General features: G+C 38.3%; 29 protein-coding genes, 4 long non-coding RNA genes and 3 pseudogenes across 48 annotated transcripts in view; 12 read left to right on the forward strand and 24 right to left on the reverse strand.

The window, feature by feature from the left end:
* Positions 1–6,374, reverse strand: part of LOC113684249 (general transcription and DNA repair factor IIH helicase/translocase subunit XPB) — a 167,137-nt gene extending 160,763 nt beyond the window's left edge. Inside the window, exons 1-2 of the mRNA XM_089183525.1 lie at positions 6,345–6,374; positions 5,494–5,574 (exon numbers count right to left, since the gene is read on the reverse strand). Of these exons, the coding sequence (XP_089039651.1) occupies positions 5,494–5,574; positions 6,345–6,359 (96 nt within the window). The 5' untranslated portion in view covers positions 6,360–6,374. The remainder of the gene's footprint in view (positions 1–5,493; positions 5,575–6,344) is intronic.
* Positions 1,753–4,345, forward strand: LOC149039645 (uncharacterized). The gene has a single exon (XM_089183063.1). It carries the CDS (start codon positions 1,841–1,843, stop codon positions 4,343–4,345), a length of 2,505 nt encoding a protein of 834 aa, XP_089039189.1. The 5' UTR covers positions 1,753–1,840.
* Positions 6,375–15,883: 9,509 nt separating the features above from the next.
* On the reverse strand, positions 15,884–23,459 carry LOC149039646 (uncharacterized). The gene is made up of 4 exons (XM_089183538.1): positions 23,369–23,459; positions 18,907–22,825; positions 17,673–18,717; positions 15,884–16,948 (listed from the first exon to the last, which is right to left on the reverse strand). The coding sequence occupies exons 2-4, from the start codon at positions 22,775–22,777 to the stop codon at positions 16,930–16,932; spliced, it is 4,935 nt and encodes a 1,644-aa protein (XP_089039664.1). The 5' UTR covers positions 22,778–22,825; positions 23,369–23,459; the 3' UTR covers positions 15,884–16,929.
* Positions 23,460–30,013: 6,554 nt separating this feature from the next.
* LOC113684230 (uncharacterized) lies at positions 30,014–32,057 on the reverse strand. 2 transcript variants are annotated; one of them, XR_003447455.2, is made up of 3 exons: positions 31,876–32,057; positions 31,061–31,212; positions 30,014–30,838 (listed from the first exon to the last, which is right to left on the reverse strand). It is a non-coding gene; the product is annotated as an uncharacterized LOC113684230 (long non-coding RNA). The 2 variants fall into 2 exon arrangements; XR_016180044.1 differs by lacking the exon at positions 31,876–32,057 and adding an exon at positions 31,302–31,844.
* A 3,071-nt stretch (positions 32,058–35,128) lies between these two features.
* Positions 35,129–37,660, reverse strand: LOC149039647 (uncharacterized). Its single transcript, XM_089183539.1, has 5 exons — positions 37,358–37,660; positions 36,984–37,026; positions 36,838–36,881; positions 36,189–36,255; positions 35,129–35,491 (listed from the first exon to the last, which is right to left on the reverse strand). Exons 3-5 carry the CDS (start codon positions 36,855–36,857, stop codon positions 35,291–35,293), a joined length of 288 nt encoding a protein of 95 aa, XP_089039665.1. The 5' UTR covers positions 36,858–36,881; positions 36,984–37,026; positions 37,358–37,660; the 3' UTR covers positions 35,129–35,290.
* A 2,972-nt stretch (positions 37,661–40,632) lies between these two features.
* Positions 40,633–159,471, reverse strand: LOC149039648 (uncharacterized). 2 transcript variants are annotated; one of them, XM_089183542.1, is made up of 4 exons: positions 159,333–159,471; positions 43,567–47,488; positions 42,455–43,406; positions 40,633–41,728 (listed from the first exon to the last, which is right to left on the reverse strand). In XM_089183542.1, exons 2-4 carry the CDS (start codon positions 47,438–47,440, stop codon positions 41,710–41,712), a joined length of 4,845 nt encoding a protein of 1,614 aa, XP_089039668.1. In that variant the 5' UTR covers positions 47,441–47,488; positions 159,333–159,471; the 3' UTR covers positions 40,633–41,709. The 2 variants fall into 2 exon arrangements, with proteins under 2 accessions (XP_089039668.1, XP_089039667.1); XM_089183541.1 differs by lacking the exon at positions 159,333–159,471 and adding an exon at positions 48,032–48,172.
* On the reverse strand, positions 60,483–66,619 carry LOC149039649 (uncharacterized). The gene is made up of 3 exons (XM_089183554.1): positions 66,509–66,619; positions 61,464–65,953; positions 60,483–60,727 (listed from the first exon to the last, which is right to left on the reverse strand). The coding sequence occupies exons 2-3, from the start codon at positions 65,903–65,905 to the stop codon at positions 60,709–60,711; spliced, it is 4,461 nt and encodes a 1,486-aa protein (XP_089039680.1). The 5' UTR covers positions 65,906–65,953; positions 66,509–66,619; the 3' UTR covers positions 60,483–60,708.
* On the reverse strand, positions 73,918–76,412 carry LOC149039650 (uncharacterized). The gene is made up of 3 exons (XM_089183161.1): positions 76,399–76,412; positions 75,605–75,671; positions 73,918–74,908 (listed from the first exon to the last, which is right to left on the reverse strand). Exons 1-3 carry the CDS (start codon positions 76,410–76,412, stop codon positions 74,708–74,710), a joined length of 282 nt encoding a protein of 93 aa, XP_089039287.1. The 3' UTR covers positions 73,918–74,707.
* Positions 79,920–91,975, reverse strand: LOC149039651 (uncharacterized). 3 transcript variants are annotated; one of them, XM_089183551.1, is made up of 6 exons: positions 91,836–91,975; positions 91,556–91,628; positions 83,621–87,422; positions 82,688–83,030; positions 82,064–82,210; positions 79,920–81,006 (listed from the first exon to the last, which is right to left on the reverse strand). In XM_089183551.1, exons 3-6 carry the CDS (start codon positions 87,372–87,374, stop codon positions 80,988–80,990), a joined length of 4,263 nt encoding a protein of 1,420 aa, XP_089039677.1. In that variant the 5' UTR covers positions 87,375–87,422; positions 91,556–91,628; positions 91,836–91,975; the 3' UTR covers positions 79,920–80,987. The 3 variants fall into 3 exon arrangements, with proteins under 3 accessions (XP_089039677.1, XP_089039675.1, XP_089039676.1); XM_089183549.1 differs by having other exon boundaries at positions 79,923–81,006; positions 82,064–83,030; positions 91,836–91,974; XM_089183550.1 differs by having other exon boundaries at positions 79,926–81,006; positions 82,064–83,030; positions 83,681–87,422; positions 91,836–91,974.
* Positions 91,980–96,973, forward strand: LOC149039652 (uncharacterized). The gene is made up of 2 exons (XR_016180046.1): positions 91,980–92,847; positions 93,754–96,973. It is a non-coding gene; the product is annotated as an uncharacterized LOC149039652 (long non-coding RNA).
* Positions 99,732–116,379, reverse strand: LOC149039653 (uncharacterized). 2 transcript variants are annotated; one of them, XM_089183552.1, is made up of 7 exons: positions 116,232–116,343; positions 115,817–115,894; positions 113,313–113,360; positions 107,029–107,139; positions 102,668–106,454; positions 101,527–102,478; positions 99,732–100,792 (listed from the first exon to the last, which is right to left on the reverse strand). In XM_089183552.1, the coding sequence occupies exons 5-7, from the start codon at positions 106,404–106,406 to the stop codon at positions 100,774–100,776; spliced, it is 4,710 nt and encodes a 1,569-aa protein (XP_089039678.1). In that variant the 5' UTR covers positions 106,407–106,454; positions 107,029–107,139; positions 113,313–113,360; positions 115,817–115,894; positions 116,232–116,343; the 3' UTR covers positions 99,732–100,773. The 2 variants fall into 2 exon arrangements, with proteins under 2 accessions (XP_089039678.1, XP_089039679.1); XM_089183553.1 differs by lacking the exon at positions 113,313–113,360 and having other exon boundaries at positions 116,232–116,379.
* Positions 117,594–129,679, reverse strand: LOC149039654 (uncharacterized). Of its 2 annotated transcripts, none has more exons than XM_089183548.1 (5): positions 129,313–129,679; positions 125,659–125,769; positions 121,235–125,084; positions 120,091–121,045; positions 117,594–118,673 (listed from the first exon to the last, which is right to left on the reverse strand). In XM_089183548.1, exons 3-5 carry the CDS (start codon positions 125,034–125,036, stop codon positions 118,655–118,657), a joined length of 4,776 nt encoding a protein of 1,591 aa, XP_089039674.1. In that variant the 5' UTR covers positions 125,037–125,084; positions 125,659–125,769; positions 129,313–129,679; the 3' UTR covers positions 117,594–118,654. The 2 variants fall into 2 exon arrangements, with proteins under 2 accessions (XP_089039674.1, XP_089039673.1); XM_089183547.1 differs by lacking the exon at positions 129,313–129,679 and adding an exon at positions 128,642–128,714.
* LOC149039655 (uncharacterized) lies at positions 130,955–165,553 on the reverse strand. Of its 3 annotated transcripts, XM_089183544.1 has the most exons (7): positions 146,377–146,446; positions 146,092–146,169; positions 144,233–144,309; positions 138,337–138,447; positions 133,902–137,763; positions 132,761–133,712; positions 130,955–132,031 (listed from the first exon to the last, which is right to left on the reverse strand). In XM_089183544.1, exons 5-7 carry the CDS (start codon positions 137,713–137,715, stop codon positions 132,013–132,015), a joined length of 4,785 nt encoding a protein of 1,594 aa, XP_089039670.1. In that variant the 5' UTR covers positions 137,716–137,763; positions 138,337–138,447; positions 144,233–144,309; positions 146,092–146,169; positions 146,377–146,446; the 3' UTR covers positions 130,955–132,012. The 3 variants fall into 3 exon arrangements, with proteins under 3 accessions (XP_089039670.1, XP_089039671.1, XP_089039672.1); XM_089183545.1 differs by lacking the exons at positions 144,233–144,309; positions 146,092–146,169; positions 146,377–146,446 and adding exons at positions 164,829–164,876; positions 165,480–165,553; XM_089183546.1 differs by lacking the exons at positions 138,337–138,447; positions 144,233–144,309; positions 146,092–146,169; positions 146,377–146,446 and adding an exon at positions 159,333–159,467.
* On the forward strand, positions 147,650–149,771 carry LOC149039656 (uncharacterized). Its single transcript, XR_016180045.1, has 3 exons — positions 147,650–147,713; positions 149,267–149,359; positions 149,463–149,771. It is a non-coding gene; the product is annotated as an uncharacterized LOC149039656 (long non-coding RNA).
* LOC149039657 (uncharacterized) lies at positions 151,797–159,467 on the reverse strand. Its single transcript, XM_089183540.1, has 4 exons — positions 159,333–159,467; positions 154,865–158,813; positions 153,636–154,596; positions 151,797–152,719 (listed from the first exon to the last, which is right to left on the reverse strand). The coding sequence occupies exons 2-4, from the start codon at positions 158,763–158,765 to the stop codon at positions 152,701–152,703; spliced, it is 4,881 nt and encodes a 1,626-aa protein (XP_089039666.1). The 5' UTR covers positions 158,766–158,813; positions 159,333–159,467; the 3' UTR covers positions 151,797–152,700.
* A 1,535-nt stretch (positions 165,554–167,088) lies between the features above and the next one.
* On the reverse strand, positions 167,089–183,985 carry LOC149039658 (uncharacterized; annotated as a pseudogene). The gene is made up of 4 exons (XR_016180047.1): positions 183,922–183,985; positions 173,970–174,080; positions 168,900–173,402; positions 167,089–168,172 (listed from the first exon to the last, which is right to left on the reverse strand). The product of XR_016180047.1 is annotated as an uncharacterized LOC149039658 (transcript).
* Positions 183,986–184,572: 587 nt separating this feature from the next.
* On the reverse strand, positions 184,573–197,565 carry LOC149039659 (protein adenylyltransferase SelO, mitochondrial-like). Of its 2 annotated transcripts, XM_089183558.1 has the most exons (18): positions 197,108–197,565; positions 196,369–196,507; positions 195,883–195,916; positions 195,283–195,394; positions 194,108–194,231; positions 193,347–193,462; positions 192,988–193,091; positions 192,231–192,354; positions 191,783–191,831; positions 191,645–191,679; positions 190,911–191,021; positions 189,806–189,892; positions 188,975–189,101; positions 187,834–187,901; positions 187,459–187,501; positions 187,317–187,360; positions 186,628–186,694; positions 184,573–185,886 (listed from the first exon to the last, which is right to left on the reverse strand). In XM_089183558.1, the coding sequence occupies exons 1-18, from the start codon at positions 197,512–197,514 to the stop codon at positions 185,686–185,688; spliced, it is 1,992 nt and encodes a 663-aa protein (XP_089039684.1). In that variant the 5' UTR covers positions 197,515–197,565; the 3' UTR covers positions 184,573–185,685. The 2 variants fall into 2 exon arrangements, with proteins under 2 accessions (XP_089039684.1, XP_089039683.1); XM_089183557.1 differs by lacking the exons at positions 184,573–185,886; positions 186,628–186,694; positions 187,317–187,360; positions 187,459–187,501; positions 187,834–187,901 and adding an exon at positions 188,187–188,376 and having other exon boundaries at positions 197,108–197,564.
* A 669-nt stretch (positions 197,566–198,234) lies between these two features.
* Positions 198,235–199,436, reverse strand: LOC113684229 (large ribosomal subunit protein uL2m). The gene is made up of 2 exons (XM_027201567.2): positions 199,352–199,436; positions 198,235–199,217 (listed from the first exon to the last, which is right to left on the reverse strand). The coding sequence occupies exon 2, from the start codon at positions 199,168–199,170 to the stop codon at positions 198,301–198,303; it is 870 nt and encodes a 289-aa protein (XP_027057368.2). The 5' UTR covers positions 199,171–199,217; positions 199,352–199,436; the 3' UTR covers positions 198,235–198,300.
* Positions 199,437–199,461: 25 nt separating this feature from the next.
* Positions 199,462–210,802, forward strand: LOC113684225 (NADH-ubiquinone oxidoreductase 75 kDa subunit, mitochondrial). Its single transcript, XM_089183556.1, has 22 exons — positions 199,462–199,581; positions 199,767–199,852; positions 200,574–200,668; positions 201,251–201,358; positions 201,708–201,784; positions 202,314–202,460; positions 202,968–203,045; positions 203,181–203,299; positions 203,878–203,944; positions 204,190–204,289; positions 204,630–204,664; positions 205,394–205,654; positions 205,853–205,904; positions 206,291–206,367; positions 206,610–206,676; positions 207,324–207,386; positions 207,556–207,717; positions 208,148–208,240; positions 208,972–209,029; positions 209,207–209,382; positions 209,474–209,608; positions 210,187–210,802. Exons 2-22 carry the CDS (start codon positions 199,777–199,779, stop codon positions 210,322–210,324), a joined length of 2,184 nt encoding a protein of 727 aa, XP_089039682.1. The 5' UTR covers positions 199,462–199,581; positions 199,767–199,776; the 3' UTR covers positions 210,325–210,802.
* A 458-nt stretch (positions 210,803–211,260) lies between these two features.
* Positions 211,261–219,295, forward strand: LOC113684226 (potassium/sodium hyperpolarization-activated cyclic nucleotide-gated channel 2). The gene is made up of 8 exons (XM_027201564.2): positions 211,261–211,628; positions 212,003–212,712; positions 214,048–214,197; positions 214,754–214,972; positions 215,477–215,623; positions 216,871–217,114; positions 217,872–218,091; positions 218,695–219,295. The coding sequence occupies exons 1-8, from the start codon at positions 211,448–211,450 to the stop codon at positions 219,152–219,154; spliced, it is 2,331 nt and encodes a 776-aa protein (XP_027057365.2). The 5' UTR covers positions 211,261–211,447; the 3' UTR covers positions 219,155–219,295.
* Positions 219,281–235,010, reverse strand: LOC113684245 (methylmalonyl-CoA mutase, mitochondrial). The gene is made up of 21 exons (XM_027201585.2): positions 234,876–235,010; positions 233,707–233,823; positions 233,182–233,313; positions 231,529–231,635; positions 230,453–230,531; positions 229,996–230,100; positions 229,130–229,264; positions 228,767–228,884; positions 228,276–228,487; positions 227,493–227,669; positions 227,281–227,364; positions 226,084–226,189; positions 225,223–225,314; positions 224,512–224,556; positions 223,802–223,876; positions 222,831–222,881; positions 222,443–222,544; positions 221,872–222,012; positions 221,570–221,697; positions 220,886–220,974; positions 219,281–220,395 (listed from the first exon to the last, which is right to left on the reverse strand). The coding sequence occupies exons 1-21, from the start codon at positions 235,005–235,007 to the stop codon at positions 220,316–220,318; spliced, it is 2,307 nt and encodes a 768-aa protein (XP_027057386.2). The 5' UTR covers positions 235,008–235,010; the 3' UTR covers positions 219,281–220,315.
* Positions 235,011–249,787: 14,777 nt separating this feature from the next.
* Positions 249,788–258,891, forward strand: LOC149039660 (uncharacterized). The gene is made up of 6 exons (XM_089183560.1): positions 249,788–250,118; positions 254,895–255,007; positions 255,430–255,837; positions 256,667–256,886; positions 257,385–257,677; positions 257,883–258,891. The coding sequence occupies exons 2-6, from the start codon at positions 254,947–254,949 to the stop codon at positions 258,071–258,073; spliced, it is 1,173 nt and encodes a 390-aa protein (XP_089039686.1). The 5' UTR covers positions 249,788–250,118; positions 254,895–254,946; the 3' UTR covers positions 258,074–258,891.
* A 15,264-nt stretch (positions 258,892–274,155) lies between these two features.
* LOC149039661 (uncharacterized) lies at positions 274,156–275,162 on the forward strand (annotated as a pseudogene).
* A 7,408-nt stretch (positions 275,163–282,570) lies between these two features.
* Positions 282,571–313,797, forward strand: LOC113684228 (uncharacterized). Of its 2 annotated transcripts, XM_089183562.1 has the most exons (7): positions 282,571–282,640; positions 283,168–283,250; positions 309,561–309,674; positions 310,095–310,496; positions 311,264–311,480; positions 312,065–312,357; positions 312,585–313,797. In XM_089183562.1, exons 3-7 carry the CDS (start codon positions 309,614–309,616, stop codon positions 312,773–312,775), a joined length of 1,164 nt encoding a protein of 387 aa, XP_089039688.1. In that variant the 5' UTR covers positions 282,571–282,640; positions 283,168–283,250; positions 309,561–309,613; the 3' UTR covers positions 312,776–313,797. The 2 variants fall into 2 exon arrangements, with proteins under 2 accessions (XP_089039688.1, XP_089039687.1); XM_089183561.1 differs by lacking the exons at positions 282,571–282,640; positions 283,168–283,250 and adding an exon at positions 307,710–307,866.
* LOC149039662 (uncharacterized) lies at positions 289,619–292,311 on the forward strand. Its single transcript, XM_089183059.1, has 5 exons — positions 289,619–289,679; positions 290,148–290,540; positions 290,881–291,103; positions 291,675–291,961; positions 292,121–292,311. The coding sequence occupies exons 1-5, from the start codon at positions 289,619–289,621 to the stop codon at positions 292,309–292,311; spliced, it is 1,155 nt and encodes a 384-aa protein (XP_089039185.1).
* Positions 295,778–297,627, reverse strand: LOC149039663 (uncharacterized). Of its 2 annotated transcripts, none has more exons than XM_089181892.1 (2): positions 297,489–297,627; positions 295,778–296,836 (listed from the first exon to the last, which is right to left on the reverse strand). In XM_089181892.1, exon 2 carries the CDS (start codon positions 296,778–296,780, stop codon positions 295,983–295,985), a length of 798 nt encoding a protein of 265 aa, XP_089038018.1. In that variant the 5' UTR covers positions 296,781–296,836; positions 297,489–297,627; the 3' UTR covers positions 295,778–295,982. The 2 variants fall into 2 exon arrangements, with proteins under 2 accessions (XP_089038018.1, XP_089038017.1); XM_089181891.1 differs by having other exon boundaries at positions 295,874–297,049; positions 297,489–297,624.
* A 17,234-nt stretch (positions 313,798–331,031) lies between the features above and the next one.
* Positions 331,032–365,880, forward strand: LOC113684217 (unconventional myosin-X). The gene is made up of 59 exons (XM_089183363.1): positions 331,032–331,193; positions 331,324–331,422; positions 333,413–333,571; positions 334,123–334,310; positions 334,799–334,924; positions 335,791–335,915; positions 336,582–336,595; positions 336,851–336,935; positions 337,517–337,620; positions 338,052–338,181; positions 338,668–338,786; positions 339,205–339,351; positions 339,511–339,611; positions 340,066–340,132; positions 340,568–340,660; positions 340,855–340,923; positions 341,037–341,074; positions 341,531–341,575; positions 342,085–342,190; positions 342,591–342,671; positions 342,858–342,982; positions 343,187–343,298; positions 344,032–344,193; positions 344,791–344,850; positions 344,969–345,081; positions 345,285–345,345; positions 346,048–346,209; positions 346,876–346,916; positions 347,716–347,803; positions 348,272–348,383; positions 348,622–348,698; positions 349,520–349,578; positions 349,932–350,042; positions 350,637–350,732; positions 351,177–351,270; positions 352,246–352,301; positions 352,742–352,827; positions 353,442–353,547; positions 354,015–354,139; positions 354,611–354,708; positions 355,721–355,780; positions 356,243–356,363; positions 356,851–356,954; positions 357,349–357,393; positions 357,492–357,566; positions 358,133–358,206; positions 358,629–358,709; positions 358,879–358,918; positions 359,185–359,271; positions 359,694–359,830; positions 360,363–360,486; positions 360,677–360,789; positions 361,193–361,289; positions 361,714–361,750; positions 361,933–362,033; positions 362,135–362,221; positions 362,593–362,702; positions 363,445–363,529; positions 364,297–365,880. The coding sequence occupies exons 1-59, from the start codon at positions 331,173–331,175 to the stop codon at positions 364,396–364,398; spliced, it is 5,541 nt and encodes a 1,846-aa protein (XP_089039489.1). The 5' UTR covers positions 331,032–331,172; the 3' UTR covers positions 364,399–365,880.
* A 1,514-nt stretch (positions 365,881–367,394) lies between these two features.
* On the reverse strand, positions 367,395–369,617 carry LOC149039664 (cystatin-1-like). The gene has a single exon (XM_089183366.1). The coding sequence runs from the start codon at positions 369,552–369,554 to the stop codon at positions 369,069–369,071; it is 486 nt and encodes a 161-aa protein (XP_089039492.1). The 5' UTR covers positions 369,555–369,617; the 3' UTR covers positions 367,395–369,068.
* Positions 369,618–370,501: 884 nt separating this feature from the next.
* Positions 370,502–377,226, reverse strand: LOC113684266 (vesicle-trafficking protein SEC22a). 2 transcript variants are annotated; one of them, XM_089183365.1, is made up of 7 exons: positions 377,104–377,202; positions 376,871–377,012; positions 375,992–376,155; positions 374,801–374,971; positions 373,613–373,740; positions 372,111–372,173; positions 370,502–371,097 (listed from the first exon to the last, which is right to left on the reverse strand). In XM_089183365.1, exons 2-7 carry the CDS (start codon positions 377,005–377,007, stop codon positions 370,897–370,899), a joined length of 864 nt encoding a protein of 287 aa, XP_089039491.1. In that variant the 5' UTR covers positions 377,008–377,012; positions 377,104–377,202; the 3' UTR covers positions 370,502–370,896. The 2 variants fall into 2 exon arrangements, with proteins under 2 accessions (XP_089039491.1, XP_027057409.2); XM_027201608.2 differs by having other exon boundaries at positions 376,871–377,226.
* Positions 377,227–378,607: 1,381 nt separating this feature from the next.
* Positions 378,608–381,789, forward strand: LOC149039665 (spondin-1-like). Its single transcript, XM_089183367.1, has 2 exons — positions 378,608–379,171; positions 381,614–381,789. Exons 1-2 carry the CDS (start codon positions 378,689–378,691, stop codon positions 381,677–381,679), a joined length of 549 nt encoding a protein of 182 aa, XP_089039493.1. The 5' UTR covers positions 378,608–378,688; the 3' UTR covers positions 381,680–381,789.
* An 806-nt stretch (positions 381,790–382,595) lies between these two features.
* On the reverse strand, positions 382,596–385,510 carry LOC149039666 (uncharacterized). Its single transcript, XR_016180008.1, has 3 exons — positions 385,104–385,510; positions 384,483–384,592; positions 382,596–382,950 (listed from the first exon to the last, which is right to left on the reverse strand). It is a non-coding gene; the product is annotated as an uncharacterized LOC149039666 (long non-coding RNA).
* LOC149039667 (spondin-1-like) lies at positions 385,412–391,528 on the forward strand. Its single transcript, XM_089183392.1, has 3 exons — positions 385,412–386,071; positions 389,623–389,895; positions 390,370–391,528. Exons 1-3 carry the CDS (start codon positions 385,588–385,590, stop codon positions 390,501–390,503), a joined length of 891 nt encoding a protein of 296 aa, XP_089039518.1. The 5' UTR covers positions 385,412–385,587; the 3' UTR covers positions 390,504–391,528.
* Positions 391,529–391,665: 137 nt separating this feature from the next.
* On the reverse strand, positions 391,666–394,959 carry LOC149039668 (spondin-1-like; annotated as a pseudogene). Its single transcript, XR_016179968.1, has 2 exons — positions 394,278–394,959; positions 391,666–392,303 (listed from the first exon to the last, which is right to left on the reverse strand). The product of XR_016179968.1 is annotated as a spondin-1-like (transcript).
* Positions 394,960–399,180: 4,221 nt separating this feature from the next.
* LOC149039669 (uncharacterized) lies at positions 399,181–399,693 on the reverse strand. The gene has a single exon (XM_089183163.1). It carries the CDS (start codon positions 399,691–399,693, stop codon positions 399,181–399,183), a length of 513 nt encoding a protein of 170 aa, XP_089039289.1.
* A 161-nt stretch (positions 399,694–399,854) lies between these two features.
* LOC149039670 (uncharacterized) lies at positions 399,855–400,517 on the reverse strand. The gene has a single exon (XM_089183164.1). It carries the CDS (start codon positions 400,515–400,517, stop codon positions 399,855–399,857), a length of 663 nt encoding a protein of 220 aa, XP_089039290.1.
* Positions 400,518–404,945: 4,428 nt separating this feature from the next.
* LOC149039671 (uncharacterized) overlaps positions 404,946–410,000 on the reverse strand; it is an 11,494-nt gene continuing 6,439 nt past the window's right edge. For both annotated transcript variants that reach the window (XM_089183369.1, XM_089183368.1), the window contains 5 exons: positions 408,617–410,000; positions 408,436–408,502; positions 407,943–408,197; positions 407,604–407,681; positions 404,946–407,202 (listed from right to left, as the gene is read on the reverse strand). The exon at positions 408,617–410,000 is cut by the window's right edge and continues 835 nt beyond it. In XM_089183369.1, coding sequence (XP_089039495.1) covers positions 407,009–407,202; positions 407,604–407,681; positions 407,943–408,197; positions 408,436–408,502; positions 408,617–410,000 — 1,978 coding nt within the window. In that variant the 3' untranslated portion in view covers positions 404,946–407,008. The remainder of the gene's footprint in view (positions 407,203–407,603; positions 407,682–407,942; positions 408,198–408,435; positions 408,503–408,616) is intronic.

A 410,000-nucleotide genomic window follows, 5' to 3' on the forward strand; every position in this document is an offset into this window, starting at 1 on the left:
TACAGGGATTGTTTAGCCTTTTGTAGCTTCAACTTCTGATCAACCTCCTCTGGTAGCTTCGGCTTGAGCAATTGGTTTGAGGTTGGGAGTGGAGTCTTTGTTCTTCTACCGAATAATCGCTGAACAGGTGACGAGTTGAGTGTTTCTGTGGGAGTATTTCTCCAGTCCAGCAGGGCAAGATATGGGTCTTGTTCGGACTTGACGGCTTTCTCTAGCAGATGTTTTGCTGTCTTCACCGTGTTCTCGACTTTGCCGTTGGACTGAGGATATGTTGGAGAGCTTGTTATATGTTCAAAACCATAAGTGTCTGCGAACTGTTGGAACTTTGCGGAAGAAAAGGGCTGTCCATTATCCGATACAAGCTGGTCGGGAATTCCATGGCGGGCAAGATGGGCTTTCAACTTCTTCACAACTTCGTCTGCTGTCTTGCTTGTCATTCTGTCGACTTCAAAGAAGCTTGAATAGTAGTCAACGGTCACCATGAAATCTACACCGTTCAGATCAAAAAGATCAACTGCGATTTTCTCCCAGGGTCTACTAGGCAGTTCGTGACAAATCATTGGCTCTTTTCCTTGCTCGACAGGCTGGCTGTTGCAGACGGCACACTTTGCTACATAATCTTCGACATCTTTGTTCATCCCAGGCCAAAAAACTACTTCTCTTGCTCTTCTGAGACAGCCTTGGATGCCGATGTGGCTCCGGTGGATCTTAGCCAACATGTCAGCTTTCACGCTCATAGGGATAACTAGTCTTTCACCTTTGAACACCAGTCCATTCTGTAAAGACAGTTCGTCCCGAAATGTAAAGTAACCACTGATGTTTGCTGATACCCCAGCTTTGGTAGCTGGCCAACCTTGCCTGATTGTTCTCTTCAGCTCTCTCAGGGTAGGATCGGATTCTGTTGCTTGCTGAATGGCAATCAGCGTTGGTTCCGATACTGGCAAGTATTGTATCATATTGATGTGCTCTAGCTCTCTTTCAGTGTCTCCTCTCATGTCCTCTATGTACATAACATCTTCTGCTACATCTTCTTTTGTGCTCTTGCGCACTCTGTATGCTCTGCTCAGTGTATCTGCCAGATACATTTCAGTCCCTTTTTTGTAAGACACTTGAAGGTCAAACTTCTGCAATCTTAGCAACATTCGCTGGAGACGTTTAGGCGCACTGAGTAGACTTTTACGGAAGATGCTCTCCAAGGGTTTGTGGTCAGTTTGGATCTTGACAGGTCGACCATATACAAACTGCTCAAAACGTTCTACTCCGAAAAGTATTGCAAGCATCTCTTTCTCTATCTGGGCATAGTTCACTTCTGTTTCTGTCATGGAACGAGATACATAAGCCACGGGCTGGCCTCCTTGCATTAGACATGCACCAAGTCCTCGGTCTGATGCATCACACTGCAATTCCACGTCGTCTTTGGGGTTAAAATACTTGAGGACAGGGGCAGCTGAGAGTATCTCCTTAACTCGCTTGAAACTACAACCTTGTACTTGCTCATCCCAACGGAACTGGTTCCCTTCTTTCAAAAGGTCTCTCATTGGGGATGTAACTTCTGACAGGTTAGGAGCAAACTTCTGGAGGTAATTTACCATGCCGAGAAGTCTCTTGAGATCTTGTTTGCTTGTCGGGGTTGGCATCTCTTTGATACCTTGTACCTTGTCTGGGTCTGGCTTAAGACCATCTTGACATATAACATGTCCCATAAACTTCACTTCTTTGCGACGTGAGATGCTTGCAATACTTTTGCACATGGTGTCAGTGATTTGGGATTCTTCCTACAGAATCGTCGCTGAAATACTTGAGTGCATTTTCAAGCCAAACTCAGTGAATCTAGCTCCAGATGACCGAATCAGGCTCGTCGAGCGTAGCTTCAACAAGCACGCAGCCAGCAACTCCTCAATTTATCCAGTCCTCTATTCCTTTACCGTCGAAACTAGACTTCAAGGGGAACTTAGCTGTGAATTGGAAGAAATTTAAGCGGCTTTGGACAAACTACGAGATCGCCTCACGGCTCAGTACGCAAAGCAGTAATCTTCGAACAGCCACATTGTTGACATGTATTGGCCCAGATATCCTGGAGATTTACGATGGTTTGCCCTTCGGAAATGAAGAGGAGAAAACCGACATCGACAAAGTGATAGAGCTTCTAGACGCCTTTTTCATCGGTGAGACGAATGAAATATACGAAGCCTATCTGTTCAATCAGAGAGTACAGGAGGTCGGTGAGTCATTTGATGTTTTCCTTACAGCTTTACGTTCGTTAGCTAAAACGTGCAATTTTGGCATCATGCAAGAGCGAATGATTAGAGACAGAGTTGTGGTAGGAATTAGAGATAACGCCACCCGAAAAAAGCTGCTAGCTGAGAACAAACTAACTCTTAACAAGTGTATTGATATTTGCCGTGCGAGTGAAACCACATCCAAACAACTTAAGGAGATGTCCCATGCGGAGGAGGTTAGCGCCGTTGCCACAGGCCACCCAAAATCGAAGATAGGTTTTCGCCATAATAAAGTACGAAATCTCAGTAAAGTCCAACGCCCCGTCCCCAACAAAGTAACAGAACCAGTTAGATGTAAGTTCTGCCACAGAACCCATCCTTTAAAAAAGGAACTCTGTCCAGCATGGCAGCACAAGTGTGATAACTGTGGTCGAATGAACCACTTCTCAGTGGCTTGCAGAAGTCAGAAAGCTAACAAAAAGCAAACTAAGAAGTCAGTTCACAATGTAGAACAAGAAGTTCAGGAGTTTAATGACGAAGATTCTGATGATTACTTATTCAGTGTAGAATCTGTGAGCGTCCTTTATGCAAAAAACAGTCCTAAGAAGATTTATGCTAACATGCGCTTGAGGGATGAAACAGTGAAATTCCAGTTAGACTGTGGAGCAACAGTCAATATCCTCCCAGCAGATATTTATCAGCAGGTATTTAACGATCCGCGAATGGAACGCCTTCAGCCTACTCAAACTACCCTTGTCATGTTCAACAAATCAGAGCTGAAACCTCTAGGATGTACTAAGGTCGAGACCTTCAACCCCAAGAATGGACAGTGTTTCCTCACGGAATACACCGTCGTTCCAACAGGTCACACAGCACTCCTTGGTGCTGAATCGGTGCAGCAGTTTGGCCTCATAGTGATTAACACCGATAACATCATGTCTCTCTCGAATGAGATTCCCACACAGCCGGATCTCGTGAGCAAATTCGGAGATGTCTTCTCAGGAGAAGGAAAGCTCAAAGGAAAGCTTCACCTCGAGATTGATAAGTCTGTAACCCCTGTGGCACTGCCAGTGAGGAAAGTCCCCTTTGCAGTAAAAGAGCCTTTAAAACAGGAACTAGAACGCTTAGTTAAGATAGGCATCTTGCAACCAGTAGATGTTCCAACAGATTGGATTTCCTCAATGGTGGTCATTAAGAAGAGCAATGGAAAGATAAGGTTATGTATTGACCCAAAACCTCTGAATAAAGCACTCAGGAGAAATCATTTTCCCCTTCCAGTGATCGACGATCTACTACCACTCCTTACAAATGCTAAAGTCTTCAGTGTCGTCGACGCAAAGAACGGGTTTTGGCATGTGCAGCTAGACGATGAAAGCAGTCTTCTGACCACATTTGGTACCCCCTGGGGAAGGTTCCGCTGGACGCGGATGCCCTTCGGCATATCACCCGCTCCGGAAGAGTTTCAGAGGAGATTGGAATACGCCCTGGAAGGTCTTGATGGAATTAAGCCAATATTTGATGATATCCTTGTTTTTGGTGTCGGAGAAACAGAAGCTGAAGCACTTTCTGACCATGATGCAAAGCTGACAGCATTGTTAGAACACTGCCGCGCTACTGGCATTAAGTTAAACAAAGAGAAGCTTAAGCTCCGTCGCAAAGAAGTGAAGTTTATGGGACATGTTATATGTCAAGATGGTCTTAAGCCTGACCCAGACAAGGTACAAGGTATCAAAGAGATGCCAACCCCGACAAGCAAACAAGATCTCAAGAGACTTCTCAGCATGGTAAATTACCTCCAGAAGTTTGCTCCTAACCTGTCAGAAGTTACATCCCCAATGAGAGACCTTTTGAAAGAAGGGAACCAGTTCCGTTGGGATGAGCAAGTACAAGGTTGTAGTTTCAAGCGAGTTAAGGAGATACTCTCAGCTGCCCCTGTCCTCAAGTATTTTAACCCCAAAGACGACGTGGAATTGCAGTGTGATGCATCAGACCGAGGACTTGGTGCATGTCTAATGCAAGGAGGCCAGCCCGTGGCTTATGTATCTCGTTCCATGACAGAAACAAGTGAACTATGCCCAGATAGAGAAAGAGATGCTTGCAATACTTTTCGGAGTAGAACGTTTTGAGCAGTTTGTATATGGTCGACCTGTCAAGATCCCACTCCTGACACCATGTGGCGTTGTTTATAGGAAGAACAAGACACACACAGGTGAAGTAACACAAGTCTATTTAATCGATGTCCGACGACTCTACAAAACCGGAAAGCATGGTCTCTAAAGTTTTGTTGCCATGGTAGTTATGACGTAAATGCGGACCGGAAGTAAATAGAACGATAAACATCGATATCGTTACAACATGGAAGAATATAGGTCAGGTCATTTCTAAATTAAGGTTTGCCTGTTTTATTTCTGTCAACAACAAATGAACAGACAACAATAGATGGGGCATTTCTGCTTTAAGAGCAGTAATGTTTCATCCTAAATTGGATGCTATCTGTACTAAATTATTCTTCTTCGAGGTTGTATTATTTTTATTAGCGCTAGACGCGTAGAAGCTTTTTGTAAAGTTTTGTCACTGTTGTAATTTTGCGGTTAAAAAAATCAGTTACATTTAGTGTATTTCACCTTAGAAATATATCGAATAGTCTGTGGTTAACACAGCAATGGAAACGCAACCGATTGCTTACAGTTCCACAGAAATCGTTGACAGAAATCGTTGACAGAAATCGTTGACAGAAATTGCCACCACGGTTTTGCCGCGCTCTTTATCAGCGCCCGAATACTAAGATAGCGATCAAATGACCATTATCCTTTGTAAAGACTGTGAATTCATTTCCGGTGAACGTGCAAATAATCGTGTCCGCGTGATAAAAAAGAAAAAAATATCGCAACCTTTTTATGCTCGTAAACGTTCTTAAAAGCAAGAAGATTTGACAAGCTTTCCTGTCAAGAATGTGATAAAGACATTACAGTAATCGTGACACCGTAACACTTATTAGAAGGCAAGCAAGGACTTGACCTGTAGACGCACGAGAAACTTATCATCTTACTTTTCCGCCCTATTTTGCTACAGGCAACGATTGCGTTACAATTTTGGATTTTTGCACTGAATGTATGCTAAGTTGAAGCAAATCATGCTACTGAATTTAACCCAACTAATTACTACTGTATTTACGAGGAGAATTAATCAAATCTGTTTAACAAATTCCACATACAAATGCTATCATAATAAAAATTATCTTATGTGTTATAACAATCCAATGAAAGTAACTTACCGGACTTGAACGTCTTTTAAATCGCGAAATTTGCCTTTCTCCATTCAGTTTCCATGCTGAGAAATTCAACTTTTCCAAATTCTAAGAAGAAATTACATTGTTACGAATATAGTTTTTGCTTCCATCTCGCATACGATGTCTCAACTCGGAATTTACTCATTTCGCGCCATAATGTAATTTTGGCGGGGAATAGACAAATAAATGCTGTTTGTCTCTGTGTTGTGTAAAAGTTCATTCCCAACAGATCAAGCCTTGGTTTGAAATACTTAGAACGCATTCAACGAAATTGATTTGACAGAAGAGAACATGGCTCGTTAGCCAACGCACTAGAGTACGATCTTGGAGGAGTTATCGATCGAACGCGATTTATTTCACGGGAATTCCTATTGTGACCACAGCTGTATTGTTTTCCTAAACCGCTAGCTGATTGGCCAAACCAGTAGCTAATTTCGTGGCTACGCGAGCCACAAACTACCACGAAGAATATTGATCAGCCAAACACCATGAAGTTTATTTCAACATAGTATTACACGAGCCTAGTACAGCACCTTTTGTCATGCAACAGGATATCCGTAGTTAATCGAGCCCACCGTGCCTTCTTGAGTTTTTAATTTTAGATTAGTGCAAATGAAAGCGTATTCCTTTCTTGAGTAGTAAGCTTTTTAAAAACTTCTAGGAAAATGAGACCTATTAAATCGAGAACTCGATGTAGTATAATTCAAGTTGTTGCTAATGTTTAGCTGGCAACTTTCTGTTGATTCGCATTTCGTTCATCCTTGAAAATGTCATCTACTTCTTAGCGCCTAAATAATACAACACTCAGCTGTCCTCTTTCGCAATGCTTTTCATACCTTTCGTGTCTGCATGTAGTCGCTGATACAATGCGTACTAGGCTCAGCGAAATGTCAACATTTTCAAGATATCTTAACAACCGTCTAAAGAATCCTTGTTACTGTTTATGTTATCAGTATGAAACTTTGCTTCCGAGTCGCTGATCGTCTTCGAACAGCTTGAAGCTTACAGCGTTTGAGTCGGTGACTCGTTATATTATAACTTATGTCACATTATACTCGATCGTCCTCTTTCGAATATGTGGTCGATAAAATAGGTTGCATTAAGTTGACTGAAAAGCCATCTTCTTCAACACGTCTGAACAAACTTCAAAGGACTCAGTTTAATTCTTTGTTTTATCAGTACAAGATGTTGCCTTTTGGGTTGATGACCGTCTTCAAACAGCTCGAAGCGTGCCGAGTTTGAGTTAGTTAAAAATTATACATCGATAATATCATGTTGTTCTCAATTGCCCTCGAAGTTTACTCAGGCGGAGTTAGTGAAGCGTGACCATGACAGTCATATAACAGTTAGTTGTCCACTTTCGCAACGCATTTTCTGTGGTCACGAAAAAAATCTGCTCAGCGAAATTTCAACATTTTCAAGATATCTTTACAACTGTCTAAAGAATCCTTTTTAATCTTCATTTTGATAGTGTGCCTCTTTGCTTCTGAGTAGAGGATTGCCTTCAAACAGCTCAAAGCTTACAGTGTTTGAGTTAGTGAATCATTACATCATTAGTAATGTCACATTACAATCCGGTTGTCGTCTTTCGGGTCTGTGGTCAATAAAATGGTTTGCATTTAGCTGATCGAAATGATTCAGTCTATTTCTATATTTCACAAGTCGGCAATGTTGCCTCCAGGTTAATAATCGTCTTCAAACAGCTCGAAGCGTACAGGGTTTGAGTCAGATGATAATTATACATCGATAATGTCATGCTGTTCTCATTTGTCCTCTTTTTTGCAATGCTTTGCGAATCTGTGGTCGATACAACAATTTCCATTAAGGTTATCGAAACGCAACATACTTTAAGATCTCTTAACAAACGTCGAATGATTCAGTTTGATTCTTCATTTCAACAATGGGCAATGTTGCCTCTTATTGCCGGTCCTCTCAAGGAGCTCGAAGCCGTTACATGGCTTGAGTTAATAAATCGCAACATCCTCGCTAATTTCACATTACACTCAGTTGTCCTCTTTCTCAACGCTTTACGAAGCTTTGTCGATTAAATAATTGGCATTTAGTTCATCAAAATATAACGCACGTCACAAACGTCTTAAGTATCATCTAACTCTTCCGTTGGTATACACTTTTCCAACTGAGTTACGGGTCGCTCTTTAGGAGTTCGAACCATCTTCCTTCATTTTACTGGATTTTTGTTGTCAGAAAGAGACTTTGGACCGAGCTTGCCTACCCCATTTTTACGGTCCGAAGGGTTTTTGTCTAGTTTTGTGTTCATTTGTTTTGTGTGTGTGTGTGTGTGTGTGTGGGGATGTATTTGATTGTTTGCTTTTTCAAATAAAACGAGCAAGTTCTTTAAGAAACTGTGGTGCTGGGGTGGGGTGGGGGGGGGGGGGGAGGGGTTTAATAAGAAAGTTTGATTTTATCAACTGAGTTGATAATGTAACTACTTGGTTACCGTTTCTAAGACTATTTTCTAAAGCTGACGTCTCGAGGTGAAGCCGTTCGTCAGTCTTCATGGTCGTCCAAGGATTTTTTTCCACCCCAGTTATGTCCGAAAAAAAATATTTTGACGGGGTATTTAAGCAAAATGGGTAAAAGTTTCCCATGCGAGCGAATCACCATTTCGCCAAAGTGTATCTTTAGTGTGAGGTACTTAACCAGGGTAATTCATTTTGCTGTCGTTCGTTTCGAATGCGTAAGCCGCACAACAAGGAGTCATTTTTGGAGATATGGAAATTTCCCCATACGGATGGGTTGTTTCTCTTTTAAGTTTGCGAAACAACTCTTTCTTTAGTTCGTTGCCGTTTTTGGCAAAAGACAGATACCAGTTGTTTGAGGGAGATTACGCCGTTCCTCATGATTTATGCGCATCTTTATGGTCGATGGCGTGTATTCTCATTATTAAAGTACTGAAGCCTCCCACTGACGCTTATGGTACAGGCTGTAAAGTCAGTTAATTCACTACCAGGTGATCATTCGAGTTTTTCGAAGGTGCGTAAGCCTATTTGAATATTCATTTAGTTGTACCGATTTACCTTTCTGTAAGATCATGTCTAATTAAGAAATTTTACGTTCCATTTTTGGCATCTACGGGTACTGCAACACCATCTGAAAATATGCCACACCATCAAGTCCCACAGTTCTGGCCTTTGGTAGATGTTGTCGGGGTGTAATGTACATTCGGCCCTAACATCTTCAATTGCAACTTCTGCAATAAGGGTCTAAAAGTGAAGAGTCCGTGAGGCCTACGCGATATCATCAAAATTATTATATAGCAGACAGTAAAGAGGATTTAACTGATGAGACCACAGGAGTGAAAGGGTTAAGATTTTCTAAGTTTGGCATTACTATTAAGAAATTCAGTTGAACCTACAATTTTTGAGGGAGTTTTGGATCACCAAGTTGTGAATATTTTTTATAGCATATGAAGTGAAGTTTTTTAGTTTCCTTTCTAATACTATAGGTTCTCTGTGGAACCTGTCTTATAAGAGGTTGACCAAAATTAAGCAGTCATAGCAGTCATACCCAAAAATGGTCGGAAATGACACTCTTGGAGGTGAATGGTACTTGCTATTCACTTCTTAAATAGCCGATCAGTGAATGTGAAAAGCACTCTTCACTTGTGTGGTATATACTCAACTCTAATATTGCTCTTTGTAGCCTCTCCACTCTAGCCAAAAGTAATTGTTTTATTCAACATTATCAATAGAAAACTGAAAAATCAGTCTGAGAAATTGAGCTGCCACGAATGAGAGAGGACGAAAAAGCTGGCAGGTGTATGTAGCTGGAAATAATATTCAAGAACATCTGTCTCATGTTGTTATTGCTTGAATATATTTACTAGTAGGGATTCGCTTGGGAGTAAATGTTGTTGCGTTTGGAAAACAAAAATTGTGCGCAACTTGAATTTAAAAAAATTACTGATCCTGCTTCAATCGAGCAATTCTTGTCTCCAGTGTGGTTTTGCAAGTCACTTCAAAGAAACTATGACAGATGCTAGTTCTTCTGCTTTTTCCTACTTTAACTAAATGAACCACCCCGTACAGAGGACGCACATAAACACACGACTGCAGCGAGTTCAGATAATCCTTTTAAGACTTTTTTTTCAGATAAATACGAAGAATTCTCGTGGTCTCCTGACGCAATCTCTCTATCAAACAAAAACACTTTCGCGGAAAAAGAGAACTGAACAGATGTACCAGTGCATGACCCAAGCTTAACTACGCTACCGGAGTCATCAACGCCGAAAGCGGTTTATACGGTATGTGCAAATAAACAGTTGAAAATACGGTTACATTCATACAACTGAACAGAGCACACGTAATTCTTCGTACACTAACCTCACTGACGAAAACGGATCCTTCGCTCTTCCGCCGAAAACAACGCTAAACCACAGGAACTTAAAAAGATAAGCGAATCTTGCAGATGGGTAGTATCAGAAACCCGTGGGAGTCTGGAACGGATTTGTTTGGTATCGTCACGAAACGTTGCGTGACGAGACCAAAGGAGACAAGGGAAATATAGAACAACTATCAATTTAAGCAACTTTCCACACTTAAGGGATTGTTGAATGACAAGGAGATTACTTGAGCTGGGCTAGCTGAAAAGTGATATAAACAACAATCTACCAGCCTTGGGCTCAGCGAGATTCCGGTATTGCAACGTTGAGATCTCAGTGAACAAGCAATTAATCTTTTAATCTCAAGTCTCGGTCAGTCCAGCTACTAGTACGTATATGTAGTCACTTTCCTGCAAAAATTTTACTTTCATTTCACATAAAGTAGCAACAGCCCAGCCTTAAAAAAATGTAGCTATGGTGAATCTGGCAACACCTAAAAAGCAGCTTTAAACTATAAGGTTAAATATCTTTAACCCCGAAGACCGTTGGCATCTAATTTCTCCTCAACCCTTTACACCCCAGCATCAGGATGCATTTTGTCCATATTGTTCTCTATACATTTCCTGAAGCACTGACAAGGAGAATTTGTTAAAAAAAAAAATCAAAAGCATCATAAGTTCGTGATTATTTCCTTGATTCTCGTAACCTTTATGTTTGATTCAGCAGAGATATTGTGAGGAGAAATTAGAAACTGGTCATCCTTAGGGTCTGTAGGGTTAAAAAAATCACCCCCGGAATCAAGAATAAAGGAAATGATCACTAACTAGAGATGCTCTTGATTGTTAGACATATTCTGCGTGTCAGTACCTCCGGAAATAAATAGTGAACATTATGGAGAATATAGATTCTGATGTTAGGGTGTCCTCCTGTCAGTTCCCCAAGTTAAAGACTGTGTGGTGACGCCCTTAACTTTCAAGCTGTTACTTGATGTAAAAGATACTGATGACGTAGAACAGCGGAGAACAAACAAACAAACAAAGTAACCAAAAGAACGTTAACATGGAGACCAGTGTAAGCAAAAGGTTAATAATACGATGTTCTATTGTGTGTCGTGTGTGTCTTCTATACCATGAAGGAGCAAAATTTCACGAGAAGATTCAAATAAGAACGGGTGAGGTTTTTTCTACTCTTAATTTATGAGACAAAAGGTTTGACTAGTTTATTTGCGAATTTTTGTTCAATTTAACTTCCTTTTTCCGCATTTTCCGTCCCTCAATTTTTCCTCTCGTTTACAATTGTAGAAAAGGGTCAGCACGTTTCAGCCTCTCACAACCTTGGTGCAGCTGACTTGGCAACGATGCCCTGACTCACTCGGCCACCTTACCAAATGACTACTAACAGCCACCTACTGGAGGTTAGGACTATTCCCATAGAATTTCACATCAACTGGACATTGAATCCTTCTCAGTTTTAATTTTATTGTAAAACTACTTCACTTTGAGTGACTACAGGCCCACCTTCCCGATAGAAGAAGTATTTTCAAAAATAAAGTAATGTCTCCAAATTTCAAAAACATACGGAAACTAATTTGTATGCAAAAATCAGCACACTGAATATCTTTTTTTCCGGAAAATAATGTTGGAGAAACGATTGCTTCGCAGTCATTCTGGTTCCATCTTCAACCAAGGCGGTATAAGCTATGTAAACATAAAATGGACATAAATTTAGCTTTCATTGGAAAAAAACGAGAGAATTACAGGTGATACCAGAAGCTATTTCTCTCTTCGTCTCTAACAGTCTTCAACTATACAAGTAATTTGGCAGAAAATAATGTTAAGCCCTTTCTGAGCCTCAACGAAGAATTCGTTAATACCTTTTTCATTTTTATCGAGAAATCAATCTCACGTGTTAAACAAGTCGCAAATCGTCTCTAAATGAAACGCTTACCACACTCCGCTTCCCATAAAACAATTTGTTAGCTTGTAGCAGGGTGATTAAACACCAGAAGAGCAATAAAATAGAACGTTAAATGTTCGTCTTAAGTTTACACTAGGAATAATAAACAATGCTTATGAAGTCTCTGAAAAAATATTTTGGCAACTTGAACAGTAACAAACTTATCTATAGCCCTTTTAAGAAAAGTATAATTTAAATCCTTAAACGACGTTGTCACTAAAATCACTTGTACTCGCTCCAACCTCGATCAGCACTCTCTCCTGTTCAGAGGTCGTAACCACACGAAGGCAAAAGAATCAGCGGAATACAGCCTTTTTGACAACGTCTTTCCCATTCAGCGACAAAACTGTAAATCTCTGTAGAAGTCTTATTTTGGTAGATTCAACCTGAGCTAAAAAATTAAACAACAGAAGTCAAGTCAAAGGCAACATCTTATATTAAGTAATAGAGAATTTGAAAAAAATTGGCCTTTTTTTTAGATTGGATTATGACCAAGACGAGTTAAATCATGGATCTAATGATGGTCATTTCACATTTGTGGAACAGGCGTTTCTAGAGGAATTTATTTTGTCATCATCATTATTATTTTGACTATTATCGCTATTGTTATAAGTATCATCCCAATAATTATTTGTCACTATTACTATCATAATCATAATCGTTACAATGTCCTCAAATGTGATTGGTGCATAAGCAGCTTTATTTTTCACTAATCATTTTGTACAATTGGAACCAGACGGTGTAATCGGACAGTTGGCTGTAGTCGGACACCTGTAATCGGATAGTTGAAACGGCCAATCTACTTATTCCTTTCCGCCAAATCCACCAATCACACAATTGATCACAACAATAACTACAACAACCACTTCTACCAAAAAAAATTATGGAATTCCCGAACTTGACGAATTTTTTACTTTAGAAAATGTCTCTACCGGAGATATTTGTCCTCGATGTGTTTGTTGTTCTTGGAAATTTTAACAGCCATGATTAATTGATAACAGGACTTCGTGTCGTCCACTGAAGCCTGTAATCACACTCGTGATTGACAAATCGGACTCCTGCTTCGCGGTCGTCGGATTTTGTTAATCTCTCGTATGAGTACAAACCGAATTGGACTCCACTCCACTCTGTCCTATTACCATTATTTATCATTGGAATCGTCATATTTATAATTATCATCATAACTGTCCGTATAACTACTGTTATCATTATTATTAAATGTCCATCAACATTATTGTTATTATTATTATCGCATCATTATTAACATTATCTCTATCATTACTATTATTAATACTATTAACACTATATTATTATCCACATTATTCTTCTTCTGTCTTCAAATAAACTTGTTTCAACTGACCTTTTGATGTTCGTCTTTCTTTATCGCCTGGCAGCTTCACTTGAATGATTTCAAACTGGTCCTCGGAGTTTTCAGGGACAATTGCGACCAAGCGCTTACAAGGACAAACTGCAAAACTTAGAACTTCTCTTTCCTCTACAATTTCATTACGGAGATCACCAGATATAACGTTGTGTAATCGAAGAAAAAAGCCTTTTGAATCATCCAAGCCTACAATGTAGTCCTCGTTACTGATAAACTCAATATTATGTACATCCATGCTCTCCGATTGAAAAATCACTTTTCCCGAAACTGCGTCGAGGACGCAAGAGCCAAATCCATCGGAAATGACGAAGTATTCTTCAGTAGGAGAAAAAAAAACAGTTACGTCAATTCTAGGTGGATGTAACTGAAACGTAATTTCCTATAGCACTCTCTACACTAAAAATTGTCCGCTATTTGAATTTAAAAACGTTTCTGATCCCGCTTCAATTGAGCATTTCTTGGTCTCCAGTGTGGTTTTGCAATTCAATTCAAAGAACTATGGCAGATGCTCGTTCTTCTGCTTTTTCCCATTTTAATAAAAAATGGAGGAAGTAAAATTAAGGCCATGAACCACCCTGAACAATGGACGCTCTTTAACACACGACTGCAGCGAGTTCAACCATTCCTTTTTTCAGACTTTTTTTTCAGTGAACTACCAGAAATTTCATGTTCTCCAAATGCAATATCTTTATCAAACAAAAACATTGTCGCGGAAAAGTGGTACTGACCAGATGTACCCGTGCATGACCCAAGCTTAGCTAGGCTACCGGAGATCAACGCCGAAAGCGGTTTATACGGTATGCGGAACTAGACGGTTCCGGTGAAAATGATCACCAACTGATGAAAATGACGGTGAAAATACGGTCAACTTGACATAGTGCATGCAATTCTTCGTAAACTGACCTCATTGACGAGAACGGATCTTTCGCTCTTCAGCCAAAAACAACGGTAAACCACAGGAACTTATCAAGATAAGCTCATCTTGCAGATGAGCAATATCAGAAATATTATTGTGGGAGTCTGGAACGGGCTTGCTTGGTATCGTCACGAAACGTTGCGTGACGAGACCAAAGTACACAAGGAAAATATAGAACACCTATTAATTTAAGCAAATTTCCACACTTAAGGGATAGTGGAATGACAAGGTGATTACTTGAGCTGGTCTAGCCGAAAAGTGAAATAAGCAACACTTTACCAGCCTTGGGCTCAGCATGATATCGATATTGCAACCTTGAGATCTCGAGTGAACAATCACTTTTGCATATATTTTTTTCTCGCGGCCATTCCAGCTTGCTGGTACGTATATGTAGTCACTTTGCTGCAAACATTTAACCTCGTTTCACATGATGTAGCAACAGCACAGCCTTAAAAATTTTAGCTCAAGTAAAAATTGGCAACACTGAAAGAGCCGCGCCCTGCTTTTTACGTATCTGTTAATATTCCTCCCCAGTGTTGGAGATGGAAATGATGGAGGGAAAACACTTCCGACTTTGTGGAACATATTTCTGGAATAAAGAGGCTCCCATGTAACTTTAAATTAGATTGTTTGGATCACTAAATATGTTGGTCCATGACAGGGGATATGCGAACCTATGTAATGCATTTTATAAACATTGAAAACCAAATTGTTATGTTTTGGGCAGGCAGCTTCAACTACAAGATTAAATATCTTTAACCCCGAAGACCGATTGGCATCTAATTTCTCCTTAACCCTTTACCCCCTAACATCAGTATGCATATTCTCCATACTGTTCTCTATACATTTCCTGAAGCGCTGTCAAGGAGTATTTGTTAAAAAACCAACAGCTTCATCAGTTGGTGATCATTTCCTTGATTCTCGTAACCTTAATGTTTGATTCAAGGGTGATATTGTAAGGAGAAATTAGAAGCTGGTCACTCTAGAGCGTAAAAAGGTTAAAAGAATCGCCCCTTATCCAAGAGTAAAGGAGATGATCACCAACTAAACAAGCTTTTGATTGTAAAACAAATTCTCCTTGTCAGCACCTTAGGGAATGAATGGTGAACGTTATGGAGAATATAGATCAGGCTCTTACTTGGTGTAGAAGACACTGATGACGTAGAAAAGTAGAGAAAAACAAGAAAAAAAACCTAAAAGAACAAGGAGACAAGTAAAAGCAATAGGTTGATAATGCCATGTTCTACTGTGACGTATCCTGTTTCTTCTATACCATGAAGGAGCAGAATTTCACGAGGTGATTCAAATTAGGAATAGGTGAGGATTTTTCCACTCTTAATTTATAAGGTTTCCTGAGATAAAAGCGGTTGGATTAGTGTATTTCCCTAAATATGCTTTGCATATGTTCGTTTCCTTTTTAATTTTTTTCCTCATCTATAGGAAATTAGAGAGGGAGATGTCCTGATCCAGAAGGTGTCTAAGGGAGTTCCCCTTTTGGTTAAAACTCAAAAATAGAGCAGCCTAGTAAACAGTTTTTCTGAGGTCTTACCCCTACCCCCCCCCCCCCCCCCAGTCAGGCTGTTTGGGCCCAGCGTACCCGTTTGGGTGGAGTAGAAAACGGTCAGCGCGTTTCAGCCTCTCATCACTCTGGTGTGGTTGACTATGTAACAATGCTCTGACTCACACGGGCACCTTGCCAAATGACTACTAACAGCCACCTACTGGAGGTTAGGGCTATGCCCACAGAATTGCACATCAACTGGACATTGATCACGAATCCTTCTCAGCTTTAATTTTATTTTAAAACTAGTTCACTTTGTGTGACTACAGCCCCCTTCCCGATAAAAGAAAGTATTGTCAAAAATTTCAAAAACATACGAAAACTAATTTGTATGCAAAAATCAGCGTATTGAATATCCTTCTTTTTTCTAGAAAATACTGTAAGAGAAACGATTTCTGCACGGTTATTCTGGTTCCATCTTCAACCAGGCCGGTACAGGCTATGTACACATAAAATGGATATAAATTAAGCTGGTTTCTTATTTACACACAGGTGAAAGTGCCTCTTTCACAAGAAAAATACGAGAGAATCACCAGTGGTACCACAAGCTATTTCTCTCTTCTTCTCTAACAGTCTAAAGCTGTACAAGTAATTTTGCAGAAAATGAAGTTCACGCCTTTCTGAGAACTGTACAATTTGTCAATACCTTTTTCGTTTTCCTCGAGAAATTAATCTCACGATTTAAACGAGTTTCAAATCAACTCTAAATGAAATACTTATAATACTCCGCATCCATAAACCAAATTGTTAGCTTGTAGCTGGGTGATGAAACACCACAGGAGTAATAAGATAGATCGTTAACCCTTTAACTCCCAGATCAAATTTGTAATTCTCCTTACAGTCAAACATAAAATTTTTAAAAAGTTAGTTCAGGGAATTTGGATCAACAAATTATCCCTAAATTGAGATTTTTCTTTATTCTCATAACTTATCTGGTTGATATTCTATTGATTTTGTAAGGAGAAATTCTGTCTTGGTCAATCATGGGAGTTACAGGGTTAAATGTTTGTCTTAAGTTTACGCTGGGAACAGTTAAAAATGTTTATGAAGTCTCTACAAGAAAAATATAATTTAAAACCTTGAACAGCTTTGTCACTGAAATCATTCTTGTACTCGCTCCAATCTCGATCAGCGTTCTCTCCTGTTCAGATGTCGGGACTAGAAGATCGTAACCACTTGAATGCAAAGGAATCAGCGGAATACAGCCTTTCTGACAATGTCTTTCCCATTCAGCAACGAAACTGTAAATCTCTGTAGATGTCTTACTTTGGGAGGTTCAACCTAAGGTAAAAATTCAATAATAGAAGTTAAGTCAAAGGCAACATCTCAAGTAATAGAGTATTTATTAGTAAATTAACCTGTTATCAGTAGTTATTTTTCATAAATCATTCTGTACAGCTGTAACCGGACAGTTGTCTGTAATCGGACACCTGAGATCGGATAGTTGAAGCGTCCAATCATACTGAGTCTTTTCCGCCAAATCCACCAATCACAGAATTGATCACAACAACCATAGCAACAACCACTAACACTAAAAAAAACTGTGGAATTTTCAAAATTAAGAAATTTTTCCCTTTAGAAATTGTGTCTACCGGAGTTATTTATCCTCAATGTGTTTTTTGTCCTCGGAAATTGTAACGGTTATGATAAATTGATATAGGACTTTGTGACGTCCAATTGTGTCTATAATCACACTCGTGATTGACAAATCGGACTTTGCGGTCGTCCGATTTTGCTAATCTCTCGTATGATTACAGACCGAAGTGGAATCCACTCTGTTCTATTACCATTATTTATCATTAGTATCATCATAGTTATAATTATCATGATAACTTTTCTTACTACTACTGTTATCGTTATTACTACATGTACAATCATCATTGTTATCATTATCACATTATTATTAAGTATCATTGTTATTCTTACTACTATTAATACTATTAACATTATATTATTATCCACATTATTCTTTTTCTGTCTTCAAATAAACTTTGTTTAAACTGACCTTTCGATGTTTGTCTTTTCTTTGTCGCCTGGCAGCTTCGCTTGAATGATTTCAAAATGGTCCTTGGAGTGTCTAAAGCCGATTGCGACCAAGCGCTTACGAGGACAAACTGCAAGACTTCGAAATTGTCGTTGATCTACAATTTCACTGAGGAGATCACCAGATTTAACGTTGTATAATCGAAGACACAAACCTCTTTGATCATTCAAGCCTACAACGCAGTCCTCGTTACTGATAAACTTAACATCATTTACATTCATGTTCTCCAATTGAAGAATCACTTTTCCCGAAACTGCGTCGAGGACGTAAGAGTCAGCTCTACCATAAATGACGACGTTTTCTTCAGTAGGAGAAAAAATAGCACTTAAAAGGCCAAATACATTGAACTTAGTAAAAGTTTCCCATAGCACTCGGTTTTCACGCCACAGCTGCAGTGACTCTTCACTAGGAGAAAAAATAGCACTTGGAAGGCCAAATAGATTGAACTTAGTTTCCCATAGCACTCGGTTTTCACGCCACAGCTGCAGTGACGTTCCAGTGGTGGTTAGCACTTCCCATTTATTATTACATGCCAAAAAAATACCATCAAAATTTGCAATCTTTGACACAATTTGTTCACTCGTTGTATCTAGAATGGTGACTTCCCAACTGTCATCAAAGTTACAATTCGTTTTCAAGGTGACTCGTTCCTCTGATAAGGGTACAACATCACCGTAAGGAAACTCAGTCCACCTTTTCATGCAAACAGACAAATCAGAGTTCCACAACTCAAGCGAGCCACTAACTGTTCGAAATAGGACACCTCTTTTGACGGGCACAACACTTAAAGACTGTTCAAAACTCATATAATCCTCTTCTCTGATCCTTTTACTTAAAACATCGCCAGCCACAAGATTTATTCGCTGGATCCTTGTACAGTCCACGGTATAAAGAGAATCACCATCAACAGAGAAATGAATGTCAAAACGTGTTTCAAAGCGATCATATCCAACAAAACCGTTTTCCTCCATGTCCTCAAGTAGAGGTTCCTTTTGTTCCTGATCATCTAGGAAAGAGAGAACAGAATAAAGATCTAGGCAATTAAGTATTATCAACTGCGTTGAAAACGTAAATTGGCCACCATAAAGAGTTTAATAGCGATGGCCAGTTTACGCTATCAACTCAATTGGTAATACTAAATTACCCTGTTATACTCTCCCTCCGACACAGCACCACAGTTTCTTTGGAAACTTACCCCCTTTAGAATAAGGATCAGCTCCATTCCCTAATAAGCTGCATGGATCAGTTTCCAATCGTTCTGACAGTTCATCGAGTTTCAGCCTCTTTTCTGGTGCGTCATTAAATTCCGTTCGTTCTCCCACAAAGTCATCAAGTTCATCTCTCTTTTCCGTAGAGTTGTTACGTTCCATTGTCTGTTCAACTAGGCCACCGAGTTCAGCTCTCTGTTCTGATGGATCAGCAACTTCAGCTCTCTGTCCTGACAGAACATCGATTTCCAGTTCCGGCATATGGTTGATTTCTGGTAGGTTATGTTCCGTTAGATCGTTATTTTCGGTTCTCTCTGTCGTAATGTCACCGGATTCTATGCTTAGTCCCGCTTCATCGCTACTCTCAACTCTCCCCTCCATTACGTCATTAAGGCGACACATTTCAATCACTTCACTGTGAGGGGAAACTCTTAGTAACATCTGCTTTTCTAGTACAAGTGCAAAATCCACAGATGGGAATATTCTTCTAGATGGATACCAAAAGGGATCTCCTGATAGGAAACCACTCTTATTGCAAGTTTCAAATTCCGAGGCGTACTGGTAAGAACTCGTCCCAAAAATGCAATCCAAACTATACATTGACTTAGTGTTCCTGTCAATATCTAAACAAAAAAGCTTGGGCTTCGGATACCGATGACGTTCATCCCCAAGTAAACAGAAAAAAAACCGGCAGTCAGTAGTTAACTTAACATATCGTGACGAGACTGAAGGACATATTAGAGTCTCAACTCCATCATTCATGTCAATGAGGTATGCGTACTTTTCAGAATCGACGATCACCATCCGTCTTCCACTAGCAGACCAAGCAAAAGATAAAATTTCGCATTTGTGTGTAAAACGACTAATTTCGCTTCCATCTTTTAGACTCCACTGGATGACGCAATTACACTGGTCCGGAGAGTCAGTCAGCATCGTGGTTTTGTCACCAGATATTGAACAAACTAGGAACTGGCACTTGCTCGAACGGAAAAGAGGTTTCACGTCTCCAACCAAGGTATAACCCTGAGACAGAGTCCCTTGTAGGATTAGGTCTAACTTTGGATGGAAAACTACTGACCGGAAAAATGGGGTAGGGAGATCCCATCCTTCCCCTAGGTGCCTCCGAGAAATAATGTTTAATACCGGTGCAGAGCGTGTCCATATTAGCTGGGCAGTACGGAGCGACCACAGATGAATTCTGCTATTTATACACTCGCATACCAGGTAGTCCTGATTTGGTGAGACATCAAAGCAGATCACCTCATCTGAAGCAAAAAATCGCAGTAGAACATCTGTTCTTTCCTCCTTCTTTCGCAAATATTCCATGTATGGTAAGTCCGCATACTTGGTGTTTAGCAAGCTTAATGCCTCCGCAGACAGTTCACGTCCTCCTTCATTCAACAAGATTTGAAAGATGGCATGAGGAAGTTTTGAAAGAGTACTTAAATGCTTCCGCAACAGCAACAATAACGTCTCCAGGGCTTCTCTGCAATTCTTTGACAAACCATTTGTATTTTCCTTCTCTTGTACGCAAAGAGCATCTTCAGTGGCTGCTGTACTCTTCACAGTTAGCTTTGCATAGACCAATTCTAGGTCCAAAACATAATTCTTTACAGTGTCGTCCAGGCTACATGGACGAGCATTCTCTTCTACCTCTAGTATATGCTGAACACCATGCTGCAAGGCATACCTCGACGTCTGTTTCAGTGTTGAACTCTGGATCCCTTTATGCTTCAATTCATCTAGTTCATCTCTGCAAAGCTTTGCAATGACGCGATGACATTCTTTTCCGCTAACAATAAACTTCTTTTGCCTCGAAGTAGACTCCTCCACCAACCAGTCTTTGACTGACTTGTGAAAGAAGTCAATGCACTCGCCCTCAATGGGTAGAAGAGCCGAGATACAATCAACTGCGTCTCGTACTTTTTGCTCATCAGCCGATGACCATTCTTTTGAAAGGAACAACTTGTAGACAAACTCGACAGGTAATGGTTCTCTTGCTGCCACCATGGCATTTAAAAAATCAAAGAATTGCTCTTCGGTGATACCTAGTTCTTTCTGCATTTCATTTTTCAGGCGTTTGAAGTAGTCTTGATAAACGGACGAAATACCTGATGGCAAGTCGCTGTTGATCACTTCAGCAGCATTCATATGCACAGCATTCTTCTTAATGAACTCTGTCAGGTAATAGGTATATAACATGACTCCTTCTGACTTTTCAACAAGCTTCTCTAAGATGGTATCTTGGCAATCAGATTGCAGAACATGTTCCAGTTGCTCTTGAAAGCAAAGCCTAACGTCCATCAAGTTTTTTTGATCGTTTGAGTTCAGCTTTATGGGATTTAAGTCTTGAATCTTCTCTGAGATGTTCATTTCAGGTCGCGTTGTTACCACAAATCGTATCCAACACGGAAGCGTCTTGAAGTAATCCGCAATCACATTTAAAAGCTCATTACGCCCCTGGTATTCACTTTCGTCTAAGCCATCTATAACCATGAGATGGATAGAGCCTGGGTCTTTCAAAACCGAAAGAGGTTCGTTAAACAAGAATTCAAACAGTTCTTCCACTTCCATGTCTCCAATTTCAACGCCCACATTTCTCGACAACTTCTTCACGAGAGCCTTCCTGTACTCTGGCAGCGATTCGGAGAGCTGACAGGCCAACGACTGCAGCATCACTTTGGGATTCCTTCGGCGTACCATGTTATGCCGACAGAAGTGGCTCCCTGACAATCGTCCAGCCTCTAACATCTTTTGGCACAAGACAGCTGAGATTACAGACTTTCCCATTCCAGCATTCCCGCTAATAACAATCACTGTATTTGTAGAACTTTTGTCAGCTAACCAGCTCTCGACTTCTTTAAGAATCGATAAACGAGTTCCCTCAACATATCTGCTTGCATGGCGTCTTATTTCAGCTAAATTGTCCACGTTTGCTAGTTTCGCAAGGACTTTGTCATCCCTGATGCTCTCATTCTCGTCATTCAAATTTTGAATGGTGTGCTGGGATGCCTCCTCCAAAGTTTGAAGCTTCTCGCAGACTTTTTCAACTGTTAACTTGGTATCTTGAATGGCTTTACTGTCTTGAAGTCGATTCTGATGCACAATACTGACAGATTCTTGCAAGTTCTTCTGCAACTGATGAACTTCTACCAGCTTTGCTTTATTTTCACGAATAGTTTCGTGATCAAAGGACTGAATCTGCCGTACTTCATCAACAGTTTGCAGCACTTTGGTCTCAATATCCCGTATGTCCTTCAGCTGTGATTTTATATCTTCCTCAGAATCAGCCCACTCAAGCAACGCATCTAAGAACTCTTGCTCTCCACAATGCTCAGCCTTCAATCTATCAATTTCCGTCCGCCGCAAGCCAAGAGCAACAAGAACAGCACTTATCTCCTGCCACAGAGTTGAGAAAGTTGGACCAGCAATACCAGTTGTGGTAACATGGCCATACAATTCATTGCGGTAAAACTTTATGCGAGCAAGATTTGCTTCAAGGGAGTTGTCACTTGGAAGTGGTTTGGTGTGCCACCCTGAGTGGGGTGGGAAGAGACCACAAATGTTGGTTAAGAGAAGGAATAAAAGAGTGATATCAAATGTCTGGGAGTCTGGAGGAGCACCGCTTGGAGGAAACAATAGATCCCATTGTGATCTGTGTAAAATTCGTTTCTTTAAGAGAGCATTCAGAGTTGAATAGTTTGCATTCAACGCGGCTGAAAGACTTGCTGGGGGATGATATCCATTGAAAACGTTCCTGAAAACTGTTGTTCCACCATCGATGAGAAGTCGGCTGAGCTTGGCTCCATTTGTCTTCTCTACAGAACTGGCAAGAGGTGAAGGAGTAGCTGATGCCATATGATCCAAAATACAAAGATGGAGTCATCAAGTGCACCTACGCGTTTTCTGAAAGAAACATTACAATTGGGTAATTGCTTCTCTTAGACATGTACTGGAAAGAGGAGCAAGACCTCTCCACTTTACTAATCAGTTTGACTCCTTCAACACTATTTAATCCTTTACACCCAAGTGTCATAATGCATATTCTCCATACTTTCTTCACACGTTTCCTAAGGTGCTGACAAGGAGATTTTGTTTACTGATCAAAAGGTTCTCTTTAATTAATAATCACTTCCTTCATTCTCATGACCCTAACACGTGACTCAGGGTTGATATTGTAGGGAGAAGTTAGATGCTAGTCACTCTTTGGGTTCAAAGGGTTAAAGAAACCTGTCATCTTTAGAGTATCAGGGATTGTTTTTGCGCTCTGAAGGAATAATATACCTATATAATCGTGTCTCTATAGAAGTTTGTTGACTAAAATATTATAAACTTATCATCAAATCTGTGCTGTATATATAATGATAATTACAAATTACAATACTCCAGGTATCTTCAGTTCATACTCAAAGGATAATAATAATTATTATTTGACAGCCTTATGGTTACCTGAGCTCCCCCACACACCATTTGCAATCCTCACAGTGGTATTCCAAAAGCCAGCTGATTGGTCAGACAAGGAGCCAGCTGAAGGAATAAAAAATCAAATCACATAATATATAAGAAAGTTATTCATAGCATTTCACCACTGAACCACTCAAAATGTTAACTGAAGGCTTTGTAATGACACCAGATTCACTGCTCAATAGAACACAGGAATGAAAATGAAATAAAAATTAATTTAAAATTTAATGCAGTTAAATACTGACAACAATTTTTAAATTTTGCTTGTCAGAGTTTTCTCTTTAGGGAAATAATTTAACATATATGACTAATATATGGATCATAATTTGCCACAAGATTTTTATTCAAGACCTAAACAACATTGTGTTTAATTGTAATATATAATAAATTCATATCATTTTTAGTTCATACTGAGTTCCCTCGGCATTGGTTTACATCAGCAATAGAAGCATTACAAGCCAATTCTAGAGCAGGGTCTTAAGTTAAAAGAAGAAAGAAGTTTTTAGAAAGTATGTCATAATACCCCATAAAATTACTGCCGCTAGAAGGGCATGGAAGCCTAAATCTCTCTTGTTATCTACCAACAGGAAACTCCAAAGAGCTAATGTTGGGTCAGAAGAGGCACCCAACTACTTTTGACTGCTCATAAGTCACAATGACATTTTCGTTATAAAATAACCACATTACATGTAACAGGATCACACACAAAGAGAGTGAACATTTTCTTACTGTTGGTTATGTATACATTCTTTATTGTGACCCTGACAGCATAACCCAAGCAAGAGCAACAAATCTTATGAAATGAAACCCATGAAAATTTCTTATGCAATACTTTCAAAGAAAAAATTACTATTTTTTACCTTTTTCTGGCATATTTAATAAGCAAACATTGCATTGCAATGTATTGTGCTCATCACAATTAATTCAGACCTGGCCAATTTTTTATTTTCAGAACTTTTAACCCTTTACACCCTAACATCAGTATGTATATTCTCCTTACAGTTATCTAAATATTTCCTAAGGGGCTGACAAGGAGAATTTGCTTAACAATCAAGAGCTTCTACAGTTGGTGATTACCTCTTTTATCCTTATAACCTTAATGTTTGATTCACAGGTGATATTGTGGGGGGGAAATTTGATGCTGATCACAACTGGGAGTTAAAATGTATTCCACTTTTTCTTAATTTTTTACTTTCATAGTTCTGTGACACTTTTTTGAGGTTGTGGAACACTTGTAACATGAGCCTCTCTGCAATAATAAGTTGGTTAGTTAAAGCCCTCTCAGGTGGGCATTATTGCAGTTATTCAGCTGTAAGAAGTTTCCAGTTATATTAAGAACCCTTGTAACTTGAAGAATTGACAATGTCTACAAGTCAGTTAAAAGACCCATAAATAGTCTTGGTGATTCACACATGCACAGTAAGATGGAAAATTCTATCAACAGACTTAGAGTAAAGCAAAAAATCAATTCAAATCATAAACAAACACTGCGAAGAGGCTGCACCAAAATACTTTGCTATAAGATGCACTCCGAGTTTAGCATCTATTTTCCATGGGAGAGGAAAAACAGTGCACCTAAAAACCAAAGAACTATCATATGAGATGTTAAATTGTAGATGGGAATTTTGAAGTGAACATGAAGATGAAAGGTTTTTTAAACACTCCAAGTATAAACCCATTCCCAAAGCAGAATAATGAACAATCTTCATTCTACTACAAAATCAAAATTTACCATCTTTCTCATTCTCATATGATGCTTTCCAAATTGTTGATCCTGGCAAAATGCAGTAATTGGCATGTCACATATGAACTTAACTTTGGCCTGGCTTGTTTTACTGCCAGAAGGAAATGCCAAATTTTTAAAAATGAGAATAATGAACCTTCAGACCACATATAATAAATCATTGAAAAGGTATTTTTGGCTTATGCTATAAATAACACCAACAGGTGTGGAGGTAGTAACTGAAAAGACAGAGAAGTGTCAAAAGTGAAAGAAAATTTAGTTTTTGCTTTCCTAGTACATATAGGGTATACCAATAAACTGTAACTTAAATTGCAGCTCTCAGAGCATTGATTGCTGTAAGATATCACCTCTACCAAAACAGTACAAAGATAAAAAGTTCCAGAAGTTGCAGGAGTGGTAAATCAAGTCTGATATTGGAGGGGGCCATGATTTTATGCCTTCAGTGTGCAGATCTTTCAATGACCTTTGAGTTGTGAAAATTTCAGAAACTATGATTATATAGTGAGCATGAAATAGCATCTTGTGCCCACTCTCAGGCAACAAAGGGTTTAAATATTTTCTCAAGCCAGAAGGTGGACCATTGAAGCATAAAATGCAAAGGCCTGGGGTCTAATTCAAAGCATTTGGACACTGGCTTTAATAAAATGCAGGGCATGACATACATGTGCATCTAGTTACACTAGCAGGGTAAATGTATGAAACCCAAGATGAAACACTACAGTTCACAAACCTAACCCTGGTTTAAGATTTACTTGGGTCACATTTTAGCCCATGGTTTTGAAGCTACAGCACCGCTCATGTATATGTTGACCAAAAAATGTAAATTAAACGCAACAAAAATAACATGCAATTGCGAATAAAAAAAATCAGGTGTGTCAAAAAATTGCACATACATGCACAACTTTGAGACATCAGCCTTATAAGTATGTATGAGGTAGTCCTTTTGTTTTTCTATTGTTGGCAGTTTATTGTTTTAAAGAATAGGCTTCCAATGACAAGCAAACTTGTTCGTTGCAATTGCCGTTCGAACCAACTTTCCCAAAATGCTACTACCAATGTGACTTCATAATCGGTATATTTTCTACTGGAATTCATTCATCAAAATAGCTATTTCTTACCTCATATATAGAAACATCAGTCACAATGGCTTGGGAATTTGTTCAAAATAAATTTATCCTCAGTGTATTGTAATTCAGTAGAATCAGCTAAGGCACCCATTTGTAACCAGTTGTTGTGTTCTGAATGCAAACCCATGTATGAATGTTTATTTCATAGCTTTTGCCATCAGTGAACATGCTGTTCTGGCTCATTCATCTCGCCATTTATACAAAAGCTAATGAGTGCTACTTGCTTATTTTAATGATGTTGTGTTACAGTATGATTACCTGTCACAATCACATCTTGCTCTGACTTGTGTGCAGAATTTTTTATGAGAAACCGGATTCACTTTTTGTTTCGATATTTGTCGAATCATTGATCAATGTTCACCAAATTGCTTGAAAAAATGGATTGGAAAAATTAACTGCTGGATACATGTAGTTCAAGTTTGTTTAAAACTCGCTGACATGTGCAATGAAACTGTTTACATTCCAATGCGTAAACACTGAAGCGGGCGCTGATTGTAATGAATAAAGCAGAACACATTATTCACTTTATTAAAAACTATATTTTCCTTCTGATCTTAACTGAAGATGATTGAGGTAGGTTTGAAGTTTCAAACACCAAATTGTTTACATTCTGTGACATAAACATCTTAGGGAGCGCTGATTGCAGTGAATAAATTGAGAAGCATATAAGTATTTGTTTCGTTACTCGCTCAATGAAAGTCGTGTTTCGATGCCTTGTGTAACTGACATTTTCCTTCCCAGTTGATTCATCAACAACACAAATCAAGCAAATCTACTACTACTGCTTGTTATCCAAAAAATTTGTGAAGCGATGCAACATGTGTGTGTAATGCTTTTTCATTATGAGAATTTTCTGTTGTCTACTCGTTGCTTTTTCAAACCTAGAAGTCCTTTGTTTCATACAACAATGAAATACAAAGGAAACTGATAGCACTGAATAACAAAGGCACATGAATAGCGCCTTTTTTTCAACCGTGTGCGCAAAAAAATCATATATATGCGTCTGACTACCCTGCATTGGAGTGTATGAAATTCGTCTGCGCAGTTAATGTCTACGCAAGTGGTACTGTAAACTGCCTTTGAACCTGATATCTGTGGCATGAAAATGCTTCCAGGATTCAACTTTTAAATGACTGTCGATATCATAGAATTGAAAGTGTTTTGCCTCACCACCAAACTAACATCCTAAATATCATCTTAAAATAGAAATCATTTTTGGAATCACGTGATGTAAACTACTGGAAATATACAAATGCATGTGTATTTATGTTTAAGTTGCAGCAGCCTATCCTACACATAAGTAGACAAGGAACTTGAACAAACCAATCTTCAAAAGGTTAAATGCCAGGGGTATTGCCTGGGAGGGGAATGTTGAAGCTCTGAATTGATTACTGCATAAGGGAAACCTAAACTAAATACCTTACTGCTCAGAGAAATCTGTCCAATTCACTATATTCACTACTGAAATCATAAAAATTTTCAAGATCTACCAAACCCTCAACTAAGGACAGGGATATTTAACTAATTTATTCCTTGTAACAGAAGAAATCAATCAAAACTCACAGAAAGTTCAGTCTGTCTAATTCACTGTTCCCTTTTACTAAAAGTAAGTCTGTGAAATATTCACTACTGAAATCATAAAAATTTTCAAGATCTACAAAACCCTCAACTAAGGACAGGGATATTTAATTAATTTATTCCTTGTAACAGAAGAAATCAATCAAAACTCACAGAAATTTAAGTGCAAAAAAAAAAAAAAAAAAAAAAAACTACAGTAAACTTCTAATTTTGTATTTAAAAATTTCCCAGAGAAAGTTATGAGGTTTGCATTTTTTCTAGTCATATTCCTCTATTAGGGAAAATGGCCATTTCATCTGAAAATCTAAAGCTGAGAATGTTTCATGAAATAACAAAACATGATACAATTTCCATAAAACATGATCACATGAATATAAACCAAATCACTTGGCTGATATCAATGGGAAAGCCTGGCTGGGGAAAAAACATTTTCTTATAGTTGGTTCTGTACACATTCAGTATTGTGATCTTGACAGCATAACCCAAGTAAGAGCAACATATTGTCAGCATTAAATAACACCCATGAAAATTTCCTTAGCAATACTTACAAAGTAAAAATTTTATAAAATCTTTTTTAGCATATTTCATGAGTAAACATTATATTGCAATGTATTGTGCTCATCACAATTACTTTAGACCAGGCTAATTGATTATAGCAAAAATATATTTTTCGTTTCAGAACTTTTAACCCTTTACACCCGAACATCAGTATGTATATTCTCCTTACAGTTATCAAAACATTTCCTAAGGTGCTGATGAGGAGAATTTGCTTAACAATCAAGAACTTCTACAGTTGGTGATTTATCTCTTTTATCCTCATAACCCTAATATTTGATTCACAGGTAATATTCTAGTGAGAAATTTGATGCTGGTCACAATTGGGGATTAAAAAGTTAAATGTGTACCACTTGTTCTTAGTTTTTTACCTGCGTTAAGTTCTGTGACACTTTTTTTGGGCAGTAATAAGTTGGTTAATCAAAGCCCTTTCATGTAGGCATTATTGTAGTTATTCAGCAGTAAGAAGTTTCCAGTTGTAAGAATAACCCAAAACTTGAGAAATTGACAATGTCAACACATCAGTTAAAAGACCCATCACAAGCCTTACTGATTCACACATGCACAGCAAGGAAGAAAATTCTGTCAATTGACTTAAAATAAAGCCAAATATCAGTTTAAATGATAAACGCACATTGTGACAAGGATGCACTACAAAACTTTGATATAAGATGCACTCTAAGTTTTGGATCTATTTTCCATGGGAAAGGAAATTTTTTTTCATAAAAAAAGTGCACTACATAATCAAATAAACATCATACAATTATCTGTATAATTGATCTCCACAAATGAGTAACAATTTAGAGGGTTATTTTGAAGTTAACATTAAGTATTTTTAAAACACTCAGAGTATAAAACACATCCCAGAGCAGAACAATGAACAATATTCATTCCACCACAAAATCAAAATTTATCACCTTTCTTTAATTCTCCCATGATGCTTTCCAAATTGCTGACCTTTGCAGTATGCAGTAATTGCATGTCACATATGAACTTAATTTTAGCCTGGCTTGTTTTACTTCCACGAGGGAATGGCAAATTTATTAAAATGAGAATAATGAAGTCAACCTAATTAGACCATGTGTAATGAATCAATTAAAAGGCATGTTAAATTGCAGCTCTCAGAGCATTGGTTGTTATAAGATTATCACCTCAACCAAAACAGTACAAAGACAAAAAGTTCCAAAAGTTGCAAGGGTGGTAAATCAAGTCTCATGTTGAAGATCGAGGGCCAAAATTTAATGCTTTGAATGTGCAGATCTTTCAATGACCTTTTGGTTGTGAAAATTTCAGAAAATATGATTCAATATTAGGCATGTGATGGCATCTTGTGCCATATGGCACTCAGTAGCATAAAAGGATTAAAATGTTTCCTCAAGCCAGAAGGTGGAGCATTGAAGCATAAAATGCAAAGACCTGGGGTCTAATTCAAAGTATTTGGACACTGGCTTCAATAAAATGCAGGGCATGACATAAATGGGCAACTAGTTACACCTTAGGTATTTTGGGTCAAATTTTAGCACACAGTTGTGAAGCTAAACTCTTATTGAACCAGATATCTGTGGCATGAAAATGCTTCCAGGATTTAAGTTTTTAATGACTGTCTACATCATAGAATCATATGTTGCTGCCAGTCATACACATAAGTAGACACTGAACTTGAACAAACCAATTTTAAAAAGTTTAAATGCCAGGGGTATTTGCCTGGGAGGGGAATGTTGAAGCTCTGAATTGATTACTGCATTAAAGAAAGCTAAACTTAATACATTACTCTCCAGAGAAATCTGTCCAATTCACTGTTCCCTGATACTTATTAAGTAATTAGTCTGTGAAATATTCACTACTGAAATTATCAAACTTTTCAAGATCTACCAAACCCTAACCTAATGATAGGGATATTGAGTTTTATGCACTTGGCCGTTTCGCAGTTCTTCTTTGATTAATTAATTCCTTGCAACAAAGTAAATCGATCATAACTCGTGGAAAGTTTAGAGCAAAAAAAACTATACTTCTAATTTTTTATTTAAGAATGTCCAATTGAAATTGGTTTGCATGTTATCGACTCATTATCCTCTATAAGGGAAAACGGCCATTTCATCTGGAAATCTAAAGCAGGTGATATGTAATGAAAGATCAAAACATGATGAAATCTATTTAAAACACGATAACAGGAGTGTAAACCAAATCACTTAGCTGCATGATATCAATTGGAAAGCATGCCAGCGGAAAATTACTTCTGTAGGTGCTATAAAAGATTTGGATAGCTCACATCCACATTCTAAACGACACGATACCAATTAATTTGGTGTATTATTTACAATCGTACTCATTTGTATCATCAAAAACGATGCTTACTTTCAGTTGATGATTTAAAATGGAAGTAGGTGATTCAAAATGTTGTGTAGCCAAACTATGATCCTGATTTCTCTGATATTATCCTCAGTGCAAAGCCTATAAGCCATAATAACAAAACACTTATTTTTTTCACAATTAATCACTAAAACTTTACCGAAAAATTGACTGTAATTCCATGATTCGAACCACGAACCACGTGTATGGAAATCGAACGTGAAAACGTGCCTGATTCAGGTAAAAACCAGCCAAACTAATAAACATCTGGTTTTTTGTATTTCTGAAAATAGAGAGATCAGTCATAATTATATCCTTACTAACCTTGCTGGTGAGAAAAGGTCCAGTATTACCAAGAGAAACTATGGCAAACCTAGAACACGCCTCGTTGTAGGAAATGTGCTTAGGGAGACAAAATGCAACTTCACTCGAGTCGACGAGTGGGGAAGACCAGAAGACTAGAAGTAGCGCGGGATCTGAAAAGCGAATATGGAGATATTGACTCTTGGAATTACAAAATAATATGCTGTCATGACAACATTTATTATTGGTCTTAATAACTCACTGATTTCATAACAGATTCCTTTCATGAGTCATGCGATTCCTTCCGAGATGCATTTTCCATACGACGCAAAAATACTTCGCTGAAAGCCCCTTTCTTTTACTTTCCTTTCTTAAGCCGGTGAAGGTCGAAATAAAACGACAATAAGTTGGTTCCATCAAGAAATCCTCCTAATCATAAACATTTTCTCAAAATTTTTGTTATTAAATAGATCAATTTAACTCTGGTAAAAATTTGACACAACTTTGCGACGCGATGATCGATAACTTAGAAATGATGTCCTCAAGTCGAGCCAGTCGCTTTCCTTTCCTCTCTGCACCTACCACAGATGACATCAAACGGCTCTATATACCGAATGATCTGCACAGTTGGTTAATGGTTAAGTCAAAACGAAATTTCCTTTCATGAATTTTGACTTAGCGACGAAGGAAATCGTAAGCGGAAGTGATTACAGATGTATTGCTTTCACGCCTAAAGCGCTTATATAACAGGCTATTGAAGAGGGAAAAAATGAATGATAACGAGCTTATATTCCCACAAATGATAATATAAGCGAAAAAAGTATTTCCAATCTAACCTTTTGGGAAAACAGATCGACAGCCTTCCAGCGATGCAGCCAGATATCGAGGAAACCAGCGCCCCAAAATCTAATCTGCTTCTCTTATCTCTCAATGAACTCTGGGATTTTGGGACTGACTATTATTGTCGGTAAATAAACAAGGAATGAAGTCCACCTGCAATCTTCACGCTGTTAAACGTGTTACGGCGTACAAGTAACGGTAATCGATTGGTGTGTTTAGCTGAGAGCATGTAAACACGGCTGTGACGTCAGGCTTTCTGAACTAACCGAGACATATTTGAAGAAAGCAATTAAGTGCTTACAGGAACATAATGGCTCCTTGTACTAACTTATAATTATCTGCGTTTACATAGGCTTTTCTATGCACTCGAACGATCGGGAGAATTCCTAAAAGTTTAGCAAGCTCTTGACTGTGTCTCAGGTTTGCATGAGTTGCTTGAATTCTTCTTAATCCTCTATGTAAACAACTGGAAAGTCCTTTATCGATCAATTATCGGTATCAGATAAGCCAAATTTAATAGCGTACTAATTGGATTTTTAACGATCTTTCGGTTTAGAGAAAAGAATACTTGACTTCATTCTAACCTAGTCTGTGACCTATTATGAAACAGATGCACAGCAAAATGAAATTGCAGCGTACACAACAAAATTCTCTGACACTCGACTTTCACGCAACCAATTTCCGGGACGGTTGAACGTCATAAAATTGAAAGTAAACCCTGTCTCGTCGTTTATCTATCTAGAATCAAAGTGAACAGAAAAACATTGTGGGGGGGGGGGGGGGGGAGGGGGAGCGAAAGCAAGGGTTGGAGGGGTAAAATTGGTAACCAGTCAACAGTTTTGTCGTCGATTGTGGCTGTATCGTTTTTTTCAGATTTATCCTGCATTACGGATAAAATTGTTGATGCGCCACATTTAGAACTGTATCTTAAAAGTACATCTGGACGAAGGGACGGTTTTGGGTTTAATCTTCTTTTTCGCCTCGAGATGAACATATCATGTAGAGAATGCGGGCAAGACAACATATTGAAATTGAGTTCACGCTATATCACTTCATGATCAAGTCCTCGATGAAATATTGCTGTGGGTGTGTAACACCTTAACTCGTGCAAAACTCAGGCATGGAACGATTAGTCAAACCAACTTATCCTTAACACTTTGTTTAATTGAGCTATAGAAAGTTTGGCCAAACCACGCGAATTGTCATATAAGACGATTTTAAAAGGCCATTTCGCTATAGTAATAAAATTAAACACTGTCCTCATTTTTAAGAGAAATTTAGAAAAAAAAAAGTGTGTTCCCAGTCTTTTAAGACTTTGCATATTTAAAAATATACAATCTGCAGAGTGAAGTCTGTATTTCGTTCTTAGCCTGCATTTTGTGCTGACGGCTTCATAAAATTCCTTTGACAAACTGAAAGTGGTTTCAATATTACAAAATTAATATCTCGCTTACGTAACGGAGCGTTGGGGAAAAAACTGACTAAGAGACACAAACTACAAAGCTATAAAAATATATTTTATTCTGTTGTCCGATTCCAGATCTAATTCACATCGGGTAAAAACTGCCAATTATTGGTTTTTGTTAGTACCGTCAACAACTGGAAGAGGCACATCCATCGAGATAAACCATCCTAGTCTGTTTACAGATGATCACAGATCTGATCATCGTCCAGGGCTCGAGGGATAAAAGCGAACACGATCAGGGGATAAAACGAAAACAGTCGCGCGGGGGGGGGGGGGGGTGGGTGCAATTGAAGATTTGTGTACAAATTGTAACACAATGCTTGAGGTGGTTGTCCTCAAGTAGTCACTCAAACAGCTGCGGACAGACTAAAAACAGTCTGGTAAACCGGCTCCCACGTCGCTTCTGTCGAGCTAAGCTGAGAACTTCTCTATTCTCCAACCGCTTCCATATCAAACTCTTTCCCCAGTGCGATGAACATTTGTTTTCCTCGGTTCCAGGTGTACGCAACCACTAACCTCACGTAATGCGCATGCTCTCCGTTACGAATTTTCAAAATGGCGGACAGGTCAAAGAGGAAAATGTAAAAAAAAAAGCGATTTTGCAATGAATTCTCAACATACACCCTCGTTAGAAAGGCGAATCCACGGAAGAAAGATACAAAACTGTATGATATTGAGATCGATATGATATTAAATCGATACCGAGGGCCCGTTTAATTTCCTTCCGCCACGATTATTAGCTTTCTTGACAGCTTTCTGAAGACAGAATACTTTCTTTCTGAAGACTTCTGATATGCGGCTATTGATTATTACACCTCGTATACCTGATTGCTCAAACACTTTGTTTACGATTGTTGAAAGGACCGACTCATGGTTCTCCGTCTTCGTCTTGACATTGCTTTGAAATAGTATAGACTAGTAAGCTGAAACGAAAAATTAATCAGGGAAGTTTACGAAAAATCCAGCAAACAAGCTTTAAGAAGGCATTTATTTAGACTTCATACTTCAACGAACTTCACAAATCTTACTTGTTTATCTTGTAAGTAAACGATGGCAGATTAATTCCCGAAGCGCTTTCTGAGTTTCCCGATCCCTCTCCTACTGCTTTCACGCTTACAAAACAGGAAAAATCAAAAGGAGGAAGATACAGCTGTTTTGAAACGCCATTTGACGAAGGTAAATCTGCTTTTTGTTCGCCACTTTACATATCAAAACAAAGGAAATTTGTTCCTCTTTTTGATTCTGGCGGTACATTTTTAATTTGCACCTGCGTAAAAGAGATATCACCCGAGACCCTTCGCTCGGTCGTGTTTTGATCAAAAACGCCTTGTTAATTTCACGCAACCGCTCGGAGAAAAGGTAAAAATGACGAGGGAAAAACTTTACCTTCAAGTTAGAAAATTAGCGGAATAGAAAGCCACAATATTATAGTTTAATATTTCAGAGGTACATTGAGTGATTTTTCCGTAGAGAATCCGCACGATGGTAAAACATTCGAAAATTACACTCGATTTGAGTGGGGTGTTGAAGTGGGCGTGGTCACTACATTCATGTTAAGACTATTTGTACCCCATGAGTTTGATATGATTGGCGGAGAGCATTCTGGCAGCCATATTTGTTGATCAAAAAGAAAGATTGTTGGAATTGTTTTGATTAAGCAATATAGTCCTGCAAGAAGTCTTTGTGAAAGCCTGGTTACTAGTTGAGAGCTGCGTGTGGTGACGTCAATTTTGATTCGCTGTTTAAACGAACGATTGGCAAAGGTAGAGCCTGAAAACAAGCTACACTATCGTTTCACTGTTTTACTTTTTTGCTAACTGCATTCGGTGAAAATCCCTTTCAATCCGGCATGTCGTTAACCCTACTTCTTCGCTTTGAGCGAGGAGGGACGATAGACTCACTCCGCCAGGAGGACCCACGAGGATTACGCGGTAGATTTACGAAGATCACGATAGCCGCATATTAAACGCATCATCAGGCAATATATCAAGGTTAGTTTTCCTTGTATCCTGAGCGTTGAACAGCCTCGTTTTCTCATGATTACAAGACAAGGTGGAATTAGTACTCGCTGCTACGTAGAACGTAGCTTCGTCAAATTCCACATCGTCTCTGTAAGGTGTTTTCAAGCGTTTGAGAATAGTTTGAACCTGCAAAAGAACAGGAGAGGGAAATGTAAAATGTTATCAGTGCATCTTAAACCACATACAAGTCAGTGCTTGCAAGTATTCCCTTCGCAAGCTTTCCTTTGCATCGTAGATGGAAAAATAGTCCTAAAAGAATCCCTTTCCAAAAGATGACAAACGAGTCGAAATTTTTGTCAGTGTATATGACCCATTAGCTTTGACAAAGTGCTAACGCTCGAAACGTCGTCTTTGGAAACTCTTTGCGGTGGCCAATTTACGTCATCAACTCAGTGAATAATACCAAATTATCCAACAAGGACACTTCTCAAATAATTTTGCACAGAATCTCGGGAAAATTTTGCGCCGACGAGTTTCTTCTAACAAGCGTCTTTGACTCGCGTATATTTTCTTTGCCCGCCAAAGTAAAGAAGGGAATAAAACCAAATGACTTCCTATTTCCCTATTGGTCATAATCTCTTTCGATCGTGCTGGGTGAAAATAAAGATAAAATTTTTGCACAGCCCTACACTATTGTAAAACAAATCTGTTTTTCCAATAGCAATGTATTGTTTGTGTCATTGTTTTCTCTATCGAAGAACTGAATACATAATGTAGCATGGGGCTGTGGGGAAATTTTACCGAAATAAACCTGCAAATAAGTATGCAACGGTTTTCAAGATTAAAAATGTTTGACGGGTTCTAATGGTTTCACTGCTCTTACCAAAGAAAAGTCTCCATTTTCTGCGGCCTCTATAGCTCTTTGGGCGATGTAATTTCTAAGAACAAACCTACGAAGAAATATTTGCACAACGATATATAAAAAAAAAACTTGGAGATATGAACAGAAATAAAACTCGTCAATGTCAGAATTCGTTTTGCTTTAGCGAATAAATTCCAAACGATGTAAAGAATCGGTAGCTTTATGCTCAGGGCGATGAAATTCAGTGAGTCAGGGCCCAAGTGCTGGCCGTGTTAATGTGTTTTGGTCATAAGCTGGACATATAGTTCTCGTGGTAACTATCTCTGGAAGGTAAGTTACCCGGGAAACGTAACGGAAAGTAGAGGAGGGGGGGGGGGTGTGTGGGGAGGGAGAGTAACCCTGATTGGCAATACTCCCGAGGGGATTTCTCGCCAAAGAAACAGGAATGAGCTCCGACGGCAGTGCGAGATAATCTCACAAGTACACTTCACTTTATGCCTCGATAATTCCAAAAAAACAAGGTGTTGGTTACAGTGAAGTCATTTTCGCCGGTGTATTTGTCAATTTTGATCTCTAGTCGCGTATTGATTCTCATTGGAGAGAGTCGGTAATGGTGGATACGGGGCTTGAGGCCAACATTTCATTCTTCAAAAAGAACACAGACAAGTACCTTGGGTTGCTGGATTTCATTATCCTGACTCGTTCTTTGTTTACCTGTGTGCAAGAGAAAAAAAGTCAGTAAATCAGTAAAAAATTAAAAGGAAAGATGAGTTCTTCAAAGAGTTATTTTCAAATGAATGGAAGTGTCGTGTTTACCTCTTGAACATCATGATGGTCGCATTCCTGATCAAGACGATCTCTTGGTAAATGAAAGAAAATAAAAACAAAAGGAAGAAGGAAAAATAAATGAAGACAAGAATTCACTTATCAACTCCAATGTAATAGCATACCAATTATACACCAAATACAAATTAACCCCTTCTCCCCCTGTACAATATGGAAGTTTGTTGTCTGTGATTATACAATATTCAATAGGGAGGAAGGTATTACAGCGAACTTCGGTACATTTCAACTTCATTTGTTATTACTTCCTTAAGAGCAGCTACGTGGATGTCATGTTCCATTAATTTTGTTCTTCATTTAAGATTACCCTTGTGGTTTCTTACACGCGATCAATGATTCCCACTCACTTGTAAGCTGTGATCCACTGCGTCCATAAAACACGGTCGTTATTCCCTTTTCCGTTTTGCGTTGACACCTGAGTTGACGGTCGGTCGATCAACCAATTAATTAATCAAACCATTAATAAATCAATTAAGTTTTATCAACCAAGTCGATGATTTAAATCGGTCACTATAAATAGTTTCTATGCTGATGTTCGGAGCGTTAGCTCTCCGTGGATCGTTCTGACGAAGGACTGGCGCTCGTAAAGTCAGCTTTTAGAAACTCTGCGGTGGTCAGTTTACATCATCAACTCAGTCGATAAAACCAGATTATCTTGCTATACCCCGGCCTGTCCCCCCCCCCCCCACCCCCAGCGCAGCACCACAGTTTCCTTAGTAACTTACCCCTTTATTCAGCAATAAATCAATAAACTGCACAAGTAATCATTTATATTATCATATGACCCGTGCGGCCCCGCTCGCGCAATCCCACAGAAAACCAGGATGAGAGCTGACTTGTGTAGGGCCGGACGGGTTGACGTGAGCCGGTCCGGAAAAAGCCGTCCAGCTCTGCATTCACACGGCTCTGTTTCAAAAAACTTAAAGGGATAAAAGAAAAGAGTTAAAAAAGTCGCGTTTTCCGATGAATAGTAGTTTCAATTAGCGTAAATTACCGCTACGCGAGCTCATTTGAAAGGCGTGGGAACAAGTGGGAGATGCGCAGTGAATTATGGGACGGATGCTCACATTTCATTTGTTGAGGTGAAATGGCTAAGGTTCCTGGCATATTTTTCTCTCTGTTTATAGTGGTAAACCACCATCTATGAAGCCAAAAGAGAATCAGGCCAATTCTCTTGACGAAATAAAATGGCGTCGCGATTACTTCGCTGGGCTCTGGATAAAGAAGCTCAGTTCAAGGCCATGCAGGGTCATTGTGTTGTGTTTTCAGGGAAGAAACTTTACTCTCTCAGTGGCCCTCCCCTAAAAGGATAAACTATCATGGAATTCTACGAAATGCTGAAAGTTATGTCCAATGGACTGGCATTCATCCAGGATGCCCGTATTCTCGTTCTAAAGAATTTGAGGTAAGCTCCACTTGTAATGAACTGCTAAGCCCAGAAGAGTTTACCGACAACCTCCCGCAGATAAATGCCAGAAACCCGGTGCTACAACACTTTTCGACCTAAGAAAAGAAGGTCTAATCCCTGGCTATTTTCGAACTAACCTCCATTCAAGAATCGTCGAATACGCTTTGATTAATCCTTGCAGAGGAACACATTGAGACCCAAGGTATGCAACGATGTCTTCATCGCTAAGAACAGAAAACATACGAGGTGATTACTCAGCTACAGTGCACAAAGTCAGCTTTGAACGATAGAAAACCCTAGTATGATCCAAAACTGAATTAGCTTTAAATTAGTACCAACAATCACGTGAATATAAAACCAATTTTTTAAGGAACCCGTCACTTGATTTAAATTGAAGCTGTGATCTGTTATCAAAGTCTATGTCACTTTTCCGAGTCTTTTCGAACGGTCACATGATCTATACTTTTACATCAGTTAAGGACGCTAGCGTAGTGCTCTGCAGCAATGGCCGAATGCACTTCGAACTTGCTTTCAGTTTACCTCTGTAAAGTCTGCGATTTGATAGATATAACTCAACCCTTTGGCTCCCAAGAGTGACCAGCATCTAATTTCTCCTGACAATATCACCCCTAAATCAAATATTATGGTCACAGGAATAACGGAAATGATCACCAACTAAAGAAGCTCTTGATTGTTAAACCAATTCTCCTTGTCAGCACCACAGGAAATGTATAAATAACAGTATGGAGAATATGCATACTGATAGTAGCATGTAAAGGGTTAAGTCACCTTCACCAATCAAGAGGAAAATCAAGATCCATCGCGCCTTGTTCATCCGCGCTCTCCTCAACGACTTCTATGATGCGAGTGAGAACGAATCTGCCACCGCCATCGAGTGTTAATCGGTACTTACTCACGAAACTGCGAAGCATATACCAGGACGAGCGAAGCTACTATGCAGCTTTGAACCAGGTTGTTTGGTTCTCCAAATTTGTTGGTGCTTGATAGGGGATATGCGAACCTGTATAGTGCATTTATAAACGTTCAAAACCAAAGTGACATGTTTTGGGCGAGCAGCGTTAACTATAGGTTTAATTATCTTTAAACCCTGGGATCGATTGGCATCTAATTTCTCCTTAAAATATCGCCCCTGAATCAAGAAATGAAAGAAAGGAAATGATCACTCACTAAAGAAGCTCTCGATTGTTAAACAACTTCTCCGTGGCACCTTAGGGAATGATTCGTGAACTTCATGGAGAATACAGATTCTGATGTTAGGGTGTCCTCCTGTCAGCGCCCCAAGTTATGAACTGTGTGGTGACGCCCTTAAATTTCAGGCTCCTACTCGGTGTAGAAGACACTGATGACGTAGAAAAATATAGGAAAAAAAAAGAAGAACATGGAAACTAGTATAAGCAGTAGGTTGATAATGCGATGTTCTATTGTGTCCTGTGTCTTCTTTTCCATGAAGGAGCAGAATTTCGCGGGGTGATTCAAATTAGGAATGGGTGAGGTATTTTCTACTCTTAATTTATGGGCTGAGATAAAAGTGGTTTGACTAGTTTATTTCACTAAATATGCTTTGCATACGTTCGTTTGCTTTTCAAATTTTTATCTCCGTTATAACTTTATGGAAATTAGAGGGAGATTTCCTGATTCGAAAGGTGTGTAATAAACTCCCCTTCTGGTTAAAACTCATCAACAGAACATCCTAGTAGAAAATTTTTCTGAAGCCTTCCTCCTTCTCACCCGACCCTTCAGAAGGTCAGGCTGTTACCCGTTTGGGGGGAGTAGATAAGGGTCAGCACGTTTCAGCCTCTCACCACCCTTGTGCGGTTGACTATGCAACGATGCCCTAACTCACTCGGCCATCTTACCAAATGACTACTAACAGCCACCTACTGGAGGTTAGGGCTATGCCCTTAGATAAGAGTTCCCCTTTTGGTTAAAACTCATAAATAGTGCGGCCTGGTAGTAAATTTTTCTGAAGCCTTACCCCTCCCCCCCAACCCACCAGAAGGTCAGGCTGTCAGGGCTTAGCGTACCCGTTTGGGTAGAGTAGAAAAGGGTCAGCACGTTTCAGCCTCTCACCACCTTGGTGAGGTTAACTATGCAACGATACCCTGACTCACACGGGCACCTTACCAAATGACTACTAACAGCCACCTACTGGAGGTTAGGGCCATGCCCACAGAATTTCACATTAATTGGACATTGAATCTCTTCTTAGTGTTAATTTTATTGTAAAACTGCTTCACTTTGAGTGACTACAGCCCACCTTCCCGACAAAGAAAGAAAGTATTTTCGAAAATTAAGTAATGTCTTCAAATTTCAAAAACATATGTAACCTTATTTGTATGCAAAAATCAGCGTATTGAATATCCTTCTTTTTTCTAGAAAATAATGTGAGAAACGATTTCTGCGCGGTTTTTTCTGGTTCCATCTTCAACCAGGCCGGTATAAGCTATGTATACATAAAATATATATAAATTCAGCTGGTTTCTTATTTACACACAGTTGAAAGTATCTCTTTCACACGAAAAATACGAGAGAATCACGGGTGGTACCACAAGCTATTTCTCTCTTCTTCTCTAACAGTCTAAAGCTGTACAAGTAATTTTGCAGAAAATGAAGTTCACGCCTTTCTGAGAACTGTACAATTTGTCAATACCTTTTTCGTTTTCCTCGAGAAATTAATCTCACGAGTTAAACGAGTTGCAAATCAACACTAAATGAAACGCTTACTACACTTCGCTTCCATAGAACAATTGTAGCTTGTAGCTGGGTGATGAAACACCAGAAGAGCAATAAAATACATCTTTAACCCTTTAACTCCCAAATTAAATTTGTAATTCTCCTTACCGTCAACGATACAATTCTTATAAAGTTAGTTCAGAGAATTGAGTATTGGATCAACAAATTATCACCAAATTGAGATTTTTCTTTATTCTCATAACTTATCTGGTTGATATTCTATTGATTTTGTAAGGAGAAATTCTGTCTTGGTCACTCATGGGAGTTACAGGGTTAAATGTTTGTCTTAAGTTTACGCTAGGAACAGTTAAAAATGTTTATGAAGTCTCTACAAGAAAAATATAATTTAACACCTTGAACAGCTTTGTCATTAAAATCATTCTTGTACTCGCTCCAATCTCGATCAGCGGTCTCTCCTGTTCAGATGTCAGGACTAGAAGATCGTAACCACTCGAATGCAAAGAAATCAGCGGAATACAGCCTTTCTGACAATGTCTTTCCCATTTAGCAATGAAACTGTAAATCTCTGTAGATGTCCTACTCTGGGAGGTTCAACCTAAGGTAAAAATTCAATAATAGAAGTTAAGTCAAAGGCAACATATCAAGTAATAGAGTATTTTTTAGTAAATTAACCTGTGATCAGTAATTATGTTTCACAAATCATTCTGTACAGTTGTAACCGGACAGTTGTCTGTAATCGGACACCTGAGATCGGATAGTTGAAGCGTCCAATTATACAGAGTCCTTTCCGCCAAATCCACCAATCACAGAATTGATCACAACAACCATAGCAACAACTACTGACACTAAAAAAACTGTGGAATTTCCAAAATTGAGAAAGTTTTCACTTTAGAAATTGTCTCTACCGGACATATCTGTCCTCAATGTGTTTGTTGTCTTTGGAAATTGTAACGGTTATGATAAATTGATATAGGACTTCGTGTCGTCCAATTGTGTCTATAATCACACTCGTGATTAACAAATCGGACTTTGCGGTCGTCCGATTTTACTAATCTCTCGTATGATTACAGACCGAAGCGGACTCCACTCTGTTCTATTATCATTATTTATCATTAATATCATCATAGTTATAATAATCATCATAACTTTTCTTACTACCACTGTTATCGTTATTATTACATGTACAATCATCATTGTAATTATTATCACGTTATTATTAAGTATCATTATTGTTATTCTTACTACTATTAATACTATTAACATTATATTATTATCCACATTATTCTTTTTCTGTCTTCAAATAAACTTTGTTTCAACTGACCTTTCGATGTTTCTCTTTTCTTTTTCGCCGGGCAGCTTCGCTTGAATGATTTCAAAATGGTCCTTGGAGTGTGTAAAGCCGATTGCGACCAAGCGCTTACGAGGACAAACTGCAAGACTTTGAAGTTGTCGTTGCTCTACAACTTCACTGAGAAGATCACCAGATTTAACGTTGTATAATCGAAGACCCAAATCTCTTAGATTATTAAAGCCCACAATGCAGTCCTCGCTACTGATAAACTTAATATCATTTACAACCATGTACTCCAATTGACGAATCACTTTTCCCGAAACTGCGTCGAGGAAGTAAGGGCCAGCAAAACCATAAATGACGATGTTTTCTTCAGTAGGAGAAAAAATAACCGTTCGAAGCCCGAATGCATTGAAAATAGAAGTTTCCCATAGCACTCGGTTTTCACGCCACAGCTTCAGTGACTCTCTATCAGTGGTGGTTAGCACTTCCCATTTATTATTACATGCCAAAAATTCCCCTTTAAAATTTGCAATCTTTGACACAATTTGTTCACTCGTTGTATCTAGAATGGTGACTTCCCATCTGTAATCAAAGTTATTCCTCGTTTTCAAGGCGACTCGTTCCTCTGATAAGGGTACAACATCATCGACAGGAAACTCAGTCCACCTTTTCATGCAAACAGACAAATCAGAGTTCCACAACTCAAGCGAGCCACTAACTGTTCGAAATAGGACACCTCTTTTGACGGGCACAACACTTAAAGACTGAAAAAAAGACATACATTCCTTTTTTCTGATCCTTTTACTTAAAACATCGCCAGCCACAAGATTTATTCGCTGGATCCTTGTACCGTCCACGGTATAAAGAGAGTCACCATCAACAGAGAAATGAACGTCAACACTTGTTTGAAAGCGATCATATCCAACAAAACCGTTTTCCTCCACGTCCTCAAGTAGAGGTTCCTGTTGTTCCTGATCATCTAGGAAAGAGAGAACAGAATAAAGATCTAGGCAATTAAGTATTATCAACTGCGTTGATAACGTAATTCGGCCACCATAAAGAGTTTAATAGCGATGGCCAGTTTACGCCATGTTATACTCTCCCTCCGACACAGCACCACAGTTTCTTTGGAAACTTACCCCCTTTAGAATAAGGATCAGCTCCATTTCCTAATAAGCTGCATGGATCAGTTTTCAATAGTTCTAACAGTTCATCGAGTTTGAGCCTCTTTTCTGGTGCGTCATTAAATTCCGTTCGTTCTCCCGCAAAGTCATCAAGTTCATCTCTCTTTTCCGTAGAGTTGTTACGTTCCATTGTCTGTTCAACTAGGCCACCGAGTTCAGCTCTCTGTTCTGATGGATCAACAACTTCAGCTCTCTGTCCTGACAGAACATCGATTTCAGCTTTCTGTTCCAGCATATGGTTGATTTCTGGTAGGTTATGTTCCGTTAGATCGTTATTTTCGGTTCTCTCTGTCGTAATGTCACCGGGTTCTATGCTTAGTCCCGCTTCATCGCTACTCTCACCTCTCCACTCCCTTACGTCATTAAGGCGACACATTTTAATCACTTTACTGTCAGGGGAAACTCTTAGTAACATCTGCTTTTCTAGTACAAGTGCAAAATCCACAGGTAAGAATATGTCTTCAGATAAATACCAAAAGGGATCTCCTGATAAGAAAACACTCTCATTGCAAGTTTCAAATTCCGAGGCGTACTGGTAGGAACTCGTCCCAAAAATGCAATCCAAACTATATGTTGACTTAGTGTTCCTGTCAATATCTAAACAAAAAAGCTTGGGATCCCAATCCAAATCATGTTCATCCTCATCCGAAAATAAACAGAAAAAAAACCGGCAGTCAGGAGTCAACTTAACATATCGTGACCAGACTGAAGGACATATTAGAGTCCCAACTCCATCATTCATGTCAATGAGGTATGCGCACTTATCAGAATCGACGATCACCATCCGTCTTCCACTAGCAGACCAAGCAAAAGATAAAATTTCGCATTTGTGTGTAAAACGACTAATTTCACTTCCATCTTTTAGACTCCACTGGATGACGCAATTCCTCCCGTCCAGACAGTCAGTCAGCATCGTGCTTTTGTCACCAGATATTGAACAAACTTTGAACCGGCACTCGCTCGAACGGAAAAGAGGTTTCACGTCTCCGACCAAGGTATAACCCTGACACAGAGTCCCTTGTAAGATCAGGTCTAAGGTTGGATGGAAAACTACTGACCGGAAAAATGGGAAAAGGTAATCCCATGTGTTCCCTAGGTCCTGAAAATCAATGTTTGATACCAGCGCAGAGCGTGTCCACATTAGCTGGGCAGTACGGAGCGACCACAGATGAATTGTGTCATTCGAACACTCGCATACCAGGTAGTCCTGATTTGGTGAGACATCAAAGCAGATCACCTGATCTGAAGCAAAAAACCGCAGTAGAACATCTGTTCTTTCCTCCTTCTTTCGCAAATATTCCATATATGGTAAGTCCTTATACTTGGTGTTTAGCAAGCTTAATGCCTTCGCAGACAGTTCAGGTCCTCCTTCATTCAACAAGACTTGAAAGATGGCATAAGGAAGTTTTGAAAGAGTACTTAAATGCTTCCGCAATAGCAACAATAACGTCTCAAGGACTTCCCTGCAATCCTTTGACAAACCATTTGTATTTTCCTTTTCTTGTACGCAAAGAACATCTTCAGTGGCTGCTGTACTCTTCACAGTTAGCTTTGCATAGACCAATTCTAGGTCCAAAACATAATTCTTTACAATGTCGTCCAGGCTACATGGACGAGCATTCTCTTCTACCTCAAGTACATGCTGAACACCATGCTGCAAGGCATACCTCGACGTCTGTTTCAGCGTTGAACTCTGGATCCCTTTAAGTTTCAATTCATCTAGTTCATCTCTGCAAAGCTTTGCAATGACGCGATGACATTCTTTTCCGCTAACAATAAACTTCTTTTGCCTCGAAGTAGACTCCTCAACCAACCAGTCCTTGACTGACTTGTGAAAGAAGTTAATGCACTCGCCCTCAATGGGTAGAAGAGCCGAGATACAATCAACTGCGTCTCGTACTTTTTGCTCATCAGCCGATGACCATTCTTTTGAAAGGAACAACTTGTAGACAAACTCGACAGGTAATGGTTCTCTTGCTGCCACCATGGCACTTAAAAAATCGAAAAATTGCTCTTCGGTGATACCTAGTTCTTTCTGCATTTCATTTTTCAGGCGTTTGAAGTATTCTTGATAAACGGACGAAATACCTAATGGCAAGTCGCTGTTGATCACTTCAGCAGCACTCATACGCACAGCATTCTTCTTAATGAACTCTGTCAGGTAATAGGTATATAACATGACTCCTTCTGACTTTTCAACAAGCTTCTCTAAGATGGTATCTTGGCAATCAGATTGCAGAACATGTTCCAGTTGCTCTTGAAAGCAAAGCCTAACGTCCATCAAGTTTTCTTGATCGTTGGGGTTCAGCTGTATGGGATTTAGGTCTTGAATCTTCTCTAAGATGTTCATTTCAGGTCGCGTTGTTACCACAAATCGTATCCAACACGGAAGCGTCTTGAAGTAATCCGCAGTCACATTTAAAAGCTCATTACGCCCCTGGTATTCACTTTCGTCTAAGCCATCTATAACCATGAGATGGATAGAGTCTGGATCTTTCAAATCTGAAAGAGGTTCTTTAAACAAGAATTCAAACAGTTCTTCCACTTCCATGTCTCCAATTTCAACGCCCACATTTCTCGACAACTTCTTCACGAGAGCCTTCCTGTACTCTGGCAGCGATTCGGAAAGCTGACAGGCTAACGACTGCAGCATCACTTTGGGATTCCTTCGCCGTGCCATGTTATGCCGGCAGAAGTGGCTCCCTGACAATCGTCCAGCCTCTAACATCTTTTGGCACAAGACAGCTGAGATTACAGACTTTCCCATTCCAGCATTCCCGCTTATAACAATCACTCTATTTAGAGAACTTTTGTCGGCTAACCAGCTTTCGACTTCTTTAAGAATCGATAAACGAGTTCCCTCAACATATCTGCTTGCATGGCGTCTTATTTCAGTTAAATTGTCCACGTTTGCTAGTTTCGCAAGGACTTTGTCTTCCCTGATGCTCTCATTCTCGTCATTCGTCATGGTGTGCTGGGATGCCTCCTCCAAAGTTTGAAGCTTCTCGCAGACTTTTTCAACTGTTAACTTGGTATCTTGAATGGTTTTACTGTCTTGAAGTTGATTCTGATGAACAACACTGACAGATTCTTGCAAATTCTTCTGCAACTGATGAACTTCTACCAGCTTTGCTTTACTTTCACGAATGGTTTCGTGATCAAAGGACTGAATCTGCCGTACTTCATCAACAGTTTGCATCACTTTGGTCTCAATATCCCGTATGTCCTTCAGCTGTGATTTTATATCTTCCTCAGAATCAGCCCACTCAAGCAACGCATCTAAGAACTCTTGCTCTCCACAATGCTCAGCCTTCAATCTATCAATTTCCGCCTGTCGCAAGCCAAGAGCAACAAGAACAGCACTTATCTCCTGCCACAGAGTTGAGAAAGTTGGATCAGCAATACCAGTTGTGGTAACATGGCCATACAATTCATTGCGGTAAAACTTTATGCGAGCAAGATTTGCTTCAAGGGAGTTGTCACTTGGAGGTGGCTTTTTGTGCCACTTAGAGCGGGGTGGGGAGAGACCACAAATGTTGGTTAAGAGAAGGAATAAAAGAGTGATATCAAATGTTTGGGAGTCTGGAGGAGCACCGCTTGGAGGGAACAATAGATCCCATTGAGGTTTGTGTAGAATCTTTCTTTTCAACAGATTTTTAAGAGTCAAATAGTTTGCATTCAACGCGGCTGCAAGACTTGCTGGGGGATGATATCCATTGAAAACGTTCCTGAGAACTGTTGTTCCACCATCGATGAGAAGTCGGCTGAGCTTGGCTCCATTTGTCTTCTCTACAGAACTGGCAAGAGGTGAAGGAGTAGCTGATGCCATATGATCCAAAATACAAAGATGGAGTCATCAGGTGTACCTGCGCGTTTTCTGAAAGAAACATTACAATTGGGTAATTGCTTCTCTTAGACATGTACTGGAAAGAGGAGCAAAACCTCTCCACTCTACTAATCAGTTTGACTCCTTCAACACTATTTAATCCTTTACACCCTAGCATCATGATGCATATTCTCCATACTTTCTTTACACATTTCCTAAGGTGCTGACAAGGAGATTTTGTTTAATAATCAAAATCTTTTCTTTAATTAATAATCACTTCCTTCATTCTCATGACCCTAATGCATGATTCAGGGGTGATATTGTAGGGAGAAATTAGATGCTAGTCACTCTTTGGGTTCAAAGGGTTAAAGAAACCTGTCATCTTTAGAGTATCAGGAATTGTTCTTGCACTCTGAAGGAATAATATACCTATATAATTGTGTCTCTATAGAAGTTTATTGACTAAAATATCATAAACTTGTCATCAAATCTGCACTGTATACATAATGATAATTACAAATTACAATACTCCAGGTATCTTCAGTTCACACTCATAGGATAATAATAATTATTATTTGACAGCCTTATGGTTACCTGAGCTCCCCCACACACCATTTGCAATCCTCACAGTGGTATTCCAAAAGCCAGCTGATTGGTCAGACAAGGAGCCAGCTGAAGGAATAAAGTCTTTGGGATCAGAGATTCCTGAAAAAAATCAAATCACATAACAATTTATTCATAGCATTTCACCACCGAACCACTCAAAATGTTAACTGAAGGCTTTGTAATGACAACAGATTCACTGCTCAATAGAACACAGGAATGAAAATGATACAAAATTTAATTCAAAATTTAATGCAGTTAAATACTGACAACAATTTTTAAATTTTGCTTGTCAGAGTTTTCACTTTAGGGAAATAATTTAACATATATGACAAATATATGGATCATAATTTGCCACAAGATTTTTATCCAAGACCTAAACAACATTGTGTTTAATTGTAATATATAATAAATTCATATCATTTTAATACTGAGTTCCCTTAGCATTGGTTTACACCAGCAATAGAAGCATTACAAGCCAATTCTAGAGCAGGGTCTTAAGTTAAAAGAAGAAAGAAGTTTTTAGAAAGAATGTCATAATACCCATCAAAATTACTGCCGCTAGAAGGGCATGGAAGCCAAAATCTCTCTTGTTATCTACCAACAGGAAACTCCAAAGAGCTAATGTTGGGTCAGAATAGGCACCCCACTACTTTTGACTGCTCATAAGCCACAATGACATTTTCCTTATAAAATAACCACATTACATGTAACAGGATCACACACAAAGAGAGCGAACATTTTCTTACTGTTGGTTATGTATACATTCTGTATTGTGACCCTGACAGCATAACCCAAGCAAGAGCAACATATCTTACAAAATGAAACCCATGAAAATTTCTTATGCAATACTTTCAAAGAAAGAATTACTATTTTTTATCTTTTTCTGGCATATTTAATAAGCAAACATTGCATTGCAATGTATTGCGCTCATCACAATTAATTCAGACCTGGCCAATTTTTTATTTTCAGAACTTTTAACCCTTTACACCCTAACATCAGTATGTATATTCTCCTTACAGTTATCTAAATATTTCCTAAGGTGCTGACAAGGAGAATTTGTTTAACAATCAAGAGCTTCTACAGTTGGTGATTATCTCTTTTATCCTCATAACCTTAATGTTTTATTCACAGGTGATATTGTGGGGGGAAATTTGATGCTGATCACAATTGGAGGTTAATGTGCTAAATGTGTACCACTTGTTCTTAGTTTTTTACTTTCATAGTTCTGTGACACTTTTCTGAGGTTGTGGAACACTTGTAACATGAGCCTCTGGGCAATGATAAGTTGGTTAATTAAAGCCCTCTCAGGTGGGCATTACTATTAGATATTCAGCTGTAAGAAGTTTCCAGTTATATTAAGAACCCACAACTTGAAAAATTGACAATGTCTACAAGTCAGTTTAAAGATCAATAAATAGTCTTGGTGATTCACACATGCACAGTAAGACGGAAAATTCTGTCAACAGACTAAGAGTAAAGCAAAAAATCAATTTAAATCATAAACAAACACTGTGACAAAGCTGCACCAAAATACTTTGCTACAAGATGCACTCTGAGTTTAGCATGTATTTTCTGTGGGAAAGGAAAAACAGTGCACCTTAAAACCAAAGAACTCTCGCATGAGTTAAACTGTAGATGGGAATTTTGAAGTGAACATCATGTTCAGAACATGAAAGTTTGTTTAAACACTCCAAGTATAAACCTTTTCCCAAAGCAGAATAATGAACAATCTTCATTCTGCTACAAAATCAAAATTTATCATCTTTCTCATTCTCATATGATGCTTTCCAAATTGTTGATTGCAGAATGCAGTATGGCATGTCACATATGAACTCAATTTTGGTCTGGCTTGTTTTACTGCCAGAAGGAAATGCCAAATTTTTAAAAATGAGAATAATGAACCTCTAGACCACATAGCAGTTCTACCTTAGTTAATTAATTCTTTGTAACAGAAGAAATCAATTAAAACTCACAGTAAGTTAAGTGCAAAAAAAAAAGAAATCACTACTGTAAACTTCTAATTTTGTATTTAAAAATTTCCAATTGAAAGTTATGAGGTTTGCATTTTTTCTGGTCATGTTCCTCTATTTGGGGAAATGGCCATTTCATCTGAAAATCTAAAGCTAAGGATGTTTCATGAAATAACAAAACATGATAAAATCTACATAAAACATGATCACAGGAATATGAACCAAATAATTTGGCTGATATCAATAGATGTGCCTGGGGAAAACCCTTTTCTTACAGTTGGTTCTGCACACATTCAGTATTGTGATCTTGACAACATAACCCAAGCAAGAGCAACATATTGTACTAAATGAAACCAATCAAAATTTCTCATGTGATACTGACTTTTACAGAAAAAAATTTTTTTTTCATCTTTCCTGGCATATTTAATTAGCAAAACATTATATCGCAAATTCTATTGTGCTCATCAAAATTACCTTAGACAAGGCTAATTGATTATGGTAAAAAATATCTTTTTTCTTCTCAGAACTTTTAACCCTTTACACCCTAACATCAGTATGTACATTCTCCTTACAATTATCTAAACATTTCCTATGATGCTGAAAGGGGAATTTGCTTAACAATCAAGAGCTTCTACAGTTGGTGATTATCTCTTTTATCCTCATAACCTTAATGTTTAATTCACAGGTGATATTGTGGGGGGAAATTTGATGCTGATCACTATTGGAGGTTAAAAAGTTAAATGTGTACCACTTGTTCTTAGTTTTTTTTACCTGCATAGTTCTGTGACACTTTTTTTGGGCAGTAATACATTCATTAATTAAAGCCCTTTCAGGTGGGCAATATTGTATTTATTCAGCTGTAATAAGTTTCCAGTTGCAACAATAACCCGAAACTTGAGAAATTGACAATTTCAACATGTCAGTTAAAAGACCCATCATCAGTCTTAGTGGTTCACACATGCACAGTGAGAGATAAAATTCTGTCAAGCTAAAAATCAATTTAAATGATGAACAAACACTGTGAAAAGGATGCACCAAAACACTTTGACATAAGATGCACTCCCAGTTTTAGATCTTTTTTTCATGGGAAAGGAAAATTTTCAGCGCACCTAACAAACAAATAACCATCATACAATAATCTGTATATTGATCCTTACAAATGAGCAGCACTTTAGATTATCATTTTGAAGTGTACATTAAATTCTTTTTAAAAACACTTTAAGTATAAAACAAATCCCACAGCAAAGCAATGAATAATCTTCATTCCACGACAAAATCAAAATTTGTCATCTTTCTTATTCTCTCATGATGCTTTGCAAATAGCTGATCCTTGCAGAATACAGTGTGCATGTCACATATGAACTTAATTCTGGCCTACTTTGTTTTACTGCCAAAAAGAAATGCCAAATTTTTTAAAATGAGAATAATGAACCCGTTAGACCAAGTGTAATAAATCATTTAAAAGGTATTTTTGGGTTATGCTATAAATGAAACCAACAGTTGTGGAGGTGGTAACTGAAAAGACAGAGAAGTGTCAAGACTGAAAAATGGATAACAAAACTTTTCTTTTTCCAGGTACATATAGGGTATACCACTAAACTACAGCTTACATTGCAGCTCTCAGAGCATCCATTATTATAAGATATCAACTCAACCAAAACAGTACAGAGAAAAAAGTTCTAAAAGTTGCAGGAGTGGTATATCTTTAATGTGCAGATCTTTCTAAGACCTTTTAGTTGTGAAAATTTCAGAAAAAATGATGAAATATTGAGCATGTAATGGTATCTTTTGCTATATGGCACTCTCAAGCATTTGAGGCTTAAAATGTTCTCTCAAGCCAGAAGGTAGGGCATTGAACCATGAAATGCAAAGACCTAAGGTCTAACTCAAACTATTTGGACACTAGCTTCAATAAAATGCAGGGCATGACATACATTTGCATCTAGTTACACCAGGGGGGGGGGGGGGGGGTTTAGGAGACAAGATGAAACACTACAGTTCCTAAACCTAACCCTTGGTTAAGATTAACTTGGGTCAAATTTTGGCACACAGTTGTGAAGCTAAAATGCTATTGAACCAGATATCTGTGGCATGAAAATGCTTCAAGGATTCAAGTTTTTCATGACTGTCTATATCATAGAATCAAAAGTCTTTTGCCTCATCGCCAAACTACTATCCTCTTATTATCTTAAAATGGAAATTATTTTTGGAATCACGCCAATGTAAATCATTGGAAATAGAGATGCATGTGTATTTATGTTTAAGTTGCTGTTTGTCCTACACATAAGTAGACATGGAACTTGAACAAACCAATCTTCAAAAGTTTAAATGCCAGGGGTATTGCCTGGGAGGGGAATGTTGAAGCTCTGAATCTAATTTTGTATTTAAGAATTTCCAATTGAAAATTGTGAGGTTTGCATTTTTGCTAGTCATGTTCCTCCTTTAGGGAAAATGGCCATTTGATCTGGAAATCCAAAGCTGGGGATATGCTATGAAATGTCAAAACATTATGAAATCTACATAAGGTCACAAGTGTAAACCAAATCACTTGGCTAATATCAATAGCAAAGCGTGCCTGTTGAAAATTACTTTTGGAAGCGATATAAAAGATTTGGATAGCTCACATCCACATTTAAACCGACACAGTACCTATTAATTAAGAGTATTATTTTCAATCGTACTCATTTGTATCATCAAATTTAACGATGCTTACCTTTAGTAGATGATTTAAAATGGTAGTAGATGATTTATAATGCTGTGTAGCCAAATTATGATCCTGATTTCTCTGATATTTCAGTCAAAGCAAAGCCTATAAGACATAATTACAAAACACTTTTGTTTTTCACTATTGAGTACAAAAACGTCACCGAAAAACTGACTGCATTTCTATGATTCGAATCACAAACCACGTGCGTAGAAATCAAACGCGGAAATGAGCCTAATTCAAATAAAAAAGCCAGCCAAACTAACAAACATCAGGTTTTTTATATTTCTGAAAATAGAGAGATCAGTCATAATAATATCCTCGCCAACCTCGCTGGTGAGAAAAAGGTTCAGTTTTACTGAGGGAAACAATGGCAAACCAAGAGCACGCCTCGTTGCAGAAAATGTGCTTAACGAAGCAAAATGCAACATCACTAGAGTCGAGTGCGGAGGACCAGAAGACTTGAATTGGCGCGGGATCTGAAGAGCACATATAGAGATATTGACACTTGGAATCACAAAATGACATGCTGTCATGACAAAATTCATTCTTGGTCATAATCACTCACTGATGACATTACAGATTCCTTTTTTGAGTCATGCGATTCCTTTCAAGATGTATTTTTCATACTACGCAAAGTACTTCACTCAAAATCCCTTTCTTTTCTCTTCCCTTTCTTAAGCCGGTGAAGGTCGAAATGTAATGATATTATGTTAGTTTCATCAAGAAGTCCTCCAAATCATAAACATTTTCTCAATATGATTGAGTAAGTCTGAATAACTCTGGTAAAAATTGAAAACTTTTAATTCAATTCAACTTCGCGATGCGATGATCGATATCTTTCCAATGATGTCCTAAAGTTGAGCCAGTCGCTTTTCTTGAGAATCACCTTCCCACTCGCAAGTACAGATCTCCGCACCTATCTCACAGATGATATCAAACTGCTTCATATGCCGAATGATCTGCACAAAATAGTCATGTCAAAACGAAATTTCCTTGACGCAGCGGAAGTGATTACACTGAGATGTTTTGCTTTAATGCTTAAAGCGTTTCTCTTCATAACAAGCTAACGAAGAAGAAAAAAATGAATGATAACGAGCTAATATTCCCACAAATTATGAAATAAGCGAAAAAGAGTATTTTCAATCAAACCTTTTGGGAAAATAGATCAACAGCCTTCCGGTTATGCCGCCAGATATCGAGGAAACCAGCGTCCCGAAATCTTATCTTATCTCAGATTGAACTCTGGGACTCTACAATTAACCATCGCTCTTTTAAATAAACAATAGGTAAAGTCCACCTCCATCTTCACGCAATTAAAACGCGTTGCGGCAAGTACCGGTAATCGATAGGTCCGTTTAGCCGAGAGCATGCAAACAGGGCTGTGACGTCAGGCTTTCTGAGCTTCTAGAAAGCAATTAAGTACTTACAGTAGCATAATGGCTCCTGATACTTATCTGTGTTTACAGAGCCTTTTCTAAGCACTCGATGGATTGGGAAAATTCTCAAAAGTTTTGCAAGCTTCCGACTGGGTCTCAAGTTTGCAAGACTTATCTGAATTCTTCTAAATCCGCTGTGTAAACACGGGAAAAGTCCTCTGTCGATTAATAACCGGTATCAGATAAGCCAAATTTAATACGCATTTTGATTAAACTCTTTATGATCTTTCGGTGGAAAGACAAATGGTTGACCTCATTTTGACGTAATCTGTGACTTATTACCAAACAGATGCACGGCAACAGGAAATCGCATCATACACGAAAAAATTCGTTGGCACTCGACTTACACCCAGCCTGTGTTCTCAGTCCCAAATGTACAATCTGCAGTGTTAGGTTTGCATTTCGTTCTTAGCCTTCATTATTGCTGATAGCTTCAAAAAATTATTTGGACAAACTGAAAGTGGTTTCAGTATTACACATCCAATATCTTGCTCACGCAACGGAACGTTGGTGAACAAACTGACTGAGACACAAACCACAACGCTTTAAAAATATATGTTATTCTGTTCTTCCATTCCAGATCTAATTCACATCGGGTAAAAACTGCCAATTACTGGTTTTTGTTAGTACCTTCAACAACTGGAAGAGGTACATCCATCGAGATAAACCATCCTAATCTGTTCACAGATGATCACAGATCTGATCATCGTCCAGGGCTCGAGGGATAAAAGCGAATACGATCAGAGGATAAAACGAAAACAGTCGCAAGGGGAAGGGGAAGGTGAAATTGAAGATTTGTGTACAAATCGTAACATAATGCTTGGGGTGGTTGTCCTCAAGTAGTCACTCGTACAGCTGCGGACAGACTAAAAACAGTCTGGCAAACCGGCTCCCACGTCGCTTCTGTCGTGCTAAGCTGAGAAATTCTCCATTCTCCAACCGCTTCCGTGGCGTAGAGCATTTTGGCGGCCATATTTGTTGATCCAAACGAAAGATTGTTGGAATTGATTTGATTAATTAAGCAATATAGTCCTGCAGGAAGTCTTTGTGAAAGCCTGGTCACTAGTTGAGAGCTGCGTATTGCCTCGTTTTCTCATGATTACAAGACAAGGTGGAATTAGTACTCGCTGCTACGTAGAGCGTAGCTTCGTCAAATTCCACGTCGTCTCTGTAAGGTCTTTTCAAGCGTTTCAGAAAAGTTTGAACCTGCAACAGGAGAAGGAAATGTAAAATGTTATCAGTGCATCTTAAACCACATACAAGTCAGTGCTTGCAAGTATTCCCTTCGCAAGCTTTCCTTTGTATCGTAGATGGAAAAATAGTCCTAAAAGAATCCCTTTCCAAAAGATGATAAACGAGTCTCCGTGTTGGAATACGACAAAGGAAAATGTCAGGAAAAAATTTTTGTCAGTGTATATGACCCATTAGCTTTGACGAAGTGCTAACGCTCGAAACGCCGTCTTTGGAAACTCTTTGCGGTGGCCAATTTACGTCATCAACTCAGTAAATAATACCAAGTTATCCAACAAGGACACTTCTCAAATAATTTTGCACAGAATCTCGGGAAAATTTTGCGCCGACGAGTTTCTTCTAACAAGCGTCTTTGACTCGCGTATATTTTCTTTGCCCGCCAAAGTAAAGAAGGGAATAAAACCAAATGACTTCCTATTTCCCTATTGGTCATAATCTCTTTCGATCGTGCTGGGTGAAAATAAAGGTACAATTTTTGCACAGCCCTACACTATTGTAAAACAAATCTGTTTTTCCAATAGCAATGTATTGTTTCATCATTGTTTTCTCTATCCAAGAACTGAATACATAATGTAGCATGGGGCTGTGGAGAAATTTTACCGAAATAAACCTGCAAATAAGTATGCAACGGTTTTCAAGATTAAAAATGTTTGACGGGTTCTACTGGTTTCACTGCTCTTACCAAAGAAAAGTCTCCATTTTCTGCGGCCTCTACAGCTCTTTGGGCGATGTAATTTCTAAGAACAAACCTGCGAAGAAAATATTTGCACAATGATATATAAAAAAAAAACTTGGAGATATGAACAGAAATAAAACTCGTCAATGTCAGAATTCTTTTTGCTTCAGCGAATAAATTCCAAACGATGTAAAGAACCGGTAGCTTTATGCTCAGGGCGATGAAATTCAGTGAGTCAGGGCTCGAGTGCTGGCCGTGCCAATGTGTTTTGGTCATAAGCTGGACATATAGTTCTCGTGGTAACTATCTCTGGAAGGTAAGTTACCCGGGAAACGTAACGGAAAGTAGAGGAGGGGAGGGGGGGGGGTGCGTGGGGAGGGAGAGTAACCCTGATTGGCAATACTCCCGAGGGGATTTCTCGCCAAAGAAACAGGAATAAGCTCCGACGGCAGTGCGAGACAATCTCACAAGCACACTTCACTTTATGCCTCGATAATTCCAAAAAAAACAAGGTGTTGGTTACAGTGAAGTCATTTTCGTCAGTGTATTTGTCAATTTTGATCTCTAGTCGCCTATTGATTCTCATTGGAGAGAGTCGGTAATGGTGGATACGGGGCTTGAGGCCAACATTTCATTCTTCAAGAAGAACACAAACAAGTACCTTGGGTTGCTGGATTTTATTATCCTGACTCGTTCTTTGTTTACCTGTGTGCGAGAGAAAAAAGTCAGTAAATCAGTAAAAAATTAAAAGGAAAGATGAGGCCTTCAAAGAGTTATTTTCAAATGAATGGAAATGTCGTGTTTACCTCTTGAACATCATGAAGGTCGCATTCCTGATCAAGACGATCTCTTGGTAAATGAAAGAAAATAAAAACAAAAGGAAGAAGGAAAAATAAATGAAGACAATAATTCACTTGTCAACTCTAATGTAATAGCATACCAATTATACACGAAATACAAATTAACCCCTTCTCCCTCTGAACGATGTTGAAGTTTGTCGGTTGTCTGTGATTATACAATATTCAATAGGGAGGAAGGTATTACAGCGAACTTCGTTACATTTAAACCTCATTTCTTATTACTTCCTTAAGAGCAGCTACGTGAATGTCATGTGTCCATTAATTTTGTGCTTCATTTCCGATCACCCTTGTGGTTTCTTACACGCAATCCATGATTCCCACTCACTGGTAAGCTGTGATCCACTGCGTCCATAAAACACGGTCGTTATTCCCTTTTCCGTTTTGCGTTGACACCTGAGTTGACGGTCGGTCGATCAACCAATTAATTAATCAAACCATTAATAAATCAATTAAGTTTTATCAACCAAGTCGATAATTTAAATCGGTCGCGTTTTCCGATGAATAGTAGTTTCAATTAACGTAAATTACCGCTACGCGAGTTCATTTGAAAGGCGTGGGAACAAGTGGGAGACGCTCAGTGAATTATGGGACGGATGCTCACATTTCATTTGTTGAGGTGAAATGGCTAAGGTTCCTGGCATATTTTTCTCTCTGTTTATAATGGTAAACCACTATCTATGAGGCCAAAAGAGAATCAGGTCCAATTCTCTTGACAAAATAAAATGGCGTCGCGATTACCTCGCTGGGCTCTGGATAAAGAAGCTCAGGTTCAAGGCCATGCAGGGTCATTGTGTTGTGTTTTCAGGGAAGAAACTTTACTCTCTCAGTGGCCCTCCTCTCAAAGGATGAACTATCATGGAATTCTCACGAAATGCTGAAAGTTATGTCCAATGGACTGGCATTCATCCAGGATGCCCGTATTCTCACTCTAAAGAATTTGAGGTAAGCTCCACTTGTAATGAACTGCTAAGCCCAGAAGAGTTTACCGACAACCTCCCGCAGATAAATGCCAGAAACTCGGTGCTACAACACTTTTCGACCTAAGAAAAGAAGGTCTAATCCCTGGCTATTTTCGAACTAACCTCCATTCAAGAATCGTCGAATACGCTTTGATTAATCCTTGCAGAGGAACACATCGAGACACAAGGTATTCAATGATGTCTTCATCGCTAAGAGCTAGTATGATCCAAAACTGAATTAGCTTTGAATTAGTACCAACAATCACGTGAATATAAATCCAATTTTTCAAGGAACCCGTCACTTGATTTTAATTGAAGCTGTGATCTGTTATCAGAGTCTATGCCACTTTTCCGAGCCTTTTCGAACGGTCACATGATCTATACTTTTACATCAGTTAAGGACGCTAGCGTAGTGCTCTGCAGCAATGGCCGAATGCACTTCGAACTTGCTTTCAGTTTACCTCTGTAAAGTCTGCAATTTGATAGATATAACTCAACCCTTTGGTTCCCAAGAGTGACCAGCATCTAATTTCTCCTTACAATATCACCCCTGAATCAAATATTATGGTCACGGGAATAACGGAAATGATCACCAACTAAAGAAGCTCTTGATTGTTAAACCAATTCTCCTTGTCAGCACCACAGGAAATGTATAAATAACAGTATGGAGAATATGCATACTGATAGTAGCATGTAAAGGGTTAAGTCACCTTCACCAATCAAAAGGAAAATCAAGATCCATCGCGCCTTGTTCATCCGCGCTCTCCTCAACGACTTCTTTGATGCGACTGAGAACGAATCTGTCACCGCCATCGAGTGTTAATCGGTACTTACTCACGAAACCGTGGAACATATCCCAGGACGAGCGAAGCTACTATGCAGCTTTGAACTAGGTTGTTTGGATCTCCAAATATGTTGGTGCTTGACAGGGGATATGCGAACCTGTATAGTGCATTTATAAACGTTCAAAACCAAAGTGACATGTTTTGGGCAAGCAGCTTTAACTATAGGTTTAATTTTCTTTAACCCCTAAGACCGACTGGCATCTAATTTCTCCTTAAAATATCGCCCCTGAATCAAGAAATGAAAGAAAGGAAATGATCACAAACTAAATAAGCTCTCGATTGTTAAACAACTACCCCGTGGCACCTTAGGAGATGATTCGTGAACTTCATGGAGAATATAGATTCTGATGTTAGGGTGTCCTCCTGTCAGCGCCCCAAGTTATGAACTGTGTGGTGACGTCCTTAAATTTCAGGCTCCTACTCGGTGTAGAAGACACTGATGACGTAGAAAAATATGGGGAAAAAAAAAAGAACAAGGAAACTAGTATAAGCAGTAGGTTGATAATGCGATGTTCTATTGTGTCCTGTGTCTTCTCTTCCATGAAGGAGCAGAATTTCTCGAGGTAATTCAAATTAGGAATGGGTGAGGCATTTTCTACTCTTAATTTATGGGGTTTCCTGAGATAAAAGTGGTTTGACTAGTTTATTTCACTAAATATGCTTTGCATATGTTCGTTTGCTTTTCAAATTTTTATTTCCGTTATAACTTTATGGAAATTAGAGAGGGAGATTTCCTGATTCGCAAGGTGTGTAAAAAATTTTCCTTCTGGTTAACACTAATCAACAGAGCAGCCCAATACAAACTTTTTCTGAAGCCTTCCTCCTTCTCATCCGACCCTTCAGAAGGTCAGGCTGTTAGGGCCCAGCGTACCCGTTTGGGAGAAGTAGATAAGGGTCAGTACGTTTCAGCCTCTCACCACCCTTGTGCGGTTGACTATGTAACGATGCCCTGACTCACTCGGCCACCTTACCAAATGACTACTAACAGCCACCTACTGGAGGTTACGGCTATGCCCTTAGATAAGAGTTCCCCTTTTGGTTAAAACTCATAAATAGTGCGGCCTGGTAGTAAATTTTTCTGAAGCCTTACCCCTCCCCCCCAACCCACCAGAAGGTCAGGCTCAGTCAGGGCTTAGCGTACCCGTTTGGGAGGAGTAGAAAAGGGTCAGCACGTTTCAGCCTCTCACCACCTTGGTGAGGTTAACTATGCAACGATACCCTGACTCACACGGGCACCTTACCAAATGACTACTAACAGCCACCTACTGGAGGTTAGGGCTATGCCCACAGAATTTCACATCAACTGAGCATTGAATCTCTTCTCAGTTTTAATTTTATTGTAATACTGCTTCACTTTGAGTAAGAAATTAATCTCACGAGTTAAACGAGTTGCAAATCAACACTAAATGAAATGCTTACTACACTTCGCTTCCATAAACAATTGTAGCTTGTAGCTGGGTGGTTAAACACCAGAAGAGCAATAAAATACATCTTCAAACCTTTAACTCCCAAATCAAATTTGTAATTCTCCTTACCGTCAACGATACAATTCTTATAAAGTTAGTTCAGGGAATTTAGTGTTGGATCAACTCATCCCCAAATTGAGATTTTTCTTTATTCTCATCACTTATCTGGTTGATATTCTATTGATTTTGTAAGGAGAAATTCTATCTTAGTCAATCATGGGAGTTACAGGGTTAAACGTTTGTCTTAAGTTTACGCTAGGAACAGTTAAAAATGTTTATGAAGTCTCTACAAGAAAAATATAATTTAACACCTTGAACAGCTTTGTCACTAAAATCATTCTTGTACTCGCTCCAATCTCGATCAGCGGTCTCTCCTGTTCACATGTCGGGACTAGAAGATCGTAACCACTCGAATGCAAAGGAATCAGCGGAATACAGCCTTTCTGACAATGTCTTTCCCATTCAGCAACGAAACTGTAAATCTCTGTAGAAGTCCTACTCTGGGAGGTTCAACCTAGGGTAAAAATTCAATAATAGAAGTCAAGTCATATTAGGCAACATCTCAAATAATAGAGTATTTTTTAGTAAATTAACCTGTGATCAGTAGTTATTTTTCACAAATCATTCTGTACAGTTGAAACCGGACAGTTGTCTGTAATCAGACACCTGAGATCGGATAGTTGAAGCGTCCAATTATACGGAGTCCTTTCCGCCAAATCCACCAATCACAGAATTGATCACAACAACCATAGCAACAACCACTAACACTAAAAAAAACTGTGGAATTTTAAAAATTGAGAAATTTTTCACTTTAGAAATTGTGTCTACCGGAGATATTTGTCCTCAATGTGTTTTTTGTCCTCGGAAATTGTAACGGTTATGATAAATTGATATAGGACTTTGTGTTGTCCAATTGTGTCTGTAATCACACTCGTGATTGACAAATCGGACTCCTGCTTTGCGGTCGTCCGATTTTGCTGATCTCTCGTATGATTACAGACCGAAGTGGACTCCACTCTGTTCTATTACCATTATTTATCATTAGTATCATCATAGTTATAATTATCATCATAACTTTTCTTACTAGCACTGTTATCGTTATTATTACATGTACAATCATCATTATTGTTATCATTATCACATTATTATTAAGTATCATTGTTATTCTTACTACTATTAATACTATTAACATTATATTATTATCCACATTATTCTTTTTCTGTCTTCAAATAAACTTTGTTTCAACTGACCTTTCGATGTTTGTCTTTTCTTTGTCGCCTGGCAGCTTCGCTTGAATGATTTCAAAATGGTCCTTGGAGTCTCTAAAGCCTAATGCGACCAAGCGCTTACGAGGACAAACTGCAAGACTTTGAAATGGTCGTTCTTCTACAATTTCACTGAGGAGATCACCAGATTTAACGTTGTATAATCGAAGACACCAACCTCTTGGATCATCCAAGCCTACAACGCAGTCCTCGTTACTGATAAACTTAATATCATTTACAGCCATGTTCTCTAATTGACGAATCACTTTTCCCGAAACTGCGTCGAGGACGTAAGAGCCAGGTTTACCATAAATGACGACGTTTTCTTCAGTAGGAGAAAATAAAACCCTTTTGTGACAGCTGGGTAGATTCTCCTGAACAGAAGTTTCCCATAGCACTCGGTTTTCACGCCACAGCTGCAGTGACTTTCCATCCGTGGTGGTTAGCACTTCCCATTTATTATTACATGCCAAAAATTCACCTTCAAAATTTGCAATCGTTGACACAATTTTTTCACTCTTTGTATCTAGAATGATGACTTCCCATCTGCAAACAAAGAAATTCTCCGCTACCAAGGCGACTCGTTCCTCTGATAAGGGTACAACATAATCGACAGGAAACTCAGTCCACCTTTTCATGCAAACAGACAAGTCAGAGTTCCACAACTCAAGCAAGCCACCATTTGTTTGGAAAAGGAGACCTCTTTTGACGGGCACAACACTTAAAGACTGTGCAAGAATTGTATATTTCTTTTTTCTAATCCTTTCACTTAAAACATCGCCAGCCACAATATTTATTATCTGGATCCCTCTACCTGTCACATGATAAAGAGAGTCACCATCAACAGAGAAATAAGAATTCCTTACTAAATCAAAGTAGTAATATTTATCAACACCGTTTTCCGGCATATTGTTAGTTTCTGGTAGGTTATGTTCCGTTAGATCGTTATTTTCGGCTCTCTCCGTCGTACTGTCACCGGGTTCTATGCTTTGTCCCGCTTCATCGCCACTCTCACATCTCCACTCCCTTACGTCGTTAAGGCGACACATTTCAATCACTTTACTGTGAGGGGAAACTCTTAGTAACATCTGCTTTTCTAGTACAAGTGCAAACTCCACAAGTAAGGATCCTTCTATATCTGAAAACCAAAAGGGATCTCCAAGTAAGAAACCACTCTCATTGCAAGTTTCAAATTCCGAGGCGTACTGGTAGGAACTCGTCCCAAAAATGCAATCCAAACCATATGTTGACTTAGTGTTCCTGTCAATATCTAAACAAAAAAGCTTGGGATTACAAGACCAAACATTTTCATCCTTACCCGAATGGGAACAGAAAAAAAACCGGCAGTCAGGAGTTAACTTAACACATCGTGACCAGACTGAAGAACATATTAGAGTCTCAACTCCATCATTCATGTCAATGAGGTATGCGCACATGTCAGAATCGACGATCACCATCCGTCTTCCACTAGCAGACCAAGCAAAAGATAAAATTTCGTATTTGTGTGTAAAACGACTAATTTCACTTCCATCTTTTAGACTCCACTGGATGACGCAATTCCGCTTGTACAGACAGTCAGTCAGCATCGTGGTTTTGTCACCAGATATTGAACAAATTAGGAACCGGCACTCGCTCGAGCGGAAAAGAGGTTTCACGTCTCCGACCAAGGTATAACCCTGACACAGGGTCCCTTGTAAGATCAGGTCTAAGGTTGGATGGAAAACTACTGACCGGTAAAATGGGAAAAGGAAATCCCATCCGAATCTCAAATCATTCTTTGATACCAACGAAGGGCGTTTCCACATTGGCTGGGCAGTACGGAGCGACCACAGATGAATTGTGGCATTCCAACACTCGCATACCAGGTAGTCCTGATTTGGTGAGACATCAAAGCAGTTCACCCAATCTGAGGCAAAAAACCGCAGAACATCATCTGTTCTTTCCTCCTTCTTTCGCAAATATTCCATATATGGTAAGTCCGTATACTTGGTGTTTAGCAAGCTTAATGCCTCCGCAGACAGTTCAGGTCCTCCTTCATTCAACAAGATTTGAAAGATGGCATAAGGAAGTTTTGAAAGAGTACTTAAATGCTTCCGCAACAGCAGCAATAACGTCTCAAGGGCTTCTCTGCAATTCTTTGACAAACCATTTGTATTTTCCTTCTCTTGTACGCAAAGAACATCTTCAGTGGCTGCTGTACTCTTCACAGTTAGCTTTGCATAGACCAATTCTAGGTCCAAAACATAATTCTTTACAATGTCGTCCAGGCTACACGGACGAGCATTCTCTTCTACCTCGAGTATATGCTGAACACCATGCTGCAAGGCATACCTCGACGTCTGTTTCAGTGATGAACTCTGGATCCCTTTAAGTTTCAATTCATCTAGTTCATCTTTGCAAAGCTTTGAAATGACGCGATGACATTTTTTTCCGCTAACAATAAACTTCTTTTGCCTCGAAGTAGACTCCTCAACCAACCAGTCCTTGACTGACTTGTGAAAGAAGTTAATGCACTCGCCCTCAATGGGTAGAAGAGCCGAGATACAATCAACTGCGTCTCGTACTTTTTGCTCATCAGCCGATGACCATTCTTTCGAAAGGAACAACTTGTAGACAAACTCGACAGGTAATGGTTCTCTTGCTGCCACGATGGCACTTAAAAAATCGAAGAATTGCTCTTCGGTGATACCTAGTTCTTTCTGCATTTCATTTTTCAGGCGTTTGAAGTAGTCTTGATAAATGGACGAAATACCTGATGGCAAGTCGCTGTTGATCACTTCAGCAGCACTCATACGCACAGCATTCTTCTTAATGAACTCTGCCAGGTAATAGGTATATAACATGACTCCTTCTGACTTTTCAACAAGCTTCTCTAAGATGGTATCTTGGCAATCAGATTGCAGAACATGTTCCAGTTGCTCTTGAAAGCAAAGCCTAACGTCCATCAAGTTTTCTTGATCGTTTGGGTTCAGCTGTATGGGATTTAAGTCTTGAATCTTCTCTAAGATATTCATTTCAGGTCGCGTTGTTACCACAAATCGTATCCAACACGGAAGCGTCTTGAAGTAATCCACAATCACATTTAAAAGCTCATTACGCCCCTGGTATTCACTTTCGTCTAAGCCATCTATAACCATGAGATGGATAGAGTCTGGATCTTTCAAATCTGAAAGAGGTTCTTTAAACAAGAATTCAAACAGTTCTTCCACTTCCATGTCTCCAATTTCAACGCCCACATTTCTCGACAACTTCTTCACGATAGCCTTCCTGTAATCTGGAAGCGAGTCTGAAAGCTGACAGGCTAAGGACTGCAACATCACTTTGGGATTCCTTCGGCGTGCCTGGTTATGCCGACAGAAGTGGCTCCCCGACAATCTTCCAGCCTCTAACATCTTTCGGCACAAGACAGCTGAGATTACAGACTTTCCCATACCCGCATTTCCACTAATAACAACCACTCTATTTGGAGAACTTTTGTCGTCTAACCATCTCTCAACTGCTGCAATGATCGATAACCGAGTTCCCTCAACATATCTGCTTGCATGGCTTCTAATTTCACTTAAATTATCCACGTTTGCTAGTTTCGCAAGGACTTCGTCATCTCTGATGCTCTCCTTCTCGTTATTCAAAATTTGAATGGTGTGCTGGAATACCTCCTCCAAAGTTTGAAGCTTCTCACAGACTTTTCCAAAGTTATCTTGAATGGCTCTAGTGTCTTGCTGTTGGCTCTGATGCACAATACTGACAGATTCTTGCAAGTTCTTCTGCAACTGATGAACTTCTACCAGCTTTGCTTTACTTTCATCAATAGTTTGCAACACTTTGGTCTGCTGCGATTTTATATCTTTCTCAGAATCAGCCCACTCAAGCAACGCATCTAAGAACTCTTGCTCTCCACAATGCTCAGCCTTCAATCTATCAATTTCTGCCTGCTGCAAGCCAAGAGCAACAAGGACAGCACTGATCTCCTGCCACAGAGTTGAGAAAGTTGGATCAGCAATACCAGTTGTGGTAACATGGCCATACAATTCATTGCGGTAAAACTTTATGCGAGCAAGATTTGCTTTAAGGGTGTTGTCACTTGGAGGTGGTTTAGTGTGCCACCCAGAGCGGGGTGGGGAGAGACCACAAATATTGGTTAAGAGAAGGAATAAAAGAGTGATATCAAATGTTTGGGTATCTGGAGGAGCACCGCTTGGAGGAAACAATAGATCCCATTGAGGTTTGTGTAGAATCTTTCTTTTCAACAGATTTTTTAGTGTCAAATAGTTTGCATTCAACGCGGCTGAAAGACTTGCTGGGGGATGATATCCATTGAAAATGCTCCTGAGAACTGTTGTTCCACCATCGATGAGAAGTCGGCTGAGCTTGGCTCCATTTGTCTTCTCTACAGAACTGGCAAGAGGTGAAGGAGTAGCTGATGCCATATGATCCAAAATACAAAGATGGAGTCATCAGGTGTACCTGCACGCTTTCTGAAAGAAACATTACAATTGGGTAATTGCTTCTCTTAGACATGTACTGGAAAGAGGAGTAAGAACCTTTGATGGACATCTCCACTCTACTAATCAGTCTGACTCCTTCAACACTATTTAATCCTTTACACCCAAGTGTCATAACGCATATTCTCCATACTTTCTTTACACATTTCCTAAGGTGCTGACAAGGAGATTTTGTTTACTGATCAAAAGCTTTTCTTTAATTAATAATCACTACCTTCATTCTCATGACCCTAACACGTGACTCAGGGGTGATATTGTAGGGAGAAATTAGATGCTGGTCACTCTTAGGGTTCAAAGGGTTAAAGAAACCTGTCATCTTTAGAGTATCAGGGATTGTTTTTGTGCTCTGAAGGAATAATATTCCTATATAATTGTGTCTCTATAGAAGTTTATTGACTAAAATATTATAAACTTATCAAATCTGCGCTGTATATATAATGATAATTACAAATTACAATACTCCAGGTATCTTCAGTTCATACTCATAGGATAATAATAATTATTATTGTTTGACAGCCTTATGGTTACCTGAGCTCCCCCACACACCATTTGCAATCCTCACAGTGGTATTCCAAAAGCCAGCTGATTGGTCAGACAAGGAGCCAGCTGAAGGAATAAAGTCTTTGGGATCAGAGGTTCCTGAAAAAAATCAAATCACATAACAATTTATAAGAAAGTTATTAATAGCATTTCACCACTGAACCACTAAAAATGTTAACTGAAGGCTTTGTAATGACACCAGATTCACTGCTCAATAGAACACAGGAATAAAAATGATACAAAATTTAATTCAAAATTTAATGCAGTTAAATACTGACAACAATTTTCAAAATTTTGCTTGTCAGAGTTTTCACTTTAGGGAAATAATTTAACATATATGACTGAGTTCCCTTAGCATTGGTTTACACAGCAATAGAAGCATTACAAGCCAATTCTAGAGCGGGGTCTTAAGTTAAAAGAGGAAGGAAGTTATTAGAGAGTATGTCATAATACCCCATCAAAACTACTGCCACTAGAAGGGCATGGAAGCCTAAATCTCTCTTGTTATCTAGCAACAGGAAACTCCAAAGAGCTAATGTTGGGTCAGAAGAGGTACCCCACTACTTTTGACTGCTCATAAGACACAATGCCGGACATTTTCCTTACAAAATAACCACATTACATGTAACAGGATAACACTCAGAGAGAGTGAACATTTTCTTACTGTTGGTTATGTATACATTCTGTATTGTGAGCTTGAAAGCATAACCCAAGAAAGAGCAACATATCTTATGAAATGAAACCCATGAAAATTTCTTATGCAATACTTTCAAAGAAAAAATTACTATTTTTTACCTTTTTCTGGCATATTTAACAAGCAAACATTGCATTGCAATGTATTGTGCTCATCACAATTAATTCAGACCTGGCCAATTTTTTTATTTTCAGAACTTTTAACCCTTTACACCCTAACATCAGTATGTATATTCTCCTTACAGTTATCTAAATATTTCCTAAGAGGCTGACAAGGAGAATTTGCTTAACAATCAAGAGCTTCTACAGTCAGTGATTACCTCTTTTATCCTTATAACCTTAATGTTTGATTCACAGGTGATATTGTGGGAGGAAATTTGATGCTGGTCACAACTGGGAGTTAAAAAGTTAAATGTATTCCACTTGTTCCTAGTTTTTTACTTTCATAGTTCTGTGACACTTTTTTTGAGGTTGTGGAACACTTGCAACATGAGCCTCTGGGCAATGATAAGTTGGTTAATTAAAGCCCTCTCAGGTGGGCATTACTATAGATATTCAGCTGTAAGAAGTTTCCAGTTCTATTAAGAACCCACAACTTGAAAAATTGACAAATTGTCTACAAGTCAGCTAAAAGATCCATAAATAGTCTTAGTGATTCACACATGCACAGTAAGATGGAAAATTCTGTCCATGGACTTAGAGTAAAGAAAAAAATCAATTTAAATGATAACCAAACACTGTGACAAGGCTGCACCAAAATACTTCACTATAAAATACACTCCGAGTTTAGCATCTATTTTTCATGGGAAAGGAAAAACAGTGCACCTTAAAACCAATTAACTCTTGTATGAGACGTTAAACTGTAGATGGGAATTTTGAAGTGAACATGAACATGAAAGGTTTTTTAAACACTCCAAGTATAAACCTATTCCCAGAGCAGAATAATGAACAATCTTCATTTTGCTACAAAATCAAAATTTATTATCTTTCTCATTCTCATATGATGCTTTCCAAATTGTTGATCCTGGCAGAATGCCGTATGGCATGTCACATATGAACTTAACTTTAGCTTGGCTTGTTTTACTGCCAGAAGGAAATGCCAAATTTTTAAAATGAGAATAATGAACCTTTAGACTACATATAATAAATCATTGGAAAGGTATTTTGGGGTTATGCTATAAATGACACCAACAGGTGTGGAGGTGGTAACTGAAAAGACAGATAAGTGTCAAAAGTGAAAGAAAATTTAGTTTTTGCTTTCCTGGTACATATAGGGTATACCAATAAACTGTAGCATAAATTGCAGCTCTCAGAGCATTGATAGTTGTAAGGCATCACCTCTACCAAAACAGTACAAAGACAACAAGTTCCAGAAGTTGCAGGAGTGGTAAATCAAGTCTGATATTGGAGGGGGCTATGATTTTATGCCTTCAGTGTGCAGATCTTTCAATGACCCTTTGGTTGTGAAAATTTCAGAAACTATGATGATATACTGAGCATGTAATAGCATCTTTTGCCCACTCTCAGGCAATAAAGGGTTTAAATATTTTCTCAAGCCAGAAGGTGGAGCATTGGAGTATAAAATGCAAAGACCTAAGGTCTAATTCAAACTATTTGGACACTGGCTTTAATATAATGCAGGGCATGACATACATGGGCAACTAGTTACACTAACAGGGTGAATGTATGAAACACAAGATGAAACAGTACAGTTCACAAACCTAACCCTGGGTTAAGATTTACTTGGGTCACATTTTAGCACATGGTTTTGAAGCTAAACTACCATTGAACCAAACTGATATCTGTGGCATGAAAATGCTTCCAGGATTCAACTTTTAATGACTGTCCATATCATAAAATCAAAATTGTTTTGCCTTACCACCAAACCAATATCCTAAATATTATCTTAAAATAGAAATCATTTTTCAGGAATCACCTGATGTAAATTACTGCATGGAAATATACAAATGCACGTGTATTTATGTTTAAGTTGCAGCAGCAGAAAGCTAAACTTAATACATTACTGCTCAGAGAAATCTGTCTAATTCGCTGTTCCCCTTTACTAAAAGTAAGTCTGAAGAATATTCCCTATCGAAATCATAAAAATTTTCAAGATCTACAAAACCCTTACCTAAGGACAGGGATATTGAGTCTATGCTCTATGCTCTTTAGCAGTTCTACTTTAATTAATCAGTTCCTTGTAACAGAAGAAATCAATCAAAACTCACAGAAAGTTAAGTGCAAAAGAAAAAAAAAAGACCACTGTAAACTTCTAATTTTGTATTGAAAAATTTCCCATTGAAAGTTATGAGGTTTGCATTTTTTCAAGTCATATTCCTCTATTAGGGAAAATGGCCATTTCATCTGAAAATCTAAAGCTGAGAATGTTTCATGAAATAACAAAACAGGATACAATTTCCATAAAACATGATCACAGGAATATAAACCAAATCACTTGGCTGATATCAATAGGAAAGCCTGCCTGGGGAAAAACATTTTCATACAGTTGCATGGTTCTGTACACTTTCAGTACTGTGATCTTGACAACATAATCCAAGCAAGAGCAACATATCATATTAAATGAAACCCATGAAAATTTCTTACGCAACACTTTTAAAAAGAAAAAAACAATTTTATCTTTTTTTGGCATATTTAATTAGCAAACAGTATGTCGCAAATTTTATTGTGCTCATCACAATTACTTTAGACAAGGCTAATTGATTATGGTAAAAATATCTTTTTTGTTCTCAGAACTTTTAACCCTTTACACCCTAACATCAGTATGCATATTCTCCTCACAGTTATCTAAACATTTCCTTAGATGCTGACAAGGTCATTCTCCTGGTCACAGTTTTAAATTTAGGGAAATAATTTAACATGACTGATGTATGGATCATAATTAGTCACAAGATCTCGATCTTAGACCTAAACAACATTGTATTTAATTGTAATATATAACAAATTAATATCATTTTAATACTGAGTTCCCTTAGCATTACAAGCCAATTCTAGAGCAGGGTCTTAAGTTAAAAGAGGAAGGAAGTTTTCAGAAAGTGTTTCATAATGCCCCCATCAAAACTACTGGCAATTGGAAGCCTAAATCTTACTTGTAATCAAGCAACAACAGAACAACAGAATTTATACTGGGCCAGAAGAGGTTACCCAACTGCTTTTGATTGCTCATAAGCAACAGTGACATTTTCCTGACCAAATAACCACATTACATGTACCAGTAACAGAATCACACACAGTAAACATTTTGTTACAGTTGGTTCTGTACATATTCAGTATTGGGATCTTCACAGCATAATCAAAGCAAGAGCAACATATTGTATAAAATGAAACCCATTAAAATTTCTTATGCAATACTTTCAAAGGAAAATAATTTTTTAAATCTTTTTTTAGCATATTTAGTACACAAACATTATATTGCAATGTATTGAGCTCATCACAATTACCTCTGACCACACTAATTGATTATTCATAGAAAAAAATATTTTGTTTGTTTCCAGAACTTTTAATTCTTTACACCTTAACATCATGAGCCTTTGGGCAGTATTAAGTTGGTTAATTAAAGCCCTCTCAGGTGGGTTATATTGTAGTTATTCAGCTGTAAGAAGTTTTGAGTTGTAAGAATTAAGAACCCAAAACTTGAGAAATTGACAATGTCGAAGTGACAGTTAAAAGACCCATCATCAGTCTTAGTGATTAACACACGCACAGTAAGAGTGAAAATTCTGTCAACTGACTTACAGTAGAGTAAAGCAATCAATTTAAATGATATACACACACTGTTAAAGGCTGCACCAAAATACCTTCAGTTGCTATAAGTTGCACTCTGAGTTTAGAATCTATTTTTCAGGGAAAGGAAAATTTTCTCATTAAAACAGTGCACCTCATAACCAAATAACCATCATACAATAATCTGTTTATTGATCCTCACACGTGAGTTACGTTGTCTGGATGGTCATTTTGAAGTGAACATTAAATTTTTAGTTATATGTTACTGCTTGGAGAATTCTGTCCAATTCGCTGTTCCATTATACTTAAGAAGGTCTGTGAAAGATTTACCACTGAAATTACAAAAATTTTTCAAGATCTACAAAACCCTCACCTAAGGTCAGGGATATTGAGTCTTATGCAGTAAGCTCTTTTGCAGTTCTACTTTAATTAATTAATTCCTTGTAAAAGAATAAATCAATCAAAACTCACGGAAAGTTTAGTGCAAAAAAAGAACACTACTGTTAAATTTCTAGTTTTGTATATAAGAATTTCCAATTGAAAGTTAAGAGGTTTGCATTTTTTCGAGTCAATTGTTCCTCTATTTGGGAAAAATAGCAGAAAATACAGCAATCAGTCATAATTATATTCTCACTAACCTCTCTGGTGTGAAAAAGTTTCAGTTTCGCCAGGAGAAACAATGGCAAACTAGGAACACGTCTCGTTGTAGAAAATATGCTTAATACCGAAAGAAAATGCAACTATACTCGAGTCGAGTACGAAGGACCAGGAGACTCGAATTGGCGGGGATCTAAAGGATTACAAAATAACATGCCGTCATGACATAAGTCATTCATGGTCCTAGTCACTGCATTACAGATTCCTTTTATGAGTCATGCGATTCCTTCCGCCGGAGATGTATTTTCCATGCTACGCAAAATACTTCGCTCAAAAACCCTTTCTTTTCTCTTTCCTTTCTTAGGTCGGTGAAGGTCGAAATGAAATGACATTATGTCAGTTCCTTCAAGAAATCCTCCAAATCATAAACATTTTATCAAACGTTTTATGATTGAATCTGTTAGTATTACAAAAATTTAAAAATTTACATTTAATTCAACTTTGCAATGCGATGATCTTTGAATTGATTTCCTGAAGTCGAGCCGGTCACTTTTCTTGAGAGGTAAATTAGTGTTGACAAATGAGTTGAAAACGTAAATAAGCCACCGTAAAGGGTAAATAAGCCACCGTAAAGGGTAAATAAGCTGACGTTTCGATCTTTAGCCCTTCAGAGCGAAGAATTAGGTTCCCACTCGCAAGTACAGATCTATGCACCTATCACAGATGACATCAAACTGCTTCATATACCGAATGATCGGCACAAAATGGTCATATCGTAAAAAAAATTTACTTAAAAATGAATTTTTACGTGGCGACGAATGAAATCAAAAGCGGAAGTGATTATAGATGTGTTGGTTTGATGCCTAATGCATTTCTCTACACAACAGGCTACTGAAGAAGAAAAAAGTGAATGATAACGAGCTTATATTCCCATAAATGATAAAATAAGCGAAAAAAATATTTTCAATCTAACCTTTTGGGAAAACAGGTCAACAGCCTTCCAACGATGAAGCCAGATACCGAGGAATCCAGCGCCTCGAAATTTCATATTCTTTTCTTATCCCTCATTGAACTCTGGGACTGATTATTATCTCAGCAAATAATCCACTTCTAATCGTCACGCTATACAAACGTTTTAGGGAAAGTAATAGTTATCGTTAGGTGTGTTTAGCAGAGAGCCCCTGAACACGGTTGTAACGTCAGACTTTTCGAACTTACTGAGAATTATTTCAAGAAAGCAATTAAGTAATTTTTTTGTGTTTACATAGCCTTTTCTAAGCACTCGGACGATTGGGAGAATTCTGAAAAGTTTTGCAAGCCCCGACTGCGCCTCAGGTTTGCATGACTTGAATTCTTCTAAATCCGCTGTGTGAACACGGGAAAAGTCCTCTATCGATTAACTACAGGTATCAGATAAGCAAAATTAACATGCACTTTGACCGGATTTTTCGTGATCTTTCGGCGGAGAAGGACGAAAAGTTGACCTCATTTTTACGTTATCTGTGACTTACTACGGAACAGATGTCACGCAGTCACTTTTCGGGAAGTTTTAAGCATTAAAATTGAAAATGAACCCATCTGTCTAAAATCAAAAGAAACAGAGAAACACTGTGGGCGGGGGGAAGAGGGGGGAGACGGGGGAGAGGGGGAGGGAGGGGGAGCAGAAGCAAGGGTGTAAGGGATAAAAATGGTTTGCCAACGCAGAGTTTTGCATTTTCAGCAGTAACGAGTCAACAATTTTGTCGTCGATTGTGGCTGTACCTTTTACTCAGATTTATCCTGCATTATAGATAAAACTGTTAATGCGTAACATTTACAACGGTATCGTGAAAGTACATCCGGACGAAGGGACAGTTTTCGTGTCAATCTGCTTTTTCGCTTCGAAAAGAACATATGGAAAGAATGCGATCAAGACAACATTTTGAACTTGAGGTCATGCTTTATCACCTTAGTTCCTTGGTGAAATACTGCTATGAGTATTTGACGTCTAAACTCGTGCAAAACTCAGGCTTGGAATGATAATTCAAACACACTTATCCTTGACACTTACAACTGGCCTATTAAAGTTTTGATGAAACCACGCAAATTGTCCTGTAAGACGATTTTAAAAGGGCGATTTCGCCTTATTCGTACGAGCGGTCGTAAAAATTCCCATACAAACTCTTATAATTCCGCCATGTCTCTTATTTCACAAGATGATCATCTCACAGCTGGAGCTTGGGCAACCTGTGTTTAACCTGCATTTTGTGCTGACAGCTTCATAAAATTCCTTTGACAAACTGAAAGTGGTTTCAATATTACAAAATTAATATCTCGCTTACGTAACGGAACGTTGGGGAAAAACCTGACTAAGAGACACAAACTACAAAGCTATAAAAAAAATATTTTATTCTGTTGTTCCATTCCAGATCTAATTCACATCGGGTAAAAACTGCCAATTATTGGTTTTTGTTAATACCTTCAACAACTGGAAGAGGTACATCCATCGAGATAAACCATCCTAGTCTGTTTACAGATGATCACAGATCTGATCATCGTCCAGGGCTCGAGGGATAAAAGCGAACACGATCAGGGGATAAAACGAAAACAGTCGCGGGGGGGGGGGGGGGGTTGCAATTGAAGATTTGTGTACAAATCGTAACATAATGCTTGAGGTGGTTGTCCTCAAGTAGTCACTATAACAGCTGTGGACAGACTAAAAACAGTCTGGTAAACCGGCTCCCGCGTCGCTTCTGTCGAGCTAAGCTGAGAACTTCTCCATCTCCAACCGCTTCATTGGCGTAGAGCATTCTGGCGGCCATATTTGTTGATCCAAACGAAAGATTGTTGGAATTGTTTTGATTAAGCAATATAGTCCTACGAGAAGTCTTTGTGAAAGCCTGGTTACTGGTTGAGAGCCGCGTGTGGTGACGTCAATTTTGATTCGCTATTTGAAGGAGTGGCAAAGAGGTAGAGCCTGGGTACAAGGCTAACCGAGAGCCTGAAAACAAGCTACACTATCGTTTCACTGTTTTACTTTTTTGCCAACTGCAATCGATGAAAATCCCTTTCAATCCTGCATGTCGTTAACCCTACTTCTTGGCTTTGAGCGAGGAGGGACGATAGACTCACTCCGCCACGAGGACCCTCGAGGATTACGCGGTAGATTTACGAAGATCACGAAAGCCGCATATTAAACGCATCATCAGGCAATTTATCAAGGTTAGTTTTCCTTGTATCCAGAGCGTTGTACAGCCTCGTTTTCTCATGATTACAAGACAAGGTGGAATTAGTACTCGCTGCTACGTAGAGCGTAGCTTCGTCAAATTCCACATCGTCTTTGTAAGGTGTTTTCAAGCGTTTGAGAATAGTTTGAACCTGCAAAAGAACAGGAGAGGGAAATGTAAAATGTTATCAGTGCATCTTAAACCACATACAAGTCAGTGCTTGCAAGTATTCCCTTCGCAAGCTTTCCTTTGCATCGTAGATGGAAAAATAGTCCTAAAAGAATCCCTTTCCAAAAGATGACAAACGAGTCGAAATTTTTGTCAGTGTATATGACCAATTAGCTTTGACAAAGTGCTAACGCTCGAAACGTCGTCTTTGGAAACTCTTTGCGGTGGCCAATTTACGTCATCAACTCAGTGAATAATACCAAATTATCCAACAAGGACACTTCTCAAATAATTTTGCACAGAATCTCGGGAAAATTTTGCGCCGACGAGTTTCTTCTAACAAGCGTCTTTGACTCGCGTATATTTTCTTTGCCCGCCAAAGTAAAGAAGGGAATAAAACCAAATGACTTCCTATTTCCCTATTGGTCATAATCTCTTTCGATCGTGCTGGGTGAAAATAAAGATAAATTTTTGCACAGCCCTACACTATTGTAAAACAAATCTGTTTTTCCAATAGCAATGTATTGTTTGTGTCATTGTTTTCTCTATCGAAGAACTGAATACATAATGTAGCATGGGGCTGTGGGGAAATTTTACCGAAATAAACCTGCAAATAAGTATGCAACGGTTTTCAAGATTAAAAATGTTTGACGGGTTCTAATGGTTTCACTGCTCTTACCAAAGAAAAGTCTCCATTTTCTGCGGCCTCTATAGCTCTTTGGGCGATGTAATTTCTAAGAACAAACCTACGAAGAAATGTTTGCACAACGATATATAAAAAAAAAACTTGGAGATATGAACAGAAATAAAACTCGTCAATGTAAGAATTCGTTTTGCTTTAGCCAATAAATTCCAAACGATGTAAAGAACCGGTAGCTTTATGCTCAGGGCGATGAAATTCAGTGAGTCAGGGCTCGAGTGCTGGCCGTGTCAATGTGTTTTGGTCATATGCTGGACATATAGTTCTCGTGGTAACTATCTCTGGAAGATAAGTTACCCGGGAAACGTAACGGAAAGTAGAGAAGAGGGGGGGGGTGTGTGGGGAGGGAGAGTAACCCTGATTGGCAATACTCCCGAGGGGATTTCTCGCCAAAGAAACAGGAATGAGCTCCGACGGCAGTGCGAGACAATCTCACAAGCACACTTCACTTTATGCCTCGATAATTCCAAATAAACAAGGTGTTGGTTACAGTGAAGTCATTTTCGCCCGTGTATTTGTCAATTTTGATCTTTAGTCGCGTATTGATTCTCATTGAAGAGAGTCGGTAATGATGGATACGGGGCTTGAGGCCAACATTTCATTCTTCAAGAAGAACACAAACAAGTACCTTGGGTTGCTGGATTTCATTACCTTGACTCGTTCTTTGTTTAACTGTGTGCGAGAGAAAAAAAGTCAGTAAATCAGTAAAAAATTAAAAGGAAAGATGAGTTCTTCAAGAGTTATTTTCAAATGAATGGAAGTGTCGTGTTTACCTCTTGGACATCATGATGGTCGCATTCCTGATCAAGACGATCTCTTGGTAAATGAAAGAAAATAAAAACAAAAGGAAGAAGGAAAAATAAATGGAGACAAGAATTCACTTGTCAACTCTAATGTAATAGCATACCAATTATACACAAAATACAAATTAACCCCTTCTCCCCCTGTACAATATGGAAGTTTGTTGTCTGTGATTACACAATATTCAATAGGGAGGAAGGTATTACAGCGAACTTCGGTACATTTAAACTTCATTTGTTATTACTTCCTTAAGAGCAGCTACGTGAATGTCATGTGTCCATTAATTTTGTCCTTCATTTACGATCACTCTTGTGGTTTCTTACACCCAATCCATGATTCCCACTCACTGGTAAGCTGTGATCCACTGCGTCCATAAAACACGGTCGTTATTCCCTTTTCAGTTTTGCGTTGACACCTGAGTTGACGGTCGGTCGATCAAGCAATTAGTTAATCAAACCATTAATAAATCAATTAAGTTTTATCAACCAAGTCGATAATTTAAATCGGTCACTAGAAATAATTTCTATGCTGATGTTCAGAGCGTTAGCCCTCCGTTGATCGTTCTGACGAAGGACTAGCGCTCGTAAAGTCAGCTTTTAGAAACTCTGCGGTGGTCAGTTTACATCATCAACTCAGTCGATAAAACCAGATTATCTTGCTACACCCCGGCCCGTCCCCCCCCCCCCCCCGCACCCCCCAGCGCAGCACCACAGTTTCCTTAGTAACTTACCTCTTTATTCAGCAATAAATCAATAAATCGCACAAGTAATCATTTATATTATCATATGACCCGTGCGGCCCCGCTCGCGCAATCCCACAGAAAACCACGATGAGAGCTGACGTGTGTAGGGCCGGACGGGTTGACGTGAGCCGGTCCGGAAAAAGCCGTCCAGCTCTGCATTCACACGGCTCTGTTTCAAAAACTTAGAGGGATAAAAGAAAAGAGTTAAAAACGTCGCGTTTTCCGATGAATAGTAGTTTCAATTAGCGTAAATTACCGCTACTACGCGAGCTCACTTGAAAGGTGTGGGAACAAGTGGGAGACGCGCAGTGAATTATGGGACAGATGCTCACATTTCATTTGTTGAGGTGAAATGGGTAAGGTTCCTGGCATATTTTTCTCTCTGTTTATAATGGTAAACCACCATCTATGAAGCCAAAAGAGAATCAGGTCCAATTCTCTTGACAAAATAAAATGGCGTCGCGATTACTACGCTGGGCTCTGGATTTAGAAGCCCAGGTTCAAGGCCAGGCAGGGTCGTTGTGTTGTGTTTTCAGGGAAGAAACTTTATTCTCTCAGTGGCCCTCCTCTCAAAGGATGAACCATCATGGAATTCTCACGAAATGCTGAAAGTTATGTCCGATGGACTGGCATTCATCCAGGATGCCCGTATTCTCACTCTAAAGAATTTGAGGTAAGCTCCACCTGTAATGAACTGCTAAGCCCAGAAGAGTTTACCGACAACCTCCCGCAGATAAATGCCAGAAACCCGGTGCTACAACACTTTTCGACCTAAGAAAAGAAGGTCTAATCCCTGGCTATTTTCGAACTAACCTCCATTCAAGAATCGTCGAATACGGTTTGATTAATCCTTGCAGAGGAACACATTGAGACACAAGGTATTCAACGATGTCTTCATCGCTAAGAGCAGAAAACATACGAGGTGATTACTCAGCTACAGTGCACAAAGTCAGCTTTGAACGATAGAAAACCCTAATATGATCCAAAACTGAATTAGCTTTAAATTAGTACCAACAATCACGTGAATATAAATCCAAATTTTTAAGGAACCCGTCACTTGATTTGAATTGAAGCTGTGATCTGTTATCAAAGTCTATGCCACTTTTCCGAGTCTTTTCGAACGGTCACATGATCTATACTTTTACATCAGTTAAGGACGCTAGCGTAGTGCTCTGCAGCAATGGCCGAATGCACTTCGAACTTGCTTTCAGTTTACCTCTGTAAAGTCTGCAATTTGATAGATATAACTCAACCCTTTGGTTCCCAAGAGTGACCAGCATCTAATTTCTCCTTACAATATCACCTCTGAATCAAATATTATGGTCACTGGAATAACGGAAATGATCACCAACTAAAGAAGCTCTTGATTGTTAAACAAATTCTCCTTATCAGCACCACAGGAAATGTATAAATAACAGTATGGAGAATATGCATACTGATAGTAGCATGTAAAGGGTTAAGTCACCTTCACCAATCAAAAGGAAAATCAAGATCCATCGCGCCTTGTTCATCCGCGCTCTCCTCAACGACTTCTTTGATGCGACTGAGAACGAATCTGTCACCGCCATCGAGTGTTAATCGGTACTTACTCACGAAACCGTGGAACAAATACCAGGACGAGCGAAGCTACTATGCAGCTTTGAACTAGGTCGTTTGGATCTCCAAATATGTTGGTGCTTGACAGGGGATATGCGAACCTGTATAGTGCATTTATAAACGTTCAAAACCAAAGTGACATGTTTTGGGCAAGCAGTTTTAATTATAGGTTTAATTATCTTTAAACCCTAGGACCGATTTGCATCTAATTGCTCCTTAAAATATCGCCCCTGAATCAAGAAATGAAAGAAAGGAAATGATCACTTGCTAAAGAAGCTCTCGATTGTTAAACAACTTCTCCGTGTCAGCACCTTAGGAAATGATTCGTGAACTTCATGGAGAATATAGATTCTGATGTTAGGGTGTTCTCCTGTAAGCGCCCCAAGTTATGAACTGTGTGGTGATGCCCTTAAATTTCAGGCTCCTACTTGGTGTAGAAGACACTGATGACATAGAAAAATATAGGAAAAAAAAAAAGAACATGGAAACTAATATAAGCAGTAGGTTGATAATGCGATGTTCTATTGTGTCCTGCGTCTTCTCTTCCATGAAGGAGCAGAATTTCTCGAGGTGATTCAAATTAGGAATGGGTGAGGTATTTTCTACTCTTAATTTATGGGGTTTCCTGAGATAAAAGTGGTTTGACTAGTTTATTTCACTAAATATGCTTTGCACATGTTCGTTTGCTTTTGAAATTTTTATCTCCGTCATAACTTTATGGAAATTAGAGAGGAAGATTTCCTGATTCGAAAGGTGTGTAAAAAATTCCTTTTCTGGTTAAAACTCATCAACAGAGCAGCCCAGTAGAAACTTTTTCTGAAGCCTTACCCCTCCCCTCCGACCCTTCAGAAGGTCAGGCTGTTAGGGCCCAGCGTACCCGTTTGGGAGGAGTAGATAAGGGTCAGCACGTTTTAGCCTCTCACCACCCTGGTTCGGTTGACTATGCAACGATGCCCTGACTAACACGGGCACCTTACCAAATGACCACTAACAGCCACCTACTGGAGCTTAGGGCTATGCCCTTAGATAAGAGTTCCCCTTTTGGTTAAAACTCATAAATAGTGCGGCCTGGTAGTAAATTTTTCTGAAGCCTTACCTCTCCCCCCCCCCCCAACCCTCCAGAAGGTCAGGCTGTCAGGGCTCAGCGTACCCGTTTAGGAGAAGTAGATAAGGGTCAGTACGTTTCAGCCTCTCATCACCCTGGTGAGGTTGACTATGCAACGATGCTCTGACTCACACGGGCACCTTACCAAGTTAGTTAACTACTAACAGCCACCTACTGGAGGTTAGGGCTATGCCCACAGAATTTCACATCAACTGGACATTGAATCCTTCTTGGTTTTAATTTCATTGTAAAACTACTTCACTTTGAGTGACTACAGCCCCACTTTCCCGCTAGAAGAAAGTATTTTCAAAAATTAAGTAACGTCTCCAAATTTCAAAACCATGCGCAAACTAATTTGTATGCAAAAATCAGCACATCGAATATCCTTTTTTTCCAGAAAATAATGTAGGAAAAACGATTGCTTTGCGGTCATTCTGGTTCGATCTTCAACCTGGCCGGTATAAGCTATGTACACATAAAATGGATATAAATTTAGCTTTCATTAGAAAAAAAAGAGAGAATCACAGGTGGTACCAGAAGCTATTTCTCTCTTCTTCTCTAACAGTCTTCAACTGCACAAGTAGTTTGGCAGAAAATAAAGTTAAGGCCTTTCTGAGCCTCAACCAAGAACTGTATAATTCGTCAATATCTTTTTCGTTTTCATCGAGAAATCATTCTCACGAGTTAAACGAGTCGCAAGTCATCTCTAAATGAAATGCTTACCACACTCCACTTCCATGAAACAATTTGTTAGCTTGTAGCTGGGTGATTAAACACAAGAGCAATAAAATAGAACGTTTAATATTCGTCTAAGTTTACTCTACAGTAACAATAAAAAATGTTCACGAAGTCTCTACAAAAATCTTTTGGAGACGTGAACAGAACAGTTTTCCAACTTATCTTTAGCCCTTTTAAGAAAAATATAATTTAAATCCTTGAACAGCTTTGTCACTAAAATCATTCTTGTACTCGCTCCAATCTCGATCATCGGTCTCTCCTGTTCAGATGTCGGGACTAGAAGATCGTAACCACTCGAATGCAAAGGAATCAGCGGAATACAGTCTCTCTGACAATGCCTTTCCCATTCAGCGACAAAACTGTAAATCTCTGTAGATGTCTTATTTTGGAAGGTTCAACCTGAGGTAAAAAATTAAACAACAGGAGTCAAGTCAAAGGCAACATCCTATATTAAGTAATAGGGAATTTAAAAAAATTTGCCTTTTTTTGGATTGGATTATGACCAAGACGAGTTAAATCATGAATCTAATGATGGTCATTTCAGATTTGTGGAACTGGCGTTTCTAGAGGAATTTATTTTGTCATCATCATTATCATTTTGACCATTATCACTACTGTTATAAGTATTATCCAAATAATTATTTGTTACTCTTATTATCATAACCATAACCGTTACAATTTCCTCAAATGTGATTGGTGCATAAGCTACTTTATTTTTCACAAATCATTCTGTACAATTGTAACCAGACGGTGTAAACGGACAGTTGGCTGTAATCGGACACCTGTAATCGGATAGTTGAAACGGCCAATCTACTTATTCCTTTCCGCCAAATCCACCAATCATGATTTGATAACAACAACCACAGCAACAACCACTTCTACCAAAAAAAATTATGGAATTTCCAAACTTGAGGAATTTTTTTACTATAGAAATTGTCTCTACCGGAGATATTTGTCCTTTATGTGTTTGTTGTTTTTTGGAAATTTTAACACCTATGATTAATTGGTGACAGGACTTCGTGTCGTCCAATTAAGTATGTAATCATACTAGTGATTGTCAAATCGGGCTCCTGCTTCGCGATCGTCGGATTTTGCTTATCTCTCGTATGAGTACAGACCGAATTGGACTCTACTCTGTCCTATTACCATTATTTATCATTGGAATCATTATACTTATAATTATCATCATAACTGTCCGTATTACTATTGTTATCATTATTATTAAATGTCCATCATCAGTATTGTTATTATCATCACATTATTATTAAGTATCATTGTTATTCTTACTACTATTAATACTTTTTGTAAAATTTAAAAAACGATCGTTTTTTAAATTTTACAAGATGTTTTATCCTGGCTGCGGCCCCTCTATCTTTTCACTATTAATACTATTAACATTATATTATTATCCACGTTATTCTTCTTCTGTCTTCAAATAAACTTTGTTTCAACTGACCTTTTGATGTTTGCCTTTTCTTTATCGCCTGGCAGCTTCACTTGAATGATTTCAAAATGGTCCTCGGAGTTTTCATGGACAATTGCGACCAAGCGTTTACAAGGACAAACTGCAAAACTTAGAACTTCTCTTCCCTCTACAATTTCACTAAGGAGATCACCAGATATAACGTTGTATAATCGAAGACAAAAACCTCTTAAATTATTCAAGCCTACAATGTAGTCCTTGTTACTGATAAACTTAATATCACGTACATCCATGTTCTTCGATTGAAAAATCACTTTTCCCGCAACTGCGTCGAGGACGTAAGAGCCAAATTCATCGGAAATGATGACGTATTCTTCAGTAGGAGAAAAACTAACAGTTACGTTAATGTTAGATGGTTGTAACTGAAAAGCAATTTTCCATAGCACTCTATTTTCACGCCACAGCTGCAGTGAATTCCCATTAGTAGTGGCTAGTACTTCACATTTACTGTTACATGCCAAAAATTCACCATCAAAATTTATGCTCCTTAACACAATTTTTTCACTCGTTGTATCAAGAATGGTCACTTCCCGTCTGCGATCATCGCCATACACCGTTTTCAAGGCGACTCGTTCCTCTGATAAGGGTACAACATACCTGAAGAATTGGCCAGTCCACTTTTGGATGCAAACAGACAACTCAGAGTTCCACAACTCAAGCAAGCTACTACCTATTACAAATAGGACACCTCTTTTGACAGGCACAAGACGAAGACGCTCTCTGAAAATCTCCGATTCCTCGCTCCTAAACCTTTCACTTAAAATACCGCCAGTCACAAGATTCATCCGCTGGATCTTTGTATCCTTCACAGCATAAAGAAAATCGCCATTAACAGAGAAATAAACCTCATGAACGGTATCTTGTTGTCTCAAGATACAATTTAAAACGAAACCGTTTTCCTCTGTGTCCTCAAGTAGAGGTTCCTGTTTTTCCTGATCATCTAGGATAGAGAGAACAGAATAAGGATCAGTATAATAAACTGAGTTGACCAATTGGGAAATAGGAAGTGATTTGTGTTTATTCCCCTCTTCACTTTGGCGGGCAAAGAAAACATACATGAGTCATGGACGTTTGTCAGAGGAAACTCGTCGGCGCAAAGTTCTCCCGAGACTCCGTGCAAAATTATTTGAGAAGTGTCCTTTTAGATAATTTAGTATTATCAACTGAGTTGACTATTGGAAATTGATCTATGCAGCTTATCAGAGAATGGAGCTGATCCTCATTCTAAAGGGGGTAAGTTTCTAAAGAAACTGTGGTGCTGCGTCGGTGGGAGAGTATAACAGGTAATTTATTCTTATCAAACGAGTTGATAACGTAAATTGGCCACCGCAAAGAGTTTAAAAGCTGAAGTTTCGAGCGTAAGCCCTTAGTCAGTCTTCCACCAACTCAACACCACAGTTTCTTTAGAAATTTACCCCCATTACAATAAGGGTCAGCTCCATTTTCTAATAAGCTGCATAGATCAATTTCCAATCGTTCTGATAGCTCATCGAGTTTAATATCCACCTCCAATGAGAAAAAAAAAATCACCATTCTTTTCTGGTAGGTCATTAAATTCCGTTGGTTCTCCCACAAGGTCATCAAGTTCACCTTTCTTTTCCGTAGAGTTGTTAAGTTCCATTGTCCGTTCCTCTAGGGCACCGAATTCAGCCATCTGTTCGGGTGAGTCCTTAAGTTCAGCTCTCTGTTCTGATGGATCAACAACTTCAGCTCTATATCCTGAAAGAACATCGATCTCAGCGTTCTGTTCCAGCATATCGTTGATTTCTGGTAGGTTATGTTCCGCTAGATCGTTATTTTCGGTTCTCTTTGTCGTAATGTAACCGAGTTCTGTGCTTTGTCCGGCTTCATCGCTACTTTCACCTCTCCACTCCCTTACGTCGTTAAGGCGACACATCTTGATCACTTTACTGCGAGGGGAAACTCTTAATAACATATCCTCCTTTAGTACAAGTGCAAAATCCATAAATGATGGGTTTCTAATATTTCTTCCAAATGAACACCAAAAGGGATCTCCTGATAGGAAGCCCCTCTCATTGCAAGTTTCAAATTGCGAGGCGTACTGGTAGGAACGCGTCCTAAAAATGGGATCCAAACTATACTTTAACTTAGTGTTCCCGTCAATATCTAAACAAAAAAGCGTGAAGTCATCCCTATCCAAAAACAAACCGAATAAAAACCGGCAGTCAGGAGTTAACTTAACACATTGTGACGGGGCAGAAGCCCGTATCAGAGTCTCAAATCCATCATTCATGTCAATCAGGTATACGCAGTAGTCAGAATCGGCGATCGCCATCCATGTTCCATTACCAGACCACGCAAAAGATAAAATGTAGCATTTGTGTGTAAAACGACTTATTTCGCTTCCATCTTTTAGACTCCACTGGATGACGCAATTCCCCTGGTTCAGACAGTCAGTAAGCATCGTGGTTTGGTCACCAGATATTGAACAAGCTTTGAACCGGCACTTACTCGAATGAAAAAGAGGTTCCAGGCCTCCGGCCAAGGTATAACCCTGACACAGGGTCCCTTGTAGGATCAAGTCTAAGGCTGGATGGAAAACTACTGACCGGGAAAATAAGAAAAGGAGAGACTCGCTGCACTCACAGTTCCTCCAAACATCAATGATTGGTACCAGCGCAGAGCGTGTCCACATTAGCTGGGCAGTACGGAGTGACCACAGATGAGTTGTGCCATCCAAACACTCGCAGACCAGGTAGTCTTGATTTGGTGAGACATCAAAGCAGACCACGTAATCTGAAGCCAAAAACCGCATTAGAACATCTGGTCTTTCCTCCTTCTTTCGCAAGTATTCCATGTATGGTAAGTCCGCATACTTGGTGTTCAGCAGGCTTAATGCCCCCGCAGACAGTTCTGGTCCTCCTTCGTTCAACAAGATTTGAAAGATGGCATGAGGAAGTTTTGATAGAGTACTTAAATGCTTCCGCAACAGCAACAATAACGTCTCAACGGCTTTTCTGTAATACTTTGACGAAGCATTTGCACTTTCCTTCTCTTGTACGCAAAGAACATCTTCAGTGGCTGCTGTACTATTCACACATAGCTTTGCGTAGACCAATTCTAGGTCCAAAACATAATCCTTTACAATGTCGTCGAAGCTACATGAACGAGCATTCTCTTGTACCTCAAGTATATGCTGAACTCCATACTGCAAGGCATACCTTGACGTCTGAGTCAGTGTTGAACTCTGGATCCCTTTGTGTTTCAAATCATCTAGTTCATCTTTGCAAAGCTTTGCAATGACACGATGACATTCTTTTCCGCTAACAGTAAACTTCTTTTGCCTGGAAGTACTCTCCTCAACCAACCAGTCCTTGACTGACTTATGAAAGAAGTTAATGCACTCGCCCTCAATGGGTAGAAGAGCCGAGATACAATCAACTGCGTCTCGTACTTTTTGCTCATCAGCCGATGACCATTCTTTTGAAAGGAACAACTTGTACACAAACTCGACTGGTAATGGTTCTCTTGCTGCCACGATGGCATTTAAAAAATCAAAGAATTGCTCTTCGGTGATACCTAGTTCTTTCTGCATTTCATTTTTCAGGCGTTTGAAAAAGTCTTGATAAACGGAAGAAATACCTGATGGCAAGCCGCTGTTGATCACTTCAGCAGCACTTATATGCGCAGAATTCTTCTCAATGAACTCTGTCAGGTAATAGGTATACAACATGACTCCTTCTGACTTTTCAACAAGCTTCTCCATGAGGGTATCTTGCCAATCAGATTGCAGGACATATTTCAGTTGCTTTTGAAAGCAAAGCCTAATGTCCATCAAGTTTTCTTGATCGTTTGGGTTCAGCTGTATGGGATTTAAGTCTTGAATCTTCTCTGAGATGTTCATTTCAGGTCGCGTTGTTACCACAAATCGTATCCAATACGGAAGCGTCTTGAAGTAATCGGCAATCACATTTAAAAGCTCATTACGCCCCTGGTATTCACTTTCGTCTAAGCCATCTAAAACCATGAGATGGATAGAGTCTAGGTCTTCCAAATCTGAAAGAGGTTCTTCAAACAAAAATTCAAACAGTTCTTCCACTTCCATGTCTCCAATATCAACGCCCAGATTTCTCGAGAACTTCTTCACGAGAGCCCTCCTGTACTCTGGCAGCGATTCGGAAAGCTGACAGGCTAACGACTGAAGCATCACTTTGGGATTCCTTCGGCGTGCCTTGTTATGCCGACAGAAGTGGCTCCCTGACAATCGTCCAGCCTCTAACATCTTTTGGCACAAGACAGCTGAGATTACAGACTTTCCCATTCCAGCATTCCCGCTAATAACAATCACTCTATTTGGAGAACTTTTGTCGTCTAACCACCTCTCAACTTCTTCAAGAATCCATAAACGAGTTCCCTCAACATATCTGCTTGCATGGTGTCTTATTTCACCTAAATTGTCCACGTTTGCTAGTTTCGCAAGGACTTCGTCATCCCTGATGCTCTCCTCTTTATTCAAATTTTGAATGGTGAGCTGAGATACCTCCTCCAAGTTTTGAAGCTTATCACAGACTTTTCCAAAGTTATCTTGAATGGCTCTAGTGTCTTGCTGTTGGCTCTGCACAGATTCTTGCAAGTTCTTCTGTAACTGATGAACTTCTTCCAGCTTTGCTTTATTTTCATCAACAGTTTGCAGCACTTTGGTGTCAATATCCCGTATGTCCTTCAGCTGTGATTTTATATCTACATCAGAATCAGCCCAGTTCCGCAACGCATCAAGGCACTCTTGCTCTCCACAACACTCAGCCTTCAATCTATCAATTTCTGCCTGCTGCAAGCCAAGAGCAACGAGAACAATACTGATTTCCTGCCACAGAGTTGAGAACGTTGGATCAGCAATACCAGTTGTGGTAACATGGCCATACAATTCATTGCGGTAAAACTTTATGCGAGTAAGATTTGCTTCACGGGAGTTGTCACTTGGAGGTGGTTTAGTGTGCCACCCAGAGCGGGGTGGGGAGAGACCACAAATGTTGGTTAAGAGAAGGAATAAAAGAGTGATATCAAATGTTTGGGAGTCTGGAGGAGCACCGCTTGGAGGGAACAGTAGATTCCATTGAGGTTTGTGTAGAATCCTTCTTCTCAACAGATTTTGAAGAGTCAAATAGTTTGCATTCAACGCAGCTGAAAGACTTGCTGGGGTATGATATCCATTGAAAATGCTCTTGAGAACTGTTGTTCCGCCATCGATGAGAAGTCGGCTGAGCTTGGCTCCGTTTGTCTTCTCTACAGAACTGGCAAGAGGTGAAGGAATGGCTGATGCCATATGATCCAAAATACAAAGATGGAGTCTTCAGGTGTACCTGCACCTTTTCTGAAAGAAAAATTACAATAATTGCGTAATTGCTTCTCTGAGACATGTACTGGAAAGAGGATCCAAAACCTTTGATGGAAATCTCCAACCTACGAATCAGCTTGAATCCTTCAACACCATTTAACCATTTACACCCTACAGTCATTATGCATAATCTCCATACTGATCTTTATACATTTCCCAAGGTGCTGACAAGGAGAATTTGTTTACCGATCAAGAGCTTCTTTAGTTGGTGATCATTTCCTTTATTCTCATGACCTTAATGTGTGATTCAGGAGTGATGTTGTGAGGAGAAATTAGATGCTAGTCACTCTTAGGGTTTAAAAGGTTGAAGAAACCTATCTGTTTAGTTGTGAAGGAATCGTTTTTAATATCTGCCATCAAGTGTTACATGAACAGCCTCGTTATTACAAACGTCCGTCCTTTTAGTGTCAACACTAAAACGAGGCTACTACTAAACAATGCCTATTGTTACACTATCATCTTTAGAGTATCACGGATTGTTTTTGTCCTCTGAAGTAATAAAATACCTGTATATGTATAGTTTATGGAATAAAACATCATGAACTTAACCCAAATCTGCACTGAATTAAGACAAGGGACACATTTTATGATAACTACAAACTACATAAAAAAGATTATCTTAGTATTTCCTGTGTCAATTCCTCCAGGTATCCTCAGTTCATACATGTAAGATACTATTAATTGACAGCCCATCAAATGAAACCCATGAAAATTTTTTACACAATACTTTTAAAGAAAAAAAATTCTTTTGAATCTTTTTTCAGCCATATTTAATTAGTAAACATTATATTGCAACGTATCACACTCATCACAATTACTTTAGACAAAGCTAATTGATTATAGTAAAAATATCATTTTTGTTCTCAGAACTTTTAACCCTTTACACCTTAACATCAGTATGTATATTCTCCTTACAGTTCTCTAAATATTTCCTAAGGTGCTGACAAGGAGAATTTGCTTAACAATCAAGAGCTTCTACAGTTGGTGATTACCTCTTTTATCCTCATAACCTTAATGTTTTATTCACAGGTGATATTGTGGGGGGAAATTTGATGTTGATCACAATAAGCCATTTTAAAGTTATGTACTTAGTTTCCAAGCCTTTGATTTAGAGTGAGGCTGAAGATGACCTTGTTATGATAGAGACCAGTATCTAGTTAGCATAATAACATAGCAATTTACATTTAAAAAGCAGCAAGGTTTGTATCATAACATAGTCACCCTTAGCCTCACTCCTGTTCAAAGGCTTTGCGACCAAGCACATAATTATAAAATGGACTATTAGGGATCAAAAAGTTAAATGCATACCACTTGTTCATAGCTTTTACCTGTATAATTCTGTGACACTTTTTTGAGGTTGTGGAACACTTTTAACACGAGCCTTTGGAAAGTAATAATTTGGTTAACTAAAGCCCTCTTAGGTGGGCATTACTGAAGATATTCAGCTGCAAGAAGTTTCCAGTTATAGGAACCCACAACTTGAGAAATTGATAATGTCAATATGTCACTTAAAAGACTCATCATTAGTCTTTAAGTTAGTGATTCACACATTCACAGTAAGAGAGAAAATTCTGTCAACAGACTATGAGAAGAATCAATTTAATTGATAAACACACACTGTGACAAGGCTGCCCCAAAATACTTTCCAAAAGATGCACTCTGAGTTTAGCATCTACTTTTCATGGGAAAGGAAAATGTTCTCATAAAAACAGTGCACCTTATAACCAAATAACCATCATACGATAATCTGTATATTAATCCTCACAAATGAGTTACACAGTAGAAGGTTATTTTGAATGAACATTAATTTTTTTTAAATACTCTAAAGTATAAAACAAACCCCAGAGCAGAATGATGAATAGTCTTCATTCCACAACAAAATCAAAATTTATAATCTTTCTCATTCTCACATGATGCTTTCAAAATTGCTGATCCTTGCAGGATACAGTAATAATAATAATAATAATGTAATAATGTTTATATCTTATATTGCGCAGTCTAACATGCGATAATATGATCGAGTGCGCATTACAACACTAAAATCCACCCAACCCAACCCAGGGGAGGACATCCATCACACAGTAATCTCGTGCGTGGGAAATTAACGTCTCCTACCCCAAACCCTGCAGGAGACGGGACCTCCGGCTTAACGTCTTATCCGAGAAGACGAAGCAAGGTGAGTGAAGGGACTTGCTTAAGGCCACAACGTAGTGCCCCATCCAGGACTCGAACCCGGGCCGTCCGACCCAGAGTCCAGCACTCTGACCACTGGGCCACTCACGCCTCACAATACAGTATGCATGTCACATAATTATGAACTTAATTTTGGCCTAGCTTGTTTTACTGCCAGAAAGAAATGCCATTTTTTTTGAAAATGAGAATAATGAACCATTAAACGATGAATAATAAATCATTTAAAAGGTATTTTTGGGTTATGCTATAAATGACACCAAAGGTGTGGAGGAGGTAACTGAAAAGACAGAAAAGTGTCAAAAGTGAAAATTAAAAGACAAATTTTTTAGTTTTTCTGGTAGATATAGGGTTATACCACTAAACTGTAGCTTTGATTGCAACTCTCAAGAGCATCAATTGTTGCAAGATATAACCTGAACCAAAACAGTACAAAGACAAAAAGTTCCAAAAGTTGCAGGGGCAGTAAATCAAGTTTGATATTGGAGGGGGTCATGATTTTTTTGCCCTCAATGTGCAGATCTTTCAATGACCTTTTAGTTGTGAAAGTTTCAGAAAAAATGATTGAATATTAAGCATGTGATGGCATCTTGTACCATACGGCACTCTCAAGCATTAAAAGGTTAAGCCTCAACACCAGTATTCATATTTTCTTTACTGTCCTGTAGATATTTCCTAATGATCTGAAAAGGAGAATTTGTTTAACAACTAAGAGCTTCTCTTGTTGGTGATCATTTTCTATATTCTTGTGACCTTAACATGTGATTTGGGGAGATATTGTGAGGAGAAATTAGATACTTAACACTCTTAGGGGCTAAAGGGTTAAAATGTCTTCTCAAGCCAGAAGGTGGAGCATTGAAGCATGAAGTACAAAGGCCTGGGGTCTAATTCAAATTATTTGGACACTGGATTCAATAAAATGCATGGCATGACATAAATGTACATCTAGTTGGGGTGAATGCAGGAGACACAAGAAACATTACAGTTCAAAAACACAGTTGTGAAGCTAAACTGCTATTGAACCAGACATCTGTGGCATGAAAATGCTTCCAAGATTCAAGTTTTTCATGACTGTCCATACTATAGCATCAAAAACACCAATACCAACACCAAACCAATATCCTCTTATTATCCTAAAAATAGACTCATTTTCTGAATAATGCAATGTAAATTATTAAAAATATAGATGCATGTGTATTTATGTTTAAGTTGCTGCTTGTCCTACACATAAGTAGACACGGAACTTGAACAAACCAATCTTCAAAAATTTCAATGCCAGGGGTATTGCCTGGGAGGGGAATGTTGAAGCTCTGAATTGATTACTGCATAATGGAAAACTAAAATTAATTATACAATAATGCACTGAGAAATCTGTCCAATTTGCTGTTCCATTTTACTTACTTGGTAAGTCATAATTACATAACAGCTGTGTTTTTCACAATTACGCACAAAAACTTCACCAGAAACTGACTGCATTTCTATGATTCGAACCATGAACTACGTGCATAGAAATCAAATGCGAAAACGAGCCTGATTCAGGTAAAAACCCGCCAAACTAACAAACATCAGGTTTACATATTCTGAAAAAGAGAGATCACTCATAATTATATGCTTACTAACCTCACTGGTGAGAAAAAGGTTCAGTTTTATCAAGAGAAACGATGGCAAACCGGGAACACACCTCATTGTATGAAATGTGCTTACCAAAGCAAAATGCAACTACACTCGAGTTGGCACGGGATTTATCATCTAAAAATTTATCATCTTTCTTATTTTCATATAATGCTTTTCAAATTGCTGATCCTTGCAAATGCAGTATGTATGTCACATATGAACTTCATTTTGGCCTGGCTTGTTTTACTGTCAGAAGGAAATGCTAATTTTTTTTACTCATTTGTATCATCAAAAACGATGCTAACCTTTCGTAGATGATTTGAAATGGTTTTGTAGCCAACCTGGTGATCCTGATTTCTCTGATCTTACCCTCAGCGCCTATAAGACATCATTACAAACCACATATGTTTTTCACTCTTAAGCACAAAAACTTCACCGAAAAACTGATTCGAACCACAAACCACAAGCGTAGAAATCGAACGCAGAAAGGAGCCTAATTCAAGTAAAAACCAGCCAAAACAACAAACATCAGGTATAAATATTTCTGAAAATAGATAGACCACCCGTAATTATAAGCTTACTAACCCCGCTGGTGAGAAAAAAAGTTCAGTTCTACCAAGAGTAACAATAGCAAACCAAGAATACGCCTACTTGTTGGAAATATGCTCACCGAAGCAAAACGTAATTACACTTGAGTCGAGTGCAGAGAACCAAGAGACTGGAACCAGCGCGGGATATGACGAGGTAATGTGGAGAGTACTGACACAAATATTATGTCGTCATGGCTAAAGTCAATACCGATTCTGTTTATGTAGATTATGTAGACTAAATTTGATAGGCGAAAAAATGATCCAAGGACTGTCTATCGTTACGACAAAGCTGATTTTAATTCTAACGGTCTCAACGGCTGATGATATTGACTCGAGACTCGATTACAACTAATTTTCAAGATCTTGTACCTGCTGCAGGTGACATCCGTGCATATTCCTAAGATAAAGCTTAGATATAAATCAAGACCATGCACCTTGGATAGACGAGGTTTTGAAGTTAGCAAGGAAAAAGAAAGCTTTTTGTTTAACGAGTTTTTCAGCACTGTTTTTTCCTACTAAAACCTCTGACTTAGTGGGACTGCATCGTGACATTGTTAATTCTGACCAACTGATGGAAATTTCAACATCTCACGATAAAGTTAAGGATATTCTCAGTAAACTTGATGTCAACATAGTTACTAGAGTGGTTGGTATACCTGAAAGAATTGTAAAGTAGTGCGCAGTGGAGTTATCATATCCATTGACTTTATTATTTAACCTTTTTTTTTCAGAACTAGCAGAGTCCCTTCTTTGTGGAAAAAGGCCAACATCACTTCAGTGTTTAAATCAGATCAAAAGGATGTGGTTGAGAATTGTTGATCTATCTCTCTCTCTGTTATCCATCCCAAGTAAATGTTAAGAGGATTGTACATGGTACCATATATTCTCGTGTAACTCCCTATCTTTCAGACTGGCAGCATGAATTTTTGACCTGGGGCTGCTCATGTGTGACTCAGCTGGTTTTATCACATCATCACTGGATCAAGGCCTTAGATGATGGATCACAGGTAGATGTTGTGTTTTTAGATTTCGCAAAGGCTTACGATAGAGTATCACATGACAGAATTTTGCAGAAATTGTGTAATTTTGGCATTTCTGAAACACTGTTGAATTGGTCTAAGTTTTACTTGACTAACAGAGAGCAGAGGGTGGTCATAGATGGAAAAAGTTCAACCTGGTCTGTCATCCCTTAGGGTTCATTGCTGGGGCCACTCTTTATTGTGATATTCATTAGTGATTTACTGGAGGTAGTTATGCCAGTGGAAACCAAATTGCATTGTATGGAGATGACTACAAAACATCTAGAGTGATAAGTGGTTCATCCTGGAATTACTCCTTGTTTCAATCAGATTTGAATAACTTGTATTTATGAAGCCAACAAAATCTGATGGACTTCAATGTAAAAAAATATAAGCTTATGCATATCACCAAGATGAAATGATCTCTTCATTCTAACTTATGAATAGACAATCACATCCTGGAGGAAACTTTTAAATTTTCTGACCTTAGCCTATTTACCAGTTGCAAGTTGTCCTGGAATGCCCATGTTGACAAAATAACTAGCAAAGCAAACAAGTTTCTTGGTCTTGTTAAAAGGACATGCAAGGGTATGAAGGATATCACTGCCTTGAGAACATTGTTTTGTGCTCTGGTAAGATCCCAGTTGGAGCACTGTACTGTTGTGTGGTCACCTCAAACAGCTAGGAACATCAACAAGTTAGATAAAATTCAGAAGAGAGCTACCAAGTTTATTCTGAAGTCAGATGATGACTACAATATGCACAGAAAAACTAAATTTGTTGTCTTTGGAAGACATGCTTTTTGTTAGATGTTTTATTTTTGTCTAAAGTTCTTAACAGGTATATAGGTATAGACATATCTACGTATACTCAATTTTATACTGATTCTGATAGGTACCACTTCAGGAGAAGGGATGAACTTACACTCAAGAGGACCTTTGTTAGAACTACTACTTTTAAAAGCAGTTTTTTCAAATAGGATTGTGGATATGTGGAATAAATTACCATTATCAGTACATCAGGCATCTAACATTTCCAGTTTTAAGAAGAGTGCAAGGGACTTCTTGCTATCAAGATATGACTGAATTTTTAATTCTTTATTTATACACTATCTCATGCAGTTTTGATGATTGTTATTTATTTCTTAAATGTTTCTTTCTTCTAGGTCACTGCCTTTGTATGGGGTCTATGACTCTTGAAGACTATCTTAATGATGATGTTGTCTCATTGTCATTGAATTGTAATAAATAAATACCTGGTAAATTTAAAAATACAGATCTCTGCACCTAACACAGATGACATCAAACTGCTTCATAAACCAAATGATCTGCACAAAGTGGTCAAGTCAAAATGAAATTTCCTTTTATGAATTTTGAATCGGTGACAAAGGGAATCATGAGCAGAAGTGATTATAGGGCATTTAAGCATTACATCTGTATACAGATGTAATGCTTTAAGGCCTAAAGCATTTCTCTATACACAACAGGCTATTGAAAAAGAAAAAATGAATGCTCTAGTTTCATATGTTGAATATGTATTCTTATTTTCCCAAATTAACTGATAAAACCAAGGCTAAAAATTCACAGAATCTGCAGCATTTAGTCAGTCACATCCCAGTGATGGACCATGGTGGCACAGCTGTCACAGCCAGTTGGTTCAGCCATGAACACTAAAGGAACAGAGAATATGACAAAGGTTACACAGAAGATTATTAAAATTACATTTATAGTACAATACATGATGAATATTTATCATTAGGATTATACAATTAAGCTTTTTGTTGGACACCACCCAAAATGAGGTTCTGTTGTGTGCAATGCAATAGTGAGGTGTATGACATGAGAAGTAATGCTGTCATGCTTTTCAGTCTTGTATTCTTGTAACATGTGTGTTGTATGGAATGTTTGGCCACACAGCCAAGTTTATACATATTGTCCGTAATTAAATCTCTGCTTAGTTTTCTTCATGCCTCACCCATATTTTGGACACAGAACAATATCATACACTACAAATAGTGTAATGGCTCAAACAAGTTCATGGCTAATTTACAGTCACCACCCAAAATTGTTATTCTTCGTATTCTCAAAACTGCATCCAAGCACAAGCCTATTTATATTCTACTGCCTGCTTATTCTGTGCTCCAGTAACAATGAATGAAACAATTATAACACTTTTCCTGCTAAAATTGAAACAAAGAGACTGAATATATTGAAACAAATTTTTAGTGATAAAAATTTATCATAAATCCTGCAGTGAAAACATGCATCATTAAGCTATTATTAAGGGTGGCTATAAATTTAAGCTGTGAAAACATACAAGAAATGAATAACACTAACAGGGTTTAGTTAATAGAAGAGGATTCAAAACTTCAAAGTTACTCATTTTCACCAAGGAACAGAATATTACAGATTTCTTATGATACACTTTGAGGTTTATTGTTTATGCTTTTTATGCTTGGTTCTGGTTAAATTTCTGGCCCTAAAACCTCAGTTAACCTTTTAACACCTAAAAGTGATCAAGACAGAAGTTCTCCTTATAATATCAATACAATATCAATCAAGCAAATGATGAGAGTAAAGAAAAATTATATCAATTAAACAGCATTGAATTAACAGTCACCCTGTATTGAGAGATCAGTTGTCAAAGTTGAGCAATGTTTTCCCCTTAATCCTTTAACTCCCGGAAGTGACCAAGAAATAATTTCTCCTTACTATATCAACACAATATCAAGCAAACAAGTGATGAGAATAGAAACAAATCTTAACTAGGGATTATTAGTTGATCCAATACCAAATTATCCAAACTAACATCACAAGAACTACAGCAGACAGTTTGGAGAATTTCTATTGAGATCTTGAGAGTTAAAGAGTTAATCACTGTAATTTTCACCTGTATTAAGCAGTCACCTTTATCAGGTGGTCATAGTCACCCTTTGCTGAGTCCCAGTGGCCTGTCTGTAATTGCCTTACACCTGTAATAGATGGTCACTTAAAGTACCACCACTCAAATAAAACTAAGAATAATCTTTAACCTTCAAATTCCCAGATCAAATTTGTAATTCTCCTTACTGTCAACCATACAATTCTTATAATGTTAGTTCAGAGAGTTGAGAATTTGATCAACTAATTATCCCCAAATTGATATTTTTCTTTACTCTCATCCCTTGTCTGCTTGATATTGTATCGATATTGTAAGGAGAAATTCTGTCTTGGTCACTCATGGGAGTCAAAGGGTTAAAGTGATTGTAATTCATGTATCTCTCTTGAAATCAAAGTGGTATTTTTGAGTGAGTGAAAAAGTGATAAAGTGAGGTTTTATTATCATTTTATATATTAAACCTACTCTGTGGAAACTGTTTTAAGTGGTCAACCTGAAATTAAGCAGTCATCTTTATGGGCGACTGCTAAATACAGGGTCAACTATATAACTTTCAGGCTTGAGTACTTTTTACCTATGGCATATCAAAACCTGAGTTTGCTTTTTTTTTGCTCTGAGACTCGCAATCCACATGTTCATTTCTGTTGGTGATGATTGAACACTCTAGAGAGCAAAGCAGCTATATTTTTGTGGCCACAGTTCTGTAACTAACAGGACTAACCCAGCTATCTTATATTTCTGAGGAAATCATTTCAATTTTATAATCTATTATCACGATACTCTTAAAATTTTACATAATTTATGTAGACATCAAGGTTCTTAGACTGCTTCCCTTAACTTCACGTCATAATTTAAGGGTACTGCTACAAATTCATTCAACCTCAAATTTCTGAAAAAAAAAACTCCTTTTAATTCTCATGATCTGATCATCAATTCTCCCCTCTTGCTACTACACATTACCTTGCCAATTAGTTATGAGAATTTGTTGTTTGATCAAGATAACATCTGCCTGATTTGTTAGTGTATTCCTATTAACTGTAGATTGGGATAATGTAGGGTACCCTTGGGAGAAGTTAAATGATAATCACTTCTGAGAGTTAAAAGGTTAAATGATAATAGTCCCTTGCACCTTCAATTCTCTATGAAGGGATTTATGGTGAAATTTTGTATTTTTTGCATTTTTTGGCATTGGATATGTTTTGCAGAAAGAAAGAATAAAAATTTTGAGTTGACACTCTCTGGTTTTGACTACAGTTTTGTCTATCCTTCCCATCCAGCTGCTTCATAGTATGTTATGAAACCTTGATGAAAAGTTGGTAAAATTTTTTAAAAACAAGCTGTATGTAAGGCTTAGCTTGTAGTCAATGGAACACACTATAATAAAACTAAGTGCAATTTTGAAATGCCATGCAATGCCACAAAATATTGGTGGCTCAGTTTGGGAGAAAATAATAATCAACAATTATTCACAAAAATGGAGGGAATTACTTGTTTTAGTACATACCCCACAGAAGACAAAATATTAGTATATTTCTTTCAATTTACTCCAAAATGGTTGGAAGTTAAACTCTTAATGTATAATTTTGTCTCATCAGTTGCTGGAGGTGAATGGTACTTACTATTCACTTCTAAACTAAAGCCAATCAGCATGTGCGAGAAGCACTTTTCACTTGTGTGGTATAAACTTAACTCTAATATTGCTCTTTGTAGCCCTACGACTCCAGCCAATAACAGAATACATTTTCTCCCAACCAGCAATTTGTTGATACAAAGGACTGTGGCAACTGTTTTATATTCAACATTAACAAAAAGTGAAAAGTGAAATACCAGTTTAAGAAATCGAGCTGCCACGAATGAGAGAAGACGTAAAAGCTGACAGGTGTTTGTAGCTGGAAATAACATTCAGGCACATCCGCCTCATGTTGTTATTGCATGATAATTTACAAAATAGTAAGGATTCGCTATAGGGTAACACTTTTAATGTTGTTGCATTTGGAAAACAAGAATTGTACGCGATTTGAATTTAAAAGAAGTTTCTGACCCTGCTTCAATTGAGCATTTCTTGGTCTCCAGTGTGGTTTTGCAATTCGATTCAAAGAAACTATGGCAGATGCTCTGCTTTTTCCTATTTTAATTAAAAATGGGGAATAGTACACGCAATTCTTCGTAAACTAACCTCATTGACGAGAACGTATCTTTCGCTCTTCAGCCGAAAACAACGGTAAACCACAGGAACTTATAAAGATAAACTCATCTTGCAGATAAGCAATATGAGAAACTTTACTAAACCCCATGGCGTGCACCCGTGGGAGTCTGGGACGGACTTGCTTGGTATCGTCACGAAACGTTGCGTGACGAGACCAAAGGAGAAAGGGAAAATATAGCACATCTATTAATTTGAGCGACTTTCCACATTTAAGGGATTGTGGAATGATAAGGTCATTAGTTGAGCTGGTCTAGCCGGAAAGTGAAATAAGCAACAATTTACCAGCCTTGGGCTCAGCGTGATATCGATATTGCAACCTTGAGATCTCGAGTGGATAATCACTTTTGCATACATTTTCTTCTCGCGGCCATTCCAGCTTGCTGGTACGTATATGAAGTCACTTTGCTGCAAACATTTAACCTCGTTTCACATGATGTAGCAACAGCACAGCCTTAAAAATTTTAGCTTAAGTAAAAATTGGCAACACTGAAAGAGCCGCGCCCTCCTTTTTACGTATTTGTTAATATTCCTCTTCAGTGTTGGAGATGGGAATGATGGAGGGAAAATACTTCCGACTTTGTGGAACATATTCCTGGGATAAAGAGGCTTCCATGTAGCTTTAAATTAGATTGTTTGGATCACTAAATATGTTGGTCCATGACAGGGGATATGCGAACCTATGTAATGCATTTTATAAACGTTGAAAACCAAATTGTTATGTGTTGAGCAGGCAGCTTCAACTACAAGATTAAATATCTTTAACCCCGAAGACCGATTGGCATCTAATTTCTCCTTAACCCTTTACCCCCTAACATCAGTCTGCATATTCTTCATACTGTTCTCAAAACATTTCCTGAAGCGCTGTCAAGGAGTATTTGTTAAAAAGTCAACAGCTTCATCAGTTGGTGATCATTTCCTGGATTCTCGTAACCTTAATGTTTGATTCAAGGGTGATATTGTAAGGAGAAATTAGAAGCTGGTCACTCTTTGGGGGTAAAAAGGTTAAAAGAATCACCTCTTATCCAAGAGAAAAGGAGATGATCATTAACTAAAGAAGCTCTTGATTGTTAAACAAATTCTCCTTGTCAGCACCTTAGGTAATGAGTGGTGAACATTATGGAGAATACAGATCAGGATCTTACTTGGTGTAGAATACACTGATGACGTAGAACAGTAGAGAAAAATAAGGAAAAAAAAATTCTAAAACAACGAGGAGACAAGTAAAAGCAATAGGTTGATAATGCCATGTTCTACTGTGACGTATCCTGTTTCTTCTATACCATGAAGGAGCAGAATTTCACGAGGTGACTCAAATTAGGAACAGGTGAGGATTTTTCCACTCTTAATTTATAAGGTTTCCTCAGATAAAAGCGGTTTGACTAGTTTATTTCACTAAATATGCTTTGCATATGTTCGTTTGCTTTTCAATTTTTTTCCTCATCTCTAATTGTAAGGAAATTAGAAAGGGAGAATTCATGATCCAGACGGTGTCTAAAAGAGTTCCTCTTTTGGTTAAAACTCAAAAATAGAGCAGCCTTGTAAACAATTTTTCTGAAGTCTCACCCCTCCCCTCCCCCTCCCCCCCCCCCAAGTCAGGCTGTTTGGGCCCAGCGTACCCGTTTGGGTGGAGTAGAAAACGGCCAGCACGTTTCAGCCTCTCATCACCCTGGTGTGGTTGACTATGCAACAATGCTCTGACTCACACGGGCACCTTGCCAAATGACTACTAACAGCCACCTACTGGAGGTTAGGGCTATGCCCACAGAATTTCACATCAACTGGACATTGATCATGAATCCTTCTCAGCTTTAATTTTATTTTAAAACTACTTCACTTTGTGTGACTACAGCCCCCCTTCCCGATCAAAAATTTCAAAAACATACGTAAACTAATTTGTATGCAAAAATCAGCGTATTGAATATCCTTTTTTCTAGAAAATAATGTAAGAGAAACGATTTCTGCACGGTTATTCTGGTTCCATCTTCAACCAGGCCGCTACAGGCTATTTACACATAAAATGGATATAAATTTACCTGGTTTCTTATTTACACACAGGTGAAAGTGCCTCTTTCACAAGAAAAATACTAGAGAATCACCAGTGGTACCACAAGCTCTTTCTCTCTTCTTCTCTAACAGTCTAAAGCTGTACAAGTAATTTTGCAGAAAATGAAGTTCACGCCTTTCTGAGAACTGTACAATCTGTCAATACCTTTTCCGTTTTCCTCGAGAAATTAATCTCACGATTTAAACGAGTTTCAAATCAACTCTAAATGAAATGCTTATAATACTCCGCATCCATAAACCAAATTGTTAACTTGTAGCTGGGTGATGAAACACCACAGGAGCAATAAGATAGATCGTTAACCCTTTAACTCCCAGATCAAATTTGTAATTCTCCTTACAGCCAAACATAAAATTTTTAAAAAGTTAGTTAAGGGAATTTAGTATTGGATCAACAAATTATCCCCAAATTGAGATTTTTCGTTATTCTCATAACTTATCTGGTTGATATTATATTGATTTTGTAAGGAGAAATTCTATCTTAGTCACTCATGGGAGTTACAGGGTTAAATGTTTGTCTTAAGTTTACGCTGGGAACAGTTAAAAATGTTTATGAAGTCTCTACAAGAAAAATATAATTTAAAACCTTGAACAGCTTTGTCACTGAAATCATTCTTGTACTCGCTCCCATCTCGATCAGCGATCTCTCCTGTTCAGATGTCGGGACTAGATGATCGTAATCACTCGAATGCAAAGACGTCAGCGGAATACAGCCTTTCTGACAATGTCTTTCCCATTCAGCAGCGAAACTGTAAATCTCTGTAGATGTCTTACTTTGGGAGGTTCAACCTAAGGTAAAAATTCAATAATAGAAGTTAAGTCAAAGGCAACATCTCAAGTAATAGAGTATTTTTTAGTAAATTAACTAGTGATCAGTAGTTATTTTTCACAAATCATTCTGTACAGTTGTAACCGGACAGTTGTCTGTAATCGGACACCTGAGATCGGATAGTTGAAGCGTCCAATTATACAGAGTCCTTTCCGCCAAATCCACCAATCACAGAATTGATCACAACAACCATAGCAACAACCACTAACACTAAAAAAAAACTGTGGAATTTCCAAAATTGAGAAAATTTTCACTTTAGAAATTGTCTCTACCGGAGATATTTGTCCTCAATGTGTTTGTTGTCTTCGGAAATTGTAACGGTTATGATAAATTGATATAGGACTTTGTGTCGTCCAATTGTGTCTATAATCACACTCGTGATTGACAAATCGGACTCCTGCTTTGCGGTCGTCCGATTTTGCTGATCTCTCGTATGATTACAGACCGAAGTGGACTCCACTCTGTTCTATTACCATTATTTATCATTAGTATCATCATAGTTATAATTATCATCATAACTTTTCTTACTACCACTGTTATCGTTATTATTACATGTACAATCATCATTATTGTTATCATTATCACATTATTATTAAGTATCATTATTATTCTTACTACTATTAATACTATTAACATTATATTATTATCCACATTATTCTTTTTCTGTCTTCAAATAAACTTTGTTTCAACTGACCTTTCGATGTTTGTCTTTTCTTTGTCGCCTGGCAGCTTCGCTTGAATGATTTCAAAAGGGTCCTTGGAGTCTCTAAAGCTAATTGCGACCAAGCGCTTACGAGGACAAACTGCAAGACTTCGAAATTTTCGTTGCTCTATAATTTCACTGAGGAGATCACCAGATTTAACGTTGTATAATCGAAGAATCAAAGCGCTTCGATAACTCAAGCCCACAATGCAGTCCTCGTTACTGATAAACTTAATATTATTTACAGCCATGTTCTCCAACTGACGAATCACTTTTCCCGAAACTGCGTCGAGGACGAAACAGCCAAATACACCAGACGTGACGACGTTTTCTTCAGTAGGAGAAAAAATAGCACTTGGAAGTGCTACATTGAACATAATAGAAGTTTTCCATAGCACTCGGTTTTCACGCCACAGCTGCAGTGACTGTAAATCAGTGGTGGTTAGCACTTCCTTTTTATTATTACATGCCACAAAAGAACCATCAAAATTTGCAATCTTTAACACAATTTGTTCACTCGTTGTATCTAGAATGGTGACTTCCCATCTGTAATCAAAGTTATTCCTCGTTTTCAAGACGACTCGTTCCTCTGATAAGGGTACAACATCATCGACAGGAAACTCAGTCCACCTTTTCATGCAAACAGATAACTCAGGGTTCCACAACTCAAGCGAGCCACTAACTGTTCGAAATAGGACACCTCTTTTGACGGGCACAACACTTAAAGACTGTTCAAAACTCATATATTCCTCTTTTCTGATCATTTTACTTAAAACATCGCCAGCCACAAGATTTATTCGCTGGATCCTTGTACAGTCCACGGTATAAAGAGAATCACCATCAACAGAGAAATGAACGTCAAAACTTGTTTGAAAGCGATCATATCCAACAAAACCGTTTTCCTCCATGTCCTCAAGTAGAGGTTCCTGTTGTTCCTGATCATCTAGGAAGGAGAGAACAGAATAAAGATCTAGGCAATTAAGTATTATCAACTGCCTTGATAACGTAAATTGGCCACCATAAAGAGTTTAATAGCGATGGCCAGTTTACGTTATCAACTCAATTGGTAATACTAAATTACCCTGTTATACTCTCCCTCCGACACAGCACCACAGTTTCTTTGGAAACTTACCCCCTTTAGAATAAGGATCAGCTCCATTCCCTAATAAGCTGCATAGATCAGTTTCCAATCGTTCTGACAGTTCATCAAGTTTGAGCCTGTTTTCTGGTGGGTCATTAAATTCCGTTCGTTCACCCACAAAGTCATCAAGTTCATCTCTCTTTTCCGTAGAGTTGTTACGTTCCATTGTCTGTTCAACTACGCCACCGAGTTCAGTTCTCTGTTCTGATGGATCAGCAACTTCAGCTCTCTGTCCTGACAGAACATCGATTTCAGCTTTCTGTTCCAGCATATGGTTGATTTCTGGCAGGTTATGTTCCGTTAGATCGTTATTTTCGGTTCTCTCTGTCGTAATGTCACCGGGTTCTATGCTTAGTCCCGCTTCATCGCTACTCTCACCTCTCCACTCCCTTACGTCATTAAGGCGACACATTTCAATCAGCTTACTGTCAGGGGAAACTCTTAGTAACATCTGCTTTTCTAGTACAAGTGCAAAATCCACAGGTGAGAATATTTCTCCAGATGGATACCAAAAGGGATCTCCTGATAAGAAACCACTCCCATTGCAAGTTTCAAATTCCGAGGCGTACTGGTAGGAACTCGTCCCAAGAGTGCAATCCCAACTATATATTGACTTAGTGTTCCTGTCAATATCTAAACAAAAAAGCTTGGGCTTCGAAAACAAAACATCTTCATCCTTATCCAAAAGTAAACAGAAAACAAACCGGCAGTCAGGAGTTAACTTAACATATCGTGACGACACTGAAGGACATATTAGAGTCTCAACTCCATCATTCATGTCAATGAGGTATGCGCACTTGTCAGAATCGACGATCACCATCCGTCTTCCACTAGCAGACCAAGCAAAAGATAAAATTTTGCATTTGTGTGTAAAACGACTAATTTCACTTCCATCTTTTAGACTCCACTGGATGACGCAATTCTTCCCGTCCAGACAGTCAGTCAGCATCGTGCTTTTGTCACCAGATATTGAACAAACTTTGAACCAGCACTCGCTCGAACGGAAAAGAGGTTTCACGTCTCCGACCAAGGTATAACCCTGACACAGAGTCCCTGGTAAGATCAGGTCTAAGGTTGGATGGAAAACTACTGACCGGGAAAATTGTAAAGAAAGTGTCGTTGGGCACCACTCAAAATGAGTGTCTGATACCAGCGCAGAGCGTGTCCACCTTAGCTGGCCAGTACGGAGCGACCACAGACGAATTGTGCCATTCCGACACTCGCATACCAGGTAGTCCTGATTTGGTGAGACATCCAAGCAGATCACCGCATGTGAGGCAAAAAACCGCAGTAGAACATCTGTTCTTTCCTCATTCTTTCGCAAATATTCCATATATGGTAAGTCCGCATACTTGGTGTTTAGCAATCTTAATGCCTCCGCAGACAGTTCACGTCCTCCTTCATTCAACAAGATTTGAAAGATGGCATGAGGAAGTTTTGAAAGAGTACTTAAATGCTTCCGCAACAGCAACAATAACGTCTCCAGGGCTTCTCTGCAATTCTTTGACAAACCATTTGTATTTTCTTTCTCTTGTACGCAAAGAACATCTTCAGTGGCTGCTGTACTCTTCACAGTTAGCTTTGCATAGACCAATTCTAGGTCCAAAACATAATTCTTTACAATGTCGTCCAGGCTACATGGACGAGCATTCTCTTCTACCTCAAGTATATGCTGAACACCATGCTGCAAGGCATACCTCGACGTCTGTTTCAGTGTTGAACTCTGGATCCCTTTAAGTTTCAATTCATCTAGTTCATCTCTGCAAAGCTTTGCAATGACGCGATGACATTCTTTTCCGCTAACAATAAACTTCTTTTGCCTCGAAGTAGACTCCTCAACCAACCAGTCCTTGACTGACTTGTGAAAGAAGTTAATGCACTCGCCCTCAATGGGTAGAAGAGCCGAGATACAATCAACTGCGTCTCGTACTTTTTGCTCATCAGCCGATGACCATTCTTTTGAAAGGAACAACTTGTAGACAAACTCGACAGGTAATGGTTCTCTTGCTGCCACGATGGCACTTAAAAAATCGAAGAATTGCTCTTCGGTGATACCTAGTTCTTTCTGCATTTCATTTTTCAGGCGTTTGAAGTAGTCTTGATAAACGGACGAAATACCTGATGGCAAGTCGCTGTTGATCACTTCAGCAGCACTCATACGCACACCATTCTTCTTAATGAACTCTGTCAGGTAATAGGTATATAACATGACTCCTTCTGACTTTTCAACAAGCTTCTCTAAGATGGTATCTTGGCAATCAGATTGCAGAACATGTTCCAGTTGCTCTTGAAAGCAAAGCCTAACGTCCATCAAGTTTTCTTGATCGTTTGGGTTTAGCTGTATGGGATTTAAGTCCTGAATCTTCTCTAAGATGTTCATTTCAGGTCGCGTTGTTACCACAAATCGTATCCAACACGGAAGCGTCTTGAAGTAATCGGCGATCACATTCAAAAGCTCATTACGCCCATGGTATTCACTTTCGTCTAAGCCATCTATTACCATGAGATGGATAGAGCCTTGGTCTTCCAAATCGGAGAGAGGTTCTTCAAACAAAAATTCAAACAGCTCTTCCACTTCCATGTCTCCAATTTTAACGCCCAGGTTTCTCGACAACTTCTTCACTAAAGCTTTCCTGTACTCTAGCAGCGATTCTGAAAGCTGACAGGCTAACGACTGCAGCATCACTTTGGGATTTCTTCGGCGTGCCTTGTTATGCCGACAGAAGTGGCTCCCTGACAATCTTCCAGCCTCTAACATCTTTTGGCATAAGACAGCTGAGATTACAGACTTTCCCATCCCCGCATTCCCACTAATAACAATCACTCTATTTGGAGAACTTTTATCGTCTAACCACCTCTCAACTGCTGCAAAGACCGATAAACGAGTTCTTTCAACATATCTGCTTGCATGGCGTCTAATTTCACCTAAATTGTCAACGTTTGCTAGTTTCGCAAGGACTTCGTCATCCCTGATGCTCTCCTTCTCTTTATTCAAATTTTGAATGGTGTCTTGCTGTTGGCTCTGCACAGATTCTTGCAACTTCTTCTGTAACTGATGAACTTCCTCCAGCTTTGCTTTATTTTCTTCAACAGTTTGCAACACTTTGGTGTCAATATCCCGTATGTCCTTCAGCTGTGATTTTATATCTGCATCAGAATCAGCCCACATGCGCAACGCATCAAGGTACTCCTGCTCTCCACAATGCTCAACCTTCAATCTGTCAATTTCTGCCTGCTGCAAGCCAAGAGCAACAAGAACAACGCTGATTTCCTGCCACAGAATTGAGAAAGTTGGATCAGCAATACCAGTTGTGGTAACATGCCCATACAATTCATTGCGGTAAAACTTTATGCGAGCAATATTTGCTTCAAGGGAGTTGTCACTTGGAGGTGGTTTGTTGTGCCACCCAGAGTGGGGTGGGTAGAGACCACAAATGTTGGTTAAGAGGAGGAATAAAAGAGTGATATCGAATGTTTGGGAGTCTGGAGGAGCACCGCTTGGAGGAAACAATAGATCCCATTCAGGTTTGTGTAGGATCCTTCTTCTAAACAGATTTTGGAGAGTTAAATAGTTTGTATTCAGCACGGCTGAAAGACTTGCTGGGGGATGATATCCATTGAAAATGCTCCTGAGAACTGTTGTTCCACCATCGATGAGAAGTCGGCTGAGCTTGGCTCCGTTTGTCTTCTCTACAGAACTGGCAAGAGGTGAAGGAGTAGCTGATGCCATATGATCCAAAATACAAAGATGGAGTCATCAAGTGTACCTGCACGTTTTCTGAAAGAAACATTACAATTGGGTAATTGCTTCTCTTAGACATGTACTGGAAAGAGGAGTAAGAACCTTTGATGGACACCTCCACTCTACTAAATCAGTTTGACTCCTTCAACACTATTTAATCCTTTACACCCAAGTGTCATAACGCATATTCTCCATACTTTCTCTACACATTTCCTAAGGTGCTGACGAGGAGATTTTGTTTAATGATCAAAAGCTTTTCTTTAATTAATAATCACTACCTTCATTCTCATGACCCTAACACGTGATTCAGGGTTGATATTGTAGGGAGAAATTAGATGCTGGTCACTCTTAGGGTTCAAAGGGTTAAAGAAACCTGTCATCTTTAGAGTATCAGGGATTGTTTTTGTGCTCTGAAGGAATAATATACCTATATAATCGTGTCTCTATAGAAGTTTGTTGACTAAAATATTATAAACTTATCATCAAATCTGCACTGTATTAAGACAAGGGAGACATTTTATTATGATAATTACAAATTAAAATATTCCAGGTATCTTCAGTTCATACTCATAGGATAATAATAATTATTATTTGACAGCCTTATGGTTACCTGAGCTCCCCCACACACCATTTGCAATCCTCACAGTGGTATTCCAAAAGCCAGCTGATTGGTCAGACAAGGAGCCAGCTGAAGGAATAAAGTCTTTGGGATCAGAGATTCCTGAAAAAAATCAAATCACATAACAATTTATAAGAAAGTTATTAATAGCATTTCACAGCTGAACCACTCAAAATGTTAACTGAAGGCTTTGTAATGACACCAGATTCACTGCTCAATAGAACACAGGAATGAAAATGATACAAAATTTAATTCAAAATTTAATGCAGTTAAATACTGACAACAATTTTTAAATTTTGCTTGTCAGAGTTTTCACTTTAGGGAAATAATTTAACATATATGACAAATATATGGATCATAATTTGCCACAAGATTTTTATCCAAGACCTAAACAACATTGTGTTTAATTGTAATATACAATAAATTCATATCATTTTAATACTGAGTTCCCTTAGCATTAGTTTACACCAGCAATAGAAGCATTACAAGCCAATTCTAGAGCAGGGTCTTAAGTTAAAAGAAGAAAGAAGTTTTTAGAAAGTATGTCATAATACCCCATCAAAACTACTGCCGCTAGAAGGGCATGGAAGCCTAAATCTCTCTTGTTATCTACTAACAGGAAACTCCAAAGAGCTAATGTTGGGTCAGAAGAGGTACCCCACTACTTTTGACTGCTCATAAGCCACAATGACATTTTCCTTATAAAATAACCACATTACATGTAACAGGATCACACACAAAGAGAGTGAACATTTTCTTACTGTTGGTTATGTATACATTCTGTATTGTGACCCTGACAGCATAACCCAAGCAAGAGCAACATATCTTATGAAATGAAACCCATGAAAATTTCTTATGCAATACTTTCAAAGAAAAAATTACTATTTTTTACTTTTTTCTGGCATATTTAATATGCAAACATTGCATTGCAATGTATTGCGCTCATCACAATTAATTCAGACCTGGCCAATTTCTTATTTTCAGAAGTTTTAACCCTTTACACCCTAACATCAGTATGTAGATTCTCCTTACAGTTATCTAAATATTTCCTAAGGGGCTGACAAGAAGAATTTGCTTAACAATCAAGAGCTTCTACAGTTGGTGGTTACCTCTTTTATCCTCATAACCTTAATTTTTAATTCACAGGTGATATTGTGGAGGGAAATTTGATGCTGATCACAACTGGGAGTTAAAAAGTTAAATGTATACCGCTTGTTCTTAGTTTTTTACTTTCATAGTTCTGTGACACTTTTTTGAGGTTGTGGAATGCTTGTAACATGAGCCTCTTGGCAATGATAAGTTGGTTAATTAAAGCCCTCTCAGGTTGGCATTACTATAGATATTCAGCTGTAAGAAGTTTCCAGTTATATTAAGAACCCATAACTTGAAAAATTGACAGTGTCTACAAGTTGGTTAAAAGACCCATAAATAGTCTTAGTGATTCACATATGCACAGTAACATGGAAAATTCTGTCAACAGACTTAGAGTAAAGCAAAAAATCAATTTAAATCATAAACAAACACTGTGACAAAGCTGCACCAAAATACTTTACTACAAGATGCACCTGGGGTCTAATTCAAACTATTTGGACACTGGCTTAAATAAAATAAAGGGCATGACATACATGACTGTACATGGGCAACTAGTTACACCAACAGGGTGAATGTATGAAACACAGGATGAAACACTACAGTTCACAAACCTAACCCTGGGTTAAGATTTACTTGAGTCACATTTTAGCACATGGTTTTGAAGCTAAACTGCCATTGAAATAAAACTGATATCTGTGGCATGAAAATGCTTCCAGGATTCAATTTTTAAATGATTGTCCATATCATAAAATTAAAAGTGTTTTGCCTTACCACCAAACCAATATCCTAAATATTATCTTAAAATAGAAATCATTTTTGGAATGACATGATGTAAATTACTGGAAATATACAAATGCACAAGGTGTATTTATGTTTAAGTTGCTGCAGCTTATCTTGCACATAAGTATAGACATGGAATTTGAACAAACCAATCTTCAAAAGTTTAAATGCCAAGGGTATTGCCTGGGAGGGGAATGTTGAAGCTCTGAATTGATTACTGCATAAGGGAAAACTAAACTTAATACATTACTGCTCAGAGAAATCTATCTACTTCCCATCGCTTATTCCTTACTAAGAGTAAGTCTGTGAAATCTTCCCCACTGAAATCATAAAAATTTTCAAGATCTACCAAACCCTTACCTAAGTACAGGGAGATTGAGTCTTATGCTCTATGCTCTTTAGCAGTTCTACTTTTAATTAATTCCTTGTAACAGAAGAAATCAATTAAAACTCACAGAAAGTTAAGTGCAAAAAAAAAACACTACTGTAAACTTCTAATTTTGTATTTAAAATTTTCTAATTGAAAGTTATGAGCTGGTTTGCGTTTTTTCTAGTCATATTCTTCTTCTAGGGAAAATGGCCATTTCATCTGAAAATCTAAAGCTAAGGATGAAATGAAATAACAAAACATAAAACATGATCACAGGAATATAAACCAAATCATTTGGCTGATATCAATAGATGTGCCTGGGGAAAAACCTTTTCTTACAGTTGGTTCTGTACACATTCAGCATTGTGATCTTGACAGCATAACCAGAGCAAGAGCAACATATCATATTAAATGAAACCCATGAAAATTTCTTACATAATACTTTTAAAGAAAAAGATTTTTTTAAATCTTTTTTTTGGCATATTTAATTAGCAAACAGTATATTGCAAATCGTATTGTGCTCATCACAATTGCTTTACGCAAGGCTAATTGATTATGGTAAAAATATTTTTTTTGTCCTCAGAACTTAAAACCCTTTACACCCTAACATCAGTATGTATATTCTCCTTACAGTTATCTAAACATTTCCTAAGATGCTGAAAAGGAGATTTTGCTTAACAATCAAGAGCTTCTACAGTTGGTGATTACCTCATTTATCCTCATAACCTTAATTTTTGATTCACAGGTGATATTGTGGGGGGAAATTTGATGCTGATCACAAATGAGGGTTAAAAAGTTAAATGTGTACCACCTGTTCTTAATTTTTTACCTGCATAGTTCTGTGACTCTTTTTTTGAGGTTGTGGAACACTTGAAACATGAGCCTTTGGGTAGTAATAAGTTGGTTAATTAAAGCCCTCTCAGGTGGGCATTATTGTAGTCATTCAGCTGTTAGAAGTTTCCAGTTATAAGAACCCACAACTTGAGAAATTGACTGTGTCAACGTTTCAGTTAAAAGACTCATCATAAGTCTTGGTGATTAAGAGAGAAAATTCTCTTAACTGACTTAGAGTAAAGCAAAAAATCAATTTATATGATGAATAAACACTGTGACAAGGCTGCACCAAAATACCTTGCTATAAGATGCACTCCGAGTTTTGCACCTATTTTTCAGAGAAAGGAAAATTTTCTCATAGAAACAGTGCACCTCATAACCAAATAACCATTGTGTGATAATCTGTATATTGATCCTTACAAATGAGTTACACTGTGGATGGCCATTTTGGCAGTAATAAAGTTGTTAATAAAAGCCCTCTCAGGTGGGCATTATTGTAGTTATTCAGCTGTAAGAAGTTTCCAGTTGTAAGAAAAACCCAAACTGCTTGAGAAATTGACAATGTCAACATAACATTTAAAAGACCCATGATCCATCAGTCTTAGTGATTCACATATGCACAATAAGACAGAAAATTCTGTCAACTTACATAGAGTAAAGCCAAAAATCAATTTAAATGATAAACAAACACTGTGACAAGGCTGCCTCAAAATACTTTTCTATAAGATGCACTCTGAGTTTAGCATCTATTTTCCACGGGAAAGGAAAATTCTCTCCCAAAAACAGTGCACCTTATAACCAAATAATTAACTGATGTATGATAATTTGTAAATTGATCCTCACCGATGAGTTACACTGTAGATGGTTAATTTGAAGTGAACACTTAAGTTTTTTACACTCTTAGTATAAACCAATTCCCAGAGCAGAATAATGAACAATCCTCATTCCATTAAAAAATTGAAATTTATCATCTTTCTTATTCACACATGATGCTTTCCAAATTGCTGATCCTTGCAGAATGCAAGAGCAACATATTGTACTAAATGAAACCCATGAAAATTTCTCATGCGATACTGACTTTTATGGAAAAAAAATTTTTTTTTTCATCTTTCTTGGCATATTTAATTAGCAAACATTTATATTGCAAATTCTATTGTGCTCATCACAATTACCTTAAACAAGGCTAATTGATTATGGTAAAAATATCTTTTTTCTTCTCAGAACTTTTAACCCTTAACACCCTAACATCAGTATGTATGTTCTCCTTACAATTATCTGAACATTTCCTATGATGCTGAAAGGAGAATTTGCTTAACAATCAAGAGCTTCTACAGTTGGTGATTATCTCTTTTATCCTCATAACCTTAATGTTTAATTCACAATTGGAGGTTAAAAAGTTAAATGTGTACCACTTGTTCTTATTTTTTTTTACCTGCATAGTTCTGTGACACTTTTTTGGGCAGTAATACATTGGTTAATTGAAGCCCTCTCAGGTGGGCAATATTGTATTTATCCAGCTGTAATAAGTTTCCAGTTGCAACAATAACCCGAAACTTGAGAAATTGACAATGTCAAAATGTCAGTTAAAAGACCCATCATCAGTCTTAGTGGTTCACACATGCACAGTGAGAGAGAAAATTCTGTCAACGGACTTAGAGTAAAGCTAAAAATCAATTTAAATGATGAACAAACACTGTGAAAAGGATGCACCAAAACACTTTGACATAAGATGCACTTCCAGTTTTAGATCTTTTTTCCATGGGAAAGGAAAATTTTCAGTGCACCTAACAAACAAATAACCATCATAAAATAATCTGTATATTGATCCTTACAAATGAGTAGCACTTTAGATTGTCATTTTGAAGTGTACATTAAATTCTTTTTTAAAAACACTTTAAGTATAAAACAAATCCCACAGCAAAGCAATGAATAATCTTCATTCCACGACAAAATCAAAATTTATCATCTTTTTTACTCTCCCATGATGCTTTGCAAATAGCTGATCCTTACAGAATACAGTGGGCATGTCACATATGAACTTAATTCTGGCCTACTTTGATTTACTGCCAGAAAGAAATGCCAATTTTTTTAAAATGAGAATAATGAACCTTTAGATCAAGTGTAATAAATCATTTAAAAGGTATTTTTGGATTATGCTATAAATGACACCAACAGGTGTGGAGGTGGTAACTGAAAAGACAGAGAAGTGTCGAGACTGAAAAATGGAAAACAAAATTTTTCTTTTTCCAGGTACATATAAGGTATACCACTAAACTACAGCTTACATTGCAGCTCTCAGAGCATCCATTGTTATAAGATATCAACTCAACCAAAACAGTACAGAGAAAAAAGTTCTAAAAGTTGCAGGAGTGGTATATCAAGTATTGGAGGGGGCCTTGATTTTATATCTTTAATGTACAGATCCTTCTAGGACCTTTTAGTTGTGAAAATTTCAGAAAAATTATGAAATATTGAGCATGTAATGGTATCTTTTGCCATATGGCACTCTCAAGCATGTAAGAGTTAAAATGTTCTCTCAAGCCAGAAGGTAAGGCATTGAACCATGAAATGCCAAGACCTAGGGTCTAACTCAAACTATTTGGACACTGGCTTCAATAAAATGCAGGGTATGACATATATTTGCATCTAGTTACACCAGTGGGGTGAATGTAGGAGACAAGATGAAACACTACAGTTCTCAAACCTAACCCTGGGTTAAGATTAACTTGGGTCAAATTTTGGCACACAGTTGTGAAGCTAAAATGCTATTGAACCAGATATCTGTGGCATGAAAATGCTTCAAGGATTCAAGTTTTTCATGACTGTCCATATCATAGAATCAAAACTGTTTTGCCTCACCACCAAACTAATCATAGAAATTATTTTTGGAATCACGCAATGTAAATTATTGGAAATATAGATGCATGTGTATTTATGTTTAAGTTGCTGTTTGTCCTACACATAAGTAGACAAGGAACTTGAACAAACCAATCTTAAAAAGTTTAAATGCCAGGGGTATTGCCTGGGAGAGGAATGTTGAAACTCTGAATTGATTATGCTGCATAAGAGAAAACTAAACCTAATACATTACTGCTCAGAGAAATCTGTCCAATTTGCTAACTTCCATTATACTAAGGTATGTCTGTGAAATATTCACCACTGAAATTATAAATATTTTCAAGATCTACCAAACCCTCACCTGAGGACAGGATTATTGAGTCCTATGCACTAAGCAATGATTTGTCACCTGAATTAAAATCAATTATGTCATCATTAATATTTGTGACCTCTCACGCGAAAACGTTCCTTACGGTTTGCCGTTTTGAAACGGTAGCCGTTCGTAAGCCGTTCATCAGCCGTTCGAACGGGATGGGATGCCGTTCGAACGGCTTGAGCCATCCGTTCAAAAACAATTAGGAGCCGTTCGAACGGCTGGAGCTGTCCGTTCAAAAAAAATTGGGAGCCGTTCGAACGGCTGGAGCTATCCGTTCAAAAAAAATTGGGAGCCGTTCGAACGGCTGGAGCTATCCGTTCCAAAAAAATTGGGAGCCGTTCGAACGGCTTGAGCTATCCGTTCAAAAAAAATTGGGAGCCGTTCGAACGGCTGGAGCTATACGTTTCAAAAAAGTTGTGAGCCGTTCGAACTGGATGTTCGTGGCGAACGGCTGGCGATATGTTTTGATATGTTTTGTTTGCGTCAAACGGCAGAGAGTTTCGAATCGAGCGAACTTTTTCACACTGTAATTGAGCCGTCATAAGCAGCGCATTGATTCTTATAATTTCACTTACCGGTAACTTCAAATGCGATATAATTATTATAGTCCAAGACTATGTTTTGTTCATGCCTCGCACGTCTGCCTCGCATGCCTCGCTGATTCGCTTTTATTGTACACACTCACATCAACGCAGCGGACAAAAATAATGGCACCCGCTTCTTTGTTAACTTAAAAGAATTGCTTGCACTCAAGGTAGCGAAAATTACTCGGCACATCGTAAAAATTGTCACCATAAATTGTGCCTGTTAGTTCCGAAGATACATGGTGGGTAAAGCGTCGCCTGTGTTCGGAAACGAGATGTTTACAAAGTCAATTAATGGCGTTACATTACGAATTCTGGAAATGGTTGCATGACAATTATTTTAAAAGAGAACGCAGACTATTACCGGCTTTTGTTTCTCCCCCACGAAAACGAATTTGCTTTACTCTCAAAAGACTTATTATTTTCAAAACAGGATTAGATTTATTCTAAGTTTTCTATCAGTTTTCAGATCTAAGCGGCGCGTGTCGCGTTTATCTTAATTACTGTCATTTCGTTCGAATGTTTTTGATCGGCCGTTCAACCGTTTACTTTGACCTTATCCGTTGAAAACTTCAGCCGTTCAGCCGGTCGAAATTTTCCTTCAGCCGTTCAGCCGTTCGACTTCAACCGTTCGAAATTTTCCTTTAGCCGTTCAGCCGTTCGACTTCAACCGTTCGAAATTTTCCTTTAGCCGTTCAGCCGTTCGACTTCAACCGTTCGAAATTTTCCTTTAGCCGTTCAGCCGTTCGACTTCAACCGTTCGAAATTTTTCTGAAGCCGTTCAGCCGTTCACGGCATCCGTTTTAAACGGTTTCTCTATCCGTTTGTCATCCGTTCACATACCGTGCGTTCGACCGTTCGAACGGATACCGTAAGGAACGTTTTCGCGTGAGAGGTCACATTTAAATCAAAAATAGGAGAATTTTTTAAATGATTTTTCATCATCACGCATACATATTTAGTTTCTTTAATAATTATCTTCAATTATGATTGAGATTTTAGTTTTACTTAAGTTTTATTCACTTCAGTATTGTTTTGTATAATTTACTAGGACACTCATTGATATCAGCAATTGCTGATGGGTTTACCCTGGCTAAAGATGTAATTATCATTATATCAGCGGTGTTACACATCTTAATGCTATGAATCCTAATGGCACAGTAGGGTGCTAAGCGTAGCCTAGAGGCCATGTCATAAATTAACCTAATTTCCTAGTCAATATCTATCCACATATATACTTATATAATTATATATTATTATTATTATTTTTATCATCATTATTATTATTACTTAAAACACGAAGGAATGTAACCCAAATCACACACACTATACTTTATTTCATGCAAATCATTTTGCCATCTCCACCCGCAAATAGCAAAAGCTAGACGAGGCAGGGGGAGAGGAAAGGTTACAGCAGTCATAACAGATAATATAATAATTGTAAAGTAACTAAATAAACTATCTGGATAAATAAGAACTACTGAAAAAAAAAAAAGCTTAAGTTACAAAATATATAGTCTTACAGAATGATATTACAATCAAATTTACTACTAACAGAACTATCAATTATATACATTGCGTCGAGGATGCAGAATTTGCCATTTTTTGTAGGAGAATGGGCACTTCAACATAATCGTCCTCTGCTTCCATTATCGAGAGCAAAAAGTCATGAAAATTTTTCTTAAAAGCTCCTTTGGAGAGTTGACGAAATTCGTTAGGAATCAATCAATCAATCACCAATCACTTGGTTGATATCAATAGGAAAGCTTCCTAGGGAAAATTACTTTTGGAAGCGGCATGAAAGACTGAGGTAGCTTTCATCCACATTTCAACCGACACGGTAACAGTCAATTGGGTGTATTATTTACAATCGTACTCACTTGAATCATCAAAAACGATGCTTACCTTTAGTAGATGATTTAAAATGGTTGTGTAGCCAAACTGATGATCCTGATTTCTCTGATATTACCCTCTGCGCAAAGCCTAGAAGAAATCATTACGAAACACTTATGTTTTTGACTCTTAAGCACAAAAACGTCACCGAAAAACTGGGGCTGTCCTGGTGTACCGGTACACGGGGGAATTCCTATTGTTTTCATATCCATACATGGAGTTGTGACGCAGTTCGTTAATGTTTCGTTCTTTTGTGTAGCAGTACACGAGGACACAACCGAAAAACTGATGTAAATCACGAACCACGAGCGTAGAAATCGAACGCGGAAACGAGCCTGATTCAAGTAAAAACCAGCCAAAATAACTTACATAAGGCTTATATATTTCTGAAAATAGATAGACCAACCATAATTATATGCTGACTAACCTCGCTGGTAACAAAAAAAGTTCAGTTTTACCAAGAGAAACAATAGCAAACCAAGAGAACGCCTCGTTGTAGGAAATATGCCTACCGAAGCAATCTGCTACTACACTCGTGTCGAGTACGGAGAATCAAGAGACTGGAACTAGCGCGGGATCTGACGGGCGAATACGGAGAGAATTAACACAAAACAACATGTCGTCATGACAAAAGTACACTAGCGACTAAATACAGAAATGGCTCCGATCTGTGATTGGATGATAAAAATATTAAAAGTTAATAAGTTATACCTTAACTCCTTGCTCGTGAGTATTGAGCAATTGGTATATAATTTTTCCTTAATCCTTTACCCCCTAATATCAGTCTGCATATTCTTCATACTGTTCTCTATACATTTCCTGAAGCGCTGACGAGGAGAATTTGTTTAAAAATCACGAGCTTTATAAGTTGGTGATCATTTCCTTGATTCTCGTAACCTTAATGTTTGATTCAGTGGTGATATTGTAAGGAGAAATTAGAAGCTGGTCACTCGTAGGGTTAAAGGGTTAAAGATCACCCCTGAATCAAGAATAGACGAAATGATTGTTTAACAAATTCTCCGTGTCCGTACCTAAGAAAATTAATAGTGAACATTATGGAGAATATACATTCTGATGTAAGGGTGTCCTCCTGTCGGTGCCCCGAGTCATGGACTGTGTAGTGACGCCCTTAAATTTCAGGCTCTAACTTTATGTAGACGGACACTGATGACGTAGCACAATAAAAAACAAACAAAAAAAAAACCAAAGAACAAGGAAACCAGTATGTGCAATAGGTTGATGATATGAGGTTCTATTATTGTTTCCTGTGTCTTCTATACCATGAAGGAGCACATCTTCACGAAGATTCAAATTAGGAACGGGTGAGGTTTTTTTTCTACTGTTAACTTGTGGGGTTTCCTGAGATAACTGGTTTGACTATTTTATTTCACAAAATATGTTTTGTGTATGTTCGTTTGCTTTTTAACTTTTTCTCTCATTTATAATTGTAAGGAAATTAGAGAGGGAGACTTCCTGATTCAAAAGGTGTCTAAAAGAGTTCCCCTTTTTGGTTGAAACTTATAAATAGAGCAGCCCAGAACAAAATTTTTCTGAAGCTTCACCCCTCCCCCCCCTCCGCCCAACCCTTCACAAAGTCAGGCGGTTAGGGCCCAGTGGGGGGGAAGTAGAAAAGGGTCAACACGTTTCAACCCCTCACCAGCCTGGTGCGTTTGACTATGCAACGATACCCTGACTCACACGGGCACCTTACCAAATGACTAGTAACAGCCACCTACTGGAGGTTAGGGCTATGCCCACAGAATTTCACATCAACTGGACATTGAATCTCTTCTCCGTTTTGATTTTATTGTAAAACTACTTCACTTTGAGTGACTACAGGCCCCATTCCCGATAGAAGAAAGTATTTTCAAAAACTAAGTAATGTCTTCAAATTTCAAAAACAACGCAAACTAATTTGTATCCAGAATCACCGCATTGAATATCCTTTTATTTTCCTGGAAATAATGTTGAAAAATGATTGCCTCGCGGTCATTCTGGTTCCATCTTCAACTAGACCGGTATAAGTTATGTACACATAAAAATTGATTTAAATTTAGCTGGTTTCTTATTCACACACAGTTGAAAGTGCCTCTTTCACACGAAAAATACGAGAGAATCACCAGTGGTACCACAAGCTATTTCTCTCTTCTTCTCTAACAATCTAAAGCTGTACAAGTACTTTTGCAGAAAATGAAGTTAAGGCCTTTCTGAGAACTGTACATTTTGTCAATACCTTTTTCATTTTCCTCGAGGAATTAATCTCACGAGTTAAACGAGTTGCAAATCAACACTAAACGAGATGCTTACTACACTCCGCTTCCATAAAACAATTTCTCAGCTTGTAGCTGGGTGATTAAACACCACAGGAGAAATAAAATATATCGTTAACCCTTTAACTCCTAGATCCAATTTATAATTCTCCTTACAGTCTACCATACAATTCTTATAAAGTTATACAGAGAATTTAGTGTTGAATCAACTCATCCCCAAATTGAGATTTTTCTTTATTCTCATCACTTATCTGGTTGATATTCTATTGATTTTGTAAGGAGAAATTCTGTCTTGGTCAATCATGGGAGTTACAGCGTTAAATGTTTGTCTTAAGTTTACGCTAGGAACAGTTAAAAATGTTTATGAAGTCTCTACAAGAAAAATATAATTTAAAACCTTGAACAGCTTTGTCACTAAAATCATTCTTGTACTCGCTCCAATCTTGATCAGCGGTCTCTCCTGTTCAGATGTTGGGACTAGAAGATCGTAACCACTCGAATGCAAAGAAATAGCGGAATACAGCCTTTCTGACAATGTCTTTCTCATTCAGCAACGAAACTGTAAATCTCTGTAGATGTCTTACTCTGGGAGGTTCAACCTAAGGTAAAAATTCAACAATAGAAGTTAAGTCAAAGGCAACATCTCAAGTAAGAGAGTATTTTTAGCAAATTAACTCGTGATCAGTAGTTACTTTTCACAAATCATTCTGTACAGTTGTAACCAGACAGTTGTCTGTAATCGGACACCTGAGATCGGATAGTTGTAGCGTCCAATTATACTGAGTCCTTTCCGCCAAATCCACCAATCACATAATTGATCACAACAACCATAGCAACATGAAAGTGAAATGTGATCATCGCAGTAAATTTTCCAATTTAAGCAATTGGAAAGAAGAAGCCTGAAAAAAATCAGGGCTTCAACGGGATTCGAACCCGTGACCTCCGCGATACCGGTGCGATGCTCTACCAACTGAGCTATGAAGCCACACATTGGGAGCGAGGTCAATTTATTGAGTTCATATCTTCCCGTGCAGTGAAATGATGTGAAGTTTATATGAAATAATTCATATTTGTACTGCGGTTGTAGATGAAAGTGAAATGTGATCATCGCAGTAAATTTTCCAATTTAAGCAATTGGAAAGAAGAAGCCTGAAAAAAATCAGGGCTTCAACGGGATTCGAACCCGTGACCTCCGCGATACCGGTGCGGTATCATCTACAACCGCAGTACAAATATGAATTATTTCATATAAACTTCACATCATTTCACTGCACGGGAAGATATGAACTCAATAAATTGACCTCGCTCCCAATGTGTGGCTTCATAGCTCAGTTGGTAGAGCATCGCACCGGTATCGCGGAGGTCACGGGTTCGAATCCCGTTGAAGCCCTGATTTTTTTTTTTTTTTTTCAGGCTTCTTCTTTCCAATTGCTTAAATTGGAAAATTTACTGCGATGATCACATTTCACTTTCATCTACAACCGCAGTACAAATATGAATTATTTCATATAAACTTCAAACCATAGCAACAACCACTAACACTAAAAAAAAACTGTGGAATTTCCAAAATTGAAAAAATTTTATCTTTAGAAATTGTCTCTACCGGAGAAATTTGTCCTCAATGCGTTTGTTGTCTTCGGAAATTGTAACGGTTATGATAAATTGATATAGGACTTTGTGTCCTCCAATTGTGTCTATAATCACACTCGTGATTGACAAATCGGACTCCTGCTTTGCGGTCGTCCGATTTTGCTAATCTCTCGTATGATTACAGACCGAAGCGGACTCCACTCTGTTCTATTACCATTATTTATCGGTAGTATCATTATAGTTATAATTATCATCATAACTTTTCTTACTACCACTGTTATCGTTATTATTACATGTACAATCATTATTATTGTTATCATTATCACATTATTATTAAGTATCATTGTTATTCTTACTAATATTAACATTATATTATTATCCACATTAGTATTTTTCTGTCTTCAAATAAACTTTGTTTCAACTGACCTTTCGATGTTTGTCTTTTCTTTGTCGCCTGGCAGCTTCGCTTGAATGATTTCAAAATGGTCCTCGTAGTGTTCAAAGGCAATTGCGACCAAGCGCTTACGAGGACAAACTGCAAGACTTCGAAATCGTCGTCCCTCTACAATTTCACTGAGGAGATCACCAGATTTAACGTTGTATAACTGAAGACATAAACCTCTTAGATCATTCATGACTACAATGCAGTCCTCGTTACTGATAAACTTAATATCATCTACATACGGGTTCTCCAATTGACGAATCACTTTTCCCGAAACTGCGTCGAGGACGTAAGAGCCAGGTATACCATAAGTGACAACGTTTTCTTCAGAAGGAGAAAAAATAGCCCTTGGAAGGCCAAATGGATTGAACTCAATAGAATGTTCCCATAGCACCCGGTTTTCACGCCACAGCTGCAGTGACTCTCTATCAGTGGTGGTTAGCACTTCCCATTTATTATTACATGCCAAAAAAATACCATCAAAATTTGCAATCTTTAACACAATTTGTTCACTCGTTGTATCTAGAATGGTGACTTCCCATCTGTCATCAAAGTTATTCCTCGTTTTCAAGGCGACTCGTTCCTCTGATAAGGGTACAACATCATCGACAGGAAACTCAGTCCACCTTTTCATGCAAACAGACAAATCAGAGTTCCACAACTCAAGCGAGCCACTAACTGTTCGAAATAGGACACCTCTTTTGACGGGCACAACACTTAAAGACTGTGCAAAAGTCATATATTCCTTTTTTCTGATCCTTTTACTTAAAACATCGCCAGCCACAAGATTTATTCGCTGGATCCTTGTACCTTCCACGATATAAAGAGAGTCACCATCAACAGAGAAATGAACGTCAAAACTTGTTGGAAAGAGATCATCTCCAACAAAACCGTTTTCCTCCATGTCCTCAAGTAGAGGTTCCTGTTGTTCCTGATCAGCTAGGAAAGAGAGAACAGAATAAAGATCTGGGCAATTAAGTATTATCAACTGCGTTGATAACGTAAATTGGCCACCATAAAGAGTTTAATAGCGATGGCCAGTTTACGTTATCAACTCAATTGGTAATACTAAATTACCCTGTTATACTCTCCCTCCGACACAGCACCACAGTTTCTTTGGAAACTTACCCCCTTTAGAATAAGGATCAGCTCCATTCCCTAATAAGCTGCATGGATCAGTTTCCGATCGTTCTGACAGTTCATCGAGTTCGAGCCTCTTTTCTGGTGGGTCATTAAATTCCGTTCGTTCACCCACAAAGTCATCAAGTTCATCTCTCTTTTCCGTAGAGTTGTTACGTTCCATTGTCTGTTCAACTAGGTCACCGAGTTCAGCTCTCTGTTCTGATGGATCAGCAACTTCAGCTCTCTGTCCTGACAGAACATCGATTTCAGCTTTCTGTTCCAGCATATGGTTGGTTTCTGGTAGGTTATGTTCCGTTAGATCGTTATTTTCGGTTCTCTCTGTCGTAATGTCACCGGGTTCTATGCTTTGTCCCACTTCATCGCCACTCTCACACCTCCACTCCCTTACGTCGTTAAGGCTACACATTTCAATCACTTTACTGTGAGGGGAAACTCTTAGTAACATCTGCTTTTCTAGTACAAGTGCAAAATCCACAAGTGAGGATATTTCTCCAGATGGACACCAAAAGGGATCTCCTGATAAGAAACCACTCCCATTGCAAGTTTCAAATTCCGCGGCGTACTGGCAGGAACTCGTCCCAAAAATGCAATCCAAACTATATGTGTTCCTGTCAATATCTAAACAAAAAAGCTTGGGCTCCGAATCCCAATCATGTTCATCCTCATCCGAAAGTAAACAGAAAAAAAACCGGCAGTCAGGAGTTAATTTAACACATCGTGTCCAGACCGAAGGACATATTAGAGTCTCAAATCCATCATTCATGTCAATGAGGTATGCGCACTTGTCAGAATCGACGATCACCATCCGTCTTCCACTAGCAGACCAAGCAAAAGATAAAATTTCGCATTTGTGTGTAAAACGACTAATTTCACTTCCATCTTTAAGACTCCACTGGATGACGCAATTCCTCCCGTCCAGACAGTCAGTCAGCATCGTGCTTTTGTCACCAGATATTGAACAAACTAAGAACCGGCACTCGCTCGAACGGAAAAGAGATTTCACGTCTCCGACCAAGGTATAACCTTGACACAGAGTCCCTTGTAAGATCAGGTCTAAGGTTGGATGGAAAACTACTGACCGGAAAAATGGGAAAATGCAATCCCATGCATTCCCTAGGTGATCCTGAAAATCAATGTTTGATACCAGCGCAGAACGTATCCACATTGGCTGTCCAGTACGGAGCGACCACAGATGAATTGTGTCATTCGAACACTCGCATACCAGGTAGTCCAGATTTGGTGAGACATCAAAGCAGATCACTATACCAGAAGCAAAAAACCGCAGTAGAACACATGTTCTTTCCTCCTTCTTTCGCAAATATTCCATATATGGTAAGTCCGTATACTTGGTGTTTAGCAAGCTTAATGCCTCTGCAGACAGTTCAGGTCCTCCTTCATTCAACAAGATTTGAAAGATGGCATAAGGAAGTTTTGAAAGAGTACTTAAATGCTTCCGCAACAGCAACAATAACTTCTCAAGGGCTTCTCTGCAATTCTTTGACAAACCATTTGTATTTTCCTTCTCTCGTAGGCAAAGAACATCTTCAGTGGCTGCTGTACTCTTCACAGTTAGCTTTGCATAGACCAATTCTAGGTCCAAAACATAATTCTTTCCAATGTCGTCGAGGCTACATGGACGAGCATTCTCTTCTACCTCAAGCATATGCTGAACACCATGCTGCAAGGCATACCTCGACGTCTGTTTCAGTGTTGAACTCTGGATCCCTTTAAGTTTCAAATCATCTAGTTCATCTCTGCAAAGCTTTGCAATGACGCGATGACATTCTTTTCCGCTAACAATAAACTTCTTTTGCCTCGAAGTAGACTCCTCAACCAGCCAGTCCTTGACTGACTTGTGAAAGAAGTTAATGCGCTCGCCCTCAATAGGTAGAAGAGCCGAGATACAATCAACTGCGTCTCGTACTTTTTGCTCATCAGCCGATGACCATTCTTTTGAAAGGAACAACTTGTAGACAAACTCGACAGGTAATGGTTCTCTTGCTGCCACCATGGCACTTAAAAAATCGAAGAATTGCTCTTCGGTGATACCTAGTTCTTTCTGCATTTCATTTTTCAGGCGTTTGAAGTAGTCTTGATAAACGGACGAAATACCTGATGGCAAGTCGCTGTTCATCACTTCAGCAGCACTCATATGCACAGCATTCTTCTTAATGAACTCTGTCAGGTAATAGGTATATAACATGACTCCTTCTGACTTTTCAACAAGCTTCTCTAAGATGGTATCTTGGCAATTAGATTGCAGAACATGTTCCAGTTGCTCTTGAAAGCAAAGCCTAACGTCCATCAAGTTTTCTGGATCGTTTGGGTTCAGCTGTATGGGATTTAAGTCTTGAATCTTCTCTAAGATGTTCATTTCAGGTCGCGTTGTTACCACAAATCGTATCCAACACGGAAGCGTCTTAAAGTAATCCGCAATCACATTTAAAAGCTCATTACGTCCCTGGTATTCACTTTCGTCTAAGCCATCTATAACCATGAGATGGATAGAGTCTGGATCTTTCAAATCTGAAAGAGGTTCTTTAAACAAGAATTCAAACAGTTCTTCCACTTCCATGTCTCCAATTTCAACGCCCACATTTCTCGACAACTTCTTCACGATAGCCTTCCTGTACTCTGGAAGCGAGTCTGAAAGCTGACAGGCTAAGGACTGCAACATCACTTTGGGATTCCTTCGGCGTGCCTTGTTATGCCGACAGAAGTGGCTCCCTGACAATCTTCCAGCCTCTAACATCCTTCGGCACAAGACAGCTGAGATTACAGACTTTCCCATCCCCGCATTTCCACTAATAACAATCACTCTATTTGGAGAACTTTTGTTGTCTAACCATCTCTCAACTGTTGCAATGATCGATAACCGAGTTCCCTCAACATATCTGCTTGCATGGCCTGTAATTTCACTTAAATTATCCACGTTTGCTAGTTTCGCAAGGACTTCGTCATCTCTGATGCTCTCCTTCTCGTTATTCAAAATTTGAATGGTGTGCTGGGATACCTCCTTCAAAGTTTGAAGCTTCTCACAGACTTTTCCAAAGTTATCTTGAATGGCTCTAGTGTCTTGCTGTTGGCTCTGATGCACAATACTGACAGATTCTTGCAAGTTCTTCTGCAACCGATGAACTTCTACCAGCTTTGCTTTACTTTCATCAATAGTTTGCAGCACTTTGGTCTGCTGTGATTTTATATCTTTCTCAGAATCAGCCCACTCAAGCAACGCATCTAAGAACTCTTGCTCTCCACAATGCTCAGCCTTCAATCTGTCAATTTCTGCCTGCTGCAAGCCAAGAGCAACAAGGACAGCACTGATCTCCTGCCACAGAGTTGAGAAAGTTGGATCAGCAATACCAGTTGTGGTAACATGGCCATACAATTCATTGCGGTAAAACTTTATGCGAGCAAGATTTGCTTTAAGGGTGTTGTCACTTAGAGGTGGTTTAGTGTGCCACCCAGAGCGGGGTGGGGAGAGACCACAAATATTGGTTAAGAGAAGGAATAAAAGAGTGATATCAAATGTTTGGGTATCTTGAGGAGCACCGCTTGGAGGAAACAATAGATCCCATTGAGGTTTGTGTAGAATCTTTCTTTTCAACAGATTTTTTAGTGTCAAATAGTTTGCATTCAATGCGGCTGAAAGACTTGCTGGGGGATGATATCCATTGAAAATGCTCCTGAGAACTGTTGTTCCACCATCGATGAGAAGTCGGCTGAGCTTGGCTCCATTTGTCTTCTCTACAGAACTGGCAAGAGGTGAAGGAGTAGCTGATGCCATATGATCCAAAATACAAAGATGGAGTCATCAGGTGTACCTGCACGCTTTCTGAAAGAAACATTACAATTGGGTAATTGCTTCTCTTAGACATGTATTGGAAAGAGGAGTAAGAACCTTTGATGAACATCTCCACTCTACTAAATCAGTTTGACTCCTTCAACACTATTTAATCCTTTACACCCAAGTGTCATAATGCATATTCTCCATACTTTCTTTACACATTTCCTAAGGTGCTGACAAGGAGATTTTGTTTACTGATCAAAAACTTTTCTTTAATTAATAATCACTTCCTTCATTCTCATGACCCTAACACGTGACTAAGGGGTGATATTGTAGGGAGAAGTTAGATGCTAGTCACTCTTTGGGTTCAAAGGGTTAAAGAAACCTGTCATCTTTAGAGTATCAGGGATTGTTTTTGTGCTCTGAAGGAATAATGTACTTATATAATCGTGTCTCTATAGAAGTTTATTGACTAAAATATTATAAACTTATCATCAAATCTGCGCTGTATTAAGACAAGGGAGACATTTTATTATGATAATTACAAATTAAAATACTCCAGGTATCTTCAGTTCATACTCATAGGATAATAATGATTATTATTTGACAGCCTTATGGTTACCTGAGCTCCCCCACACACCATTTGCAATCCTCGCAGTGGTATTCCAAAAGCCAGCTGATTGGTCAGACAAGGAGCCAGCTGAAGGAATGAAGTCTTTGGGATCAGAGATTCCTGAAAAAAATCACATCACATAACAATTTATAAGAAAGTTATTAATAGTATTTCACTGCTGAACTACTCAAAATGTTAACTGAAGGCTTTGTAATGACACCAGATTCACTGCTCAATACAACACAGGAATGAAAATGATACAAAAATTTAATTCAAAATTTAATGCAGTTAAATACTGACACCAATTTTTAAATTTTGCTTGTTAGAATTTTCTCTTTAGGGAAATAATTTAACATATATGACTAATATATGGATCATAATTTGCCACAAGATTTTTATCCAAAACCTAAACAACATTGTGTTTAATTGTAATATATAATAAATTCATATAATTTTAATACTGAGTTCCCTCAGCATTGGTTTACATCAGCAATAGAAGCATTACAAGCCAATTCTAGAGCAGGGTCTTAAGTTAAAAGAAGAAAGAAGTTTTTAGAAAGTATGTCATTACCCCATCAAAATTACTGCCGCTAGAAGGGCATGGAAGCCTAAATCTCTCTTGTTATCTACCAACAGGAAACTCCAAAGAGCTAATGTTTGGTCAGAAGAGGCACCCCACTACTTTTGACTGCTCATAAGTCACAATGACATTTTCCTTATAAAATAACCACATTACATGTAACAGGATCACACACAAAGAGAGTGAACATTTTCTTACTGTTGGTTATGTATACATTCTTTATTGTGACCCTGACAGCATAACCCAAGCAAGAGCAACATATCTTACGAAATGAAACCCATGAAAATTTCTTATGCAATACTTTCAAAGAAAAAATTACTATTTTTTACCTTTTTCTGGCATATTTAATAAGCAAACATTGCATTGCAATGTATTGTGCTCATCACAATTAATTCAGACCTGGCCAATTTTTTATTTTCAGAACTTTTAACCCTTTACACCCTAACATCAGTATGAATATTCTCCTTACAATTATCTAAACATTTCCTATGATGCTGAAAGGAGAATTTGCTTAACAATCAAGAGCTTCTACAGTTGGTGATTATCTCTTTTATCCTCATAACCTTAATGTTTAATTCACAGGTGATATTGTAGAGGGAAATTTGATGCTGATCACAATTGGAGGTTAAAAAGTTAAATGTGTACCACTTGTTCTTAGTTTTTTTTACCTGCATAGTTCTGTGACACTTTTTTGAGCAGTAATACATTTGTTAATTAAAGCCCTCTCAGGTGGGCAATATTGCATTTATTCAGTTGTAATAAGTTTCCAGTTGCAACAATAACCCGAAATTTGAGAAACTCACAATGTCAACATGTCAGTTAAAAGACCCATCATCAGTCTTAGTGGTTCACACATGCACAGTGAGAGAGAAAATTCTGTCAACCAACTTAGAGTAAAGCTAAAAATCAATTTAAATGATGAACAAACACTGTGAAAAGGATGCACCAAAACACTTTGACATAAGATGTACTCCCAGTTTTAGATCTTTTTTCCATGGGAAAGGAAAATTTTCAGTGCACCTAACAAACAAATAACCATCATACAATAATCTGTATATTGATCCTTACAAATGAGTAGCAATTTAGATTGACATTTTGAAGTGTACATTAAATTATTTTTTAAAAACACTTTAAGTATAAAACAAATCCCACAGCAAAGCAATGAATAATCTTCATTCCACGACAAAATCAAAATTTATCATCTTTCTTATTCTCTCATGACGCTTTGCAAATAGCTGATCCTTGCAGAATACAGTGTGCATGTCACATATGAACTTAATTCTGGCCTACTTTGTTTTACTGCCAAAAAGAAATGCCAAATTTTTTAAAATGAGAATAATGAACCTTTAGACCAAGTGTAATAAATCATTTAAAAGGTATTTTTGGGTTATGCTATAAATGACACCAACAGGTGTGGAGGTGGTAACTGAAAAGACAGAGAAGTGTCAAGACTGAAAAATGGAAAACAAAACTTTTCTTTTTCCAGGTACATATAGGGTATACCACTAAACTACAGCTTAAATTGCAGTTCTCAGAGCATCCATTGTTATAAGATATCAACTTGACCAAAACAGTACAGAGAAAAAAGTTCTAAAAGTTGCAGGAGTGGTATATCAAGTATTGGAGGGGGCCTTGATTTTATATCTTTAATGTGCAGATCTTTCTAGGACCTTTTAGTTGTGAAAATTTCAGAAAAATGATGAAATATTGAGCATGTAATGGTATCTTTTGCCATATGGCACTCTCAAGCATTTAAGAGTTAAAATGTTCTCTCAAGCCAGAAGGTAAGGCATTGAACCATGAAATGCAAAGACCTAGGGTCTAACTCAAACTATTTGGACACTGGCTTTAATAAAATGCAAGGTATGAAATACATTTGCATCTAGTTACACCAGTGGGGTGAATGTAGGAGACAAGATGAAACACTACAGTTCCCAAACCTAACCCTGGCTTAAGATTAACTTGGGTCAAATTTTGGCACACAGTTGTGAAGCTAAAATGCTATTGAACCAGATATCTGTGGCATGAAAATGCTTCAAGGATTCAAGTTTTTCAAAAGTGTTTTGCCTTACCACCAAACTAATCATAGAAATTATTTTTGGAATCACGCAATGTAAATTATTGGAAATATAGATGCATGTGTCTTTATGTTTAAGTTGCTGTTTGTCCTACACATAAGTAGACATGGAACTTGAACAAACCAATCTTCAAAAGTTTAAATGCCAGGGGTATTGCCTGGGAGGGGAATGTTGAAGCTCTGAATTGATTATGCTGCATAAGAGAAAACTAAACCTAAAACATTACTGCTCAGAGAAATCTGTCCAATTTGCTAACTTCCATTATACTAAGGTATGTCTGTGAAATATTAACCACTGAAATTATAAATATTTTAAAGATCTACCAAACCCTCACCTGAGGACAGGAATATTGAGTCCTATGCACTAAGGAATGATTTGTCACCTGAATTAAAATCAATTAAGTCATCATTAATATTTAAATCAAAAATAGGATCATTTTTTTAATGATTTTTCATCATCACATTTACATATTTAGTTTCTTTAATAATTATCTTCAATTATGATTTATATTTTAGTTTTACCTAAGTTTTATTCACTTCAGTATTGTTTTGTATAATTTACTAGGACACTCATTGATATCAGCAATTGTTGACGGGTTTACCCTAGCTAAAGATGTAATTATCATTATATCAGCAGTGTTACACATCTTAATTCCTTAAAACCTAATGGCACAGTAGGGCGCTAAGCATAGCCTTGAGGCCATGTCATAACTAAACCTAATATCCTAGTCAATATCTATCCATATATATACTTATATATTTATATATTATTATTATTATTATTTTTATCATCATCATTATTATTATTATTACATAAAACACGAAGGAATGTAAACCAAATCACTTGGTTGATATCAATAGGAAAGCGTTCCTAGGGAAAGTTACTATTGGAAGCAGCATGAAAGATTGGGATAGCTCACATCCACATTTCAACGGACACGGTAGCAGTCAATTGGGTGTATTATTTTCAATCGTACTCACTTGTATCATCAAAAACGATGCCTACCTTTAGTAGATGATTTAAAATGGTTGTGTAGCTAACCTGATGATCCTGATTTCTCTGATATTACCCTCAGCACAAAGCCTAGAAGACATTATTACGAAACACTTATGTTTTTTACCCTTAAGCACAAAAACTTCACCGAAAAACTGATGTAAATCACGAACCACGAGCGTAGAAATCGAACGCGGAAACGAGCCTGACTCAAGTAAAAACCAGCCAAACTAACATACATCAGGCTTACATATTTCTGAAAATAGATAGACCACTCATAATTATATGCTGACTAACCTCGCTGGTAACAAAAAAGTTCAGTTTTACCAAGAGAAACAATAGCAAACCAAGAGCACGCCTCGTTGTGGGAAATATGCCTACCGAAGCAATCTGCTACTACACTTGGGTCGAGTGCGGAGAACCAAGAGACTGGAACTAGCGCGGGATCTGACGGGCGAATACGGAGAGTATTGACACAAAATAACATGTCGTCATGACAAAAGGACACAAGCGACTAAATACAGGAATGGCTCCGATCTGTGATTGGATGATAAAAATAGTAAAAGTTAATAAGTTATATCTTAACTCCTTGCTCGTGAGTATTGAGCAATCGGTATATAATTTTTCCTCAATCCTTTACCCCCTAATATCAGTCTGCATATTCTCCATACTGTTCTATATACATTTCCTGAAGCGCTGACGAGGAGAATTTGTATAAAAATCAAGAGCTTTATAAGTTGGGGATCATTTCCTTGATTCTCGTAACCTTAATGTTTGATTCAGGGGTGATATTGTAAGGAGAAATTAGAAGCTGGTCACTCGTAAGGTTAAAGGGTTAAAGATCACCCCTGAATCAAGAATAGACGAAATGATTGTTTAACAAATTCTCCGTGTCCGTACCTAAGAAAGTAAATAGTGAACATTACGGAGAATATACATTCTGGTGTAAGGGTGTCCTCCTGTCAGTGCCCCGAGTCATGGACTGTGTGGTGACGCCCTTAAATTTCAGGCTCTAACTTGATGTAGACGGACACTGATGACGTAGCACAATAAAAAAACAAACAAAAAAAAAACCCAAAGAACAAGGAAACCAATATGTGCAATAGGTTGATGATGTGATGTTCTATTATTGTTTCCTGTGTCTTCTATACCATGAAGGAGCACATCTTCACGAAGATTTAAATTAGGAACGAGTGAGGTTTTTTTTCTACTCTTAACTTGTGGGGTTTCCTGAGATAAGTGGTTTGACTATTTTATTTCACAAAATATGTTTTGTGTATGTTCGTTTGCTTTTTAATTTTTTCTCTCATTCATAATTGTAAGGAAATTAGAGAGGGAGACTTCCTGATTCAAAAGATGTCTAAAAGAGTTCCCCCTTTTTGGTTGAAACTTATAAATAGAGCAGCCCAGAAGAAAATTTTTCTGAAGCTTCACCCCTCCCCCCAACCCTTCACAAAGTCAGGCGGTTAGGGCCCAGTGGGGGGGAGTAGAAAAGGGTCAACACGCTTCAACCCCTCACCAGCCTGGTGCGTTTGACTATGCAACGATACCCTGACTCACACGGGCACCTTACCAAATGACTAGTAACAGCCACCTACTGGAGGTTAGGGCTATGCCCACAGAATTTCACATCAACTGGACATTGAATCTCTTCTCCGTTTTGATTTTATTGTAAAACTACTTCACTTTGAGTGACTACAGCCCCCATTCCCGATAAAAGAAAGTATTTTCAAAAACTAAGTAATGTCTTCAAATTTCAAAAACAACGCAAACTAATTTGTATCCAGAATCACCGCATTGAATATCCTTCTTTTTTCCTGGAAATAATGTTGAAAAATGATTGCCTCGCGGTCATTCTGGTTCCATCTTAAACAAGACCGGTATAAGCTATGTACACATAAAATGGCTATAAATTTAGTCGGCTTCTTATTTACACACAGTTGAAAGTACCTCTTTCACACGAAAAATACGAGAGAATCACCAGTGATACCACAAGCTCTTTCTCTCTTCTTCTCTAACAATCTAAAGCTGTACAAGTACTTTTGCAGAAAATGAAGTTAAGGCCTTTCTGAGAACTTTACATTTTGTCAATACCTTTTTCGTTTTCCTCGAGGAATTAATCTCACGAGTTAAACGAGTTGCAAATCAACACTAAACGAGATGCTTACTACACTCCGCTTCCATAAAACAATTTCTCAGCTTGTAGCTGGGTGATTAAACACCAGAGGAGAAATAAAATATATCGTTAACCCTTTAACTCCTAGATCCAATTTACAATTCTCCTTACAGTCTACCATACAATTCTTATAAAGTTATTCAGAGATTTTAGTGTTGAATCAACTCATCCCCAAATTGAGATTTTTCTTTATTCTCATCACTTATCTGGTTGATATTCTATTGATTTTGGAAGGAGAAATTCTGTCTTGGTCACTCATGGGAGTTACAGGGTAAAATATTTGTCTTAAGTTTACGCTAGGAACAGTTAAAAATGTTTATGAAGTCTCTACAAGAAAAATATAATTTAAAACCTTGAACAGCTTTGTCACTAAAATCATTCTTGTACTCGCTCCAATCTCAATCAGCGGTCTCTCCTGTTCAGATGTCGGGACTAGAAGATCGTAACCACTCGAATGCAAAGAAATCAGCGGAATAAAGCCTTTCTGACAATGTCTTTCCCATTCAGCAACGAAACTGTAAATCTCTGTAGATGTCTTACTCTGGGAGGTTCAACCTAAGGTAAAAATTCAATAATAGAAGTTAAGTCAAAGGCAACATCTCAAGTAAGAGAGAATTTTTAAGTAAATTAACTAGTGATCAGTAGTTATTTTTCACAAATCATTCTGTACAGCTGTAACCGGACAGTTGTCTGTAATCGGACACCTGAGATCGGATAGTTGAAGCGTCCAATTATACTGAGTCCTTTCCGCCAAATCCACCAATCACAGAATTGATCACAACAACCATAGCAACAACCACTATCACTAAAAAAAACTGTGGAATTTCCAAAATTGAGAAATTTTTCACTTTAGAAATTGTGTCTACCGGAGATTTTATCCTCAATGTGTTTTTTGTCCTCGGAAATTGTAACGGTTATGATAAATTGATATAGGACTTTGTGTTGTCCAATTGTGTCTGTAATCACACTCGTGATTGACAAATCGGACTCCTGCTTTGCGGTCGTCCGATTTTGCATATCTCTCATATGATTACAGACCGAAGTGGACTCCACTCTGTTCTATTACCATTATTTATCATTAGTATCGTCATAGTTATAATTATCATCTTAACTTTTCTTACTACCACTGTTATCGTTATTATTACATGTACAATCATTATTGTTATCATTATCACATTATTATTAAGTATCATTGTTATTCTTACTACTATTAATACTATTAACATTATATTATTATCCACATTATTCTTTTTCTGTCTTCAAATAAACTTTGTTTCAACTGACCTTTCGATGTTTGTCTTTTCTTTGTCGCCTGGCAGCTTCGCTTGAATGATTTCAAAATGGTCCTTGGAGCGTCTAAAGCCGATTGCGACCAAGCGCTTACGAGGACAAACTGCAAGACTTCGAAATTGTCGTTGATCTACAATTTCACTGAGGAGATCACCAGATTTAACGTTGTATAATCGAAGACACAAACCTCTTTGATCATTCAAGCTTACAATGCAGTCCTCGTTACTGATAAACTTAATATCATCTACATACGGGTTCTCCAATCGACGAATCACTTTTCCCGAAACTGCTTCGAGGACGCAAGAGCCAACTCTACCATAAGTGACGACGTTTTCTTCAGTAGGAGAAAAAATAGCTCTTGCAAGGTTAAATGGATCGAACTTAATAGAAATTTCCCATAGCACTCGGTTTTCACGCCACAGCTGCAGTGACTTTCCAGTGGTGGTTAGCACTTCCCATTTATTATTACATGCCAAAAAAATACCATCAAAATTTGCAGTCTTTGACACAATTTGTTCACTCGTTGTATCTACAATGGTGACTTCCCATCTGTAATCAAAGTTATTTCTCGTTTTCAAGGCGACTCGTTCCTCTGATAAGGGTACAACATCATCGACAGGAAACTCAGTCCACCTTTTCATGCAAACAGACAACTCAGGGTTCCACAACTCAAGCGAGTCACTAACTGTTCGAAATAGGACACCTCTTTTGACGGGCACAACATTTAAACACTCTGCAAAAATCATACATTCCTCTTTTCTGATCCTTTTACTTAAAACATCGCCAGCCACAAGATTTATTCGCTGGATCCTTGTACCTTCCACGGTATAAAGAGAGTCACCATCAACAGAGAAATGAACGACAAAACTTGTTTGAAAGCGATCATATCCAACAAAACCGTTTTCCTCCATGTCCTCAAGTAGAGGTTCCTGTTGTTCCTGATCATCTAGGAAAGAGAGAACAGAATAAAGATCTAGGCAATTAAGTATTATCAACTGCGTTGATAACGTAAATTGGCCATCATAAAGAGTTTAATAGCGATGGCCAGTTTACGTTATCAACTCAATTGGTAATACTAAATTACCCTGTTATACTCTCCCTCCGACACAGCACCACAGTTTCTTTGGAAACTTACCCCCTTTAGAATAAGGATCAGCTCCATTCCCTAATAAGCTGCATGGATCAGTTTCCAATCGTTCTGAGGTTTCATCGAGTTTGAACCTCTTTTCTGGTGGGTCATTAAATTCCGTTCGTTCTCCCACAAAGTCATCAAGTTCATCTCTCTTTTCCGTAGAGTTGTTACGTTCCATTGTCTGTTCAACTAGGCCACCGAGTTCAGCTCTCTGTTCTGATGGATCAGCAACTTCAGCTCTCTGTCCTGACAGAACATCGATTTCAGCTTTCTGTTCCAGCATATGGTTGATTTCTGGTAGGTTATGTTCCGTTAGATCGTTATTTTCGGTTCTCTCTGTCGTAATGTCACCGGGTTCTATGCTTAGTCCCGCTTCATCGCTACTCTCACCTCTCCACTCCCTTACGTCATTAAGGCGACACATTTCAATCACTTCACTGTGATGGGAAACTCTTAGTAACATCTGCTTTTCTAGTACAAGTGCAAAATCCACAGATAATAATATTCCTCCAGATGGATACCAAAAGGGATCTCCTGATAGGAAACCACTCTCATTGCAAGTTTCAAATTCCGAGGCGTACTGGTAAGAACTCGTCCCAAAAATGCAATCCAAACTATACATTGACTTAGTGTTCCTGTCAATATCTAAACAAAAAAGCTTGGGCTTCGGATACCGATGAAGTTCATCCCAAAGTAAACAGAAAAAAAACCGGCAGTCAGGAGTTAACTTAACATATAGTGACGAGACTGAAGCACATATTAGAGTCTCAACTCCATCATTCATGTCAATGAGGTATGCGCACTTGTCAGAATCCAGGATCACCATCCGTCTTCCACTGGCAGACCAAGCAAAAGATACAATTTCGCATTTGTGTTTAAAACGACTACTTTCACTTCCATCTTTTAGACTCCACTGGATAACGCAATTCCACTGGTCCAGACAGTCAGTCAGCATCGTGCTTTTGTCACCAGATATTGAACAAACTTTGAACCGGCACTCGCTCGAACGGAAAAGAGGTTTCACGTCTCCGACCAAGGTATAACCCCAACACAGAGTCCCTTGTAAGATCAGGTCTAAGGTTGGATGGAAAACTACTGACCGGAAAAATTTTATAAAAAAGCCTGTCATTGTGTACCGCCCAAAACGAGTGTTTCTACCAGAAAACAGCACAGAGCGTGTCCACATTAGCTGGCCAGTACGGAGCGACCACAGATGAATTGTCTCATTCCCACACTCGCATACCAGGTAGTCCTGATTTGGTGAGACATCAAAGGAGATCACCTCATCTGAAGCAACAAACTGCAGTAGAACATCTGTTCTTTCCTCCTTCTTTCGCAAATATTCCATATATGGTAAGTCCGCATACTTGGTGTTTAGCAAGCTTAATGCCTCCGCAGACAGTTCAGGTCCTCCTTCATTCAATAAAATTTGAAAGATGGCATAAGGAAGTTTTGAAAGAGTACTTAAATGCTTCCGCGACAGCAACAATAACGTCTTAAGGGCTTCTCTGCAATTCTTTGACAGACCATTTGTATTTTCCTTCTCTTGTACGCAAAGAACATCTTCAATGGCTACTGTACTCTTCACAATTAGCTTTGCATAGACCAATTCTAGGTCCAAGATATAATTCTTTACAATGTCGTCCAGGCTACATGGACGAGCATTCTCTTCTACTTCAAGTATATGCTGAACACCATGCTGCAAGGCATACCTCGACGTCTGTTTCAGTGTTGAACTCTGGATCCCTTTAAGTTTCAATTCATCTAGTTCATCTCTGCAAAGCTTTGAAATGATGCGATGACATTTTTTTCCGCTAACAATAAACTTCTTTTGCCTCGAAGCAGACTCCTCAACCAACCAGTCCTTGACTGACTTGTGAAAGAAGTTAATGCACTCGCCCTCAATGGGTAGAAGAGCCGAGATACAATTAACTGCGTCTCGTACTTTTTGCTCATCAGCCGATGACCATTCTTTTGAAAGGAACAACTTGTACACAAACTCGACATGTAATGGTTCTCTTGCTGCCACGATGGCACTTAAAAAATCGAAGAATTGCTCTTCGGTGATACCTAGTTCTTTCTGCATTTCATTTTTCAGGCGTTTGAAGTAGTCTTGATAAACGGACGAAATACCTGATGGCAAGTCGCTGTTCATCACTTCAGCAGCACTCATACGCACAGCATTCTTCTTAATGAACTCTGCCAGGTAATAGGTATATAACATGACTCCTTCTGACTTTTCAACAAGCTTCTCTAAGATGGTATCTTGGCAATCAGATTGCAGAACATGTTCCAGTTGCTCTTGAAAGCAAAGCCTAACGTCCATCAAGTTTTCTTGATCGTTTGGGTTCAGCTGCATGGGATTTAAGTCTTGAATCTTTTCTGAGATGTTCATTTCAGGTCGCGTTGTTACCACAAATCGTATCCAACACGGAAGCGTCTTGAAGTAATCCGCAATCACATTTAAAAGCTCATTACGCCCCTGGTATTCACTTTCGTCTAAGCCATCTATAACCATGAGATGGATAGAGTCTGGATCTTTCAAATCTGAAAGGGGTTCTTTAAACAAGAATTCAAACAGTTCTTCCACTTCCATGTCTCCAATTTCAACGCCCACATTTCTCGACAACTTCTTCACGAGAGCCTTCCTGTACTCTGGCAGCGATTCGGAGAGCTGACAGGCCAACGACTGCAGCATCACTTTGGGATTCCTTCGGCGTGCCATGTTATGCCGACAGAAGTGGCTCCCTGACAATCGTCCAGCCTCTAACATCTTTTGGCACAAGACAGCTGAGATTACAGACTTTCCCATTCCAGCATTCCCGCTAATAACAATCACTCTATTTGGAGAACTTTTGTCAGCTAACCAGCTCTCGACTTCTTTAAGAATCGATAAACGAGTTCCCTCAACATATCTGCTTGCATGGCGTCTTATTTCAGTTAAATTGTCCACGTTTGCTAGTTTCGCAAGGACTTTGTCATCCCTGATGCTCTCATTCTCGTCATTCAAATTTTGAATGGTGTGCTGGGATGCCTCCTCCAAAGTTTGAAGCTTCTCACAGACTTTTTCAACTGTTATCTTGGTATCCTGAATAGCTCTACTGTCTTGAAGTTGGCTCTGATGCACAATACTGACAGATTCTTGCAAGTTCTTCTGCAACTGATGAACTTCTACCAGCTTTGCTTTACTTTCATCAATAGTTTGCAGCACTTTGGTCTGCTGTGATTTTATATCTTTCTCAGAATCAGCCCACTCAAGCAACGCATCTAAGAACTCTTGCTCTCCACAATGCTCAGCCTTCAATCTATCAATTTCTGCCTGCCGCAAGCCAAGAGCAACAAGGACGACACTGATCTCATGCCACAGAGTTAATAAAGTTGGATCCGCAATACCTGTTGTGGTAACATAGCCATACAATTCATTGCGGTAAAACTTTATGCGAGCAAGATTTGCTTCAAGGGAGTTGTCACTTGGAAGTGGTTTGGTGTGCCACCCAGAGCGAGGTGGGGAGAGACCACAAATGTTGGTTAAGAGTTGGAATAACAGAGTGATATCAAATGTTTGGGAGTCTGGAGGAGCACCGCTTGGAGGAAACAATAGATCCCATTGAGGTTTGTGTAGAATCCTTCTTCTCAACAGATTTTGAAGAGTTAAATAATTTGCTTTCAACGCGGCTGAAAGACTTGCTGGGGAATGATATCCATTGAAAATGCTCCTGAGAACTGTTGTTCCACCATCGATAAGAAGTCGGCTGAGCTTGGCTCCATTTGTCTTCTCTACAGAACTGGCAAGAGGTGAAGGAGTAGCTGATGCCATATGATCCAAAATACAAAGATGGAGTCATCAAGTGTACCTGCGCGTTCTCTGAAAGAAACATTACAATTGGGTAATTGCTTCTCTTGAACATGTACTGGAAAGAGGAGTAAGACCCTTTGATGAACATCTCCACTCTACTAATCAGTTTGACTCCTTCAACACTATTTAATCCTTTACACCCAAGTGTCATAATGCATATTCTCCATACTTTCTTTACACATTTCCTAAGGTGCTGACAAGGAGATTTTGTTTAATGATCAAAAGCTTGTCTTTAATTAATAATCATTTCCTTCATTCTCATGACCCCAACACGTGACTCAGGGTTGATATTGTAGGGAGAAGTTAGATGCTAGTCACTCTTTGGGTTCAAAGGGTTAAAGAAACCTGTCATCTTTAGAGTATCAGGGATTGTTTTTGTGCTCTGAAGGAATAATATACCTATATAATCATGTCTCTATAGAAGTTTGTTGACTAAAATATTATAAACTTATTATCAAATCTGCGCTGTATTAAGACAAGGGAGACATTTTATTATGATAATTACAAATTAAAATACTCCAGGTATCTTCAGTTCATACTCATAGGATAATAATAATTACTATTTGACAGCCTTATGGTTACCTGAGCTCCCCCACACACCATTTGCAATCCTCACAGTGGTATTCCAAAAGCCAGCTGATTGGTCAGACAAGGAGCCAGCTGAAGGAATAAAGTCTTTGGGATCAGAGATTCCTGAAAAAAATCAAATCACATAACAATTTATAAGAAAGTTATTAATAGCATTTCACCACTGAACCACTCAAAATGTTAACTGAAGGCTTTGTAATGACACCAGATTCACTGCTCAATAGAACACAGGAATGAAAATGATACAAAATTTAATTCAAAATTTAATGCAGTTAAATACTGACAACAATTTTGAAATTTTGCTTGTCAGAGTTTTCTCTTTAGGGAAATAATTTAACATATATGACTAATATATGGATCATAATTTGCCACAAGATTTTTATCCAAGACCTAAACAACATTGTGTTTAATAGTAATATATAATAAATTCATATCATTTTAATACTGAGTTCCCTCAGCATTGGTTTACATCAGCAATAGAAGCATTACAAGCCAATTCTAGAGCAGGGTCTTAAGTTAAAAGAAGAAAGAAGTTTTTAGAAAGTATGTCATAATACCCCATCAAAATTACTGCCGCTAGAAGGGCATGGAAGCCTAAATCTCTCTTGTTATCTAGCAACAGGAAACTCCAAAGAGCTAATGTTGGGTCAGAAGAGGTACCCCACTACTTTTGACTGCTCATAAGTCACAATGACATTTTCCTTATAAAATAACCACATTACATGTAACAGGATCACACACAAAGAGAGTGAACATTTTCTTACTGTTGGTTATGTATACATTCTGTATTGTGACCCTGACAGCATAACCCAAGCAAGAACAACATATCATGCGAAATGAAACCCATGAAAATTTCTTATGCAATACTTTCAAAGAAAAAATTACTATTTTTTACCTTTTTCTAGCATATTTAATAAGCAAACATTGCATTGCAATGTATTGTGCTTATCACAATTAATTCAGACCTGGCCAATTTTTTCCTTCTCAGAACTTTTAACCCTTTACACCCTAACATCAGTATGTATATTCTCCTTACAGTTATCTAAAGATTTCCCAAGGGGCTGACAAGGAGAATTTGCTTAACAATCGAGAGCTTCTACAGTTGGTGATTACCTCTTTTATCCTTATAACCTTAATGTTTGATTCACAGGTGATATTGTTGGGGGAAATTTGATGCTGGTCACAACTGGGAGTGAAAAAGGTAAATGTATACCACTTGTTCTTAGTTTTTTACTTTCATAGTTCTGTGACACTTTTTTGAGGTTGTGGAACACTTGTAACATGAGCCTCTGGGCAATGATAAGTTGGTTAAAAAAGCGCTCTCAGGTGGGCATTACTATAGTTATTCAGCTGTAAGAAGTTTCCAGTTATATGAAGAACGCACAACTTGAAAAATTGACAATGTCTACAAGTCAGTTACATGTAAAAGATCAATAAATAGTCTTGGTGATTCACATATGCACAGTAAGACGGAAAATTCTGTCAACAGACTTCGAGTAAAGCAAAAAATCAATTTAAATCATAAACAAACACTGTGACAAAGCTGCACCAAAATACTTTACTACGAGATGCACTCCGAGTTTAGCATCTATTTTCCGTGGGAAAGGAAAAACAGTGCACCTTAAAACCAAATAACTCTCGTATGAGTTAAACTGTAGATGGGAATTTTGAAGTGAACATGAACATGAAAGCTTTTTTAAACACTCCAAGTATAAACCTATTCCCAAAGCAGAATAATGAACAATCTTCATTCTGCTACAAAATCAAAATTTATCATCTTTCTCATTCTCATATGATGCTTTCCAAATTGTTGATCCTCGCAGAATGCAGTATGGCATGTCACATATGAACTTAACTTTGGCTTGGCTTGTTTTACTGCCAGAAGGAAATGCCAATTTTTTAAAATGAGAACATTGAACCTTTAGACCACATATAATAAATCATTGGAAAGGTAATTTTGGGTTATGCTTTAAATGACTCCAACAGGTGTGGAGGTGGTAACTGAAAAGACAGAGAAGTGTCAAAAGTGAAAAAAAAAATGTTGTTTTTGCTTTCCTGGTACATAAAGGGTATACCAATAAACTGTAGCATAAATTGCAGGTCTCAGAACATTGATTGTTGTAAGGCATCACCTCTACCAAAACAGTACAAAAACAACAAGTTCCAAAAGTTGCAGGAGTGGCAAATCAAGTCTGATATTGGAGGGGGCTATGATTTTATGCCTTCAGTGTGCAGATCTTTCAATGACCCTTTGGTTGTGAACATTTCAGAAACTATGATTATATACTGAGCATGTAATAGCATCTTGTGCCCACTCTCAGGCAATAAAGGGTTTAAATATTTTCTCAAGCCAGAAGGTGGAGCATTGGAGTGTAAAATGTAAAGATTTGGGCTCTAATTCAAACTATTTGGACACTGGCTTCAATAAAATGCAGGGCATGACATACATGGGCAACTAGTTACACCAGCAGGGTGAATGTATGAAACACAAGATGAAACACTACAGTTCACAAACCTAACCCTGGGTTAAGATTTACTTGAGTCACATTTTAGCACATGGTTTTGAAGCTTAACTACCATTGAACCAAGCTGATATCTGTGGCATGAAAATGCTTCCAGGATTCAACTTTTACATGACTGTCCATATCATAAAATCAAAATTGTTTTGCCTTACTACCAAACCAATATCCTAAATATTATCTTAAAATAGAAATCATTTTTGGAATCACCTGATGTAAATTACTGCATGGAAATACACAAATGCACGTCTATTTATGTTTAAGTTGCTGCAGCTTATCCTTCACATAAGTAGACATGGAACTTGAACAAACCAATCGTTAAAAGTTTAAATGCCAGGGGTATTGCCTGAGAGGGGGGAATGGTTAAGCTCTGAATTGACTACTGCATAAGGGAAAACTAAACTTAATACTTTACTGCTCAGAGAAATCTGTCTAATTTGCTGTTCCTCTTTACTTAAAGTAAGTCTGCGAAATATTCAATATCGAAATCATAAAAATTTTCAAGATCTACCAAACCCTCAACTAAGTACAGGGGTATTGAGTCTTATGCTCTATGCTCTTTAGCAGTTCTACTTTAATTAATTAATTCCTTGTAACAGAAGAAATCAATCAAAACTCACAGAAAAAAAAAAAAAAAGACCACTGTAAACTTCTAATTTTGTATTGAAAAATTTCCTATTGAAAGTTATGAGGTTTGCATTTTTTCAAGTCATGTTCCTCTATTAGGGAAAATGGCCATTTCATCTGAAAATCTAAAGCTGAGAATGTTTCATGAAATAACAAAACAGGATACAATTTCCATAAAACATGATCACAGGAATATAAACCAAATCACTTGGCTGATATCAATAGAAAAGCCTGCCTGGGGAAAAACATTTTCATACAGTTGGTTCCATACACATTCAGTACCGTGATCTTAACATCATAACCCAAGCAAGAGCAACATATCATATTAAATGAAATCCATGAAAGTCTCTTATGCCATACTTTTAAAGAAAAAAAATTTATCTTTTTTAGGCATATTTAATTAGCAAACAGTATGTTGCAAATTGTATTGTGCACATCACAATTACTTTAGACAATGCTAATTGGTTATGGTAAAAATATCTTTTTTGTTTTCAGAAATTTTAACCCTTTACACCCTAACATCAGTATGTATATTCTCCTCACAGTTATCTAAATATTTCCTATGATGCTGACAAGGAGAATTTGCTTAACAATCAAGAGCTTCTACAGTTGGTGATTATCTCTCTTATCCTCATAACCTTTATCTTTTGTTCACAAGTGATATCACAGGGGAAAATCTGATGCTGGTCACAATTGGGGGTCAAATAGTTAAATGTGTACCACTTGTTCTTAGTTTTTTACCTGCATAGTTCTATGACACTTTTTTAGGCAGTAAGAAGTTGGTTGATTAAAGCCCTCTCAGGTGGGCAATATTGTATTTATTCAGCTGATATTGTATTTATTCAGCTGTAATAAGTTTCCAGTTGCAAGAATAACCCAAAACTTGAGAAATTGACAATGTCAACATGTCAGTTAAAAGACCCATCATCAGTCTTAGTGATTCACACATGCACAGTAACAGAGAAAATTCAGTCAGCCAACTTAGAGTAAAGCCAAAAATCAATTTAAATGATGAACAAACATTGTGAAAAGGCTGCACCAAAAAACTTTGACATAAGGTGCACTCCCAGTTTTGGATCTATTTTCCATGGGAAAGGAAAATTTCAGTGCATCTTAACACTACAACCAAATAACCATTATACAGTAATCTGTGTATTGATCCTTACAAATGGGTTGCACTGTAGATTGCCATTTTGAAGTGTACATTAAATTTTTTTTTTAAAACAAATCCCACAGCAAAGCAATGAATAATCTACATTCCATGACAAAATCAAAATTTATAATCTTTCTAATTCTCTCATGATGCTTTGCAAATAGCTGATTCTTACAGAATGCAGTATGTATGTGACATATGAACTTAATTTTGGCCTACTTTGTTTTACTGCCAGAAAGAAATGCCAAATTTTTTAAAATGAGAATAATGAACCTTTAGATCAAGTGTAATAAATCATTTAAAAGGTATTTTTGGGTTATGCTATAAATGACACCAACAGGTGTGGAGGTGGTAACTGAAAAGAAAGAGATGTGTCAAAACTGAAAAATGGAAAACAAAACTTTTCTTTTTCCAGGTACATATAAGGTATACCACTAAACTATAGCTTAAATTGCAGCTCTCAGAGCATCCATTGTTACAAGATATCAACTCAACCAAAACAGTACAGAGAAAAAAGTTCTAAAAGTTACAAGAGTGGTAAATCAAGTCTTAAATGTGCAGATCTTTCTATGACCTTTTAATTGTAAAAATTTCAGAAAAAATTATAAAATATTGAGCATGTAATGGCATCTTGTGCCACATGGCACTCTCAAGCATTAAAGGGTTAAAATGTTTTCTCAAGCCAGAAGGTGAAGAATTGAAGCATAAAATTCAAGTCCTGGGCTCTAATTCAAACTATTTGGACACTGGCTTCTATAAAATGCAGGGCATGACATACATGTGCATCTAGTTACACCAGTGGGGTGAATGTAGGAGACAAGATGAAACACTATGGTTTACAAACCTAACCCTGGGTTAAGATTAACTTGGGTCAAATTTTGGCACACAGTTGTGAAGCTAAAATGCTATTGAACCAGATATCTGTGGTATGAAAATGCTTCAAGGATTCAAGTTTTTCATGACTGTCCATATCATAGAATCAAAAGTCTTTTGCCTCATCGCCAAACTAATATCCTCTTATTATCATAAAATAGAAATTATTTTTGGAATCACGCCATGTAAATCAATCATGTAAATCATTGGAAATATGTATATATAAACCCTCACCTGAGGACACAGATATTGAGTCTCATTCACTAAGCTGTTTTGCAGTTCTACTTTAATTAACTAATTCCTTGTAACAGAGGAAATCAATCAAAACTCATGGAAAGTTTAGTGCAAAAAAAAAGCTACTGTAAACTTCTAATTTTCTATTTAAAAATATCCAATTGAAAGTTATAAGGTTTGCATTTTTTCTAGTCACTTTCCTCTATTTGGAAAAATGACCATTTCATCTGGAAATCTAAAGCTGGGGATATGTTATGAAATATCAAAACATGATGAAATCTACTGTACATGACACAATCACAAGAATGTAAACCAATTTACTTAGCTGATATGAATAGGAAAGCATGCCTTGTGAAAAGTATTTTCTGAAATGCTATAAAAGATTTGGATAGCTCACATCCACATTTTAACTGACATGATACTGATTAACTAGGTGCATTATTTTCAATCGTGCTCACTTGTATCATAAAAAAACAATGCTTACCTTTAGTAGATGAATTTAAATGGTTGTGTAGCAAAACTTTGGTCCTGATTTCTGTGATATTACCCGCAGCACAAAGCCTATAAGACATAATCACATAACACTTATGTTATTCACTATTACACACAAAAACTTCACCAAAAAGCTGACTGCATTTCTATGATTCGAACCATAAACTGTGCATAGAAATCAAATGCGGAAATGAGCCTGATTCAAGTAAAAACCCACCAAACTAACAAACATCAGGTTTACATATTCTGAAAAAGAGAGATCCCTCATAATTATATGCTTAGTAACCTCACTGGTGAGAGAAAGGTTCAGTTTCATCAAGAGAAACAATGGCAAACCGGGAAAACACCTCATTGAATGAAATGTGCTTACCAAAGTAAAATGCGACTTAGCACTCAAGTTACTACAGAACTTATCATCTTAAAATTTATCATCTTTCTTATTCTCATATAATGCTTTCCAAATTGCTGATCCTTGCAGAATGAGAATAATGAACCTTTAGACCATGTATAATAAATCATTTAATCTTGGTATTTTTGGGTTATGCTATAAATGACACCAACAGGGTGGAGGGGGTAACTGAAAAGACAGAGAAATGTCAAAAGTGAAAATTAAAAGACAAAACTTTTAGTTTTCCTGTTACATATAGGGTAAACCAATAAACTGTAGCTTAAATTGCAGCTCTCAGAGCATTGATTGTTGTGAGATATCACCTGAACCAAAACAGTAATGAGACAAAAAGTCCCAAAAGTTGCAGGAGTGGTAAATCAAGTCTGATATTAGAGGGGACCATGATTTTAAAACTTCATTGTACAGATATTTCAATGACCTTTAAGTTATGAAAATTTCAGAAAAATTGATTAAATATTGAGCATGTAATGGCACCTTCTGCCATATTGCACTCTCATGCATAAAAGGGTTAAGATGTCCTCTCAAGCCAGAAGGTGGAGCATTGAAGTATAAAATGCAAAGACCTGGGCTCTAATTCAAACTATTTGGACACTGGCTTCAATTGAATACAGTGCATGACATACATGTGCATCTAGCTATACCAGTGGGGTGAATGTATGAGACACCAGATGAAACACTACAGTTCACAAACCTAACCAAGGGTTAAGATTATCTTAGGTTAAATTTTAGCAGACAGTTGCGACACTAAACTGCTATTGAACCTGATATCTGTGGCATGAAAACGCTTCCAGGATTCAAATTTTTAATGACAGTCCATATCATAGAATCAAAAGTGCTTCGCCTTACCACCAAACTAATGCCCTCCTATTATCTTAAAATAGAAATAATTTTTGGAATCACGCAATACAAATCATTGGAAATATAGATGCATGTGTATTTATATTTAAGTTGCTGTTTGTCCTACACATAAGTAGACATGGAACTTGAACAAACCGATCTTTAAAGGTATTGCCTGAGAGGGGAATGTTGAAGCTCTGAATTGACTACTGCATTAGGGAAAACTAAACTTAATTATACATTACTGCTCTGAGAAATCTGTCCAAGTTGCTGTTCTATTATACTAAAGTATGTCTGTGAAATATTCACCTTGGAAATTACAAACATTTTCAAGATCTACCAAACCCTCACCTGAGGACAGGAATATTGAGTACTAGACACTAAGCTCTTTAGAAGGTCTACTTTAAATCATTAATTCCTTGTAACAGTGGAAATTAATCAAAACTCGTGGAATCAATGGAAAAGCTTTCCTAAGAAAAATTACCACTGGAAGCGGCATAAAAGACTTGGATAGCTCACATCCACATTTCAACGGACACGGTACCTATCAATTAACTATATTATTTTCAACCGTACTCACTTATATCATCAAAAACGATGCTTACCTTTCGTAGATGATTTGAAATGGTTGTGTAGCCAACCTGATGACCCTGATTTGACTGATATTACCGTCAGCGCAAAGCCTATAAGACATCATTACAAAACACGTATGTTTATCACTTTTAAGCACAAAAACTTCACCGAAAAACTTATTCGAACCACAAACCACGAGAGTAGAAATCGAACGCAGAAACGAGCCTGATTCAAGTAAAAACCAGCCAAACTAACAAACATCAGGTATAAATATTTCTGAAAATGAATAGACAACTCATAATTGTAAGCTTACTAACCCCGCTGGTGAGAAAAAAGTCCAGTTTTACAGAGAGGAACAGTGGCAAACACGCCTCGTGGTAGAAAATGTGCTTACCGAAGCAAAGTGCAACTGCACTTGAGTTGAGTGCGGAGACTGGAACTAGCGCGGGATCTGACGGGCGAATACGAAGACAATTATCACAAAATAACATGCCTTCCTGACAGAAGTATGGTGGCCTACAGAGGACATGCTATCCACTTTTTAATTCAGTTTATTGCACGATGAATGATAAATTATCGCGGAATGAATGGGAAACTTGTTAGGTCCCATGTGATCGGGTGTCACGCCCGTTGTTTCTGTGGACGAAACGACAATAGTTGCAACAGTTGGAAAGTTCTTTCTTGGTCTGGAAATTTACAAACCTGCAATGTAATTAGAAAGATTAGATAATCCACACTTGTTCTCAGACACTGACAGCCATCTCTGAAAGTGTCTCTAAAGATTTCGTAAAATCAAGGGTTACTGTACAGATTCGCAGAGCTGTGTGTTGTAGAAATATTGCAAAAACGAACTATTGACCTGACAACATACCTCCTCAACACAAGCGACTAAATACAGGAATGGCTCCGACCTGTGATTGGATAATAAAAATAGTAAAAGTTAATAAGTTATAGCTTAACTCCTTGCTCGTGAGTATTGTTAACCGTGTGTCTCGAAGCGGAACAATGAAATATCAATGCGAGTGAAAACACCGATGTATCAAACAAGAAATGGTTACTTACGTAGCGAAGGGAAGGAAGCCTTTCTTGCTCAGCGAGGTCGTACAGCGATATTCCGGCGATGAAAAAGTCATGTGCTGACTAAACTCATTTATAATAAAGTTCAGATATAACGCGCGCTGTCATTGGTTGAAAGAGCGTGCTCTATGAGAGTATAGAGCATAGAGCTGAGCTAAAGCTGTCACGCCATCTGCCAATTGTACCATGTTCGACCTTTTCCGGGACTTCTTTTTAGCTCTTTTTCGATGATTGAAAGTGAAATTTCGGAACAAGCGAGCCGGCAAGTAGTAACAGAAGAACCAAATAAAGGTTTGTAAACATACCAGGCGCCGCTATTTACGTTATTAAAACGTGGGCAGATACGAAAATCCTCAGAGGAAAAACAAAATAGACATTCCGAGTTTTAAAGATTTTCACGCTCAGTTAGATTGCAAGCTTACGTACGGTAATGAAAATCAAACACAGCCAACACTCGTGTAGCGGCACCCGTGTTCCGCCCTTTTTTACGTCATGTATGCGTCGCGGATTTCTGCTCATGCGCGCTAGTTTTGTTATGTTATAGACCACGCGGACCGATGCTAGAGCCCGGAAAGGCGTAAGTTTTTACCTTTCTGCTTGCCGTTTTCCAGTTTTTCTGTATACCAACTGTACATCTGTATATCTAGTTTGACAGATTCACTTCTTTAGCGATTTGGAGATGTATTACGCGTGTGGATTTGTGATTAAAGCTATGATAATCTGTTCAAGTCAAATGTGTGTTTTGGATTTCGGACCCGCGCTGGCATAACTCGTATAGTCTATAGAGTTCAGAGTTCAAAAACAAAACAGAACAAAACAGAAATGATGAAAAATATAACCAAACTGGCATAATTGTTAAAATTCATACTAATCATGACGGTGTCTGAGCAAATATGATCATGCTGAAGTCCATCGCGGCTTACTTATCATGGCGATCTCCGGTCATCACAGTATAAGCAAGCCTCAGAAACTACATCGGCCGCCCTTCGAGTGAAAAAATAAGAGCTCGCTCTGATATCCTTTCCAATGTGTTGAGTGGAAAGTCACTTCAGTCACTGCAGCCGAGTTTTGCGGCGCTGTCATCCCGAGCGATCTTCATGTTCCGGTGAATTCGGCTGTCGTTCATTTAAAAAACACTCGCCTTGAACAGTTTGTTTTCTACCTTGTCATGTGAAAAAACCCGCGTGTTTTTATGAACCATAATTCGGCTGAAGTTCACTGAACATTTCACTTCAAATTCTGATTCAAAAACTTCAGGCAAAAGCGTTAAATTCGACCTGCCGAAGAACTGGGAAGAAACACTCGACTACGTCTCGTGTTTCTCCCTACACTTCTTTCGTGCTCTAGCCGCTTCCTGCGTGCTTTATAACAGAACAGAGCACAGTCAAGGCTTCTCTATTTGTTAATTAGTCAGTTCAGGCGGACGATCAGAGACTGGAGCCATTCCTGTATTTCACCGCTGACAGGAATAGCTCCGACTCAAACGTTTATTAATTTTTTTTTCAATAATTTTTTAATAATTTTTAAACAATTTTTTTAAAAAAAATTTTTAAAAATTTAAAACTAAACTAGTGAGCAGCGCTGTGCGAACAGTAGTTGTAAAACTTCTTTATTATCTGACGCGTTTCGTCTAACTGTCGTAAACTTCCTCAGGGAGTTTTACAAGTCAATACCAAACGCCTGTATTTATAAGCCATTGTTAGCGGCCAATGTGGGGGCTAATGACCATAAGGGCTTGGCTGGACCTACGAGCAGGAATAGGCAAAGCTGTGAACAATTTGAAAATTTCTTCTGAAAATTTTTAAGGCAAGGTGAGAAATATTTTTTTGAGCCACGGTTTGAGCTAAAAATTTTCAAATTTGAAAAATTGAAGCGTTTTTTTTACAGACGATGCCAGAAAGTAGTTGGCAAATTAGGTTAGGATGGCTCGTGTACTTTACAGAAAATGTGGTTTATGTTCTACTCATTCTTTCTTAAATTTAAGTGGTATAAATTCCTTGTCTAAAACAGTAGTGTGATACAATAGCAAACGAGATTTACTCGTTCCAATACAGCGTCATGTGATGAACAGCCTTCATTAATTTTAGAACAAGTTTTATAAAATCATTTTACTCTTTCTTGTTATGGCAGAAAACTGTTCGAAGATTGGTTGTACCATCACTGCAAACAGTCAAGGTTCTTCGACATGATTCAGTGCGAGAGCTACTGCAACTGGCTTGACTGGTAAGACGTTTTTTTGGTTTGGTTTGTTTTTTTTCCTTTTTTAGGTCTAGTGGAGTTGTTAGAAATTACCAAGCAAAATCAATCCGCGACTTTCTCCCTTTAGGTGTTGTGCAAAAAAAGATAAAGAGCCCGATGAATGGATTTGTCCATGTGAACAACAACCTAGAAAATCAGTTTTCCACGAAAAAAAACTTCCTCGATTGCGGCCAAGCCTTATTTCTCCAGCAGAGCACGCTGTAAATTAAAAACATTGGTCGCAGCGTCACGCAACATTGCGTGATTTTCCAAACGTGTCATGCAGTTGCTGCATTATTTTAAAACTTAGAAACTACATGGCCCTGTAGTAATAAAAGAGGGCTTCATTTGCAAGCACTGTAGACTACAACCTAATAAATCGCTCTTTCAGTTTTTATCTCAGTGTTTAAATTATTTAGCCAGAACGAAAAAAAAAATTAATATATGCATGAGTTGGAGCCATTCCTGTCTGCGGTGAAATACACGAATGGCTCCAGTCTCTGGTCGTCCGCCTAAAATGACTAAATGAGTTTTGTCAGCGGAGCTTGTCAGCGGATGACTTTTTCATCGCCGGAATATCACTGAACGACCTCGCTGAACAAGATAGACTCTGCCTTCTCTTCGTTATGTAAGTAGCCATTTCTTGTTTGACTCATCGGTGTTTTTACATTGGTATTTCATTGTTCCGCTTCGAGACACGCGGTGAACAATACTCACGAGCAACGAGTTAAGATATAACTTATTAACTTTTACTATTTTTATCATCCAATCACAGGTCGGAGCCATTCCTGCATTTAGTCGTTAGTCTCCTCAACTGTGACGCCCATTGTCATGCACGGAAACAACGTGCGTGACAGCAGATTACGTGAGACCTAACAAGTTTCCCATTTATCACGCGATAATTTCCATTTATCGTGCGATATTTTGATTTTATCGCGCGATAAAAGAACATGTGGCATGTCCTGTATGGGTCACCGTACAAAAGTCATTCTTGATCTTAATCACTCACTAATGTTATTACAGATTCCGTTCATGTAGATTATGTAGACAAAATCTGACAAGCCAAAATTTTTTTTTAAAAGCTGTCTATCGTTACGGCAAAGCTGATTTTCCATCATATCATGCGATAATATCGACTCGAGTACAACTAATTACATGCTGCAGTTGACATGCATATTCCTAAGATGAAGCTTAGCAGATATAAATCAGGACCACCTTGGATAGACAACGAATTTTTAAAGTTAGTAAGGAAAAAGAAAGCCCTATGGAAGTGACTAAAGGTGAATGGATCTGTTGAAACGACCTCTAAATTCAAGTTTTTGAGACAAGAGATTAAGATTCTAATCTCCTTCAAGTATAGTCCGTATTTGAAGTCCCTTTAAATGAGGTCGTTTGGATCGCTGACAGGGGATATGCGAACCTATGTAATGCATATTATAGATGTTGAGAACCAAACTGACATGTTTTGAGCAAGCAGCTTTTAACTATAGGGTTAAATACCTTTAACCCGTAAGAGCGATTGGCATCTAATTTCTCCTTAACCATTTACAACCTAAGATCAGTATGCATATTCTCCATACTGTTCTCTATACATTTCCTGAAGCGCTGTCAATGAGTATTTGTTAAAAAACCAAGAGCTTCATTAGTTGGTGATCATTTCACTGATTCTCGTAACCTTAATGTTTGATTCAGGGGTGATATTGTAAGGAGAAATTGAAAGCTGCTCACTTTTAGGGTTAAAGGGTTAAAAAATCACACCTGAATCATGAATAGAGAAAAGGATCACTAACTAAAGAGGCTCTCGATTGTTAAACAAATTCTTTGTTTAAGTACCTTGGGAAATAAATAATAAACATTAAGGAGAATATAGATTCTGATGTTAGGGTGTCCTCCTGTCAGTTCCCCAAGTTATAGACTGTGTGGTGACACCCTTAAATTTCAAGCTCTTACTTGGTGTAAAAGACACTGATGACGTTGAAAAATAGAGAACAAATAACTACAAAAAACCAAAAGAACGTTAACAAGGAAACCAGTATAAGCAATAGATTGATAATGCGATGTTCTGTTATGTGTCCTGTGTCTTTTATACCACGAAAGAGCAAAATTTTAGGAGGTGATTCAAATTAGGAATGGGTGAGGTATTTTCTACTCTTAATTTATAGGGTTTCCTGAGGTAAAAGTGTTTTGACTAGTTTATTTCATTAAGTATGCTTTGCATATGTTCGTTTGCATTTTAAATTTTTTTCTCATTTATAACTGCAAGGATATTAGAGAGGAAAATTTCCTGGTATTGCACCCTGGTGCGATTGACCATGCAACGATGCCCTGACACACGGACACCTTACCAACTGACTACTAACAGCCACCTACTGGAGGTTAGGGCTATGCCCACAGAATTTCACATCAACTGGACATTGAATCCTTCTCGGTTTTAATTTTATTGTAAAACTACTTCACTTTGAGTGACTACAGGCCCACCTTCCCGACAAAAGAAAGTATTTTAAAAAACAAAGTACCGATAATGTCTTCAAATTTCAAAAACATACACAAACTAATTTATATCCGAAAATCAGCGCATTGAATATCCTTTTTTTTTCTAAAAAATAATGTTGAAGAAACGATTCCTTTGCGGTCATTCTGGTTCCATCTTCAACCAGGCCGGTATAAGCTATGTACACATCCAATGGATATAAAGTTAGCTGGTTACCCACATTTGAAACTACCTCTTTCATTGGAAAAACACGAGAGAATCACAGGTGGTACCACAAGATATTTCTCTCTTTTTCTCCAACAGTCTTACGCTGTAAAAGTAATTTTGCAGAAAATGACTTTAGAACCTTTCTGAGCCTCAACGAAGAACTGTACAATTTGTCAATACCTTTTTCGTTTTCATAGAGGAATTGATCTCACGAGTTAAACGAGTCGCAAATCAACACTGAATGAAACGCTTGCTGCACTCCGCTTCCATAAAACAATTTTCTTAGCTTGTAGCTGGCTGATTAAACACCAAAAGAGCAATAAAATAGAGCGTTAAATGTTCGTCTTAAGTTTATACTAGGAACACTTCAAAATGTTTATAAGTCTCAAAAAAAATCTTTTGGCAGCGTGAACAGCTCTCCAACTTATCTATAGCCCTTTAAAGAAAAGTATAATTAAATCCTTAAAAAGCTTTGTCACTAAAATCATTCTTGTACTCGCTCCAACCTCGATCAGCGGTCTCTTCTGTTCAGAGGTCAGATCGTAACCACTCGAAAGCAAAGGAATCAGCGGAATACAGGTTTTCTGATCGACAATGTCTTTCCCAACTGTAAATCTATGTAGATGTCTTATTTTGGTAGGTTCAACCTAAGGTAAAAAATTCATCAATAGAAGTTAAGTCAAAGGCAACATCTTATAATAAGTAATAGAGTATTTTCAGTTGTATATTGTAGGTAAATTAACACCAAAACTGCATTTTTCAAGGGCATCTCTTTATTGGGTATTTTCATATGGCATCAGTCTCACTATTCGTCGATCAAAAAATCCTTCGCGTTGGTAAAAGCAAAAATCTTGCAAAGAAAGATAAAATATCGACGTGGTATCACCAAGTGTAACAGTAAAACACAGAAACGGGTTATTGAGAAAAGTTTGAAAAACAAAAAGTGTAAGAAAACGAGTAAACATATATGTAAACAAAAAAATTCAAGTTGACAATAGTTAATAATTATTCACCGTAGTGGAGGTTAGTGATGGTAGACATTAATCGAGGTTCAGATTTTAAAATCATTTTCACTCATAAAAAATTGTTGAATTTCCAAAATCGAGGAATTTTTTACTTTAGAAATCGTCTCTACCAGATATATTTGTCCTTAATATGTTTGTTGTTTTCGGAAATTGCAACAGTTATGATGAATTGGTAACAGGACTCTGTGTCGTCCAATTGTGTCTGTAACCATACTCGTGATTAGCAAATCAGACTCCCGCGGCTTTGCTGTCGTCCGATTTTGTTTATCACTCGTATGATTACAGAACGAATTGGACTCCATTCTGTCCTATTACCATTATTTATCATTAGTATCATCATAGTTATAATTATCATCATGACTGTTCTTACTACTACTGTTATCATTATTACTACATGTATCATCATTATTATTGTTATCATTATCACATTATTATTAGTAATATCATTATTGTTATAACTACTATTAATACTATTAACATTATATTATTATCCACATTATTCTTTTTCTGTCTTCAAATAAACTTTGTTTCAACTGACCTTTTCATGTTCGTCTTTTCTTTGTCGCCTGGCAGCTTCACTTGAATGATTTCAAAATGGTTCTCGGAGTTTTGAAGGCCGATTGCGACCAAGCGCTTACAAGGACAAACTGCAAAATTTCGACCTGCTCCTTCCTCTACAATTTCACTAAGGAGATCACCAGATATAACGTTGTATAATCGAAGACAAAAACCTGTTGAATCATTCAAGTCTACGATGCAGTCCTCGTTACTGATGAACTTAATATTATATCCATCCTTGTACTTCAATCGACAAATCACTTTTCCCGAAACTGCGTCGAGGACGTAAGAGCCAGTTTTACCAACACTGACGATGTATTCTTCAGCGGGAGAAAAAGTAACAGCTTGGCGAAGCCAGAGTCTATCAAACTGAAAAGGAATTTCCCATAGCACTCGGTTTTTATGCCACAGCTGCAGTAACTTTCCATCAGTGGTGGTTAGCACTTCACACTTGTTATTACATGCCAAAAATTCACCTTCAAAATTTGCAATGGTTGACACAATTTTTTCACTCGTTGTATCTAAAATGATCACTTCCCGTCTGCGATCATCGTCATTTGCCGTTTCCAAGGCGACTCGTTCCTCTGATAAGGGTACAACAACCCGGACAAAAAAGCCAGTCCACCTTTGCATACAAACAGACAACTCAGGGTTCCACAACTCAAGCGAGTAACTATTTGTTCGGAATAGGACACCTCTTTTGACGGGCACAAGACGAAAATGTAATCTCAAACATACCTTGCGACTAACAATTTTATTTAAAATATCGCCAGTCACAAGATTTATTCGCTGGATCCTTGTACCCATCATAGTATAGAGAAAGTCACCATTAACAGAGAAAGAAACCTGAGATACGGTATATGGTGGTTTAAAGTAATCATTTTTAACAAAACCGTTTTCCTCTATATCCTCAAGTAAAGGTCCCTGTTGTTCCTGATAATCTAGGATAGAGAGAACAGAATAAGGATTAAGGTAATTTATTGTTATCAACTGAGTTGATAACGTAAATTGGCCACCGTAAAGAGTTTAAAAGTTGACGTTTCAGCGTTAGCCCTTTGTCAATCGCTCTGACGAAGGGTTAACGCTCAGAACGTCAGCTTTTAAACTTTTTAAGGTGGCCAATTTACGTTATCAACTCAGTTGATAATACTAATTTACCCTGTTATACTCTCCCACTGACGCAGCATCACAGTTTGTTTAGAAACTTACCCCTTTTAGAGCAAGGATCAGCTCCACTCTCTGATAAGCTGCATAGATCAATTTCCAATAGTTTTGATGGTTCATCGAGTTTAACATCCGCCTCTAACGGGAAAAAAAGTTCCACATTCTTTTGTGGTGGGTCATTAAAATCCCTTCGTTCTCTCACAAGATCATCAAGTCCATCTCTCTTTTCCATAGAGTTGTTAAGTTCCATCGTCTGTTCCACTAAGCCACCGGGTTCAGATATCTGTTCGGGTGGGTCGTCAAGTTCAGCTCTCTGTTCCGATGGATGAACAACTTCAGCTCTCTCTCCTGACAGAACATCGATTTCAGCTTTCTGTTCCAGCATATCGTTGATTTCTGGTAGGTTATGTTCCGTTAGATCGTTATTTTTGGCTCTCTTTGTCGTATTGTCACCGAGTTCTGTGCTTCGTTCAATTAATTCGCTACTTCCACCTCTCCCCTCCCTTACGTCGTTAAGGCTCCACATTTCGATCACTTTACTGGGAGAGGAAACTCTTAATAACATCTGCTTATTCAGTACTAGTGCAAAATCCATAAATGGTGAGTATACACTATTTCTTCCAAATGGATACCAAAAAGGATCTCCTGATAAGAAGCCAATCTCATTGCAACTTTCAAATTCCGAGACGTATTGGAAGTTAATCGTCCTAGGAAAGCAGTTCCAATTATACTTTGACTCAGTGTTCTTGTCAATATCTAAACAAAAAAGCTTGGGCTTCGAAAACAAACCAACCTCATCCCCAGCCAAAACCAAACCGAATAAAAACCGGCAGTCAGGAGTTAACTTAACACACTGTGACAGAATAAAAGCCCGTATCAGAGTCTCAGATCCATCGTTCATGTCAATGAGGTATACGCAGTGGTCAGAATCAGCGATCGCCATCCGTCTTCCATCAGCAGACCAAGCAAAAGATACAATATCGCATTCGTGTGCAAAACAACGAATTTCGCTTCCATCTTTTAGACTCCATTGGACGACGCAATTCCCCCGGTTCAGACAGTCCGTCAGCATCGTGGTTTTGTTATGAGATATTGAACAAACTTTAAACCGGCACTTGCTCGCAGGGAAAAGAGGTTTCACGTCTCCGGCCAAGGTATAACCCTGACACAGAGTCCCTGATAGGATCAGGTTTAAGGTTGGATGGAAAACTACTGACCGGGAAAATCGGAAAAGGGAAGGCCGTCTGACATTTAGGTACCACCGAAAATTAATATTTGATACCAGCGCAGAACGTGTCCACATTAGCTGGGCAGTACAGAGCGACCACAGATGAGTTGTGCCATCGAAACACTCGCAAACCAGGTAGTCTAGATTTGGTGAGACATCAAAGCAGACCACGTAGTCTGAAGCAAAAAACCGCATTAGAGCATCTGGTCTTTTTTCATTCTTTCGCATGTATTCCATATATGGTAAGTCCACATATTTAGTGTTCAGCAGGCTTAATGCCTCCGCAGACAGTTCAGGTCCTCCTTTATTCAACAAGATTTGAAAGATGGCGTGAGGAATTTTTGATAGAGAACTTAAATGCTTCCGCAACAGCAACAATAACGTCTCAAGGGCTTCTCTGTAATTCTCTGACAAAGCATTTGTATTTTCCTTTTCTTGTACGCAAAGAACATCTTCAGTGGCTGCTATACTCTTCACAGTTAGCTTTGCATAGACCAATTCTAGGTCCAAAACATAATTCTTAACAATGTTGTCGAAGCTACATAGCCGAGCATTCTCTTCTACCTCAAGTATATGCTGAACACCATGCTGCAAGGCATACCTTGACGTCTGTTTCAGTGTTGAACTCTGGATCCCTTTAAGTTTCAAATCATCTAGTTCATCTCTGCAAAGCTTTGCAATGACGCGATGACATTCTTTTCCGCTAACAGTAAACTTCTTTTGCCTCGAAGTAGTCTCCTCAACCAGCCAGTCCTTGACTGACTTGTGAAACAAGTCAATGCACTCGCCCTCAATGGGTAGAAGAGCCGAGATACAATCAACTGCGTCTCGTACCTTTTGCTCATCAGCCGATGACCATTCTTTTGAAAGGAACAACTTATAAACAAACTCAACTGGTAATGGTTCTCTTGCTGCCACGATGGTATTTAAAAAATCAAAGAATTGCTCTTCGGTGATTCCCAGTTCTTTGTGCATTTCACTTTTCAGGCGTTTGAAATAGTCTTGATAAACGGAAGAAATACCTGATGGCAAGCCGCTGTTTATCACTTCAGCAGCACTCCCACGCGCAGCATTCTTCTTAATGAACTCTGTCAGGTAATAGGTATACAACATGACTCCTTCCGACTTTTCAACAAGCTTCTCTAAGATAGCATCTTGGCAATCGCATTGTAGAACATGTCCCAGTTGCTTTTGAAAGCAAAGCCTAACGTCCATCAAGTTTCCTTGATCGTTTGGGTTCAGCTGTATGGGATTTAAGTCTTGAATCTTCTCTGAGATGTTTATTTCAGGTCGCGTTGTTACCACAAATCGAATCCAATACGGAAGTGTCTTGAAGTAATCAGCAATCACATTTAAAAGCTCATTACGCCCCTGGTATTCACTTTCGTCTAAACCATCTATAACCATGAGATGGATAGAGCCTGGGTCTTTCAAATCTGAAAGAGGTTCTTTAAACAAGAATTCACACAGTTCTTCCACTTCCATGTCTCCAATTTCAACGCCCAGATTTCTCGACAACTGCTTCACGATAGACTTCTTGTACTCTGGCAGCGATTCGGAAAGCTGACAGGCTAACGACTGCAGCATCACTTTGGGATTCCTTCGGCGTGCCTTGTTATGCCGACAGAAGTGGCTCCCTGACAATCTTCCAACCTTTAACATCTTTTGGCACAAGACAGCTGAGATTACAGACTTTCCCATCCCCGCATTCCCACTAATAACAATCACTCTATTTGGAGAACTTTTGTCGGCTAACCAGCTCTCAACTACTTCAAGGATCGATAAACGAGTTCCCTCAACATATCTGCTTGCATAGTCATCTATATCACCTGAACTGTCAACCTTTGCCAGTTTCGTAAGGACTTCGTCACCTCTGATGCTCTCCTTCTCGTCATTCAAATTTTGAATGGTGTGCTGGGATGCCTCCTCCAAAGTTTGAAGCTTCTCACAGACTTTTTCAACTGTTAACTTGGTATCTTGAATGGCTTTACTGTCTTGAAGTTGGCTCTGGTGCACAATACTGACAGATTCTTGCAAGTTCTTCTGCAACTGATGAACTTCTACCAGCTTTACTTTACTTTCACCAACAGTTTGCAACACTTTGGTCTCCATATCCTTCAGCTGTGATTTTGTTTCTTTCTCAGAATCAGCCCACTCAAGCAACGCATCTAAGAACTCTTGCTCTCCACAATATTCAGCCTTCAATCTATCAATTTCTGCCTGCTGCAAGCCAAGAGCAACAAGAACAACGCTGATCTCCTGCCATAGAGTTGAGAAAGTTGGATCAGCAATACCAGTTGTGGTAACATGGCCATACAATTCATTGCGGTAAAACTTTATGCGAGCAAGATTTGCTTCAAGGGAGTTGTCACTTGGAGGTGGTTTGTTGTGCCACCCAGAGCGGGGTGGGTAGAGACCACAAATGTTGGTTAAGAGAAGGAATAAAAGAGTGATATCAAATGTTTGGGAGTCTGGAGGAGCACCGCTTAGAGGAAACAATAGATCCCATTGAGGTTTGTGTAGAATCCTTCTTCTCAACAGATTTTGAAGAGTCGAATAGTTTGCATTTAACGCGGTTGAAAGACTTGCTGGGGGATGATATCCATTGAAAATGCTCCTGAGAACTGTTGTTCCACCATCGATGAGAAGTCGGCTGAGCTTGGCTCCGTTTGTCTTCTCTACAGAACTGGCAAGAGGTGAAGGAGTGGCTAATGCCATATGATCCAAAATACAAAGATGGAGTCATCAGGTGTACCCGCGCGTTTTCTGAAAGAAACATTACAATTGGGTAATTGTTTCTCTTAGACATGTACTGGAAAGAGGAGCAAGACCTCTCTACTCTACTTATCAGTTTGACTCCTTTAACACTATTCTCATATTCTCCATACTTTCTTTACACATTTCCTAAGGTGCTGACAAGGAGATTTTGTTTACTGATCAAAAGGTTCTCTTTAATTAATAATCATTTCCTTCATTCTCATGACCTTGATGTGTGATCCAGGGATGATATTGTAGGGAGAAGTTAGATGCTGGTCACTCTTAGGGTTCAAAGGGTTAAAGAAACCTGTCATCTTTAGAGTATCAGGGATTGTTTTTGTGCTCTGAAGGAATAAAATACCTATATAATCGTGTCTCTATAGAAGTTTATTGACTAAAATATTATAAACTTATCATCAAATCTGCGCTGTATATATAATGATAATTACAAATTACAATACTCCAGGTATCTTCAGTTCATACTCATATGATAATAATAATTATTATTTGACAGCCTAATATGGTTACCTGAGCTCCCCCACACACCATTTGCAATCCTTTGTTGATCACATTTTGGTAATGTCACAATGGTATTCCAAAAGCCAGCTGATTGGTCAGACAAGGAGCCAGCTGAAGGAATAAAGTATTTGGGATCAGAGATTCCTGAAAAAAATCAAATCACATAACAAAAGTTATTAATAGTATTTCACCACTGAACCACTCAAAATGTTAACCGAAGGCTTTTGTAATGACAACAAATTCACTGCTCAATAGAACACAGGAATGAAAATGATCAAAAATTTAATTCAAAATTTAATGCAGTTAAATACTGACAACAATTTTTAAAATTTTGCTTGTCAGTGTTTTCACTTTAGGGAAATAATTTAACATATATGACTGAGTTCCCTTAGCATTGGTTTACACCAGCAACAGAAGCATTACAAGCCAAGTCTAGAGCGGGGTCTTAAGTTAAAAGAGGAAGGAAGTTTTTAGAGAGTATGTCATAATACCCCATCAAAACTACTGCCACTAGAAGGGCATGGAAGCCTAAATCTCTCTTGTTATCGACCAACAGGAAACTCCAAAGAGCTAATGTTGGGTCAGAAGAGGTACCCCACTACTTTTGACTGTTCATAAGCCACAATGACATTTTCCTTATAAAATAACCACATTACATGTAACAGGATCACACACAAAGAGAGTGAACATTTTCTTACTGTTGGTTATGTACACATTCTGTATTGTGACCTTGACAGCATAACCCAAGCAAGAGCAACATATCTTATGAAATGAAACCCATGAAAATTTCTTATGCAATACTTTCAAAGAAAAAATTACTATTTTTTTACCTTTTCTAGCATATTTAACAAGCAAACATTGCATTGCAATGTATTGTGCTCATCACAATTAATTCAGACCTGGCCAATTTTTTATTTTCAGAACTTTTAACCCTTTACACCCTAACATCAGTATGTATATTCTCCTTACAGTTATCTAAACATTTCCTATGATGCTGAAAGGAGAATTTGCTTAACAATCAAGAGCTTCTACAGTTGGTGATTACCTCTTTTATCCTTATAACCTTAATGTTTGATTCACAGGTGATATTGTGGGAGGAAATTTGATGCTGATCACAACTGGGAGTTAAAAAGTTAAATGTATAATTTCCACTTGTTCTTAGTTTTTTACTTTCATAGTTCTGTGACACTTTTTTGAGGTTGTGGAACACTTGTAACATGAGCCTCTGGGCAATGATAAGTTGGTTAATTAAAGCCCTCTCAGGTGGGCATTACTATAGATATTCAGCTGTAAGAAGTTTCCAGTTATATTAAGAACCCATAACTTGAAAAATTGACAATGTCTACAAGTCGGTTAAAAGACCCATAAATAGTCTTGGTGATTCACATATGCACAGTAAGATGGAAAATTCTGTCAACAGACTTAAAGTAAAGCAAAAAATCAATTTAAATCATAAACAAACACTGTGACAAAGCTGCACCAAAATACTTTGCTACAAGATGCACTCTGAGTTTAGCATGTATTTTCTGTGGGAAAGGAAAAACAGTGCACCTTAAAACCAAATACCTCTCGCATGAGTTAAACTGTAGATGGGAATTTTGAAGTGAACATGAACATGAAAGTTTTTTTAAACACTCCAGGTATAAACCTTTTCCCAAAGCAGAATAATGAACAATCTTCATTCTGCTACAAAATCAAAATTTATCATCTTTCTCATTCTCATATGATGCTTTCCAAATTGTTGATCCTGGCAGAATGCAGTATGGCATGTCACATATGAACTAAACTTTGGCTTGGCTTGTTTTACTGCCAGAAGGAAATGCCAAATTTTTAAAATTAGAATAATGAACCTTTAGACCACATATAATAAATCATTGGAAAGGTATTTTTGGGTTATGCTATAAATGACACCAACAGGTGTGGAGGTGGTAACTGAAAAGACAGAGAAGTGTCAAAAGTGAAAAAAAAAATGTTGTTTTTGCTTTCCTGGTACATATAGGGTATACCAGTAACCGGAACTTAAATTGCAGCTCTCATAGCATTGATTGTTGTAAGATATCACCTCTACCAAAACAGCACAAAGACAACAATGACCTTTAGATTGGGAAAATTTCAGGAACTAAGATTATATACTGAGCATGTAATAACATCTTGTGCCCACTCTCAGGCAATAAAGGGTTTAAATATTTTCTCAAGCCAGAAGGTGGAGCATTGAGGCATAAAATGCAAAGACCTGGGGTCTAATTCAAACTATTTGGACACTGGCTTTAATAAAATGTAAGGCATGACATACATGACTGTACACGGGCAACTAGTTACACCAGCAGGGTGAATGTATGAAACACAGGATGAAACAGTACAGTTCAAAAACCTAACCCTCGCTTAAGATTAACTTGGGTCACATTTTAGCACATGGTTTTGAAGCTAAACTGCCATTGAACCAAACTGATATCTGTGACATGAAAATGCTTCCAGGATTCAACTTTTAAATGATTGTCCATATCATAAAATCAAAAGTGCTTTGCCTTACCACCAAACCAATATCCTAAATATTATCTTAAAATAGAAATCATTTTTGGAATGACATGATGTAAATTACTGGAAACATACAAATGCACAAGGTGTATTTATGTTTAAGTTGCTGCAGCTTATCCTACATATAGGCAGACATGGAACTTGAACAAACCAATCTTCAAAAGTTTAAATGCCAGGGGTATTGCCTGGGAGGGGAATGTTGAAGCTCTGAACTGAATTCTGCATCAGGGAAAGCTAAACTTAATACATTACTGCTTAGAGAAATCTATCTACTTTGCTGTTCCCTTTTACTAAAAGTAAGTCTATGAAATATTCCCTACTGAAATCATAAAAATTTTCAAGATCTACCAAACCCTCACCTAAGTACAGGGGTATTGAGTCTTATGCTCTATGCTCTTTAGCAGTTCTACTTTAATTAATTAATTCCTTGTAACAGAAGAAATCAATCAAAACTCATGGAAAGTAAAGTCCAAAAAATAAAACATCACTTTAAGCAACTAATTCTGTATTTAAAAATTTCCAATTGAAAGTTATGACGTTTGCATTTTTTCTGGTCATGTTCCTCTATTTGGGAAAATGGCCATTTCATCTGAAAATCTAAAGCTAAGGATGTTTCATGAAATAACAAAACATGATAAAATCTACATAAAACATGATCACAGGAATATAAACCAAATCATTTGGCTGATATCAATAGATGTGCCTGGGGAAAAACCTTTTCTTACAGTTGGTTTTGCACACATTCAATATTGTGATCTTGACAACATAACCCAAGCAAGAGCAACATATTGTACTAAATGAAACCCATGAAAATTTCTCATGCGATACTGACTTTTACGGAAAAAACAAATTTTTTCATCTTTCTTGGCATATTTAATTAGCAAATATTATATTGCAAATTCTATTGTGCTCATCAAAATTACCTTAGATAAGGCTAATTGATTATGGTAAAAATATCCTTTTTCTTCTCAGAACTTTTAACCCTTTACACCCTAACATCAGTATGTACATTCTCCTTACAATTATCTAAACATTTCCTATGATGCTAAAAGGAGAATTTGCTTAACAATCAAGAGCTTCTACAGTTGGTGATTATCTCTTTTATCCTCATAACCTTTATGTTTAATTCACAGGTGATATTCTAGGGGGAAATTTGATGCTGATCACAATTGGAGGTTAAAAAGTTAAATGTGTACCACTTGTTCTTAGTTTTTTTTACCTGCATAGTTCTGTGACACTTTTTTGGGCAGTAATACATTGGTTAATTAAAGCCCTCTCAGGTGGGCAATATTGTATTTATTCAGCTGTAATAAGTTTCCAGTTGCGACAATAACCCGAAACTTGAGAAATTGACAATGTCAACATGTCAGTTAAAAGACCCATCATCAGTCTTAGTGGTTCACACATGCACAGTGAGAGAGAAAATTCTGTCAACCAACTTAGAGTAAAGCTAAAAATCAATTTAAATGATGAACAAACACTGTGAAAAGGATGCACCAAAACACTTTGACATAAGATGCACTCCCAGTTTTAGATCTTTTTTCCATGGGAAAGGAAAATTTTCAGTGCACCTAACAAACAAATAACCATCATACAATAATCTGTATATTGATCCTTGCAAATGAGTAGCACTTTAGATTGTCATTTTGAAGTGTACATTAAATTCTTTTTTAAAACAAATCCCACAGCAAAGCAATGAATAATCTTCATTCCACGACAAAATCAAAATTTATCATCTTTCTTATTCTCACATGATGCTTTGCAAATAGCTGATCCTTGCAGAATACAGTAGGCATGTCACATATGAACTTAATTCTGGCCTACTTTGTTTTACTGCCAGAAAGAAATGCCAAATTTTTTTAAAATGAGAATAATGAACCTTTAGATCAAGTGTAATAAATCATATAAAAGGTATTTTTGGGTTATGTTATAAATGACACCAACAGGTGTGGAGGTGGTAACTGAAAAGATAGAGAAGTGTCAAGACTGAAAAATGGAAAACAAAACTTTTCTTTTTCCAGGTACATATAGGGTATACCACTAAACTACAGCTTAAATTGCAGTTCTCAGAGCATCCATTGTTATAAGATATCAACTCAACCAAAACAGTACAGAGAAAAAAGTTCTAAAAGTTGCAGGAGTGGTATATCAAGTATTGGAGGGGGCCTTGATTTTATATCTTTAATGTGCAGATCTTTCTAGGACCTTTTAGTTGTGAAAATTTCAGAAAAATGATGAAATATTGAGCATGTAATGGTATCTTTTGCCATATGGCACTCTCAAGCATTTAAGAGTTAAAATGTTCTCTCAAGCCAGAGGGTAAGGCATTGAACCATGAAATGCCAAGACCTAGGGTCTAACTCAAACTATTTGGACACTGGCTTCAATAAAATGCATGGTATGACATATATTTGCATCTAGTTACACCAGTGGGGTGAATGTAGGAGACAAGATGAAACACTACAGTTCTCAAACCTAACCCTGGGTTAAGATTAACTTGGGTCAAATTTTGGCACACAGTTGTGAAGCTAAAATGCTATTGAACCAGATGTCTGTGGCATGAAAATGCTTCAAGGATTCAAGTTTTTCATGACTGTCCATATCATAGAATCAAAACTGTTTTGCCTCACCACCAAACTAATCATAGAAATTATTTTTGGAATCACGCAATGTAAATTATTGGAAATATAGATGCATGTGTATTTATGTTTAAGTTGCTGTTTGTCCTACACATAAGTAGACAAGGAACTTGAACAAACCAATCTTCAAAAGTTTAAATGCCAGGGGTATTGCCTGGGAGGGGAATGTTGAAGCTCTGAATTGATTATGCTGCATAAGAGAAAACTAAACCTAATACATTACTGCTCAGAGAAATCTGTCCAATTTGCTAACTTCCATTATACTAAGGTATGTCTGTGAAATATTCACCACTGAAATTATAAATATTTTCAAGATCTACCAAACCCTCACCTGAGGACAGGATTATTGAGTCCTATGCACTAAGCAATGATTTGTCACCTGAATTAAAATCAATTATGTCATCATTAATATTTAAATCAAAAATAGGAGAATTTTTTAAATGATTTTTCATCATCACACATACATATTTAGTTTCTTTAATAATTATCTTCAATTATGATTGAGATTTTAGTTTTACTTAAGTTTTATTCACTTCAGTATTGTTTTGTATAATTTACTAGGATCAGCAATTGCTGATGGGTTTACCCTGGCTAAAGATGTAATTATCATTATATCAGCAGTGTTACACATCTTAATGCTATGAATCCTAATGGCACAGTAGGGTGCTAAGCATAGCCTAGAGGCCATGTCATAAATTAACCTAATTTCCTAGTCAATATCTATCCATATAAATACTTATATAATTATATATTATTATTATTATTTTTATCATCATTATTATTATTACATAAAACACGAAGGAATGTAAACCAAATCACTTGGTTGATATCAATAGGAAAGCGTTCCTAGGGAAAATTACTTTTGGAAGCGGCATGAAAGACTGAGATTGGCTCACATCCACATTTCAACCGACACGGTAGCAGTCAATTGGGTGTATTATTTTCAATCGTACTCACTTGTATCATCAAAAACGATGCTTACCTTTAGTAGATGATTTAAAATGGTTGTGTAGCCAACCTGATGATCCTGATTTCTCTGATATTACCTTCAGCGCAAAGCCTAGAAGAAATCATTACGAAACACTTATGTCACCGAAAAACTGATGTAAATCACGAACCACGAGCGTAGAAATCGAACGCGGAAACGAGCCTGATTCAAGTAAAAACCAGCCAAAATAACTTACATAAGGCTTATATATTTCTGAAAATAGATAGACCAACCATAATTATATGCTGACTAACCTCGCTGGTAACAAAAAAGTTCAGTTTTACCAAGAGAAACAATAGCAAACCAAGAGCACGCCTCGTTGTAGGAAATATGCCTACTACACTCGTGTCGAGTACGGAGAATCAAGAGACTGGAACTAGCGCGGGATCTAACGGGCGAATACGGAGAGAATTAATACAAAACAACATGTCGTCATGGCAAAAGTACACTAGAGACTAAATACAGGAATGGCTCCGATCTGTGATTGGATGATAAAAATAGTAAAGGTTAATAAGTCATATCTTAACTCCTTGCTCGTGAGTATTGAGCAATCGGTATATAATTTTTCCTCAATCCTTTACCCTCTAATATCAGTATGCATATTCTCCATACTGTTCTCTATACATTTCCTGAAGCGCTGACGAGGAGAATTTGTATAAAAATCAAGAGCTTTATAAGTTGGGGATCATTTCCTTGATTCTCGTAACCTTAATGTTTGATTCAGGGGTGATATTGTAAGGAGAAATTAGAAGCTGGTCACTCGTAGGGTTAAAGGGTTAAAGATCATCCCTGAATCAAGAATAGACGAAATGATTGTTTAACAAATTCTCCGTGTCCGTACCTAAGAAAATAAACAGTGAACATTATGGAGAATATACATTCTGATGTAAGGGTGTCCTCCTGTCGGTGCCCCGAGTCATGGACTGTGTAGTGACGCCCTTAAATTTCAGGCTCTAACTTGATGTAGACGGACACTGATGACGTAGCACAATAAAAACAAACAAAAAAAAAAACCCAAAGAACTAGGAAACCAGTATGTGCAATAGGTTGATGATGTGATGTTCTATTATTGTTTCCTGTGTCTTCTATACCATGAAGGAGCACATCTTCACGAAGATTCAAATTAGGAACGGGTGAGGTTTTTTTTCTACTCTTAACTTGTGGGGTTTCCTGAGATAACTGGTTTGACTATTTTACTTCACAAAATATGTTTTGTGTATGTTCGTTTGCTTTTTAATTTTTTCTCTCATTTATAATTGTAAGGAAATTAGAGAGGGAGACTACCTGATTCAAAAGGTGTCTAAAAGAGTTCCCCTTTTTGGTTGAAACTTATAAATAGAGCAGCCCAAAAGAAAATTTTTCTGAAGCTTCACCCCTCCCCTCCCCCCCCCCCTCCGCCCAACCCCTCACAAAGTCAGGCGGTTAGGGCCCAGTGGGGGGGAGTAGAAAAGGGTCAACACGTTTCAACCCCTCACCAGCCTGGTGCGTTTGACTATGCAACGATGCCCTGACTCACACGGGCACCTTACCAAATGACTAGTAACACCCACCTACTGGAGGTTAGGGCTATGCCCACAGAATTTCACATCAACTGGACATTGAATCTCTTCTCCGTTTTGATTTTATTGTAAAACTACTTCACTTTGAGTGACTACAGCCCCCATTCCCGATAAAAGAAAGTATTTTCAAAAACTAAGTAATGTCTTCAAATTTCAAAAACAACGCAAACTAATTTGTATCCAGAATCACCGCATTGAATATACTTCTTTTTTCCTGGAAATAATGTTGAAAAATGATTGCCTCGCGGTCATTCTGGTTCCATCTTCAACTAGACCGGTATAAGCTATGTACACATAAAATTGATTTAAATTTAGCTGGTTTCTTATTTACACACAGTTGAAAGTACCTCTTTCACACGAAAAATACGAGAGAATCACCAGTGGTACCACTAGCTCTTTCTCTCTTCTTCTCTAACAATCTAAAGCTGTACAAGTACTTTTGCAGAAAATGAAGTTAAGGCCTTTCTGAGAACTTTACATTTTGTCAATACCTTTTTCGTTTTCCTCGAGGAATTAATCTCACGTGTTAAACGAGTTGCAAATCAACATTAAACGAGATGCTTACTACACTCCGCTTCCATAAAACAATTTCTCAGCTTGTAGCTGGGTGATTAAACACCAGAGGAGAAATAAAATATATCGTTAACCCTTTAACTCCTAGATCCAATTTACAATTCTCCTTACAGTCTACCATACAATTCTTATAAAGTTATTCAGAGAATTTAGTGTTGAATCAACTCATCCCCAAATTGAGATTTTTCTTTATTCTCGTCACTTATCTGGTTGATATTCTATTGATTTCGTAAGAAGAAATTCTCTCTTGGTCACTCATGGGAGTTACAGCGTAAAATATTTGTTTTAAGTTTACGCTAGGAACAGTTAAAAATGTTTATGAAGTCTCTACAAGAAAAATATAACTTAAAACCTTGAACAGCTTTGTCACTAAAATCATTCTTGTACTCGCTCCAATCTCGATCAGCGGTCTCTCCTGTTCAGATGTCGGGACTAGAAGATCGTAACCACTCGAATGCAAAGAAATCAGCGGAATACAGCCTTTCTGACAATGTCTTTCCCATTCAGCAACGAAACTGTAAATCTCTGTAGATGTCCTACTCTGGGAGGTTCAACCTAAGGTAAAAATTCAATAATAGAAGTTAAGTCAAAGGCAACATCTCAAGTAATAGAGTATTTTTTAGTAAATTAACTAGTGATCAGTAGTTATTTTTCACAAATCATTCTGTACAGTTGTAACCGGACAGTTGTCTGTAATCGGACACCTGAGATCGGATAGTTGAAGCGTCCAATTATACTGAGTCCTTTCCGCCAAATCCACCAATCACAGAATTGATCACAACAACCATAGCAACAACCACTAACACTAAAAAAAACTGTGGAATTTCCAAAATTGAGATATTTTTCACTTTAGAAATTGTGTCTACCGGAGATATTTGTCCTCAATGTGTTTTTTGTCCTCGGAAATTGTAACGGTTATGATAAATTGATACAGGACTTTGTGTTGTCCAATTGTGTCTGTAATCACACTCGTGATTAACAAATCGGACTCCTGCTTTGCGGTCGTCCGATTTTGCTTATCTCTCGTATGATTACAGACCGAAGTGGACTCCACTCTGTTCTATTACCTTTATTTATCATTGGTATCGTCATAGTTATAATTATCATCATAACGTTTCTTACTACCACTGTTATCGTTATTATTACATGTACAATCATTGTTATCATTATCACATTATTATTAAGTATCATTGTTATTCTTACTACTATTAATACTATAAACATTATATTATTAACCACATTATTCTTTTTCTGTCTTCAAATAAACTTTGTTTCAACTGACCTTTCGATGTTTGTCTTTTCTCTTTCGCCGGGCAGCTTCGCTTGAATGATTTCAAAATGGTCCTCGGAGTCTTTAAAGCCAATTGCGACCAAGCGCTTACGCGGACAAACTGCAAAACTTTGAAATAGTCGTAGCTCTACAATTTCACTTAGGAGATCACCAGATTTAACGTTGTATAATCGAAGACAAGAACCTCTTGGATCATTCAAGTCTACAATGCAGTCCTCGTTACTGATAAACTTAATATCATCTACATCCATATTCTCCAATTGACGAATCACTTTTCCCGAAACTGCGTCGAGGACGTAAGAGCCAGCTCTACCATAAGTGACGACGTTTTCTTCAGTAGGAGAAAAAATAGCCCTTGGAAGGCCAGCTGGATTGACCTTAACAGAAGTTTTCCATAGCACTCGGTTTTTACGCCACAGCTGCAGTGACTTTCCATCAGTGGTGGTTAGCACTTCCCATTTATTATTACATGCCACAGAAAAACCATCAAAATTTCCAATCTTTGACACAACTTTTCCACTCGTTGTATCTAGAATGATGACTTCCTGTCTGTGATCATTCACCGTTTTCAAGGCGACTCGTTCCTCTGATAAGGGTACAACACCACAGCCGAGAAACTCAGTCCACCTTTGCATGCAAACAGACAACTCAGAGTTCCACAACTCAAGCGAGTAACTATCTGTTTGAAATAGGACACCTCTTTTGACGGGCACAACATTATAAAACCCTGGAATCATACATTCCTTTTTTCTAATCCTTTTACTTAAAACATCGCCAGTCACAAGATTTATTATCTGGATCCCTCCAACTGTCACAGTATAAAGAGAGTCACCATCAACAGAGAAATAAACATAACCTGCAAGGTAATTAATTTCAACAAAACCGTCTTCCGGCATATTGTTGATTTCTGGTAGGTTATGTTCCGTTAGATCGTTATTTTCGGCTCTCTCTGTCGTAATGTCACCGGGTTCTATGCTTTGTCCCGCTTCATCGCCACTCTCACATCTCCACGCCCTTACGTCATTAAGGCGACACATTTCAATCACTCTACTGTGAGGGGAAACTATTAGTAACATCTGCTTTTCTAGTACAAGTGCAAAATCCACAGGTGGGAATCCTTTTGTATCTGAAAACCAAAAGGGATCTCCTAATAAGAAACCACTCTCATTGCAAGTTTCAAATTCCGAGGCGTACTGATAGGAACTCGTCCCAAAAATGCAATCCAAACTATACATTGACTTAGTGTTCCTGTCAATATCTAAACAAAAAAGCTTGGGCTCCATATCCCAATTATGTTGAGCCTCATCCGGAAGTAAACAGAAAAAAAACCGGCAGTCAGGAGTTAACTTAACATATCGTGACCAGACTGAAGGACATATTAGAGTCTCAACTCCATCATTCATGTCAATGAGGTATGCGCACTTGTCAGAATCGACGATCACCATCCGTCTTCCACTAGCAGACCAAGCAAAAGAGAAAATTTCGCATTTGTGTGTAAAACGACTAATTTCGCTTCCATCTTTTAGACTCCACTGGATGACGCAATTCCTCCCGTCCAGACAGTCAGTCAGTATCGTGGTTTTGTCACCAGATATTGAACAAACTTGGAACCGGCACTTGCTCGAACGGAAAAGAGGTTTTACGTCTCCGACCAAGGTATAACCCTGACACAGTCCCTTGTAGGATCAGCTCTAAGGTTGGATGGAAAACTACTGACCGGAAAAATGGGGTAGAAGATCTATATCCTCTCTCTAGGTGCCCCTGAAAATTAAAGTTTAACACCAGCGTAAAGTGTGTCCACATTAGCTGGCCAGTACGGAGCGACCACAGATGAATTTTGTCATTCAAACACTCGCATACCAGGTAGTCCTGATTTGGTGAGACATCAAAGCAGATCACCTCATCTGAAGCAAAAAATCGCAGTAGAACATCTGTTCTTTCCTCCTTCTTTCGCAAATATTCCATATATGGTAAGTCCGCATACTTGGTGTTTAGCAAGCTTAATGCCTTCGCTGACAGTTCACGTCCTCCTTCATTCAACAAGATTTGAAAGATGGCATGAGGAAGTTTTGAAAGAGTACTTAAATGCTTCCGCAACAGCAACAATAACGTATCAAGGGCTTCTCTGCAATTCTTTGACAAACCATTTGTATTTTCCTTCTCTTGTACGCAAAGAACATCTTCAATGGCTGCTGTACTCTTCACAGTTAGCTTTGCATACACCAATTCTAGGTCCAAAACAAAATTCTTTACAATGTCGTCGAGGCTACACGGACGAGCATTCTCTTCTACCTCTAGTATATGATGAACACCATGCTGCAAGGCATACATCGACTTCTGTTTCAGTGTTGAACTCTGGATCCCTTTAAGTTTCAATTCATCTAGTTCATCTCTGCAAAGCTTTGAAATGACGCGATGACATTTTTTTCCGCTAACAATAAACTTCTTTTGCCTCGAGGCAGACTCCTCAACCAACCAGTCCTTGACTGACTTGTGAAAGAAGTTAATGCACTCGCCCTCAATGGGTAGAAGAGCCGAGATACAATCAACTGCGTCTCGTACTTTTTGCTCATCAGCCGATGACCATTCTTTTGAAAGGAATAACTTGTAGACAAACTCGACAGGTAATGGTTCTCTTACTGCCACCATGGCACTTAAAAAATCGAAGAATTGCTCTTCGGTGATACCTAGTTCTTTCTGCATTTCATTTTTCAGGCGTTTGAAGTAGTCTTGATAAACGGACGAAATACCTGATGGCAAGTCGCTGTTCATCACTTCAGCAGCACTCATATGCACAGCATTCTTCTTAATGAACTCTGTCAGGTAATAGGTATATAACATGACTCCTTCTGACTTTTCAACAAGCTTCTCTAAGATGGTATCTTGGCAATTAGATTGCAGAACATGTTCCAGTTGCTCTTGAAAGCAAAGCCTAACGTCCATCAAGTTTTCTTGATCGTTTGGGTTCAGCTGTATTGGATTTAAGTCTTGAATCTTCTCTAAGATGTTCATTTCAGGTCGCGTTGTTACCACAAATCGTATCCAACACGGAAGCGTCTTAAAGTAATCCGCAATCACATTTAAAAGCTCATTACGTCCCTGGTATTCACTTTCGTCTAAGCCATCTATAACCATGAGATGGATAGAGTCTGGATCTTTCAAATCTGAAAGAGGTTCTTTAAACAAGAATTCAAACAGTTCTTCCACTTCCATGTCTCCAATTTCAACGCCCACATTTCTCGACAACTTCTTCACGATAGCCTTCCTGTACTCTGGAAGCGAGTCTGAAAGCTGACAGGCTAAGGACTGCAACATCACTTTGGGATTCCTTCGGCGTGCCTTGTTATGCCGACAGAAGTGGCTCCCTGACAATCTTCCAGCCTCTAACATCCTTCGGCACAAGACAGCTGAGATTACAGACTTTCCCATCCCCGCATTTCCACTAATAACAATCACTCTATTTGGAGAACTTTTGTTGTCTAACCATCTCTCAACTGCTGCAATGATCGATAACCGAGTTCCCTCAACATATCTGGTTGCATGGCCTGTAATTTCACTTAAATTATCCACCTTTGCTAGTTTCGCAAGGACTTCGTCATCTCTGATGCGCTCCTTCTCGTTATTCAAAATTTGAATGGTGTGCTGGGATACCTCCTCCAAAGTTTGAAGCTTCTCACAGACTTTTCCAAAGTTATCTTGAATGGCTCTAGTGTCTTGCTGTTGGTTCTGATGCACAATACTAACAGATTCTTGCAAGTTCTTCTGCAACTGATGAACTTCTACAAGCTTTGCTTTATTTTCATCAATAGTTTGCAGCACTTTGGTCTCTGTATCCCGTATGTCCTTCAGCTGTGATTTTATATCTTTCTCAGAATCAGCCCACTCAAGCAACGCATCTAAGAACTCTTGCTCTCCACAATGCTCAGCCTTCAATCTATCAATTTCTGCCTGCTGCAAGCCAAGAGCAACAAGAACAGCACTGATCTCCTGCCACAGAGTTGAGAAAGTTGGATCAGCAATACCAGTTGTGGTAACATGGCCATACAATTCATTGCGGTAAAACTTTATGCGAGCAAGATTTGCTTCAAGGGAGTTGTCACTTGGAAGTGGTTTGGCGTGCCACCCTGAGTGGGGTGGGGAGAGACCACAAATATTGGTTAAGAGAAGGAATAAAAGAGTGATATCAAATGTTTGGGTATCTGGAGGAGCACCGCTTGGAGGGAACAATAGATCCCATTGAGGTTTGTGTAGAATCTTTCTTTTCAACAGATTTTTAAGAGTTGAATAGTTTGCATTCAACGCAGCTGAAATACTTGCTAGGGGATGATATCCATTGAAAACGTTCCTGAGAATTGTTGTTCCACCATCGATGAGAAGTCGGCTGAGCTTGGCTCCATTTGTCTTCTCTACACAACTGGCAAGAGGTGAAGGAGTAGCTGATGCCATATGATCCAAAATACAAAGATGGAGTCATCAAGTGTACCCGCGCGTTTTCTGAAAGAAACATTACAATTGGGTAATTGCTTCTCTTAGACATGTACTGGAAAGAGGAGCAAGACCCTTTGATGGACATCTCCACTATACTAATCAGTCTGACTCCTTCAACACTATTTAATCCTTTACACCCAAGTGTCATGATGCATATTCTCCATACTTTCTTTACACATTTCCTAAGGTGCTGACATTTTGTTTAATGATCAAAAGCTTTTCTTTAATTAATAATCACTACCTTCATTCTCATGACCCTAACGCGTGATTCAGGGTTGATATTGTAGGGAGAAATTAGATGCTGGTCACTCTTTGGGTTCAAAGGGTTAAAGAAACCTGTCATCTTTAGAGTATCAGGGATTGTTTTTGTGCTCTGAAGGAATAATATACCTATATAATTGTGTCTCTATAGAAGTTTATTGACTAAAATATTATAAACTTATCATCAAATCTGCGCTGTATTAAGACAAGGGAGACATTTTATAATGATAATTACAAATTAAAATACTCCAGGTATCTTCAGTTCATACTCATAGGATAATAATAATTATTATTTGACAGCCTAATGGTTACCTGAGCTCCCCCACACACCATTTGCAATCCTCACAGTGGTATTCCAAAAGCCAGCTGATTGGTCAGACAAGGAGCCAGCTGAAGGAATAAAGTCTTTGGGATCAGAGATTCCTGAAAACAATCAAATCACATAACAATTTATAAGAAAGTTATTAATAGCATTTCACTGCTGAACCACTCAAAATGTTAACTGAAGGCTTTGTAATGACACCAGATTCACTGCTCAATAGAACACAGGAATGAAAATGATAAAAAATTTAATTCAAAATTTAATGCAGTTAAATACTGACAACAATTTTGAAATTTTGCTTGTCAGAGTTTTCTCTTTAGGGAAATAATTTAACATATATGACTAATATATGGATCATAATTTGCCACAAGATTTTTATCCAAGACCTAAACAACATTGTGTTTAATTGTAATATATAATAAATTCATATCATTTTAATACTGATTTCCCTCAGCATTGGTTTACATCAGTAATAGAAGCATTACAAGCCAATTCTAGAGCAGGGTCTTAAATTAAAAGAAGAAAGAAGTTTTTAGAAAGTATGTCATAATACCCCATCAAAATTACTGCCGCTAGAAGGGCATGGAAGCCTAAATCTCTCTTGTTATCTACCAACAGGAAACTCCAAAGAGCTAATGTTGGGTCAGAAGAGGCACCCCACTACTTTTGACTGCTCATAAGTCACAACGACATTTTCCTTATAAAATAACCACATTACATGTAACAGGATCACACACAAAGAGAGTGAACATTTCCTTACTGTTGGTTATGTATACATTCTGTATTGTGACCCTGACAGCATAACCCAAGCAAGAGCAATATATCTTATGAAATGAAATCCATGAAAATTTCTTATACAATACTTTCAAAGAAAAAATTACTATTTTTTACCTTTTTCTGGCGTATTTAATAAGCAAACATTGCATTGCAATGTATTGTGCTTATCACAATTAATTCAGACCTGGCCAATTTTTTATTTTCAGAACTTTTAACCCTTTACACCCTAACATCAGTATGTATATTCTCCTTACAGTTATCTAAACATTTCCTAAGGTGCTGACAAGGAGAATTTGCTTAACAATCAAGAGCTTCTACAGTTGGTGATTACCTCTTTTATCCTTATAACCTTAATGTTTGATTCACAGGTGATATCGTGGGGGGAAATTTGATGCTGGTCACAACTGGGAGTTAAAAAGTTAAATGTATACCACTTGCTCTTAGTTTTTTACTTTCATAGTTCTGTGACACTTTTTTGAGGTTGTGGAATACTTGTAACAAGAGCCTCTGGGCAATGATAAGTTGGTTAATTAAAGCCCTCTCAGGTGGGCATTACTATAGATATTCAGCTGTAAGAAGTTTCCAGTTATATTAAGAACCCACAACTTGAAAAATTGACAATGTCTACAAGTCAGTTAAAAGATCCATAAATAGTCTTGGTGATTCACACATGCACAGTAAGACGGAAAATTATGTCAACAGACTTAGAGTAAAGGAAAAAAATCAATTTAAATCATAAACAAACACTGTGACAAAGCTGCACCAAAATACTTTGCTACAAGATGCACTCTGAGTTTAGCATGTATTTTCTGTGGGAAAGGAAAAACAGTGCACCTTAAAACCAAATAACTCTCGTATGAGTTAAACTGTAGATGGGAATTTTGAAGTGAACATTGTTTCAAGATCCGTTTCTATTAACCATTCAGTAGCATACAGCGTTGTAAGACAATACAGATGTAACTCGATCTCAGTCTAGTTAGACATTGATGGCGCATGTAATCACGTACATATTGTAACATCCTCCCTTTTTTTTTTTTTTTTTTTTTTTTTGTGAAGAATAGCTTGGAAAAAGAGAAAAAGAAAGAAAGAAAAAAAAAAAAGAAAATTAACCAATAAAAGTGTCAATGTCAGTTCAGTTCAGAATCAATGCCATAGGACAAAATCTATCAGCTGGTGAGTTCGACATGAGAGGATCGGTAAACGAGAACACTGAACCCTATGATAACCGCGAAGAAGGATTTAAAGTCACGAGTCTAGTCACGGATATAGTCCTTGAGGTATGCTGGGCTCCTCCTGACACGCTCTGACCTCCGACATTGTTCCGGGACAGTCACCTCTTCAGGGTGTGGCTCGTGAGGAGCATTGCTCTGGTCAGGGGTAGACGCTGCGGTTGTGGTCGCCTGTTCATCTGCGCTGGCCATATCCGGTTCTGGCACTGTGATGGTGGGTTCAACTGGTGGTTCAGACGTTTTCCGCAGGTGCTGTCGGTTTCTGCGGTAGACTGCTCCGTTGTCCGTCTCAACGGTGTATGATCGCTCGTCGAGTCTTGCAGTGACTTTGGCCTTGCGCCAAGACTTATCTCCAAGTTTGAATGGCTTCATTCTAATAACATCGCCTTCAGACAAACTGGGTAAATCCTTTGCGGACCGGTTGTAGTACTTGGCTTGGGCCTGCTGGCGCTGTCGCAGCTTTTTCTTTTCCACTTCCAGGTTTATGGTCCTGGGTAGTAGTAGGCTTTGAGTGGTAGGAAGGAGTGTTTTGGTCCTTCGGCTCATCAGGCGTTGTGCTGGGCTGGTCGTCGTCCCTTGTGTCGGCGTGTTTCTATAGTCGAGTACGGCGAGGTATGGGTCGGTTCCAGCCCTGATTGATTTCTTCAGAATGCACTTGACTGTCTTCACCCCTGACTCAGCCTTGCCATTGGCTTTGCTATTTCCAGGGCTACTGGTAAGGTGCTCAAAATCCCATTTTCTGGAGAATTCAGCGAATTCGTCACTTGTAAACTGTGGCCCATTGTCACTGATCACTTGATCAGGTATACCGTAGCGAGCAAAGTGACTCTTTAGCTTCAGAATGGTGGTGCTGGCTTTAGTGTTCGGCAACCTGTCCACCTCCCAGAAATTGCTATAGTAGTCGATGGTGACCAGGTAGTCTTTGCCATCAAGAGTAAAGATGTCTGTGGCGATCTTCTCCCAAGGACGGGATGGGACCTCGTGGGACATTAGTGTCTCCTTTGGGTGCGTGGTGCTGTCGAGTTCTCTACATATTTCACAGGCGGAGATGTGGTGCTTCATTTCCGCAGACATGCCTGGCCAGTAGATGCATTCACGGGCACGCCTCAGACACGCCTCTATTCCAAGGTGGGACGAGTGAATCTTTAGCTTCATATCTGCGCGAAGGCTCTTTGGTATCACAACGGAATTTCCTTTGAAAATCAGCCCATCTTGTACGGTCAGTTCGTCACGCATACTGAAGTAAGGGTGTATCAGTGCTGGAGCATGCTCCTTCTCAGGCCATCCTACGAGAATAGTATCTGACAACTCTCGCAGACACTGGTCCTTCCGAGTCTCTGCTCTTATTTCGTCTAAACATTGGTCAGATATGGGTAGATAACGGACCATGTTGACTGATTCGAAGTCATCTACTTCTTTTCCGTTGTAGGGCAGGTAAGCCCTTGACAGCATGTCAGCCAAATGCATGTTCTCGCCACGCTCATAGTGCACGGTGAAATCGTATTTCTGTAACCTCATCATCATTATCTGGAGGCGTCGAGGCGCTCGAGCGAGTGGTTTCTGTAGAATCATCTCCAGTGGCTTGTGATCACTTTCGATGTGTACATGTCGACCAAATGTATACTGGTTGAAACGCTCAAGAGAGAAGACAATCGCCAGCATCTCTTTCTCTATTTGAGCATACCGGGTTTCTGTGTCGGTAAGGGAGCGACTCGCGTACTCTATAGGCTTGCCGTTCTGAAGTAATGCTGCACCAAGGCCACTCTGGCTCGCATCACACTGTATGGTGAGGTCTAGGGAAGGGTCGTCGTAACGTAGAACAGGCGCTTCTGTTACTAGCCTCTGCACGTTTTCAAACGCCTGGTCTTGTTCCGAAGACCAGTTCCATGGAGCGTCCTTCCGAGTCAGGCGACGAATCGGTTCCATGACTTCAGACAGTTTCGGGAGGAACTTGGCTAGATAATTGACAAATCCGTTGAGGCGCTGAACGCCCTCCGCATCTTGTGGCTTCGGCAATTTTGTGATCGCCTCTACTTTGGCAGGATCAGGCTTCAGGCCCTTGTTCGTCAGGAGATGCCCCATGAAATTTACCTCGCTCATCCTCAGCTTCATCTTGTCTGGGTTAAGGACAATGCCGCGGTTCTTGCACCTTTGTAGGAGATCTCGGAGACTCCTGTCATGGTTTGCAGTGGCTTCTTCGTCGGTCTCTCCAGTGCCATAAATGAGGATGTCGTCCGCGATGCACAGAATACCAGGTAAGCTTTCCAGTGCGTGAGTTAAGTGCTTCTGGAAAATCTCGGACGAGGCGGAGAGACCGAAGGGCAAACGAATCCATCTGTACCTTCCGTAGGGTGTTGCGAAGGTCGTGAGTACGCTGGACTCAGGGGCAAGGACACAGTGCCAGTATCCCGACTTGAGGTCAACTGTCGAGAATACTTTTGCTTTTGAGAGCTCTGGGAGTATGTCCTCAAGTACAGGAAGTTGATATCTTTCTCTCTTCAGGGCGGTGTTAAGTGGCCTGGGGTCGATACAGATTCTCAGCGCTCCAGATTTCTTCACAGCCACGGCAAGACTGCTAACCCATGGAGTGGGTTCATCGATTGGAGCTATGACCTCCAATTGCTGTAGTCGATCCAGTTCTTTCCTCAGTTTCTCTTTGAGTGACGTTGGGACACGGCGTGGAGGTGCGACGACGGGAGTTGCGCCTTGTTCGACTTCAAGGTGAACTGTTCCTGGTAGTGCTCCTAGCTCTCTTTGGAACACCTCTGGGTAGGCCGCTACTATTTCGTCAGCCGTCTGCACGCTCTTAACCTTTGCCCTTGATCGTTCAGGTGGTTTTGCGATCGTGAAGTTTTGAGTGTTGACAGTAATTAGGCCCATCTGTTGAGCTGCCTTTGCTCCAATGAGTGGGGTCAGTTGTCTACCAACGACAAGGAATTCCACCGAGAACTTCTTCTTATTCTTTGGATTGTGGAGAATTAATCGACAGGAACCCAGTGGCTTTAGTGTTGTGTCGTTCCACATTTGTAGTGTCTTTGTGGTTTGTAGTGTCTTTTTGGTGGGCTCAAGCTTCTTATCAGCCACAAGATCGGCGGAAATGACATTCACCGAGGCGCCGCTGTCTACTTGAAATTTCACTTCTGCCTTGCCCACAAGCATCTCAGTGTAGATTACTCTTGGGTAATCATGTTCTTGTGTAACAGCGTGTATCATGTCCGGTCGTGCAACAATGCTTGTAATGTACTCCATGTCGCTGTCATCGGAGGATTCATCTCTCAAGTTGTACACTTTTCTGGTCGGAGTAGTGCAGGTTGTTGCGAAGTGATTTCTGCCACCGCACTTCGTACATTTCGCGCCCCACGCTGGACACTTTCCTTTTTCGAAAGGATGTGCTTTGCCACAAAATTTACAGGTCTTCGTCTTCCCCGCGCGGCTTTTCCTAGACTTGTCATCACGGCGGCTGGAAGGCGGGTGTTTATCTTGCACAGAGTGAACATCTTCGTTCTGGGCGCCCGAGATCGTCTTCAATTGCAAATTTGTTGCCTCAGAACTCTTGCAAAGATCGATACACTTCGCCAGGGTAAGACTCCGTTCTTGTAGAAGCCGTTTGCGAGTGTGGTGATCTTGAATGCCCAGGACGATCCTGTCGCGAATGATCGAATCACGCATGCAGTCACAAAAATTGCATGTTTTCGCTAGTGAGCGAAGGGCGGTGACATAAGCATCAATGCTTTCGTTTTCCTGTTGAGTTCTGGAGTTGAAAGTGTACCTTTCAAAGGTTTCGTTCAGTTCGCCGATGATGAATTCGTCGAACTTTTGTATTATATTTGCCAGATCATGTCTATCGTCTGGAGTGTCGAATTGGAAGCCGTTAAAAATCTTTAACGCATCAACACCGATGCAGTGGAGAAACAATGCGACTTTGTACGCCGGCGGTTTCAGCTCGAGTTGAGCAATGACCATGTAGTTGCCCCACATTTGTTTCCATACTTTCCAGTTGTCCGCCACATTCCCAGTCGTAACTAGTTTTCCAGGAGGCATTATCCCGGCCATCGCGCCAAAAGGCGGGTGTTGCACAACTCCCAGTTGTGTTAGGGTCTGTTGCGAAGAGCCAGGTGGTGGCGCTTCAGGCGCCGTTTCTGAGTCGGACATTACTACACCAAGATGATTTCAACTGTTTTCAACTCCGTAAGTGGTAGGCGGAGGATTCGTTATCCTATTTCGCTGCCACCATGTTTCAAGATCCGTTTCTATTAACCATTCAGTAGCATACAGCGTTGTAAGACAATACAGATGTAACTCGATCTCAGTCTAGTTAGACATTGATGGCGCATGCAATCACGTACATATTGTAACAAACATGAACATGAAAGTGTTTTTAAACACTCCAGGTATAAACCTATTCCCAAAGCAGAATAATGAACAATCTTCATTTTGCTACAAAATCAAAATTTATCATCTTTCTCATTCTCATATGATGCTTTCCAAATTGTTGATCCTGGCAGAATGCAGTATGGTATCTCACATATGAACTTAACTTTGGCTTGGCTTGTTTTACTGCCAGGAAATGCCAAATTTTTAAAATGAGAATAATGACCCTTTAGACCACATATTATATATCATTGTGCCCATTCTCAGGTAATAAAGGGTTAAATATTTTCAACTTTTAAATGATTGTCCATATCATAAAATCAAAAGTGTTTTGCCTTACCACCAAACCAATATCCTAAATATTATCTTAAAATAGAAATCATTTTTGGAATGACATGATGTAAATTACTGGAAATATACAAATGCACAAGGTGTATTTATGTTTAAGTTGCTGCAGCTTATCCTACACATAAGTAGACATGGAACTTGAACAAACCAATCTTCAAAAGTTTAAATGCCAGGGGTATTGCCTGGGAGGGGAATGTTGAAGCTCTGAATTGATTTCTGCATTAGGGAAAGCTAAACTTAATACATTACTGCTCAGAGAAATCTATCTACTTCACTTTTCCCTTTTATTAAGAGTAAGTCTGAAATATTCACTATTGAAATCATAAAAATTTTCAAGATCTACCAAACCCTCACCTAAGTACAGGGATATTGAGTCTATGCTCTATGCTCTTTAGCAGTTCTACTTTAATAAATTAATTCCTTGTAACAGAAGAAATCAATCAAAACTCACAGAGAGTTAAAGTACAAAAAAAAAAAAGACTACAGTAAACTTCTAATTTTGTATTTAAAAATTTCCCATTGAAAGTTACGAGGTTTGCATTTTTTCTACTCATGTTCCTTTATTAGGGAAAATGGCCATTTCATCTGAAAATCTAAAGCTGAGAATATTTAATGAAATAACAAATGTTGCGGCAAACGAACATCAAGGATGAAATACCAAGAAAATCGTGACTGGAGAAAAATGCCAACCAAATCCAGGGGATATATTACAGGGACATAACTTTAATCAATCTCGTAAACTGTAAACGAATTAAAAAAAGGACTTATATAATAGATTGTATTCAATTAAACACGTGGCGACTTAACACCTTAAATGAATCTAACATAATAAAGGAACTAATAAATGAACCAAATGCTACAGCAAACACAAAATATATACAAATAAAGACAAAAGAGCTTGCTTGAAACGAGATAAACAACAAAACAAGCGAAAACAACTTACATATCAGTCCCTATACGCCGGTGGCTTGAAATCACACTTTATAAATTAACTTTGGATGAACAGGCGATTAATGAAAGCGGGAGAGAAAAACTATTTAAAGGAATCAAATGGCACAAAGGCCAACTGTAACGCAAATTTCACGCAAGTTTGAAAGTCACGCATTTACAACAAAACATTATACAATCTACACAAAACATGATCACAGGAATATAACCCAAATCACTTGGCTGATATCAATTGGAAAGCCTGCCAGAGGAAAAACATTTTCTTACAGTTGGTTCTGTACACATTCAGTATTGTGATCTTGGCAGCATAACCCAAGTAAGAGCAACATATTGTTTTAAATAACACCCATGAAAATTTCCTAAGCAACAATTATGAAGAAAAATTTTTTTTAAAATCTTTTTTGGCATATTTAATGAGCAAACACTATATTGCAATGTATTGTGCTCATCACAATTACTTTAGACTAGGCTAATTGATTATAGTAAAAATATATTTTTTGTTTCAGAACTTTTAACCCTTTACACCCTAACATCAGTATGTATATTCTCCTTACAGTTATCTAAACATTTCCTAAGATGCTGATGAGGAGAATTTGCTTAACAATCAAGAGCTTCTACAGTTGGTTATTATCTCTTTTATTCTCATAACCTTAATGTTTTATTCACAGGTGATATTGTGGGGGGAAATTTGATGCTGATCACAACTGCATTAAGTTCTGTGACACTTTTTTGGGGGCAGTAATAAGTTGGTTGATTAAAGCCCTCTCAGGTGGGCATTAATGTAGTTATTCAGCAATAAGAAGTTTCTAATTGTAAGAAGAACCTGAAACTTGAGAAATTGACAATGTCAACATGTCAGTTAAAAGACCCATCATAAGTCTTAGTAACTGACACATGCACAGCAAGAGAGAAAATTCTGTCAACTGACTTAAAGTAAAGCCAAATATCAATTTAAATGATAAACACACACTGTGACAAGGATGCACTACAAAACTTTTATATAAGATGTACTCCAAGTTTTGGATCTATTTTCCATGGGAGAGGAAATTTTTTTTCATAAGAACAGTGCACTACATAATCAAATAAACATCATACAATTATCTGTACAATTGATCTCCACAAATGAGTAACAATTTAGAAGGTTATTTTGAAGTGAACATTACATATTTTTTTTAAACACTCAAATTATAAAACACATCCCAGAGCAGAACAATGAACAATCTTCATTCCACCACAAAATCAAAATTTATCACCTTTCTTTGATTCTCCCATAATGCTTTCCAAATTGCTGATCCTTGCAGTATTCAGTAATAGGCCATTTTACAGTTGTGTACTTAGTTGCCAAGCCTTTGATTTGGAGTGAGGCTGAAAGTCACCTTGTTGTGATAGAGACCAGTATCCAATTAGCATGATAACAAAGTAATTTGCATTTGAAAAGCAGCAAGGTTTGTATCATAACAAGGTCACCCTTTATAGCCTCATTCCTGTTCAAAGGCTTGGTAACCAAGCACACAACTGTAAATGGACTATTGCAAGTCACATATGAACTTAATTTTGGCCTGGCTTCTTTTACTGCCACGAGGGAATGGCAAATTTATTAAAATGAGAATAATTAACCTTTAGACCATGTGTAATGAATCAATTAAAAGGTAATGACAAAATTCATTCTTGGTGTTGAACACTCATTGTATTCATTACAAATTCCTTTTAATGAGTCATGCGATTCCTTCCGAGAAGCATTTCCATACTAGGCAAAGTACTTCGCTCAAACCCCTTTCTTTTTCTTTCCTTCTTAAGCCGGAGAAGGTCGAAATAAAATGACACTGTGTTGGTTCCATCAAGAAATCCTCCTAATCATGAACATTTTCTCCAAAGTTTTATGATTGAATGGGTCAATTTTAACTCTGGTAAAAATTTAAAACAACTTTGCGACGCAATGATCGATAACCTTAAGTTGTGCCAGTCGCTTTTCTTGAGAATCACGTTCCCTCTCGTAAGTAAAGATCTTTGCATCTATCACAGATGACATCAAACTGCCTTAAATACCGATTGATCTACACAAAATGGTCAAGTCAAAACGAAATTTCCTTTCATGAATTTTGACGTGGCGAGGAAGAAAATCGAAAGCAGGAGTGATGACAGATGGCTTCCTTTAATGCCTAGAGCTTTTCTCTACATTACAGGCTATTAGAGAAGAAAGAAATGAATGATAAAGAGCTTATATTCCCACAAATGATGAAATAAGCGAAAAAAGTATTTCCAATCTCACCTTTTAGGAAAACAGATCAACAGCCTTCCAACTATACAGCTAAATGTCAAGGAAGCCGGCGCCCTTAAGCTAATCTACTATTGAACTCTGGGACTGGCTATCATTCTCGGCAAATAAAAAAGGGGTAAAGTTACCTTGGTAACTTAACAGATGCACGGCCGCTACTTTTCGGGACATTATACGACACAAAATTGTAAATGAACCCCCGTTCCTTCGTTCATCTTTTAAGAATCATAATAAACAGAGAAGCATTGTGCATGGGGGCGGTGGGTGGGGGAAGGGAGAGTGAGAGTAGGAGTGAAAGTAAGGGTAGAGGGGATAAAATTGGTTTGCCACAACAGAATTTTGCATTTTGAGTGGTAACGAGTCAACAATTTTGTCGTCGATTGTGGCTGTACCTTTTTTCTTAGATTTATCCTGCATTGCAGATAAAATTGTTCGCGCGTCACATTTAGAACGGCATGTTGAATGTAAATCCGGACGAAGGGACGGTTTTGGTGTCAATTTGCTTTTTCGCTTCGAGAAGAACATATCATATATAGAATGCGAGCAAGACAACATTTTGAACTTGAGGTCACGCTTTATCGCTTCATGATCAGGTCCTCGATGAAACATTGCTGTGAGTGTTGAAAGTCTCAACTCGTGCAAAACTCAGGCTTGGAATGATAAATCAAAAGAACTTATCCTTAACACTTTGTTTAACTGGGCTAAAAAGGTTTGGCCGAAACAAGCGAATTGTCATGTTAGACGATTTTAAAAGGGCCATTTCGCCATAGTAATACAATTATAAAATGTCCTCGTTTTTAAGTTAAATTTAGAAAAAAAAAACTGTGTTCTCATTCTTAAATATACAATCTGCAGTGTGAAGTTTGTATCTCGTTCTTAGCCTGTATTTTGTGTTGACGGCTTCATAAAATTCCTTAGACAACCTGAAAGTGGTTTTAGTATTACACATCTAATATCTCGCTCACGCAACGGAATATTGGTGAACAAACTGACTAAGAGACACAAACCACAAAGCTATATAAAAAAAATATTTTATTCTGTTCTTCCATTCCAGATCTAATTCACATCGGGTACAAACCGCCAATTATTGGTTTTTGTTAATACCGTCAACAACTGGAAGAGGCACATCCATCGAGATAAACCAGCCTAGTCTGTTTACAGATCTGATCATCGTCCAAGGCTCGAGGGATAAAAGCGAACACGATCGGGGGATAAAACGAAAACAATCGCAAGGGGGAAGGGGTGGGTGAAATTGAAGATTTGTGTACAACTAGTAACATAATGCTTGAAGTGGTTGTCCTCGAGTACTCGCGATAAAAGCGGCTCCCACGTCGCTTCTGTCGTGCTAAGCTGATAACTTCTCTGGTCTCCAAACGCTTCATCGGCGTAGAGCATTCTAGCGGACATATTTGTTGATGTAAACGAAAGATTGATTGGAATTGTTTTGATTAGGCAATATAGTCCGGCAAGAAGTCTTTCTGAAAGCCTAGTCACTAGTTGAGACCTGCGTGTGGTGACATCAATTTTGATACGCTGTTTGAACGAACGGGTGGCAAAGAGGTTGAGCCTAGGTACAAGGCTAACCAATAGCCTGAAAACATGCCACACTATCGTTTCACTTTTTGCCAACTGCAATCGGTGACAATCCCTTTCAATTCTGCATGTCGTTAACCCTACTTCTTCGCTTTAACTGAGGAGGGACGATGGATCTACTCCGCCACGAGGACCCACCAGGATTACGCGAAAGACTTATGAAGATCACGAAAGCCGCATATTAAACGCACCATCAGGCAATTTGTCGAGGTTAGTTTTCCTTGTATCCAGAACGTTAAACAGCCCTGTTTTCTCGTTATTACAAGACAAGGTGGAATTAGTACTTGCTGCTTCGTAAAGCGTAGCTTCGTCGAATTCCGCATCGTCTCTGTAAGGTATTTTCAAGCGTTTCAGAATAGTTTGAACCTGCAAAAGAACAGGAGTCAGTGATTGCAAGTATTGTCTTCGCAAGATTTCCTTTGCATTGTTGATGGGAAAATAGCCCTAAAGGAACCCCTTTCCAAAAGATAACAAACGAGTTTCCGTGTTGAAATACGACAAAGAAAAATGCCAGGAACTGAAGAAATGTTCATTGGTGTGTACGACCCATTCGCTCTGACGAAGGACTAACACTCGAAACGTCATCTTGGGAAACTCTTTACATTATCAACTCAGTTGATAAAACCAAATTAACTAAAAAGGAAACTTCTTAAATAATTTTGCACAGAGGCTCGGGAAAACTTTGCGCCGACGAGTTTCCTTTAACCCTTTAACTCCCATGAGTGACCAAGACAGAATTTCTCCTTACAATATCAATACAATATCAACCAGATAAGTGATGAGAATAAAGAAAATATCAATATGGGAATAATTAGTTGATCCAATACTAAATTCCCTGCTCTAACATTGTAAGAGTTATATGGTTGACAGTAAGGAGAATTACAAATTTGAATTGAATTTTAAAGGGTTGACCAGCGACCTTGACTCATGCATGTTTTCTTTGCCCGCCAAAGTAAGGAAGGGGAATAAAAACAAATCACTTCCTTTTTCCCTATTGGTCACAGTCTCTGTCGATCGTGCTGACTGGAAATAAACCTGCAAATAAGTATGCAACGGTTTTCAAAATGAAACATGTTTGACGGGTTCTACTGGTTTCACTGCTCTTACCAAAGAAAAGTCTCCATTTTCTGCTGCCTCTATAGCTCTTTGGGCGATGTAATTTCTAAGAACAAACCTGCGAAGAAAACAGTTGCATAAAGATAAAGTTAAAAGTTAGAGAGATGAACAGAAGTAATACTCGTCAGTCTCAGAATTCCTTTTGTTTTAGCGAATAAATTCCAAACGATGTGGAAGAACCGGTAGCTTTGTGCTCAGGGCGATGAAATTCAATGAGTCAGGGCTCAAGTGCTGGCCGTGTCAATGTAATGTGGTCTTAAGCCAGACATACAGTTCACGTGGTGACTATCTCTGGAACGTAAATTGTCCGGGAAACGTAACGGAAAGTAGAGGAGGGGGGAGGGGACGGAAAGTAGAGGAGGGGGGGAGGGAACGGAAAGTAGAGGAGGGGGGGGAGGGGGAGTAACCCAGGTTGGCAGGGGATTTCTTACCAAAGAAACAGGAATAAGCTCCGACAGCAATACGAGACAGTCTCGCTGGCACACTTCACTTTATGCCTCGGTAATTACAAAAAAAAAACAAAAACAAAAACAAAAAACAAGGTTTTGGTTACAGTGAAGTCATTTTCGCCAGTGTATTTGTCAATTTTGATCTCTTGTCACGTGCTGATTCTCATAGGAGAGATAATAGATTCGGGGCTTAAGGTCAACATTTCATTCTTCAAGAAGACAGACAAGTACCTTGGGTTGTTGGATTTCATCACCCTGACTCGTTCTTTGTTTACCTGTGTGCGACAGAAAAAAAGTAAATCAATGAAAAATTAAAAGGAAAGATCAGTTCTTCAGAGAGTTATTTTCAAGTGAATGGAAGTGTTGTGTTTACCTCTTGAACATCATGTTGGTCGCATTCCTGATCAAGACGATCTCTTGGTAAATGAAAGAAAATAAAAACAAAAGGAAGAAGGAATAATAAATGAAGACAAGAATTCACTTGTCAACTCTAATGTAATAGCATGCCAATTATACACAAAATACAAATTAACCCCTTCTCCCCTTGAACGATGTTGAAGTTTGTTGTCTGTGATTATACAATATTCAACAGGGAGGAAGGTATTGCGGCGAACTTCGGTTCATTTAAACCTCATTTCTTATTACTTCCTTAAGAGCAGCTATGTGAATGTCATGTGTCCATTAATTTTGTCCTTCATTTACGATCACCCTTGTGGTTTCTTACATGCAATCCATGATTCCCACTCACTTGTAAGCTGTGATCCACTGCGTCCATAAAACACGGTCGTTATTCCCTTTTCCGTTTTGCGTTGACACCTGAGTCGACGGTCGGTCGATCAATCAATTAATCAATCAAACCATATATAAATCAATTAGGTTTTATCAACAAAGTCGATAATTTAAATCAGTCACCATAAAGAGTTCCTATGCTGACCTTCGGAGCGTTAGCCCTTCATTGGTCGTTCTGACGAAGGACTAGCGCTCGAAACGTCAGCGTTTAGAAACTCTGCGGTGGCCAGTTCGCATTATCAACTCAATCGATATAACCAGATTATCTTGCTATATCCCTGCCACCCACCCACCCCCCCCCCCCCCCCGGCGCAGCACCACAGTTTCCTTAGAAACTTACCTCTTTATTCTGTAATGAATTAATAAATCGCACAAGTAATCATTTATATTATCCCATAGAAAACCACAATGAGAGCTGACGTGTGTAGGGCCGGACGGGTTGACGTGAGCCAGCCCGAAGAAAGCCTTTCAGCTCTGCATTCACACGGTTCTGCTTCAAAAACTTAAAGGGATAAAAGAAAAGAGTAAAAAAAGTCGCGTTTTCCGATGAATAGTAATTTCCGGTTCTCACTCGAAAGTGGCGAAGGAAAAGTTTTGAATGTAGAATCCTTTTTTCTATCGCATCCTATTTAGGTTGAAACAAAATTTTCGAAATTTTCAACAGTAAGTGGTCGTATGACAAAATGCTCGTTGACTGAGTAAGGGGGCCGAACGAGAAAGTATTTGGCTCCTGGTCATGACACACGCACCTGGCTGCGCTCGGTCTGTACGTTATGACTTCGAGCTAAATATTTTCCCGTCCGGCCCTCCAACTCAGTCAATAAGTACATAGTAACAAATTACGTCTAAGAGCGGTAAGGTTGTTTAAAATAAGAAGTGTAAATAATTTTTCATGTTGAAAACGTCTTAAGGGTATGTCTTGTGGGTAGTTTTCAAACGTTACGATTACCATCTCACCATCACTAAAAACCTATTTATTTACTCTCATAAATCCGAGAGGAAAATTGGCTCAGTCCGTAACTTACAGTACAGACCTCCAACTCGGTTAATAAGAGGTCTTTACTCGATCCATCTGCCCTTTAATAAGAAGATTCAATCACCTTAAGCTGCTCAATTTTTTCCCAGCGCCTTTTGTCCTCCAGAAGATGTTTATCAGCTTCCTTTTCAATATGAGAAATTACATTTGGACTTGACTTCCAAACCTCTCTGCACATCGCTATCATCTGACTAGAAACACGAACAAGAGGAAAACAATTGAACGGTCTATCTAGTAGTCGACCACTGATTTCTTTACTGCGAAGGTTTTGATAATTCTTTAATTCAATTAGCGCAAATTACCACTACGCGAGCTCGTTTTAAAAGGCATGGGAACAAGTGGGAGGCGCGCACCGAATTATGAATTATAGACGTTCACATTTCATTTGTTGAGGTGAAATAACTAAGGTTTCTGGTGTATCTGTTTCTCTACTTTAAGTGATAAACCACTATCTATGAAGCCAAGAGAGAATCAGGTCCAAGTCTCTTAACGAAACAAAATGGCGTTACGATTAGTACGCTGGGCTCTGGATTTAGAAGCCCAGGTTCAAGGACAGGCAGGGTCATTGTGTTGTTTTTTTAGGGAAAACACTTTTACTTTCACAGTGGCCCTCCTCTCAAAGGAGTATAATTAGATAACGGTAGGCCGATGAACTATAATGGAATTCTCACGAAATGCTGGAAGTTACGTTCAATGGACTGGCATCCATGAAGGTGTAGTAAGAAGGACCCTATTCTCATTCTTACGAATATGAGGTAAGCTCCACCTGTAATAAACGGCTAGGCCCAAAGGAGTTTACCGATAACCTCACGCAGATAAATACCAGAAACCCGGTACTACAACACTTTTCGACCTAAGAAAAGAAGGTCTAATCGCTGGCTATTTTCGAACTAACCTCCATTCAAGAATCGTCGAGTACGCTTTGATTAATCCTTGCAGAGGAACACATTGAGACACAAGGTATTCAACGATGTCTTCATCGCTAAGAACAGAAAACATACGAGGTGATTACTCAGCTACAGTGCACAAAGTCAGCTTTGAACGATAGAAAACCGTAGTATGATCCAAAACTGAATTAGCTTTAAATTAGTACCAACAATCACGTGAATAAAAAAACAATTTTTAAGGAACCCGTCACTTGATTTGAATTGAAGCTGTGATCTGTTATCAAAGTCCACGCCACTTTCCGAGGGTTTCAAAGGGCGACATGATCTAAACTTTGCATCAGTTAAGGACGCTAGGGTAATGCTCTGCAGCAATTGCCGAATGCAATTCGAACTTGCTTTCAGTTTAGCTCTGTAAAGCTCTGCGATTTGATAGATATAACTCAACCCTTTGACCCCCAAGAGTGACCAGCATCTAATTTCTCCTTACAATATCACCTCTGAATCAAACATTAAGCTTACGAGAATAACGGAAATGATCAACAATTAGAGAAGCTCTTGATTGTTAAACAAATTCTCCTTATCAGCACCATAGGAAATGTATAAATAACAGTATGGAGAATATGCATACTGATAGTAGCGTGTAAAGGGTTAAGTCACCATCACCAATCAAAAGGAAAATCAAGATTCATCGCGCCTCGTTCATCCGCGCTCTCCTAAAAGACTTCTTCGATTGAGTACGAATCTACCACTGCCATCAAGAGTTACTAGATACTTATTCAATGAATGGGAGGACCGCACGGGGAAATATTTGAGATCATAACGTATAGATTATGCTCAGCGATGACCTTGCGTAATGACCGAGAGCCAAATATTTTCCAATCCGACCCGACCAAACTCAGTCAGTAAGTCTTACATCATGAGATCCATGATAAAGTAACTTATCAAACTTGGACATCTTCCTTCAGTAAATTTCCCCATTGCCAAAAATTCTCGTAGGTTCTAGCGGTTGTTTGAAATAGCTCTCTTGTACTTACGGAAAAATTATTTCTTGCAGTATTAACTAAGGCGCCTGAACATAGCAGTATGGATGGAGAGACTAGTTACAGAACAAACCTTTTAGATGATGAGCACCCCGTTGGTGTTATATCACTGAGACATCTAAAGGTGTTGGTGAAATCAGCTCCAGTTTTCTCCATGGTGTCAAACAGGGATGTTATCAGCTTCCTACCAAAATAATCGCATAGGACGTGTCAGTCACAGTAAGATATGAAACGTGGCGGACAGAAAGAGGAGTAAGAGGTGTAGTCAAGTGCATTGTGTGTAAAAGTTCGACAACAACTGAAAATTACAACTCAGAACTCCGAACTAAAACTGGAGCCAGTTCTACGATAAAAAATTAATTAATTAACACCCTCTATTTTCAACCTACAGGATTTGACAAGACAGGAAGAAAAAGCGAAAAAAAAAAAACAAACCAACAAACAAACAAAAAACCATGGTTCCGTTCCCTAATTGCTCTAACTGGTCAGTGAAAGTAATTTTGTTGAGGCAATAAGTTACATCAGGGGTGGGGTGAGGTTTGTTAACGGGAATAAAGAATAACAGGAATATCCGATTTGACGGTATTGACAAATGGGTAGGCTTGTAACCGGAGGGGTATGTACTTACGAGCAGAGGGAGAGGAAGGAGAGCTACAAATTAATGGATTCAAATTTTCATTCACAAAAAGGTGGCCCTAGCGGAGTGGGGGGGGGGGGGGGGGGGGAGGAAGATGAGGTTAGGTTATGACTGGGATTACGGTGTTCTCTCAGTGACTCATTCTTGTTGTAGTGACAAGTTCAACTCACTCATCTGTTGGCAATTCTTTCTTCAACAATCCAAGCTGAAACATGCAAAAAGCATAATTATGATGATTACTTATAACAAAAGGAGGCTGCCATTCATTCATAGATTTCTGTTGTAATTTATTACTGGTAAAGACTCACCTTCAACCTCATTTTAGCCATGTAACATCTTTGAAATTCTGAATCAAATCTGAGAAAAAAAAAAGGAAAAATAAATCTTCTGAACAAATTATCATATATCTCATATATGAATATCTCACAAACCAAACTTGCAAACGGCTCATCAGAGTTTTTGCCAAGTTCTACACCCTCCCTCCAGTGGCTGGAGGTTTCACCACATTGCAAGGTCAACTCCCACAGGTTTGCCCTGACCATAGTGAGTTCTTTCCAAATAAAAATTAACTACAAAGCCTTGGCACTTCACATATGTATCTGAGATGATTGCACTAAGTCAAAATTATTTTAGTTTGAAAAATAGGTGAAGCAAAGAAATCCTCTTATTTTGGACTGAAATAAGACAAAGGTTTCAAGACAAACCAAAAACTCCTAGATGGTTTTTCCAAGAACACCTGATCATGAGAACACTTACAAATCTTCTAACAGAGTCCTAGATTTGTATAGTGGTAGTACAACTTGAATGGCCTCTGCTAATGTGAGCAAATTCCATTTGCACAGTTCAGGCTGATTCTTGAAAGAGTTTCTTCTCCTAGCATCTGTTTGTGCAAAAACATACATACACTGTAAAGTCATAAGTAAACAAAAACAAATACATTTCCATGTTAGACTATAAGGATAAATAATTGTCATCTAGACAAATCATATCTTAACAGTCAATTGAGTATATCCATGAGGGGGGGGGGGGGGAAGAGAGGGGGGTTCCCTCTTTCCCTTTTTCCCAGGATGAATTGGACTTCAGAATGTTTGTTTATGTTGATGAAAAATTTGTAAACCACAAACAAAAGTAAATGATGACAGGTTTCAGCAGAGGGGCAGAATCCAGAATACCAAAGAGAAAACCTTTTGAGAAATGGCAACATTTATCAAAAAGTCAAATGTCAACCAATATGCAATGCAAGGTTTGAGACTCAAACTCCTGCAACATGCAAGTGCTTCATCCCTTCCCCACCCAGCTACCATACACTATTGTCACTGGATTAAGATCATTAAATAGAAAATAAAGATACTCTCCTCTTGTTAATGACCTATCAATTTTTGACATCAGGAGCTCCCCTCCCTCTCACAGTTTATTAGCAAATTATGCACAAGTACCCTCTAATGAAGGGCACACAACTGTATCATGCCAATCATCTTACACTGTGTGACACAAAATGGTCTTTACCACTTACCAGATGCCTGACTCATATAATTTGGATCATAATAATCCAGAAATCCAAAAGGCCCGTAATCAATGGTGACACCAACAATGCTCATGTTGTCTGTATTTAACACTCTGCAAAAAATTATTTGTCTGAATAGAAGCAGTAGTTTTTGCAGCCCACACAGAATGTAGCCTTACATCTACTCTCCCCCCTTTGCTGACAAAAGCCCTAACTCTACCCTTCCCCCTTCTTTATAAAAGCCTTAATACCTCTACCCTTCCCCCTTTCTGACAAAAGCCCTCTTCTATCCCTCCCCTTCTGTAGTTTGAAGGAAGAAAAATGATACTAACAAGAAAGGCTATTCTCTTATCAACTGCCGGTCTCACCCATGACAAAATCCAACACACTGCCAACTGGCAACAAGGCGAGCAGTTAACAAGGTCAACTCTTTGAAAAAGGCAAGATACCATTCTTCAGGACTCTGAAAGTCTCCTGCAGAGATCTGATTTAAAAAAAACAACAACAATAAAGTATAGCTGCTAAATTTATAAAAGAAAAATAAAATAGATTTAAAAGAAATTAATTTAATTACAATATCATAGGAAAAAATAAACTCTTTATTTACTTTGCAACTCACAAAATGTATATGTGAATTTGTAGTCTGATAATTCAGGTGTTTTTGGTTTTAATTCCTTGTGTTTCAACACCCTTGTCAAAAGGCATCAACAAATTCAGTGAAGGATGAACTGTCACTCCATATCCAAAAACATTAATTTACTGCATGCCATAATGATATTTACCCCTTCACTCCCAAGATGTCATTTATAATTCTCCTTATGGTCTGTTATACAATTCCTTTGATATTAGCGTAGAGAATTGGGTTTTGGATCAACTAATGATTCCCTGAATGGATATTTTTCTCTATTTTCATCACTTGTCTGCTTGATATTATATTGTATTGATATTGCGAGGATAAATTTGACTGATGTTTGTAACTTATGGGAGTTATAGGGTTAATTGCAGAGGTAAATCAGTGAGGGGTAGAGTTGCTTTGAGTACCAAGTGTGGTTGTGATTTAGAAGTATCAGTACTCAAGGAGCAGGAAGTAGAATTAATTCAACATAAAATTTGAACTTAACTGACATACTTGGGGGAAGAAGGTTTTGATGGTGTAGCTTAGCAACTGATGCAGAATGTCCACTCTACCAGCACTAGGACCTTGATAACCAGTCACTGGATCAGGTGGTTTGAAAATTTCAAAAGAGCCAAACCTAAGAGAGTTTGGATGAGAATTCAATTTCACTTAAATATAATGATAATTATTATTAAATAAACTTGTTGTGATTTGTTACAAATCTATGAATTCAATGTTAGTACTGGTAATATGTGATATACAAAATTGTTTGAAATATATTTATATAATTATATAATACAGCTCAAAGGTAAGGGGACTCATGTCTTCCATTAAAACAAGCATAGTGAGCACATAATTATGATATGTACACAATGACTAGTTGAATTGCATTGTATTGTGGTTCAATATCACTAACTACCTTCCCTTTACAATTTTCTGCACTGTATTATTACACTTTATCATTCTACTGTTACCATTTTACTATATTGGGGCATTGGAACAGAAAAAATATACCACCATATAACTTGGCAGAACAGGGCAAAAATACCAACTGAAAGGTAGAAAGTAAATGGCATCACTGAACAATCCAAACTTTAGTTTTTTTTCTGCATTTTTTAGGCTCGTCTTTTTAAGTAATAAACTTTTTTGCACATTCAATGGTTTTGCTTGTTTTTTTTTTCTTTTCTTAACTCCTTTTCCATGTAGAGGACACAGGACACATCACAATAGAACACCTCCTTAATAGAATATTACTTTCATTGCTTTCATTCTTTTGTCTTTTTGTGGACTCTATTGTCATATATCAAATTCAGTGTCTTCTACACTAAGTGAGGGCCCTTCCCACACCTTATGTGACTGATCTGATGCTCATTCAAAGCTAAACAAATTATTTTGAAAACTCAACACCAAAATGCTATAAAATGAGCTGATGGTGGAATCATTATTAATGATAAATCCCTCATTTAATGTTTTAACATATAATATGAATGGCCATTCTCATACTTAACCCAACTCGCAAAATATCCATGCATATTATACCATCAAACTGTTATGGATGTGCAGCATGTCGCTACAATGACTCACAACATAGTTAGCACTTAAGATGACCTGTGAAATACACATTCCTCCAAGGGCAGACTTCAATGGACAATTGTGTTTAATCAATATGGCAGTTAAGGCTTTTGTACCTCAGAAAGGTTGGAGCAATCCTCAATACTAGAGAAGCCTTTTCTTTTGAAATATTCCCAGTGTAATCTTTATCTCTTTCTACTAATGTATCTGAGGTTATACAACAGCCAGCTGAAAAAAAAAACAAACAAACAGACAAATGAACAATGCAACTTGAATAAAACATTTGATTTTACAATGATAACCACAAAAGTTACCTCATTCACTTATCTCTTACACAACAAGATTTTTCTTTTCATCTAAGAAAATTGAATCTGAGATGTTTGGCAAATTATTATCTGATCACATATATTTAAAAACAAAAAATGGCCAGTTTTATCCAAGGTTAGGGGATGCAACCAACACACTCTAATAATGTAAGGATCATTTTTTAAGGTATCAACCCTTAAAACCCAAACATCGGTATGCATATTCTCCATACTGTTCTATACATTTCCTAGGGTACTGACAGGGAGAATTTGTTTCACAATCAAGACCTTATTTGGTTGGTAATCATGTCATTTCAATGTTATTTCATTTTCTCACGTCTTTGGTTCAATAGCCTCACCTCGATTGAATTGCTATTGCAGTCCAGAAAGCAACAGTGTACAAACTCTTACCTCTTGTGGTTGGTATTCCTAGGTGATACATAGCCTGAAATAATTCACAATAATGATAATTTTATTTAATTAATTTCACAACAACATAATATCAATAACTTTAGAAATAGTAAAAGATGAATGATAATGATGATGACAATGACAGCAAAACTGACAAAGTCAGTGGTAACCATAGTGACAGTCACTGTGGTAACAGTAATGGTAACTATAACAGTAAGGGGTAATGATGATGGAAATTTATTAAGATAATCTACATTTTGTACGTTAGCCTGTAGTGAAATTGTGAGCCTTGTTATTGGAAAGAGTCTTTAACCCTCTTCAAGTCAAGAGTCTTTAACCCTCTTTGTAAAGATTCTCTGCATACTAGTGCATGGCAAAGGAAATTGGCCAGAAAACTTAATTTTTTATCTAAAACCCATTTAAACAATATTTCTGCCATTGCTAGCTTCATTAAAAGGGTATCTGATAGGATTAAAATCATTGTACCTCACTGCACAGGAATTCTCGAATGGATGATCTCAAGGCTTTGCGGCCATCTCTGTGATTAGAGAAGGGTGTAAGACCTGATCCCTTCAGTTGAATTTCCCATCTTTCCCTATTGGAATTAATTATTTCACCCAGATATCTGTTCCAAAGAGGATAGGAAAAAAAAATAAGTTGTAACTTAAAGACCCATCTTCAACCATCAATGGTGTACATGTGAATATCAATTGAGTTTGGTTTGATACAAACAAATCATGGGGAATGTTTTCTGTTTTGAATGTTTTTTTATCATGTTTGCCATTCACATGCTGGGGATAGAAAGAGAGAGAAGAGAGGATTGCACAAGCTAGAAGAAGAAGGAGAGGTCTTAGAATGCAAAGGACTCCCTCTCAAGGTCCACTTGTCACATATTTTTTTTAATTCTGTACACCCTAACATTAGTATTCATGTTATCCACACTAATCTCTGTAAATTTCCTACGGTAATGGAAAAAGGAGAATTTGTTTGACAGTCAGGAGCTTCTTAAATTGGTGATTATCTCCAAATCCTCATTACCTTTGCATCTGATTCATGGGGATGCTACCCGGGTAAGGAGAAATTAGAAGCCAGTCACTCTCAAGTCGGTTAATGGGTTATGTGGTTACCCGGTAAAAAGTTGACTTCACCGACGAAAAACGAGCATCCAAAAAACGAGAGATTGGTCTACCATATGACGAGAGAAAATCATGTCCCTGCCACTTACATCGCAGCTCCATCTCCAAGCTGACCGGAGAAATACCCCTGCTGATGTCCGCAATAACAGTGAGCTGCAGTCTGACTTCCGGGAAGGATTTTGTCTCCACTCATATACTGCACAAAGTCTGGCCTTGTCACCTCAGATGGCGGTAGATCAAGGAGGGACAAAGCCTCATGTGAGTAAGCCACGAGGGTTGGATTGTTTACTTTTGTCGGTTTCACAAGAGTGAAGCATGCATCTTTGACCTGTCTTATAACATTTTGTGTTTCCTTGTCGATCGGCAGGGAATAGAGAGCTAGATTGTCAAAGTTCAAGGTCTCTAAAGTTGCCATGGTGTTGGTTGACGTTCGGCATGCCCAAAGTAAAGAAGTCCGGAACAGAGGGACAAAGTGACGAATAGATTTCAGACTCATCGGAAAAGACAAACCGCCATCTTGGCCGAGGAAACGAATGGACTGGGGAAAGTAATGTTTGGTCTGAGGGATGAAGACAGATCCTGGAACGAGGTTTGTAAGAAACCATTCATCAACAGGGGGAAGTGAGACTCTCGGAGGAAAACATTTTGTCTTAGATGGACAAGTTAAAACATCTTTGGCAAACTTTTGAGACTTCACAGCACAATAACCCCACCTACACCCCCTCTCCCCAAGAAAAAGGGGGAGCCTCAATTCATGGCTACCAAATAGACAGAACAGATGTGTTGGTGGAGGGGTGTGGATGGGTATTCAAATGTTCTTAAATTCTATCCCAAAGTAACCTCTACACAGTTATGTTGACTTTTTTTCTGCCAGAGACAAAGAAATGTTTACCCTGCACACAAGGAAATCCTGGTCAGAAGTAACTGAACACTTTAGTTGCCTAAACAGGATGTGATTGTTCAAGAGGTGATTAGCTCCTATCCTGGATTAAACCAAACCTGCTTTCTGTTTCTTTTATAAAGGCATAGGTCACAACTAAAATTTTGTGGCATTTAATCTAACACTTTAATTGTTGAAAAAATGGAGCTAAGACAGAAAAAATCAAAAGTAATTATCCTTCTTAACAAAACCACAAAACAAAGTAATAAATTATAATCAAACTCTCTTGATGACAGAGAAAGTAAGTAACATCTCACAAATAAGAGCTTAAGAGTGTTATTTCCATTTTTCTTGTTTATTTGATTTTCTTGGATAAAAAAGATAAGAATTAACTCAAACCAGTTATACCCTTTTCTTCCTCCAAAGAGTACGATTTATACCAGTCTGGCCTTTTGGTTTCCTATTGAGCCATCGATTTCTACCTGCTTTACCAATGACTCGATTTTCATGGTCAATATTGGAAACTCTCCCTAAAGTGGCCAGGCAATCAAGAGGAATGTCCTTCTCCTGTTTTGAAGGTAGTCGCAACCTTGCTGTAGTCTCAGTTTTATTGAGAATCTGAGCACATGTACCAGCAGCGCGTACAAGCTGGGCACCTTTTCCGGGCTGAAGCTCGACATTGTACACTACTGTGCCAATAGGAAGATGAGCAAGTGGGTAGGCATCCCCAGGTTTCAGTCTGGCAATAGATTGCGGCTTCCCTCGGAAAGCTGTGATAACATCTCCAACTTTCATCTCATGTGGTGCAGTGATGATTTTCATTCTATTGCTTCCATCTCCTGCCACCAGTGCAATACGACCAGAGCGACAAGGGTCGTAGCCTATATGGAGGACTTTGTCTCGAATCGGCTTAGGTTCTTCATTTTCTTGTGGCACAGGAGCTCTTACAAAGTCCACGATACGGAATGTCTGTGGATGCCCTCCTCCCTTATGTCGTATGGCGATACGCCCAGTTTCAGGGTCTCGTCCTGACTTCTTATGGTTACGTTTCACACTCCCGTCCTTGAGATAAGCTGGCACGGGAATGTTTGGCATACTTCGAGGTACCCTGATGAAATAATACTGAGTCTTGCCTTCCGCTATCATGCTTGTTGAAAAGGCACGGAGAAGCAAACTCGAGAGGGGTGAAACATTACGCATTGAGTTCGTTGTGGTATGGCGAAAGACCGATGTACTCAGTTTTGCTACGGTAAGAAGCTCATTCCATGCCATATTTTATGAAAACAAAACTAGCGATCGGAGATGGAGGAATCACAAGTCTGAAAAAAAAATTACAACTGTATTTACAAAAGAAGAAATCGAAGTGATGAAAAAATTTGAAAGTTAGATTAATCTTTACTCTAACGGCGACAAGATTTAATAATCATCATAAAACTACAGATATGTATCTCACCAGGTCAGCATCTTCAACTTTCAAGATGGCGGAGGCTTTAGCACACGAGATCTCATTTGACACGACATTATAACCAATTTTATGCGGGTGCCGCTGACAACAAGAGCCGTAGGTACTTGTCTGATCTCAATACCCGTATGAATCGCAAAGGTCGCCATCTTTGAAAATCCTGAGTGTGTTGTTGTTGATTTCCAGTGGGTTATAACACATATTGCAAATCGATCTCCTGGGTAAAACATATTTTTGCTTCTAAGTTTTATTATATCAAGGATGACGAGTTAGTCTTGTCGCAATTTTTGATATGGTTATGGGCTAGGTAGCCTTATTTTCGCGTACAGATTGAGTATGTTCATCCGCAGAAAATTTACAGCTATATTTGATTGGTTATGCATCAGTTTCGGTTTATGTTCTGTAGATTCTGCAGAATGTGGAGGCTTACTTTGTCAAAGGTGGCCAGAATTAAGCCACTGCAAGGATTGACACCTTCCTTGCAAGTTGCGGGTAAGTTATTTCTGGAAATCTGTATTGAAGTCACTCCATGATGTTACATAATATCGTTGTGCATTCCTCGTAAATACTACGCCGCAAGTAAACCGGTTCTTTTTTTTTGTTGTTGTTTGTTTCAAGAATTTTTAAACCAATGGTTAAGATCTTTGGTATCATAGACTTCAACATCCAGCCTGCCATGTATTGCAGCTTTCTTACAGTACATAGCATGCTGGGTAACGTTTCCTTACTTGTTTGAAAAAATAGCGAAAGAGTGAAGTAGTGTAGTGGTTTGTGCCACATTGCTGCAAGAATTAAATTGGGCTAAATTTTTCGCTTTTCTTGGAGGATTTTTTTCAACATCTTTGACTTAACAGAAGTTCTTATTTCCTAGGATTGGGGGGAGAGGTTATCGTTGTACTCACAGTAGAAATCTTTGCTATAATCTTTTGAGACCATTTACAAGATAATAGATCCCCTTAAGTTGAATATACGGTCTTTAGAGTATTATTTGATATATGTTAAAGTTGATATTTTGGAAAAGATTGTAATGATTTACATTATGTATTGTGAATTATGTCTGTTCAATAATTAATCCACATCTTTATCACAAGCAATTGTGTTCACTGTGATTTCCAGCAAAAATTCCTTCCCTTTTCAGATTGTTTCATATTTCAAATTAATTGACATAACAGGTTTATAAAATAATTTTTGGTGTGCACTTTTGATGTTTCAGCTCAGCATTATGCCACAGCTGCAGCTCCTGAAAAAATCGAGGTGTTTGTTAATGACAAAAGCTTGTTAGTGGATCCTGGAGTTACTGTCTTGCAGGTGAGATAACCATAGTTATCCTTGTGGAATAACAATTTTAGTTCCAATTTCATTAATTTGTACAGTTGCTTAGCAGTTTAAATTTTTACAGGTTGTATATCTCAGCTGGTGAGAAAATTTTGATAATGGTAATAGGAAGCAGTGGAGTCCAATTTGGTCTGTAATCCTTCAAGTGATTAGCAAAATTGGACAACAGCGAAGCAGGAATCTGATTTGTTAATCACAAGTATAATTACAGACAGAGTTGGATGACATGAAGTCCTGTCACCAATTACTCAAAACTATGACAAAATTTGAGAAAGAAACAAAACATTGGTCATATGTTTTCATTAACAACAGTTAGCTCAGCAAAATGCAAGGCATCAGTGCATGCACATGACACGTTCTGTCCACTTACACAGGCCTGACATTTTAAGTGTCCCGATAACTGTCCAATTACACTGTCCAATTACCAGCATGACGCATATACTGTCCAATTAGTGCTCAATTTGGGCTGATGGTAACCAATATTATTTGAGAATTTTGGTTATAGTTTTGATTAGCTGCAGTATACACATGTATTTCATCTATATCTGTATGTAGGCCTGTGCAATGGCTGGGGTAGAAATTCCAAGATTCTGCTACCATGATAGACTCTCTGTGGCTGGGAATTGTCGAATGTGCCTTGTGGAGGTGGAGAGGTCCATAAAGGTTAGTCATTTCAGCTCTTAGTTTTTGCAAACCCCAATTTTTTTTTTAACATTTTAGGACAGATTACTACTTTTGTGTTTGTTGGACATGTATCAAAATTTTCTAAAAATATTTTTCCACTGAGCAAACCTTCCCATAAGGATTTGTGGACTTAATAAACTCTCTTTTCATTTTAAATCCTTAATCAATGGGTGAGTGGAAATAATTTTTTATGTAAGATCAATAATGATAAGAAATGGTGTCATAAAGGCATATAACTTCTCTCTTTTGCTAAATTTAGATGTTAGTATGGTTTGTGGAACAGTCTGAGTTTCGCTAATAATATTGTAACCACTTCTCATCCCAATAGCCTGTTGCATCTTGTGCAATGCCTGTTATGAAAGGAATGAAAATCAAGACAGATTCACCAATGACTAGAAAAGCAAGGTAATGGGATCAATGTCAATATCTGAGTGGCTGCCTTCCTACCCCTCGCTTAGCCCAGCATTAACCCTAACTTGTTACCAGTTGACTGTTGTTGGGTTAGGAGAGGGGTGGGTGCACACAACGATAGACACAATGTCTATAAATCCATACAAAGTTACTAACACTAGAAGTACATTCTATTATTATTAAGTCTTAAGTGATAACATACATGTAAATTGTGACAGTTTCTGATCACAAAAACTACCAGTGAAGACTGGTAGACTACCAACAAATGGAGAGGTCATGGGAACATCTCTGCTTTTTTTATTTTTAATCCTTAAAAACCTTAACTCCTAAGAGTGACAAGCATCTAATCGCATCCTAGATTATCACCACCGAGTAATGAATATCATAAATCATCACCCACTAAGAGAAGCTCTTGTTCATCAAACAAATTCTCATTGTCAGCCCCTGAAATTTGCGAAGAACAGTATGGAGAATTTGCATACTGATGTTAGGGTGTTAAAGGTTAATAACTTTTTTTTGTCAGAGAGGGTGTGATGGAGTTTCTTCTGGTGAATCACCCTCTGGACTGTCCCATCTGTGACCAGGGAGGGGAGTGTGACCTGCAAGATCAATCTATGGCCTTTGGTAGTGACAGAAGCAGATTTGTTGACAACAGCTTTTCAGGGAAAAGGTACTGTGTTTATTGACAAATGATAAAAATTCTGATTTATACTTACAGTACTGCAAATTCTTAAGAATGTACTAAACTGAGGCATTAGTCTTGAGATAAACCTTTTAGCTCCCATTAGTGACCAAGACAGAGGTTTTCTTGACACTATCAACACAATACTTAGCAGACAGATGATGAGAATAAAGAAAAATATCAATTGGGGAATTATTAGTTGATGCAATACCAAATTCTCCAAACTCATGTCATGAATATTGTATAGCAGACAATAAGAAGAATTACTAATGAGATCATAGGGGTGAATAGGTTAAATAGGTTAATATACATGTATTTGTGAAATAAATATGACAGGCCATTGAAAAAATGTACTGTGCAGGGAAAGATGTACATTGTTATGTAGCATTCTAGATGATGAAAACCCAATGCTGTTCACTCTCATGGTTTGGCTTGTACTGCTTGTGTGTCTGTATGTGCATGGTTAGGTTTCATGTCATTCCTTGATTTCTCCAGGGCTGTAGAAGACAAAAATGTTGGACCTCTTGTAAAAACCATCATGACTCGTTGCATTCACTGCACAAGGTGTATAAGGTAAGAGAGATTCTGTGACCAAGATCACATTTCCATTATCTTATCAGGAGTCCTAATAAAAGATCCGTGCCACCAACAATGAGTTAACTTCATGTATAAAACAGACATTTAGGGCTTCTTTTATACTATTTCAAGGTTTGCAAGTGAGATAGCTGGTGTAGATGATCTGGGAACAACAGGAAGAGGAAATGACATGCAAGTTGGAACCTATGTAGAGAAAATGTTCAAGTCTGAGCTTTCAGGAAATGTAATTGGTATGTAATTATATTTGCACAAAAAAATTGAATTATGTTTTTAAATGCAAATTTTTCACTCAATCTTGAAATTGCACCAGCCTCGGCAATTGGGTCTCAAAGTTTTGTACTTGTGTCATACATGTAGTTCTCAGAGTTTAGGATTTGCTGACTTTATACCCTAGCTCAGGATTTCTGTCAAAAGGAAGTTGGAACACTTGGTCAAGATCTTTGTGTTGAATGACTTTATCTTATGATGTCTGCCACTTGAAAATTTCATGATGCATTTTAAAAGCTGATACATGTGCACATACTGTATATCACAAAAACAGATGCAAAAGAGAGTATTTCAACCTCATTTCTTGTTACCAAGAGTACCTTCCATGTTTATTAATCAGACTAAAGCAATAGTAATTGTAAGGAATTGTATCACTGAAGTAGCTTGGGCTTGGTCTTGGTCCCAGAGTTTCAAAATGGAATCTACACCTTCAGGGATCATGCAGCTCTGGAATTTTACCATTTTCCACTGCTACTGATCTTCAGGTGTCTGCCATATCTGGTGTCTGATATGATCTAAGCCATTCACGTTTATTTCACAGATCTCTGTCCAGTGGGTGCGCTAACATCCAAACCATATGCATTTACATCCAGACCTTGGGAACTTAGGTGAGGTTTTTTGTAATTGTCTTTTGTCTTACATAACTGGCAATTGAATAAGCAAGAACATTAACATTACTTCTACACATGAATTACACTTTCCTATCTTTGACATGCTGTATGTAAAAATTGTTTCCCTGAAAAGAGAGTCTACTGTTATTCCATGCACAATGTGGTCTTCAGCTACTTTACATGAGCCTGTTGACGCAATGCAATGGTTACTGAGCTAGATTGACTGATGTTCTCTGTTATAGGAAAACTGACTCTGTTGATGTCATGGATGCAGTTGGAAGTAACATTGTTGTAAACACCAGGTGTGGTGAAGTCATGAGGATTATCCCCAGGATGAATGAGGTATTCTAAAAGAGCAAGAGACTTTACTCCAATAAGACAGACACCTGAAGATCAAATTTGCTTTAATTTAATATTAAAACTGCATGCTTTTTGGTAATGTGAATCATGTCAATATGTGATCAACTGCCCACCCACCCCTCCCCTTACCTAACAACAGTCAACTGATGACAACTAAGGGTAAATGTTTGGTTAGGGGAAGGGTGGGTGTGTAGTTGCCCAGATTCTGACTTTTTTTAGGAAATTTATACAGGCAAAAGAGGAAGAAGCCTTTCTTTGGTAATTATACAAAGTCTCAATAAGCTTTGTTTTATACAGTTACTGACACTTTGATTTTTTACAGGATATAAATGAAGAGTGGATATCAGATAAGACAAGGTAAGAATAATGGAGATGGTGACTGGACAAATTTTTTGGTGATCAATCATCATTTAAAGTCAGTTTCCTTCTAAGAGAGACTGAGTGACACTTTGGGAATTGGAATGGAAGGCATCTTTAAAGTCAGGGATTCTGTTTCTGTGATTTCTGAGTCACACATTTACTACATGACTTGCTCCACATGTGCTTTGACTCTTAACAACTTCCATGCTTGGAGAGTGCTGGACTGCCAGGTGGGAGGTGAATGGTTCAAATTCCAGACCAGACCAACACTCAAGGTCTTAAAATAACTGAGGAAAATGTGGTGTCTTTGTTATGACATCTGTAGATGGCTATACATACATTCTGGTCTTCTGGCATAAGTACAATAAACTGTGGGCCCTGTCTCCTGCATCTTCTCTGTACTGGTTGGCAGGGGACAGTAAATAACCCACCTTCTCACAAGGAGTAGGGAATGTACAGTAACTCCCAGAGTTGTGGCTTTTTTATTGTTTATACAGCCCCCAGTTCCCCCTCCCCCCCCTCCGTTTAAACCAGCTTAAAACTGAACTGGAATTGCCCGTTTTAATATTGCAGATCAATAAATATATATCAGACTTCCCCTGCTATCAAACATCCATTGGCTACAACTGTTGCTAAATTATTTAACCTTGTAGCACATGTTAGTATACATCATTGGTACATGTGCGTTATATTTCTATGGTCACCATCATATCACCCTTGAAACAGGTTCTCCTACGATGGGCTGAAACGTCAGCGTCTCACCAAACCCATGGTGAAAGATGACAAAGGGAACCTGACACCGTGCACATGGGAAGAAGCCTTGGTGGAGGTTGCACAGAGACTGTCGCAGGTGAAGGGTGCCGAGGTAGCAGCAGTTGCTGGGGGTTTTGCTGATGCTGAATCACTGGTAGCTTTGAAAGACCTGCTTAACAGTTATGACAGTGAGGGGCTCTACACGGAGGAAGGATTTCCTGCAGACGGTTCAGGGTGAGTTGTGTTCAGCAGATCTGTATCTTTTGTGTGTTGCCTGCTGCTCTGAAGGAGATCGAAGACGCTTCAACTGGTTATACTCATTTTGGCAACATTTTGCTTTCATTGTGTGTGAATGGAAGCAGTTTTTCCCGACATTTATGAGCGATTCTCGCCCACTTATTTCATTTCAATTTTGGTTTTTTTCGCTTTCAGGACTGACTTCAGGTCCAGTTACATTATGAACAGCACCATAGCAGGAATTGAGGTGAGCGGGGAAAGAAGCGTTTTTAATTTAGCATCAAAAGTGATCCGGGATTGCATGAGTATTTTCTTTGTTCTGTGATCAGGGTAGAAATTTCAACCGATCAGATGTCTCTACTTTGAATTTTTCTCAGCGACATGTATCTGTAAAATTTTCTTTTGTTTTGTGTTTAGCTGTAGAAATGACTGTGGTTCCAGTTTTTACGACACTCGCTCTCATTATGGGGAGCATCATCAATTCTCATCGCAAGAGTGAGCGTAAAGGGTCTGAGGTCGAACTGCGGGAGAGTGATGTTCTATACCCTGAGTGACTCGACATTCCTTTAATGCGTAGGCCATTTTAACCTAAAATTCATTCGATATCCAACACTTATTTTCCATGTCTTTCAGGATGCAGACGTGTTGTTGATAGTTGGCGCCAACCCTCGATATGAAGCTCCACTGGTAAATGCTCGTATCCGCAAAGGGTGAGGAAATCATTCATGCAATTATTTGACGATGACTCAGTTCTCTTTGCAGTTTTCCTTTTTTTTCCTTTACCACAAAAGTCCGCCGCAGCAACAGTCTTTCCGTTTTTAAATCACTTATGCAAACTCTACACTATTTCACTCGTTTCTATTAGCCTCAGCTCTACTTGTAAACTTTCCCTCGGTCTCGATCGAGTATACACTGTTTCAATAGCTTTAATGGATAATAATTATGTTTCCAGATGGATGCACAATGACCTGCAGGTTGCGCTGGTCGGCACTAAAGTGGATCTCACTTATTCATACGAGGTACAATATATGATGCGAGCTCTGTTTATACACTGGAGCAATTTTTAGTTCACTGTAGAGGGTGATGCAGGATAGCCTTGGTTTTGCTTTCCTTGTCACGTGATTGGTCGTGAGAATTTGTGGTATCCTCTCGAACAACCATATTCAACGCTAAAACCATTCGCAACCCGGTTACGCGCGTTTTCCCGCGCTTTAGCTAGTTAGCTTGTTTTTTCGTTGAGTTCAGATTGGCTTCTTGGGATATCTTCTCTCCTGATTGGTTACTGCGATTACTTTGGTTTTGCAATACCCAATCGAAAAGCGTTCTTCGGCGATCAGCCAGAATAATGTTATCACAGACAGATGTGAATCAAATGTCACAAGCTTGGACATAAGCATTCGTAACTCTGGCAGTCGAGATGTCGCAGAAAACTTTTTGGCAAGGTTTCCCTTGTTCAAAGTTCATAGGTGACCACGAGGATTAGCAATGTTGAACGTCGCTGTGTTCCGCGTGGACATTGAGTGAGCAAGATGGTAGATTTTGATTCCGGTTTCGAGTGAAGGAAGATGTTTATAATCATCAGCAACTAGCACGGAACAGTTCAGCAAGTGGTAGACAGTCCTTTTATTTTGCATCGTGATCTCTATGGTGTGTTTTTACCTTTCAGCATCTTGGCGACTCGGCTAGTACACTGAACGAAATTGTATCCGGGAAGCACGCGTTTTCAAAGGTATTTCTCCAAAGCTGATGAACTGTACAAAATGAATCGCTACATTTAGTAATCTGTTGTGTTACTTTAGAAATCTTTAGAGATTACAGAAGCGTAAATGATAGCTTTATCGTATAATCATCGAATTTCTTTCGTTAATCAATGGAACATTTCAATTTTTAATTTGTAGGTTTTGGCGAATGCTGAGCGCCCAATGATCCTAGTGGGAAACACTGTTCTCCAGGGACACGAAGGTGCAGCAACTCACCAAGTAGTCGCTGACATGTCACAGAAGTTGAAAAGTTCCAAGAAAGTCGACAAGGAATGGAAGGTTCTCAATGTATTACACAGGGTACGTGTTCACCCATGAATTTATACCCTTTCCCAAATTATCGAAGTCGGGTCTGATATTTACATTTCTTTCAAAACTAATCTTTCAGCCGCGTCACTGTTTTGCGGTTAAAAAAAATGAATGAACTTTCTAACCTACAGACGCCATAAATACGCATAAGCGAACCTGCAAGCAGGTGTAGACATATTAAATTTTCAGTATTTTTTCGTCAATAAGTTCCTTTTAGCGCACAAGGAAGGAAATCTGCCAATGGGAACCATTCTCGTTAGTGGCCAGCTCCAGTCTCTTACACCTTTTTTGCTTCCTGAGAATGTTCGCTCACAAGAGTTTCTAGTGCAGATGAAAATCTCAACTAGCCGTTTCTTAGAAAAGTGAACTCTACAAAAAGTTGGTGATAAACAATAAACAAATGGCCGTTGTTATTTCGTAGGTGGCCAGCCAAGTTGCCGCTTTGGACATTGGATACAAACCGGGAGTCGACAAAATGACAGAGAAACCTAAACTACTGTTCTTGCTTGGCGCTGTGAGTTGTTTTGCGCTCTTTACACGACTTTTTAATGTCGCGTTTTTAATAAGTTTGTTTTGGGGGCCAGAGGCCTTCGTATGATAGTAGTCGGTATCATATTATAGTGGTTTCCGCGATCTTGCCGCCTTATCACTCTCTCCTTTAAGAAGATTTCGAGGTTTACCTTGTGAATACCAAGCGAAATCAAGTTTTTACACTGTATCTCCCAAGATCTATTTGTTAATTCTCCCCTCTAGCTGCTACACATTTCCTTTAAAATCAGTTACGAGCATTTGGTGGTAGATCAATGTAACAACTTCTTGTTATTGTTACCTTGTTATTCTGAGTATTCTCATTACTTATTTGCTGGTTATTTTATGAATAATATAGGGAGATGTTACATGTTAATCACTTCTGGGAGTTACAGGTTTAAAGATCGTGCCTTGTTTATTTTGATATGAAAGCTGAAGTATGTCAATTGTAACTGAGCTGAAATCTCAGCTCGTCAACCGGGGCTGAAAAAACAGCATGATATCAGAAGTTTCTGTGGGCCAGCCTGCTTATTAGGCTGAGACACCTTGAGTGTGGAAAGCAGATGGCCCCAGAAATGTAACATGTACAAATACTGTGACTATCTTAGAAAGTGCAGTGTGCTACATGTAAGGACTCATTTTCGGATTTTAAATTGCAAAAATATTGTAGTGCTCCTTTATTTGGTTTTGTAATACGTTCCTATTTTGTATGTACAGGATGCTGGATTAGTGAAACGAGAAGATCTCCCTCAGGGCTGCTTCGTTGTCTACCAAGGTGTGTGATTATTTTTGGGTGTGTGTGTGTGTGTGTGTGTGCAGTTTAGAACACGTGGTCTGATGCTCACTGCATTGGCATCCGCGCTTTTGCCAAAATCATCCCTATGAAAGCAGCCATGGAACTACCACTGTTCCCGAATGATTCATGTCTAACTCCATGTCTGTCGCCTTTCAGGTCACCATGGAGACCAGGGTGCACACATCGCTGACGTCATCCTACCTGGTGCAGCCTATACAGAGAAAACCGCCACTTACGTCAACACAGAGGGGAGGGCCCAGCAGACAAGAAGGGCTGTCACACCACCCGTGTACGCGAGAGATGATTGGAAGATCATCAGAGCGCTATCAGAGGTAATTTTTCAACAATTATTTCATATCTCTTTTCGTTTAACCTAGATATAAAGTTAATTGGTTAATGCAATGTGTTTGTCTTTCCGAACAGATTGCTGGAAATTCTCTCCCATACGACAACTTAGAAGAAATCCGGCGAAGACTCTCCGAAGTTTCACCGAATTTGACTCGATATGGTGATGTAGAGGAAGCGAACTTCTTCAATTTGGCTTTGGGTCTGATGCAGGTACGATTGATTTTGAGTTTTGCAAGTAATTCATCAACATTTTATAAGATTTAACCGCCAGAGCCGTATATTACAACAATGTCATTCATAAGTTTCATTTAAAAGCATCGGCTTACAAATTTCCGCCATTGAGAAACACGCATGTGCGCATGTCGTTTCCAAAGGGCAAGCGCGTGTTATGGAATTTCCCGCCATTGTTCGCGTGTACGGAGTCTTCTCTGATCGTTAATTAATGTGTTAACCCTTTAGCCCCTAAGAGTGACTAACATCTAATTTCTCCTTACTATAATGTGTTAACCCTTTAGCCCCTAAGAGTGACTAACATCTAATTTCTCCTTACTACACCCCCCCTGAATCGAACTTGAAAGTCATGAGAATAGAGAAGTAAAGCAGTTCTTGATTGTTAAACAAATTCTCCTTGTCAGCCTCTATGGAAATGTATTGAGAACAGTATGGAGAATATACATACTGATGTTAGGATGTAAAAGGATAATTGTGAAGGGAATGAGCCTCGATTCTCATGGACAGCAAATGCCTTTCAATGTAAAACCATTATATTTCTCATTTTTCCTTTTTAGAGCTCTAAAGCACAATCTTTGAAACAGCCTCTGCAACCAAGCATTTTGGAACTAAAAGATTTCTACATGACAGACTCGATAAGTCGCGCATCGCAGACGATGGCTAAATGCGTGAACGCTGTGCAATCAATGAAGTGAAAATCATCCTGAGACCAAAAATCTCCAGTGATTTGTAAATGTGTATAAATCGCTTTTTGAAGCCATTTGAAAGAACCGAAGGCGCACATTGTTGATGTGATCGACAGGCTTCATAATTTTTTTTTAATTGGTTTTCTTTGTAGTCTTCTGGCAGAGATTAATTTATCAGTTAGAATTTCAGTCTCGCGATAATATCTTGAACGAGAGTTTCAACTTGTTTAAACAAAACTGATCTGAGTCGATTTTCTTTAACACAACACTAAGATTATATTGTCAGTGGGAAGCGTGACGTCCAAGGAAAGTTTTTTACGACCCCCCTTGGCCTAAAGCGATGAATTTGGTAAATTTATTAAGAGGAATAACCCATCGTAAAAAATTAACGAGTGGTTCTAACTTGTCAGAGTTATTTTTGCATAGTTTCATTCGTTATCCTAAATGAAGATGACAACATGTAATAAAAACATTCAAGATGAATGGAGATCTCGTCAGTTAAGACTGCGTTTTGATGCAACCCTGCGCTACTTAGAGAAACAAACCTTGAACACATGGGCAAGTTAATATGTATCTGTTGGGAGGCCCTAGTAGTCCACTCAAGATTGGCCTCAATTTGAACCGTGAGATATAGTACGAAATCCCCTGCTCGTCTCTTTACTGCTATTTGGAAGGGTATACAATTCTTTTTGCTGAGGACAACGTACCTATGTTGGTTTGGTTAAGATTGTGGTTTATCAAATCGTTTTACCATCTATTACGTTTTCGTCGACCACTCTGCTTTAACCTTTATGGTAACACCTGTTTCATTCTTTGAAGAATTAAGGATTTAAGTTAATGTCGACTACAACAAGCCCCTCTACTTTTAGAGGTACTTCTAGAGTTTGACGCGCGCGCTGAAATTAGATTCACAAATTAGCTGCGTCATAGAGGGACAATCTTGCCATAGCGGAAACTGCACAGATTTCACGAATGTTTCAGACTACCAGTCGTCCTTCGCGATGTAGTTCTGACCGTTAACTAAAGCGCCTGGCAACAGGGCGCATCGCCAATTGTGTGATTTCTTGAGAAACGTCCTTCTTTAAGGGAAAGCGATCCAAGTTCTGTTGGCGCTTACGTTTGAAAGAAAATTATGTCCAGCCATAAAGATATTAATGACACCCGCTGCAATGTGTGTGGACTGATCCGTCCGTGTCCGTGTGATGCGGAAAAATCGATACATGATATCGGAAACAGGGACAAGGGAGTTGACCAACCCATCATTATTATCAACCACAGAAGAATGTCTAAAAGGCACTCATATCCTGCACCAGGTAAGATTCAATTGAAAGAAAAACAAGTAAACCACGATTGTATTGGCTCTTCTTTATTGCCCTGTCTCAGATTGCTTTAGAAAACCCACAGCGTTATTTCAGCCAGTCCGGATGCAAAATTAACAACTTTGACGAGGTCATTCATATAGCAGTTACAAGCACTTGAGATTTTGAAACCCATTTATTTCAGCTGTTAAAGCTGTGATTTAGGTCAGTGCGAAGTCAGCGAGTTGCAAAAAACTGAGCACTAGCCAACAAGATGGGCCAATCTTACCCGTCAAATAGCCTGGATAGACAATCAGATGACACGATTCACTTCACATTTCCTGCTCACAGACTTAGCCATCTGATAACTTGACTTTTCTAATTTTCAGGTTTGCACAGCCACAACGAGGCGGGAGAGGCGCGGGGCCGCCCCTCAAAAGACCAGCAATCAATCGTCGAGACCTCAACAAGGCATGCAGACCTTCAAAAGACATTGGCCGCGACACAGAAAAGCGGGAAAGCCTCGACGTTTCTCAAAGACATATTCGCTGCCAATCCAGATAACAAAATGGCTCTGAAACTATTCGGAAATAAGGCAGCAGTTCTTATAGAGCAACGTCGACAAGCGCGGAAGGGCAAAGGCGTCATTCACCCCTTCAGCACATTTCGCTGGTATTGGGACATCTTACTGATTATGTTTATCTCTATGCATGTTATTCTTCTACCTGTTAGTATCGCTTTCCTAAGCGACGATCTCTCGCTACATTGGCTCATCCTCAACGGTGTCTCGGATTGCATTTTCCTCATAGACATTTTTTTAAATTTTAAAACTGGTTTTATTGATCCCAACAATAATGATGAAGTTATTTTAGACAAAAAGATTATTCGCCGGAAGTACGTGCGTAGTTGGTTTGTCGTCGATCTGGTTTCGTCACTTCCTTTTGACTACGCCTACTTTATAGCTTCATCCTCGTCCACACAGCAAACGCTGATTAAGGCATCGCGGGCTCTTCGTATCCTCAAACTTGCTAAGTTGTTGAGTCTTCTCCGACTTCTTCGAGTCTCAAGATTAGTGCGATACATCAAGAGATTTGAGGAGGTATGTCCGTGTTAGCATGGGGAATAAGTACTAGTTTATGAGGGACACATCATCTTACATACATGTATCATTCGCGTGTTCGTGTCAAAATCTGGAATGAGATATCAAGAGAATATCTAATTTTGTCAGAGAAATCCTTCAAAAAAAAAAAAAATCAAAATGGGCTCTTCTCAACAGTCTAAGAACAGTCTAAGATTTTATATAAGATTCTTATATGGAGCCTGATGGGATAATACTAAATTTCAAACACAGCAAAATTGAAACAAATTGAACCAGTCCTACAATATCTTTCGTTCACTTAGAAACGCTAGGACTTTTTCTCCTTTACAATGAACATATATCATTTTCCCTTTTTTCTTTTCTTGATTATTTTTTAATGTCTTTTTACGTGTTATTGCTTCATTTATGTGTTATTTCCAGTGTAATCAGATTTAAACAAGTTAAATTTACTGTAGTTAAGAAAAAAAAATTGACCCGCCTCGATTAGCATCTGATATCTGCGGGTCAAAGGAATATCTGGTATATATATATATATATTATATATATATATATATATAAATAAAATATTCGTAAGTATATATTAATATCTTTATATATATATATATATATATATATATATATATATATATATATATATATGAGATCTTGAGGATGGAAGGGTTTAGAGTGTGGGAGAAAACAAAATGAGTCCCCGCATGAATGAAACCGCAGACTTTCGGAATTTGCAGTCCGATCCTCAACTATTGGCGTATTTAGTTATTGTCATACGCAATTTGTCATCTGGTAGTTTCAAATGTGACAAATGCACTGCATACGGCCGGGATTAGTAATGTCGAGTCTATCGAGTGTTTAAATAGGGTAGAAGAGTAAATTTTGAGCTCAGATGTCGAAAAAATAACACTATGCATAAAAACAATCTTATCATAGTTAAACTCAGATCTACAGAGAGGACTATGAATCCTTGAGCACATAACACATTGACTGGGCCAGACTTGGTCCGATTTTCCTTAGCAATAGAGTGCATTCTAAGAGCGTTAGAACATTCGGAGAACTCACGCGACTACTTCCCGATGGTTAATCCATTGTAAGTTACTCCCCCCCTGAAAGTTAGCCGACAGTTGACGAAGAAAAATTAGACACTGCATGAACGATGATTGCTTAGTCTACGAAGAATAACTTTTAAAAATATGACATCGAGTCATGAAATTTATCTGACGATTCACTAGACTAAACGATATTATTGCAAAGCTTACGTTTCCAAGCAAACGCCTTATCTCATACCCTTGCTACTGCTTTTGCATTTGTCATAGCTGTTGTTTCAATTCGATGTTGCAGTTGCTGAACATATCTAATGGTCAGATTCGTATCTTGAAGCTGATTGGCTCCATGCTGTTGTTGTCTCATTGGAATGGCTGTGTCCAGTTTCTTGTCCCGTATCTGCTGGAATTCCCAGAAAACAGCTGGGTCGTCATCAATGGATTAGAGGTTGTCACGATGTTAGGGCTGTGTGTCAAATAACGTTTGGTTGTAAAAGAACCAAATCATCGCCTTAAACGATGCTCGGAAATAGGACAATTTTTAACAGTGGTGGGGGCAAAGGCAAGGTCTCTCGGGGGGAGGGAGGTGGGAGGGGAAGGGAGGATAGGTACTTTTGTTACTTGACTGACGCCGAATTGCTGGGCGGTGTCGGACGACTTCCACCAATAAACGATCCCTGGATCCTGTCCTGTTTCATTTGAATGTCTTAGAAAATCTGAGAGTGCATTGGTTTTTCTTTAGAGACCAGTCATAAATTACGTTCTCTACCATATGACACTAAAGCTGCAGAAGAGACGCACCGTTTTTTTCCTTATCCCAGAAGACTGGAATGTCTGACCAAAACATTGGCAGATATACTTTCTCTGGAAAGACGCTCCCTCATTTATGTGAGGACCCTGTGTTTCAGTGCACCCTCAACCTCCCGAGGGGAGTAGTCCGGTGCACTGGAAATTGAACTTGATGGATGGCGATAACATATGTCTTGTTGTGTCTTCTAATTCAGGACCAGCCCCCAGCCATGCAGTACAGCTGGGCGCTATTCAATGCCATTTCCCATATGCTGTGTATTGGCTACGGACGGTATCCACCTCAGGCCATCACTGAATTGTGGATCACGCTGTGCAGTATGACCATAGGCGCGACATTTTATGCAGTCTTCATCGGCATCATGTCTAGTTTAATAATGTCTATTGATTCGTCAGGACGGCTTTACAACGAAAAGGTAAACAGGAGATGTTAGAGCAGTAGCACCCATGGCAATGATAACGAGAAGCTTCGACGAGATCAGCGCATGCAAATCTTTACAAAACGAAAGCTTTGTAAAATCTCTTTTATCTAATTTATAAAATAATCAAAAACCAACTGCCATGATAACTGTCTCACCATGTCTGCGAGGATCTAACCACTACAGAATGCTACAAAATGCTACAGTGCTACCAGGGCTGAAGGTCGGCCATACCTCTTGTTTTTTTGAGTCAAAAGCACTAGCCACAATACCACCGCTCAAATGCAGAGAGAGAAAATAAAAATTGAAGCTTATATGACTGGGAAGAAAGACGGGAGGGGAGGGGAGAGTTATGGGGCACGTTTAGAAACATATCATAAAGTATTGTTACTGCTTCACCTTACAGTTGGTTTAGAAACATATCTGTTATCATTAAGTTTTCTTAGTCCTCCGCCTTACATTTGAAAAAATGTTTTAAAAAGCGACTATTGGGCATTTCAGTTGAGTCAAGTGAAGGAGTATATGCGATACCGGAAACTGCCACTGCGCATTCGCCTTAAAGTGGAGGACTATTATGAACATCGTTTCCACCACAAACTATTTGATGAGGATATTATACTCAGCGAACTCTCCAAAGCACTGAGAGTGGTAAATATTCACTGATTGTTCACCTAAAATTGCCTGACGAACCTAATAAGACCAACATGAATGGCAAAAGCAATTGGCACGCCTTCCCTTAGAGGTGATCGATAAATATTGACTCCACATAACAAAGTTCCCCCTTCCCCCTAAACAATGATGACCGGTGGTGACCATTTTTTAACACCAGTAGAAGCACCAGGCAACATTGAATGGGGGAGGGGGAGGGGGAGGGGAGGGAGAGAGAGAGAGAGTTATAGAAAGTTTTGAAAAAAAATATCAAAAAGTGGAAAAGCGTGCTAAGACTTTTGCCACTCATTGTAGTTAACCCTTTAACTCCCATAAGTGATAAACATGTAACTTCTCCTTATAACATCCACACATCATCCAGCCAACATGTAATGAGAATACTAAAACTTATCAGATAGAAGTTAGTAGTCTTGATCTAACACCAAATTCTTGCAATTTATTTACAAGGAAATGCGTAGCAATCAGAGGGAAGAGTTAAAAATTATTATTATATATATAGGTATTTTCGACCGGTGAAGTAGTACCCATCCCATAGGGGAATTTTTCATGGTCATTGAAAAGCAGTGTAACAATATAATAAATGTTAACTTTACAAAGGTAATTATTAGTTTCTAAAGAAACTATTGTGTTAGGCGGGCATTTCAAACACTTCTGTCACTAGGCTTAACTAGGTGTGGCTTTTATTTGATCCTTTCTCTGCCCGTTTAGTTAAATATCAATTACTGTCCTCTTTATAGGTGAGAGAACTTTCCAATATCATTTTGCTTCCGGAGTTAGAGGTGTCTTGGTAAACTATCCAATAAGACGGTGTCATAATTCAAAGAATGGCATCTTGCCTTTTCTTCTATGGATTATTATGAGGCATTCAATTATCAAGATATATAATAAGCAGAATTAGGCACGCATTTTGATTGATTCTTATGATCTGTTAGAGGATCAATACATCGATGAATCATCATTAACCATCCTTAATAATATTTTCATCATATAAAATAAGGTGATTCTATGTTGCCGTGGGTCTCTTAAGTAATATACCAGAGAAGACACCAAAACGTGGAAAGAACATTGGTGACACACTCGGCAGCGCCTCATTTCCCAATCATTTGCCTTACCACATTTTGTCGTCATCTATGGTCTATTACTAAAACAGACGCACGACAAAAAGAAATCTATTTGCTAAATGTATTGGATGCTATACCAGCAAATTTCTATACTTGGGTTTGCAGGATATTTTGGTTCACAACGTTAGCACATTGCTTCAAACAGTACCCTTTTTCAGTAACGCCAGTAGTCAGTTCATCGAGGATATCGTTGGCGAACTGCGATTCGAGGTGTATTTGACTGGTGAATATATTTGTAAGAGTGGACGCAAAGGAGATAAGATGTACTTTATTCAAAGGGGAATTGTCGATGTTCTGACAAAAGACGGTACTTTAGCCACCAGCCTCGGGGACGGTTCACACTTTGGGGGTAAGCTGGTAGCATTTGGAAGTGAAGTGTCTCCTTACAGGACTGTTTGTTATTTATGAGAGGGGGGGAGGGGGTGGGGATCGGAAGAATTTGCAGTCGATGTTTCTGTAGCCTTCCCTTTAAACTCTCTAAGGGACGACTGATCATCCCTCCCTTTTCTCCCCTGAGAGCCATGTGATCCCGACAGAATCCTCCACCCCTCCCCTCACAGGCGATGAATAGGCTGAAGTCTTAATTGCTCGTAAAGTAAATATTTGTAAAGTAACGCAAACTTATCAAGTTAGTTGCTTCTATAAAAAAATTTGATCGTGATTGCTATCCAACCCAGAACTTTCACTCAACATTTGTTTTCTTATACTCTATACCGTAGTAATTTTTGAAAGTTAGAAACGGTGGCAGTGTTGAAAGAAAACCCTTTTACGCCGCAAGACACAAGCATGTTCGGCATACAAAATATCCGAACCTGGCGATGACTGTGGGTAATTACAAGTTGCCCTACCTTTTCCCTTCAAAACCATTCATGTATGAAAACAGCAATTCTAGGAGCTCGAAAGTCTGTTAAACATTTATCCAAAAGCTAAGGCAGGCATGGCTGTAAACTCATGCCACTCCAGTGGCAAAAGCTTTACACCTCGCTCCATTCACGCTCTTCATGTACCCTTGCCAGTAGCCTCGGTCCTCCGCCATTCACCTAACTGGTTCGGTGGCAAAGTTTCAGATTTAGAAATCCTTGATATAATGTGTATTTCCTCGCCAGAAATATGCCTCTTAACGCGAGAAGCACGCAGAGTAGCCTCTGTCCGAGCTGCGACTACCTGTAATCTGTACTCGTTGTCCTCCCTACATTTTCATGAGGTACTTCAGGAGTATCCAGATATGAAGCTCATGCTGGAGGAAGTCGCAAAAGAGAGACTCAGTCGCATAGGGCTTGAGCCGACCCTAAATGAGCCGCTGACAATGGAGAAAGAAACAGAGAGGTTAGGTAGAAGTGATATGGAAAGCGAGCTGGTAGAAATTAGGCCTGCTGGTTCTGGGTTGTGTGGGAAATTTTGTATCTGAGACAAAGACCCGCCACATAACTCAGCTGCAATAAAAGCAAACCAAGAAGGAATTCAGTCAGAGCTAGACTTAGGTCTCTTTAAGGAAAATGTCATTTTTGCTTCCCAGGATTATTACCTTGTACCATAACTTCACACGAAAGAACGACGCGAACTGAAGTGTTAGGGAAAGCTCATTGTTTGTCGTCTGAGGGGAGGGTGGGGAGGGTCGGTAGTTGGCAGTTACAATTTGTATGATCCCCCTACCGAGGTAGCTCTCTGTAAATACCAATTAAGTCTGTTAACGACGACTGATTACCCCTACGTCCCCTCTGAAAATCACGTGATCCCTCAAAATTCCTTCGATCCACAACAGGCCACAAACAAGGACAGGTCCCTTCGTAATGTAAAAAGGTTAAAAGTTGGTGACAAGTTGCAACAGTGAGGTTTTCAGTGAGTCTTAAGTCGTAATATTACACTCAAACTGTATCTTTGAAATGCAACACGGTCTTATGTAAAATTTAAATTTAACACTTTTCGCAGGGCACTATTCAAAGCAGAGGAAGACTCCCAAACGAAAGCTCTTAAGCTTCATCCCATCCAAAAAGAACCGTCTACTTCCAAGAAGACTACTCCTCTTCCGCAGTGCAAAAAGGCTGTCACGGCTTCAGATGCACCACAGGTTACCAATGTAGTAGCTGTTCGAAAGCGTGCCGCGTCTTTATCAGCTGCGCCAATGGATACCCCTCCTTCAGCTGGTTCATGGGTTGCCTCTTCGTCTACCAACCAACAGCCTGAGTACACATCTCCACCACGAACCGACAGCCCTTTGCCCACGAACAAGGGGAAGATTCCTCCATTCCTAACAAAAGCGTTCTTTAACACTGTTGCACCGGGATTGTCGCTTTTCGCGCAAACGCAGGAGCCTGAATTGGACGTCGTTGTCGAGGAGTACAGTGACGAAGAAGACCCGGATGTGATCGCAATCATGGCAGACTTTTAAGATTTGGATATTTGCACGTTTATCTATTCTAATGGCGAGTTCCACGTGGAATCTCGTTACTTTACAAAGGGACGTGTGGTGGGCCTCTTTTTAGCTCACGACAAACCTTTAAATAAAGATTATTAATTTTTCTGCAACACTTTAATGTGTGAGTTCAAATGTCTTTGCCATAAAGCCTATAACGAATTCACTTTACCTATGACCTTATCAACGTATATGTTTGAGAGTGATTCGCTAAAATATTTTTAGTGCCATTAACCCTAAAAAATAGGGCTTGGTTTTTTCCCCACGCTCCACTTCTTTAAATAACCAAAACGGATACTTAATTTTCTCCGTTACGCTTTGTAATTTTAAGGCTTTAGTTTACTACTGTCCACTTTTTTTTTGCACAAAAACTGTTAGTTTCATTTCATAGAGTTAAACATTTTTTGCTTTTCAAACAAACAAGAATGAATGAAATGTTAACAAGTTTTCTTTTTGTAGCATTGTCATTCGAGTCTCCTTTTCATTTACTCCATCTTCTTACCGCGCAGAAAATAGTCTCTCATTCATTCCTGATTTCGTTTTTTCGCTGAAATAGCTTGTCTGTTCATAGTTCCATGACATCATTGAAGTCTCTATGAGTGCTCCTCAAGTTTAAACTTATCCCTAGTCTCCGTTATTGATCTTTGAAAGCGAGAGAGAGATTGGAACGAGTCAGGGAGGTACGCGCGCGACCAAGAGTTCCAAGGGAAGGCGACCCATCTCTCTTCGCGCGCCTATCAATAAAAGGAACTAATGAGAGATCGCTGGGTACGAGTTCACCAACATAAATGTGTTGATAACTAGCTCTTTTTACATTTCGTATTTACAGTAAAAAGGTGTCATAACTTAATTAAATTAATCAGCACTTAAAAGGTGGAACAACAAAGAACGATGCAATGGGATGAGTTTAAGGGAGACGGCAACGCATTACATTTGGTGAGTTTTTTTTAGGAAGGGTAACCCCAAAAATATTAAGATAAAGGGAGCCTGAAAATTTTGACTATCGAGGGATTTCAGTTTAAATGGGAAAATTCCCCTTTGTAACGCCACAGGAGAAACTTCATTATTTTTTGAGACAACGTGACCTTTCAATTAGGCCTGTGTTATGAAAACCGGTCTAGAGTTTGGCTTGTTAGATTATGCAGCTGTCTTTTGGTCAGCATCATTGTTCTGAATAGCTTCTAGGACATCCATGGCCGCCGCTGGGATGCGTGTTCCTGAGAAAAGAACAATAAAGAGCAACTTAAGTTTGGACAGAAAATAGAGAAAATTGGGGGAAGGAAAAGGACTTGAACAAAAAAATACATTCATGCTACATCACCACACCACAGGAGGCTTTCAAATAAGTGACGTGATCGAGCTATTATCAATTGAGTATTGGAAATTATCCAGGTGAGCATTGGTTATACTATAATTCGTTACATGATTGGTCTACAAAACCACATTCTCACTCACTCAAATGTAAAAGAAAAACCAACCGTAACTTGGTTACTCGCGTTTTCCCGCGTTTAAACAATTTTCTTGTTTTTACTTCGAATTTTCTTGAGCTCTCCAGGGTGCTTCTTTCGTTCTGATTCACTGCTGTGATTACTTTGCTTTGGTTTTAGAACACTTAAACCAAAGGTGCTTTCTCTCTCTTTCTCACGCGAAACTCGTAACGTCACCGCGCAGTTTTCAACTCACACATGCGCCATCGCTTACACTCACCGGGACCGAAGATGCAGTGAACTCCAGAATCATAAAGGAACTGATAGTCTTGAGGTGGAATAACACCGCCGCAGACAACAACGATATCGCTGTAAAGAAATCAGCACACACAGACACACAAAAAACGTGATAATCAGCTGGTGACTATACTCAGTTTGAGTGGTACGATATCAATTAAACCTTTCAATCCTAAGAGTGACGGGCTTGTAATTTCTCCTTGTAGGATCATCCTTAAATCCAATGCGAACGTTATGAGAATAGAGAAAATGATCATCTGTCTAAGAAGCTCCAGACTGTCAAACACTAGTCAATACTATAGGAAACGTACAGAGAACAGTGGCAAGAAAATAACTATTGATGTTATGGTGTAAATGGTAAAAAGTAGCTTTGTTTGAGCATTCAAATGATCAGAAACAACCCAAGTTTTTTTTTTACCCCCAAGAAGCTCGACCAAAATCTGCGCCAAATTGCAAAAAATGACGACTTTCTTGCAAACGATTCCTCACATTTAGCGGGATCAATTCGAGTTCTCTTTCAACATCCTCCTCATTTTGGTTGGCTGTTGTGAAAGCCTCGACTTCAAGTATTCCCGAAACGCGTTCAAACATGTCTAAAAGGTAAACTTTCACGATGACCCCCTCCCTTCCTCCACCCTTTCCCCTACTACAAAACCCTCAAACTTACCCTCTTCCCATCGACTTCATCTGAGATATTAATTCAGGAATCAGGGTCTTGTGTCCAGCAGCCTGGGAACTAATCCCCACCACATGCACATCCGCGTCCACGGCTTGTTGAGCAACTTCATTAGGAGTCTATGACGAGAAGAAGAGCAATTTGCTTAACGCACATCATTTCCACTCAACTTAGGCATTCCTTTCCAGGGCATCGCCCCAAAGAGGTCGCCCACCTATAAGGAAAAATTCATGACCTAGTCTTTCTGAGCAGACTATCGAATTACTTGACGCTTTTGGAGTAAGGCCACTCACCTGGAAGAGAGGTCCAATGTCGACATCAAATCCCAGATCAGCGAATCCAGTAGCGATAACCTTTGCACCTCTATCGTGACCATCCTGACCCATTTTAGCTACAAGGATCCTGGGTCGACGGCCCTCCTGTTCCACAAAGGTCTGGGTACGAAATAGCGATCACGCCCTTAATTTAACAGTGTAAGTTAAGCGTACGCGTAGCCCACATATGTGCTCCAAATTCTAATTAAAACAGTCGGAAATTTAACAAGCTTTCGAGAAAGGTGACAACGATAACGGCGCTTCTCTCTCCAACTTGGTAAAGGTCCAATTCGCAGACTGGGAGTCTGAATAAAAGGCATATCGCTACAACGTCACCGCACGCAATGAGCCCGATAAAGACCTAGCTTAGAATATACTTCTCTTTAGAGGCAAGATCTGAGGTATGATTCCCCAACGGAACTCATTACGTTTTTCTCATCTTCCTTAATTTATACAGCATAGAACACTGAGAGGGCTACTTCTTGAAAGTCTGCTCGTGACTGTTTCTTTAATTTTTCCGATTTTCAGGCCATGTAAGACAGCAACTCACCTCAACTTTCTTCATACACTGGCTGATTTCATCAGATTCGCCAAACTCTGTTTTGTAGGCACCGCTGACCATGCGATCACTGGCGACATGCCTTCCAACAACCTTAAATCGGGAAGAAAATAAGTCTGTCTGTGTCTACTCGCACTTTATAAATCTTGTGACATTTCCATTCCGCTCTTACATGGGCGTTGAAACTTGTTAAATTTGGGTTCTCCAAATTTATGGTATATAACTACAACTTAACCGTTGAAAAGGAGAAAAGGAACATAGGCTGAACATGAAGGAAGCTTGACTGACTCGTCTGGCAACCGAGGGAAATCAATGGCGTTCTCCGGCCGAGGACTTATGCGCATAGACGCACTAATTAACTTCCATTTTCATCACTTACCCTTTCCATTGCCTCGGTAATCTCGCCCACAGTGCAACGAACCCTTGATGCCTTCAAAAACAGAGGAAAAAAGGCAAGAACATATTACCTTTTACCTCCGTTGCATGTAATCATGCACACCTCAAAGAAATACAAACCGCCTTGCAGCAAAGTCAAAGAATACATGCGTTACAGGCAAGGTAAAAATTGCAATTGTGAAAACATTTAACACGTACTTAGCCTGCTGATAGACTCTTATTTTTATAGGGACCTTAAGCAGTCAGGACAGCAACGCTAAGGAAGAAGTTCTGCCCATTTCATCGTTTTTTCGAATTTTTCTGCGACGTCCTTATTGCCATCGCTGTCGTGGTTTGCTGAAGGTCCCTGATGGCGCTGCAGGACGCACGTTTCTCCGTCCGCAGTAAGAATTGAGACAAGTCGGGGAGAAGCTAGCCGAGGGTCTGGCGCTAATAGTTATCCACGCTAGATCCCTTGTTGACCTCGCGCCGACTCGCGTTGCTCAATGCGAGTGCAAATAAATTGATGGGGGCCTGTCCGCCAGCTATCGTGTATTTGACTTCGAAATAGAGATAATCAAAGATGAAAGATCATCGCAGATATACACAATTTAAAGCAGTCAACATTAAACCTCAAAAGAAAATCAGCCTTGAAGAAGGTTTCAAACTATATCGCGGTATGACATCATTCAGGATGGGTTCGAATCCCGCTCCAGCTGAAATTTTAGTCGGGTTTTATTTTCTCAAAACCACGAAGACCTTTCACCAATAAAATAACTAATGTAAATGAGTATGAGCTCTAAAGATTTTTACAAGCCGCAGTTTGTGTTTCTTAAATATGTTCTTGTTCTATAACTCAAAGATACAGATGCTCTTGTCTGATATTAAACCAATCTTTAGTAATCAGCGTGCTTTGTAACACAGATTCGTCATTTACATAAGCTGGTCACCGAAAAGGAAACGTTGAAAGCTTACCTTAACAGCAAGGTCAAGAAGATTCCCTTCACCCGTTTTGCAGCATTCTGATATGGCATTCATAGCAAGATTCACCTGCGGTGAAAAGAAAGCAAGTTTCAATGAACTTGTTTACTCAACTCTGCAAAGCAAAACGTTTAGAATAGTCCATTTTACAGTTACGGACTTGGTTGCCAAACCTTTGAACAGGAGTGAGGCTAAGGGTGACCTTGTTATGATATGTCTCTATCACAACAAGGTCACCTTCAGCCTCACTCCAAATCAAAGGTTTGGCAACTAAGGACACAACTGTAAACTGGCCTATTGGTGAACTTCCACACTAGATGTACGTTAGCGAATAAAAAATTAACAATGGATGCCACTCTTTCGCATAAGCGGGGAGATTTAATCTGGCCCTACGCACAATTTGTGGCCCAGTAGCTTGTAAGGGAAATTTTGGGTCACAAAGACTAGGTTCGAACTCTGCTTACTGGATCTTGGACAGGTCACTCTTTCTCTCTCAAAGCATTTCTCTACTCAGGGCACCAGAAAATTGACCGACATTCCGTACAGTGGGAGTTCCAATACTCTTAGCTGCTTTATCTAAGGAAACCGCAGTAAACTCCGACTTTTGAGCACGGTTCGTAGGCAGACTATTTTCCAACTAAGGTAGAGACCGCTCTCTTGGGAGAGTTCCGTTACTACTTAAAACAAACATTTCAAGTCTTCACCTCGTCTTGATTTCGCGTCTCCTTGATTCGCTTAATTTTCTCGAGCTGAGAGAAAGCAAATGCACCAAATTAAGAATAGCAAAAAAAAGATTTCTACAACGAGTTGTTCGAAACTTGATTGAGACAAAATTTCAACTGTATAATAAAAAATTTGTAAATAAATAAGTACACATTTAAGTAATGTGATAAATAAAACGTTACTTTGTCAAACTTTCCTAAAAAATATTGAGGTACCTTCAAAGTTTATTAGGGAATTTAAGATGTAGGGGAAATTTCGCCTAAAAATAAACTTCCATTTCTACTAATAATTTCGCCAGTACTCGTTGGGTTTACTTTCTAAGTGTGCGCTAAACTTGAAGATTTCACTTTGTTGTTATGCATGGGAAGGTTAAGAAATGTACAAAGTTCCAAAACGCACGTGCTGAGCTTTTGTTATGCAAATTAAATCTTTTGTTTTGCTACGTTGCCCGTTGGTGTCGCGGTTGTGGTTTTTTTTTCTTTTCTCAAAGTCCCTATCAGTCAAGTCAAAGTCTGTCGAACCGAAAAAGCGAAAGATCTCAAGAAAAGCAACGCTCCCGCTCAGCTCTCTTAGACTTCTTCTTGAAAACGTTCACGCTTCGGGTAAACTCTCTGATCCAGAACAAAATTATGTAAAGGAATTGGTTCATATTTTGAGAAAATTTAAGGCAAAAAATTAGTCTTGACAGATACCTGGCTTTCTCGCACTTTGGTGTTATCCACAACAAGCACGTCTATTTCTTCTTCTTTGGCCAAGCGGTATTTATTAACACCGACGATAGTTTCTAAGAGAAAAAAACTGATTTTATTCACCGATCAAGGCGAACTTGATCGCCGGCGAAAATTACCGATATCTGACATGCCAGACATCGGCGAAAATCGCAATCGCTGCACTGGGCACACGTGTGGCGATTTTCGCCGATTGCCGCGCTCAGCGTATAAAATTGCCAAGTGTGTCACTGACTTTAGAGAAATCAGTCCGCATGGCAGGCAATCGATTGAACTGGACGCGAGTAATTAAGACCGGTACTTGCAGGAGAAAGTTACGTGTGCTACAGGCGAGTAAAAGCCACAAGTATAGAGAAACATGCAATCAATAATTTCCATCGGTGCGTCACGACTGACAACCATGTGTACTTCGATGGGTTTCCTAAACTGTAGAGGAAACAAAAAGACAGCCTTCTCTTCGCTGATCTCCCTTGTCTACTAGGTGACATGCCAGACTTGGAGAGGAAACTGATTTTGCCACATTCGAAATTCGACAATGTAGGTGACTTAACACGGAAACAAAAAACGGTTTAAAGGGAATTCTACTCGGTTTATTTATCTCGCTTTTCAGTTAATTTTTAACAAGTCTGTACCCATCACCTATGCCTATAAAACGTTGGGTAAAGAGAAGAATAATATCATATGTCTAGGATTCTTGACGGATTTGAAAATCAATTGTTGCGAAAAGTTTCTCAAAATAAGCGAATCAATTATTTCTACCTGTATTCAAATCTTCAGAATACAACCACATCAGCACATTCGACCTCCAAGATGTTCAATAGTTACCTGATCCCGAGTCAATCCTTGCCTGTCGCTTGGCTGCACATTCCTCAATTCTCAGTTTCGGCATTCCAGCAGCAACAGCTTTAGCCATACCTCCCATTTCTTCAACCTGGTTATCAAATTCTAGCAGTAAACTGTCTTATTTTATTAACAAGGTCCGGAAAAAAATCATTGGGTGAGAGAATCATTGTTGTTTAAACGCTTCATTTGGGAATTGGGCTTCAACTTATATCACTCCACAGAAAGTACAATTTAACTGTAACCATAACATCAGCTACATCTTACTATAACAGCGCATGCCACAAACTATAATTCATCCCGTTTTTTAGGCTCAGATTAATTAAACCTGCATAATTTCGGGCATAATGCTATGGTCAGAGTACCGAGAATGATGCCGGTATATTCACAAAAATTATTCAGCAAAAACCTGTTAAAGTACGTCCTAAGTACTTTCACAATGAAGTTTTCAGGGTCGTTTTCAGCATATACGTCTCATATGCAGTTTCCAGTACTTTTCTGTAACTTTTTTAGGGTAGGTTACTTTATTGAATGCCAGGTTACCACCTCACGTACTTAACTAGAGATAGATATGTTTAGCCCTGAGAATTAATTCCAATAAAATGTTTTGTTCTACATTTCAGTTAGGCCCTAGAAAGTTTCAGGGAGGGAGGGGGGGGGGTGGGGGATTGAAGGACTCTTTAACGCTCTTAAATTGAAGTTTTAAATGGAGGTTGATACAAAATCATAATCAAAATCATCATTTTGAGGATAATGCTTTGTTTTCGGGGGGTGACGCTCAAAAGCGCAATGCTAGAATTTTCGAGCATAGTATATCTGACCGCACCGCTTTTCTTCATATTATAATGTTCCGTGATTATAACTACACTTTTTCGTCCCACTTGCCGAAAACCACTTTCTCTCGCAGTTGCCAAAAGCCACTTTTTTTCACGATTGATAAAAGCCACTACTCTCGCTCAAGCCTGGAATTTTTCCTCCGTTTGCTTAAAAGCTATGCTGTTTCCTTCTCCCTTTTTCCCACGCTATTTCTCTACAGCTTTCCACAAGTCACAGTTTTCCCGCGCTATTCACCAGTAAAGTTCCTTACCACCCTGTTCACATAGTCACATTCAGCCCCGCACACGCTTTACGCATCCAATGACTACTACCGGTTCTTTCTGGCATAGGTCTTAAATTACTAACCTCGTTAATAACAGCCAGGCCTTTTTCGTATATCTCATCTGTGAGACACTCCATCATGTGCGATCCACCCCATGGGTCTGCAACCTAAGAAGAAAAAATTCAGGTGAGTAACGATGTCACATTTCTTTATCTTTACATCTGAGTTAGAAAAAGTTCAAAAGAAATCAGTAAGGAAAATTCATGATTTAAATGGAAAATCAATCGAGGATTACATTAGGAATGCCAGACTCCTCTTGAAGAATTATCTGCGTGTTACGAGCAATCCTGGCACTGAAAGGCGTGGGTAGTGCCAAGGCCTCGTCGAACGAGTTGGTATGCAAGGACTGGGTTCCACCAAAAACAGCTGCCATCGCCTCAATTGTTGTCCTGATAATGTTGTTGTATGGATCCTAATTGTAGACAAAAATAATAGACACAGTCTTGCATATACTACATCTCAATTGAGGTCCGCTACATCATATCAATTTTAACTTGTGAATAGCTTGAGAACTGCATTTGTGGAGAAAAACGACCCGTACATTAGTTCATGACAAATTTGGCAACTGCAGTTTTCCATTTTGCCCGATCCTATAACAAGTATGTGGAGAACGCGGCGAGAAAACCTCATATTTTTTTGTCTAAATGGAATTTATTTCTCGAAGACAAAAAGGCGTTTGTAAACAAAACGTTCAACCTTTAGGAGAAAATGTTTCTCTACAAAATCGAAAGGAATTTGTTAAGAATTTTGTTGCATGATTCTGACATCATTTTGCGGAAAAATGAGAAGAAACTCTATTGACTGGTTCTTGCTCTGAATCTTTCATTTGAGGTGTCTGTTACCTTGCTAAAAACAACTAAAAAACTACAACAAAAGTTAAGACGCTACGCTACTGGAATTGATAATTAAATCATGACCAATGAAATTGAGTTACTGTGTTTTGCCCTTGAGATAGCAGTCATTTTTATATCTAGCAACCACTTTTTTAGGGAAAAAAATGTGCAGAGAAATTCACTACCTGCTCGGTGAGAGACCAGCCAGAAGTCTGGGAGTGAGTCCTCAACATGCAGGACTTCATATTCTTTGGTTTGAAATTTTTCTCAATCTGACGAGCCCACAGTCTACGGGCAGCTCTCATCTTTGCTATTTCCATGTAGAAATTCATCCCAATTCCCCAGAAGAAGGACAGACGGGGTGCAAAACTGTCAATGTTCAGTCCAGCTTTGAGTCCTGAAAGAAGATGGCAAGTCAGAAGAGTGATGGGCCACTGGTTTCATAACTTTATGTAAGACAATAAAAACATTCCACGAGAAAACAACTAGCTTCAACCCTAAAACACTATTCTCTTGCTCTTCATTGTAGTTATTATTATATAATACTTCAAAGTCTTAAGATGACCCCTACAGACACACCTTTGATCAGCAGGAAAAATTAAAAAGAGCTTCCATCACTATACAAAGTACATGACTTCTCTCTCTGTACTTTACTCTACCAGTGTTCTTCCATTACCTGTTCTGCAGTACTCCAGGCCATCAGCTAGAGTGAAAGCCATTTCCAACACAGCATCTGCTCCAGCTTCTTGCATGTGGTAGCCAGAGATGGAAATACTGTTATACTTTGGCATATTCTGTCAAGAAAAGAAGTATTGGAAAAAAAAAATTGAAAATAAGTATCAGGATGGCTATGATGACAGTCAATTTAACCTAAATACTATTACCAGTACCAAGCAAGGCAACGCATGACATCTGGTGATTATCATTCTACTCTTCCCCTTGGGATAGGAGACTGGTGTTATCTACTGTAATTGACTTCCATCATTAATCATTCATTAAGCTGAAAGATAGACATTTTATAGCTGCATGTACTATGTACCTGTGATGTGTAAGAGAAGATATCCCCAATGATCTTCATGGATGGTTCAGGAGGAAAGATGTAAGTATTGCGCACCATGAATTCTTTTAAGATATCATTCTGGATGGTCCCTGACAGCTGCTCTTGTTTTACTCCCTGAAAGTCAAGTCGCAAATGTAACAAACTTCTACTTCTAAAAGATCTCATTCATTAATAATTAACTCTAGTTTACGCTGTGAACTTTGAACTTAAAGTTGGCTGATGGCAATTTCCCCAAAAATCCTATGTATCCTTGAGGAGATTCGGAGTAACCTTGTGATGATGTATGTATATACAATGTACAGGTCTTAATTATTTTACTAGCTCTACAAGCATGCAATGCAAGACCAATCCTGTATTCTAATTGATTAACCCTGCTGGTAAAATGGGCCAGTCTTACCCACTGGGGATAACCTGCTTCAATCTTGCAAACATGACAAAAGAGCTTGGCTGGTTTAAACTCTCTATTACCTCAAGGTAACTTGATAATGTTCCAAGAAAAAGTTTTCGAGAAGTTTTGACACCAATTAACAAAGTCACTTACACATCCTTAGAGAGTCAAATCAAAGAAAGCAACAATGAAAACATGTTCCTGGAACTTGTCCATAACTTTGATGGCATTATCCCTTTACTGTATACTGTGACAAAATGCTTTATTGAATTAGCTTGTTTGGCTATAGTGGCCCCATGTTGACCTGTCTCATGACTTGGAATTTATGAACTTCAACTTTGTCCCCCATCCATAACAACACAAAAAGAACTTCGCTGACACCCAAGCCTTTGGATTTCAAGCTTGATCAATGACACAATGACACTTGACACTGTATACCATGTGTCATAATACTTACTTGTTCCTCTGCTGCCACAATATACATTGCCAACACTGGTAAAACAGCACCATTCATTGTCATAGAAACTGACATCTTATCCAAAGGTATATCGTCAAATAGCATCTAACAAACAATCAACACTTTTGTTTACTGGTAAATTTGCTTACATTTGTATTTGCAATCATTTCTTAAAATGTTAATGATATTTGTTTTCACAATGTTTTGAATCTGCCTCCTTCCTCAAGATGCCACCTTAAAGTTGATGGATTTTGCCAATGCATCTACATCATTGTTGCTGATCAATTCACATCATGCAATGATTTATTTTGGGGTTTGGAATTGTTCACCTTGAATATACTGCCGAGCATGCCACTGCTTGTGACGAAGTGTTCAATTGTAGCACACCAGTGAATCACAACATGATCTGAGTGGCAATTAAAATGCAAACATCATATTTGAATAAGTCAATATATACCTTCATGTCTTCTACTAAATCCACTGCAACTCCAGCCATTCCAACATCACCATGAACCCTTGGGTTGTCTGAATCATAACTAAGATAAATATCTAGATGTAATTGGAAAAGTTCTAAATTCCTCAATTGTGATTGGTTTTAAAAACTTTTTTCCTTTAAATAACTTGCCACCACAAGTTGTTGTTTAAATCAACCAATCACATTTAAAATTGTAATTTAAATCAACAACTCATAATTATGTTTTCAATCGCCATAGAAACAGTGTACAGACTCCTAAATTGGGGCTTTTCTTCTTTTCTCAGAAATTGTAATTTTTATGTTGATTAAATGGTAATAAGACTTTGTGGATTCCAATTTAGTCTGTAATTATACTCCTGATAACAAATCAGACTTCTGCTGCATGGTTGTCCAATTTTGCTATCACTCGTATGATTACAGACCAAATTGGACTCAACTCAGTCGTATTAGCATTACTTAATGCTTTGTTTACAGAGAGAGACCTGGGTCAAATGCTAACCTTAAGAGGTGCAAGACCATGTGTAACAAAATTTAATTACATTTGCTTTAAAGTTTCATGTTATGCACAAGAGACAATGATTTACTCTAGAATTTCTCAGTGCCAATATTGTGCCAGATCTGCCTTTAGCCGGTTTTCAGTTTTAAGTGCCATTTTGCAGACAAACTTGGACAGATACAAGTCTTTAGCATTTGATCATGTCTTAGTTCTTTAATTTGCAACTGTTTTATACCCAAAATATAGGAAAACATGTAATCTCCCTTTATTAATGCTTCAGATTGTGTCATTACTAAATCACTACTGAAACTTCCAAGTGTTTGTGACATGTGTTCTCTTTTAAAATTGCTGTTTCACATTCCTCCTTGGTCCAGTTACTGTACATGCTCCTTTCTCTGATGGGTTTTCTGGACTGGTTTTCTCCATAACAAAAGTTTCATTGAGGAGTAAATTGACATACTCTACATGTAATTTGATACACTCCAGGCAATAATGTGACTGAATTACATCTATATACCATTAAGTGTCTTCATTCATTTATCTATAGATACAATTTGCTCACCCTCTATGTGTAGCAAGATCAAATGCAACACTTAGTCCCTGCTGTCCAGCCTTTATATTGTCACGGTAAAACTTGTTACTTTCCTCAACAGTACTAAAACCTGCATACTGCAAACAGTAAAGGAATTTCTTTAAAATAATTGGCTTTAATTTACTATCAGCTGGGCTAATTCACATATCATGCTCTTTATTTCACTTATCTCCCCAAGAGTAGACTGGGCTGGCCAACATGATTGATGAAAGAAGTTTTCTCAGTTAAATAAATAAAGTGAAATAAAAACAATTGTGCTGGCCAGATCTGATAAGATCTAATTATAGGGATCTCAACCTCAGGATTAGCAGGGTACTTGGTGGTGGGAATCAAAGACAATCTACTCAGAGATTTCTTTTGAAAACACTGACTTGTATAACCTTTCCAGATACATGCATTGATCTCTGAGAATTTTAGAGGAACACTATCTATCTTCTAAAATAGCAATTTCAATCCCAATATTTGATGTTTCATTTTTTATGGTAAACAGATACAGAAAGAAGAAATTGTGATATTCTCACAACTTCAATTTAGAAATTGTCTTTATTGTGTCTGAAAACTTTAACCCCTAAGTGTGACTAGCATGTAATTTCTCCTTACAAAATCACACCAGAATCAAACATCAAAGTTGCAAGAATCAAAGAAATGATCACTAACTTAAGAACCTCTTGATTATTAAACAAATTCTCCTTGCCAGCATGCTGGGAAATGTATAGTGAACAGTATGGAGAATATGCATACTGAAGTTAGGGTGTAATGGCCAAGCAAAGCTTGTGTAGCTCCTTACATCTCCCTTGATCCACAGCCTAAGCAGGACTGCTTAACAAGGGTCATTTTGAGTCAACTGATAAATTAATGGACTATATTTCCACTATTCCCCAGTAACAATACTACTCTTCAAGAGATGTGGTGACCTCTTGGTGCAAGTTAACCCTTTAACTCCCAGAAGTGATTCATATGTAACTTCTCCCTACAATATCCATCCACTATCCAGCATACAGGTAATGAGAATACTCAAATGTATCAGGTAGAAGTTGTTTTCTTAATCTAACACCAAATTCTTGCAGCTAATTTACAAGGACATGTGTTGCAGCTATTGGGGAGAATTAATTTAATCAGATCCTTGCAGTTACAAGCCTAAGGTTGATTAGATGTATTATATTCAGTTAGAGACCCAAAATCAAAAGGTCCAGGTTTGTGCCCAGATGGAAGTCACAGTTTTATATCTTACCATTACAGTACCTCTCTTCATCAAGGAGAGAAAATGAGCAGAAGAAGGAGTAATACTCCTTTTTGTCTCATTATTACAGAAACTGAGGTAAGCTCTGGCAGCTGTCAGAGTCTGACTCACTTAACCCTTTAACCCCCAAGAGTGACTGGCATCTAATTTCTCCTTACAAGATTGTCCCTGAATAAAACACTAAGGTCATAAGAACAAGGGAAATGATCAACAACTAAATAAGCTCCTGATTGTTAAACAAATTCTCCTTTTCAGAACCTTGAAAAAAGTGTAGAGAAAGTATGGAGAATATGCATACTGATGTTAGGGTGTAAAGGTTAAATTAGAATTACACCTTACACCTCACCATCTTTCATCTTCTGTGAGGTCTTCAATTAACATACCTGTCTGATGGTCCATGACCGGTTAGTGTACATGGTAGGGTATGGTCCCCTGGTAAATGGAAAATTTCCAGGTATTTCTTCCTCAGAGTGCTGTGTGTCTGTTTTAGTATACACAGGTTTGATATCAATACCCTGTGTAAGGTGGTAAATATCTCATTAATCAGTAGTTTCACCATTATTTTTCATGAATCATGGAAAAAGCATTGTTTATTGCAAGCCTTAGTAAAAGACAACCTACTACTAATTATCTGCACAGCCCAGTCGGCACTTGCTTTGTTGACTTTAGTAAGTCTATCTTGTTTGTTGTTTGTCATTAAAAAGACATAACCATAAATGAAAATGTTAAAGGGCCACAACCAGGATAAAACATAGAAAAAAAAAGTTTTTAAGAACAATCTCTTGCTAAGATGATTAAACAGCTCAAAATTTTTTAATTGTTTATACCAAAGGTTGTTCTTAAAAAAGTTTTTAAACCACAACAGTTACTCTAACTATTATTGCTGGTTATTGCTGAACCATTATTACCTCAGGAGTATGCCATGTCAACTTTTTTTCTGGATCAGCACCTTTTAACTGCTTCTTTGCCAGTTCAGCCCATTCTGGATGCAAGGGCTCTCGATGAAGAGAGCGTTTTCCTACAACCTAAAACACATACAGTCTACATTAATTGCACTTTTTGAACAAGTCTACACCTGTGTCTTTGAGGATCTATAGAGCAAACTACCATATTTAACCCTCCTCATCCAACAACCTTAGTAGCCACTATCTCCAATTTAGAGGGTTTGTTATTCTTTGAAGGACAAATCTTGATGCAAAAACATGCTGTTGCAAGCGGTGAATGGGGCAGGGAAGGGGAGGGGGGGGCACCCAAAACACAATACTTTCCACAAATGTGACAAATGTTTCAATGGTGAGAAGATGTTATGATAGTTAATAATAGTAATAGGACCAGGTGAAGTCCATTGCTTAGGGTTAGTAATCATATAAGTGATTAACAAAATCAGACAACAGTGAAGGGGGAGTCCAATTTGTCAATCACTTGTATGATTACAGACAGAATTGGATGACATGAAGTCCTGTTACCAATTAATCATAACCATTACAATTTCCAAAAAAAGATAAATTAAGGACCAACATCTCAAGTTGGGACAATGTCTAAAGCAAAAAATTTGGAAATATCCCAGTTTTTTTTTTGGGTAAGTGGTTGTTGCTATGGTTATTGTGATCAATTCTGTGATTGGTGGATTTAGCTGAGTGTACTTAGAATGATTGGCTGCTTCAACTGTCTGATTACAGGCGTCTGATTACAGCCAACTGTCTGATTACACTGCTGATGCACCAAAGCTTTTTTTGTATGCAGGTGTAAACTTTTAGCAAATCCACGATTAAATTTTAGCACGGTACCCTACGATCAAAACCTATCAATAATTTGGACGAAGACTTTTAAGATCTAATGATCGCACGTGTAACGAAACGATTTAAAGTGTTAAATAAAAATCGACAGGAAAGACCCTAATCTCGTAAATATTTTCAAAACAAGCTCTGAAAAACGAAACATCTCTAGCTACCTTTCGGGAAAAGAACTATAATGAAGAATTAGTCTTTCAGACGAGGGTGAATTTCTGATTATGTAGGTCACATCACGTCTTTCGTTCATTTGTTCTTGAAAAAATTAATCATACTTAAATCTTCACCTGGTATGCTGTTGACAGTGGAATAAAAACGCTTTTACTTCCAAACCTCGCACAGGTCAACATGATACTAAAAGCAAGCCGATGATTGTTCCCTTTTACCAAGCAGACGTCATCATTAACCTTGCGATACATAAGTTACAAGAAGTATAAACTGAAAAAAGGCACATACAGCTGGCCAACATGTGGCTCGTGTACTGCAGAATGTCACGCAACAGCCTCGATCATTGCAAACAGAAAACATGTGCAGAAACACGACAGGGCACAAGAAGAGCAACGACGATGGGAAGTTAGAGACCATACCGGTAAAAGAAATTTACTCCAGCAGTAACAAAAAATTAAACATGGGAGCCCCTAGTTTTTCTTTGGTCCTGTGAACGTGTTGTGAAAATGTTCCTTGAAACTCAGTTTTTCTGTTTGATTTCCATATTTTTTTAACTGTTTATACTAGGATACAATGGCCCACGGCTATTTATATATCCAGCTTCTTGTATATGTGTAGGCTTCTTTTTGCTTTTCAAATTTCAATTGTCTTCCAAGAACAAACCGTCACGAAAGCACTGGAAACTAGTCACGAGATGCGCCCTGATAGTCAATGGCGTACACTGTTCACGTGACTTCAAAAAAAGAGCGGGAAATTTGACGCCGGCGACGCAGCCTGTCCTGAATCTCGATGATTCCTTTTTCAATTTTCGTTGCTTGTTTCGATGGATCCTTTATATATTTGGTTCAGATTTTTCCTACATAATGAAAACAAAGAGCCATATGGCGTTAAAAATTGTCGAGGCAAGACTGTTGCACAACCATTGTAATAAGTAGGGTAATTTAGTATTATTAACTGGGTTGATAACGTAAATTTTACTTTTCTCTCTGGGTCCCGCTTCCTTTTCCAGTTGCTTCTGCCCTTCTCTTAGCGTCGTGGCTCTCTTCACCTTGGAACCCTCATGAACAAAATATTCCGGGTAAGAAATGCATTACTTTTATTCGACTGCCGTTTGAAAGGGTGAAAAACTCAAGCATTTTGGGTATCAATTAAACTCTAAAATCAGCAATATGATCGTGCCCTCCTAAGTGGACCTAATACCAACCGCACTTACGTTAAGGACTGTCAAATCTTCAAAATAGACATTTCGTGAGAAAAAAGACTGGTCACGATATAGAACAGAGGAATCGTGAAAAATGGAGTACTTTCAGCCATGAACTGGAGGTGGAAACTATCTATATCGTTATGCTAAGACTGGAATGAATGTGTAGCAATTAGAATTTGTATTTCTATTCATTGTCAAGAAACTGCGAAACAGATAATAACCTCACAGCACAACAGTGTTGTCGGCAGGGTCCCTTACGTTGTGCGCAGTCTTTCGCTTAACGAATTTAGCGCATAAGTATTCAAGAAGGGGACAAAGTTTCAAAATCCACCCTGTTTGTATCATGAATTTCACAGTACAGTTCAACCTCAAGCGTCTGTGGCAGAGATATCTCAGAAAGACAACGCGTGCGTAGTTGTGTGAATAATTTCCGTGTTTTAAGATAAGAAGTGTTTTCTTGTCTGCCTAAGGAAACTAGAACTGTCATTACTGGTTTTAGTTGTCTTGCGCGTTAGTGCGGAACTGTGCTTGTCCCACTGAAAAGTGTCCGAAAATTTGAAATTCAGGAATTTGTGTTATTTTGCACTCGCTGTGTGGTACCCTTAAATTTCTCCAACATAATTTTTGAAAAAACTAAATAACAAAAGTTGTTTAACTATATCCTAACAATATAATTCTTTTTATCGTGCCACTTTTGGTGTCAATTATACCAAAATATGAGCGTTGTTACAGGGAAAAGTGCTGTGTTTTTTAATTCATCCCGGACATACTGGTTAATTCCAGTACGATGACGATTAATTATCGTCATTGATAAAGACTGTGATAATGTCAATAGGAAGTAGGACTGTCAATATGAATGCCAATAGGAACCTTTTAGAGCCCATATGAATTCAATTTGTCTTTCACAACAGACTGAGATAAAAGCTTAATTTCTCGGTAGTTCAGTAGGCAGAGTCCATTCTTGAATACTTGAGAATGCACTCGAGCGTTATTTCTCATTACCTTTGGTGCGATTGTTTTCAATATACAATTTTAGGAAATGCTTTTCTCCGCAGGGAACTTTAGATGACTCTTAAGGTAAAACTGAACCGATCATTGAAATCTTTAAACCTACTCTTTCCTAATATGTATTACTTTTTTGCTGTTCTTTGTCATTTAATATCACCACTGAGAGAAACCTAAGCCCCCGGCTGTCTTGCATTGCAATTGATACGAAGGAATAAACATGAAAACACCTACAAAAAACCTAATTTCAGCTCTCGTTTTGCACCGAATCAGAAAAGGGTTGTTTGGTTAGGAGAATTTGATGTTTAACCTCTATTAATACGGCAACTTTGAAAAATTTGAGGGGACGGCTTACGGAATGAATCGAGGAACTGTTTTAGGGTCAACCATCACGTAAATCTTGAAAACTTCTCTAAAGGTGTCCACATTATGGAGCCCAATCAAAGATAAAGTTCTTTCAGAGCTCCTACGAAAGAGACAGAATCGTTAAAGTGGTTTGTTATGTTCTAAAAACACTTGTAGTAGTTGTGAATGGAAGCAAAATGGTGCGCATGTTCATCAACCTATAGACGATATAACTGTTTCTATTACCATTTCAGTGGGTGAAATTGGATTCGTGTTCATAAAATTCCAGTATTTTTTTCTGGATAAACATTGTGGATTGTACCTCTCTCCCTCATTGAAGAAGCATATCTTTGCGTTAATCATATCAATCAAAGTTTTTAAGCAATACAATCGGAAAATAGCATTCCAAATTTCGCCTGTTTTGATTTTTCCGGTTTTAGTAAAGCGAGTTAAAAGGAAAACCTCATTTTGAACGGCCCAGAGATGTGGCTGGGCATTAAGCTTTTAGATGGATTGCTTCTACAAGAACCCCAGGGTTAAATCAATTCACTTTTGTTGACTTTGTTTATTGTGCCGAGATACTCCAACTGTTTACACAAATAACACTGTTATATTAAAAAGAAGGACTGAAAAGAACGCACCCTGCTGAGAATTTCTGCGAAAACACAAAGCGTGGAAAAAAGTGTTCTTCTCAGACCTCAGGAGTCTGATCATTAAACGGCAGGGTCTCTTTCCTTTTGTTTTCGAACAGATAGCAAGTCCAATAAAGCTGTCTTGCGCCGCTCACAGCTGGGCTCGGAGACAAGTAACTATAGCCGATCGATATAAGACCTTGCAAGGTGGTTACTATTCAGTTTTTCAACCGAAAGAGAACTAGATCCAAGCCAGGTATCTTTGACAATGGATTAAAGAGAGTACATTTCCAATTATCCGCAAACATGCCTGACTCAAAGGAAAAGTTTATAATTTTCGTGAGAACAGGAGGAAGAACTTCAATTCATGCAATCACTGAGGAAGTTGGCATCGGCTCAAGTATACAAGTCTTTTTAGGTGGGCTTTTCATGAGTCTACGTAATATTCACGAATTTGTGTGTTTGCTCGTTTAAAGCGTGAAGTTAGAGCCCTTAATAAAACATACTTTCCTCTTCTTTTTTCATAGAATCATCTGCGGGTTGATATCTGCATTAAATAATCATATCTTCCCATTTCTTTCCCAATTTTTCAAAGAGGAAAGAGACATGAAGATAAATGAGAAACAAAGACCACCGGCTTTGAAATGGTTTCATCTTTTTCAGGAAATCAATTCCACAAAAGTTCTACGGAAAAATCCATTGAGAAGTAAGAAAAAGAATGAAGCAACCATCTTGTTTGCCGATTATTCCCGTCTTTCTTGCGTTTCATCTTGCGCCTTGTAAATTCACCTTCGTATGTCACCCTCATTACATCTAGTGTTTATGATCATTTTTTAGCTAAAGGAAGTCCAGTAGCTCTCCGTGCTCGTCGAAACATATTGAAGACGTCTTGATGGTTTAAGTTATTTATCTATGAGCTAACATCATTTTCTTCTTAAAAAATAAGTTTAAGAAAATATATAAATGTCTTTCGAGTAAAGCACGAGTATAGACATGAGTAGCCTACAAGTCAGCCATATCAGTTTTGTTTCAGTATTTTTTTTTTTAGACCACAGAAACTGGACGATCTCATCCTTCTCATCTCCATCGCCCCGACGATACAATCGAAGTATATTGAATTGTATACATTTTGGTGGTTAACTGGCTGACTGACTCAGAACTAACTGACTCACTTCAATTCTATTATGTAAAGGTCCGAAATTGTTGTATTTTTGTAATAGCTCACGAATAAGCGGCAAGTACCATTTGGAGAGTAGCCTATAAGTCAGCCATATCGGTTTTGTTTCAGTATTTTTTTTAGATCACAGAAATTGAACGATCTCATCCTTCTCTTCTCCATCACCCCAACGATACAATCGAAGTATATTGAATTGTGTACATTTTGGTGGTTAAATGGCTGACTGACTCAGGACTAACTGATTCACTTCAATTCTATTATGTAAAAGGTCCGAAATCGTTGTATTTTTTTAATAGCTCACGAAGAAGCGGCAAGTACCACTGGAGAAATTAAGTGCGGAAAAGGCACAGATATCGAGTTACACTCGTTATCCCTGATTTCGATATGTGGAGTGACGCCGATGCAGCCACATGGGAGTTGAAACATAGCGGAACTCCGAACACGGACTGTCAGCCATCATTTACATCTGTAGCAGGTAAAGTGAAACATGGTACACTCAGTGCCGATGAATGCAAGACCTCATTGACAGAGAACGCCGACGGAATTACTTTGGACTTTTAAGTCTTTAAGTTTAAGTTTAAGATCCAAGTTAGTGCTTCTGGTAGTCCGACTTTTCCATATGACCACGAGTACACGATAACATGTACGTATATCAGGGAAAAACAGGGTCTTCAGGCTAGCTTCCTAACTCAACATTCAGTCACTGAAACTGGCACTGGTGAGTAGGGATGATTAACAGCTCACGCTAAAGTTAATTCCCCTTGGGCAAAGTACTGCGTTTCCTGCTGATAGCTCAGTGATCTGTGATGTCACACAAAACTCCATTGCATTAATCTTATTTCGCAATTGCATGTCGCAGTTTATTTTTCTTGGGTATATCTTTGGTCTCATTTATCCATATTTACTGATGTATGTTTTAGCTCATCTTTATCGATAATTTGAGTAGCTTTGCTTTATTTTCTCGGTTATCCTACTAGGATTAATCTCCCTTTGTTCATGAGTATTCATATTTTTATATCTACTAGATATTATAATTCACTCTCATGACGTTTTTACTCTTTTAAATCATTATTGATAAGTGTGTAAAGTGGTCCGCTTCTTTGCCCAAGCATGCAAAGCTCTTTATCAGAATATGTATGTACGTGACGTATAGATGACTCAAAATGAGAACAGGATAACCATATAAGAAGGGTGTCAGAACGTGTTCACTGTGAAGAGAAGTTAAAAGTAAGAAACTGACCACAGATTCAATGCACAGTGTCCATAATAATGATTTCGGTAAGCAGGGAAGTTGAGTCGCAAATAATTCCCTATTCACACCAAAGCGCTTCAGGAAGGGAAAGATATTTTGACATGATACTGATAAGTTGGTTACAAATTGATTTATAGATGATTCACTAAAGAGAGGTTTCTATTTACATTCAGCTGTAGAGAAAACGACCAAAAATCCTTGGTGGATGACCCTTCTTTCTGTGATGGTAATAATGAAGACGAATTTTCATTTCGAGCTTTTTGTTTCTCTGGTCAGACGGAAAGTCAAAAAGTTGTCTTTACCGTCATAACCAAGGTTTGTTATAACGATTCTGCTGGGTGCAAGTGCACTTTCGGTGCTCGAAAAAGACGCAGTACTTTGAACGAGACCTCGAAAACCTTGTATTACATTAGACCTGGTCCTTTGGCATTTTTAGAGGCTGGCGAAGCGGAAGAGCAAGTTTTTATCTGCTTCTCTTTTAAGTGGATTCGTTATCATGATTTGGGCTATAATGGCAAACAAAACATCGGTCTTTCATTTAATTACCTACTTGATTTGGTTTCAATATTTAAAGAAAATGCAAAATAAACCTCCCTTTTTGAACAAAGAAAACTCTCGGCAAAAAACTACGGTTTTGCACAAAGTCAAATAGAGACGAAACTGACGTACTAATCAAAATCTTAAAAGCCGTTGCTCGTTGGGTTCAATTCTTTTAGTGCCTTTTATAAAATCTAACCTTGGCCGTGGTGGGCGTGCGTTCGAAAAGTTACAGAGAAAGGCTGCCATCATCATAAAATCATGCCTTCAGGCAATTTTAAATTGATCCTTCTGAACACGAAAATCGAGCATTTTTGGAACCACACTAAGCCATTTAAAAATTCTCAAAAAATCCACTTTTTTACTTCTTTGATATGAAAACTCATTACAACCAAACGGTCTCGGTTGCAACGGATCTCTTTGCGGCACCTTTAATGAATGACCTCTTCGTCTCTCAATAAGTCATCTCAATCTCCAGAAATGCAATCTTGCAATCTCAAAAGTCTCTTTGCTTGACAATTAACTGGAAACAACTCATTTTCATATCAAAAGGCACCTTGCTCGAGGCATCTTGGAAATGGTTTAATCTGTTTATTACGACAACGTTAGATGGACATGTTTGCGTGGCGTGAGCTGTGGGGCCATACTTCACATTAAGCTTAAATCATGGGATAATAATATAGTAACGACGATAAATATGAATTCAAAGTTAGGAAGGCTTTTAGTTTGAGAGGGAGATAACAAAGTTTTAAATGGCATTCTTTGTTAAATTCATGCCTCTACCCTCTTTATGAGTTAGAAGCAATTCTTTCACAATAAAACCTTGACTCTGTAATATCTAAGTTTCTCTTTCAGATGGCGTTTCCTTTGCTCAGTATTCCTTTCTCCATTAATTTTCTTCCTTGGAGTGTTCCAAGCAATTGCGAAACCTTCTAGAGTAAAGTTTAATTTACAAACATGACGCTATCGACAATACTGATCCTAACAGTATACAGGACGCGTATCATATGAACTTCATAATCGACGTCGCACACAGTAGAGTCTCTGTGGCTCCGTGGTAGAACATCGGAGCGCGGAATCTGAAAGGTTTACGTTCGATTCCTCATGGGGGCTCGGAATTTTTTTCTTTGTCCCACCCTTGTGACAACACGAAAGCATCTTTCATTAAGTGTAATTTATTCGTAATCTAATTGCGGCAAACATAAGGTTCTACAGGAGCAAGGTAAAAACAGTTAAAGTGAATAATTACTGTGGGAAAATTTTAACCATAGAGCACCTGTGAACTAGTTAGCAAGTAACTTAACTCAGTCTCTGGCTCTTCTAGTTTCTTCTCTTAATATTGACGAACACATCTAATTTCCGCCATAGCTGTTAACTTGTCCCCTTTTTCTAAGCTATTATGAAGGTTTGAATATTTCAAATGAAGGGTGCCTTTATTATTTTATTTTGCTTTGACATAATTTGAAAATGAATCTGTTACAACAAGACTTTCAAGGCACCACACGGAGTCATTCAAAAAGCATTCAGCAGCCCGGCTCTAAGTTAATTTAGTCTGTATATTCGCGAATGCATATTTCGCACAACTCGACAAGCTTGGATGTTCAGTGGACCGCGGAACCTGCGGAACCCTATGTTCTTTTGTAAATTGATAGTAATGAAATAAAACATAAAACTAAAAAGATCTTTAAACTGTTCGAAAGTTCGTCTTCGGGTATAAAGAAGATCACTTTAAATGAAAAATATGTTTTAATTGTCCTTGACGTCCAACTTTAACTGTGGCGACATTCACCGTACAAGGGCCCGGTGTGTAATGTCATAAAGAGCAAATAGCAGTCGCCCACCCCGAGTGTTAATAATTGAACCATAACGAATTAGTTGCCAATAATCAAAGCCCTCTAAGCGCAATGGGTTCTGAGATCGCCATGGGGCAAACATTGCAAGTTGCTAAAAAGAAATCTGTGGCGGAAAGTCATTTCAGAGACCAAAAAAAAGATCTTTGAGAGAATTCAGTGCTTTTTTGAAGCCGTTTTATCAGAAAAGGATTAAAGCAATGTTTATACGTGGGGAGTGTAAGTTTTTGTTTAAATCACCATGAAATATGCGTTAAAATCTACCGGTAGAGTTCTCTCCTTGCGTAAGGTTATTGTGAAATCGACATCTCGTAATGGTCTTGAAATATATCGAAATTAAGTAATACTCGCGAGTATGTAACCAATTTAAGCTTTTTCAGTGGTAAATAAGTGTGTGCAGTCTACTTCTGGCTTATTTCTGAGCTCGTAAACACAAATATTATTGGAAATATGCCTCGTGGCGATCATTGTGCTGTGTGGGGTTGTAACAGCGATCGAAGGTACCCAGAAAGGCAAAGTATTCTTTATCACGTTGGAATATTAAGATTCTACTACCCCCAGAGTATGAAAGATGTCTTGTCGTGGGCTAGATCTATTAATTGTGACCACGTCAGGGTAATAATGAGTACGAAGGTCTGTTCAAATCATTTTGCACAAGGTTATAGAACTTAACGTTGTACATGCAAGGTTACGAATGTGAAAGTAAAACTAAAAGACCTCCCCTCAAATCCGATCTACACAGATCAAACTAAGGCGGTCAAGGAAGAGAAAGCGAACTAGTAAAGAAAATGAAGTTCCAGTTGAAAATGAGGCCCTTTTGGAGGACAAGAATTTATCAAAAGAAAACAGTAAATTAGATTATGTAGCCTCAGCTTCCCTGCAAATGCTGAAGCTAGTTTTCTTGCTGAATTAGTTACACAGACAGTGTGTCCAAGTAAAGTGAATAAGAAGAGACAGGGTCGGCCAGGGTTTTTGAGTATTCGGTATTCAGGGGCGTTTTAAATCGGGTATACGGTATATTGTAGCTTAAATATGGGTATTCAGTATATCACTTTCCTTGAATTTCAGGTATAAAGTATTCAAAGCTTCGATTATTTTGGGTATATTTGGAGGAATTTGGGGTATTTTAGGGTATTTTGTCGATTTTTTTTCGGGTATATTGGTATTCCACTACCCCCCCTGGCCGACCCTGAAGAGACAGTATTTCATTGACCAGGCAACTTTTTCTAAGAACTTTTATCGTTACACACGTGCAAATACGTCTAGGCTTGATTTAGTTTTTGAATTTTTAGACCCAAAGCTCACTGAAATACGGCTCTGGCTGGTAGTAAGAACACCAAAATTTCATCAAATTTCTCACCTTAGTGAGGACAAGAGAAGGAGTCGATGTCAATTTCCTAGCTTTTTTTTGGCTTTAATTTGTCTCAAGTATCCAGGATTTACATTATATGGATAACACTTCTTTCTCAAGACCAGAATTACAAAAATATCTTTCAGAAAGGTTAAAAAATTTAAGAATGTAAGAGTAATAATTGACTGTCTTGAACTTTACATAAAAAAACCGAAAGATCCTTTAAGCCAAAAGATCACATGGAGTCATAACAAACACTGAAACACTGTCAAATTATTAGTAGGAATGTTACCAACTAGTGTTGTATCCTTCATTCCACCATTATGGACAGGATCTATCGGTGACAAAGAAATTGTTAGGCAAAATGAACGGAGGGCTATAATGGTTTGGGTACTATGATATTCGATGTTTGACACTTTTTGTACATAAATTTAGTCCTGTGGGTCAATTTTCTGTACACTTTTTAAGAAGCAGCGTGGTTTTTTCCCCTGTAAAGCTAACCATTTTTCATTTATTGTGAATTTATTTGTAAGTTTTCGTTCTCCAGTATGTGTTTTTCTTCTCGTGTTTAGTACTGTAAGCGTTTGGATTTTTTTAAATACATGATGATCACAATTACGCGTGACTTCGGTTAGATACCTGTAGAATTTCGAGTTGATCGTTCACAGCATTTTGCTTTCAGTGGATTCGTTTGGTTGGCCCTTCTCACAGACATCCAGGAAAGGATTATGTAGAGTACTAAGCAGATGAACTAAAAGCGAGTTACATTTCCCGAAATCAGCTCAAGAAATTCACACGATGCAAAAGAACAAGCATTTGAGTGGGGTAAATTTATCCTTATTCAAAACTAGTCCAGATCCTTTGCAGGTTGAGAATTTTCATTTCCGTTCAAATCCGTATATTTTACCTACTATGCAGTATGAACATATTTGCATATTCACAAAGGCTTAGTATGTGCGAGCTTAAGTGTTCTGTGGTTGGACGTCAAGGTAGATAGAAATAAACAACATTTCTCTTTTAACGTTATCTACTTTATACCCGATAAGGAAATTTCGAACAGTGTTTTTAGTTTATTTCATCATTATTTTTGTTACAAAAAACTAATGGTTCCCCAGGTTTCGCTGGTACCGGAGGTCCAGAGCTTCCGCGGTCCGCTAATCCACATTCTAGTAACACCCGACAAGCTTGCGGTTCTACAAAGGTTTCAATCTGGACCAAAACATCCGTTCTGAACAAAAAAAGATACGTTATAATTTCAATTGCTTCACCAACGTAGTTTGCCTTATTTAAGAAAAGTTTTGCTCAGTTGCGAGAAATATGTGTGTTAGTATTTTAGTAGATAAAACAAACTATCTGCAGAATCTCTATTAACGACTTGTTTATTTAATAATTGGCCATTTTAAAATTCCAATGAAATATCTTCTTTTCAAAAGAATGTCAAGTTCAAGGACCTGTCTCCGGAAACTCTATCTAATATGCATGAAAATAAACATATTGTTATTAAAACAAAGGCATGGCACTTTACTTCGTTTTAAGACAACACTCTTAGAAACGGTCTATTTTGTTTTTGTTGACGGTCTGGCTGTGATTTTTTTTCATGTCGAGAATGCAGCCACGCTTCACATTGGGCCGCGATCACGGAATGATTATTTAGTAAACTCGTGGAAAAACTTTTTAGAGAATCGTTTATTCCAGAAAGGAGAAAATTTCAGACAGTGATATGGTATGTTCAATTGGTATGTTCCTCGTCGGGTCTTCTGCTATTTCCACTTTTGTAACCGACTCAAACTGGTGCCACATGTAAGCTACGAAATTTAAAACATGGAATCGCATCTATTTTTTATTTTTAATTGGAAGTATGTTCCAAAATCCAGTGTCTTTGCAGTGTATTACTCTCATTTTTTTTTCATCAATGAGACACTGCAATTAATTTGGTCCACTAATTAAATGATACATGATGCTTTGTCCCTCCTCTACTCTAACAAATGGTTTTCAACTACGACTTCTACCAGGTTTCGTTTCGATGTAGTACCAAAATAAAAGAGGTATTGTGATTTTTTCAGCTGCCTGTCTATTTGTGGGATTAAGAAGGACTGTTCTTACATAAGTTTGCTCTAGCTATCTATTTTTAGCAACTGCTCCAGGCCCGAAAAGCACGCTTTCTTGTTAAGCCTGTATAACGAATTGGCCGATTACTCGAGAGAAAATTTTCAGGAATAGCGTTTTTTGATTATTTAATCATTTCTTAATTGGATAAACGACAAACCCCTTTAACTACGGAATTTAAAACCATCTGCACGGCTTTTTCACTTCCTTTTTGATACTTATCTCCTCTTTATACGGCGAAACTTTTCAGCATTTTAACAATCGCAAATTTCAAATCATGATATATTCTGCAATATCAGTTTTGATCTCTCTTTATCAGCTGTTCGTGAATTATAAAATTGTATTACTTTCGGAAAAATGTAGTCTGGAAATTACGTGATGGAATTTCCCTGAAGGCGGGGAAGTGAATAGGAATAGAAAAACGTTTTTTGTTTCTAGAAGTGAACGGTGGTCCTTTTGTTCCATTCACCTGCTGTCGTGAACTATCACGAGAGGTTGAAAAGGTAGGCTTATACTATTTTGCGAAACGAAACGAAACGAAATCAGGTGAAATAGAACAAAACTGAAGGAATAATGCAGATATATTTTCTAACAAGGTAAAGAAAACTTTCACAAGGAATTTGGAGTAATCGTTCATTAACAAGAAGGATTTTTATTCATTTCGCAAAATAGTAATTTTAGGAGCGTTACTATTTTGCGAAATGGAATTTTTCACCCTGCGGTAACAACGTGACCTCTTCCATGTCACAAAAATACATTTAAACATTACAAATTAGTATATCACCGAACATTTTGGCCTCCTCTTATTTCTTAAACCGTATTAAAATGTATTTCGCAAAATAGTAATTTTAGGAGAGTTACTATTTTGCGAAATGGACAATTTTTACTCAGCGGTGACTAACGTAACCTCTTTTATGTCATAAAAATACATTTAAACATTAAAAATTAGTATATCAACGAAGATTTTGGCCTCTTCTTATTTCTTAAACCGTATTAAAATGTATTTCGCAAAATAGTAATTTTAGGAGCGTTACTATTTTGCGAAATGGACTATTTTCACCCTGCGGTGACAACGTGACCTCTTTCACGTCACGAAAATACATTTAAACATTACAAATTAGTATATCACCGAACATTTTGGCCTCCTCTCATTTCTTAAACCGTATTAAAATATATTTCGCAAAATAGTAATTTTAGGAGAGTTGCTATTTTGCTTGACCTCTTTCATGTCACGAAAATACATTTAAACATTACATTATAGTATATTCTCAAAGATCTTGGTCACCTCCTCTTTAATGTAGTAATTTCTAAACTAATTGAATGTAGTAATTCCGAAAAATGTTTATTTTGCGAAATGGATTATTTACACTCGGCGGGCGGGAACTCGAGAATAAGGGCGAAGGGATTGTTGCAGATTCCCTTGAACTTCACAATGTTTGGATGTTTCAACTCTTGAATGATTCTTGCTTCCTTTACAAACGTTTTCTTATCCAATATGTCCTCGCCGAGCAATTTCTTAACGACGACTTTCTCCGCAACGGCCGATTTCCCACCCGCATCAGGAACAGTCTGCCAGTTAGCAGCGAACACAGCACCATAAGCGCCCTTACCAATGATTTCCTTGTTTGTCAAACACTTGAAATCATGAACTGGAAGACCTGAACAGTCGATGGTCTTGGGCTTAAGAACAGGAAATTTAAAAGCCATAATCTTGCCTGATTTAGCAGCACACAAAGCGAGCACAAAGCGAACTTCTTGCAGCACGTGGAACTTGCGCAAATACGAAACACGATCTCTTGCTCGTAAGGAAGAGGTGTGCGACGGGGGTGTAATCAGAAGCGCGTAACTTTTCCATGTATATTATTTTTATTAAAAATTTTGAAGCAAAGTAACTGTATTACTTGCGATTATAAAACTGCTGGACGACTATTTAGGCATGGGTATGCTTCTGTTCTCCATACGAGACGGAGAGTCTAAACATGTTTAACCGCCACTGGAAAACTGTCATGTTGGTTTTGCACCGAAACAGTGCACACCCTTCAAAACGCACGAAACGAGTCTTTCAAATCTCTCAGGAGAACATGCCAACTTCCCCCTAGAATAGCTCCGTCGCTAGTAAAAACAGCTTTTACCTCTTACTTTCCGCTCCCTCCCATGTCATTAATTGGACACAACCTCGGTTTGGGCCTTCAGCAGGGTTCTCTTGACTTGGTTTCGGCGTCACGCAATACGGTACTACACAGTTGTCGATTTTGATTAAATGAACCTGTTAGCCCAAACCTCTTGTTGCATGTTTATTGAGATGGAGTTATTAATTGGCTCTTACTTAATCATTTGAAGCTGAGGAAAGGAAAACACCGCCTTGTTGCTTGGCAGTGAAGAAGTAAAGACCACAGCTGATTAAAACACTTACGTACAAGGGAAGGTGAGACCTGTAAACCCAATCTGTTCACGAGTCAGTTTTCTCAGGCGGCATTTAAATCATTTATGGTCCATTTTGCAAAAGAGTAATTCTTCCAAAATTACTGCCTCGCGAAATAAACTTAGAAGACGTTTATATAGGTGAAGATAGCTTAGACCTTTTGAGATTTGATAGTGCTTTAAATCGAAACTTACCGAAAACCTATTGTATGACACGAGAATAACGACATCGTTACCGCTGAGTGAAAATAGCCTAGCTAATATGCAAAACAGTAATTTTTCTGACATTACTACTTTGAGAAATTAATTATATCTGGATAGAGAAAGAGGAGGTGACCGAACCCTTCGAGAATATACTATAATGAAATGTTTAAGCGTATTTTTGTGACCCGAAAAGAAAGTTATTGAGGGGTAAAAATAGTCCATTTCGCAAAATAGTAACTCTCCTAAAATTACTATTTTGCGAAATAAATTTTAATACGGTTTAAGAAATAAAAGGAGGCCAAAATGTTCGGTGATATACTAATTTGTTATGTTTAAATGTATTTTCGTGACGTGAAAGAGGTCACGTTGTCACCGCAGGGGTGAAAATAGTCCATTTCGCAAAAAAGTAACTCTCCTAAAATTACTATTTTGCGAAATACAATTTAATACGGTTTAAGAAATAACAGGAGGCCAAAATGTTCGGTAATATACTAATTTGTAATGTTTAAATGTATTTTTGTGACATGAAAAAGGTCACGTTGTCACCTCAGGGTGAAAATAGTCCATTTCGCAAAATAGTAACTCTCCTAAAATTACTATTTTGCGAAATATATTTTAATACGGTTTAAGAAATAAGAGGAGGCCAAAATGTTCGTTGATATACTAATTTGTAATGTTTAGATGTATTCTCGTGACATGAAAGAGGTCACGTTGTCACTGCAGGGTGGAAATGGTCCATTTCGCAAAATAGTAACTCTCCTAAAATTACTATTTTGCGAAATGAATAAAAATCCTTCTTGTTAATGAACGATTACTCCAAAATCCTTGTGATAGTTATCTTTACCTTATTAGAAAATATATCTGCATTATTTCTTTTGTTTTATTTCATCTGACCCGATTTCGTTTCGTTTCGTTTCGTTTCGCAAAATGGTATAAGCCGAAAAGGTAGGATGGTATTACAATTCTGTTGGAATTGATTCTGGAAAACCCACAGCTTTAAATAAGTCATTTTCATACTTGTTTTCTATCGTGCCATGATTCTCAGAAAGTTCATCAAATTAACAGTTACCTTGGCAGCAGAAAATTAGAAAAGTGCTCCCTGTTAATTACTTCAGTGAATACCTCAAGCATGAAGACCATCTTTTATTCTCAGATAATGATATTAGATCGATCAAGCTGTCGTGCGTCATTTACAGCCAAGCTCTGAGACGGGTAGCTTAGCTTGTCGATGGTAGACCTTGCATCTATTACTATACATTAGTGAATTTCCAAGCTTTGGTAAGTCTTTACTCTTTGTTATTTTTGCCGCTTGCTAAACCAAGAAAGGTGCAAGCACAATTGGTCTGGGAGGCGAGGGGAGCCAAATATGGCGTGGCCTCTGCAGTTATTCTAGATTTCTTCAATTTCGTCAGCGATGATTTCAGAGTGGGGAAATTAAACGAATCTAATTTTGCTTTCTAACTTTTGCAACCTGACGATTGTTTTCCGTTGAGACAAACTGTGACCAAGACTTCGGTGTTCAGATTGACTGATTTTGGAACAAATGGTATTACCCACGCATTATTGCTAGAGATTATGGAAGCGAGGAATGAAACTTTTCTTCGTTTTAAAATACCTCCCCAAATGAAAGACATAAATTCACAAAGCTGGAAGAAAGAGCAACCAGTGAGACAGTTTAATGTTTTGTTTCCTTTTCCGAGCCAAAAGACCTGCCGCTCAATGGTTTTTTTTTATTTCGGTTTCGTTTAGCATGAAAGGAATTTTAATCAAATACATGGAATATTTGAAGAGCGCATCACGGGATTGATCGAAAGATCGAGATTAGTCTAAGAGCAGCTGTTCATTGTTGTTTGTAAAGCTGGGCGGGGTCTCTGGGCTTCTATCAAAGACAAAGAATGACGAGGAAAGAGTATAAGGCTTTTATCTCGCAACAAGTTTGCGTTGGGAAAACTTTGGGTGTTTTCCCTTCTAAACAACATAGTGGTGAACATAATATAGAACAGTTTCGATGGTGTTTCTCTGCCATGTCCAGCAGTTCACCTTTTTGGTATCAGCACTGGGGTGAAGAGGCAATTGCCTCGGTGCTTATAGGTTTTCCTTTCTAGGATAAGAGATGAGTTCAAAGAGGTAACCTAAAATTGATAGAACTGTTGATGCGCCATCACATTCATGGTCATGAATATCATGGCGCTAGATCAAAGGGCAAGCGCTTGGTTCACCAAGGAAGCCATTTTAGGAGGGGGCATTGGGATTTTCGGTTTTGCGGTTTTAATTCTGTATTTCGGTTTCTGTGCCAGAAAACTTCGGTTTTTCGGTTTTGGCATTCATTGCCGTTAGCGGAGTTTCCATTTTTTAGCATTTGGTTCTCGGTGTTCGTCAAAAATACGAATGAGTTTTCGAAAGTGGAAATCGATGTGGTTTTCGGTTTTTCCTAATTGGGTTTCCTTATTGGGTTTCACTTCGATCTGGACGGCAATCATGCGCCTCTACTGATATCGAATAGCTGCGAAACCTCTGTATGCTCCACTTGTCACTGCTGCGTCGGATTAATTAGTCTGGGGTTTTTGATAATTGGGATGCGAAAATTTATCGGTTTTGCATGCAGTTTGCGGTTTTGATTTACTTTTTTTGGCGGTTTTGGTTGATTCTTTCTACGGTTTTGCGATTTCTAATAGACCCCAAAGCGCCTCTCATCTAGATGCAGACTCATGCAGCTATCAGATAAATTTTTCGTAGGAATTTAGGTCTCTGAAACGATTAAGGTATAAAAAGGCTAAGATTTCCTTCTACTTTTTCAATAACAGTTCCAATTTTTTTCAAAATGTTATAAATATGGACATATCGGACGAGGAAAGAAATATGTTTTCCTCCAAAAGTGATGTTCATCTTTGATAGCTTTATAATTTTAATAAAGACTGTTAGAATCCGACGTAAAACTATGTTAGTTCAAGTAAGACCTGTTTTTTTTTCTCCGAAATAGAATATAAAACAAACCAAAAAAAAAAAAATTCGCAACTTCTCCATTATGAGACTTGTGAGTAAAATATCACACCCTCGTCTTTGCCGCGCGTTTGATTGAAAACGAGAATAGCTCAAAATAGACGTTCTCTCAAAAACTAGAGATAATTTCCTCGATCAGTACATCTTGTGTCATCAACATCGTTGCAAGAATTCTGTGCTTTTGTAAAACAGGAATCCTCTTCTTAGGTAGACTTGTTGGTTCCAGAAAGTGAGCGCCTCATTAGAAAACAGCTGTGCGCCAGCGCCTACTCTTTGCGAAAATTTGGAGAAGCTGTTGACAGCTCCTCACTTTTAACAAAGATTGTTAAAATCCGCTGTAAAACTCTGATAGTTTTTAATGAAAGAGACTTACTTTTAAGCAGGACCTGCTTTTTTTTGCAAAAGATAAAAAAAAAAAACTCGCACCTTCTTCATTGTGAGACTTATGACTGAAAAAATATCACACCCTCATCTTGCCAAGCGTTTGATTGAAAACGAAAATAACTCAAAGACATGCTCTCGCGAAAACTAGAAATCATTGCTTGTATCATCAACATAGTTACACGAATTCGGCGCTTTTTCAAAGAAGGATCCTCGTGTTAGGTAAACATGTTGGTTCTAAAAATGATGAGCACCTCGTTTGAAAACAGCTGTGCGCCAGAAACAAGGTCTTTAGTCGCCTCGAGGCTCTCCACAGAAAACTGTCACTTTCGATTGTATTTAACACCAGTAGTAAGACCAAAAAATATATTTGTACGTTGACTTTTTACCAGGCGACTTGACTTACATATAGAGAGAGGTGGTTTAAATGAGTCACTGCAATACGGATAAATTTAATTATTTTTGAATTTACGAACCTTTGGCTCGATGCGCTAAACGAGGGTCAAGTCTACCCTTGGGTACACCGATGGAAATTGATTTTACTAGTGCATATTTACACCACTCCCCCAGTGCAGCAAAATTGTCACTCCGATAATTTTCTCGATCAGTTACGAGCTTTTCCTCCTCCCTTCGGCCAAAGTCCCTCAGGACCACCAATTACTCAGGACTTTTGTTTGATGCTTAATGGAAAAGCTGACCCGGAACAATGGGCCATTTCTTGATACGAATTCTAACGTTAAAGAATATAAAACGTAAATTGAGTGTTCCTCGGCACGATGCTTAGTGGTAACAGAAAATCAAGGAAGTGGCTAGTCAAGGGAAAAACGTCACGGTTTTTCTACGGTGGTTATTTGTATTGTCAATACTCTCCATCCTTAACCAGTTCTCTTTCTTTTGGTGTACACTTTCCATTATGGTGTGACTCAAATTTTGTGGTGGTCTTCATGTTTGGAATAATTTGAGTAATGTTTTCGAAGAGAAAAACTGTGATGATCGTGACTTATTCTGGTAAATATAATAGCGGAGCTCGCAGAGCGTAGCCCCATAATTATACAAAATAGTACTAACCCATCAAGCCGAAAAAATTTGGACTTATGACCGTACGACCGTACGACCGACCGTACAAGAAGCTACTTTTAACATGCGTGGTCAACTGTACCGCGGGCACACCAACGCCACGGCTTTGTCCAGTAGTCTAGTGGTCAGTGCACTGAGCTCCGATTCGGACGACTCGGGTTCTAGTCCTGGCCGGGGCAAGGCGTTGTGCCCTTAAGACGTACGGGAAAAACGCTTTTAGGCATGGCTAAATCTATATATTACTGAGATCAGAATGAACCAGGTCCCTCTAATGCATGTAGTTTCGCGCGTTCTCGATCTTTGTTGTTGTTGGGTAAGATGCAAAGTCAAAGAGAATTCGCAAATTACTCTAAAGTTGTATGTTTGCAAAACTTTATTCTATCCATGATGGGCCCAGAAATTACTGTTATGAGTGTAAATGTGAAAATGACAGCAGACATCGGTGCAAGGTACAAAAATCTATTATTTCCAATTCGTGGGTTCGTGGCGCTGAAGTCCGCAATAAGTTGTTACACCATTCTGATCCAGGTAGACCTTTAGGAGCTCAAATGAAAACTGTGTACTCCGAAGAATAATCAATTCCAAAAAGAACGAAAATATGAGACTTAAAAGCGGCGGAATTAGTTTGCAGTATTCTTAAAAGCGACAAGGACTATGGCTGGAATATAAAAACAAAACTTCAACAAAGGCTTTGCGACATTTTGGCTATTATTTGACCGGCAAATATTATTTTAAGTAATTATATGTCCTATACGTGTCGCTCAATCTTAGATTATCTGGTAACCCCGAGAAATTTGGATGAGAAAAAGGAATAAATAACAGTCATTCAAAAACGGGCGGGATTGTGCATCAATAAATAAAGCACTGATACAATTGTGTGTTTGGCATTAAGCAATTTAGAACAAACGCTCTGAACATTCAAGTAATATATCATAGGATGCATCAAAAGATGAACATGAATTTAAATACAGCAGTCGTTATCTTTAAAGCTAGCCGAAGTTTTAGTTTACGAGCTGAGACTTTATATTTCCTTGACATTCAAGACAACGGACTACAACAAAATATGCAAGTTAACAATAAAATGTTGAGAATGAGGCTACAAAATTAAGTTCCAATGATTGGAGACGTTTCGCAAACCAAACACTGTACATCACCCTATACTAGAAAACACCATATGCTCAACAGTTTCAGCTATTTTTTTATTGATCTTGGTTTTTTGCTATGTCACATGAGTTCCAATACTTGTTACCAGCAGTGTAAGGCACTGATCAATTCGTTTCCTGATGAGGATCTTCTAATTATTTTATTTTTTTAAGGGTTAAAAAACAAATACGTCAACCTTGATCAGTTGCAGAGATGAGAGAGATATGAGCAATGATATTCACGAATTTGTGTATTTGTTCGATCTAAGGTGCGGAGTTAGGGCCTTAGATAAAACATACTTTTCCCTTCTTTTTTCATAGAATCATCTGCAGATTAATATCCGCATTAAATAATCTTATCTTCCCATTCTTTCACAATTTTTCCAGGTAGAAAGAGACAAAGATAAACGAGAAACAAAGACCATCGGTTTTATAGTGATATCATCTTTTTCAGGAAATCAATTCCACAAGTTTTCCACGGAAAACCCATTGAGAAGTGAGAAAAAATGAAGCAACCATCTTGTCTGCCGATCATTGTCGTCCTTCTTGCGTTATATTCTGCACCTTGTAAGTTCACCTTTGGTCACCCTTACTAGATTTAATGTTTACGAAAATTTTCAGGCTAAAGGAAATCCAGTAGCTTTCCATGCTCATCGAAACGTTTTGAAGACACGTTGGTGGTTTAATTTATTTATTTATCGACTAACATCAGCTTTTCCTTAAAAAATAAGTTAAAAAATATTTATAAATGTTTCCGAGTAAAGGACGAGTAAGGATATGAGAAGCCTATGTCAGTTTTGTTTCAGTATGTTCGTTTAGACCACAGAAATTGAACGATCTCATCCTTCTCGTCTCCATAACCCAACAACGCAATTGAAGTGTGTTGAATTATATACATTTTAGTGATTAACTAGCTGACTGACTCAGGACTAACTTACTCACTTTAATTCATTATGTAAAAGATCCGAAATTGTTGTATTTTTTAACAGCTTATGAAGCAGGAATAACTACAATTGAAGACATTAAGTGCGACAACGTCTCAAGTATCGAGTTTACACTCGACATCGCTGATCACGATAACTGGAGTGACGCCGATGCAGCTACATGGGAGTTGCAACATGGCGGAGCTTCGAACCCAAACTGTCAGCCATCATTTACATCTCCATCAGGCAAAGTGAAATATGGTGCGTTCAGCGCCGATGAATGCAAGACCTCATTGACAGAGAACGCCAACGGACTTACTTTGGACTACGAGTTTAAGATCCAAGTTAGTGCTCCTGGCAATCTGACTTTTCAATATGACCACGATTACACGATAACATGTACGTATAATAGGGAAAAACAGGGTCTTCAGGCCAGCTTCCTACCTCAACATTCAATCACTGGAACTGGCACCGGTAAGTAGGGATGATTAACAGCTTACGCTAAAGTTATTGCCCCTTGGGCAAAGTACTACGTTTCCTTCTGATAGCTCAGTGATCTGTGATGTCACTTGGAGTGATAATTTCACAAATTCGATCGCATTAACCTTATTTCGCTATGGCATGTCGCAGTTTATTTTTCTTGGGTACATCTTTTGTCTCATTTTTCGAAAAAAAAATATGCTACAGTCCGAATCTTGGAGAATAATGTTCACTAAAAGTGAAATACAAAAGGAAAGTGAATGGATGACCAAAGCTAGAGTATACTCAATAATCTTAACTATAGAACATGAAAAAGGGCATTTACTTTTTTTCCAAGGTATAGCGTTGACAAGGTTTGGTAAATTCACAGATACTTGCAAAGACAAGGGTTATTTCAAAAAAAAAGAAAAAAAAGAAAAAAAAGAAAAAAACAGCAGCGGCAGTGAGATCAGACTATGGTGCGAGGAATTTCTTAAAAAAAAAAAAGAAAGAAAATGAGAAGCAAAATGAAACATTCAAAAGGCTTGTAAATACGTTAAGAGCATATATTTCATTGGAACGGAAGGTCTCAAAACCTGGCGTTAGTTCAGTGTGATGCATATGATATCCGCAAAAAGTGTCTAAAAAAGTAAAAAAACGTCAGATCACATAGTAGTACATGCATAAAGGCTGTTAATTTAAGTCTCAGTTTAAGCATTTTATGGTTTTAACAACCTATTTAAGATAGCCATACAATAACTGCTTTTTCTAATGTATGTTTTCTTTTGTTATGAAGGATTTATCCTTAAATGTCCTGTGTGTTTTCTTGTTTACTATTTTCCAGGTAGTGGTCAGCTGGATTTTACTTTCGAATTATTCAACGGCAACACCAAGATAGAATCCGGTAGTACCACGAAAATTGAGTTGGAGACAGCCCTAACTGGAAAATTGACGGTTTCAGAATCTGGTTTTCCAACCGGCAACTTTACCGTTTTCTTCGTATCTGTCACGGTAGACAAAGAAAGCCCCGTTAACCCGTCACCGATCACTATGATCACGAATGGGTAAGTTCCAAAAGTTTATCTATAGCTGTTGGAAGCAGTTTCTCATACATAATGGTGTGAGTTTTAGCTCGAATTCATCAATAATTTGAGTAGCTTTGCTATATTTTCTTGTTTATCATATCAAGATATTCTACTTAACTCTCATGACGCTTTTACTTTCTTGAAACCATAACTGAGAAGTGTGTAAAGTGGTGCGCTTATTTTCCCAAACATGCAAAGCTGTTTATCAGAATATGTGTGTCCATGACGTGTACATGACTCAAAATGAGAACAGGATAACCATATAATAGAAGTTAAAAGTAACAAACTGATCACAGATTCAATGCACGGTGTCCATAAAAGCAGATTCAGTGAGCAGGGAAGTCGAGTCGCTAATTATTCGCTAATAATTCCCTGTTCACTTCAGGAAAGGAAAGACATTTTGAAATGATATACTTAAGTTGGTTACAAATTGATCTCTGAATAATTAACTAAAGAAAGGTTTCTATTTACATTCAGCTGTGCAGATGACGCCCAACAAGCCGCTGGTTTTGTGGATAACCCTTCCTCCTGTGATGGTGATAATACAGACGAATTTTCATTTAAAGCTTTTCGTCTCTCTGGTCAAACGGTGAATGAGAAAGTTGAATTTACTGTCACAGCCAAAGTTTGCTATAACAATGTTAGTGGGTGCTCGTGCAGTTGCAATGATCGAAAAAGACGTAGTACTTTGGAAGAGACCTCGAGAACCTTATACTACATTAGAGCTGGTCCTTTCACGTTTGTAGATGCTGATGGAGAGGAAAAGCAAGGTTTGTATCTACTCCCTTGTTCAGTGGATTCGTTATCATGATTTGGGCTATGATGGCAAACAAAACATCGGCCTTTCATTTCAATATTTAAAGAAAATATGAATAAACCTCCCCTTTTTAGCTAAGACAATTGACTTATTGCTTGTATTTATTAAAAAGAATTGAGCCTGATTTTTTTAATCGGAGTTTTATTTTGCATCATCAGCTGACACCGTTGTTGATGAGGATAAAGACTCGTCTGTACCTGTCCGTGTTGTCACTATTGGGGTGGTCGGTGGAGTCGTGGCTGTCGCTATTATTTGTGTGGCTGTCATCATTGTGCTGCGCAAGCGTCGCCATAATGTAACACTGACTAAATCACTTGGTACTCACGAATTCGCTACTCCAGGCGTGTGAGTTTCTGCTATAGGAATGCCTCCTAATATGGCATTATTTACTCACGTAGACAACGAAGAACTGGTTCTCCTTGATAGCTTTTTAGTTTTGTAATCTCGCAGATGAAAATAAATTAACAATGCTTGGACGTTCTTTAGAAGAATTTTGTACACTTCTCCGAAAACACCGAAAGGTTCAGAGAGATGCTGATGTCAAATTGCAAACTTTTGACCCGGTTTGTTGTCGCAGGAGAAGAAACAAAATATCAGTGGAGCCCATAATCTTTTATCTTTTGATACAAGTCATTTGCATCATTTTGCTTGAACGAAAGACCATGAAGGAGTTGAAACAAGTAAATCTCAATTCTTGCAATCGTTCGGTCATCATTCCGTTTAACTGATTGATCCTTTTGTGTTTTTGCAATCGCATTAAGTTTCTGAATCTTGGATCCACAGAATATTGATTCTAGCTTCTAGGTTACGTCCGATGGCAATTGGAAACACTTCATTTTTCCACTGAGTTTTCCATGAGTTGCTTAGCATCATATTGTATTTCTTAGATTTTAGAGCAAGCGATTATTTTTGTGGTAAATAATAGCAGCGTTTGAACATTAGCGATCAAAAACTTGTTTTTGAATCATACTTCGTAAAGGTTTTCGTTAAAGGTTAATTTAGGTAAAGATCAAAACTCTTGTGGGAGGGTTCGTCTTTCCCACGAGGTGTTGGATCTTAATACATAAATATTCGTATTCTTAGGTTTCTGGGTATATATTCAGCAGTGTACTTCCTATGTAATCTGCACTCAGAATTTGAAATGAATAAATAGTTCAAGACACTTAATTTTGGGATTCTCTTTTTAATTGATGGGAAAATTTCAGAGTTATGCATTAACCTTGACCATTACCTGGCCCCACATCCGCTAGTATAATCTTTGGCTGTTGACTTTATAAGATCATGAAACCAAAGCGGAACGTCTGGATCAATTTAGTTAGGGACCCTCTTAAATTTAACTTTACGCTTCATTTTAATGAGATATGCTTTTATCCTGTAGCGGTTCCCTTAACTTGCTTTTTTATCGTCTCCCTCGAGAGATTCAGGCTCTCATCAATCTGTTCTTCACTTTTTGGAGTTCACCTAGAGAACTTGAAATGAATTTGATATCTTGGTTCTGCGGTATGAGCTTTTTGTTCATAGCCTTTGAATATTGCTACGAACGAATGTCTCCTAAGTCACATAGAAGGAGTCAAGGGTATTCAGATGGCCGTATTCTGCTTATAATGTCAGTGATAAATGAGACATGAGTGAACTATTTTCTCCTTAGTAGCTGTTTTTCTTGCTAGATAACAACATTTTTTAGTTCGATCGAGCTGTTTCTCGGTAGTTACGGCGAAGATTGTCAATAGCTTTCAGTTGGCAGTCGTTTGCATAACCGGTATAATTCCCTTTCAGCGTTTTAATTGACCAGTTTCCTTTTTGACTGAAATTTCCTAAATCAATCCACCTTTAATCTCAAAAGTCTTTTACGGCAACCACATTGGTTAGGGACCTGGGTTTCAAGTTATCTCAAGCATCAAATGAATCTTTTTGGTGTTCCTTATTAAGGATCATTTTTTTAATTTCTATTGGAAAAGTTTGCATGACGCGTTTTGAGACATAATGCGCTACGGGCCACATTTACGATATCACATTCTGATGACATTATAAGGGCAGATATTAATCAAAAGTAAAAATCTTTATCGAAAATCTTCATGGAGGATACCCATGTTACTACAAAAGTTCTTGAGAGGGGATTCCTCCCGAGCAATAAAAAAGTTTGCGAAACTGAAAAATGTACGTAAGGAAAGGTTTTAATATAGTTATATAACTAAACATTACCTTAATTATTTGAATGTAATAATTCATACTCAATCAACTTATGCGCATTCCTAGGATGACCCTTTTAAATTCAATAAGATTCTTAGGGTGATCCCTCAGTATTGCGCCGCGCATCCTGTACTGCGTATATAAATGACGTTATCAGGCGAATAAGCGCGCGCATTCCGAGAACATGGTATCGCTTTTCAATCAATGGAACAGGTAAAGAGGTACAATGGTCTTAGAATCTTGAACGAGCACGGTGATCTTGTTGAAGGCCTAAATGTAATAACTCTCCTAAATGTAATAACATTTGGTCCTAAATGTAATAAAGTCCTAAATGTAATAAACCTTCAACGCAATCGTTTAACTCCTTCAGTGCATTGTTGTTATGGGGGACATCCACATTGAGATGTTAAAGTGACAGCTGTTGCACCAAACCGCTGACCAGTATACATGTCACATTACGGGCTCGCTGATATCAATCAGCGTATTTTTACTTGCTAGACGTAAGAAATATCGACAGTCGAAGTATGGTCCTTTAAGCGGTCTATTGATCGAGTTGAAGAAAATCATTTCCAGCCCAAAGTGGGCTAGTGCTTGGCTGGAAGCTCAATAGGATGGAATCGATTGGTAGGTAATCATTAGGACTTTTTGGAAAAGAAATTGACTACAATTGATGATGAACTAGCATGCTATTGTTGATGTTATCGTTCGTGTAAAAGTCTGGTAGTGATGCACCATTTTAGAGCAGTTTGAATGATTTCGCTGTGTCACATGTTAATCCAAAAGAAAAGTAATATTATCAGTAGTGTTACTGAAATTTTGCACATTAATGTTATCCAGTATCAATTGATTTTTTGATGAAGCATTTGAGTTCATTTTAAGGAATGAACATCTTGATTTATTCAATTTTGAGCCTGGGATATTGCATTTCTAGCCCTCTATGGCTTCACTCCACCTCAGTAATCAGTTCATGTACCATATGACTATAAGTGGAAACTGTTGAGCTTTCTTTTTTTATTCATTCATTTATCTATTCATTTTCCCCTCACGGCGGAGAGAAGAGATGAAGACAAAAAATGAAATATAAACTTGAGATAAACTGTAAAATATATGTTTTCCCAATATTTCGGTTCGGGAACCGATGAACCCGTCATAAGGGGTTAAAGGAAAAAAATGAATGGTTCATTACACCATCAACTGACCATCATGTGTTGAATGTTGTAGCTCAATGGTTCAATTTGACTCTCGCGTGGAAAAAAGGCAACATGTCGAGACCTGTGATGGTGAAATGGGATAATATATGATTGGTCAGGAGATGTCTTGCTCTGTAAGTTACTTTATCATATAGCTAGCAGCGCGCGCAAGCAAGATGAAGTGAATCCTGTGTTCTGATTGGCTACCTGAGCGGGCATGATGGGCTCACCCTCGCCCGCTCGGGATTCCCCGTATTGATCCCACGCAAGAAAACTTACAAAGTTCGTAACTTTTGGACAATGTCAGCATATACATAGAAAAAAATGAATGACCCTCTCGGGTTTATTGTGTTGCAAACACAGTTGGCTTTCACTATCAGCTCTCGAAATAAACAAGCCGTTCTTGATTCTTATCAAAGGGAAATCTTTTGCTATACAATGAATCCTTTAATGATTAAGCCAAGAGAATACAAACTCTCTTGACCAAGCTTGTTCGGTCAAGATGACTGAATATTAGCCTTGTTCTTTTTCTACTTTTTTTTTCATAGACCGAGACTTCGTCTCACTCCATGGAAACGCAAAAAAAAAAAAAGAACTCGGCCAATGTCCAGCCATTCTGACCTCACGCTTGGTAAATAACGGATATGAATATATTTTATGCAGACCCATACAAATCTGGCAAGGGAAGACAGTACAAAAAATGCACTTCTGAGCCCGGAATTTGTCTAACGTATATGTCGGTGGACTTCCTTTTCCTTGTAATTCGGTTCATGAAGTGTTAACTTCAGCACTGATCACACAAGTTTATCGTCAAAATCTGTTACACTTAAGAGTCTGAGCTAATGACATAAAGAGAGCTATTGATCAACGTTCTCATTGCTTTTGCGTCCGTCAATTTGATGCCAAAAGTACATCAGTATAAGGTTTTGTAGCCAATGCTTCTCAACCTACGTCTTTAGCAAATAAAAAGACGCTGATTAATATCAGCGAGCCCGCAATATGCCATTCTTTGGTGCAACAGCTGTCACTTTAACATCTCAATGTTAGCGCAGTTAAACGATTGCATAGGAGGCTTATTACATTTAGGACCGAACGTTATTACATTTAGGGCTTTATTACATTTAGGACTTTATTACATTTAAGACTTCAACAGACCTACCCTTTTTTTGTTGCTTAATTTGGTTTACAAATTATTTCCTTTAAATTGAAAAATTTTAAAAAAAGTCAACGGAGGTAAAAAGAGATATAGCGTAGTGCGTGCACGAAGGCCATTTCTTGAGGATGCATATTATGACCTTGAAAGCAGCGAGTCGAGGAACGTTTTTTTTCGTCTAAACTAACGTGGTTTTTCCAAAAATTATACATCATATTGTTTCATACGCTCGAGACTTTGTACCAATGAAGTTCTTTTTCAAGTGTTACTTTAGGAATCTTGCTTCAGTTACCGCAAAATGTACCACGTACGATGAAATGTGCGCGTGATTAGTGTCAGTACAAGGATAAAGGGGGTAAGTTTGGCCCATTATATCTCTGAAAAAAGCACGGTGACCTATCTTTTTTTATTGTATTTTTCGAAACAGACATTGGTGAGGAACATTTCAGGAAATTTAAAAAGAAATTGTTCAATAAATTTTTTTTGACGAATCGTCTTAATTAAGCTTTCTGTCTAACATGTGGCACCATCATTTTCCTAACACGCCCCTCTTCATTTAGGTGAATTGCACTAATTTAAATAAATTCAGAGTCTCCTTTGCTGAGGGATTCGTACCTCAGAGGTTCACTCCATTAGGAAGCTACCCAATGTTTGATAATGAGAAAAACCATGCATGCACTAGGTTCAAAATGATCCTGCTCAACACGGAAATCGAGCATTTTTGGAATCAAACTAAGCCATTCAACAGTTGTCAAAAATCCACTTTTTGACCTCTTTGATCACAGGCAGCCCAAGCTCCACCTGTGAGATGATCATAACAGTAATGGCGAAATTATAGGAGTTTGTATATATATATATATATATAAGGAGAAGTCAAATTCTCACAAAAAATACCTCACCTTACCTCCACAGTACATCGCTTGATATCTGAGCACTTACTTCGTTGAAGGGAATCCATTTAGGGAGTTCTCTATATCGAGGTTTTCTACGTACATAAGAAGAGCCCCGCCGGGAACCACACCGTAACTTGGCACCCGTGGTTCCAACACAACTTTTCATGCCAAGTGACAGTGTGGTCCCCGGCTAGGCTCAGTTTAAAAAGGAGGCATGGTTACAAGGCTGGTTTTCAACGGTCGTGTGTCAAGGTGAATGCGAACGCGTAGAGTCCCTGTGGCTCAGTGATAGAGCATCGGAGCGAGGAATCCGAAGGTGTTAGTTTCGTTTCCTCATGGGGACTCAGAAGTTTTTCTTCGTCTCACGCTCTTAACAAGTAACTTAACTCAGCCTCTGGCTCTTTTAGTCTCCTTTTTAGTGTTGGCTAACTCATCTAATTTCAGCCATATCATTATTTTTGTTGTGAAGTTGTCCCCTTTTCTCAGGTATTATGTCAGTTTGAATATTTCAAATGAAGGGTACCTTTCTTGTTTATCTTGCTTCAACATACTTTGAAAATGAATCTGAGTTGCAACAAGACTTTCAAAGCACCACACTGATTCATTCAAGAAGCATTCAGCAGCCCGGCTCTAAGTTAATTTATTCTGCTTATTCGAGAATGCATCCTTCACATTACTTGACAAGCCTGGATGTTCAGTGGACCGCGGAACCTGCGGAACCCTATGTTCTTTTGTAAAATGATAGTAATGAAATAAAACATAAAACTAAAAAGACCTAAGAACTGTTTGTAAGTTCGTTTTCGGGTATAAAGAGGATCACTTTAAAAGAAAAATATGTTTAAGTTGTCCTTAACGTCCAACTTAAACTGTGGCGACATTCGCCGTACAAGGGTACGTAATGTCATAAGGAGCAATTAGCAGTCACCTACTCCGAGTATTTATAATTGAACCATAATGGTTCCAGTTGCCAGTAATCGTTTCACTATGCTATGCGCAAAGAGTTCTGGGGTCGCCACGGGGCAAACATAGCAAGTCGCTACAAACAATTTTATGGCGAAAAGTCATTTGGGAGTCCAAAAAGACGATTTTTGAGAGAATTCAACGCCTTTTTGCAGCCGTTATATCAGAAAAGGATTAAAGCGATGTTTATACTTGGGAAGTATAAGTTTTTGTCTAAATAACCATGAAATATGCGTTAAAATCTACCGGTAAAGTTCTCTCTTGCGTAAGGTTTATTGTGAAATCGACATCTTGTAACGGTCTTGGAATATCTCGAAATTACGTAATAATCGCGAGTATGTAACCCATTCAAGCTTTTTCAGTTGTATATAAGTGTGTGCAGTCTACTTCTGGCTTATTTCTGAGCTCGTTAACACAAACATTATTGGAAGCATGCCTCGTGGCGATCACTGTGCTGTGTGGGGTTGTAACAGCGATCGAAGGTACCCAGAAATGCAAAATATTCTTCCTCATGTTGGAATACTGAGATTTTACATCCCCAAGAGTAAGAAAGATGTCTTGTCATGGGCTAGATCTATCAATCGTGATTACGTCAGGATAGCAGTGATTACGAAGGTCTGTTAATCAAGCGCGCCGAAAAGTTCAATCGCCCACTGAAGTCACAAAATCGCCTGTCGAAGCAAAAACAAAATTAACACAATCGCCCTTTGAGGCAAGAAGTTAAGGCAATTGCCCGTTGAGGCAAGCAATTCAAGACACTGAATCGCCCGTTGAGGCAAGTGTTTCAACACAATCGCGCGCTAACACAAGCAAGTCAACCAAGCGCCCTTAGAGGCAAAACCTATGCTACGGGCAAATGAATCAATTTTTACGTTGACAAAGACTGATATACCCATTAGAGCCCGTTAAGGACAAATCAACGCAAACGAAAACAAGTTAACATCGCAGAGGCTATTTGCCTTTACTATCAGTGTTTCATCTTTGATTTACATGACAAATCGTTCGCGATGTTACTTAAAAAAACCTGCCACGTAATTTTAGTTGACTTTTCCAATACTTTTTGTAAATATATGGTTGTGCAAATTAAGCTTGTTGTTGCTGCTGTTGTATTTCGTTCGTCCCCTCGCAGCACTTAACTTGCTATTAGCAACCCCTAGTATTTCACCTATTGTACACCGTGAACGTGTTTGTATATTCATAGAGGCTCACTTATGCGTGAGCCGTGGGTGTTCTGTGGTTGGACGTCAAGGTAGATAAAAAACGATCCACATTTCTCTTTTCACGTTATCTTCTTTATATCCAAAAATGAAAATTTCGAACAGTGTTTAGGTATTTTTTAGCAGATTTCGCTGGTTCCGGAGGTTCCGCGGTCTTCTGATTCCCATTTTAGTAACACCCGACAAGCTTGCGGTTTTACAAAGGTTCCAATCTAGACCGAAACGTCCGTTCTGAAAAAAAAACCATAATTTCAATTCCTTAACTTATGTAGTTTGCCTTATTTAAGAAAAGTTTTGCTTAGTTGCGAGAAATATGTTAGTTAGTATTTTAGCAGATGAAACAAACTATTTGCAGAATCCCTAATAACGACTTGTTCATTTAATAATTGTCCATTTCAAAATTCCAAGGAAACATCTCCCTTTCTAAAGAAGGCCAAGTTCAAGAACCTGTCTCCGGAAAGTCTATCTTATATGCACAAGAACAAACATCATTCTCAAAACGAAGGCATGGCTCTTTACTTCGCTTTAAGACTTAATACTCAAAGCAATCAAGAAATGGTCATTTTTAACTCGTGAATTGCGCGCATGCGCAAGAGCGAGTTGTAGATATGATGTGGAGAATGGCATTCGTTCGCTCGCTCGCTCGATTGGTCGATTGCTGTAGACTTTTTTCGAATTTTAGGCTTTTGAGTAGATTTGATAGTTTTTGGCGAGTAATAAACAAACGAAATGGCGACCTTTGTTGCTAAGAATAGTGGTGGGGTGAAAAAGAAGCCAATTATAATCTTGAAAGAGTTTTTTTTTTCGTTTTAGTTTCAACAAGCGGCGCCAGCGAATGGCAGGCTTGCAAGGTTCCCACTGAAATAACAGAACAACCTTCATTTTTCATAAAATCGTAATTTACAATCCTTGAACTTGAAAACAATCCGAAGATTCATTGAAAATATCACTTACTGCGAAGAGCTCGGAGTTTAGAGATGTTCAAAAGCTTTTTCTGTTATGGCGTGAGATTGAGGACAAAATCAATCATTACGTTTCTTATCGTGTGTTTTTCCTGTGTGAGGCAACAAAAGACAGGTTATCACGAAAATCAAATAACACCTAAACAAACAATGTTATCTACCGATTTTCAGTGAATTTTTGAAAACAATTTTCTTATAAGTTTCAAGACAATTTGAAGATTCAAAATACATATTACGTACTAAAATGCGAAAGTTATACACTACAAATTGATAAATAGGCCTGAAATGAAATTCGATCTTGTTCTTGATTATACGTTGCCTAGCACGTGACTAAAATCTACCCAGGCGGAGATCCAAAATGACGGTAGTCTTGGCTTAGTTATATCACTCAAAACTCGTTCCCGTTTGTCTCATTCGATGAAGAGGGAATCGTTAATGTTTTCATTAAGATAGTACTGCCTTGGTTTTCTAACATTTACAATGATAGACAGTAAATTTCACTTTTCACCCACATTTACTTCCAACCTTTTCTTTTGAACCAGAAACAAAAATGATATACGTTTAAAACACATGACATCATCCACCCATGTCAAATGTAATAGCATGATCATTTCAATTGTAATGCCTTCTTATCCCAACGTTACTTTGTTTCTTTGATGCGAACACTGAACTACTGCTCGTACTCTAGATATGACAATCAACCACAAAATTCCCTAAACCAGATAACATTAAACATAATCCAAAAAATCATGTGTCAATTCACGAATTTGCTCACAGAGCACTTTGATTTTTTCATGGCGTGAATATGCAGCCATACTTCATATTGGGCCGCGATCACGGAATGATCATTAAGTAAAAACCTATGGAGAGACTTTTAAGAGAACCGTTTATCTCAGAAAGGAGAACATTTCAGAGACAGCGGAAAATATGTTCCTCGTCGGGTCTTCTGCTCTTGTATTGTTACATTAATAATATATTAAGAATGACTCTTCTTACACAAGTTTGCTCTAGCTATCTATTTTTAGCAACTGTCCCAGGCCCGAAAAGCACGCTTTCTTGTTAAGCCTGTATAATGGATTGGCCGATAACTCGAGGGAAATTTTCTGGAGTTCCGTTTTTCGATTATTTAATCACACCTTGATTGGATAAACGATAAAAACCCTTTAACCACGGAATTTAAAACCATCTGCACGGTTTTATGACTTCATTTTTGAAAATAATTTTTCTCTTTATACGGTGCAACTTTTTAGCATTATAATATTCCCAAATTTCAAATCATGATATACATATTCTGCAATTTCATCTATCTTTATCAGCTGTTCGTGAATTATAAAACTGTATTATTTTTGGAAAAATCTGGTCTGGGAATCACGTGATACAATTTCCCTGAGGGAGGGGAAGGAAAAAGAATAGCAAACGTTTAGACGTTAGAGGTCAACAGTGATCCTTTTGTTCCGTTCACCTGCTGTGGTAAACAATCACGAGAGGTTGGAAAGGTAAGATAGCATTACAATCCTGTAGAAATTGATTCGAGAAAACCCACAGCTTTAAGTAAATCATTTTCATACTCATTTTCATATAATACTTCATATTTCTCTATCGTTCCGTGATTATCAGAAAGTTCGTCGAAATAACAGTTACCTCGGCAGCAGATAGTTAGAAAATTTCTCCCTGTTAATTACTACATTAAATGCCTCAAGCATGAAGACCATCTTTTATTCTCAGATGTCACGGCCAAAGGTATGTTCAGTGAACCATTAGGTCTTTATCCTTTTGCTTTCGAGTTTGTTAGAGATCCGCAAAAGCTGTCTTGCGTCATTAATAGCCAAGCTCTGAGACGGGTAACTATAGCTTGTCAATGGTAGACCTTGCATCTATTGCTATTAACTTACGAAATTCTCCTTTTCGAAGCAATTTCTAGAAGAAGTAAATTTCCAAGCTTTGGTAGGTCTTCACTCACTGTTATTTTTGCGGTTTGCTCAACCAAGAAAGGTGCAAGCACAATTGGTCTGGAAGGCGTAGGGAGCCACATATGGCGTGGCTTATGCTGTTATTCAAGATTTCTTAGGTTACCCAAGGTTACTTAAGTTTTTCGGTTTTGGATTTGGTGTCAATTGTGGATTGCGGATTTCCCGTTTTTAACAGTTGGTTTTCGGTTTTCGTAAAAAATACTCATGTGTTTTCGGATGTACTTTTCGATGCGATCTTCAGTTTTTTCTTAATTGGCTTTCTGAGAGCAGACATCAGTACAAGGTACAAAACTTTTACCGAAAACCTGTTATTTCCAATTCGTGGGTTTGTGGCGCTGAAGTCCGCAATGAGTTATTTCACCATTCTGATCTAGGTAGATCTTTAGGGGTTCAAATGAAAACTGTGTATTACGAAGAATAATCAATAAGTAATTTAGAACAAACGCTCTGAACATTCAAGTAATTTATCATGAGATGCATCGAAAGATTAACGTGTATTTAAATAACGCAGTCGTCATATTTAAAGCTAGAAGGGGTTTTAACTTATGAGCTGAGTGTTTACATTTCCTTGAGGACTGCAAGAAAATATACGAGGTAAGAACAAAATGAGAATGAGGCAAACCAAACACTGTACATCACCTTATAATAGAAAACATCATATGCTCAACAGTTTCAGATATTTTTTGATTGATTTTGGTTTATTGCCATGTCACATCAGCTCAAATGCTTTTTAGAAAAACTCAAAAGCGAAACATGTGTAAGGCACTGATCGATTCGGTTTCTGATAAGGATCTTCTGTTTATTCTGTTAATCATTTCTTTGAAGGGTAAAGAAACCAATGCGTCAACCTTGATCCGTTGCAGAGACGAGAGAGATCTTTTAAATAAATATATGTTATTTGCCGGCTGGGAGGTCCGTATGGTGAAAAACTGTGACCGAGGTCTTGAAAATACTGCCCGAGGCCGTAGGCCGAGGGCAGCATTTTCAAGACAGAGGTTTAGGGTTTTCCACCATACGGACCGACCCTTAGCCGGTAAATAACATATTTATTGTTTTTAAACTTGACGAAATTCTTTCCGAAAGAACCCGAATGATTTAGGGCTGTTAATACGGCAAGATCTTCCATAAACTGAACAATTTTTGAGTGAGTAAATGGTAGTTAAAATAGAGGTGATGCAAATTAAAGAGAGATGCCTCAGCGAAACATTTTCATTTCCGTAACGATAAAGGTGATTTAAAAGGCTTCCAAACAAACTTTGAAACATTATTTTTACAAGTATCTGTCACAATCTGACACCTGTCAATTAGAGAGCGCGCAAGAAAAAAAAAAGCGTAGGAACATTTGAAAAACATCAGAACTAGTTTGGCAAGGGCTGTCACGACAAGGTTTTCTTCAAAATCAGTCAATGATCTAACGGAAAGTATTATTCACTCTCATCGACCATTCATTCATGTACGAAGATTTACCTCTGTTCATTAAGTAAACGGCGAGGAAAGTAATTGTGAGTAAATTCAATTTTTTTATTTTGAAGTTGTGAGAGTTTGCTCGTTTGTTTGCTGCAATGGCGTGTGTGACTCTGGTCTTTCCTTCACAAAAACTAAATTCGAACGGCACACTCCAACGAGACACAAGGGAATATAATGCGGCCTTTTCTCAAAAAATTCCTTCAATTTCTGTTGTGCAATTTACGGTATAAATGTCTAAATTGAACGGAATTGGAAAGACTCACCGGGAGCGTATATTTGTTGTAGAACTTAAATTAAAACTTCGCTCGCTCTTTCGCTACGAACAAATTGCTCGAGAAAATTCAGATATTAAATGAATGGAAGTTCCATCGTTCAGTTTAACTGTAACCAAATACTTCACGTTTCAACTTTCTGGGTACTATTGGTGAACGAATTAAATGCAGACGGTTTTTTAGGCCGCTTGTCAACCAACGTAATGACACTATTGTTTATTCAAATTCATTCTGAAACCAATATTTTTCTGTCAACCAAAGTGATTTGATAGAGAGAAAAGAGAGGATTCATAAGTTATTTATCGGCTTGAGGTAGTGACCGACGTGTTTGCTTAAAAATACTGCCCAGCCGGAAAACGAGGTATATTTATGAAAAATAGCAACGAAAGTTGGGATGTACTCGGCGACTCACGAAAGCGTTACCGTGGCCCGTGGGCAGAGATAGGAAAATACTGACCGGGTAAAGAACCAATCAGATTGCAGGATTCGTTACCGTGCCCTCTAAAAAAACAATAAATGTAGTTATGCATCGGCAATAATATTCACGAATTTGTTTGTTTGATTTAAAGTGCGGAGTTAGAGTCCTTACATAAAACATGCTTTTCCCTTTTTTTTTTTTTTATTATTTTCATAGAATCATCTGCGGATTGATATCCGCATTAAAAATAATTGTATCTTCCCATTTTTTACCAATTTTTCCGAGCAGGAAGAGACATGAAGATAAGTGAGAAACAAAGACCACCGGTTGTATCTTTTTCAGGAAATCAATTCCACAAGTGTTCCACGGAAAACCCATTGAGAAGTGAGAAAAAATGAAGAAGCCATCTTGTCTGCCGATCATTCTCGTCCTTCTTGCGTTTTATCCTGCGCCTTGTAAGTTCACCTTTGTATAAAAATTCACAGATCATAATAAAGACAATGGTTATTTTCGGAAAAAAAACAGCAAAAATCGGCAGTGGCAGTTAGATCAGACTATGGCGCGAAGAATGTCTAAAGAAAAAAGGAAAGAAAAAGATAAGAAACATGAAACATTTTACAGGTTTGTAAAAGAGCATTTATATTTCATTCGGATGTCTCAAAACCTGGCGTTAATACAGCGTGATGCATATGTAATCCTCACAAAGCGTCTAAAAAGTAACGAAACATCAGATCGCAAGTCAGTAGGTGTATAAAGTCTGTTAATTTAAGTTTCAGTTTAAGCATTTTATGGTTTTGACAGCCTGGTTTAGATACTCAGTCAAAAACGGCTTTTTCTAATGTAAATTTTCTTCTTTTATAGAGGATTCATTTGTAAATGTCCTCCGCGTTTTGTTGTTTAATATTTTGCAGATAGTGGTGAGCTAGCTTTCACTTTTGAAATATTCAAAGGCGGCAACCCAGTAGACCCTGGCACGACAATTGCTTTGGGGACAACCCTTCTCGGAAGATTGACGGTTTCAGAATCTGGTTTTCCAGCCGATGAGTTTACCGTTGTTTTCGTATCTGTCAAGGTAGTCAAAGAAACCCCCGATAACCCGGCGGCACCGATCTCTTCGAACACGAATGGGTAAGTTCATAATTTTGTCTACAGCCGTTGAAAGTACTTTGTTTATCATCAGCACTCTCATACATACTGATGTGAGTTTTAGCTCGTTGTCATCGATAGTTTGAGTAACTGCTTTATTTTCTCGGTTATAATATCAGGATTAATCTCCCTTTGTTCATGAGTATTCATAATCTTAAATGTACAAGATATTCTACTAAACTCTCATGATGCTTTTGCTGTTTTAAACCATAACTGATAAGTGTGTAAACTGGTCCTTTTCTCATGCAAAGCTGTTTATTAGAATATGTGTGTACGTGACGTGTAGACGACTCAAAATGAGAACTGGATAACCATATAAGGAGGGCGTTAGAACGTGGTCACTGTGAATAGAAGATAAAAGTAATTAAGAAACTGATCACAGATTCAGTACACAGTGTCCGCAATTGCGAATTTGGTAAGCAGGGAGGTTGAGTCGCAAATAGTTCCCTATTCACACCGAAGCGCTTCAGGAAAGGAAAGGTATTTTGAAATGATACTTAAGTTGATTACAAATTTATTTATAAATGATTCACTTAAGGGAGGTTTCTATTTACATTCAGCTGTGCGGAAAATGACAAAATATCCTTGGTGGATGACCCTTCCTCCTGTAATGGTGATAATGAAGACTACTTTCCATTTCAAGCTTTTCGTCCCTCTGGTCAAACGGTGAATGAGAAAGTTGTATTTACTGTCACAGCTTAAGTTTGTTATGACGGTTATCCTGGGTGCGGGTGCACTTGCGGTTCTCGAAAAAGACGTAGTACTTTGGAAGAGACCTCAAAAACCTTATACTACATCAGAGCTAGTCCTTTCACATTTGTAGACGCTGGTGAAGGGGAAGAGTAAGGTTTGTATCTACTCCTCTGTTCAGTGGATTCTTCTTCACTCCCTCGTCGACTGATACTTGCAATACTAGAGCAGAGCGCGGCCGCGCACGGTCTGGGTACCACAATTCAAAAGTTCAAGACGTTCCTAGCTTCCTCTTTCGTTCGTGGCGTGCTACGGTCGACCACATCTTTCGTTTTATGAATTATTTATACGGCGTTTTCTTTCTTTTGGATTCATTGTGCAGGATTCTACATCAGAAAATGTAAGTTGCATTTAAGTCTTAATGTTTATCGTATTTTCGATAGAGGATGCTCGTTTTTTCCAGCGAATTGAGCGGGATGTTTTCGCTGGTTCTCCATCGAACCGACGACATTAATTTAAGCTAAAGGCATGTGTCACTGACCGCCTCTATTGTCCTCTAGGACAATGTGAGTAAGTCGACTCCGATCCATACGGCGGAAGTCGCGTCACCGGAGTTGGACAAGCGGATAGAAGAGTCTATTGCAAAGGCTGTTCCGATTCATCCAGAGTCAAGGAAATATCTTCGGTTCTACCACGAGGGAAGAACATACGAATTTTGTTGCCTTCCTTTCGGCCTTTCACTGGCTCCCCGCGTCTTCACCAGAATCCTCCGTCCTATCATAGTGAGACTGCGCTCAGAGGGAATACGAACAGTAGTTTACTTGGAAGTCCTTCTGCTGATTCACCATCAGAAGGACCGATTGACCGAGATCTTCAATTATGTGAGGAGGCTTTTGTCCGGCCTCGGATTTATAGCAAAACTCGAGAAATGCTCACCGGAACCCACCCATCGCCTAGTCTTTCTGGGTGCAGTGTTGGACACGACCTGCATGTCGATTTCCCTGCCAGACGAGCAGATCGATCGGATACAAGAAGCATGCCAGACGATGCTAGAGTCTGAGTCAACATCTCTGGGAGAGCTGTCAAGCCCGCCGGGCCGCAAGAGCCATGCGGCACAGACAGGTCTGTGGGTAGCAACTTTACATTACAGAACCTGAGGTGGTGGGTGTCGTCGAGTCCACACTCTCGCACCCGTCAGGACATCACCCTACCCCCCTTCGACCTTACCATCAGGACCGATGCATCTTTGCTGGGCTGGGGAGCGACCTGCAATGGCAGGACAACCGGGGGACGCTGGAGTGTGGGAAAGGCAGAACAACACATCAATGGCTTAGAGCTCAAGGCAGCCACCCTCACCTTGAAGTCAATCCTGAGAGAGGGCATGAAGTTACCACCCCAGACACTGGATCCCTCTCCTCCACAGCATATTCTTCTGGAGATGGACAATACTACGGCGGTTGCATATGTGAACAGGAGGGGGGCACTCAATCCCCTTCTCTGTCCCTACTGGCCTTGGAACTGTGGTCTTTCCTGTTGACAAGGGGTCTGTGGGTAACAGCCCGTCATCTACCAGGGGTGTTGAATGTGGAGGCAGACACAGCTTTACGGGAGTTCTCACACGAACAGAGTGAATGCTGCGGAAAGAAGTCTTCCAGGACATAATTCGTCACTTCTATGTTCCCGAGGTAGACCTCTTTGCGTCACGTCTAAACCATCAGCTGCCTCTTCATATGTCCCGGAAACCAGACCCGGGTGCTAAAGCAGTGGATGCCTTTCAACTAGACTAAAATCAGTGGACGAGTTTCATTCACCCACCAGTGGTGCTTCTGCCTCGAATCCTCCAGAAAGTGCGTGATGACGAGGCAACGGCTCTTCTAGTTGCCCCGAATTGGCCGGGTCAGCCATGGTACGCTCAGATTTAGCTGATGCTGACGGACAGACCATACCCCCTACCCAAGGAGAAGTCTCTACTGTCACTGCCTTTCGGCCAAGAGGCAGTTCACCCTCTGTGGCGAACTCTCCACCTGACTGTATGGCCGATATCGGGTCAGCCTACCAAACCGCAGGTTTCCCTGAGGAAGTGACTAACGTTCTTCTTGCATCATGGTCCCAGTCAACCAAGAAACGTTACCAAGCTCCATGGCGGGCGTGGTCCCATTAATGTTCTTTCAAGGGGTTTTGCCCCTTTTCAGCACAAGTCACAGATGTGCTGACCTTCTTGACAGAGTTAGTGACAAGTCGGTCTCTAGAATATAGGACTCTGGCAGTCTATAAGTCTGCTATCTCACAAGGACATCTGCCGGTGTGCCAGTAGTATCTCGTTTTATGAAGGATATTTTTCGCATGAAACCGCCAACACCTCGTTTGAGTTCAACTTGGAATGTTAAAGGCTTGCTTGAGTTTCTGGCAACCCTAGATCCCTCTAGTGATCTTACGCTTAAAATGCTATCCCTCAAGTTAGAAGCTTTACTAGCTTTGACGTCTTCGGCTCGTGCACATGAGTTGGTTAAACTAGATTTGGCCTTTGCCTCAATCAAGAGTTACTCTTGGGAATTCAATTTGGCTAAACACACGGAAGTTTCAAGGCCTGGTCACCCTACCAGGAAGATTTATTTGCTTGCTTACCCAGACAATCCTAAGATTTGTGTGGTTAGAGCTTTACAGGAGTATCGATCCAGGACGGAGAAAAGAAGGCAATCTTCTCGCCTCCTGATCTCATTCGTTAGACCTTTTAAGCCCATCTCAAGTCAGACTATGTCAAGATGGCTGAGGAAAGCTATGCAGCTAGCAGGCATTGGTCCTTATTTGAGACATTCAAGCGGTTTTACCTGCGATCACCCGACAGAGGGGAGTTTGCAAGGGCTGTTCTTGCTGCTTTGCCTGAGTAACTACCCTCAGGGAACATGTTAAGTCTTTACCATGAGCCAGCTAATTTCCTGTAGGTGCCCCATTTTTATCTTTCCGTTTGGGGCCTTAGTTTCTTATCAGAGTTTATCATTATTAGTCTAGTGTCGGAACACATTCAGTATCGTTTCTATTTCATAGCTTTGACTGTGATCCCCTGCTTTAGGGTTTCACTAGATTGTAGTCCTTTGTAGGTTCTTACAGTGGAAATTTGTAGTTTTCAAGTTTAAAAATGTTATTAAACCTTGTTTATGTTCTGGATTATGGTATTTCATGCCATTAACCCTTATAGTCTGCTCTAGTATTGCAAGTATCAGTCGACGAGGGAGTGAAGAAGAAATTATATTTCCCCGAAGGGAAGGTACTTACCTGACGGGGAGATGTAGTTCTTCGAACTCCCTTGGAGACTGATATGCGCAATACGGTTCCCCAACCAAAGTCAATTTCTATTCCTCCCCTCCCTGTTACTGACATTCGTGACCTTTGCGCTACTCTCTCAGAGGAAGCTAGGAACGCCTTGAACTTTTAAATTGTGGTACCCAGATCGCGCACGGCCGTGCTCTGCTCTTGTATTGCGCGTAGTCTCCGAAGAACTACATCTTCCCGTCAGGTAAGTACCTTCCCTTCGAGGAAATATAATTTCTTTATCATGATTTGGGCTATGATGGCAAACAAAACATGAGCCTTTCATTTAATCACCTAATTGATTTGGCTTCAATATTTAAAGAAAATACAAATCAAGCTCCCTTTTTGAACCAAGACAATCGTATTTTTTAACAAAAAGAATTGAACTTATTTTTTTCCTCGGGGTTTTATTTTATATCGTCAGTTGACACCATTTTTGATGAGGATAAAGGCTCTTCTGTACCTGTTCATGTTGTCACTGTTGGAGTGGTCGGTGGAGTCGTGGCTGTCACCATTGTTTGTGTCGCTGTCATCATTGTGCTGCGCAAGCGTCACCATAATGTAACACTGACCGAATCACGTGGCACTCACGAGTTCGCTACTCCAGGCGTGTGAGTTTCTGCTACAGGAATGCCTCCTAATATGGCATTATTTAATCACGTAGATAATGAAGAACTAGTTTTCCTTGATAGCTTTTTAGTTTTGTAATCTCGTAGATGAAAATATATTAACAATGCTAGGACGTTTTTTGGAAGAATCCTATACTTCTCCAAAAACACCGAAAGGATTACAGGGATGCTGATGTAAAATTCCAAACTTTTGACCCAGCCTGTTGACGCAGGAGAAAAAACAAGATATCAGTGGAGCCCATAACTTCTCATCTTTTGATACAAGTCATTGGCATCGTTTTGCTTGAAGGAAAGACCATGAAGGAGTTAAAAAAAGTAAATCTCAATTCTTACAAAACTGTTTCACGCAACAATTCTGAAGAAAACCCCAAAAATAGAAGGCAAGGGTTGAGAGACAGTTTTGTGTTTTTTTCTCGTGCGATTTTCCAGTAGGACTCGAAACCATATTTCAGAAAGCACAGGAAAAAACAACTTGTACTGCAGTTTTGACTTTTTTTGCAGTCATAAAAATATTCGGTCATCAGTCTGTTTAACTGGTCGATACTCTTATGTTTTTGCGATCGCATTAAGTTTCTGAATCTTGGATCCACTGAATATTGATTCTAGGTTCTAGGTTACGTCATTTGCAAATGGAAACACTTCAATTTTCCACTGAGCGTGTCATGAATTGCTTAGCATCATATTGTATTTCTTAGATTTCAGAGCAAGCAATAATTTTTTAAGTGAATAATAGTGGCGTTTGAACGTTAGCGATTAGTGACTCATTTTTGAATCATAGTTCATAAAGGTTCTGGTTAAAAAAGCTGACAAAAATAGAAGATAGAAAGCAAAGGTTAATTTAGATAAAGATCAAATCTGTTGTGGGAGAGTTCATCTTTCCAACGAGAAGTTGGATCTTAATACATAGGTATTCGGATTCCTAGGTTTTTGGGTATATATTCAGCAGCGCGCTTCCTATGTAACCTGCTCTTAGAATTTGAAATGAATAAATATTTTTTTTCAAGGCGCTGGGAAAACTTCAGAGTCATGCATTAGCCTTGACCATTACCTGGCCTAAATTTGCTGGTATAATCTTTAGCTGTTGAATTTATAAAATCATTACACCAAAGCGGAACGTCTGGATCAATTGAGTTAGGGGAGCCTCTTGGATTCACGTTTACGCTTCATTTTAACGAGATATACTTTTATCCTGTAGCGGTTCCCTTAACTTGCTTTTTTATCGTCTCCTTCAACAGATTAAGGCTCTTATGCATCTGTTCCCCTTTTTTTGGAGTTCGCCTAGAGAACTTGCGGTATGAGCTTTTTGTTCATAGTCTTTGAAGCGAACGAATGTCTCCTACGTCACATAGAAAGAGTTAAGGGTATTCAGATGGCCGTATTCTGCTTATAATGTCAGTGATAAACGGGACATGAGTGAACTATTTTCTTTTTATTGGTTGTTTTTCTGGCCAGATAACAACATTTTTTAGTTCGATCAAGTTGTTTCTCGGTAGTAACAGATAAGATTGTCAATAGCTTTCAGATGGCAGTCGTTTGCATAACTGGTATAATTCCCTTTCAGCGTTTTAACTGACCAGTTTCCTTTTTGACGGCAACTTCCTGAATAAATCCACCTTTAATCTCAGAAGTCCTTACGGCAACCACATTGGTTTGGAACCCGGGTTCTAAGTTGTATCAAGTGTCAAATGAATCATTTTGGTATTCCTTATCAGGTAGGATTTTATTCTAATCCTCTTGGAAAAGTTTTCATGGCGCGTTTTGAACCTTACCGTGCTTTAGGCCACCTTTCGGCGATATGACATTCAGATGATGTTATAAGCGCGGATAAAAATCAAAAGTAAAAGTCTTTATCGAAAATATTTATGGAGGATACCTACGTTACTACTAAAGTTCTTGACTGGGGATTCCTCCCAAACAATAAAAAAGTTAACGAAACTGAAAATTGAACAGAAAAAGAAGGAAAGGTGTTAATATAGTTATATAACTAATCAATACTTTAATTATTTGAATGAAATAATTCACACTCAATAAACTGAGGTGCATTCTTTGGATGACCCTTTTAAATTTGTTAAGATTCTTAGTCAGAGTGATTCCTCAGTATTGCACTACACATCCTGTACTGCGCATAAAAATCACGTAATCAGGCGAATAAGCGCACGCATTCCGAGAACACGATATTGTTTTTCAGTCAATGGAATAGGTAAGGAGGTAAAATGGTCTTAAACTCTTGAACAAGCTAAGCGCGGTGACCCACATTTTTTTATTGCACAATCTAGTTTACAAATTATCCCCTTTAAACTGAAGAAACAAAAAAGAAATTCAACGAAGGGAAAAAGAGATATAGCGTAATGCATGCACGAACTCCATTTCTCGAGGATGCAAATTATGACCTTGAAAGCAACGACTCGAGAAACGTTTTTGTCGTCTAGACGTGATTTTTCCACAAATGATATATCATATTGTTTCATACGCTCGAGACTTTCTATACCTATCAAGTTCTTTTTCGAGTGTTACTTTAGGAACCTTGGCCTCCGTTACCGCAAAATGTACCCCAAACGATGAAATGACGCACGTGATTAGTGTCAGTACAAGCATAAATGGGGTAATTTTGGCCCATCATATCCCTGAAACAGGCACGGTGACCTGTCTTTTTTTTTGTATTTTTCGAAACAGACATCGCTGAGGAACATGTAAGGAAATTTAAAAAAAATTGTTCGATTACTCTTTTTTCCGAGGAATCATCTAAATTAAGCTTTCTGTCTAACATGTGACACCATCATTTTCCCGACGTGCCCCTCTACATTCAGGCGAAGTTGCACTAATATAAAAGATGCCAGAGTCCCCTCTTGCAGAAGGATTCGTGCTTCAGAAGTTAGCTCCACCAGGATGCTACCCAATGTTTAGTAATGAGAAAAGTTATGCATGTACTAGGTTCCAATGTGAGAAAATTCCTTCATTCTGTTCTTATAGGATTAGCAATTTTGTGAGCGCTGAGTGTACAGAAGGAAGGAAAACAAAATAGACCTCGAGCTCCTTCGTCGAACATCGAAAGCTTGTAGTCGTTTTATTTTCAAGCTCCTATGTTACTGATACGTCTGATAGAATTCTGAGAATATATTTTCAGTTGAAAAGCTATCCTGTTGTATTTAGTAGCGATCGAATTTTATTCATTCACGTTCTAATTACGGCAAACTCTCGGCACAAAACTACGGTTTTGGACAAACTCAAATAGAGACGAAACGTGCTCATAAAAATCTAAAAAAGCCGTTGCTCTGTTGGGTTCGGTTCTTTTTGTGCCTTTTACAAAATCTAACCTTGGCTGTGGTGTACGTGCGTTTGAAAAGTTGCAGAGAAAGGCTGCCATCATCATGAAATCATGCCTCTAGGCAATTTTAAAATGATCCTGCTCATCACGAAAATTGAGCATTTTTGGAACCAAACTAGGCAATTCAACAATTGTCAAAAATCCACGTTTTGACATCTCTGATATGAAAACTCACTACAAACAAATGGTCTAGGTTGCAAAGGAACTCTATGCTCTTTAATGAATGACCTACTTATCTCTCAATAACTTATCTCAAATTCCAGAAATACAATCTTGCCCGCATAAGAGGCTAAAACATTCAGAGTCTGTTTGCTTGACAATTGACTGGAAACAACTCATTTTCATATCAAAGGAGACGTTTCATCTTTTGTTATTATTATAACATTGGGTGGACATGTTTGCGTGAGGTTAGCTGTGAGACCATACTTCATATTGAGCTTAAGTCATGGGATAATAATATAGTAAACACGATAAATATGAATTCAAAGTTAGGAAGGCCTTTAATTTGAGAAAGAGGGAGATAACAAAGTTTTAAATAGCATTCTCAGTTTAATACATGCCTCTACCCTCTTAATGAGCTGGAGGCAATTCTTTCACAACAACACTTTGACTCTGCAATATCTAGATTTATCTTTCAGATGGCGTTTCCTTTGCTCAGTAGCCCTTTTTCCATTAATTTTCTTCCTTGGAGTGTTCTAGGCAATTGCGAAACCTTCTAAAGTAAAGCGATACGTTTGACAAACTAAGCATAATTTACAAACATGACGCTATCGACATTACTGATCCCAGCAGTATGCAGGACGCGTGTCATATGAACTTCGTAATAGACCTCGCGCACATTAGCGTCTCTGGGGCTCCGGAGGTCTTAGGTTCGATTCCACATGGGGACTCGGAACTTTTTTTTTGTCCCACGCTCGTGACAGGACGAAAAACATCTTTTTCTAGGTGTAATTTATTTGTAATCTAATTGCAGCAAACATAAGGTCCTAAAGGAGCAAGGTGAAAGCAATTAAAGTGAATAATTACTGTTGGAAAATTTTTAACCATAGGCCACCTGTGAGCTAGTTAGCAAGTAACTTAACTCAGCCTCTGGCTTTTCTAGTCTCTTCTCTTGATATCGGCGAACACATCTAATTTCCACCATAGCTGTTAAGTTGTCCCCTTTTTCTAAGCTATTATGAAAGTTTGAATATTTCAAAGGGTGCCTTTATTACTTTATTTTGCTTTGACATAATTTGAAAATGAATCTGTTACAACAAGACTTTCAAGGCACCACACGGAGTCATTCAAAAAGCATTCAGCAGCCCGGCTCTAAGTTAATTTAGTCTGTATATTCGCGAATACATATTTCGCATTACTTGACAAACTTGGATGTTCAGTGGACCGCGGAACCTGCGGAACCCTATATTCTTTTGTAAAATGATAGTAATGAAATAAAACATAAAACTAAAAAGATCTTAAGACTGTTCGTAAGTTCGTCTTCGGGTATAAAGAAGATCACTTTAAATGAAAAATATGTTTTAATTGTCCTTGACGTCCAACTTTAACTTTGGCGACATTCACCGTACAAGGGCCCGTGTGTAATGTCATAAGGAGCAAATAGCAGTCACCTACCCCGAGTGTTAATAACTGAACCATAACGAATTAGTTGCCAATAATCAGAGCCCTTTACTAAGCGCAATGGGTTCTGAGATCGCCACGGGGCAAACATTGCAAGTTGTTATAAAGAAATCTATGGCGGAAAGTCATTTCAGAGTCCAAAAAAAAAGATCTTTGAGAGAATTCAGTGCTTTTTTACAGCCGTTTTATCAGAAAAGGATTAAAGCAATGTTTATACGTGGGAAGTGTAAGTTTTTGTCTAAATAACCATGAAATATGCGTTAAAATCTACCGGTAAAGTTCTCTCCTTGCGTAATGTTTATTGTGAAATCTACATCTCGTAATGGTCTTGAAATATATCGAAATTAAGCAATACTCGCAAGTATGTAACCAATTCAACCTTTTTCAGTTGTAAATAAGTGTGTGCAGTCCACTTCTGGCTTATTTCTGAGCTCGTAAACACAAATATTATTGGAAATATGCCTCGTGGCGATCATTGTGCTGTGTGGGGTTGTAACAGCGATCGAAGGTACCCAGAAAGGCAAAGTATTCTTTATCACGTTGGAATATTAAGATTCTACTACCCCCAGAGTATGAAAGATGTCTTGTCGTGGGCTAGATCTATTAATTGTGACCACGTCAGGGTAATAATGAGTACGAAGGTCTGTTCAAATCATTTTGCACAAGGTTATAGAACTTAACGTTGTACATGCAAGGTTACGAATGTGAGAGTAGAACTAAAAGACCTCCCCTTAAATCCGATCTACACAGATCAAACTAAGGCGGTCAAGGAAGAGAAAGCGAACTAGTAAAGAAAATGAAGTTCCAGTTGAAAATGAGGCCCTTTTGGAGGACAAGAATTTATCAAAAGAAAACAGTAAATTAGATTATGTAGCCTCAGCTTCCCTGCAAATGCTGAAGCTAGTTTTCTTGCTGAATTAGTTACACAGACAGTGTGTCCAAGTAAAGTGAATAAGAAGAGACAATATTTCATTGACCAGGCAACTTTTTCTAAGAACTTTTATCGTTACACACGTGCAAATACGTCTAGGCTTGATTTAGTTTTTGAATTTTTAGACCCAAAGCTCACTGAAATGCGGCTCTGGCTGGTAGTAAGAACACCAAAATTTCATCAAATTTCTCACCTTAGTGAGGACAAGAGAAGGAGTCGATGTCAATTTCCTAGCTTTTTTTTGGCTTTAATTCGTCTCAAGTATCCAGGATTTACATTATATGGATAACAATTCTCTCTCAAGACCAGAATTACAAAAATATCTTTCAGAAAGGTTAAAAAATTTAAGAATGTAAGAATAATAATTGACTGTCTTGAACTTTACATACAAAAACCGAAAGATCCTTTAAGCCAAAAGATCACATGGAGTCATAACAAACACTGAAACACTGTCAAATTATTCGTAGGAATGTTACCAACTAGTGTTGTATCCTTCATTCCACCATTATGGACAGGATCTATCAGTGACAAAGAAATTGTTAGGCAAAATGAACGGAGAGCTATAATGGTTTGGGTACTATGATATTCGATATTTGACGCTTTTTGTGTATAAATTTAGTGCTGTGGGTCAATTTTTTCCTATACACTTTTTAAGAAGCAGCGTGGTTTTTTTCCCTGTAAAGCTAACCATTTTTCATTTATTGTGAGTTTATTTGTAAGTTTTCGTTCTTCAGTATGTGTTTTTCTTCTCGTGTTTAGTACCGTAGGCGTTTCATTTTTTTTTTTAATACATGATGATCACAATTACACGTGACTTCGGTTAGATACCTGTAGAATTTGGAGTTGATCGGGACGTTCACAGCGTTTTGCTTCCAGTGGATTCGTTTGGTTGGCCCTTCTCACAGACATCTAGGAAAAGATTATGTAGAGGGCTAAGCAGATGAACTAAATGCGAGTTAAATTTCCCCAAATCAGCTCAAGAAATTCACACGATGCAAAAGAACAAGCACTTGAGTGGCGTAAATTGATCCTTATTCAAAACTAGTCCAGATCTTTTGCAGGTTGAGAATATTCATTTCCGTTCAAATCCTTATATTTCAGCTACTGTGCAGCATAAACATATTTGCATATTTACAAAGGCTCACGTACGTGCGAGCTTGAGTGTTCTGTGGTTGGACGTCAAGGTAAATAAAAATAAACAACATTTCTCTTTTAACGTTATTTACTTTTTACCCGATAAGGAAATTTCGAACAGTGTTAAGGTATTTTTCGCTTTTAGTTTATTTCACCGGACGTTCCAGAGCTTCCGCGGTCTGCTGATCCACACTCTAGTAACACCCGACAAGCTTTCGGTTCTACAAAGGTTCCAATCTAGACCGAAACATCCGTTCTTAAAAAAAGAAGATACGTTATAATTTCAATTGCTTCACCAACGTAGTTTGCCTTATTAAGAAAAGTTTTGCTTAGTTGCGAGAAATATGTGTGTTAGTGTTCTAGCGGATAAAACAAACTATCTGCAGAATCTCTGTTAACGACTTGTTTATTTAATAATTGGCCATTTTAAAATTCCAATGAAACATCTTCCTTTCAAAGGAAGGCTAAGTTCAAGGACCTGCCTCCGGAAAGTCTATCTAATATGCATGAAAATAAACAAATTGTTATTTAAACAAAGGCATGGCACTTTACCTGACGCTCTATTTTGTTTTGTTGACGGTATGGCTGTGATTTTTTTTTCTTGTCGAGAATGGAGCCAAGCTTCACATTGGGCCGCGATCACGGAATGGTTATTTAGTAAACTTATGGAAAAACTTTTTAGGGAATCGTTTATTCCAGAAAGGAGAAAATTTCAGATAGTAATATGGTTCTTGGTATGTTCAATTGGTATGTTCCTCGTCCGGTCTTCTGCTATTTCCTCTTATGTAACCGACTCAAACTGGTGCTACACGTAAGCTACGAAATTTAAAACATGGAATCGCATCTATTTTTTATTTTTAATTGGAAGTATGTTCCAAAATCCAGTGTCTTTGCAGTGTATTATTTTCATTTTTTTTTTTCATCAATGAGACACTGCAATTAATTTGGTCCACTAATTAAATGATACATGATGCTTCGTCCCTCTTCTACTCTAACAAATGGTTTTCAACTACGACTTCTACCAGGTTTCGTTTCGATGTAGTACCAAAATAAAAGAGGTATTGTGATTTTTTCAGCTGTCTGTCTATTTGTGGCATTAAGATGGACTGTTCTTACATAAGTTTGCTCTAGCTATCTATTTTTAGCAACTGCTCCAGGCCCAAAAAGCACGCTTTCTTGTTAAGCCTGCATAATGAATTGGCCGATTACTCGAGAGAAGATTTTCAAGAGTAGCGTTTTTTGATTATTTAATCATTTCTTAATTGGATAAACGACAAACCCCTTTAACTACGGAATTTAAAACCATCTGTACGGCTTTTTCACTTCCTTTTTGAAACTTATCTCCTCTTTATACGGCGAAACTTTTCAGCATTTTAACAATCCCAAATTTCAAGTCATGATATATTCTGCAATATCAATTTTCATTTCTCTTTATCAGCTGTTCGTGAATTATAAAACTGTATTACTTTCGGAAAAATCTAGTCTAGAAATTACGTAATGGAATTTCCCTGAAGGCAGGGAAGTGAATAGGAATAAAAAAAGGTTTTTTGTTTCTAAAAGGGAACAGTGGTCCTTTTGTTCAATTTACCTGCTGTCTTGAACAATCGCGAGAAGTTGGAAAGGTAAGATGACATTACAATTCTGTTGAAATCGATTCTAGAAAACCCACATCTTTAAAATAATCATTTTCGTACTCATTACTATCGTGCCGTGATTCTCAGAAAGTTCATTAAAATAACAGTTACCTTGGCAGCAGATAGTTAGAAAATTGTTCCCTGTCAATGACTACAGTGAATACCTCAAGCATGAAGACCATCTTTTATTCTCAGATGTCACGGTCAAGGGTCCGTTGAGTGGAGACACTAGGTCTCCACATTTTTGTTTTCGAGTTGGTGATAAGATCGATCAAGCTGTCGTGCGTCATTTACTATGTTTTTTAGTAAAATAATAGTGATGAAGTAAAACATAAAACTAAAAGGTTGTTAAACTGATCGAAAGTTTGTTTCCGGATATAAAGAAGATCGCTTAAAAAAAAATGTTTTAATTGTCCTTGGCGTTCAACATTAAATGTGGCGACATTCACTGTACAAGGGTACGTAATGTCGTGAGGAGCAATTAGCAGTCACCTACCCCAAGTGTTAATAATTGAAGCATAATGAATGAGTTGCAAGTAATCGGATCCCTCTGCTATGCGCAAAGGGTTCTGGGATCGCCACGGGGCAAACATTGCAAGTTGCTACAAAGAAACATATGGCGAAAAGTCATTTCAGAGTCCAAAAAAAACGATTTTTGAAAGAGTTCAGCGCTTTTTTTGCAGCTGTTTTATCAGAAAAGGATTAAAGCAATGTTGATACGTAGGAATTGTAAGTTTTTGTTTAAATAACCATAACATATGTGTTAACATCTACCGATAAAGTTCTCTCCTTGCGTAAGGTTTATTGTGAAATCGACATCTGTTAAAGGTCTTGAAATATCTCGAAATTCAGTAATAATCGCGAGTATATAACCCATTCAAGCTTTTCCAGTAGTAAATAAGTGTGTGCATTCTACTTCTGGCTTATTTCTGAGCTCATTAACACAAATATTAGTTGAAATATCCTCGTGGCGATGATTGTGCTGTGTGGGGTTGTAACAGCGATCGAAGGCACCAAGAAAAGGAAAATATTCTTCCTCACGTTAGAATATTAACATTCTACTTCCCCGGTGTGAGAAAGATATCTTATCGCGGGCTAGATCTATTAATCGTGATCACTTCAGAGTAACAATGAGTAGGAAGGTCTGTTCAAATAATTTTGTCCTTACTCACGAATTCACAGCGTTTTGCTTCCAGTGGATTCGTTTGGTTGGCGTTAATCAGACATATCTTGGAAAGGATTATGTAGAGGGCTATGCAGATGAACTAAAAGCGAGTTAAATCTCCCTAAATCGGCCCAAGAAATTCACACGATGCAAAAGAACAACCACTTGAGTGGGGTAAATTTATCCTTATTCAAAACTACTCCAGATCTTTTAAAGGTTAAGAATGTTCATTTCCGTGCAAATCCTTATATTTCACCTACTGTGCAGCGTGAACAAATTTGCATTTTAACAAAGTGTGGTTGGACGTCAAGGTAGATAAGAAAAACCTCATTTCTCTTTTAACTTCATCTTCTTTATACCCGACAAGGAAATTTCGAACAGTTTTAAGGTATTTTTAGCCATTAGTTTATTTTATTATTATTTTTGTTATAAAAAACTAATGGTTCCGTAGGTTCCGCGGTCTGCTGATCTACAGTTTCGTAACACCCAACAAGCTTGCGGTTCCACAAAGGTTCCAATCTAGACCGAAACATCCTTCTGAAAAAAAAAACGATATAGTTTGAATTGCTTCACTTATGTAGTTTGCCTTATTGAAGAAAAGTTTTGCTCAGTTGCGAGAAATATGTGTATTAGTATTTTAGCGGATAAAACAAACAATTTGCAGAGTCTCTATTAACGACTTGTTTATTTAATAATTAGCCATTTTAACATTCCAAGGAAACATCTTCCTTTCAAAAGAAGGCCACGTGCAAGGACCTGTCTCCGGAAGCTCATTTACATGAACATAGACATAGCATTCTCAAAAGCGTTTTAGAAATGGTCTATTTTGTTTTTGTTGATGGTATGGCTAGGTTTTTTTTTTCAGGGCATGAATGCAGCCATGCTTCACATTGGGCCGCGATCACGGAACGATTATTTATTTTTACCTATGGAAAAACTTGCTAAAGAAGGGAGGTTAAAAAAAATTGTTCGATAACTTTTTTTTTCAGAGGAGTCCCCTCAATTAAGCTTTCTGTCTAACATGTGACACCATCATTTTCCCGACGTGCCCCTCTACATTCAAGTGAAGTTGCACTTATATAAAAGATGCCAGAGTCCTCCCTTGCAGAAGGATTCGTGCTTCAGAAGTTCGCTCCACCAGGATGCTTCCCAATGTTTACTAATGAGAAAAGTTATGCATGTCGTATGCCGACTTTAATAAAAGGTTCTAAATGACGACTTCTACCTGGTTTTGTTTCTATGTAGTACCAAAAAAAAAGGAGTGTTGTGAATTTTTTTGCTGTCTGCCTATTTGTGGTATTGAGAATGACTCTTCTTACATAAGTTTGCCATAGCTATCTATTTTTAGCAACTGTCTCAGGCCAAAGAGCACACCTTCTTGTTAAGCCTGTATAGTGGATTGAAAATTTTCTGGGGTTGCGTTTTTCGATTATTTAATCATTTCTTGATTGGATAAACGATAAAACTCCTTTAACTATGGAATTTAACACCATTTGCACGGTTTTTTCACTTCGTTTTTGAAACTTATTTCCTCTTTTTACTGTGAAACTTTTCAGCATTTTAACAATCCCAAATTTCAAATCATGATATATTTTGCAATATCAATACCAATTTTTATCTCTCTTGATCAACTGTTCGTGAATTGTAAAATTATATTATTTTTAGAAAAATTTAGTCTGGGAATCGCGTGATGGAATTTCCCTGAAGGCGGGGAAGGAATAGAAATAGCAAACGTTTTTTCGTTTCTAGAAGTGAAAAGTGGTCCTTTTGTTCCATTCACCTGCTCTCATGAGCAATCACGAAAAGTTGAAAAGGTAAGATGGCATTACAAATCTGCAGGAATTGACTTTAGAAAGCCCACAGCTTTAAATAAATCATTTTCATACTCATTTTCTATCGTGCCGTGATTCTGAGAAAGTTCATCAAAATAACAGTTACCTTGGGAGCAGATAGTTAGAAAATTGCTCCCAGCTAATTACTACAGTGAATACCTCAAGCATGAAGACCATCTTTTATTCTCAGATGTTACGGTCAAGGGTCTGTCTAGTGAAGCACCAGGTCTCTATCCTTTTGCTTTCGAGTTGTTAATAAGTCCGCACAAGCTGTCTTACGTCATTTACAGCCGCGCTCCGAGACGGGTAGCTGTAGCTTTTCGATAGCAGACCTTGCATCTATTACTTTTCAGTTTTTCAACTTACGAACTTCTTCTTTCAAAAGCAATTTCTAAGAGAAGTGCATTTCCAAACTTTGGTAAGTCTTTACTCACTGTTATTTTTGCGGCTTGCTCAACCAAGAAAGGCGCAAGCACAATTGGTATGGAAGGCGAAGGGAGGCAGTTATGGCGTGTCCTCTACTGTTATTTCAGATTGCTTAGATTTAGTCAGCGATGATTTTAGCATTCAAAAATTTTAAGGAACAAGGGATAGAACGACTGAGATGGCTTTCTACCACTTGGTAATCATTTCATTATCCACGTATTAATGCTAGGGATTATGGAAGCGTGGAATGAAACTTTTCTCCGGATTACAAAATACCTTCCCAAAAAAAAAAGCTTTAATTCACTAAGCTAGAAGAAAGAGCAACCAGTGAGACAGTTAGAAACTGTGAGAACCAGTGAGAAAGTACATATCTGTTCTAAACTGAAGTAACTGAAAATCAAAACCATCACGTTTAAAAATTTAGAGGAGACGTAATTTTTTCCTCATCATTTAGGCGTACTAATGCAAATTTGAAGCACAAACTCGTGCGACTGGTATTGGAAGAAATATGGCATGGAATACTTAACATCGGAAGCTTAGGATTCTCAACAACTTTGTGGAATGTAGTCGTTACAAACGCAACGATATAGGACCATTCTTCACTCTCGCAGCTAATTTTTCATGGTCGTGATTGTCAATTTCGGTTGAATGTAGCATGAAAGGAAGCGTGATCAAATGCCCAGAACAATCGAAGAATGCATCCCAAGATTTGATCGAAAGGTCTAGATGAGTTTGAAAACACCAATTGTTGTCTGTCAGGATGGTCAGGGTCTCTGAGCTTAGACTTTACCTTCGTCGATTGCAAAGACAAAGATAAGAATAAGGTTTTCATCATATAACAAGGTTTTGCTGGAATGCTTTTGGTACTTTGCCATCGAAACAGCATGCTAATGACCATAATGCACATTTGTTTCAATAGTGATTTCCTGCTGTGTCAAACAGTTCACACCAGCATAGTCAGAGAGTAATTGCTACGGTGCCTGTAGATTTTCTTTACCTATTTTTTACTTTATTGATTTAGAATAAGAATGGAGACGTGTTAAACCTCAACCCTTAACTTCTGTTGTTCGAAATTCTATTCATGGTTATGAGAGCATTCACTGATTGGGAGTGCAACGAGAGTTTTTTCCCAGATAAAATATAATTGCCGATTCGTTGTCTTCTTTGATTCCTCCATGGATTGATGCCACATTCAATCATGAAAAATGATTCCTTTCATTTTTTTTCCAGTTATTCGAGTTTGAAGAGTCGCGAAAAAAGATGAGAAACAGCGGAGACCACTCACGTCTTTTATCTTTTTCAGGAAATTAATTCCACGCGAGTTCCACGGAAAATCCTTCGAGACTGTGAAGTAAATGAAAATGAAGCAATCATTTTGTCTGCCAATCGTTCTCGTTCTTTTGGCGTTTTATCCTGCGCCTTGTAAGTTCATATTCTTAAACTCACCTGATTACATTTGCTGTTTGTAATAACTTTAAGCCAAATGAACTCCAGTTTAATAGCTTAAGCTAGATTTTAATTGGCTAACATCATCTTTGTTCTTTCTCGACAAAAAGATATTCAATGACATTTTGTTTAAATTTTTTCGGGTAAAGCACGGGTTTTGGTAAGAGCTTCTTATGTTAACTGCATGATTAACATTAAGAGGTACTCCTGTGGCTAGATGATATAGTAAATTTTCGTGGAGAACGTCCCAGCCATGTCGATTTTGTTTAAGTAATTTTTGTTGACTGACTGGGCAAATTTATATTTTTTATTTCATACTCCCAGTCTCCACACAACGACGCAATCGGAGTATGATGAATTACATACTGAATGACTTACCGACTAATTAGCTTACTTGTACTTCATTATACAAAAAACTTACTTTATTAATGTTTTTTTTAACAGCTTATGAACAAGCTGAAACTTCCATTGAAGACCTTAAATGCGGAGACGGCTCGAATATCGAGTTTGCACTCATCATCCCTGATATCGCTGATTGGAGTGACGCTGATGCAGCTTCTTGGTCGCTGAAAGTTGGCACAGCGGGATGTCAGCCATCATTTACAGATGACAAAGTGAAATACGGGCCGTTTGATGGCAGTATTTGCCATTCCTCATTAGATGCACAGAGCAACGATAAAATTATTTACACTTTTTCAGTCGATGTTACTGCTGATGGAAGTGGTCCAACTTTCCGACTGGACCACTCTTACCAGATATTGTGTACGTATAACTTACAAAGGGAGAATCTTCAGGCTAGCTTCCTGCCTCAACATTCAGTCACTGGCAGTGGTGAAGGTGAGTCGAAATGCAAAGCAACTTTCACTGAAGTTATTGCCGCGCGAGCTTGGCAATGAATTCTCTGCGAAGATTCTCGCCCTTCCCCCGCCTCCTACCTCCACCGTCCACTCTCACTCCAAATCAACTATGACCGGTCGGATAAACGATCGCTTATAACGTTCAGCTCGCCCTAACAAGACGCCTGCACTGCAGGCTACTCGTTCGTAGGTGCTTTTATGATGTTGCCGCCTTATTTTAAATACTCAATCAAAAACTGTGGCTTTTGTTATATGTGTCCTCGTCTCATTGAGGATTTAGGTGTAAATGTTCTCCGCATTTTCTTGGTTAATTTCTCCAGATGCTGGTGAACTGTCTTTTACTTTTGAGTTATTTAATGGCGCCACCAAGATAGACCCTGGAAGTACCACGGCAATTAAGTTGAGGACAGACCTAACTGGAAAATTGACGGTTTCAGAATCTGGTTTTCTCGCCAGTAAGTTTACCGTATTTTTCGTATCTGTCAAGGCAGATAAAGACAACCCCAGTAACCCAGCGGCACCGACAACTTTGATCACGAATGGGTAAGTTCCAAAATTTTATCAATAGCCGTTCAAAGCAGTTTCCTTTTTAACATCACTCACATACATACTGAGGTGAGTTTTCATCGATAATTTGAGTGTCTATGTTTTATTTTTTCGGTTATCATATCAGGATTAATCTCCTTGTTATTCATGGGTATTCATATTCTTAAATGTACAAGATATTCTACTGAACTCTTATGATACTTTTACTTTTTGAAACCATAACTGATGAGTGTGTAAAGTGGTCCGTTTCTTTGCCCAAACATGCGAAGCTGTTTTGCGATGTGTGTTCGTGACGTGTAGATAACTCAAAATGAGAACAGGATAACCATATGAGGAGAGTGTTAGAACATGTTCGTTGTGAATAGAAGTTAAAAGTAAGAAACTGACCACAGACTCAATGCACGGTGTTCACAATAACGAATTCGGTGAGCAGGGAAGTTGAGTCGCAAATAATTCCCTATTCAAACCACAGCGCTTCAGGAAAGGAAATATTTTTGGAATAAGACTTTAGTTGGTTACAAATCGATTTCTGAATGATTCACTAAAGAAGGTTTCTATTTGCATTCAGCTGTGCAGATGACGGCCTACAAAGTGTTGGTTTCGTGGAAGACCCTTCCTCTTGTGATGGTGATAATGAAGACGAATTTTCATTCAAAGCTTTTCGTTTCTCTGGTCAAACAGGGAAAGTTGTATTTACCGTCACAGCCAAAGTTTGTTATAACGGTTCTCCTGGGTGCATGTGCGCTTGCGGTGCTCGAAAAAGACGTAGTACTTTGGAAGAGACTTCGAAAACCTTATACTACATTAGAGCTGGTCCTTTCACATTTGTAGATGCTAGTGAAGAGGAAAAGCCAGGTTTGTATCTACAGCTCTATTCCATGGATTCGGGATCATGATTTGGGCTATGATGGCAAACCAAACATCGGCCTTTCATTTAATCACCCAAATGAGTTGGCTTCAATTAAGTTTTTTGAACTTAATTTTTTTAATCGAGGTTTTATTTTCTATCATCAGCTAACACCGTTGTTGATGAGGATAAAGACTCGTCTGTACCTGTCCATATTGTCACTGTTGGGGTGGTCGGTGGAGTCGTAGCTAACGCCATTGTTTGTGTCGCTGTCATCATTGTGCTGCGCAAGCGTCGCCGTAAAGTAATACTGACTGAATCACGTGGCACTCAGGAATTCGCTACCCCAGGCGTGTGAGTTTCTGCTACAGGATGCCTCTTAAGATGACATCATTTACTCCCATAGATAATGAAGAACTAGTTTTCCTTGATAGCTTTTAACCCTAACCCTAAGCAATGCTTGGACGTTTTTAAGAAGTATGCTATACACTACTCCAAAAATACCGAAAGATTTCGGTAGATGCTTATTTCAAAATCCAAACTTTTGACTCGGCCTGTTGACGCAGGAAAAGAAACAAAATATCGATCAGTGGAGCCTAAAATTTTTTTTTATCTTTTGATACAAGTCATTTGCATTATTTTGCTTGAACGAAAAACCCTGAAAGAGTTAAAAAAAAGTAAGTCTCAATTCTTATATAACTGTTCCTAGCTTGACACGTACTCAGGAACGCAGCAGTTCTGAAGATAATTCCAAAATAGAGGGCAAGGGTTAGGACTTGAGAGACAGTTTTGTGTTTTTTGTCGTACGATTTTCCAATGGGACTCGAAACCATATTTCAAATAGCATTGGAACAAACAACTTGTACTGCAGTTTTGAATTTTTTTGTAGTCATAAAAACATTCGTTCATCCTTCTGTTTAACTGATTGATTACCTGATGTTTTTGCAAACGCACTAAGGTTCTGAATCTTGGATCCACTAAATATTGATTCTAGCCTCTGGGTTAAGTCATTGGAAAATGGAAACACTATATTTTTCCATTGGTGCTTCATGAATTGATTGGCATCATATTGAATTTCTTATAGTTTAGAGCAAGCGATTGTTTTTGTAGTGAATAACACCGGCATGTTAACATTAGCGATTAGTAAGTTGTTTCTGAATCATATTTAGTAAAGGTTCTGTTTAAAAAGCTGACAAAAATAAAAGATAGGAAGAAAAAGTGAGTTAGGTTAGATTAGGAGTCTCTGAACGTGCACAGTTCAAACATTAACTGATTGAAGTGATGGAAAGTTTCTATTGGCCAGTTATTTCATAATGATAGGAATGCATAGTCAGGTCCCAAAAACCTAAAACAACCTAGAGATAAATCTTTGTGCTTTCCTAAACATTACGCATTATCAACTTTGTCGAAAATGATGATAATGTAAAAAATTGATGAGACACTAATTCTAAAGCTTTTCTAACTAAAGAAGTTGACTTAATTTAGGTAAAGATTAAAACTCTCGTGGAGGGTTCATCTTTCCCACGAGAAGTTTGATCTTAGTCCCTACACGTTCGGATTCTTAGCTTTTTGGGTATATTATCAGCAGCGCACTTCCTATGTAATCTACTGTTAGAATTTGAAATGAAAAAATGTTTTATTAAAGGCACTTAAAAATGTTTGGATTTTTTTTTGAGTTGATGGGAAAAGTTTACAGTCACGCATTAGCCTTGACCATTACCTGGCCCTACATTTGCTGGTATAATTTTTGGCTGTTGAATTTATAAAATCGTTACACCAAAGCGGAAGGTCTGAATCAATTGAGTTGAGTTTTATTGAAAAAAAAATATTACTTTTACAAATTTTCCCCTTTAAATTGAAGGAATTTAAAAAAAAAAAATTCATTGAGGGGATGTATTTAGTAGCCATCGGATAATTGCGAGGCACATGCACATTGAAAGGTAATGTTTCAAATTAATATCTAAACATACAACCGTCAAAAAAAGGAGCTAAACATAAACTGTCAAACGGTTTAAGACCTTTTACATCTTTTATTTAAGCCGCTTTCCAAGAACATTTCTAGATGTCGAAGCATATTCAGACTTATATCTTAGTTTTCCAATACCGTACAACCGTACAGTGTTGCTTGTAACCCCCCGGGTTATTGGCCAACCTACCTTACAAAAAAAAATTGGATTATGAGCCCCCCCTCCCCCTTAAACTATTCTTGTTTTGAGAGATAGGAACTCTGTACTACTTCAAGATTTTGAGAAATTAGTGCGGAACAATAAGTTTGTAAGTTCTTTCTGATTATCAAAGACGAACTTCAAAGGGAGAAGTCTGAAGTTCCGCCTTGTTATGTTCCAGTTTTGCTCGTGTTATTCAATGTATGAGGGCCCAGACCAAATCTTGGTCTTAAGGCGCTAGAGGATTGTTCGTTCACATCGTTTTATGGATATTGAACTTTCAGGAAATGTGCACTGTATGTACGTTCCTCTTAGAGGCGTTTCCAGGACCGGATTTGAGTTACATAGAGTGCAAGTAAGAGCTAAGATGTCAGAGCTTTCACTACTCTATTAGTCAACAACTCTGTGAGCTAAATAATCTGACAAGAGACACAGAGCCTGAGAAATGTTGTTGCTGATCAAAACAAGTTTTACATGATAGCTGGATACCTCCACATATGAACTCAGATGTTGCCTTTGTCCTGGTGACAAGACGAAACATCTTTCTCCATTTCTTTAACGAGCTCAAAAGTTAACATCTTTCTTACTCCATTTACAAACATTGGGCTATCGACATTGCTGATCCTAGAAGTATGCAGGAAACTTGTCAGTGGCCCAGTGGTAGAGTATCGCAGGTTCGATTCCTCATGGGAACTCAGAATTTTTCTTTGTCCCTTGCTTGTGACCAGACGAAAAACATCTTTCTCTTGGTATGAAGATATTTTGCGAAAGTGACCGACATTTATTTCCACTCGTTGGTCAGGGCACATTTACACAGGTAAATTTATGGATTCAAATGTAAACATAGGGCATACTTCTCTTTAAACAGGGTAACTCTTAATGTAGTCTTGTGTACAACTGTTTGGTTTTCTTACACAAAAAGCTCTCAGTCTGGTGAGCGACAGAGCAGTTTTAGAAGCTTAGCAGCCTCCTTTTGGTCGGAACTCAAAGGTTTTGTTAGTAATAATGTTCATGAAAAAATTACGTTCGTCTGATCGGCTTAAAGCGAGTGCATTTTCGTGTAATCTCAGAAGTCCTTACGGCAACCACATTGGTTTGGAACCCGGGTTCTAAGTTGTATCAAGTTTCAAATGAATCATTTTGGTATTCCTTATCAGGGAGGATTTTATTCTAATCCTCTTGGAAAAGTTTTCATGGCGCGTTTTGAACCTTACCGTGCTTTGGGCCATCTTTACGATATGACATTCAGATGATGTTATAAGCGCGGATAAAAATCAAAAGTAAAAGTCTTTATCGAAAATATTTATGGAGGATACCTACGTTACTACTAAAGTACTTCCCTGGGGATTCCTCCCAAACAATAAAAAAAGTTAACTAAACTGAAATTGAACAGAAAAAGAAGGAAAGGTGTTAATATAGTTATATAACTAATCAATACTTTAATTATTTGAATGAAATAATTCACACTCAATAAACTGAGGTGCATTCTTTGGATGACCCTTTTAAATTTGTTAAGATTCTTAGTCAGAGTGATTCCTCAGTATTGCACTACACATCCTGTACTGCGCATAAAAATCACGTAATCAGGCGAATAAGCGCACGCATCCCGAGAACACGATACTGTTTTTCAGTCAATGGAATAGGTAAGGGACCGGTCATTATTTATCGCCTGGGGGGGGGTCGGAGTATTTTTGTTGTCACATCGGAGCATTTACCTGATCCCCCCGTAGAGTATCTAGTTTTTTAGAGATCCCCCCTTATCGGTAGTGGAAAGTTTCATGATCCCCCCCCCCCCTTTTCTCCCAGCCACCGCCAAATAACTTTTTGAATATGCAAGTGATATTTTAATAGTGGTACTTACGTCTCATGGACCTTGAACCACAACGGTAAATATTTGCTCGTCAGATACGAACTGAATTGTCGAGGAAGTGCCAATCTCAGGCTGTTCATCCAAATCCACGAAAACATAGTCATCGTCGCTCTCTGCCTCTCCACTTTCGGATTCTTCATCCTCGGATTCCACGTCATCTTCATCACTCGACAGTTCTTCTGTTATCACAGTCTCTTTATTCTGTCGGTAATAGTGACATCGAATGGCCTTCACTTTGTCAAGTTTCCGACCCACAGTCGTCAAACCATGCTTGTTGAGATACAGGTCTAGTTCTCTTACCCGCAACTTTTCAACTTTGCCACCCTCGATGAGGTTATCCCATTGAAAGTCCTTGTACGTTCGTTCGGCCTCTTGCCTTCTTCGCTCCTGAGCTGCTCTTGTTCTGATGTCCTTTCGGATCTCAATATCCTTCAAATGATTAACATATGCAACGACGTGCTTCTCTTCCACATTATATTTTGAGCAGAAGCTCTTCATGGTATCCTGATCGTTTCTGATACTGTCAGAATGTTCCTCGTACAGATCTTTAATACATTTTCTTGGAAGGTAATCATCTGGTGTCCTGCCCGTCGATTCCGTCTGATAGATATCCATGAAATGTCCAGGATTGTTTAAATCTGGTACAGGTTGCGGAATTCTTTCCGTTTCTGGACCGACCCATCTATTGTTAGAACACCAGGAACAGAGATTGGAACTTTCTTCTCTTGACTCTTTACAGGCATCACGACAGAATTCCATAAAAAGTTCTCCACGAATATAGTGGTCTTCCATAAACGATTCGATCTTTCGGAAGTATGCTGCACCGGGCGCTTGCTCTTTGTTTCGTTCTGATGCACCCCGATAGTTGTCGAGGTAAACAGAATTGAAAAAGAATAATTCATCAGGGGACTCGCTTACTTTGCTCTTGATGTAATCTTTAAGGACAGGGGCATCATCAATTCTCTCGGCTACCTGACTACAGACATACCAGGCATTTTTCTCCATCCGTTTCTTTTCGTACTCTTCGTATGACTGGAGAGACAGTTGTTTGATTTCCTCTTCTGAAAGATCCTCAAATCTCCTATATTTTTCCCACTCTAGAGTTGCGCCATCCACAAGAGCATCAGAAATTGCCGAGTTTGTCACAGAAAGGCTGAAATTCTACAATAGTGTTGTACCGCAGATTTATGAATCTTCATTCGTGAGTAAACAAGCCGGTTTCAAACAGTATCTCCCCGAGCAACAGCAAATGCGTTGGCAGTTAAACACAAAGATAAAAGCCCTTTCCGATAAAGAAAACAACTTGCTTAGAAACGAGAATTGGGGAGTGTGCCAAAACATCACGAAGTTCATGTCAGACGTGGATGGATGTAAGGGCAGTGGTGATGTCGCGAAGTGTGAGTCCTCCTTGACCACTGTCAATGAGGCCTTTAATTCAGCATCCGATTTGCTCTCATTTATCGACAACAGACGAAAGAACCTTTATACAGAAGAGCATACCTTAAGGTCGTTTGCAAGTGATGAGCTCAAATATTTCCAGGAAGCTCAAGAGCGAGTGAAGGCCATACACCAAGAGCTGCAGAAAGCCTCCAATGCGCTCACGACCACCCTCATGAGCTTGAAGAGAAAGTTCCCATCTCCCATGGGGAACAACGGCCAATCCCGAAGAAAAAAAGAAAACAAGAGAAAAGTGAAAAAAATCAAGGAGAAAAGGTTGCATCAGCGAGCAGCAATTCTCCTAGAAAAACTTACCTCAAAAGAGGTAGCTAAAGAGGTTCTCGATTCACTCGAAAAGAATACTTACAAATGTGTCTCAAGTATTAATGCAGGATTCACTGCGAGATTTGTCAAGCGTCTCCACCTGGATCCTCTGCTATGGCTTTTGGAAAGAGGCGTGTTTGAAACAGAGCTGGCACGCAATTTGAAAGTGGTAGTGGCCAGAATGAACGAAGAGAATAGCAGTAATGGTGCTGAAAAAGGGTCAAGTTCGGGCGAGGATTCAGATGAATCTGACGAGGAGACTGTGCAAGAGCCAGTGGAGAGGGCCGCCGAAGATTCTGACACGGAAGCGGAACAAGATACAGCCTCACCAAAATAAACACTTTTTTATTTGTTATTTTCATTCGGCCGCGTATTAAAATAATGAAAGTTTATGATTTTAGATTACGATTGTCTATAAAACAAACTGAAACGTTATGAAACAATTTTGAGCAATTGTAAGTATTCCATTCTCAAAATCTTGATTACCTTTCTAATTTAGATCGTGCCTGAATAAAAACGTGTATGTTAGACTACGATAATGATTCTTTTTTACAAAATGGAGGGTCTGTAAAAGGGTTTGGGTTTTGTGTCTGGGCTAGAATAGAGTTTATATAATACAAAATACAACTGAACGTGGTCTTGAATATATGGTTGGGGGTTTAGAGTCCCAGCGGCAAATCCTACCAAAGTATTTACAAATGCAATCACCCGGGGTCCCGGCGCGACCTAAAATTCCTTTTTTTTTGGTCTGATCCCCCCCATTATGCTTGTCAACTACGGCTGATCCCCCCTAAAGGTCTTCAAAAAACCATGTGATCCCCCCCTAAATACTCCGACCCCCCCCAGGCGATAAATAATGACCGGTCCCTAAAGAGGTACAATGGTCTTAAACTCTTGAACAAGCACGATGACCCACATTTTTTTATTGCACAATTTAGTTTAAGAACTATCCCCTTTAAACTGAAGAAATAAAAAGGAAATTCAACGAAGGGAAAAAGAGATATAGCGTAATGCATGCACGAACTCCATTTCTCGAGGATGCAAATTATGACCTTGAAAGCAACGACTCGAGAAACGTTTTTGTCGTCTAATCTTACGTGATTTTTCCACAAATGATATATCATATTGTTTCATACGCTCGAGACTTTCTATACCTATCGAGTTCTTTTTCGAGTGTTACTTTAGGAACCTTGGCTTCCGTTACCGCAAAATGTACCCCAAACGATGAAATGACGCACGTGATTAGTGTCAGTACAAGCATAAGTGGGGTAAGTTTGGCCTATCATATCCCTGAAACAGGCGCGGTGACCTGTCTTTTTTTTTGTATTTTTCGAAACAGACATCGGTGAGGAACATGTAAGGAAATTTTTAAAAAATTGTTCGATAACTCTTTTTTCCGAGGAATCATCTCAATTAAGCTTTCTGTCTAACATGTCGTGACACCATCATTTTCCCGACGTGCCCCTCTACATTCAGGTGAAGTTGCACTAATATAAAAAAGATGCCAGAGTCCCCTCTTGCAGAAGGATTCGTGCTTCAGAAGTTCGCTCCACTAGGATGCTACCCAATGTTTACTAATGAGAAAAGTTATGCATGTACTAGGTTCCAATGTGAGAAAATTCCTTCATTCTGTTCTTATAGGATTAGCAACTTTGTGAGCGCTGAGTGTACAGAAGGAAGGAAAACAAAATAGACCTCGAGCTCCTTCGTCGAACATCGAAAGCTTGTGGTCGTTTTGTTTTCAAGCTCCTATGTTACTGATGCGTCTGATAGAATTCTGAGAATATATTTTCAGTTGAAAAGCTATCCTGTTGTATTTAGTAGCGATTGAATTTTATTCATTCACGTTCTAATCACAGCAAACTCTCGGCACAAAACTACGGTTTTGGACAAACTCAAATAGAGACGAAACGTGCTCATAAAAATCTAAAAAAGCCGTTGCTCTGTTGGGTTCGGTTCTTTTTCATCACGAAAATTGAGCATTTTTGGAACCAAACTAGGCAATTCAACAATTGTCAAAAATCCACGTTTTGACATCTCTGATATGAAAACTCACTACAAACAAATGGTCTAGGTTGCAAAGGAACTCTATGCTCTTTAATGAATGACCTACTTATCTCTCAATAACTTATCTCAAATTCCAGAAATACAATCTTGCCCGCATAAGAGGCTGAAACATTCAGAGTCTGTTTGCTTGACAATTGACTGGAAACAACTCATTTTCATATCAGAGGAGGCGTTTCATCTTTTGTTATTATTATAACATTGGGTGGACATGTTTGCGTGAGGTTAGCTGTGAGACCATACTTCATATTGAGCTTATGTCATGGGATAATAATATAGTAAACACGATAAATATGAATTCAAAGTTAGGAAGGCCTTTAATTTGAGAAAGAGGGAGATAAAAAAGTTTTAAATAGCATTCTCAGTTTAATACATGCTTCTACCCTCTTAATGAGCTGGAGGCAATTCATTCACAACAACACTTTGACTCTGCAATATCTAGATTTCTCTTTCAGATGGCGTTTCCTTTGCTCAGTAGCCCTTTTTCCATTAATTTTCTTCCTTGGGGTGTTCTAGGCAATTGCGAAACATTCTAAAGTAAAGCGATACGTTTGACAAACTAAGCATAATTTACAAACATGACGCTATCGACATTACTGATCCCAGCAGTATGCAGGACGCGTGTCATATGAACTTCGTAATAGACCTCGCGCACATTAGCGTCTCTGGGGCTCCGGAGGTCTTAGGTTCGATTCCTCATGGGGACTCGGAACTTGTTTTTTTGTCCCACGCTCGTGACTGGACGAAAACATCTTTTTCTAGGTGTAATTTATTCGTAATCTAATTGCGGCAAACATAAGGTCCTAAAGGAGCAATGTGAAAGCAATTAAAGTGAATAATTACTGTGGGAAAATTTTAGCCATAGAGCACCTGTGAGCTAGTTAGCAAGTAACTTAACTCAGTCTCTGGCTCTTCTAGTTTCTTCTCTTAATGTTGGCGAACACATCTAATTTCCACCATAGCTGTTAAGTTGTCCCCTTTTTCTAAGCTATTATGAAAGTTTGAATATTTCAAATGAAGGGTGCGTTTATTACTTTATTTTGCTTTGACATAATTTGAAAATGAGTCTGTGTTGCAACAAGACTTTCAAAGCACCACACGGAGTCATTCAAAAGGCATTCAGCAGCCCGGCTCTAAGTTAATTTAGTCTGTATATTCGCGAATACATATTTCGCATTACTTGACAAGCTTGGATGTTCAGTGGACCGCGGAACCTGCGGAACCCTATGTTCTTTTGTAAAATGATAGTAATGAAATAAAACATAAAACTAAAAAGATCTTAGAACGGTTCGAAAGCTCGTCTTCGGGTATGAAGAAGATCACTTCAAATGAAAAATATGTTTTAATGTCCTTGATGCCCAACTTTAACGGCAGAGGGTAAAATATGGACTGGACCATTTTTTGGACCATTTTTTTACCTTTTCTTTTGGACCATTTTTTTTGGGGCGGGAGGCTGAACATTAGCACTTAGGGGTCGGTGGGATGCAGTCTATCAGCATTCAGGGAGGGATGGTAGGAAGACTGTTGTTACTGAGGGAGGGGTGGAGGACGAACTATCAGTACGCAGAGAGGGGTGGGAGGTTTATGTATGAGTAACTACTACTAATTATGGAGTGTTCATTGAATCATACAAATTGTTTTGAGCGGTTTTTCGACCGATTATTACTATGTCAAAATTTTTGTGCTGGGTCGTAGCGTTTATTTCATTCTTGTCATGCGAATGCGAAACTGGCACTTAAACACTGGACTATAATTGTTATTGAAAATATCGCCATCTTCCACTGTTAAGTCATGCGTGTGCCTGTTTGGTCGACTTGTGCCAGTGCTAAGTGATACTCGTGAATCATCTTTCAGTTGCCTCACGTTTCTCTTTTTGTATGTGACTATATATGGGCCTATCCGCACTAGCGACAAAATTGTTAATATAGACAAATTTTCTGTCATTACCAACACTTTACAGGTGTGGATGGTTTGTCGTGACTCGACAATTCTTTGAGGCGGACAAATTTTTCAAGCGCACCGCCGACAAAATTCGTCCCGGCAAAAGCTTGCGAAAATCTACTAAATAAACAAAACCGTGATAAACTTGTCTATCATATGTCGTAAACACTACCATTGGAGAATTTGACAACTTTTTGACAGCTTCAACATTTTTTAGTGCGAATGCAACAGAGGAAACAAAAATTTGTCATGACAAAATTTGTCCTTTGATTTTGGCGGGACATTTCTAAATTTGTCTGCTAGTGCGGATATATAGACCCAAAAAAAGCGAAGCAAAAGCGCAATGTCTTTTTAAATGGTTTCACAACATGAGGTGTAATCCAGCTGTCAATGAAACTCTCCTGACATATCCAAGCTACAGACAATAAAATTTCCCAAATAGAACAGTACTTCTACGTTTTGCCGACGGAAAATATCGGTAAGCAACAGTAGTCACTGTACTTCCACTTAGCGGGTTACTTAGGTTTTTACACAAGAAGTGATTGGCAGCGGCCCGGGCAAATTAGAAAACAAACGTACGTGAGTCGCGAGGAATGCCTGGTCGCTATTTCCGGCGTGGGTGATTAACTCCTTTGTTTGCGAAACAGATAAAATCGATATTTGCGCTTTCCCATCTTTCCCATGTTACAAGTTAAGCAGTGCTTTTGCTCGATACGAGAATATGGATTCCTCTTCGAAATCGTTTGCTGATTATTTTATATAGTAAAGGTATAGACGTTAAAATTGCAAGAGCGTTCGTGAATTCTCTATGCTGCTAAGTTAAGGGCTAAGGACCGGAAATTTCGTGATCTCGTCTGATAAGATGAATAACAAAAGGAAGATCGATAAATTTAGTAATTACATACTGTGTACACGAAGGGAAACGTGAAGCAACTGATGGTACACATGTCGACTCAAAAGGCACAGGCATAACTCAACAGTAGAGGATCTTAAACGCGATATTTTCAATAGAAATCAAAGTCCAGTGTTCACGTGGCAGTTTCGCTTTCGCAGGACGACAAAAGTGAAGAACATTCAAAAAGTCAGTCGAAAAACCGAAGAAGATAATTTGTACGATCGAGTAAAAGCTCCATTAACAAGTAGTGTTTACTCTTACATCCACCTCTCACCCCTCACTGCCTAGCAATAGTCCTTCTCTCACCCCTCCCTGAGTAATAACACTCTGCCTCCCACCCCTCCCTCAGTACTAGTAGACTGCATCCCACCCCTCCCTGAGTACTAATGGTATGCTTCCCCCCTATAAAATGGTCCAAAAAATGGTCCAAAAAATAGTCCAAAAAATGGTCCAAAAAATGGTCCAAAAAATGGTCCAGTCCATATTTTACCCTATGCCAACTTTAACTGTGGCGACATTCACCGTACAAGGGCCCGGTGTGTAGTGTCATAAGGAGCAAATAGCAGTCACCTACCTCGAGTGTTAATAATTGAACCATAACGGATTAGTTGCCAATAATCAGAGCTCTTTGCTAAGCGCAATACACGGGTTCTGAGATCGCCACGGGGCAAACATTGCAAGTTGCTAAAAAGAAATCTATGGCGGAAAGTCATTTCAGAGTACAAAAAAAAGATCTTTGAGAGAATTCAGTGCTTTTTTGCAGCCGTTTTATCAGAAAAGGATTAAAGCAATGTTTATACGGGGGAAGTGTAAGTTTTTTTTTAAATAACCATGAAAGATGCGTTAAAATCTACTGGTAAAGTTCTCTCTTTGCGTAAGGTTTACTATGAAATCGACATCTCGCAATGGTCTTGAAATATATCGAAATTAAGTAATACTCGTGAGTATGTAACCAAATCAAGCTTTTTCAGTTGTAAATAAGTGTGTGCAGTCTACTTCTGGCCTACCGTATTTACCCGTGTATAATGCGCACTTTTTTTTTTTCCATAAAAACAAGCATCAAAATCGCGGTGCGTATTATACACGGATTCTATTGTTTGTCAAGCACGTGAAGTGTGGGATCACAAACAATTCGAATGGATCACAAGATGAATTGGTTTACAATTCAACTGAGATCACTGATGAACTTGAGGATTCAGTCATCGAAAACCTATTCGAATCGGACTGTGAGTCTGTTTAAAGACACTGAACATTTTACTTAAATCACGCAATTGCAATGCAGTAATTATATTCAAGCTACCAGCAGTACTGTGAGTAGATTTAATGTTTATGAACGGCTGTTATGATAATAATTCAAGTTGTGAATTTAGGTATATTAGTAAGGACTTCAAGTTACAACATTTATAAAACGTTTGACTGTTACTGAATAGAAAAGCTTGTAAGTAGGTGCTCGGTGCGTTCGATATTTGTAGTAGCAACTAGTTAGAAATTGTTTTAAACATATTATTGATGAATTCCCAGCTCTTGTTAATTAAGTGAAAAAATGGAAGTTTGAATTCTTGGTATTTGTCATGAAATCTTTTTTTTCGGAAAAAAGAGGTCAAAAATTAGGGTGCGTATTATACACAGGCGCGCATTATACACGGGTAAATACGGTATTTCTGAGCTCATAAACATACATATTATTGGAAATATTATTGGTGATCATTGTGTTTTGTGGGGTGGTAACAGCGATCGAAGGTACTCAGAAAAGCAAAATATTCTTCCTCACGTTGGAATATTAAGATTCTACTACCCCCAGAGTATGAAAGATGTCTTGTCGTGGGCTAGATCTATTAATTATGACTACGTCAGGGTAACAATGAGTACGAAGGTCTGTTAAAATCATTTTGCACAAGGTTATAGAACTTATGGACGTCCTGCATCAACGTTGTACATGCAAGGTTACGATTAAGTCGAATTGTGAGAGTAAAGCTAAAAGACTTCCCCAAAAATCCGATCTACACAGATCAAACTAAGGCGGTCAAGGAAGAGAAAGCGAACTAGTAACGAAAATGAAGTTCCAGTTGAGAATGAGCCCCTTTTGGAGGACGAGAATTTATTAAAAGAAAACATTGAATTAGATTATGTAGCCTCAGCTTGCCTGCAGATGCTGAAGCTAGGTTTCTTGCTGAAGCAGTTAGACAGACGGTGTCCAAGTCATGTGAAAGAGAAGAGAAAATATTTCATTGACCAGGCAACTTGTCCTAAAAACTGTTATCATTACACAGGTGTAATTATGTCTAAGCTTGACCTGGTTTTTGAATTTTTAGAATCAAAGCTCACTGAAATACGTCTTGGAAGGGGTAGTAAGAATACCAAAAAGTCATCAGAAAATCTCACCTTAGTGAGAACAAGAGAAGGTGTCGATGTAAATTTTTAGCTTATTTTGGCTTTGATTCTTCTCAAGCATGCATAATTTGCATTATGTGGATAACACTTCTTTCTCATGATCAGAATTACAAAAATATCTTCCAGAAAGGTTAAAAAATTTAAGAATGTAAGAATAATTACTTGAACTTTTCATACAAAAACCAAAAGGTTCTCTGAGCCAAAAGATCACATGGAGTAATTACAAACACTGAAACACTGTCAAATTATTGGTAGGAATATTACCAACTGGTGTTGTACCCTTCATTCCACCATTATGGACAGGATCTATCCGTGACAAAGAAATTGTTAAGCAAAGTGAACTGAGAGCTCTAATGGTTTGGGTACTATGACATTGGATATTTGACACTTTTTGTGTATAAATTTAGTCCTGTGGATCAATTTTCCTGTACACTTTTTAAAAAACAGCGTATTTTTTTTTCCTGTAAAGCTGTTAACCGTCAAGGTAAACATTTTTCATTTGTTGTGAGTTTATTTGCAAGTCTTCGCTCTCCAATATGTATTTTTCCTCTCATGTTTAGTACAGTAGGCGTTTGGATCTTTTTGAATACATAATGATCACAATTACGCGTGACTTCGGTTACATGCTTGTAGAATCTAGAGTTGATCGGGGCGTTCACAGTGTTTTGCTTCCAGTGGATTCGTTTGTTTTGCCTTACTTACAGACATCTAGGAAAGGATATGTAGAGGGCTTAGCAGATGAACTAAAAGCGAGTTAAATTTCCCTAAATCAGCTCAAGAAATCCACACGATGCAAAATAACAAGCACTTGAGTGGGGTAAATTTATCCTTTTCAAAACTAGTCCAGATCTTTTGCAGGTTGAGAATTTTCATTTCCATTCAAATCCTTAATTTCACCTACTGTGCAGCTGAACATATTTGCATATTCACAAAGGCTCACGTATGTGCGAGCTTGAGTGTTCTGTGGTTGGACGTCAAGATAGATAAAAATAAACAACATTTCTCTTTTAACGTTATCTACTTTATACCCGAAAAGGAAATTTCGAACAGTTTTAAGGTATTTTTAGCTTTTAGTTTATTTTATTATTATTTTTGTTACAAAAAACTAAAGGTTCCCCAGGTTTCACTGGTACCAGAGGTTCTAGAGCTTCCGCGGTCCGCTGATCCACACTCTAGTAACACCCGACAAGTTTGCGGTTCTACAAAGGTTCTAATCTAGACCGTTCTGTCTCCGAAAACTCTATCTAATATGCATGAAAATAAACGTATTGTTATTAAAACAAAAGTATAGCACTTGTCTTCGTTTTAAGACTTACTACTCAAAGTGTCTTAGAAATTGTCTACTTTGTTTTTTGTTGACGGTATGGCTGTGGCGAGAATGCAGCCACGCTTCACATTGGGCCGCGATCACGGAATGATTATTTAATAAACCTATGGAAAAACTTTTTAGAGAATCGTTTATTCCAGAAAGGAGAAAATTTCAGACAGTGATATGGTTCTTGGTATGTTCAAATGGTATGTTCCTCGTCGGGTCTTCTGCTATTTCTTCTGATGTAACCGACTTAAACTGGCGCCACATGTAAGCTACGAAATTTAAAACATGGAATCGCATCTATTTTTCATTTTTAATTGGAAGTATCCAGTGCAGTCCAGTGCCTTTGCAGTGTAATATTTTCATTTTTTTTTCATCAATGAGACACTGCAATTAATTTGGTCCACTAATTAAATGATACATGATGCTTCGTCCCTCTTCTACTCTAACAAATGGTTTTCAACTACGACTTCTACCAGGTTTCGTTTCGATGTAGTACCAAAATAAAAGAGGTATTGTGATTTTTTCAGCTGTCTGTCTATTTGTGGCATTAAGATGGACTGTTCTTACATAAGTTTGCTCTAGCTATCTATTTTTAGCAACTGCTCCAGGCCCAAAAAGCGTGCTTTCTTGTTAAGCCTGTATAATGAATTGGCCGATTACTCGAGAGAAGATTTTCAGGAGTAGCGTTTTTTGATTATTTACTCATTTCTTAATTGGATAAACGACAAATCCCTTTAACTACGGAATTTAAAATCATCTGCACGGCTTTTTCACTTCCTTTTTGAAACTTATCTCCTCTTTATACGGCGAAACTTTTCAGCATTTTAACAATCCCAAATTTCAACTCATGGTATATTCTGCAATATCAATTTTCATTTCTCTTTATCAGCTGTTCGTGAATTATAAAACTGTATTACTTTCGGAAAAATCTAGTCTAGAAATTACGTAATGGAATTTCCCTGAAGGCAGGGAAGTGAATAGGAATAAAAAAAGGTTTTTTGTTTCTAGAAGGGAACAGTGGTCCTTTTGTTCAATTTACCTGCTGTCTTGAACAATCGCGAGAAGTTGGAAAGGTAAGATGACATTACAATTCTGTTGAAATTGATTCTAGAAAACCCACATCTTTAAACAAATCATTTTCGTACTCGTTTACTATCGTGCCGTGATTTTCAGAAAGTTCATTAAAATAACAGTTACCTTGGCAGCAGATAGTTAGAAAATTGTTCCCTGTCAATGACTACAGTGAATACCTCAAGCATGAAGACCATCTTTTATTCTCAGATGTCACGGTCAAGGGTCCGTTGAGTGGAGACACTAGGTCTCCACATTTTTGTTTTCGAGTTGGTGATAAGATCGATCAAGCTGTCGTGCGTCATTTACAGCCAAGCTCTGAGACGGGTAGCTGTAACTTGTCGATAGCAGACCTTGCATCTATTACTGTTCAGTTTTTTTATCTTACGAACTTCTCCTTTCAAAAGCAGTTTCTAAGAGAAGTGAATTTCCAAGCTTTGGTAAGTCTTTATTCTTTGCTATTTTTGCGGCTTGCTCAACCAAGAAAAGTGCGAGCACAATTGGTTTTTGAGGCGAAGGGTACTAAATATGGCGTGGCTTCTGCAGTTATTCTAGATTTCTTCCATCTCGTCAGCGATGATTTTAGAGTAGGGAAATTAAATGAATCTAATTTTGTTTTCAAACTTTTGCAACCTGACGATTGTTTGGTTTTTCCGTTGAGACAAACTGTGGCCAAGATTTCGGTGTCCAGATTGACTGATTTTGGAGCAAATACTATTATCCACGCATTATCGCTAGAAATTATGGAAGCGGGGAATGAAACTTTTCTTCGGATTAAAATATCTTCCCCATAAAAGGACATAAATTCACAAAGCTGGAAGAAAGAGCAACTAATGAGACAGTTTAATATTTTGCTTCCTTTTCCGAGCCAAAAGACCTGCCGCTTAATAGTTTTTTATTTCGGTTTCGTTCAGCATGAAAGGAATTTTGATCAAATGCATGGAATGTTCGAAGAGCGCACACGAGATTGATCGAAAGATCGAAATGAGTCTAGAAGCAGCTGTTCATTGTTATTTGTAAAGCTGGGCGGGGTCTCTGGGCTTCTATCAAAGACAAAGAATGACAAGGAAAGAGAATAAGGCTTTTATCTCACGACATGTTTGCGCTGGGAAAACTTTAGGTATTTCCCTTCTAAACAACATATTAGTGAACATAATATAGAACAGTTTCGATGGTGTTTTTCTGCCATGTCCAACAGTTCACCTTTTTGGTACCAGACTAGGGTGAGGAAGAAATTGCCTCGGTGCTTATAGGTTTTCCTTTCTAGGATAAGAGATGAGTTCACAGGGGTAACCTAAATTAATACACTTGTTGATGTGCCATGAAATTCACGGTCATGAATATCATGGCACTAGATAAAGGGATAAGCGCTTGGTTCACCAAGGAAGCCATTTTAGGAGGGGGCATTGGGATTTTCGGTTTTGCGGTTTTAGATCTGTTTTCCTGTTTCTGTGCCAGAAATGCAGCGGTCGTTATCCTTAAAGTTAAAATATAGTTTATGAGCTGAGACTTTACATTTCCTTGACATTCAAGACAAAGGACTCCAACAAAATATGCGAGGTAACAACAAAATGGGAATGATGCTACAAAATTATGTTCCAATGATTGGAGACGTTTCGCAAACCAAACACTGTACATCACCCTATACTAGAAAACATCTTATGCTCAACAGTTTCAGTTATTTTTTTATTGATCTTGGTTTCTTGCTATGTCGCATGAGTTCAAATGCTTTTTAGAAAAAACAACGTGTTACCAGTAGTTTAAGGCACTGATCGATTCGGTTCCTGATGAAGATGTTCTGTTCACTTTGTTGATCATTTTTGTGAAGGGTAAAAAAACCAGTACGTTAACCCTAATCAGTTGCAGAGACGAGAGAGATCTTTTAAATAAATGCAGTTATGCATGGGAAATAATATTCACGAATTTGTGTGTTTGTTCGATTTAAAGTGCGGAGTTAGAGCCCTTAGTTGAAACATACTTTTCCCTTCTTTTTTCATAGAATCATCTGCGGATTGATATCCGCATTAAATAATTTTATCTTCCCATTCTTTCCCAATTTTTCCAGGTAGTAAGAGACATAAAGATAAATGAGAAACAAAGACCACCGGTTTTATGATGGTTTTATCTTTTTCAGGAAATCAATTCCACAAGAATTCCCCTGAAAACCCATTAAGAAGTGAGAAAAAAATGAAGCAACCACCTTGTTTGCCGATCATTGTCGTCCTTCTTGCGATTTATTCTGCGCCTTGTAAGTTCACCTTCGTATGTCATCCTCATTACGTTTAATGTTTACGACAATTTTGGGCTAAAGGAAGTTCAGCGGCTTTCCATGCTCATCGAAACATTATGAAGACACCTTGATGGTTTAAGTTATTTATTTATCGGCTAACATCAGCTTTTTCTTAAAAAAGAAGTTAAAAAATATTTATAAATGTTTCCGAGTAAAGGACGATTAAGATATATTGTTTCAGTATGTTTTTTTAGCTACAGAAATTGAAAATAATTTTCAATTGAAAATTGAAATTGAAATAGCTACAGAAATAGAACGATCTCATCCTTCTCGTCTCCATAACCCAATACATTTTAGTGATTAATAAGCCGATTGACTCAGAACTAACCGACTCACTTTCATTTCATTATGTAAAAAGCCCTGTTAATTTTTTAACAGCTTATGAACAAGAGACAACTACCATTGAAGGCATTACCTGCGGAGACGGCTCAAATATCGAGTTTACACTCGTCATCCCTGATATCAATCAGTGGGATGACGGGGATAAAGCCACATGGGAGTTGAAACATGGCGGAGCTTCGAAGGCAGCCTGTCAGCCATCATTTACATCTGTAGCAGACAAAGTGAAATATGGTGCGTTCAGCGCCGATGATTGCAAGAACTCATTGACAGAGAACGGAATTACTTTGGACTACGTTTTTAAGATCCAAGTTAGTGCTTCTGGTAGTCCGACTTTTCAGTATGACCACGATTACACGATAACATGTACATATAACAGGGAAAAACAGGGTCTTCAGGCCAGCTTCCTACCTCAACATTCAATCAATGGAACTGGCACCGGTAAGTAGGGATGATGATTAACAGCTTACGATAAAGTTATTACCGATTGGGCAAAGTAGTGCGTTTCCTACTGACAGCTCAGTGATCTGTTATGTCACTTGGAATGACAATTTCACAAAATTCGATCGCATTAACCTTATTTCGCAATGACATGTCGCAGTTTATTTTTCTTGCGTTTATCTTTTGTCTCATTTATAAAACAGAATGAAAAATTTTAAAGGTTTGTAAGTAGGTGAAGAGCATATATTCACTGCGAGGTCTCACCTGGCATTAGTACAGCGTGATGCATATGATACTCTTTCTCCAAGGTGTTGTGTTGAAAAGGTTTGATAAATTCACAGATCATTTCAAAGAGGAGTATTATATTCGAAAAAAAAAAAAAAAAAACGGCAGCGGCAGTTAGATCAGACTATGGCGCGATTAATGTCGAAAGAAAAAAGGAAAGAAAAAGATAAGAAAAATGAAACATTTTAAAGGTTTGTAAAAGAGCATATATATTTCATTGGGATGTCTCAAAACCTGACGCTAGTACAGCCTGATGTATAAGTTATCCTCATAAAGCGTCTAAAAAGTAACGAAATGTAAGATCGCAAGTCAGTAGGTGTATAAAGTCTATGTTAATATAAGTTTCAGTTCAAGCATTTTATGGTTTTGACAGTTTGGTTTAGATACTCAGTCAAAAACTGTTTTTTTAGTGAAAATTTTCTGCTTTTATAGAGGATTCATCTATAAATGTCCTCCGCGTTTTACTGTTTAATATTTTCCAGATAGTGGTGAGCTGGCTTTCACTTTTCAGTTATTGGACGGCAGCACCCAAGTAGACCCTAGCATTGCAATTGCTTTGGAGACAGACCTTACCGGAAAATTGACGGTTTCAGAATCTGGTTTTCCAACCAACAAGTTTACCGTTTTTTTCGTATCTGTCACGGCAGACAAAGAAACCCCCGATAGCCCGCCGGCACCGATCACTTTGATTACGAATGGGTAAGTTCCAAACTTTTATCTATAGCCATTAAAAGCAGTTTCTTTGTTAACAACACTCACATACATACTGATGTAAGTTTTAGCTCGTTTTCATCGATAATTTGAGTAGCTTTGCTTTATTTTTTCGGTTATCATTTCAGAATTAATCTCCTTTTATTCATGAGTATAAATATTCTTAAATGTTCAAGATATTCTACTTAACTCATGACTCTTTAACTTTTTGAAACCATAACTGGTAAGTGTGTAAACTGGTCCGTTTCTTTGCCCAAACATGCAAAACTGTTTATCAGAATATGTGTGTCCGTGACGTGTAGATGACTCAAAATGAGAACAGAATAACCATATAAGGAGGTTGTTAGCACGTGTTCGCTGTGAATAGAGATTAAAAGAAACAAACTGACCACAGCTTCAATGCAGGTTGTCCATAATAGTGAATTCGGTAAGCAGGGAAGTTGAGTCGCAAATAATTCCCTATTCACACTAAAGCACTTCAGGATAGAAAAGGTATTTTGAAATGATGCTTAAGTTGGTTACAAATTGATTTCTGCATGATTCATTAAAGAGAGGTTTCTATTTCCATTCAGCTGTGCGGAAAACGACCAAACATCCTTCGTGAGTGACCCTTCCTGTGATGGTGATAATGAAGACGAATTTTCATTTAAAGCTTTTCGTTTCTCTGGTCAAACGGGGAGTCAAAAAGTTGTATTTACCGTCACAGCCAAAGTTTGTTATGACAATCCTAGTGGGTGTGCGTGTAGTTGCAGTTCTCCTGGTTCTCGAAAAAGACGTAGTACTTTAGACGAGACCTCGAAAACCTTATACTACATTAGAGCTGGTCCTTTCACGTTTGTAGATGCTGATGAAGGGGAAGAGCAAGGTTTGTATCTACTCCTCTGTTCAATGAATTCGTTATCATGATTTGGGCTATGATGGCAAACGAAACATCAGCATTTCATTTAATAACGCAATTGATTTGGCTTCAATATTTAATGAAAATAGTAATAAACCTCCCTTTTCGAACTAAGAAAATCGACTAATTTCTCGTATTTAACAAAAAGTATTGAACTTAATTTTTTTAATCGGAGTTTTATTCTGTATCATCAGCTGACACCGTTGTTGATGAGGATAAAGACTCGTCTGTTCCTGTCCATGTTGTCACTGTTGGGGTGGTCGGTGGAGTCGTGGCTGTCGCCATTGCTTGTGTTGCTGTCATCATTGTGCTGCGCAAGCGTCGCCATAATGTAACACTGACTGAATCAAGTGGCGCTCAAGAATTCGCTACTCCAGGCGTGTGAGTTTTTTGCGACAGGAATGCCTCCTAATATGGCATTATTTACTCACGTAGATAATGAAGAACTAGTTTTTCTTGATAGCTTTTCGGTTTTGTAATCTCGTAGATGAAAATATATGAGTAATGCTGGGACGTTTCTTAGAAGGATTCGATACACTACTCCAAAAACACCGAAAGATTTAGAGAGATGGTGATATCAAAATCCGAACTTTTGACCCGGCCTGTTGACGCAGGAGAAGAAGAAAAATATAGGTGGAGCATATAATTTTTTATCTTTTGATACAAGTCATTTGCATCATTTTGCTTGAACAAAGACCATGAAGGAGTTAAAAAGTAAGTCTCAATTGTTGCAAAACTGTTACAAGCAACAGTTCTTAAGACAATTCCAAAAATAGAAGGCAAAGGTTAGGACCAAAGAGACAGTTTTGTGTTTTTTCTCGTACGATTTATCAATAGGACTGGAAACCATATTTCAGAAAGCACAGGGAGAAACAAATTGTACTGCAGTTTTGATTTTTTTTGCAATCATTAAAACATTCGGTCAGCAGTCTGTTTAACTGATTGATCCTCTTATGTTTTGCGATCGCTTGAGTTTCTGAATCTTGAATCCACTGAATATTGATTCTTGCTTCTAAGTTACGTCATTGGCTAATTGAAACACTTCATTTTTCCACTGAGTGTTTCATGAATTACTAAGCATCATATTGTATTTCTTAAATGTTAGAGCAAGTGATTATTTTTGTAGTGAATAATAGCGGCTTTTCAACATTAGCGATCAAAAACTTGTTTTTGAGTCATAGTTTATAATGGTTCTGGTTAAAAAAGCTGACAAAAATAAAAGATGGAAAGCAAAGGTTACTTTAGGTAAAGATCAAAACTCTCTTGGGGAGTTCATCTTTCCCACGAGGAGTTGGATCTTAATACATAAATATTCGTATTCTTAGGTTTTTGGGTAAATATTCAGCAGTGCACTTCCTATGTAACCTACAATTAAAATTTAAATGAATAAATAGTTTATTCAAGGCACTTGAAGATATTTGGATTCTTTGTTTAATTGATGGGAAAATTTCAGAGTCATACATTAGCCTTGACCATTACCTGGTCCTACATTCGCTGGTATAATCTTTGGTTGTTGAATTTATAGAATCATCACACCAAAGCGGAACGTCTGGATCAATTGAGTTAGGGACCTTCTTAGATTCACGTTTACGCTTGATATTAACGAGGTTTACTTTTGTCCTGTAGCGATAATTTTGGTTTACCAATTGTCCTCTTTAATTTGAAAAATTAAAACAAAAAATTCAACGGAGGGAAAACAAGATGTAGCGTGATGCGTGAACGAAGCCCATTTCTCGAGGATGCAAATTATGAACCTGGAAGCAACGACTAGAGGAACGTTTTTGTCGTCTAAACTAACGTGATTTTTCCACAAATTATACATCATATTGTTTCATATGCTCGAGACTTTATACCTATGAAGTTCTTTTTCAAGTGTCACTCTAGGAATCCTTGCTTCAGCTACCGCAAAATGTACCACGAACGATGAAATGACGCGCGTGATTAGTGTCGGTACAAGGATAAAGGAGGCAAGTTTACCCATTCATATCTCTGAAACAAGCACGGTGACCTATCTTTTTTATTGTATTTTTCAAAACAGACATTGGTGAGGAACATGTTAGGAAAAATTTTAAAAAAATTGTCCGATAACTCTTTTTGCTGAGGAGTCATCTTAATTGAGCTTTCTGTCAAAAATGTGACACCGTCATTTTCCCGACACACCCCTCTTCATTCTGATGAAATTGTACTAATTTAAAAAGAGCCAGAGTCTCCCTTGCGGAAGGATTCGTGCTTCAGAAGTTCGCTCCACCAGGAAGCCACCCAATGTTTGATAATGTGAAAAGTTATGCATGTACTAGGTTGGAATGTGACAAAATCCCTTCATTCTGTCAGTATAGGATTAGCAATTTAGTGAGCGCCTAGTGTATAAAAAGAAGGAAAAGAAGATAGATGTTGAGCTCCTTCGTCGCACATCGAAAGCTTGTATTCGTTTTTTTTTCGAGCTATAATGCTACTGATGCGTTTGATAGAAGTTGTGAGAATATCTTTTCAGTTCACAAGCTATCCTGTTGTATTTAGTGACAATCGAATTTTATTTATTCAAGTTCTAATTACGTCAAACTCTCGGCACAAAACTACGGTTTTGGACAGACTCAAATAGAGACGAAACGCACTTATCAAAATCTAAAAAAGCCGCTGCTCTGTTGGGTTCAGTTCTTTCTGTGCCCTTTATAAAATCTAACCTTGGCGGTGGTAATCTTGCGTTAGAAAAGTTGAAGAGAAAGGCTGCCATCATCATAAAATCATGCCTCTAGGCAATTTTTAAATGATCCTGCTGAACAGGAAAGTCGAGCATTTTTGGAACCAAACTAAGCCAGTCAACAATTATCAAAAATCCACTTTTTGACATCTTTGATATGAAAACTCACTACAAACGGTCTCGTTTGCAAAGGAACTCTATGCGGTACCTTAAATGAACGACCTATTTATCTCTCAATAAGTCATCTCAAATTCCAGAAGTGCAATCTTGCCCGCATAAGAAGCTCAAACATTTCAGGTGAAAATAGAGTCTCTTTGCTAGACAATTAACTGAAAACAACTCATTTTCATATCAAAAGGCACGTTCGTGACCTTTGCTTGAGGCATCTTGGAAATGGTTTAATCTGTTTATTACGATAACGTTTGGTGGACATGGTTGCGTGACGTGAGCTGTGGGGTCATACTTCATATTAAGCTTAAGTCATGGGATGATACTATACTAACGACGATAAATATGAATTCAAAGTTAGGAAGGCCTTAAGTTTGAGAAAGAGGGAGATAACAACGTTTCAAATAGCATTCTCAGTTTAATACATGCCTCTACCCTCATTATGAGCTAGAAGGAATTCTTTCACAATAAAACCTTGACTCTGCAATATCTTAGTTTCTCTTTCGGATGGCGTTTACTTTGCTCAGTAGCCCTTTTACCATTAATTTTCTTCCATGGAGTGTTCTAAACAATTACGAAACCTTCTAAAGTAAGGGAAAAACTAAGTGTAATTTGCAAACATGACACTATCGACATGACTGATCCTAGCAGTGTGCAGGATGCGTATCATATGAACTTCGTAACTGATCGAATTCGCTCACCTTAGAGTCTCTGTGGCGCAGTGGTAGAGCATCGGAGCACGGAATCCGAAGGTCTTAGGGTCGATTCCTCATGGAAACTCAGAATTTTTTTTTTTGTCCCACCCTCGTGACAAGACGAAAAACATCGTTCTCTAAGTGTAATTTATTCATAATCTAATTGCGGCGAACATAAGGTTCTACAGGAGCAAGGTGAAAGCAATTAAAGTGAATAATTATCGCGGGAAAATTTTAACCATTGAGCACACCTGTGAGCTAGTTAGCAATTAACTTAACTCAGCTTCTGGCTTTTTTAGTCTCTTCTTTTAAACAAACACATCTAATTTCCGCCATAGCTGTTACGTTGTCCCCTTTTCTCAGCTATCATGAGAGTTTGAATATTTCAAAGGGTGCCCTTATTGGTTTATTTTGCTTTAACATAATTTGAAAATGAATCGGTGTTGCAACAAGACTTTCAAAGCACCACACTCAGTCATTAAAAAAGAATTCAGCAGTCCGGCTCTAAGTTCATTTATTCTGTATATTCGAAAATGCATCCTTCGCGTTACGTGACAAGCTTGGTTGATCAGCAGACCGCTAATAATAGTCATGAAATAAAACAAAACTGAAAAGACCCTTGAACTGTTTGAAAGTTCGTTTTCGGGTATAAAGATCACTTTAAAATAAATGTTTCAATTGTCCTTGACGTCCAATTTAAATGTGGCGACATTTATAATTACCGTTCAAGGTTTATCAATGTCATAAGGAGCAATTAATAGTCACCTACCCCGGTTGTCAATAATTGAACCATAATGAATGAGATGCCAGAAACTGAATCCCTCTGCTATGCGCAAACGGTTCTAGGATCGCCACGGGACAAACACTGCAAGTTGCTACAAGGAAATATATGGAGAAGAATTGTTTCCATAAACACGATTTTTAAGAGAATTCAGCGCTTTTTTGCAGCCGTTTCATCACAGAAGGATTAAAGCAATTTTTTACGTGGATAGAAAAGTTTTTGTTTGAATGACCATGAAATATGTGTTAAAATCTACCGATTAAGTTCTCTTCTTGCGTAAGGTTTATTGTGAAATCGACATCTCATAACAGTCTTGAAATATCTCGAAATTAAGTAATAATCGCGATTATATAACCCATTAAAGCTCTTTCAGTTGTCAGTCTACTTTTAGCTCATTTCTGAGCTCGTGAACACAAATATTATTGGAAATATGCCGCGTGGCGATCATTTTGCTTTGTAGGGTTGTAATAGTGATCGAATTTTGGGGTGATCGGGGCGTCCGGACTCGCGAATTCACAGCGTTTTGCTTCTAGTGGATTCGTTTGGTTGGCCATACTCACAAACATATCTAGGGAAGGATTATGTATAAGGCTAAGTAGATGAACTAAAAGAGAGTTAAATTTACCTAAATCAGCCCGACAATCTTGTGGTTCTACAAAGGTTCCGATCTAGACCTAAAACATCCGTTCTGAAAGAAAAACGCTATAGTTTCAATTGCTTCACTTATGTACTTTGCCTTACTGAAGAAAAGCTTTGCTCAGTTGCAAGAAATCTGCGTGTTAGTATTTTAGCGGATAAAAGAAAAAGATTTGCAGAATCTCTAATAACGGCTTGTTCATTTAATAATTGGCCATTTTAAAATTCCAAGGAAACATCTTCCTTGCAAAAGAAGGCCAAGTTCAAGGACCTGTCTCCGGAAGCTTTTTCACTTCATTTTTGAAACTTATTTTCTCTTTCTACGGTGAAACTTTTCAGCCTTTCTAACAATCTCAAATTTCAAATCATGATATATTCTGCGATGTCAGTATCAGGTTTCACCTCCCTTGATTAGCTGTTCCTGAATTATAAAATTGTATTATTTTTGGAAAAATCTGGTTTAGGAGTCACCTGATGGAATTTCCCAGGGAGCGGGGAAGGAATAGGAATAGCAAACGTTGTTTTATTCCTTGAAGTAGACAGTGGTCCTTTTGTTCAATTCACCTGCTGTCGTGAAAAATCACGAGAAGTTGAAAAGGTAAGATGGCATTACAATTCTGTAGGAATTGATTCTAGAATAAATCATTAAATCATTTTTATACTCTTTTTCTATTGTGCCGTGATTCTCAGAAAGTTCATGAAAATAACAGTTACCTTGGCAGCAGATAGTTAGAAAATTGCTCCCTGTTAATAACTACAGTGAATGCCTCAAGCATGAAGACCATCTTTTATTCTCAGATGTCACGGTCAACAGTCTGTCCAGTGAACCATGAGGTCTCTATCCTTTTGCTTTCGAGTTGTTAAGAAGTCCGCACAAGCTGTCTTACGTCTTTTACAACCAAGCTCTGAGACAGGTAAACGTAGCTCGTCGATGGTAGACTATGCATCTATTACTTTTCAGTTTTTCAACTTACGAACTTCTCCTTTCAAAAGCAATTTCTAAGAGAAGTTCATTTCCAAGCTTTGGTAAGTCTTTACTCACTGTTATTTTTGCGGCTTGCTCAACCAAGAGAGGTGCAGGCACAATTGGCCTGGAAGGCGAAGGAAGCCGCTCATGGCGTGTCCTCTACTGTTATTTTAGATTGCTTAGATTTAGTCAGCGATGATTTAAGTATTCAGAACTTTTTAAGGAACAATGGCTAGGATGACTGAGATTGCGTTCTACCACTTTGTGAAGAGTGCGAAAATGAAAGGAATCTTATTTGCTCTCTAACTTTTGCAACTTAACGACTGTTTTGCTCTTCCGTTGCTCTTCCATCTTTCGTTGAGAAAAACTGTGACTAAGACTTTAGTGTTCAGATTGACTGATTTTAGAGCAAATGCTGTTATCCAAGCATTGTTGGTAGGAATTATGGGAGCGAGGGATGAGACTTTTCTTCGGATTAAAAGATACCTTCCCAAATAAAAGACATGAATTCACTAAATTGGAAGAAAGAGCAACCAGTAAGACAGTTTAATGTTTTGTTTCCTTTTTCAAGCCAAAATACTTGCCGTTCCATCGTTTTTCTCAATTTCGGTTTCGTTTAACACGAAAGGAAGTTTAATCAAATGCATAGAATATTCGAAGAGATTGATCAAAAGATCGAGATGAGTCTAAAAGCAGCGGTTCATTGTTGTTTGTAAAACTGGCAGGGTCTCTGGGCTTCTATGAAAAGTAAAAAATGACAATGAAAGAGATGCAAATGCAAGAAATGCGCTCGATCTGCTTCTGAACGGTCAGTTATAGCACTCTTTTCTAATGAAAAAAAATTTCTAGCACATTTTTCTTTGCAATTTTTTTAATAGCCTCTAGTAACCGATTCTCTGGTAACCCCAACAAATTTACATATTTGCAAATTTGTGCATGTTCTGTGATTTCTGTCTTGTGCCTTATTTTTCCTGAGAAAAACCAAAGGAATAAAAAACAGTCGTTCAAAAACGGGCGGGATTGTGCATCAAGAAAACGCCGATAGAATTGTGTGTCTGGCATTAAGCAATTTCGAACAAACGCTCTGAACATTCAAGTAACGTATCATGGGATGCATCGAAAGATCAACATAAATTTAAATAGAGCAGTCGTTATCTTTAAAGCTAGAAGAAGTTTTAGTTTATGATCTGAGATTTTAATTTTACTTGACATTCAAGACAAAGGAAAACAACAAAATATACGAGGTAACATCAAAATGAGAATGTGGCTACAAAATTAAGTTCCAATGATTGGAGACATTTCGCAAACCAAACACTGTACATCACCCTATACTAGAAAACATCATGCTCAGCCGTTTCAGTTCTCTTTTGATTGATTTTGGTTCATTATCATGTCATATGAGTTCAAATGCTTTTCAGAAAAACCCAAAAGCGAAACAGCTTGTTACTATCAATGTCAGGCACTGATCGATTCAGTTCCTGATGAAGATCTTATAATTATTTTGTTAATCACTTTTTTGAAGGGTAAAAAAACCATTACGTTAATTTTGATTGGTTGAAGTTATGCATGGGCAATGATATTCACGAATTTGCATGTTTGTTGGATTTAAAGTGCGGAGTTAGAGCCCTTATATAAAACTACTTTCCACTTCTTTTTTCATAGGATCATCTACGGATTGATGTCCGCATTAAGTAATTATATCCCATTTTTTCCCAACTTTTCCAAGCAGGAGGAGACATGAAGATAAGTAAGAAACATAGATCACCTTTTATGATGGTTTTACCTTTTTCAGGAAATCAATTCTGCAAGTGTTCCTCGGAAAGCCCATCGAGAAGTGAGAAAAAACGAAGCAACCATCTTGTCTGCCGATCAGTCTCGTCCTTCTTGCGTTTTACCCTGCGCCTTGTAAGTTTACCTTTGTATGTTATACTTTTTACATTTAATGAAAATTTTTAGGCTAAAGGAAGTCCAGTAGCTTTCCATGTTCATCGAAAAATTTTGAAGACACCTTGATGGTCTAAGTTATTTATTTATCGGCTAAAATCAGCTGTTTCTTAAAAAAACGTTCAGAAATATTTGTAAATGTTTCACGATTAAAGAACGAGTGTGGATATGAGTAGCTTATAGGTCAGCCATGTCAGTTTTGTTTCAGCAATTTTTTTTTAGACCACAGAAATTGAATGATGTCATCCTTGTCGTCTCCATAACCCAACAACACAATCGATGTATGTTGAATTATATACATTTTAGTGATAAATTGGCTTACTGACTCAAGCCCAACTGACTCACTCTTATTTCATTACGTAAAAGGTTCGAAATTGTTGTATTTTTTTTAACAGCTTATGAACAAGAGGCAACTTCTATTGAAGATATTAACTGCGAGACGGCTCAAATATCGAGTTTACACTCCTCATCCCTGATCGCGATCAGTGGAGTGACGCGGATGAAGCCGTATGGGAGTTGAAACATGACGGAGGAGCTCCGAACACAGACTGTCAGCCGTCATTTGCTGAAGCAAACAAAGTGAAATATGGTCCGTTCGAAGCCAGTGATTGCAAGACCTCGTTGACAGAGAGCGCCAACGGAAATAATTTGGACTACGTGTTTCAGATCCAAGTTAATGCTATTGGTAGTCCAACTTTTCAATATGACCACGATTACACGATAACATGCATGTACGTACAACAGAGAAAAAGTGGGTCTTCAGGCCAGCTTCCTACCTCAACATTCAGTCACCGAAACTGGCACCGGTAAGTAGGGATGATTAACAGCTTACGCTAAAGTTATTGCCACTTGGGCAAAGTAATGCGTTTCCTGCTGATAGCTCACTTGAAGTGATAATTTCACAAAACTCCATCGCATTAACCTTATTTCGTAATTACCTATCGCAGGTTTTTATTCTTGAGTGTATATTTTGTCAAATTTATCAAAAAAAACATGCTACAGTCGGAATCTTGGAGAATAATGTTCACTTGAAGAGAAAAACAAAAGAAAAGTGTACGAACGATGAATTTAAGTACATTCACTAATCTTACCTGTAGAAAATGAAAAAGAAAATTAACATCTTTTCAAGGTATGGCGTTGAAGAGGTTTGATAAATTCACAGATAATTACAATAAAAAGGTTTATGGAATGTAAATTTCAAATTTAAAAGAAGAAAAAGATAAAACAGAATGAAAAGTTTACAGGGCTTGGAAATACTCAGAGAGCATATATTTCATTGGGTGTTGTCAAAACCTAGCGTTAGTACAGCGTGATAATATGATATCCACAAAAAGCGTCTAAAAAGTAACGAAACGTCAAATAAGTCTCAGTTTAAGCATTTTATTGTTTTAACAATCGAATTTAGATAATAAACCTAAAACTGCTTTTTCTAAACTATGTTTTTTTCTTTTATGGAGGATTCATCAGTAAACGTTTTCCGCCTTTTCTTGTGTAACATTTTTTTCAGATAATGGTGAGCTGGCTTTCACCTTTGAGTTATTCAACGGCAACGACCCGGTAGACCCTGGCAAAGCAATTGCTTTGGGGACAGACCTTGTCGGAAAATTGACGGTTTCAGAATCTGGTTTTCCAGCCAATAAGTTTACCGTTTTTTTCATATCTGTCACGGCAGATAACCACGGATAATCACGGTCACGATAACCACAGATAATCACGGATAACCCGCCGGCACCGGTCTATTTGGTCAGTGCAGGGTAAGTTCCAAAGTTTTTCTATAGCTGTTGAAATCAGTTTCTTTATTAACAACACTCACATACATACTGATGCGAGTTTTAGCTCATTTCCATCGATATATCGAGTAGATTTGCTTTATTTTCTCGGCTATCATACTAGGATTAGTCTCCCATGAGTATTCGTAATCTTTAATGTAGAAGATATTCTATTTAACTCTCATGGTCTTTAACTTTTTGAAACCATAACTGATAAGTGTGTAAAGGGGTCCGCTTCTTTGCCCAAACATGCAAAGCTGTTTATCAGAATATGTGTGTACGTGACGTGGAGACGACTCAAAATGAGAACAAGATAACCATATAAGGAAGTTGTTAGAACCTGTTCGCTGCGAATAGAAGTTAAAAGTAAGAAACTGACCACAGATTCAATGCACGGTGTCCACAATAACGAATTTGGTAAGCAGGGAAGTTGAGTCGCAAATGATTCCCTATTCACACCAAAGCGCTTCAGGAAAGGAAATGTATTTTGAAATGATACCTAAGTTGGTTACAAATTGATTTCTGAATGATTTACCAAAGAGAGGTTTCGCTTTACATTCAGCTGTGCGGATGACATCCAACAAGCCGCTGGTTTGGTGGATAACCCAACCTCCTGTGATGGTGATAATGAAGACGAATTTCCATTTAAAGCTTTTCGTCTCCTGGTCAAACGGCGAATGAGAAAATTGTATTTACCGTCACAGCCAAAGTTTGTTATTACGGTTTTCCGGGGTGCGAGTGCAATTGCGGTGATCGAAAAAGACGTAGTACTTTAGACGAGACCTCGAAAACCTTATACTACATTAAAGCTGGTCCTTTTACATTTGTAGATGCTGGTGAAGGGAAAGAGCAAGGTTTGTATCCACTCTTCTGTTCAATGGATTCGTTATCATGATTTGGGCTATGATGGCAAACGAAACATCGGCCTCTCATCAAATCACGCTATTGATTTGGCTTTAATATTTAATGAAAATACCAATATTAATTAAAAAAAAATACAAATGACCTCCCTTTTCGAACTAAGAAAATCGACTGATCGCGCTTATTTAACAAAAAAGAATTGAACTTAATTCTTTTTAAATCGGAATTTTATTTTTTATCTTCAGCTGACACTGTTGTTGATGAGGATAAAGACTCGTCTGCTCCTGCCCATGTTATCACTGTTGGGGTGGTCGGTGGAGTCGTGGCTGTCGCTATTGTCTGTGTCGCTGTTATCATTGTGCTGCGCAAGCGTCGCTATACTATAACACTGACTGAATCTCGTGGTACTCACGAATTCGCTACTCCAATCGTATGAGTTTCTGCTACAGGAATGCCTCCTAATATGGCATTATTTCTCACGGAGATAATGAAGAGCTTGTTTTCCTTAATAGCTTTTGGTTTTGTAATCTCGTAGATGAAATAGATTACCAATGCTTGGAAGTTTTTTTAGAAAAATTATTTACGCTACTCCAAAAACACCGAAAAGTTTAGAGAGATGCTGATGTCAAAATCGAAACTTTTGACTCGGCCTGTTGACGCAGGAGAAGAAACAAAATATCAGTGGAGCCTAAAACTTCTTATCTTTTGATTCAAGTCCTTTGCATTATTTTGCTTGAACGAAAAACCCTGAAGGAGTTAAAAGCTGCCACACGTAACAGTTCTGAAGAAAATTCCAAAAATAGACGGCAAGGGTTAGGACTTGAGAGACAGTTTTGTGTTTTTCATCGTACGACTTTCTGATAGGACTCGAAACCATATTTTAACTTGTACTGCAGTTTTGAATTTTTTCTGCAATCATTAAAACATTTGATCATCAGTCTGTGTAACTGATTGATCCTCTTATGTTTTTGCGATCGCATTGCGTTTCTGAATCTTGTATCCACTGAATATTGATTCTAGCTTCTAAGCTACGTCATTGGCAAATGGAAACACTTCATTTTTTCACTGGGTGTTTCATGAATTACTAAGCATCATATTGTATTTCTTAGATTTTAGAGCAAGCGATTATTTTTGTGGTTTTTATTAATGGCAGCGTTTTAACATGAGCGATCACAAAGTTGTTTCTGAATAATAGTTACTAAAGGTTCTGTTTGAAAAAACTGACAAAAATAAAGGAAATAAAGAACGGGTTAATTTAAGTAAAGATCAAAACTCTCGAGTGAGAGTTCATCTTTCCCACGCGGAGTTTGATCTTAATACCTAAGTATTTGAATTCTTAGGTTTTTTTGGTAAATAATCAGCAGCGCACCTTCTATGTAACCTGCTCTTAGAATTTAAAATGAATAAATAGTTTATTGAAGGCACTTAAAAATGTTGAGATTCTTTTTAAAATTTACGGGAAAATTTTACAATCATGCATTAGCCTTGACCATCACCTGACGCTGCTTTTGCTGGTATAATCTTTGGCTGTTGAATTTATAAAATCGCTACACTAAAGCGGAACGTCTGTATCAATTGAATTAGGGACCCTCTTAGATTCAACTTTATTTTAACGAGGTATACTTCTATCTTGTAGCGGTTCCTTTAACTTGCTTTTTTATCGTCTCCCTCAAGAGATTCAGGCTCTCATGAATCTGTTCTTCACTTTTTGGAGTTCACCTAGAGAATTCAAAGTGAATTTGATATGTGGGTTTTGCGGTGTGATCTTTTTGTTCGTAGTCTTTGAATATTGCTACGAACGAATGCCTCCAAAGTTACATAGAAAGAGTTAAGGGTATTCAGATGGCCTTATTCTGCTAATAATGTCAGCAATAAACGAGACATTAGTTATTTAGTTATTAGTTGTTTTTCTGGCCAGATAACAGCGTTTTTGAGTTCGATCAAGTTGTTTTTCGGTAGTCACCGAGAAGATTGTAAATAGCTTTCAGTTGGCGGTCGTTTGCATAACCGCAATAATTCCCTTTCAGCGTTTTAACTAACCAATTTCCTTTTTGACTTCAAATTCCTAAATAAATCCACCTTTAATCTCAGAAGTCTTTACGGCAACCACATTGGTTTGGGACTCGAGCTCCAAGTTTTATCAAGTGTCAAATGAATCATTTTGGTATTCCTTATCAGGGGGAAGCTAGCCAATGTTTCATGATGAGAAAAGTTATGCAAGTAGTAGATTCAAATGCGACAAAATTCCTTCATTCTGTTAGTATGGAATTAGCAATTTTGTGCGACCATAACTGTAATTATGCTAATTAGGTCATGCAAGCCCTCACTTAGTCCACTTAACTCTTGCAAAAACCTCCCTTTGAAAACTGTGTTGGTTTTTATCGAGTGCTAGTTAAAAGGCACGGGTAAGCACATAGAGAAAGTTAAACAATGGGCAGAAACTTAAGATTCGTATGCAAGAGAACAGCAAAGTTTTTAATCGTATACCGTTACTGGCACTGGTGCATAATCGTACTAGACAGAACGATGGCGGAACATCTCTGCAGAAACAAACTTCAAATGATAAAAGGCAAAGTAATTTAACAAAACTGGTTATAGGTATGTCATTTGTTTCTGTAAAAGTTCTACTGTTCGATCCGAAGTCATTTCGAAGGCAGGAATGCTCCTTAACTCTTTGGTCACGTAATCAACATATTGCGTGATTTTATGTCTTCCGTGTGCTACTTAGAAGAGTTTCCTGCGTCGCGAGAAAACATTTGCCCAAAGAAAACTTTACGTCATCTTGAAGACCATTCCTCATTCCTTCAGAAATTTACATACGTAATTTTTTGGAATTCTGAATAATGGCACATGGTGAACAAAGAGGTTTTCTTCACCGACATTTTTTTGTAACGGAAGAGAGCATATTGTTTTTTCGCATGGCCAAAAAGCTTCTAAGCAACCAATTCCTACATAACTTACATTTTACAGAAGACAAAGAGTCTATGAAGGAGCTCACGTTGGTTAGCTTTCCCTAGACGTAATATCTTTGAAATGCGAAGCGAGCGAAAGTGTTCAATTTTCCACCTGTTATGACCTGATTCGTCGATTCCAGAAGGTGAAAGCGAAAAGTTCGTTTTTCTCAAAAATTAAAATACATTTGAGGAAAAAAAGATACACAGCCTTTCTTGTCTTACTAGGGTCTACTTGTGTGCAAAAATTGAGAGAATTTGAATTTTTGACCCTTGCCATAAAAATTTCATTTTTGTTTGATTTTTGCACGGATGTCCTCTTAAGACTCGGGCTTTCCTACGAAAGCCCGAGTAAATATATTTTTCTGATTTTTCCATGCCGGAAACAAACTACTTTTTCCTCTTTGAAATAGGTTCGTGCTGACCGTGAAAACAATGGCGGACAGGCGCCATCTTTCATTCTCTCGGTTCAGCTATTTACAATATTAAAATCCTAGTCTTTGAAATGATCAGAGCGCACTTTGATACTAAACAGATCGACCGTGGTTTGGGTGGTCTATACACTCATCGATGACGGCAGCGGAAGTCTGGGGAGAGAAAGGAATATTTACCAAAGGAGCGGTCGACAGTCAAGAATAAGGAGGGGGGTGGGATGGGGAGGGGGGGGGAAGATTATCGCCCTTCCCCTGCCTCCTACCCCCACAGTCCACTGTAGCTCCAAATCAAATATGGCCGGTCGGATAAACGATTGCGAGCTTATGTTAGCTCGCCCTTATAAGACGCCTGCACTGTACTCGTTCTTAGGTGTTGTTATGATGTTAACGCCTTGTTTTAAACACTCAATCGAAAAATATGATTTTTGTTGTGTATTTTATTATTTTGTTCCCCACGTTTTCTTGTCTAATTTCTTCAGATACTGGTGAACTACTTTTCACTTTTGAGTTATTCAACGGCAACACTGTCCAAGATAGACCTTAATAGTGCCACGACAGTTGAGTTGAAAACAGCCCTAACTGGAAAATTGACGGTTTCAGAATCTTTTTTGGGGTCTCAAAGCTTTTCCGTCTTCTTTTACTCCATCTCGGTAGATGAAGAAAGCCTCGATACCCCGGCACCGATCACTTTGATCACGGATGGGTAAGTTCCAAAATTTTATTAATGGTCGTTTCTTTAATTCACAACACTCTCGTACATTCTGATGTGTGTTTTAGCTCGTTTTAATCGATATTTAATGTAGTTTTGCTTTATTATCTCTGTAATCATATCATAATCACTCTCCTTTTGTTCAATAAAACTCCTATTTTGAGCTTAGACAAGCAAAGGTGAGCGGAATCTCTTAGCTGAGTCAAATGCTCTCTCGCACTTTTCAGAGAGAATTAAATTGAATTTCTTTTTAATCCGGGTTTTATTTTTTTAGCATTGGCTGACACCGTTGTTGATGAGAACAAAGACTCGTCTGTCCTTGTCCATGTTGTTGCCGCTGAGGTGTTCGGTGGAATCGTGGCTGCGGCCATTGTTTGTATGGCTGTCACTATTGTACTGCGCAAGCGTGGCCATAATGCAACACTGGCTGGGTCACGTGGTGTCTACGAAATCGCTACTCCAGGCGTGTTAGTGACTTGCGTAGAATATGAAGAACTAGTCTTCTATGCCGATAACTTTCTTTTTTTTTTATAAGAGTAGATAAAAGAAAGATACTGCAGGCTGCATGAGCAGCTGTTGGAATTAGATTTATTTATTTTTTCTCTACTTTTGGTCTTCTGATAAGCCAATAATTATATCAGTGCGGAGCCTTTAATTTCCCATTTTTGCTGCAGGGCATTTTTCCAATATAGCTAGCAAGGAGATCTGAATATTACAACATTTCGAATGTTGGAAAACGTCTCCTGGTTAGTTTGCCATTTTGAAAGGGCGGAATAGTTTTAAGGATGATTCAAACGTTTATGGATGCGTTACTTTACATTGCTCAGAAAGTGATGTTTTTATTCTTTCGCTTTCCATGACGACTATTTAATTATTTTGGAAAAGCGTTAAAACAAATGGGATCGTGTTTTGGTTCGTTGTGATAATAAAAACATTTACACGCTAATAATTTCAATGAAAGGATTCTGAGCCGTGCGGTTTAAAAAAGGAACTGTCAACTAGAAACTGATTAACTAGAAAGTCTAAATCTCTAAGAATTTTGAAGAAGTTGAACTCTGAAGAATTTACTGGTTCCACCGAACAAAACAATTATCTACTATGCTATATCACTGGTTAATGAAAATGTTTCATTTTCCATGATGTGTTTCAGCTATTTCTTTGCATTGCTTTGTATTTGCTACCTTTCACACAAACTAATTATATTTGTTACTAATGTCCCTGCCATGTGTTACAGTGTCTGTGACTGACTTGGAAACTCAGCAAAAAGAAAAGGTGAAACAGCAGTTCTTCACTTCAGGTGTTGGGATCCCTGCAGTAAAAAGTCGTTTGTAAGTAGTTTGTTAGTTTATAACCGTTAGTTAGTCTAAGAGGGAACTCTCTGTTTTCCAGCTAATTTTCACATAGAGGTAGAGTTTCTTGTACACTGGCCGCAGCCTGGATAACTGCAACGGGCGCAAGGCAAGACACATGACAATATAAGATTTTGACACTGACAAAATGGTGCATCGTAGTTAAGAAAAACATTTACAGTTAACCTTTTTTACGACGCTAATGGTTAATATTTGTCGGCTAAATTTTTTTGCTGCTTTACAGCTAACGGGTAACCTCATCGAGACCCTCAACAGTAAGAATTGGAAGGCAAAGCAGCCGAGTCCATTATGAGAAACCATGAAAAGAAGTCTCTTTTGATCTCTCAGCCACTAAACAACATTAAATGATGAAGTGATGAATAATGGCTGTAAACATATGAAAATCATATGTGTGCACTGCGGTTGAAAAAACGAATCGATAGAATAGAATCGATCCTCGCAGTATCGAAGGTTTATTCAACATAATGATCAGCTCCCAGTTGGCTTGTTAGCTCAGTTGGTAGAGCACTTCACCGGTATCGCAGAGGTCATGGGTTCAAATCCCGTACGGGCCTTAATTATTTTTTCTTAGGCCTTATTTCAAATACTAGTTCAGTAGTGTTCATAACTGCGAGGATCGATTCTATATTCGAAACTAAATTGAATTTCCTACCCCCTAGATCTGAAATACACCAAACAAGGTTGTTCGATTGATCGATACCTTGAGCGCTTTCTCATAGCTTACCATTTTTATATTTATAAATGTGATAAAAAATCGGGCAACATGACCTAAAGCTTTGTCAAAATTCACTACCAATTCCTTTCCGGTCAATGGCAACCTTAGTCTAGATCATACAGAGAAGAGTAGCAAGTTAGAAAAAGATTGTCCGCATATTGTTCCATTTCTGAAGTATATGTACATGTATGACCACACGACTTCCATGTAAGCTTTCCAGTTCGAGTCGTAATTAAACATTTTACGTAAATCCTCATTTCTTCAGCTCAGGTTACTCAGGCAAGGATGCCCTCGCGTGACTCCCGCGCACGCCTCTTTCGCTTGGCTGAAAGGAAACGGAAAAGACTGATACGAACCTCCATAGCAACGATATAGCACAACATGCGTTGGGCCGGGTCTGTCTTTTGTCTACTTCCCTCTCGTACAACGTTTTGTACCTTTGAGTGTAAAGTTGATAACTTTTACCCTCGGTTACTCGAATTCCCCGCTAACTCAAAGCAAAACTGATTTCCCTTGGATTTGCCTCAGATATTTACTATAATTTTAACCCCGATCACTCAGTCGAAACCCCTGTAACTCGAAACCCCGCTAACTCGAAACGATTTTTACTTCCCTTCAGATACTTTACTTTGTAATTTTACCCTCGGTAACTCAAAGTCGATTTTCACTTTTGAGGACTTATGAGCCATAACTATTTGTATCGTGAGATTACCTAGATTTTTCAATAAATGTTAGATTATGAAATTTAGCGCCAATTATTCTGATGAGCAGCTACTTTATAGTACTTGTGGTTTTCATACTTTTTGTTTTGTTTTCTTGTTTTAATGCTCTTACACTGCTATAAATCTTACAATAAAACATGTGTAAGCATAAAAACCACTTTAATCAAGCGTTTCTGGTCTTCTTGTTCGAAACCCCGATAACTCGAAGTAATTTCAATTTCCATGGAAATTCGAGTTACGGGGTTCAACTGTATAAGTCTGGTATATTCTATACAACATTAGCTCGAAACATGCCTTTGCGAAAGGAATAAAAAGCTCTGTGAATAACTCAATTCCCTTCCTGTCCCTTTCCCGATCCCCTATTATAAGCTGCTGATCACGTGTCAATTTTAATTTACAAAAATAAAATGAATGAAAAGATAGGTTTTCGGTTCCTACTTTCACATGATTGGAATGGACACGGAACTCGCATTTCGAAACTTTAAATCTTTTGGATCGATGTCAGCATCTGAGCAAATGCGCATCCACCCCTCCCCTTATTCAACAACAGTCATCTGATAATTACTTAGGGTTAAATTTAGGTGAGGGGAGGGGTAGGTACGCAGTTGCTCAGATGCTGACATGTCATTGATCCAAACTTTTTATGGCCGCACAGAACATCATTGACTGCGACTTCACCCTAAAAATATCACCCATCCCTTATAACCGAGACAGAAATTTTTATCTACTATCCCACTCTTCCCCTCCCCTCCCCCCCCCCCACCCCCCACTCGAAAAATACCTTTGGAAGTTCGTCTTTTTCAATCAAAGTTGTTGTTGAGTGTATTTTCATTTTTTTCCTTCTTCGCAAGAGGAGAAGGGGAAAGCAAGCTAGAAAAAGAAATTGAAATTCTCAACCCTAATCAGTCTTTAGGTCAAAACTCAAATGCAGACATCACTGAAGCGATCAACCTCCAGTTGCATACAGTACCACTACACCGAGTCAAGAGCCATCAACCAAAACAAATGCATTGAATTTTTTCACCAAAAGAAGAAACAATAAAGAGATACTGAAGAATTTTTCCCACATTTTGGTAAACTTCCCTCCAACACAATCATAGATCTGATTTTTTCCGTGATAGAATTTTAAGACCATAGATGTCGTGCCATTGAACGTACGCAACCGGTCATCAAGCACCTCCCTTCCTCTGACCTTCCGTTCCGTAAGAGCCTGCGCCCGCGATATGGACTAGAAAGACGATCGGAACTGCAGAAAGCAGTGCCATTTCGGAAGTGGTTTCCAATTTTTTCTCAAACGCACAGACTTTTCGCAAACCTTGCTATGTCTTGATGAAACGTTGCCCGTGATTGGGAAGTTAAACTATGGAATCATTTCACGAAGTGGTGAGCTTTTGTTGTTATCAATTATGAACAAATCCCGTTCAGTGTTTGCGGCAAAGTGTGATGGAATGAGATGCGATGTGCCTCTTTCGCCGGGATCTGCTCTTACAAAGATTTGGTTTTGTATTTTAAGGGATCTCGTGTGTGGCTTCTTGAGGGGAAAGACTGGGTCCCTGCCACTGTAACAGAATCAAACGGGGGACAAGTTACTTTCCGTACAGAATATGATAAGGTGAGTTTTCATGTAAACGAAAGTTTAAAGACAGTGTGTACGACTCGGCACGTTCTAATTGCAACAATTGTCAGGACTAGCCCTCCCATTTTGGCGTGATATAAGTTTACAGATATGACTGTTTGAATTATAAATGATCTTTCACGATAGCAGGGATATCCTACATTAAGGCGAGATCGTAAATTAACTTGTGGTTAATGAGACACATCTTTTAGTTTGTTTACTTCACGCTGATATATAGATAGCCAATAATGCAGTAATTATGGTATGGTTTCTAATTTGAGATTTAGTTCAGACGTGAGTTTGGATGCATATCCGGTTACCCATATGCGTAATTCTCGTAAAATCTAATTCTAAGGGGATTGCAAATCTTCCAATTTCAGTAGTTAATCTTATGCATTTTTAATTCGCGAAATATTTCGTTATCTTGTTAGACAAAAAACTGAGCTTAATTGAAACATTATAGGATTTTTCCTATTTTAAGTTTCTTGACGAATTCTCGGAGAGTTGATTTTTGTTATCGACTATTTGTTACTGAACACCTTGTAAAGTGCCAAGATCTTCACAATTGTCACCATACATGGATATCAACGAGTACTTGGCACTGTGTTCAAAGGTGTGACTAAGCTTTCCAAACAAACGATTAAAATTAAGAATAACAATACTGGATTTTGATCGACAAAGGAATAATCATTTTCGTTTAAAACAATTATCTGATGAAAGCTTTGTTTTCATTTTTCTTTCATAGTGTGTTAATTATTCTGCAAACCTTGTGCCTGATTCATTAATTATACATGTCTGTTAAAGAGAGGATTTTAATTTTAGTTTTTAGAAAACAAACTGTTTAGTTTTGAATTTAAAATTTTGATATTTTACATCTGAAGACATTAGTTTCTGTTGTTTTAGAAACTATTCCATAACCCATTAACCCCCTCAGAGAGACTAGCATCTACTTTCTACTCATGGTATCAACCCTGGATTTATCATGGAGGTCTTGAGAGAAATGGAAATGATGACCAGCTTAAGAAACATTTGATTGCTACACACATTCTCCTTATCATGTGTAGAAGACAGTATTGAGAATATGCACACTAGCACTGGGGTGAAAAGGTTTACTGGTGGAGAAGAAGTGAGGAAAACAGTTGGAAATAAAATTACTGGGTTATGCTGCTGATTGTGTCACTGATGTTCTGAACGCATTTTGACATCTTCTTTGGTCTATTACTGAACAGACCCATGACAACGTAGTCTCTATGTGTTTTTTATAAAGAAGAGACAAAAATATTGTTTAAGGGTGACATCTATACATCTGTCCTTCAATACATCATGAGTAAAAACCAATCATATATGCGCAATACAACCAATCATGTAATAAGACATATCTCCACTGAGGAACTGGCCAACCATTTGTCAGATATTGGTTGATCAACTAAGCAGTTTTCAAGTAACTGTCAGTCAGTCAGTCAGCCAAAGACCTACTGTTCACCAATATTTCAGTGTCAAGTAGTGACCGATATATCGACTAAGGCTTCCATATGTACAAAGTGCTTAGTCAAGGTCATCCCATTTACAATCTTGAAGGTCATGTTTCTTGTAGCTAATGTCTTTTCTGTTCCATTTTTTAACCAGTTTAAGGTCTCAAACTTCTCAACCATAGACATTGTAATTAGACAAAACCTGAAGGGAAGAGAGGCTGCCCTTGAAATAAAAAAAAAAATGATTCTGGAGAGTAAATACATGTATGTACTATTGAGTCATAACCTTCCAACAATTTTTCAAAAATTTCTTGCAGACATCATTGAATTGTGAAATAGTCAATTCCATTTCTTTTTTTCTGTAATCCTTTTTGGATCATGCTTGACTTGCTTAGGAAAAAATAATTGAATCAATACATTAAACAGATGAGTGACTTTACATTATACAAATTAATGAAAATAATATTAAGATTGATGAATTATTTTCATTTATTTATTTTTTGCATATTTGCCAGACCTATAATATTGCTAAAGAGTCACTAAACAGACAGAATGTTACAGCAATGCATCAGACCAGTGTGGAAGGAGTGGATGATATGGCCAACTTAGGTGACCTCCATGATGCTGCTATCCTGCACAATCTCCATCTCAGATTCACCAGTGACAAGATATATGTAAGTTTCAAGTCTTCATTGCAGAAGTTGCTTTAACCCACTCTGAAAACAAACAAACACGCAACCAGAACTTGTGGAAACAATCTTTGCCATGGCAGCAATGTAGATGTATAGATTGTCACCATATTTTGCAACTCACATGAAAAAATGTTTACAAACAGGTTGCTGTATGCGGCTCGGGATATTTTCTTTTGAGTATTCTATGGAACAGGTTAATGAACAAATTGAGATTTCCTTTCCTCTGTAGCAACTACAAAACCTTCTCTCATCTTAACTTAAAATAGAAACAGAGACTTTTTGTAGTGGATGGAAGGTTTGAAAATAGGGGAATATCACTTGGGTGTTATTCTTGGATATTACCCAGTCTTCCTGCAGCTGGGGGATATTAGGTTACATGCTATGTCTAGACCGATCGTGCATGAGCAAAAATAATTGCCAGATTATAATTGCTATTATTTGTAATACACATGCATCCTTCTTTTCTTCACCCAATGATGTTTGAGTTTAGATATGATTAAATACACACTTTTTAAACATCCTTTTCTTTTCAGACCTACATCGGATCAATATTGTGTGCAGTGAATCCATACTATGTAATTGAAGGACTCTATGATAGATCAGTAATGGCAGATTACAGAGAAAGGCATATTGGTGAGCTTCCACCCCATGTGTTTGCTATTGCAAATGAATGTTACTATTCCATGTGGAAAAAGGGAGAAAGTCAATGCATACTCATAAGGTATGAATGATACTTTTGTCGTTATTTTATTACAAAGTGATTCAGTCTCTGTACTTACTATATGCATAAGGTAAAGCTATACTTTATATAGGCTTGTTTGTACCCAACACATGTGCCTGTGGCATTGATATGAAGGAATTTGTGTTCCATTTACCCAGAAGTGATTTACATGTTACTTCTCCCTACAATCTTCAGTCATTATCCAGCAAACAGTTAATGAGAAGACTCAAACTGATCATGTGGATTGTTATCTTGATGTACCACCAAATGCTTGTGACTAATTTAGAAGGAAATGTGTAGCATCTAGAGGGGAGAATTAACAATCAGATCATTGAGAAGTCCTCAGATGCCCACATGTATAGTCTTCATTTGTACAATAGTATCAATTGCATATGCCTTATACTTGTAGTATGTTTTTAAACGTTAGCTCTGTGAATGTCTCTGAAATATCATCTTATGTGGTTTTTTTCTTTTTCCTGTATTTATAGTGGTGAGTCTGGAGCAGGCAAGACAGAATCTACAAAGTTTATACTAAAGTATTTATCAGATGTCAGCAGAGGAACTGGGGAATTGGAAAATATCCCAAATGTAGATGATGCCATTCTGCAGAGCAGGTAAAACGAATTAGTAACTTAGCAATGCAGTTCCTTATTACACTATGAAAATAATTGTGGTATAGTGGCTTTAAATTAAGTTGTAGGTTTGTTTACAATGTATAGGAGTCTGCATTTAACACTTGAGTTGTGAACAAGTATGGAAGTGAGCATTGCATTCAAAATACAGTACAAAAAGGTAATTTGGTATAATCAACAGAGTTGATAGTGCAAATTGGCCACTGTTAAGAGTTTTGAAGCTGACATTTCAAGCATTCACCATTCTCTCTGAGGAAGGGCTGATGCTTGAAACCTCAACTTTGAAACTCTTAACTGTGGCCAATTTACATTATCAACTCAGTTGATAATACCAACTTACCTGGTTATACTCTCCCAATGATGCACAGCAATGCACAGTACTATTCACAATACAGTACAGTTTATTTCATTAGTGGTCATCAGATATGACACTTGCCTTCATGTGAGTAAAGAACTTATTTAAACTTACCTTGTGGTTAGATGGCTCAGTTGCTGGAAGCACAGTTATTAACTGGGAAAGTCAGATTTGAATCTGTCAAAGCCTGAATTTTTCAAGTTTCTTTCTGTAATTTCTCCCATTGCATTTTACTTGTGAAGATCATTATTTTTTAACTTTACCCCCTTCACTCACAAGGCCTCATTAGTAATTCTCCTTGCTGTCTACCATACAATTTGGAGAATTTGGTTTTGGATCGACAAACAATCCCTTTATTTATAAATTTTTTTTTCACCCTCATCTCTTGTCTGCTTGATATTGTATTGGTATTGTAAGGAGAAATTCTGTATTGGTCACTTGGAGGGTTTTCGTCAATCTTGTAATTTCTTGACATGGTTTATTCTTTACACAGTCCCATCATGGAAGCCTTTGGAAATGCAAAAACTGTTTACAACAACAACTCAAGTAGATTTGGAAAGTTCATTCAACTGCAGTTCAATGCCAAGGGTCAAATGGACGGAGGAAAAATTAATGACTGTATCCTTGTAAAGACTAAAGAGATCTAGTAAATAAAATAATTGAAACTGGAAAGGCTTATCATAGACAGCATGAATTTCCATGAATACACTAATTGTAGTGCAGTCTATAAGGGTGGTAATGCAGTAACCTGTAATGGTTGTTAAGGCTTAACTCACAGGTTGTTGCGAGCGAAGATGTTAATAATTGACAGCAATTATTGCTGTCAGGTGACATCTGGGCACCTATTACATTGCTATGAGTGATATCTCTTATGTAATGGCTGCTTCAAAGCTTAGAGATAGCTGTGCCCTAAGTATACATGCATATTCTTGTTCAAGACCTAACTGGGTGGGAAAGAGGTGGATCCAATTAAGGGTGCTGATTAAGTTGATGAGGTGTTGTGTACATGCAGGGAGGGATGAGTAGGAAGGAGAGTTGTGAATATTTCCTGGACAAGCAGTTCCATAAAAGAGGAAGTAGTGCGAGGATGAATGAGTCAGGTAACCCAATCAAGTAATTCAGGAGGCTTTGGGATGGTGTTGGTGAGGTTGGGGGGGAGGGGGGGGGGTCTCAAGGAAAGTGATGGTGCAGGTGGTGCTAGGATAATGTTTTGTTTCAGTGTAAGTGTTAAATGAAGCATCGTTTCATTACAACCTTGACACACACCTATAATATAAATAACAGTCCTTTTGGAGAAGGTAAGTTTTAATTGAGATCTTCCTTTTACAAGTTACTTACTCTTTAGGTAATCTTGTTGGAATAAACTCTCAATAATCAAAGTACAAACTTACTCATTTTTAATAAATTACTAAAGGAAGAAAGTTATGACTTTCCAGGAGCTTACTCTCCTGGGACCAGAACAGTTGTGTGTGCTCTGAATTAAGTTCTTACTTTTATTTATTTTTAGATCAAAAACTTAAAAGATCATCTTGTTTTTGCTATCTCTCCTTTAGAATCGTGTAGTCAGACAAAATCCAGGTGAAAGAAATTACCACATATTTTATGCCCTTCTGGCTGGGGCATCTGATGAACAAAAAAGTGAGTACTTGTGAGTCACATGAGTCAATTGCTTTGACATCTTAAGGCTCTCATTATTGGCACAGGGAAGAATAATTATTTAAATGTACGTTGTATGGTTTGAGGGTAGAGGTGTACATGGAGAATGATGCATGTTAAAAAGGGTGCAGTCAGTGGGTCACTGCCCTTTCAAGCACGTGCCTGTAAGAACTCATAACTGTTTAGGCCATTGTATATTCTTCTTGCATGGCATGCCTCTCACTGTGACTCAGTCCTCCTGCTAGGAGTTTCAATGGGTGCTAGGAGACTACCAATAAAAACTGTAATGGACAAGTGCAATACTTACAGCTGCTCCCTTTATAGCTTCGATAGTATCAGTATCAAGTACTAGGCCTTTACTTTTGCCTACTCTTCCATCTTGCTTTGTTTGCAGTTAAGTGTAACTTTTGCCGTACCCTGTTTGAGAGAGCAGTAGCCATATCTGTCTTTCCCTTGGTGTGTTTGATGTACGTGTATATTTTATCCGTGAAATGATTGTAGATTTTTAGATGTAACTGTATGGGACTACCTGTTTCCTCATCCTTAGTTATAATTTGTTTTAGGTACATTGCTTCTTAATTCTCCGGAGAAGTATTACTACCTGAAACAGAGTGGTTGCTATGGAGATCCATCGATTAATGACAAGGACGATTTCAACAATGTCATGGTAAGGCAATGAAGAGTGCGATATTTTGGATGAATTTGTCTTTAATGTAAATCTCCCTGATTACACTGAGTGATGACTTACAATGCTCAAGAATTGTCGATATACATCACCGCTTAAAAGTAAGTTGATAGTCTTGACAAGAAACTTGATTCTCAATACCAGAAACTATCGAGAATCAAAGATCGAGGCGCACGTAGAACTGTTAGAGGATCTCGATTCCTAGTTTCGAGAAAACGATTTAATTCTCTTACGTAAAACAATAGTGAAGAACAGTCATCCCACATAATCTGAAAACAAGAGACTGTTAATTTAGAGGGTATTTTAAAGGTAGTTTTGAAACAGAAGAAGCTATACTTCACTAGATCATAAATGGATTGGAAATAAATCTTTGTTGCCCACTTTTCTAACATTTCTGCTCCAAACTTCATCAGAATGCTATGAAAGTGATGTGCTTCACGGAAGAGGAGATCTCTGATGTCCTACAAGTCATCGCTGGAGTCCTACAGCTTGGGAATGTTCATTTTCTGGCTGCGGGCGGTGCACAAGTTTCCGAGAAAAGTGGTATGTATCGATAGTGGTTTTATAGTTCCTCATACTTTCTGCTAACTTTCGACTGAAATAAGAAAAGAAAGAAAATTAAAGTGCAGCCGTACTTCGTGATACAAACGCATTACTGTATGCTAAGCTTAAGCGTTACGCGCGTTAGCGCACCTCCATAACTAGGTGACTATGTTCACTTTCCAAACCGAGAAAATTTGATGGTGTCATTGCCGTTGAATTGAATGTTGAGAACAAAAGAAAAAGTTCATAACGTGGAGAGTTTTACGGCCACCGGCTCAGTATATGTAGGAGCCCTGTTCGTTATGGTATAACTGACTGATAAGACGTAAGCCTGGAGCAAAATGAATTTATTTTGTTGAAAAGTGAAGTAAGGGAAAGTCTGCAAATTTCGAGAAGGACATGGCCTATTAAGTGAAGAGTCTTTTTCGCGGTTTGAGCAGTTATTTATCCTCGACAACTTGAACGTAATCATATTTCCTTAAACAGTCTTAGAAAATGTGGCAAACCTTCTTCGTGTGGATATCTACGAGTTAACGGATGCTTTGACGCAGAAATCAATGATCCTCCGAGGCGAAGAAATCCAGTCACCGCTCTCTGTTGAACAGGTGGGTCAACTGGGCGATGTGTACATAATATATATATAGCAAGGCAATCGGCTGCCACTGTATCTTTCTTGGCAACAGTTGGCGAACTTTCACGGAAACTTTACGAATTGTAGAGATTAGTATTCCATGCAAGAAGTAGTAGTAGCAGTTGAAAATGTGAGCAGTACTCTTGGACTCTTAGTTACTTCATGCCACAGAAATCAGGATTAGTTGTGGAAGTGATGAGTCATTAGTATCGCAAGACCTACTCCCAATGCTTCGCCGGAAAAGAGGAAAAAGCAAAAGAGTGGGCTCATCCATGATGTTAAAAGCCCTGCGTCTTGGGTGCAGTTGCACGTCACAAATCAGAGAGACAGAGAGAGGGTCAATTTGGTGAGCAGTCATTTTGTACTAACTTTAACTTTACTTTGATGCACAGGCATTGGACTCTCGAGATTCAATGGCAATGAACCTCTATGCTTGCACATTTAAATGGCTCATCAACAAAATAAACCAAAGGATCAAAGGGTCTGATCTCTTCTCTTCCATCGGTGTTCTAGATATCTTTGGATTTGAGAACTTTGATGTAAGTTTTTAAATTTATTTATTTATATTTTCATTTTCATTGGATTCTTGTGTATCGATCTTTCTACAAGAACGAACCTCTACCAGAAGTTTTCTTCTCTTAGAGTCTCTATATTATTAAGTCACCACAACTAGGAACATGTTTTTGTCCAATCACCAGGTTAACAGGTTTGAGCAGTTCAATATCAACTACGCCAACGAAAAGCTTCAACAGTACTTCAACAAGCACATCTTTTCTCTGGAACAGCATGAGTACAATAGGTATTTAATCAACGTGTTGTTGAAGAGGTGTTTGTTTTGTGGTAGTTGCTGTTATTTTTAACATTCTTGTGCATTTTACCAAACTCGAACAAGGAAATTCAAACCCAGTGAATGATTTCACGTCGTTGTTTGGTGTGGGGTTTATGCAGATCAGTTTCAATGGTGTCCACGACGAATAACGGTCGCTATGTCATTAGTGTAGGGTATTCACTGAAGTTAAAAACTTTTAGTTCGTGATTTTGCGGACGTTGAATTGGCAATACGCCTCGAACACTGCGAAGTGAAAGCTGGGATCTTGAAGTTTATTATTTTTTCGTTTTGCCTTTAACAATGCTCGTTAACGAGTCAAATCGCCACCGGTGGCGATTTGACTCCCCGTGGTGGCGAGTTTGGTTGTGGCGAGTTGACGGGCTACCATGCGTAGATAATCCAAATTTGTTAATTCAATCCTTAGGGAGGGGCTGGAGTGGGCAGATATTGACTGGGTGGATAATGGGGAGTGCCTGGACCTCATTGAAAAGGTAAGTTTCACTTGCAATGTCTCCATGTTTGGAGCCTTGACTTCAACGATGTCGCCTCTATCCGATTTTTTAATCAAACAGAAGAACCATGTAGATTCTATTAAGTCTGCAAAGTTTCACATGAACCGATAAGACCCCAACCTGCCAATTGGTACTAAGAAATGAACTTCCCTTAAGCAAACATTTCTTTGCGGCAATTTACAATTTTGAAATTGCACGAGTTTGTAACAGATTTCAATGAAAGTTTTGCTGATGAACCAAAAGCGTCTCAATGAATTGCTATATACCATGTGCAATGTGTTTTGTGTGTGTGTTTTGCACTTGTTTTGTCTTGCCTTTTCACTTAATGAGGGTAAGAACCATCACTTAATACTGAGTGAAATATGTGTTAATGCATTAATACAAATTTTCGCATTCCTCCTCAACGCTCCTCAGAAACTTGGTGTGCTGGCTCTGATTGATGAAGAAAGTAACTTTCCTAAAGGAACCGACGGATCCATGTTAGACAAACTTCATTCAAGTCACGAGGTTTGATTTTTTAGCAATCATAATCAACTTGCTTCACTTGCTAAAAAGTAATGCCGTACATGGTCACATGATGCTACAAGACAAGTTATACTTGACTTCTCTATTTTGAACCTGAGAGACAGAGTAGATTAAAAATTATGACTAATAAAACGATGCGAATATAGTTTTGGACTTGAAAATACTTTCTTTAACAGGGAAACACCTTTTACGTGAAACCACGGGTGGCAAACACAAAGTTTGGAATCAAGCACTATGCAGGAGAGGTACAACTGTAGATCGTTTAAATTTTTTTTTTTTTAATTTTAAATTTTTCACTGAATTTTTGAACTGGTAGAATATTTTTTTATTCTTTAACCGCCCATGTCTGACTTTCTAGGTATTTTATAGCACCAAAGGTTTTCTGGAAAAGAACAGGTACAGTTCCATGATTTTGTAAAAATGAATTTAGAGATTGTTCTCATGTAATTCTCTCACATCAGTGGAACTATTCGATATCTTTGCTGCTATTATCAGCTTCGGTTATACCAAGCTATTTAAGCCACGACAGATTTTATTTATGGTCGTTAACTGTAAATCTTGCGTTGAAATTTCTCGGGAAGTACACAGGCTGAAACCTGAATCAATCTGAGAACAGTCGGCACAATGAACCAAATAGTACACACTCTGATTGGTCGTTGTCTTTGACCTATCAGAGTGCAGACGGACGACTGACGTCATACGAGAATTTCGACTTTTGCTTTGTCCGAAGTGACGTTTAGGTTTGAAAAGGTTTGAGAGAGTTGGAAAAAAGATAGGAAAAGAGTTTCAAAAATTAACCTGGAGATGTGATTGGATAAGTATTTGAACTAAAATGCGGTATGTGTTTCATAGGGATGCTTTTCGAGACGAGATCCTCAATGTTCTAATGCAGAGCAGGTAAGTTGTTGGACATTTAGGCGAGGAGCCAATCATTAACTTTAAAGAACGGGGTTCGTTAGCCTCAAGAGTTTTTTCATTCAACGCCCAAAGTGTAGGAAGGTCCTTAAATCACCTAAGTAAATGCTTGTCCCATTTTCCCTTAAAAGTTAAATGTTCCATTTGTGCCCTTTTCGTCCACAAACGACTCGCGGCATAATTGAATGCGATTGTTTTAGATTATATGAAAAGTCACCCTTGACTGTAATTATATCTCGGATTGGTTCTAAGATTTTTAAGTTATTAGAGTTCCAAAATTTGCGGGTGCTTACCAAGATTTTGTTTTTTAGAGTGGAATTATTTCAGCGATATATATCGAGTGCGAGTGTAAGGTCGATGGGGCCGCAAAATTTCACGCAACCGTTTATATGTAAATTACTATCCTTTCTTGGGGCAGCTCTAGATATCATATACTGATGTCGACAAGTGTTCAAGCTTTGATACTGATCAAACTCATGAATTCTTGTTAGGTCGGACTTTATTTACGACCTCGTTGAACAACTGAAACCCTCTGTACCGACGGCAGGAACCAAGAAGTCCTCAAGGAAGAGACCGACTGTTAGCTCACAGTTCAAGGTCTGTCTGGCAATATTTAGTTAAATAACAACATTTCCTGCACTCTCTTGTTCTCTTCTATTTAGCCTGGTGGTGTTGTGCGCGCTTGGCTGTTGAAGTCTCACATCGTGGACAAAAGTGAAGGGATTGGGAAATTCTCTCACCCTTAGTTACAAAGACACTTGCGCATTTGAGTACAGTTGATTTTCCACCTTGGCGTTTTCTCATTTTGCGTCTCGTTGTATCTGCAAAATCCACGTTATGTTACTGCCATAAACTTGCTACAAACGTTGCCGGCGTGCTCATCTGAAGTGATAATTCTGTTGGTGTCCTCTCACAAAGGCCTCAAAACTCCGATAATTTCCCATTTAAAGCTATAATTTACCAATTGATTAACTTGTTGTTGTTTTTCTCGTTTTAGACATCCTTAGCATCACTTATGACCACACTGAGCCAGTCGCATCCCTATTTTGTACGTTGTATCAAACCGAATGAAAAGAAGGTACGTTAAATTTAGCACAATGTGATTGCCAGTTTTATACTGCGCTGTGGCGATTTAGGATGGATTGATGGATGGACTTCATGCCACTGACTCGTAATACAACTGTAACGTACCCACTTCATAATATTTAAGGGCCATTGTTTCCACAGGTGAAATAACATGCCAGGTTTACATTTATCTTTACAGCTGCCACAGTTCTTTAACCCCAAGCTTGTTCTCAATCAATTGAGGTATTCAGGAATGCTGGAGACTGTTCGGATTCGTCGAGCTGGGTATCCTGTAAGACGAACCTATGAGGACTTCTTATTCAGGTACAAAGTTATCGTCAAAGTTATTGCACTTAGGGAAGGAGTCTTTATTGGCCCCTATCAAAGAGATGGTTTCTGTGTTATGTCATACCGCGTTACATGACGTTTTGTCTTGACTTGACACATGTCATGTCAGTTCACGTAAGGTCACGCAATGTCACTCAAAAATTTTTACTCAGAAATTTATCTTGTATTCGTTGTGTCTAGATACAAAGTGCTTTTCCGTGGGAAGAATTTGTCTGGGGATAAAAGTGATTGCTCCATGCTCCTTCAAGAGTTTGACACCGAGAAACAGTCCTTTAAACTTGGAAATACCAAGGTAAAGAAGCTGATAATTTCACTGTTGAGGAATTGATTTATTTGATGTGGGGTAAACGTTTGCTTAAAGGCTAAAATTTCAAGATAATTGGTTCACAGAGATTTATATGGTAAAATGCAAATTTTTCTCGAACAATGTCGGCTAACATTTTAAATTTGATTTAAAAACTTCACTTAAATTGCTTTTAGCGACTATTCGTCCAAAACAACTGCTTTGGACTGTTTTGAGTGCATTAAACTCTCGGTTATGAAAGGAATGGTATTAAGATTTTAGATATATGAAAATTCACATATTTGCACTGCGGTGGAAAGATGAAATTAGGAGATCCTCGCAGCTAAGAACACTACCGAAACGAGTAGTTGTAAATAGGAAAAAAAAAAATTTCAGGCCCGTACAGGATTTGAACCCATGACCTCTGCGATACCGGTGCAGCGCTCTACCAATTGAGCTAACAAGCAGACTGGGAGCTGGTCAATGAATTGGGTCCAAATAAACATCCAAGTGAATGAAGATTTTAGATATATGAAAATTCACATATTTGCACTGCGGTGGAAAGATGAAATTAGGAGATCCTCGCAGCTAATAATTTACAGTGCAGCTGTTCGGGGACAAAGACTATCGTTTCCATTCAGAACTAAAAACATTTTGGGGAATTTCACATCTTCCGGTCAACGCCCTAATTTATTTGTATTTTAATTATCTGTTTTGCTGATTTTGGGCTTTTGTCTAACAGGTTTTTATGAAAGACAACTTGGAATATACGATAGAGCGGATGAGAAATGAACAGTTGGAAGCTGTTGCAATGCTAATCAAACGAAGAATCATCGGTTACCTTCAACGGAAGAAATATCTAAAGATTCGCCAACACATAATTTTGATTCAAAAGAACTACAAGGTATTCTAGTTTTAGCCGAAGCATACAACGAATTTATGTGCTTTTGTTTATAGATAAATACTCATCTCAAGTCTCTGTTCCATGAATCTGTAGCCTTGTTGGATGGCATAAGTGAAGAAATTTATATCTTAGTGGAATTAAGTAGCTGCTTCGCTTAAACCGTCTAGTCCTCGAGTTCGGATTCATTTACATCGACTAGGAATCCCTAACCTTGTATAGTATAGTTTGCTGTTACTACTTGTTTCGAATCTACTCTCGTCTCCTTGTGGAACATTCACTTTTAAGGATGATTTTGTTTCTAAGGTCATGTCACATAAGAACGAAACTTGTCTTGGAAATCTTCTCCTAAGTCATTGAGATTTTAAACCTGGCACACCGTGGGACGAAAATTAGTTCCTCAGTTCCAATTAATGGCATCGGTGCTCCACTATGCATGCTAAAGAGAACTTGTGAGAAAGCTTTTGTTGGTTATATACTAGCTTCACATTAATTTTGAGTAGCGTCCAGTCCACGGTTAGCATCAACACGGGAAAGGTTGTCTTGTGTGTTAGAAAACACCTACTTCTTAAGAAAATGTGGTATTCGTTTTCTCTCTAGGCCCATTACTATCGCAAACTTTACCACAAGAAGCGGTTGGCGGCTATTGTCATTCAAAAGGTAAGACACTGTGTAGAATTCTAATGAATTCAGAACCTCTGTTTTTATTATTCGCCGTTCACAAATTTTGAACCTGAACACGTACGACGTGGATATAGAGATCGTAATTTCTTTTCAGTATGAAAGACGACGTACGGCTCAAGCACTTCTCAAAAGACTCCTCGAGGAGAAAAGAATCGAAGAGGAACGGAAACGAGAGGAAGAGAGAAGAAGGGAAGAAGAAAGAAGGAGGTTTGTATCGCTTCTTCTCAGCTTTTTTTAATGGTAAATACTTCACCAAATTTTTAGACGTATTCTGCGACGAACAAAATCTAATTCTCTAAAATTTGTTCTTCAATGGGCAAGAACTATTGTCGTGGGCTATAAGTCACGTAAATGGAATGGACTTGATTACTTCTGTTAAGATGCAATCGTTACGATCTTTTTCTGCGCAGAGAAATGGAAAGACTCGAACAGGAGAGAAAGATTCAGGAACTCGAGGAACTCCGTCGAAAGGTAAAGTGGAGTAACGTTTAGATTTGAAAAGAAAAACAACATATTCAGCTGAGGAACATGTCTTAACTGATTGCTGTTCATTTGTAAGATTAACTCATCGTGGCCAACAAACGTTGCATTTTTTCTTTGCCCATATACGTTTTTATTTTGAAAAAATTATTTTTGAATGAATCGTTAAAAGCGTGTAACAAAAAAGGCATAGTGAAGTAAACTCTCGCCAATAGTGCGCTCCTTTTCTTAGCTATACGGTACTTGGGGCGAGGTAGACCTTGTGCCGGATGTGGGATGTAATACGCGTCTTTCATGCTATTGTAATCAGCACATGTTGAAAACGCCTTGCGTTCGAGACAGATTAGGGTCGTCAAGTGAAGAGAAGACTGTAATTTTTTACAGCCTTGACAGAAAAAATTAAGATATTTTGACAAACAGCAATCTCTAAGAGAGAGGTAAATCTTGCTTTTCAAAAACCTTTGACCCCAAAGAAGAACTAGATTCTAATTTCTCTTTACAATGTCATCCCTGAATCACGCATCAAGGTCGCGAGAATGAGAGAAATGATTACCAACTAAAGGACCTCTCGATTGTTAAACATATTCTCCTGACCCTCACATTAGAAAATGTATAGAGAACAGTATGGAGAATATGCATACTGATGTTAGATTGTAGAGGGTTAAAGCGCAAATCTGTCGTCCTTTCCAATAGGCCGAAGAAGAAGCCAGGCTTAGGAGGGAGGAGGAAGAGGAAAGACTTCGAAAAGAAGAAGAACAGAGGCAAGCGGTGTTGGCAAAAGCAAGAGAGATTGAAGAGGCGAGGAGACTGGAAGAAGAGGCCAAGAGGAAGGCAGCGGAAGAAGCTCGCCGAAAGGTAAATTATTTTTTGTTGTTTCCCGTTCCTTGGTGCATTTTGATCTCAAAGATGTAGCTGTATCTTCCTGAAAAGATAGCGCAATTCAATTCTAAAGTTTTCTGATATGCTGCATTATTTTGTTTTGTTCGGCATAAGGGAAGCGAATTGTTTAAACGAAAATACGATTACCTTAAGGGCGCAATGTTGGCGCGAACAATGTTTAGATGATCAACTTTGTATTTTTCCGTCGCAGGAATGCATTTAGAAATTATCACATTGAGTGAAATACAAATGCCCACAGCGATAGCATTCGTGTGAAAGAGTACACGCATACAAATGCCCACAGTGATTGCATTCATGTGAAAGAGTACACGCAAATGTGTGTTGTGAATGAAAAGAGACTGTTGGACGTATTAAAATACACGCAGTTGCGTATAAACCGCTGCACGCGTGTAATTTTCCTACTGCACGCGCGTTTAGTTACCACGCGCTCCAAGGTGCGTGTGATTCTCACATGTAACACGCTTTTGACGCGCATGTGGGGTGCTGTAGTACACGTGAGTGGTACTGTATGTACTCATGTTTTCATCATGGCTCATTCGCGACAAATATAAGTTGTCACGTGAGCAACTGTAGAGGGAAGAGTAGTAGGATTAACTAACGTGCGTTTGTTTTTCGTGTCAGGAAGAAGAGGAGAAAAGACTTCGTGAAGAAGAGGAAGCCAGGTAATTATGTGTTGTTTGTGATATACGTGTAGTATGAGTATGAACTACGTTTGTGGTCAAAATGGTTCGTGTAATAGTTCATTATTCTATGGTAATTACAACAGAATACACGTGATTAGCGAGAGGTTAGTTGAAAACGCATACTTTTTTAATTGAACTAGTTGTGACAGAAGTGTAAATAAATATTCAACTCGTTATCTGTTTATAGTGTTTAATCTGACTCGTTCGATCTTATTTTTTAAAACAAAAACAATTATTATAATATTTGATAAAAGGAGACTAAACGAAACGAAATACCACTTATGAGATTTGTAAGTCTAAGAGAAAACGGGATCCGCTAAACGCAAAACTTTATTCTCTCACAAGCACATGATCTAAGTCATACTATGCATATCAAACCCGGTGTCGCGCGGTTAGGGCAAAACTAAATAACACGTATTGCAATCAACAATAAGGATGGTATGGTGTGAGTTATTGCCAGGAAATGTGTTGATTTTTTTCTAAGGGTTGTAAAGTTATTTCTACGTTTTGAGGTCATAACCAAGGACAAGGGGCAGTCAGGTTGAAAAAGACCCTCTAGTCGTTGACAACAAAGGGATCGCATATGATAAAAATGGGTTGGCATGCTCTTCAGTACCAGTACTCCCCCTTCTTCCTCTTGCATTGGAAAATCTTTGTAAGGCGCCTGCTAAGTGTTCTTGTTCGAGGGTGTTCAGACGTATGCGCACGCCGTAGTCAAAGTTTTTGTGTGGTTACTCGAAAATTCACACCGTGTTGTTCGTCGATTTTGTGCTAACAGAAAGAAAGCAGAAGAAGAGGAGACACTTCGTAAAGAAGCTGAGGCTGAGGCGGCAGCTCAGATTGCTGAGTTAGACAGACAGCTGAAGGTAATACTGTAGGCGTTTTTGTGTGAGATGAAAGGCCTAATTGGAGGGGAGGGGAGGGGGGGTGCTAGTCACAATTTGTAATTAAAAAGGTGGAAAACCACCACCAACTACGAAAACGCGGGTGCGGGAGTCGCTACCTCACCTTCATCTTGTTGTTGAGGAACCCTTCATTCTCACCCCCTCTCTCCTCTTGTCACTCGTTTTTCGTGCTTTGGAAAGTGCGTTGGTCTTGTTGCTGTGTGCGCTGTACTGTATATCTAGTGGACTGGGTGCGAACCCTCTCCTTGGTCATTGCGTGGTATTCTCGGTTAGAAACTTTTGCTGTCAAGAGCATTCTGTTACCCAGACTGCCTCGCGCGGAGAAACCAGGAAATGTTTGAAGCAGGGACGCAGGATTAGGGCGATGTTTGTTTGCTTGTTTTTTTCTTTGTTTATTTGCTTAAAATGAAAATTTATCTCACTTTACAGCTGGAGGATAGTGATGAAGAAGATGAAGATTCAGAGGAGGCCTGGGAAAGACCACCCAGTTTGTACGAGACTCAGGATCTGCCAATAAGAGAGGGTTACCTCATGATGAGAGGTCAGTAGGTCAGAGGTCAGAAGTAATATTATTGGTGGCAAAGGCCGGGTCAAGTCTGTTCATTAGTGAATAACTCATCTGGATGTGATCGAAAAATAATGTAAAAATGGATGTACTTATCAGTGGGCGGGTTTTACATACTTTGAATTCACGAAATTCTTTATGTTAATTTGTAAGAAAATGCATAACAGTTACAGGGGAAATTACTTAAGAAATCAATAAATTAAAAATCTTCCAGGTGGTTTACTGAGTTTGTGGAAGAAGCACTGGTGCGTATTGAGAGACGACACTTTCATGTGGTTCAGAGGAAAGCAGGTTTGACTATTGAAAAGTCACGTGGCCGTTATCTGTGAAGCTTTGTTGTGATTAATTTAGTATTGTCAACCGAGTTGATATCATAAATTGGCCACCGTAAGGAGTTCCAAAGCTGACGTTTTGAGCTTTAGCCCTTCGTCAGAGCTAATGGCAAAGGGCTCTGACGAAGGGCTAACGCTCGAGGCGTAATCTTTGAAACTCTCTATGGTGGCCAATTTACGTTATCAACTCAGCTGATAACACTAAATTACCCTGTTATACTCTGTCACCGAAGTAGCAGCACAGTTTCTTTATAAACATACCTTTTGTTTATTTTTTTCTTGGTAAACTGAGTTGCAGGCGCTCGGCAACAACATCAGTAACATGTGCACGCGACAGGTCAGACACACTAGACACACGCATGCCTTTTTGCTTGCCCGTTTTGGTCTGAATCTCCAGCGCTTTTTTAAATTGTGTACTAACTGCGCAAGCTACGTTCTGGGCTACCTAAAATTTTAGCTCTATAAGTATCTGTTGTTACTTTGATGTAAACAATCACATTGCTGACTTACAAACAACGGTATTGAATGGGACTTCCATCATTAATTACCTGCAGTTCCAACTCTGGAAAATGGCTCCCTTTCCAATCTCTTGTACTCCAATCTGTATCACTGAAGGCGATCGAATTGTTTTTCCGTATCTTAATGTGATTTTTTTCTTGTCTCTATAGCTGCATTTGTTAAGGGCGATTGAATACCTTAAGTGGGCTTTTAATTCTTTATCAGTGAAATTTTGCTAGTATCTGCTATTTTTGACCCTTTTTTTTCAATTGTTCATTAAAGGATGCTCTGAAATGTGGCTGGTTAATGAAGAAAGGTGGCGGAACAACGACATTATCAAGGTATAAGAAAAGGGAGTCCCTTTGTAATTCAATCGTAGCGCAAAAAACAAGCAAAGGAACAAACGAACAGATACAAAGAAAAAACAAACGGGAAAAAGAAAGGAGTGGTGATTACGATACCTTGCTTCACTCAGGAGTGTCCCTGCAACCGAAGGAAATGCCGGGGAAGGGAGGGTACAAAGCAAGTCATTGGGGAAATGGGGACGAAGCGCCAAGACGACCACCATCTGGCGTACCTAACCGTTAGTGGACGATATAGGGTGGGATAAGAGAAATAAAGTACTATTTCTTCTGATGATCAAATCTCAAATCACAGCTCAGAAGCCATTTACCGGATTTCTTAATTCCTTTAGGCGCAATTGGAAACGCCGATGGTTTGTGCTGAAGGACAATGTTCTGACTTATCATGAGAGTGACCAGGAAGGATCCAAAAGCCTGGGAACCATTGACATCCGAAATGCAGTGTATGTAGACATGTTTACAGGATCATACCTAGACCTTTCTGTTGCGTAGGCGAAGAAGAGCATTTTTGGAAATCTAGGTGGAGGCCATTTCTATACCTTGAGCATGCGCAACTTACATAGAAGCGATACGTTTGTTTTGTACTGTAACCTGTTGGAGTATGACACAATATGCACTTCTTTAATCGTCCAGAATCGCTAATCCTAATTAATCTATGTTATACATGTATTTTCGTTAGTTACTTTCGAGGACGCAATTTTTCCCTTTGCAGTCGGTTTCGATGGAAATGTAATTTTGATCTGCACGACGCACTTAAATGTGCGCCATTTTTTGCACGAAGATGAGTCTGTTAGTGTAGAAACAAGAATGGCGTCGGCATATCGAAAAAAGAGACGATATTTCAATGCCCATCGTGAATGTTCTAACGTTAAAAGGCAAAACACAGGTGTTGAGGTTTCCATATAAGTTTCAACACAAAAAAGTTTGAAAAACATTTGAATGTGTGAAGCTATGCAAATTTGGAAAGTTTCTGGAATTACAAGCATGTTTGGAAGCAACACATGACGAGATTCATGTACTACCATTTTAACATACAGACGCATTGTGGACGATGGAGTGAAAGAAAATGGCTTCAGTATTATTACAGAGAATAGGACATATCACGTGATCGCAGAGAGCACCAATGACTGGAAGTAAGTATGGGTTGATTTGAACTTAAGTTTGAGCTCGTTTCTCTGTTGACTTCTTGTATAGCCATAGTGTTTTAAAAAGCTTAATATCAAATTGTGTAATATAACTGTGTTATCAGTCGATTATTATCATCATCCACAGTTATTTGCATTTTTTTTCTTTAATCAAAAACGATATGTAAACTTACACGTTCATAATTATAAGGCGATGAGACCTCAAGAAACCGTCGGGCTTATGGTAGAGGCCACCTTACTCTAAAAAATAATTTTTTTAAAAAAAGAAGTTCTGCGAATGTATGGCTTGGCCAATTCAGGGACTGTTTCAGAAAACTTTCGCATTTTTGTTGTAAAGCTACAGAAAGCTACAGAAAGACAACCAAAAAAAACCATGCTCAATGTTAGCATTTGTACTAACTGTACTTTTATTTGGTGTATTTTTTTTTGCAGCCAGTGGTTTAACGTGTTAAATCGTGTACATAGGGCTACCGAAGAAGAACTGAAAGGAATGAGAGAAGAGTCAGCTAATGTCAAACATGCAGTGGTAAGGCTTTTTATTTCCTGTGCTTTCTTCGTGCGTATTTCTATTTACATAGTGTAAAAGTATCTTATGGTTATTGGTGTTATTTGTTACATACTATTGCCGTCTTCTAATTTGTTATTCTTTCACTAATACTCGTTAATAAATTCAGTCAGAAATGCATTTACGACACACTTAAACCTTTATTTTCTCTGGCTAAGGATTATTTAACCTGTTGCAGGTGTGTGGTAAGTACAACGAGGCACGACAATAAACGACAAGATAGTATCGGAGGATATTCAACCGAGAGAGACTGATTCGGGTCGTGTAACTCTATCCAAACCTCTTCCGCATTTTCCCTCCGCCGCCTCTATCGCGCTGTTTACAATTTAGCTCTCTTTTATTAACTGAATGCCTGGAATAGGCTAATCATTGTTTAAAAAATCTATTTAAAGAAATAATAATAATAAAACGCGAACAACGGCAATTTTCATTAAAAGGTAATTGTCTGTACATATAGGCGCTGTTGGCTGAAGATAAAACGTAAATCGTCTTAATGACTGTGGATATATAAAATTATATATGTGAACCGCGGATAAAGACGTCAGTATGAAAGCGATCTTCGCTGTAATGAACGCTGCTCGAACCGTAGTGAAAACAAGGCCTGAAAAAAATTCAGGTCTGTGTGGGATTTGAACCCATGACCTCTGCGATACCGGTGCAGTGCTCTACCAACTGAGCTAACAAGCCAACTTGATGATAGTCATTATGTTGGTTCTATATTAACTCGTGAAGTGGTGAATTAATTCATCACTTCACGGGTTCATTTTAATTTTTTTTCAGGCCTTGTTTTCACTATTGCTCGAGTAGTGTTCATTACTGCGAAGATTACTTTCTTAATCACGTAAATCGTATTCTTGTTTAAAATCTTTGTCCAAAGTTTGATGGAAAGTCTTGACAGACTGGGTTAGAAGCCTTGATTTCATTTCTTATTTCTAGGGCACTATTGATATAGCCATGATAGAGTCCTGTACACCCGGTGGAGTCGCCAACAAGTAAGTCCACAAGTTATAATGCAGGATAATTTGCACCAGAGCTATGTTACATGTATCTTGGCTCTTTGGTGCACCTGTTCAAAATGCTATGGCCAACAGTTCAAAATTTATCGTGACCCCCTCTCCCCTCCCCTCCCATCCCCTTTTTTACTACAATTAAGAGTCGTATTAGTACTTATCAGTACTATGAAACAAAGCTGATAAAAATTGCTATGATAATTGATTCTATTACTAGTGTGAGAACACTATGGTTGCTTATTCTTACGGTCCTTGGAATTATTTTCCCAAGGAAAACTTTTACATTTTGCTCGTCAATTGAAGCCTTGTTCCGGTAAGGACTTCTCCATTAACTGACACTGCCTTTTTGTCTGGAATGTTCGCCTTCGTGGTCTTCAAATGTGTTCGTTTGTCAATTCATGACCGAATCCGTTTTGTTTCAGAGCCAATTCGTTCACTCTCATCACCGCGAATCGTGTAATGAACTTTATCACAGATTCTCCCGAGGAGGTCAATGGATGGGTGGAAGGTATGTGGCTGCAATCACACAAATAATAATAAGAAGTAACATTATAATAAGTGACAATGCTCCTGTCGTGGAGATCATGAGCGAGTCACAAGCGAATTGGCAGTAAAAAGAAAATTGGAAGAAAAATGTCTTGAATGATGTCCTTGATAAAAGATATGGGTAAAAGGGCAATAATCTTGAGCTTATCTGCCAAGCCAGTCCATAGGATGGTTACAGCAACTGAGAAAGCTTTAACGCCATAGGTGGTATTTCTCATGAGTTTAACCCTTTACACCCTAACATCAGTAATCATATTCTCCTTACTGTTCTTTGTACATTTACTAAGGTGCTGACAAGGAGAATTTGTCTTACAATCAAGAGTTTCTTTAGTTGGTGATCATTTCTTTTATTTTCATGACATCAGTGTGTGACTCAGTGGTGATATTGTAAGGAGAAATTAGATGCTAGTCACGCTTAGGGGTGAAAGAGTTAATAGTTTTTTTCCTTTGTTTTGGTTGTACGATACTTTTCGGAAAACGTTCTAGTGTTCTTCTTTATTGAAGTAATTTTTAGCAACTTGTAAATGGTCGTAGCTCAACATGCTTATCCATTTCGTGTGACTCATTTTATCATAGCTATACAACAGTGTAAGGAGCACGAAATCGACGAAGGTGTGGCTGATACGATTGAGAGAGGCTGGCTCATTAAAGAGGGCGCTAATGACGATTCGAGACGAAAGAGGTTGGTGGATAAACTGTGAATTTAATGTCTTGCCTCTAACAAGGAGATTGACTAGGACACCTGTTAAGGGCTAGATTTCCTGGCGCAGAGACCTTGATAAGAAAACTTGTCAGAAAAAATGTTGTAAATGATTTAACAGTGTTCTCCTTTATTTTAAGCACGACAGGTAAAATAAGTCTTCAAACTGGTAGAGCAATCCTTTTACCTGTTAAATTTTCAATACCGAGTGATTTTAGGCGGCAATAAGAGGTACTGTTGGCGGTGAATATTACCGGTTACCAGTTGAAAAGATGAAGACTGGTCAAAGGTTTATTCTACTTTCAAAAGTTTGCTCTGGCTAGTATTTTCTGCGACAAGTTTCCTCGCTGTAATCTGTTGCAATAAGTTTTCGTTTGGTAAGACAATAGTCAATGGAAACTTGATGGTGTAAATACCACCTCACTGAAATTGGCGTGTGTGTTTTTCAGGTGGTGCGTTCTGACAGGAAATTCACTTGATTACTACAAATCATATGTGAAAAACAGCCCCAAGTTTGGATCCATTGTCTTGAACAGTCTTTGCTCTGTTGTATCGCCAGAGGAACGTGAACCAGGTGAGATACCCATGGGTATATTAAGAAATGGATGAAGTAGCAAAAATTAAAAAAGAAATGGCAAAATCCACTTCACGTGTTATATTTTTGATGTATTCGCCTTAATGCCCAATTTTGTCCTCTGATAGCAGCTGGAATTGAATTGCCTGCGTAGCTGGCGGCTTTGTGTAGGCTTTGAAGAGCTGAGAGGATTGGAACAAAAAAAAGAGGTCTTTTGATGGGTTTTTCGACTCTGACGTTTCTGTCCCTCTCTTTCCCTCCTCAAAAAAAAATCGGCCTATCAGGTTAGATATCAGCTGGTTGTAAAGAATTGCGCTGACAGCAATCATAAAGTAGCCAACATTTCAAACTACTTAAACTGCCATGAATGACTGCAGCAAGTGCGTGGTTTTCTTTTCTAAAAACATTCAAGAAATTATAGATCTAACAGATTGATGAGGTAATGTGTGAAACCCTTTTTTCCGGTATCAGGTGACTGGACATTTATCGTAAATGGCAGAAAGCGATCGTACGTTCTCCATGCAAAACTTCAGGAAGAGGCAATCCGTTGGGCGAGTGAAATTCAAGAGGTAATTTAGAAAATTCTCCAATTGATCTTCCGTAACTCTGAATGTTTGATTCACAATTATGTTTTAGTTAGTGGCGGTTGATATCTGATTTCGTGGATCTTACCGTCACGACCCCCCCCCCCCCCTTTTTTTGAGGCTGTCCTAAAAGACTAATCCATATATATGTAGATTTTAGATATATGAAAATTCACATATTTGCACTGCGGTGGAAAGATGAAATTAGGAGATCCTCGCAGCTAAGAACACTACTGAAACGAGTAGTTGTAAATGGGACCTGAAAAAAATTTACAACTACTCGTTTCAGTAGTGTTCTTAGCTGCGAGGATCTCCTAATTTCACCATATATATGTATTTAACTCTGGTTTCGAGTAAGTGTTAGTTAGGCTAGAGAAACGAAGTAGCCTCTCTGTCACTGTTTGAATTTTCGTGCGATTGTGATAAATTGGACAAACTCCAACCTACTACTATTTTATCATCATCAAGTGGCGACTCTTGGAAGCTGGTTACGCGCGAGTTCACGCCCAAGGGGTTATTATAAATAGGTTTTCCATTTTTCTCCGTCCTCTATAATCTCCTTACACATTGTGGAAACATACCCAACTACACACCTGGCCCCGGTTGTTCGAAGATTGGACATCGCTATCCACTGGATAAATCTCTTTCCGGTGGATAACGCTATACGTTTTGTTATTACTCATCCGCTGGATAGCGATTTATCCGTTGGGTAGTGTTATCCGCACTTTATACAACTGGGCCCTGATGTCATTTGTCCAGTTTCCGCAGGTCTTCTAGTCTTTAATCTCCCTTCAGTACTGAATACCTTCACTAATTACATATACCGTGTTGAAACTCTGTGACAGTATTTGCACCAGTTTTGCATAACGTTTGATGTTTCTGGATATGTTAATTGATCGTCATCATTTGTGTCATTGTAGTTATCATCATTATCATTGTTATTGTTGCTAATGGACTTCTTTTTCATGTATACTTGTTCTTATTAAAAAAAATTTAGGTAATAGATTCTAAACCACCAGTTGAAACAGCTTTCGAGAAGTTGGTATCAGAGTTAAAGGTAACTGTGTGATATTAACAATCAAATTATATTTATTTTGAATCGATCAATTTATAGGAGTAGGGAATATTCAATTGGATTTTTCGTGACCCTATTCGACTTTTAGTATTTTTCCGGGGTATAGGTCATCAGTGATAGATGCTCAGGTACTTTACACACTGGACGACTAGTCGTAACGGCCATTCACCTCTTAGAGAATGTTTGAGAAAAACCTTGAGCCCAAGACAGAGTTTATCAATTTTATGAATGCCATTGATTCATTCTGTTTGAATTAGTGAAATTTAATACCGAGTCAAAGATTATCGCAAAAATTATCTCGGTTACATGAGGCGAATCAGCGATCTAGCTTCTCCGCGCCCTTACATGTTTCGTTCGTACGGTTTTGTTTCAACTTTGTCTCTTGAAACTTGTTGCTATATTCCATTTAACCCAAGTTTCGTTTTCCTTTTTCTGCGTAAACAGAGCACAATGACTGAGAGTGAAGCCGACCAAGTGTACCGCACTAACCCGGTGCTGAAGTATTCCAAGATACCACTCAAGGCTCCTCTGCTACCCCTCCCCTATGGACAATCACAGTCCTCACGTGAGTGAATGCTTTATCTGCTTCACAAGGAGTCATTTCGTAACACCTTCGTATTATTTTAATGATACTGAATGCAAGCTTTTATGATATTACGTTGATGCTGAATGTAAACTTCTATAATGTTTGAAATGGTCCAGTAAGCATACAGCTACGAAGCACTTCACTTTTAGCGAGAGCGGTGAACTATCCAAACGGCGACAGGCGAGAGTAAAAAGTGAGTGATCGCCTCTGCCACGTTCTAGAAACGTGACAGAAGCTCTTAATCGCGTCTAATTTTTTTTTTTACGAATTAAGTGATTGCTTAGAAGACCAACACCAGGTTTTGACTTTGGGTTCACCTATAGACCAGTCACTTAGCATACAAAATTCAAATTAGTTTCAGGCTTTGAGCGGACGTTGTTCTGCAATTTACTCTACTTATTTTTGAGGAGAGTGGATAACATGAGTATCGGCTGGAAACTATTGTTTAAATTTTTTCCACTCACAGGAGCAAAGGGTAAAGGTTATGGCACCTTCCATGAAGAGGCTGTTGGAGTTTTTAGTTCACTGCTGGAACAAGAATCCATTGCAGATCCTATCCCAGTTATTCAAGTACGATTTCTAGCACCTTTGAATTAAATTTTTCTTATCAAATGTGGTCTTAACCTGCTTTGGTCGTCACATTTGGTATCGATACTGGAGCATGATCAGGGTACTAATGTAGAAAACGACGATGGTAACACAAAAATTGGTGAATGTTATGATGATTAGTTTTGCGGCGAAAAGAAATCGCTTGAAGACACGGAAGTGATCTACGCTGGAACCAGAGTCACTTAAGCCATAGTCTCTGCATATTTTCTCTCTGTGTTTCAAGAAATTTGTATCTCACTGTGTGTTGGTTCTGAAGCTTGTCTCTATGTCATTTTGAAATGCTATGTTAAGAAAATATTGTTAACGTCTTATTTCAACCAGTAACCTTGTTTGTTTGTGTTTTTGTCATTTCTAGGGAATCCTACAAACTTGCCAAGACTTGAAACCTCTAAGAGATGAGGTTAGTCTTTGATTCAGTGTCAATCTTGTGAATTTGATATTTCACATCGGTTTTAATTTTTTGAACCTCTTACAAAACGTGGTTTTCCTTGTCGTTAGGTGTTCTGCCAGCTGGTCAAACAGACTACAAATCACCCTACTCCTGACTCCATTGGAAACCTCAGAAACATGCAGGTACAGTATTGGACGACTAGCTCTAAACTCAACAAAATTTCTTTTCGTGCAAGACGCTCGGCACTCTCGATTCGTGCAGGATGAGGGCGTTTGTCGCCTATGAAGGTACAATGTTGGTACAATACTGGACGACTAGCTCTAAATTCAGCAAAATTTAGTTTCGTACAAGACGTTCGGCATTCTCGATTTGTGCAGGATGAAGGCGTTTGTCGCGTTTGAACCAAGTTCTCTCTCTTTATCTGTGGCAAACTGCATGCGACCGCAAAATGGAAAAGGTTCGAGGTTTAAATGGTCTTAAGGGATTTAGATTGTTTCTTTTTCGCTCGCTCGCGACAAACTTAGTGGCGTTTGACATCTTCCTTAAAGTAGGTCTTGTCATGAATGAGAGCATCCAAAAATAAAATCAGAACGGGCCTAGGTTTGAATCGCTACAGTAGACTCAGATATTTTTTTTCCACCCTTTCCTCTCCTTAATGTCCAACGCTCATATCATTATTCTTCTAAGGGTTTTTTTTAGTAGAGTTATTGTAAAGTGTGTGATGAGCTTTTGAACTTGTCTTTTGCAGGTGTTGGTTTGTATGTGCTGCACATTCGTCCCAACCAGAAAGTACCTTCGATACTTGAGATTTCACTTGAAAAGGTAAGTTTACAAAGGGTATTATCGTTCTCTGGCCAAGTGGAGTCAACCAAACCTTTCCCAACCAAACAGGATCAATCGTGATTTAAACTATGGCATTCCTATGAAGAAAACAAGTTATGGGCAAAAAAAGAAAAAAAAATCAATTGAAAGAGTATAAAGAAGGGCAATTAAATTCTGGCACTCAATAGTTTTCATCTTATGATAGCAACAATCTTAATTCCCATATCGTGGAAAATTCTTCAGAATATGGTAGCAATTATAATTATTCCAAATTTCCACTCGTCTTTTTTGATACATTTTTCCCTCGTCCTTGTCAACACTTTCATAGGATAAATTTTAATTACGGGTTCGTTTCCCAGATTGAAAAGAATATACTTATTACTTCTGAAAAAGATGACTGTACTTGCCTCTTTTCTCTCCAGAAATAGAGATAAACATCCCGATACAGAAATGGCCAAGTTTGCAGTGTTTGCCTTAGAATGTATCAAGAGAACCAGACCAAGGTATGAGTCGCAATTCCATTAGGCTTTCGTTTCTGTTCTTTAGTTCCTTTAGTGAGATTTGATCTACAATCTGTTGAATTTGCAGTTTGATTTGCTTTCACAAAGCTATTTTGATTTGTATGTTTGCCACTTTTTTTTTCTTCTGTTTCTTTTTATATGTGAATTACAGGGAATTTCCTCCTTCAAGAGAAGAAATCATTTCTCTTCTGGTAAGTCTCGCCACATTTTCTTACATCATATTTGGTTTTATTTGAATAAAATAAAATCTTGCGATGGTTTCTCGCTTGAGTAAATAAACACCCAAAAGGTAATAATAACGCAAAAAATGGAGAGGGTTTAAGGGTGGCCAAGATGAAAACGGACTACAAATGGCAAATGGCAAATGAAGATTACTTGCAAATGACAAAACCATCAATGAAATTGTTGTAAATTGTTGATGCTGATGATCCAATTTTTTAATCATACTGCTCTTCAGGGCCGTCGAGAGCTCTCGGCTGTTGTTCACTGCTATGGCGGAGGATCATGTAAGATTACAATCAACTCTGCCACTACAGCAGGAGAGGTAATGAAAAATTATAATAACTAGAGAGCCCAGTAGAATATTATTGATTTAATATTTATCTTAGTTAGTACGTGCGCCATGATTGGTCAATTGAGCGGACCGTATTTGGGAGATAGAGATACCGCGGTGGTATCTATGCTGAAGTCTTTCTTCATTTTGTCTGAATACGCATCGATAACCCACTCATAGGTGGTTAACATGTTAACTTATCACTATAACGAATTTATATATTATCTAGCAAACAGGTACTGAGAGTATTCAACTTATCAGGTAGAAGTTGTTATATTGATCTGAAACCAAATTCTCGTCACCAATTTACAAGGAAATGTGTAGCAGCTAGAGGGGAGAATTAACAATCAGATCTTGTGAGTTAATAGGTCAAATAGATCATGAATGTTTCGGTGCTTTTCTTGTTCTCACAGGTTGTCGAGAAGTTGTGCAAGGGCTTGAATATCCCACAGAGGTGTAACATTTTCACTCTGTTCGAGCAGTGCGGCACGATAGAGAAGAATATCGAAGACAGAACTGTGCTTGCAGACGTCTTGTCCAAGTTTGAAAAGTAATTTTGATATAATCTTACGTTGTGCAGTAGAAGAATGCAGAGTAGGCGTAACTTTGGTTATTTCTAAATTGAGATTTTTTGCAAAGTTTCATTTGCGTGGGAATGACATATCATTATTTATATCAAATACGGTGTTTCAACCTCCGTTTGGAGGGGTTGAGCATCTCGGAGGTGGCCTATTACAAATAAAATGTGAGCTGTTGCCACAAAATTAATTAAACAAAGAAGTTTAGAGAGTGAGCCTCAAAGATAGTTGTGGTGAACGCCTCTTTTGACCCCATGTTCTTCAAAGGCGTTGTAAAATTTAATTTCATCAGTAGAAAAACACATCATTGAAGATAAGATCATCATTGTAATATGCACAACATGTACAAATAAAGGCCGAAAAAAATTGGAAATCCAACGGGATTCGAACTCACTACCAAGAAGAAACAGTTGATGCAGTGACGAAGTTCTTACTGCATGGACTGCAATTTTTGACCTGAAAGAGTTTACAATGGAATCCGCTGACTTGATTTCTGTGTTTCAGGTACAAGGCACTAGGTCTGACCGAAGCAGGCTATTCGTGGAAGCTTTTCTTTAAGATTTTTTGCTACCTTCAACCCGAACTGGTGGAAGTGGACACTATTGAATATGGATTTCTTTATGAACAGGTTTGTTCGATCAAAACACTTTGAGAGTTTTTAAAAAGACTTCAGCGTAATCAACTGGTTTGGTCAGTATTATCAAAACTTTTGAAAAGTTGTCAACAAACTAGCAGATGATAAGTTTTGCTGTTTTGTAACTTTACATTCAGACAACGGGCTACCAATCTAAAATGTAACGTCTCATTTTTACCTTTAGGCTTGTGACTCGATCATACTTGGTAAATACCCTGCTCCGGATACCACTTTGTACCTTCTCGCTGCCTTACGGCTTCAGTTCAATGAAGGAGACTATAACACTGGTGCTTGGGTGTAAGTAACACTCATCTTTGAAAGAGGAAAAATTGAATTAAAAAAAAAGTTGGCTAATTTTCTGCTTTGGAAAGTCTTGTTTTTGTTTTTCTCTATGCGTATGAATTTGTTTGTTTGTTTGTTGTCTGGAAAGTCACGTTTTTGGTTTTATTTTTGTTGGTTTGCTGATGTTTATATTCGGATACAATAACCTTCCTTTCACGTTCTCTACTTCTTTTTCTTATTAATAAATTTATTTATTTGTTTACTTGCTCGTGGTATCTAGTTTACTTGCTCTCTATTTTTGTTATGTTCACTAAATCTTTCTGTTCATGTTGTCTGTACTTGTGATCTGAAGAACTCAAGTTGTTTCTTGCAGCTGCCGTTATTGATGTTGTCATTAAACCTTTTTGTTTGGCTTTAGATCTGATCTGAACTCGGTTTATCCTCCTGGGAAACTGAAACAGAAAGTAAAGACGGAAAACAGTGGTATCACAAGAGAAAGACACTTCAGCATAAAGGTAAAGGTGGAGAACTGATTTCTTGTAATAATTTCTTAAAAAATGGCAAATAGGCAAGTGATGTTAGTAAAGCAATTTTAAATTGTAATCCCAAAATCGTAAAGGAAAATTTTTCTTTTTATGTCCATGAGATTCTCCGAAAACAGAAAGGCGACGTTTGCCGTAGAAGGGGTTTTAAGTGCACAAAGAATAACTGCGTCGATCGCTTCTTGGTTTTTTCTTGAAGAAACGCAATTTTCATAACTGTGTACAACTGTACGTTGAATACGAAACGATCAGATACTTTGATAGTTAAGTAAACTTTGGACTGTTATGTAAGTTGTAGAATCATTCCTTTGTCTTTTAGAATGATGATAAGGCCAAATTTTGACCATCCCTCCTTTCACTCTCAATAACCTGCTTTCTTTGTAATTCTTCATAACAGGGAACAATAAGGAAAGCCGTCTCTCCTTTCCGATCAGGTAAGTTGAGCCCACAATTTTCAGCTGTTATGTTGCTAAGTAACAATGGCATATACATATAGCGATGAACACTTCTAATGCAGCCTCATTCAATTTGACGGCTCTCTTGCGTCTGTAATAGTTTAATCTTATGTCAGTGTAGCGGCAAGTTCTTTTATTTTCTTCCTTCATACTCTTTGTAGCTGGTGGACCAGAAAATGGCGAGGAAGATAGCAAGAAAGCCACGGAGGAAGAGCTTTCGTTTATAAAGAGTTCTATATGTGAGCAGTGGAAAAAACTTGCTGTAAGTATTCGAAGACATCGATGAAATCTTCTGCAAACTTGCAAACTCCTGTTTAAATCAAACGCAAATGAAGAAATTATTGAACTATCTTAATTCATTAGGGCATGGATCAAGAGCAGGCTCAGAAACAGTACATGGAAATACTAAGAAGTTGGCCTGGTTATGGTTCCACCCTGTTTGACGTAGAGGTAAGTAACCAAATAGTTCTCTTTACTTGAGACCGACGATTACACGAGATGTTGAAATTAAACGGCTAGAGAAAGCTTTTTCTCTACAAAAATGAAAACAAAATAGTTGCCTAAAAGTTAGATAGTGTTGGGCCGAATATAAGAAAATGTTGGTTTGTTCGATTGTTTGCGTCTTTGTCTGTGTTTGCAGGAACAAAGTGGGAATTCTCGAGCGGTTATCCAGTCACCGCGTGTTGTGCTTGCCGTTGAAATTACTTTCATGAAATGTTCATGTTTTCCTTTAAGACCCCTATACCGGTCCAGTCTCCTGGATCATAAATTTTGACTGACGGAACAACAGTAATACTGACATCGATGTTCTTGTATTGCAGACGAAAGACCCAGGCTTTCCTCCCGAACTCTGGCTGGGTGTGAGTTTCAAGGGCGTGGGTTTCTACAAGCGAGGAGACGTCAGACCACAGTGTCAATTCAGTTATGAAAAGTAAGTTTCATTTGACACTCACGACGAATCTCATAGCATTTCGCCTCATTTTCAAACAAGTTCAGACATTAACAGAATGAGAACTGAGCTAGAGCACTAGAATTAAAGAGAAACACCCAACTACGTTTCGTGTTTGGCATGCTTTTGGGATGAAGCTGTAATGGAATAGTATTGGTGTGGTAAATGTTATCTAATTCCACCGAATGAGCACTAAGGCGACAATGATCGAAATAAAGTAAGATTCCGTCAAGTTAGCTGCCATGGACTGCTGTTTCGCCCTTATTAAGCAGCATCAGCACTCAAGAAGTGTCACTTTTATGGCGACATTTTGATATGTTGGATGAGATTTTAAGACCAGCGGGCACCTACACAGGCGTCAGCGGTAGTAACACCAAGTCTAGACTGCCGTGCAGATGAAGACTAATAAAGCTGTTTGCTTTCCATGGCTGCTAACTTTATGGCTTTCCTTTCTTTCAGTTTGTTATGTTTTGTTTGTCGCTCTCTTCAATTCTGACCTTAATGAATAGTATTCGGCCTGTGCATACCATTTACAATATCACTGTTACATTTCGGTTTTCCCCTTCTCTTCTTTCGTACTGCAAGCGTCTCGTATGTGCTTTACAACAGGACATAGCGCAGTCAAGGCGTTCTTACTTGAGAACTGCTAATGATCATTCAGTCGATAATCTGATTGGATACCTAACTTTTAATTTACTGATCCCCTCTTTTTTTTCGTTCACAGTATTTTATCATTTGGAGCTCCGGCTGCCAACAAGTATAAAATCATCGTTGACGGGAGAGAACCCATGTTGTTTGAAACATCTCAGGTATTATGCCCTTTATTTACTATTGACTTAGATAAAGTCCCCGTGTCACGATATTTTCAGCCATCTTTTGTTGCCTGCACAGCTTACGTCAAACTTTTCCTTTACGGTCACCCTGGCAACAGAGCAGCCGTCGTAGGGAGTTGATTGGTATGGGTAGGCAGTGGAGTAAAACGATACAGTGAACCCATCAATTAGTGGAAAGTTCACGTTTAGTTGTACAGACAGTTGATCTCCTTTTAGGTAAATGAGAGCAGTCCAAGATTGTCCTCTTGAGCAAGGTGTTACGAATTTTACATTACCGTTTTGCGGTCATGCCTTTGTGAAGATGTTGTTGTTGTTGTTGTTGTTTTTCATTTGGGATGCGCTTTAGCAGGATTTGCCTTTTAAGATGGCTGTCGACTAGCGGTTAAATTGAAAGTGGCTTGACTAACCTTCCGCAGGGAAGAAAATCGTCAATGGGGGGAGGTGGTAGTTGAAGAGAAGTTGCCGTTGTAATGAGATAGCCGCTTGTGGAGGATTGACTATAATTTTGAAGTTAATGGAAACTCTAAAACGCTAGTCTGTTAATGAAAAGAAAAGAGCAGCTTTAATGAACCAAGAAAGAACCATGATGACCAAGGACAACGAAGATTAGAAGGGACTGGAAATGTAGAACAAAAGAAAATTATTCTTAATTTTGCGCAATCTAAGACCTAGGTCTTGTAATTAATATTAAATTAGTTAATAATTTAATGTTAGTAATGACCAAAATTCCGTTATACCCACAGGTTATCGAGATTGCCAAACTGATGAAAGCATACATTAATCAAATTGTCAAACTACGCAGATCAAGCTACTTCAGTCAAGCGTCAGAAGCCTCGGACTCCTAGTTTTGAAAACTGATGCGAGTGTGGAAAGCTGTTACCATACGGTTTTTTTCCTTTTTTTCTTTCTTTTCTTCAAAAATATGATCAGCTCTCAAGTCTCACCAAACGGCTCAATTTTGAATATATTGGCGGGGGAAGTTGTATAGAGTGCAACAGGTTCTTTGGGTTTAAAGGTTAGAAACAAGTTATAGTCCAAGTAAATGCTCCATAAACCAGCTGCAGTATGATTGCAGCATCAAAGCCGAAAACTCTTCATCTCTCTTTCATTACTTTTCCTTCAGTAATTTTCGTCAGTTCAGGTCGTTGCTAGAGCAGTAGAACGTTGAACAAGACATTATCCAATTCAACCCAATTTACTTGATGTAAAATCCCTTTACTTCCCCTTCATGGTTTAGTAATACACACACCTATTGCTACTGCTTCCCAAGTATCAGAAGTGATCAATCAGTTTTCGTATTTGGCTTATAACTTAATCCGTTGCTAAGCAAACAATTTAACATATCAATGGTTTTTTAAAGTAAGATAATTAAAGAGCTTACATATATAAATGCTCAGATCTTTTAGTACAGTAATTTAAAATAGCAATCCTTGAGAATTGATATTTTAGAGTCCTAACTGAAATCTTGCAAAGGAATATGGGGACGAAAGTAAATAAATTTGTCTGAAAATAAAGTGTAAGCGCTTGAAGTATTTTCCAAGTTAATACTCAAATTTTATATGGACTCATATAAAAGAAAAAAATATTTTTGTCGGGGGGAAAATATCTAATTTGTCCATCATGGGATACATAGCTCATTTGAGCTTTTAATTGTAATTGAATATGTGTGAAGTAAGTTTATTACAATGTAAGTGAAGCTAATAATGTGCCTCATGTATAATTTTATACACTAGTCATAATAGATATTATGTTTTGATAACAAAATTGAGTATAATCCACATTCTTTGCTATGTGAATGTGAAAATTGCATGATGAAAGAGTAATATTCCTTTGAATTTCATCAGTGTCAAAAAATCGTCGTAATGCCATGTGTAATCAAGAAAACAACTGTTGTCAAGTCTGCATGCCTTTTCCATTAGCCAAACTGATTTAAGTAACATTCGCGCATGAAGTCCTCAATCACTTGCATGGCAATCATCCAATCTTATCCCAGAGGGTGCAATTGTTTTGACAAAAACAAGAAAATTGTGAAGTCTGGGGAATGAAAGATTGCAGATGGGCATCACAGTGACAACAGTAAAGTTTTCCTTCAATGGGAAGTTTGCTTTAGAATAAGGAATGAAGAATTGATGGTGAGCCACTTTCATAGACGCTGTAGTTCCTAATTTATAAAGAAAGGGAGGCAGTAGTGATATTAGATAAACTAGACAGCATGTTAATTTCCATAACAGTTGTTAAAATTGCAATTGATGCACTTTTTTTTATCCTACTATTTAATTCAAATTGCTTTGTGAACAGTTTTATAAAGGAATAAATGTGACAAGAAACTTTACTGGATGGTTTTCCATTGTAAGTGTGCAATCCCTGTTACAGTTCTCCTCATTGAAACTATGACAAGTGCTGTGACTAATCTGAAAATTGAGCTACCAGAAAACGAAAGGCATGATTTTCTTTTTCTGAAAATTCGAATAGAAAATGTCAGGGAAAATCTTGTAAAGAATGTCATACACACTGATACTTTCACCCCTCAGGATTTTGCATGCTCTGAAAGCTGATATTATTATAATGAGATTGTTATTACTTGGTTGGGTGTTGTGGTGCACTTTAAGGGCTGAAATGAAAAGGGACAAGCAAACAATTGTACAATGAAAGCAGCAAACAGTAAATACAATTGACTAAAGTACAATTGAACTTTGAATAAGCTCTGAATTCCCTTTCATGTCTTTCACAGTTATTGTATACTTAGATAGCAAGATTTTGTAATTTCTAGCCAGCTTTACCCGATGGCATATTTTTCAATTGAAAATAAAGACTATTCAACCTGAAACTTTTTTTTTTATGTGTCATCTTCAGCTTTTGTTTTCTTAATGCCCTCCATAATGATAATGGTACTTAAACAATTAATTTACCTGGCCTTAAATATGCTAAGCCTAATATGACTCTTAGTAGGGCCTGAAGCATTTTTATGCTTGCCCAGGCCACTACTGCCCTGCCCCATCCCACCCCCCCTCCCTCCAAAAAAACACAAAGCAAAATCTCCTCTCTCTTTTTCTTTTGCCAAACAGTTGAGGGAAAGCATTTTGTTCTCAGCAAGCCCTTTTCAGGTTTTTAGTCCATTTTTGCCTGAGTAGTGAACTGCTGGTCACCTGAAATGGGTCTAAGACAAAATCTGTACAAAGATTTATCAGCTTCCTTTATCTAAATTAGATAAAGGAAGCTGATAAATCTTTGTACAGATTATGGTGGTCTGAATTGCAGGAACTTTGAATTTTTAAGAAAAATAGGAGCCAGCCTATACTTGTTTGGGAACAGCACCATCTTTGACAAAGGGGGAGGGTGTACCTATAGATAGGTGGGGGTGTTCTGTCAAAAACCTTACAGCCACTATCTTTTTTAAGAGAAAATCTATTTATGCTATCCTGTTAAAAAAAAAACGTATTGTTGTAAATAGATTTCAACCTTCAACTTACAACTACACCAACAAGCCTGAATAAAAAACTGTTCAGGATAAATTGCCAAATTCTGTGTCCTATTTAAGAACTTTGATCGTGTCCTGTTTGTTTAAATTGGCAATGTTATGTATTTAGCATCTTGCTTAACTTCATGTTGGTAAATGTTGGGGGACTGTTTTCTCCTCTTGCCAAAAGGGAATTGTTATCATCTTTATAATGTGTGGGAACTACCACCACTGGTAATCATGCAACGGTATACTGTAATACACAGTTGGAATGACCTCAATATGTACACAAATTCCTATTTTTCCCCGGTCAAATCAATGAGTCAAGTATTGTCAAACAATTCAAATACAAGAATACCCATACAAATACACACCGACGCAATGTTATGTTTAGAATAACACACTTTATTTTGGAATAAAAATAAAATCCCTTATGGTGACATTAGAGTACATTGAGATTATATAGATGTCCACTGTCACAGTTCTCTCCACTCGACAATATACTACTTGTATTAGGATATGTCAACAAGATCAAAGGGAACTACCTCGGATGAGGCTGAGTGGGAAAGGGGTAAATAATCCCATGCTGATATCCTCCATGCTGTCACTCACTGCTACTTATGTCTGAAAAGCTAGAGTATCTTTGATGCCAGTACAGCTATGTAAAAATTACTGAGGAAAGTAAATTTTGCAATATTACTATTAAAGAAATATAATTTTTCTGTTGCCTGTCTAATGATTTTTGTGGGAAATTGCTCAGTAAAATGCCAGATTCTAAATTTAACTGTCTTGATCCATATCATTAATCTTGATATCCCTCTAAAAGGATTTTCTATGCTCTGATATCTTAAATGTTCAACCATCAGTCATGAAAGAAATGACAAAATCTACATTTGAATGCCACCATGACTTCATCACCTCAAAAGCTCACTGTCTTCAAATTTGAGATCTACATGTATGTCTTTTTTAAATATTTCTTGCAAAAATATGTACTCATTTTGAATCTAAGAGGCTCAAGTCTCAGAAATTCACTACTCATTACAGATGTGACAAAGGGATTAAATTTGACTACACTATGACCTACGGCTTCCTTGTTCTGCCACATTAATAAAATTCATGAGAGAATTATTGACCTAACACATCAATTATGTTCATTTTACTGTCTTTGCTATACCACATTGTTTTAAACATTAACTACATTAAAAACTTAGAACTTTTTTCCTTCATGTATAAGTATATCTACAAAGAGATTTAAAATACATTCTTACAGTAATTCAGTGCTATGCCATGTATTTTTAATATCAGTACGTGTATGTAATTGGTAATGGTAATAAAACTGAGTGGAGTCCCATTCAGTCTGTAATCAAAGGAGTCTTTGGAAATATTGGACAACCCTAGATGCATGTGTCCAATTTGTTTACTCCATGTATAATTAAAGACAGAATTGGATGACAGAGGTCCTGTTACCAATTAACAAAAACTATCAAAACATTAGAGAACCAACCAACCATCCATTTTCGTTTTCATAAAAAAGGAAAAAAAAACAAAAATACGAAAAAAGACACCACTTAACAGGCTGAAATGTGTGCAAATGATGGGCAATGTCACACAGGATGATACCTACTGTCCATTTATACTGGATGATGCATACACTGTCCAATTACAAGCATGATACCTACACTGTCCTATTAGAGCTCAAATATTGGGCTGGTGATAACCAGTCAAGTTCAAAAATTTTATTACAGTTTTGATCACAATTGTTATCATAAAAATTTGTGAGCAAATGAAGAAACAACTAGAAAGTGAAATACATTCTGAATGAAACGATGACGCCATACAACGCAAAACTGAAAATGATGCATGATTTATATTTAGAACAGTTTTTTTACAAGTACTTCCTTGTTAAAACAAAAAACTATACATGTTGGTCTCAATAAGCAGCAAGTTAATTCTCCTTTGAATTCTCCGTACAATTTTTAGCGAGCATATTAAGAGAAAATTCCCTACAAAGACAGGTAAAGTTTAAACAAAGCTCAAGATTGTATCCAGATCGTTTCATTAGTTGCTCACCCCCAAACAAGACTCGACATCTTTGCCCTCTTTGTTTTCCTTGATTTCAGGAGACATATCATTTAGCCAAGGTCTTTCCCAAATACTGATGCAAATAAACTTCCCCTCTCCCTGCTCGACAAAGTCGCCTCTGTTGATGCAAGACTCTCCTTGTGCCACTCCTTTATCCACTTGTTCAGTATTGAACGCAACACGATACAGAACGCCCTGAACAACTTGTGATGAAGCTTGGACGCTTGCACATACTAGCTTGTGGACAGTTCCAGCAGTTGACTTTGCGTTTAGCTTATCCAGGAATGATTTCACTCCTTTTATCAAATCAGGATACTGACGAAGATCCTCTGGGTCAATTCTGGATATTCCACCGGTTATTGGGGACTTCTTTGCAGAGCAATGCAAGAAGGATACGTATAAAATGATAACGAACACAGCTTTTCCGACCTCCATTTCAAACTTTTGCTTTGACATGATCATTTTCCGGTGCGATTTGACTTCTGGGAACGGAGTCTTCAGATCATTTGACCAGCAGTCATCTACATAATGAAAATAATGTTTATATTATCGCAGTGTCAACAGCTGTACCTGAGTGCATTTTGATGGCTAACTTAGGTCTCTCTGAACATCAACTAATACTGGACAAAACTTGCGAAAGTTGTGGAGAGCGATTTAGGAACGCAAAAGATGAGTATGAGTCAGAGAACAGTTTTATTTGAGCTAAAAAAGAGAGATTATTTTCACAGCCTGTAGTGCAAAATTTTGTGATGATCTTGGCACGTGCTCTCCCATGTTTGGCCACAAGTGCTACAATTAAGAGCTACTTCAGTAGGTGATCACTCTCGTTATTCTCATGACCTCAATTTTTGATTTAAGGGTGATACTGATAGGAGAAAATAGTTACTGATCACCCTTAAGTTAAAGGGTCATATCGCGAGGTGGTCCTCTATACTGTTCCTTCAACATTTCTTATGGTGCTGACAAGGAGAATTTGCATAGAAATCAAAAGCTTCTTTATTTGGTGATCATTTCCTTTATTCTCCTGACCTTAATGTGTGATTCAGGGGTTATATTGTAGGGAGAAATTAGATGCTAGTTGCTCTTAGGGCTCAAATGGTTCAAGACAATTTTTAGAAAGTTTGTTACTGTTTGGAATCTTAAACTTTGATCATTATTGAGGTGTCACGTAATTTTTTTGTTCCATGTCAGAGAGAAAAATTAAACTCTGGAGTATTCCTCTAATGGTTCTTTTGGAAAAAAAAAAGCTGTAATGCAGAGGAACATGTTTTAGTCCAGGAAGTTGTAAAGGAATGACACGAGTTCCTCTTCATTGGATTGTTCTTTGGTTGTAAATGAAAAAACAGTGAAATATTAATAAATAAAAATTGAGAAAAGCAGTAAATAAAACAAACACCCAGTCACAAAGGTCCATGTAAAACAGCCCATATATTGATGTTGTATAAGATGTTGTGTTTAGATAACTCCACTGCAATACAGGAGAATTGAGAAAATTGACACAGTTGAGCAAACCTTTGACTTCTCCTTGGGTTTTAGAAATATGCACAGATCTACATTGTAAAATGCCACCACCCTCTTTACAAATTCATCTCTATAACACACCTATCCACCAATGAGCATAGTATCTCTGTAAATTCATAATATCCACTGAAAGCCCAATATGTGTTTTGAAATTGTGACACAAACAACCAAGTGATGCTTGACTACCTGCGTTCATGATATAAACTTGCTTTCATTTTCAGATTTGTATATTACATCATTTTCTTTTTAAAACCATTGTTATCTATATGCTGATTTCTTGATCCTATACATTGTAATCAGGGGGCTTTGCTTGTAGCTGTCGCTTAGCAGTTTGATATAATACAAAGGCAGCAACTGTAAGGTGGAAGAGAATCTGCCAGATGTTTCGAAGGCCTCGTAGCAAGTAAATTAAAAAGAGAAGCAAGCCAAATAATATTCTTGCCAGCGGCATCCTCCATCTGACTGAAAACAGCAGGAGCAGAAGCTGTGAGAGAAAACAACAAAAAATCACAAGTCAAATCCATTTTTCTTTCAATAAGCTTGACTTTATCCTACATATAATTAATTTGTGTCTATTTGTGGTCAAATCAGCTTGAAGTGGCTAGACACCGAACGACAGAGAGACAACAGGCACAAGAAGACACTGGCTCACATACCGAAAAACAGACAAACTGACTTGGGGTCTAACAGACCATGAAAAAAAAAAAAAAAAAACTCATGGTCTGATAGAGTGGCATACTGACAGACACACTGAACCCACATGTGGACAAACTACAGACAGGGAGACAGGCAGGAAAGACAGTCAAAGGAGAAAAGTTGTTACATGTGCAGGTAGTATCTAAGTGGCAGATGTACCAGTTGGTGGGTAGGTATACAGGTAGCTGAGGAAGTGAGATACATTCAGGTAATGGTGCATAAATCTAGGTACATATATAGTGTAAACAAACAGAAAGACCAAAAAAAAACCATACAATTCTTATAATGTTACTTCAAAGAATTTAGTATAATAATAATATTATCATTATGATCAACTTCTTATCCCCAAATTGATCTTTGTCTTCATTCTCATCACTTATCTGCTTGATATTGTACTGATATTGTGAGGAGAAATTCTGTCTTATAGGGTTAACATTACCGATTATTTCACCTATACCACTACTGAAGTCATATGGCACAAGACTTGCACACACGTATAGTCCAAAAAATTTACACATTGGTGAAACAAGATGATGACAAGGCAATGATTCTGAGAACAACTTTGTAACAGAGAAAGAACAGACTGGCTAAAATAAAAGAAGGGCTTGAGAATGACTTTCATTATTTACTTCATCACATCTCGCAAATCACAGCGTTGGCTTATTCTAGACAAGGTTTTTCTAAATGTATAGTTGATCCATATAGTAAAAATACAGCCAAATATTTTTAACAGGGAAAGCACTTCATTATAAATAAAAGTAAAAAATAAATAAATATTTAAATAAGAAAGGGACTACAAACCTGGCAACAGTTCAAAACACCAGCAAGCAAAAAGCCAACAGCCGAGAACCAAGTAGCACTGGCCTAACAATTGGTAAAAGTAAAAAGCATCAATCCTTTGACCTCTACATGTAAATGTAACAGTGACCAGCATCTAATTTGTCCCTACATTATCACCCTTGAATCACTCATTAACCCTTTCACTCCCACAAGTGACCAAGAAAGAATTTCTCCTCACAATATCAATACAATATCAAGCAGGCAGGTGAGGAGAATAAAGAAGAATATCAATTATGGGATTATTAGTTGATCCAATACCAAATTCTCTGAACTAACATCATAAGAATTGTATGGCAGATAGTAAGGAGAATTACTAATTAGATCTTGGGAGTGGAAAGGGTTAAGGTCATGAGGATAAAGGAAATGTTCACCAACTAAAGAAGCTCTTGATTGTTTAAAAAAACTTTCATTGCCAGTACCTTAGGATATGGATAGAGAACAGTATGTAGAATATGCATACTGATGTTAGGGGGTAAAGGGTTAGACAAATGAAAAGTACTGGGTCCTTGACAAGGTAAACTAAACACATCAATTAAAGGATGGCTATTATCTACAGTAGGACCTCCTCTAGTCATGGGAAAAAAACATGGCCTACACTGAAGCCATGCTTCTTCAGTTCTGTCACAGTCATCTTCTCCTTAAAGGGATGTGATGACACTTTTTTTCTAGTCCTGAGGGTGTACCCCCCACAGAGGCCCCCATAAAATCTTAATATCAGTTATCCTTATTAAAAAAAGGCTGGGGAGTTTTTTGTGTCGAACCCCTCCCTAGTGTCTGCTTATTGGAGGCTCAATGACACACTTTGTTTGATTTCCTTCATCCAAAGGACACAGTCATCTATTAATGGAATACTTTTTCTAGTCCTGAAATTGTCCCCTGAATAGAGTTTTCACTCAAGCACACTGTGGTGTAATGAATGTGTCATAAACCCCAAAGATGTGGTAACTTAAGGTTGTTAGCCATATCACATAATCTAAGGGACTTCATCAACCTTTTTATCACCTGTGGCTGCCAATTGTGGAATTGTCCACTCTGACCATGATAAGGAATGTAGAAATCTCTAAAAGAAAACCTTTACACAGGGCAATAAGATGCCATGTAAGGTCTTCAAACCCACGTTTGGTGGACAATAACCAGATTTAATTGAAAGATTTGTTATCTTAAGTCCAGAAGTGCAAAGGCCAATTAGCACTAACCCAGCATTAAATTTTAATCCAAGTTTCTTTATTCCTTTGTGCAAAAGCCTCTTCAGATAATTATCTTTATCTTTTTAGAGCAATTTCCATCATCAAATTCTAGACAAAAGTAATCACTAAACAGAATTTTCTTTTGAAGGTTTCAGGTATGAAATCAGATTTAGGCTAATCCTGGGTTAGCTTAACCCAGCTTTGAGCAAACCCACCCTGGTTGTAAAAAGTTACCATAATGACAGAGGAACAAAAGAATAAGCATTATTCCCTCACCTCATCATCAAGTACTATAACATTTAAAAATGGGAAACATCTTAGAAAGTTAAGAAGTCCACAAATTCCTGCTAAAACACAGGCAGTGAGACTTTTCCATGTCAAGGGTTCAAGACGTCTTGTTGGGCCTGAAAGAAATAGTGATAGTAAATCACTTCATGTATGTTGACCTTGCAGTAACAACAATGTTCTCCTTCCTGGCTAGCATCTATTTTATTTGATGCCAGTTTTTACAATACAGACTCATCAAACCAATAGAGCAGTTAGCAGACTGAGGTTTCAATAAAACTTGATACAATTGGTTTGATGCTTCCTATCTGGATTATAAGCTATAGTAAAATTCATGTTGCTTTGTCGTGCTCAGCAGTCAACCGATTTAAAGAGAATTAAATACATTTTGGGAGAACAGTGATGTTTCCGTAAAGGCCACAAGGTGGTAGTCAGCACATAACAAGCAAGCAGATTAGTACCCACTACTTGGCTGCTAAGTAAGCTCTGCAGTATGGATTTGAGTAGTTAAGTTGTCTTTGAAAAAGTCACTATTCTTGTGCTTGTTAACACCAAAGAGGTAACTGGCAGGTCACAAACTTTTTCCTTTTTCTTTATAATGCAGGCAAGTCATTTCAGAGTTTAAGTGATACCAAACACTTCAGAATGTTGCCTACATCAGAATTCCTCCTTTGTTATAATCTAACACACCATTCAAAGTTAAACAAACAGTAAAACAAAAGACTGCTCCATACATACTGATGAGCTTCCTACCCCACATTTTTTGAGTGCTTTTGAAAAAAATTGCATGCATGTACGTGCTTCTTTTTTACCTGCTTTTTTTTAGGGCCAAGTACCTCTTAGCTGTACCATAGCACTCAGTGTGGATGGTATTAACTATACTTTTACTTCCATTTGTAATTACCAAATGACTTAATACTGGTCTTAAGTTAAGTTACAAAAGCTACTTCATTAAGAAAAAGAACATCTGCTAAATATGAAAAATCTGAATACATGTTGCCTGTGAATAAATGAATTGCCAGTAGGCAGCAGTTCCTTCTCTTTGTTGTGTTTTCTTTTTGGGGGGTGGGGGTGGGGGTGGGGGGGGAGGGGAGTAGGTGATTTATTTTGATTTATTCAAAAAGCTACATGTACAAGGAGTTTTAGTTGTTCTACAATAAAAGCATACTGCGTATTTACCTCCTGTCTTGTAAGTCTTGACATCTGTGTTATTTTCTGGTCCAAGTTCTGATTGTGATATCTGGAATGGAGGGTTGTTGTGTAAATCTTCACTCATTTCACTTAAATTAAGCCGTGATGTCAAAGTTCTTGTGTTGTTGTATCTTTGCTTGGTTTTCTGAATGAAGGAATCTATGCCATGAAAATTAAAAATATATATATTTGTCATTCTTAATAATGATTTTATTGATAGGGTAAAATAATATCTTTACGCTGTGATAAAGTTATAATTTAAACTGTTTGATGCTGAAAAATAATGTTGATTATCAAGAGAGTGTAATGTTGCATTTAAGTTCTAGATTTATATGTACTGGGGTATTTTCAAAAATTAATGCAGTATCTTCTATAAGGTTAGCATGATTTACATGGATATAAAACATGATCTCAAAACTAAAATGGTCAGTCATTCATTTATTTAACCCATAAACTCCCAAAAAATTAAGCAGACAAGTCACAAGAATAAAGAAAAAAATATCAATTGGGGGATTATTAGTTGATCAAATGCCAAATTCTCAGTACTACTGTAACATCAATAGAATTGTATAGCAGGTTCAGTGCAGTAAGGGGAATGAGATCCTGGGAGTGAAAGGGTTAACAGTAATTTCTTAATCCTTTACTTCTTAACATCAGTATCTATATTCTTCATACTATTCACTGCATATTACCAAGGGTGCTAACTCGTGAAGAGAATTTGTTTGCTAATCAACAGCTGCTTTAGTTGCTGATCATTTCTTCTATTCTCCTGACCTTAATGTTTGATTTAAGGGTGATGTTATAAGGAGAAATTAGATGCTGGTCACTCTTAGGGGTTGAAGGGTTAAGCCAACACCCAATTCAAGAGACCTGAACATTCCTGTTCAGAACATATCTAAGAACTTGATGAAACAATGTTCCATCCTTAATCTCTTAGTTAGAGTCACTGTAGACAGCAGACTAAAAAAAAAAAGCATACTCATTAAGGACTGAAACAGTTCAATTACTAAACTGGTACAAGGTGTAGTCTTCCTTAAGTAATACAGTTGAATGGTTACCTGATGATCTGCTGTTGGTGTTTTTCAGCATGGTTTATCTTAATAACTCCAACAAATCAACATGTTTTTTGTTGTGCATGGCATCTCACAAAATTTTTATCAATAAATGAATATCACTCACCAAATTCTATGAATGAATAGGGTCTCTTTGCTCTTTGAACATCTTGACTTTGAAATGTTATTACAAATTCACGCTGAAGCTCCTCAAGGAAACAAAAAACCAAAACAGCGGGATAGGTTCCATTACAAACAGCCAAGAAACAAACTCCAACAGCCTTCACAAAGCTAAAACATGAAAGAAACAACATAAAAAAAAAACTTCCATTTACAACTCAATAGACTCACATTGCTTCCAGACTATCTCCCTTATCCCCATCGAAAAGATGGAAGCATTGTACTGAACCTGTTCACCCATAAGAGTGAGTAGCATCTAATTTCTCTTTACAATGTCCCCCCCCCCCCGCCCAAATTACAGAATAATGTCATGAGAATCAAGAAAATAATTAGTAACTAAATAAGCTCTTGATTGCAAAACAATTTCTCCTCATCAGCACCTCAGGAAACGTTCTAAAAACAGTATGGAGAATATACATTACAACACACACTGTTACTCTGAGGCTGGGTAGTGCACATAAATTAAGTCAGGTACATGCAATCAAATGCAAAGATTACCATAAACTAACAAGCAATCTGATGGTTTCTATACTAACAATATTTCTAGGAGTGCATCTGTCGTAATTTTAGGTATAAAAGGGGCAGAACAACAGTGATTTTGGGGAAAATTCACCCTTGCGTGCCTATGCCACAAAATTAAGTTTAACAAATGAAAATAGGACGTATTTGGACCATAGAATGATTGCGAGTAAGAGGATTACTCATTATTCGACTGGTTTTGCACATATAGTTATTCTGATCACACAACTCACAATTCCTCGTCTTAAGCTTGGCGACATGCTCGTCCTGCCCACGTGTACATGTATTTATCATACTGGCAACTTACTATATCATATGATTTCCACATTGCATGGCACATCTAGTTGGATACTGATTAGCTTTTCTGGCTAAACTTTTGGCGAGTCTCTTGCTTTCTTTAAGCTCAAAATGCATATCGAGGTCGGTGGAAGCAGACAGAGGCATTCCATCTGAAACACGCGTAATCATCGCGAACAGAACCATTGTTAATAGCAGATGATATCTAAAGCTACAGACTACCTAAATTTGTGTAGTTCATACGTTTCTATTGAGCTGAGAGCCAACAGATCGCGATTTCTCAAGGAGAAAAAATTGGTCTTTGTTTGTCAGCCATATTGGATTTCAGCTTGATCCCGCGGTGTTGTCAGTGGTAATGCTAATTGTAAGTAAATACATCGTGATGGGCGCTTTCTCGTGAAGCAGAGGCAGTATCTAGCCTGGTATCTAACGTGATGATTCGATTTAACACCCGGGGCGCTTATTTACTTTGGTTACACGAAGGGAGAGCGCTTATTAAGGAAAAGGCGCTCATTCTTCATCATTTTTTAGAATCAATAGAGTGCGGAACTAAGCTTTAATGTTTATTTGGAAAGGATGCAGAAAACTGGAAAACGAACCTCATGTTCCTGGATCCTGGCTAAAACGAAAAGCCGCAAAATTTTAAGACAAGATAAATCGTTTGAAGGAACTTTGTATTCACATGGACATAATAGTTGGGAGACTGAGACGAAGGCTACTGTTTTTGTGACGAGGGTATATGTGAGCAATTAAACAAAGATAAACCACGGTTGATCCCGAAGTCAGTGGAACCTCGATTTAACGAGGTGCTAAGGGACTGGGGAAATTGGTTCGTTATATCAAGGGTTCGCAATATCGCAAACCTCGATTGTACGAATTTGCAAAAAATAACCAAATTTTTCATTATGTCGAAGTATAGTTAATAACTGCTTTATTTTTCTTCTTTCTTTCTTTTGTTTTTTTGTTTTGTGGTGTGACGTTACGCTAGTTCGCATTTCGGGATCGGAACGATTACTGTAAATAACGTTTGCGCTTTGATGTCTACATGACGAATTACTTTTTTAAAATTAAAAAAAAACTTAACCAGCCAGCAGTACTCTGCGAATATTAGTTGCAAAACTTTTTTATTCTCAGACGCGTTTCGTCCAATTGCTGTTGACTTCTTTAAGGAATTTTACAAGTTAATACTACAAGCTTCTATTTATAAGCCATAGTTAGCGGCTATTACGGGGACGAATGATCATATAGGCTCGGCTGGACTTACGAACTGAGGAACAGCCGAGATTGTGAAAGATTTTGACCTTAATTGTCTGATTTCGTTGATGATTCTTGGTAAATTGGTTCAAAACTGATAAAAAATATGCTTCGATTTGTTTTCTTTTGGTTGCTAAGAAAGCGACCGGCGTCCCACGAGCAGAAAACGTTCTGCGTACCGAGGTATGTAATTATGAACTTAACCCTCTACCTTGTCATCAGAAAGCAAACAAACGTTGTTTAGCAATTCGCTAATTTTGACAAAGCCTTCCCAAATTCCACCCCATAAACGTTGATAACCAGTAAAGAGAGCTGAAAGCAACCAATCACGTATTGCAATTCAAGAGGTGTGCATGCCAAGATATTAAATTTCGTCTTTATAATGTCTTGTTGTCTTCCACAATTGAGCTTATGTTTTGCATTTTTTTTCACCAAACAACTGCGGTATGGCTTCCTCGTGAACATCACGTGGGCAAAGTCCAGAGTCCTGTTGACTTAGTGCTAGGCTCGTTTAAGTTTACTTCCTTGTTTGACGCTACAACTGTGAACGGTCGTTCTATAGTGTATACCAAAGATGATTTCGGTAGAGATTTCCAATGTGGTAATCCTGCTAGTGTGGTTCTCTGTCTCTTCTAATTGTCAATGTCCATTGCGAGACTGTGATGTTACGTCTTGGACATTCTGGAGTCGGTGCACTTCAGACCAATGTGGGCAGTTGGGAGCTCAGAGTCGATCAAGAATGATAATAACAAGGCCTACTTGTGGTGGAAGAGAATGCCCTGACAACTTTTACCAAACTCGTCGGTGCTATGGGGGAAATCCAGTTGACTGTGAACTGAGCCAATGGACACATTGGAGCTCTTGCACAACTCCTTGTGGCGCATCAGGAATACAGTCTAGCTCTCGTCACCGAATTACTACCGAGGGGCGTGGTGGTACATGTTTGTATCCTCTCACAAGAACAAGATCCTGCTTACAGATCAGTTGTTTCAATGGGGAAGTTTACAAAATGGAGCATGTCACTGTCGAGATGGGTTTGCCGGAAATTGCTGCCAAGGTAACTAGCTGAGAAAAAGAGAAAAGAAAAGCCCCCCTACAAACACACACACACACACACACGCAAGCACATCTTAATTTTAGAAGCTTATTCTGAGCAGAAAATTTAAGGAACAATTTTTTATTTTGGATACATGTATTTCGAAAAATATTTTGGACCCAAAATGGAGAACAGAAACGTTCAAAACAGCCGTGTTTAAGACAGGTCAACTGGGAACAACTCGGCCATCTTTTCCCTAAACTGAACAATTTTTGAGCGAGTAAAAATTAAAATAGAGGTGATGGAAATTAAAGAGAAGTGAAGGCTTCCAAACAAACTTTGAAACATTAGTTTTACAGGTATCTGTCACAATCTGACACCTTTCAATTAGAGAGCGCGTAAGAAAAAAAAACGCAAGAACATTTGAAAAACAACGGAACTAGTTTGGCAAGGACTGTCACCACAATGTTTTCTTCAAAAACAGACAATGATCTAACGGAAAGTATTATTATTTATTTTGAAGTTATGAGAGTTTGCTCGTTTGTTTGCTGCTATGGCGTGTGTAAATCTGGTCTTTCCTCCACAAAAACTAAATTCGAATGGCACTTTCCAACGAGACACAAGGGGATTTAATGCGGCCTTCTCTCAATAAATTCCTTCAGTTTCTGTTGTGCAATTTACGGTACAAATGTCTAAATTAAACGGAATTAGAAAAACTCATCGAGAGCGTATTTTTGTTGTAGAAGTGAAATTAAGACTTCGTTCGCTCTCTCGCTAGGAACAAATTGTTTGAGAAAATTCAGATATTAAATGAATGAAAGTTCCATAATTAGTTCAATTATAACCAGATACCTCACCTTTTAACTTTCTAGGTACTTTCTGTGAACGATTAAAATTAATTGCAGACGGTTTTTTGGCCGCTTGTCAACCAACTTAATGATACTATTGCTGATACAAATTCACTCTGAAACCAACATTTTTTTGTCAACCAAAGTGATTTGAGAGAGAGAAAAGAGAGGATTCATAAGTTATTTATCGGCTTGAGGTAGTGACCGACGTGTTTGCTTAAAAATACTGCCCAGCCGGAAAAACGAGATATATTTATGAAAAATGGCAACGAAAGTTGGGATGTACTCCGCGACTCACGAAAGCGTTACCGTGGCCAGTGAGCAGAGATAGGAAAATACTGACCGGGTAAAGAACCAATCAGATTGCAGGATTCGTTACCGTGCCCTCTGAAAAAAAAAAAAAAAAAAAAAAAAAAAAAAAAAAAAAAAGAAAAGGTATTCGATTCGAAGAAGACATGAGAGACATATTGCGGGCAAACTAAGATGCTTACAGCAACGCTGATAAAATTTTGAGGGTCACATAAAAAAATCCCTTAATGCTGAATTATAATTTTTTCATAACTCGAAAAATGGCCAAAAAAGTTTTGGTTTTCTATTTGTGGTCTTTCGGTTACTAATCTTATCTCTTTCACTCAAAGGAAGCAGAAGAGTTAAATTTGGCTGTATTTCCAAATATTTTCCTCAACAATTAATAGCTGCGTATATGCTTCCTTGCCGACCGACCGTCGACACACGCGACCACATTTCGCGTCTATTGTCATCCTATCCGCCAGACGGCTACTGCATAGATTAATGACTTACCTTTTCCGGGCGAACGGAGGCAAGCACGAAGGATGGATCGCGAAAAAAAAGCGCTCCTCCCTTCGCTCAAGCCTCGCGTTTGCCTCCGTTCACCTGGAAAACGAAAAAATAGCAAGCCTGTTCTGAAAGCTACGACATTTAATTCTCGGAGAAAAGTTTCCAACCTTGTCTTGAGCGGAAATTTTACTTTTTTCCTTCTTGCAGCGTCGTGTAGCGAATAGGATTTCACCGATATTTAATAACGATCATGCTCGTTTCAACGAATGTAACAAATTTGCTCTTATCTCTGCCTCTTGTCCACGGAAATTCTTTGAAAAACCGGCATACATGAGGCCTTCCAAGGGGGTGTCGATGTCGCCTTGTCGCTCGTTTACCAACACTCCTTTCGCCTATTTGGTTACGGAGATACCGTCCCACATACACTATTTGATTTAAGCTGAAGTCGTCATAGGATTCATCTCTGGGACTCTGATGATGATAATTAGTATCATATAATAGCCAAGTTCCCTGATGTCTTTGATTGCAGATTTTAAGGTTCGATGCTCAATCACTGAGCTTCAGAGAACTGGTTTAAGGGCTGTCCAATTTATTAGGTACAACGAAACGTGTTGCCGGTTAAATGCGTCAGCGAATTTATTTCTAAACCTCCAAGTTTAAGTGCTCCTCAATGAATTCAACATTTCAAAAGTAAATTCTAAAAATTGTTAAAAAATTGCTTGAAAAGTGGCTAACCGATCATTCAAATTACTTTTCTGTTGATCTAGATCAAATTTTTCGATTGCTGATCATTGATCATATTTCTTCTCCTTTTCAGATACAGATACAGATACCAACACAGGCTCAATCAAAATCAAGGTCGGGATTTCGGTGTCGGGAGTAGTAGTTTTGTTCGTCATCATCATCATAGGTGTGTGGTGGCGTTATTTTAAGAAATGAATCCAGGCCTTCAAAACTGATTGACTTGCACTGGTTTTTCTCTTGAATGGTGCTCACATACCTCTGGACTGAAAATGTGTCAGAGAAGACCATCCCAGTATTTATCAAACATTGAAAGTGCTTAAAGGAGTGTGCTTAAGCTTTAAGAAGTTTCATGTATATTCACAGTGTTAAATAACCCCACACAAGGCTAGTGAAGAGTTTTTTTGTGCTCGTCCTTTAATTTTTTCTCATTTATACTGTTATAAAATGATTTCGAGAGCAATTTGTATTCAATCAGCACGAGTATATCTGGGAAAGATTATAACCGAAAAAAACGTAGCAGTCAGAGGGCTTTCGAGAGTCTATCCCAAAGTGTCTTAGAAATAATTTGAATACTATACTATGTTTCAACTTTTGAACCCGATTTCAATTTTATGATCGACTGGGGATTAGCTTGCATTCTCTTAGCCATTGGGTATGTTGGAATTTCCGCAATAATTGCATCATTGATGATATTTACTGAATAAACGATCAAAATTTTTGCCATAGTCTGTCTTTTATTCCCTGAATGCGAAATCTTTTAATCCCCTTTAAGCCATAGAAACGTCATGAAGTAATCACACTTCACACGATCAAAATTTTTGCCATAGTCTGTCTTTTATTCCCTGAATGCGAAATCTTTTAATCCCCTTTAAGCCATAGAAACGTCATGAAGTAATCACACTTCTTTGGAAGACAAGAGACACCTCATTCTCGTTGTTTCTGTGGTTTATGGCCATGTTCTCTGAGCCATACTGTAGCGTGGTAAATGTGGGGGGAGGGGGGAGGGGAAGTGGAAGCTTGAGTATATAAAAAGCAGTTTAAACATTTTTTTAAAATATAACAAGAGTTGGGCATCGTAGGACAAATTCATTTAAATAACCATGACATTTTTCAAACATTTAACGGAAGAAATTGACAGTCATGTCAACGAATAGCCTCTGTTTGTGATGCAAACAACAAAATCATTAGCTGACTGCACTGAGTAGTGCTTTATTTGAAATAAACCGCTAACTTCATGCGGACTTTTGATAGCACTCCAAGGTTCTTGAAAATAGAAACTGCTTTCCTCTCCAGATCATTGCTCCATCGCTTAACATTTCACTTTCCTTTTTCATGACATAGAACCACCACGACCATGAAAGCGACAGCTCCAATCAAACAGGATGCCTGAAAGCACACCTTTATTGACCCCTGTGAAAATGAAAATTTTAATTTTCAATCAGCGAGATATAGAGAATAATACTTGGGCGCGCGTAGATATGGGATTTCTCTTCGAGCGTTGAACTCAATAGCTCACGAGTGAAATGTATCGTTGACGAGTGAGAAGTATCGTTGAAACGATCTAAAATGCGTCGAAATTCTACAAAAGCAGGAAAGTTCCGTTTCTGTAATACTGTACATTATTATCTAATTGAAACTTATTTTCATATCTCGTTCTATCCTCGGTTGTCTTTTATGCACTTTCAGATTTCAGGGATCCAAGAAAGGTTGAATTCCGATATCTTTGTCTATGTACCCACCTCCTCCTCAATCTGTTCATAATGGGCAACGCCGGACAGAATAATTTATTGACAACCGCGTTTGCAAATGGTGATAGTACTGAATACTTCAGGCATGTCCTAGTTAGAATCTATTTCTTTTGATGCCAGTCTATTCAATACAGACTCATCTAGCCAGTGGAGCAGTTAACAGAGGTTTCAATAAAACTTGATACAATTGATTCGATGCTTCTCATCTGGATTATAAACTATTGAAAAATTCTTGTAGCTTTGTCGTGCTCGGGAGTCAACCAATTTAAAGAGAATATATGCATTTTGGGAGAACAGTGATGTTTCTGTAAAGGCTGCTAAGTGGTAGCCAGCACAATAACAAGCAGTTAAATCTACCCACTACTTGGCTGCTAATAAAACCTCTGCAGTATACACTTATGTAGTTTAGTTGTCTTTGAACAATTCACATGTGCTTGTTAACACCAAAGAGGTACCCGTCAGGTCAGAAACTTTTTCCTTTTTCTTCTTAATGTAGGCAAGCTATTTCAAAAATGGGGCGGGGGTGTGGGTAGGGGGCATTTCTTTCTGATTTGTTCAAAAAAAGGTACACCGAGTTTTAGTTGTTCTACAGTAAAATCGTACTGTCTATTTACACCCTGTCTTGTTAAGTCTTGACATCTGTGTTATTTTCTGGTCCAATTTCTGAGTGTGATATCTGGAATGGAGGGTTGTTGTGTAAATCTTCACTAATTTCACTCAAATTAAGCTGCCATGTCAAAGTTCTTGTGTTGTCTCATCCTTCATCTCTGAGTTAGAGTCACTATAGATAGCAGACTTAAGAAGCTCCTCATTGAGGATTGAAACATTTCAATTACTAAACTGCTAGTCCACTTCAGGTCATTTAGTTACCTGGCGATCTTCTGTCGGTGTCTTTTGGCATGATCTATCTTAATAATTCCAACAAATCATATGTTGTTTGTTGTGGATGGCATCTCACAAACTTCTTATCGATTAATGAATATTGCTCACCAAATTCTATGAATGAATAGGGTCTCTTTGCTCTTTGAACATCTTGAATTTGAAATGTTATTACAAACTCACTCTGAAGCTTCTCAAGAAACAAAAAACCAAAACAGCGGGATAGGAAACAAACTCCAACAGCCTTCACAAAGTTAAAACATGGAAAGAAACAACATAAACCAAAAACTTCCATTTACAACTCAATAGACTCACATTGCTTCCAGACTATCTCCCTCATCCCCATCTAAAAGATGGAAGCATTGTACTGAACCTGTTCATCCATAAGAGCGAGTAGCATCTAATTTCTCTTGACAATATCTCCCCTGAATTACAGAATAATGTCATGAGAATCAAGGAAATAATCACTAACTAAATGAGCTCTTGATTGCAAAACAATTTCTCCTTATCAGCACCTCAGGAAATATTTTGAGAACAGTATGGAGAATATACATTGTGATCTTAGGATGTAAAGGGTTAATTTAGTTCCACACTGTTACTCTGAAGCTGGGTGCTGTACATAAATAGTCAGGTAGAGGCAACCTAATGTAAAGATTACCATAAACTAGAAAGCAATCTGACTTAAACATAGTTTCTATACTGACAATATTTTCAGGAGTGCCTCTGTCATATTTTTAGGTAAAAAAAAGGGCAGAAAAAGACTGATTTTGGGGAAAAATTCTACCTTACACTCATGTGCCACAAAATTAAGTTTGGCAAATGAAAATAGAAGGTAGTTGGTCTATAAAATTATTAGGAATAAGACGAACACTGACTATTCAACTGGTTTTGCACATGTAATTATTCTGATCATGAGCAATTGATCATACAACTCACAATTTTCCTCGTCTTAAGCTTGGCGACATGTTCTCGTCTGATCTACGTGTCTTCATCTCGCCTGGTAGCGGCAATCCATTTCGATCTCAATAAATCATTCGAAGGAAAGTTAAAGAAAGATAAATTCTCACCAATTTTATTTCGTTTGTCGTTACTACAGAAATGAACGCAGCAATGATAATGGGCCATGCTTGCTTAAAATCGTCACTCAAAACACTTTAATGTAACACAACCCTATACCTTGTGCCCGTCCAGCCTCGATTCGGTGCCTCACGCAATCCAAGATGGGGCTGCGTGATAAAGAGCTTATCATTTTGCATTTTATTTTCGTCAAACAACTGCGGTATGGCTTCCTCGTGAACATCACGTGGGCAAAGTCCGGAGTCCTGTTGACTTAGTGCTGGGCTCGTTTAAGTTTACTTCCTTTTTTGACGCTTAGTTGTGTTTACAACTGTGAATTGTTGTCCTATAGTGTATACCAAAGATGATTTCGGCAAAGGTTTCCTTTGTGGTAATTCTGCTAGTGTGGTTCTCTGTCTCTTCTAATTGTCAATGTCCAGCGCGAGACTGTGATGTCACATCTTGGACATTCTGGAGTCGGTGCACTTCAGACCAATGTGGGCAGTTGGGAGCTCAAAGTCGATCAAGAATGATAGTAACAAGGCCTACTTGTGGTGGAAGAGAATGCCCTGACAACCTTTTCGAAACTCGTCAGTGCTATGGGGGAAATCCAGTTGACTGTGAACTGAGCGAGTGGACAAGTTGGAGCTCTTGCACAACTCCTTGTGGCGCATCGGGAACGCAATCTAGCTCTCGTCACCGAGTTCTTACTGAGAAGTGTGGCGGTACATGTTCGTCTTCTCTCTCAAGAACAAGATCCTGCTTACAGACCAGTTGTTTCAACGGGGGAAGTGTACAAAATGGAGCATGTCGCTGTCGAGATGGGTTTACGGGAAATTGTTGCCAAGGTAACTTGCTAAAGAGAAAAGAAAAGCTCCTCTACAAACACACACACAAGCACATCTTAATTTTGGAAGCTTATTTTAAACAGAAAATTTAAGGACCAATTTTTTACTTTGATATGCGTATTTCGAAAAATATTTTGGACCCAAAATGGACATTACAGAATCGCGCCCATTGAAAAACGTCGCACGGGAAAATGCAAATAAGCTAGAAAAGAGAAAGAGAGCATGCGTAACTTCACGCAGGCCTGTCAATCCGACTGTCAATCATGTAATCCCCCGTGTACGCAGTGTTCGAAAGTATTGTTTCTTGTGCAGACAACCGAAACGTAGCGCTTTTCATCGAAGAAGAATAGACGTAATTAGTGGCGTTATCTTGATTAGGTTATATTGTTTAAAAATCGGTCAGATGTAAAATTAAATTACCTTTGAAATGCCGGGTTTTCAATTTGTGTTAAGACTCAAATGCGGCAGATTTGCGAGGTTCGACCATCAACTTCGCCAAGAAAGCAAAACATCACAGAAATATTCCTTTTAGTAAAATTTCCGTACTGCCCCATACTATCGTAAAACAAATCTGTTTTCCCAATGGTAAAGTATTGTTTTTGTCACTCTATCCAAGAACTGAACGTATAATGTAGTGTGGGGCTGTGCGGAATTTTACCTTCCTTTTTGGCCCGTTATTGCCGTCAGTTTCAGATAACACGTCGGTAGTCTAATTACTTTTCGAAAAGCTTAAGTATACGTTGTAGATTCCCGCTCCACGTAGGTGCACGCTCACGCTCCTAAGCTTACGGATGAACACTTCACGCTCTTTTGATATGCAAACGCGGCCCTCGCTCTTTACCGACGAAAAGAGCATTTCGTCACTTTGAAACAATGCTAATTGCTCCAATTGTATCTCCATTGTCTCTAAACGGACGCAAAGCGAAATTTTACAACTCCCGTTTGGGAATTTGTCAATTCAGATCTAAAGCGACCGAAGTTGGCGGTGAGCGTTTGCAACCTCATTCCTAGGTCATTGCGCCCGCAAAGCATCATGGGTACCCCACTTTTCTCGGGCGACGCTTTTCAATGGGCGCGATTCCGTAATGAGAACAGAGACGGTCAAAACAGAACAATGTTTAAGACAGGTCAATCGGGAACAACTCGACCATCTTTGCTTGAATCTGCACTTTAATATCAAGGTTTCTGAGCTTTCTCTCCATCGAAACGTTTGAGTGCACTCCCACAGATATGTACCACCGTGATGATCAGTTCGATTCTTATGCACACACGAGTAACACTTGGGTAAAGATTGGTGACTTTGATGTAGACTTCACCATCTCCGAATGTTGTGAGATTAAAAAGTTCTCTTTTGAATGAAGAACCGAGCTTTCAAAAGAGAGTGACGGCATCTGTTAAAATGAATCGTGTACTTGCGTTACAAAATTTCGACGTTTGTTTTCATTACTTGTTTTCATTACGAATGTCACTGTAGTAAATGATAAGATTTGCTGACGAAAAGTGTGCTTCATTAACTTTTCCATTTCTGAGACACAATAAGTTATTTTAACTGGAAAGTGCGTCTTTCTTGGAAAGGATGCTTCATGTGTGCATAACTGGCTAGAGGTTCCACGTGAAATAAACAAACGAATAAACCATGCATTCCAAAGCAAAAGTACCCAATAAGGTTATATTAACAAATCTATTTCCTAACAAGTTGGAGATAACACAAAAATGAGTTTATTTTTCTGTTTACATTAAAGGAAAACATTTGAAATTGCAAAATGTAAGACCCAGTTTGTAAAAATCCAAAGAAAATGTAGGCTTTGTTGGACGTGCTGCATATCACACAAACGACATAAATATAAACTTAATCGCATTGATTGATACGACTCAGACACTGCTGAAGGTTTTTCTTTCTCATTGCTAATAATATCTTTTTTGGTTTGACCTCACTTCAGCAGTAGAAGTAAAATAAACAGAGCCTGTTTATGATTAAAAAAGCGCCAAAACACTCTTTTTGTAACCACTGCTCATGTCACTCGATGGCAAATGTTTTCCATCCCGTTGCACCATTGCGCGCTGTCTGAACATTTTGACTAGTGAGCAGAGAGTATTCGATTCGAAGGAGACATATTGCGTGCAAAATAAGATACTTATTTCAACGCTGATAAAATTTTGAGGGTCACATTAAAAAATCCGGGGCAATTTCTTAATGATGAATTAGAGTTTTGGCTACATTTTCATTATAGAGGTGCTACTGGTATGGCTCGTTGTGATTTCTAACTGTGCTCTTTGGCAAAGACGCAGCCGTTTTCGGTCCTTGAATATGAAAGCGAGACTGCGATACCAGCCTTGAAAAAATGCGCCAACGCGTGCGGTTTTCCAAAACGTGCTTCCAAGAAGTGTCTATAGCAAACTGTCTTTGGCATTTTTGAGGAGACTTCTCGTTTTCGTTTAATTTATTTCACTAAATGGTCTTGTAACTCATTGGTAAAGAGATTTCGATTAATGTGGAATAGTGAAGTCTATAGTCAGACAGTGAAGTAAACCACGACCTTAGGACATCATAACTCGGAAAAGGGCTAAAAAAAATTTGGCTTTCTATTTGTGGTATTTCGGTTACCAATCTTATCTCTTTCACTCAAAGGAAGCAGAAGAGTTATATTTGGCTGTATTTCCAAATAATTCCTCTCAATAATAGCTGCGTAACGTTCCCTGCTGACTGACCGTCGATACACGCGACCACGTTTGTCATCCTATCCGCAAGACGACTACTGCATAGCTTAATGACGGACCTTTTTCAGGCGAACGGAGGCAAGCACGAAGCGAAAACGGGAGGCGAGACACGTGAGAAGGGAGCAACCCGAAAAAAAACGCTCCTCCTTCGCTCACGCCTCGCGTTTGCCTCCGTTCACCTGGAAAATGAAAAAAATAGTAGGTCTGTTCTGCAGGCTATGACATTTAATTATCGTAAAAAAGTTTCCAACCTTGTCTTGAGCGGAAATGTTACTTGTTTCCTTTCTCGTGGCGTCGTGCAGCGAATAGGATTTTATTACATATATAATAACGATCATGCTTCTTTCAATGGATAACATCTTTGCTTATATCTCTGCCTCTTGTAGTTTACGGAAATTATTTGAAAAACCGGCATGCACGAGGCCTTCCAAGCGGGTTTTGATGTCGCCTTGTCACTCGTTTACCAACACTCCTTTCGCCTATTTGGTTAGGGAGATACTATCATACATACACAATTTGATTTAAGTCGAACTCGTTATAAGATTTATCTCTCCAACTTTGATGATGACATCCGCTCAGAGGTTGTTGAAACGTCAGTCATTACCACCGACAACAGTCCTTCTCAGGAGCACCCTCGCCCGGACCATAAGACTACACGATGGCATGTTAACCCCGGATTCAAACCATTTACTTCTTGTGTAATAACTAAATAATTTAGCACAACTTTGGTAAAGCCTTTTTTTTTTTTTTTTTTTACAAAAAGTGCTGTAGAGCACCCTTGTTTTCACACCATGTTTTCTTCTAATTGCAGCTTTTTTTAATGTCATTTGTAGAGGAAATATGTAATGGCCCTTCGCCAGCAGTTGACTGTCAACTTAGTTCCTGGTCAGAGTGGAGCCATTGTACGACGGATTGTGGTGTAGGAGGATTACAGACTAGAACTCGTCAGCGGACAATTTACGAGAGGTGCGGAGGTTCATGTTCTGGAGGGTCAGACTTAAAGATGGAACGATCCTGCCCTCGCAAGACTTGCTTTAATGGAGGAAGCTTAATGGGTGGAGCGTGTAGTTGCAAGGAGGGATATACTGGTTATTGCTGCGAGAAAAGTAAGTATAGAAAAAAAGGGCATAATTATGTTGAAATTAAAAGAAGCATATTTCCTATAAAGGCTTAGAATGATACAAACTGTCACAGGGGCTGCCTTGTAATCCATGCGTTTATGATGATAAAGATAAGGTGGTGAAAGCCAAAAAGAAAAAAAAATGTAACACTGAATTTAACTTTTTTACTAAGTGGGTCTTAATAAGGTAGGTGTGACGGTTGTCAAAACACACATGTAATCTACTTCATGCATTAAAAAATGAGAGAGTTGGGCACAATGGAACGTGTTTGCGATATGTGTTAACGAATTCTGAGTAATTTATTCAACACCTGCAAGTTTTCAGTCTTGCTCACCTACGTTAGCATTTCAAAGAAAATTCTACAAAGTTTTTTTTAAATCTTACATTAGTGCTTGAAGCGCACTAGTGCTTGTTGATCTTGGTGAATTCATTGCTTATTATGTTTCTTCTCCTTTACAGATGCAGATGAAGATGAAGAAACAGACACAGGCTCATTCTCAGTCACCCTTGGCGTGTCGCTGTCTGGTGGTTTTAGCCTCCTCTTCTTTTGCTTATGCGGTTATTGTTGTTATCGTTGTTTTTGTAAGAACTGAGCCCGGGCCTTTATTTCTCCGACGAAATAAGTAATGAAATGCCACCAAAGACTAAACCAAAATGCAACCGCACTTTAGTGGTAAGCTGGTTAGGGATCTCGATCGGATAATTGTTCGAGTTCGCACGAGGCGTTAATTTATTTTCGCCTTAAATCAGTTTAAACCACATAAACTTTTGAGCTGCTTTTTATTGTCGAAGCGTAGCTTTCACGTGGTACTCCGTAATATTTTTCTTTTAGGATGCTTTGCTCTAAGTTCCAAACCCGTACTTTAATTTATACATTTTTTTTACTTAAAGGGTTTTTCTTTTATGTATCATCCACGGAAAATGGTGTCACTTTTATTGCATACAACAATGAATGTATCAGGTGATTCTATTTTTCAGTCGGTTGTTGCCACATTCAGAAACATCTTGTGTCAACAAAGTGACAAAGCAAAATATTTTTGCTTCAGAACTGAGCTACTTGCCCTGGTTTTTCTCTTGGAAAGCGCTTATATGCTTGTAGTCTGAAAATGGTGTCACTTTCGAACAGACCATCTTAGTATTGACCCTACGTATACAAAGAAAGTGCTTTAGGAATCTGCTTAGGCATAAAGAAGTTTCATATGAATTCACAGTGCTCAATGAGCTCAGTGATAAAAGGCTAGTTAAGAGTTGTTTTATGTTTGTTGGGGGATTGTATTTTTCAGTTATCAGTTAATCGAATGATCTCGAGAGCAATTGGGATCAAACAAACACGAGTAAACTAGGCAAAGATTAAAAAGTATGATATAAGCGTGGTCATAGTCGAGTGCTTACCTTTTCCAAATTGTGTGAGAATTAATTTGATCTCTTTCTATACAAAATTAATTTCATTTCAACTTTTCAGCCCTCAGTTTCAAGTTGTTTTTGCGCCCAATGACAACTTTATAATTTGTTCGGAATTAATTTGCGTTCTCTCGGCCATTGAGCTTACTGCAATTTTCACAAGTACATCATTAATGTAATTAACAAATATACAAAATAAAATTTCTTACTCAAACAACACCGCTGTCGTTCAAAAGAACAGTCTTTTCACTTACAAGATCATGACCAATTCAAATCTAGTGCAAGTCTTTGTCTGAAGATGCAGGGCATTTTCCTTATTATCACAATTTTAAATGAAAAAAAAAATTAATTAAGTGAGAGCGATTTCAAGTGACCAGACCAAGTCGTATCCCTCTTTGTTCTGGCCTAAGAGCACTCTTCCCCACCGTGCCCCTGTAAAACTCGGAAAAATGTCGAAGGCTCTTTAAGGCAAGATGGACGTCACTTGTGTTGACCGAGGGTGTGCCAGGCAAATTTTGATTTATTTATAATTACTCCATATGGCGATTATCAACGGCTAATCCAAAATGTTCCCTCCCGTTTTAAGGAGACGGGTGGGTTTGAATGGGTTTGCATTTTAAATCGTTCAGAGGGTAAGAAAGTGCCCCGTGATGAAATGAGGATTGGAGAAAGATATTCATCCCGACGTCATCCGGGTCCTTTTTTATTTCGTGACCTCATTTTACGTCGCTCTGCTGCTGTTCCCATGCTACTTCCAAAAAGCTATTTTCAATGTTGCATTGATATTCCTGGTTTACCTGGCAAATTGTAAAAATCCACAACTTCTGACTGTGACTGAAAGTGAACAATAGTAAACGGCTCGATCCTTCGCTGGGGTCTCCAAACAATCCAACCGTGGATAATGTATGCAATACAAAACAATACAGAGAGTAAAATAAATCCTCCACAAGTTGTGCCAACAATAACCCCAAGATGATTCAATCTAGATGCATCTGTAAAAGACAATTTTACGGAAGGAAAATCAAAAGAAATCGAAGGCGACGCTGTAATAGAGAGTAACTGATAAAAAGAAATACCTGGTAATTTTGAGAAAGCTTTGGTCATGTAAAGTGGATAACAGTGTTTTCTGATATTACACTTTGGAACTGTCTTGAGGCAATTATGACGTAAATGTAGAAGCCCAAAAAAAAAAAATTTGTAAGCGTTCAGTACGTCAGAGAAAGTATAAAAATACTCAGTCATCCCTTAGCGATTGCTGCTTGCCTGCAAAGGCAGGGAGAAGATACAGAGAACTATTCTGATGTGTTTCGGGTTTTTAAAACAGATTTGGAGAGCTGCGTTTATTATAACTTTGAGTCAGTGCATGATCACTGAAGCTGAAGGCGGTAGTAAAGGGGGTAAGTTTCTAAAGAAGCTGTGGTGCTATATCGGTAGGAGAGTACAACAGGGTAATTTATTATTATCAACCGAGTTGATAACGTAAATTGGCCCCCGTAAAGAGTTTAAACCCGACTTTTCGAGCGTTAGTCATTCGTCAGAGTGTAAGGGCTAACGTTCGAACCGTCACTTTCAAAACTCTTTACGATGGCCAATTAACGTTATCAACCCAGTTTATAATATTAAATTACCCTTTTAAGTCAATAATGGACTGGAATTAGATTATAGTACTTTGTGTGGTTTAGAAATCGCTCCTTTGTAATTCAATTATCTCATCAAGTACAGTTAAGTAACTGCAGTTTGTTCCTTAAGATAATTTTGAACAACCATATTCTTTAATGGGTTAAACTACACCGTGACTGCAATATATAGAAATCTTGAACTTTTCAACATACTTACTTTTAATCTATCATTTGTCCTTTCTAAAACCCGATTCACACCAATGTCAAGTTTTGACACAATATTTACCGACGTCGTAAATTTCCTAGGCTATTTTGGTGACTCCCGTGGAAATTTCAATGATAAACAAAATTTCTTCAATTTCTTCATATATCTGATTATATGACGCATGGGGAAGGGGGTTGGGTTATTTTCAACTGGAAAATGAAACGAAAAGCAGCTCGACAAACAAGAGTTTGAAAAAAGCTCATGTCGCTGAGATGACTAAGGAAAAGCTTCTAAAGGGGACGGTTGTTGAATATAGTTTTCGGGAAGTTAGAGCCAGACGACCGAGATTTCGCGAGGTGTAACTGCCTTTACTATAATAAAGAGTGAAGGAAATAACAAGAATGAAAGGATTAACTTAACAAAGTTGAAAGAACAATTCCCTAAAGAATCACGAGCTTAATACAACCAGGACACGAAATTTACATATTAAGTGTGAATAATTAAGAAACAAACCAATTGATATTTCAACCAAAACAGAGAATAACAAGCAAAATAATATTAGCGTCCATGAATAACATGCCTGGAAAAAAATAGAGCACCATCTCTTCCTCAAAAAAACCCAAAACAAAGCAAAAAAAAGAGACAGTCAGATGGACAGACAAAAAAAACGAGCTTCCTTTTGATGGCCGAATAGTTTGTGTTGCGTAATCAGCTGTGTAGTTTAAAGTGCTTGTGAAATAAACCTTATACTCCTCAGGCTAGTTGTTACTCAAATGAAACAATCGATAGCAAAGAACCAGTATAATTTTATACGGTAATTCAGCATAATCAAAGAATTCGGTTAATGTAAATTGGCCACCGTAACGAGTTTCAAAGCCGACGTTTTGAGCATTAGCCCTTTCGTCAGGGTGAAAGACAAAACGTCAGCTTTGAAAACTTGAAACTCTTTACGGTGGCCAAATATACGATATCAACATCTTAATATTGCTAAATTACCCTGTTATACTCTCCCACCGACGCAGCACCAAAGTTATAGAAACCCACTCCTTTTATAACTTCATATGATCTGCTTAAGAGTGTGAAATTGAATTTGCTACTTTTACTTTCTACAAACGATTGCTTTATACTGAATCTCTTCTTACCATGATGCTCACAGCAAGATCCGGAGTAACCTTCTTTACAGAAACATTTACCATCCTTCAAACTCCCTCCGTTCAAGCAGCTAATCTGTGGGTAGGATCGTGCTATTGAGAAGTTAGATGTACAAGTACCACCACATTGCTCAGAGATTTTCTTATGACGCGAGCGAGTCTGTGTCCCTGATGCGCCACAAGCTGTGTTGCAAGTACTCCAATCCGACCAAGCACTTAGTTTGCAACTAACTGGCGCAATTCCGTTGCAATGCCGCGCTTCGTGGAGGTCAGGACACTGTGCTCCTCCACAATTTTTGGAGGATACCACCGTCCTTGATCGATTTTGGGTCCCTTGTTGTCCGCATTTGTCAGCACTACACCCACTCCAAAGTGACTAAAGACTCACTTGACAGTTAATCGGTGTACTGCCGTTACATTGCTGTGTCTCGTGTAGATTAGGACACTGTGCTCCTCCACAACCTGGTGAGGAGACCACCGTTCTTGATCGACTCTGAGACCCTTGTTGACCACACTGGTTTGTACTGCACGGATTCCATGAAGACCAATGGCTGACCTGGCAATTTCGTGGAGTGCATGATCTACAACGCCTTCGAGACTGGGCGTCAAAAGATGGTGCGAAGGCGAGCGTGGCAACTAGTATCACCACAGCTGTAATTTCCACAGTGATCATACTTCCGAAATCTTACAGAAACTGGATCAAGACAGGATTTCATCTAGGAGATACACATCGAACGCCCTATAAAAAAATCTTGACTGGCTCGACCTCGGTTAGGCGCAACATGGCAATTTGCAATTGAAATCATATTTATGGGAAAAGGCCAACATGTTTATGTATTGTCGTTATTCATATCATTAATGCCGGTTTTAAAGACCCATTTTTGACCAGTATTCATTGCGCGTGACGTTGGCTATCGGCGGCCATCAGCTCAAAGTTAATTATATTTTAGTCCACAAGCTTCGGAGAAACAATGCAACCTAGTTCTCGTGAAAACCATGACAAAAACAGAGACGCACAATACGTAATAGCCAATACCGGGTCTGTAAAATTTATGAATGGTACTCTTTACGTGCTCTGGTTTTCGTTGATTTGTCGTAGAGACAAAGTTTGGTGGAAGCCGCCATAATTTTAAACTATTTTATTTAGTCATCGTTGGAAAAGATAATTTGTTCGTCAGAGCTACGGGCTAACCCTCGTTACGTCGCCTTTAAAAACTCTCTTCCATGGCCAATTTACACAAGGAAATCAGTCATTAAATACAAAAGTGTCTCACTTATAAGAGGATTTTATAATAAAATCCCCTGATGTGTGAGTAATCACGCAACAGACTTGTAAAGATGAAACTGTAATCTCTGTTTTTTCCCTATCTTAATATATATCGCGTTCTACTTTTACGTATCGAGCACTGTACTTCGGAAAAATCGAAACACAATCTTCCTCTATATATATACGTACATATATATATATATATATATATATATATATTATATATATATATATATATAATTATGTCCATAATAATGGACACAAATTTATTTTCACAATTTTGTTGCAACAGTATAAGCAGTTACCTATTATAACTATTATGAAAATGGTCCATCAAGTGAGAGGCTAGCACCATCAGCGATTGATGGAAAGGAAAATAAGCGCCTTGCGAAAACTAACCAGCTTGTGAAGAAGGGCGGCTGGAACAACTCTTGAAAATGTTTGCTTGGCCAGGAGATTATAACATAACTATTTCAATTGAAGTGAAAAGGTTCTACTTCAATATAAGGTAAGAATAAAAGACACTAAGCCCGAGGTAAAATATTGAACGCTTAAAAAAAAAGCCAGTCAGGTCATTCGCTGAATATATCATATTCGCAACGTAAGTTTTGAAGGGATAAACAGACACTTTTTTCCACTCCTTTCAAATGAAGTAGATTTTAATTTCTGCACATGTGTTTGTTTTAAGTAGGAATTATGCCACTAGTGGTTTGGTTCTATTGGAGTGCCGTCGGCATTCTTCTTGTCAGTTGTGGTCTGACTTCCTCGCGATCTTTCGCAAGCAAATTCCGAAGTCCGGTTCACTAAGCGTTGGGCTTGTCTTCTTTCTTGTGTGGAGTTTAGTTTATTTTGATCAGAACTGTGAAAGGTAGTTCCATAAGGTAGAACAAAGATGTTTTCGGTCAAGACTTCTATTGTTGTAATACTGCTGGTGTGGTTCTGTTTAACTTCTGGCTGAGAATGATTAATGAAACAGGACTGTGTTTAAGACAGTACAAACAGAAACCATCCAATCTCTGCACATCGTACTGACATACCCCACATTAACATGTTTGTTGTTATCGTAAGAGAGATTATTGCTCATCGTGGTGGTAAGTAACAACAAACTGTTTAATCGTTTGTCTCACGATGTTGTCACACGAGATGTAGATCGTGACGTTTCGACTGCTTACTGCTAATCTTCATCAGGCGATGGGGTCGACTGCTCAAGCGTTACCATTTGTATCAATGCGGATCGAAATCCGCCAATCGCATTAGATCATCGTGAAACAAATGGCAACGAGTCCACCCAATCGCTTGATGAAGACTGGCAGTAAGCAGTCGAAACGTCGCGATCTACCTCTCCAGTGACTACATCATAATACAAACGATTAAACAGAGTCTCATGTCTGTTCTTACCTTCGAACGGCAAATCATTTCTCTAACACACTGTGATGTTGTTTCCTACCACTCAAAGGCCAATACACACGATTCAAACTGCTATTAGGGCTCACAGACGGCGTTTTTTTCTGCCTAGAATGCATGGGTAACTGCGTTATGCAAATGTTAGTGCAGTCTAGAAAATATTACACAAAGAAAAAAACTATGAAAATAAATCTAGACCAGCATGGATCTAATTATTAAATTTTCTAGGCGCCCTTAAAATTGGTCGAGCGCATTCCCTTAGATACGAACCGCTTCTGGATCGATTATTTGCGTTTCGGCAAAATGACTTGCGTACTGAGTAGTGAAGTTTAGATCGGACAGTGTCGTGTTAGAGCTTTATCAGACTTATAAGTCTCCCATACTTTCAAATGGGGAACTGAACTGCCAAAGGAGACAATGGTATCAAATTAGTTAAATCGCGTTGTCGCCACTGAACATTGATATTTTGTTTGCTTGTTTGTTTTTGTTTTGTTTTTGTTTTCTAATATTTTATCTTGTTTGCACGCATTGCGTGCCATTGAATTAGTGACATTGGGGTCGTCTGACTTTACGTGACCTCGTGGTTAAGAAAAAGTAATAAATGGTTGAGTTGTGAAATACAGTACTTATCTTTGTGGTGGAAGCGTTTTACACGGCTCTTGTGCTTGCTTTGATGAAATTGTGGGATATTTTATTACTTACTACACCTACGGCAATAATAAAATATTAGTAATTAAGGACGAAAAATTTATTTCACTGAACACGCACTTTCCAACCTTCATTATCCGCCGTGTTTTATAACGAATATGATTCCAAGAGATGCGCTACTCGATCGAACATCTTTCTTGTTTCAACGAATTACATATTTCCTTATCCTCTCTAGCTGTTACAGGAGTTTACGGGAATCATTCGAAAAACTGGCATATTTTCCTTTCATATTAATTATAAATGTATTATATAACATAATATTATGTCGTATGTCGGTGTGCTCTGAATGAAATGTTATCAATGATAAAACTCGAGTGCAACAGCAATATCGTGCTAAGCTGGTTAGAGTTCTCACTCGAATGATTGCTCAAGTCATCAAGAGGTGTAAATAGATGAAAATCATATATGTGCACTGCGGTTGAAGAAACGAAAATAGAAGCGATCCTCGCAGCTGTGAACACTATACTGAACTAGCAGTTAAAATAAGGTCTGATAAAATTCAGGTCGTACGGGATTTGAACCCATGACCTCTGTGATACTGGTGCAGTGCTCTACCAACTGAGCTAACCAGCCAACTAAGAGCTAATCATTACGTTGGATCCAAATAAACCTTCCAAGTGCTGAATGGCTGTAAATATATGAAAATCATATATATGCACTTCGGTTAAAGACACAAATATAGAAGCGATGCTCGCAGCTATCAACACTACTAAACTAGTTATTTCAACTTCTAGTTAATGGCTAATGTTAATTTAAAATACTCTTCACGGTACCCCTCCTTTTGGTTTGGCTTTTTTTCTTAATTGAATTAATTCTTGATTTAAAACAAACGCCTCAAAAAATAAATTTTAATAAAAGCACAGTTTCTATTAACAATGGAAAACTGACGATAAACATCTTTAAAAGGCAAATAACAAGAATTATCACGCTGCTTTCGGATGAACAAAGTTTAGAGACAGTAAACTAATTCGCTGGTATCTGGAATTCAAGGAAAAGTTTATGTTTATTGATCAAAGGTGTGAATTCCACGATATTCTCACTAAAGCCCACAATACATGGAAGATTCAGCTTCACTTACGCTTTAATTAATTACCTTTTTAGATAGATCAAATTTAATGGAGATGTGGGAACCAAATTTCCGTTTCGAATTAAAGGTTTAATCCTCACAAAGTGAAAAGTCAAATCACTAGGAAAACACAACTCAAAATCTCTGCTCTCTCAAAAAAACGTCCCCGATACGTATTTTTACGAGGTACGTAACTGGAACCGAGGCTCACAATTTCAAAACGAGGTTATCAGTCACGCAACTTCAAAAAAAAAGAAAAAACAGTCACGACACCCTCCCCCCATTTAAGTGTTAATCAGCTTAAATGTTCTTAAACTTCTTGTGAAACAATGTCCTTGATTCTCTCGTTTGCGATCTCCTTGGATCTTCTACTTGGTCTCACTCTTGGTCTGAACACTTCTACTTCTGGCTTAAGCTGGCAGTCAGGATCCTCTCCTCCAATTTCTAGTTTACATATATACGAGTTGCAAGGGGCGCTCCACGATGCAACCATTCCCATGTTTAAGCTTCAATCCTCGGACTGTTCCATCCTTGCCCGTGACCTTTCCTACCACTCGTGCAAGCTTCCACAGTGCTCTATTCTTGGTTTCATCTTTAAGCAACACTAGCGCTCCTATGTTCGGGATTTCGGCAATGTTATTGGTGGGCGACCGCTGTCTTTCTTTAAGGGCGTGCACATACTCCTTCACGAATCTCTTTCGAAGATGCTCTTTACTTTTCTGCAGGAACCTCATTCGTCTGGTTACTTCCTCCTTTCCAATCTTCTCAAGATCCTCCTCTAAGATGGGGTTTGGCCTTCCTCTAAGTAACGTGTTTGGGGTGAGCACTGGTTGCTCAAATTCCTCTCCCTGATAAGACAATGGCCTATTTTTCATGCAGATTTCGATGTCTAGCAGGACTTCTTCCAACTCTCCATAGCTGAGCAGACTTCGGCCAATCACTTTAGACAGACACCTTTTCATAATGCCAATTAGGCGCTCAAAGAAGCCTCTTCACCAAGGGGACCGGGCCAAGTTAAACTTCCACTTAAGGTTCATCATCCCCATGAAATTTGCAAGGCTGTGATCCCTTTTGAGGACTGATAACCATTTTCCAGTAGCCACGAATGTTTTGCCGTTATCGCTCACAGTGGTCTGGGGCATCCTCGTCTGACAGTAAATTCCTTTAAGGCTCTCTGAAATTCTGTGGCGGACAGATTGCGACATAGCTTCAAATGGACCGCTCTGGCGCTAGCACAAGTGAACAGCGCGATGTATGCCTTTGCTGTACTTGACTTTGTAATCTTGTAGTACACTGGTCCTGCAAAATCTACTCCCGTCACGACAAAAGGGTCTGATAGTTCGGTTCTGAAAAGTGGCAATCTAGACTCCAAGATAGGTGAAGTGGACAATGGCTTCCACCGATAGCGTTTGCAAACCGTACAGTCTCGTATCACCTTCTTAGTCAGCCCTCTTAACTTGGGTACCCAAAACTTCTCTCGCATGCGACATAAGGTTATCGAGACTCCCCCATGCATCATTTGCTCGTGGAGTTGTTTAACAATAAGGAAGGTTAGCTTGCAACTTCGGGGAAGAAAGATTGGGTTGTAATCCTTCACTCTTCCACATCTCAATATTCCATCCTCATCCTTCTTCAGTGCCACGTCTGACTTGACATCCTGAGATGCCTGGGCCTGGTGAATCCAGTACTTCTCTGCAGTGTGTGTTTCTTCTGTTGTCAATGCTCCCTTCCGTTTCTCTTTCTTCATGCAGTTGCCAAAAAATCGTCTCACAATGGCAGTTATCATCAGAAGCTTCTGATAGGATGCATACTAGTTAATAAGCTGATCCACAATTGGATTTTTCTCTTCTTCTTTGGCAAGAAGCTGTTTCTCGAACTTAGGCTTCACACTCTCTTTTGCTGTTTCCAAGGTTTCCGACACCTCAGGTTGCTGTGACCATTTTCCCGGACAACATAGCCAGTCTGGTCCTTGAAACCAAAGCTCTCCCATCTTACAGGGCTCTGTGCCTCTACTTCCTTTGTCACTGGGATTGTCTTTCGTTGGGACATGGTGCCACTTCAGGTATTGCTTGTCTTGAATCACTTCAGTACGGTTTCGAACAAACTGTGACCACGTACCATGACCTTTAATCCAGTACAGTACTGTAGTACTATCGACCCAGCAGTGATACTCTACAATTAGCTGACCTTCCATCACTTCCTTCACATGATTCATCAATTTGCTCAAGGTGTGCGCTGCAATAAGCTCCAACCGTGGGATTGACAGGTGTTTTGGTGCTATTCTTGACTTCGCAACAAGCAGGCTCTGGCAAACTGGAGCAGCATGATGAAATACAAGTGCGTAAACGGCTGCTGAAACTGGTATGGGGGAGTAATTGAAGTTAAGTGGTTTAGTTTAAACATTAATTATTTTTGATCGATGAAAGTGAAGCGTTCTCAGTTCAATTATAGTGAAACTGAATTTTGCCATGGGTTTCTTCTCTCAAAAGCAACGTAAATCTTGCAAGCACCGGTTAAAATCAGCAACAACTATCATTTTAGGTTTTTAAATTTTTTTTTGGACAAACAGCAATATCACGACAAAGCTTTGTCTCTGCTCAATGACAAGAGTACGTATGCTGTCTTAAACTCTGATCCTACCAGTAAAACTCAAAGAAAGTAAAAAACAAAATAGGTAATTTAGTGTTAACAACTGGGTTGAAAACGTAAATTAGCCACCGTAAAGAGTAAAAAAGCTTTTTTACTCTTTACGGTGGCTAATTTACGTTTTCAACCCAGTTGTTAACACTAAATTACCTGCTTTACTCTCCCACCGACGCAGCACCACAGTTTCTTTAGAAACTTACCCCTTTATTAAAAAACAAAATGTTGCTTGATTTGAAAAAAGCTGGCAGAGTTAGTGACTCTACGTACAAAATGTTATACAGTAGTGACGGCTTATGTCCACGTTTTTATGGCTTACCTAAAATTCATAAACCGGGAATTCCTTTGAGACCCATTGTCTCTTTTGTTAATTCTCCGACTTATGCAATTTCTGGTTATCTTGCGAGAATTTTGTCGCCTGTTGTTGGGAATACTGATTACACTGTCAAAATCCCAGTTGATCTTGCCGTTAAGGTTGCGGAGCAAAGACTCATAGAAGATGCTTCCCTAGGACAAAGAACTTCCTTGCCTGTGGAGGATATTATTCATCTGCTGTCTTTTTGCCTCAAAACCACGCAATTTACATATAACGGCACATACTATCAACAAGTTTTTGGTACAGCTATGGGTTCGCCTGTTTCTGCTGTCATTGCTAACATGGTAATGGAAGACGTGGAACAAAGGGCCTTAGCCACTTCACCGGTTAAACCCTTTTTCTGGAAACGATATGTCGATGATGTTATTGCTGCGGTATCCGGAAATGAAGCGGAGCGCCTCTTGTCGCATTTGAATTCAGTAGAGCCGTCGATCCAATTCACCCTTGAACGTGAAAAGGATAGACATTTGCCCTTTCTTGATTTAAATGTGTCTAGAGGGGTTCAGGGTAATTTAGAGACAAGTGTCTACCGTAAACCCACCCACACCGACAAATACCTCGCTTTCGATTCTCACCATCCTATTTGCCATAAAAAGTCTGTAGCCAAAACTTTACTTAGGAGGGCTGATTGTCTACCATCATCACTCGATTCGAAGGCTGAGGAGAGGAAACATGTTTCCAATGTCCTAAAGGCAAATGGCTATACAAAAACTTTTCTCCGTAACTGCCAAAAACCAGTTACAAATAGTAACGCTCTTGATGAAAGGGAACCAGCGACTGGTTTTGCTGTTATTCCTTACATACAGGGTGTTACCGAACCCATCAAGAGAATTTTGAATAGCCACAACGTTAAAGTTGCTCAAAAACCTTTTCAGACTTTGGGGCATATTTTCGCCAAACCTAAGGATCCTGTCACGAAAGAACAACGAACCGACGTCATTTATTCTATTCCTTGCAATGACTGTGATAACAAATACATCGGACAGACCAAACGCCAGTTTGGTACACGGTTAAAAGAGCACCAAAAAGCGGTTTTTCTTTGCAAAAAGGAAAATTCAGCTTTATCGGAGCATACTTGCCTAACCAACCATACAATTGGGTGGGATAATTCTAAAATTATCACTACTAATCGGCGCACCAGCGCCTTTGTTTGGAGGCTTGGCACATTAACTCCGCCCACGCTCCTTTAAATCGTGACGATGGCGGTCTGCTTCCTGACGCCTATTTACATCTCGTCAGAAAAAAGGCCGCTAATTAGTGATCATATAAAAGGACCTCTTGTTGCAGCGTTTAGATCACCCCTGATGAAGGCACTAGACAGGAGTGTCGAAACGTTGGGTCTATGAATTGTAACTTCTTCGGTTACATTCATTAAATCTGCAAATCAGTGTAGCTTCAAACCATGTCTTCTTTCTGTGTGTTCCACGCCTCTTGCGTTTTTTTTTTTTTTGTTAAAAAGCGTCTACATTAAGGCATTCTATAATTCATCATTACACTGTTCACACGTTGAGTCGAAATGGATTGGAAATCCTTCTCGAGTATTGATCGAGCCAGGAATCAAATTCTTGAGAGAAGATGAAAAACTACGACATTACTTCTACTGGTAGTAGTTGCTCTGGCTTATAACTTGGCTAATGCCAACAGTGTTGGAGAAATCTCCGAAAAAGAAGGTAATATCCCTTTTTCTTTTTCAATGCACTTTTCAAGCCTCATCTACATTGAAATAGATGCAACTTGCAGCCGATAAGACGGTCTTTTAACTCTGTTTTTAGAGGAATACTCATAAATATATACCAACAGCTGAACAATTGAAACTCGAGATTAAATCCCCCTTTTTCTCTGACATAGAAACAGAACGGCTGAATTAAAACAAAGAGCTTGTCCATGTTAATTTGGATAAGGAAAAGGGCTTTTAACTGATATTTATTTTCATGCTGCTTCTCGAGACCCATATGTGTCATGTACATATAAAAGATGCTATGTCAGGATTGAGCATTGCTTTTTCTTACAAGTAAATTGTACAGAGAATTTAATAGTTATGGAGACATTCCCAACAGTTCATTTAGGAGCAAAATATAGATAACAAAAATATGACGAGAATTGAGTACTCTTCTCCCTGCTTTAAATGATGCTAGTCGGTTTAGTCGCGATGTCAGACATTTTGAAAACAGAAAGCAAAATATATGGAGAAGCCAACTGCCCCATGTTATTCGAGTAAGATTATCGTGCTCTTAAAAAAAAGGCTTAAAGTCTTAACAGTGATAACTGTGACATTAGTAAAGTCACAAGCCTGAATTGCATTTTGGTATTTTATTTCCACGAGAAGTATCACGCAGGCTTCGATTTCGAGGGCTGTTCTGGATTCCTTTTACAATCCCACTGGGTTACAGTTTTTAAGACAGAATGTGAGCCACAATTTTAAAAAATTGTGTTTTCATGAATTACTCAGACCAGAGCTTTTAAATTAAGTCAGCGCTGTCCTTGGTAAGAGTTGAAGTTTATCGGCAGGGTTGTGAAGAATAATAAACGCATGCCATTGGTATTTTTTCTCTTTGTCGTATTGTGCATCTACGTCACTTCAATTTGATTGTCCAACTCCCCGTCGAATCGCAGTTCGTAGTTATTGATATAAAATTACAAAAACCAATTAAGTTCTGGATAAAATGCTTAGGCAGTTTTTTTAATTTTATTTTTATCGTTCATTTAATCGTTGAATTCACTGGATAGTCTCAGCTGGTGGACCGGAAGGTTTTCAAACATTGAGAATAAATAGATTCATTGAGTTATCGTGAAAAACTATCTGCATCAATTTAAAAAAAAATCTAGTTTAGGAAAAAGGGAAAGATAAAGTTAACACTTTTAACAATTTACATAAAAAGGTTTATGATCAGCAATGGCTAAACGCTGGAATGAAAGGTCAAGAAAGGCCTTAACTGACCTTGGCACCGGGGGAAGATGTGGAAAGGGGCGGGGGAGTGGTGGTGAAGAGCTTCAATTGCCCTGTTCAGTTCATTGTGTTCTGTTTTTTATAGGAGACACGTTTCTCTCATCACGTCTTTCTTTATTCAGGAGTATGAATGGTTAACCGCGGATAAAAGGGAAATCTGAAAAAATGGATTAGGAAAAATGTACAACTACATCTTTCAATTTCGTCCAGCGAACTAAGATTTACTAATTTTCTCATTCAATCACATGTCAAGCTAAAACACGCATGATTTTATTTTGGCTTTACATTGGCATGCAAGGCATACATATAGGTCAAGGGGAAGATAAAATGTGTTGCTACAGTAGTTACACTCAAAACTGATTCGTGCACAACCGATGATTTAATATATTTCAGTGTATATTACTAACTACAACAATCATTGTTTTTCAATTGTGCAGTTCACTCTAAAACGTCCTTCTCTACCTATGGGTATAAATGGGTAACTGCAATCTGAAAGGTTAATCTGATGTTCAACTAAGTTTTTTTCTCTCTGAAACAAAATCCGTCTTATTCTTCCATCAACCCGAGAAGCGAGTTTCAGAGTGTACATGTGTTACTAACTACGAAATCATTGTTTTCTAATTGTCAAGATAATATAAAAACTGGATACCAATACAGAGACGTTACATTTTTAAGGAAACCTTGTCACTTCATTCGAGCTCCGCGCCTCAAGAAAGTTTTTCGATGCTGAATAGAAGGAAAAACTTACTGGTTACGACTATATTTTAAACGAGTCTTGTATGTTACTTATTCGAACTCTTAAGCAAAAGATCCTATCCCTTCCCTGCACCGTAAGTCCCTGCTATTATGTTTTAACAACTTACTTGCGCGAAGCACTCAAAAATAAAGAAATTAGCACCAAAACCATAGCCATGAAGAGGTAAATGTAATGCAAAACGGGATTATTTCATCATGTGCCCACCATATAAAAATTCGTTTTTCGCTACAAATGGCAAATTAGAATTACTGGTGCATCTAAAAATTTCATTAAACTAGCTATAAAACAAAGAAAATATACTTTTTTTGAAACTGAATTAAAGGTCATGACTCCAAAGTTTGGAAGACTGCCGCACCCTAACCAAGGCCACCACTATTAGTTGAGATAAATCAACCCGGCTTAGTCCTTCGCCGTAGTTCTTCCGTTTCAAATACAATAATTGCTCTAAATCAAACCATACTGGCTTCATGTTTATGAGAGTAGACCACACACTTTCTATCAGTTTATCGGCGTCATAGCTCTGGCGGAATTTGAGAGAATGATAAATAAGTTTGTACATCACGATCCGCAGGCGTGTGAGTATAACAACCTATTCGAGTGTTCTCCCAACATTCCTTGTTTCCTCGACGTACCAACATCCCAACGCCGGTGAACCGATAGAAAGTGCGGTCTATACTATTCCTTTTGTAAAACAAGCTAAACAAGATTCAACTTTTTTATGGTTTTACAATAAACAATAGGTTTTTGACCAATCAGATCAAGATGCTCTGGGGATCTCAGTTATTTTAAACATATTCTTTGTTGCCACAATGCAAAATGATTTTGTATTTGAATGATAATTACGAAGACTTGGGCTTCAGAACTTGTTGAAAAATGAAAGTGCCCTCTTCTCGGGGTTTTCATTTATGTTTTGATCCAGTCGTCATTATACGGTCTATAAGTTCATTTTATGATGAATTATTGTACAAAATCCCTTATACATTGAGGAAAGAAACAATTCCCACCCTCTAACAGCTACAAAATACCCTGGATTATCAATTTTTTCCCCACAAACTACCCCAAACAAACCCTCTACGTAAATATTAAATGAAGGCAAAAAAAAGCAACAAGCTAACAAAAAAAAAAAACTGGAGCTCTGCTTTTAGGCTTGATTAAATCGTGATACTACTTTTTGTCATCTAACAAACCTTTTATATGGAAATCAATAAAAAGAACTGTTCAAATATTAGAAAAAAAGAACTAGTATAGCATCTAAATGGAAAACTTATAAAAGAACGCTTGTTATCTGACCACTAGATGAACGAAGGCTTAATTTCAAATTCGATCTATCATTTTTTTCTTTTTACCTTATACATGTGCGATTGTAAGTGACTCTAAAACTGCTAGAATGCTGCTTAACACAGATTAGGGCTCTCATACTTCGATGAAAAATTCAGGAAATACAATATTCCATATATGATTTGCTAATAAGTCGTCGGCTGCCAACTTGTTTTTCGCGTCTGCTTCTTGCTGTGTCGCTCACCTTTGTCCGGTGTTCATAATATTCTAATTCATTTACATTAGATCTGCAATAACTGGTAACTCGCAGTCGACCAATGTGTCATAGATTTCTCCAACACTCAGGTGGCGATGCTTTGCCACAGCGCCAAGAACAACGTCAGAAGGATTCACAACTCTCTCATCTAAAAAGCACATCTCGATTTGGGAGAAACCCAGCCTTTCTGCCAGCGGTTTCCACCTCTCTTGAACTACGTATAAAAAACATATTATAGTCTTTTATAAATTGTGTTTCAAATAAAAAAACAGATTTTGACCTCAAACTAAACTCTATTGTAGACTGCATGGTCAAATGGCATAAATTGCTGAACTTTTCTTGGAACCCAATATCCTCCAAATTCGTCTAAGTTATCGTTATCTCATCCTTCTGGAAAGGGCATTGACGGAAGCTGACGAAATTTAGCTCGCTATGAACTAATCTAGCCGGAATATGATCTGAAAACGCATCTGCAAAATCAAATCTTATTAAGGCCCGACTTTTTTCGAGAGTTCTTTTCAGAGTTGAGAGACGACAACCTATGAGTTCAATCAAAGATTAGTATACAAATAGTTTATGAATAAATGGGTGCGCAGACGCGACTTAATTCCTTACCCGAAAGGCTGAACGTCAAATCCTTGTATTGTTTATGTGGCATACAACCAACTGACATATCCTCATTTAACAACGGCCCTGTAAAGACAAAAGAACAGAAAAGGGAGATAAATATAGCAGAATTTATTTTATAAAACTTAAAACCAAAATTAAAAAATACAATAAAGCAGATCAAAAGGGCATCAACAACAAATACGGCTACACAATAAAATCAAGAACGCGTCGACATTATTTTAATGTTGCATTGAGAGAACGCTTGTGTGAGTACTTCTTTATATCTTAGAAACCTATTTCCTCCTTCCTCGTGCGAATAAAAAATCTCATCTTCCTTAAACTCACCAGTAGTACCAGCAGGTGTAATCTCTCGCAAATGTCTCACCAAATCATACCGTTTCTCAGATTTAGCTCTCAAGGCAAGGCCACGAATCATACTTTTCGTCTCAGGCTCTGGACTGTTTAAAGATGCTGGTTCCAACTGCAGAGCTTCTTGAAACTGAATCACAATATCCTTAACATCACTTCCTGAGTTGAGTGGAATGGACTGGATGGAAGTTTTGATACTATCGGGCAGCGCAAGATCTTTCTGTTTCGTTCCTTGAAAATGATTAAGAACAAGTTGAAATAACAAAAAACGAAATTAAATGCAATAAGACTGAGTTAAGTGGACGGAAAGCTGACGCCCAAATATTTTTACTTGGTTAAAAGTCTGTTCCAGGAGAAACAATTGTGTGCAAATTTCTCCTAAAATTATACGAGAAGGGATCTTGCTACCTCTTCTTTTAAGTACGACATAGTAATTATGATATAGTGACATGAAAATGGGAACCTTTACCTTTTATGGAAAATATGCCTTTCGCACCGAGGGAGCCATCATGACTTGTTGCGTGAGGAGCATGCAGCTGCCAAAAAAACAAATTAAATCCACTTTTAAACCAATTTAAAAAAATTTCACTGAACTCAAAAAAGTATTAGCGTCTTATCCACCCAAGGAAGAGGATGGGCTGGCAACGTACCTGATTCGTTGATATTCCGGCGCCCTCCTCTCTTTCTCCGATTAAGAACCAACATTCAAACTGCTCGACCGGAATCCTGCGATCCCATAGAATGCCGCGTCCTGGTCTGTCACAATGTTGATGCTGTCTCAAATCAGATTCTGACAAGAAGTGTAGACACTCACATCCACGCACGTCATGATCGCGGCATTTTACCGACCCTGGTCGAGAACAGACTGGGCAGCAGACACACAAATCGTACTTTACGTTGTCGAGCCAGTGAAACTCTTTCCGCATGCATTCGACCATGAACCTCAATTTCCAGCGAACAGCACGGGATACATCTGCTTTTTTCTCGTCATTATCTTTGCTGTAAATGGCGACTTCGATAGCTGAGGCATGGCACCAAAAAATGACGGAGATACCTTGGTCCGGAAGAATGTGAAACATGGCAAAATTATGAAACAACTTTGGGCTCACTGCACTGTTCCATTCTTCACCACACCACTGGAGAAAATGCAGGATAAGTCGGGAGAATACACCGGGAGGCACTCGACCTGATGCAAATGTTACAAAAAGAGGTGGAATGTTTACAGAGTCGAGATGCTGTAGGACGTCATCTGTTGGGGGTGACATCAACATGGATGGCACAAGGTACTGCTTGCTATCTTTAGATGACGGCCAGGGGGAAAGCAAGCTTAATCTCTCCATAATAGCAATGAGGCTCTCGTGACTTCCTTGGTCGTCGAGCAAGTCTCTCCAGGCATGGTCAATGAGCTTTTCATCCAAGATTCCGGTGTCTTCAAGTTTTATCCAGAGGTCTCTGACAGGATGCTCCGTGTGTTTAAAACGTGTTACAGTGATTATGTTTTTGAGGACATCAACAAGCCATTGAGGATCTAATATCACCATCCTTTCCAACTCTGGAGAGCCTCTAAAATGAATCACAATTCTCTGATCATGCAAAAAATTCAACAAAGTAGAAAACTCATCATCTTCTCGGATTCCACAGGCTTCAAATGCAATCCGCTTGGCTTCTTCACGTGTTATCCACTTATCATGCTTTTTGCGAAGCTTGTTTTCATACCTCAACCACTTCACCGGAATTTCTTCTTTCGTCACTTGCAGTTCCTTTGCAACAGCAAGTACTTCCTCTCTCAGTCGCTTAACTTCAATACATTCTTCTTCGCTCCCAGACTTTGTATTATCCACGACGAAAAAGTCTTTATACAGATGTTCCTTGTACATCTTGCGCTGCAAAAAGTCATACCTTTTAAGAGCAAGATCTCTGGCGTTAGATCCACCAAGCGGCACGTCAGCATGGGTGCATACCAGGAATACTGGGGGAAGCCTCCGTGGCAAAACATGACTAACATTTGAAGCGGCGTGTTGAGGGCTTAGAACA

Source organism: Pocillopora damicornis, chromosome 9, assembly GCF_964200805.1.
Source record: "Pocillopora damicornis chromosome 9, jaPocDami1.2, whole genome shotgun sequence".
In the NCBI taxonomy this organism is placed as follows: domain Eukaryota; kingdom Metazoa; phylum Cnidaria; class Anthozoa; order Scleractinia; family Pocilloporidae; genus Pocillopora; species Pocillopora damicornis.

Coding starts and splice junctions, on each gene's coding strand:
- LOC149039645 (XM_089183063.1), top strand. CDS start 1,841: ATGACCGAATCAGGCTCGTCGAGCGTAGCTTCAACAAGCACGCAGCCA.
- LOC149039646 (XM_089183538.1), bottom strand. CDS start 22,777: ATGGCATCAGCTACTCCTTCACCTCTTGCCAGTTCTGTAGAGAAGACA. Junction 18,718..18,906: donor TGATCCTTATTCTAAAGGGG/GTAAGTTTCCAA, acceptor TCTCTTTCCTAG/ATGATCAGGAACAAAAGGAA.
- LOC149039647 (XM_089183539.1), bottom strand. CDS start 36,857: ATGAAATCCAGCAACCCAAG. Junction 36,256..36,837: donor ATGAAATCCAGCAACCCAAG/GTACTTGTCTGT, acceptor ATTTCTTCGTAG/GTTTGTTCTTAGAAATTACA. Junction 35,492..36,188: donor AAAATGGAGACTTTTCTTTG/GTAAGAGCAGTG, acceptor GTTCTTTTGCAG/GTTCAAACTATTCTCAAACG.
- LOC149039648 (XM_089183542.1), bottom strand. CDS start 47,440: ATGGCATCAGCTACTCCTTCACCTCTTGCCAGTTCTGTAGAGAAGACA. Junction 43,407..43,566: donor TGATCCTTATTCTAAAGGGG/GTAAGTTTCCAA, acceptor TCTCTTTCCTAG/ATGATCAGGAACAACAGGAA.
- LOC149039649 (XM_089183554.1), bottom strand. CDS start 65,905: ATGGCATCAGCTACTCCTTCACCTCTTGCCAGTTCTGTAGAGAAGACA.
- LOC149039650 (XM_089183161.1), bottom strand. Junction 74,909..75,604: donor AAAATGGAGACTTTTCTTTG/GTAAGAGCAGTG, acceptor GTTCTTTTGCAG/GTTCAAACTATTCTCAAACG.
- LOC149039651 (XM_089183549.1), bottom strand. CDS start 87,374: ATGGCATCAGCCATTCCTTCACCTCTTGCCAGTTCTGTAGAGAAGACA. Junction 83,031..83,620: donor TGACCTACCAGAAAAGAATG/GTGATTTTTTTT, acceptor TCTCTATCCTAG/ATGATCAGGAAAAACAGGAA.
- LOC149039653 (XM_089183553.1), bottom strand. CDS start 106,406: ATGGCATCAGCTACTCCTTCACCTCTTGCCAGTTCTGTAGAGAAGACA. Junction 102,479..102,667: donor TGATCCTTATTCTAAAGGGG/GTAAGTTTCCAA, acceptor TCTCCTTCCTAG/ATGATCAGGAACAACAGGAA.
- LOC149039654 (XM_089183548.1), bottom strand. CDS start 125,036: ATGGCATCAGCTACTCCTTCACCTCTTGCCAGTTCTGTAGAGAAGACA. Junction 121,046..121,234: donor TGATCCTTATTCTAAAGGGG/GTAAGTTTCCAA, acceptor TCTCTTTCCTAG/CTGATCAGGAACAACAGGAA.
- LOC149039655 (XM_089183545.1), bottom strand. CDS start 137,715: ATGGCATCAGCTACTCCTTCACCTCTTGCCAGTTCTGTAGAGAAGACA. Junction 133,713..133,901: donor TGATCCTTATTCTAAAGGGG/GTAAGTTTCCAA, acceptor TCTCTTTCCTAG/ATGATCAGGAACAACAGGAA.
- LOC149039657 (XM_089183540.1), bottom strand. CDS start 158,765: ATGGCATTAGCCACTCCTTCACCTCTTGCCAGTTCTGTAGAGAAGACA. Junction 154,597..154,864: donor TGATCCTTGCTCTAAAAGGG/GTAAGTTTCTAA, acceptor TCTCTATCCTAG/ATTATCAGGAACAACAGGGA.
- LOC149039659 (XM_089183558.1), bottom strand. CDS start 197,514: ATGAGTCTGAAATCTATTCGTCACTTTGTCCCTCTGTTCCGGACTTCT. Junction 195,395..195,882: donor AGGAATACCAACCACAAGAG/GTAAGAGTTTGT, acceptor TTTTTTTTTCAG/CTGGCTGTTGTATAACCTCA. Junction 192,355..192,987: donor TTATATGAGTCAGGCATCTG/GTAAGTGGTAAA, acceptor TTGCACAAACAG/ATGCTAGGAGAAGAAACTCT.
- LOC113684229 (XM_027201567.2), bottom strand. CDS start 199,170: ATGGCATGGAATGAGCTTCTTACCGTAGCAAAACTGAGTACATCGGTC.
- LOC113684225 (XM_089183556.1), top strand. CDS start 199,777: ATGTGGAGGCTTACTTTGTCAAAGGTGGCCAGAATTAAGCCACTGCAA. Junction 203,046..203,180: donor CACTGCACAAGGTGTATAAG/GTAAGAGAGATT, acceptor TACTATTTCAAG/GTTTGCAAGTGAGATAGCTG. Junction 208,241..208,971: donor TACTGTTCTTGCTTGGCGCT/GTGAGTTGTTTT, acceptor TTGTATGTACAG/GATGCTGGATTAGTGAAACG.
- LOC113684226 (XM_027201564.2), top strand. CDS start 211,448: ATGTCCAGCCATAAAGATATTAATGACACCCGCTGCAATGTGTGTGGA. Junction 214,198..214,753: donor TCGTCATCAATGGATTAGAG/GTTGTCACGATG, acceptor CTTCTAATTCAG/GACCAGCCCCCAGCCATGCA. Junction 218,092..218,694: donor ATGGAGAAAGAAACAGAGAG/GTTAGGTAGAAG, acceptor CACTTTTCGCAG/GGCACTATTCAAAGCAGAGG.
- LOC113684245 (XM_027201585.2), bottom strand. CDS start 235,007: ATGTATCGCAAGGTTAATGATGACGTCTGCTTGGTAAAAGGGAACAAT. Junction 231,636..233,181: donor GGTCATGGACCATCAGACAG/GTATGTTAATTG, acceptor TACTGTTTGCAG/TATGCAGGTTTTAGTACTGT. Junction 220,396..220,885: donor TCACTGCATCTTCGGTCCCG/GTGAGTGTAAGC, acceptor TTCTTTTCTCAG/GAACACGCATCCCAGCGGCG.
- LOC149039660 (XM_089183560.1), top strand. CDS start 254,947: ATGAAGCAACCATCTTGTCTGCCGATCATTGTCGTCCTTCTTGCGTTA. Junction 255,008..255,429: donor TGCGTTATATTCTGCACCTT/GTAAGTTCACCT, acceptor ATTTTTTAACAG/CTTATGAAGCAGGAATAACT. Junction 255,838..256,666: donor AATCACTGGAACTGGCACCG/GTAAGTAGGGAT, acceptor ACTATTTTCCAG/GTAGTGGTCAGCTGGATTTT.
- LOC149039662 (XM_089183059.1), top strand. CDS start 289,619: ATGAAGCAATCATTTTGTCTGCCAATCGTTCTCGTTCTTTTGGCGTTT. Junction 289,680..290,147: donor GGCGTTTTATCCTGCGCCTT/GTAAGTTCATAT, acceptor TTTTTTTAACAG/CTTATGAACAAGCTGAAACT. Junction 290,541..290,880: donor AGTCACTGGCAGTGGTGAAG/GTGAGTCGAAAT, acceptor TAATTTCTCCAG/ATGCTGGTGAACTGTCTTTT.
- LOC149039663 (XM_089181891.1), bottom strand. CDS start 296,993: ATGGAGAAAAATGCCTGGTATGTCTGTAGTCAGGTAGCCGAGAGAATT.
- LOC113684228 (XM_089183562.1), top strand. CDS start 309,614: ATGAAGCAACCACCTTGTTTGCCGATCATTGTCGTCCTTCTTGCGATT. Junction 309,675..310,094: donor TGCGATTTATTCTGCGCCTT/GTAAGTTCACCT, acceptor ATTTTTTAACAG/CTTATGAACAAGAGACAACT. Junction 311,481..312,064: donor ATCACTTTGATTACGAATGG/GTAAGTTCCAAA, acceptor ATTTCCATTCAG/CTGTGCGGAAAACGACCAAA.
- LOC113684217 (XM_089183363.1), top strand. CDS start 331,173: ATGGAATCATTTCACGAAGTG. Junction 345,346..346,047: donor TCGAGGAACTCCGTCGAAAG/GTAAAGTGGAGT, acceptor CCTTTCCAATAG/GCCGAAGAAGAAGCCAGGCT. Junction 361,290..361,713: donor AAAGACACTTCAGCATAAAG/GTAAAGGTGGAG, acceptor TCTTCATAACAG/GGAACAATAAGGAAAGCCGT.
- LOC149039664 (XM_089183366.1), bottom strand. CDS start 369,554: ATGATCATGTCAAAGCAAAAGTTTGAAATGGAGGTCGGAAAAGCTGTG.
- LOC113684266 (XM_027201608.2), bottom strand. CDS start 377,046: ATGGTTCTGTTCGCGATGATTACGCGTGTTTCAGATGGAATGCCTCTG. Junction 376,156..376,870: donor TGTGGAAATCATATGATATA/GTAAGTTGCCAG, acceptor TTCATGTTTTAG/CTTTGTGAAGGCTGTTGGAG. Junction 374,972..375,991: donor CTATTCATTCATAGAATTTG/GTGAGTGATATT, acceptor TTCATGGCATAG/ATTCCTTCATTCAGAAAACC.
- LOC149039665 (XM_089183367.1), top strand. CDS start 378,689: ATGATTTCGGTAGAGATTTCCAATGTGGTAATCCTGCTAGTGTGGTTC. Junction 379,172..381,613: donor TGCCGGAAATTGCTGCCAAG/GTAACTAGCTGA, acceptor TCTCCTTTTCAG/ATACAGATACAGATACCAAC.
- LOC149039667 (XM_089183392.1), top strand. CDS start 385,588: ATGATTTCGGCAAAGGTTTCCTTTGTGGTAATTCTGCTAGTGTGGTTC. Junction 386,072..389,622: donor TACGGGAAATTGTTGCCAAG/GTAACTTGCTAA, acceptor TGTCATTTGTAG/AGGAAATATGTAATGGCCCT. Junction 389,896..390,369: donor TGGTTATTGCTGCGAGAAAA/GTAAGTATAGAA, acceptor TCTCCTTTACAG/ATGCAGATGAAGATGAAGAA.
- LOC149039669 (XM_089183163.1), bottom strand. CDS start 399,693: ATGAAAAGGTGTCTGTCTAAAGTGATTGGCCGAAGTCTGCTCAGCTAT.
- LOC149039670 (XM_089183164.1), bottom strand. CDS start 400,517: ATGATAACTGCCATTGTGAGACGATTTTTTGGCAACTGCATGAAGAAA.